At 49.5% G+C, this 507,418-nt stretch overlaps 184 protein-coding genes across 184 annotated transcripts; 91 read left to right on the forward strand and 93 right to left on the reverse strand.

Annotated features, from left to right (window-relative positions):
* Window positions 1-1,192: 1,192 nt before the first annotated feature.
* BDR25DRAFT_343257 (uncharacterized protein) lies at window positions 1,193-3,380 on the reverse strand (the record flags this gene model as incomplete). The annotated part of the gene is made up of 6 exons (XM_033693814.1): window positions 3,303-3,380; window positions 3,218-3,241; window positions 2,774-3,161; window positions 2,005-2,723; window positions 1,500-1,950; window positions 1,193-1,437 (listed from the first exon to the last, which is right to left on the reverse strand). The coding sequence occupies exons 1-6, from the start codon at window positions 3,327-3,329 to the stop codon at window positions 1,193-1,195; spliced, it is 1,854 nt and encodes a 617-aa protein (XP_033546857.1). The 5' UTR covers window positions 3,330-3,380.
* A 455-nt stretch (window positions 3,381-3,835) lies between these two features.
* Window positions 3,836-5,170, forward strand: BDR25DRAFT_287601 (putative monooxygenase; the record flags this gene model as incomplete). The annotated part of the gene is made up of 3 exons (XM_033688339.1): window positions 3,836-4,345; window positions 4,403-4,821; window positions 4,890-5,170. The coding sequence occupies 3 exons, from the start codon at window positions 3,836-3,838 to the stop codon at window positions 5,125-5,127; spliced, it is 1,167 nt and encodes a 388-aa protein (XP_033546858.1). The 3' UTR covers window positions 5,128-5,170.
* A 1,230-nt stretch (window positions 5,171-6,400) lies between these two features.
* BDR25DRAFT_334542 (uncharacterized protein) lies at window positions 6,401-7,563 on the forward strand (the record flags this gene model as incomplete). The annotated part of the gene is made up of 4 exons (XM_033692943.1): window positions 6,401-6,419; window positions 6,465-6,564; window positions 6,624-6,770; window positions 6,822-7,563. 4 exons carry the CDS (start codon window positions 6,401-6,403, stop codon window positions 7,561-7,563), a joined length of 1,008 nt encoding a protein of 335 aa, XP_033546859.1.
* Window positions 7,564-8,102: 539 nt separating this feature from the next.
* Window positions 8,103-10,097, forward strand: BDR25DRAFT_262571 (uncharacterized protein). Its single transcript, XM_033686773.1, has 4 exons — window positions 8,103-8,550; window positions 8,607-8,923; window positions 8,994-9,124; window positions 9,201-10,097. The coding sequence occupies exons 1-4, from the start codon at window positions 8,163-8,165 to the stop codon at window positions 9,877-9,879; spliced, it is 1,515 nt and encodes a 504-aa protein (XP_033546860.1). The 5' UTR covers window positions 8,103-8,162; the 3' UTR covers window positions 9,880-10,097.
* A 10,338-nt stretch (window positions 10,098-20,435) lies between these two features.
* Window positions 20,436-23,225, reverse strand: BDR25DRAFT_355748 (uncharacterized protein; the record flags this gene model as incomplete). The annotated part of the gene is made up of 17 exons (XM_033695514.1): window positions 20,436-20,512; window positions 20,551-20,606; window positions 20,704-20,725; window positions 20,761-20,805; window positions 20,848-21,019; window positions 21,115-21,165; window positions 21,219-21,233; window positions 21,298-21,426; window positions 21,464-21,563; window positions 21,605-21,671; window positions 21,706-21,767; window positions 21,801-21,876; window positions 21,905-22,095; window positions 22,225-22,303; window positions 22,362-22,400; window positions 22,453-22,554; window positions 23,210-23,225. The coding sequence occupies 17 exons, from the start codon at window positions 23,223-23,225 to the stop codon at window positions 20,436-20,438; spliced, it is 1,299 nt and encodes a 432-aa protein (XP_033546861.1).
* An 11,554-nt stretch (window positions 23,226-34,779) lies between these two features.
* On the reverse strand, window positions 34,780-35,412 carry BDR25DRAFT_161410 (RNA-binding domain-containing protein; the record flags this gene model as incomplete). Its single annotated transcript, XM_033684047.1, has 1 exon — window positions 34,780-35,412. A coding segment is annotated over one exon (633 nt), but the record flags the coding sequence as incomplete, so codon positions are not given.
* Window positions 35,413-36,395: 983 nt separating this feature from the next.
* Window positions 36,396-36,563, reverse strand: BDR25DRAFT_165248 (uncharacterized protein; the record flags this gene model as incomplete). The annotated part of the gene is made up of 1 exon (XM_033684085.1): window positions 36,396-36,563. A coding segment is annotated over one exon (168 nt), but the record flags the coding sequence as incomplete, so codon positions are not given.
* A 2,370-nt stretch (window positions 36,564-38,933) lies between these two features.
* On the reverse strand, window positions 38,934-40,322 carry BDR25DRAFT_36073 (uncharacterized protein). Its single transcript, XM_033696295.1, has 2 exons — window positions 39,928-40,322; window positions 38,934-39,878 (listed from the first exon to the last, which is right to left on the reverse strand). The coding sequence occupies exons 1-2, from the start codon at window positions 40,217-40,219 to the stop codon at window positions 39,184-39,186; spliced, it is 987 nt and encodes a 328-aa protein (XP_033546864.1). The 5' UTR covers window positions 40,220-40,322; the 3' UTR covers window positions 38,934-39,183.
* BDR25DRAFT_304010 (uncharacterized protein) lies at window positions 40,135-42,694 on the forward strand. The gene is made up of 2 exons (XM_033690118.1): window positions 40,135-40,898; window positions 41,139-42,694. The coding sequence occupies exons 1-2, from the start codon at window positions 40,518-40,520 to the stop codon at window positions 42,492-42,494; spliced, it is 1,737 nt and encodes a 578-aa protein (XP_033546865.1). The 5' UTR covers window positions 40,135-40,517; the 3' UTR covers window positions 42,495-42,694.
* A 502-nt stretch (window positions 42,695-43,196) lies between these two features.
* Window positions 43,197-45,297, forward strand: BDR25DRAFT_304013 (uncharacterized protein). Its single transcript, XM_033690119.1, has one exon. It carries the CDS (start codon window positions 43,634-43,636, stop codon window positions 44,798-44,800), a length of 1,167 nt encoding a protein of 388 aa, XP_033546866.1. The 5' UTR covers window positions 43,197-43,633; the 3' UTR covers window positions 44,801-45,297.
* A 138-nt stretch (window positions 45,298-45,435) lies between these two features.
* On the forward strand, window positions 45,436-47,026 carry BDR25DRAFT_304014 (oxidoreductase-like protein). Its single transcript, XM_033690120.1, has one exon. It carries the CDS (start codon window positions 45,620-45,622, stop codon window positions 46,619-46,621), a length of 1,002 nt encoding a protein of 333 aa, XP_033546867.1. The 5' UTR covers window positions 45,436-45,619; the 3' UTR covers window positions 46,622-47,026.
* On the reverse strand, window positions 47,020-48,104 carry BDR25DRAFT_355753 (uncharacterized protein; the record flags this gene model as incomplete). Its single annotated transcript, XM_033695515.1, has 8 exons — window positions 47,020-47,133; window positions 47,164-47,253; window positions 47,297-47,342; window positions 47,383-47,649; window positions 47,684-47,716; window positions 47,740-47,885; window positions 47,921-48,029; window positions 48,058-48,104. 8 exons carry the CDS (start codon window positions 48,102-48,104, stop codon window positions 47,020-47,022), a joined length of 852 nt encoding a protein of 283 aa, XP_033546868.1.
* Window positions 48,105-48,161: 57 nt separating this feature from the next.
* On the forward strand, window positions 48,162-49,655 carry BDR25DRAFT_355754 (uncharacterized protein; the record flags this gene model as incomplete). The annotated part of the gene is made up of 11 exons (XM_033695516.1): window positions 48,162-48,231; window positions 48,268-48,421; window positions 48,450-48,501; window positions 48,536-48,571; window positions 48,627-48,836; window positions 48,900-49,016; window positions 49,072-49,219; window positions 49,287-49,316; window positions 49,379-49,464; window positions 49,510-49,604; window positions 49,640-49,655. 11 exons carry the CDS (start codon window positions 48,162-48,164, stop codon window positions 49,653-49,655), a joined length of 1,014 nt encoding a protein of 337 aa, XP_033546869.1.
* A 22-nt stretch (window positions 49,656-49,677) lies between these two features.
* BDR25DRAFT_355755 (uncharacterized protein) lies at window positions 49,678-50,870 on the reverse strand (the record flags this gene model as incomplete). Its single annotated transcript, XM_033695517.1, has 8 exons — window positions 49,678-49,726; window positions 49,775-49,827; window positions 49,868-49,919; window positions 49,951-50,071; window positions 50,137-50,215; window positions 50,319-50,369; window positions 50,401-50,553; window positions 50,616-50,870. The coding sequence occupies 8 exons, from the start codon at window positions 50,868-50,870 to the stop codon at window positions 49,678-49,680; spliced, it is 813 nt and encodes a 270-aa protein (XP_033546870.1).
* A 1,200-nt stretch (window positions 50,871-52,070) lies between these two features.
* BDR25DRAFT_262592 (WSC-domain-containing protein) lies at window positions 52,071-54,517 on the forward strand. The gene is made up of 2 exons (XM_033686774.1): window positions 52,071-52,862; window positions 52,920-54,517. The coding sequence occupies exons 1-2, from the start codon at window positions 52,507-52,509 to the stop codon at window positions 54,403-54,405; spliced, it is 1,842 nt and encodes a 613-aa protein (XP_033546871.1). The 5' UTR covers window positions 52,071-52,506; the 3' UTR covers window positions 54,406-54,517.
* Window positions 54,518-54,741: 224 nt separating this feature from the next.
* Window positions 54,742-56,282, reverse strand: BDR25DRAFT_304017 (vacuolar ATP synthase 16 kDa proteolipid subunit). Its single transcript, XM_033690121.1, has 5 exons — window positions 56,144-56,282; window positions 55,975-55,987; window positions 55,704-55,833; window positions 55,334-55,594; window positions 54,742-55,272 (listed from the first exon to the last, which is right to left on the reverse strand). The coding sequence occupies exons 1-5, from the start codon at window positions 56,158-56,160 to the stop codon at window positions 55,205-55,207; spliced, it is 489 nt and encodes a 162-aa protein (XP_033546872.1). The 5' UTR covers window positions 56,161-56,282; the 3' UTR covers window positions 54,742-55,204.
* A 132-nt stretch (window positions 56,283-56,414) lies between these two features.
* BDR25DRAFT_334549 (L30e-like protein) lies at window positions 56,415-57,487 on the forward strand. Its single transcript, XM_033692944.1, has 3 exons — window positions 56,415-56,479; window positions 56,531-56,723; window positions 56,776-57,487. The coding sequence occupies exons 2-3, from the start codon at window positions 56,606-56,608 to the stop codon at window positions 57,036-57,038; spliced, it is 381 nt and encodes a 126-aa protein (XP_033546873.1). The 5' UTR covers window positions 56,415-56,479; window positions 56,531-56,605; the 3' UTR covers window positions 57,039-57,487.
* Window positions 57,488-59,283: 1,796 nt separating this feature from the next.
* Window positions 59,284-60,408, forward strand: BDR25DRAFT_369957 (uncharacterized protein; the record flags this gene model as incomplete). Its single annotated transcript, XM_033697125.1, has 1 exon — window positions 59,284-60,408. One exon carries the CDS (start codon window positions 59,284-59,286, stop codon window positions 60,406-60,408), a length of 1,125 nt encoding a protein of 374 aa, XP_033546874.1.
* A 499-nt stretch (window positions 60,409-60,907) lies between these two features.
* BDR25DRAFT_287636 (MFS general substrate transporter) lies at window positions 60,908-62,751 on the reverse strand (the record flags this gene model as incomplete). Its single annotated transcript, XM_033688340.1, has 2 exons — window positions 62,045-62,751; window positions 60,908-61,993 (listed from the first exon to the last, which is right to left on the reverse strand). The coding sequence occupies exons 1-2, from the start codon at window positions 62,510-62,512 to the stop codon at window positions 60,908-60,910; spliced, it is 1,554 nt and encodes a 517-aa protein (XP_033546875.1). The 5' UTR covers window positions 62,513-62,751.
* Window positions 62,752-63,058: 307 nt separating this feature from the next.
* BDR25DRAFT_287639 (uncharacterized protein) lies at window positions 63,059-65,129 on the forward strand. Its single transcript, XM_033688341.1, has 3 exons — window positions 63,059-63,958; window positions 64,008-64,164; window positions 64,208-65,129. The coding sequence occupies exons 1-3, from the start codon at window positions 63,187-63,189 to the stop codon at window positions 64,932-64,934; spliced, it is 1,656 nt and encodes a 551-aa protein (XP_033546876.1). The 5' UTR covers window positions 63,059-63,186; the 3' UTR covers window positions 64,935-65,129.
* Window positions 65,130-65,268: 139 nt separating this feature from the next.
* Window positions 65,269-66,315, reverse strand: BDR25DRAFT_355760 (uncharacterized protein; the record flags this gene model as incomplete). Its single annotated transcript, XM_033695518.1, has 9 exons — window positions 65,269-65,319; window positions 65,362-65,412; window positions 65,438-65,515; window positions 65,552-65,629; window positions 65,697-65,935; window positions 65,965-65,993; window positions 66,034-66,156; window positions 66,181-66,216; window positions 66,248-66,315. 9 exons carry the CDS (start codon window positions 66,313-66,315, stop codon window positions 65,269-65,271), a joined length of 753 nt encoding a protein of 250 aa, XP_033546877.1.
* Window positions 66,233-68,349, forward strand: BDR25DRAFT_36152 (Six-hairpin glycosidase). Its single transcript, XM_033696428.1, has 3 exons — window positions 66,233-66,584; window positions 66,974-67,573; window positions 67,625-68,349. Exons 1-3 carry the CDS (start codon window positions 66,406-66,408, stop codon window positions 68,235-68,237), a joined length of 1,392 nt encoding a protein of 463 aa, XP_033546878.1. The 5' UTR covers window positions 66,233-66,405; the 3' UTR covers window positions 68,238-68,349.
* Window positions 68,133-69,065, reverse strand: BDR25DRAFT_304020 (uncharacterized protein). Its single transcript, XM_033690122.1, has one exon. The coding sequence runs from the start codon at window positions 68,992-68,994 to the stop codon at window positions 68,461-68,463; it is 534 nt and encodes a 177-aa protein (XP_033546879.1). The 5' UTR covers window positions 68,995-69,065; the 3' UTR covers window positions 68,133-68,460.
* Window positions 69,066-71,733: 2,668 nt separating this feature from the next.
* BDR25DRAFT_343272 (acetyl-CoA synthetase-like protein) lies at window positions 71,734-73,826 on the reverse strand (the record flags this gene model as incomplete). Its single annotated transcript, XM_033693815.1, has 6 exons — window positions 73,605-73,826; window positions 73,490-73,555; window positions 73,323-73,439; window positions 73,182-73,208; window positions 72,501-73,125; window positions 71,734-72,449 (listed from the first exon to the last, which is right to left on the reverse strand). The coding sequence occupies exons 1-6, from the start codon at window positions 73,707-73,709 to the stop codon at window positions 71,734-71,736; spliced, it is 1,656 nt and encodes a 551-aa protein (XP_033546880.1). The 5' UTR covers window positions 73,710-73,826.
* A 1,939-nt stretch (window positions 73,827-75,765) lies between these two features.
* On the reverse strand, window positions 75,766-77,185 carry BDR25DRAFT_325764 (FAD/NAD(P)-binding domain-containing protein; the record flags this gene model as incomplete). Its single annotated transcript, XM_033692231.1, has 3 exons — window positions 75,766-75,879; window positions 75,928-77,066; window positions 77,131-77,185. The coding sequence occupies 3 exons, from the start codon at window positions 77,183-77,185 to the stop codon at window positions 75,766-75,768; spliced, it is 1,308 nt and encodes a 435-aa protein (XP_033546881.1).
* A 273-nt stretch (window positions 77,186-77,458) lies between these two features.
* On the reverse strand, window positions 77,459-80,118 carry BDR25DRAFT_355766 (FAD-linked oxidase-like protein; the record flags this gene model as incomplete). The annotated part of the gene is made up of 8 exons (XM_033695519.1): window positions 77,459-77,568; window positions 77,626-79,422; window positions 79,483-79,559; window positions 79,606-79,676; window positions 79,708-79,849; window positions 79,881-79,924; window positions 79,952-79,999; window positions 80,062-80,118. 8 exons carry the CDS (start codon window positions 80,116-80,118, stop codon window positions 77,459-77,461), a joined length of 2,346 nt encoding a protein of 781 aa, XP_033546882.1.
* A 56-nt stretch (window positions 80,119-80,174) lies between these two features.
* Window positions 80,175-81,826, forward strand: BDR25DRAFT_355767 (uncharacterized protein; the record flags this gene model as incomplete). The annotated part of the gene is made up of 5 exons (XM_033695520.1): window positions 80,175-80,343; window positions 80,394-80,970; window positions 81,125-81,192; window positions 81,331-81,355; window positions 81,412-81,826. 5 exons carry the CDS (start codon window positions 80,175-80,177, stop codon window positions 81,824-81,826), a joined length of 1,254 nt encoding a protein of 417 aa, XP_033546883.1.
* A 281-nt stretch (window positions 81,827-82,107) lies between these two features.
* On the reverse strand, window positions 82,108-83,464 carry BDR25DRAFT_36190 (uncharacterized protein). Its single transcript, XM_033696507.1, has 3 exons — window positions 83,068-83,464; window positions 82,459-83,015; window positions 82,108-82,399 (listed from the first exon to the last, which is right to left on the reverse strand). Exons 1-3 carry the CDS (start codon window positions 83,174-83,176, stop codon window positions 82,187-82,189), a joined length of 879 nt encoding a protein of 292 aa, XP_033546884.1. The 5' UTR covers window positions 83,177-83,464; the 3' UTR covers window positions 82,108-82,186.
* A 1,086-nt stretch (window positions 83,465-84,550) lies between these two features.
* BDR25DRAFT_287657 (uncharacterized protein) lies at window positions 84,551-86,060 on the reverse strand. The gene is made up of 2 exons (XM_033688342.1): window positions 85,807-86,060; window positions 84,551-85,745 (listed from the first exon to the last, which is right to left on the reverse strand). The coding sequence occupies exons 1-2, from the start codon at window positions 85,985-85,987 to the stop codon at window positions 84,784-84,786; spliced, it is 1,143 nt and encodes a 380-aa protein (XP_033546885.1). The 5' UTR covers window positions 85,988-86,060; the 3' UTR covers window positions 84,551-84,783.
* Window positions 86,061-86,225: 165 nt separating this feature from the next.
* On the reverse strand, window positions 86,226-86,924 carry BDR25DRAFT_262624 (UPF0057-domain-containing protein). The gene is made up of 3 exons (XM_033686776.1): window positions 86,805-86,924; window positions 86,634-86,751; window positions 86,226-86,577 (listed from the first exon to the last, which is right to left on the reverse strand). Exons 1-3 carry the CDS (start codon window positions 86,819-86,821, stop codon window positions 86,539-86,541), a joined length of 174 nt encoding a protein of 57 aa, XP_033546886.1. The 5' UTR covers window positions 86,822-86,924; the 3' UTR covers window positions 86,226-86,538.
* Window positions 86,925-87,645: 721 nt separating this feature from the next.
* On the reverse strand, window positions 87,646-88,239 carry BDR25DRAFT_226729 (uncharacterized protein; the record flags this gene model as incomplete). Its single annotated transcript, XM_033685222.1, has 2 exons — window positions 87,646-88,074; window positions 88,129-88,239. The coding sequence occupies 2 exons, from the start codon at window positions 88,237-88,239 to the stop codon at window positions 87,646-87,648; spliced, it is 540 nt and encodes a 179-aa protein (XP_033546887.1).
* Window positions 88,240-88,733: 494 nt separating this feature from the next.
* BDR25DRAFT_325768 (indoleamine 2,3-dioxygenase family protein) lies at window positions 88,734-90,300 on the reverse strand (the record flags this gene model as incomplete). Its single annotated transcript, XM_033692232.1, has 3 exons — window positions 88,734-88,748; window positions 88,800-89,957; window positions 90,010-90,300. The coding sequence occupies 3 exons, from the start codon at window positions 90,298-90,300 to the stop codon at window positions 88,734-88,736; spliced, it is 1,464 nt and encodes a 487-aa protein (XP_033546888.1).
* A 7,288-nt stretch (window positions 90,301-97,588) lies between these two features.
* BDR25DRAFT_262635 (Pex24p-domain-containing protein) lies at window positions 97,589-99,430 on the forward strand. The gene is made up of 2 exons (XM_033686777.1): window positions 97,589-98,031; window positions 98,088-99,430. Exons 1-2 carry the CDS (start codon window positions 97,796-97,798, stop codon window positions 99,337-99,339), a joined length of 1,488 nt encoding a protein of 495 aa, XP_033546889.1. The 5' UTR covers window positions 97,589-97,795; the 3' UTR covers window positions 99,340-99,430.
* Window positions 99,431-99,433: 3 nt separating this feature from the next.
* On the reverse strand, window positions 99,434-101,476 carry BDR25DRAFT_262637 (P-loop containing nucleoside triphosphate hydrolase protein). The gene is made up of 9 exons (XM_033686778.1): window positions 101,353-101,476; window positions 101,275-101,300; window positions 101,200-101,209; window positions 100,813-101,081; window positions 100,613-100,706; window positions 100,523-100,554; window positions 99,824-100,464; window positions 99,667-99,750; window positions 99,434-99,602 (listed from the first exon to the last, which is right to left on the reverse strand). The coding sequence occupies exons 1-9, from the start codon at window positions 101,418-101,420 to the stop codon at window positions 99,573-99,575; spliced, it is 1,254 nt and encodes a 417-aa protein (XP_033546890.1). The 5' UTR covers window positions 101,421-101,476; the 3' UTR covers window positions 99,434-99,572.
* A 506-nt stretch (window positions 101,477-101,982) lies between these two features.
* BDR25DRAFT_287675 (1,3-beta-glucanosyltransferase Gel1) lies at window positions 101,983-103,941 on the reverse strand. Its single transcript, XM_033688343.1, has 3 exons — window positions 103,605-103,941; window positions 102,875-103,535; window positions 101,983-102,825 (listed from the first exon to the last, which is right to left on the reverse strand). The coding sequence occupies exons 1-3, from the start codon at window positions 103,717-103,719 to the stop codon at window positions 102,243-102,245; spliced, it is 1,359 nt and encodes a 452-aa protein (XP_033546891.1). The 5' UTR covers window positions 103,720-103,941; the 3' UTR covers window positions 101,983-102,242.
* A 580-nt stretch (window positions 103,942-104,521) lies between these two features.
* Window positions 104,522-106,222, reverse strand: BDR25DRAFT_287679 (t-SNARE). Its single transcript, XM_033688344.1, has 3 exons — window positions 105,871-106,222; window positions 105,245-105,793; window positions 104,522-105,194 (listed from the first exon to the last, which is right to left on the reverse strand). The coding sequence occupies exons 1-3, from the start codon at window positions 105,988-105,990 to the stop codon at window positions 104,844-104,846; spliced, it is 1,020 nt and encodes a 339-aa protein (XP_033546892.1). The 5' UTR covers window positions 105,991-106,222; the 3' UTR covers window positions 104,522-104,843.
* On the reverse strand, window positions 106,017-107,256 carry BDR25DRAFT_355773 (uncharacterized protein; the record flags this gene model as incomplete). Its single annotated transcript, XM_033695521.1, has 8 exons — window positions 106,017-106,082; window positions 106,116-106,195; window positions 106,223-106,513; window positions 106,645-106,918; window positions 106,942-106,976; window positions 107,043-107,114; window positions 107,160-107,214; window positions 107,248-107,256. The coding sequence occupies 8 exons, from the start codon at window positions 107,254-107,256 to the stop codon at window positions 106,017-106,019; spliced, it is 882 nt and encodes a 293-aa protein (XP_033546893.1).
* Window positions 107,257-107,331: 75 nt separating this feature from the next.
* On the reverse strand, window positions 107,332-108,452 carry BDR25DRAFT_287683 (NAD(P)-binding protein; the record flags this gene model as incomplete). The annotated part of the gene is made up of 3 exons (XM_033688345.1): window positions 108,127-108,452; window positions 107,733-108,009; window positions 107,332-107,551 (listed from the first exon to the last, which is right to left on the reverse strand). Exons 1-3 carry the CDS (start codon window positions 108,407-108,409, stop codon window positions 107,332-107,334), a joined length of 780 nt encoding a protein of 259 aa, XP_033546894.1. The 5' UTR covers window positions 108,410-108,452.
* Window positions 108,453-108,805: 353 nt separating this feature from the next.
* Window positions 108,806-111,018, reverse strand: BDR25DRAFT_262647 (DUF1446-domain-containing protein). The gene is made up of 3 exons (XM_033686779.1): window positions 110,060-111,018; window positions 109,501-109,995; window positions 108,806-109,393 (listed from the first exon to the last, which is right to left on the reverse strand). The coding sequence occupies exons 1-3, from the start codon at window positions 110,915-110,917 to the stop codon at window positions 108,827-108,829; spliced, it is 1,920 nt and encodes a 639-aa protein (XP_033546895.1). The 5' UTR covers window positions 110,918-111,018; the 3' UTR covers window positions 108,806-108,826.
* A 360-nt stretch (window positions 111,019-111,378) lies between these two features.
* BDR25DRAFT_343286 (SAS complex, SAS5 subunit/transcription initiation factor IID, subunit 14) lies at window positions 111,379-113,032 on the reverse strand. Its single transcript, XM_033693816.1, has 7 exons — window positions 112,764-113,032; window positions 112,665-112,705; window positions 112,457-112,605; window positions 112,253-112,404; window positions 112,074-112,193; window positions 111,891-112,011; window positions 111,379-111,836 (listed from the first exon to the last, which is right to left on the reverse strand). Exons 1-7 carry the CDS (start codon window positions 112,770-112,772, stop codon window positions 111,748-111,750), a joined length of 681 nt encoding a protein of 226 aa, XP_033546896.1. The 5' UTR covers window positions 112,773-113,032; the 3' UTR covers window positions 111,379-111,747.
* A 140-nt stretch (window positions 113,033-113,172) lies between these two features.
* On the reverse strand, window positions 113,173-114,358 carry BDR25DRAFT_262654 (uncharacterized protein). The gene is made up of 4 exons (XM_033686780.1): window positions 113,953-114,358; window positions 113,641-113,905; window positions 113,461-113,589; window positions 113,173-113,405 (listed from the first exon to the last, which is right to left on the reverse strand). The coding sequence occupies exons 1-4, from the start codon at window positions 114,244-114,246 to the stop codon at window positions 113,332-113,334; spliced, it is 762 nt and encodes a 253-aa protein (XP_033546897.1). The 5' UTR covers window positions 114,247-114,358; the 3' UTR covers window positions 113,173-113,331.
* A 205-nt stretch (window positions 114,359-114,563) lies between these two features.
* Window positions 114,564-117,647, reverse strand: BDR25DRAFT_304033 (uncharacterized protein). The gene has a single exon (XM_033690123.1). It carries the CDS (start codon window positions 117,427-117,429, stop codon window positions 114,847-114,849), a length of 2,583 nt encoding a protein of 860 aa, XP_033546898.1. The 5' UTR covers window positions 117,430-117,647; the 3' UTR covers window positions 114,564-114,846.
* A 521-nt stretch (window positions 117,648-118,168) lies between these two features.
* Window positions 118,169-119,918, reverse strand: BDR25DRAFT_227079 (alpha-1,2-mannosyltransferase Kre5; the record flags this gene model as incomplete). The annotated part of the gene is made up of 5 exons (XM_033685237.1): window positions 118,169-118,510; window positions 118,559-118,976; window positions 119,033-119,119; window positions 119,173-119,571; window positions 119,641-119,918. The coding sequence occupies 5 exons, from the start codon at window positions 119,916-119,918 to the stop codon at window positions 118,169-118,171; spliced, it is 1,524 nt and encodes a 507-aa protein (XP_033546899.1).
* Window positions 119,919-120,757: 839 nt separating this feature from the next.
* On the forward strand, window positions 120,758-121,240 carry BDR25DRAFT_314810 (uncharacterized protein; the record flags this gene model as incomplete). Its single annotated transcript, XM_033691484.1, has 1 exon — window positions 120,758-121,240. One exon carries the CDS (start codon window positions 120,758-120,760, stop codon window positions 121,238-121,240), a length of 483 nt encoding a protein of 160 aa, XP_033546900.1.
* A 1,158-nt stretch (window positions 121,241-122,398) lies between these two features.
* On the forward strand, window positions 122,399-123,468 carry BDR25DRAFT_325778 (uncharacterized protein; the record flags this gene model as incomplete). Its single annotated transcript, XM_033692233.1, has 2 exons — window positions 122,399-122,602; window positions 122,665-123,468. 2 exons carry the CDS (start codon window positions 122,399-122,401, stop codon window positions 123,466-123,468), a joined length of 1,008 nt encoding a protein of 335 aa, XP_033546901.1.
* A 262-nt stretch (window positions 123,469-123,730) lies between these two features.
* On the reverse strand, window positions 123,731-125,095 carry BDR25DRAFT_343291 (uncharacterized protein; the record flags this gene model as incomplete). The annotated part of the gene is made up of 2 exons (XM_033693817.1): window positions 123,731-123,851; window positions 123,918-125,095. 2 exons carry the CDS (start codon window positions 125,093-125,095, stop codon window positions 123,731-123,733), a joined length of 1,299 nt encoding a protein of 432 aa, XP_033546902.1.
* A 127-nt stretch (window positions 125,096-125,222) lies between these two features.
* BDR25DRAFT_36360 (uncharacterized protein) lies at window positions 125,223-125,769 on the reverse strand. Its single transcript, XM_033696766.1, has 2 exons — window positions 125,571-125,769; window positions 125,223-125,518 (listed from the first exon to the last, which is right to left on the reverse strand). Exons 1-2 carry the CDS (start codon window positions 125,670-125,672, stop codon window positions 125,318-125,320), a joined length of 303 nt encoding a protein of 100 aa, XP_033546903.1. The 5' UTR covers window positions 125,673-125,769; the 3' UTR covers window positions 125,223-125,317.
* On the reverse strand, window positions 125,392-126,535 carry BDR25DRAFT_334568 (uncharacterized protein). Its single transcript, XM_033692945.1, has 2 exons — window positions 125,571-126,535; window positions 125,392-125,518 (listed from the first exon to the last, which is right to left on the reverse strand). The coding sequence occupies exon 1, from the start codon at window positions 126,432-126,434 to the stop codon at window positions 125,868-125,870; it is 567 nt and encodes a 188-aa protein (XP_033546904.1). The 5' UTR covers window positions 126,435-126,535; the 3' UTR covers window positions 125,392-125,518; window positions 125,571-125,867.
* Window positions 126,465-129,999, reverse strand: BDR25DRAFT_355778 (DUF1760-domain-containing protein; the record flags this gene model as incomplete). The annotated part of the gene is made up of 7 exons (XM_033695522.1): window positions 126,465-126,509; window positions 126,542-126,686; window positions 126,721-127,550; window positions 127,613-127,673; window positions 127,714-127,854; window positions 127,915-127,923; window positions 128,000-129,999. 7 exons carry the CDS (start codon window positions 129,997-129,999, stop codon window positions 126,465-126,467), a joined length of 3,231 nt encoding a protein of 1,076 aa, XP_033546905.1.
* A 192-nt stretch (window positions 130,000-130,191) lies between these two features.
* Window positions 130,192-131,043, forward strand: BDR25DRAFT_287709 (Sm-like ribonucleoprotein). The gene is made up of 3 exons (XM_033688346.1): window positions 130,192-130,383; window positions 130,441-130,530; window positions 130,582-131,043. The coding sequence occupies exons 1-3, from the start codon at window positions 130,255-130,257 to the stop codon at window positions 130,660-130,662; spliced, it is 300 nt and encodes a 99-aa protein (XP_033546906.1). The 5' UTR covers window positions 130,192-130,254; the 3' UTR covers window positions 130,663-131,043.
* A 746-nt stretch (window positions 131,044-131,789) lies between these two features.
* Window positions 131,790-133,978, reverse strand: BDR25DRAFT_325782 (uncharacterized protein; the record flags this gene model as incomplete). Its single annotated transcript, XM_033692234.1, has 4 exons — window positions 131,790-132,032; window positions 132,081-132,620; window positions 132,672-133,814; window positions 133,967-133,978. 4 exons carry the CDS (start codon window positions 133,976-133,978, stop codon window positions 131,790-131,792), a joined length of 1,938 nt encoding a protein of 645 aa, XP_033546907.1.
* A 2,622-nt stretch (window positions 133,979-136,600) lies between these two features.
* BDR25DRAFT_36395 (uncharacterized protein) lies at window positions 136,601-138,957 on the forward strand. Its single transcript, XM_033696809.1, has 2 exons — window positions 136,601-137,639; window positions 137,705-138,957. The coding sequence occupies exons 1-2, from the start codon at window positions 136,749-136,751 to the stop codon at window positions 138,869-138,871; spliced, it is 2,058 nt and encodes a 685-aa protein (XP_033546908.1). The 5' UTR covers window positions 136,601-136,748; the 3' UTR covers window positions 138,872-138,957.
* A 751-nt stretch (window positions 138,958-139,708) lies between these two features.
* Window positions 139,709-141,998, forward strand: BDR25DRAFT_287718 (uncharacterized protein). The gene has a single exon (XM_033688347.1). The coding sequence runs from the start codon at window positions 139,836-139,838 to the stop codon at window positions 141,807-141,809; it is 1,974 nt and encodes a 657-aa protein (XP_033546909.1). The 5' UTR covers window positions 139,709-139,835; the 3' UTR covers window positions 141,810-141,998.
* Window positions 141,999-142,211: 213 nt separating this feature from the next.
* On the forward strand, window positions 142,212-144,828 carry BDR25DRAFT_325785 (YjeF N-terminal domain-like protein; the record flags this gene model as incomplete). Its single annotated transcript, XM_033692235.1, has 5 exons — window positions 142,212-142,332; window positions 142,390-143,098; window positions 143,155-143,665; window positions 143,819-144,683; window positions 144,782-144,828. 5 exons carry the CDS (start codon window positions 142,212-142,214, stop codon window positions 144,826-144,828), a joined length of 2,253 nt encoding a protein of 750 aa, XP_033546910.1.
* A 289-nt stretch (window positions 144,829-145,117) lies between these two features.
* BDR25DRAFT_304044 (DUF1749-domain-containing protein) lies at window positions 145,118-146,697 on the forward strand. The gene has a single exon (XM_033690124.1). It carries the CDS (start codon window positions 145,272-145,274, stop codon window positions 146,268-146,270), a length of 999 nt encoding a protein of 332 aa, XP_033546911.1. The 5' UTR covers window positions 145,118-145,271; the 3' UTR covers window positions 146,271-146,697.
* On the reverse strand, window positions 146,649-147,916 carry BDR25DRAFT_262686 (1,3,6,8-tetra-HN reductase). Its single transcript, XM_033686781.1, has 2 exons — window positions 146,989-147,916; window positions 146,649-146,928 (listed from the first exon to the last, which is right to left on the reverse strand). The coding sequence occupies exons 1-2, from the start codon at window positions 147,755-147,757 to the stop codon at window positions 146,891-146,893; spliced, it is 807 nt and encodes a 268-aa protein (XP_033546912.1). The 5' UTR covers window positions 147,758-147,916; the 3' UTR covers window positions 146,649-146,890.
* Window positions 147,917-148,507: 591 nt separating this feature from the next.
* On the forward strand, window positions 148,508-149,941 carry BDR25DRAFT_304046 (sure-like protein). Its single transcript, XM_033690125.1, has 3 exons — window positions 148,508-148,699; window positions 148,761-148,818; window positions 148,960-149,941. Exons 1-3 carry the CDS (start codon window positions 148,688-148,690, stop codon window positions 149,904-149,906), a joined length of 1,017 nt encoding a protein of 338 aa, XP_033546913.1. The 5' UTR covers window positions 148,508-148,687; the 3' UTR covers window positions 149,907-149,941.
* Window positions 149,942-153,962: 4,021 nt separating this feature from the next.
* Window positions 153,963-155,705, reverse strand: BDR25DRAFT_325790 (uncharacterized protein; the record flags this gene model as incomplete). The annotated part of the gene is made up of 5 exons (XM_033692236.1): window positions 153,963-154,162; window positions 154,226-154,361; window positions 154,413-155,060; window positions 155,122-155,211; window positions 155,328-155,705. The coding sequence occupies 5 exons, from the start codon at window positions 155,703-155,705 to the stop codon at window positions 153,963-153,965; spliced, it is 1,452 nt and encodes a 483-aa protein (XP_033546914.1).
* A 767-nt stretch (window positions 155,706-156,472) lies between these two features.
* Window positions 156,473-157,972, forward strand: BDR25DRAFT_262698 (uncharacterized protein). The gene is made up of 3 exons (XM_033686782.1): window positions 156,473-156,674; window positions 156,726-156,863; window positions 156,931-157,972. Exons 1-3 carry the CDS (start codon window positions 156,555-156,557, stop codon window positions 157,711-157,713), a joined length of 1,041 nt encoding a protein of 346 aa, XP_033546915.1. The 5' UTR covers window positions 156,473-156,554; the 3' UTR covers window positions 157,714-157,972.
* Window positions 157,973-158,301: 329 nt separating this feature from the next.
* On the reverse strand, window positions 158,302-162,180 carry BDR25DRAFT_287738 (uncharacterized protein; the record flags this gene model as incomplete). The annotated part of the gene is made up of 3 exons (XM_033688348.1): window positions 162,155-162,180; window positions 161,948-162,101; window positions 158,302-161,893 (listed from the first exon to the last, which is right to left on the reverse strand). The coding sequence occupies exons 1-3, from the start codon at window positions 162,159-162,161 to the stop codon at window positions 158,302-158,304; spliced, it is 3,753 nt and encodes a 1,250-aa protein (XP_033546916.1). The 5' UTR covers window positions 162,162-162,180.
* Window positions 162,181-162,839: 659 nt separating this feature from the next.
* Window positions 162,840-163,372, forward strand: BDR25DRAFT_325792 (small nuclear ribonucleoprotein Sm D2; the record flags this gene model as incomplete). The annotated part of the gene is made up of 4 exons (XM_033692237.1): window positions 162,840-162,859; window positions 162,910-162,942; window positions 163,017-163,274; window positions 163,330-163,372. 4 exons carry the CDS (start codon window positions 162,840-162,842, stop codon window positions 163,370-163,372), a joined length of 354 nt encoding a protein of 117 aa, XP_033546917.1.
* Window positions 163,373-163,474: 102 nt separating this feature from the next.
* Window positions 163,475-165,512, reverse strand: BDR25DRAFT_287744 (dihydroxyacetone kinase; the record flags this gene model as incomplete). Its single annotated transcript, XM_033688349.1, has 5 exons — window positions 165,427-165,512; window positions 164,877-165,378; window positions 164,200-164,828; window positions 164,015-164,149; window positions 163,475-163,962 (listed from the first exon to the last, which is right to left on the reverse strand). Exons 1-5 carry the CDS (start codon window positions 165,431-165,433, stop codon window positions 163,475-163,477), a joined length of 1,761 nt encoding a protein of 586 aa, XP_033546918.1. The 5' UTR covers window positions 165,434-165,512.
* Window positions 165,513-168,188: 2,676 nt separating this feature from the next.
* BDR25DRAFT_36519 (uncharacterized protein) lies at window positions 168,189-170,339 on the reverse strand. Its single transcript, XM_033696878.1, has 4 exons — window positions 170,032-170,339; window positions 168,483-169,985; window positions 168,382-168,425; window positions 168,189-168,327 (listed from the first exon to the last, which is right to left on the reverse strand). Coding segments are annotated over exons 1-4 (1,764 nt in total). The 5' UTR covers window positions 170,248-170,339; the 3' UTR covers window positions 168,189-168,326.
* A 71-nt stretch (window positions 170,340-170,410) lies between these two features.
* On the forward strand, window positions 170,411-172,235 carry BDR25DRAFT_304051 (alpha-1,6 mannosyltransferas-like protein subunit). Its single transcript, XM_033690126.1, has 2 exons — window positions 170,411-171,831; window positions 171,887-172,235. Exons 1-2 carry the CDS (start codon window positions 170,734-170,736, stop codon window positions 171,905-171,907), a joined length of 1,119 nt encoding a protein of 372 aa, XP_033546920.1. The 5' UTR covers window positions 170,411-170,733; the 3' UTR covers window positions 171,908-172,235.
* Window positions 172,236-172,580: 345 nt separating this feature from the next.
* BDR25DRAFT_227127 (uncharacterized protein) lies at window positions 172,581-173,234 on the reverse strand (the record flags this gene model as incomplete). Its single annotated transcript, XM_033685240.1, has 2 exons — window positions 172,581-172,948; window positions 173,045-173,234. 2 exons carry the CDS (start codon window positions 173,232-173,234, stop codon window positions 172,581-172,583), a joined length of 558 nt encoding a protein of 185 aa, XP_033546921.1.
* Window positions 173,235-174,306: 1,072 nt separating this feature from the next.
* On the reverse strand, window positions 174,307-176,581 carry BDR25DRAFT_262715 (ATP-dependent RNA helicase-like protein dbp5). Its single transcript, XM_033686783.1, has 5 exons — window positions 175,935-176,581; window positions 175,388-175,870; window positions 175,104-175,341; window positions 174,857-175,057; window positions 174,307-174,801 (listed from the first exon to the last, which is right to left on the reverse strand). Exons 1-5 carry the CDS (start codon window positions 176,177-176,179, stop codon window positions 174,520-174,522), a joined length of 1,449 nt encoding a protein of 482 aa, XP_033546922.1. The 5' UTR covers window positions 176,180-176,581; the 3' UTR covers window positions 174,307-174,519.
* A 153-nt stretch (window positions 176,582-176,734) lies between these two features.
* Window positions 176,735-179,656, forward strand: BDR25DRAFT_287755 (FCH-domain-containing protein). Its single transcript, XM_033688350.1, has 6 exons — window positions 176,735-176,893; window positions 176,954-176,980; window positions 177,086-177,613; window positions 177,661-177,741; window positions 177,795-178,938; window positions 178,991-179,656. The coding sequence occupies exons 1-6, from the start codon at window positions 176,852-176,854 to the stop codon at window positions 179,371-179,373; spliced, it is 2,205 nt and encodes a 734-aa protein (XP_033546923.1). The 5' UTR covers window positions 176,735-176,851; the 3' UTR covers window positions 179,374-179,656.
* A 400-nt stretch (window positions 179,657-180,056) lies between these two features.
* BDR25DRAFT_334586 (transmembrane amino acid transporter) lies at window positions 180,057-181,588 on the forward strand (the record flags this gene model as incomplete). Its single annotated transcript, XM_033692946.1, has 3 exons — window positions 180,057-180,155; window positions 180,299-180,890; window positions 180,942-181,588. 3 exons carry the CDS (start codon window positions 180,057-180,059, stop codon window positions 181,586-181,588), a joined length of 1,338 nt encoding a protein of 445 aa, XP_033546924.1.
* Window positions 181,589-184,193: 2,605 nt separating this feature from the next.
* BDR25DRAFT_226984 (SUN-domain-containing protein) lies at window positions 184,194-185,579 on the forward strand (the record flags this gene model as incomplete). The annotated part of the gene is made up of 2 exons (XM_033685232.1): window positions 184,194-185,064; window positions 185,098-185,579. The coding sequence occupies 2 exons, from the start codon at window positions 184,194-184,196 to the stop codon at window positions 185,577-185,579; spliced, it is 1,353 nt and encodes a 450-aa protein (XP_033546925.1).
* A 2,006-nt stretch (window positions 185,580-187,585) lies between these two features.
* On the reverse strand, window positions 187,586-189,846 carry BDR25DRAFT_36614 (uncharacterized protein). The gene is made up of 3 exons (XM_033696940.1): window positions 189,606-189,846; window positions 189,325-189,482; window positions 187,586-189,272 (listed from the first exon to the last, which is right to left on the reverse strand). Exons 1-3 carry the CDS (start codon window positions 189,644-189,646, stop codon window positions 187,723-187,725), a joined length of 1,749 nt encoding a protein of 582 aa, XP_033546926.1. The 5' UTR covers window positions 189,647-189,846; the 3' UTR covers window positions 187,586-187,722.
* A 1,085-nt stretch (window positions 189,847-190,931) lies between these two features.
* On the forward strand, window positions 190,932-191,905 carry BDR25DRAFT_262727 (uncharacterized protein; the record flags this gene model as incomplete). Its single annotated transcript, XM_033686784.1, has 4 exons — window positions 190,932-191,081; window positions 191,210-191,458; window positions 191,508-191,813; window positions 191,861-191,905. Coding segments are annotated over 4 exons (750 nt in total), but the record flags the coding sequence as incomplete, so codon positions are not given.
* A 393-nt stretch (window positions 191,906-192,298) lies between these two features.
* BDR25DRAFT_304057 (uncharacterized protein) lies at window positions 192,299-193,608 on the reverse strand. Its single transcript, XM_033690127.1, has one exon. It carries the CDS (start codon window positions 193,415-193,417, stop codon window positions 192,566-192,568), a length of 852 nt encoding a protein of 283 aa, XP_033546928.1. The 5' UTR covers window positions 193,418-193,608; the 3' UTR covers window positions 192,299-192,565.
* On the forward strand, window positions 193,436-195,174 carry BDR25DRAFT_355797 (uncharacterized protein; the record flags this gene model as incomplete). Its single annotated transcript, XM_033695523.1, has 11 exons — window positions 193,436-193,486; window positions 193,518-193,677; window positions 193,707-193,910; window positions 193,950-194,011; window positions 194,069-194,111; window positions 194,159-194,179; window positions 194,231-194,324; window positions 194,349-194,469; window positions 194,515-194,563; window positions 194,632-194,809; window positions 194,844-195,174. The coding sequence occupies 11 exons, from the start codon at window positions 193,436-193,438 to the stop codon at window positions 195,172-195,174; spliced, it is 1,314 nt and encodes a 437-aa protein (XP_033546929.1).
* Window positions 194,947-199,309, forward strand: BDR25DRAFT_262732 (DUF221-domain-containing protein). The gene is made up of 3 exons (XM_033686785.1): window positions 194,947-195,460; window positions 195,508-197,906; window positions 197,960-199,309. The coding sequence occupies exons 1-3, from the start codon at window positions 195,216-195,218 to the stop codon at window positions 199,048-199,050; spliced, it is 3,735 nt and encodes a 1,244-aa protein (XP_033546930.1). The 5' UTR covers window positions 194,947-195,215; the 3' UTR covers window positions 199,051-199,309.
* Window positions 199,310-199,587: 278 nt separating this feature from the next.
* Window positions 199,588-200,761, reverse strand: BDR25DRAFT_343316 (trimeric LpxA-like protein; the record flags this gene model as incomplete). The annotated part of the gene is made up of 3 exons (XM_033693818.1): window positions 200,617-200,761; window positions 200,035-200,314; window positions 199,588-199,904 (listed from the first exon to the last, which is right to left on the reverse strand). The coding sequence occupies exons 1-3, from the start codon at window positions 200,668-200,670 to the stop codon at window positions 199,588-199,590; spliced, it is 651 nt and encodes a 216-aa protein (XP_033546931.1). The 5' UTR covers window positions 200,671-200,761.
* A 507-nt stretch (window positions 200,762-201,268) lies between these two features.
* BDR25DRAFT_304059 (phospholipase D/nuclease) lies at window positions 201,269-205,126 on the forward strand. The gene is made up of 7 exons (XM_033690128.1): window positions 201,269-201,475; window positions 201,772-202,297; window positions 202,460-202,846; window positions 202,895-203,427; window positions 203,475-203,563; window positions 203,617-204,298; window positions 204,346-205,126. The coding sequence occupies exons 1-7, from the start codon at window positions 201,428-201,430 to the stop codon at window positions 205,012-205,014; spliced, it is 2,934 nt and encodes a 977-aa protein (XP_033546932.1). The 5' UTR covers window positions 201,269-201,427; the 3' UTR covers window positions 205,015-205,126.
* A 187-nt stretch (window positions 205,127-205,313) lies between these two features.
* On the forward strand, window positions 205,314-207,084 carry BDR25DRAFT_36659 (uncharacterized protein). The gene is made up of 4 exons (XM_033696963.1): window positions 205,314-205,759; window positions 205,842-206,290; window positions 206,757-206,960; window positions 207,023-207,084. Exons 1-3 carry the CDS (start codon window positions 205,383-205,385, stop codon window positions 206,957-206,959), a joined length of 1,029 nt encoding a protein of 342 aa, XP_033546933.1. The 5' UTR covers window positions 205,314-205,382; the 3' UTR covers window position 206,960; window positions 207,023-207,084.
* Window positions 207,085-210,526: 3,442 nt separating this feature from the next.
* BDR25DRAFT_314841 (uncharacterized protein) lies at window positions 210,527-212,453 on the forward strand (the record flags this gene model as incomplete). Its single annotated transcript, XM_033691485.1, has 2 exons — window positions 210,527-210,676; window positions 210,726-212,453. The coding sequence occupies 2 exons, from the start codon at window positions 210,527-210,529 to the stop codon at window positions 212,451-212,453; spliced, it is 1,878 nt and encodes a 625-aa protein (XP_033546934.1).
* Window positions 212,454-213,404: 951 nt separating this feature from the next.
* Window positions 213,405-215,098, forward strand: BDR25DRAFT_355804 (uncharacterized protein; the record flags this gene model as incomplete). The annotated part of the gene is made up of 10 exons (XM_033695525.1): window positions 213,405-213,509; window positions 213,544-213,613; window positions 213,654-213,733; window positions 213,778-213,929; window positions 213,970-214,099; window positions 214,146-214,186; window positions 214,238-214,443; window positions 214,559-214,639; window positions 214,686-214,882; window positions 214,949-215,098. The coding sequence occupies 10 exons, from the start codon at window positions 213,405-213,407 to the stop codon at window positions 215,096-215,098; spliced, it is 1,212 nt and encodes a 403-aa protein (XP_033546935.1).
* A 1,143-nt stretch (window positions 215,099-216,241) lies between these two features.
* BDR25DRAFT_194892 (uncharacterized protein) lies at window positions 216,242-216,403 on the reverse strand (the record flags this gene model as incomplete). Its single annotated transcript, XM_033684321.1, has 1 exon — window positions 216,242-216,403. A coding segment is annotated over one exon (162 nt), but the record flags the coding sequence as incomplete, so codon positions are not given.
* Window positions 216,404-217,281: 878 nt separating this feature from the next.
* On the forward strand, window positions 217,282-218,334 carry BDR25DRAFT_325807 (chromatin associated protein KTI12; the record flags this gene model as incomplete). Its single annotated transcript, XM_033692238.1, has 4 exons — window positions 217,282-217,287; window positions 217,337-217,669; window positions 217,732-217,998; window positions 218,050-218,334. The coding sequence occupies 4 exons, from the start codon at window positions 217,282-217,284 to the stop codon at window positions 218,332-218,334; spliced, it is 891 nt and encodes a 296-aa protein (XP_033546937.1).
* Window positions 218,335-218,826: 492 nt separating this feature from the next.
* On the reverse strand, window positions 218,827-219,911 carry BDR25DRAFT_36704 (uncharacterized protein). Its single transcript, XM_033696983.1, has one exon. The coding sequence runs from the start codon at window positions 219,649-219,651 to the stop codon at window positions 219,076-219,078; it is 576 nt and encodes a 191-aa protein (XP_033546938.1). The 5' UTR covers window positions 219,652-219,911; the 3' UTR covers window positions 218,827-219,075.
* A 1,409-nt stretch (window positions 219,912-221,320) lies between these two features.
* Window positions 221,321-224,149, reverse strand: BDR25DRAFT_226477 (transcriptional activator protein-like protein acu-15; the record flags this gene model as incomplete). Its single annotated transcript, XM_033685208.1, has 5 exons — window positions 221,321-222,487; window positions 222,542-222,899; window positions 222,951-223,231; window positions 223,285-223,604; window positions 223,657-224,149. The coding sequence occupies 5 exons, from the start codon at window positions 224,147-224,149 to the stop codon at window positions 221,321-221,323; spliced, it is 2,619 nt and encodes an 872-aa protein (XP_033546939.1).
* A 1,413-nt stretch (window positions 224,150-225,562) lies between these two features.
* Window positions 225,563-227,696, reverse strand: BDR25DRAFT_334597 (SET domain-containing protein; the record flags this gene model as incomplete). The annotated part of the gene is made up of 5 exons (XM_033692947.1): window positions 225,563-226,054; window positions 226,190-226,736; window positions 226,796-227,212; window positions 227,262-227,356; window positions 227,406-227,696. 5 exons carry the CDS (start codon window positions 227,694-227,696, stop codon window positions 225,959-225,961), a joined length of 1,446 nt encoding a protein of 481 aa, XP_033546940.1. The 3' UTR covers window positions 225,563-225,958.
* A 539-nt stretch (window positions 227,697-228,235) lies between these two features.
* On the forward strand, window positions 228,236-230,897 carry BDR25DRAFT_287791 (phosphatases II). Its single transcript, XM_033688351.1, has 4 exons — window positions 228,236-228,558; window positions 228,642-228,953; window positions 229,009-229,237; window positions 229,283-230,897. Exons 1-4 carry the CDS (start codon window positions 228,480-228,482, stop codon window positions 230,550-230,552), a joined length of 1,890 nt encoding a protein of 629 aa, XP_033546941.1. The 5' UTR covers window positions 228,236-228,479; the 3' UTR covers window positions 230,553-230,897.
* BDR25DRAFT_36741 (uncharacterized protein) lies at window positions 230,670-230,980 on the forward strand. Its single transcript, XM_033696999.1, has one exon. It carries the CDS (start codon window positions 230,787-230,789, stop codon window positions 230,943-230,945), a length of 159 nt encoding a protein of 52 aa, XP_033546942.1. The 5' UTR covers window positions 230,670-230,786; the 3' UTR covers window positions 230,946-230,980.
* A 276-nt stretch (window positions 230,981-231,256) lies between these two features.
* On the reverse strand, window positions 231,257-232,445 carry BDR25DRAFT_334599 (dienelactone hydrolase family protein; the record flags this gene model as incomplete). The annotated part of the gene is made up of 3 exons (XM_033692948.1): window positions 231,257-231,643; window positions 231,756-231,922; window positions 232,208-232,445. 3 exons carry the CDS (start codon window positions 232,443-232,445, stop codon window positions 231,257-231,259), a joined length of 792 nt encoding a protein of 263 aa, XP_033546943.1.
* A 344-nt stretch (window positions 232,446-232,789) lies between these two features.
* Window positions 232,790-233,561, forward strand: BDR25DRAFT_287799 (GAF domain-like protein; the record flags this gene model as incomplete). The annotated part of the gene is made up of 4 exons (XM_033688352.1): window positions 232,790-232,812; window positions 232,870-232,978; window positions 233,094-233,401; window positions 233,451-233,561. Exons 1-4 carry the CDS (start codon window positions 232,810-232,812, stop codon window positions 233,559-233,561), a joined length of 531 nt encoding a protein of 176 aa, XP_033546944.1. The 5' UTR covers window positions 232,790-232,809.
* Window positions 233,562-234,010: 449 nt separating this feature from the next.
* Window positions 234,011-234,900, forward strand: BDR25DRAFT_304068 (cyanate hydratase). Its single transcript, XM_033690129.1, has 3 exons — window positions 234,011-234,226; window positions 234,274-234,710; window positions 234,761-234,900. The coding sequence occupies exons 1-3, from the start codon at window positions 234,197-234,199 to the stop codon at window positions 234,780-234,782; spliced, it is 489 nt and encodes a 162-aa protein (XP_033546945.1). The 5' UTR covers window positions 234,011-234,196; the 3' UTR covers window positions 234,783-234,900.
* Window positions 234,901-235,297: 397 nt separating this feature from the next.
* On the forward strand, window positions 235,298-237,024 carry BDR25DRAFT_262767 (uncharacterized protein). Its single transcript, XM_033686786.1, has 3 exons — window positions 235,298-235,676; window positions 235,731-236,461; window positions 236,516-237,024. The coding sequence occupies exons 1-3, from the start codon at window positions 235,413-235,415 to the stop codon at window positions 236,940-236,942; spliced, it is 1,422 nt and encodes a 473-aa protein (XP_033546946.1). The 5' UTR covers window positions 235,298-235,412; the 3' UTR covers window positions 236,943-237,024.
* Window positions 237,025-237,772: 748 nt separating this feature from the next.
* Window positions 237,773-239,721, reverse strand: BDR25DRAFT_36763 (rhomboid family membrane protein-like protein). Its single transcript, XM_033697011.1, has 3 exons — window positions 239,135-239,721; window positions 238,113-239,074; window positions 237,773-238,000 (listed from the first exon to the last, which is right to left on the reverse strand). The coding sequence occupies exons 1-3, from the start codon at window positions 239,634-239,636 to the stop codon at window positions 237,878-237,880; spliced, it is 1,587 nt and encodes a 528-aa protein (XP_033546947.1). The 5' UTR covers window positions 239,637-239,721; the 3' UTR covers window positions 237,773-237,877.
* Window positions 239,722-240,843: 1,122 nt separating this feature from the next.
* BDR25DRAFT_304071 (uncharacterized protein) lies at window positions 240,844-243,308 on the reverse strand. Its single transcript, XM_033690130.1, has one exon. It carries the CDS (start codon window positions 243,261-243,263, stop codon window positions 240,849-240,851), a length of 2,415 nt encoding a protein of 804 aa, XP_033546948.1. The 5' UTR covers window positions 243,264-243,308; the 3' UTR covers window positions 240,844-240,848.
* A 1,837-nt stretch (window positions 243,309-245,145) lies between these two features.
* On the reverse strand, window positions 245,146-245,704 carry BDR25DRAFT_370080 (uncharacterized protein; the record flags this gene model as incomplete). The annotated part of the gene is made up of 2 exons (XM_033697126.1): window positions 245,146-245,643; window positions 245,702-245,704. The coding sequence occupies 2 exons, from the start codon at window positions 245,702-245,704 to the stop codon at window positions 245,146-245,148; spliced, it is 501 nt and encodes a 166-aa protein (XP_033546949.1).
* Window positions 245,705-250,766: 5,062 nt separating this feature from the next.
* Window positions 250,767-252,066, forward strand: BDR25DRAFT_370089 (uncharacterized protein; the record flags this gene model as incomplete). The annotated part of the gene is made up of 2 exons (XM_033697127.1): window positions 250,767-251,588; window positions 251,650-252,066. The coding sequence occupies exons 1-2, from the start codon at window positions 251,193-251,195 to the stop codon at window positions 252,064-252,066; spliced, it is 813 nt and encodes a 270-aa protein (XP_033546950.1). The 5' UTR covers window positions 250,767-251,192.
* Window positions 252,067-252,377: 311 nt separating this feature from the next.
* BDR25DRAFT_36831 (guanine nucleotide binding protein, alpha subunit) lies at window positions 252,378-254,471 on the forward strand. The gene is made up of 6 exons (XM_033697048.1): window positions 252,378-252,616; window positions 252,690-252,946; window positions 253,005-253,189; window positions 253,262-253,419; window positions 253,488-253,746; window positions 253,805-254,471. Exons 2-6 carry the CDS (start codon window positions 252,817-252,819, stop codon window positions 254,150-254,152), a joined length of 1,080 nt encoding a protein of 359 aa, XP_033546951.1. The 5' UTR covers window positions 252,378-252,616; window positions 252,690-252,816; the 3' UTR covers window positions 254,153-254,471.
* Window positions 254,472-254,846: 375 nt separating this feature from the next.
* Window positions 254,847-255,864, reverse strand: BDR25DRAFT_355821 (uncharacterized protein; the record flags this gene model as incomplete). The annotated part of the gene is made up of 3 exons (XM_033695526.1): window positions 254,847-254,968; window positions 255,027-255,725; window positions 255,783-255,864. 3 exons carry the CDS (start codon window positions 255,862-255,864, stop codon window positions 254,847-254,849), a joined length of 903 nt encoding a protein of 300 aa, XP_033546952.1.
* A 33-nt stretch (window positions 255,865-255,897) lies between these two features.
* On the forward strand, window positions 255,898-257,723 carry BDR25DRAFT_343333 (uncharacterized protein). The gene is made up of 2 exons (XM_033693819.1): window positions 255,898-256,416; window positions 256,600-257,723. Exons 1-2 carry the CDS (start codon window positions 256,065-256,067, stop codon window positions 257,337-257,339), a joined length of 1,092 nt encoding a protein of 363 aa, XP_033546953.1. The 5' UTR covers window positions 255,898-256,064; the 3' UTR covers window positions 257,340-257,723.
* Window positions 257,724-258,416: 693 nt separating this feature from the next.
* On the forward strand, window positions 258,417-259,748 carry BDR25DRAFT_287818 (uncharacterized protein; the record flags this gene model as incomplete). Its single annotated transcript, XM_033688353.1, has 3 exons — window positions 258,417-258,660; window positions 258,722-259,184; window positions 259,255-259,748. The coding sequence occupies exons 1-3, from the start codon at window positions 258,481-258,483 to the stop codon at window positions 259,746-259,748; spliced, it is 1,137 nt and encodes a 378-aa protein (XP_033546954.1). The 5' UTR covers window positions 258,417-258,480.
* A 166-nt stretch (window positions 259,749-259,914) lies between these two features.
* Window positions 259,915-261,765, reverse strand: BDR25DRAFT_355823 (uncharacterized protein; the record flags this gene model as incomplete). The annotated part of the gene is made up of 13 exons (XM_033695527.1): window positions 259,915-260,035; window positions 260,070-260,101; window positions 260,143-260,278; window positions 260,330-260,502; window positions 260,564-260,590; window positions 260,629-260,864; window positions 260,890-261,045; window positions 261,079-261,127; window positions 261,213-261,244; window positions 261,288-261,360; window positions 261,498-261,575; window positions 261,649-261,667; window positions 261,737-261,765. The coding sequence occupies 13 exons, from the start codon at window positions 261,763-261,765 to the stop codon at window positions 259,915-259,917; spliced, it is 1,161 nt and encodes a 386-aa protein (XP_033546955.1).
* Window positions 261,766-261,893: 128 nt separating this feature from the next.
* Window positions 261,894-263,019, forward strand: BDR25DRAFT_355824 (uncharacterized protein; the record flags this gene model as incomplete). Its single annotated transcript, XM_033695528.1, has 7 exons — window positions 261,894-261,912; window positions 261,969-261,988; window positions 262,058-262,313; window positions 262,427-262,476; window positions 262,511-262,598; window positions 262,629-262,817; window positions 262,892-263,019. The coding sequence occupies 7 exons, from the start codon at window positions 261,894-261,896 to the stop codon at window positions 263,017-263,019; spliced, it is 750 nt and encodes a 249-aa protein (XP_033546956.1).
* Window positions 263,020-263,728: 709 nt separating this feature from the next.
* Window positions 263,729-265,016, forward strand: BDR25DRAFT_355826 (uncharacterized protein; the record flags this gene model as incomplete). Its single annotated transcript, XM_033695529.1, has 7 exons — window positions 263,729-263,796; window positions 263,831-263,929; window positions 263,983-264,154; window positions 264,250-264,286; window positions 264,350-264,435; window positions 264,498-264,592; window positions 264,653-265,016. 7 exons carry the CDS (start codon window positions 263,729-263,731, stop codon window positions 265,014-265,016), a joined length of 921 nt encoding a protein of 306 aa, XP_033546957.1.
* Window positions 265,017-267,291: 2,275 nt separating this feature from the next.
* Window positions 267,292-268,588, reverse strand: BDR25DRAFT_370107 (methylisocitrate lyase-like protein; the record flags this gene model as incomplete). Its single annotated transcript, XM_033697128.1, has 3 exons — window positions 267,292-268,074; window positions 268,171-268,315; window positions 268,436-268,588. The coding sequence occupies 3 exons, from the start codon at window positions 268,586-268,588 to the stop codon at window positions 267,440-267,442; spliced, it is 933 nt and encodes a 310-aa protein (XP_033546958.1). The 3' UTR covers window positions 267,292-267,439.
* A 637-nt stretch (window positions 268,589-269,225) lies between these two features.
* Window positions 269,226-270,790, forward strand: BDR25DRAFT_355829 (uncharacterized protein; the record flags this gene model as incomplete). Its single annotated transcript, XM_033695530.1, has 6 exons — window positions 269,226-269,749; window positions 270,192-270,295; window positions 270,354-270,529; window positions 270,561-270,611; window positions 270,666-270,706; window positions 270,730-270,790. 6 exons carry the CDS (start codon window positions 269,226-269,228, stop codon window positions 270,788-270,790), a joined length of 957 nt encoding a protein of 318 aa, XP_033546959.1.
* Window positions 270,791-270,814: 24 nt separating this feature from the next.
* On the reverse strand, window positions 270,815-271,974 carry BDR25DRAFT_355830 (uncharacterized protein; the record flags this gene model as incomplete). The annotated part of the gene is made up of 5 exons (XM_033695531.1): window positions 270,815-270,937; window positions 271,026-271,620; window positions 271,672-271,687; window positions 271,727-271,803; window positions 271,865-271,974. The coding sequence occupies 5 exons, from the start codon at window positions 271,972-271,974 to the stop codon at window positions 270,815-270,817; spliced, it is 921 nt and encodes a 306-aa protein (XP_033546960.1).
* BDR25DRAFT_304075 (ATP-NAD kinase) lies at window positions 271,876-274,675 on the reverse strand. The gene has a single exon (XM_033690131.1). It carries the CDS (start codon window positions 274,200-274,202, stop codon window positions 272,262-272,264), a length of 1,941 nt encoding a protein of 646 aa, XP_033546961.1. The 5' UTR covers window positions 274,203-274,675; the 3' UTR covers window positions 271,876-272,261.
* Window positions 274,676-276,038: 1,363 nt separating this feature from the next.
* Window positions 276,039-277,806, reverse strand: BDR25DRAFT_287826 (spermine synthase). The gene is made up of 5 exons (XM_033688354.1): window positions 277,461-277,806; window positions 277,214-277,394; window positions 276,957-277,104; window positions 276,669-276,906; window positions 276,039-276,559 (listed from the first exon to the last, which is right to left on the reverse strand). The coding sequence occupies exons 1-5, from the start codon at window positions 277,492-277,494 to the stop codon at window positions 276,282-276,284; spliced, it is 879 nt and encodes a 292-aa protein (XP_033546962.1). The 5' UTR covers window positions 277,495-277,806; the 3' UTR covers window positions 276,039-276,281.
* Window positions 277,807-278,113: 307 nt separating this feature from the next.
* On the forward strand, window positions 278,114-279,474 carry BDR25DRAFT_304076 (uncharacterized protein). Its single transcript, XM_033690132.1, has 3 exons — window positions 278,114-278,333; window positions 278,392-278,412; window positions 278,466-279,474. Exons 1-3 carry the CDS (start codon window positions 278,145-278,147, stop codon window positions 279,135-279,137), a joined length of 882 nt encoding a protein of 293 aa, XP_033546963.1. The 5' UTR covers window positions 278,114-278,144; the 3' UTR covers window positions 279,138-279,474.
* An 86-nt stretch (window positions 279,475-279,560) lies between these two features.
* Window positions 279,561-281,018, forward strand: BDR25DRAFT_262793 (coatomer subunit epsilon). Its single transcript, XM_033686787.1, has 4 exons — window positions 279,561-279,653; window positions 279,708-280,080; window positions 280,159-280,294; window positions 280,406-281,018. The coding sequence occupies exons 1-4, from the start codon at window positions 279,629-279,631 to the stop codon at window positions 280,757-280,759; spliced, it is 888 nt and encodes a 295-aa protein (XP_033546964.1). The 5' UTR covers window positions 279,561-279,628; the 3' UTR covers window positions 280,760-281,018.
* A 1,030-nt stretch (window positions 281,019-282,048) lies between these two features.
* BDR25DRAFT_370112 (uncharacterized protein) lies at window positions 282,049-283,064 on the forward strand (the record flags this gene model as incomplete). Its single annotated transcript, XM_033697129.1, has 2 exons — window positions 282,049-282,819; window positions 282,892-283,064. Coding segments are annotated over exons 1-2 (876 nt in total), but the record flags the coding sequence as incomplete, so codon positions are not given.
* Window positions 283,065-285,884: 2,820 nt separating this feature from the next.
* On the forward strand, window positions 285,885-289,256 carry BDR25DRAFT_314863 (tubulin-domain-containing protein; the record flags this gene model as incomplete). Its single annotated transcript, XM_033691486.1, has 9 exons — window positions 285,885-286,155; window positions 286,207-286,394; window positions 286,442-286,621; window positions 286,670-287,062; window positions 287,399-287,452; window positions 287,718-287,739; window positions 287,791-288,344; window positions 288,390-288,779; window positions 288,867-289,256. 9 exons carry the CDS (start codon window positions 285,885-285,887, stop codon window positions 289,254-289,256), a joined length of 2,442 nt encoding a protein of 813 aa, XP_033546966.1.
* Window positions 289,257-291,033: 1,777 nt separating this feature from the next.
* Window positions 291,034-291,676, reverse strand: BDR25DRAFT_153922 (uncharacterized protein; the record flags this gene model as incomplete). Its single annotated transcript, XM_033683942.1, has 2 exons — window positions 291,034-291,370; window positions 291,426-291,676. Coding segments are annotated over 2 exons (588 nt in total), but the record flags the coding sequence as incomplete, so codon positions are not given.
* Window positions 291,677-292,855: 1,179 nt separating this feature from the next.
* Window positions 292,856-294,496, forward strand: BDR25DRAFT_152192 (uncharacterized protein; the record flags this gene model as incomplete). The annotated part of the gene is made up of 4 exons (XM_033683912.1): window positions 292,856-293,202; window positions 293,249-293,295; window positions 293,351-293,824; window positions 293,874-294,496. Coding segments are annotated over 4 exons (1,491 nt in total), but the record flags the coding sequence as incomplete, so codon positions are not given.
* A 2,628-nt stretch (window positions 294,497-297,124) lies between these two features.
* BDR25DRAFT_226712 (amine oxidase) lies at window positions 297,125-298,991 on the forward strand (the record flags this gene model as incomplete). The annotated part of the gene is made up of 4 exons (XM_033685221.1): window positions 297,125-297,265; window positions 297,318-297,355; window positions 297,427-298,147; window positions 298,272-298,991. The coding sequence occupies 4 exons, from the start codon at window positions 297,125-297,127 to the stop codon at window positions 298,989-298,991; spliced, it is 1,620 nt and encodes a 539-aa protein (XP_033546969.1).
* A 4,399-nt stretch (window positions 298,992-303,390) lies between these two features.
* Window positions 303,391-303,921, reverse strand: BDR25DRAFT_226995 (uncharacterized protein; the record flags this gene model as incomplete). The annotated part of the gene is made up of 1 exon (XM_033685233.1): window positions 303,391-303,921. One exon carries the CDS (start codon window positions 303,919-303,921, stop codon window positions 303,391-303,393), a length of 531 nt encoding a protein of 176 aa, XP_033546970.1.
* Window positions 303,922-306,049: 2,128 nt separating this feature from the next.
* Window positions 306,050-307,820, reverse strand: BDR25DRAFT_304086 (actin-like protein 2). The gene is made up of 6 exons (XM_033690133.1): window positions 307,702-307,820; window positions 307,603-307,649; window positions 307,393-307,536; window positions 306,518-307,309; window positions 306,390-306,467; window positions 306,050-306,340 (listed from the first exon to the last, which is right to left on the reverse strand). The coding sequence occupies exons 1-6, from the start codon at window positions 307,718-307,720 to the stop codon at window positions 306,254-306,256; spliced, it is 1,167 nt and encodes a 388-aa protein (XP_033546971.1). The 5' UTR covers window positions 307,721-307,820; the 3' UTR covers window positions 306,050-306,253.
* Window positions 307,821-308,304: 484 nt separating this feature from the next.
* BDR25DRAFT_304087 (ribosomal protein L5) lies at window positions 308,305-309,626 on the forward strand. Its single transcript, XM_033690134.1, has 3 exons — window positions 308,305-308,350; window positions 308,522-308,553; window positions 308,602-309,626. Exons 1-3 carry the CDS (start codon window positions 308,342-308,344, stop codon window positions 309,461-309,463), a joined length of 903 nt encoding a protein of 300 aa, XP_033546972.1. The 5' UTR covers window positions 308,305-308,341; the 3' UTR covers window positions 309,464-309,626.
* A 714-nt stretch (window positions 309,627-310,340) lies between these two features.
* BDR25DRAFT_325833 (RNI-like protein) lies at window positions 310,341-314,088 on the forward strand (the record flags this gene model as incomplete). The annotated part of the gene is made up of 3 exons (XM_033692239.1): window positions 310,341-310,440; window positions 310,486-313,344; window positions 313,433-314,088. 3 exons carry the CDS (start codon window positions 310,341-310,343, stop codon window positions 314,086-314,088), a joined length of 3,615 nt encoding a protein of 1,204 aa, XP_033546973.1.
* Window positions 314,089-315,203: 1,115 nt separating this feature from the next.
* BDR25DRAFT_370147 (uncharacterized protein) lies at window positions 315,204-317,586 on the forward strand. Its single transcript, XM_033697130.1, has 4 exons — window positions 315,204-316,285; window positions 316,380-316,636; window positions 316,795-317,131; window positions 317,228-317,586. The coding sequence occupies exons 1-4, from the start codon at window positions 315,294-315,296 to the stop codon at window positions 317,526-317,528; spliced, it is 1,887 nt and encodes a 628-aa protein (XP_033546974.1). The 5' UTR covers window positions 315,204-315,293; the 3' UTR covers window positions 317,529-317,586.
* A 123-nt stretch (window positions 317,587-317,709) lies between these two features.
* BDR25DRAFT_153733 (FAD/NAD(P)-binding domain-containing protein) lies at window positions 317,710-319,026 on the reverse strand (the record flags this gene model as incomplete). The annotated part of the gene is made up of 1 exon (XM_033683938.1): window positions 317,710-319,026. A coding segment is annotated over one exon (1,317 nt), but the record flags the coding sequence as incomplete, so codon positions are not given.
* A 509-nt stretch (window positions 319,027-319,535) lies between these two features.
* BDR25DRAFT_304090 (lipase/serine esteras-like protein) lies at window positions 319,536-321,316 on the reverse strand. The gene is made up of 3 exons (XM_033690135.1): window positions 321,225-321,316; window positions 320,796-321,096; window positions 319,536-320,748 (listed from the first exon to the last, which is right to left on the reverse strand). Exons 1-3 carry the CDS (start codon window positions 321,287-321,289, stop codon window positions 319,735-319,737), a joined length of 1,380 nt encoding a protein of 459 aa, XP_033546976.1. The 5' UTR covers window positions 321,290-321,316; the 3' UTR covers window positions 319,536-319,734.
* A 668-nt stretch (window positions 321,317-321,984) lies between these two features.
* On the forward strand, window positions 321,985-324,221 carry BDR25DRAFT_287863 (uncharacterized protein; the record flags this gene model as incomplete). Its single annotated transcript, XM_033688355.1, has 2 exons — window positions 321,985-322,204; window positions 322,255-324,221. The coding sequence occupies exon 2, from the start codon at window positions 322,272-322,274 to the stop codon at window positions 324,219-324,221; it is 1,950 nt and encodes a 649-aa protein (XP_033546977.1). The 5' UTR covers window positions 321,985-322,204; window positions 322,255-322,271.
* Window positions 324,222-324,557: 336 nt separating this feature from the next.
* Window positions 324,558-325,526, reverse strand: BDR25DRAFT_304092 (Pcc1-domain-containing protein; the record flags this gene model as incomplete). The annotated part of the gene is made up of 2 exons (XM_033690136.1): window positions 325,350-325,526; window positions 324,558-325,280 (listed from the first exon to the last, which is right to left on the reverse strand). Coding segments are annotated over exons 1-2 (379 nt in total), but the record flags the coding sequence as incomplete, so codon positions are not given.
* An 88-nt stretch (window positions 325,527-325,614) lies between these two features.
* BDR25DRAFT_304093 (uncharacterized protein) lies at window positions 325,615-326,525 on the forward strand. The gene is made up of 2 exons (XM_033690137.1): window positions 325,615-326,126; window positions 326,278-326,525. The coding sequence occupies exons 1-2, from the start codon at window positions 325,855-325,857 to the stop codon at window positions 326,417-326,419; spliced, it is 414 nt and encodes a 137-aa protein (XP_033546979.1). The 5' UTR covers window positions 325,615-325,854; the 3' UTR covers window positions 326,420-326,525.
* A 141-nt stretch (window positions 326,526-326,666) lies between these two features.
* Window positions 326,667-327,632, reverse strand: BDR25DRAFT_226749 (uncharacterized protein; the record flags this gene model as incomplete). Its single annotated transcript, XM_033685223.1, has 3 exons — window positions 326,667-326,962; window positions 327,086-327,230; window positions 327,267-327,632. The coding sequence occupies 3 exons, from the start codon at window positions 327,630-327,632 to the stop codon at window positions 326,667-326,669; spliced, it is 807 nt and encodes a 268-aa protein (XP_033546980.1).
* A 503-nt stretch (window positions 327,633-328,135) lies between these two features.
* Window positions 328,136-330,536, reverse strand: BDR25DRAFT_355850 (uncharacterized protein; the record flags this gene model as incomplete). Its single annotated transcript, XM_033695532.1, has 6 exons — window positions 328,136-328,161; window positions 328,199-328,288; window positions 328,325-328,448; window positions 328,481-328,780; window positions 328,819-328,934; window positions 328,970-330,536. The coding sequence occupies 6 exons, from the start codon at window positions 330,534-330,536 to the stop codon at window positions 328,136-328,138; spliced, it is 2,223 nt and encodes a 740-aa protein (XP_033546981.1).
* A 22-nt stretch (window positions 330,537-330,558) lies between these two features.
* On the forward strand, window positions 330,559-334,058 carry BDR25DRAFT_355851 (uncharacterized protein; the record flags this gene model as incomplete). The annotated part of the gene is made up of 24 exons (XM_033695533.1): window positions 330,559-330,674; window positions 330,708-330,759; window positions 330,792-330,830; window positions 330,887-330,961; window positions 331,003-331,207; window positions 331,256-331,342; window positions 331,374-331,393; window positions 331,418-331,504; window positions 331,531-331,586; window positions 331,626-331,701; window positions 331,739-332,002; window positions 332,116-332,209; window positions 332,233-332,367; window positions 332,452-332,690; window positions 332,733-332,859; window positions 332,896-332,979; window positions 333,036-333,071; window positions 333,137-333,340; window positions 333,405-333,495; window positions 333,535-333,659; window positions 333,701-333,813; window positions 333,867-333,878; window positions 333,935-333,951; window positions 334,022-334,058. 24 exons carry the CDS (start codon window positions 330,559-330,561, stop codon window positions 334,056-334,058), a joined length of 2,391 nt encoding a protein of 796 aa, XP_033546982.1.
* A 398-nt stretch (window positions 334,059-334,456) lies between these two features.
* Window positions 334,457-340,544, reverse strand: BDR25DRAFT_227075 (GCS-domain-containing protein; the record flags this gene model as incomplete). The annotated part of the gene is made up of 11 exons (XM_033685235.1): window positions 334,457-336,023; window positions 336,080-336,208; window positions 336,260-336,408; window positions 336,464-336,529; window positions 336,582-336,659; window positions 337,110-337,150; window positions 338,848-338,895; window positions 338,945-339,050; window positions 339,100-339,429; window positions 339,481-340,438; window positions 340,513-340,544. The coding sequence occupies 11 exons, from the start codon at window positions 340,542-340,544 to the stop codon at window positions 334,457-334,459; spliced, it is 3,504 nt and encodes a 1,167-aa protein (XP_033546983.1).
* A 9,143-nt stretch (window positions 340,545-349,687) lies between these two features.
* Window positions 349,688-352,888, forward strand: BDR25DRAFT_227000 (uncharacterized protein; the record flags this gene model as incomplete). The annotated part of the gene is made up of 2 exons (XM_033685234.1): window positions 349,688-349,747; window positions 349,811-352,888. 2 exons carry the CDS (start codon window positions 349,688-349,690, stop codon window positions 352,886-352,888), a joined length of 3,138 nt encoding a protein of 1,045 aa, XP_033546984.1.
* An 800-nt stretch (window positions 352,889-353,688) lies between these two features.
* On the forward strand, window positions 353,689-354,879 carry BDR25DRAFT_343355 (HAD-like protein; the record flags this gene model as incomplete). The annotated part of the gene is made up of 2 exons (XM_033693820.1): window positions 353,689-353,745; window positions 353,814-354,879. The coding sequence occupies 2 exons, from the start codon at window positions 353,689-353,691 to the stop codon at window positions 354,636-354,638; spliced, it is 882 nt and encodes a 293-aa protein (XP_033546985.1). The 3' UTR covers window positions 354,639-354,879.
* Window positions 354,880-355,278: 399 nt separating this feature from the next.
* On the reverse strand, window positions 355,279-356,897 carry BDR25DRAFT_304100 (uncharacterized protein). Its single transcript, XM_033690138.1, has one exon. It carries the CDS (start codon window positions 356,724-356,726, stop codon window positions 355,440-355,442), a length of 1,287 nt encoding a protein of 428 aa, XP_033546986.1. The 5' UTR covers window positions 356,727-356,897; the 3' UTR covers window positions 355,279-355,439.
* Window positions 356,898-357,461: 564 nt separating this feature from the next.
* On the reverse strand, window positions 357,462-358,077 carry BDR25DRAFT_314884 (uncharacterized protein; the record flags this gene model as incomplete). The annotated part of the gene is made up of 3 exons (XM_033691487.1): window positions 357,462-357,692; window positions 357,771-357,969; window positions 358,034-358,077. The coding sequence occupies 3 exons, from the start codon at window positions 358,075-358,077 to the stop codon at window positions 357,462-357,464; spliced, it is 474 nt and encodes a 157-aa protein (XP_033546987.1).
* A 1,327-nt stretch (window positions 358,078-359,404) lies between these two features.
* On the forward strand, window positions 359,405-360,722 carry BDR25DRAFT_355857 (uncharacterized protein; the record flags this gene model as incomplete). Its single annotated transcript, XM_033695534.1, has 9 exons — window positions 359,405-359,554; window positions 359,667-359,759; window positions 359,799-359,842; window positions 359,877-359,906; window positions 359,935-360,011; window positions 360,062-360,090; window positions 360,142-360,366; window positions 360,393-360,546; window positions 360,601-360,722. 9 exons carry the CDS (start codon window positions 359,405-359,407, stop codon window positions 360,720-360,722), a joined length of 924 nt encoding a protein of 307 aa, XP_033546988.1.
* BDR25DRAFT_37295 (uncharacterized protein) lies at window positions 360,649-363,235 on the reverse strand. Its single transcript, XM_033697260.1, has 2 exons — window positions 362,446-363,235; window positions 360,649-362,394 (listed from the first exon to the last, which is right to left on the reverse strand). The coding sequence occupies exons 1-2, from the start codon at window positions 363,046-363,048 to the stop codon at window positions 360,772-360,774; spliced, it is 2,226 nt and encodes a 741-aa protein (XP_033546989.1). The 5' UTR covers window positions 363,049-363,235; the 3' UTR covers window positions 360,649-360,771.
* Window positions 363,236-364,658: 1,423 nt separating this feature from the next.
* Window positions 364,659-367,632, reverse strand: BDR25DRAFT_325844 (DNA-binding protein SMUBP-2; the record flags this gene model as incomplete). The annotated part of the gene is made up of 7 exons (XM_033692240.1): window positions 364,659-364,764; window positions 364,936-364,996; window positions 365,067-365,133; window positions 365,191-365,286; window positions 365,548-365,978; window positions 366,018-366,907; window positions 367,184-367,632. 7 exons carry the CDS (start codon window positions 367,630-367,632, stop codon window positions 364,659-364,661), a joined length of 2,100 nt encoding a protein of 699 aa, XP_033546990.1.
* A 443-nt stretch (window positions 367,633-368,075) lies between these two features.
* On the forward strand, window positions 368,076-369,475 carry BDR25DRAFT_304106 (DNA repair protein-like protein Ntg1). Its single transcript, XM_033690139.1, has 2 exons — window positions 368,076-368,744; window positions 368,795-369,475. Exons 1-2 carry the CDS (start codon window positions 368,085-368,087, stop codon window positions 369,446-369,448), a joined length of 1,314 nt encoding a protein of 437 aa, XP_033546991.1. The 5' UTR covers window positions 368,076-368,084; the 3' UTR covers window positions 369,449-369,475.
* A 747-nt stretch (window positions 369,476-370,222) lies between these two features.
* Window positions 370,223-373,083, forward strand: BDR25DRAFT_355860 (uncharacterized protein; the record flags this gene model as incomplete). The annotated part of the gene is made up of 8 exons (XM_033695535.1): window positions 370,223-371,958; window positions 372,029-372,037; window positions 372,064-372,108; window positions 372,162-372,231; window positions 372,341-372,355; window positions 372,390-372,626; window positions 372,680-372,999; window positions 373,023-373,083. 8 exons carry the CDS (start codon window positions 370,223-370,225, stop codon window positions 373,081-373,083), a joined length of 2,493 nt encoding a protein of 830 aa, XP_033546992.1.
* A 24-nt stretch (window positions 373,084-373,107) lies between these two features.
* BDR25DRAFT_394076 (uncharacterized protein) lies at window positions 373,108-374,845 on the reverse strand (the record flags this gene model as incomplete). Its single annotated transcript, XM_033698286.1, has 4 exons — window positions 374,548-374,845; window positions 373,514-374,495; window positions 373,352-373,384; window positions 373,108-373,248 (listed from the first exon to the last, which is right to left on the reverse strand). The coding sequence occupies exons 1-4, from the start codon at window positions 374,568-374,570 to the stop codon at window positions 373,108-373,110; spliced, it is 1,179 nt and encodes a 392-aa protein (XP_033546993.1). The 5' UTR covers window positions 374,571-374,845.
* Window positions 374,846-374,944: 99 nt separating this feature from the next.
* On the forward strand, window positions 374,945-378,081 carry BDR25DRAFT_370173 (uncharacterized protein; the record flags this gene model as incomplete). Its single annotated transcript, XM_033697131.1, has 5 exons — window positions 374,945-374,983; window positions 375,033-375,066; window positions 375,117-375,234; window positions 375,296-375,570; window positions 376,981-378,081. Exons 1-5 carry the CDS (start codon window positions 374,973-374,975, stop codon window positions 378,079-378,081), a joined length of 1,539 nt encoding a protein of 512 aa, XP_033546994.1. The 5' UTR covers window positions 374,945-374,972.
* Window positions 378,082-385,338: 7,257 nt separating this feature from the next.
* Window positions 385,339-388,041, forward strand: BDR25DRAFT_186855 (uncharacterized protein; the record flags this gene model as incomplete). The annotated part of the gene is made up of 1 exon (XM_033684252.1): window positions 385,339-388,041. A coding segment is annotated over one exon (2,703 nt), but the record flags the coding sequence as incomplete, so codon positions are not given.
* Window positions 388,042-388,170: 129 nt separating this feature from the next.
* Window positions 388,171-390,358, reverse strand: BDR25DRAFT_355865 (uncharacterized protein; the record flags this gene model as incomplete). Its single annotated transcript, XM_033695536.1, has 16 exons — window positions 388,171-388,214; window positions 388,248-388,286; window positions 388,313-388,521; window positions 388,562-388,637; window positions 388,672-388,760; window positions 388,860-389,050; window positions 389,100-389,156; window positions 389,185-389,378; window positions 389,479-389,509; window positions 389,563-389,685; window positions 389,721-389,755; window positions 389,779-389,809; window positions 390,066-390,095; window positions 390,136-390,177; window positions 390,250-390,285; window positions 390,338-390,358. The coding sequence occupies 16 exons, from the start codon at window positions 390,356-390,358 to the stop codon at window positions 388,171-388,173; spliced, it is 1,248 nt and encodes a 415-aa protein (XP_033546996.1).
* A 690-nt stretch (window positions 390,359-391,048) lies between these two features.
* BDR25DRAFT_334636 (uncharacterized protein) lies at window positions 391,049-393,048 on the forward strand (the record flags this gene model as incomplete). Its single annotated transcript, XM_033692949.1, has 3 exons — window positions 391,049-391,102; window positions 391,255-391,785; window positions 391,852-393,048. The coding sequence occupies 3 exons, from the start codon at window positions 391,049-391,051 to the stop codon at window positions 393,046-393,048; spliced, it is 1,782 nt and encodes a 593-aa protein (XP_033546997.1).
* Window positions 393,049-393,411: 363 nt separating this feature from the next.
* BDR25DRAFT_37395 (uncharacterized protein) lies at window positions 393,412-393,732 on the reverse strand. Its single transcript, XM_033697300.1, has one exon. The coding sequence runs from the start codon at window positions 393,686-393,688 to the stop codon at window positions 393,503-393,505; it is 186 nt and encodes a 61-aa protein (XP_033546998.1). The 5' UTR covers window positions 393,689-393,732; the 3' UTR covers window positions 393,412-393,502.
* Window positions 393,733-401,682: 7,950 nt separating this feature from the next.
* BDR25DRAFT_37472 (uncharacterized protein) lies at window positions 401,683-406,025 on the forward strand. The gene is made up of 4 exons (XM_033697341.1): window positions 401,683-401,838; window positions 401,901-402,234; window positions 402,292-405,684; window positions 405,736-406,025. The coding sequence occupies exons 2-4, from the start codon at window positions 402,135-402,137 to the stop codon at window positions 405,816-405,818; spliced, it is 3,576 nt and encodes a 1,191-aa protein (XP_033546999.1). The 5' UTR covers window positions 401,683-401,838; window positions 401,901-402,134; the 3' UTR covers window positions 405,819-406,025.
* Window positions 406,026-408,248: 2,223 nt separating this feature from the next.
* BDR25DRAFT_355869 (uncharacterized protein) lies at window positions 408,249-410,682 on the reverse strand (the record flags this gene model as incomplete). The annotated part of the gene is made up of 19 exons (XM_033695537.1): window positions 408,249-408,354; window positions 408,411-408,514; window positions 408,577-408,589; window positions 408,623-408,797; window positions 408,833-408,879; window positions 408,923-408,994; window positions 409,052-409,152; window positions 409,189-409,281; window positions 409,315-409,437; window positions 409,483-409,602; window positions 409,673-409,706; window positions 409,731-409,750; window positions 409,822-409,891; window positions 409,962-410,019; window positions 410,092-410,139; window positions 410,164-410,273; window positions 410,306-410,332; window positions 410,368-410,573; window positions 410,617-410,682. 19 exons carry the CDS (start codon window positions 410,680-410,682, stop codon window positions 408,249-408,251), a joined length of 1,593 nt encoding a protein of 530 aa, XP_033547000.1.
* A 110-nt stretch (window positions 410,683-410,792) lies between these two features.
* On the forward strand, window positions 410,793-412,202 carry BDR25DRAFT_355870 (uncharacterized protein; the record flags this gene model as incomplete). The annotated part of the gene is made up of 3 exons (XM_033695538.1): window positions 410,793-410,835; window positions 410,877-412,149; window positions 412,178-412,202. The coding sequence occupies 3 exons, from the start codon at window positions 410,793-410,795 to the stop codon at window positions 412,200-412,202; spliced, it is 1,341 nt and encodes a 446-aa protein (XP_033547001.1).
* A 178-nt stretch (window positions 412,203-412,380) lies between these two features.
* BDR25DRAFT_355871 (uncharacterized protein) lies at window positions 412,381-415,403 on the reverse strand (the record flags this gene model as incomplete). The annotated part of the gene is made up of 13 exons (XM_033695539.1): window positions 412,381-412,425; window positions 412,452-412,540; window positions 412,630-413,031; window positions 413,081-413,314; window positions 413,355-413,629; window positions 413,662-414,111; window positions 414,139-414,301; window positions 414,355-414,406; window positions 414,467-414,494; window positions 414,544-414,585; window positions 414,617-414,769; window positions 414,821-415,352; window positions 415,391-415,403. The coding sequence occupies 13 exons, from the start codon at window positions 415,401-415,403 to the stop codon at window positions 412,381-412,383; spliced, it is 2,478 nt and encodes an 825-aa protein (XP_033547002.1).
* A 71-nt stretch (window positions 415,404-415,474) lies between these two features.
* Window positions 415,475-416,182, forward strand: BDR25DRAFT_304112 (DUF1754-domain-containing protein). The gene has a single exon (XM_033690140.1). The coding sequence runs from the start codon at window positions 415,504-415,506 to the stop codon at window positions 415,933-415,935; it is 432 nt and encodes a 143-aa protein (XP_033547003.1). The 5' UTR covers window positions 415,475-415,503; the 3' UTR covers window positions 415,936-416,182.
* A 374-nt stretch (window positions 416,183-416,556) lies between these two features.
* On the reverse strand, window positions 416,557-417,012 carry BDR25DRAFT_37562 (uncharacterized protein). Its single transcript, XM_033697397.1, has 2 exons — window positions 416,822-417,012; window positions 416,557-416,767 (listed from the first exon to the last, which is right to left on the reverse strand). The coding sequence occupies exons 1-2, from the start codon at window positions 416,871-416,873 to the stop codon at window positions 416,607-416,609; spliced, it is 213 nt and encodes a 70-aa protein (XP_033547004.1). The 5' UTR covers window positions 416,874-417,012; the 3' UTR covers window positions 416,557-416,606.
* A 462-nt stretch (window positions 417,013-417,474) lies between these two features.
* Window positions 417,475-418,523, reverse strand: BDR25DRAFT_37520 (uncharacterized protein). The gene is made up of 2 exons (XM_033697373.1): window positions 417,705-418,523; window positions 417,475-417,597 (listed from the first exon to the last, which is right to left on the reverse strand). The coding sequence occupies exons 1-2, from the start codon at window positions 418,156-418,158 to the stop codon at window positions 417,569-417,571; spliced, it is 483 nt and encodes a 160-aa protein (XP_033547005.1). The 5' UTR covers window positions 418,159-418,523; the 3' UTR covers window positions 417,475-417,568.
* Window positions 418,524-419,552: 1,029 nt separating this feature from the next.
* BDR25DRAFT_314898 (uncharacterized protein) lies at window positions 419,553-420,115 on the reverse strand (the record flags this gene model as incomplete). Its single annotated transcript, XM_033691488.1, has 3 exons — window positions 419,553-419,747; window positions 419,814-419,887; window positions 419,917-420,115. The coding sequence occupies 3 exons, from the start codon at window positions 420,113-420,115 to the stop codon at window positions 419,553-419,555; spliced, it is 468 nt and encodes a 155-aa protein (XP_033547006.1).
* Window positions 420,116-420,460: 345 nt separating this feature from the next.
* BDR25DRAFT_304114 (uncharacterized protein) lies at window positions 420,461-422,765 on the forward strand. Its single transcript, XM_033690141.1, has 4 exons — window positions 420,461-420,878; window positions 420,950-421,209; window positions 421,265-422,276; window positions 422,336-422,765. The coding sequence occupies exons 1-4, from the start codon at window positions 420,715-420,717 to the stop codon at window positions 422,592-422,594; spliced, it is 1,695 nt and encodes a 564-aa protein (XP_033547007.1). The 5' UTR covers window positions 420,461-420,714; the 3' UTR covers window positions 422,595-422,765.
* A 1,538-nt stretch (window positions 422,766-424,303) lies between these two features.
* On the forward strand, window positions 424,304-426,608 carry BDR25DRAFT_226806 (uncharacterized protein; the record flags this gene model as incomplete). Its single annotated transcript, XM_033685226.1, has 3 exons — window positions 424,304-425,295; window positions 425,344-425,621; window positions 425,686-426,608. The coding sequence occupies 3 exons, from the start codon at window positions 424,304-424,306 to the stop codon at window positions 426,606-426,608; spliced, it is 2,193 nt and encodes a 730-aa protein (XP_033547008.1).
* A 424-nt stretch (window positions 426,609-427,032) lies between these two features.
* BDR25DRAFT_304117 (major facilitator superfamily transporter) lies at window positions 427,033-429,365 on the forward strand. The gene is made up of 4 exons (XM_033690142.1): window positions 427,033-427,463; window positions 427,528-427,688; window positions 427,764-428,023; window positions 428,085-429,365. Exons 1-4 carry the CDS (start codon window positions 427,245-427,247, stop codon window positions 429,173-429,175), a joined length of 1,731 nt encoding a protein of 576 aa, XP_033547009.1. The 5' UTR covers window positions 427,033-427,244; the 3' UTR covers window positions 429,176-429,365.
* A 276-nt stretch (window positions 429,366-429,641) lies between these two features.
* BDR25DRAFT_262889 (zf-DHHC-domain-containing protein) lies at window positions 429,642-432,353 on the reverse strand. Its single transcript, XM_033686788.1, has 2 exons — window positions 431,789-432,353; window positions 429,642-431,611 (listed from the first exon to the last, which is right to left on the reverse strand). The coding sequence occupies exons 1-2, from the start codon at window positions 431,985-431,987 to the stop codon at window positions 429,969-429,971; spliced, it is 1,842 nt and encodes a 613-aa protein (XP_033547010.1). The 5' UTR covers window positions 431,988-432,353; the 3' UTR covers window positions 429,642-429,968.
* A 411-nt stretch (window positions 432,354-432,764) lies between these two features.
* Window positions 432,765-434,714, forward strand: BDR25DRAFT_262893 (uncharacterized protein). The gene is made up of 2 exons (XM_033686789.1): window positions 432,765-433,410; window positions 433,471-434,714. Exons 1-2 carry the CDS (start codon window positions 433,043-433,045, stop codon window positions 434,381-434,383), a joined length of 1,281 nt encoding a protein of 426 aa, XP_033547011.1. The 5' UTR covers window positions 432,765-433,042; the 3' UTR covers window positions 434,384-434,714.
* A 4,630-nt stretch (window positions 434,715-439,344) lies between these two features.
* On the reverse strand, window positions 439,345-442,704 carry BDR25DRAFT_334644 (mitochondrial fusion GTPase protein). The gene is made up of 2 exons (XM_033692950.1): window positions 440,025-442,704; window positions 439,345-439,973 (listed from the first exon to the last, which is right to left on the reverse strand). Exons 1-2 carry the CDS (start codon window positions 442,414-442,416, stop codon window positions 439,615-439,617), a joined length of 2,751 nt encoding a protein of 916 aa, XP_033547012.1. The 5' UTR covers window positions 442,417-442,704; the 3' UTR covers window positions 439,345-439,614.
* Window positions 442,705-442,721: 17 nt separating this feature from the next.
* On the forward strand, window positions 442,722-444,027 carry BDR25DRAFT_304122 (Snf7-domain-containing protein). Its single transcript, XM_033690143.1, has 6 exons — window positions 442,722-442,925; window positions 442,978-443,192; window positions 443,256-443,316; window positions 443,369-443,417; window positions 443,477-443,685; window positions 443,737-444,027. The coding sequence occupies exons 1-6, from the start codon at window positions 442,920-442,922 to the stop codon at window positions 443,860-443,862; spliced, it is 666 nt and encodes a 221-aa protein (XP_033547013.1). The 5' UTR covers window positions 442,722-442,919; the 3' UTR covers window positions 443,863-444,027.
* Window positions 444,028-444,966: 939 nt separating this feature from the next.
* Window positions 444,967-446,655, forward strand: BDR25DRAFT_227113 (PP2C-domain-containing protein; the record flags this gene model as incomplete). The annotated part of the gene is made up of 2 exons (XM_033685239.1): window positions 444,967-446,229; window positions 446,278-446,655. 2 exons carry the CDS (start codon window positions 444,967-444,969, stop codon window positions 446,653-446,655), a joined length of 1,641 nt encoding a protein of 546 aa, XP_033547014.1.
* Window positions 446,656-447,056: 401 nt separating this feature from the next.
* Window positions 447,057-448,689, forward strand: BDR25DRAFT_37648 (nuclear protein SNF4). Its single transcript, XM_033697451.1, has 6 exons — window positions 447,057-447,365; window positions 447,446-447,569; window positions 447,623-447,772; window positions 447,827-448,183; window positions 448,237-448,346; window positions 448,402-448,689. The coding sequence occupies exons 1-6, from the start codon at window positions 447,186-447,188 to the stop codon at window positions 448,579-448,581; spliced, it is 1,101 nt and encodes a 366-aa protein (XP_033547015.1). The 5' UTR covers window positions 447,057-447,185; the 3' UTR covers window positions 448,582-448,689.
* A 929-nt stretch (window positions 448,690-449,618) lies between these two features.
* BDR25DRAFT_343379 (uncharacterized protein) lies at window positions 449,619-450,443 on the forward strand (the record flags this gene model as incomplete). Its single annotated transcript, XM_033693821.1, has 1 exon — window positions 449,619-450,443. One exon carries the CDS (start codon window positions 449,619-449,621, stop codon window positions 450,441-450,443), a length of 825 nt encoding a protein of 274 aa, XP_033547016.1.
* Window positions 450,444-452,740: 2,297 nt separating this feature from the next.
* On the reverse strand, window positions 452,741-456,775 carry BDR25DRAFT_334648 (uncharacterized protein). The gene is made up of 7 exons (XM_033692951.1): window positions 456,615-456,775; window positions 456,346-456,504; window positions 455,643-456,297; window positions 455,412-455,591; window positions 454,835-455,359; window positions 453,194-454,305; window positions 452,741-453,142 (listed from the first exon to the last, which is right to left on the reverse strand). Exons 2-7 carry the CDS (start codon window positions 456,439-456,441, stop codon window positions 453,107-453,109), a joined length of 2,604 nt encoding a protein of 867 aa, XP_033547017.1. The 5' UTR covers window positions 456,442-456,504; window positions 456,615-456,775; the 3' UTR covers window positions 452,741-453,106.
* Window positions 456,776-456,847: 72 nt separating this feature from the next.
* BDR25DRAFT_37675 (uncharacterized protein) lies at window positions 456,848-457,446 on the forward strand. Its single transcript, XM_033697460.1, has one exon. It carries the CDS (start codon window positions 457,086-457,088, stop codon window positions 457,410-457,412), a length of 327 nt encoding a protein of 108 aa, XP_033547018.1. The 5' UTR covers window positions 456,848-457,085; the 3' UTR covers window positions 457,413-457,446.
* Window positions 457,447-457,533: 87 nt separating this feature from the next.
* On the forward strand, window positions 457,534-458,784 carry BDR25DRAFT_226609 (cyclin-dependent protein kinase-like protein Ssn3; the record flags this gene model as incomplete). The annotated part of the gene is made up of 2 exons (XM_033685213.1): window positions 457,534-457,670; window positions 457,719-458,784. The coding sequence occupies 2 exons, from the start codon at window positions 457,534-457,536 to the stop codon at window positions 458,782-458,784; spliced, it is 1,203 nt and encodes a 400-aa protein (XP_033547019.1).
* Window positions 458,785-460,499: 1,715 nt separating this feature from the next.
* On the forward strand, window positions 460,500-461,589 carry BDR25DRAFT_37681 (PR-1-like protein). Its single transcript, XM_033697464.1, has 3 exons — window positions 460,500-460,989; window positions 461,037-461,277; window positions 461,332-461,589. The coding sequence occupies exons 1-3, from the start codon at window positions 460,735-460,737 to the stop codon at window positions 461,415-461,417; spliced, it is 582 nt and encodes a 193-aa protein (XP_033547020.1). The 5' UTR covers window positions 460,500-460,734; the 3' UTR covers window positions 461,418-461,589.
* A 1,490-nt stretch (window positions 461,590-463,079) lies between these two features.
* Window positions 463,080-463,703, forward strand: BDR25DRAFT_226664 (uncharacterized protein; the record flags this gene model as incomplete). The annotated part of the gene is made up of 2 exons (XM_033685217.1): window positions 463,080-463,183; window positions 463,256-463,703. The coding sequence occupies 2 exons, from the start codon at window positions 463,080-463,082 to the stop codon at window positions 463,701-463,703; spliced, it is 552 nt and encodes a 183-aa protein (XP_033547021.1).
* An 11-nt stretch (window positions 463,704-463,714) lies between these two features.
* Window positions 463,715-464,716, reverse strand: BDR25DRAFT_355885 (uncharacterized protein; the record flags this gene model as incomplete). The annotated part of the gene is made up of 7 exons (XM_033695540.1): window positions 463,715-463,877; window positions 463,914-464,020; window positions 464,132-464,170; window positions 464,217-464,292; window positions 464,317-464,447; window positions 464,481-464,536; window positions 464,593-464,716. 7 exons carry the CDS (start codon window positions 464,714-464,716, stop codon window positions 463,715-463,717), a joined length of 696 nt encoding a protein of 231 aa, XP_033547022.1.
* A 155-nt stretch (window positions 464,717-464,871) lies between these two features.
* BDR25DRAFT_287957 (methionine synthase-like protein) lies at window positions 464,872-466,691 on the forward strand (the record flags this gene model as incomplete). The annotated part of the gene is made up of 3 exons (XM_033688356.1): window positions 464,872-465,553; window positions 465,595-465,747; window positions 465,870-466,691. 3 exons carry the CDS (start codon window positions 464,872-464,874, stop codon window positions 466,286-466,288), a joined length of 1,254 nt encoding a protein of 417 aa, XP_033547023.1. The 3' UTR covers window positions 466,289-466,691.
* A 358-nt stretch (window positions 466,692-467,049) lies between these two features.
* BDR25DRAFT_287960 (uncharacterized protein) lies at window positions 467,050-468,251 on the reverse strand (the record flags this gene model as incomplete). The annotated part of the gene is made up of 2 exons (XM_033688357.1): window positions 467,050-467,444; window positions 467,507-468,251. 2 exons carry the CDS (start codon window positions 468,249-468,251, stop codon window positions 467,050-467,052), a joined length of 1,140 nt encoding a protein of 379 aa, XP_033547024.1.
* Window positions 468,252-469,461: 1,210 nt separating this feature from the next.
* BDR25DRAFT_287961 (uncharacterized protein) lies at window positions 469,462-471,229 on the forward strand (the record flags this gene model as incomplete). The annotated part of the gene is made up of 3 exons (XM_033688358.1): window positions 469,462-470,108; window positions 470,187-470,639; window positions 470,689-471,229. 3 exons carry the CDS (start codon window positions 469,462-469,464, stop codon window positions 471,227-471,229), a joined length of 1,641 nt encoding a protein of 546 aa, XP_033547025.1.
* A 675-nt stretch (window positions 471,230-471,904) lies between these two features.
* On the reverse strand, window positions 471,905-473,441 carry BDR25DRAFT_262926 (putative COPII-coated vesicle protein). Its single transcript, XM_033686790.1, has 3 exons — window positions 473,246-473,441; window positions 472,634-473,185; window positions 471,905-472,549 (listed from the first exon to the last, which is right to left on the reverse strand). The coding sequence occupies exons 1-3, from the start codon at window positions 473,325-473,327 to the stop codon at window positions 472,005-472,007; spliced, it is 1,179 nt and encodes a 392-aa protein (XP_033547026.1). The 5' UTR covers window positions 473,328-473,441; the 3' UTR covers window positions 471,905-472,004.
* BDR25DRAFT_355890 (uncharacterized protein) lies at window positions 473,392-473,689 on the forward strand (the record flags this gene model as incomplete). The annotated part of the gene is made up of 2 exons (XM_033695541.1): window positions 473,392-473,451; window positions 473,522-473,689. The coding sequence occupies 2 exons, from the start codon at window positions 473,392-473,394 to the stop codon at window positions 473,687-473,689; spliced, it is 228 nt and encodes a 75-aa protein (XP_033547027.1).
* Window positions 473,622-474,589, reverse strand: BDR25DRAFT_304129 (uncharacterized protein). The gene is made up of 2 exons (XM_033690144.1): window positions 474,461-474,589; window positions 473,622-474,368 (listed from the first exon to the last, which is right to left on the reverse strand). Exons 1-2 carry the CDS (start codon window positions 474,482-474,484, stop codon window positions 473,742-473,744), a joined length of 651 nt encoding a protein of 216 aa, XP_033547028.1. The 5' UTR covers window positions 474,485-474,589; the 3' UTR covers window positions 473,622-473,741.
* Window positions 474,590-474,913: 324 nt separating this feature from the next.
* On the reverse strand, window positions 474,914-475,682 carry BDR25DRAFT_304130 (uncharacterized protein). The gene is made up of 2 exons (XM_033690145.1): window positions 475,577-475,682; window positions 474,914-475,449 (listed from the first exon to the last, which is right to left on the reverse strand). The coding sequence occupies exon 2, from the start codon at window positions 475,439-475,441 to the stop codon at window positions 475,040-475,042; it is 402 nt and encodes a 133-aa protein (XP_033547029.1). The 5' UTR covers window positions 475,442-475,449; window positions 475,577-475,682; the 3' UTR covers window positions 474,914-475,039.
* Window positions 475,683-476,773: 1,091 nt separating this feature from the next.
* Window positions 476,774-477,891, reverse strand: BDR25DRAFT_226916 (NAD(P)-binding protein; the record flags this gene model as incomplete). Its single annotated transcript, XM_033685229.1, has 3 exons — window positions 476,774-477,006; window positions 477,073-477,667; window positions 477,784-477,891. 3 exons carry the CDS (start codon window positions 477,889-477,891, stop codon window positions 476,774-476,776), a joined length of 936 nt encoding a protein of 311 aa, XP_033547030.1.
* Window positions 477,892-480,518: 2,627 nt separating this feature from the next.
* Window positions 480,519-482,821, forward strand: BDR25DRAFT_262937 (uncharacterized protein). The gene is made up of 3 exons (XM_033686791.1): window positions 480,519-480,770; window positions 480,938-481,049; window positions 481,101-482,821. Exons 1-3 carry the CDS (start codon window positions 480,595-480,597, stop codon window positions 482,505-482,507), a joined length of 1,695 nt encoding a protein of 564 aa, XP_033547031.1. The 5' UTR covers window positions 480,519-480,594; the 3' UTR covers window positions 482,508-482,821.
* Window positions 482,822-483,175: 354 nt separating this feature from the next.
* Window positions 483,176-485,111, reverse strand: BDR25DRAFT_226538 (uncharacterized protein; the record flags this gene model as incomplete). The annotated part of the gene is made up of 3 exons (XM_033685210.1): window positions 483,176-483,915; window positions 484,054-484,638; window positions 484,772-485,111. 3 exons carry the CDS (start codon window positions 485,109-485,111, stop codon window positions 483,176-483,178), a joined length of 1,665 nt encoding a protein of 554 aa, XP_033547032.1.
* Window positions 485,112-485,691: 580 nt separating this feature from the next.
* BDR25DRAFT_226632 (anthranilate synthase-like protein component 2) lies at window positions 485,692-488,045 on the reverse strand (the record flags this gene model as incomplete). The annotated part of the gene is made up of 2 exons (XM_033685216.1): window positions 485,692-487,675; window positions 487,726-488,045. 2 exons carry the CDS (start codon window positions 488,043-488,045, stop codon window positions 485,692-485,694), a joined length of 2,304 nt encoding a protein of 767 aa, XP_033547033.1.
* Window positions 488,046-488,313: 268 nt separating this feature from the next.
* Window positions 488,314-494,137, forward strand: BDR25DRAFT_287981 (uncharacterized protein; the record flags this gene model as incomplete). The annotated part of the gene is made up of 3 exons (XM_033688359.1): window positions 488,314-488,496; window positions 488,549-489,500; window positions 489,551-494,137. The coding sequence occupies exons 1-3, from the start codon at window positions 488,420-488,422 to the stop codon at window positions 494,135-494,137; spliced, it is 5,616 nt and encodes a 1,871-aa protein (XP_033547034.1). The 5' UTR covers window positions 488,314-488,419.
* A 23-nt stretch (window positions 494,138-494,160) lies between these two features.
* BDR25DRAFT_394099 (uncharacterized protein) lies at window positions 494,161-495,436 on the reverse strand (the record flags this gene model as incomplete). The annotated part of the gene is made up of 11 exons (XM_033698287.1): window positions 494,161-494,284; window positions 494,326-494,372; window positions 494,410-494,450; window positions 494,491-494,513; window positions 494,560-494,743; window positions 494,783-494,863; window positions 494,921-494,976; window positions 495,044-495,164; window positions 495,201-495,232; window positions 495,288-495,350; window positions 495,432-495,436. The coding sequence occupies 11 exons, from the start codon at window positions 495,434-495,436 to the stop codon at window positions 494,161-494,163; spliced, it is 777 nt and encodes a 258-aa protein (XP_033547035.1).
* Window positions 495,437-495,798: 362 nt separating this feature from the next.
* Window positions 495,799-497,660, forward strand: BDR25DRAFT_343395 (uncharacterized protein). Its single transcript, XM_033693822.1, has 2 exons — window positions 495,799-497,111; window positions 497,167-497,660. The coding sequence occupies exons 1-2, from the start codon at window positions 495,816-495,818 to the stop codon at window positions 497,200-497,202; spliced, it is 1,332 nt and encodes a 443-aa protein (XP_033547036.1). The 5' UTR covers window positions 495,799-495,815; the 3' UTR covers window positions 497,203-497,660.
* Window positions 497,661-499,729: 2,069 nt separating this feature from the next.
* On the reverse strand, window positions 499,730-500,598 carry BDR25DRAFT_355898 (uncharacterized protein; the record flags this gene model as incomplete). Its single annotated transcript, XM_033695542.1, has 8 exons — window positions 499,730-499,762; window positions 499,839-499,928; window positions 499,989-500,129; window positions 500,186-500,223; window positions 500,282-500,320; window positions 500,371-500,423; window positions 500,457-500,555; window positions 500,585-500,598. 8 exons carry the CDS (start codon window positions 500,596-500,598, stop codon window positions 499,730-499,732), a joined length of 507 nt encoding a protein of 168 aa, XP_033547037.1.
* Window positions 500,599-501,727: 1,129 nt separating this feature from the next.
* On the forward strand, window positions 501,728-502,870 carry BDR25DRAFT_394101 (uncharacterized protein; the record flags this gene model as incomplete). Its single annotated transcript, XM_033698288.1, has 6 exons — window positions 501,728-502,076; window positions 502,103-502,229; window positions 502,258-502,389; window positions 502,419-502,466; window positions 502,506-502,563; window positions 502,625-502,870. 6 exons carry the CDS (start codon window positions 501,728-501,730, stop codon window positions 502,868-502,870), a joined length of 960 nt encoding a protein of 319 aa, XP_033547038.1.
* A 341-nt stretch (window positions 502,871-503,211) lies between these two features.
* BDR25DRAFT_304138 (HAD-superfamily hydrolase) lies at window positions 503,212-505,285 on the reverse strand. Its single transcript, XM_033690146.1, has 3 exons — window positions 504,800-505,285; window positions 504,512-504,750; window positions 503,212-504,458 (listed from the first exon to the last, which is right to left on the reverse strand). Exons 1-3 carry the CDS (start codon window positions 504,917-504,919, stop codon window positions 503,516-503,518), a joined length of 1,302 nt encoding a protein of 433 aa, XP_033547039.1. The 5' UTR covers window positions 504,920-505,285; the 3' UTR covers window positions 503,212-503,515.
* A 93-nt stretch (window positions 505,286-505,378) lies between these two features.
* Window positions 505,379-505,618, forward strand: BDR25DRAFT_304139 (uncharacterized protein). Its single transcript, XM_033690147.1, has one exon. The coding sequence runs from the start codon at window positions 505,423-505,425 to the stop codon at window positions 505,576-505,578; it is 156 nt and encodes a 51-aa protein (XP_033547040.1). The 5' UTR covers window positions 505,379-505,422; the 3' UTR covers window positions 505,579-505,618.
* Window positions 505,619-507,418: the final 1,800 nt, after the last annotated feature.

The following is a 507,418-nucleotide window of genomic DNA, read 5'->3' on the forward strand; positions in this document are numbered from 1 at the left end:
AGTGTACAGTAAGTTAGCTTTATAGTTCTATACTACTAACACTTTTTTATTACCTTAGAGCTAAGAAAAGTGTTTTGTATAGTAACTTAGCTCCTCTGCTTTTAGCTTTTTACTAGTAAGCTATATATTATTTTACTTTATTAAAAATATTACTTCTAGATTAAGAAAAGAATCTTTAGAGTGTTTTTTTATATAAAAATTATATATAAAAGCTAGAAAGCTATTATAGAATAAGAACTTTAATAATAATAATTATAACTTTTTTAGGTAATAGAAATAAGTATAATAGATTATGTTACTACTCTAGGTTAACTAAGAGCTTTAAGAGCTTTGCAACTAGCTAGTGCTCTATGTAGAGGCTTATTAACTAAGAAAATTACACATAGTTAACATAATATTAAGATATAAAAAGATTTAGTAGTGTTAATTTAGGTAGAAAATGCTACACCTAGGTTATTAGGCAATCTTACCCCCTAATTAATAACTAGCTTATTAAAAAACTTGTCTAACAGTGCTATAGGTCCCTACCTATTAATGTCTAAGCTAATAGGTAATTTCTACCTAAAAGTTAAGCTTTTAAGACGCAGTACAGTCTATAGCTATAACTTACAAGACAAAACAAAACGTATAAGGACTATACTACGTTTGCTACAGCTCACGTGACAGTACTAAGACGAAAAGTATGAAACGTAATTCGTACGGTTGAGAGCGTTGGTCACAGGTACAGAGAGCAAATAACCCTTACGAAAAGTCACCCCCTAGACATTCCTAGGGTTCAGGCGGAGCTATCACGCAAGTCTTGCTAACACATTCCGTTAATTTGTAAGTAGAACATTCTTAGCTTAGCAATCTCTTCCAACCGATGAAGCTCCCCACACACACACATTAATTGCGCTAAGCCAACACTATTTCTCTTACCCTAGTTACTGTATTGTATGATCCCCGCAGTAACCCCATGTGGTTTAATCCCTCTGTCTGGCCATGCATTCTCCCAAGCACTCAGGAGCAGATCAAATGGCAGTTTTCGCCTAGGAGAGGCAGTCGGTGATCATATCGGTGCATCGGCCCTACAGCGAAATCATCGGCCCTATAGCGAGATCATCTACCCTCAAGTTCGACATACACATGGCCGCTTCAGATACCTCCCAAATCCATTCAAGTCGCTACATGTCTAATCATCACAATTGAGACTTCAGATATGACTCTCCCATCCAATCCAGTCAAACATAGCATCTCCAAAGAAATCAGATGTCCATGCTTCTAAATCAATTGTCTGAGCATCATAGTTGCCGGTCTGTGGCGGACCCGATACCGGCGACGTCACGGCATGGTTGAAGAATGCATCCCAATGTAAAATATTTCCGGTCGATGGCCAGGGATCAGGCAACGCTCCATTCGGAATACTTAGGCCTGGCGCAGCCTCACCAGCATGGGTTCCTATCGGGCACTAAATGTGAGTTACCACGATCTTGGTCTGAAGCGCTCAGATGCGTACGTACCTTGAGGGTGCATCACAGACTTCGCATGCTGCACAAAAGCCACAGCGATGCGCTCCAGCTTTGCCGCAAGCGAGTTCCACGAACTCATCCTACCCAGAAAGACTGGCAGTTGCTCCATAGCGGCCAGATTTTCCTGCTTCTCTTCCGGGTTGGCCTTCCCGTTCGAAACGATCTCGCCGAAGAGCTCCAGGAATGGGGTGAAAGGACCGCATAGTAGCTGCCATACAATACTGATATACGGTTCATCAAAGTCGACAACCATGTACTTGAGTAAATGAAGCATCTGCTTTGATGAGTCGATGCATTGCGTCCTCATCTGGCTGGAGAACCTGGCCAAGAGAATGAGAAGATACAGATATATGAATCTTAAAGAGTGTAAACCAATATCAATGGAGGCTGCACTACGGGCGTTTAGGAAAGGTTTCTCTGTCACCGCAGCAGCCTCAAGAAGCTGGATGTATTGTCAGCTGAGTGTCCCTTACCCTGCAATACGGTTACTACCCACCTCTCGTGCCTGACGATACCACGATTTCAGTTCCTCGCTTGCCACCTCGATACTTCGGATGTCCGGCGCTGCATCTTCGTAAAGACAGTTCCAGATATCACTCATTATACGCGTCAGCAACAACCTTTGGTAGAAGTAATGCGCTCCGAATAATCCGGGGGCTCCGGCGGAGGTAGCCTGAGACTGGTAGGAATACAGCTGTTCGAGCGTCGGCAGACCAATCTCTCTCGCCATCGCCCGGTGGAAAGTTGGCGGTCGACCAAAGATGAGAGCCAACCCCTTGTCCAGCAAATTCAGATGCCAGAACAGCATAACCCGCCGCTCGTGGGTCTGAGCGTCGAGACGGCGATGGTTGATGCCCAATGCCTGCAGCATTCTACAGGCGTTTGTTGCTAGCATCCAACACAACGATGGAGTGGTAAACTCTTCCACAGTGCATGCTAGAAGAGTCAAAGCTTGGATATTCGCCTCGCTGGGCTCGAGAAAGAGTCTCACGTCATTTAGGGCAAGCCAGATATTGCGTCGGAGCTTTTTCTTGGTAGATTGGTTCGTGGGATCAGTGGAGGATATCATACTTAAAATGATGCTGTAATACATGACCAGCCAAGCTCGGTCATGCACTTGATCTGGGCGACATTCCCTTAAATGATCCAGCACTTCCAGAGGCGCCGAATTGAGCAAAGGGCGACCTTTGTCAAGTGCAGCGACAAATGCTGTTGCTAGAAGTATCAGCAGTAGTCTTGTTGAAACGAACATCTTTTGCGCTTACAATCGACCCAGGCAACAGTATGTTCTTCGAACAAGAAGAATCCGTTGCCAGTCTCTTCAAATTCCGAAGCATCGTGCCAGACCGCCGCGCAGGCCTCCGACAGAGATGAGAGCGCACCTAGAGGAATGTGTTTCGAGTAATCCACCCCATTTAGCCGTTCATGGGTCATTGCGATGTCAGTCGCCAGGTGAGACTGCAGATTACTGTCGTTTGCTGCTCCAGGAGGTCTACCACTGCCACCAGGAGTGTTGGGAGAGGACTGATTGGCGACAAGTGTTTCATGTTTCCGCTTCCTGTTCCGACGGATCACTCCAGATCGTGAGTAGTTGCAGGCAACGTTCTCGTCTTTACAGCGCAGACATCCGGGGCGTCCTCGAGAGCATGCAACCTATAGACTTGTCAAAACTCTTTCTCCCCGCTGTCTAGGTGGATAGATAGCCGCACCTTGCGGGATCGGCAGTTATCGCACTTTCATAACCATTCTAGTCAGTGCCTGATTTCAGAAGGTTAGCGATTGACAGAAGCTTACAGCATATGGAGCCAGGATCTCCGTCATTAAGACGGTAGTTGGTTGAGATATGGAATTGGGATAGTGCCGGAGGTTATGAGGAGGTTGGAGATGAAATGTGGATAGAGTTCGGAGGTTGTGAGGGGGTTTTTGGCCCGAGCCATCTATGGAGAAGGCCCCAGTGGAGCTTACGGGCCTTATTTCATTGGGCTTGGCAACAGATTCAAGTGTGGAAAACTGGCCTCGTTTCAGCTCTCATTATACGGATACAAGACTCGGGCATCATAAAATTGCGACTCGACAGATGAATTCCCAAACCACATTGTAATTATTATTTGCATCAAGCACGAACGGATTTTTCCATACGTGACTCAACCTATTGCTATCCGTGGTCGGAGCTTACGGAACTTATCTCGTTGGACGTCTGGCTCCCTTTCGAGCGAGCAAGTGCAAGACAAAACTGAGCCATATATAAACAGGGCATTCGGCATAGAGACTTTTCAAAGCACACTGGACTCTCTAATTCCAGTAGACACATCCGATCTCTTTCCAACATGACTCCCCCAATTGCCATCCTCGGTGCAGGCCCAAGTGGCCTAACACTAGGCCGACTCCTACAAGTTGCCAACATCCCTTTCGTCATCTTCGAGCAAGACGAATCAGCAATTGCCGCGGCCACTGTGGCCACCGGGCGAGGCGGCGCGCTCGACATTCATGCTGACTCCGGCCAGATCGCTCTCAAGGAAGCTGGCTTATTGGACCAATTTAAATCGATCGCGCGCTACGATGCGACAATCACGGTTGCTAATGCAAAGGGTAAAGTTTACCTCAAGGTCGAGCACGAGGGTGGTGATAACGACAAGCCGGAGATCGACCGCAGGGATTTAAGAGCTCTCTTAGTAAACTCTATTCCAGCGAACAGGGTCCAATGGGGCTTCAAGGTTCAGAGTGTGCAAAAAGAGACCGATGGGTCGATGTCCATCCACTTTCAAGATGGAAGGATTGAATCGGGTTTTAAACTCGTAGTCGGGGCGGACGGGATGTGGTCTAAGGTTAGAAGTCTGGTGAGTTGCCTGAACATGCTTTTCCGAGAACCACTATTAACCCATAACAATGAACAGGTGACATCTGCCAAGCCCCAATACTCGGGCATATATTACTTGACGACGGCTATCCAACCCGAGAGTCCTTTCCACTCCTCTGTTGTGTCGCTAGCCGGAAATGGTCTCTATATGGCTATTGGCGATGGGAAGCAAATTGTCATATTGAAACTAGGTGATGGTTCATATTACATTGGCTTTGGCCTACGCCTTCCGGAAAATTGGAGCTCGGAGCAAGCTGCTCTTATCAAGGACTCCTCAGCGCTCCGGCAATGGCTGCTGAGTGATGGCTTCGCCGACTGGCCGGAGGCCCATACGGACGTGATTCGACACAGTGACGGAGACTTTTATGTTTGGCCTCTATACGCTATGCCGACGGAATCACTTTCGTGGCAAACTGTTCCTGGGGTTACATTGATAGGAGATGCTGCGCACGTAACGTAAGATACATTACCCTATCCTCCCTCCTAGCCGACAAGTGCCTCCGGCTGACTGGTGGGCTCGGTAGAACACCATTTGTCGGGGAAGGCGTTAACTGTGCCTTGTACGACAGCCTCCGGCTAGCCCAACAAATCATCAAGCACGGACTGGATGATCTCCATCGTGCAGTGTCAGAGTACGAGGCATCAATGCTTCCTCGTGGGATTGATCTCATCGAGAGAAGTACGAAGAGTGGGGAACTTTACTTTGCGTCGGATGCACCTAAAGGTTGGCTCAAGACCTTTGCTGGGATTGACATTGCGTGAAGATGCTCTAGGAGTTGGATGTTCGTTAGGAAGTAGCCCATACTTGTAGCAACTAGAGATTATTTAACCTACCTACTCTGGGAATCAACACTACTCAATATGCATTTTAGTGTATTTGACCTTAGTTTCATCATTTAGAATGATTTGCCGGTCAACTTGTAAGGTTGGTGGCTGTAACTTTTGCTCTCCGTAGTGCAATGCTAGATATGAACTTGGGTACGTGACCCGTGGTCGGGAGGAGGTGTACAAGCGAAGAAGCAATGCAGTTGTGGAGAACCAGGCAGAGCCGTAGAAAGTGCATTAAAGGCTCGAAGGGCCAGAAACAGGTAACCTTAACATAACGATGCGCGGGAAGGCTTTGGTAAGTTAGTCGCAAAACTATTACGCAGGTAAATAACCATCCTGCAGGGCTTAGCACAAGACGTTAGCATAATAACACAATAGGACTTGAGAGGCGTTATTGACTAATGTGATCTTTGCTAGGTTCTTCAATCTTAAACAAAAGCTACGAACTTATGAATATTACTTAGCTATATATCTAATCTGCTAATTAAGCAGAACGCTACAGAAACGGAAGCAAGTTTAGCGAGGCAGAACAGGAACATAACGTAAGTGAATGTACGATACAGAATTATTAGATTTCGAGGGGTAGGCATGGAAAAGCCGCTCCACTAATAATGGTGTAGCAGTCAGCACAAATAACAGGAGTAAAGACTTTCCTCCAACCTACGGCAAAAGAGTTCTAACGATACTAACTGTTTCCTTGATTTTAGGAACAATGCGGCGGAGCCCGCCCTTCAGCCTCCCTTTCAAAATTCCCAATAAGCATGGTGTAAGTGGCTTGGTTCCATATTCTATATTTGCATCATACGGACTCCTCAAGCCTTTGTTTCATGTCCCACAACAAGCCAGGGAGAAGAATCAAATGTCCGTACGTGCAGAAATGGAGCTTCTGAGCAGGGCTGAGAGGCTGCATCAGGTTTGTCGATCTTTTCTTGGCCATGATTAATCACAGGTTAGGCTTAGCGTTGGTGGCCTGAAAGAATGGTTGGCGGTATGATTGGCCAGTTTTACTGAAGCCACGTCAATGGAGTGAATTTACCGCTTTGGGGTGTAGTGGTTCTTGAAGAGAAGGTTTTTGGGTATATAAGAATGCGCCGAAGCAGTCCAGAAGGGATGGTCTATAGACAAGCTCGAACTACATTTTGATATCTCTTCGATCACACCGTGAGATTTTTTTTCATTTGGTCCTCAAGGAGTAGTACTACGAGACATGTCCAACGGAAAGCCTGGTATGTATTCTGCGACTTCTCATCAGATATTGCTAACAGTTTTAGTTGACGGGAGCGTCTATATATACGCTCCGAATAAGATTGCCCCAGTTTTCTTCGTGGTTGCATTTGCGACTTCAGGACTCTTCCATCTCTGGCAATGTTTGTATGTATCAGCAGTTTTTGCGATCATGAATAATGAAACCTGACGATTTATCATGCTAGTCATTACCGATGCTTCAAAGTAACATCCTACCATTGGATTTGCTGCCTCTTCTTTGTTGTCGGCTTCATAACGCGGGAGTATGGCGCGTTTAACTACGAAAACCTTCCTGTGTACATCGCCAGCCAAACATTCATCTACATGTCTCCGTAAGCATACACATCCTCCCAGCATTCTATTTACTCATGGGGAACTCACAGGCCCCTTCTTGAGCTCGCAAACTACCACGTCCTCGGCCGCCTCCTATACTATATACCCTACTTCGCACCACTCCACCCAGGCCGTGTCCTCACCACCTTCGGTTCCCTGTCCACGCTCGTTGAAGTTACGAACGCAATCGGCATATCCTACATCGCTAACACCTCGCTGCCTGAGAATCTCACCAAGCTCGGGCATATCTTAATGAAGACCTCACTTATCCTCCAGCTCATCGTCATCGCGCTTTTCGTTGTGCTTGCAACTATGACGCACCGTCGCTGCCTCAAAGCCCGCTACGGCAGCCGCGGTGTCGAGGACCTACTTCTAACACTGTACGTCAGTACAGGCATTATCTTCATCCGCACCATCTACCGCACCGTGGAGCACTTCGCATTCTTAGACATCCGCACCGGCCCTACATTCGACCCAGCCAAACTCAGTCCCATCTTGCGATATGAGTGGCTCTTCTATGTCTTCGAAGCAAGCGTCATGCTCGTCAATGAAGTGTGGTGGAATATGAGACATCCGAGGAGGTATCTTCCGCAGGATTATCGCGTTTATCTTGCACAGGATGGACAGACTGAGATTCAGGGCCCGGGTTGGGATGACGAAAGGTCGTGGGCTATGACGTTTTTCGATCCGTTTGGCATGATGGGTAAAGGGAAAGGGAAGGATAAGGAGAAACGTAAGGAGTTTTGGGAGATTAATGGGTTTGATAATGGACAATCTGGGATGGAGGTCTGAGATGATGGAATTACGTAGAGGATGTCTTATTTTTGTACAACAGAACATTGTGACGAGTGTATGAATAGAAAGTCGTCATTGCATTTGATTGTTGCTACACTCAGATCCTTAGGCGAGCATAGCTGCAAGCAAATTCATAACCCTTCCGAGCGTCTTCAGCAGGCACCAATTGTATAAGTCATCGACAGTCTAGTAGCGAAAACTTAAAATTGAGATGAAAGGGCTGCCAAGCTTTTGCATCCGGTCGAGTTTCAACCCAATCCCGATTATAGCAGCCGATGAAGACCATAAACTCGCCACGCTTACGGCCGGTCGGTCGTCCCGATAAGCTGTAACACAAAGGAACTGTCAATCCTTTGATACCTTCTCCCAGGACAAAGCGGCGAGTTTAGAGTCATCTTGTGCGGTTTTCAGACGTCAGCCGCGCCGAGCAAGGCTGAGTACACAGCCACCTTTGCCACTTTCCCGACGGAAAAGGAAAATACCACGCAGACACAATCCGCCCCCAAAACCGGACAACTCATACTCGCGTATATACATGCAAAGTTGCATGGGAAAGACACTCATGACATCCTGCATATGCTACTCTTTATCCAAAAATGGGCGACCTCGTAATTCTTCCCGGCAAAGGGAGTGAGGAGGCTAGTGTGCACGCGGAGAGCGGCCCGAGGCGACAATGCTGGGAGTGTGTACGTCGGCGACTCGTGTGTGATTATGGGAAGCCGTCATGCAAGAAGTGCGAGAAGGCTGGCGTAGACTGCCCTGGGTATAGTGAAAAGAAGCCCCTCAAATGGGTAGCCCCCGGGAAGGTGACTTCCCGAACCCGACGGCGGAAAAGTCCTCCTAGGAAGAAAGAGAATCCGACCAAAGAGCAGACGCATGATATCAAGCTTCTAGAAATTGCCGGCAAAACGTGTGTAGAATCGATCTCTGCTGCAATGTTGAGGGTCGATGAAACGAGTGCGATCGTTCACGCGATACACTACTGTAAGTCATTCATTTCTCTAAGGACAAGAATACTAGTCTAACTTGGAGGCTACCAGACAACACCCAGGTCTTCAACGATATGATGCCTGTCAGTAAAATGGCTCCAAACAGCCCGTATTTAGTATTCATCCCTCTTGAGATGGTCCACTACTATTCCGACTGCATGCGCAATATTATGGTCTGTATTGCCATTGGTCACGCCATCCACCGTCTCCCACGGCCATCCAATAACTGCGCACTCACATATGCCTGGTCACGTCTCTACCACTACCGAGGCCTAGCAATCCAAGAATTGAGCCAGGCAATCGGCAATGAAACGAAACGGACTAAGTTGCAAACCTTTGGTGGAATTTTCATGCTCATGGTTGCAGAGGTATGTTGTGGCTTTGGTTTGGGGGAGAGTTCTAGAGGTTTCGTACAGAGTTTTGCTGACGTCAGCATAGTTACGGCATTTGTCTTCAGATTGGCGACATCATTTTGAAGGAACGATGCAGTTGATACAGATTCGTGGTGGGCTGCGGAGGTTCCTCGACGATGCGCCCACCATGAAGTGGTGCGTTCTTTACTTCATAATGTAAGTCCACTTGCCGCTATAATATGTTTTCATATCATCCAAAATCTCAGGTATACTCACTTTGGCAAAACTCTAGTGTCGCCGTTCTCGGAAACACGACAAGCCCGTCTTCAGACCAAATCCCGACATCAATACGTGGGTTCGTCGAACTGATAGCTGAGTTGTACCCGGAAGGATTCTATCCAACCGTCCTCTGTCCCCCTCCTTTATTCCTCCACATCATCGCCATCAGCCATCTCCGAGACGAAGCTTCGACCGCATTGTTCATTGACAAATCCATGCAATCCGCAGCCGAAGAACTTCTAAGACAAATCAACACCTTCTCTCCAGAAGAATATGCCGCCACCCAAGACTTCGGGCAGGAAGAGTGGCTTCTTTTATCCCGCATCTATCAGTCTGCAGTAGCGTTATACTGTATTTCATCACTCCAAAGTCTCTTCGTCCTTCCCTTCACCCCCCAATTACGAATCGCACGGACTGCACATAAGACCTCCCTCTTCACCCTTCTCAAGAAGGCAATGGCGTCTCCAGTGACGAAAATATGTATGCTATGGCCGTTAATCGTGGCAGGGGTAGAAGCCAGAGATGCTAGTCTAGATGTAAAGTTGTGTATAGGCCATGGATTAGAGGAAATGAGTTGGCAGCAGGGAACTACGATGCCGTTGTATGGCCTTCAGGTTTTAAAGAATTTCTGGGACAGTGGGAAAACGGAATGGGACGAGTGTTTCCATAAACCATTTGCTTTCGTTATATAAGCGACTGGTGAGTTGCACCGCTGGCAAGCATAGGTGGCTGATGTTTCCTTTCCTTCAGGTGCGTAGTACGTCACCAAACCCTCTCAATTAAACTCATTATTCTCTGTTTGTGATGGCTTAACACGCCTGATTGGCTATAAACGACCTCCGAACGCGTCTTGTTGTCCCCCTACGATAGCCTAGAAGAGCAATGGAAAGATCATCACTGTCAATTCTGGAGAAAAATACGAAAAGGTGTTGATTTGCCGGCTTTCCCGCATGTGAATTTCTTGTCAAGAATGCCGAAGAAGCCTGTTCAACCCGCAGACCCTGTTGCAAGTGATAAAATGTCAACCTCCTACCAAGCAGAGCAGAAAATTATATATAGGCGGATAAAATGTATGTGCAACAGACCCGTCTTCCTCTGTCATCGTTAACTACCCCGCGCTACCAGATCTACATCAAGAAGATACTGCAGATGCCGCGAATTATTCAGGCCTCCGAATGGTTGAGTGTAATCACCGCTATATCTCTGACGAGATAGCATCAGCATATGCGGGTCATAGCCTAGGCTTTTACGATAAGACAACGAGAAGAGACGTACAAAGCAAGAGCTTGATCTTCTAGTACGCCAGACACTACTAGTTAAGCACACCGAAGCTGCCTACCTTCACTTGGCAAAGTCATGCGCGAAGCGTACGGCGTACGCTGGCGCAACCTGTATATAACAGCTTCCATTGAACTGGGGGGCGCTGGGTCTCCGAGGATGATAATGACACAAGAAATACGATCGTTTCCGCTGCCTCCAAAAGTGATCACAGTCATAGTGACTAGTAGTCCTAGAAGTGTCAATATTTCTGGCACACAGAAAGTCATCAAAGTTGCTGTGGAGGATCTGGGCTTCGAGGTTGATATGTTAAACTCTAGCCCTAACTTCATCGCCGCTAGAGGGGCTGGATTAGCTTGATGGGCCTTATCACTGACCAAACAAGCATACCTCTGATGTGGGGCCCTGGTTCTTTGTCATTGGATGGAAATCTCATCGGAGGTGTTCTACCGCACGTGTTTGCTGCGTTACACGTGACGTAGCGTCTCACCCGATTTGAGTTTTTGCTTTGCACTGATTACTGATTGGAACTAGCGGTTTCCTCATTAAGACTGGCGCATCTCTGCATGGTATATATCCACCTCGGAGCCACTCCAGCTCCTCAAACCTTACACAATCGCTCCATCTACCTAGTCTAGCTCTCGCTACCTTCGACCCCTCACATATATATACCCTCTATCCATCATCTCTAACCGTGTGAGTGTTTCAGCAGGGAGACTCCCTGCTTTTAGGCAAGTGCGCCCAACATTAAGAAATATATGAAGCTTTTGGGAGCGCCAATCTCATGAGGACTGAGGTGAATGCTAAAAGGAGTGTACCTAGGGGTCTACTGAGGTAATGGAGGAAACTGGGCAGTATGTAACAAGGGCGAGCCGCAGTGGTGGGTGGATACGAGCAGATGGAGCTCTCCGGGCTGAATAACTGCAAACAATATAGCCAACGATGCTAAATCTGTCGCTAACCCATGTGTCTTTTCCGCGCTCGCTTTATCTTCCCCTGCTTTCATCTGCTTTCATCTTCGACATGGTCCAGTGCTATTATTATGTCTACGCTATTACATTTATAGTTGAAGGGTACCTTGAATGGTCCATATCATTTCACTAGGACTTAAAACACCCATTGCGAATACTTGCGATGGCATTTCAGTGACCAACCTACACTTCAGATAAACGCAATTAGAACAAGAGCTGCATGCAAAATCCCCAATATGTTATTAAATCGTAGGGGTAATTTCTTGATTAGTGTTGAGGAGCGCTGTGAGCCTGTAGCCTAGTAACGCTTCCTCTTTGCCAGAGTTGGCAACAATCAAGTTAATTAAGTTAGGGTGAATTGCTTAATTAATTAACAGATCTAGCATGTTTTAATTAACTTAATTAACTTAATAGCACAAATAAAGCTTAACTTAATTAACTTAATTAACTTAATTAATAGATTACATAGTAAATTAACTACTATATATCTTATAGATAGTCTCTAGGTCTTTAGGAGAGATAGTGTTACTACGTGGACTTTTTACTAACTTTGTAGGCTTTAAGCTAAGGCGCTTCTAACTACATAGGCTTTGTAGAGCAGAGAGGAGGTCTGCCTTTATGCAGAGACGCCTTATTTCTAGTAAATTACCTAGCTTAGAAAAGGTCCTCTTATAATTAGTAGCTACTATAAGAATGCTAAGAATTATAAGGGTAAAGTATAATAAAATAAAGTACTTATTAGCCTTTTTTATTTAGTACAGAATTAGGTTACATGTAAATAGGGACTTTTTTAGTATAAGTAACTTAATTATCTAGCGCTTAAACTTATTATAGTAATAAGTTAAGCAGGTGTTGTTACTTTATAAAGTAGCTCTTATAAAATCTAACTAGCTTCTAGCTAGCTCTGTACATGCCTTCTTTAGTAGAGGCTCTAGAGTACTAATAAGAGAGGCAGCGTCTTTAAACTCTACTTATAAGTGTTAAAAGCTAAAGTAGCAGTTGTCTAGCTAGCCTTTATATATGTAAAGTTTTTTATAAAGCTTCTTATTATAATTAAAAGGCACTACTTACACTTTATCTATGTAACTTTTTATGTGTAGGTAGAGATAGTAGGCAGTGTAATAAGCTAAAGTGTCTTTTAACTTATATATATAATTAATAATCTTAATATAAGCTATATTATAAGTAGCTTAAATGTAGTTCTTTAGAGTGTTAACATTATTAAAGTTAATGTTATTATACTAAAAGAGCATCTTGTTAAGGGTAGTTACAAGCTAATTAAGTGTAAAAAGCACCTCCTAGATAGCGCCTAACATGCTAGCTACGCCCCTGCTTTTTATACAGGTAGTAGCCTTTTTAAAAGGCTGTAGAATTTTTTAGTACTTTATAATTATTACTTAATTCTTAGCAAAGAGGCTATCTTTTTTAATAAACTAGCACTTTTTAAGATTACTAAGTTAAAAGCATTAATAAAAGCTTTAGTAATAATATTTAATAAGCTTATAGCTAATATACTTATTAAAAGGCATGTAAAGCTTAAGTGTGTGTATAAAATAGTTATAATAAAAGTTTTACTTTATTTTTACTAGTTTAATAATTTTTAGTGTTTTAACCTTATAATCTAGCTCTAATTAAGTGTTGTAAGTTATCTAGCACTATTTAAGAAGCTAGCAGGCTTGCGGCGTATAGATAGAGGCTGTCACGATTGTGCACGAGTAAGGTTATAGAGCTTTACAGAGGTCTAGTTTAATTACTACGTGAGGTATCATAGTAGGTACAAGATGTTGTGTGAGGAATAGAAAGGTTTAGAAGGAAATTAGTAATTAAATACTTAGCTTAAAAGTCTAAGCACTTTAGGTATAAATTAAGCCTATTCTAAGTTTAGTTAGTGTTAAGGTAGTTTATGCTTAAGTTTATGTCTATGTTATGTTATATTTATGTTAGACATGCACTAATAATACTCTAGTACATGTCTAATACAGTTATGTCTAGGATCTAGGGAGGATGCTGTAACAGTACCTCTCCCCTTATTAGGAAGAGAATCTTTTACATTAGTAGTTCTAGCATTAAGTTATCTTTATTAGAGTATAAGTTTAGTTTAGATAGGTATTAAGTGTAAAATTAGGTTACTATAAAGTTCTTTTATAAAGCTTTTATAAGTTCCTATAACAGTTTATTATATCTAGTCTATTTTATAAGGTATTTATAAATACATTTCTTTTTATTAAACTAGATCTGTTTAATGTCTTCTATAACATATTCTAGTTTATTATTTATAATAATAGGTTTAAGTAGCAGGTTTAGCTATCTAGGTAAATAGTTAGATTTAGAGGCTACTTAGCGCAGCAATAATACATAGAACATAGGGTGTATCTTTATGCTGTTAGGTAGAATTAATTAGTAAGTATGTAATAAAACTATATAAGCTACTATAAAAAGGCTAAAGTTTTTTTAATTAAGTTTCTTTAATTATTAGTTTATTTAGATATTTCTAGTGTCTAGCTAGACCTTCTTGCTAGCTGCATACATAGGGGCAAGAGTTTAGAATTAGTTTATATACTCTTATTAAAAAGCTTAAGCCTATGTAAGCTTTTTATAAACATATTTAAATATATTTTAGATTTTATTAATAAATCTATTTACATCTATTACTTATATAAATTAATAAGTTAGTTAGGGGGTATTTAAAAGTAGTTTAAATTTTATTTAAAGGTAGTATCTATAGTTTACTAAAAACAGAGATACTTATGTTAATTTAAATATTATGTTATTAGCTTTAAACTATACTATAGCTAACTATTTTACCTAGTTATCTTACTAGTAGTTTATATACACTTATAGGACTTATTTTATTATAGTGTTTATATTTTTAGTCTAGCTATTAGTCTCTAAGTAAAAAGCTATAAATAAATAAAAAATAATTTAAAGCTATTTATAAAGTTTATTCTAGAAGGCTAAGACAAACTGTGTACCTCTGTCTAATATAATTATGTTAGGTAGGCTATAGTAAACTTATACATATTAGTAGAATAACTAGGCTATATTAAAGGTAGTTATAAAGAAACATAGTATTAAGTATTAATACTTAGTTAAGTAATTAATAACTACTATAATATTTATATATCTTTTAGATAAGAGTAGGTTTATAATAAAATTAATTAATATATTTTTCTAAGCTTATTTAGAGATTAGAAGCAGTTTAAGTAGGCTATTATACTTTTTTTAAAAGGCTTTTACTTTATAGTAAGTATAGCAACATAATACGTATTAGCGTACAGTATAGAACATGCAGGGCTAGTAGTACTCTCTCTGTAGTAGGTTAAGAGTCTTTCCTCTGCCTAGGTGTTCTCTAATAAGTAAGTTATGTATAATTTAAAGTAGTTTAATTCTTAGTTTATTAAAATTAAAAATTATAAGTTAGTTACAGTAATATAGCTTACTATTTTAGTTTTTATAGTTAGCTAGTGTTACCTTTTTTAACTAACTAGTGCTGTTTTAAAGTAAGTTTAAAGTTTCTTAGATAAATTTATTATTTAAATACTTATTAGTAATAATTTAATTAATTATTTAATTTATTTTATTTAAGTTAAGGTCTAAAAATAGCTTAAGTTAAAGTAAAGTTTAGTGTTAAGCCTTTTACACTTCTTTTTAAGCAAGGACATCTTAGAATTGCCTTATAAAGGCATCTAGTTTTCCTCTGTTTTAACTAGAATAATAAGTAATCTTAAAATTAAAATAAAATAGGTATTTAAACTAATAAGCTTATTAGTAGCTAAGTTATTTTATAGTTATAAAGTACTATAAGTTCTTATAGTTAAATAAAACCTATATTAGATGCGCTGCACCTTCTAGTTTAAGTTGCTATTATTTAAAGTAGCATACTATAGCAAGTAATTTTTTATTATAGATCTTATAATTACCTTCTATAAGACTTATTCTTTTTAAGAAATATGTAATAGGCCTAATAGTCTTATCTAGCTTAGTCTAGAAGAGAACTTCTACTACTATGTAGTCTAAGGCATTAGCTTCTATAAGTATTAGTAGTTTAAAGTTAAAGTAGTAAAGTATTAAAGCTTTAGTAAAAGCTTTCTTTAGCTAGTTAAAGGACTATTAGTAATTTAAGTTAAAGTTAAATTAAATTTTTTTTTTAGTAAGTGTAATTATAAAGCTTACTTACTATAAAAAGTTATTAATAAATTATTAGTAGAAGTTAGTAAATTTTATAAAAGCTTAAACATCTTTTACATTCTTTAAGTATTACTAATCTAGCATAGTCTAAACCTTAATAGGGTCTATTTAGATGCTATCTATAAAGATTATATATTTTAAATATGTAACCTTTAATTAGTAAAACTTGCATTTATCTATGTTAAGTTGCAAACCTGCTTCTTTTATAGCCTTTAGCACTAAGCGTATATGCTATTTATGCTCTAAAAGGCTATTACTGTAGATTAAAATGTTGTTAATATACATAGTGTAAAACACATCTAAGTAGAGTTAGAGTAAGTTGTTTATAAAATGTTAAAAAGTACTAGGCGTGTTAGCTAAGCTAAAGAGCATTACTAGGTACTTAAATAGTTTATATTAGGTCTAAAACACTATTAGCTACTTATTACCTTTTACTATTTTTAGCTTATTAAAAGTAGCAATAATATCTAACTTTATAAAATACTTTACTTTACTTAGTTAGCTTAAAGTTTTTTATAAAAAAAAATTAAGTATTAGTTTTTAATAATAATAGTATTTAGTCTTTAGTAGTTAACATAAAATTAAAGCTTACCTCTAAGTTTCTTTATAAATAGTATAAGTAACACTACTAGTAAAAAGCTAGCTTAAATAAACTTTTTTTTTAAGTTTTTATTAAAGTATTTTTAAAGCACTTTTAATTTATTTAGTAACATCTTATATAGTAGCCTATAACTAGGTTATTTACTAGGCTTAAAAGTTATCTAGTAATTATATAAACATTATATTAAAAGCTTATTAAACTTATCTTAAAAAAAAATATGTAATAAGTTATAGTAGTCTTAAAGGACTATTATTTTTAAGTTAGTGTGTTTTTAAGAAGCTAAAGCTTAGTCTATATTAGAAATTATAACTACATAGATTTTATAATCTAGTTATTAAGCTAAAGTTATAAATAAAGTAAGTTCTATATAGTAAATGTCTATCTACTATTTAAGTCTTAGTTTATGTTTAAATTAAGTAAGTAAAAATTTTTTAAAGGCTTTTTTTTTTTAAGTTTAAGTAGTTATTAAATTATTTTATATAGCTTATTTTAGTAAAAGGCCTAGCTTATTAGCCTTACTTAGGTAGTTCTTTTTTAAGTTATTAAAAAGTAAGTCTAAAAACCTTTTATATTAAGTGCTACTTAGGTGTTGTTTAGGTGTAAGTGTAAGCATATATCTTAGCATTAAGAAAAGTTAAAGTTTAAAACTTACTCTTAGTAATTAAAAGCAACTTTATACTAATACAGCTATAGTTATTTTAGAATTAAGTTATAACATTCTATATTTATTACATAGAGCTTAATCTGCTTCTTATAGTGTTAGTAAGTAATTAAAATAGTTATAGTATAAAAAATAAAACCTTTTTTAAGTTATTTTCTATTAAATCTAGTTAAGTAAATTATTTAAGTAAGTAGTGTTAATTAAAGATTTAGTTTACATGCTAGTTTTTTATTAATATAACCTATGCTATTTACTTTTAAGTTAATAAAAGCTTATATTAAGGCTAATATAGTTTTTTATTATAAATATATAAAAATATTAACTTAGTACTTCTAGTTATTAGTAGAGGACTTAGCTTATAAGTTAGTAAAGATCTAGTATTAAATTAGTTCTAGAGAGTAACTTAGCCCTAGAACAAGCCTTTTTATAGGCTTTTACTACTATAGCTGCAGCTATGTTAAAAGTAGTAAAGAGGATTAAAGCTTAAATATAAGTTAAAGCCTTTATAAAAATAAAATTAGAATAGTAAAAATTTTTAATAAATGCTAGCAGCGCTACTTACATAGACTTAAAAAAAAAGAATAAAGTAGTTTTAAAAAATATAACTATGCTTACTACACTTAAAGTATTAACTTTTTTTTTTATAATTTTTACACTTTCTAAAACTAACTAAAGCATAATTTAAATTAATTTTTATTATATTAAAGTTTTTATTTGCAACTACGCTAGTTTAGAGGCGTATTAGGGCTTGTACAGGGAGGAACCTTATGTTATTATTATAGGTAGTAATTAAGTTTACATATGTGTTAAGGTTATTTAGAAGGGGTTCTTCTACTATAGCGCGTTACAGTTTAGTTAAGAGGGAGTTATATAAGGCTGTAATTAGACCTATCTTATTTAGGCCTATATTAAATATAAGTTAGTAAAACTTAGTAAAGTGTAAAGTAAAGCTTTTTTTTTTTATTATAAAGTGTTTAGGTAACTTAAAGCTATTAACTTTTTATTTAAGTCTTTATAAGTTACTTATAAGAACACTATAAATTAATTTAAGTTAATAATATTTTTATTTATTAGTAAGTTAATTAAGGCTGTTATGTTATAGTTAAGTTAAAAGTAAGTGTATAGTAACTAAAAGTGTTTAAAAGAGAATTAGTCTATATTTTCTTTAAGTTTATATTAAAGCTTATATAAAAAAAAGGTAAGTCTTTTTATTTTTTATTAAATAGTAGGGGATTAGAGAGTTAGTTAGATTTTATTACTAAGTTAGAAAAGTTATAAGTTATAAGTAGTATTAGGTAGAAGAAAGTTAAGCTATCTCTAGACTTTTAAGTAAGCTTTAAGGCTAGTAAGTTTTTAGTTTCTACTACTATAATAAAAGTTAAGGTAAAAATAGACTACTTAATAATATAAAGCTGTTTTTTAAAGTTTTTTTAAAAAGCTTTAAAGCTTATAATATAGTAGCTTTTTTATAAAGTAAGCGCTTTTTAAAAAGCTTCTTAGCTTACTTTAATAGCTTAAAGTTATATAAGTACTAAGCTTATTAGATTAAATTTAAAGGCTATTCTTAGCTAAAGTTTTAACATAATATAATGTTATAATTATGCATAAGTAAGGTTATAGAGCTTTATAGAGGTCTAGTTTAATTACTACATAAAGTATTATAGTAGGTATAAGATGTTATGTAAGAAATAAAAAGGTTTAAAAGAAAATTAGTAATTAAATACTTAGCTTAAAAGTCTAAGCACTTTAAGTATAAATTAAGCCTATTTTAGGTTTAGTTAGTGTTAAGGCAGTTTATGCTTAAGTTTATGTCTATGTTGTGTTATGTTTATGTTAGACATGCACTAATAATACTCTAGTACGCGTCTAATACAGTTATGTCTGGGATCCGGGGAGGATACTGTAACAGAGGCGATGATGTTAATTAGAACGCCTAGAGGGCTAGCCTTACACTACTTATTAAGAAATGCTTTTTTCTCTTTAAAATGCTTTTTTATATTCTTAAACACTTTATAATTTTTACTAAATATAATTTATTAAGCAGTAAAGTTAATTATATAGTAGGCGCAACATAGTTATTAATAGTAGAGGTTAAAGTTATATTTAATAGCTAAGGTGTTAATTATAAAGTTATTATTAGTAGTGTTATTAAAAATAAAGTAACTTAAGTTATATACAGAAATTTTAAAGCTCTTAAGTATAGTGTTAATAATAGTAGTAATATTAACACTTATATGCTAGTCTATTAATAAGAGCAGGCTAAGTATGTAATTATAAGGCGCGCTGTTGCAATTAAGGTGGTGTACATAGATTCTTATAAGTGCCTACTTGCTACCTGTTAATGTCTAATTATTAAGAGAAATGTGTATAGCTAATTATGTGTTATAAAGATAATTAATAATAGTAGGCACATATAACTTGTACTCTGCAATTATATAAGCTTATAAGGTGTTGTAGGACCTCTACAGCTCTGCCTTAGCTAACAAGTTAGCTTACTGTAACATAGCTTAAAAAGCAGCGCCCTTAATTATAAAAAGCGCCTAGTTATTAGCTACTACTTAGTTAAGCACTAATTATAAAAAGTTTATACATAAAAAGCTTTTTATAATAAGGTTAGCAACACTCTAGAATACCCTAAGGCCTTTATAGTAAAGGTAGGCAAGTAGGGAGGATTGCTAGAAGGGAGTTATAACGCAGAAAGTAGCTTTTAGGCTATTCTTATTAACACTGTAGCTAGCCTTACGCTTAGTAAGATAGCACATAATTAACATAGTTAATAAATTAGCTTAATAAAACTTATTAAAGTGCTTATAATAGTAGTAATAGCAGTAGAGCTAGTATAAGTGTTATTACTTATAGTGCTAGAGGTAATACTTATACTACTAAACTTAGCTTTTTTAACTACACTTTACTATATAAGCTAGCTTATAATAATTAAGTAAACATGTCTATTTAATGCTCTTATACATGTTATTATTATTATTATTAATGTTAGTAGTAGAGGGGGTGCCTTTTATAAAGCTTTTATTAGCGTTAAGCTTTAACAGTGTGTTAGTAGCTAAATTAGTAGAGCTATTTTTAAAAGTAATTTATAAGGCTACACTTTTAAGCTGCTAGGTCTAGACTTTTATAAAGTTACTATTTATACCTTCTAAATAATTAGGCAACGCTATATTAATAAAGAGAGGCGTTAGTAGGGTAAAAGAGGTAGTAGAGGCAGGTAAGTTAGTAGGCAGTAGAAGTTAAGAAATTTTAGATATATAGCACTAAGCCTAGTTAAGCAACTATTACAACTTTAAAGTCCCTTAAAGCTAAGCTGCCTTATACTATATTTACTACTCCTGCACACTAAAGAATTTTATATTCTTTAGTAAACTTAAGATCTTAGAGATTTAAGTCTATTAATTAAGTTAATTAAGTAGGCATAATTAAGTAGGCATAATTTACTTAATTAACTTAGTAAATTTTGCCTAGCTAATTAACTTAATTAATAGCTGTTAATTAAGTTAATTAAGTTAAGTTATTAAGTTAACTTAATTGTTGCTAACTCTACTCTTTGCTTGGACAGGAGCTTGTAATTTCCTCCTTGGAAGGCCATATCCTAGCCCATGGAGTTTGAGAGTGAGCTCCTTTGTTACTAGGGAAGGTATATAAATGCTCTGACCAATCGCTTTCAGGGTTGTAAACCAAACATTACAAAGATAGGTAGGATTGAAGTTCCTTCGCGCTTTCCTGATCTATACTTAAAGCAGCTGTGACAACCTTGCACACCCTAAACTTTACATTTATCATGCTTATAGGGCTCAAATCATCTCACGCATAAACGAGTAGTGGAGCCTCTAAAAGAACGACGTATGGTATATCCCTGGCCCACCTCCCGAGACATAATTAATGCCAGCCCAGCCAGTATACCAGAAGCCTCATTCGCAATTTGCACCACCTACATTAAATCCAACCCCACTAGCAACAGCGGCTCCCTTAAAGTCTTTCTTCATCCACCCCCTAAAAAAATTACGCCCCTCAGCAAAAGTGTGTTTAATGAGGGTCAGCCATATTCCCTGCTCCCGGGGAACATTCAACATAAGAGCACGTTTGATACCGTTGGATTTTACTTGTAAGCGTGCTGACACAGGCTACTAGCTCTGTATTTAGACAAGTTCAGCGTCTAAGTCGCGCGATAACCTTCCTATTGCAATCTTCAGATTTTAGCATAAAAGGAAAGACATACATGCCTCTTTTCGTACAAACACATTCCAGCCGCTAGCGCCCATTTTCCAGCCTTATTTCTATTAGCGTTATACTCAGAAGCATTTTGTAATACATATGCCTGACTATATCGACAATGAACTGTTGAGCACAAGGCAGACTACCCAAGCTTTGTTTTAGCTGCACCTATTCTACAAGCGTGTACGACGTTGGCCTCTTCAATTACCCCGGTTGCTTGCCTGCTAAATTCTCTATTTCCCTTGTGTGCTTTACCCCTAACATTAGAATTCCTTTGATTCTTATTCTTAAAATTGTGGTCGCTGCTGTCTTTGTCCTCGTCTAGACCAGTAATATTATAATTAACACCTTACCGGGTGGACTGTACGTATAGGGTTTCCAGCAGCATAATCCGTAGTCACCGCTTCACGATATCGAAATTCGACTAGCGAGTGCATAAAGCCATTTATGGTACTTATACCAGCGACTCACGAATAACTGAAGTCTAACATCACGTGACTTGGTAGATAATTTGCCCTGCATCACCAAATATGTCGCGTACAGCAATTAAAAGTTTTTGAACTAACGATGATGTTATCTCACAGCAGCAGAAGACCGCTGCCATCAACTTCGTAGATTTCAGCAACTGGCAGAGAGTAACATCTGTTGGCCCACAGTCTACATGATCGCTAGATCTGTAACTATTCCTACATTGCTTGTCTTAGCTCCCGAGATTGCTGCATTTGCATTTCTGAAAATTTGCTACCGCAGTCCTGAATTACACACCCTGGTCGTCGCTCTGCTGCCTAAGGCACTGTTTGAACTCCCTAGCGTTGACATATAGTTCCAGATACCTTCTTTTACTAGTGTTCCGGAGTATTGTAGCTTGTTGTGACGATCTACTCCTACTCTATGTCCCGTTAGAAAATGGCGTTGATTATCGGCTTGATGAAGAGTTAGCGTTCCGGCATGTCTGGTTTGGTGTTCTAGAGCCATTCTAATGAAACTGGGTTGTCTGGCCGGAGAAATTATTCTATGTAAATTCTAAGACTGTGGCTAGTTCATTAAATATTAAATGATCCCCCGTTGCTATTTTCAATATCTCAGTAAATCCCCTCCCCCAATCCTCTGGAACATACGCTTAAAGTCCGAGAACCGAATGAGATACTTGTAATACAAGCATAGGAATGACTTACGCACATCGTCTCCAATCCCTTGTATCCCGGAGGGACTCGTAGACGCTAGTATGTAAGCATCCGTTTCCCTATCCACGTAGATGAATTGCTGAAAATAGAAACGTAAGATCTATTGCTAAGAAGTTTTCGGCTCCACAAGGTATGACTTACCCTACATGCCTACAAACTAGTCTGTATATTGTTCGATTTTATCACTTCCTCGCTATTCTCACTATTTCCTACAGCTTCCCTCACTACCTCTTTAGTGATATAGACATTTCCTCTCCTTACTTAAGGTCGTCGCTCAACGATATTTTTGGTGTCTTAAACAAGCAGATTAGCCTTCCTTTCTAGGAAGAAGTGGGCTAGTCCTAATTAGGAATAATTACGTAACAGCTCGCTTACGCGCACAGCTGCCACAATAAACAATCTAACCAACCTAGCTTCACATCTCCTCCTGCCACGCCCACTAACCCACCTAACTAGGGCAGTGCAACCTTACTAGCTAATTCTAAACTGCTAAGGACACTATAGGTACATATTTTACTTTATCTACATGTTTTAGGTTAAAATTTAATTAGAATAGCCTTTAACACTCTTTACTTACTTTTAATGCAGTAGATTATGTCTAATAATGCTATAATAACACTAAATAATAACTAGTTATAACTTAATAATAAGCCTTTATTACTAAAGATTAATACTAAGGTTATTATTAATTTCTAAGGTAAAGGCCTAACTAAAGGCTAAAACCTCTTAGCTAAAAAAGCTAGTACTAATAGTAATAGTAAGTTTTACTTTACATATGTTATAATTTAAAGCTAATTAAGAAAAATAAAAGCGCTAAATAATAATAAACCTACTTTATTAAATAATATATTATTAAGACCTACTTTTTTGCTTTTTATACTTAATATGTCCTAACTAGAAGACACGTAGTCTTACCTAAGTCTAATAGCATTACAGGCAGGACTAAACTAAATAGTGCCTGCCTGCGCCTTTAGCTAGACTAGACTATATAGCTTATAAGGCAGCTAAGATTAAAGCTAGTAATAGTATAGTAAAAGTGTAAGTAAATTTAGATTAATCTAAATTAATATAACTTAAGAAAAAATTAAACTAATAATACTTTTTTATAGCCTACTTTTACTTATATTTAACCTATATCTAGCTATAGAGAATATTAGCAGTAATTTACCTGTTAGCTAAGTTGTAGACTATATCTGCTACTGTAAGGTCTATATCTACAGGCCTAGGGTTAATATCTGCAGGCTTAGGGTCTGTACTAGAACACCTAGTAGCTTTAATATAAAGCACCTTTATTTACTTTAGGCAGACTGTACCCTTTCTAGTAGCAGTTTATGCTACTATATTTCTAGTATAGCTATTATAAATGTGGCATAGGTTAGGCTCTGCCTACTCTAACCCTAATTATTTTACTTTATTAAATAGATTTAGCTAAAGCTAGGTTAAAGCTAACTAAAAGTAAAAAAAAAAAAAAGATTATATTTTAGCTTAAACTTTTAAGTAGTAAATTTAAGCAGTTTAACTTTTTTATAAAAAACACTAATTTATATAAAATTATTAATTTAAAGCTGCTATATAAAGGGGTCTAGACTACTATAAAAATAATAGAACTTTTTAGGCGCCTAATAAACCCTAAGTTTATAAAAGATTTAAATATAAAAGTTATAACAGCTTATTTAAAGTTAGTTAAAATGTAAATAAATTAAATTATTATAGTGTATATATAAGTTAATTTTTTTTAAAATAGCTTTAACTTAGTTCTAATTAAAGTTACACACTCTAAAGCAGCTAAGGCACTAGTAGCCTTTATAGTAGGTTAAATCTTATAAGATCTTTGCTAGAAATGCTTAAAAAAAAATAGTAAGTTTATTTACTATGTATATATTCTTAACTATTTTAGCTATAGTTATGCAAATTATTACTATAGTATAAAAAGTAAAAGTTATAATTTTTAAAATAAGTTATTTTTTTTTTTAAATAAAATATACCTAGATACTAATATATATTAGTAAATTAAACTAAATTTATTAAATAAAATAAAGTCTATTAGCTAAAAAAAAAAAAAGTAATACCTAAAAATATTACTACCTCTCTAAAAAGCATCCCTACTCTGTAGAAGAGTCTAGCTGTGCTAACATCTACTCTAACACTAAAAGGGCCTAGATTAGCTTTAACTAAGGTAGATCTAAGCTTTTAAAAAGCTACTTTAGTTTTAATTTATAATAAACTTACTATTTTTTATAATCTAGTTATAGCTTTTATAATTAACTTATTTAGTTACTAAGTTCTAAGAACTAGAGCCTAGCCTATATAGTAAAATATGTATATAGCTTTACTAATTATAATTAAGTTATTTTAAAAAGTAATTTTTATAAATAATAAATTACTATAGTCTTAGTTTAGTTAGGTCTAGAACTAGATTAAAGATATAATAGAACTTATAATAAATAAGTGCATAGAACTTAGTAAAGTAATATAGTCCCTATTATTCTAGTTTAACATAGTAGTAGATGTTAGCATAGCTTTTAATGCTAAAAAGGGCCTAGCTAATAGTAATAAAGAAGAGGTAAAAGGGCTTATAGATAACACTAACATAGCTAAGAGTTAATTTAAAGAAGATAAGAACTTAGAAGATACTAATAATAAAAAGTTTATAGCTACTAATAATATAAAGGTTTCTACTAACACTTTTTTAAGTTTTAACTTTTTATTTATTAAAAAAGTTAAGACTTAATTAGCTATAAAATAATTTTATAATAAACACTTAATCTAGTTAAAGTTAAGTAATATTAGAAAAAAAAAAGTTAAGACTATAGTAAATAATCTAGGCTGCACTAATATAACTATCCCTGTAAAAGGCACACTAAAAAAAAGAAAATTTTTTAAAAAGTGTAAGCATAGGCTTAATAATTATTAGTATTTTTTTTAGACTAATTAAAGTAGACCTTAAAAGCATTAAGTAGAGTTAGTAGAGTTGCTTTTAGTTTACTAAGTTTAGATAGTTAGTTTATTTTCTAGATAGATGTAAGTTAGTGTAGCAACAGTTTGCTCTAGCACTACACCTACTAATGCTTTTTTTGCTAGAGTTAATAGATTAACCTTATAATAATATACTTACTATATAAAAAACAGTGTTTATAATTTTATAATAGGTAGCTAATATAATTAGATTATAGGCTGCACATAACTATTTTTATAATAGATATAAAGTAAATTAGTAGCTATACATTATTAAGACTTTTAAAAAAATAATGCTAAAGCTTAAAACTTTAAATACTTATAAACTTTTTTAACTTTTTAAAGTAAGTAGTATTTTTATTAATTTAATTAGTAAAATGTTTTTTTTACTTTTAATATTAATTATCTGCTTTTCTTTTCTAACTAGACTAGTGCTAATAAGCCTAATTTATGCGCCTAATTACCTAATAACAGATCTACACTAATTAAAGATCTTATAACATGCTACTATTATAGTAGCTTGTAAAAAAAAGAGGAGTAGAACTAAATATTAACTTTATTAAAAGTAAAAAAGTATTTTTATACTTTAGCTTATAATCTTCTAGTAATAACTAAAGATGTTGTGCTAATAAATAACATATAAAGCATTTAAGATTATAATAAATTTAGAGTATAATTAGAAAAGATTAAAAACTAGTTAAGATAATATACTTAATAAGCATTAAGCTAAACTTAATAAAAAAAGTTTTTTAATGTGTACTATTCTTCTAACTTTACACACCTATGCCTTAGCTAAAGAGTATGCTAGAAATAAAAGTTAAGCTTAAAATATAAGTTTTTTAGTTTAACTACTTTAGTATTATAAAACATAAGCTTTAGAAGCTTTATATTATAGTTCTACATATAAGGTAGATAAAATTAGGTAGCATCTAGTAGATTACCTACTACCTAACTATAAACTAGTCTATCCTAGAGCAGCCACTCCTAGACAACAGTAGAGGGGAACTACATCTAGGACTAAAGCTGCCCTAGATAGGGCAGGTAGAGGCTGTAGTAATAGCCCTACTAATGCTAATTTATTACACTTTTATTATTAATAAAAGGCTAGTCTAGGTTATAGTTAAAGTTAAAAAAAGAATATTATACTTAAGCAGAATAGTAAAAGAATAATAAAGGTTTTAGTTCTATAAAAAAATTAGCTTATATAATAAAGTAGCATAAAAGCAGCTTATGTTAAAGTAGGTGTAGCTAATACTCTTTTTCTCTTGTCTAGTTAGACTATAATTAATGTAAGTAAAGTAGGTAGTTATAATGTAATGCTAATTAAGCATTTTTTAAATAAACATTTGCTACTTAATACTTAGCATAATAGCTATAAGCCTAATAGGCTCTTTATGTACAGAAGAGTTAGAAGGCAAAATAGCCCTAGCAGATGTGTACATAAAGAGTAACATAGCAAGCAGATAAAAAGTAAAATAATAAAAAGTATAATATAGTAAGTAAAAAGTAAGAAAAAAGTATTATAGTAGATTAAAAAAAATTAAACTTAATTTAAAAGGGCTAAGGCTAGATTTGTTATTACATAAAGCTAAAACTAGATTTCTAGGGGCACTGCCTAAAATAGGATAGCGCAGGACTAATATAATTATAATAAAAGCAGACATTACTAATAGAGCAAATATAGTAGTAGGGCAGAAATGTACATGCACTGTATAAAGCAGTCTATAAAATAACCTTAGAATACATAATATTAACTACCTTGCCTATTAAACTAGGCAGAATTAGAATAAAGATGCTAGATACAGTAGTAACACGTAAAAGGGCTACATATAACTAGCTATAAGTAAAGATAAAATGTTATAGGTTAACACTAATAATCTTAAGTAACTAACCTTGTAACTTATTAATAAATATAGTAAAATAAAGTTAGACTAAAATCTAATACTAAATAATTAAAAAAAGTAAAGCATTATTATTTTTAGATACTAACTTTATATGTGTAATTATTTAGATCTAATTATTAAACTTACTGCTAAGTATTCTACTAATAAAGAAAAGCGCTGTCTAGCTAACAGCAGTAACTATAAGACATATGCTGTTACATAATCCTTACCCTAAATCTAGATTATGTAAGAGTATAATAAAAACACTAACCTTTAGTTATAAAGTAGATAAAGAGAGGCTAAGTAGATTAAAGCTTTAGAGTAGGTTTTCTAGTAGTTAATTAATTTTATCTAAGAAAGATTAGTAAACTTTATTAGTAAAGTAGAACTTTATTATAACACCTTTAAAGCGCTTAAATAAAAAGTTATTTAGAAAATTAATAGTATTATTTTAAACTACTAATATACACCTTTACTTTAATAAAAAAGTATAGACTTTTAAGTTAGTAAGTTTCTAAAGTAGATTAAGTAGATAAATGTAGGAATAAAATATAAATATAGACTAAAACTGCTAGATTTTAGGAAGAAGTGTAATAGACTTTTTATTACACTTAGCTAAGTCTAATATCTACTAAGCATATTCTTAGTTAGCAGGTTTCTGCCTTATTTTTATATTCTCTGTTAGCTGTAGAATAGTAAAGTATAGCTATAAATAAAAGTTCTAAAGGTAGGCTTATATAGTCTGTAACTTTTTACTGCGCAAAATAATAGAAAGGATCTAGGCAAAGTCTTCTTCTAACAGCACTAGAATACCTCTAAATAAGGAGTTGTTTTTTATAATATCTTATAGTGTATAGTTAACTACTTTAAAGTAGTACTAGTGCTATATTAAAACTTTATTTTATATAATTAAATCTGTCTAATAAATAAGGTCTGTAGTAGGAGAGTTTGTACATATAAAGCAGGTAGATTTGTTTTTAATATTAATAAGTATCTTAAACTAATAATAAGCAGTGCAGCTGCTAGAAAGAAGGAGCGCAGCAATGCTAGATAATACTACGCACAAAACAATCTTGCATTAGGTCTAAAAATAAGTGTAAATAGTTTTATATAAAAAGGTTTTTCTAGTTCTACTAAGGCCTTAAATAAAGTAGTAACTAAATTATAGTATAGTAAAAACAGACTAAGTAATAGTATAAAAAACTTTTAGTTAAGCCTTATCTAGCTTATTATATGTATTAGTATAATTAAGATTTTACTTTATAGTATTATAATTAAGCTACTTAGCAACTAATAGATTAACAGCCTTCTGCACCTAATATCTTTATAGCATAGGCATGTTAAAATTAGAAAGGTTCTTTCTAAATAACTTAAGCATAGCCTAGTTAATTAGCTATAGGCATAAATTTTTTATAAAATTAGTAATGCTAAAGGGTAACACTATTTATTCTAAGTAAAGAGGTAAGTTATTAGATAGATGTTAGAAAAACTTATTTTATAATGCTATAAAATTACTTATATTTTTAAAGACTAAGGCCTAAAGAAAGATGTAACATAACTTAAAAGTAAGTGCTAAATGCTAAAGCTTAAAAAATATATACTACTATAATTTATCTTTAACTAAAAGATTAAAAGCTAAATAAGTGTTTTTAAAAGTAAGTTAGATCTAACTATTAACTATATAGAGATATTTAAAACTAATTACACCTAAAATTTATGTAAGAAGCATTTTAAAATAAAAACACTTCTTAAAGAAAAGACTATAAAAGTAAATGTAACTAATAAAGTACTAATTATGTTAGAACTAAGTTTATTTACTACTATTTTTCTTTAGATTCTAATAATACTAAGTTAAGAAGTTCTAGTAAAGAAGATTACACTTATTTATGTAAAAAGCATTATACTTTAACTATTTTATTAATAATAATCTTTTCTATTTAACTATAATCTCTACCTGTTTAGCACTGTTCTTATTATAAAAGGTAACTATATATTATTCTAGTAAATGCACTACTAATTAAATAATAAAAGGCTTTTTTTTATAAACTTTAAACTTTATTAATTACTAAATAGCCTTAGTTAGTCTAATATAGTGTATGTTTAGATACTAGATAACTTTATCTTTTTACTAGATATAAATAACAACCTAATTAGTGCCTTTATAGATATACTTATATATATATTTAACTAACTTTATAAAGGCATAGACCTCTACATTAACATGTGCGTTGTACTTATATAAAAAGTATAGACTATAAGGCACTACTTAGTAATTATTAACTATAATGTTTTAACTATAACACTTTATAACTTAAGTTAAACTAAGTTAATACTAATATATAAAATAACTGTCTTTACTAACTAGAGTTTTATTAGTGTATTTTTTTAGAAATTACTTCTAATAGGTTGCTTAGAGAGAACGCTCTGTAGTCTATATATAGAGCATGCTAGAATTTAAGGTTCTATATAGCCTATAAACTATAGTAGTTTTAATAATATTACTTAAAACTTTATTTAAATTTTAAGCTTTTATAAAAAGCTTAGCTTATATAACCTAATTAATAAAGTTTAGATTAAGAAACTAATTATAATAATTATAATATAAAAAAAGTAGAATATAAGCATAAAGTAAACTTTACTTCTAGTACTTAATAGTATACATAATACTAGTATACTAGCTAAATACATAGTTAGTCTAGAGGTCTGTAAGGAGGGAGTTAAGACGTAGCTTAAAAACACGCGCAACTAGATCTAGCTAATCTAATAGCTAAAAGAATGTACTAATCTCCTGCTCTAACTCTAGCTATTTAGAATTAGTAGTAAAAGTAATAAATAAAGTAGGTTAACTAAGCTTTTAAATAATAGCTATAAAGTCTTAATAACACTATGTAATAAAGTAACTACTACTAATGTAACTTAAAGAAAAAATAGTCTAAATTCTAACTAAATTAGCTTAAAAGTTATTTTAATTTAATGCATTATATACTTTTTAATATAGATTAGCATGTAACTGTTTTTAATTTACTATAATCTACTATAACTTTTTTTATTTACACTAAACCTAGTAGTTAATAATAAATTACTAGAATAATAAACTATAATTAAAAGGCATAATAAGACTACTATGCTAGAGAAATAGGTAGAATTAGTAATACTTAAAATTAGTTAGAGTATTCTAAGTGTAAGACATGCGTAAAGTACGTAGCTATAAACTATAGTAAAACTTAAAAGTACTCTATAAAAACATTAAAACATAGTAAAAAGGCTAATATACTGCATGTGTATGTTTAATTTTTTAGTATAGAAACTAATAGTGTTTTAGATTAGAGCTAAGTTAGTAGTAAAAAATAAAATTTTAGTTATAATTTTTAACTAGCTTATTATAAACTAAAGTAGTAATTTTTTTAGTAATAAGTAGGTTCTTTTAATATTAATTAGCTCTAGCCTACATAATTAACTATAGTTATAAATTAAGAGTAATTTATAATTTTTTATTTTACTTATAAGCTTACTATAACTACTTATGTGTAGTTTTATATATCTTAATTTAAAAATTGTTATAATCTATTTTAACTATTTATAGCAGCTGTGTAAGTATAGTTAGATTAAGACTACTATTAGCCTAATGCCCTATACACGCACTATTAGCCTAGGCAGGATTGTAAAAGTACAGCTGTGCGTAGGAAAAAATGTCCCTCTTAGTAGGCTTTAATAGGCTGTGTATATAGTACATTTCTCTTATAATTTAAAAAACTTTTACACTTATACTATATACACTTTAATTTATTTATTTATAGTTAGCTAATGTAAAAGCTAAGGCTATGTTATATAATTAAAAATGCTTTTAAAAAGATCTACTAAGTAGGTGCCTACTCTATAAAAGATAACATAGAAATAAAGGTAAATCTAGAAAAGTTAGAAAGTTAATATTACTTATTAAGTAATATATAAAGTACTAAAAAGAATTTACTTAACTCTTATTAACCTGCTTTTTAAGCTAGTAAAAGGCACTATAGTTAGAACAGCTACTTATAAAATTCTGCATTAGACTAAAGTTAATAGAAGTAATATAGTCTATAGTAGTAATAATATATGCCTTTAGTAAATTATTTTATAAAAGACTAGCCCTTAGTTACTTTTAATTTTTATATATAAATAAAAATAAAGCAGGCTAATCTAGAGTGTGTTAAAAAAGTAAAAATTAAACAAGTTTTTATAAAGTTAGCTATATATTATAATAATGTATATATATAGATAGTGTAGAAGGAGTAGAAGTTAGCGTAAAGAACTTAAAAAAGGTTAATTATATATTATAATAAATTTAAATAGATAGTGTAAAAGAAGTAAAAAAAGGCATAAAAGTTTTAGAAAAGTTTTAATATATATAAAATAATTAATTAAGCACTAGCATTCTACTTAATGCAGTGTTACACCTAGCATGTGCAGGTTAGCCCTAGTATAGACCTAATTAGACTGTAGTAGCGTAAGCTTAAACATGTTTTAAAAGTTATACATTAAAGTTAACATTAGCTAATAGCTAACACACCTAGATAAAACTAAATATAAGTGCTAAAAAATATAATAATTATAATAAAGTAATATACTACATAGCTATGTCTATTGCACTAGTAATAAAAAGCTCTAACTTTATTAGTAGAAAAGTTAAAGAGAGGTTTATAGTTATTATAAACTAAGTAAAAAGTAGGTAATAAGTCTATATAGTAATAATATAAAAAAATAACACTATATAATAAGAAAAAGAGAATAAGTTAAGAAAAAAAGGTACTAATTAAAAAAAGTTAAAGTAAATTAAGAATAAATTAACTTTAAGTAAATTAAAATTCTGCCTATTAAAATAAAGTGTAGTAAGGCTTATACTACACTAAATAAATTTATTTTTTTAAAGTCTTTAAAAGTATAACTTTTTTTAAAACAGTATTCTTATTAAGTTTAAAAAAAGACTTAATTAGGCTAAAAACTTTTAAAAAAAATTTTTATATAAAAAAAAATTTAAGCTATTTAAACTTATTATTTTAAGTAATAAAACACCTTTAAGCTCTTACTCTTTATATAATAGTTTATAGTATGTAAATATGCTTTTAATTTTAATATAATTAGTATAGCTTTATAGCTTAAAGAAAAAAAAAAATAGTTAAAAGTGTTTTATATTAAGCTAATATTATGTTAGGTGTAATCTTAAAGCCTTTATAATTCTTTGTAAAGGTTAGTAGATAATGTAGAATAACCTAATATACTTATATATATTATAGATAGCTATAATATAGTAGCTTACTATAACTTATTATTATTATAAAGTAAGGTTAACTAAGGCTATAAAAGTATTAAAGCAGATAATGTCTAGTTAGAAAAGATTAAAATAAGTTAGAGCAGATGTAAAGCTAAAGCCTAAAGTTGCACTACTGTTTTACTTAACTAGGGGGAGATCCTTTAGAACCCTTTTTTTGCCTACAGCAGGCTTTACTTAGAAGGTCTTAGCAGAGCTAATTACATTTAGCAGAAAAAATTACACTATAGAAGTAATTTTTACACCCCTAACTGTGCAGTAGTTAATTACAATAGGAAAAAAAGAAGACTAGATTAAGCATATAGCATAGTAGAATAATTACTTAAAGCTTAAAAATAAACAGTAACGCAGCTTTTTAGTTACTAATTTTCTACTAATTAAATTAATAGCCGGCTTATATCTGGACTAATAGGAGAGAGGGCTTGGCGGTAGAGATAGTGTAATATTTGATGGATTTCCTTTGCCCACCGTGGCGGCGCACATCTTCATAGGTGCTAGGTTTAGGTGGTTCCATATTGTATCTTTCTGAGCGACGAATTTCGGGTTCGCTAGACGAGGTCATCCGCCCTTTGTGACTAAGAGAGGGTGCGCTTTCGTTCGGCGAAACAGCCTGACGTTCGTCTTTTGGTCTAGGGGTGTTTAGGCCCTCCTGTGAGCCTTTGCTTCGTTTGCCTTTCTCCTGATGCCTTATCGCACGAGACCTTGACTTAGATAGAACCATTAGTACCGATCGCGTTCAGCTCTATTCAACGTAACAATAGTCGCAGCACCAATGATTATAGCAGTGTGTGCACCCTGGGTCCATATACCGTATCGTAAGAATTAGCTCCGCCGCCACAGGAGCAGCAGTACCAAAACAAGTGCTTTTCATCGATTCCAACAACTGCATCTCCACCACTTCGGAATTTATTCTCCCTTGGCCGTGGGTCGTTGGCAGAAAAGTCCCGTCCTAATTTGTTCAGTGAGAAGTAGGTTAGGATCAGATATACTCTCGATCCCGGGTATATATTATAGGTCGAGAAGCTGCATTTTAAGAAAACAATTGTATGCGTTTACGTGCGACGTTTTATCGAGGTGTATCCTAGGTAAGGGGGTCATAAACACCATAGACAAAAATTTCGAGCTAGGTGATAGTGCTCATTTCTCTATGTCGGCGAGGAGGCGATCTTGTTCGATAATGAGGGGCACACGAATCATACCTGCCCTAGACAAACATCGCACCATAAACCTTGTGATGCTGAATCTCAACGGGCGATTCTGAAGTCGAGGGGCTGGAGAAGATAAGAGCAAGTCACGTGCAGCTAGCCCGTTTCGGTTAGGGCAGTAGCAGCTGATTTGTCACACCTGCTTTGGCGTCGGTTTAAATTTAGTGAGGGAGGGGCGTCATTTGGGGTACCGGGTGAGCCGATAGAGGCCATGGACTCATTAGAGTTGCTTCTGATGTGCTCAGATGTGATTTGTCCGGTGTTTACGGGTGCGGCTTCTGGGGATGTGCTAGGCTGCCAAAACGGATTTGTGCGTGCTGGACTAGGACGTGGCTGGTATGTTATTCCAAGCGCACGCATCCTGTTTTCTATGAGCTCACGAGCAAGGGCCTCCCGCTCATCTGGTGTGAATCTAGCTGGACGGGCGACAGGAGATGTAGCAGACTCTATGTTTGTAGTAGCTGACTGGGGAGGTCGACCATGCTCACTCGCTAGAAGTGTGCGAGTCGACGATTGATCGATCAACCGGCGGCGTGGCGGCTGAGCTCGCAGATCAATTCGAGATGGCGGTGATCTTATGCCCTGGGTCAATTTTGCCAGTTGCTCGTTCCCTTCTCCAGCAGTGTTTAAGGGCATCGCGCCTATCAACCACTCTGAGTGCTGGTTATTGACATGTTCACGCCAGAAACCGTAGCCTTGGAACAGCTCTCTGCAATCCAAGACCCCACAGCGCCATCGCGATTCGCCCTCCTGAATGGCAAATTGACGCAGCTTCTCTTCGAGGAGGAAAGGAGATGGAAGGGACAGTGAAGGAGGTGAAAGAGATGTCGGCTTCAGTCCAGTAGACTCCTTCGCCCTGCAGGGTCGGCATATTTTCATATCGCAACTACTGCATTCGTAGATATACCAATGTGGCCCTGAGTGGCACAGGTTGCAATTCCACGTTACTTGAGCCGAGCCCGACTTGATCAGGATGAAGAAGTGAGTACAAGTCCCAAGCAATAGATCCAATCGTGTATTCTCTAATTGCCTTCCACCACGGATCTCTTGACTTTTGGGTGCTGTAACTTGCTTAAGTTGCAAAGGTGTGGGTTCCCCATCTGGCAGTCGTGGGTTGCTGGAACGAGGCTCGCCCTCTCGATATTCGCGAACGTAAACCAGACGGCCCATAAGGTTTTGGTTACTGAGCGTCGACAGGGCGTTCTGAGCCTGCTCCCGCGTTGCATACTCTACGATGCCACAGCCCTTTGGCATTCCATTCGGCAACATTAATACATCTGCGAACAAGACTTCGCCAGCTTGTCTCATGAAATCTTTGAGGTGATGCCATTTCACATTATAGCTCAAGTTGCCCACGTAGACACGGCGGTCCTGATGGGACGATTCTTGAATATTTTGCATCATATTGTCCTTAGATGCTGAACGAACTTTTGCTGGGGTGGCCGAAGCGCCATCGCGGTTGCTGGAACGAGGCTCGTCCTCTCGATGTTCGCGAACGTAAACCAGACGGCCCATAAGGTTTTGGTTACTGAGCGTCGACAGGGCGTTCTGAGCCTGCTCCCGCGTTGCATACTCTACGATGCCACAGCCCTTTGACATTCCATTCGGCAACATCAATACATCTGCGAACAAGACTTCGCCAGCTTGTCTCATGAAATCTTTGAGGTGATGCCATTTCACATCATAGCTCAAATTGCCCACGTAGACACGGCGGTCCTGATGGGACGATTCTCGAATATTTTGCATCATATTGTCCTTAGATGCCGAACGAACTTTTGCTGGGGTGGCCGAAGCGCCATCGCGGTTAGATGATTGTCCACTCTTAACGTTGACAAATTGCAGTGCTTCCTGGATCTCTTTTAAGTTGCCGAGATCACGCCCACGCTCTTTGTCATAGTCCGAGGAATCAGGAGGCGGTATGGTGACTCCATGACTAGGTCCGTACGTCTCCACACTGTTGGTATCAAACATCCTCGGAATTTGAGGATCTGGGGCATTTCTTGACGATCGTACTTCTTCAACATCTACGCCACAAGTGTTAGTAATATCCTTACATTTACCAGCCGTATCTTACAAGGACTCGAGACCAGAGGTGCCGTAGGACTGAGTTTAGTGTATAAACTGTACCACTGCGCCTCGGCCGACTCGCCTCGGCGCTGTGGTTGAGGGTTGTTGCAAACTTCGCCGCCATATCCGTGATTGGTTTCAAACTCTCTCTTGTCCATAAAATCTTCATTGCACGTTCGGCAATGCCCCAGAAATTCGACGTGAGGTGTACGCCCAGAAGTAAGGTGGCGGCGAATATCGGACATGTGCTCTGTTCTAACACCTAGGCAAGAATGTTCGCGCCCGAGGATAGTGTCCGCTTTGAATACGGGGCAAGGAAATTCGCGTTTTGATGAAGCTTTTGGGGTTTGAGATCCCTGGTTTGACTCCTGGCCTCTAGAACTGCTCTCGAGAATCACGGCATCATCCGGTATGGGAGGAAAACCGTACCGGTTGAAGGTGGAATGGTCCTCACCATCGCTACTCCGAAGTTGAGCGTCGTCCGCTATCTTGGAAATTGATGTATGAGAGCGCGAATCAAGTGTAGCGTTCCTCGAAGCATTAGAAAATCCGAAGACCGGAACTGCGGCAGGTGATGAGGATGCAAAAGAGGCATAGCTTTCTTTTGAGTTGTCTTCGGAAGACTTTGGTGGAGAGTATTGGACTTGTAAATTAATTGAACCAAGTTCATCAATAGAATCGACATCTCGACCTAGACGGACATATTCCTCAGGCACTAACCCACTCTTTCCACTCTGAGGATCCAGAGCAACAAGCCAGCCTTGTTCATGGCGATAATAGATTGCAATACTCTGTCCCTCCACCAACGGCAGTTCGTTATCATTTTGTGGTGTGAAATCATAGAGTGCAACTGCCTTTCCGAAATGGTCCTCATCTGCTGGCGAGGCGGTGAGCTCTGGTAATTTCCTCCCAGATCTAGCTGCACTCTTGGTATCCAGTTGGTGGCGCTGGTAGAACTCCTTTCCTTTGGCGTGACTCATTTGGTTCTCCAATGAGTTGAACTCCCCTACGTCGTCGAAAAGACCAATGGGATCCAGCGCCTCAGCTATGTCCTTCTCTGTGACTGAAGTCAGGGGCCTCTGGTCGATGGCTTCGTTGGGGTCAGGAATTTCGGAGTCTTTTAGTCCTATAAATGCCACAGGGTCTTCCGCCAATGTCCGTTCTCTCCTCCAGATGCTCCAATAGTCGTCTCGTCCTTCCTGCCCATCCACAATGACTCTGCTTCCAAATGTCCGGAATATGGACCTTGCCGTCACCACAACAAGATTGCTGTTGGACCCCGCAAATTTTTCCCTCAAAAATTGGTAGTCGTCGTCTTCACGTGGAAGGAAAATAAATAATTCTGGATGCTGCTCCATGAGACGGGATGCGTCTCCATACCCAAGCAGCCGCGCGCATTCGTCTGCGAGCATGAAGAGCTTTGACTCTCTCGTTGGTAATGTAAATACTCTAACCCTGTACTCCCGGCCACCAAGAAGATTTCCGAGGCCGTCTATCTTTGTCTCTCCAGTCTCATCGATCTCCACGTTTAGGTACTCACCGCCTTCGGGGCAAAGCGGGCGACCCGCTCTTTTTGAAATGACGGGACCTAGAGGCTGTGGTTCGGGTTGTCGATCCGGAAGTCGACTAGCCAGCCATTCCGCTGATGCAATGGCAACATCGGCTTCACTCAGATCTTTTGCGTACCCGATCTGGATTGGGCTACTGTTCAGGAAGGGCACCTTGCCATTAAACTGGGACTTGGCCTTGACGGCACTTTGAACGTCTTTGAAGCTGACGTACCAACAATCCCTACCTATATCGAACCATATATTTTCGATCGGACCAACCGTCTCGAACAATGCTCTCAGAGAGGCGGATGTGGTGGCGAGGGGGATGTCGACGAGCCAGAGAATTCGGGTGTGAAATTCTGGATTGTCAGCTTCCTCAGCATTGTGGCTCAACGTGTTGGTAGAATGCGGATTCTCAGTGGGGTCTTCTTCCGAAGGCCAGTGCGAAACGCGAAGCCTCGAACTTATATCAGACAAACGGACGAGTAGCTCGGGGGTTTCGGCTGCCCAATCTTGCTGTTCTAGGATCGACAGGGCCAATTGTATCAGGGAGACCACGTATTTGTTGACCATTCTCCTCCCTGGCTCATTCGCAATTTGCCCGAGGACCTTGAATGTCGTTGAGGAGAATCTCAGTAATAGGTCTTCAACCCGCCACTCTTTCTGCGTCGACCTTCGAGACTGAGAGGTATTGAGTTCTTCTAAGAAAGATGTAAAGATTCGTTTCGCTTCGGCAGTCTGGTAAATCAGCCCAGTTTCGCGCCCAAGCAGCACGCCTGCAATCCGCTGTTCTAGTTCGGTCATGAAACCCTGAGGAAACCTACTATCCTCCGTACCACTGAATAGGAAGATTTCACGGAGGAGGCTACTCAGCGAGGTAGAGGCCGAGCCGTTTCGTTTGAGGTAATCTATGACAAAGTCTTGACCGTCTTCCTGCTGAGGTCGTGACATCTGACCTTCTTTGGGAGACGACGCAGAAAGAGAGCCGGGCCTGGAGGAGGGAAAAGGATGGACTAGTGTTTGGTGCTCTATCAAGTCTTCCATGATTTGAAATTGCATGTCGCATCCTAAGCTGGGACAGATAAGCTCTTCTTCGGGATGCTCGTATCTGATGTGTTCCATCAGATCTGAATGTTTGTCATTTCCATTAAATCGCGCATTACAGCGGCCACAAACTGCGCCATCCGGCGAAGAAGCACGATCCATGCTCATAGAAATCGGAATGGAACGAGTATCACTGCGGTCGTTCTCGTCGTCGCATTTGTCGTCGCCATCTTTCATATAAGAGGGTAAGGCGAACAAAGCCAGCTCCTCCTGATGCTTTCCCATATGGCGTCGAAGCTGAGTAAGGGAAGGGAGCTGTTGCTGGCAGAGTACACAGTTCGCCGCTGTGTCCATCCCAATCTGCCGTTCACAGTTGCGCATCAAATCATGAAAGCGGTCTTCGCTGTAAAATTCAGAGTGAACTTGGTGTACGTGGTTCCGGAATTTGACTCGAGAGAAGAACGGAAGGTTACAACCGTCAATGCATTCCCACCATAGACGATGTGAATGGAGCTCGTGATTGAACCAGTCATGTCGAGATTCGTATGTGAGATCTGGTATCTTACACTCTTCGAACGAACATACATACGGGTGAAGATCTCTGTACACATGTTTACTGGTTGTTTGTCAGTGGCTAGACGAAATAGAGGTTGTCAGAAGATGGTAAGAGTAAAGGGAAGAGTCATGCTGCAAAGCTAGGAGAATACAACTCTATAGGTCTCCCTCTGTGAATTCAAATTCTTTAGCCCCTTCTGCCAACCTTGTTGTTTGATCGCAGACCAAGGTTTTGTTTAGCCGAGATACTTCGTGCAGATGACAGGAAGCATGAATGCGCTTGATGTGCTGACTTATAACCCATCAAACTAGATCGAAAAAAAACTTACTGCCATGCAACTGCGTGTCGGACTGATGTGAATCGGAAGCACAAAGGACATTCAAATGGATCGCCATCTTGACCTTGCTCTGGAAGAGGAGGGGGTCGCAATTTCGCCGCGTCGTTGGTCGATGATGCATACGAGGTCTGGGACAGCGTGTCCTCATAATAGTCCTCTTGGTCTAAATCTGCAACCGAACTAGTAGCTTTGATGGCAAGAGGTATCGATGAAGCGACCGTACTCTCGATTCTCTCAGAGGGAACGATTATTGTAGTCGCAGCCACGCCGACCACAGAAGTGACTTCGGCGGGTTCCAGGCCTTGCTCTAGCTTCTTTCGGTGCTCGTCACGGTAACGAAGATATTGCCTCCTGCGGGATATCGCTTTCCCTAGTCGAATGATGAGCCATTCTTCCGCTCTAGGGAACTTTCCTCGGACATGGTCGATGTCAAATGTCTCAAAGTGAGAGGTGTCAATTTTGGTAGATGCTTTGAATTGGTCGTGCGGAGCGGGATTTCGAATAGCCATTGACAAACGCATCAGACAGGTAGTAATCTCAGACATATTTGACACAAGCTGTTGCAGCTCAGTCGTCCCGGACTGTTCAGCACGTGGATCAGTCAGGCCATCATCCGAAAACTCGGATTCTGAATCCGAGAGATCTTCCCAAGGGGTCCTATCGCCACTAATAATCTCAGTCGCTATAAAACGTAAGCAAGCCTCTCGGAACTAGTAGCTTGATGACTTTACCTTCTTGTATGACCGTCTCGAGGCTCTGTAGCAACTCGATTACCCTGTCTTTGATATGTGATGCTTCGCGGAGCTTGTAGTCTAACGAGCTCTTGCCCTTGCGATGAGCTGCAAGGTTAGCACACCACAGTCGAAAGCGCCCGAGCTCATCACTGATGCTGCCTCTAGGTATTTTGCATTTAATGGCTACATTAGCTTGAGCTAGGCTGCTGCAAGCCTGTTGGAAGCCGGCAAAACACGCCCGGACATGGGTCGCAATGGAAGACAAATCTTCTGGTCCGCTCGGTGCCATGACACAAGCCGTTGTGCTACTTCATAGCATGTTCTGGAGATGAGGCGCTGTCTGTTAGGAACGATGGTTAATGAGGGTGTCTTGCGTGAGACAAGATGAGGCTGAAGAAATTGGGGTCCGATTCGCTGCTAAATTCAGCACGTGCAGCGCACCTTGCTTCGTCAGAAGCTCAGCCTGGTCGAACACCAACACCCTTCTTTACATCCTATGTCCTACCTTCTAAGATATTTGCAACAGTGTGAGCGGTCCGATTCTTCTCTATTCGTGCATCATCCCCCGCCTCAGAGGCTTTTCCTCAATGTCAGGCTTCGAAATCGCCGGGGTGGTCCTTGGATCGCTTCCCCTCATCATCAGTGCATTAGAGCACTACGCCGAAGGAATTGCGACAGCAAAACGCTTCTGGAAATACAAAACGGAGTTGAGGTCTCTCATCCTGCAAGTCAACACCGAGCGTGGGATATTCATCAACACTCTAGAGCAGCTGCTCACAGGTATTGTCCGAGGAGAGCACATGGACGATTTTCTCTCCAATCGCGATCTTTGGAAGGAAAAATATGTAGACGCAAAGTTAAAATCGCGCCTGAGAGGCGCGTATGATATCTACCTTGGCAATGTCCGGGGCATGGAAATTGAGTTAAGGAAGATGATGGAGAAGCTCGTTTTAGGCCCCGATGGAAAGGCGAGTGTGTTCTCCTGTACTTGAATACCTCTCATGGCCTGTGGGCGGACCCCTGCCCTTTCCCACGAACCCCTTCAATCCAGTCCGCATTCTTAAGTTTAACACCCTTATGGTGCTGCTACTGAGACCAATTAGGCCTCGCCATACTTCTTGAGAAGTATTTAAAGGATACTTACCGATGATTAACCAGCACTGCCGTATTCTCTTGCCGCTCTAGGATCACGACTAACATGCTAATAGCCTCAATTCACCGACCCTAGCACATTCAAACAGGAATATCGGCGACTGAAGTTTAGCATCAGTAAATCTGAATATTCAGATGTCCTCAAAAATCTCAAGAATTACAATCAACAGTTGACCCGCTTAACGAAGCAGTCCCTGGAGCTAGAGCCAACTCGATCCACCGAGAACAAAAATCGATGTCCCAATTTCAAGGCTTTTCAAAGCTATGCGAGGAGCCTGTATACAACCCTCAAATCAGGCTGGCGTTGCGGATGTCCGGGCCATGCCGTTAACCTGCGATTAGAGAACAGGAGCAACAAACTCGCAACCGAGGATGAAATTCTGGAAAAGACGCCTTTCCGGGTGATCTTCTCCTATACCACCAGCTCAGAGGCCTCGGCATCCATGTGGGACTGGAAAGAGGCTGATATCAGATGGATTGCGGATACACCCACACAACGCACGCCATTATTGCCATGTGCGCATAACGCTATAGGTCCCGGCACTAAACGGAGGGTACGGTTTGAGCAGATCGGTATTCAAGTCCAAACCACAACAGGATCAACGGGAACAACGATAGTTGCATCAAAGCGGTCGACGCCCTCCAGCCCGGCGTATAGCCAAATACAGGATCTCTGCAAGACGATAGCCAAGCTGCAGCAGCCATACCAAGAGCTTTGCATCGGCTACCTCCTTGACAGCGTACAGAGAAAGCATGGCATATATCTGCTAGACCCGCCTATAACATGCCAACCGCAGCAATGGGCAACGTACTCACTCAAAGAAGTACTCGCCCGGAATCCCAATGTGAAGCGGCGGTTGACTCAGCAAGACAAGCTCCGAGTTGCCGTGGATTTAGCCTCGAGCGTTCTGCAACTGTATAAAACTCCGTGGATAGAAGAACAGTTGGCGAAGGACGACGTTTTCTTTATACACCGACCAGGGGCCTCGCTTTACGACCATCCATATGTCTGCCGCAGATTCACACCCCAAATAACCACGGGAACGCCGTCGACACCCGGGTCGGCACCGTCGTGCAGAGTAATCCGCAACCAGACGCTCTTTACTCTGGGCATCCTCCTCATCGAGCTTTGGTACGGAAAACCTATTGAGGCACTCAGTATGCCTAGCGACCTAGACTGCCGGGGGACGCCAGGCGTTGAATGGTGTACTGCAGATCGGATTGTGGAAAATGAGATTGAATTTGAAGCAGGAAAATGTTACTCAGAGGCCGTAAGACGCTGTATCAGGTGCGACTTCGACCGAAAGGATATGAGTCTTGAGAACGAGAGTTTCCAACAGGCGGTATACGATGGGGTGGTGGCGCTGCTGGAGACAACATTGCAGCAGTTCACCGGGAGCAGCCTCGATTGAAGATAGGAAACTAGTAGCAACTTGGTGCACGAACAAGACGGAATGATGGCTTGAGCTTGTTACCAGAGCCATCCAAACAGCCCAAAGGGTGCAAATGAAGGCGACGTAATGCATGAAGTGTTAGGTCCACCTCCAGGATCGTCATGAGCAGCGATTCTTTGTGTATCGTCATTACTGTGCATCGGCCGCATGAATAACGGATTATAAACGAGGACAAAGCTGATGTTTCGATGTTTGACCTTGACATTGGCTTAATGCGCAGACACATGATCTGATTAAAGGATACATGTGGACTCTAGCCGACGGATGGCGGGTTAGGGCAAGGAGATCTCGACCGTGCATTATCGATGGATGGCTCCATATCAACTGACCTGAAAATAGTCACACGAGGCGGGCTGCAGCCTTATATCAGGGCACATCTCATGAAGCGGGGGCGGTGATTGGACTAGCGGCACAGGGGGGGAAAGGGAGGGGGGGTGTTGAAAGGCGGGTTGGGAGAGAGGGCCAGGTGCAAAGGGGGCATTCCTTCAGGGTCCGACTGGAGGCCTTGGCGGGAGGGAGCGGTCCCGCGGCTAGCTCTGGCCGCTGCCCTTGAGTGACGCCGGCTGAAGTGGTGACGGGCGCGAGCGACCAACTAATCTCGCAGCAATCATAATCACGCCTGGATGCGTTCAGCTATATAATGAAGGGCTGGCTGTGCCACCGCATAGTACCCCATTGACAGGTGTCTGTTTTTATTCGCAGTCCCTTTGCGGAGTCGCCCTTCCTCGCAATACTCGGCCGCGGCAGCAGGATTGCAGCAAGGAGCCCCCCCCCCTCAGTCGCAGGAGCATCGCAGAGCAGCTTCGCCTAGACAGCTCCAGCACAGCTCCAGCACAGCTCCGACCGTCGCAGCGGCAGCTCTGCTCGACCTCGCACGCCGACTGTCGCCCCCCTTGTGCGTGACGGCATCCTGTCAAACAAGTCAGGCCTTGTCGACCATTCACTGCCGCCGCCTGTAACTTTCCGGAGGCTGAAACGCGCAAGGTCCTTCCTGCGTCCCAGTGGTGCAACTCCAGGACCACACCCACTACCAAGTACTTACCGCAGCTCTGGAATCTGGATATGTATTCAAGTGTCCGGCCGCTTGCTACCTCGCCATGACCGCTGCCGACCTCACTGACCTCACTGACCTCACCGACCTCACCGACTTCTCCTCCACTCCTCCTCCTCCTCCCTCCTCCTCCACCTCCCTTGAGGCCCTTCATGCCGACCACCTCGCCCTCCAACCCAAGGCAATGACGACCCCAAGCGCCCCTGTCCCAGGGGCCAGCTTGGAAGAAGCAGACTGCTGCAGCCTCTCTCGCCAGACGGGCAACACCAGCGAGGGCAGCCACCACCGCCGTCCCACAACCCCGCGGGCGCAGACCGACCCCTCGCCAGACTCCCTTCCCACCCACCACCCACGACCGCGGAACCGCTCTCCCTACTCACGCTCCCACTTCCGCTCGCACAGCAGCTCCAGCTCGCTCTCCGCTCCCCCAATGACGCGGGCACACTCCCTACCGACTGTCATGAGCCCAACCGGCCACCTCGCGCTCTCCCCCTCCCCAACGCCCCTGGCTCGCCCCTCCTCGCCCCTTCGCTCCCCAAAGCGAACGCGCAGCCCCTTCAGAACAGCAGAAGACTCGTTCATACACTCTGGCGCACCAAGCGTGTGCGACATATCAGAGGATGCCGAATTGGAACTGACGCCCAAGCCAGGAGGCGCATTGTCTCACACGACCCCGATTCAGTCACCCCTGGCCAATTTCTACAGCAATTCCAACTCTCTCTCCAGGACTGGTAGGCGAAGGCCCGCCTCGCCCTTGCACCAAGTCTCTGTCCCGTTCGGAACCGCCACCAGCACTCCCGCTATTAGCACGCCGACGTCCACCCACTCCTCTCCCCTGCTCTCGGCTTCCAAGTTCAACGAACCCTTCCCAGGCATGAACGCCCACTATCCGTCTTCACTCACGTCGTCCTCGGTTCCATCCACTCCGACCTCGATGCGCTCACGAAGCCCCTCCATCTCATCCCTCGAAACGATTCCAGACACGCCCGACGCAGAGGCAGAGGCAATCGAGGCAGACCGCATTGCCCGCCTGAAAGCGGCTGCAGACAGAGAGAAGGAAGGCACAGATGGCGCGAGGAGATCCAGCTTGGACGTGCCGGGCGGCAGCGGACGCACCCTTGGATTCGGCAAGCGGGACTCCAGGAAGAGGTGGAGCGTGTGCGGCGCTGAGAGACGAGGAGATCTCGACTTAGAGACCATCTGGGAGGACTGAAAGTGAAATCTTCCGCCACCAAAAAATTGGCTGAAGGGGACTGGGTGGTAGGTCAATTGCAGAAAGACCCGAACCATCCAAGCCAGGCATGAATGGTCTATGTGTACTTCATTACCGGAAGAGACTCACGGCATTCTAAGGCGTTCACGGTACGTAGGCTGCAGCCTTGATTTAATGGTGGCTTTTTATCCGGCTGGCTTGTTCAATAGGCATCTGCACCTCATGGTTTGGTCTTTTCGATTCTCGGGATGCGGGTCTTGAAATGCGGACGAATGGGCATGGAGACGTTGGATTCGCAACATACAGCAAGCAAAGCACAAAGGCACAAACCACACACAATGAGAGATTCACATCAGCATGATACCCTCCTGCGGCACACTACGGGCATGGAGCATGGGGTTCTTTTTTTTTCTTTTGGGACGATCAGCAGACTTAGCATGGCGGCTTCAGCAAAGGAAGGGTTTTGGAGTAGCTAGCCTTGTACACTGAAATCAAAGTCTCCTTCATACGATGCATTGGCACTAACGGAGAATTATTTGTGATCGTGAGGGATTGGGGGGGTTCTAGAGCTGTCAAAATGTCTTGGCCGATGACGAAAGAGCTCTCGTGTTTGGTGGGGTGAGTAGAGCTCACGCCCTCAACATCACATCGTCTTGCAGGCTCTTTAATAGCTCTGGCTTTGTTCTGAAAACTTGGAGGATACACTCTTTTTCATATTGACGTATTCCTCCTTTCACCACACACATTTTTCTGACGATCAAGCTCACCGCCACAACATCCACACCCTCAATCCTGCTTCCCTTCCACCCACCCTCCAAAATGATAAACTTTGGCATCATAGGCACCGGCTGGATCACCACCTCCTTTGTCGCCGGCGCCCACGCAACCTCCAAATGGAACCTATCAGCCGTATACTCCCGCTCCTCCGACTCCGCAAAACACTTCGCTTCCAAATACGACCAACCTATCAAAACCCACACCACTATCTCCTCCCTCGCCGCCGACACTAACATTTCCGCCGTCTACATCGCCTCCCCGAATTCCCTGCACTTCGTGCAAGCGGCGGAGTTGCTGAAGGCAGGGAAACACGTTATCCTGGAGAAACCGGCGACCAGTACGGGCACAGAGCTGGATAAACTATTCGAACTCGCAAAGGAAAACAACGTATTCTTACTAGAAGCCTACCGGCACCTCCACGAACGCAATTTCAAAATCCTGCAATACAACCTTCCCTGTCTCGGGCCCATCTACGGCGCTAGCTTGACGTACGCGCAGTATTCGAGTCGGTACGATAAAGTCTTAGCAGGAGAGACGCCGAATATCTTTAGTTTGGAGTATTCCGGGGGTGCGTTGGTGGATCTGGGGGTTTATTGCGTGGCTGCTGCTGTTGCGCTGTTTGGCGCACCGAGGGAGAGTGTGTATCATCCGGTGGTGATTAGTACTGGTGCTGATGGCGCTGGGTTCATGTTGCTGAAGTATGAGGGTTTCAGCGTTGCTATCAATTTCAGCAAGATCTATAACTCAGCAACTCCAAGTGAGGTTTATGGGGAGAAGGGAACGCTCGTCACACCGAGTATTACAGATATTGAGAGGGTGGAGTTTGTTGATTCGCAGAAGAAGGGAGAGAAAGAGGAGCGTGGCGAGGAGAAGGAACATTTGAATTTGAAAGAGGAGGCGGAAGAATTTGCGCGGATTATTGAAGAGCAGGATAAGGAGGCGGCGAGGAAGTGGGAGAGGATTAGCAGGACGGTGGTGGGGATTACGGAGAAGGTAAGGAGGGATAATGGGTTGTTGTTTAAGGTAGAGAAGGAGGCACTGTGATGGGTGGTGAGGAGTTTGGAGAGCTTAGGGATGGGAGCGGGGATGGTGGGGGGTGGGATATTGGATTTTGATTTGGAGTCGATGCGGAGGTCTTGGGCTGGGCGTGTATTGTCAGGTGAAGAATTAGAACTGAAGAAAGTGTTTGTAGGAGGATATATGTTGTGGAGAGCACGAAGACGATTGGTCGGCTCTTGTATGCGGTTTGTAGAGCGAACCAAAGCATTGATATCTAATCTGAGGCAGATCCGAATGAGTGGGGAATGCCATGCAGTGTCTTCCTGGTCATGTGGAGTGAAATGGAAAAGTTCACAATCGTTCACACAAACCCAGTGCGGTACATGAGTGAGAGATTCCCTTCCTTTAACTATGTATTATAATTATAAATCTCCGGATATTGATCATTTCACACGCTGGAGCGTCGGTCTTGAAAGCATAGAAGTCCAGCAAACACTAACTCTCCCAGGCAGCTCCTCATCGTCTCCATCCCCAATAAGCACCACTAAAGAATGTTCCTGTAATGAGCTAGAACTAGAAGAACTCACCAAACAGCCATGCACGAAATATGCAGTATCCTCTAATTGATCTGAGTCCAGATTAGCGTCAATCCTCTCATCTGGATTATTTCTTGCGAACTCAGGCAAGTGCTCTCGTCAAGATTTGGCTAGTGTAACATACTCTCCAGAGTCGCAAGATTGTAACACATAACGCCCCCCCTTGCCTTCTTGTTGCACATATCCCCCCCCCCCCCCCTGCCCAAATACTCGTCGCTGTCTGAAAATATGATGGGAGAGAGGCTTGCTAGCAGAAATAGTTCGTGGAAAACACAGACGATGCAAGAGAAAGGATTTAGAGAAGGGGCAGAGCATGTGCACCCCGCGTAACCAGCAACTAGTAGGCAGTGGCCTAAAGGTCGGGCTCTAGCTCCGACTCCTTTCTTCCAAATCAGGACGACACACGATGAAAGGACGATCCCAATCGCCCTCTCCCTAGGCATGCAAGGAAACAAAGCACGAGAACAAAGCCATCGGCTATGATCGGCCGCCGCCGTTTTCAATAGCAGACTAACCGTTCAACCCGTCTGTCTCAGCTGCAGTGCTCGCACGATAGGCATCCAGGACTTGACCGGTGTATCAGGAATACTCAAAGGGGGTCTGTATACCAGTGTGTGCAGTGGTGGTATACGCGGGGTTCCTGGAACTCCTCCTTTGTGTGACATGTCTCTGTGAGAGGCTGGAGCTGTTAGTCTGTATTCCACAATCACCCCCTTCCGCCATCCTTGAGCCATGGTCAATGTTTCACTAGAGCCTGGGATACATTCTTTGTCATCTGAGGCTTAACGATACTGTTGGTTAAGCGGAAGGACTGCCGGTAATCCGGGAAGATGTCGAAATTTTGTTCACCAATAATGCTTACATTTCGCCATGGATATGCAGTACCTTGGTTCACCAACCCCGCAGTGATGTATGCGTGACACGGACTCCATCCTTCTATCAGTCCATTCCAGCACAAGATAGGAGATGATGACTTGAGCTAGCCCTGAATGTTTGGACGAGTGCTGTCCATTCGTTTCAAGGCTAAGTACCACATAAGATCGAGCCAAAAACCATGCTGTAGGGCAAGTGGCTAGACTTCCTTTGTTTTCCCAGCTCTAGCCAGGAGGCGTACCAAAATTCTCAATGGGGCGCCTGCAGTAGCCGCGTCTCCTGCAGCTGGAAAGAGCTGTCGAATTTCCGTGGAGAATCTTGCATCAAGGGAAGGGAAAGGGAACCTAGAAGCGAGAAGGATTAGCGCAAGTGATGGGTGATTCCCGAAATGTGCAGATCCGTAGTCAGCCATGGCTTGATGCGGATGTGCGGACATTTGAAGGAACACGGAGGTTGGTATCGGGGTTGGTGAGAGCCGAATGCTTATCAGCGGTTCCCCGGTCTTGGTTTTCGGACCCTAACTTGGGTGCGCCAAGCTAAGGCCCAAAGGTCGATAGAGAAATTACGTTGAATGATGCGAGTCGTTGCATCCTTGGCTGATCATTGGTTTACTATACACATTCACTACTCGAGAGGCGTTTGCTTGTCGACAAAAGAAAAAACCATACTACGGTTTAGTGCAAGAAACATATAGTATCCAGGTCACCAGTCATAAGTCTACCTACTCTCTAAACTACTATAAAATAGCACGGTCTCAATTTACTCGCTATCAAGTTCTCGCTTCTCTGAAAGTCACATAGCGCTCCCGCATCCAAACCCTATATTTCCTCTACACTCGCATCATTCGATTCCAGCACCACGGAATCTTTCCCAATCCAAGCCCCGTTCTCAGCTACCGCCGATACATACATCGGTCATTCTGGTCGGCACCTCCTGTATACGAACCCATAGCATTGGGATCCAGTGGCATCGTAAGAATTATGTAGTAGTCTTTGGGAGTATTAGCGACAGTTACATTCTCTCCAGGACGAGCTTCAACAATGTAAGTCAGCAGTCAGTGCGGACCATTACGAGAGAAGAGAAGGTTGGCTCACCTCCAAGCATAGTATCGCACAAACACATCGCATTGGTTGGTGGGCCTGTGTCCCAGTCCTGAAAACGAATCTCCAGGTAGGTGTGTAATCACGCATGTGGCTGGCCATGTAGTAGGTAGGGCAGTGGATGATGACGTCGCTGAAAAGCGCACTGCGTTGCCATAATGTGGTTTTATAGTTGGTAGATAGCTAGAGCTATAGACGTCGTGCCATGAACGAGTGTGATGATGGGAATGTAGGGCATAGAGAGCCAATGTTAGTGGCGAGGCCGACTAACCATTATTCTCCGGATGTTGTTTTCAGTGGTGATGTAGGAGTAGCCTTGGTGTAGTGTATTAGCTTAAGACTCAGGTAGTGGGTGGGAATGAAGTACTTTCATAGGCTCTCGTATTCAGATAAACTAGCCGGTTGGCCTTTTATGAGCCCGTCTTCTGACAACGAAGACATTCGAGCCCGCCATATTCAGTAGCAGTAAGCAGCTCCTGATACTGTGGTTGCAGCCTAGTATCGCTTTGAAATTGTTGTGCTCGTGGATGTTTTACGTCCTCGAGTTGACCAAGCACACAGTCTTATATTCGTTCATTTTACTCGTCAGCCATCGTAGCTCTAAAGAATGGCTTCTTAGACCTTTTTACAATGGCTGCGCCAAAACTGAGCCTCCGTTGGCAGAGCCACCAATAATCGTTATCTTGTCCGGATCCCCCAGAATCTTTGATATTCTTACAAACCCATAGAATTACCACTCTCTTATCTACAAGTCCGGCGTTAAGAGAGCCATCTCTCTTAATTTCTACCGAAGAAAGAAATCCACATGCTCTTTACGCTGAAGGGGACGTCAGCTTCTGTGGGCCGAGAAGATACGAATGAAATACTGAAGTAGTAATGGCCATCACCACCAAGAGGCATATCTAATACCTTGATAACAAGCATAGCTCACGTCGACGATCAGATCATCTCGGCGCTGGCGCGTAACTACCCCTGGGGTCAATTACTGTACCGTAGCCGCTAAATACAGACTTGTTGAGATCTTCGATAAACATCCCCCTGATCAAAGATGTTTGGAAGAGCGTAGAGGACTGGAACGTAGGATTTTCGACGGAATAACCCAGAAGAAATTATAGAATAATACACCTACCTCCATGCAAGAAGTATAACAGCAATGCTTATCTTTCGCAATACATGAGGTCGTCCAATGTGGAGAAGAATCAAAACGTTGTATCCCTTGATTGGCTAGTTAGATCCCTAAATGCTCTCCCTACACCTCTATTGCGGGGAATTTCGCCCAAGGTTCCTGGGAAACTACATGGGGACCTGCAGCCGTCTCTTTAGGTGCTAACTCCGGATCTTGAAAAAAGCCCAGGTACCGTACCCATGACTGAGAAACTATGTTCAAGGCGTCGTTGAAAGCTCGCAACTCAAGTTCTGTGAGCGAGTCAGTGCCTCTATAGACTTTATGAAAATTTTCAATTTGAAGACCAGGAAGGAGACTCGCATCAGCCCAACGCTAAAGAAGCGAACGGTATAAGAAATAAGAGCGGTGCGAAGTAGGATGAGGTGCTGGGATGAAACGATGGATAGAATGAGTGAATCGGCATCGGGACGGAACCGATTTGGATTGAATATATCTGTTGTTATGTTGAAAATTAGGTTGCTGCCCAGTCCAGGAGCATTGATGAAATATTCTAGGCCGTATTGGCATGTCATGGTGCCCACCACGCACTCCATGACCATGGTATGTAATTGTGTGCCGGCAAGCGTGGACATGGCGGGGCCGGGGAAGAGCGCATCCACATCAAGTAGACGTTAACCCAGAAGTGCGTTGAAGCTCTTTGCGGTTCATAGAACAACGAATTACCGGAAGCTTAATGAGAAACCCGCATCTACCTTGCACGTGAAGATCCGCACGATGAAGAGACGCTAGGATTTGGACGAGCCAAACTCGCTTATCGATCGTTCCTGTGTGAAATAGATTTGGAGGCCGCATGTGAAGGATTGATGTTTATGTGTTGCATTCCACTACATGCTCGTCTATTTTCTAGAAGAGGGGTGACGTTCGAATAGGGTCATTAACGGAGATTGTAGCACTAGCTCGCGAAGGTGTGTTCCCAAGGAAGCTCCGAGACGCTTTGGCCCTTCGGGCCCATCTGGCAACCGAACAAAAAATGGAGGAGCAAAACATCCTAAATCCTTTTATAAGACGCTTTAGATTTATTCCTAGTACGCATTTTTAATCTCTCCCCTCAAGGATGTTGACTAGGGGGCCAGTTTCCAGGCCTTTAAGGGGAAATAATCTTACTTCTTTGGGCTGGATCTACCACCAGCAAGGCAGGCGAGATAAATTGTACGAGGGGCATGCAGAGACGCCTCTAGTTTGTTTCACCGCAAACATTTTTCGACGGCGGATCCAGTGGCATGAGGCTTGTTCGCAAAAGGATACAAAACCTAAAAATGATTGGTCTGAATTGTTTCGAAATGCCCCGCAGCACTTCGGTGACAGCGGTACTTCAAGAACTGAGAGCGTCAGCACTGCTTCTAATCCACCAACGCCGCTACAGTGGTAGGAACGCCTGCTCAACCGCTCTCCGGGTTCTGTTTCTAGCTTCTAGACTAATGCTGATGCGCTGGTGGCTTCGTCCTTTGCTCCTGCATGAGATGCTTATCTAGTTTCTAGGGTCGGGATTCAGCGGGAGGTTCAGGTCTGATGTGGAAGACCTGCTCTCCCCCGACTGCAGCCCCCATACTTATCAGCATGGAACGCATTCGAGAAGGATAGCCGACGGTGCTGTATCTGAAGATGTCCTCGATATGCAGACAGATGCCAGACATGGTCTTGGAGACTAAAGGAACACAAGATCACGGACCCTGGCGCCTATCCGGGCTTCCCAAGCGACTCCTCAAACAAAAAAACGCCAAACTGGTGCCGCCAGCCTCAAATTAGCCAGGAGGAGAAGGCCAGGCGCCATGCATGCCCACTCGTCTGCAAAATCACACACGAATCCGGCAGGTGCAAACTCATTCTTGCAGAGCACTGACGTCGTATAGAGGAAATTTGGTGGTGTGGTTTGAAACACTTGAGCCACTCCCGCCTTGCGATAGTATAAAGAGGTACAAAGGATGCTACAACCTGCTCCTCTCCACATCTTGATTTGTTGTCTTGTTCTTCCACGGTCGAGGAACCCAGACATTCGTTCCCACTTCCATTCTTTACTTCCTGTGGAGCTTGACGCTCGTTGCACGACATTCTTTTGGATTCACCCAAGTCTTTCTTTGTACCTTCGCGTATATATACACTCTTTCTCCAAGTCAACTTGCCTCAATCAAATCACAGATTCGATATCTTGAACCGCCTTCGTATCTTCAATTCAAGATGTATATCAACAACCTCGCTCTAGCCCTTGGTCTGGCGGGCTCAATTGCTCCAGCTTCCGCCTTCTTTCGCATGTCCTGTCCTGGACGACTTGTGCGAGAACGAATTGACCCGATTGTCAATCCCGGCGCTGTCGGTGGTCATGTGCATACCATTTCCGGTGGTTCCGCTTTCGGTCCTTCGATGACCTTCCAGCAAGCTCGCGCGGCGAAGTGCTCGTCATGTGAGATTAAGGAGGATATGTCAAACTACTGGACCCCTCAGCTCTACGTCCATGCCAAGAACGGGTCGTTCTTCCCTGTTCCTGTTGTTGGAGATGGAGGCGACACCAATGGCGGCATGACGGTCTACTATCTGTGAGCCAGTCCCAAGCCAATAGTCATAAAACACCACACATGCTAATACCCGTAAAGCCAAAGAACTGGAAGTTCCGGCGAGAAACTCAACGCCTTCCCAGAAGGCTTCCGGATGCTCGCAGGCGACCCTTACAAGCGTAACTTCACTGGTGGCCTCGACGCCAAAGCCGTCTCCTTCGCCTGCCTAGGCGCCAACAAGGCTGAAACCAACGAGATCCCAAACTACAACTGTCCTGGAGGGCTTCGAGCCCAGGTCTTCTTCCCCGCGTGCTGGAACGGCAAAGATCTCGATACTGCCGACCACAAATCACACATGAGCTACCCAGCTGGCGGACAATACAACTCCGGTCCTTGCCCCCCTGAGTTCCCCAAGCATATGATTTCGATATTCTTTGAGGTGCTGTATGACACCAACAAATTCGTCAACGAGTGGAATGGCAACCAACACCCCTTTGTCTTCTCCAACGGTGACCCAACCGGCTACGGATTCCACGGCGACTTCGTCAACGGCTGGGACGTTCCCGTGCTGCAAAAAGCCGTCGACACCTGTCTCGACGACTCAGGTAGCGTCGCCAAATGCGGTGCCGTCACTATGTTCACTGCTTCCGAGTGCAACGCGTGCAAGCTCCCCACCGTCGTAAACGAACAGGTCGACGGCATGATGGACAAGCTCCCCGGCTGCAATCCCGTCACCACTGGCCCTGGTCGCGCTGCCCCTGTTGCGAATTGCCCGACGACCCCGTTGTCAGCCCCAAGCACTAACTTCGTGGATCTAACGACGAGTAAGAAGTGGGAATATACCGGCTGCGGCACTGATAACATTGGATCTCGCACGTTCACCGGGAAGTCGACGTCCAGCGATGACATGACAGTGGAGAAGTGCGTGGACTTCTGCTCTGGCGCGGGCTTTTCCTACGCCGGACTAGAGTACGGAAGGGAATGCTACTGCGATAACACGCTGAAAGCCGAGGCCGCGCCAAAGGACGGGATTATGGGGTCTTGCACGATGAAATGCATGGGAAACAACAAGGAATTCTGCGGGAATGGCGGCGCATTGAGCATTTATCATAAGTGCGGTGCAACCTGCAAGAATCAGCAGATCGGTGGTGGAGATACTGCTCCGGCTCCGAGTGCTTCTGCGGCAGCGGTGTCATCGCCGGCAACATTGAAGCCTTCGTCTTCATCTGCCCCAACGCCAGTCAAATCCTCTTCCTCTCTTAAGACCAGTGTCGTCTCGACAAAGGCTCCCGCCACCACTCCCTCGGCCCCGAAAACCACGACCGCGGCAGCACCCAAACCAACCAAAGCCCCTGACTGCCCCCAAAACAACTGCGTGCGACAAATGTTCAACCCCACAGCCTCCGTCCCTGGAAGCAAGTTCTGTCCGACGTACACGGCGTCTGTGAACACGGATCCCAAAGCCATTCCGACATACCTAGGGAACTGCTCTGGTCCTTCAGAGGTTAGTCAGGCGTGTTCGTGTTTGATGTATGCGACGCCAACCCCTTCACCGAAGGTGAGGAGGCATGCGAGGGATATATAGGGATGACATGAGAGATAGAATAGATATGGGTGGCTCTTTGGACTTGAGTATCTTGGATGGGTGGTATGTGCGTGCATTGGATGCATAGCAACATGCATATGTTATTTTCTCCCCCGCCTAGTTTGTTTCGGCATTACGGTTCCACTTCACATTTGTATGATATTTGCATTTGCATTCGCATTCTTCGATTCTCTTCTTGTCGCTCGCTTTATTCGATTGAGTGTCTTGAAAATATTTTTGCTCTTGAGAAAAGGTAAGGCGGCGAGCAGAATCAGCATAGCTGATTTAGCTATCTAGAGAGCATGCACGAAGGAAAATATCTGATCACGGGCATTCGTCCCATCGAATTCAAACCAAAGCAGTATGGTACCAAGAAAGCCAAATGCATTCCCATCTACTCTCAAAAGAAAAACAAAAACCAAGACCCTAAGAGTACACAAAGGCAGCGCCTCCCACCAGATGGATTGCATTTTGCCACAATTGATTCCATTATCTATTCTGTCTGCCTCCCTTCCTACGTTGACCACCTCCCGCCTCCTATCTCTCCCTAATCATCCACTAATCCGTCCAGCTGCCCGTGCAGGCGGCCCACTGTAAAGAAAATACACAAATAAGACGTACAACATGTCGCACAAGATATTTGAATCCGTGAGCGCCATGCAAAGTATGAGAGATGTATAGGTCATGGGTCATTTTCGGGAGAGATGTGTTTGTGTGTCCAATAGATAGCGATACCGATGCCGGGATTCTCATCGCAGGGGAAATTGGCTACGCTGCGACGGCGAGATGGACGAAGCGTTTATGGGTTGCACGTAGCTGTGCTGCCCTTGGAATTCATGAGCAGGGCAACGATGAGACCATACAGACCTGCAGACAAAGCAATTAGTCGCCGCCCATTGATCAAGCAATTCCGATATCCCAAACTTACCCAAGACTTCGGCGAAAATGAGAATCAAAATCATGCCGACGAACAGCCGGGGCTGCTGCGCAGTTCCTCGCACACCGGCATCTCCGACGATTCCGATGGCGAATCCGGCGGCCATACCTGCAAGTCCGACAGAGAGACCGGCGCCGAGCTGGATGAAGTTGGTGAAGAGCGAGGATTCTTGCTTTAAATCGTTGGAGATCAGGACTGAGACGACGAGGCCGTAGATGCCGATGATACCAGCCATGACAACGGGGATGATGTCTGGACATGTTAGCTGTCGGGTCTCGGGAGAACAGGGGAGCGCCTGGAGGGAACAAGTACAGAGGAGGCGGGAGAGGGTAGGAGGGGGAGGGTAATGGTATAAACGTACTCTTGACTATCAGATCCGGACGGAGGACACCCATGGCAGAGACGCCAACGCCTGCCTTGGCAGTTCCGTAGGCAGCGCCAAAACATGTAAAGACGATGGCGGAGGTGCAGCCCATGGCACCGAAGAAGGGCTATTGCAGACATCAGCATGCTGTCCGCCAATTCAGCGCAGTGTAATTGTTGCTACGATAAGGGGGAGGACCGCGGAGGTCAAGGGGAGACAGTGGAGCCGACTTGGGAGGGAGGCGAAGAGGAGCATGAGGACGACTTACGGCATAAACGGGACTGGATTAAGCATCGTGTCAGCGAGCATTCATTGATTGGGGCGATGAAGGACAGAGACAGGGGGTTGCTTTGTCGACCGCAAGCTCCAGCTTATCTCGCGGAAGCAAAGCTAGAGCTGCCTGCAGAGCGCGATAAAGAGAGCTTCGGGGGGCTCACCAGTAATCGGAGACCATTGCGGCGGTTCTCTAAGCAAGAAGAGTGTATACTTAGTCGAAGGACGGGCTTGTGATGGGGAGATGAGTTGTGGTGAATGGGTAGACGAGGATGGTGTGGTGAGGGAGCCGGAGTGGTGACGATGGGAGGCAGGTGCAGTTCTTCGCTTGGCCATCCCCGTTGCCAGGGTCGGCTGGACACTCACGTGACCGACCGCCAAGATCTTCCGAACCGAAGAAATCCAAAAAAGTCTACTGAGGCTCCATCATTCACTCTCTCCCTCAACACCACCACCCCCGCACCCCACGACAGCCAACAGAACGGGCGAGCATACGCAGTGTAAGTAATCCCCCATCCCATCCCCGCCACCTGGCTTACCAATACTTCCAGGAACCCTCACGGGCGAGCCGAGCAGTGAACCCAGTTCTCCCCACCAGCACCTCTTCCTCACAAAACCCCCTCACCATGTCCAACGACAGCTCTGCCGCTTGGCCCGTTGCCGACCAGGCTCTCTCGCAAGAGATCCTCGATCTGGTGCAGCAGGCCACTCACTACCGCCAGCTGAAGAAGGGCGCCAACGAGGGTCAGTCACCAACAATCCCAACCCCTCCCTACATATACTAACAACTTTCCAGCAACCAAGACACTCAACCGCGGCATCGCCGAAGTGGTCATCCTGGCCGCCGACACCTCCCCGTTGGCCATTCTTCTCCATCTGCCGCTTCTCTGCGAAGACAAGAACGTGCCCTACGTCTACGTTCCTTCCAAGATGGCTTTGGGACGCGCCTGTGGTGTCTCTCGCGCTGTCATTGCCGCCTCAATTACCACGAACGAGGCTTCGGACCTCATGAGCCAGATTCGAACTCTGAAGGACAAGGTTGAAAGGCTGCAGATCTAAGTGAGATCAAGGCCGACTGGAACTACAACTATTGCTGGCCAAGTGCGGAATCTCGGAGAAAAATTTGTCTGGACTTCTCAGCCACCTGCTTAGGAACATACGTGCTCAGATAAGACCAGCTACAATCTGATACGCATATTATACCATATATCCCCAAGTCCACCTAATCTTATTGCCACGCCTCCAGCACGCAGCACGGAAAGTGGGAGCACTGGGCTTGCTATGACGAGGATATCCTGACCGTGTGATTCTAACCAAGCCCTCTTTGTCCTTGCCGACTGCTCATATAAACTGCCCGTCGGACACAACGACAAGGAGACTGGTCAGGAGGTCTAATTATTATATGCGCTTTCCATGCATGATCTTCGGTTCTAATCCAATAATCTGGTGGAAGGGATCCTATCGATTCCTTAGATGAGGGAGGAATAGGGTGTGATGCGAGATTAGACGAACAAGATACAAGATACATAACCCACGATAGTATATTGATAGCCCAAACTCCTCAGCTCAAACAAAGTCTGCAGAAGTATCCAGACAACGCAAACAGCTCCGTGCTTGCCCAAGACAAGCAGAGAGAGACATGAATATGACTTTTAGTGTGTTTCATTTTGGCGAGATAGAAGTTTTACATGTTAGTCTACAGAACAAACCACGACACAAGATCTCCACGAGAAGGAATAGTAGCGAGACATTGACTAGTGTGGAGTGCAGTGACTTGACGCTGTAAAGATTGGACATCCCAAGCTTTACGCTGATGTTCAGAGAAGACCGCTAGATGGTTTTCGGATTGGCGCGTCTGTGCTCTCAACGTCACTCTCCCAAAGTAAAGTACGTTCTTCTTAATTTCAAACACTGAAGAAAATTATTATTGCTTCTACAGTAGGTAACTTCAGTTCAATCGGGGCTGTGTCAATTTAACGGTCAGACATGCCAATGGTGGCCCATGAGTGTCCAGTGACGATTGTCGACGCCAAGTGGAAGACGATGGACTCTGCTTGTGCAGAGAGCGGCTCTTGCACAAAAGACATTGACATCAAACCTCATTGTGGGCTTTTGGTACGAGTATGATGTGGAGCATGGTTCAATGTAAAGTGCTGCTTTCACCCCAAACTACCAGCCTTTCATAACTAGTCATCACGTCCTGCAGCATCATCAAAACCACGCCATAAAGCTTACCAGCCTAATAATCTGTCTAGTATTGTGTCACTGAGAGGCCTCACACTGGGTTATCTCTTAAACGTTTTTGATAAACAATTGCTCCCACCACACCGCCAAATTCCAATCTTTCACCCCCCGTCTGTGCCAGAACAATCACAACACCGCAAAATCATAAGCACCAGCACCAGCACCAGCACAAAAGCCATCACCACTCGCGCAGGTTTCTCTGCCGAAACCACAACGCCTGCACCACCAAACACGGTTTCAAAAATCCTACATAAACACTTCGTCTACTAAGGACATGCTTGCCCTCGGCAATCCCACACGACTTACTGTTCGCAACATATCTTCCTCTTTTCGCAACTGAAAGGCACCAACTTAGCTTACTGAAGTTTCCCTACCTCTGGTTCTTGTCTCACAACGCCATTAATGACGGTAAACAAGCTTCTTGTCTAGTTCGTTATCAACCCGACTTTCTAAAGCCTCACCCACTTTTGCCTCTTGTTGGCGCTGTATAGCTTCTTCCTCGCACAACCACCAGACACCATAAGCCTTTCTAGAGTTCCACCTACTTCTTTCTCCAGTCTCACAACACCTCGATCGTCACCAGCCTCTTTCCAGATCTTCATCTACTTCTGCGTTCGTCTCACGACACCACCGACAACAGTACAAACCTCTCGTCTCTTTTGTCTTTCTGTCACCAACCTTCATCAGCTTCTCCTTTCTGTCTCACAGCACTACGGACAACAATACAAACCTCTTATCTCCTTCATTGCCAACTTTCTCATCTAGGAAAGCTGCATCTCGCCAGTCCATCCAGAGTCTATAGACCAGTACAGTGCAGTACAACGCCATCACTGTTGCTAGCAACCCAGAATTGCACCTTTCAGCCCTGCACAGCTCAGCCCTGTTTTATCAGCATCTACCTCAGATCCTGAGCTTTTGCCTAGCTCGTCACCGGCGCTTCCACGTTAAAGCCTATCGTCTCGTTCCTGCATCACCACTAGCTAGTTAGACGTCTTTCCTTTCGTCAATTTCCATTCCTACCATTCCTCCATCTCTCATCACCACCAACGATACCTTCTAAATGGCCCGCAGCACGAGATCTAACACATCCGCTCGCGAATTCCCTCTCACCGCTGCCTCTACTCGCTCTCGTCGTTCTCGCCCCGCTGAAAAGGCCATCACTATCTCTCGCTCGTCCTCAGGTCCACTAGCTGCCACTTCCGCACTCTCAACTCGTGCTCGTTCACTTCAGCCTACTGATACTGCACCACAATCCGCCACTCAGACGTCTAATGCCGTCGTCCAACCTCAGCCTGTCACCATGGCCAAACAGACCACCAAAGCGGTACCTTCCAAGACCAAACAGCCACCCGCGCCTCAAACTGCCATCATTACAACCGCAAAGCGGAACGCATGGGGAGACTCTCGCGCTGCCACCGAATCCCAGATGATGTCCTCACACGCCACTCTCCTCGTCCAGTCCAACATCATCTCCGTCGACACCGCCACTAAGCTCGCCCAGCCCTGGCACGAGAATGGAGTATTGGATTTCCAGTGGGAGAGCCAGCACCTAGATCCATCCCGCAAGCACGACGTCAAGATGATAGATCTAGACAAAGCGAAGAAGATGCATGCGCGGAAAGACGTAGCGGAGAAGAAAATGTTAGCGGAGTATTGCATGGGGAAGATTGATGAATGGGGTAAGCCTAAGGGCTGGAAAGAAGGGGTCGTCTTGGAGGATGAGGAGGATGTTGATTCAGCGTATGCCCAAGTCCCAGCCCCCACCCCAGTCCTTACTCCTACGCCAGCCCCGACAAGGGGGAAGAACAAAGCCACTTCCGGCCGAGTCTCCAAATCCACCCCGAACCGCCACTTCTCCACCATCATCGAAGAAGCCTCTACCCCTGCCTCCCCCCTCCCTTCCACTGTCACCACTCCCGCTGACTACAAAGAGTTCGGCTACTTCGACCTCGCCGCTATCGGTCGCGAACGCGGCCTAATTACGCGCGGTAACGCGGATGCTCTACGCGCGCGGCTGGTAGCGGATGATGTTGCGGTGCGGAACGGCACGGCGCGCGAAATGGCGCCGTATAGGAAACCGGGGGCTAAGCAGGCGCGGAATAGGATGCTGAAGAAGGAGAAGGTAGAAGAGAAAGGAAAGTCGGAGCCGGTCGATAGGAAGCAGAGCAGTGAGGACGGGGAATAAGGGGTAACGAGGGGGAGTTGAAGTGGGGGCCCAGAAGGAGGTTCGTGGTACAGGGGTTTGGAGGATTGTTTGAGCGGGTGTGAGTGTGAGATTTCATGCTGGGTAGATTAGATGGTGATTTTTAAGTTTTCTTGTAAGATAGCTTTCTGTTAGTCTTTGTACAATAATAGGCCTATAACTTGCATGCTATTTTTGTAATAATGACATTGGAGATATAGAAAATTATTCAAGCCTAGCGTTGTAAGCTTCGAGTACAACGTTTAGCCCTAAAACCCCTTTACTACCTTCTAACAGAGAAGCTATAGACCTAGTTTATTAGCTTGTGTAAGATTGCAGACAAAGTAATTTATAGGCTATTTTTAAAATGCAAACAGAGTAAGAAGATCAAGAGGTCTTTAGACATAGCGCAGTAAGCTTAGAAAACAGCATTCGACCTAAAATACCTTGCTACCTTTAATTAGAGAGACGACACATTCCCAATTTCTTCCAGGATGTGGACCTAATGCCCTACATGATGTGAGCTCCGTCTCTTCAACTCCCGCTCCAGCTCTTCCCTCTCCTCGACTGTAAGCCGGCTTTCCGCCTTCCCAATCTGAACACCCCAAAACATGACAATCAATCCAACCACTGAGCATCCAGTCGCAAACCAAAACGCGACCTTGTAGCTTTCTCTCTGCCCCAGTTCGGCCGTCTGAGTAACAGCCAGGTCCGCAAAGCCAAGGAAGAAAGATATCCCGATGAATAGCATGCTGTTGATCAGCGCTCCAGCGAGACCCTGGCGGGACTTGGGCATGCTTGTGGTGATGAATATATTGGTGACGTTGTATGTGATGTCGATACCAGCCGTGGCGCAGATCATGGCTGGGAAGATGTAGGCCCAGTAGTTGGGGTTTGTAGGGATTATGGCGAAAAGAACGACCGAGAGTATGTAGCATATACCTGAGAGGCCAAGTAGGGTCGTTCCTGGAAGCAGATGAAGAATCAAGCCACCAATGGTGGCCAGAATGAGCCCACCAACACACATCGGGGAAAACCACGCCGTGGTGAGGAGCGGGGATGCGTGGAGTATCTCCTCGATGTAGAAGCTGGCGTAGAAAAGATAGATACCAAAGACTCCGTATTGGAAGAAGAGCGCAACTACCAAGGCTTTCATACCCTTGACATCGAGCATGTCTCTAGGGAGAAGAGGTTGCGTTGCCAGCCAGCCCTCAACGTAAACAGTTCCGGCGAGAAAGAGCCATCCGATGACGAATGTCACTGGAATGTATGGAGTAGCCCATCCATTTTGGGCATGGGAACCATCAGTTATGGCGAATACCACGAGGAGCAAACCAGGAACGATAGTGAAGGTTCCAAGCCAGTCCATCCTCACTTCACAATCTTTTCTTTCTTCTTGGTCAGATGGGATGGTTAAGTATGATGCAATGGTTACTACCCACAACATGATGGAACCGAAGAAGAAGAACCATCGCCAGGATATGAGTTGAGCAGACACACCGGCGAAGAATATCCCTGCAAAGAATCCGACAGGAGCGAAGGCGCCGTATAGGCTAAAGACGAGGTTTTTGCGTGGACCAGGGCGGTACTACAAACCCATGTTAGTGTTTGAAGTTAGAATTGAGTTTAAAAGACCTACGAGACTACCTAGGAGCATTATACCAGATGGCAGGAAGGCTGCAGGTCCAAGCCCTTGCAAGGCTCGGCAAATGATGAGCATGGTGTAGTTCTGGCTGAATCCCGCAACAATAGACCACACAAGAAACCAGATAAGGCCAGAAACAAAGACTACCTTTCCTCCAAACATGTCCGCAAGACGTCCAGAAGGCAGAAGGAAAGCTCCAGTGACCAAGGAGAAGACGCTGGCTGGCCAAGTTTCTGCCTGCGACGGAATTTGCAAGGCTGTAGTCAGCACTGGCAAGAGGATGTTGAAACCAGAGGTGAAATACTCGGCAGCAAAAATGGAACCAATTAAAGAGAAGCAGAACCCTAATTCTGTCCAAATAGAACTGAATGCCTCCGGTCGTTCTCTCCCGAGTCGTTCAAACTCTGAAGGGGTGTAGGAGCCTCCGGGTCCTTCTTCTACAATTTCATCTCCTAGCGTCATTGCTGTTAAGCGAATACGGGCAGCAGATAGTATCTCAAGGAGATGATGCGATTAGATATGAAAAATTCAACTAACAGAGGATTTCTTTTGAGAGGAGAAGCGTGACTAAAGGGGACAAAACAATAAACTTGGCCTTTACTGAGGCTACCTCAATATATAAGCAAAGGGCCCTCCTAGCCATCTTCCTTTGCCTGGAAAGCATGATGAAGGTTGTGGTGATGAATAATGGCGGACTGTTGCAATGATGGCGGTGACTCGGTCGAGGAAAATGAGGTCGCCACTATTTCTGGACAGATGCAATTGATGTAGCTTGGCTGCCTATTTGAGTCAAGCAAAATGTAAGACAATGGTGCTACCAACGGTAGGCGATATCGTCGTCGACCGCAGGATTCGCTCGATGAAGTAGTAGAAAACTCCGAGAGTGGAGTTGAGTGGCTGTTAGGACCGGATCTGCACTTGTGGATCACCCACCCTACCGTAATACCAAATCTAGCCATAACATCCGCTGACAAAATCCACACCAGCAATCTCTTCCAACTGGTTAGTCGTGGTCATAATGGCCTCAGATATATTTTCAAGCCATACCCACCACATTTCCTTCCACTCATTCAGCAGAAAGGCTTGTTGCCCCTTTCGGTCACTCCTCGACATTCAGTGCAGGAAGCGCTCACCTGATGACGGGATCCAACCTCACATTGCCAACAAAAGCTTGCCACAACTGCCGTAAACGCCGCTGGAAATGCGATCGCTCACTACCTGTTTGTCAGAAATGCCTCTCCTCGGGCACCGAATGCCTTGGCTACGGGAAGTTGTTTGTTTGGAATCAAGGTGTGGCCAGCCGAGGAAAGATGATGGGGAAGTCGTTCGAGGACATGCTGTCGACAAAAAAGGAAGGCCAAGCACATTCAGCGCCTCAAAAACCAAAGAGTCTCCCAGATTGCAATAATAATGCCAAAGAAGATGATTTCAAAGCAACATCGTCTACAACCATGGCCGTTGTCAAGCAAGTGAAGATGGAGACGACAATATATTGGCCCCTAATTGATCCGCTTGTTAAGGATTTGAACCAACCTTCTCGGTACTATCTCTTCCACTTCGCGACCCAGCTTTGTGGAGATATGGTCATATACGACGGTCCAGGGCAGAACCCTATTCGAGATCTTATTCCTGCATCGTCTGTACACCCCTTACTCCTCCAGGTAATGCTAGCAAATTCTGCACTCCATGTCTATAATCTTGCACGAGAGCCTATCAACGAATCCAGGTATCACGAGAATCGAAAGCCGTGCCTGGTGGCTTACTATCAGGCGGTAAGCCGATTTGGAGGACCCTTCAAATCGGCATATCGAGATGCTCTCGTTGCCAAACAACGGGCACTTTCCTTGCTGGCTCAATCGGTAGGATCAGTGAACGAGTCGAACTTTGACATCGTCCTTGTATCCATCCGTACGCTATCCCTAGCCCTTAGCCACATCTACTGACTTACCTGCTATAGTCCTCTTCATTAATTATGACCTTGTCGAATCTGGGATGGACAAATGGAGAGTGCATATGGAGGGCGCTCGAAGATTGATAAATCTTCTCGAGACAGCACCCTTTCAGCTGCATGAAATGAGTAAACTACGGAAATGTCTCCTTTCCGATCTCCTGGTGTAGGTCTATTAACTCGATTTTTGTGCTTACTGACGGCTCTAGCTTTTTCGTTTTGGGCTCGACCTTGGACTTTGATAATACTCCAAAGAAGCTGATACCCAACTCTATTGATTTGAAGGCCATTCTTGAATATGCAGAAACCAACAATTATCTGTCATGTCCAGCCCCACTCCTCCACATTATGCTCCAGGCGTTTGAGCTGCCCGACGTGCAATGGCAACAATTCGGCGAAGAAGCTTCCTTGGCCCGTGGCCATATACAGCTGTTACTAGAGGCCGCGCTATCCTTTGATCCCATTAAATGGGCATCTACATTTCAGCCGGCGTCACCATTCGAGGATCTCAAAAAACGGATCTCCATCGCTTCAGCACACCGATCCGCAGTTTGCATATACATTACACGAATCTTACCAAGTACCCATGCAAGTTCTCTTCTCAGTACCTCAAGAGGCTCCAGCGTAAGCAGCCTCTCCGATCTCGCCACCGATATTCTAGATCACCTTTCAAACCTCAGTCCCGGTGACACTGTCTTCAAGTCAATAGGTTGGCCAATTTTTCTCGCCGGTGCCGAGTCAGACGATCCAGTGCAACGAGCCGTTATTGTGGAAAAGTTGGATGCGCTGTGGAACGAAATGTACTGGGGCTACATTTTGACCGTGAAAGAGCTGCTAGGAGTAATATGGAGTTATAAAGATCGAGGTGCGAAAGGGGAGGATATTTGTTGGGTTACTGAGGTCAAGAGGCTGGGCACCGAGCTGTTGATCGCATGACTACTTCAAGTTTAGCCTACGATACTACGTTGTCAATATTGTACGTGACTATTCGTTGTTCCCAAACAGCTACGTTTCTCACCCCGGATCCGTGTTGTCGGAACGCTCAGATGCCGAACCTTACCGACGCCTAGTCATTGAGCCCACAAAGGTTGTTGATGCCCTTCAAACACTTTCGCGCCTATCAACTTCCATCTCAATGATAGTATGCGACAGCATTGAGAATTTGTAGAAAATCGCCTGCTCTAGATTTTCGGTGCCAACGGCTCCTCAGATGAGTACTAACAGATCTTTACAATGGGAAAATAATTGCGCACTTTCAACCTTCATCTTCCTACTCGAAATACAGTGCTTTATTATGGCCGCCACGATATTCGCCCCGCATCTCACCATATCAAATCTTAACAACGTATACTACTCAATTCACCTTGTCTGAAACCTCTAAATAACCATGTTCGTCTTGCATCTTGATATCCAACTCATCCATTGTCTCCCCGACAAACGTCTGGCTTCACGAACCAATGGCCCAAACTTCGGTGCATCATTGCTATTTCACACCCACCCGCTTCCCGTTTGTGCACCTCAACACGCGGCAGTCATGGTCCCACACCTCTGACTTTGGGATGCTCCCTGGAACAAATGCCCAGACAATTGACGTGTGGGGGTCCGGATGCAGGATTACCGGGTTGGGCCGCCTAATGCAATCACGTGAGAAACAGAAGTTTCAGAATCCCCCCTTGAATTGCAATGCCTAAACGACACGCTGATGGACGATCTATCACTTAGGGGCGCGGCTCGAGGCTGTGCATAATGATCCTGGCCCCACCCTATTGGTTGTTTGGGTACGCGACTATCATTGATTGCGGACATTCTCAAATTGTGCTTTGGCGTAAGGATGCGTCTTGGGTACCTCATTCTCAAACAGGGGTAGCCAATCAACGTACCGTGAACAATGAAGGTGAACAGACTCGCTGCTGCCATCACGTTCTTGGTCTCATAGCCTGGGCATTTTCGCGTTCGATTTGCTGACTTTTAGGAGAATAACTGGGCCTTGAAACACTTCACGGATGTCATGTTTCGAGCCGCAAATTAGAGATACGGGATGGCCATCACGACAGATTCACGAACGAGAACGGCGCGTACAGAAAGATATGGGTCGAAACAAAAAGCCTCTACAGAGCACAATCGCGAGGCACTGTTCGCTCCAGTTGGCGTTCCATCACTGCACGTGAGTCGGCGTTTTCACGAATGAGAGGCATCGGAGGTTGTGGAGTTCCGATAGCTACACACCGTCGTCCGACGTCGTTACGGACAGAGCATCAACCTCTGACTTCAACACTCTAAACATACTGCACATATGTTGGTCGTCCATATCGTTCATTTTAGTTGTGTCTAACTCAATATACTCGCCAATCCAGCGACCATATAGTCTAAAACAAACTCATCACCTTAAGCACGAAAAAGCCTCACAATGCACATATTATCCTCCCTCTCATTCGCCCTGTACGCGTTCTCACAAGCGCGATCTCTCCTTAAAACGCCAAGTTATGATTTCTTAGTTGAGCAGGGGCAAGGACACACTCGCCTGAGACCCCATGTTCAGGGATACGTGGGAGTCCAGTACCAGGAACCACTAAATTTAGCGGCAAGGTGAGACTTTCTTTCCTTCATTCCCCGCTGTAATGATGGCGCATTGGCGGATCCCTCGGTCTGTCTTTCTTGATTTCAAGGCCTTTTCCCTCAATTCCCTTTGATTAGAGGGGATGGGCGAGTACAGGGTCCTTGAAAATGGGGCTCTAGTCGATCGAACGTATTGGAGGGATGCACATTCTTATAAGAATGTACCTCTACCTTCTCTTCGCGCCGTAGTATTTTCCGTTTAGAGTTTCCGTCTGCGATTTTCTCCTCTTTTTTGTACTTCTTGTATATCTTAATGCAGTCGAGATCAATACCCCGTTGCCCATAGCTATGCATCCTACAAAGTCTTTAACGATTTTGCTCCCATATACATTCATTTCTAATACCTACGCTCAACAAAGCATCACCAACGCAACCACACGAGCCGAATTTGCTCTCTCCGCTCTCCAAATCTGGTACAATGCTGGTACCGGCCTGTGGAACACATGCGGTTGGTGGAACAGCGCAAATGTCCTGACCATGGTCTCCAATCTCGCAAAATACGACTCCAATCCCCAACTCCAGGATCTCGCTAAACGAATCTTCGCAAATACGATCACACAAGCACCTGCAAAGAACCCGCTTCCAGGCGTCGAGACTCAGACTTTGAATCAGAAGAAAGTCAGCCTTGCAAATACTGGTTATGACAAGAGTATGGACGACGAAGGTGAATTGATTACGACGTACCCTGAGGGATGGAGTAAGATACGCTGGGATGAAGACTACAAAGTGGAGGATATTAAGCTCAAATTGCAAGGCGATCCGGCGAACCTCGCTGCAGCTCCGAATCCAAATGACTGGCTCGATGGGTTTTACGATGATGATCTTTGGTGGGCGCTGGGATGGATTGGGGCTTACGATATTACAAAAAATATGCAATATCTACAACTAGCTGAGGGTATCTTCATGGCGACTACTAAAGCGTGGCCCACCAGGTGCGGTAATGGTGGCATTTTCTGGTCGTAGGTGGACCATAACCCAAACTTTGCATATCCCGAGACTAATATTCCTAGGTACAAGAAGGACTATATGAACGCCATCGCAAATGAGCTTTTCCTGTCCACAGCTGCCCACCTCGCCAACCGTGCACAGAACAAGAGTTTCTACGTTGATTGGGCTAAGCGCGAACTCGACTGGTTCCAAAAGACCGGCATGATCAACGACAGGGGCACTATCAACGACGGCCTAACCGAGCAATGCAAAAACAACAACCAAACAACATGGTCCTACAACCAAGGCGTCATACTTGGCGGTTTAGTTGAGCTAAACAAAGCCTCTCCAGACCCTTCCTACCTCACACTCGCTGCCAAGATCGCCAAAGCCGCAATCAAGGAGCTCTCAGATTCTAACGGAGTCTTACACGACAAATGTGGACCTCTTTGTGGAGGCGATGCAAGCCAGTTCAAAGGCATTTTCGTCCGAAACCTCCAGCTTCTACACGAAGCTGCACCGGACGCGACGTATATCAAATCTATCCAAGCCAACGCAAACAGTATCTGGAACAACAATCGGGACGAAGGGAATATGCTGAGTATCAACTGGGCGGGACCGTTTATTGCGCCTGCGAACGCAAGCACGCATAGTTCGTCAATGGACGCCCTGGTTGCTGCGATTACCGTGAAATGAGAATTGGTGGGAAACACATGACATTACGCAGAAACGAAGGTCCTCAATGGAGCACTTGGGTGGGATGGCTTTTGTGTATAATTTCTAATGATACCCCACTACGTTAGCTGTGGCGTTTTTCTCAAAAAAACCCTGTCACTTTTCTGCATACAAATCATTTTGTTCCAAGACCCCAATCCCATTCCCTTAATGGCAGTAAACTATTTTCTCAACCCCATGAAGCCTAAGCCTCCGTCTTGGTCAACTTGGCTCCATTCAAATAATCCATTTTCCCCACATCCACGCCCTTACTCCTCAGAATGCCATACGCAGTCGTAATATGGAACCAGAAATTCGGTGTCGCAAAATTACCTAAGTAATCGAGCGCCTGGAACCTAATCTCCATCTTCTGCGGGCCAATCTGCAACACAACTTCTCTCCCCTCCTGACCCTCGAATGCGGATTCGGGCACTGATTCGAGAAACTCGATAGTTTTAGTGATACGAGCTTGGAGCTCGGGGAAAGTTTGCTCGACGTCCGGGAAGGAGGGCGCTTCAACGCCGGCGCAGCGAACGGGGACAAATTTGGCAGAGTCGGAGACACGGTGAATTTGGAAAGGAAGGGCGGCCATGTCGGGGTGAAGTCGGCTGTCGAGGTAGACTTGGGGGTCGATGCCATTGGCTTTGGCGTGCGCTTCGCCTTTCGTGAGGATCGCAGAAAGGTTCTTCAGGCCGCGGATTAGGGGCGGGATGGCGATAGAGTAGAAGGTGATAGTCATGGTGAATGTGGGATGTTTGATGGTAGGGTATGTAAGTAGGAAAGTGGAGTGTTGAAGTTAGATGGTATGGTGAGTTTGAGATCTAGCCCTCCAGCGACACCTGGCGCTCTCCTTATATACTTACCCACCTAGCAAAAGAATTAACGCTAATTAGCCCATATTCCCAAGCTTCACCGTCTGATACATTAGCATGGACTTGATTATTAATTACCCCAGCCTCCCTGGTCGGACTTCCGCATTTCTTGCCGCAAGGAGCGATTTCAAGTTCCACAGATTGCTCACACCGTATCTATTAGAGCACGCTGCGAATCATTGATCACGAAGTAGCGAGGTGGAGCATTAATCCCTCCGACAGTGCAGTGTTGATATTGTTGCTTTGTAATCCTCAGATCATATAACGTAAGCCACTACTCACCTGGCCACACCACTCATCCGGCAGCCCCACCAAAGTCAAAGCGACTCTTTGACAGATAGCTAAACAACAACTAAATCAAACCTATATAAATATATATATAAAAAATTCCTAATTACTTCTACATTAAGTCCTGTTATAGCCTTGCACGTGGCACTTTGAGCAGGTTGGTGGTGCTCGCTGATAGACCTGCGATGCCTGAGCCTGCGCATGCACCTTGACTGCCCTATCTGCCTCTGCAGCCAGCCTCTGACCTTCCTGGCCTGTGAGCGTCCCTCCTGTAGCAATATACTGCTGTCGCTGTTGCCTCTTCTGCTCTCAGCGCTAATTAGCTTAACACAGCTTAGTAACTTCCTCTGTAAGGATAGCAGTTTTCTGCATTGCAATTTCACACAATTTAACAACTCAAGCAATTGCAAGGCTAGTAGGGCTCTATAATTAACACCTAAGGCGGTCACAAATTATTTAGGCCTGCTGCTGAAGCTGGACAACTGTACGCGGCGTATCTGCAGCCAGAGGTCTCTCTCTGTCAGCTTCTTGTGGCGGCGGAGACAGCGTTCTGACTGGAGGAAGCAATTGCAGGACGTGATCAGGACAGTAGGGGACTAGACCTGTTGCCTAAAACCCGCTTTTAATGCTCTGCTCAGAGAATAGAGTAGGCCTAATACGCTTGTAGATAGCGAGAAAGTCTTGCTTGTTAATGTAGAAGATGTGATTGCGCGCGAGCTCTGACACCTGCTGTCCGTACGCTTGCTTGAGTGGCGCGAAGCAGCTAACATCTAGAGGCTGTAGAAGATGGCTGCTATGAGCTGGCATACAGAGACTGATAATCTTGTTCTCTGCGCAGTATAGATCAAACTCCGGCGTCGCATGACTACTGTGGCCGTCAAGTATAAGCAGTTGATAGACTCTGACCATACGCGATCTGGTGTGATCGTTGAAGTGCTCTAGCCAGGACAGGCCTAGCTGATCAGTCGTCCAGCCGTTGTCGCTCACTGCGATTGTCCAGTCGCCAGGGATATTGCGATACCAGCTAGCTTAATGGCGCTTAGCACCAAGGATGATAAGTAGTGGGATTGACCACCCAGACGCGTTAACGCATTCAATTGTCGTGACCCACTCGCGATTGCCAGGTTAGATAGCAGCTGCTCGTCCAACTTAATCAGAGCTAGTAACAACCTTTGATATATAACTAGCAACCCCCATCATAAATCCTGTCTCATCAAAATTGTAGATATCATCGTCTAGTATCCTGTACGCGCGGCGCGTGTTCTCTACTAGCTTGAACCAGGCGTTAAACTTGACTAGATCTTGACAGAGAGCGCGCTGGGAGTGCAGCTTCCTGTCCCACTTGATCTAGAGCTCTACCTAGGTGTTGACAAAGCGTGATACCCAGTTCTTGCTAATTAGAGGAGGAGGAGGATCCTGGCCGCAAGCTTGGAGCAGAACGTCTGCCATTCAGCGCACGTCAATAATATAGGGCGGAAATCCTCGCTGATTAAGGTCTAGGATCCAGCTAACAAGAGACTGCTCTTTAACAGGTGATAGCTTTTGTTTCTTTGCGTTAGCGACAGCCTTTAGTTAGGCGCCTGCAAGACGCGTTTGGAGCGACGATCGAGGCGTGTTATATAGAGCTGCAACGCGATTAATAGACAGATCTGGGTGGCGTTGAAGGACAGAGACAGCTAGAAGTAATCTGCCTTCTTTTTGCGCTAATCAGAGCTGTTGCTGTGGTGGTAGAGGCATTTTGGTTGAGAGAGTCGCGTTGATTTTGGTGGGGCTGCCGGATGAGTGGTGTGGCCAGGTGAGTAGTGGCTTACGTTATGCTAGCTTAGCGAGCTGTGACCTATCAGAGTGCGATACCAGGACAGTGGTTGCCTTAAGCATTACACAGTCGGCGATTGTTGTCGGCTTTATTGGGTGATTAGTTTAGAGGTAGAAGTGGGCGTGAGGCGAAGCGGGAGCGCTTTTCGTCCGGTTTTACAGGTGTAAACCTTGGAATGGTAGTGTTAGATGTATCGTCAGCCTGAGGTTTCAGAGATTGAAGGATTAACGTACCATCGTTTTGTGACGACCGCTACAGATGTCAGGGTTCCTTGTACACTAAGCCTCACTTACTCCGACGTCTAGTTTGGGGTTGAGGCGCATGTGAAAGACGTGTGTGAGGTCTCAGCGTGATGTAGAATTATTACTTATAGGTACTCTGCTTAGCATTATCATTTCTTCCATCTTGCCCCCGTCTCTAGGTATCAATTTCTAACCCTCCAGCGTATTTTTCAAATCTCGTCGTCTCCACACAAATTCTTGTCAGACGACCGCTCTGCCTCCTACCTCTTCTCCATTGCTCCATACAACTCTTCGATTTCTAGTTCATATTTCCTAATCGTTGCTTTCTTCTGAACCGTTCCTTTCCCACCTATTGCAAATGGCCTTTCTTTCTTACCAAATATGATATACTCCTTTCCCAGCTGACCTATAGTGTCCGCCAGCGCATTTGCTTCCTCGACCTTTGGCCAAATAGCCTCTAAGACAGTCTTCTTTCCTTCCTCTTCTTCAGTATAAAATTCTGATCTTAGTTCAATGATTGCCGCAGGTTTACATCTTCCATTTCCGAGTAGTATGCAGTTCTGCACTGCAGGATGCGAACTTATCAATTGCTGATGCATAATTGGATTAAAATTCCCACCACTCTGAAAGACAATCATGTCATCCTTCCTTCCTTCATATTTCCAGTGATGCGGCTTTGTGGGGTGCTTCGAATAGACATCGGACATGGAGTATTCACTCAGCCTCGGATACGCCTTGAATACGCCTTGAAAGAGAGCGTGGTCTGCGTCTGGTACAAAAACAAGCTCGTACAGTCCAGAGGTAGCGCCAGTTGGGCGCATCTGGATACCATTGTGTATTGAATTAAGGCAAACATATTGCCAGTCTTCTGGATCAGTCGAATGCTGCACAAGAGAACTAGTCTCTGTGCTCGTAATTATGTTATATAGAGGCAAGTGGCGAGAGATAACATTGCCCGTTTCATTTGTCAGGACGCCTACTCTATATTAGCACTGGAACCTGTCGCTGCATCTGCTATTTCTCTTACCGCCAACGAAGGTAATGAATTTAAGTTTCGCTAGTTTTCCTAGTATGTCTGGTCTTGTGGCAATCTCCTCAAGAGTAACAGGTAAACAGCTGGCCGCATCTATATTTCCATAATCCAACACTTGGCAGAATGTGTCAGAAGTCGCTAGCCCAGGAGGGCCGAGAACAACAACCGTATTTGTGAAAAGGGCTAGTGCGGTGCCGGAGGCGATCCCAGCGCCTTGGAAGACAGGGAGGGCGCTGAATGTCCGCTGTGTAGCATCAAAGATTGAGCCCCATATACAAGGACGCCCGTCGAGTGGTGGAACCAAGTGGTGAGAGTCTGTCGTCAGAAGTGCTGCGTGAGACCATGGTACAGGTTTTGGAAGCCCTGTAGAACCGGAAGTATGAACAACCATGCACGGGTCGTTCTTTGCCTCATCCCACGATTTGTTATACGGGTAAACGTCGCACGGTGTGTCATCGAGTAGGAAGTCCAGCTCGGGCATGCATAGCGTTTCCATTCGACATTTCTCCAAGATTCCAGACACTGGGAAACCTGCTGTGTGGAAGAGGATGGTGCATTCGGTCTTTTTTATCAAATCCGCATGCCCGGCTACGCTATTACGATGAGAACTAAAGAGGACCTATGTGGTGTGTGAGTGGAAATAACAGAGTGCTTCTCTTTAGAGGAGGAACATACCCTATGACCAGTCTTGATTAACGCGACCTGTAGAAGTAGATGAGCAGTTAGCATGACATCCAACAGGATACTATCGTACTTCTGACGTTACCCGCGTATTAAATACACAAACTAAATTCTGCGTATACTGATTTTACATACCAAAACGATGAAATGACGAACATCAGGATAGCCCATGTACATGACCGTCTCAAACATGGAACTCCGCCCTATCTCCCTATGAATAAAATGTGCCGTCTTATTAATAGCATTTGCAAACTGAAGGAAGGTTAGGAATGGGACTTTCGGATGGAGGGAGTAGAGCTAACTGTTCTGAAATTAATATCTCGAAACCCATCCGCTATATCGGCTGAGCGTGGAAATGAGAAGCATATCTACCTGAAATTAGAATAGTCAAAATAGAGAAAGGAAAGATGGCCATACCCGCTCTGGGTCATCTCTAGCAATTTCGTCAATCGTTATCGGCACGAGTCTCCTACCGTAGGGCACGCCCTGTGAGGAATCCATCACCGTATTCCAAAAAGACATAGAAACGCAAAAAGATAGACAAGCGAGTGACTAGAGGTAAATAGAAGCTCAACGAGAAGAGAGATGAGCGAAAAGCATGGAAAGATGATGTACGCCTGCCCACCAAGGAAACCTACAGATCCAATCGCCGGCGATTGCAAACGTTAGCTTTATGCGAGAGCTGAGAGCGGACGGCCAGCCATGTTTCACTGATTGAAGCTCACTGTGGCTGAGCACAGCAATGACGTTCCACCGTTCCTGACGATCAATGCTTCTCTACTCATCCTGTAAGCCGTAACTAGACGATGAGCAAAGCGCTGACTGAAGATTTAACTTCTCCTAAACTAGGAAATTCGCTGTGACCAACGTGTTTAGCGCCGCGAGATGGAGCTTCGTTGGCTGGATGGAGTGGAGTTGAAGAATGGATAAGAGCTGAAAGTGGAGACTTCTCCTGAAAGCACACGAGCGAAGTGCACGGACCACCACACGCGTTTGAATTCCGTCCAACCCAAGACGTCGGCAAGCTGCAATCTCGAAACGAAGCTGAACGAGGTTACGAAGAATGTTGCTCTTCGTTAGTTTCTGTCGCTCGAAATAACTACAGCTGAGCAATAAAGCCCTACTTACTTGGTGCAGTTTGGCCTTTCAACACTTACTACTCGTACGAAGACTTACTGGCACATTGGAGAGTTTCGTCTCGCCGAAGCAGCGAAGAAGGCCCACTGGAGTTGGGGAATCAGGCGCGCAATTTCCGTCCCTCGGCGTTTAAAGAGGCACATCTAAGTGGCGAAGGTGTGCAACAATATTCTGTATTGTTGGCTTTCGTGTGCGGCGTATGTTGGAGACATGTCGCATTCACCAATCACAACCTCGCCAATGCTTAGCATTTCCACTTCAGGCCTACCTTAAGACCCTGGTAAACGCATCGCCATTGTCTGGTGAGATTTGGAATACTGCCACTTCCATCAGGACTCGAAAGCTCAAGTTTACACAATCCCCTAGCGGAGAATGAGGCCACCTAAGAAGTTAACATAGGACAGGATGGGTTAATCGGTGGCACGACTAATACCTTCTTCGGCGTTGAATGATGCAGTCACACGCCACCAATCTCGCAAAGCGCTGTCTTGATCAATTCAGGAAAACGCTGTCAAATTCCATTACCTGTGTTTATGTATAGATATCAAGGCAGCCCCCCCAGTGCTCATGCAGTAACAAAATTCTGTATCCCTCTCGCCCGACACATGCTACACCCTTTTCGCGCGTAATGGAATTGTATTAGATGTGGCGCCACTCAAACCTGTTTTGGAAATCGTCCCAAATCCTGCTCAGCATAAACGCAGCGCCTAATCACGCTGGAGCAGGGCGGCTAAGAGAATACCTGGGTCAGATGAGGCTGGATGGCCTCAGCCTTCGCGCGTGATCCCAGGCAATAGCGTTTGTTTCGCTTGTTTCATCGAATCCTCTTCCTCATCTCACTAAGCTGCATGAAGCTGCTCGCCATATTACCAAGTCTGGACAGGTGTGCCGATAAGCAAGCCTACGGCAAGGCCACCACGGGAAACCAGATAGCTTACTGGACCTACTCCGTGCCCGTACACATTAGCATTACCCGTTTGAATATAAGCAGACTATCTCTTTGAGGGAGTAGTTCGAAGACTTGAGAATTTTTCTGCCGGATGACTTCTCTCTTCCGTTCTTCTAGACGTATGAAGGGTGCTAACTGCACAGAGGGTAGGAATAGTTAGACACAGGATTCGAGACTGCATCATGACGTATCCTAGTTCGTTGCGAAGGAATATGCGAGGCTTACACCATCGGCAATATGGAAGGACTCTTTAACCTTAAACTTTGGAAAAATATTCTCTCCGAGGCATTAAGATGGCCATTTTCCCGGGAGCTGTCTCGGCCGCTTTAAAGCATGGAAATTTCGCATACAGGATCATCTGTTGCCCGCCCCCAAATCTGGTGATCATGAGGCTGGGAAAATGTAACCCTCGATGTTAGGCCCAACCCTCTCGCTTCAATCATGAGACTCACTCATCCTTCGCACAGCTCCAGTGTTGCAACCTATCCACAATTAACACAAAGGGTTAATCTTCCCAGTCAAAAATTCATGTTCAACAACCCCCCGAATACTCTTCCACCTCGTTCTCGCATCTTCCTCCGCATCAAAAGAATACAACCAGCGATTCTAGCAGAGTTTAGCAAACACCCTAAACTCCCAAGAGACGTTACTAACCTTAATCTTGACATCCTCAGGGTCAATTTCCCTCTCCTCATCCGCCCCCTTCAGCACTCCATGCCACCGATCCCTCAAATCCTCGCCATTCGTCTGACTCTGCCTAGTCCGTCCAAACCTCAACTTTTCATAGCACCTCGTCGCAATCTTAACCTCTTCCTTGCCCTTAATTAAATCCAGGCACGTGGCCAGCACGCCCGCGCTCTCAACCGCCTGACTTGCGCCCTGTGCACTCGTTGGCAAATGTGCATGGCAAGAATCACCCAACAACACAATGCGATGGCCACCAGGAGAAACCCATGTAGGGAGCGGTTCGCGGTAGCAGATTTTCCAGTCCAGACATTTCTCCGTCTTCTTCACAATTTCACGGATATCTGGATCCAAGTCCCCCACCAACCTCCGCACTTCCTCCATATCGCCTGGCTGAAACCAACTCTCAGGCACATCTCCGTCATCCTTATGCGTAATGATCCAATTGAATTCCTCTCCACCCCTCAGCGTATTCTGCACAAGATGCATATCCGGACCGATCCAGAAATTCACACAATCTCGTCCTAAGTACTTATTACAAGCAGGGTCCTCTTTCATACTCTGATCCGGTTTAAAGAACGCCCGAAAACACGCATATCCGCTTGAAACGGGGTCATCTTGCATGTTGAGGACGAGGGGACGGGCAAGGGATTTGATGCCATCTGCCGCGACAATGACATCTGCACTGAGTTTCTCACCCGATTTGAGCGTGATGCTGGGTTGGGGTTCTGTGTCTTCGTACGCTACAACTTCGCTGTCCATTCGAACTGGAATGCCTCTCTGATCAACCCACTTTAGAAAAACGTCGTGGTAGTCCCCTCGGTGACCAATGTACCCAGCCATGTCCATCAGCGGTTGGACAGCAAGCACTTTTCCATCCTTCCATCGTCGGATACTCATGTCTGGAGCCTGGTTTCCAATGTTTTTGATGTCGGAGACGTTACAATCCCATTTTTCTAGTAGGCTGAAGGCATTGTCGCCAAGACCGAGGGAGTCGCCTAGACGGCCAAATTGCCGTACTTTGTCGAGGACGCATAGAACGCGATGGCCGTGGTGGTGTAGGGCGATTGCGGCTGCACAGCCGCCCAGGCCGGCACCTATTACGATCGCTGGGGGAGGTTTAGAATTGGGTGTGGGTTGTGGTGCTGTTGGGGAAATGTGGAAGGAGAGTACCTGTGAGTGGGGGATCGTGAGGAGACGATGGAAGTTTGGAAGGCTGTAGATCCATTGTGAAAGTTCTAAGGGAAGAAACTAAGGATAAGGACAAAGACTTAGTATCAAGGACGGTGGTTTAGTGTGAGATATGAGGTCGAAATTAAGCCACTGTAGAGACTCCAGATTACCAACGAAGCAATTGGAGAAGCCACAGGGGTGTCTGCGGAATTATTCCTCTGCGTCCCCACGTGTTACCCCAGTGCGTCGAAGTTCGGGACGTCCCCCGCGCGCAAGAATGTGGGGTTGAGGTGGATGATCGGCATTTAACTTACTGCAATTGCCCGTGTTACGGGTGGGACATCTCATGAAGGAGCTCAGACGCGTACAACCGAAGGACGATGTTGGAAACTAAATAGGTGGAGTAGCAAGTGTGCACGTTATCAGAAGTAGAAGTGACTTGAATGGTTGGTATATGGCAAGGGATGTGCTATAGCTTTGGAGAAATTGTGCCACCACCAACAGCTCTCTCAACTTCACTACCTATGAGCTGCCACCCCTTTCCCCTGTAATTCTTGGGCCAAATGCCATTGCGACCTGGGGCAAGGATGCCATTGGGATCTAGGGCATCTTTAATCGTTTCATTAAACCTCATTAGAGCATTGTTATTCCATTTGTACGTCCCGGCAACTTGATCAGCAAACAAGATATGAGTCCGGTACTCCCCATACCCCTCCTTCGCAGCGGCGGCGATTAGTTCTCTCATCAATCCAGCTGCTCTTCTCTTCTCGTCATTCGATGCACGGTCGTAGATGATGTTTGCAATGTAGTGCATCTCTCTGCCTGCCACGCACAAAGTCGGAAAGAGGTCGAACCCGTACTTCCTGTGCAGGCGGACGTTGATGTCGTGGACTATCTTCGCATCTTCAGCACGGGTGGGTGTGATGGGAGAGAAGAACAAATGAGCAGCGTTCGGTTTCCAGTTTAGCCAATCCAATTCCCGGAGCACGGGAACCCCGCTGCAGACAAGAGCTCGGGAATGGATGTAATGATCCACGGGAAGGTCCTTCGGAAGGAAGAATTTAGATCCCTTGATCTTAGAAAAGGCTGATTTGATCATATCGAGCTGAGAATTTATACCCGCATCATCTCCGTACTGTGTGCCATAGAAGACCCACGAACACTCTCCACATGGTAATTGTGCTGCATGCTTGCGGACGACTTCTCTCGGGATAGGAGAAGGCCCAGAATACCAATGCGACTTGGGCAAGCCAGTCACATTGAGCTCCTGGACGACATGGCGGAGCTGTGGGATATTGCCGAGAATGCGTTTTTGAGCAAGGGGTCTAATGACTTCGACGATATCCGGGAAGTCCTCGTCCCTCGGAAAGGTGATCATATACGACTGATGGGCGGTCTCATGCATCAGCCAGAAGCCCATTTGACAAACAATACCGAAGTTGCTCTGCGAAAAGATGCCGTCAGAGTAGGGACCGTAGGCGGGCTGGAAAGACTGCCAGGTGGGATTGTCGACGCCGTCCTTGCCTGGCAGTGCCCCCATCCCCGTTCGCAGGAGCTCGCCGTTCGGGAGGACGACTTCCATGCCGCAATGGTTTGCGAAATGGTCGCCCATAGGCGTGTAGCCAACGCCGCGATCGATGGCGTTCCCGAGAACGCTACCCCCGCCAAGATCAGGTGTGTCAATCCACAGAGGTAGCTGCCTCCGTTGGATCTCCTCGTACAGTGCAAAGTACGACACGCCGGGCTCGACGACGCATGACGCGTTTTCTGGGTCTATGTCCACAATGCGGTTCATCTTCTTGCCCAGGTCCACAACCACTGCGCCTGGCACGCGTGGAGCGCTGCCCCCATATCCGACATTTCTGCCCATCGAGATAGGGTATATTGGAATGGCGTGTAGGTTTGCCCATTTAACAACAACTTGGACCTCTGCGGTCGATGCAGGATAGACAACAGCGCTGCAAACGAGATCCTCTTGGTCGACGACGTGGAAGGCATCGTGCGTGTTCGGATGTTCAAGATACCAGCCATCGACAAGTGGCTGGTCGTTAAGGGCAACATTCTCAGCGCCAATATCACATCTTAACGATGCGATGGCTTTGTCGAACGCATCGCGAGACGTGCCAGGAGGTAATCGCACGTTGCACCGTCGGGGTACGCTTTCCGGAAGCGTTTTGTTAGACCATAGTCGGTCCTTCGCCTCTTGGGCGATTGAGGCGAGCCGCTCTGGCACACCGCTGTACTTTTCGGAGAGGGTGGGTGGAGGCGGTTGATGTGTGCTCATCGTCCAAGCTGGTCGTCACAAAGAGGCGGCATTGTCGACATTTTAACGTACAGGAGGGGAGCATGTACCCCAATTCCGCGACAAGTGCAGGGGTGGAGCTATGTGGGGAACTTTGGGAGAATTGGGGTTCTTCTCACGTGCTCCTCTAGAATTCAGGTCAGATCCAATCATGGCACATTTAGTGCATGAACCGCTGTTCGGAAACGCTGTTTATGAATGCCTGTCTTATATTTGGGGTTCTTCTAATGCTAACCATGAGAGGCTATTGAATAGCCAGATCTTCCCTATCATACGCAACTTAGACCATGGGTTGAGAAACTGAGGAAATCCCCATACTCTGGCTGTGCTTTGGTGAGTTCAATGCTTGCTTCCGTAGTGTACACCCATTCATGTAATAATGACAACACAGGATTAACGCAATTTGTATTAACCAATCTGTTGCCCGGAAAAAGAGTAGGTAGGTCACTCATATTCACAATGTATGAGCATGCTGAGTCTGCTCTCATGTGGCTCGGCCCGTCAGACGGGGATAATGACATCACCATGGACTTCATCAACGAGATCTTCAAAACACCTGAATAGGAACTGCTACTCATAATACCGGGCCAAGAATACCACATTAACTACTCGCCTCGCACTCAAATAACCTTCGTTGCATTGTACAGATTGCTCATAAGACCCTGGGCTGTGTAGGAAGTTGCCATATCTTTGAACCCGATTGCTTGGACAGAAGCGAGTGTCGCGGTTTGCTCTTGAGGAGATGTCGCACTTCGCTCAAAAGCAAATCGAAGACTTCCGCGCGAATAGCCTGGTTTTGATCAGAGCTTACCTCAGGACATGGGCTTTGTGCTTGGTCCAATTAAACTACACCCATCGATTAAACTACCACCGCTACCTCCAAGAAACCAACATACGAGCTAGCATTATTCGTCTCGCACTCTCCACATAGCGAAGCGATTGCAGTAACGCACGGGATAAGTTCTACGGTCTTTGGGACCTAGCTACCGACACTCGCCTCCCCCACATGAACCCCGATTACTCAACCCGCTTGTAGAGGTATATACCAAAACGTGCACATCCCTCTATAATAGTACAGAAACCACATGCGTGACCCAAGCCTGCTCCTGTGAAGATGGTTTCCCAACCTGGTGTCCAGGCCGGCAACATAAACCGATCCGACACACTGATCCAAATGCCCTACCACCAACCAGCTTCCTAGAAGACATCCTGGATCTAAACCGCCTGCTGCATCAAGACACTCGAGGCCCGCACCCCGCGTACGGATTCTTCTTCAACGATAAAACTCTAACGTGTGCTGGCATTCACATCAACACAGTTACCCACATTATCGATGTCGAGAGTAATACGAATATCGCAGTGATTGCACGATGGCTGGACATCGCACGGCGGTTCGCTTATGTGGCTATATGTCCCCCTTCGAATATGGCTGCAACTTGCTCTAGGGTTGTCAATACGCATGACCAACAATGTTGCTGCTATGCCATCGAACGGCTTCTTGCATCCCGGGATGTTCAAGGGATGCTCGAGGCCGTCGGGTTCATAGACGTGGTTTTAGAAATTACTCTTACAACATTAAAAACAAGGGAAGACTGTTTACTTAATTGCACAAGTTCTTTTGCTAGTTATCACTTTCTTCCAACTTAATTAATATTCCACCAATACCATCATAGGTGTAGGATCATACCGCAGGAGTGAGCATTGGGTGCGTTGCCATTTTGTAACGAAGCCTGGAGGCTCCCTCGAGCGCGCGAAAACTCGTTGAAATTGTTTTGCTACTAGTTTACGGCGCGGCGCTAGGTGTGTAGCATTAAGAGAAAGAGTGTATAAATACGATAAGAAAGGTGTATCATATGTACGAATAATTTTTGTTTTTCCCTAAGGATGTGTCTCTTGAGCTCATAATCTGCCAAAGAACATAAAGTGAGCGTTGTAAAGTAACAGATTAACAGTGGTCTAGCAATAGCTACAATTACAAGATATATCCAGGCGTTAGCAAGCAGATGTAAGAGCAGGACAGTAGTTGTATGCTTATCCCAACATTTCAACTCCTTTCCACAGCCACACCAAACCACCTATCCTCCCGTGGATAGGAAACTCGAACCACAGTATCCGCCTGTGTCTGTGTCAAACACCGTTTCACCCATAGTACCCATCCAGCCTTACGAAACAAGCACCGTCTCCACTATCGGTCGATCGAAAGCGCCACGACCGCTCTCGCCAAAAAAGCACCAAAGGAACACAGTTGTTCCGAAACCTACTGTTCTGCCGACTAAAACTATCGATTTCCGCTTTCGTCACCTTATCATGTTGCCGTTAAACCCGATTAGCCTTCAGAGTCTTATATATGAGGCACTCACACAATTCGCAGTCCCTCTTAAGTTCAGTTCTTAATATGTCGTAAAATCAAATACAAAACACAGGATTGTATCACAAGTGCAGTAGGTAGAACAGAACCAAACAATTCAAGAACAGCTTTTAAGCAAAACAATCCAGACTCGCTTTATTTACAAAACCACCCCTGCTCCTCTAAGCGCGGGGGGCTCTCCCTTCACCAATCTATCTACTGCATTAGATTGAAAGGAGCGTATCGGTGAGTATTTACAACGAGAATCCAAAAAGTTGATCAACCATCAAACCATCAATCATGAAAAAAACGCTCCCAACTGCTCCTATCAAAGCTCGTCTGGATCGCTTCTGTGCCGATCCTCGGGATATTGCCCAGCAAACACCCGTATGCTCCACATGAGACGTTTACTCGGCCTCAGGCTTGCCAAGGATACCACGGGCCATGTGCCTCTTTCGGAGGTTGTACTCAATAGCGCGCTTCTTGGCAGCCGCGCTCTGGGTGAAAGCGGCTGAGCCGCCGAAGGGACCGGCGAGGGCAGCGTTCTGCATGCGGACAATGCACACGTTGGACGCGCCACCGGCGGTGCCGGAGCAGGTCATGCCTTGGGGCATAGCGACCTAGAATTAGTCGTTAGTAGACGGAGGAGGATGGGCAAGGGGAAGAGGGTGTAGCGTACCTTGACTGGGAAGTCCATAACTGAAGCACCAGAAAGACCACCAATGCCGATTCCGGGAACATCCTGCATGACCTTTGCGTCCTGGAACGCAGCAGGGTCGGTACCCGCGCTAGTAGCATCAATCTGAGCGGTCAAGGGGCCAGCGCCGTCCTGGTTGACCTGGTGGAAGGTCATGGTGATAGTGCCGTCATCAGCAGTCGTTGGAAGACCAGATGTCGCACCCTGGCCAGCAGCCTTGGAGACACCACTCTCGGCGGTACCAGCGGGGGTCTTGGTGCCCTGGGCAGAAGCAGCGCCACCAGCACCACCAGCCTTTGCACCACCGCCAGTGAGGGCATCGAGAAGACCACGCTTGTTAGCTGTGGTGGCAGCGCCTCCGGTGGCGCCGGTACCCATGAAGGTGGCGATGGCAGAAGCAGCATCGACTGGGCCGCCACCGTTGGTGCGGCCAAGAGCAGATGCCTTCTGGGTGCCCATCTCCTTGGTTCGGATGATGGAGGTGTCGGCCTCAGAGCCGCAGCGGGGAGAGGCGCAGTCTCGGGGAGTGCCGTCGGCGACTGGCTCTCTGTTAGTGGATGTGAATGAGGAATGTAAAAGACGAAGGCATACCGGAGAGACCAGGCATGTTGACACCGTTCGCGCCCTGGACCTCAGTGATGACACCGTGAGCGGAAGCGTGGGCAGCAATAGCCGCAATCAAAGCCAATGAGTAACGCATGTTGCTTGATGTGTGATGTGAAGAATAGGATCCGGAGTGGATATTAATATGCAATATGAAGATTCTTGAAAGGATCGATGAGAGACGAGCTTTGATCAGACAATTAAACAAGCGACCTGCGCAAGAGAAGGTGTAATTAAGGGAAGGGGAAGCGAGTCTGGATGATTGCTGAAGAAGCTGATGGTGATGAGGCTTGTATTCGGGGCAGATTCATCAACCTTATATACTCGACTTTGGCGCCATTGGATACCGAGCAAAGCTTGAGCATAGAACAAGCTTCCTGGACTTGTACAGTCCCGTCGACGTGTGCCTAGAATAGCCACATCCGAGAGCCCCTGTTGGTATGCGCGAAGACTATGCTCCTGTGTGCTGTTCCCAAAGGGAAAACCGGCATGAGACAGGAAGCAGCAAGTCCAAAGCAGTCATTGAGACAAACGTAGTCGAACCATATCCGTTACCGCACCACTAAAATGGCTCCCGCTAGGGCCCCAGCAGCGGAAGCGATCGACTCCAGGAAGATGCGCTAGGTCGTTCCTCGTCGATGGACAATGTGGAGGACGGAATAATGTTATCGCGGTCACGGAAAAACGCATTGACGTTTTGGATCTGGTGAAGTCAAAATGGGCCATGGTGTTTCGGGCAGCCAGCAAGATGCTAAACTTATCTGATTCAAAACGTAAACTCCACGAGAAAAGTTTGAAGCACGTTTTGACCTATGGGAGACTTTATCGTTAATGAAGTTCCGAGGCTGGGTCGTTTTTGACCGAGGGAACCAGCATAATTCAGCGAGCATCATTGTAGCTGAGGCGTTTCGAAGAACGGGGAGAAGAGGCGCAGCACTCTCAAGCTGCCACACTCCATGGTAGGTGTTGTGCGATCGGGCAGTAGGAAGTTTAGCCTCAGGATGCAGGGTCTGGCGAGGCTCGTTGAAGCAGCATCCTCAATTGCGAATGCAAGTTCAAGGACGGATGAAGCTGTGCATCCGATCCTAGAGGCGTCTTGTTTGGTTTGCACACAGCTGTTTCCCTTGCCGGTACCCGACTCTTCCTCAAAATCATCAATCTGTCACAACTTCATACAACATAACTGCAGATCATCAACATGTTCGCCAAAAAAGACATTCCAAATAGCTGTCAATCTTACCCTTATCTTTCTCCCACTGGGTGTCGCTCTGGCTTCTCCATTCAGCAAACACTACCATTAGCAAAACACTTAATGGAGCACACTCAACCCTAAAGCGACTGAACCGAGGAAATTGAGTTTGAAGACAATTGAGGTGTGGTGTTTCGGTATCGTGAGGTGAAACTTCAGATGGTTTGAAATGTACTGTTTCTTGGCACGATCCCATCCCACCTAGGGTTTCCAGTGGCATATTTAGATTGTTTCAGGAACTCCATTAACATAGCCTCTCCACATTATTCATCCCGTGGTCGAGGCGACTTCTCTTCTCTCCAATCACAGTCCGCAGAATGCGAAATCGAGATGCAGCCTCAGCACCCAAAAACTGGGAATCGCGGAGTCACGAAGAACAAAATTCCCGAGGCCCGTTTGAAAACACCCCGGGAGGCCTCTGCGCCTGCGGCCGAATTTCCGAGCCCTTGGCATATCTAGGCGGAGGCTTGTTCGTCGGATGTGCCTTCTTCGATGAAATTTCTAAACTCCCTTACTTCTTTTATCCACACATACCTTACGCAAATCTCCTGGATCTCGTAATAGATGTCTTCTGGTGGAAGTAGCGCCTTGCGGATCAGATTGCGGATGAAGAGCAGTAAGAGCTTGACAGCTCGAATCTGTGCCGCGCGACCGTGAGCGATCCCAATGTCGTTGTCGTCTATTACACCGCTTTCACCCACAAAAGAAGGAGTCAGAGAATCAACCATGACGAATCCTGGGGGTTGGCCCATCTGTTCGGCCATGCGGAGGGCGTGCTGGATATACTCTCGAATTATGGGTGATGGCTCGATGGACAGCTGTTGCAGCGTTCTTTCCTGCAGCAATGTCGTCAAAAAATCCAGATGTGCTAACTCCACCGGAAGATGAGTCAGGTCAGATATTGCTGACTTGGGGTCACTCTCCAACCGGGAAAGCATGTTCTGGTCCCACAGTTCCCGATCGCTCAGCTTGGGTTTGTCGACAGTGGAGCCCTTCGATACCTCGAAGGATTGGTTTGTGGTAGGCTGTTTCCCTTCTTTCGCCGAGTGCTTCCTCTCATAGATGCCCTCCTCTTCCAACATTTGTATATATGGCTCGACATCGAACGGCATGGTTTCCCGGTGAATTACAACAGTCTCGTACAGCGTCCTGGGGGATGCATTTGAGAACTGAGACGAACTGCCTGCCCGAAGGAGTGACTTTATCATTTCTGCTCGGACAGAGCTGATGTGAATATGATGTAAACGGCCATTGGCCTGGCCGTGTCCCGTCAGAGGATGCGACAGTCGCTGGATTGCTTCCACCCAGTGGGACAGGAAGGGGTTGTATCTCAAAGGAGTGGCGCTATTGAGTATGTATAGCTGGTACTCGCAATTCAGGAGTATTGAGAGTTGCGCCCAGGAGGGATCAGTTCTGACTGCGACAAGTTCCGTTAGCTCCGCTTTTCTAGGCCCGTGGAGCTACCGAAGCGACGATACCTTGGGCTTCAGAACAGTCCAGCGTGTTCTTCAGACTCAGCGACTCCTCAAACGTGCTCCCAGTTGTAGTTCCGCAACTCTTGCGAACATCCCTTAGACACTTCACGGCGCGTTCAAAGCTGCACAGCGGGTCGCTCAGGGCGGCCACTTCCTCAGTTGTCAGCGCTGCGGAAATGTCCATCTGGTGCTTGCGCTGCGACTCCAGAGGCTATTTCGGTACGGGAGTGGCAATTGGGAATACATGTGGTTGTGGGTACTATTACACTGGGCTAGTTCTGTGCTGTTGGCAGTTAGTCACGTCCACCAGTTCACAGCGCGCCAAGCTGCGGCATGTCCCGTGAATACGATTCCCTTTCTAAGTAACCTGATTAGGCAATATTCAGTATAGTTATCATAACAAACTTCCCAATTTGGAGGAAAGTAAATGCAAGCTACAATAAATTGTATATCGTTGATTATGATGCTATGCTTATCCGCAACCATCCATGTCTGACCAAAAGTACAAAATGAACCCGGGGATTGCTGGCCGCCAAGTGACGTCCTGTCATGCAAAGAGCAGACCAACCAAGGCACTCATAATATTATAACACAAGGACAGAAAGCCAAATTAATGAAGCTGCGAGCCAAAGTTCCGTCATGCTCAGAGAACCGGAGCGAGCCGGGACAGGGGCTTTAGTAAAAGGAAAAGGGTATCGTGGTTGACCATTCAGTTCACCACCGGCTTTCCGCCGGCTAGAATTTGAATATAATGTACAGTGCGTGGATGATGCCCTAGGAGGTTTATCAGCGGCCCAACCCGCGAAGCAAGGAAAACGTGCGGAACTCACCGGAATGTAACCCAGGATGGTTAAGAGGATATTGATGAGAAAGTCGGCATTGCAACCTCGCTCAAGGAAGACACCTAGAGGCGGTAGCAGGATGGCGAAGATGATTTTGATGATGTCGCTGTGAAGTAAAGCTCAGCAAGAATATTTCATGCGTGCGATTAAAGGACATACCTGGCAGTGAAAGGCATGTTGATGGTAGGGTTCTTTTTTGAGCTTAGGGCTCAACGTGGAAGGTTTTGTAGGTACTTGGAATAAATTCTAGGTTGGATCGAGGTAGATGTTGAATGCAAGTTAGGGAGTGAAGATGGACAATGTCCAGTGGGTGCAGCAGTATTTAAAGAATGAAGAGCAGCGGGTTTGTCCTCCTGATTCCAGTATGACGTAGCTGCCCGCGAACGCACGCAAGACACCGACAAGGATGCTGCCACGGGAAAGCCACACCTTGGCAGCACCGCGCAGCCAACTTCCTAGTCACGGCACCTACAGTTTCTTGTTATTTACTAGGCTTCTAGCCCCTCACCGTTTTTGCAATTCCAAGTCCCGGGGTAGCCTGAATTTCGTCACTGCTGCCCAGCCTGTGTCGGGAACCTCCCAAGCCTCTGGCAAATCGCGGCTGCTGTGGCGCATGACCGTGGCGCATGATTGTGGCCACATAAGGCATGCTCAAAACACCCTCCCTAACGTGCATCACGACATCATCGGTGGCGGGCCTGTGATTCCATCAAACGTAATGTGAAAATTGTGGCAAGATACACTTTAGTCACGTTTTAAGATGCATCCTGTATCTACCGCTTGTAATCCGGGTACCGGTAGAGCAATTTGCAAATTAAAGATCGTAGGGATAAATATCTGATTGGCTAATTGTTGACTAAGTCGAGGAAGAGTTCTTGACTAAAAGGATATCATGTCCAAACCCCAAACTCCACCCATCCAAGCGTTATACAGTTGCCTCGCTAAAGCGCTGTCAGTACCTCCGGGCCTATCCTGTCGCAGCATAAAGGATATTCGCATTCTACTGAGGAGCCTGCTTCTGAAGATCCGCCTCCACACCTCGCTGCCTCGCCTTGCCATCATCGTGTTGCTTCTGTGCCTCGTTCCTAGCCGCGGGGTTGCTAGTTAAACCGGCAACGGCCCCGCCAATGGTACCACCGACCCGGTCCGAGATGCCCTTCCCCAAGTCGCTGAGCTGCCCCTGAGCTTCCTGTCCCTGACCCTCCTTGTTCTGTCGAATACCTTCTTGCTTCAGACCCTCAGCGCCGAGGAGTCCGCCAACTGCCTCCTTCGCAGAGCCAACGGTTTTGTTCCATGATCCTGCGGTGCGGTTGGGGTCGTCTTTGGCGATGCCGCCGGAGGGGCTAACGGTGAAGGGGCCGGCTTTGGCAGCGGAGTGGGACAGATCGCGTTCAACATCTCCTGTGAGCTTCTTGTCCTCGGCTTGCTTCTGTCGACACATATAAGCAAGGTGAGGAAGAGAGGGAAGAGCTTGGGAGCTTACCTTGTCTGCAGGGTTGCCAGTGATAGAACCAATGGCAGACTGAACGGCACCGGTAGCGGAGTCGACGTAGGATTGGAGGGTGGAAGTTTGGTCCTTGTTGTTGGAAGACATGTTGATGTTTGTGAATTGAGTTGGAAGGTTGATGTAGAAATATAGTAGTAGAGGTTTGTGCTTCAAGTTTGTGGTAGGTTGTGAATGAAGGAGAAGAAGATAGGACCACGATCGCAGGGCTTCTTATATGTGTTCCGCAGTTACTACGTTAGGGGCATGGGTCAATGTTTGCATGTGCACAAGGCCATGATGTCATGACGTCATAACTGCAATTCAGCCCTACGCACGGATCCATGTACTAGCTTCGAGAAAGTGAAAGAAAAACTCCACCCGTTCAACCGACCACATGGGGCAGAATCTTGGAATCCTTTTCATCGTAATACCCAGCTATTACGGACACAATGTACTATGACGCAATTCTCCTCTTTTTACAATGGGGTACTACCCGCCCGTGATATGCACATGCAAACTTCGGCAAACTTTGGAGAAGAGACTCCTCTACCAATCCATGCAATAATATAAACAAGAAACGTAGCCCCTCCTTGTCCAGATAGCTACCAATGGCATATCTATCTCCTGTTAGTTCTTGAATAAAGTATGCTCAGGGCCTCGAGACTTACACCTCCCTCACTGTCATCCACCGACCATGTACCCGCAAGTCCAACGATCTCCACTTCGCCATTAGTATGCTCATTCATCTTTGTAAGCCTCGCAACGCCATCGTTGTTGAACTCAGCTGGACCATTGTTGAGCAAACGTCGTGCCCAGGCATCGATGGCGGGTTCGCCCGTCTCGTCGCGAGCCTGTTTGAGGAATGGGATCAGTGCCGTACCACCGGTTCCGCGAAGCTTCCTCCCGCTAGTCCGATCTAAGGTGTTTGCAATATTGATTCTCTGCGCAGCAGCTTGCTTAGGGCTCAACGATCGGGAATGAGACCGCGATTCACGGGATTTGACAATGATGTATCGCGATACCATCTGGATGTGCTTGTCTCGGAAGGTTCGAAGCATTGCTAAGCAGGCATCGAAAGCCGTCACCAAAGCACGATTCGAGCGATTGACGGCTACATACTCTCGGATGTTCGAGACGCTTTCAATGTGCTCTAGAAACCTTCGATGAGGGCCAGGCATGTATTTCCGCATGTCCAGGATGAAGTTGTTGGAAGGCGGTGGTATCGGGCCTTCGGAGTCCAAGCTATCGGTACGCTTTTCGCCAGTAGGCCGATGCTCAACCCCAAGAACAATATCGAAGAACTGGATGATAGAGCTTTGCGCATTGCTCCCCCCACTGAACTGAACGTAAGGCTGTTCCCCTGTCCCATCGTCGAACATTACCCCATTTGGAAGCCCAGCTTCGGCCATATTCTTGCTCCCTGCAAGGTAGGGGCGGATGCGGTGATAGAAGACATGTGGATCACAGCTTTCGTACATCCTCTCCAGAACTCCACCGAGCTCATCTAACCTCTCCGCAAACGAGCGTAGACAGTCCGTGACCGTGTGAAAGTCATTTCGTCTCACTGCTGCAATTGCCTCAATCATCAGGGGCACAATAGGACCAGCTCTTGCTTCAATTGCCACTGAGATCATGTAAAACCAGGACTCGTCGAGTGATCCAGTGAATGTCATGAGTGTGGACAGATTTTCGAGTGTATCGATTGGCTCGCCAGTGAAGATCGGGCGCCAATTCCATAGGGCTGTGCCTGCATAAGTCGCCACCGAAGGAAGCTCGAGGTGTTGGCACGTCTGCAGGAAGGGTATTGATACCGGGGGAGGTACTATCTGTGCAGCAGTGTTAGCGTTGTCATGATAGGTTTGAACAGCTATGGCTTACATCGGAGGGTGTATCACCTCCCCAAACATAAGCATGAGCTATGAAACCCAGGATTGAGTACGCTCGCCTCCATTCCGCTTCGGTGAGGAGGAACTCGGTCGACAGGATAGGAAGTGCATCGACTATACCTCTTAGCCTCTTACTGAGAATTAAGCTTTGAAAATTCCGAACGATAGTCTCCCATGGGCCGTAGTACGAATCGGGTAGAAGTTCGAGAGGAATCTCGGATGGCAGGAAGCCATTCTTAGGAGAAATGTCGTAATCCACGAGTCGAGGTAGCGGGGGTAGCATGGTGCGGCGCGAAGCGACGAGCCTTGTTGAGGCCCGAGGAATTGTGGAGGGCGGCCGAGAAGTGGGGAGGAGAGGACTCAAGTTAAGTACTTAGGTCGTAGGTGTGCTTAGACAATGAGTAAATGGAGCTCGTAGGCTCCGTAAAAGCTTGTCGCGTGATGACGATTAGAACCCGCCCCCCTGCGTTCAACAAAGACAATGGACCGACTGCGCCACTCGTTATAGAGAAGGTCAGAGGCGAAGACGCAGTACAAGCACAATTTAGAGCAGATATTGTGCGAGAGTGTTAGACACGAGGCCCAGGGAAGTAGTTGTAGTAAAACCTCTTGTCGGCACAAGGGAAACGCTGGTGGAGCGCGTCTCGAACTGTGAGCGGGGAGACGTTAGGCTAGGCGCCTGGAACTACTTAGTTGAACGAGCGGAAGCCCGGAAGATGATGGTTAGCTGAATAGCAAACGAGGGGATAAGTGATCTGGGATGCGAGTGACAATATCATCCACGAGATTCCGCGGCCGTGAAAATGAGGACTGGAGGGCATGGCAGAGGTACAAGTCAGAAATTCGTCCTTTCCGGCATCGGTCGGTCAGAAAATGCCCTGAGCGATTAACAATTCACCTCTGGGTCAGTGGGAGCGGAAGACATGATTCCAGGCTGTCATTAGTAAACTTGTTAGGTACGTTCACTTATGGTTGCGTTCCCCACATGTGGAAAAAGGAAGAAAGAATGGTGTCGCAGCAGAGCCGCTCGCCGTCGGCGGGGTTAGTTTCCAGGGTCCAAGCGCGGCAATGGATCCTTCGGATTTTTAGGCCGAAGTCGCGCACGCATTCCGAGACTTTATGCATACCATGGATGTCTCATATCTCGGGCTACCAAAGTCCTTTTTCAACTTCTCTATTCGCATCCGCGTAATGTCCTCGTCCCCCTTTCCCCTATACTACAATCACTAGACTGATTCCATGCCCCGCTTGACAGGTGCAGGTTGTATTAAACATGCAGGCAGACGCAGGACATCACGCCGCCCCACGTGCCTCGAAGAAACTGGAAAAAGAAATCTCAAGTAGTAACACTCCAAAAAGAAACATGCTTGCAGGGTTTTGCCGCGCCAGCCACTAGTAAACTGTAACCCCCCTGATCATCAACATGTACCCACCCCATCCTATCCAATATCCGCCACCAACGGAAATACATCAGCCGACCATAGACTCAGCGCTGAAGACAAAAAGAACCGGTTTTCGGGGTATAAGCGTTGCTCATAGAAATGCATGCAAAAGAGTCCCCCATCAGTGAAACAAGTATTAGCTGTGAAACGGTATCTCTTCGTAATATCCCGACGTATTTGTTTTGTTGCGTCATTCCAAGTGATGCTCTAGTGTTGCTGTAATAGTTAAAGCCAACAATGCGTGGAGTTTTTGTGCAGTTTAACGTGATTTCTGTGGCGAAAATTAGTACACCCATTACCAAACCAACCCTCTGCTCCGGGCAACTTACAAGGCTAGCAATTGCCGCCGCTGAGGCTAGGTCGGGCTTCCCAGATACACTCCTTTGAGCGGCTCGGGGCAGACTGCTTGTGCCATTCAGCGGGGCTCCGGCAACGTTCCTTTTAACACCCGCACCCCCAGGTACTCCTTGAATGGTCGAATGTCGCCTAGGGGCACCTTTTGAAGGCGAACTGCTTGGTACTTCGCGATTTGAGTTTACTGCAGTTCCATTCTTGAAGCTAGTCGCAGGAGGCTCAGGCAGCGGACGGATGCGCTGTTGCGAGGCCTGAGTAGGAGCAAAGCGCTTTACTGGAGAGGCAACGCTAGCGTTACCATTGACCTGCGTTCGTGTTCTTGAAGATTTCCGGATGCCGGTCACAAATTCGTGCAGCATGGCTTCGTCGGGCTTCATGCGGCGGTCCGGATCCCATCGAAGACATCGGGAAATAAAGTCTAGGAAAGCCTCGTCATCACACTTCAGAGCTTGTTGTAGCGTCTTGGAACTTGGACGTCTCCGGCGGCCTTTGGTGGAAACAGTGACTCTCGGCTTCCCTAGGGAATCAAAGAAAAGCTTCTTCCGACTGCTCTTCTCGATCAGGTGCTTCTCCGGTGGGCCGAAAATCTCCATAATGCAGGCTAACTGTTCCTGTTCGTTCTCTCCGGGGAAGATGGGGTAACCCGTGAGGAGTTCCGCAAGAATGCAGCCTAAGCTCCACATGTCGATGGGCAGACCATAACTCATTCCAAGAATAACTTCGGGCGACCGGTAGAAGCGAGATTGGATGTATGTGTAAACCTTCTCGTTCTCGAAACAGCTGGAGCCGAAGTCAATGACCTTAATTTCGGAGTGAAGTGGGTGCGCAAGAAGTATATTCTCCGGTTTCAAATCGCAATGAATGACCCTATGACTTTTGAGAAGAACCAAAGAGCTAAGCATCTGCTTGCAGAACCGCCGAATAAGCCGAAGAGAAAAGCCTTTGAATTCGTGAGCCTTGATGAACTCGTACAGGTTCATTCCAAGAAGCTCTGTTGATATGCAAAGATGACCACGGAAGTAGAAACTCTGAGTAAAGTTAATCATGCTATGCTTGTTATCTGGGTCCTGCACAACAGTTAGCACCCCCTACCATAAACGCTCAATAGAATAGTTTACCCATTCACGAAGTTTCTGCAGGATGTTAACCTCCACCAAAGCCTGCTGATGAAACCGCTTCTTGTTTCGGATGATTTTCACAGCAACGAGCTGGCCCGTTTTGTGATCCACACAGCGTACGACCTGCCCAAAGCTGCCCTTCCCGAGCAGGTCGACAACCTCATATCGATAAGCAAGGTGGTCACCGAAAACGATGTTGTAATCGCCTCGTTCATCGTCGTAGCCAAAGTTGGCAGTCTGAGCATTGAGATCGCCTACGTGCTTTTTGGCACTCTTTGTGCCGCAGAAGTAGATCTCCTTGTAGTCAATGATTTCGCCCCTCTCAAAAATATTCAGGTTAACCATCTGCAGCGCTTGGGCTGCGGAAACACGCTCCTGTGGTCTGGCCCTCTTTCGGAGATCGTCCACATCTCTCGCCGCAGCCTCGAAGTCCTTCCGTTTGGACGCGAGCTTCTTCATTTCCTCATCCGCCACGAGATCGTCCCTGTCTAGGTTCGGGTCGAGGTTGCGCGATTTGAGAACGTTGCTTGAGCTCTTGGATCCAAGCATTCTCTGCATAGGTGTCAAAATTGAGGAACTTGACTTTGGAGTCGGCTGGCCGCTCGATTGTTCTGTAAAGCCGGATGGCACCCGGACACTCATGCTACCATTATGTCTGTGTCCATTCGGTCTATCAACTTCTGTGTCGCTCGCGACTGTTGCGATTGTAGCAGTAGACGTTTTTCGGCGACCGAAATCTAGAGACGGTCGGGTACGATTCGAAGGCGTGGGGCTGGCTACAAGAGATCCACTCCATGTTGCAGACGCAGGCAACCGAGGAGGAGGCATCTCACTATGCCTTGGAGGCTGGGGTGCGTGTTCATCGTTCTTATGAGAGGTAATAAGAGATTGGGAAGGGTGTGAGACATGGGATGCCTTTGAGGAACTCCGCCTCCAACCACCTAAACTGAGTTTCCGTCTCAACGAGGATCCAGACGAAGGTGTTTCAGGCTCCGTAGATGTAGAAGTGTGTGCAGACGACGATGTGTCCTTCTTTGCAAGCGTCCGAGGTCCATGAACCTTCCCGCTTTGAAGTTCTATGTCTGTATCACTCAGCTTATACTCTCCGCTGGGCCTTGAGTAGATATGATTATACTCGCCACTATTCTTCGGGAGAGAGTTTGACGCAAATGGAGTCGTCATTTGTCGCCCCGGATTCAATGTTGGTATCGGCATGGTTGATGCACCGTGGAAGGAGGAGTCAATGGGACGAAGATTGTAGGCCGAACTGCTACTCCGAAGGTGCTTGTTAGAGTCATGTTGATCCTGGTTGTGGTTCCTTGAAAAGAAAGATGCCTTGGAAGCTGTCATGGGTGTACTAGGTGTCTTATTGCTAGAACGCTTCGGTGGAGGTGTGGAATTGCGGTGATCTACTTCTGCTGAGGGCATTGGGAATGAAGAGATCTTGTTGTTAAAAGGCGTTCCTAGTGGTAGGAGGTTAAGCGGGGGTAGTCTAATAGGTTGAAGGTTCTTTTTATTGTGGTGTTGTACCGCCGGTGTCTTGTCTGCATCTGACCCTGAGCCTACGGTGAGGCCTCGGCGATGTCTAATAGTGCCCCGACTCTTTCTTGGAAGGTCCGTTTTCAATGGGTCAGTCCCCAGTGCGTCGATGTGCTGTAATTTAGTGTTATTCAAGTCATCATTCACAGTCGACTGGGAAAGCAGCGGAGGAATCGTAGGTTTGAGGGCCGAAGTTGGAAAAGAGAAGTTGCTGTGCTCAGGATCTTTTGGGGATTCGTACGCCTTCGGAATAGCTGGAACAGGCGGCACTTCCTCTTCCTCTCCTCCAGCCGAACTGTGCACATTGCGCCCCTTTGGTGTGGGGAGGCGGGAACCTGACAAAACTGGGTTGATCCGCGGTTGGAGCGAAGAACCCCCAACTTTTAGTGAATTGAGACTCGAATTTGACGAAATAGAGATCCCAGAGTTGAAGGATTTGCGGTTCTGTTCCGGAGTGCCTCGTGCAGACGAGGGGGTCACGCTTTTCCTAAATATCATAGCAGGGGACTGGTTCAAAGATCGACTCTCGAAAGAAAACTCGGCCTGTGGGGTAGGGGGGCTTATGGGACCGCTAGGCAGATTTGGGTTCATGGACAGCCTCTGCAATCGACGGGCATCTGTGGGGCTGATGGTCCTTGCCCCTAGCCCGCCCACATGGTGCATGGTAGATTGCCGTCTGCTCGACGACGAAGATGGCGTTTGCGTTCGTTGCCCCGGAGACCTGCCTGGCGAACGAGCATGGCTGATGGAAAGGCCTCCACCATGGTCTGGAGTCATGGAGGAGGCGCTGAGATGGGCAGTCGGCTGCCTCGGGGGAGGTTGGAGGGATTTTGCTTTGGCGGTGCGTGCAGAGTTTGCCATGCGCGGGGGCTCGGCCGGAGCATTCAAGTTGGTGGAGAGTGGCCCACGGCGGCTTCCTCCTTTGAATGAGGGCGTGCGGCCAATGTGACCTCGTGTGTTGTCGTTGGCCAACTTGGGGGTGCCCGGTCGGCTATCTCGAGTATCGCTGCTGCTGGGGAGCATGCCAGGGCCGATGGACTTTCGAGGAGGCCGTCCGGCGGGGTGTGACGGTGTAGGGGCAGGGAATTGGCTCTGCCGCCGGGTTCGGATGGACATGTTTGCGGCGGGTGGAGGCATAGAAGACTGGTCGCTGGGCAGGCTGGACGGGTTGGGCGTCGCTGCGTTGGCCTGCTTCCTTGCGTTGCTGAACCGGCGCATCAGGGTGGCACTCCGGGCGGGACGAGTGTCTCCTGCACCCGTGCCCACGCCCGTGAATGTGTCCGGGTCCATGTTTGTGCGGTGGGACGCGGTAGAGTTGGGGAGGATGCCACCGCCTCCCCCTGGCGCAGGGAAGTCGCTCAAAGCAGGCTCGTAGGACGAGATGCTAGCATGGAAGTCGTCAAAGGTAACGTTGGGGAGGAAGTCGTAGGAGCCACTGTTGTCAGCAACGTCCTTAGACGCAGTTGAATGCTTCCCAAAACTGAAGCGTGGATTTGATGCTCTCGTGGGCTGGGGCGGGGGCTGCGGGTGTGCAAATTGCGGCTCGCTCGTCGACGTGGGAAGGAAGGAGCGGCTGGCCGTACCCGCGCTCTGGGAAGCAACGCTCGCATCGCTAGTGACCCTATACACACAAACATTAGTCGGTGACTCGAGTTCAATGCATCCGCTGCAGCGGGAACCCACCTTTTGGACAGGTCGAGCGGGCGCGGGCCCAGCGGCACCTTGTGTTCGCGGATCGACTGCCGGCGTCCCCTAATGCTCGCCTTGTTGTCTGCAGGCGGCGGTCGTGGAGCAGACAGAGCAGACGGAGCAGACGTGGCGCTCGACTTCCTGAGCCCGTGGTCGGTATTGTTCGCCGTCCTTTGAAACTTGCGGCGGACGCGGCCTTCTGTTCAGACAAATCCATCAGCTGCTTTGTTCTCTTCCACAGGCACAACTGGCAAGCAACTTACCCGCAGAACCACTTGAGTCCTCGGCTGCCTCGTTCTTAAGAACCGGGAGGGCGCTCTCCATTGTGCGTGAAGGGCCTGGCCGGGCAGGCTGAGTAGTCATTGTCAATAAACTGAGCCCTGGCTGACAAGTAGTGTGCTTGCTGACCGAAACGTCACGATCGGAATCGACAGCACGTATGACGCAGCCCTAGAGGAGATTTCGCCTGGAGATGGGCCGTCGAAGAGTGTTGCTCCAAGCTCTAGGCTTGGAGTTGAGACTATGGGGACGTGTGCATGTCGATAATAGCCGGGTCGAGGGGGGCAGCGAGTGAGCGGCGGGCGCCAGAAACACGGGAGTGCACGATCACGACCAGTGCATCAAGCAGAACAGTACGTAAGGGGTTTCGCAGCCGGTGCGGAGGGTGGTGGAGGTGGGTGGCACACGCGATGGGGACAGTTGTGGTGTTAGTGGTAGTTGTGAAGCTCTCGGGTCCAGTTGAACGAGCGCGGCGCCACTAAGGTTGCGATGGATGCTTTCTGGATGCCCAGACCACCCCTAGACTTTGCGCCTCGTCAAATAATCATAACAATAAACCAACGTGGTATATCCACAACAACCAGCTCACCAGGGAACCATGCCATCCAACGGCAACAGCGCAGCGTCTGGGTCAACGGTCGCTATCAATGCTCGACGTGCCGACAACGTTGAAGCAGCGCAGCGGGTCAGGTAGAACAAGCGCGCCACGGAGGCACAGTATTTCTAAATGATCCTAGCACCGCGCTGCAAACAAGCATATCTAATTGTCTTGCATGCCGTCTGCCTTCTGATACTCGGAGAGTTAGGAAGGATGCCGTGAGGCCGAGGCGGAACCATGGTACGTGCCCACGACGGCTATGCAGACCGCTCTGCCTGTGAATGCACGTGTATCGTGGATTTTCATCTTGGTCCCCAGAGGAGTGCAATGGATCGTGGTTTTCTCCCCCTCCCCATCGGTGGTGTTACCTCCCCCTTGCGAAGATAGGGGGCAGGGTCAGGGACGGGCATGAACCCGCATATATCGGGCCAACGCCACACTCGCTCTCGCGGCCATGGTCGCTGCCAAGACAAGCCACGAGGGCCAGTTGCACATGCGTCATTCATCCCCGGCCAGACCTGCCGCCTCAGAGCCGTCCATCCTATGTTCTACCTAAGACATCCAAAGCGGTTCAGAGCGTCGGACGAAACCTTGGAAGTTGTCTTTATGAATATCGGGGCGCACCGACAAGTAAGCATGTGATTCCAAGCCTCGGACTACGCAACACCTCAAACAAGTTGTGGCAGTGCGTCCGCGCATCATCCCAGCATATCAACCCGTTGGCACGGTCGAACTACGACCCAGACAGAATCACTCACCATGTCCAACCACGAAGCTGATCCTTTCGTGGGCCGCGACACGCCCATACCGGTAGTCTCCATCACCAGACCAGACGATCCACCCAGTTCTGCGTCCGCCATCCCAACACCCAGCGACAAGCAGACAGGAAAGCACCACCTCTCCGCCGGCAAGCTTCGAGGCAAACTTGAATCACTCGGCCATGGGTTCGATAGACCAGAGTCGTCCAGTCGGGTCTCTGATCGACTCTTCACCATGTACTTCCCTCCATGTTCGATATCAGAACATCAGATCACATGACTAAATACCCCAGGCTCCTCCAACAAGTCCTCCCCTCTCAAGACTACGACTCAGATCCACACACCCAAAGCCAACCCACCAAAGACCGGCGCTCCCGCCAATACGTCGAAAGACCAGGTTTCTCCCTCCCTGTCATGTCCTCCAACTTTCGCCGCTTCAACGCCCGCATCGGTGTAGCATTCATTTTCCAAAACCGTCTCATCCGCCTCTTCACCTGGCGGCAGCCCACGCAAACTCTCTCCTTCCTCTCTGTCTACACCTTCATCTGCCTAGACCCCAACCTCCTCGTCGTCCTCCCCCTGGCCGCCTGTCTATTCTTCATCATGGTCCCCGCATTCCTAGCCCGCCACCCACCACCCCCAGCATACCTACCCACAGATCTCTACCCCCTCTCCGGCCCACCTCTCGCCGCCGCGCGAACAATTAAGCCTGCGCCCGAACTGAGTAAAGATTTTTTCAGGAATATGCGGGACTTGCAAAACTGCATGGAAGACTTCTCGCGGGTGCACGACGCGCTTATCGCATTCATCTCCCCATTAACAAACTTCTCCAACGATGCCCTAAGCTCTCTCCTCTTCGTCTTGCTTCTATTCACCGGCACTTTGCTGTTCATAACAAGCCATCTGCTCCCCTGGCGCGCCATCTTCCTCACCATTGGCTGGATCACCACATGCGCGGGGCATCCATACATCCAAGATGTGCTCTCCACGCCCTCGACCTCAACACTCCTCTCGGAGAAAGAATCAGAATCTAGATCTTTCCTTCTCGGCCTCTCAAAAGCCGACATCGAGCTCGAAACGAGTCCCGAGATTCGTGAAGTCGAGATCTTCGAATTGCAGCATCGTGCACTACACGACGAACATGGAGAATACGAGAGCTATCTATTTTCCCCAAGCCCATACGCTCCATTATCGCCTGCTAGAATTGCGGGCGATCGACCAAAGGGTACCGCTTTTTTTGAGGATGTCCAGTCGCCAAGGGGGTGGCGTTGGAGCGATAAAAAGTGGACATTAGATTTGTTGAGTCGGGAGTGGGTCGAGGAGAGGTGTGTGACGGGGGTTGAGGTGGAGATGGAAGGGGAGAGATGGGTTACGGATTTGCACTATGCCGATGTTCAGGATGAGAGTCCGAGGAAGTGGGGGAAGAGGAAGGAGGGTGAGGGGCATAAGGTTTTCGTTAATGTGACGAGTAGTAGACAAGGCGAGTGGAGACGTAGGAGGTGGGTGCGCGGTGTAGAAAGGGTGCCCATGATTAATGAAGAGTAGGTCAAAGGAGTGTCAGGTCTTGGATATCTTCGATGCGTTCAAGCCATATTAGTCGTCTGTCATTGAAATGGGCCAAATGAACAACATGGCCAAAATCCGGACACGCCTAAACCTGCCCAACGCCAAATCCCACCCCTGAACCGAAAGACATCTGCATACATAAAGAGCCCCCAGAAACTGTCTAGAAACGTGATATGAAGCCAGACATGCCTGCACCGGCCACAGCAGCTTTCTCACGCCCTCCCAACTTTAAAACTCAGGATCTGTAGTCCATCGCAGTCAGCCCCACTCTCCATCGCCACCTGAACCAAAAGGTTAAGCACTCACGTCATTTTTCCCAACCTTAATCTCATCATCTTCACTGACCCTCTTTCCTCCCACCGTCTCCACATATGCCAGCGGTGCATCCCCCTATCAATAATCAGCACTCCATTCAAACCCACCGTTCCTCCATCCCCCCCCAACCAATTGAAAATCAACTTACCATAACCTTCCTATATACATCACCCACCGTACTCCCCCTCTTCACAAGCACACAATCCCTAAAAACTGCCGTAGATCCCGCACTCCCAGACGTAAAGCTCCCCACATTCCTAACTGGGAAAACAGGCACTAGCCCCAACAACTCTGCCGCCCGACTCAGCACCTGCACGACCCCCGTCGAACCAAATCGATACAACACCATATCTTTCAGATTCTCAATCCTTGTCTTTAACTTCTCGTCTAACTCCTTCAACCCGCCCCCATCCTCCTCCCCTTGCTCCAAAAGATCCTCCCGCGTGTCTAAAAACTCTGATCCTTCTGTATACCTAATAAACCCCTGTTTCGCTAACTTCCGCAAGAAAACCTCGGATATTGCGGAGGTTAGCACGATGCTTTTTGCATCTACCATTTTTGCGATTTTAGCAATGTTTTTGTCGGCATCAGGGTGGTCGATTTTGTTGAGCGCAATGACGGTTGGGAATTTCTCATCAGTGAATGCATTCACGACGCGCTCGATGGTGGAGTCAGTCCAGTCTTGGAGAGGTTCTTTGAGGGCGAGGCGGTCAAGGCAGCTGGCTACAACGGAGGCTTTGCTGCCGTAGCCGGAGAACTGATTTTGGAGGGTTTCGACGGCGGTGGCTTCTGTAGTTTGTTGTAATATGAGGATTGGGGTGTTGAGGGAGGGGAGGGGATGACAGACTTATGGCAACATGACGGCGTTTTATGGAGCCCCTGAGTTAGTTGGGGTTAGTCGGGATTCTGGGGCAGAGGAGGGGGAGGGGAACCTTACCATTTCTCCATCAGATTCCCTTGTATCCAGCGGACAATTTCCGAGCGTAACCATACAATATCTTGACTTGGATCATAGCCCCTCGTAGTTTTACCTACACCAATCGATCCACGATCAGCCATTGTCTCTTAAAAATCCCCTCACATACTCTCCTTACGTTCTGCTATCTCTTCCTCTACTAAATTTGCGCGCAAACATACCTTCCGCATCCGTGGTCCCACTAACATCCACCACATGCACCAAAGCATCCGCCTGCCTCAAATCATCCAAAAACCGATTCCCCAACCCTTTCCCCAAATGCGCGCCGGGTACCAAACCCGCTACATCTAGCAATTCAATTGGAACGCTGCGTCGTCCATCCACGCAAGAGCCGTAGTTCGGTTTACATCGATCCGAGACATTGAAGCGGGCGCACGCGCATGGGATCTGGAGATAGCCGATGGCACGTTGGGGGTCTATTGTTGTGAATCTAACTCTCGTCCGTCAGGGGTTGGTTGAATATCGAATATCGAATATCGAATATCGTATATAGAATGTTTGCACGCCCGCTGGGGCGAGGATGAAGGAAGAGTGCGAAGCATGCTTACGGGAAGTTTCCTAAAATGTAGTTAGCATGTCCGATCCCAGCCGTCAATAATCACATTCTCAAACTCTCTACGAACCGACTTTGGAAGAGGCATCTGTTAGGCTGCCAGAGTCTGTCTTAGAAGAGAAATCGCGAACCGAGGGGCAGACCGCACCTGTTGAGTGTCGTAGATTTCCCGGACGACGGTTTGCCGACAAGGCCTATCAAGGGATCGCGAGGCATTTTGAAAGCAGAACAAGTAAACAACTCTTAAGAAAAAGCTAGCTTGGGCAACCAACAATATATCCATCCATGCCGTAAATTGTTCAGTGTGAATTTCGCGTTTTCCCTATCGATAAGGGTCTGGCTTAGTCAGATTACGATTGCCCTGTGACATCAAATAATACATCAAATAATACACTATCTCTACCGCCAAGCCCTCTCTCCTATTGGTCTGGATATAAGCCGGTTATTAATCTAATTAGTAGAAAATTAAATAACTAAAAAGCTTTGTTGTTCTACGTTTTTAAGCTTTAAGTAATTATTCTGCTCTACTACATGCTTAATCTAGCCTTCTTTTTTCCTTATCATAATTAAAGACAACGTGGTTAGGGGTGTTAAAATTACTTCTGCTGCGTGGTTTTTCCCTCTAAATATAATTAGCGCTGCCAAGACCTTCTAAGCAAAGCCTGTTATCCTTCCTAATCGGGACTAGCCACTTTCTTCCTGGAAAGGAAGGATAATCTGCTCGTCACAACTACACTGGCAATGCTAACTGAGTTTGAAATAAGAGCGTGAGGCTGTAGTCATATTTATGTATTATGCAGCTCTGTGCAGCTATGTACGCAGAATATGAGAGCTAAAACCCAAGCAAGTCACGCCAAGTCGAGCTCTTTCAGGATGAGCCGAACAACTCCGAAAAGGAAGTCCCATCTAAAATAGAGATTACCGCAGGAAACGTAGCCCGATAACCCTCGGGTCTGAACGTCATATCCAGCTGCTCGACAATCATAAAAGATGTCGGAATATGTGTAGAGAAACAACGTCACCAGGTCATCCTCAAACTTAGATCAAGGTCGCACCGAAGATTGTAGAGACGAGGAATACTAGGCCACAGACGAGAGGAGCCACTGATGACTCGCCCATGCGGACGGAGGAAGCAGCGCCCTTGCTGCCCTTGGCAGCTGCCGCGGTGCCGGAGGCAGTGACAGCGCCCGATGCAGCATCTGCCAACTGGATAGTCTTGGAACCAGAAGTCTGGGACCCAGCACCGGCAAGCCCAGGGCCCTTACCAGCTCCATTGGAGAAGTACTTTGAGGCGTCCTTCGGGAGAGCTGGGAGTTGGTTTGCAGCGATGGTGACGTTCCAGGTACTCGACTTCGTTGGGCAGGTAGATGCGGCGCCAGTTGCCTTGTATCCACCACCGCCATTGGGAGCCTGTGTGCCAGCTAAAGCACTCTTCAGAGCATTAAAGTCGTCGAGCTCCTTGACGTTGTTGCCGTTGAGTGAAACTAGTCCATACTTGGAGCCCTCCTCCGAGTACTCGTAGACAAGACCGCCAGAGTAAACGCCGGTCATCTGGGTGCTGTAGAGAGACTTGACCTCTTCAAACTTGCGAGTGTTGGTGATGCAGCCATACTCAGAAAGGCTGTACATATGTGAGTAGTTGCAAAGACACAGAGCATGTCGAAACTTACAAGAGCGGAAGGCTGTAATCCGCAAACTTCTTCACCTTCTGGTCCCAGCCAGAGGTGGTGAAGCTAGAAGGATCACACCAAGAGTAGTCGTTGAAAGCAAAAAAGTCACTGCGGATAGCGTCGTCGCCGCAATTCATATAGTGGGCCATCTCAATGCGGTTGGAGTCAACATCGGCGGCGGAATATCCGACGGGAATCTTGCGGTATCCCTGTGCATTGATGTACGACTTCATATCACGAGTGGTGGCCTTAACGAAAGGAGCGCAAGCAGTTGTGGTATCATCGTTGATAACTTCATTTCCGGAGAAGAACAACAGGGTGTTGTCGTACTTTTGGAATGCATCAATGGTAGCGAAGACACTCTGCAGATACACCGCATTGTAGGAGACCTCGGGCTCGGCACGGTTGATCGAGTACTTTGGGGTGTTGACGTCAAGGGCGAGATAGATTCCGGCATCGGCCAGGGCACTCATGCACTCATCGTGATTGGCCGTGTTGTCCACTGTGTAAACACGGATCGTGTTGAGCCCCAGTTTTTTAAACTCGGCGATGTCACGCTTGCAGCTCGCGGCGTCGGCAATGGGATCCTTGGCATCAGACGCTCCACCAGGCTGGTAGTCGACGCCACGGATGTAGAAACGCGAATCGCCCGCGAAGAAAGCTAGAACATTGTCAATTGATGTCCCACGACGACGTTACACAAGACACATTTGAGCGAAAGAGGATTTACCGTTTCCCTTAACAGTGACGGGTGTAATCTTGCTGGCTCGCGTGACGGCGGGGGACGCAGCAACGGAGGCCGAGAGGGCACCGGACACGGCAATGAACGCACTGACAGTCTTCATGATGCTAACCTTGGAATTGATTGAGCGACGGTGGAAGATGGTATTACGGGAACAAGCTGGGAGAACCGGAAAAGAGAAGCTGGGTGAAGAGCGACAGTGGGGGGAGGCAGTTAAAAGGGGGCGTGTGGGTTGCCCAGACAAACGAGTGTGAGAAGAATTAGTATATGGGGGAATAAAAGTCGGCGCGTGTGGAGTCGACGTCGTGCTGGAAAGAGGTAGTTGAAGAGGAAGAAACAGGTTGGGGGAGGTGCCGTTTAAGGGGGTTTATATCAATGGAAAGCACAGTGGAATGCAGTCGCTGATTGGGTGGGGTGGCAGAAGGTAGCAGAGGCTTGAAGCGAGATTGGCAACCTCAATCAAGGTCTGGCCTGGTGTGTTCAGGTCTCGCCCCAGTAGCCAACAACACACAGAAGTAGCGTTAAGAAAACCGGGCCTGTCGCCGATCGAGCTTCTCTGCACCACGTCCGCAGGTGCCTCACCGCAGGCTCTGAAACGCGTCCACCGTCATTTTTCCCATCGTCAATTGTTGATCCATATTAAATTTGCCCTTAGGCGCCACTCTGCGCCTGCCGAACGCCACCTCCAGCGCCACGCCTGCATCATCCTGGCCTATCCCCAGTGACGGTTTCTTCTTTGGCTGCATGTCACTGCGACATCCCGTCTTCCAAGGTCGATTTGGAGGCGGGAGGCGGGAGGTCCACTCATTCTCGATTTTCTGTCGCATCTCCAATGGCGTGTTATCGCATCCAATCAGCGCTAAAATAGATTGGGGATTAGCAACTGGAGGAACCGTTCACGGAGACGAGAAATCCCAAGTGCGCAGACAGTCCGTTTACAGGGAGCAGTCGTACTCCAAGTTCCCCAGTGTCCTTATTATTACTTCCACAGTGTCCTTGTTATTCCTTCTACAGTGTCCTTATTATTCCTTCTACAGTGTCCTTATTATTGCTTCCCAAAGTTGCTTTGTGTCGAATTACTTCCGAACTCGCTTCGTATCTACAACGAAGCTTCAAATTGCAGTCTGCTATTAACATTATAAACAGCGAATGAATACATTCGTAGCCTATCCTTTGCGAACTTCTGACCCTCTCCCACACCGCAGGCTAGGCACTCCCAACCACCCTCTACTTGCCGCCGTTGTTCCTCAATCCAAAGTATAGGCCCAAAATCAGAGCAAGAATACAGATGATGGCGATGAACGTAAGTAGCGTCCACCACTTGAGCTTCCTTGCGCGCCTAGCACTTGCGATGCCCGAATCTAACTGCTTGTTGGCATTTCCGGTGTCGCTAAGGACATTTGTAGTCCCATCTTCGACCTTTTTGACTGGTTCTTCTTGGTAGGCAACTGCTTCGTTAAGTTGGTTGAACAGCAAAGCAAGCTGTTCCAGTGTCTTCTCGATACGTTGGATGTCGTTGTGCCGCGCCCGAACTGCGCCAAGGACACTCGAAGCCTGTCCGCTACGGTTGCTCTTGAGCTGTCATCAATCTGTCAGCAACCTTCAAGACGCCTTGGATAACAACCTACCGCAGTCTGAAAGATACCCTCATCGCCCCAGTCAGCGTTCGCCGCCTCTTGAACCTCCTGCTCCGTCGCGTCCGGGTTGACAATGCGGTACTGCCTGGCAATAGCTTCGCGATAACGTTTTGAGTAAGACGACTCTTCATTCTGGAAATCCTCCAACTGGGCCTTGAAGTTGCGCTTCAATGTGTCCACTTGACTCTTCTTAAACGTGTTGTTCGGCTCTCGCGCCGCGTCATGCTCGAGGAATTTTATCTCATCTTTGATCTGCGTGTTCCGAACCTGAGTCTCTGATACAATGCTCTCCAGTTGAGCCGATGCGCTGGTATCAGGTGACGACAGCATGCGCTGGTGCATTGTTGCAATATGCTGGATGCTCGATGTGAGCTGGGTGATCCTGCCCTTAGCCCCCTCGATGCGAGCCAGGAAATCTTCGCGGCTCAGCGACGCGCCACCCTGGTGTGTTGGAGGTGCGCTCATTGAGTACTGGGAGGGCTGAGAGTAGTTCGAGTCGCCATGCTGTAGCGGTGGATGTGGATTCAACCGCTCCTCTTGCTATTGCATTAAGTCAGTTCAGTGCTCACAACTCAAAATATATGCACCCTCATAGTGGGCAACAAAGGCAAGCTTACACCACCATACGGGTTCGAAGCTCCATAACCACCAGGTGCGCCTTCGTACGGGTTTGATCCGCTATAGCCAGCTTCTTCCTGGCCATAGGGATTTCCTGAGTACTGCTGGTATCCAGACATGCTGGGCTATTGTTGGGTGTGGTGACTCAGGAGATTGGAATGAGTCGGAATGCCGAGCGTGGATATGTAGTTGTGCGGAAGCTCCGGGAAAACTATCAAAGAGAACAACCAGTGACTAATCGCACCAATTGAACCTTGGGGTGGAAAGTAATGAAGGAGCGATTGAGTCGGGGGAATGTCAGCACCACGGCAAATTTGTCGTCGGCTGCAAGAGGTGATAATTAAATGCGACGAGCATGTTGCCCAGTCTCCAAGCCCCAGGAAACGTCACCGCTGGACACCCCTACTGCAGCCGAAATGCACGTGATAACTAAGCTTGACATGGCTAAACGAGCGGGGATATCCACAGCCTTGTTCCACACCACCATTGGCATGAACGAGCCTAAGAATAGAACAAGGAACAACCCAACTCTCGGCCGTTGAATAAAACTCAACTTACACGTCTCATGGAATTTACACAATCCCCTTCGACCCTCACAAACAGAACTGATTCGCCTAATCTGATTCGCGATCTTCTGCAAGACTTCCCATCAGTGGATGTCCTTGTAGATTTATCAGGAGCAGAACACTTATTACCGCATCTCGCCTAAACTTGGATATATACCAACTTTTAGACCTCTTGCTAGAACTAGGAAGAATGTCAAAATAACCCACGTTCCTGGTCGTTGATTGCGACGGTTGAGAAGATGGAAGGAGACTTCAACAACAAGGCCCTGTTAACGACGAAAGAAGACAGGGCCGAGCTCGTAGCGAAGATCCCGTGTGCGAACTCTGGGCCAGCATTATATATAATGGCTACTAAAGTGACAGGATTATGATATAGCGCCATGGTAAGGCAGCGTACGACCTTTCCGGCTCCTATAGTCTTGGCTTTCAATTCAGACATGTCGGACCCTATGAGTTGCGAGTGCGTCATTGTAGAGAAGGTCTTGGGCAATCAGTTGTTCATACTATGGAGTAGCACGGAGGAAATATTCTAATCAGCTCTGATTAAGTAATTTATCAAGTTAGAAGGCGAGTTAGCGTCTATTCGTTCCCCCGCTTTTGATCACCTATATCTACATCCGTTAATCGCCGGTGAGACTTCTGTGGTACCAGCCGAAGTTTTGTACATTGTCGGTGCGCTTCAGGGGGTCACAGCAACTCCGGAGAGACTGAAAGTTTCTAACGGGCTCTCAATTTCGGTCGGTGATTTGAAACAATGGCGTGCACCACAACGTAGTACTAGTAATAGTAATTAGCTGTTGCCATACCTACCGCCTTCATCCACCCTCCGTCTATAATCTACCTCTCTCACACTTATCTCTCGCCTACAAGAGTTTCCCCTCCAAGCACGAAACTTCAGCAATTCCACCCGCCGTCAATACTATAACTCGCGCCTGTGATAAACTTACTCTCATCACCAAGCAAGAAGGCGATCAAACTCGCCACCTCCTCCGCCTTCCCACTTCTCTTTAACGCCACACCCATAGCTTCAGAGTTCCGATGCTTATCCTCCCCCGTTCCACTGCTTTCGGCTATCGCTCGTGCAGAAGCGTTCATAGGAGTTTCAATGTATCCACTGCCATCTCTTGTTAACCAGTCATGCCCGGGCCATGCCGCATATACTCTTAAATCTCCGGCGTAAATCAACTCGAGTAGATCGCCCTCCCAAAATTGAGCAAGACAGAACCCAGGCCAGCACCAGGCCCAGCCAAAGCCATCAGATACCCTCTCACATAGACCAGAAATAAAGCACTTACGGACAGATACAATTCACCCTCACGCCTTTCGCACCCACCTCTTTCGCCGCACTCCTCGTTAGCCCAATAACGCCATGTTTGCTCGCCGCATAAGCCGCATTATTTGGGCGGCCTTGCAACCCCGCAATACTTGCCGCATTGACAATGGCTCCACCTTTAGAAATAACTTGAAGTTGGGATTTAAGACAGAGCATGACGCCTTTGAGATTGACGTCCATGATGAAATCCCATTCGGAAATATCTTGGGCGGTTATGCCTTTTACGCCGATAGACTTTCCTAGAAAGAATCAGCACAGTACAACACAAAAGCTACAGACCTTCCAATTCTAAGTCACACCCTATCACAACCATACAATCTTCGCCGTCGAAGGACCTGGACCTGGACCAGACGTACCAATAACCCCGGCCAAATTTGCCGCGCCATCTAGCCTTCCATACTTCCCTACAACACTCTTTATCCACTTTTCCACTTGCTCCGGTTTCCTGACATCCACAACCATAGACATAACCTCAGCGCCATGTTTCGTGCGGATCTCATTTGCGGCTACGTCGAGTGCTTCTTTGTTGACGTCCGCGATTGATATGATAGCGCCCCGACTCGCAAGGAGATGGGCGGTGGCGAGCCCGATGCCTGAGGCTCCGCCTGTTAGGGCGATGACTTTTGATGAGAGTAACATTTTGAAGTTTTAGATGGAGTGGGAAAGGATAGAAAGTCACGTTTTTGGGGACGGATATGCGTGAGATTATGTATGGACTAAAGGCTGTGTATTTAGTTGGTACGGCATGATATAAGAAACCCGGATATGCTCTTCCGATTGGGAGAAAGCCGTGGATCAATTGTACGCTAATGACGCATTTCGGCAATATCCAAAATGCGCACTGCTACTTTGCCCTTCCTGTGCATATGACAGATATTGTAAACACGCAATACTCGAAGCCGAGGTGGGTGTTGCCTTGCATAAACATAAGAGGGGTAGTTGCTATCTTCATATATTTTCATCTATGTTAACTGTTCCTCTACGATAAAGAGGCACCACTGTTCTGAAGTATTTCTACCATGAAAACCCTGCTCTGTCCATTTGCCTAACACTGCCCTAAACCCAACCCCTCTCCAAAAACCTCACCGGCACGTCCACACTCCTTCCCCTCAAAAATTCCCCCAAATTCTTCGCCAACGTATCCAACCCGCCCGTAGAATTATATCCCCGATCCAAATGATTCTTGAGCAAAAAATGGACCACCCTCAGTCCCCGCATCTCAAACCTATCAATCCTTCCCCCACTCCAATCACTCCCTAACAACTCCTTCAGCTTCTCAACCGTTAGGAAGGATCGCAGCCAATCCCATTCGTCGGGATGGCGGACGAAAAACCCGACGTTGGCGTCGGAGGCTTTGTCACCGGAACGGGCGAGCGTGATGGAGCCGAGGGGGGCGAGAGTTGTAAGGCCGAAGGAGAGGAGGGGGGTGGGGGAGGCAGTCTCGTAGGAGGTTTGGGGTGGGTAGATGCGGGTGGTTGGGGGAGAAGGGATGGGTATTGGGGGAAGGTTGGAGAAGAAGAAGTGGGTGCGGTGGGTGCAAACTGATTGGGGGATTAAGGTAACGAAGTATTCGAAGTATGGTTTCGGGAGGGATTGCCTGAGGTCGTTGCTTCGTGAGACGCCCTGGTGGTAGCCGGTTAGCATGAATTGATTCTCGTCCGTTCTGAATTGAAGGATCGGAGGGGTCCGCAAAATCTAGTAGTGAGGCCAGCCAGTATCGTGCAACTCACCGGACAGCTCTGCAAAACCGTCTCATAGAGCCTCCTCGCAAACCCGTCTGGTTTACTCCCATCAAACAACTCCTTCCTTTTTGCCTGCGCAAAAATCCTAAAATCCGCGGTACTCCGATCCTGACTGGCTTCATTACTTAAGCCCGTGTATCCGCTGAGCTGAAACTTCAACAACGTAAATTGCTTAATCAGGTCCTCCCCAATCGCATATCGAGCCTGCTCCTCCATCCACTGAACCTTCTCTTCCATATCGAGGCCTACAAGATAGAAATGCCATTCTGCTTGGAAGCCTCCGTGAGCGGTTATGCCCACACGAGTCGTAGGAGGTGGCGGTGTGCCAGTGATACCAGAGACTCGTACACGATCAGGAGAGAGTTGTTCAGCGCAAACGTCCTCGAGATTGGCAACGACGTCGGAGTTAAAGTATAATGGACCTGAGATTTCGTAGACGAGCTGGGAAGTCACGGTTTCGGTGTTGACAATGCCTCCTGTATCCTGCAGGTGTGGTCGTCAGCTTCTTCAATCATTCTATTGTCAACACTTTTGAGCAGAAACCCACCTTCTCCTTCGTAATAACACATTCTCCCGTGTCTTCCACCTCCGCAATCGGAAACCCTAGATTAAGATGCTTCTTCTCTCTCATAAGATCTTTAAACCTACTGTAATACCCACCCGTAATAAATGCACTACACTCAATCAAATGCCCTGCCACCAACGCCCCAGCAAGCCGATCCCACATATCAGCCCTCCAACCATGCCACCAAGCACTCAAACCAATCGTCGGCGCCGCATCACTTACTCTCCCACAAATCACGATATCCGCCCCTTGCCTCAATGCCTCTGTAATCCCTAAACTCCCCAGATATGCCTGTGCGCAAATAGGCTCAAACCCCCACTCCTCTAACGTCCTCCCATCGCACAAGTTCAGAAATTCCTGTCCCTTCTTCACCAGCTCCATAAACTGTCCTGTAACCTCATCGCCCTCAACCCACGCTACTTTCGCCTCCCAGGAATCCCGTTCTAAACACATCTTCCGCACCACCTCAGCAAGTAATTCCGTATCATTCGCCCCTGCATTCACTACCAATTTTGCTTCATTCCGTTTAAGGTCTGCAATAGCAGGCTCAAAGCATTGCAAAAAAGTACCCGCGAAATTCGCACTCTGTACTTTCTCTTCAAATGAAAACGGCGATCCACGTTCGCGTTCGTGTTGTAGGTGTTTAGCTTTCCCGGCTCCGTAGCCTGTCATTACGTTTTCAGACAGCCAATCTCCGACAATGGCGTCGACGGATGGATCAGACGCAAGTCGTGAAATAGCAGCTACACGGTCCGTAAATCCGCCACTGGCGCCCCCGATGCGGATGGGGCGTCGTACGGATTGAGCAACGCTCGGCTCACAGTTAGGAGAGGATGCCATTAGGACAGCGGTGAAAGAGAATGCGGGAGGTGAGGAGGGTTGGAGACATGATGAAGGGCGGATCCTTTGGGATCATAGCACTCGCAAAGTCGGAACGGCGGGTGATGGGTGATCAGAGATTCGGAGAAGCACGCGCAAAAGTGTCCGTATGGTGTGGGGTTGGGCTAATGAATCATTAGCGTGGTAGGGCTATGAACACAAAGTATGACGCATTGGCACTTACAACGGGGCATTACTGAGATCCTGGTTGTAACAAGAATTAGCTCTTTCTCATATCTCCCTTAATTCTAGGACAGGATTAGTAGCTTAAATACACCCTCGTTACGTTCCATGTTATGCGATAACAGGCTGTAGGTGCGGCCCGATCCGCAGGCCTTGCGGAGCAAAGAATTCCCTTTCTTATCCTCCCATCAGAGGACGAGAGTTGTAATAGATAGACGTGATTAAGAGATGTTGAAATACGATCTACTAGTCAATTCACCTATCAAGTCGCTCATCTGACCCGGACCATGTCCATGTCGCCCGACCTACTTTTGCCAAAACTCCGAAGCTAGGATTAAACACAGAGAGGAAAAGATATCATCCGGATAAAGAGACCGACGACCACCTTACCATGAAATTTTAAACATAAAGAAAGGAAATGGTAGAACGCCAGGTGCGCTGTGGAACCTCACCTAAGGCCTGCTGGTCTAAGCGCATGAATGAAGATGATGAGCAGCTCTAGAGGTCGAGTCATTGATGCACGTCTTTGGCAGAAGTTGAAGAGGTCGGGTTTTACTCGAGGACCCTCAAGGCATGTCGATTAGACTAGCGAGGGAAAGCGGTCATGCTTATAAATCGGTCTTAGAGGCAGTAAAGTCCCATAGCATCTTCACCAGGTTGTCAGGGAGCGTGTAGAGATCGACGTGAAACTCGCCATCTGCGCGCAGTTTAGCAAACGGAGAATCACTCTCTTGGCAACAGCCAAACTTACTCTCAACGTCATTCTTCGTATAGGTCTCGCTTGTTTTGTTATCATGCACCATGGTGACGACGTGCAGGAGGTCGTCTTCGCTCAGCTTCTGAAGACCGTCGGCCAGCTTTTCCATGTCGACCTGTTGAGCAAGTGCGGATTAGCGTCACCACCCGAAAATCTGTAGCTGAAGGTGAAACATACGTTCTTATCCTTCCTCTTCTTCTTCTCACCACCCGCCTTCCCGCGGACGCCGTTCTCGTCGCCAGCGGGGCCGGACTCCCTTAGCAGAGCGAGGAGCTCTGGTCGCGGGTTCCTGAAGTTCTACATTGCCCATCAGCACGATCCTAATACCCCGCTTTGCATGCTCGTTCTGGACTGACCACGGTGTGTTTAGCCTCGTAGCGTTCACTCTGGAAATTGAGGTCATGCTCGAGAGTGTGGTCGCCGCCCTTATGGAAAGCTGTCAAGACGATTGTCATGTCGAACTCGCCCCATCCCTTCTCCTCGATTCGGAACGGGGGTTTCTTAAAGGCTAGGATTCGTTAGCATTGGTCTTCATCATCTTTTGTGTTGGATCGCCTTACTCTGCTTATTCTTGGGGAACGACGGATGTAGATTGTAGACAGCCTTCTCGAAGACATTTGCTTGTACTTCTGCTCCGCTCTCGTCGAGCAGCCAGATCTCGATTGTCCAAGACCGCATTGGGAAACCCTCCATAGGCGAGGGCTCGGCACTATTGGTGCCTATGTGAGCTCAATGCGAGAGACGCGTGCGAACAGCGTATATACGTACATGGGCTTCTGGGTGGTGATTATCTTCACCTGTCTCTTGACCTACGGCGGGGTTAGCGCGTGCATCGCTGAGCGAAGCCACGGAAGCGAGGGTGCTCACGTCTGGCATGATGAATGAAGAATTGCAGTCGCAGGATAGACCAAGGTTGGGGTGTGGTGGTGGAGATAACGCGCGAGGGTCTGGCGCGTTTTATATGCGGCTGTCGGTTTAAGGTGAAGGCGGAGGCGGGTCTTTGGCGAAAGCGCCAGCGGGGATGCAGCCAGCGGGAAGAACAAATACAAAAGGCTTGGCGCGCGAGATCCTGCAGTGTAAATATATCCGCCTCTAGGACTAGGGGTGCCTCGATGCGGTCGTACGGTGAAGTTGACAGCAGATTTGGGATAGACTAAAGTGCGGTGTGTGGCGCGTCTCCCTTTCTTTGGAATGTCGCGACACCTACCGAAGCTGGTTTCAAACCTCGATTTCACTTTTCGCCATGTGCTCATCATGTGCAGGCGTGTAATAATTGGGGGAGAGTCGCGGGCACTATTGCCGCGCCAATTTGATACTATCTATGTGCAGTATGGGTCTTCTACCGTTGTGTAATGGTTGGGTGTGCTTCGCCAAAAAGTCCGTGTCAGTCCTCCGAATGCTCCTTCCCACCCGTTTCCGGCTGTGAATCCACCGCCTACTCCGCCGCCTTGAAAAGAGCCTCATTCTCTTGCTGGGCCTTAATGAAGGCCTCCTTGAAGAGGTTGGCATCTGTTTTGAGTTCAAGTTAGGGTGGCTCAAATCCAGAAGAGGGGGTTTCACTTACTCTCGCTGTTTGCAAATCGAATCGCAAGGGTTTGAGCTTCTGGCTCACCCTCACTGACGTCGGCGGCGGCGTTCCACACCCAGCTGCGGTCGCTACCTACGTTGGGCGACAGCTTCATGTCGGGAACAACTAGACACACATCAGTAATAGCTTTGCGTCTCCAAAATCGGGGTTCCATACCATAGTGGTTGGCGCAAACTTTGAGGGTCTTGTCCCTTCTCATGACCAAACGAGTCTTGCCATTCTCCTTGTGCTTAAGTAACCGGACGTCACCAGTTCCTCGCTCCTTCCACTCTCGAGACTCCCTGTCGAACTTGAACAGCTTGGCTCTCATCTTGAAGACTTGCTCCTCGAGCTCTTCGTTGGTCTTGGTCTCAACCTTCTCCGTCAAGCGAACCACAGGTTCGAAGTGAACGTCGGGCTCTTCGTTCTCGGGATTCTCGCCCTGGAAGGTATTAGTAGAGTGTGCGGACAATGGTAGGGCCAGCCTACTTCTGCAGCCTTTGCCTTGGAAGAACCCGACGGCTCAGTGACGTCGTCTTCCTCTTCCTTCTTCTCCTTCTTGGGTCCACCGCCAAACATCGAGAAAACATTGTCCTTGACGGTAGAGGTGGCAGTCGTTGCGGAGCTGGAAACAGTCTCGGTGATAGATGAAGCTGGCTTTTCTTCGGCTGGTTTTGAAGCCTCAGTAGCGCTAGTCGCTACCTGCTCTGTCTCGTCTTTCGTGATGGTGGGACCAGGAGCGGCGGCCTGTCCAGCCGAGGAATCAGGTTTAGCGTCAGCCATGTTGGCGGAAACAATAGACAGTGTCGCGTAAAGAGTTAGTGGAGGACGGACAGTAGTATTAGAACGGAGGAAACGCAGGTGAAGCTTGTTTCCGTGTGTTGTTTGAAGAAAGTGAGCCCTTGCATACGGCGATTTTTGTGGAGGGGCACACCAAACACTCTCCGCCTATCGCGCTAGCCCTTTTTGGAAAGGCAGCCTATCAGGCACGTGCGATGCACTCACCGACTGAAGCCTGGATCTGCCTGGAGTATGTTGACGCCTCTTTTTGACTTTCCAAGACTCTTTGACAGTAATACAGAAAGGACATTCGAAGCCAATATAAGGCACACATGTGCAGTAATTACGAAATACAATTCAGTTACCACAGATATAAGCATTCGTTCCCCATCATATAACTAGGTCACCAAGCGCCACAACCGCAACCAAGAGCGTGCAATCCGAAGGCACCTGGGTATTGTGTTTCCTCGCGGTGTCATTTGCCAATATGTGCTTCTCATCCCGGACTCCGCATGCCCTGCGACCCTTCAGGCAAACAATCACAAACGCCTTCTCATGATGACAATGATGACGATAGATCTACCTCAGAGCTTGCCAGGAGTCCTAACCCCTGCTCCTGTCTCTCAGCTTCTGCGCCTTGATCCGTAGTTTGCGTCCCTTGCGATCCATGATCCGCTTGTGCTTCTCCATCTCCTTCTCTGAGCGTTCCCGTGCTTTCCGATCCGCTTTCTTAGCTTTCTCCCATAACCGAAGAGCGTTTTTGCGAGCTTTGTGAATGTTTCGTGATGTACGTACTCTACGGGTGGTCTCCCAAAGAGTAGGTATACGCACTCCAGGTAATTGCTGCACCAATCCTGAAAAGCGAGAGGTGCTGCCCTGCAAGTTTTGACGAATGAATGTCGCGACGTCCTTCGTGACTTTGGCTCCAGCACTCAAATGATGGCAAGCCACTCTCGAAGCCCCCTGAAGATGCCCTGCAGCGCTCTGAGTTGAATGTTGAATTCGATGTGTCCAATGCCTTGTTTGCCCAAATGCAGCTGCGGCACTGTCTTCCAATCGATCCATCCCTTCATGGAAGCCTTTAGTAACTTGGCTTGATAGATCTTTCAGATTGTGCTGCGCCATAGCAACGTCGTGCTTCAAGCTCTTGCACACATGGTTTATGTTGTCAATCAAGAAGGATATCCTGGACTTGCTGGATCCGAGCTTGATCTCAAAATCTTGGTAGAGCAGTGGCTTTCGCCTCGCCACAATGCTGACGTTGAAAGAGCCTAGTGGATATTCCCGCTCAAGGTCAACAGTATAGCTGCCATCGTTGGATCGAGTCATGCGGACAGGAACGATCTGGGAATGGCGAACGACTTGGATCTGAATCTGGGGTTTCCGCCTTCCGTTGACAAGATTCCCCACAGGTGTAAGCATGAATTGGTGGTCTCCAGTGACCTGAACCTGGAAGCCCTGCGAGTTGGCTTCCTTCAAGGAAGAAGACCGGTCCTGCTGACTTCTAGAAGGGGTTTCTTCCGAATTCACTATTGTGAGATCCCTCGATATAGACTTGATGACGGAAGTAGCTGCCGGTATGGGGCTAACCAATGGAGAAGAAACACTGACCTGTGTAGCCGGTGCTGAGGTGCATAAAGAATGGGATGTTGATGCTGTTGAAAGAACTTCCTTCTGAGCGACATTGGGTGGAGAAATGAGTGAAAATCCTGATGCGATCGACGATACCACCAACATGACTATGAGAGCAAGGACGGTTCCACACAGTTTCAATTTCTGCCACCATTCGCTTTCATTCGCACTGTGGGCATCTTTCGCAAAGGTGGGGACAATGTTGCGCATGCTCCACCTTGATTGATCTTTTGTCAGGTGCTCTTGTGCCATATTGCCTTTAGCATTAGCTAGGAATGATCGAGGATATGGATCCCCTTGAGACCCGCTGATGTATGCCAAGTGCCGATTCAGCTGTGACGGTTCGATTTGGAGGAAACCGTAGATATCAATGGGAAGAGTGTCGAGAATCTGATATTCATGGCCAGACCCCAGCCGACCTTCTACGCAGAGCCGAAGGCTGTCACCGTCAAAAGCGAATGCTTTCGGACAGTTACGAAAGGGCCAAACCATACCTATGTCGAGACAGGGAATGTTGTGCGCTTTAAATGTCTTGCGAGCAAAGCGTATCTGTTTGGTCTGTTCAATCTCTGAATCTGACTCTGGTTCAGGCTGCAATGCAGAATGACAGAGAACCACAAGATCAGGAGCTTGGAAGGCATTGGATTCGCCAAGGAGCTGAGGAGCCCTGCTTGGACCGAAGACGAGCTGCTTCCCCTCCTTTAGCGTCAACTGGATGCTATGTGGCTTTCCCGCGCGCTCGATTATCTTGAGTGGGGTGCAATCAACTACGTCCAGAAGAACGTTAGGGGACTCGACAAGCTGCACTTTGTTGGCAGACGCTCCTTCGTGTATTCGAACAACACTGAATCGAGACGAATGGGAGCTGACATCGAGCGCTGCTCCAATCTGACCTGTGATCTCGTCTTTAGCCCAGTCCGGGAAGTCTCCCACATACATCACCCTGAACGTCTCTGAGATGGAGAGGAAACGCTGAGACAAAGCTAGTCTGACAGTGAATCGAATATCGGGGCAATCGTAAGGCTGGAGGACATCGACCCCAAGGGCTTGGTCAAACACCCGCAAGATGCCACAGCCGTCCAGGCTGTCTTGTCCGGTTGCAGAGTGTTCCTCGATCTGGATGTGCGAAGCCTCGCCGAACTGTGTATCAGTCTTCGAAGTGATCACGCTGTCATCCGGGCTTGTCCGTGGCTGAGGGTCGAACGGCTCATTCGAGGATGCAGCGAGGGGGTTGGGCAGCTGCTGCGATGCATCGACAAGATCACCATCGTCGAACTCCTCCTCCGTGTCATCGATGCTTGACACATCATCGGGTGTGTGGCCATCGGTAGAGGCCAGTGACTCAGTATGGCCCTCGTCGTCAGACGTCTCATACGCATCCTCCGCCAGCATATCGTAGGTGCTGTCGTCGAGGGCACCTGAAGCCTCTTCGGCGTGCAGCCGAGGGTTGGAACGCATAATGAGGGCGTCCAGGTCTAGCCTGGCCAGAGAACGGTTGACCCGAACTGGAGGGAAGCTCAGGTCCTGGGAAGACTCTGGGCTGCTATCAGCCATGTCAGCAAAGGAATCAAGAGAAGAGCGTTGAGATAGACGACGACGGGTCGGATGAAGCTGGTGAAGTGGTGCGAAACATGGCATGTATGTAGGGCAAGGTTGCAGGGCGGACGCTGCCTAACCTTCGGAGCGTAGACGGGCGTCAACTGGAAGCCTGGCGTGGGGAAATGAGGTGGGGCGGGGACAGCAGTGCCAGGGCACGGACGGCTTCTTTGTCGGGACACAGCGAGGAATGAAGTTATCCTGCCCATGCAGTGTGCAAAACGCTGCTTGCTGGCGACTGCACTCTGGTGGATGGGGCGTGGTGTCCTGTGTAAGAGAGGCTGTCTGGGTGAAGGAGCAGGGTTGAGCAACCATCTTCTGCAGCCTTGAACCCCACCAACGGCGGGCATTGTGCATATCGGGGCCCTTGGCAGCGGCCTCCCGATATCGAAATGCAACCACATGACACGTCGTCATTCCAGACACCTCTCAGGGAGTGTCTGTTCCGCGCCAGATAAGATATCTTTGGAAGCGTGAAGCTGGTATTGCTGTTCGTAGTCGCACAGTAAATGTATCAATGGGTACACAGTGAACCCTCTCAAACGCCGCAAGACATCCCAGAACTTTGTACCCTTGACCAGTAAAACATCTGATCAAGACAAGAAGGACCACCAGCCCGCAGAGGCGGCAGCAGTGTAATCCCATACTCCAAAAAGTATTATGAAGCAATTAGAAAAACATGTAAACATTGCCCCACTCAAGGTGATGACCACCCTCCAGCAACCTCGACCCATTCAGCGAGGCAGCTTCCTTGCTTGCCCTCCACATCAACTATGTCTGTGTCACATTTACATCTGCATCCAACACCGTTCTCCTTTGGTGGATCGGGGCTTGCCCAGTATTCATCCTCTTCAATGCGTTTCTTTTCATCTAGGGTCGTCGTCTCCAGCCAAGGGATGCGTTGGAGTTGGCGTGCCGGTGCATTAGCGGGGCAATGCTGAATTGTTGTGTGTCGATAGCCAAAATCGCGGAAGTAATGGATATCCTTCGGCCCCAACAGCGCCCCGGCGGCGAGAGAGTGGATCGGAGCATCTCCCCACTAGATTGTATCAGCTCCGTTCCCACCTGAAATACTTTGACGACTTACCCGTTCCATCCAAAATCCACCACTGCGATCCATCATCTCAAAGAAGTCGTTATACTCTTTGCTGCGGAACCAGTCTAGGCGGGCAATCTCAAAGTTACTCCAAAAATGACACATGTTGTATTTCTCCCCCTCCATTGCTTCCAGGTCAATATCGGGTAGTGAACCGGTGCCCGGTTCTGAGTTGAGAATCTCCTCCGGGAGTGGTTTCTTGTATTTTGGATCGTCCTTCGGAAGCTCCTTTGGCTCCTCCTTGGGTTTCTCGACGAACATCTCCCACAAGCCTTTTGACGTGAGATTGTTCATTCTCTTGTATGCTGATGCATATCGGAAGATGTTGGGCACAGTCTCTTTGAGTTCCTTCACAGCGATGGTGAACCCGTAGGTCTTTCCTTCGCGCTCCATGTGAATGAATGGGTCGCTATCAAGAGTTAGTACCCAACCAATGTATCAGGAAGAGCCGTAAGGGGGCATTACTATGTAATGTCGCAGAAGTATTTGATTTCTGGCTCGAGCCGCCAATACCATTTGTACTTCTGGAGCAGTTCATGCTTGTAGAAGAAACTGGTAAGGTCCATTAGCATTCTCCTGTAGGGGCCTTTCTGCTGTGGACTTACCCAGAGTAAAAGCGGCACATGTGATGATAACTCTCCATACCGCCGTACATAATCGCAGCGTCACCCTGCTTCTGGATACCTTCTTTGGCAACAGCCTTGTCCACCCAATCTGGGTAACCCCACATGTCCGGACCAATCTTTCCCCATTCCACTGGCCCACTCGTGTGATTTAGCACTGTCTCTTTGAAAGTCGAGTTGAAGTCACCGTCGTTGAGGAAGACGTATGGATAGTGGAACCAGCGGTTGAAATGCCTTTCAATCGACTTTATAGACTGTATAACACCCTCCAACTCCTTGTTTCTTGCTAGCACGACGAAGGCAGCGTTTGCTCGCGGTCCGTTGACCTGGGGCTCCAAGCAACCATTCACGAATACTTTGTCATATTTGTCGTTTATCCGCCTAGTAGCCACATGAATTAGTCCTGTCCACGAGACCGCAAGGGGACCACGAGGGCGAAGCAGTACTCACCGTATTGAAGGAGGAGCTCCGGCGGGCATCATCATGATCCCCGACGACTGAGGATGCCTCACGAAGAGGATTAGGATTAATATTATGACAATGCATGGGAACAGTAGGACTATGCCTAAAGGTATGGAGATGGTGGAGTTTCCTTTCAGACGTATGCGACGGCGGAAGAAGGCTAACCGGGGAGAGATCTTCTCTGCGCGGCGAGAGATGTCTTCGAGCTTCGGCAGGTCTTCTTTTGAAGACGGTATCCTCTTGACGAGATTTTGTACGAACCCCATTGGCGTTGGCTGTTGACCTGCGCGTCACGTAAACTCTGGGAACGAATGGCGATTCTGCGCCTTTCCAGACCCAATCGGGGAAGTGTGTGTGCGCACTACAAAGGTGGCGGGTCGAAGGCGCAATTCGGATAGAGGCAAAGGGCGCGAGGGCTTTGTTCGGGCGAGGTATCACAATCTATGTAGGTAACGAGCGGCTGGAGATGGCTCCAAAAAAAAAAAGGAACGGGAGAGGAATCCGCTATGGCGATGATATCAAATCGTCGGATAGATGGTATGCCGATAAGAAGGAAGCTGCAGACCTGCTCGGCGCGGTCTACACGGCCACGGGCAAATCGTGAAGGGGCGGCGATGCTGGAAACCGGGCAAAGATGTCGGCCAGGAGGTTATGTCTAAAGTCCAGAGAAGCAAGCGCCAAGACAATGGCGGCGATACGGGAGAAAGCCGCTGTTGACAAAGCCTACGCCACACGACCGGTACGGCTGCATCCGGTGATAGAGAGCGTTGTGAGTGTCCTTGGGTCGTGGTCTTTTCACGGCCAGGGAAGCTTTTAGGAGGTTGCGATAGAAAATGTGACCGACTTACGTATCCCCGAATCTTGCCAAGATCGAAGGCGCGATTCGTTCCCCTTTCCAGCCTTGGAGTCCCCCACCCGCAGAGTCTGACACCTATCAAAACCACCACCGTTGCACCCCGACCACTGCCACCTCAACAACCCACGGCTTTGGTTCTGGGTGAATTGAGGAAAGAGATGGGAATTAGTCTCATCGCATTTTCCTCTCGTGTTACCTTTGGATGCACCGTTTCTTCCACATGATCGCCATCACCCTTTGTGTCCCAGAATGAGCTTCAAAGCGAAAAATCTCGCCTATGAGGCCCAACAACCTGCTTTCCTTCGGCGACTACGCGGTGAAGTTGCTGGAGATGACTCGGTTCGTCACGAGCAGCCCATTCCTCGGAACAAGCGAATGAAGCAGGACGATGATGATGATGGTCCAACATACGTTCTAGAAGACAGCAACCAGTCGCTCTCAAAAGCGGAATACGAAGCACTGGTCACGAACAAAGATCCTGAAAGCCTGACAGGAAAGACAGACAAGAGTCTTCAGCCAGACCTGGCTCTCGAAGGCGGGGACAAGGGAGAGTCTAAGGACCGCATCGTTGAAGCCGGTCAAACCATGAGGAAGCGCAAAGCCGTTAGAGTTGGAGGAGATGAACCAGAGGAGGGCAAGCTGCTCAAGGTCAAGGATGCTAAGGTCGTGAAGAAGCCGAAAAAGAAAGCAAAGCCAATCAAACTTTCCTTTGGTGATCAAGAAGAAGGGTGAATGGCTGGCTGAGGTTTCAGTTCCGAGCCTGATACCGAACGACGAACTGAATGACTCGAAGGGCATTCCTTGTTTTTAATATGATGGCATTGCAACCCAATCCCAAGGTCCTGTTAACCCCGCCGATTTCGCCGACCGAGGTTGGGGAGTTTAGGCTTACTGCCGTCTTCAAGCCCTGGACGACACGGACTGGAAAGTTAGAAGGCGATGAGCTGGATATTGATTTGGATATCGATTATGGTGGGGAGATGATAGATAGGCGGAATGTCCTGCCAGTCGATTCCCCATATGGAAAGATGCTAACCACATCGACTGCGTCAAACTTGGGGCATGCTTCTGGAGCTTTGTCCCTACAGATTCCAGCTACCAACAAATCAAGGGTAGTCTTTTGGTGAAGTCTAGGCCCGACGCCTAAGAATCACCTGCCTTGTGCCCCCTAGTGTACAGCCCATCGACGACCATATGAGAGCGTGGGGGGAGCCGTATGTACATATTCAGAGAGTGCAAAACCAGATGGATTCTTAGATTATGTGTTTAGGACAATTACTAGAGCCTTCTAGGTGTTGAGTATTTTGAAAAAAAAAAAAAACACTCGCGTGGAACTCATAAGACTGACTAGAAAGAACCTAGTATTTGCGCACTAATACGTACCCCGGCATAGGAAGAGTGTGAATGTACCAAGGTCGTTGACAGGGAGGGGGATGAACTTAAATCTAGCCTTCTCCCACTCACTGTTTAGAGCATTGTCGAAAAAGGGCAAAATGTTGCAGGGGAGATCGAAGTGCTCGTCGAAAGGAACTTCATTTTTGCCAACGGCCAGATTAACGATACCTCTTGGAAAGAAACTGGAGAGATCCTCTTTCAGCACCCATTTACCCTTTGCTGGGCGTCGCCATCTCGCCTACACTTTTATCAATGGGCAGTCTCGGGGGAGTTGGGGTATATATCAAACTCGCAGGGCTTGCACATCAAGTAATGAATATGGGCGGACAGGCAAGGCTATTCTTGGAAAGAACGCCGGCACGCGATCACATGATCAAATGTCTTAGTGCCGATGGTCCGAGCGTCACTGATCCAGACACCTCAGCCTCTTTGTCTTCTGACATCTTCCGTCACAATGGATTTCAACATTCCATCTGTCTTTACCCACCATCCGCCATGAAACCCTTAATCCCATTCCTAGTAGCGTGCTTCTCGCTGCTTTATTTCACGAATGCCGGGATTGCCCCGGAAATAACTACCCTAGAGGATGGATACAACATCATCGCGAAACTGCCGTGTCTAGGGTGTCCTTTTCTCTTCCAGGATACCTCGAAAGGCGAGGATGGGCCTTGGACGGAAAGAGACGATGATAATGCTTTGGTATGGCTGACTTGTGCTTTGAATTCCTAATGTAGTCGAAGTTCTAGCTTATTATTTTTTAGCTACTGAATATCAGCCTTGCATATAATAGCTTCGCTCTCACGCTAAATAACCGCCAAATCCACCCCATCTACTCCAGGCTCCCCCAAATCTATGCCAACCAAGTCCTCCAAGATATTTCTGTTGACGCTCTCTCAACCATCGTTTCCAGCGGCCAACTTGAGGCAAGTCACGAGACTAATGCAGGTGGTGGATATTTCGGTCTTTCGTATTCGCAATCTCTACGCCATGTGCAAGATTCCACCGCTCTTGTCTTCCAATTCGACGTCATAGAACTCTGGTCGGATTTAACCCCCACCCCGCTCCGACATAGATTAGAACGTCTAGATCAGATGATGCTCGAGTTGCTTCTACTTCAGAAACCTGTGTATTCCGCCCTCGAACCCGTCTCTTTTGAAATTATCAAAGCGGAGCTAGTCCGCCGGGGTCATTATGGCCTCAAATCATCCTCCAATCAACAAATCATGAACTTTCTTGACTGGGATACCTTCGGTCAGAAGGGCACTTTGACGCACTGGCTCGCTTCTTGGGGCTCTGCAATGCTCGACTTCCTGGACTCGGGGATCTGGGCGCTTTTCATCACTATTTTCGGGGTTATGGTGCTTTTTGTGGTGATCTGTGTGCTATGCATCTTCGGTTGCAGTTTCTGGCAGGATGATTACGCTCAGGCGCAGCATGGGAAGGCGAAGAGAAGGAAGAGTAAGGGGAAGGGAGATGTTGAGCTGGGAAGGATGCCGTTTAAGAGTGCGGAGGAGCTTGGATTGCTAGGAAGAGGAAGAGTTATTGGAGTGGGGAAGAGTGATTGATTAGGATCTGAGGGAAGCTATTGCATGTATAAGATATTAGATATTTGTGAAGAGATTTAAAAACAGTGAGATCTATGGCATATATATCCCAACCCAAAGCACATCGAAGCACACCTAGAACGGCACCCTATTTTCAGTCTATCCCATGCAATATCGAAATCCAACAACAGCTTCGCTATTCTGAGCAAGTTTGCCCTCAAGTAGGTCTTCTTTCCATACCAGCCTTCTCCCACCAGGATATCCACTCCATCTGAGTTCTCTATCAACATTTGAACATGTCATCTTCGCTAGGTGCCATATACAGATCATTGTAATCCGTGTAGACTTCGCTTGGAGTGATCAATGACGAGGGGCTCTTATGATCTTTGATACTAACACGGTCCCTATCGTACTCAAAAATCAGCTAGTTGAATAAAAGGGGAGTCCGGAGGTATGACCATTTTACTTACATCTCACTTCCTCCTCTCACGCCCTCTCCGCCCTGGTTGAGGGTCTTCCCCAGCGCTTCTCGAATCATATCGCAACCTTCAAGGCCTGATATTCGGTATCCCCCTTCTTGCCGAAGGTGGTGCTCCACCTCATCCACCAGTTTCAAGATCCAAACTTTCTGGTCCCTTGCACCTTTCTCGTTCACCAAACCTCCCCCTAGATCCACAACATCACTCCTATCACCGGATACTCGGCTCAGATCCCTCCAATTCTCAGACACCGTTTCTCTTTGCCTTGAATGACTTCTCAATACACCCATCGCTCCGATCTCAATAATTCTCCCACTCTCCCTAGCTTGATCCTCAGGGCTCATATGCCTAAAGCTGGGCTGTTGCTGTTGAGCGCTTCCGCGTCCATATGCCGCGATTTGTATCGGAGTCGTAGTTCCCATCATCGGTGTTCCCGGGACTGACATGGACAGACCAAGTGGCGTCCCAATAAACGCCTCCTCCCTTTCCATTGCTAGTATGTGCAGGTCTATCGGTACGCTGGTCGGTGGGTTACTCCTGACTTCCCTCTTATTTGCGGCATGATTTCTGAGTTGACCTGGTGCCTGCCTCACTTGGTGTTGTTCATCCTGAGGCGCTGCTGCCCTTCTACGTGGATCTTGGAGCAGGCAGAACGCTGGGTTATGAGGGAGAGGCGTAGAGCCCTGGCTCAGCGATCGTCGATTAAACGGCTGGTTCGCACGTGAGCATTGTGGTTGTGGGGTGGCGGTAAGGGAACAAACGGGCGACATCGGTTGGCCGAACAGGGTCGCTGCAGCGGCATTGCTGGTTAGGTACGGATTCAGGTGGTTGAATTGTTCCAGTTGAGAAGGGCAGAGATGTGGCGAGTTGGGTGGCGGCATAGGAGCATAGTATGAAGAAGCCGTGGTCCCATTGTTCTGACCAAAAACATAGGATGAGAGATCTGACGTTGAGGCTCCGCTTGAAGGTTCTGTAGATGCGAAAGGAGATTCTTCCAGCCTGAAGCCTAGATCATCAAGGCTATCAGAATCCGAAGCCGACAACATAGAACTCTGCTCATAATTCGCGAGGAACTGGTCAATACCTCTGGCTGCGGTATTCCTCTCTCTCATAGACTGAATGAATGGGGTATTTGATGAGTCCAGGTAATGTGGAGCTTGCTGAAACATTCCGGTAACCCCCTCTCTCCTTCACAAGGAGACGAATGGAGCAGCGGATGCGCGATCGAAGGTAAGCCAGGTGCGGATAGAGGTTGCACAAAGATGTGGATGATGGCCAGATATAGCTTGATATGGCCTTCATGGGAGGTCGGTGCTGAGACATGTTTAGATTGCTGGCCGTGGCGTTGGAACGGGCGAGCATGTATGAGCATGTGGATGGAGAGCAAACAATTATGGTATGTGGGACAAAGAACGAAACGAAACGAAGTAGGATTTCTTACTGGAAGTAATTTCAGACTGTTGGTCGAAGAGATGCACAGGGCTCTTTAAATAGCAGATAGGGGCATTAACGAGCAATCTAAACCACTCATCCGGTACTTGTCTTTCGGCTCTTTGGTATGAAAGCAGAACCATTGGGAGCTTTGAGCTGCGCTATATCAGTGAGCCACGGTCTAAGATGCCAGATTTCAGAAGGAAAACATACGGTGAGCACCCATGAAGTAACAAGCAGAGACAACGATTGACAGTGCCCAAAAGAAGAATGGCTTATCCCGGAGAGGAGAGGCAACATTAACCATGGCGACATAATCTTAGATGTCTAGGAAATATCAGACGTGTCGTAGGAGCCCTACTGAGATTGTGAACGAGACGAAGTCAATGTAACGGTATAGTCGAATGTCCAAGCTCCCAGAAATGCTGCCCCTTAACACACCCACACCATAGTGTACAATATCTTTACCACACCCCAAGCAATTTCCCTCCCTCACTCAGCCGCCCCATCTCACGACTTCTTCGGACCATCCTTCTTCTCCCCCTCCCCCTCCTGCTTCTTCTTATCCCAATTCCACACTTCCCAAATCTGATCCAAAATCATACTTGTATAACTCTCCCCTCGCTCCAACTTCTCCCTCTCCTCCTGCATCCTCCTCTCCCTCCAGCCCTCCTTCTCACCCCCCATCCAAATTCTAGTCAACACCCCCTTCTTCACATCCGCTACCCCACCCTCACCCCGCTGCTCTCTCTCCCTCGCCTTCCTCTCCTCCTGCATCCTCTGAAACTCCCTCGCTCTCTCTGTCGGCAATGCACTTCCCACATCCCGCATCTTCCAGCTATAGTTCTCGATAAGTGACCGCCCGGTGTAGCTTGTGGAGAGGTGGTCGGCGGAGAGGTAGAAACATATGCCGAGACCGAAGGTGTACATGTCGAGTTTGCGCGGCGGGAGGACGGCGATGAGGGGGCATATAATTATGCCGCCGATGGCAGCTGTCCGGGCGAGGGATTCGTAGCGGGCTTTTTGTTGCAAGGCGAGGCGTTGCTCGGGGGTTAGTGGGGGTTGGGGCGCGGACATTTGGACCGCGGGGGATTATTCTGGGGAAATTCAATTCAATGGATGTTGTAAGTTTAGCGCTAGGAAGTAGAAGTGCTGAGAGGGAGGCAATGGAATTGTCGTTGGACGTGGAAATTGGAGACGCGCAAAAAGTTCCATGACGGAACCAGCATCGGCAAATCTTGGCCCCATCTGATCTGAGCGGTACTCGGCAAAACCTTCCTAATGAAGTTTATATATTCATTGCATGTCCATGTCCATAATTGCCATACCCTATTCATACAGAGAACTTGAATCCTCTTCTCACGTCTTCACTTTCTTCCTCGGATCCGCTTCCCCATCTTCTTTTGATTCTCTCGTAGTCTCTTTCCTTTTATTCTGCTGCTCAAACTGGCCCAAGATCCGCATCTTCTTCGTGGGCGACCCAAGCCTCGACCCAGGCGCAGAGCTGGGCATGGCAGATGCCCCAGTGTCCGCGACACTATCGTAGCTCATGTTGTCCTCCAGAAAGTCGTCGCGTTTTCGCTTTCCAGTGATTGGACCACCCCATAAATGGCCGCCCGGACCCTCACGCAACTGTTGGAGGACTATTCCGGAGATGTCGACGTATTGCACCTCGTAGTCATCCTCGTCGACTCTGTCCTCTGATTTCTCGTCCTGTGCATTCGAATCTGGCGCTGGCTCTCCGGTTCCCGGCGCATGCCCTCCTGACCCCTCCTCTTCTTCAAGCTCGTTCCCAGACGTAATACTTCGACGCCTCCGTCCTTTCGCCTCCGGCTCGATGTGCTCATGATCAGCTTTACGCTTCGACTGTTTGCCTTGCGATTCCTCCTCTCCTTCCTTCCCCACCTTCAAAACCTTCGGCTCCGCCTTAACAACCTCCGAACTAGCCTTCCTTTTCATTGTCTGCGGTAGACCTTCACCGTGCCGTTCGTCGTTGCGTGGCTTTGTATATTCCGTGTCCCACCGCTGTTCCGCCAATTGGAATTTTGCCCTAACCATCCACCCATTCAGCTTGCCCACCTGACCTGTCAAACCAATCAAGACGTCCGCAGCTCCGCCCGGCAGACTCGACTGGAGGGATTCGTCAAGGAAAGTGGAGAGCTCGCGCAAGGTCTCGATGTGCTTGTCGAATTTCTAAAGCACCCGCGATCAGTAAGAGGAGGCTTGAATGAGGCGGTGTAGATGCTTTCTCTTACTTTGAGGAACACATCGAGGGACATGGTGGGGAGAGGTAAGAGAGACTGGCTGTCGTTGTTGCTGGGAGGCAGAGAAATTGGCAAATTGGAGCGAAGGAGACGAAATGAACGAAAACGGAATCGGAAAGCTGACCCCGGAATTTACGTAAGCGAGCGCTGAGGATCGACGGAACCATCGGAACATCACATCCTTCGAGTTCAAGAAGTAGAGTGTATTTGTTAGAATTTGTTGCTTGCATCGACTAAGCAGAGTACCATAGCATTAAGGAACGATCTAATATTTCTAAGAAAACAACCTTTACTTTTCATCCCTGTGATGTCGTCATTCATACCTAGGCCTAACCATACACTAAAGAAGCAAAGCCACCAGAGAGAACCTTGCATTACGCACTTCCAAGTCCTTTTGCACCCTTACCAACCCTATCAAGTACATCCTCTAAAATCATCAAGTCCATCTGCGCGTTCTGCACGCCTTCCTCGCCCTCTGCAATTGCTAGCTCACCCCCATCCTTTAAGGCTTCTCTGAACCGACTGACAGCTTGCCTCAGTGGTGCCAAATAAGTCTTCTCCATACTACTAGACTTATGAAGTCCAGCAATATCTAGATTTTCATGCAAAAATTTGGCCGTCAGAAGTAAGTAGTAGAAGTTCAGCGCAGCGAGATAGAAACCGAGCTCCGTGCGGAATTGCATGAAGTTTTCTGAGATCTCCACCGCGGATGCCCAGGACGAGGTGAGGTCTGGGAAGAGAAATGGTGCCGTCGTTGACAGCGCTACCGGGGTCGCAAAGATAGATGACGTGGATTCTTCAGTGGACAAAGAGCTAGATGTTGGGTTTTGAGGAATGTTCGCTTCCAAAGTCTCACCCTTCAACCAACCAACAGCACTTGCTTTGAGATTCTCGTAAGGACAGTGTTCTAGAGTATCGCGGATAAAAGTCAAGCGGATAAGGTCGGATGGATGTGAGCGCAGAATTGTCGAGGTAAGGTAGTGAGCGTGATATCGGAGGCTTGGAGATGGCGTGTTGGCGGATACTAGGGAAAGAGTCTGCAGATATTTCGCAAATGACTCGTCATCAACCGGTTCACCGACATTGTTCTTCTCCACGGCGAGCAAACCAAGACAGAGGATCGTGTCGAGGAGAGCCTCTGGCTCAAGCCCAACCGTCTGCAAGCCAACCGTACCCACGAAGTTGTCGAGGATCGCTGCATGGTCGGGAAATATGGATATTGTAGCACTAGCATCAGGACTTGTAGTTGCGAACAACTCCTGTTTTATATGGCGTGCGGCAAAGAGAAACAGCGACCCGGTCTTAGAAAGTGATATATCTTCAGCAGAACTGGGTGGTTCGTTCTCCTCTCCTGGTATTCCTGGCTTCTCTACCTCCGGGTCCATGAAGGTTCGAAATAAGTCTTGAGTCGAAAGACTCAGGTCTTGAGCTAAGGCAACAATCTGACCTAGAATAGCGGACCTTGCCTTCAAGTCTTCTTCTTGCGCAAACCGCTCTGCATATGTCTTCTTGTTCAGAACGGTCCGCTTGGGTTCACATTTTTCCATCAGCCTGCTTGACCATGCTAAACCAGGCACATCATGGTTGTAGGATATAGATAGGATGTAATCTTCGAGTATATGCGTGATAAACGATTGAAGCAGACGATTTACCAACGTTTCCTCGTCTGGTGTCGGTGGCTCCTTCTGTGCTTCCGGGTCCGGTTCAGAAAATCCGGCACCAGTTTTAAGTGGATTCCCACTGGCAGTTCGCGGAGGGAGATGAGGTCTCTTAGTTCCAGAAAGATTCTTCACAAACTTCGTGGCGGACAGTGTGAGCTCGTCGAGATGATCCTGTGCTTTTCCATATGCTGCGAGGACGGCCTGGAGACTTGTTGAAAGGAACCGACTTGGATACTTCGTTTTGACCCGTTGATGCAGTGTGGAAAGTAGAGAGAGTAAAATCTCAAACTTGAGGACATAGAGAGGGGGTACAACTGGAGCGGGCAGGGCGGGGGATATGCTTGGCTCTCTAGCCTCCACAAGTTCCGTTTTGCTCACGGATGCTGCTGCAGATTCTTCATCAGAATCTTGTTCTAGCGGCTCATCAATCTCAAGCAATCTCAACGCTTCCGTAACCTTCAAAATCACTTCACGTGGATTCCCTTTCGCAGCAATGGTCTGTAAACAGGCCTCCGAAGCAGGCAGGAGGGGGAGTAGGAGGTTAATCAAATCCCACCCAATGTTGACAGTCAGTTCTGTATCCTGCAGAACTTGATGGAGAGTGGACAGATTCTCCTCGGTAAGGTTGTACTCGATGATGGTGAGATAGGTCAGATAGTCTGTCGCGGGCGGAAGTGCCGCTAGAAGAGGGTTATGACGTGTGTCTTCTTCAGCCATTGCCTCCGCCAGACTCTCCACTTAGTAGGTTAGTAGATGAGATTGAAGGGGTGTTGTTGTTCAGTGGGGATCTCATGGCAGGCAGCGAAACCTGGAGCATTGACGCAGTGGCGTTCCTAAATCGGCCTAGCGGGGTTGTCCCACTATGGGGGAAAGCTCGCCAAGACATCCGAAGCTCGACCAAGGGCCTAACACCAACTTCAAGTAATCACAAACTCGGCAACACCACTCTACATTCCGAACACCGCGCCTAGAATGTCCGGCGAGCCAAACAAAGAAGAGAGCGATGACAACGCTGAACCCCTCGACCTAGTCCGTCTCTGCATTGATGAGGTTGTCATCGTTAAGCTTCGCGGCGACCGCGAGTTGAAAGGTCGCCTCTACGTACGTTGGACACCTTGACTCACCGCCTGCTGCGCTGTTACTGACCTTTGGCCTTAGGCATATGACAGCCACTGCAACCTCGTTCTCGGAGATGCCGAAGAGACTATTTACATTACTGATGCCGAAGAAGAGGGAGACAAAGTACGGGTCAGTATTTCAAGATGCGCTGTGAAATGAAACAGACTGACCAGGCGGTAGACGGTGAAAAAGCAATGTGAAATGCTCTTCGTAAGAGGCGACTCAGTTGTTCTCATTGCACCCCTTGAGTCAATTCGGTGATGGTAGCTTTGAGCTATGAATTGGGCATTGCTGCTGGGTTCAGATACCTTCGAAATGGTGGCGCTCAAGAGTACTAAATTAGCGCGAAGTACTTTGGGTTGCTAACATTGTCCAATTTTCAGATGGCAGCGGGGTGGTGGTGTAAAGGTTCTGAACATCGCTTTGATTTGGCGATTATCCAAGTCATACATGTCATAGGGCAGTATACCCACTTCAAAACATAGCAGGTGCCCAGCCAACCCTACTTTGAGAGGCCAGAGGATGCATGAAGACCCTCGAGTAACTGGAGAGATGGGAACACAAATTTACTCCGCAATTTGATTAGTTCTTGATCACTTCAACTTGGTCTCACAATCGAACAACCTCTAGCAGAATGCAAGCATTAATTAACCCTTTTGCTACATACGCAGCGCCGTAAAATTGGCGCTCAGAAAAGTGTTCAACTCCTAGACTCAACGCAAGTCCCACATTGAATAGCCTAGACGCAACCATGCTTGCTCATATACACAAGCCTCTATAGAAACCATCGCTCAGCAAGGCAGAAAGAAGGAAAGAAACCGGACAAGGTTGGCTGGGCATCCACACTACAGTATTACTGCATTCTGGGTGTGGGTGAGGGTGAGATTAAATAAGTGTTGTTGTTCATGACATCGTTTCGTCGTGAAATTGGGCCCGTTCCTGCCGCAAACGCGCTGGGAAATGCAAGAAAGTACAAGGGAGAAGAGGTTATGCGCTACCAGGACTACTCAAGAACTGCCTGCGGTAGGAAGGCTGCTCTGGGTTTCGAGCCGCGCGGCTTTCCAAAGGGGAACTTAGAACTCAGAACGGGAGATGCTGATCGACGGGTCCTCAAAAGGCTGGAAGTCCGGATACGCCGTGTGCATGGAGGAGAACGAGGGTGTAGTTGAGTAAGGTGGGAAGCTGTTGTTCGCAATGCCGCCATAACGCCGAGGGTCCGCAAACAATAGGCAAGAATGGAAGAGATTTGGGTTGTTTGTCGGGCCGGTATGCGACGTCACCTGATGAGACGAAAATATCGCTTCAGTCGGATAAGACACGCCGTAGGAGACATAATAGCTGATGCTCGTTAGTGTGTGTTGAACCTGGGCCCGCAAGTATGCTGTTCACTACTTTCGACGCCAGGTCTGGCTATGACCCGCAAGGCTGTCCCTGGAGACGAAAGGAAGCTGGAAGCCTTTGGAAATTTCGGTCTCGACAAACACTGATGCTCGTTTGTAGCGCTTATCAGTATACTTGTCGTAAACGGCGGCATGATGCTTCTGGGGGTTTTCGCAGCATTCAAGGATTACCGATACCAGTTGTCGAAGTTGCTGTAAGGTATACCCAGAATAATGAACATGCGCCGGAGACTAGCTTCTGTTAGCAGAGGAGAATTAGGCGGCTACAGAAATGCTTACCCAATCACCCTTCTTCAGCATGTAACGAGCCAAGCAGTGTGCTCCAGCGGCGGTGAAGCTAGGAGCGCAGCCGACGAAACGCTCGTCCATGACAGTGATTTCAAGGAAGTACTTTGCCAGCGTGCGGGTCTCAAGATCATAGTCATCAGCCTTACTGATTCTCCGTAGGAAACTCATGGGTCCTGGCCAGCCCAGCTCGAATTGCAGCATGCTCAACATGAACCTCTCAGCCTTCAGAATCTCATCTACGGTATAGGCGCCGTCGACCATATACACAATCTCCTGAACGGACGGACAGTTAATCTCTTCATACTTAGCGGCAACGAACAGCGCCGTCGCGCCAACAAGTTGGAGTTTACCGAGAGAGACGACTTTGCAAGAGAGGAACCGATCCACGTAGTTGACGCTGAGGAACAAGGTCTCTGGCAGGAGAGTGAAGCGGTTATGGACCTGGACAAGCCAGTCCATGAGGACGGAGCGCATCGACCACTGGATTTCGGCCTGATGGTCCATGTACAAAGCATTGGGCTTCATTCGTTCCTGGTTGATGAGTTAGATAGGCATATAGAAGGATTCGGGACTGATTCTTACCTCTAGCTCTTTCATGTAATCAAAGATCTCCTCTCCGTACTCAGCAACCATTGAGGTATCCCACTGTTCATCTTCGACGTCCTCAACGCTCTTGTGAGTTTCAACGTATTTCTTAGCCACCTCGAGCTCGCGCTGCGACTTTGCAGTCACCCTCGGGGCAAGCACAATGGTCACACCTCCAGTGGTATTGTCCCCACGGGACCTCGCTGTAATGTATCCATCGGCCTCGAAGTACTCTTCTTCGTCTTCTTCATCCCAGTATTCTTCTTGATCCAAAGCATGCAGCCCGTTAGATTTGGCGAGTTCCTCATTACGTTCCTGCTCAATAACGCGAGCCTGTTCCTCCAGCGCGTCAAGGTACTCGTACTTATCCTGAACCTCAAGATGAGCGCTCGAGTATTTAGTCTCCATCTCGATCAGGGCGATCTTCTCCTCAATTGGACGCTGTTCAGCCACATTCAAGGGCTGGGACACGAGGTCGAGCGGCTGGTGGTGAGGATTAAGAGCTGGAGCAGGAACCGGGGCATTTTCACGGGAGAGTGCCTTTCCTATCAGCTCAGCAGTGACGACATCTCGCTCCATACTGAGACTCGCGTCGGTATGAAGCACCAGGGGCTGACGCGTTGGCACAGCAGCCACGGCACCATTAGCCTCCGGGATGGGATCGGAATGCGTTTCCTTGAAGATGGTGGTGGCCTTCTTGGACAAGATTTTGCGAATATTCGTCGATTGGAGGTTGGCATCGCCGGTCAGATGCTTCGGCACGGCAGAGGCCACGGTGTGGACTACATTGGTTGTAATTGGCTTCTGTTGAAGGGTCGCCAGAGGACGCTGAGCAGGCCGCAGAAGCGCAGCCGGCTTCGTGAACTCCTTAGCCGTCACAATGGAAGGATCTTTGAGAACATCGAGCGCATTCGCCTTGCCGGGAATCTGCATATCATCCTTGACTACCGGCTGTCTAACGGTATTGCTGACATCTGCAAAGACAGTCCGCTTTGCAGCAGCGGTCTTGATGCCTCCAACCTGCATGAGGGTCGAGAGAGCTGGCGTCGATTTGTTCCGTTGATGAATCGTCTTTCCAGCGGGGGGCTGCGGCGGCGCGTTCTCGTCGCGGATGCGCAAAGCACGCATTGGCCGTTGGGGCTGCGCAAAAATCTGTTAGAGAACGGTGAAAGCGCAATTGCTGACGTGACGAGACGTATCTACGAACAAGCCGAAGACCAGACGGCATGGCCAAGACGGAACGACTAGGGAAAGGTTTCGCAGGTGAAGGAGACATGGGGACAAAGACTCACCTTTGCATCCATTGTGATATCTATGGGCCGATTGAATATGTCTCAAAAGCTCGCGGACGGTGACCTCTACTGGAAAAGGAGAGTGAGGCTGGGAGCTGGGGAAGCGGTCGAGGTCGACGCGTTGGAAACAAAGGCCGCGTTAAAAGAAACTCTCCATCTAAGTTGGGTTCGAAGAAATGCACGGCGAAATCGACGGCGACACGAGGTGGGTGATGTGTGTTGACAACAACGGCTCGGGCTGGAGAGATATACCTTGCCGGTGGATGTTTTCGCGAGTTGTTTTGGAAGTCGGGAGGTCCCTAGGCCGCTTCGGGGCTAGTCTGTTTCGCCGCTCTAACGCTCGGCTGGGTTCGTTGTCATGGGCGACGCACGTCATCGCTGTCGCGTTGTCCTCAAGAACCTCGAAAAGTTAGCTTCTGAGCGCATTCCAACCACACAATCCCGAATAAACCCAATATTTCATCTTGCGATATTAGGAGGCCTCAGATGGTATTACGGAGTTTATTGGCCCATTTTCCCAATATACATCCTATATTTGAGCGATCCCCAAGGAACGCGACCAATCCCGTTGCCAAGCCCCGAAACCCACACGCTTCGACGCCCGTTCACGTGCTCCCTCATTATGTACCATCAACCTCTCCTTTTGCTACAAAACACCATCAATCGCCATACCAACCAGTCGGGGGTATTTTCCAGGAAGCCTCCGATCCCTGTATTGCGGTCGCGCTTCCATCGGTGATCCCTCATTGACGGGACTGGCCAGCCAGCCCGCTGCCTATCAATTCAAGGCACTGCCACCGGTTTCAAACTCACCGACTACAGCTCCCGTTCGCATTTGCCCCGCTAGTCCTATAGAGTGGCCCTGATGGGAGCTTTAGTGTCTTTGGGAGGTTTGTCTGTCACCAGAGTTGGCTTTAGGCTTTGCCTGTCGCTTGCTTCGTCTTCCCTGGCAGGCCCAGCGAAGGCCGAGGGCTTCACCGACAACATCCGTGGTCGCGGTGACGAGATCACGCTGCGCCCGCAGTCAAACCACCTTATGACCGAATGCGCCAGAACATCTCCACATGACAGTTGCATGCGCAGCGCGGACAACTAAGAGCGCTGGTCGATCCCCTGATAGCTGTCCCTAGACTCTAAATTAATTATCCATTATCTCTGAATGTACAACATGGGAGCAATTCCGTTCTCCGTATGTAGCTCCAGCTGAGCTCGTTCTTCAATGCAGAGTCGGGTGCTCAAGGGAGGACAGGTACCAGCTCGCAATTAGGAGCGCGGCAAAGTTCAGTAATTCTCTGCGAAACGGTTTGGTGCCTGGACTGTGAATTGAGGCCGCGCGAACCGTTTCCCTTGGGAAGGAGGATGTTTGGGATTGAGCGTAACACGGACATTTCTCCAATAGACGCCGCCCATGAATACCAACCAATTCGAAGCGCTTCCCCCAAGATGTGTGAGACCAGCTTTCTCCGCTTGCTAATAATACTAATTGCTATAGGCGATCCAGAAACAATGGTTTACGAGACAGCAGAAGAACATTAGGGATGGATGAGGCGGGTATCAGGGTGCTCGTTTGGCCCACATGCGATGAATGCGCTCGGCCAACAAGAGGCTGCGCATCAGCTTATTGGCCTAGTCAAAGTGTATTGAGAGTGACAGTGAGAAGCAGATATCGGTCCATTTCAGCGGGTTTTTTGTCTGTTGCCATGGAGCTTGTCTGCGGCATGCATTCGTAGTCGTTGAGATCATTGGTTGCAGAGATATGCGCCGGGTTCTGGTTCAGTTTCGACCTCGAGTGGCATGCACCAAAGGCAATTCTGGGCTACTAGGGTTTGTTTTGCGTGCGTATCCGGCTACAATGCATCTTTTAACCCGTAATTTCGTATCCATCTGAGTGTCGACTCTTAGGTGCTGGACGTTTGATAGAGGCGCTTTTTGGGTATGCGCTTGATGCAGGCACGAGAGCGTGAGGTTGCGCCTGCGCAGGAGGATTGCCACTCTGCATTTTCGAAACCTGGATTGAAATCGCCTGGCGACCCAGATAGCGCAGTGTGCATCTACGATTTGCGTGTGGCTTTGTATTGCTACTTAGAGAGGGCTTGGTGTGTTGGTCAGGCCTCTGCAGGCTTCGTCTAACTTCGATTCTCAACGCTGTACTCCTCACTCCTCCACCACACACACATCCAGTGGCCAGCACCCACACTCGCTCGTAAGTCCCCAACCTGGCTTCAACACACCAGCGACTCTTAGAGAATGCGCCTGAGCCTTCTCATCGTCACCTTTCATTCTTGCACCTGCGGTCGCTGACCTGACTGCTCCCCAGTGCAGCGGGCGCACACGGAAACAGGACGCAGCCCACATCCAGCGCTCATCTGACCTCCCAGGACCGACTGCCGGTACGTATGTCTTTCATCGGACTCATGCGACCCTATCCATGGCCATCAAGCCCCTCGACGGCTCTTCGCCCGAGCTGTTGCGTTGTCGTTGCTTGAACTTGGCTGCGGGTCCATCCAACCCCCCGACGTCGCCCATGACGACCCATTCCCAACACCATTTGGCCTTTTCGGGTCTCTTCGAGAAGCATTGAGCCATTCCCACTTCATCGTTGTGGTTTCGTAGCTAACGTCTTTTCCCACAGACTTGATTTCCGGTCTTCCCCTTCCAGCCGCCTTCGCCCACCGACGAGCCCTTGCGACACCGGCGGGATCGGTGTGTCGAGCAACGTTAGCATACTGATCCTCATCGAAGACGATCCTGGAATTTATCAGGTGTGATAAGCAAATTGGAAATGCAGGTTTCCAGTCTGCTCACCCAGAATCTAGCGTCAGGCACTCGGTGCTCTCCAGGATCTACTGAGGCCATCCCAACCATCCGTCAGTACAACACGAGGCAAAACGGACCCGCACACAACATGCAGCCCCAAGCAGCCGACATTACCATGTCTGAGGTCTACCCCAGCACGGAAACTTCTCTTGCGCCAGACGCGCTCTCGTCCTTGCGGTCCTCGGAGCCCAAGCATGTCAGTTTCGAACTGTTCCTCCCCGAGGCCCCGCAGCATCGGGCTCGCCTCCCTATGCGGGTGAACATCTTCCCCCACGATACAACCGATTCAATAATTACGACAGTGAAGAACTTCTATGGTCTCTATGAACGAAGGGGTGTCATATTCCAAGACCACCATGGCACTACTCTCATTGCGCGCTATGAGAATTTCACTCACAATATGGTCGTCTATGTTCGCGTGGCAGACGAGGATCCTGAGATGGAGGGCTACTCTCCAGGACCACGAGAGTCGATGTCTCCACGTCGACCTCGCCTTGAGGAACCCTTCCAGATGCTACCACCCTCGAACCACCACCAGCAAACGTTGAAGCTAGAATCTCACACCGCAGGACGACAAAGTAACTCGCCTCAACCAGGACGCGGGCGTCGTAGCGCCTCGGTCAACACCAACACAAAACCGCGCGCCCGACCTGCCCCAAAGAGTCGCGGAACGAGTTCACACGGCAGCTTTGCAGATCCCAATGGAGACATCAATACCTACAGCGACAGCGACGGTGGCAATGCTTCTGTCACCAGCTCTCGCCGTGGAAGAAAGGAGCAGGTTGCTAGTGCCGAAATTAGTCTTGACAATATTGTCGAAGGCGGGCGTCGTAAGCGGGCCAAGTTTGACAGTTCTGTGAGTATCTTCCTTACGTCGAAGCGTGTGTTGAAATATGCTTCTAACACGCGCTTCTCTTACAGGAGCTACCGCTTTTTGTTCCTCCCCAGGTTCCTATGACTGCTTCACTCTCGTCCATCTCCCCACAGAGACGAGTGAGCAGTCACAACGGCGCCTCTCCCTACTACAGCAACCAGCAAACCTTCGCATACCCTCACCCCCTTCCATCTCCTCAGAGCTTTGGTCAAGGAGATATTTCTTGGACAAATGGCTTGACTACTCCCTACTCGAATTCGAGTGGCCAAGCGCAGGGGTACAGGTCTCGCACACGTGGCTCGGCTCAATACGTTCCATATCGTCAAACCGGGAACACAGGCCTAGTTCTGCCGACTCCTGACCCTACTATTGGTAGCGTCATCTCTGACGAGGATGTTGCGCGCCAGTTGATGCGTCTTGGCGATGCGTCTAATTTTTCTTCCCACGGACGGACTTCAACGTCCACCCTTGACGATGCTTTGAGTGGGAAGGCAGAAGCCGCCTCCTCCAGCGATGAGAGCGATGAGGGCAGTGATGACGACGAACAAGACTTGCCTCCCTTGCCCTATCCTCTGGGGCGTAGTGATGGAATCAACGGTGAGGCAGCTCCAACTTTTGACAGTGGCGACACGAGCGGCGAGGAATATGAGGACAACAGGGACGATTCCTTCAAGGGCGAGAGCGACGAGGTGATTCCTGATGAGCATCAAGGCCAGCAACCACATCCGCTTGCTGTGAAGGCCCGTTCTTCCATTTCTAGCAAGGGCAGCAAGCCTCCCAAATCTCGTTCAGTGTCGAAGGGCAAGGGGAAACCGGGTGGTCCCTCCAAACAGCCTATATCTCCCGCCTCCTTGCCTCCTCAGTCGCGCAAAGCCTCTAGCGCTTCCGTTAACTTCCAGCATCAGTTGGGTGCAGACGAAGAGGACCTGTCCAGCAAACCTCGCTGCCAGCGATGCCGCAAGAGTAAGAAGGGATGCGACCGCCAACGCCCTTGCCAGCGCTGCAAAGATGCTGGTATTGGCATTGAGGGGTGCATTAGCGAAGACGAAGGAAATGGCAGGAAGGGACGATATGGCCGCCATATGGGTGTTCCAGTCAAGAAAAACCAAATGGACCCGCCTCCAACCCCTGACAATAGTATTTCCACCGGGGTCACCACGTATACCACTCTTGCAAATGGTGCGATTGAAAAAGGCAAGAAACGGAAAAGGTAGAAGATTCCAGGCTCGTTTCGATGTTGAGGAGTTACACAGTACACCTTCAGGTACACCTTACCGGGCCCTCAAATTTTTTTTAATCCCACATGGTAATGTGACATTTATCTAGGTGTCTTGGAGTAAAGGGCGAGTTTTCGGGGGTTGATGTCCTAATGATGCTCCTATTTCCATGTCGTATTTTGCAATGTTACACCAAATTGGGCTTTCTCTTTCCTCTGTGATCTCCCAAAGATTCAGGATTAGGGGCAATGTTGGATTAGCGTTGTGGGAAGGCTGTCTCCCGTTCCGCTCCTTTGCCTATTTTCTTCTCCGAAAAGCTTTCTTCCAGGTTGAGTTCTTCCAAGATAAGGTTTAGTGTGTGGTTGTCTGTTTCTTTGTTGAGAGGCATGATGGTTTCAAATTGAAGCAATGCTCTCTTTCCAGTTGGGCAGATCGGGGCACAGGAAGGGAATTCAAGGGGCTGGTGGGTTCGGGTGCTAGGGGAGGGTCTCGCGGATTCTTGTCAGTTCTGATAGTCTGAGATGGACGTCTGTTGCACTGGTGTTTTGGGGGTGTAGCGATATTCTTCTTACGATATCAATGACTATCTATTTCAAAACATTTCCCAGTATCCCATCATGGTAGTCATCCTTAGGGACATGTGCTAGAGCATATGTGACAGAAGGGGGAAAGACCCTAGTTTAGGACAGAAATCAGCATCCCATTGCGAACTACTGAAGCCAGGATTGGCCAATCAGCAGGGGGCTACGCCACACCCAGCCTCAAGCATCGGGCTCGATCCTGAATCCTTCAGGCCTTGTTAGATATTACCTTGCACACCACAGCCCGCCTCTGGCAGCGTCTTACAGCAGGGGATGCCAGGCTGCGCCCTGATTCCCGACGTTCCTTCCTCCTCGCTCATCTCTCTCCGACCCTCTCGCTCGACATTGAATCACCTTCAACCGCCTCCCATCCTTACAAGATGGAAGAACCACCAGCCAGCTCCGTGTCGTCAATCAAGTCTCGTATTGCAGCCTTGAACTTGGAGGAAGTCCACGCCCCAGCTCCGGGCACACGCCCAGCCTATCGCTACGAGCAAGCCGCGCCAAAGAAAAAGCCACCACCGCCTCCTCCCCCATCGCAGAGACCTCCCCCCCAGCAGAGACATCAAACCGTCAACAACCCTCCGATTTTTAGCAATGCTCCTACCTCAGTCCGACAACCAGGAAATCAGCCTATTGCTGCCAAACCAGATACCCCAAAGATCCAGCCCGCTCTTCCTCCACGACTACCTCCCCGCACCTCTTCAACCTCGTCTCAACAAGCACCGGTCTTACCTCCTCGAAAGTCCCCAGAAAACAGTATCAAAAGGCGAGATTCTACTGAGTCTGTATCTACGATAGCGTCAGGCCGATCTACATGGTCGGTCGGCTCCGCCAAGACAAACCTGAGTGGTGCATCAGGCAATGCATCACTTCATCAAGTTCGAGCACCGTTGTACGATCCTTCCAAGCTCCCTCCTCTTCCGCCTAAGAAAGCGCCTGATGAACCAACACCAATTCGTGCCGCCTTAAAATCAACCAAGTCCTCACCCAACGTCGTGCCAGACAGGAAATTACCTCCGATTTTACCCTCCAGGCCTCCTCTACCGGCAAGACAAGATTCTACATCCCAAGAACATGCACAACCAAACAAGGCACAAATTATTCTACCCCCAAGACGCCCTGCGCTCTCGTTTGGACTGAATAAATCCACAGAAGGCCCTCCACCTACTTCCGCAAACAGACCTTTGGAACATGGAACTCCAGCACCAGGACCGCCTCCACCTATCCCGCTTGCGTCTCGCCCTAATCTGGATCAAATCATGGCATCAAAGCCGAAGCCTTCTGCGACGACCTCATGCCTCAAGTGCCGTGATTTTTCCGGGCCGGACAACCACGCTGCGCAATATTCTCGTCAGAATCTGCCATCATCCGATGTTACTTGGCTAGCGACCCAACTTACCTCTCCATTCCCTTCCCTCACCGATAAAGCACGCGCCATCTTCACGTGGCTACATCACAACGTAGAATACGATACTCACTCTTACTTCGGTGGGACGATCTCTGGGACTACTCCAGAACGGACGATCACAACCGGTCTAGCAGTATGTGATGGCTATGCTGGTCTTTTTGCCACTCTAGCGCTCAAGTCCGGTTTGGAGAGTGTAAAAATATCTGGCCATGGAAAAGGCTATGGACACCATCCTCTCGATCCAGGAGCATCCATTCCACAATACAGCATGAACCACGCATGGAATGCTGTCCGTATCGACAACGGGGAGTGGAAACTGATTGACGCATGTTGGGGTGCTGGGAACGTCAAAGGTCCGTCTGACCCATACGAGAAATGCTTTAAGCCACAGTGGTTTACCATGGACAACAACGAGTTTGGTTGCAGTCATTTCCCACCAGACAATTCGCAGCTCTTCCGCACTGATGTCCGGGCGTTCACTTGGGAGGATTACATGCTTGAAGACGTAGGCGAGCGTCTTACTGTCTATACTCCCGCGACGACAGACCATGGCCTTGGGGAGCGGACCTTCCAGCCCGCTGCCAAGCATATCAAGTTATACGACCCTCAAAGTGGGCCGACGATTAGATTCTCGTTCGCCAGTGTCTGCCCTCATTGGGACAACGAGAAGCATGGTAAAGGCAAGCCGTACGTTATGGTACTCCACATCGGCGGTAGGGATGGCAGGAAGACGGATTGGGTACCTTTCCAAACCGACGGAAAGGTGTTTTGGCTGGACGTAAACAGGACGGATCTTGGTGCCCCCGGTCAAAAAGTGAGCGTCTTTGCCGTGACCTCGTTCAACGGGCGAGACGGGCGCGGTCTCAGTTATCCGGAATTTAAGTCCAAAAAGGGCAAAACGGCAATGGGCTTCGGTGGCGTTGCTATGTGGGAACTGGTTTGACATATGGGTATACGGCCATGCATAGGGATGGATGGGATACCCCCGGGATCTAATAGGCGGTTGTTAAAATTATTTTTCCAACTTTCACGGAACCGCCTACTGGCGCAATAATTGGAGTACAAAGTACTTTGATCTATCAACCTCTGTATTAGAACAATGGAGGCTGTCAGTAAAGCAGTATTTCGTCAGAAATAAACGGTGATATTTAGCGCTCCTCTTTGATTGCAGTGAATGCTCTACAGGTATTACTGCTCACAAAGTGAAGGAAGCAATCTCAAGGGAAGCGAGGTCTGTGCTCGAAGTGCGCCAAGACCTCTGGACACCACTTGCGTGAACAACAAAAACATCACACACCTCCTGCGACATGCTCCAGGAAATCTGATCGACGTTTTTTAAGCGACTATGGCTTCGAGTCTTATTGGAATATCTGTCATTATAACTCTCAAAAACCCGCCTAATACCCTCCTGACAGGCATCGTCGCAGCAGTAAATCCTCAGACCTCAACCTTGACACTTCAGGATGGTAGGCCAGATGCTTCAAAATGTCTGCAATTGCGCTTTCTAATTTGGGTTGTTACAGTCTTCGTCCCAGCGACGGGTCATCGGCTTCCCTCCTGCAACGTAGAGGGGCACGCGATTGCTGACATTAAAGTCGATTCACCTCCTCCTGCGCCCGTCCCTCATCCAGAACCAAACCACCCTCCGCAGCTTCACAACCAGCCGTCCTACCCTCAATATCACCAGCATGTGCCGTCAGCCACCCCACAATCCCGGCAACCGCCAGAGCCATTTGTCGACCCTGCCATTCTCAGCATGAGCAAGAGGACCTCAGTGGCCCCGCCGTCGAACCAACCTGTCGCATCTGTACCCCAAGAAGCACCAGCTACTCCGATAAAACCAATCTCGACCGCTACTGCTGCTCCCTTACCATCAAATACATCTCCTTTCGTGGGACTAGCCAAAGAGCGCACCATAAGGAAACCAAGTGCAGCAACGCTTGAAGGGCCATTCTCATCACTTGATATCGCTGATGCTGGTGAGCCAGATACCGACGACATCAAAGGTCAGGAGATATCCGCTCGAAGAGCCAGCGTTACTAAGACTAGAACTGGAAAGCCAATGGAAGACTCAAATACGCCATCCCGAAAAGCAGAGGATGTCACAGTGAAGAATGAGGAGTCATGGAAGCGCACAAGACGTGGAGGCAAGGCACGAAGAAAAGAAGTTGCTGCGCAGGAGAGGCGCAATGGTGCAGATGTCAACTCTTCACCCGAAACTGCTCGCAAAAAGTAGGAAATCACTCTACTTCTATCACATTTTAACTAATTTGCTCACATTAAAGCAGGAAGGGGACTGGGTGGCGAGAGACGCCTATCCTTCAAGATCCAGAGCAGCAACAAGTTAGAACTCCCGGCGTCATTGGTGGGAAAGTCGGGATGGAAGCAGTACATTCAGCAAATCGTAAATCAAGACGCCAAAGAGCGCTTGAAGCTAAGAATGGGTGGGCCACTGAAGATGCAACTGACATTCAAGAACTCCCTGAATTTGATTTTGCCGAGAATCTTTCGAAATTTGATAAACGTTCAGTTTTTGACCAGATTAGGAATGAGGACACGACTGCGGATGAAGACCGGCTTGTTAGTTTCAATCGCTTGGCCAGGCCAGGCACTCAGGGAGGAAAGAACCTACACCCGACAGAGAATGTTCTTGATAGCCGGCGTCTTAAGAGCGCATCGAATACCAGCACTGAGGAAGACTTATCTGATTTCGGAAGCGGACGCAATTCCCGGCGAGCAATGTCCCGCGCCTCGATCAAGCGGATCCCGACTCGACAAGGAAGTGGCGTTCATGCGGATGTTGACACTCAGAGTCATTCCGGTGCACCACCGAGCCTGGTTGCTCGTTCCGGACGTTCATACATTAATCGCCCATACGCTTCGTCTTCACATGCAACTGGGAGCCCAAAACCGGGTCGAATCACCACTCCACCAGAGTCTCCGTCACTTGAGCCAACTGCACCACAATCGTGTTTTCGACTCGTTCATAGCAACAGAAAGTGCCATACCATTACTCCTGGTAGCATGCTCGCAGTTGAAGAGATTGCAGAGGTCGAGTTTGGTCTAACTGAAGACATGATGGCAGAGAACGCGGGCCGAGGAATTGCTGAAGTCGCACTCTCTGCGATCAATCCTGGTGGTCGACGTCTTGCTCGCGATAATCACAATACCCGCCCAGTCATCGTCATTTTGGCAGGCAATCATCGGGGTGGTGCTAGAGCAATTGCAGCGGCTCGACATTTGCTCATGCGGGGACCTAAAGTCATTGTGGCCTTGCTTGGCTATGAGCGAAGTGCAGACTGGGATCGCGATGTTAGGCGCCAAGTCAACATCTTCAAGAAATCCCATGGGTTTGTTCGCGCATGGCCCGATATCGAGGACAACTTAAAGCGGCAGCAAGCCCCGCCAGAACTCATTATCGACGCGCTTCTCGGACGGCACAAAGAGTTCGACGCGCTTGGAGACGAGGACAGGCGGACCGTTCTTACCGTCGTGGGCTGGGCAAATAAGTCTCGTGCAGCTGTTCTCGCCGTTGAAACCCCGTCTGGAGTTGGCGGTTCCACGGGCGAGGTGGCTATCTTGGAGGGCGAGCCACTCGAAATCCGAGCAAAACACATTGTGTGTCTCGGTTTGCCTAGGACTGGTCTACTCAAAGCTCTGCAGAATGGAGCAGGACGAGACCCACAATGGTTGATCTGGGTTGTCGATATCGGGGTCAATCAACCTTGGAAAACTGCTGGTGGCGGTGGAAAAATGGTCAAGTTTGGCGAGAATTGGGTTGTGCAAGTTCGCTTCTCGGAAGAGATTGAGAATGATGGTGTTCGAGCTTGAAGGTAAAACATGGGCGAGAAGATTTGTAAACGGTCATCTTGGCATTGCGATTGGCGTTTCTTCACACGATGCATGGGTAATAAGCGATGGGGGACGGGTTTTCTACAAAAGCGCAGCACGGGATGTGCTAAAGGGGCTGGAAAGGTATGGACAGGGCCCAAGTATGTTTACGTACGACACGACCAAAGTAATGAAGACATATACCAAGCTCGAGCCCCCAGCCTTCATAGACGACTCAATGTTGTCCTCTTGGTACGATATGCTGAATCTTAAGGATCCGTAGTGTTCTGAGAACTAATTAGCTCAAACCTCAACCCAGTCTTGCCGAAGCCAAGCCTCGCTTACCACATCTCCTCCGCTTCCGAAATCCCTTCCGACTTCCGAGACGTGTTGGCGGTTGTGGCTGGTAAGACAAGCCCGATACGACCAATATTCGTGTCTCACTCTCACTTACGCTCCCGTCGCACAGCACATCCGAGGATAAACAAGCAAGGCATTCAATCCCCTAAGCACATGGGCTCTCACTTATAGGCCTGCAGCCATCTCAGAGATTCGGCGGCAAAGTACCACAAAGATGAACGGCATCCTCCACCGCTACACTCCCCGTCTCGTCGCTTTCGAGCACATCCCTCCCAATCTCTCCTCCAACTCCAACCCCTCACCAGCCACCGCTACACCCAAAAACTTCATCCTCTTCATCGGCGGCCTCGGCGACGGCCTCTTAACCATCTCATACCCATCCACTCTCGCCCACCACGTCCCCACGGACTGGACCGTCGTCGAAGTCCTGACGAGCTCGAGCTATAAGGGCTGGGGAACGGGGAGTCTGGACAGAGATGTGAGAGAGTTGGGACGGTGTGTGGGGTATTTTCGGGACGTGCAGGCAGGGACGGAGAATGGAGGGAAAGGAGGGAAAATTGTGCTGATGGGTCACTCCACCGGATGTCAAGATATTATGGCCTACCTCACCTCCTCCTCCCCCTCCTCCTCCTCCTCTCATCCCCGTCCAGCAATTGACGGCGCGATCCTCCAAGGTGCCGTCAGCGATCGCGAAGGCATCAAAGCCGCCATCTCCCCAGATACATACTCCACCATCGTCACACTAGCCAGATCCTATATCTCCCAAAACAAAGCTTCCGACATCCTCCCCCAAAATCCCCTCAGTAAACTCTTCGGCGCAAGCATGACTCCCACCCGTGCACTTTCACTTCTCTCTCCTGATCACGACGGCGACGACGACTATTTTAGCTCAGATCTTAGTGAAGCCCAGATCGCCGAGACATTTGGTAGGATTCCGGCGCGTACGCCGGCCATGTTTTTGTTGAGTGGCGAGGATCAGTTTACCCCGGGTTTTGTAGATAAAGCGGCATTGCTGACAAGGTGGACAGAGATGGTGAGGAAAGGGGGTGGGGTTGTGGATAGCGTGAACGGAGGCGTGGTGAGAGGAGCGAGTCATAATTTGAATGGGGATGGGGAGGATGTTGTTATGGATCTTGTGGGCAGGGTTGTGCGGTTTGTGAATGGTCTAGAATTAGGGGAGATCGGGAAGGTGGGGGGTGGTGGGAGATTGTAAGTTTTCAATAGGATTCAAAGAATTTGAGAACGAGTTTACTTTTTCACAAGGGAGATGATGAGAGTGAAGTCAAGCATAAGAAGGAGAACAAGAAGATGACGAAGGGACTTATCACAGAAGTTGAGGAGCATAGGTATGAAAAGACCGGTATGTATGAGGATGGGGATGTGGAGATTGAGATAGAGCAGGTAAAAATCAACTGGAAGAAGGAAGATGACCAGGAAGAGGGGGTCTTTGGTTGCATGAAGGCTGGTTGGCTTGTTTGAAATGGTGTTCGGTGACTCTTACGTATCGCATGCGCTATTCTGCGGAGCTACTTCACGCCAGCCAAGAGCGCAGAGCTTGGCGGCTGTAAAAAGATGGGAGAGCAGGCAGTCTGGTGAAGCGAATTCCTGAGGAGCCAATGTACAATATAGCGTAGTAGCTAGGAATCAAAGCATTATCATAGACGAGTCTGTCTTTACTTCAGTTCGTTCATACATTGCCTAAGGATATCCTCCCAATAACAGCCGTCCAGATCCCATCATACCCGACCCACTACGGATAAGCTTGTCGTCATGCGAAAGGAAAGCACGAACCCGAAAAAAGGCACACCAAGAGAAATACTAGGCTCCTCAGATCTATTGCGAGGATCCACCAGAAATGGTGATGACTTGGCCTATGGTAGCAATTAGAATGGCACACACTCCTGAGAGCGGAGATTGGGGACTTTTCTTACCGTTTATCCACCCACCATCCTCACTCGCCAAGAACGCAACCACCCTCGCAACATCCTCAGGAACCGCACACCGTCCTAATGGACAGTGATCCGCCATCAGCGTCTCGATCTTGGCAGCCGGCCACTCAGGGGTTCCGCCAGGAATATAATGCCATGCGTTTTGCGTGAACATGTCGCTCTTGATACCACCCGGAGCCACACCGTTCACCGTAACCCCACGCTTTCCGAAATCGGTAGCAAATGACTTGATCATGCCAATGACAGCCATCTTTGATGCATTGTACAGTGCGTGGTCTTTGACGCCCAGCAAACCGGCGGCAATCGAAGACATCAAGATGATGCGGCCGTTGTCTTCGATATTCTTATACGCAGCTTGACCGACGAAGAACTGTGCTCGTGCGTTCAGGTTGAAAACGTGATCATACTTCTCCTCGGTGATCTCCTCTGTTTTGTCCCAGCTCTCGGTCCCGCTATTGCTCATCACAATGTCGATCTTGCCAAACGCTTTCTTCGCCTCGGCAAAGAGTCTGTTGATCTCAGGGACTTTAGAGACGTCGGCTTGGATGGAGATGGCTTTCGCTCCGTTGTCAAAGCCTTCGATGATTTTGCATACTTCTTCAGCAGGGCCTTTGGAAGAGACGTAGTTTATGACAACGGAGGCACCGCGTTTGCCAAGCTCAATGGCGCAGCCTCGACCGATACCGCGGCCAGCGCCAGTGACGAGGGCGACTTTGCCTTCGAGGGACGCGGTAGGGATGTTGATGACCATTTTGGAAGATAAGAAATGCGTCACGTGGTGTAGTTGAGGTGAAGCGTGGATGGTTCAGAGTTGCCGGATAACTTTAAATTCAAGATAAAAGACAAAGCAAGATAAATAAGGGCAAGAATATTGCAGGAATGAACTCGACTTATTCTAATTCAACTAAACAAACACTGGGACGTTGAAGTGATGGTGACTATATAAATCCACAACAAATATGTTTTGTTTCGGTATAGCCCCATTGGCGGACGGGTGGGGATCCGACGTCGGCATCTTCTGCTCGCAGCCGCATCCGCAGCGGGCATTTGGCAGCGCCGCAGACGTTTTGACAGACAATTGATTTAGAGAGAGCCTTGCAGGTTGGGTTCCATCGGTGCCGGAGTGTTTAAACCGGGCGGCAATCGTGGTGGCTGTTGCGGAGAGGCGATCGGAAGGGAGGGGGTGACAGGGCTCGGAGATGTTTGAAGGCGCCTCGGATGGTCTTTGTGTCATGTCAACTTAACTTAGCCTTTGTCTTGCGGAGATATCTTAGAGATGAGACAAGATTAAGTTTGTGGAACAAGGCGGTCGGTTGCGTGCTGGAGGGACCTCTGCTCCTATTCCCACACTGTGGACGCGAAGGGCGATCGACAGTCAGACAGGCGCAGGTACAGTACCTGCTCTGTACCTGCTCTCTTTAAAAGGATGATGCGCAGGGTGTAGCGACATGTATCGAGTGTTGCTAGTGGAAGTGCTTATAGACCACACTCCACACTGGTGACGGCGATAGCGATGTCGGTGGTCTAGGTCTCGGCTCAACTGGATGAGGAGGGAGATAAAACCCACCAGCACCATGGCTTTATCGATAACGGGGGGTACGCAATGTGGGCGAAATTGTCATCACCGCGAGGTCTCTTGCTTCACCACAAATTCCGAGCCACCTTCTTGCAGCGTTCCACAATGCATATCCTCGTGAGCCTCCCTCTCCATGTCCCCGGCCCCTTCTTTGCCCTCCTAATTGGCTTATTTTCAGATCACCAACGACGACGGCCCGCCCTCGGATCAATCCTCACCATACGTGCACTCTCTAGGTCTCTCGCCTCACCCCTTTTACCTCATACCTCACACCTCGTACCTTATACCTTACACCTTACACCTCACACCTTACACCTCAAACCTCACATCTCACACCTCCGACCCTCTTCGAACCCCTAACTAACCCAATTCCCTAGTATCATCCCTCCAATCAGCCGGCCACACCGTCTCCGTCGTCCTCCCACACACCCAACGCTCCTGGATCGGCAAAGCGCACCTCGTCGGAAAATCCGTCAAACCATCCTACTTCCGACCGTCCCCTCTAACCACCCAAAACGGGCGCCTCTCCAACAGCGGTACCATCTCCACGCGTCCACTTCCCGAAGACTCTCTCGACGAAGAATGGATCCTCGTGGACAGTACCCCCGCGTCCTGCGTCCAGATCGGCCTGTTCCACCCGTTCAAAGCGCGCGGTCCTATCGATCTCGTCGTCAGCGGGCCGAACTACGGTCGTAACAGCACCGCAGTGTTTAGTCTTAGTAGCGGGACAATAGGCGGCGCGATGGAAGCCGCAGTGTGTGGTGTTAAAGCTATAGCACTGTCATACGCCTTCTTCGACCGTAACCATGATCCCGAAATAATCCAAGGCGCGTCCGCTCTCTCTGTAAAACTAATCAACCATCTGTACAAGCACTGGGACGAGAACACGCATCTGTATTCCGTCAACGTGCCGCTAGTCGAAAACGTCGAGAGCCAGAAGATCCTGTATACCGAGATGCTGCAGAACACTTGGCGATCTGGCTCGTGTTTTCAGGTGATCCAGGTGCCTGAGGAAGAAGACCAAGGTGCTGAAGAAGTTGAGGCTGCTATGCGGAAAGCGGAGCAGAAGCTTGGGCGGAAAGAGCAGGGACGGGAAGGGACTGAAAGTGGGTATGATACTCCGACTGGACAAGGGCATATTAGATACACACACACCCACTACAAGTGGGCGCCAAGGTTCAAGGATGTCTATCAAAGCGTCGAGGAGAGCGAGCCGGGGAATGATGGGTGGGCTGTTGCTCAAGGGTATACCAGTGTGACGCCGTTGCGGGCAAATTTCATGCATGCCCACGGTTTCGAAGGGGAGATTAAGCTGGACGACTGATGCGAGGATCTGACAAAGTGTAGAGAATATCAAAAAGGCATCCTTCGCCAGATCTTCCCGAAATTCTGGTGTGATGTGAATCCTATTCATAGCCGAGTTTATCACTCTGATGCATCCCAAAAAATACTCATCAATATCCCCAAAGTCGATGAGCCGTCAGCCCGCCTGGTTATGGTCCCACTAATAAACCTGTCCACAAGATTGAGTAGAGACATGAACCCTGCTTACCAACATACTAATATCAATACCCTCACTCATCACCCACAAACTTCTGCTCATATGTACTCCCCTTGATAGTCCCAAACATACTCTTCTTGACCGTCTTCAGTCCCGCCTGTTCGGCTCTCGACAAGCTACTATAAAAGCTTCGAACCTTCTCATGAGCAATAACCTTTTTAGGATCAAACCTCAAGACTTGCAAACCGCCCATACTAGTAGCTCTTGACAACGCGACATATGCCTGTCCTTTCTCAAACACCTTTCCTAGATCAACTCTCACACGTTCCAATGTCTGGCCCTGAGCCTTGTGAATAGACAGCGCCCAAGCCAGAATGAGCGGGATCTGGTCTCTGCTAGCCTGCACTTCTCCGTTCGGAAGCTCGACTTTCCAGCTCTCGCGTTTGCAGTGCAGATCGCGTGTAGTGCCGTCTGCGATCTGGAAGCGTACGACTGGGTATACTTGTTGTGTGTTGACACCTAGTAATGCTGCTTTCTGGTGTGCCCGCATTTCGAGTTCCGTGGGACCTTCATTTTCACTGTTGGCGTTGCCCTCGAGGAAGGCCTGCTCGTTGTCTCTATACAGCGCGAACATCTGGTCGGTCATGAAGCCTGTGACCCGGCCTAATGACCCGTTGACTAACGTCTCGTCCATGTTCTTGATCAACATAACTTGCGCCCCCTTCTTTAGATGCACGGTTTCGGGGGCAATGCAGTTTTGAAGGAGCCTATCGCGCATGGTCTTGTCCGTCATAGTCCCGCCATCTCGTGCTTCAAAGCTAAATGTGTCACCGTGAAGCTGCTGCATTCGTAGAGTGTTGGCACGTTCGACCTCCTGCCGGGTAGGAAAGAGCTCGGTGGCCTCGATACTATCATCAGAAGCAGGGAGCGGACGATCAAGCCGTTTGAAGGAGGCAATGGAGGCCGGAGTAAGCCGCCCCTCACGCATCTCGTTGAGCATATTTGCAAAGACAGGATCCTTCTGACGGAACACGTGATGGAGGCCAATAGTATGTTCTACAGCCGTATTCCAGGTTGCAGCATCGAAGGCAAACTTCGCCTGACGGCCGTAGTCCGGAACGGGGGGAAGCTGGAAGAAGTCACCAGTGATGACTAGCTGGATACCGCCGAATGGCCTGCCATTGTTTCGGATGGTTCTAGCAACCTGCTCCAACTTATCGAAGAGCTCGCCGTCAACCATCGACACTTCGTCCACGATCAAGACCTTGGTACGCATCCATCTCTGCCTAGCTTTTGGGTTTCTCCTGATCTTCTTGATTAAATCTTCTGCAGGCTCTTTCCCTAGGCCAATTCCCGAAAAGCTGTGTAGTGTTACACCACCAATGTTACAAGCTGAAAGGCCTGTGGATGCTGTCACAGCGATTCGATCTGGCTCTCGAACGAATTTCTTCCGTAATGCCGAAATAACCTCGCGTAGAAGAACAGACTTTCCAGTACCTATACTCGGTAAGCACCTTGACAATCATGGAGAGGAAATATATCTATACCAGCTGAACCAGTGAAGAAGACACTCTTCTTATGCTCTACAATCAAGCTCAAAACATGCTGTTGTTCCTCACTCAGGAAAATCCTATGAACCTGTTGCTTCTTCTTTTTAGCGACTGCTTTTTTAACATCCCCGGCATCGCCCTCATTCGCCTTGACCAGCTTTTTATTAGCTTCACGAAGGCTTCTCTGCTGTTGTTTGATGGCGCTGGCAGTGGTGTTCCACGGATAGGTCGATTTGGTCGTGTCTTTCGGTAATGGGGTAAAGTTGCCTGATTGAGTTGCTTGGGTGGACTTCCTCTTCTTGGGCTGTATCTCCTCTAGTTCTGGCTCCGACTCTTCAGCCTTTAACTCGGTTTGGCTCTGTTTCTGTAGCCAAGGTAAAGTACGGCGCTTGCTGTGCAATTGTTCGGTTTTAATATATGACTCAGTAGCAGCTGGACGAGAGAGGGGCTTTGGTGGAGTCTTGAAATGTTCAATTGGAGACGAGGACCAAGGGATTGGTTGACTGCTGTCTAGCACTGCTGTTGTTTTTCTCGTAGAATTTCCTATCGATGCACAGACAGTGTCTCGGTTTGCTGGTCTTGATTCAGAGGGCAAGGTTGAGTATCGGACGATGCCTATGGTCGCGGGATCTTCAATGTTGAGGTCGAGGTCGCTGTCAAAGTCATTCTCATCAAAGAACACTCCAGACTGTCCAGAACTCTTGTTTCCTCCAGCGGTCGGGAAATTGCTACCAAATTCCTTATCGCTGTTCCCAAGATCGAGCGCAGGATATTCAAAATCTTCTTGTGAACTCAATGCTTTGGCCAGTCCGCTAGACGACCTCTTGATTCCATGAACGCGGATAGGTGGCCTTTGTTCTGCGGCGGCATTGTGTTTGATGATATTGCCTGAGCCCGTATGCAATGGACGCGTTGGGTGGGTCACGACCCCCGTGGATCGCTTGAGCGAATTGCTCAGAGACTGCTGCTGAAGGACAGGTTTCTGAGGTGGCACGGATGAATTGTGCGTCTTCACAGCCTGTTTTAACATTATCGTAGAATAATGGGGACGGTAGTGGAGGTAATTATGCGTTCTGGGGAGGCCAACGGGTCGCAGTTGCGGCGGCGACGAAGCCTTCAAAGGTGGCAATCGCAGTGACGCGCTCAGTCTAAATAACGCGATAAGCATGCAGCACAACAGCGCGGCGAGTGGGGAAGGAAAGAAAATGAGAAATCTCGTCAAGGAGAGTTATCAAGTGGAAAGGGAATGATTGTTAGTGTTCCGACGCGATACACGACCCAAAGGGTGGGACCGAGCGCGCCGAAAAGCTTGTATCATGTCACGTGTATCGAGGCAGCCACTAGTCACTAGCGACTTTCGAACACCAAACAATGGAAATGGGTAATTAACGTTGATTCCAGTTGATGCAAAAAGAATGTTTCTGCATCACTTCACTTTGATGCATTTCATAAACTTTGCCTTCTTTAGCCATCTTCCAGCCGAATAACCTTACATTCTTCCCAGCGGAAGTGCGAGTGTAACAAACAACTTTTTACCCCCTATTATTTGAGTCCTGGACCAGCCAAAGGCTTCTACCAGTACGCCTCGTGTTCGCCAGTAAAGAGCCGTTACAGAAGCTCAAGCATCCCTATGTAATTGCAAGAACCGCCTAACGAGCCATTTTCCTGCTCTGCCCTGTACTAACTTCCATACAATTCGCTGTCATATTCCATCTAGCAAGGAGATCAAACCCATAGAGTTGTTTGTGATGAAAGTAGGTATCCAGTCTTAAATCCAACGTTATCCATAATATAATAACCGAGATGGAGATGAGGACAATCTAAAAAAAAGGACACACATGACAACCTGGAATTTTGAAAGTCAAGGAACATCAACTTAAGGAAGGGGTATGCCACGCAGAGACGCCAATTGGAACCAAACATCTTTTATCTGATCGAAATGAGAAAACCAGCTTTAAGCAGGAGCAAAACTCATGCAGCAATCAAGGAGATTCATTACAAGAACCCGCAAACACGAAAACATATTCGACACACAAAAGCTCTGAGAGAGGCCCGCGCCTTTTGCGGAGGTACAGAAACGTACAAAATGGTACTCCAACCCAGGCTATACTGCCGAACCTTCCCGAATGACCAAACTGAGCTGATTTTTTTAAACTGTGAAGCGGGCATAACAAGAGGAGAGAAGAAAGGAAGCCCCATTTGAGAGATAGTCGAAGAAGACTGACATATGTGAAGGGATGTGAATATCCAAACACCACCCATTTAAACAATCAGGCATCTGGGGAAGATGAACTGCGCACGAAATGGAAAAGGGTGCTGCGCCAAGCGCTTAGCCTTGGTAGCCGCCGAAGCCATTCTGATTGAAGTTGCCCTGGGTGGGCTGTCCCCATTGCTGCTGCGGCGGACCACCGCGTCCATAACCACCGGCGCTGCTAGGCATTTGCTGATACGGCTGAGCCATACCAGGCCCTCCGAAGCCAGCTTGCACAGCTTGATTCTGACCAAATGGTGTGCCACCAGGGCTCGGGCCTACCATGTGTTAATGGAGTCTCTCCTAATTAGTGGGTGTATGGCGACATGTGGAAAGCTTACCTTGAGGTGACATCGGGCCACCAGTTCCGCTGTACTGCGGGAAATATTGGTTGGGAGTCTGGGGATATGCTGAGTTGGGTCCTTGGGCAGGGGAATATCCGTCAAATTGACCAGTTGGAGGACGATCCTTGCCCCACTGTACACTAATTGTTAGCTTAGCACTGAGTGAAAATGTGATCCAACTTACGCTGCACTTCAAGGGCCGACCGTTGACATTGTAGCCGTTAAGTTGGCAAATAGCCATTGCGGCGTTCTCGTGAGTGTCCATCTTGATGAAGGCGAACCCGCGGTCGGATTGGAATCGTGTCTCAGTTACATATCCAAAGTTTTGGAAAAGGGGAACCAAGTCTGATTGAGAGGTGTACGGGGTCAAATTGCCGACATAGCAGGTCGTCTGCCACTGAGGTGTCTGCGCAACTACCATGTCATAGCTCTGGACTCCATGAGTTGGGAAGTGATGATGTCCGAATGGGGTGGTCGGAGTCATGCCCATGGATGCCATGGCTTGCTGCTGCGAGATGGATGGTTGGCCTTTCTGATTCGCCCAGTTGCAACGAATAGCACGTGAACCAAGCCATTCACCGTCCATAGAGCTAAGGGCCCTCTCGGCGTCGGAGCGGTCACGGAAGGCGACGAAGCCATAGCCACGCGAGCGGCCAGTCTTCATGTCCCACATGACGCGAGCTTCGGACACCGGTCCGAAAGTAGAGAAGGCTTGAAGCAAAACTTCATCGTTGACCTCGTTAGAAAGATCACCAACAAAGATGTGGAAATGGTTGGAAGTATCCTCTTTCGCGGCATTGTTTGACTGAAATGCCCAGTTTACTCGAATTTCCTGTGGGATGTTAGGAGACGTTATCTTGACAGCCACCAGAAGTACTTTCCGTGTTGTGAACTCTCCGACCGTTTAACGTCTGCATGGCACGCTCGGCCGCTCCTGGATCGTCATATTCAACGAAGCCATAGTTAAATCCCTTGGCCTGGAACTAGACGTGGTTAGCGATGATCGACGGGATGAAATGGTGGATTTCAGGGTGAGATAGACGCAGCCTGCAGCGCATCTGAACTCGGATATGCTCACGGTTTGGAGGGGCGTATTTACTGGGGATCCACTGACGTTCTTGTCTGGAATAATCTTGACACTTTGAACGTGGCCCGTGGTCTCAAAAATCTGCCTCAGCACGTCCTCCGTAACCCGAGGGTCCAATCCTCCAACATACAGGGCCCTTTTGTTCGGCTCCGGGGCGGCGCGGCGCGGGACATATCCAGCACCGCCGCTGGTGGGCGACATAACACCGCCAGACATGGGCGAGCTGATGGCGGTCGGGATCGGATTGTTGTTTTGAGGGATGATGACGGGAGCAAGCGGCGGCGGGGGCATGTGCTGCTGGTTGCCTTGGTTCCCTCCGTCATAGCCTGGGGCGCCGGCAGGAGCCGGAGGGGGAGGGAGCGATGCGGCAGAGGTTGCGGAATCAGCCATAGTGAAATATTATATGCGTCTAAATGGTCGTAGAAATTGCCGATGAAGGGAATATGCGTGTACGGAAGAGAACACAGGCCCAAAGGACACGACCGGGGAGACGAAAAGACGCTGGACGCGGTGAGGAATATGGTGCGGTGTGTGCGCGGTCGCGGAGGAGGGGGATGGCGTGGGCGAGGCTGCTCGAGGAAAGTCGCGGTAAGGCGGCAAAGAAAGTTAGACAGAAGTCGCGAGCAGCGCAACCGACAGAGAGACTCGACAACGCGCAAGGAAATGGAACAAAGAGAAGAAAGGGAAGGCGCAGGGAATCCGACGCCGAACAACGATGGAAAAGATGATCTGCTGGTCGTTTCGCTGTGGGGTGAGAGGAGGAGGGAGAGGGACGCGAAGTGGTTGCAATTAGCCTTAGCGCTCTAGCGCTGGCAGCCAAATACCGGGCCGTTGCAGATGGTAATTTATTCTTTGACCAGCTTTGTCACGGGGATACAGGACGGGTTAGAGAGGTTGTGTTCTAGCGCAGCCACAGACGTGCCGTGATTGCGTGAGGGCTCTGCTCATGAAACGCACATTCACTTGTTGGGGCGATGAAAATTCTGCAGGCGGATGGTGACAGCACTTGCAGCGGGGGGGGGGGGAGGAGCCTAGGTGGTAATTCTGGGGCTTGGTGTGGGTAAGGAAACGAATTGCCCGTTACGCTCTAGCCCCACGCGGAGAGTAATTGGGGCTAGCGAGGAACTCTTGAACCTGCAGCAGCTTCACGCGGACGAGCAGGGCAACGTTCCCGACCTGCAGCAATTCATTGTCGTCCAGTTTCACTTAACTTTTCTGCTCCTGCTCTCCTACACTTACATGGCGGCCGCCCCGCAAGCTGCTCCCCAAACGGGACAGCAGGCAGGTCCAACCGGGGAACAGCCCCGCCCTACACCCAACGTAGCCTTCGACAATCTGCAAGCCATGATGAATCTTGTTGTAGGATACTCTCTTGATAGCTTCTTCAATTCTCCTACTAAGATCTCGCAGCTTGTTTCAAGCGGCCGCTTCATCAAAGAACAGCAGGCCGGAGGTGGCTCTGGGCGCATGCAGTTTGCCATGAAGCGCGCAGTCCCAGCCGCGCTAGAACGCTTTCAAGATTCTCTCGATGAGCTGGAAAACGAGCTTGTATGCCCCCGTCTATAGTTGTAGATGTGTTCCCAGGGCTCAATTTCTGACATAAATGTGTACGCAGCAACACGCACAAACAGCCCTTCGGAGAGATCTCGCGTTGCTGCAGGCAGACCGCAGAAAGCGGGAACAAGCAGAAGCTGCCGAGCGACAGCGTCTGGCCGCCGAGTCCTCGGCAAGGAAGAACGTCGTCGCGAAGCAGGAAACCACAGCTGAGACAAACGCACCTGCCTCCTCGACGAAGCTGGAAGTCTCGACCGTAGATACCCAGTCCGAGCAGCCGGCGCCGCAACCTGTAGCATTGAATCGAGAGCATGAACCGCCTCCGCCCATAACGACGACTGTTGCGCCCATTGGAGATCTGCTGTTTGACGGCACTCCGACCACCGCGAACCCGCAAGACAGCGAATTCGACTTCGAGGCCATGTTCGGCGACAGCGGAATTATGGACACTTCTGGCGATGCCTCGAACAACCAGGCAAGCCTCGACATAGATACCTCAGCCGCCGATTTGACCTTCTCGCTTGATGAATCCGGGCCTTCACTCCTTCCCGGGCTAGAGGATTTCGCAAAAGATGGCGACGACACAAATGCAGGCCAGCCGAGCGGAAACATAGACATGGACTTTACAATGCCTGATCTACCAGACGTGAATGCTAACCAGTCTTCAAGCCAAACCGACGCAAAGCCCGCGGAGACTTCAACTGCAGACCAGCCTGCGGACGGCGGGGATAGTGCAAATCTGTACGACACTATCACAATAGACTACCTGGATGGTCTGTACGACTATGACAATCCTGAAACCACTGAGTTCGACAACGCTATCTTTGGTTTTGGTGAGAGCTAATATCGCATTTCAATATGTGTAATGTAGGGAAGAGGGTTCGGGTTTGCCGGCTGCACGCCATCTTGGGTCGACGTTTAGAAATCTGCGTAGAAATCTGTGGTTTTGAGTTTTCAGGCATCGTGCCATCTCCGTCATTGTTTACATATCTGCGTAGAACCCTGAGGTTTGGGGAAACCCGAAAGTTACGATACCCCTTTTAGGCAGTCATGGGAAAGTAGCCTGCTTCCACGCACTGCTCACTCACAACGCACGTACAACCACACCGTGCGCAAATTAGAATTGGATTACTACTTGGTTTGAATACTTCATCAACTCCTCATTGAAATATGTACAATTTTCACGTCTCGTGGATGAAAGGTAGTTGATCCTGCTCTGCCCATGAATTTCTTCAGTAATCGTCACTCATCGTTCATGAACAGTAAGAAACGCATCATTCTCGCTGGTCACGTGGAAGATAGCAGTCGTTCTATGCAATGCAACGCAAAAACCATGGCAGCAGTACATCAAACACAGTGCCCGTGCAAAACCGTAGTGTTTCTAAACGTCTGCAGAACCAACATTTTCTATATTCTGGACAGGCTTAGGTGTTTACTGTGTGGGCATCTCGGCCTCTTTCACCTGTTCATGTTCATGTTCATGTTCCCATTTCAGTTCCTGATCCTGACCCTGACCCTGAGCGGCCGCATTTCCATGTCCATTCCCAACAACCTCATCGATCATAGCCGCGAAATCGACGGAGGCGTCATTCTTCAGGCCACCCCCACTCTGCCGCATATCCAGCTGATCTCCATCCTGCTGGCATTCCATGACAACCCCATCGCTCCCCTCGAAAATACTCGCTCCACTCCACAATCCCGCCGTGCTTGTTGCCGGGTCCTCATACAGCGAAAACCCCAGCCCTCCAGGGGGCGAGCTCGACATAGGCAAATCGCTGGACAAAAAATCATCAGCAGTGAAGTCGCAGAACTGGATGCCGGCAGTCAAACGACCTGGCGTATTGAAAGAGGGGAAAGCAGAGAAGTCGATAGCATGGGATGGCGAGCTCTGGAGGCCATCTGAAAGAAGTGCGTTAAGTTGGGCCGTGAAAGGGGTCAAAGGCGCTACTGTGGCCGCTTTTCCTATGCGATTAGGTGTCGTAAGGTTTCGTGTAGGTGTCGTAAGACCCAAGCCAAAGGGATCAGAGCCAGTCTCCGACCCACGCTTGGGGGTGGGCGCGGAACGACATCGTGACCCTTGTGTAGGAGTCTTGAGAAGGTCATGAAGAGGAGTACCTTTTGAGGGAGTTGTCTTAGGGGACATTGGTTCTTCGAATAAGTGTGCTAGGTCGTCATCGTCTAGATTTGTCGGCGGTGGGCAGTTCTCCTTGTCATTATCATCTGTGTTCGTGCCAGGGGCTTGTATGGTAGGTTTAGCCGCATCTGAAGCTGCTTTACTAGTTGGAGACACATCGGGACCGCTATTGTCAAGGGATTTTACTTCTCCTGCTTTTCGTGGTGAAGGAAAGAGAAGTCGTCGCGTTGGTCTCGGTGTCAGATCCGATTCAACATCGATGGGTGTATCCTTGCACCCTCGCATTGCAACCGGACTGGACTGAATAGCTCGTCGCAAGGCCGCTGTTGCAGCAACCTGGTCTAGCTGGGATCCTGTAGTAGTGTCATTGGCTTGGAAACTCAAAGCTCGACAGCGGAGGGGCTGTTGTGCTTGTATATCTGCGGCTCTATTGGTCAAGTAAGAAGTACTTCCATGGGCTTCTGGCATAACAGGCTCGGAGTGTAGGACGGGAGCATCTGATGTGAAGTCGTCATTTGCCTTCGCCCTCTTCCGGGGACCTTTTGGGGGATTCCTTTTTCGCTTTGGCTTCTCTCCAGCGGGCTTCGATTGGTTTTTAATCCAGACCTCGGGGGGCCGCATGCAGCCCTTCTTGCTCAACCATAGTCCGCAAGGGTTGCACAGTACGATTTTTTCAAATGTCTCCGAATCCTTTTCTTCTAGGTCCAATATTTGTTTGAAAATACGGTACTGCTGAGGGCCATCTTCACCCTCTCGTCGGACGATTGCATCGAGTCCTACAATGCCAATTCCATCAGTGGAAATCTCGACATTGGTGGGGTCTCCTGTTTCTAATCGCGCAAAGCATTTTCTCCAGGTGGGTGTCTCTATCTCGCCACAGTTACCGCAGAAATCTGGTGTCTCTCCGGCTTCGAGCCTTGCATTTAGTTTGTTTATTATAGTCTGTTTTCGTTTGGCACCAGAGCCGCTCCGCGGTTGGCGATGGTTTCCTTCAAAGGGAACCGCCGCATCTGACATAGGTTCTCCAGACCAAGTCTGAGATCTCGGAAGGCCTCTTGGTTTGGAAGGTTTGGTCTGTTTTGGTGGGAAGGGGTTTGGAGTCGTTGAGCGACTTGATGCCTCAGCTGAGTATGTTTTGACAGACAAGGGTACGGGGAAGCTTGCGTCGGTCATATTTGGTGAGCCGGCATCCGTGCTGGGCTGCCGCGCGATATCTCTTGGCTGCGTCTGCGGTGTCTGGCTCATACATGGATTCTCCATGGGAAGAGAGAATCCCGAAGGATCCAACAATTTCCCTACTATAGGCTGTTGTTGGGGGTTAAGATTAGCAGAAGTCATACTCCAACCAGCCACAGGGTACATTCTGCCTTGATATGATGTAGAAATCTTCTCTTCTGATGCTTTGGAAGAACTGACTGACTGTTCTCTCGGCCGATTGAACCGCGCATCGTCTACTGGTATGTCGGACTTGGTGGCTGGCGGCGCAGGTCGTGGTCGAGGATATGTCTTGGGTTTCGGAATGTAAGCTTTAGGGAGCAGATCCATTGGGCCTGGAGTAACTTCCGTCCAAGGGTGGTGTGATCTGTCTTGTCTTCCTCGTAGCCTCACTTCAGCTGTCGCCGGGAGATCACTACCCTCCCATGTCCCACTTCCATCCACTTCATCTTCGTCCCGTCCTGCAGATAGGTCACTCACGAATCCAGAATCGGTTGGGCATGGTAAGGTCGGTAGTCCAGGGCTTGACGGTGCTGACGATGCGATACGCTGACGCATAACTGGAGGCGAAGAAGGTATCTCTATAGGCGTCTCTACTGGACTGCCACCTCTTTCGTCATCTGCGGAATCAACAGCATTATCCAAAAAGACACTCGGTTCCATATACGGCGAGATGTAGGTAGAGCCTTCATCCATTGACGCCTGTCGTAGTGTGCTCGGCGCTGGAGGGCGGGCTTGAAGGCGGGCCGGACCGCGTGACTGAGGTAAGCCTGCTTCTTCGGGACGGGGAGTCGGTGCTCGTGGGATCTGCTCAACCGTAGCCATTACTGCTGCGGGATTAATTGGGACCGGCCTGTGCAATCGAACAGATGCTGCTGTGCTAGCGGCGACTCTTAGTGAATCGTTCTTCGTAGCCAAGGGTGCTTTCTTCGGTCTCTGTGCCTTCGTGACACATGCTCTCTTCTTAGGTGGCCCTTCACTTCGATCTTGCGTAGTGTGGGATACGGAAGAGTAGCGCCGAGTGTGAGCAGCGGTGTCACTTCGAACGGACGCTCGAGAGGCCGGGCGCGAGTCCTGGCCGACCTGGAAAGGGTTGTATGAAGCCGTACTCATTGCAGGGCTAGAAGCCCTCGTTTCGTGTGCGCTATGTGGAATTCCTTGTTGCTCATAGTACCTATCGGTCCTCAAATCTTCTTCCTGGGAGGATGGTCGCGTGAGCATCTGATGTATCGATTCCACACCTCCTGTAAAGCTAGGAAGATTCCTCTGTAGCGTATCCTCCGACGTTGGCTGTGCTAGCTGGCCAATAGCAGGGTTCGCCTTCAAGAAGTCCGCCCAAGCGCTGTAATTAAGCCCTTCCGGCATGACCTTGCTTAAGCTGTGATAGCGTTCTAGGTTCTCGACGTATTCCCTCTGCAAGCACGTTGGTACAGGTACGAGCTTCAGTTTAACCTCAAGCGTTTCTTTCACTCCATTGGAGAACAGTCCAAGAATGTTCTTACACACGCGACCAGTGACCATGGTCTGGGACTGGTGCGCGGGGGCATTAGGAGTGGTGGATGCCGATGCGAGGATCCACGAGAGCATGCCTTGGCCAACGAGGGGTGTTTCGTACTCAGAATAATCATATGCGTAGACGGTAAAATCGTGACCAAGTTTGGCAACTAGTTCCGGACTGAGGGAATTATTAGCAAAGTATGGGCCCTAGAAGAGCCCGTATCTAACGTACCTTGCCGCCACGATTGCCTGGATACATGTCTTAAGCTCTATGACTCCCACCTGAGTAGTCTCATCCAGGGAGACGGTGGGGATGCTCAACACGTTGGGAAGGCGAGCCAAACAATTGGACTTGTTCTGGTCGTCGAACGTGTAGAGAACCTTGACTGTACATATCATGGGTCAGACGAGAGTGAGAGATTGAGGCAATGCGGCGTACCTCGCATGATCCTGCGTGGTATATCGTGAATTCCATCGGCATCCTCGTCCACTGTCGACGCCGACGGGACAAGCTGCTGCGATCCGTCCTCCTGTGGATCGGACGGGGAAGACATGACAGTCCAATTGGCAGATCTACGGGAGGAAGTCGTTTTGATGAGAGTGGGAAGATTAGGTACGGATCTGTAGTAGTGGTTGTGTTATAAAGGGAGCGTGGTGGTCAGTGGTATCCTATCGCCGGTGGCTGGCGAACCATCGCGATCGAGACGCGCGAACATGCACAAGCCGGAACTCTAAACGCGGTGTAAAAGTGATTAGAAATAAGTGAAGGCGTAGACCGGAGCCTAGCGGCTCATAAATGACTAGAAATACGACAACACAGAAGGAGGGTAAAAGAACGAGGCCTGGGAACAGTTTATTGTGAAGGTTGTCAAGGAAGACGCACGAGCAGCGAAGTCGAAGCTCAGGCTCGCGTGCACGTGCCTCTATCCATCGCGTCACGTCGGCGAATAGCTTTTCCGGTCCCGGCGTGGCACCTCCGACTTCTCAAGTTAGGCAAGCTCATGAGGTCGTTCAATCTCCTCTTCACAAACTCCAGCCGCATTCCACCCAGCGCGCCGAATCCGTCTCCCGATTAAGAATTCCCGATCCTCCCGTTCTCATCCTCCGTATCACAAGCGTCCAAGATGGCCGATGCAAAGATGCAGTAAGTAAGAAGCACCCGCATAAATCGTCCATAGTTCTAACCACTACCAGGGAACTTCTTGCTAAACCTCGAAATGAGTTGACGTAAGTAGTCTCCCTAATTATCCAATCTTCGATTTAGTCAGGTTTGATATTTCGCTGCTGATTGCTCTCTGTAGTGAGTACGAAGTAGCCCAAGTGGAAGAGCATGAAATTACCACCGGCCCGCTTTCCATCTTGCAGACTGCAGTCCGTACCCGCACCCAAGTTCTGATCTCCTGCCGCAACAACCGAAAATTGTTGGCGCGCGTCAAAGCTTTCGACCGACATTGCAATATGGTTCTCGAGAATGCAAAGGAAATGTGGACGGAAACGCCTAGGCTTGCCAATGGGCAGAAGGGCCGAAAAGTGAACAAGGACAGGTTCATCAGCAAACTGTAGGTTCTTTCTCCGTACCAAGGCTTCTAGGTGCTTTCGCTAATACTCGCATAGCTTTGTTCGAGGGGATTCAGTCATTCTTGTCTTGTTAAGTTAAGCGTGAGAAGCGCACATGACGCAGTATGCACAACCTTGGGCGGCGACAATGGAGTTCAGGCATAAAATTTACATGATGGCCAGAAACCTTCGATTACAATATTCACTTGCTCAGTCCGTCGCTGAGCCCTAGCAATAATTCAGCCAATCCGTGCGCCCCAGGATCCGGCACCCCTTGCCAGCCTTCTCCTCCTACGTAAACAGTTCGTCCTAAGCTTGCTTTCATCCCCCTGGTTCCTTTCGCGCCGTCTTCCGCGGCCTTCGCCGACAATGCGATGTCTCCAGTTTTTGAGAGTGTCGTTACGAATGGATATAGTGCATCCATCAAAGTTCGATCTCCTGGCTGTGCTGGGGTGTATTTGCTCAGTGATTGAAGGGAAGATTCCAGGGCTTTTGCCCAGATCGCTGGGGTAATTGGTTCAGGCGACGAGGGTGAATTCTGGCGCAGACCATGGGCAAGCGCATTTAGAAATATGGCATATATGGCTCCGGAGGTCCCGTCCATGGTTATTTCCACGACCTGTATTATGTTCTGCAGAAAAATGAGGGCGTCGTCAACTTTTTTGGATTTATCCAGCATCTTCAGCAGAGCTGTAACATGTCAGCTTCCGGAATCATCTCGAATCCTTTAATAATCACCCACCTTCAGCTCCTCGCTTTAAGCCAATTCCACAATCACCATCGCCTACGATTGTGTCATAATTGGTGATATCAGGCTCCGCCACGATGACCCTGTTCAGAGCAGCTGTCATAGCTAACTTGGCTAACGAAGGATCCACTAACACAACATTAGCATACAACATAAACCCTGTGATCTCGGCTGCGAACATTTCAAAGTACTTGGCTGGGCTTCTTCCGTGGAGGAGGGCTCCTTTTGCAGTGATGCCGTCTCTGACTTCTTCCAGGTGCCACTCTTGATTGCAGCCGACCATCCATTGGCTTCTGCAGGCGCATCGAGTAACTCTAACATTGAAGTTCCTAATCCAGTATTGGCGACCTTCAAAAGCGTAATGCTGAAGCCGAGGCCGTTGAGACTCGTCATGAAGGTGCCAGCCAGTATCCTTACAGGTTTGATCTTCCAGTCATTGGCTAATTGCTCAATCACTTCATTTGTGATGCCACCGAGCTCCAGCACGCTCACTCCGCCTAGATTATTAACTAGTAACACAACTTCATCGCTCGGAGAAATATTCAGGAAATTCCGGTCCTTGTCTGCGGCGTCCAGGCAGTGAGATAGCATCGTCTTCACAAGGCCCGGGAGATCTGTGGTTTTGCGTTCCGAGCCTGGCTCGTTATGGATGCCCATTCCAATCTCAACTTCTGATTCATTGAGTTCGTCTTCACCTGCTTCCGCGACGGTCCGGCCGGGAACATGGACATGGGATAAAGAGGACCCGATGGAGACGATGTTGTTCGCGGTCAGCTGCGCGACATCTGACACCTGCTTCAAACTCGCCCTATAGAACAATCAGCGAATCCATTTTCTTTTTCACCGTCAAACTTACCCTTTCGCAGCTAAAGCCCCCACAATCTTCTGCACAAGCACCGTCCCCGCAATTCCCCTCCTCCCAACCTTCCCCCCTTTCGCCCTCCCAACCCCCGCATCGTCCCCAACGACCACCATATCCACCTCCAACCCACTCGCTCTTGCTTTCTCAACTGCCATGCCAAAGTTCAGCACATCTCCCGTGTAATTCATAACTACAACCAACACTCCCTTCTCTTTCTCCACTCTATGTAAAATACATCGTCGCACTTGCTCCGCGCTCGGACTTGCAAATATCGTGCCCGCTACGGCGCCGGAGAGCAGGCCGTTCCCGACGAAGGAAGCAAAAGAGGGTTCATGGCCGCTGCCACCGCCGGAGATAATGGAGACTTGGGGAGAAGAGCCCGGTTTCAGGTAGATTATCTTATTCTCGAGATCGCAGGATACGGAGGGGTTTGTGTGGGGAATCGAGCGCAGGGCTGTGTTGACGAGGTGGGTTGGGTCGTTGATGAAGTGTTTAGCTTTGGATGTTAGTCTTCATCCTAGACTTAGAGGTCTAGCGAACTTACCAGACATTTTAAGACGGGAAAATACCTAGGCAGGCAATTAAAGGATTAATAGAATCCAGGGAATGGTAGGAGAGGTAAAGGTTTGCATTGTTCAACCGGCGGCGTTACGGAGCCGTTGTGCGAGGAGGTGGGGTCATTGAGGGGTGGGTGGGGTCAACGCGACAATTGCTCGGTGCTCATGGCACGTTAGGTGGAAGCTTCAAGAGACGACGGCAATGTTTTCTCGCTTGTTGCTTCGGATGGCGATTGGATGCGTCATGCTCTCCATGCCTTGCAGGGAGACCTTGGGGGGAGCACGCACCTGGTTAAACCCACAACCTTCAAGTCTCAAGGTTCTCCCTGTGCACGCAGAGAAGGCTTTGTGTAGAAACACATACAATGAAGAACTGCAAAAGGCCATTCCTAGGGTTTTAAATGCACGCTTCTGAGCAGTAAGTGTGCTAAATCATTGGGCTTCTGTGGGAGCACGGCTCAACTCCGTGCTCCCGGATACCTCTCCTGCGTTGTTGAATCACACAGCTAAGTATAAACACTGACCAGATTAGAGTTCGTGTCTGCTGCATGTCTTAGCATGGTTCTCCACTGTCTTTGCAGTTATCATTCGCCTTATTTGCTTCTACTTTCCTCCTTTTTACAATTCAATTCGAATTCGGTCCGTTTACATGGCTTTATCAGAAGGACCCTCTCAACCTACAAGGATGTCTTCCTTGCTAGGAAAATCGACAAAGATGATACATGATATGTCCTTTTGGAACTGGGGGTAGCCGAAGAGCGGTGTTAGCAGGTCAGGTGCTTAGTGGGGTTCCAGACACAGTGCAACAAGTCCGAATACATCGGGTGAATCATGTATCAACATAACGAACCGTCAGGCGAAGTTTGTTCTGTAAGCCAGGACGTCAAGGCTTCATATCTCAATTCGATTTGAGAAAGGAGATGACTTAACATGAGATGTTCTATCCTGTGGTTGCGATTACCATTCCTTGTCCACCGAGTTTAAGGGCGGCCTACACCACCAGCTGTCGACCTTCAGATGCTCGTCGACTGCCTTGAAAATATCCTCGACATTATCATATGCGCTTCTACTAGTGATCTCCACTAAAGTGGCAGTCTTATTTACTCTTCTTTCAATCTTTTTCTATTACTGTGCCAGAGTTTAGGACAATGATGTGTTCTAAATCTTATCATCTAATATGGAACATGACAAAAGCATTTACGGTCAGATATCGAAATTGTACTAGTCTTCCCTCTCGTTCTAGAATAGGGCTTAACCGATGAATTCTACCGTAATTATGTTCCACAGTATGTGGCAAAATACTGTAGCGTGTATCTTTTTTAGCTTTTCTTTAAAGGAAGACACATGGATGGGGAGGGGAATGCATACATATGGAGGAGTGAGGAAGAAAGGGCACGACATGACTAGATAAGAATAACGAACATCTACACTGCTTTAGCTGTCTAGGTTAGTTGTAGTAAAATAGTTATAGAGGTAATAGAAGGGGTGTTTGTGTGATTTGTGTGGATCTATAATAGAGAAGGAAAAAGGCGCAGAGTCAATAAAACACACTATTAATGACAAGGAAACATTGCCAATTTGAAGATATACAATAAGTCTAGATTTAGAATAGAACTAACCCTCACGAGCAAACCAGACAGTCGCTCACGGCCGAATGAGTACCTGACCCTAAACTCTTCACCCTATACAGGCCCAAAATACCTAGGACCATGGATCCATTTCAACCACATGTCCACACGTACACCCAGCAAATACCGAAGATTCGCCAACCCTCAAAATCCCTTCAACCATCCCTTAACCTCACTCACCAACGCTTCCCGAAACTCCCTCCTTCTTTCTCCCTCTGTCCTCCAAATCCTTCTCAGCCTCCTTTCCCTCCTCTTAGGAGCCCCGCTCGCATACATCCGCACCCTCACACCATCTTCCTGCACCAACGGCACAGATTTCCTCGCTATCGCCTTCTTCTGCACCAACCGTCTCACTAGATTCAACGCTAGCACTCTTGTCTTATCTTCTTTGGTTCCCAGAAGCTGGTACTTATGTTTGATAGTCCTCACGCGGCGAGGTTGGCACTTCCCTATTTCCTCACCGCAATACTGTTCTTCTCGATTTTGGGTAATTTCCTCAAGTTTGCGGTGCAGACGCTCTTTGCGACGGATCAGCCAGAGACGTCGCGCAGCCGGACTCTGCATCTCTAGCGCGTGAAGACGTTCTACTATCATGCTCTCAGATATGCTATGATTTATGAATAGGTTTTCGTGGAATGCCTGGAGCTGGTTAAGTTTGTTCTGTAGGAATTCGGATCGGATCGGTGTCCTGTATCTTTCTGCTATCATTGAGAGAAGTTGAAAACGGAGTGACATGTGCGAGATGTAAACTTCCAGTGCTGACTGATTGGTTTTGGGAACTAGATGTGCCTGGGCATTGCGCATCCGAGAATGGCGAACAGATACTTCCAAGATGCGCCGTTCAAATATAGAAGAGATGTCTCGGGCCTCTTTCTGCAAGGCGTAGAGGTCGCCATCGGATTCATCGACCATAATATGAAGCATTTCTACCTTTCGCCTCTGCCTCCGAATGCCACTAATAGTGTGTCCAATATCTTCTCCTAGTTGGCGCACGTTGTTGTTCGATAGGTCGACATGAGCATTGATATTATGCAGCTTGACTGATCGCCAGCGGGGAGCTACTCTAACAAGAATTGTGTTTATAAGCACCTGGAAATCCGCGGTTCGGTCCTGGATGATTTTGGAAATGCTATTGTACATTATTTCGCAATACTCTGATGCTGGTTGAGAAACTGTATATTTTCGTATGGTTGGTGGGGCTAGTTTCTCTGGCGTTTCCTCAACTTCTGGCTCGGGCTGGGCTAAGGGACCCTTACTGATCTGTCAATATATTAGTGAGCCGTTAATCGGAATAGGCATAGTAGTGGGGCATACTAGTGGAACATCGTCTTTTGGGATATTTTTAAGGGAACCAAGTCCTGTCTAATGAATTAGTTTATTTGACAGAATGTGTGATATGCTCTTTGGCCACGTACGTCTATGTTGACTAGACTAAACCGGGAAAATGGCACATCGATCTTGGTTCCCTCCCTCGGTCCCCATTCCTTCGTTGCTTTAGTCCGGAATTGACGCGTAACTTGCATGCCTTCTTCTGATAAAGCCCCGAAACTGTTTCTAAAGACAAATACATCGTTCGTGTCTGATGTCCCTTGCCGCAGCGATGTAGATGGAGTACAGTCTATGGTGCTTGGAATTGTGCCGATTTCCCAAGTCCATAATGGCGACTGAGCCTGAAACTGTCTGTGAGCCTTCGAAGCTTCACTGAATCCATTTGTGCCCGCTTTTGAGGCCGATGGGGATACGAAAAACTGTATGGAGTCTCCAGGTTGCACAACAGTATTGAGAGCAGAAGATAGATCTTGCAGGTCACTTAATTGATCCTGATTGTCTGTGCTCAGCATCGTCCAGTCGTTTTGGGAAATCCCGGGCTCGAGAGATAACAGGCCGGCCTTCTTCCCCCATCCACCACCGCCACTTAGAACACGATGAAGACGGGCGTTTCGCATAAGTGCTGCTGTTACAAGCTGATTTGGAAGAGGCGGGTTGCAACTCCACAAGGCCTGCCAGGAATTCAGAACACTGTGGGATTCACGTAGGTCTGTACGTTTTCGTGCTACATCAAGAAGCTGCATGCTTTCGTCGGTGATAAACTGGACTGAGCCTTTAGGTATTACAAGCGCCCAGACAGATATGGTTTGGGCGGGCTCGTCTCTAGATTTCAGGTATTGTGGTACAACCTTTTCCAGCTCTTCCGAAGCAGTTACAGCCTTTTCATCGGCATCGGAAATGCGACGAACGATGTTGCCCATACTTTCTTCGACACGACGCGGGACAGTCAAAGGAACCAGTGGAATAGAGAGAGCTGAAGTGGTTCTCGCCTTTCCATCGCCGTCAATAGCAATGCCATGATGATTAGGGCTAGATTTAGACAAGAGCTGTAGCGCTTTGTTGCCTCTAACCCTATGCCAGGTCGATAAGTTCATAGTGGTTGCGGAGCCAGTTTGGAAAACGGTATTGGCCAATGGAAGCTCAAAGACATCGCGATACTCGCCTTTTTCATGAGACCTGACCATGGTAAAGCTAAGTGAGCCATTGCCAACGTCTGAGATGCTACGAAGGGGTGGATTCACTACGTGGGCAGAGCTCAAGAACGCGTAGGCCATTCCTTCATGTCCAGAATCTGACACCTGGGGGTTCTGCGTTCGCTGGAACGCTTCTTCTAACAATGCTCGAGGATTCCCGATGGATTGCGGAGTTGGCAACTTATCAACAACCGCAACTAGTACGTGTAGCCTCTTATAGCTCTGGGACGTCTGAAACACGTCATTGAACGCTTGGTGCAAGGCCTTCTGGAGGAAAGTCTGGTCGTCGAGGAGCCATGTGGCAAATGCAGGCGTTAGTAGAAACACCGGGAAGGTTGTTTTACGAAAGGAATGTTTGTGGAGAGGTTTGATGTGTTGGATGAGGTCATCTGGGGTCTTCTCGGATTAACCGCGTGGTCTAAGAAGACATGAGTATACTTACAGTGGTGTGAACAGAACGCGGAATGATGATAGCGCTATTTATGTTCCTAATAGGCAGAAATTCAGACTGAATCTCGCCGGATTGCAGCACATATGTGCGGATTGCAGCACCATATGTTGCAGCGCACCACTGCCCTGTTGGACGGTATGTGCGAGTGTGGAAGGCGTGACGAGTGGCTCCAAGGACGCGCCATTGCCGCGAGACCCAGTGAGGCATGAGATGAGGCTCAATGAATCATGACAATGCTCATTTTTGTGGACAACTGAAAGGCTTCGTGATGCTAATTATCATCGATGGCAGACTCAAGCTTCGCCAAGCGGGAAATTACCGATGACATAATCCTGATAGGATTCTCAGAATCGGCAAGGGTGGACAGGCTGGAGATTCAACTCGTTACTCGCCGTGTGCTCTGACAGTTGCTTGCCCCTTGTAATCAGCTGTTCTCTGTTCTCTACGCTGCGCTGCTCCAGGTCGCCGTGCGCGTGTTTGCCGTCCGTATCGCTGACACTAAATACAACAATTTTTGGAGCCGCTCCCAGCGTCAACCAGGCCACATTTCAGCATTCCACCACCCACCTCCTTCGCGCAACCGCAACCCCCGTCGTCACCGCCCAACACCACCCTCTTCCCTTCTGATGCACGACATATAGACTTGTTACCCATTGGCAACCGTCGGTTCGCCTCCTTCCCTTCTCATCCAATATGCCCACCCCACGCTCGTTACGACGCCAGAATCCCATCACTTTCGTCCTCGCCGGCATCCTCTGCATTGGCTTCTTTCTTTTCTTCTTCTCGTCGTCCGGTGATGACACACCCGCCGGCGCTGGGACCCGGCAGACCAAAGACACGGCTTCGAATGTGCTGTCGCCGCCCTCGCTCCCCTTCCGCAAGTCGAAGTCGAATGCTCCCGCTGCCGCACCCCCCGTCGTGCACTACCACCTGAACAACCTCACGACGTCGAGGACCCCAATAGAAAATAGCGAGACTGTTCTTATCCTCACACCCCTCGTGCGCTTCTATCAGGAGTACTGGGACAACCTGCTGAAGCTCAACTACCCGCACGAATTGATTTCTCTCGGCTTCATCATCCCCAAGACGAAAGAAGGCAATGCCGCATACTCGGCGCTGCAGGCTCAGGTCACTAAGACGCAGAGCGGGCCCAAGAACAAACGCTTCGCCAGCGTGACCATCCTCCGCCAGGATACCGAGTCCCCTCTCCAATCCCAGAGCGAGGCAGAAAGGCACAAGATGGAGAACCAGAAGGTGCGACGAGCGGCTATGGCAAAGGCCCGCAACTCGCTTCTCTTCACCACCATGGGCCCCACCACGTCCTGGGTTATGTGGCTGGATGCCGACATCATCGAGTTCCCCCCAACATTGATCCAGGACCTCGCCGCATATGACGTCCCTATAATCGCGCCAAATTGCTTCCAGCGCTTCTATAATAATGACGAGAAGAGCATGGACATCCGACCATACGACTACAACAATTGGATTGACAGTCTGACCGCCAAGGAAATGGCGGCCAAGATGGGCAAAGACGACATCCTCCTTGAGGGTTATGCGGAGATGGCGACATATCGCAGTCTCATGACTAAGATGTACGACTCCACTGCTGACCCAGGCGCCAAAGTGGAACTAGACGGCGTTGGAGGAGCGACACTGTTAGTTAAAGCAGAAGTGCATAGAGACGGCGCCATGTTCCCTGCCTTCCCCTTCTACCACCTTATTGAGACGGAAGGCTTTGCCAAGATGGCAAATCGGTTGAGCCACAAAAGCTACGGGCTCCCGAATTATCTTGTAAGCACCCCACTACCACCCAATCCCTGTCATCGCACCGCTAATTTCCATGCAGGTATATCACTACAACGAGTAGCCGCTTCCTCAAATTGTCTCTTCTTCTTTCTCCTTCTACTCTGGGATTTCTTTGCTATGGTCATTGGGTGGTGTTAGGAGAGCCGGAGCCCTCCCTCATGATTTTGTGTATCCTGCTATTTGCGATTGGGACTGATGCTGGTACCTGTCGATTGTACTACGTAGCCTAGCCCTTCTTGCCCCTCTCTAGATTTTTTTACGGCAAGGAAAGCTTTGCTGGACGCACTATGGAGAAGACTGAGGAGTAAATGCAGCCCATTTAGTTCAAAAGGTTCTCCGAGTGTCTGACATAATATGGAGACTAGGTCCACTTGAAGAAACGCTATGTGATTGATTAATTACATCAGTACTGACAGAGCGACCTATGAGTACCTAGATATGTACCGGGCTTTCTTGAAGTGACAATGCCTGATCCATGGATAGTCTGCAAGGAAACATGAACCAAGGTATCCGAAAAATAACCCCCCGAAAAAAATAATCCGAAACAAAACTTCAAGCCGATTGAACTCCAAACCACATGCAAATTTTGATGCCCACATTTTGCCTACAACCTCCTTTTCCCAGACAGCACCAATGCTTAAACCGAACTTCCATGGGATGTCCAGTATATATGGATGCGTTTCGCAGATATACCCAACAGGTCCAGTCCCACCTACAACTCTCCTTTCCGTAGCCTACCGCTCAAAAGCTTTTGGCGCGATCGCCAAAACAACCACCAAACTGCTAATAATCAAAGCGCCCGCCACAAACGACACAATCAATATGCTAGCTCGACTCGCGGGGAACTTTCCACGGATAACGTAGTGCTGGGATTCGAAGTAGCGGTGGAAGCCGATGAAAAGGATGACGATGGAGATGGCGATGAAGGTTGCACCGAGAGGCTTGCCTACGTGGCGCAGTTTGGCTTGAGGGTTATCTTGTGCATTCGGGTTGGAGGGAGTGGAGGGGGCAATGGAGGTATTGAGCCGGAAGAGTTGGGTTATGGCGATGCCGATGCTAGCGAAGGAGAGGGAGGTACGGAGCCAGGCTAGGAAGGTTCGTTCTGTCCACAGTTATGTATGTTAGTTTAGCTCTCTGGAGGGGGCAATAGGGAGAGACTGTCGCGTACTCGGTTGAGGGAAGACAGAGAAGAACATACCAAGCGCTAAATGGTCCCTAGCAACACTCCCCTTATTCTCTAACTCCACACTACCATACTTCTCCACGAACTGCTTCCACCTACCCTTCTCACTCCTCTCCGTCTCAGCCGCCGCCCGCTGAGCTTCACGTTCAGTTTGCCGCTGCTGTTCCCTTATCCTCGCCACTGCCCCCGACCCTCCCGCACTCATCCCTTCAGTCGCTGTATTCCTCGCTGCTATCGATGGCGAAATAGCTTTGTAATCCTGCGTCGAGCCGTGCGGATGGTAGATTATCGGCGCGGATTCGTCAGTCGAAGCCCCTTCCCCATCTCTCCCCTCTCCCCTCACCCCGCGGTTGCGAGAATACGATCCAGACATATCGTGCACCTCCCTTCTATCCGATGTCTCCAATCGAGACTCTCCCACTCTCGCTGCGTCTATCTAACGATTCGCGGTGTGTCGAGCTGCTATCTAGCTCGTCGTTGGTATTGGTATCACCTGTAGGATCCCTAGTACCAATATACCTATCTCTTAAACCATCTGGTATACCAAACGATCGTTTCGCTCGTGCCAGGCGTTCACGCTCTTGTTGTTGCGATGGCTGAATCTCTGAAAGCGGACCAGAGGCACCACCTCGGGCATCTTTAACCAAGCTCACGTGCCCAGTAATATCATTGGAAGGCGCCCCTTGGCTGCCCATTGTGGCGACCCAGACCACCTGCGCGCGAGCAGCGCTCCCTGCTGTGCCCTGCGATCTGCTGCATGATTCACGTCAGACAAGCTCCAAACCTCGGGATCTCGGAGTTGAGAGGGATTGGGAGAGCATTCATGGGGTAGTGGTTTTGGAAGTAGAAAGGCGGCTGCGACGTAGTGCGTAAGTCGTGATTGCAAGCCTCGTTGACGCAATCGCTTGCACCCGCCCGCTCGCCGCATGGATACCCAGGTGATGACTACAATAGGATACAAGAAACAACTGACCTATGAGACCGACAGGAGTTGCTCAGCTAATAACTTTACACAGGATGTTATGCGGTTTTGGCTGGCAATTTAAGGTCTGCACTTTGCTGTGCACACCGAGGCTCGCGGGAGGGTGCTGTGATCCAAAGGTCTGGGTCAAAGAACCACTGGGGGATACGCACGTGAACGGTAGTTCTTTTCCAGGCTCGGTCTAGCTGATTTAAAACAGGCCAACCTATTTTCATGAAGTAAGTTTGTCACTGAGCACTTATGGGCAGACCACTGGTGTGTTGTCGAATCTGGGTATCTTGAAGCTTTTGAGTGTGTTCTATCTCATTTTCCGCAAATTTCCACCATGTCTGCATTACCGCTAAATCCACCCCGTCTCGAATGAACACGGTACGTTAAAGCTGGAGTATGTTGGCTTCGAACAACCGCCGTATTCCGATGAATCTTTTTGATGTAGACCATCTCCCCAAATTACACCTATCCTTCGGTTCACTATGTTCACCGATTGGTCGACGAAATTATATCCTCTTCATGAGCCTGTAATCATATCTGTCATCTCCTTAGTAGATTTTCCAGCGCGTGAGCTCCGGATAATCTTCTGGATCATCTCCTCGACGGCATCCCAATCGCTAGTGTCGATGTTGTGGAGATCCGTCTTGAAATAGTTTGCGATTTCGTTGAGCTGTTGCCAGCTCCTCTGGTCATGGACAAAGGAAAGAGCTACACCGACGCGTCCAAATCGGCCAGTACGACCGATGCGGTGAAGATAAGTCTCCGGATCCGCTTTACCGTGTGCATCCGTTGGAATATCCTAGATGAGATTAGCAAACTTAAAGGAGAGAATAAGCCAAAAGCAGTGGACATACGTAGTTAATGACCATGGTGACGGACTGGACGTCGATACCGCGTGCGAGCACGTTGGTCGTGATGAGCACCTTCGCCTCTCCGCTTCGGAATTGATCAATGATTCGGTCACGTTCCAGCCCCTCCAGCGCACCACTCAATTGTGCAACTTTATGTCCTTCGTTTACCATACGTGCCTCGAGTTCTTGGGCTGTTGCGCGAGTCTAAGAGGTCAGTGCTGATCAATAATAAAGGAGGAACATTACATACTCGCACAAAGATGATGGAGGACGCCTGTGTCATCAACCCGTAGAATTTGAGGAGAGTTGAGTATTTGTCATTGTCCTTATCGATGTCGATATACAATTGCTTGATTCCTTCGATCGTAAGCTCTTCATGTGCAAGGGTCAAGACATTCGCGTTTGGAGCAAATCTCTCGGCGTAGTTGATAACATGTTGGGGAAAGGTTGCTGAGAACAGGACAGTCTGAATTTGTTTCGGTAGAAGTCTACATATGTTAGCGAGGTGAATCTATGTGGTAGAAGCCCACTCACTGCTTCACACGCGTACACTGATCTCCAAGACCTTGCTGGTCGAGCATGTTGTCTGCCTCATCGAGTACCAGAACCTTCATCGACCTGGCGTCAATGTACCGCCTCCGAAGCATGTCCATGACGGTCCCGGGCGTCCCGACGAGAACGTGCGCTTCATATTTCTGGTTCCTTTTGCTTGGATCTGGGATTGCAGCCATAGTGACTAGTCCGTTCATGAACTGGCCCATAGTCTCAATAACACCGAGGATCTGTCGCGCAAGCTCGCGGCTAGGCGCGAGAACCAAAGCTTGGGGAGATAGATTACTGATATCGACTCGAGAGAGTATGTTGAGCGAGAAAGCAGCCGTCTTTCCAGTTCCGGATTGCGATTGTGCGATCATATTCGTGGGTGGATTATAAAGAAGCAGCGGCAGTGCCTTCTCCTGAACCTTCGAGGGTCGGCGGAAGTTCATCTGGCGGATTCCTTTCAGAAGTTCCTCAGATCTGTTGGGGAGTTAGGCCAGCAACGCCAAAACACATCCTCTAATCATTGAGTAGTATGACCTACAGGTTGAGCTCTTCAAATGATTTAGCTGAGAATAGCGGATTGTTTGGGTCGGCCTGAAGGTCAGCCAGCTTGACCTCGACGATGGCCTCGCTCTCCTGCAACGCTGACCCTTTCTTTACTTCAGTGGCGCCATCCACTTGGGCTTCTGCAACTGAACCTTCTGGCACTGAAGCTCCCGGTACTGAAGCTTCCGGAACTGAAGTTTTCGAGACCGAAGCTCCTGGGACTGAAGCTTCTGCGGACATGGCGGGTTTCTCTGCAGCGGTTCTCCAAGGATCTTTGTTGTTGATGCGGTGGGTGCTGCCGGAGGTGTTCTTCTGTGAAGGAGGAGCGGAGGTGGAGGTGGGAGCTTTATTGGTCGTGGGAAGAGAGAATGCGGCCCACACGGCTTGCTTAGACGACTAGTACACGACTTCGTGTTCTAGGGAGGGTATTTGGGAGGCGAAAGAACGGATAAGTGAAGTGAAGCAATTCTAAAGGCTGACGAGCTTCGGTTTTAGATGTGGCGCTGGTGGGGTACTTCAGGCGGAAGTCTGTGGCTGGTGCGCTAGGCTTCTTTAGGCAGCAGAGATCTTGACAGCGATTACAATGTTTTCTGCTGGGAATTCCGATTTTGTCAAGAGTGTCTAGGGATGCGTTGGCCTTGGAAAGATTATCGGTTGTAGTTGCCCGAAGCCTTGAGGAAATCAAAGGCCCAACGCGCGGCGGGAAGTCTTGGGCTCTGGCCTTGGCACATGCACCGCCGCCCGCTATTGCTGCCCTGTCATCAACCGGACCCCCACTCATTGGGCCATCCTTCACAGCCGACGCAGCCTCTCACTACCTCCATCCTCTCCAGCACTCTTTTGCCTCTGGGACATGTCTGCTGCGCTGATTGCACACATTCTAGTCCTCACTCCTCTACTGTACCTCGAAGAATGGAGGTCGACATTGCTCCGCAGTTCGGAGCTGAATTGAAGGTACTCGCTCTGTGATCCTGTTCTCAGCGCGAAGCTCAACTGACGCGGGCAACCTGCTAGGATGACTTCAAGAACGTGAATGCCTGGGTATGCTCCCCGCTCTCGCTGTGCGCTGCCCCAACCTTCATGCCACCTCTCCGATTCCGTTTCCGTGAGCCGGTATCCGCACCTCGCTGATTGGAGTTACTGCAGGTCTCCGGTGGTATAGCTTGGCTGGACGACATACAGCAATTCTACCGTGAAAGAAGCGCAATAGAAAAGGAATACTCTGCGAAGCTCAGTGCCCTGGCTAAGAAGTACTATGAGAAGAAGGCGAGAAAATCGAGTAGCATCAGCGTCGGTGACACCCCGACCGTCACCCCCGGCTCGCTAGAAAGCGCGTCTATGACCACGTGGGGTGTCCAGCTTAGTACCCTCGAATCTAGAGCCTCCGAGCATGAGCAATTTGCCGCGGCCCTCGTTTCCAACCTTGCCGACCCTTTGAAGAATCTCGCTGCGCGATACGAGGAACTGCGGAAATGCCATGCCGATTATGCTGGCAAGCTTGAGAAAGAGCGGGATGGCACATATGCCGACTTGCGCAAAATGAAGGGCAAATATGACAGTGTTTGTCAGGAGGTAGAGAATCGCCGGAAGAAGATCGATGGCGCTTTCGACCATGGGAAGGGCAAAGCTCGAAACGCCTTCGAACAACAACAAGTAGAGATGCGCAACGTCAAGGTACACGCTTGGCCCGCTCTTGAGGTTGCAGTACTTACCCTTTTTAGAACACGTACATCATCGCCATCAACGTGACGAATAAGCAGAAGGAGATGTATTATCATGAATACGTTCCCGAGCTTCTTGATGTAAGACACTGTCACGCGAAGCAGACCACCTTCGCTCTAATGAGAGTCTACAGAGTCTACAGGACCTTTCCGAAACCAGAGTAACCAAGCTGAACTCAATATGGTCTTTGGCTGCGCAACTAGAGACGCAAACACTATCGCGAAGCAACGAATATCTCAAGCATCTCTCGGCAGAGATACCTCGAAATAACCCGCTGCTCGACTCCATGATGTTTGTTAGACATAACGCTGGTCCCTGGCAAGAACCTGCCAACTTCCAATTTGAGCCAAGTCCTGTTTGGCTAGACGATGGGAGCATTGCCACAGATGATTCAGCTGCTGTATTTCTTCGCAACGTTCTCACCAAGACCAAATCGTCCCTGGGGGACCATCGACGGGAGCTCGACAAAAAACGAAAAGAAGTCGAGAATGCGCGAAAGGTGCGGCAGAATATTCGCGAAGGGAAAGATAAAAGGGATGAAGTTGAAGTCGTGCGCGCTATCTTTGCGCTTCAGGAGAGCATGCATGAGATTGAGCGGCAGAAAGTTAGCGCAGAGACGGAGGTATCCACCATCACGTCAGTTGTTGGCGATCTCAGTATCGGCGCAAGAAACCACAATTTTAAGTCGCAAACCTTCAAGATACCCACTAACTGCGACTTGTGCGGCGACCGAATATGGGGCTTGTCTGCGAAAGGGTTCGATTGTCGAGATTGTGGCTATACCTGCCATAGCAAGTGCGAATTGAAGGTTCCTGCGGACTGTCCTGGAGAGCAGAGCAAGGAAGAAAAGAGGAAACTCAAAGAAGAACGGCAAAGGTCAACACATACTGTTACCTCAACAAACGGCACGCCATCAAACTCGCAATCGGAATTGCCTCGTATCAGTCGAAGTGACACGGTGAACTCGATGAACACTCTCAGCTCAGGCTATTCAGCAACAGCTCATCGATCGATATCTGGAGGGATGTCACCGACGACAGAAGATCCCCCCGAAAAGAAAATGGCTCCTCCTCCAGTCTTAGGTGCACGCAGGAATCGGATAGTTGCACCACCACCGGCACAGTATATCAAGGATGACGGTGGTGATCTCCCAAGTTTAGGTGGATCATCTAAAGCAACCGAGCAAAAGGGTAAAATGCTCTACCATTACCAGCAAAACGGTGATGGGGAAATCACTGTTCCTGACGGGAGAGAGGTTGCGATCCTTGAGGCTGATGGTCAGTGCTCTTTCTTGTCACACTATCTCGAAACGTAGCTCACTATATTTAGATGGATCCGGATGGATAAAAGTCCGCGCAGGTGCCAAAGAAGGCCTCGTTCCGGCTGCGTACGTTGAAGTCTTGCCCTTGACACCGCCCTCGTCCAACCGTCCGGATTCAACTTACTCCGCATCATCTGCGTCGTTAAGTGGCAGTGTCACCGCTACGGCAGGGAAGAAGAAGGGTCCTGCCGTAGCGCCAAAACGTGGAGCGAAGAAACTCAAATACGTAGAAGCTATGTACGACTACACCGCTCAAAGCGATGCAGAACACAACATGTCGGAGGGCGAGCGATTCGTGTTGATCAATATGGAGGCCGGTGACGGGTGGGCGGATGTGGAGAAAGATGGCTTGGTACGGAGTGTGCCCGCAAACTATATCCAACAGGTGTAAGGCGTGTGAGCCTGGCGCGTGGGTCTTGCGTTCTGTGTAAGTGTTCTGGAAGACGATGGTTTCAAAAATAAGTCTGGGTCTGGCGTATTGCATAAAGTGTGTTGTTTATTTGGTATGATTTTGCTTTGAAAAGAATTGGAAGAGCGCATCGTGTGTGTGGAGCGCTTCACAGGTCGCTTCTTTTGCTTTACGGGTTCCACGCTCAAGAGATCATTACATTACTATTTATGAACGGTAGGACTTTCAGAATTACCACTCATTGCCAGTGGGAGAGGCAATAGCGTAGAAAGAACTTGCGCCACTGCTTGTGCTCAAACCTCCTCTTTAATATGTTGGTGTAATTCTCCGCGTTAAGGTGTCGTCGGCACAAGCTCCTCCACGATCCTTATCACCTGCCTATCTTCGCTTAGTCGGGAGGGTAGTTGCTGAGTGGAGGGGTTTCGCGCTCGGCAGCTTTGCCTGTCGTGTCCTGATAAGTTATCATGCATGCCTGTTGATGAGTTTTGGGGTGGAAGCGTGCCGTTAAATATATGCCGTCAAGACCATCTCTCTTCCAGTGCTCTTCCCTCTTTACACTCACCTTGCATAAACTCTACTTCTTTCCATCGGCGTGCCCTAGCTATTCGCTCGGTTCGACACAGTTCCACTTTCCACGATCCGCATCTTTAAGATTGTGAGACCTCATGGCAGGCAAGTACGAAAGCGAGAGCAAGCTGGATGGGACTGCTTCGTCTGGTGAAGATGGTCCCGGGACTTACCATGAGACGTATCATGATGTCGATGTATTTGGACGGGAGGAGGGCCATCAGGCAAGTTCGATTTGCCTTTTCCGTCCTAATCATCGCTTGACAACATACAACAAACTCTCTCGACTCTGATCAGCCGCGCCAAGTACCCATAAACGAATGAATCTCATGGGTCATAGATCGTGTACAAAACGCTCTCCTGGAAGCTCGTCGCTGTTCTTATGATCGCCGAAATTGTCTCCAATGGAATGCTCTCTCTTCCCTCCTCGCTGGCCGTTGTGGGGATCGTTCCTGGCCTTCTTCTCATCATCTTCCTAGGTGTTTTTGCAACCTACACTTCATACTTGTTAGTTCAATTCAAGCTGCGTCACCCCGAAGTCCATAGCATGGGAGATGCAGGCTTCATTCTCTTCGGCCCATTTGGAAGGGAACTACTTGCTTTTGGAACGATCGTATTTGCGATTTTCGCGACGGGAGGTCAGTTGCTCGCAGGGCAAATAGCACTTGCTTCACTTAGTAGCAATAAGCTCTGCCTGATGCTTTACACCGGAATTTTCGCAATCCCGACGCTCATCTGCAGTTTCCCACGGACGCTCGACCGGCTGTCGTGGATCAGTGTGCCCTCTGTTCTGTCTATACTCATTGCTGGTATAATTGGTATGGTAGGCGCTGGCCTCTATCCCACGCCTGAGCGCCATCTGAGCGCAGCGCGGAGTTCTTCGTTCTATGAAGCCTTTTTCAGTATAACGAACCCAGTCTTCGCATACGCAGGTAACAAGCAATTGTGATGGTCTTGTCTAGAACCTTCTAACTCATACTCAGGCCACTTTTTGTTCTTTATCTTAATCTCGGAGATGAAGAGACCTCAAGATGCCATGAAAGCCGCATACGTGCTGCAAGGCTTTGCCACAACTTTCTACGCAGTCTTTGCAGTTGTGATGTACGTGTATCTTGGTCCAATGGTCGCTAGTCCGGCATTCAGTAGCCTGGAAACAAAGTGGGCGAAAGCTGCTTATGGGATTGCAATCCCAAATTTCCTCATTGCTGGAAGCCTGTACTCTCATACAGCATCAAAGCTCATATTCATCCGTCTCTTCCGTTGTTCTCGCCACCTCTACTCTCACACCTTTACCGGCTGGTCGACTTGGACCTTTCTTATTATTCTCATGAACTCCCTTGCTTTCGTCCTGGCAGTTGCGGTCCCAATCTTTAGCTACCTCATCGGCATTGCGGCATCCTTATTCGCGAGTTGGTATACGTACGGCATCGCGGGCGCCTTCTGGCTGCATGACTCTTACCATGATGAGGAGGGGATTCGGACGTGGAAGAGGAAGTGGCCACAAGCTTGTTTGGCAGCGGCTACTTTCATGGTTGGGGGTTTCATATGCGTAGCCGGAACGTATGTGACGGTTCGAGGAATTGTGATTGCTTATAGGGATGGGACTGTAGGAAGTCCGTTTGCTTGCTAAGAGCTCAAAAGAGCAGATGAGATGACTTAAAATGAGCACCGAACTAGAGGAGAACGAGAGGAGAGAGTTTCTGCGAAAGATAATAAAGAATTTGTTCAGATCAAAGATTAATATTCTCTTAGCCTCCGCCCTCATTCTAACCCGGCAGTCAACTAAATCCCATAAATCCTCGAAACTTTCTAGCCTAGCCCATGTTTTCCCTCTCAATGCATGCTCATGTGAATAGTAATAACTTAAGTACAACGCACGAGCTGGCATGCTCTGACGGCGTACACACCGGTGAGGCGAATGTCGTACATGTCGCATTTCGATAGCGCCGTTCGATGGCTTGGCCGCTCCATAGGCTAGTCTCTTGCCGGCTTCTTAAAGTGAGGTCCGGTTATAGAATTCGGGTGGAGGCCAAGCGAGGCGCTGGAGGAAGGGCGTTTGCTACGGCTACGAAGAGGTACTATAATTAATGCTACAGTAGCGTTGAGTGCTATACTGGGCAAATTAAATGAACAAAAACTGAAGGATGTCAGGAAGGAGCGTGCTTATCGAAGTTGTACCGATGACGAGGCATAACCATTCGTAACAGAGGCTCCAAAGCTAGTGGCAGACAATCAACCAACTCCTCATTCTTTGCTGTTCAGTACCTTTCCACCTCATCTCGACATGAGTTCTCTCCATTATTTCCATGCGCATCGTCATCTCCGCTTCCTCAACGCCTGTCCAATTCGTCATTTGGAGATTTGTTTGAATAAACGGTGTAAAGGGCCACGAAAACCTAGAAGCTCCCATTCTACAAGTCATCAATACCTCTCTCACAGACTCGGTAGCTTAAAGCATTAGATCCATGACAACGCTGCTGCCGCGATCGCTTATCAATCTTGATTGGCTCTTACCGCAAAACAATTGTTTCGCAAAGGAAATTAAGATGGCGTGGACGTCAGGTAAGCATTATATCCTTCCTTCCAGCAATCGAGGCTGAGAAAGTCACTTTGTACTCGAGAAGTCGTAGCACAACGTATTAAAAGCGCCCAAATGAGGCTAGCATGTGGACGTGCCATCCCTGCATTTCAGCGTCGCCCATTGCCACGGCCAGATGCGGGAATTTTGGCGAAAGATCCATGGACAGATCATGGGCGCTTCGGTCTTGGACACGTTTCCAACCTCACTTTGTTTCCACGACTGCCGAGTGACCTCGATTCAATTTCCACTGCGACCCAACGTTACGCCTACTACGTCGGCTCTTCCTAAATGTAATAAAGGAGTGATGCCAATTTGCTGCTGTTAATGCACTTCTTGGCCTTGGCACTTCCGTGATGAGTCCCTGCCAGAGCCAGCACGACATCAGTGATGGTTTAGCAGAGGCAATAATCAAAGCGTACGTGGAAGTAGACGTGAGCATCATACTAACTGTGTAGATAGAGGCTCTGCTATTCCAAGGAGACTCACATTCCAGCAGTCGCAAGCCGAGGCAGTGGAATGACAGGCCTGATGGAAACCATTACAACGACTAGGTAATGCAGGGCAAGCTCCATATCAAGGTGAGTTATGGCCAGGTACATCCGTACCTCCTGAGGTCCGCCCAGCGATCGAGAGCGTCAAAAAGGAGCTGGTTGGCTTCCATGCGATAATTGACACTCGTCGAAATATTTCGTGAGAAATCGACTCAGAACTCTAAAATGTAGTTGGATTGCTTCTCTGCAACGCTGGAGTGGCCGCGCCTCAGTGCAAGACTATCCCCTCGTCCACGCCATCCGCCAGTGGGACTTGCTGGGAACACACAGGTGCTACAGAAGTTACGAATCAAAAGCGCTGGACTATGGACTCAGAGGACCATATTGCAGGCCCATTGCAACTGTGATACAAGCCTATTGCTTGGATAAATCGAGCACTTCCCCAAACTCTCAGGGCTCTCCCTTTTCGCCTGGCATGGGAATGACCGCTCTTTCTATTCAACTATTATTCATCTCTCACTTTCGTTTTCTCTACTTTGCTGTCGCCGGGTCGTGTTCGCAAAGTGACACTCGTTCAATTTCCCATCTCCCCGAAACAACCCTTAGTCAAGACACCGAACGCTGTAAGAAGCAAGCGTACATACCAATTTGCTGCAAATTCGTCGTCCTTCGTTGTTCCCTCGTCGACGGAGCAAACGGAAAGCGCGCTAGCAGGGGTCACCTGTCGTCTCTTTTCACCACGCCTACCGCCTTGAGCGCAAACAAAAACCAGCCTGCCCGCTTCATCTCTGCTTCTCTTCCTCGCGCGACTCAAACATTGGCACTGGCAAGTCAGACTCAGGTCTTGAGCCACGCCTCGCATTCTCTTCGCCCACACACCCGGAGCTTCTTGCTCTCATTCATTCCTTTTAGCAGCTTCAACTCTGTTCGTTTCCTACTCTACACGCTCGTTCCACGCTCGAAAACAACGAAAATTTGTTGTCACGACCAGCACGCGCCTGCGACAAGAGACAGTCTCCAGTGTCACGGCCGCTCAACAACCTAAATACCAGACAGTACGTACCGCCCTCGCGGTCAGACATCACTGCTGACTGTGGAACCACACAGCAAAGGCGATCACTTAACGACGCTTCCAGGTGGAGCAATTGCGGCAAACTCTCATCATGAAGTTTGCAGTGATTGTTGCCGTCATCGCTGCTCTGGCCGCAGCGCAACCACACGGTCATAGCCACCGTCATGGTAGTCGCAGCTTGTCCAAGCGCTCCTTAGTTAAGGCCGCGGTCTATGCCCCAGGTCCAGTTGAGACGGTCATTGTCTATGAGTTAGATGGCCATAAGATCTCCGAGCAAGAAGTCCGCCAGGGTATTGCGAATGGCACTCTAGTCTGGGGCGATGACGGCAATCTCTCCTCATCCGCAGTCGCGACTGCTACGCTCACATCTACTCCGATTGTAGAGGCGACCTCAGCCGCGAAGCCGACCGCAACTTCAACTGTGCAAGATCATTCTTCTGCCCCGGCTGCTCCTGTGCCTTCCAAAAGCCCTCAGTCTCAACCAGCCTCTGCCAACAATAATGGTGACTGCCCAGATTGTGACAAGGAGTTTCCGAACGGACATCTGCCTTGCAATCGATTCCCTTCTGGCTATGGCGCTCTGCCACTTGATCACCTGGGCCTCGCCGGCTGGGCTGGCGTTCAGAACCCGGGTTTCTCTGGCGCCGACGGCTTCGGTAAAATTGAGACGGCTCCAATTGGTACCTGCAAAGACGGCTCTTGTTGCAAACCCGGGACCTATTGCTCCTATGGTTGTTCCGCAAACTATCTTAAGGCTTCTTGGCCAAAGCTCCAAGGAACTACCAAGGAATCTGTTGGCGGCCTCTATTGCAACAACGATGGGATGCTTGAAATGGCAGATGGCTCGATCGCAAAGACCCTCTGCGTTAAGGGAACCGATAAAGTCACTGTAAAGATTCGGAACAAGCTCAACAAGCCTGTATCCATCTGTCGCACCGATTATCCAGGCAAGTTAATCACTAGTCCATAACGGATCTCTTACTAATTTACAGCAGGCACCGAGGGCGAAACGATTCCTCTGACTGTCGGCCCAGGCGAGGAAGCTGTAGTGGCCACCCCTGATGAGAGCAAGTACTATCATCACTTTGGCAAGGAAACTTCAGCTCAGTATTATATCAACCCTGCAGGTGTCTCGGAGAAAGATGCATGCTGGTGGACTGATGGGTCGAAGCCCCAGGGCAACTGGGCGCCTGTCAACCTTGGTGCTGGATATGGCGGGGACGGTGGCCACTATGCCTACATTTCCTTGCAGCCAAACCGACCGACGACAAATGCTGAGCTCGACTACACCGTCGAACTGATCGCCGATGATATGGACGGAAAGTGCAAATACGCTAATGGCCAATACTGGACTGGCGAGGGTTATAAAGACAGCGTTGATGGAGGGTGCACCGTAAGTACAAATATATTTGCTGATTACGATGCGCTGACTCAAGCATCCGTAGAACTGTCTCAGATCTGGCACCCTCTATGTTGAGCTTCGCGACAATTAGAATCTGGAGTCTTCGTTCTCTCAATTGCGGACACTATCGGCAACTTTACCTCATCCATCCGCGAAAGCCTCCATCTTTTTTTTGCACATGTTTTTCTATTATCGAATCCATCCCGCTGAGCAGGCTTCGCGAAGCCCCTCCCGCCCTTCTACGAATGTTGGTCAATACTTTGCTATCTCGAAAAGAGTTCTAGAATGAGCGGCGCCTGGGGTCATGAATGGTATGACGGATCTCGATCGGATTGTTTGGAGGCGTTTTCGGATTTTCGACAACACGTGCCCACCCGGAACATTCTACTCTTCATCCTGAGTGTGCTTCTCGATCCTGGCTCCCCGCCTGCGCATCTCTTCTTCGGCTCGTGAGTATTTCCTTACTTCCTTGCACATACATTCCTCTCTCGTCTATGTCAACCATGCCTGTCATGCCTGCCTGTCGTGAAGTACATAGGACTGCTTAGTGGCCGGGGAGGAGTTTACCTGGGTTTTATGTTTGTTTGGAGTTTTGTTCGAGGCAATTAAGATGCATGGATGGATGGACGATTGAGTCATTGTCGAACTTATCATGACTGATGGAATGGATGGATACAGGAGTCTTCGGCTGAATTTTTCGATACGGGGATGGAATTTCAACCGAGTATCACTGCTGCGGTAGATTCCTTGAATGCATGTAGTTGAAAGCCGATATTTTACACTGCATGGTATGGTGACATCCCTTGTGATGCTAAAACTCCTAGAACCCAGAGTGAGAGGATTATGGCTTTTGAGTCCGTGTATTGCAGGATGTTTTCTTCTATTCTGAATCAGGTCTTAAGATGTCTTGTTAAGATATTAACATGTCGTCTAGGGCTTTGCGCTGGTAGCTGCTTCAAATATGTCGCGCGGTGAGAGTACACTCTTGGTTATAGCGCCATGCTCAACGAAAGGAATTGATACCACTAACTCTTACCAGAGTCCTTGAGATAATTAAAGAGATACAATTCCTCTCCCTCCATAATCTCCGAACCCGCCTACCTACTGCCCTATCCATCACCTTACCTCCGCCATCTGAAGTACCACGTCCAAACATCCCAACATGAACAACCAACTCTATAATCCACCCTACCCAACTATGTCATGCTATCTTACCCTGAATTGCTAAATCAAACCACAGAAACTCCCCAGTCCATACAAGACCCACAACATCCCTTGTCAGGTTCCCCGTCCCATCCACCAGGTTTTCCGGCCGAATTGGGACGATCCGTGCCCATGTCCGCCCGGGGTATGCAGATTCCCACGTGCATTGACGCACGGGCACTGTCATGGGAAACGCAGGCGTGGTGGCATTGGGGAGACTGGGGCTTAAGTTTGAAGGGGTGGGTCTTTCCGTGGATGGGCGGTGGTAAAAGAGTAGAGGTGATGGGAGGACGGGATAGTTTCCTCCTACATAGAATGTGTGCGTGGGTCATATAAGGGTCAGGTTGGGTCAGGTGTTATGGTACATTTGCGCGTCGGGCCGAAAGTTAGAAGTAACCGCAATATCATTCATTATCCAGATGCTCTCTCTGGACAGGTATCTACTAGCCGCTGCTAGATGGATTAGACTGTCTCTCTTGGGTATCCCATTCCATTTCGTTTCGTCCATGACCAAATGACCTAGCCCACACATGCCCGTAGCAAGCAGCTCGCGCCCCTGGATGCTATTCCCTATCACCAATGCCCAGCCTTGTGGTAAAAGCATGTATGTGAGAGGACTTCTTCCTTGGTCACCTCCAAAAAAAAAAAAATCCCAAACATATCGACGAGAAGGAAAGCTGAGTAAGAAGATTGTGTGGTGTATGCACAATGTTGACCGCATCCATCTTCCTGGGCCATGCATGGCAATATGTACACACTGTTGTCCTAAAAATGGTGAATAAAGATTTAGTCTGTTCGAAGAGTGGAGCTGGCTTGCGTGATGATGAGCTGGGGATAAAGTATTCCAAACTCATTTTTCTCTTTACGAGCGAACGGAGGCTGCTTCTGTGACTGAGTAGATATTGCATGTTCAGAGGCAATTAGCCGTCTAAACAGGCATGATTGCATGAAATATTCATAATTCCCCACATGGGCGAAATGTCGGAACCATATAATTGAATGATTCAACGTAACCTCAAGTGGGAGCCTCGGTAAATGCGCCAGGGATGAATTGATCTCGGTTACCGCCACTGCCGCCAACAATAGGGCTGGTGAGAGCCTGAGAAAACCCATCTTCTTGGATTGTAGGAGTCGTCTCCAGAGTAACGCCATTGTGGCCACCATGGGTTAAGCACCCGACACACTCGCAGCCGTCGCCACATTGACAGGTTCCCGTATCGTCATTGCAACCAGGAATGACAAGCTCTTGCCACAGGTACGAAGAAGGTGACAGAGTTGACGTCTCGTCATCTTTTCCATCACTCGGGCTATCGACGAAAGTTGGGCTTGGTGCTGTATCTAGGTCCAAGTTCTCTTGAGGCTCTTTAGCCGCGCTGAAGAAGTGGTGGTCATTCCTTGGGGGTATATGTGGAATATGGGTTGGAGCTTGAATGCTGCCCTGCTGCCATGGTGCTGAAACATTCACAGATGGGGCGGGGACATTCATCATAGGGGACACAGTCGTTTGGAAGCCCGAGAAGTCAACTGGCGTTGGCTGTGGAATGTATTGCATCTGTTGTGGTGTTTCTGCTCCGTAGCCGGGGTGATGAGGGTAGGTTGGCAGATCGTAGGTTGGTGGCGGCAGAGCCCCGAATCTACCTGTGCTCATGTACTGATGCATCAGCCTGATGTATTCGGTCATGGTGGCGTTGCTCGGATGGGCTGCGCAGCCAAAGCAACTACAGGAATCTCCACAGTGGCAATTGTGTTCTGTACCATGCCTACCAACCTGGCTTCGGTGTTCCTCTGCCCGCGGCATGTGCATCGATGGAGACTGCTGGTACACCGACGCAAGGTGATTATATATTGGCATGTTGAACCCCATTGGTAAGCCCATGCCCATATTGCCTGGGACTTGTCTAGAAACACCTGGCAGGTAGTTATAACCTGGGTCCACGGAGCCGTGCGGGGTGAATTTCAATTGATTCTGTTGTTGGTGTTGCCCATAGCTTCCAAAGTTCTGGGAGACGTTCTGCGAGTCGCTCATCTGCGCAAATAAAGTGTCCTGATTGGGCTGACTATGTCCTGAGCAGCAAGATTTCTTCGGGGGCACTGGTTTCGGTGGCTCCATTGAATTTCCGCCACAACAATTTCCACGCGTTTTCTGTGGCTGGGTAGAGACATACTCGAGATAAGGGGGCTTCGGCTTGCAGCATGATGAGCCTTCTTGAGAATGTGCAGTTAGTGGTCGAGCCAACGAGTCAGGCGTTTGGAAATCAGAGCTGTAGCTTTGCTTGCGAGATGACGAGGGTTGTATCCGAGGGGTTGAGCTCGCGCTGGAAGGGGGCGATGCTCCATTGCTAGTGCTGTGGTCTGAAGGAGCAATGGAGGGGTTTGTGGGCGTTCGAGTAAGAAGGGATGAGTGGTCAGGCTCGGCATCGTGGGTCGCTTTAATAGCTTTCTCCAGGGACGCTGAGGTGAAGCTGTTCGTTGCTTTCTTTGTTCGACTTTTCTGTACCCTGTTGCTATTCCCAGCGACAGAGGAAGAGGTGTGGGTCTGGTCCGATGGACAGGCACACTCTGAGGCTAGAGGGCGATGTCAATCATAAGAGTTATCGTCTAATAATGGAATACATACATTTGGGGATCGTATAATTGATGACTACTCGTTCACAGCTGCAGGCGCCGCTTGGGTGTGGACAGCTGCTCAAGGGCCGGCCAGGCTTACGGACTTCAACCAGCACGCGATCTCGATGATCACATTTAGAGGAGCGGTGGCCTCGGATGCAGGGGCCGCTATGTAGAGGTTAGGCGAAAGAGGAATAGATGGAATGAATAGGTGTAAAAGAACAAATTCCCATGCAACTGTGGTGGTAGGGTGCGAGTGAGGGGAAGGACAAGACTTAGGCAAAAACTCACCAGGCGACCTTCTTGCGCTCACCATTAATTTCGGCCCACATGTTGCGGCTTTAAAGACAGGTTCCCGGAATGTGCTCATCAATGACAGCACGTCATGCGCTTGGCCTTGCGGGTAGTGCGATAGTAGTCCCTATGCTCTGGGTAGCAAACAGCAAGATCGTCCTCGGTCGAAGCGGGTGGTCTGCCCCAACGTCACACGTGGAAATGGGCTGCGGGGAGGCACGGTGCAGGCGTGGTACAGACAAGCTCTTCCTGGGACTGGCTGCGTCTGTGCGAATCGAGGAGCCGATGTGGCTGAAATAAACCCTTGACGGAGAAGACACTCGCTCCGGCGGTTTAACGCGGACCCTGATAGAGCAAGGAAATGCACTGAGCTGTAGGTGGTTGGTCGAAAGGAGTTGATGAGTGGAGGCAGTGGTGAGCAGAAAAGAGCAGGTTAATCTAGGGTGCCGGCCGAAGCGAAAAGAGGCACAGAAAACAACAGACGGTAATGAGACGCCGAAAGGCTTTCTGTGTGAGGGTCGAGGACACAAGTGGAGAGTTGATACAGGTGCTACAGGGTGGATGAAGAAGCGCTTGAACCAGGTTCCAGGGAGCCGGGCCTTTTCTGCGGGCAAAACTGTCAGCAGTCGTGTGCCTGTAGGAGAGCGAGGAGTTTGCGAGCGGGCCTGTGTGTTGCTTGGTCGTTGTGTGCGGTCGCGAGAGAGGATGATGTTGCAGTTGGCCGTGTGCGACAAGTGCTAGAAGTGAGCAAGTTTTATTACTGGTTTGGGTTAGACTGGTGAGGATAGCACCCCGCGCTATGCGTCTCGAACCGCCGGGAAATGCTGACCCCCTCGCTGTTACGATGATGAGCTGGAGAGGCAGGCTGCGGTCAGCGTGAGAAGATTGTTCATGGTGTGAGCACGACGGAGACGTGAGGGGCCTCGAATACTTATTACAGAGCGGGCGAGCCTTCGTCTCCAACAAAGGGACCGTACCTTGACGTTGCCGGCCGAAGCAGGTCCCTGCATCGCGGCTTCCGCTTCTGTTGCTAATTCCGTGGGGCAATCTAATCCCTTGGTGGTCTAGCATCCGGCTCCTGGGTACAGCTAGCCCAAGTCATGTGCCAGCGCTGCTCCTCGCCTCCTCTCATTGCACAGTCACCCTGGCTAATCGTGAAGTACCAGTCTTGATGCATCGAATGCTCGTCTCTTTGAAGCGAGCCGTTAGGACTGAGCCACAGGCACCGAGCCACGTTCGGACATGGCGATATCAGCCCATCGTTTGCCGACCAGTACTTTCAACTGCTGAATAGGCATTGACCGCATCCATCAGGCATTTCAAATGGCATCAGACTCCGATTATGGCAACCTTGCTCTCTTCCAAGAGCCGGATGGCTACTATGCACCTGAGAAAGAAGCGACTTTTGCTTCCCACCAGCTACTTTCTGGGAAAGAGGTCCGCGTCAAACTCGTCGGACACAATCCTCTGTGGGTAAGAAAATCACTCTGCCAAAACACATGCGGCAACATTCTGTCTAAAGCTGAGCACCCACTGCGAGAAAAAGAGAGAGCATAACTTGTGTGGGTAATCTACTCCTGATGTTGAGCTAATTTTTCTAGGGGCATTTCCTTTGGAATGCTGGGCGGACTATCTCGACCTACCTAGAAGAGCGTGCTGCTGAGTTAGTGAAAGACAAGATGATCCTTGAGCTAGGCGCTGGTAGCGGCCTCCCAAGTCTAGTGTGCTCTTTGAGCGGAGCGGCTTCAGTCGTCGTAACAGACTACCCGGATCCTGGTCTAATCGAAAATCTTCGTTATAACATCGACCACTGCAGTCTGCTGAAGAACTTATCCAATATCTCTGTTGAGGTAAGTTAAAATTCTTGAGATCAGGGCGAAGTAATTGACCGTTGGTTAGGGATACCTATGGGGAGCATCCACCGAGAATTTAACAAAACACCTCCCAGCTTGTTCGGGTTTCGATGTACTTATACTCGCTGATCTTCTCTTCAACCACTCGGAGCATGGAAAGCTCATACAGACGGTGCAGATGACGCTCCGGAAATCACCTACTTCTAGAGCATATGTTTTCTTTACTCCATATCGGCCTTGGCTTCTCCAGAAGGACCTGGCCTTCTTCGACCAAGCCCGCGAATCCGGATTTAACGTGAACAAGATCTTCGAGAAGGTCATGGACAAAGTGATGTTCGAAGAAGACCCTGGAGTATATCTTTTGTCCTTATGTTTGAGTGATTCCTCTGACGAGTCCAGGACGAACTCTTAAGGCGGACAGTTTATGGCTATGAGCTTAGTTGGTCAAACTGTGATTGAGTAGTAACGATCGATGAATATCCCCGATGCTACCTGGTATCCCATAGCTCACCTTATTTTGCCAATTTTCGTCCATCATCCCCCAGGGGTTTATAGTGTGGCAGGCTTGAGATCCTAGAGGGCCAAATATTCCTTCTGACTCGATTATCGGCCCATGATTCATAAGCAGAATATGGGTTTGCTTTGTCTACTTAAACAACCCGATTTAAAGGAAACATTGCACCCTCAATCAGAATCTGACCAAGCCCCAGCTCCCCAACTGTAGGCACACTCGATCCTAGCAATCTCAACGCGAAGATGGCTCAAATCATCACAACTTTGGACCGCGATTCCGTAGGATCTGTCACAACATCTTCTATTTTGTGAAATTGTGGTGCTCCACATTCTACTGTATCTTATAACCTAACATGGAACATGGCAAGGGAATAACTTAACATGCGCCCCACTTCCAGCAAGGGGTTTAATAGATAAACCCTACCCTAGCTGTGTCTCACATGATGTGACTACCTACGGTACATTGAATCCGATAGCATCTCTTTGAGCAATATCCGAGTCTAAAACTAATAAAACACAAAGGGTATCCAACGCCAGTCCTCCAGCGCCGGAAACAATTCCCCACACAGCCACTTGAACGCTTCGATACACTTAACTGCCTCCTCCACCACCCCCACCGCCCCCTCCACTCCTCTCCGCTTGTCTTTGCCTCTTCTTCTTCAATACAACCATCAACGTCAGACAAGCTACTAACCCATCTACCTCACCCTCATCCACTACAAACGTTCCCCCCGTCACAAACCCACCCCACCATTTCTGCGCATACTTAGCCACCTCCACCCTCTTCTCACTCTGCCCCGAACCGAAAATTTTGCACAACGTCATATCCTGAGAGTGCCAGAGACTGTCCATCTTCCACTCAAAAGGAACAGAATTCAACGTGAAAGTTTCAGTACGGAAACCCCAGCGCTTATTCGTGAGTGATATGGCGTGGCTGGAATGTGCTGAGTCGTCAGGGAAGGTCAATACGGCTTCGCCGGCGGAGTGCCAAGGGTGTTTCCAATCCGCCACGGTGCCCCCTTCGGCGTCCGTGATGGAGTATTTTAAACCCCACCAGTTGCCCCTATGAACCGTGAAAATGGGAGAGAAGGAGTGGTCTTTTAGTGTGATTTTGACGTGGTCTTTGTAGGAGCTCGTTAGACCCGTGTATGGGAGTGTGATATCTGATGTTAGGTCGAGGATCTTGATATCTTTAGCTAACATGCCGTGGGGAGTGATCCAGTATGTATTTGTAGGGACAAAGGACTGGGAGTCGACGGGGAGGTGAGAAGTTGAGTTGTCCTGGGGATTCATGATCCAGTCGGAGTCGGAGTCGTGCGTTGTGATGGTGGCCTCCTTTATGCCATGCTGCGAGGGGGATCGATGGCGTTGTCGGAGGATTCCCGCCTGTTGGGTGTTGGGATCCGTTGGGCGCATATCTTGTAAGGCTATTGCAGTGGACATTTTAGCGACGGGAGGTTCATGAAATCCTCTTCTGCAGATTTTTATCCTTTGAAAGAGATGGCAACAAGTGTGGGTTGCGTATGTTCTATCAATGCTGTAGAGGATGAAGCCCGAGATGGGGCGACAGGAAACTGCACCGCATTTAAGTATCCGTCAAGACGATAGAGCTCTCCAGCACTGCCATAGCCTCACCTCCAAACCTCAACGCCACCTACCATGCAACCACCCAAGACATCAGAAATCGTACGGCTTCGGAGAACGTTGAAAAACGAGGCCCAACATCACGCAGAAGAATTAAAGTTCATTGGTCAAGCAAGTCAAGTCAGCCCACTTGAAATGTGCCTGGCAGGGCGGATTTTCGTATCTCGCTTTCTGGGTTTCTACGCACCGCCACGATTCCGGTGTCAGCGGGGGTGGAGTGGAGTGAATGGGAGTGAAGTGGAGGCTTGGAATAGGGATGTCTCGTCATTCACGGAGATGCTAAGCTTCGCGCGTCGGAACAAAACAGTTTAAAGTTGTGTGATCTGATAAGCTCTGCGTTTGAGATTCGCGATCAAAGGTGGCGCTTTTGTGGCTGTGCGGCTTGATATGGTGGTTAGCACAAGGCGAGCTGCAATCGAAGACTTCACGAACACGCTTTTCATGATTTAGACAGAATTTGTGATTTTCAAGATCGCGGAAGTCTGCCGCCATAGTCGCCTAAGTATAGTTAGGAACAATGGTTATGCGTATGGGCGGCAGCGTCCAACATAAGAGAGAATTGTCGATAAGTTTATCGTACCTCTAGCGCTAGGACTCAATCCGGTGTCACAGATCCACGGCAGCATGCTGAGGCGTCTGTTACCTCAGCTTTAACTGGCTTGAGGTTCCCGATCCACTCGATACTCTCTATGAGCGAAGGGAGCTTGTCCGTATCTTGAATGTGTGCGAGGGCATCCTTTATCTCTGATCTCTGCTCGTTGGTTTCTCTATTCCTCAGGACCACTATGGGGTTCACCTTGGAGGCTGCCACATTGGAAATAGGTGCCGACTGCGGCAATTCTAAGGTTGCTGTGAGGAGTGTAGGTAACGGGTAAAACGGCCCCGGCACGTGAGAGTGCGTTCTTGGAAATGACCCGCAGCCTTGGGATGCACTCCTTCATCAGCGTGGACTGAACTAAGCCTTCATTGTCTTAGATCTGCTCCGCAGTAACACAACGTTATCGATCCTGGAGACACCTGCATTCGGCTTTTAAGATCTCAGATTGGGCTGCGAAAAAGAGAAAAGACTCCTTACGCCTCACGCAAACGGGCTCCAGTTTTAGCCCAGGCGCGCAGCAAACGCCAATGCAAGGAGAAGTCACCAGGGAGGGCTAGGGATGCGCTCCGAAGTGTCGGGCTGGATCGGCCGTTGTGAAGTGTTTGGCTGCAACTGCTCATTTGCTAGAGTGCATGACGCAAATGGCGCTCTTCTAGCTCTTGGCAACGCCAGCACGCGCTCTCCACACAATACCTTGGAAGACCTGAAACACTTCACCTTCAGTCCTCAACTCCCTCAAACGCTCCCTGTGCTCGCAGGGCAGTCTCCTCACGCTCTCCAATCTCCCTGCAATACTTCTTCGGCCTCAACTCTCTTTTCTACCAGCCGTGGTCCCTTGAAACCGATCCCAACAGCGGCTGCGATCCACATCCACCTCCTCGGAGCATGGCCACTGTATCCTAACGACCCGCCAATGGCTGCTACGAGCACTTTTACAACTGACGAACTCACGACTTAGATTATCTTTCGTCTTGACCATCTTTCATCTTCCTACGCACAATGTCGTCCACGGACGTATCAGCTCGAGCCACCTCCACAGATGCCATGGCGGGCAATGCAGGGGCGGCTCAGGCGAATCAGAACCAAAGTATTGAGAACTTCGCCGCTTCTCTATCAACAGCTGCAGTCATCTTTGGCGTGCAGATACTTGCATTCCTGCTTCTGAGTGGCAATTGGAAGCTTCGAAAATCCAAGACGCAACCAGGCACGCGGACGGAGCGTCAGAGTCTCTTCCATAAAATATAGTAAGTTGTGAGCTTTTTTGTAATAACGCTCTCGCTCATTCGTCTAGTTACTACAAGGCCGCCTTCGTCTCCAAGAGTAAACGAATCAAAGAACCCACCACTGCCATCGAATCGTTCAGGAATGTCTTCACAATTAGCGATCGCGAGCTTATTCGCGTTGCCGGTGTGGATGGCTATCTCTTCCTACAGTACCTACAACTCTTACTGAGGATATTTATCCCAATGGCTTTTGTTATCCTCCCCGTGCTTCTACCGGTCAATCGCGTTGGCGACGTGCCAGGGGTATCAGGGCTGGACTCCTTCTCTTGGCCGAACGTTGGAGTTCCCCAGAAGGTTAACCGGCTTTGGGCGCACCTGGTACTCGCTGTATGCGTGATCCTCTGGGTGTGCTACCAATTCTATCTAGCTCTGAGGAAATTTGTTCGTCTGCGACAGACCATCCTCACCATGCCTGAGCATCGAATCAGGGCTTCTGCGACCACAATTCTCGTCCAAACCATACCTCGTAAGTGGCTTACCGTTGCGGCTCTCGATGCACTCTACGACGTTTTCCCTGGTGGTATCAGAGAGATATGGATCAACAGAAACTTCGACGGCCTACAGGAAAAAGTTGACAAAAGAACGAAGATTGCCCGGACACTTGAATCTGCGGAGACAAATCTCATCATCGAGTGCACGAAGAAGCATATGCAGATGGAAGCCAAGAGGCGGAAAGCAGCAGGTATTAAGAAATCAAAGAAGGAGAAAAAGCATGATGAAGACTTGCAGAATCAAGACATCGAGCAAACAATCGATGAACCAGGCATGAGTTCTGGAAACCCGCATCAGATCGAGCAAGCTCTTCAACAGGTGCTAAAAGAAAGCTCTCTAGGGTCATCATCATCATCATCATCCTCTCGCTCCTCATCCCCTGATTCATACCGTAAACGCACGAGAATACCGATTGTCGGACAGGGAATTCAGGCAATGGGTGAAGGGTTCCGAGATGTCGGTCATGGGGTAGGAAAGATCGGAACTAAGATGGTTGGTGGATTCAGAGGAGCCTTTGGTGGTAAACACGAAGGTCAGGGCCCACAGCAGCTTGATGGGCCCGACGATCGGCCATTATCCTCTCCCATATCTGCTGAATATAGTCAACGGGGAGCTAGCACTGACACTTATGCGCCATTGAATGGCTCGACGAAAGACCAATATGACAAAGAAGGGACAGCCTCGGAGCCCAATTCCCCTCAATCAACGGAGAAGCCACAACTACAGGCTCCGACAATGTCGAAGACTGATCCCCTCAAGATGTTGAAGAAGTCGCCGCTGAATCCGGTCAGGAGGATCAGCGATTTTGCAAGCCCGCAGCCTTTCCATGCCGAAGGTGAGCAGTTTCCTTTGGAGGAAGAAGAAAAGAAACAGGATGTCACCTATGACCTCACTGGGATCTACAAGGAAGACTCCGCAGAAGATGGCGAGGATGCACTCTGGAGGCAATATATAAAGCCCAAGAGTCGCGAAACTATGAGAGTCCCTCTGTTCGACAAGACATGGTGGCCTTCACTACCCCTCATTGGGAAGAAGGTTGACACGATCTATTACTGCCGTAAAGAACTTGCGCGTCTCAATCACGAGATTGCAGATGACCAAGCTCACCAGGAGCGGTTCCCTTTGATGAACTCGGCATTCATCCAGTTCAATCATCAAGTAGCGGCGCATATGGCATGCCAGTCTCTCAGTCATCATATTCCACGGCAAATGGCACCCCGCACAGTTGAAGTAAATCCAAATTACGTTTTGTGGAACAACCTCAGTATGGATTGGTGGCATCGTTATCTTAGGACCACCATCGTCGTCATTGCTATTGTTGGCCTTGTCATTTGTTGGGGTATTCCCGTCTCGTTCACTGGAGCCTTGTCCCAGATCTCGACGCTGAGCAAAACTCGTGGCCTCGGCTGGCTAGCATGGCTGAACACTCTTCCGGGTTGGCTCATAAGCTTTATCCAGGGTGTGCTTCCACCAGCATTCTTGGCTCTCTTGTTTGTGGTTCTTCCAATCCTCCTGAGATTCATGGCCGAATTGACGGGAGTTACAACTGCTGGAGAGCGAGAACTTCTGGTTCAGAACTTCTACTTCGCCTTCGTCTTCATCCAGCTCTTCCTTGTTGTATCTATCTCTACCGGCATATCCGCAACCATTGACAAGTTAGTCAACAATCCGCTCAGTGTCCCCCAGACGCTTGCACAAAACTTGCCGAGGTCGGCCAACTACTTCTATTCCTACATGATACTACAAGCGCTCAGTATCAGTTCTGGAACCCTCCTACAAATCGCTGCCGTCGGTATCTTACTGATTAGCCGCTGGATCGACACAACACCACGACAGAAGGTTTCAAGGATTCTTAGCAGACCAGGCATCAACTGGGGAAATATGATCCCCGTCTACACGAACATCGGTGCTATTGGTAACGTCGGCTCCTTCCAGTTCTGACTACTTATATCTGACAAAACTCTCTAGGTTTGATCTACTCTGTTGTGTCGCCACTTATCATGATCATGATGTTGATAACCTTCGGCCTCTTCTGGTTTACCTATCGCTACCAGATGATCTACGTTTCGTATGCGAAGGCGGAGACGAATGGACTAATATTCCCGAAAGCAATCAACCAGCTCTTCACTGGACTGTACTTCTTGGAACTCTGCTTGATTGGGCTCTTCTTCATCCAAGATGGGCCTCACGGGGGCACACCGTGTTTCCCACAGGGCATCATTATGATCGTCATGGCAGGATTGACCGTCTTATACCAGATCCTAATCAACAGAGCGTTCGGGCCACTATTCAAGTATCTGCCAATCACCTTTGAGGATGATGCTGTGCGACGAGATGAGGAGTTTCAGCGCGCTCAAGCCAGCCGCTGGCAACCGAAAGGAGATGACGAACACCGGTCCCTCAACAGCGAACTCGAGGCGCACGAGAAGGCTGAGAAGCGCGAAAGCCAGCTTCTCGAAGAGGAGGATCGTCGTGCATCTAAGGGATATCACCCCTCGGAGTCCATTGAGATGAAGCGCATGGGCGGTCGTCGACAAAGCGAACGACTTGATGCAAACGAGAGCTCAGAACGCCCTCACAAGCAAAGCTGGGCCAACAGATCTCGTTCCCGCTCCCAATCTCAATCATACCGTAACTCCGAATCCCACCAAAAATATAAGAAGGGAAAGCACAATGTTAACCCACTTAACGCCGTCACCAACGTTCTCAAGTCTGGCCTTGGTGATGTGGCTGGGCCGATCCGTGACATTGAAGCGCAGACTATGCCTTCTGCCTATCTCTTTGACAACATCGACGACACTCTCGAAGATATCGAGCCAGATGCTAGACAGAAGTTGATTGCTCGAGCGTTCCAGCACCCAGCTACCCGCGCTATCCAGCCTGCTATCTGGATTCCGCATGATGAATTAGGTGTGGCGAAGGATGAGATTTCGCGGACGTCAAAGTTCAGCGAGAAGATTTGGATTACTAGCGTCAATGCGAGATTGGACGCGAGTGGGAAGGTTATGTATAAAGGACTGCCACCGGATCGGGATCCGTTTGAGAACATTGAGGTGTAAATATATGACACAGAGGCCTGAGGAAACGGTTAGGGAGGGGTGTTAGGTTTCCCCTGTCTCCTGCATTTGCTTTACCTGTGGCATGGCGTTTGTATTTTTCCTTTTGAGCGTTGCATAGCTTGGCGGCATGATTTGTATATGGAGATCCCCGTCTCTAGTGCTTTTCCTTTCACTTTTAGTAAGTGATAGAGGATGGAAGATATCTATGATTCTCTTTCTTAATTTTGCTTCAAGGACAAGGTAGCGTGCATTCTAGATGACAGGACGACAATACACATGTGTCAATGGACATTGACGTACTTTTAGGGCATAATCAAATCTACCCGATGCTCCGAATTGATGCTAAAATGTGTTATTATAGCAGGTAGCTTCACCTTCCGCTCTTCCTTGGGTATATAACTTCAATCACCTTAGCTGCCACTCTGTACACGCTTCTGTACAACCTAGCAAACCCATGATCAACCCTTCCATCATCCCCTTCAAGCCTCCACCAAGCCTCCCCCATCGTCCACATCTCCATCTCCAACCAAAACTAGTTTACTTAATACTCCTAACCAACTCTCTCAAATCCCCACCCTCAACCCAACTCTTCTCCCCACCCCCTCCTACCCCCAGTCCGCCTCCAACCCCCGCTCCTCCCCCGCTCACGCCCCAACCTTCTCCGACTTCCCCGATGACTCTCGCAGGCCGTCCACCAACCACGGAGCTGGAGGGGATTACCATGTTTGCGGGAATGACACTGTTGGGTAGGATTTTGACATTTTCTTTGATGATGACGAAGGGGTGGATAGTGGTGTGGTCGCCGATGTGGACGTGGGAGGCGATGGAGATGGCGGAGATGGTAGAATGGGGACCTGGGGGGTCGTCAATATAGTCTCTTCCCCTAATCAAGGACGGCAAATTCCCCCAAACGGCGGAATGAAAGAATGTAACAGGACATCGCACGAGGCTATCGGAGCAGTGGGAGCATGTGGTCACACATACCAACAAAAACATTATCGCCAATCTTCATGGGATAATAATGCACCTGGCCTCTGCTTATTCGACACGGCGGCTTTATCACACTACCAGTTGATATCACCGTGCACCGACCAATTGAAATGGAAGTCGGTGTGACATCTTTTCCAGATGAAGACGGGACGGCACGGGTGGGATGAAGGTCGCCACGGAGGTGAACGTCTGCCATGATGACAGTTCGGCCACCGAGCGTGATATTGGCGGTTCCAGTTATTGCACTGCGGCGGGAGACTTTGTTGCCGGAGTCCTATGGTGGGGTTGGTTAGATTAGGTTACAGGGGTAGGGTAGGGGCAGAAACAAGGGGGGAATGGAGAGGGCTTTGGGGCTTTAGGGAATTAGGGAATGGAGGAATTGGACGAGGCGAGATGGCAGGTGGGTATTGGCGAGGATATTTTGAAAAATTGCAAGCTTGCATGACGAGAAGTATTTAGAAGAATAAAATATTCGGTCAAGACAAGGGCAACGCGAGAAAATACCAAGGGCGAAAGGATGCTTCCAGAGAGGTAGCCGAACAGGCTTTCTTGAGGCTTGAGAAAATGCATACATACAGTCTCGATATATTCCCCTTTCGGGGCTGCTTTTCGTGCCGAAGGACGCGACATATTGGCTTCACTTGAATCTTAGGTAGTCAAGAGGATGCCCTCTAACGGAACAATAGGGTTGCAGTGTTGTGGCTGGTTGACTTATTTCAAGAGTAAGTTTGATGGGGTGGCTGAAGTTGAGATGCCAAAGAAGCTAGGTACAGCCAAATCGCGTAGATCACGTGCGCCGCAAGAGCTGTTTGTTTCTCTGGCCAACAAGAATTGATCAATCAACCAAGAATTGATCAATCAACCAAAAATTGATATAAGGAATTGAGATACTATTTTACAATCCATACCTCCCAGAAGGAGCAAGTGGCAAAAGAGAAATATGTTCCTTGAACAACCTGATGGAGAGAACCCGATCCCAGTTATCATTATTAAATCAGTATATCCCTAGGATTCGATTTATTATCAACCGCAAGGAGGGCGAGTACAGAAGTAAACGACTGTTTTCAGGCCTTTGAAGAGCACAGACTGGCATTGTTGATGCTAGAAAAAGCCTGATGGGATTTACTTTTTTTCCTGCTCTTAGCCTGCAGGGGTCTGAGGCTGGGATGACGATGGCGGGGGTTTGATCATCGTTCGACGCCCAGCTCGATTCTCGAAGGGGCCCTTTTTACAGTTTCAACGACGCATCCTACGGCGCTGCAGCCACCAGTAGCTGGACTGTTCCACAAATATGGCTTACAATCGGCGAGACGACGATCTCGCGTACGGCGAATATCATGGCCAGGGAGGGGGTGGGGAGGAAGGAGAGCGGGGCTTCATTGGAGACATGGGCAAGCGCATCTTTGGAAGGAGGCCTCAAGACCAGCAACAATCTGTGAGCATTTTTCCACTTCACCCCTGGACCTTGGTACATTCATGTTAGCGTCCTTCCATTCCCTCTGTTCCTGCTATCGACCTGCATGCCGTCATCGGCTTGACGCCGCTGCCACTAGGTCCTCCCAACTGTTCGTCTCTGCGTCCGCCATTGTCGTCTACCCCTGTTTATCACTAGCCATCAATTAACCTCTGCTGTCTTTCTTTTGCTACCAAGCCGCGTGAGACCCTCGATGCCCCTCGCTGCCCTCACTCCATCCCCTCCTCCACCTTTCACTAACCAGAGACCTCGTGCAGGACGTCACCCAGACCTATCAACCCCATCTCGGCCAGCAATCCTCGTCGCTTCAACACGGTTCGTCCTCCAACGAAGGCGGTATGTCGTTCGTTTTCGATAAACTGCACAGCGCTGTGCACTCCATCGGCACCGATATCAAGGACAAGCTTTCAGGCAAGGAAGAGCCTCAAGGACACACTCAGCAAAGTGGTGCTTTGAGCCAGCCCCAGGGAGGCCAGGGCTTGCAGCCTGGTCAAGACTACCATTCCCAACACCGTTTCCTTAGCTTTGCCCCAGAACGGCACGGAAATGACATCAAATGGTATGTCGACGGCTGCGGATACATGTGGGCTGTCTCGGTGGCTCTAGAGCGTGCCAGGGAGTCAATCTGGATCCTCGATTGGTGGCTGTCGCCCGAATTATACCTCCGAAGACCGCCTGCCAAATTCCAGCAGTATCGAGTTGACCGCATGCTCCAAGCTGCGGCTCAGCGAGGTGTTAAAGTCAATATCATCGTTTACAAGGAGGTAACCCAAGCTCTGACCCGTAAGTTGCTCAATCCAACCCTGCCTGAATATCTCCATTCCCTCCTCCCCGAGTCAACCGACTCCATCACTAAAGGCCTCGTCTGGGCTGGTCTTGGTGTCATTTTTAAGTCCCTTGAAGAAGCCGAAAAGACGGACCCGCTGATTGCACCTCCTATTACAGTGTCCTCCGCCCACACGAAACACGCCTTGGAAAATCTTCATCCCAACATTTCCGTCTTCCGACACCCTGACCATCTCCCCGATGCGAAGGTACTGCAGTCATCAATGTTCTCCTCTATTCAAAACATGACGTTTAGTCCCGCTAAGCTCGCCCAACTTCCTGGAGATGGCCTCAAAGCCATTTACGGAGCGAACCAGGATACAATCCTTTACTGGGCGCATCACGAAAAGCTATGTTTAGTTGACGGCGAAACGGCTTTCATGGGTGGATTAGACCTATGTTATGGACGCTGGGACACGAATTCACACCCTATTGCAGATGCCCACCCGGGTGACCTGGACCGCATTGTATTCCCAGGTCAAGATTTTAACAACGCGAGGATCATGGGTAAGTACCTGGGTTTCATTTCCTCAACCAATGCTAACATGAGAGTAGACTTTAATGACGTTCCAAATTGGGAGAAAAACAAGCTTGATAGAACCCAAAGCTCTCGCATGGGCTGGTCTGATATTTCCCTCTCTCTGACTGGCCCCGTAGTTCAAGACCTGCACACACATTTCGCCCAGCGATGGAATTTCATCTATGGAGAGAAGTATGGTAAGAAGGACACTAGATATCAGAGTCTCCCTCTGCCTGGAGGTGGTGCTCAGCAGGGCGGCTATTATCCACCCCCATCGATCCAGCAGCGAGGGATGGACGGAGAGGAGGAAACTGAGCGCGGGCTTGGCGGTGGTGATTATGACGGTCAAGGTGGCGGGGAACGCGGCCTCTTTGGAAGTGGTCGAGGAGGTGGGCTCCGAGAGAAGCTCCACTCCCGCATCAGCGAGGGCTACCATCAAATGGAGTCACATTATAGCCAGCAGGAGCAAGGCCAGTCACATGCCACTCACACCGCCCAGCGAGGAGGAGTGGAATGCCAAATCACCCGGAGTTCTGCGAAGTGGAGTCACAACTTGGATGCCACCGAGGTAAAGATGACCTTCACCTAATTTCAGAGTACCACTAATTAGCATAGCACTCTATCCAAAATGCCTATTGCGAGATCATCAAAAATAGCAAGCACTTTGTCTACATTGAGAATCAGTTCTTCATCACTGCCACCGGGTAGGTCTAATGTCATATAGAGCACCTAGCTTCTTGAGTACTAACTAAAGCAGGGACGAGCAGAAACCGATCAAAAACAAGATTGGCGCTGCTATCGTCGAAAGAATCATCCGTGCTGCTAGGGATGGCGAGAAGTACAAGATGATGGTGATGATGCCTTCCGTTCCCGCATTTGCAGGTGACCTCAAGGCCGATGATGCCCTTGGTACGCGGGCAATCATGGAATTTCAATATGACTCGATCAACCGTGGAGGACACTCCATCTACGAAACAATCGCCAAGGCTGGCTATAACCCCATGGATTACATTCGGTTCTATAACCTTCGAAGTTACGACCGTATCAACGCTAGTGGGGCCATGCGTGCTGCCGAGGAGTGCAGTGGCGTCCCATATAGCCAGGCCCGTCAGGAGCATGATGCTGCCTACGGCAGCGGATACCAAGAACCGCAAAGCGAGTATCAAGCCTACCGACCGCCTCAGGAACAGCAGCCAGTCTATGAGATGGATGCTGGGTATGGACAGTCGCAAGGGCAAGGGAGGCCAGCTGTATATGAGCAGTATCAGCAGGGCGCTGCTCAAATTGGCAGCCGCAAAGGTCTTGGTAGTGGACGGTGGGATTCGGTCAGTGAGTGCTATATGCTCGGCGGAGAGGACATTCGCAATGTCCCTTGGGAGGGTGGAGCTATGGATGAGATTGACGCTTTTGTTAGTGAGGAATTGTATATTCACAGCAAGGTTAGCGCCCCTTCCCACAGTCTGTCTCACTGTCTAACCCAATCCAGCTTCTCATAGCGGACGACCAAATTGTCATTTGCGGGTCTGCAAACTTGAATGACCGCTCACAGCTTGGTGACCATGATTCAGAGATCGCCATTATTGTACAAGATAACGACACAGTTGACTCATTCATGGACGGCCGTCCTTGGCGTGCAGCCAAATTCGCGTCATCTCTCCGCAGGCAAATCTTCCGCAAACACCTTGGCCTGCTGAAGCACCAGATTATGGATCACCCAGACCAGAACTTTGAACCCATCGGTGTACCAAACATCTACGATTGGGGCTCGGAGGAGGACAGGCAAGTTGCGGACCCCATCTCCGATGAATTCCAATCCCTCTGGAACTGGCGGGCAAAGACCAACACGGATGCCTTCGCAAGGGTATTCCACCCTGTCCCTTATGATGGTGTGAGGAGCTGGAAGCAGTACGACGAATACTACGAGCGATTCTTCCATGAGGAAGAGAATGATAAGAAGGAGAAGAAACCCAGTCAGTATAAGTGGGGTCATGTGGTGGCTGAAAACTTCGGTCAGGGCGGGGTGCGAGAGGTCAAGGAGGTACTGAGCACGATCAAGGGCACACTCGTGGAGATGCCGTTACTTTTCCTAAAGGACGAGGATATCGCTAAGGAAGGACTTGGGCTGAATGCTTTCACTGAGGAAGTGTATACCTGATCTGGGAGTGACCATCAGGATTTGGCGGGGAGGATCAGCGCAGGAACCTTGGAAGCTATGTGGGCATCAGCCAGAATCACGAAACTAGATCTGTACTAAAAAAAAAAAAAACACTCCAGCCGGCTTCTGATGTAGCTATAGATCTTGAGCTATTGATGTTAGCTAGAATCATGGCAAAGCCAGCTTTTGGTGTGATTAAAGGAGCATGCAACCCGCTGTGTTCTAGTCTCGCGACATGCGATTGGTTGTGACTTGGCCCCTGGCCAATGGAGATAACTTCAGTCCCCAACTTTTGAAAGCTTACATCTACTTCTTTCGGGTGCGTCCACTCGTTCTTGAGACATTTCCCCCAAGATCCAATGTAAATAATGCCTCTTCACCGTCGTTTCACCGCGCGAAACGCACTCATCGCTCTCCTTGTCTGGCTGTTCCTCGCCCTGCTCTTCCACCTCAAAGCAGAGCTATGGCCGTCCCCAGTGGAACCCTCGCTCACCTCCCTCGAGCCTTCGAATGATGACCACCGAGAACCTATCCCGCACGATAATGGTGGGAATAAGGCAGGCGAAACTCCTGCGGTCGCAAAGCGTCGAACGGCTGTGGTTGTCGCCAGCCAACAGTTGGAGGACGCCACGTGGCTAGACGAGTACTTTCCACGGTGGGAGAAGAATATATATAGGGTTGATGATAAGAGTGCGCCGCTAACTGTACCTAAGAATAAAGGACGGGAAAGCATGGTCTATTTAACGTGAGTCGAGCTTCATATGCAGCAAAGACACTGCACTCAGACGCCAAGGAAGCTGGAATGCAAGGGCTAACGGACACCCCAGCTTCATCATAGACAATTTCGACAAACTGCCAGACAACATATTGTTCCTCCACCCGAATCGATACCAGTGGCATAACGACGACCCTGACTACGATGGGCTTCCCATGCTCAGGCACTTCCAGATCCCATACCTTGAGAAGGAAGGATATGTGAACATTCGATGTGCGTGGTCCCTAGGGTGCCCTTCCGAGATCAAGCCTATCGCCGAGGAGGGCGAGCATCGCGCGGCTGTACACGCTGGAGGGGACTACAAGCAGGGCTATGAGGCCCTGTTTCCTGGAAAGCAAGTCCCTAGCAATGTTGGTGTAAGCTGCTGTGCGCAGTTCGCAGCGACTAAGGAAAAGGTGTTGGAAAGACCAAAGAGCGACTATGTGCGCTACAGGGAATGGTTGGTGGATACGCCCTTGGACGACAGCATCAGCGGGCGAATTTTCGAATACAGCTGGCATAGTGAGTTAACATGCTTTCATTTTCTGGTCGCCAAAATTGGATTACTATTCACACCCGTGATCCGTCGCTCAATTACAAGCCGGATTTTCCACACTAAGGCCGACGTGGAGCAAGGAGCTATTAGAACTCTAGACCGTTACCTAAGGCTTCGAACGCCTCCGCGCAAGCAAATACCCTGGTCGGACTGGTCACAGGAGAACACGTCAAACATTTGAAGGACCTAATACTTCGCCTCGAAGCTGATAAGCGGCCTCTCGCGAGCCCGTAGAGACCTTCTCGAGGTAGCTTCGTTTATTAATTCCCGATTGAGCCTGGCTAATATTCCCGTCAATTATCGCGAGAAACTTCACAAGGCTGAAGTTTTCCATTTGTTCCGCTAACCACATTGCGAGGACATTCGACTTCTTTGCTTCCGCTCTCTGATACCGATACCTCCAAGGATTGATCATTTGCTAACGATTGTCAGTGATATTTGGGAAAGAACCCGTTCATTGCCCCACAGCCAAAGAATGTTATTGCAAGGTATTTGGATTTTGCTATTTAGAGTGCCAGGAGGACGGAAACTGCGCTGGACGCTATGAGCTGCCCCGATTTTCAACACTACCAAACGGATGGCCATTTATAGGTTGGAAAGGAGAAGAGCGCAATCGGTCTGCGCCAGAAGAATAATGTATGTACCGCGTACCGCATTTGGTGTACACACTCCTAGCATTGGCTAACAATTTGTGATAGATCTGCCGCATGCTTCCACTATAGTGTCTCATGCCATCAATCTTTGAGAACACGTCACTATTGTGGCACCTTTGTCCGACGTAATTGTACGGTCATGCATAAGGGATGCGGAGAGTCTCAACCTTTCAGTTCGCCCCCCCTCCTGCAGCATACGAGTTTGGTCTGTTCTGAACGACAGTCCCAACAGTCAAGGGTCTCCTTGCATCCGCGGTTCCGCTATTGGACTGTCCATATCTGTGGACAGAAATGAAATGGATGGGCAACAAGGCTGAGGGCGCCAGCCGCGTTACAAAGCTAAGAGGGCGCATGTTGCCCCAGGGGCGCGATAGTGAGGCGAGTACATAACACCGAACTGCGTTATTGGTTTCACACATGTCAAAGAAGGCCTGCATGTGCGCCTTCAAATCTAGACTAGGGTTTCTTGAAATTAGAAGGCAACCACACGGTGGGAGGACTCGGGTCGGTCATGGATAGGTTCTGTAACCTGTTTACCCTGGATAAGGCTCTGAATTAATTTATCATGTGTGAAGAAATTCACTGTCGGGTTATTGAGGTACCTAGGCTAATCCTGAGATATAAAATCAAAGCTTTCAAGGCTGAAAAATTGAAACGTGCACGAGGATGACAGTAGCTTGGGTGGGGTAACGAGAATTGCGCGGCTCTGCTTTGAACCTTTGGATCTGGGATGAGCTCGGCTCTCACGAGCGGACTATACCGCGTGCACAAGCTGACATCTGTGCGTATAATATTCTGAATAAATTACAAGATTTTGGAAGCAGCTAACAAACTTACATCCCTTGTTTAGCTCACTCCACTAACAAGACACACAACAATGCTAAAGACACTAAATTAACAACAAATAGTTATATAGGTAGTGTATACAAAACCATACCCTACGCGAGATAGGCTAGAAACATATAATCTTACAGAGACACAAGTTATAAAAGAAGTCACGTATTGTAAACTAAGAGTCTAAGAAGCTATATAATTTATAGAGTATTAATAGACGTAAAAGCTAAGGTTAATTAAGTAACCTATTATAAAACTCTTTAGCCTGTACACTCTCTTAGCTTTAAGCTACAAGGATAGAGCTCTGTACCACTACGCTAATACAACTAAAAAGATGCGAATAATCAACTAACAGTTAATTGTTGTGTACAGAATAGTATATATACCTGTCGCGTGTAAAGACCATCTTAGTCTTACGTAAGCGTAGTATAGTAGTAATAATAGCTAAATTTAAGCTTTTTACTTATTTTTATACATCTTTTAGCTTATTTTAGTAAGCTTATTTATTATTAATAATAGTTTAGTAGAGTCTTTTACTTTTTATATAAGTGTAAAGTAGTTTTAATTAGTCTTGTTAGCTTTAATCTATTTATTTGTAACAATACTACTGTAACAATGTTAAGCACCTGCACTGCCGTCTTAAGTTCGAGGCAGCTCCTTCGAGGCAGACTGTGCGACCCCCTAGCGTCGCGCCAGCGTCGCAGGAGGCTAAGTAATAAACAAGGCGAATAACGTTCTAAGATTAATAGAATTCTGTCTTTTATCCCCTCTAGAGAGTCTGCTCGCTGCTATATTATAATTCTATTACATAATTTATAACATTTTAGTAGAGTTTTTATAAAATAAATGTTTCTAGCGTTATAGTAAAAGTTCTTTTATACTTTACTTTATTTATTAAGCTTTTTACTTATTTATTTCTATAGCTATATATAGTTAATTATTGTCACGATCAGGCTTAACCTGTAACAAGGTAGGCACAGTCAACTACGTGGCCTTCTTGTAACGAGGAAGGCACGGTCAACCACGTGGCCTTCTTGTAACAAGGGAGGCACGGTCAACCACGTGGCCTTCTTGTAACAAGGGAGGCACGGTCAACCACGTGGCCTTCTCTCGCTTATAGAGGTTTAGGCTAGGCTAGAGACAACCGCTAGTGCTAATGCTAGCCCTAGCAGTATCTATATATATATTATACTATGCGAGAATACTTAGCTTAAGTATTCTCGTGCGTACCTTTTAGTACAGTAGGGAAAGTCGTATAGTATTAGCTTGGCAGGCAGGACGTCTACCTTATTACACTTCTCTCGCTTATAGAGGTTTAGGCTAGACTAGAGGCAACCGCTAGTGCTAGTACTAGCTCTAGCATTATCTATATATATATTATACTATGCAAGAAATACTTAGCTTAAGCATTCTCATGCGTATCTTTTAGTATAGTAGAGAAAGTTATATAGCATTAATTGTGCAGATAAAGCGTCTACCTTATTACACTACTAAGTACTTTTATCTCTAGAACTACTAAATTAGCTAAATCTTTTACTATAGATTTATATCTATAATAGTATAGAATATTTAAAATATTTAAGTTCTATTATTAATATTTATATAAGTAAAGTTTTAAAGTAGAATTTTTAGCTAATACTATATAATAATTTTAAAAATAATGTTACTTAGTAGGTTTCTTCTAAAGGTTTAAAGTAGCTATTTTAATAGCTGTGTGTTAGCTTTAGTATAGAGTCTTAGAGCTTAGTATTGTTTTAACATTACGTGTTGTTGTTGCGTAGGCGTTTTAATAGAGAGAGTGCGGCACTTAGTAGAGTGCAGCGCTTAGTAGTAAAACACGTTATTATAAAAGTAGATCTAGTAAGTAGAAAAATACTTATAATATTACTAGTAACCTTTAAGTTAGTAAAGCTACTAGAAGAAATTATTTTTTTAGTAACTATAATATGCAAGAACAGGGCTCCGCACCACTCCGCCGTCACAACTAAAAAGGTACGAATAATCAAACAACAGTTAGTTCGCGTGCCTAATAGTATATATACCCGTCGCGTGTAAAGACCATCTTGGCCTAGCATAATAAGTATATAAAGTTAATAAGAGGGCGCTGTTAGTTAGTTATCTAAGCTAAAGGGGAACATACAAAGTGGTGAGATAATATAACAATACAATGCTTATTTATATGTATCTTACATAGAAAACAGCATTTTGAGAACACTCAAGACTCGTAGGCCTGTGCACGCGGTACAGCCTGTCATGGCTGTAAGCACGGACGCTTGAGCCTCATTAGTTATCTCTGACATTTGCTCACGCCTTGACAAGGTCACGCTCTCATATTACTCTGCAGAGCCTCCTCTTTCCGCTCTTGGTCCCCGAGTTCGTCCTCTCTACGCCCTTCTCTTTTCGCCTAAGTGCTTTGCCATGATTCCCATGCAGGGGTCAGGCTCGTTCTGACTGTGTTCCAATGCGGCTCTGCTTCGACTGCGCTCAGTATTTCAACCTGGCTGCTACGATCTCGATGGCATGCACCTTCCTACATCGATTACTAAAGTTCATCACCTCAATTGGTTGTTCCCGTCTTGTCTGAATCTGTCTCCTAAATCCCTCTAGTCACGCTGTCTGACTTTCTTTCAACAAAATACACCGCATGTTCTCGCTTGCGATTCAAAACTGCACACCTCCCTCCAAATTTCACTCTCCGCCTAGTCCAGGCACTTCATGACTATCACCCTAGATAGATTGCCTTTCGATGTTTTATTCTACATTGCGTCCATCCTAAAATTCGACGATATTATTAACTTAAGCCATTCATGCCGCCAGCTAAAACTTCTTCTGAACGAGAGTACGCTATGCCGAAAGACTATCGAGGTACGCAGATCAAAATTCATGGGGGTTCAAAACTGATTGTCCGGTCCAGACACACGCCCCTTACAGCAAGGAAGCAAGGCTCGCTCAAGATCGTCACATAACGTACGGGGAGGCTGTGCAGAGCGTATACGACAGGCGAGAAGCCTTTTCAAATGCTTATCCGTTTTCAGCTCGTATCGTCGGCCAAGGGACCGCTTTTACTTACCGGCAAGGGATACTATGCGTCCTGTCCGGTAGCACTATTCGTGTTTCGGACGAACATACCACTCCAGCTTTTTTCAATATTGATCTATCCCGTACCCTTGGGTCTCTGTCCGAGTCCTCTACCGGTTCACCCAGTGAGCTTAAAATTTCCTTGTTATACTACAGCGACAATATTCTCGCAATCCACTATGGAAGAAAGACAAGGCCCAATAACGGACGAATTCTTGCTATCAGTACGAAGACGGATCTCGCTGATGAAGAGAGGCTTCTTGAAGACATTCCACTAGAGTCAAGCTACAAGCTTTTCGTACGCCATACAGCTACCTACCTCTACTACGGGACGTACACGGGAGTTGGAGACCACGGCCACCATGAGTGGGAGATTCGTGGAGTCTCGTTGGACAAAGCCCATCCTCTGCCTAAGCAAACACGACCTTTGCAGCTAGAAGAATTCTTTGGTACAGACATTGGTTTTACGATTGCCTTCGAGATCCATAATGGCTACTTTTATGCACTATCAAACCAGACATCTTTTGAGGTGGAAGAGATTGACTGGACATCATTCTATCACTGCATACGCTTTCCTCTCAGCAAACCTCTTTGTAATGAGGTTGAAATCAACACTCGCGTTTACCGTCGACAGCACAAGGAAGGCCCAATACACGACTCTTGGACAGATCTTACCATTCAGGTCGATGAGCTTACAAACAAGCCATTCATTGTTGAGTCCCGCCGTGAGTGGCTGAACTCATCAAGTAGCCAACTCAGAACATTCTACATAACAGATATTGAATTTCCGAAATTGACTACCAGCACACCCTCAGAGGGTGGATCACCCACACCAGGATCAGCGGATCAGAATCCTCTCCCAATTGACGACCCTTTACGTGCGCTTCTCGACTCCTCTAACAACCCAAACTTTGCGCCGGACCAACCACGCTTGAACTGGAACGCCCATCCCGAGTTTGAGCCGGGATGCAACCCTGCCCGATCGTTTGTGTTTTCGAAGACAAAATTTCGAGCATACAATTTCTCCTGCAGCTCTTTCATTGACCTCGTTGAAGACGAGAAATGTTGTAGTGGTGTGTCTGTTGGTCCTTGCTTGCGAATACGGATTGGCTCACGACGCCCCGCTCCGATAGATTGGGAACCGTCCGATAAAATTACGTCTTCAAGGAATCAATCGATCGGCCCGCCTCCCCTTGGTGATACCTGGTACCGTCACTCTTCAATAAGGATGTGGCCACCGCCTGCGAATACATGCCCCTGCTCGAAAAGACTGCATGAGATCCTCAATCCTCGAATGGTCTCAGAATCTGTCTATAATAGGACTATTACTGGTGAAATGGATGAGCGCAGCTTTGTATACATGGTTCGGCCGGGGAGGTCATACTCGACGGACGACGAGAACGCCTTGGGCACCATCATTGCGATCAGCTTCAACCGCGAAAGGCGCGACACGTCGACCCAAGAGCCGGAACTAAACAGTCAGGGCCATTCCAAGGACGTATTCAATCCCTCTTATTGGCACTGGCAACCTGGGCATCTTTGCCGAGTGCAGCAATGTTGCTGACAGAGTTCTCTCTTAATGGAGCAAAACATATGACGTGCTCTTCATGTTACGCAAGGACATAACCAATATCTGCCTTACGCCCTGGGATTCGCCAAGCATATCTTGCCGGTCAACTTCCCCGCACACCAGGCAGCGATAAGTGTCTGTCAAGGACTCCCGATGGACAAGGCATGAAATTAATCAGTCAGGTAGCACCAGGTGCATCATCCACATTTATTTGATGGGTTCTAGACCAGTCGCCGCTTTAGATCGGCCTGCAGCTCAGAACAATATGTTCGCTTAGTCATCACTTCAAGGAGATACTTGCACATTCCCCATAGCTTCCAGCAAAAGGCCATAAGGCTTCATTTGTGTTTTATGGAGGAGCTCCGATCCTTTTGTATGAAATTTTGGCTCATGAAAGTTGTTGCAAACTGCTGGTTCTTTCTCGTGAACGTTCCTTCTCCTGAAAAACTTATCCACATCCTTTCACTAACTGAATCAAATAGGAATGGCCGCAGGTCTCTCCTTCCACGTTAGAGACCTAAGAAAAATGAGAAAGGAGAAGAAAACGAATTTCTTAGGGTCGCGAGTTTGAGGCAGGTAAAACCAACGCTCTTCAACTATAGTCGATTCTGAGAAATTCGAGGGCTCGAGGCCATCGCTCCCGCTACACTTGCACAACCTGCACAACCTACAAAGGTCTCTTCGCTCCCCATTCCAATCACTCCACCAAGCAGAGTCATTCCGCCACCACCTCATACCACCTTGCAAAGAATCGTCCGCCAAACGGCGACATCCACTCTTCCAATCCCACACCCCTATCAGAGCCCACGACCTACGCCCCGCAGACGCCCTCAACCTACCCAGAGTCCCACGCCAACACCCGCGGTCCGCGCCGTGAATCATCCGATAAACCCAGACCTATAAGCAAATAATTGTTTCCAGCGCCCTTATACAGATATTTGAATGATGCATGCTGCTGCGTGCATTGATGATGCAAACGCGTACGATGTCCAGTTCAATCACCTATTCACCCCCCCCCAAAGCCCGGCTACCCACGCCACGCGTTATACCGTACCTCCACACCCGTCGCCCCTGCCACCAATAGCACGTCATTTTCCTCCTAGGCGATTCTCTTCCCAATAATTCACCGATCAGGAGATGCGCGCGGATGGCTAGTTAGCCACGTTCTGCGAGAATTGTGTGTGTTTGTGTGAGTGGCTGAGACGTGCAACTTGCATATGCAAAAACGCTCCTTTGAACCTCGAGGGCGAAGAACGCAGGCATCTGCATGTACTGTCCTGTGAATGTACATGCCAATATTTGAACGCAACTGCGGCAGACTGCTTCCGAGGAGCGTAAACATCTACCATTAGACAGCTACCCGTGCACCAAACAATACGATCCGGTCTCTGCAATCGAGCGAAAGGCGGAGATGAGGGAGACCTGTCTGGTGTGGGGGCCCGTAATGGAGGACGCTCCTTTTCCGGCGATGTAGCAGGGCAGTGCATATAAGGTTACTAGATCTAGAAAGAGGTGATGCTGGCTTGTTCGGAAAAGAAATATGCGGCTCTGAAACAAGCCGAATAAGGTCTGATTCGTCGCCCGATATTATGATATATTGGTTGAGTGGGGTTCAGAGGGTGATGGTTTCGGATGGGTTGGTGGGATGTACGTTTGTTGTTTGTTTAGTAGATGGCGGTGTATTAGTTGCCTCCTGAAAAATTCAACTACTACAAGGAATGGCCTCGGTGAAGCTAAGAGCGAGGGCTGGCTCTAATAATAGTATCTCGAACTATCAGCGACCAAAACAAAGAGAGAAATCGCTCGAGACACGTCCTCGCATACCTCCATTTCCCCATCCACCTCTATTGTCTGTCCTGTGAAAGGAACCTGGCGCTGTTTTTGCGCCTTCTCCGGGTGCTTCTCGCTGGAAGACTTCGACACAATCCCGCATACTACTATTCTCATTGTTTAAAGCTAGCAAAGTCTTGCAATGATCTGATCCGTTATTTAACACAAATATTTTTATGTTATGGTAATTTTTTTTAGGAATAAATCCTGTATGTGCTATGGTACAAAAAGTGTATAATCTTTTAACTAACCTCCCACGCCCAGTCCAGTAGAAAATTCTTGTCTTGCCTTCTACCTAACCTGTCCGGCGATCCATCGTGCACAAATATCGCAAGGCCATCTCTATTCTAGTCGATATATTCCTTAGAGCTAGCGACTCAATCCCGCAACTCCAAGAACTAAGACCCCAACTAGACGGCGAGCTCGAGCTCGAGCTCCCCACAACCTCCTTCCAGTCCCTTGGCCTCAAACCCATCTCCCAAGGCGTGAATACCAGCGCCGCTATGCAACCCCTTTGGTTCCCCTACCCCCTTCACTCCATGTTCTTCCGTATCGTACCCACATCGCTCGCACAACTCTGGAGAGTTGGCGGCGTTGGATATCGATGACTAGGATGGACTCCTTTTCTCTTTGACATGACGTGAGCCACGCGAAGACAGAGCTCATATATATTTCCGGCTAGCATGTTAGAGGCAGACACCCACCCAGTCTTAGAATCTATTGGATATTACAGGAACTTGGCTAGATTTTGTACATGGATAGAAAAAGTAGCAGAGGGAAAGCAAGGAGCATGGACAGAAGCGAGATGATAGTTTTCCTATCTCTTACTCCTAGGCGTCGGCTCTGCTTCACTTCTCCTCTCCTCCTCTCCTCTCCTCTTCTTGTTCGAAGCCACTAACAGAACATATTTGTGGCAATAAACTAGACACAGTTGAGCAGAAAGTATGAATCTGAGCGCTTGGGAGGTAGTATTATACAGAAGCATACCAATCCTCTCCGCTCTGCCCAACTCTGCCAAACTCAGCAGCTCGGGGCTAGGTAGCTTGCGTAGAAAGATATATCTGTGTAGGTTACGACTTTGCCCTTGGATATGCGCGTATTTGAACGGAGGCATGCAAGGGAGTATGGAATCTTCAAGATTTAAGACGAGAAAGGAAGAATGCGTTTTCAAATAAAGCTTGGCTTTGCCACCCTGTCTCATGAGTTTGATAGCGTCGGATATATCAGACTCAGAAAAAAAAAAAAGAACAGCACCTGAGACGATGCTTTCGATCAGGGCAAGAATATATCTTCTAGATTATCTATTTATGTACCGCGCTATCCACTGTAGATGACGAGAGCCTCCCAGAAGTGCTGGTGCTGATATAGAAGGTTCGAATACCGATATTTCACAACCCCATCCAAAGTAACTCCAAGCTAAAGGGATATCCGGCACAAAGACAAGGAAATGCTGGTAAGGGATGAGGCCGAGGACGCCAAACACTGTTATTGCGCCCAATGAAAGGTGGGGTGTATGTACAAATGCGAGAGGGGGAGGGAAGGAGAGAACCTGGGGGGGTGGGAAGCACGCGATGCTGGGGGAACATCCTGGGAATCTAAACCATGCGACTAAGAAGGATACAAGGATCCGAAAAATCAAGTTGCGAGCGATCGGAAGGGGTCGGTAGGATAGACACGGATACCGCGATGGTGTTTAGGTGGGTTTGGCGAAGAAGTATCCACCCTCTCGGAAAGCGCTGAGAGGCTCCGTCCGTCCGTGAACTCGATGTTGGGGTCCCAAATCTCAAAATGCACGACATGCAGTAGTTCGAGATAGCACGCGGCTACTGAGCCTAATCCCCTCAACGTCTTTGAGAATCGCTCCACTGATGAACCGAAATGCAGGTGCACGGCGGATAATTTCAATCTTGAAAGATTCGCCACTGATAAGATCGATGTATACCAGAATTGGTCTACAATTCCATGGCATCAACATCTCTCATTAGAACAGCCATCTGGGCCCTCTTTGCCGCTTCTGCCAGCAATCCATACTCGTTCAAGTATGTATTCGTCTCGGCAGCGGTCCGGCCAGCTCCATCCCGGTTTGGCTGGTAATGGTAGGCCGCTGGTCGCTGTGTGAGCGGAGTTTTCTGATGCACCTGGTGGCTCTGTTGGCTGTGCGGAGTCTTTTGCTGCTGCTGCTGCTGCTGCTGCTGCTGCTGTTGTTGTTGTTGTTGTTGTTGCTGCTGCTGCTTTTGCTGGTGACTTAGCGAGCCAAAGAAGCCCTGGTGGTGTGGGTGCATGGAGGACGGTGATGGTAGCGGCGCCGAGGAGGCGGGCGACGGCGAGGCGAGACTGGAGGAGCTGCTGTAGCTTTGGGAGCTTAAGCTAGCTGTGCTGGAGGATGAGAGGTGGGACTGGAGGGGAGGGAAGGCGGGGCGGGTAAACGATCGTGCCGGGTTAGTTGGTTTGGACATTGTGCTTGGGTGTGTTTGTTGAGATGCAATGGTGGGTGAGCGAGTCCAGCAGCGTCCTGATCTATCTCTTTGGTGTTCGACTTGGAAGGCACGAGGCACAGAGGTACTTAAGCGCGGGCGCGGTCTTGCTGGCGATGCATGGAATGGGAGACAGGCTTGTGAACAGGCCTTGAGCAGTAGCGAGTGGATCCGTTAAGTGAAAGTGGGTTGGCGATATTCGCAATAAGGGACAGATTGCCAACGCGTCCCGTAGCAGTGAGCGACGGCTGAATGCGACTTCTGGGTGCGGAGGGGAAAGAAGGCAGAACCCCTAGATGAGCAGGAGCAATAGGCGGTTTGTGCTGCCGAGGCAAGAGCAGTTCGAGTGTGTTGCATCATGGTGGACGCCCACAAGGCCAGCCAATCCCCGCTCCCATACAACGCGCCCTCCCAGCCTCGCCGCCCCCCTCACCCCTCCCCCTACCCCCCCACTCCCCCCGTCTCCAGGCTCAGCCTGATCTTTTGCCAGAGATACAATTGCAAATGCATCCGTGAACATGCCGGTGAGAATGCTTCAGTTTCCTCGTTCCTCGCATAGTTGACCTCTTCCAGCTCGTCCTCGTCTCCGGCTATCCGTCGTCCGGCAAGACTACGCGTGCCATCCAGCTCAAGGCCTTTTTCGAGTCCAAGATCGCCAACTCCCCCACTGATGCCCGAGTCGCCAGGCTGAAAGTGCATCATATCAACGATCAAACGCTGGGCTTATCGCGACACGTCTACCACACCGCTAAAGCCGAGAAGGATGCTCGGGCCGAGGAGTATTCTGCTGTAAAGAGAGTGCTTTCCCGCGACGACATCGTCATCGCTGATGGTCTGAATTATATCAAGGGCTTTCGCTACCAGCTGTACTGTGAGGCGAAAGCTGTCCAGACGCCCAGCTGCGTGGTCAGTATATAGCCCTTATCTTGCCGCTCCTTGTTGATTACACGTCGACTGACATCTCGGAGGTCCATATAGGCACCCCCATCCAGAAATGCCGCGAAATCAATGAGAAATTACTCGAGGACTGCGCGGTCGACGGCGGTTATGAAAAAGCGGACTTTGAGAACCTAATCTTTAGGTATGAAGAGCCCAATGGCATGACGCGGTGGGACAGTCCGCTCTTCACCGTGCTGGACGAGGACGAGACGCCGCCGTTCGACAAAATATGGGAGGCACTGGTAGGCAGTGACGGGAAGGTTAAACTCGTCCGACCGAACCAGGCGACGGTATTGGTACGTCTGAGGCCCTTTCCTGACCGGCTGTCAACTGACAAAGTTCCACAGAAGCCAGCAACTGAGCAGAATTACCTCTACGAGCTCGACAAGACTACCTCCGACATCCTCGCCCAAATAATGACCTACCAAAAGGACCACGCCGGAGAAGGAGGCGGAGCAGTCGTCGTAGCTGATGTCGAAAGCCAAATTGAACTCCCAGCGTCCCAGATGACGCTCCCTCAGCTTCAGCGCATACGTCGGCAGTTCATCACAATGAATCGCCAACACTCTTTCTCTAAAGCCCGCATGAGGGAAATTTTCGTCGACTACCTAAACGATCAATTCCGACGATAATCGCCACGAGCAAATCCGCATTGTTTTGTGGAGCCCGCCTTTGCCACGGACGGGACCATGCATCTCGCAGGACCTTCCTCGGCGAAACACAAACTCCAGACCCACTGTTCCTCTCCTCCGAAGCCGGACACAATCATCACTGGACAGGTCCACATGCCTGGGGCGCGCCCGCGAGGAGGAAACGCTCGCGTGTTGCAGATGCAGCCCAACAACGGCGTCAACAATGCCTGTTCTGAGCACATCCCCTTGCCTGTCCACGACTCTCCGATATCTTCCGGCCTCGATGGTACCCCAGAACCAGCCTTGTAAGGCCCCCCAGCCTCTCGTGTTGGCGCCGAACGAAATTACTACATTGGAAAATTCGGTGGTGTGACACAGCACCGAATCGCTGTTTTCCTAGGTTTCTTCTCCACATTGTCCACATTGGAGCTTTCTGCGAACGCGTGCCCTCTCCGCACATTACCGTACCCCAGGAATTAGGTATGTCAATGCTTTTGCTTTGGCGAGTTGCGGAGTCACCGGCTGCGTGGTTGGAGTTTCCCTAGTCACTAGTCGGAGGGTTCGGAGGCATGGTGTTGAGGACTGTGACAGGGAGTCGGCTCCGAGGACCAATGATTGGTGGAGGGAAGCTGTATAAGCATCGCAGACTTCCGTTTTAGGATTTGGAAAGTTTTGTTGGCGCCATATGCGGCTCGGCTGATGAAATGCGTTCTCTTTTTCTCCAAGGCTGCATTACCACTATCATCCCTGTTCTGCATTCCTCCTTGAGTTCCAGATGCTCTGCATCTCGGCGCTTTGATGTTTGAACCCTTTCAACTTTCTATTCGTACCTTTGTGGGACTCGTAATTAGAGACACCACAGTGCGAGCCATGAATCGAACACCCAGGTCTCCCATGGCACTGTCGAAGCTCTTGGCTCACGCTCAAAGTCGCAACACCTAAAATCTCACTATCATACGATGTTCGCCTGGGGACTCTAACTTCAGTTTCATGTCCGACCCTCTCTGTCCACAGTGCACACAATGCCACCACAGCCATGCAACTAATAACACCACACACAACCCAACCATTTGGATGGTGCCGAACAAAGCGCCAGAGAAAGCCAAACGGCACCGCCTCAAACCCTCCAATCCCACTTTCTCTCGGCAACTGGATGGCGCGTGGTTCGATGGTTCGAAATTTGCTTGATGACGTTGCACGAAAATAGACAAACCCCGCATAAGGCAGGCCGCCAGTGGCAGTTTCCTCATCCTCATCCTCATCCCTTACCCTTGGCTCCTCGTTCACCCTTGTCTTCCTCGTTTCCCACGTGGCCATCGGATCTGGGCCTTAGCCACTAAAGCCTCTAACTGGTCCCATCCTCCGCCTTGACCTCATTGTCTCAAGAACTGTGCATTGAAGGCTTCCCGCTCCTTTCTGCCGGTCCACACGCCATGCCGCACCCTTCTACTTGCATTAGCATCGAGATTCGCGATGGCTAACGACTGAGGGGCTGCGTGATGGTGGTACGATGGGGCTATCTGATTAGCATCCTGCCCAGACTGGCTGTTTAGGGCAGCCGAGTCAACCTTACTCATGAGAAGTCAGGACTTTTTGATCGGTGAGGTAGGTGCGGTGTTGAGTCAGGAACACGAGGGCGCTGAGCTTTCGAAGGATTTGAGGCGAATGGATGGATGATGAGTTTGAAAGTGTGGCCGAAATACCTCCGCGATGCGATGCTGATGCTGCAGAGCAGTGGGTCGGGTGGATTCGCAACACGCACACACCGCAAAATTTTTGATCTTGCTCTGGGGCACCCCAGGATCGCGGTATGAACCGGAGCAATTCTGCCCGATATCTATGGATCGCTGCTGTGGTGCGGAATAAACTGGGTGGAGAATGCTCCAACTCCTGGCTTGTATGGAGGCAGATCTCTGGAGTCGGGAGTGCATCTCTGTAAGTGGGCCACGGCAACGGGTCGGGTTGATGGGGAACACAGACACAGACACAGACACAGACTCAGCCAGATACGGGAATAGCCTTGGAAGGTCTTGAGATTTTTCTGCCTGCTTGATCGTCTGAAAATCTGGGGATCATCTGTGCTTGTAGCGGGGATGTTAACGATCGAAGAAACCTCTAGCTGGGTAGGGTGGCGACGATTTTCGGGGCTATGGGTGGCGGGTTTAAAGTGTTGATGATCCAGCGCCATGGTGATGGTGTGGGTGTGTGTTTGTGCTAGAGCTCAGCTCAGCTCAAGGGATGGAGGGGTTTGGTTCATGATCGTTGATGTCACTTGTCACTTGGAACGGGAGCTAAGCTCTGTAGTCAACGAATTAGAGAGCTCAAGCTCGAGTCGTGTCCAGTGTCAAGGTCACACGAGCAAGAAGAAACTTGTATCTGAAGTAGATGTGCGTCGTTTCCATACGTACAGAGTGAGCAACTACCATACCATCAATGGTTAAGCCAGACTCTCATCAGGGTCTGCAACAAAGAGCACAATTCCAAATTTGAGAAAAAGAAAACAAAAAATCCATATCTACCACGATCGCCAGAAGGAACCCCAAAACTTGCAGGTGGTTGCACTGTAGAGAAACAAGTCCACTTTATGTTCAATAAAGCCCCTGACAAGGGCTGAAGAAAGGAAAACAGTAATTAAAGGATAGGACGCCTATGAGGCAAGCAAAACAGAGGAGCAAAGAAAACAAAATACAAAAGCGTGATTTTTAGGAAAGCGCTCGCGGTATTGCGAGATTTTGGTATCTCTGGGTTTCAATCGCAAGAATCCGAAAAGCGTGGGAGAAGACAGATAAAAAGACACATCGAAAGGGAAACATTCCAGGAGGAAAGTAACCACCCCCAGGTACAACTCCTCAACCCCTCAGACACCTAAATCCCAGCCTAGAAATCCAGATAGAAATCCGTACCAGAACCCAGAACCAGCCGTATCCGGTACACTGATAAGAATCCAGTCATGTCGGCATAATTTTCGTCTTAATTTCACCTGATGTTACAATCCAAAGTTTCCGTCCAGGCCTGCTAATCCAATCCCGCTGTTAGGCGTACTCATATCAGGAATCATGATCCCTTGATATACCCTTTCGTTGCCGGGCGTTGAACCGAAATCTCCAGTACTATAGTTACCAACGAATTCCTCCCCACTTGTTAGGCTTTCATCGCTGAAGCTGAGAACGCTTTGCGGAGGCGCCTCCCCAGTATGTCCCCCCCAATTCCAAACACTAGGCGACCAGGTAAGGTTTGTTTCCGCGCCTGCGGATAGTGGTGGGCAGTCGAGGAGAGCGTCTGCAGGTGGTCCGCCGTAGATGGTGTCGTAGATATTTGTTTGACCATTGTCGAGGCTTGAGAGGAGGCGTTCCCAGTCAGAGGCGGAAACTTCTTTTCCACAAGTATTGTTGCCGAAAGGGTAGTTGGCCAGAGGATCCGGGCCGAAAGAGAGGTAGTCGATGTTTGGATTCTGGCGGAGGGCATTGCTGGCTCGACGTTTAGTGTAGAGTGCTAGAGTGGAGCGGTGAGTGAGGGGGCTAAGAGTGGGTTCTGAGCGGGCGCCTGGCTCAGAGCGGATCGAGTTCAGGCTGGTTGACGATTGGTTGGCGTGGTGACCCATGGTTGGTGTGATGTGGGGGAGTGTAGCACGGCGAGGTTCATTCGCGTCTTGGCGAGCTTTTGCGGCAGCAGGTGAGAATCGAGCCGCGATGGCCTTTAGAGACTTTTGCGTAGCCCTGAATGTGTCTAGGGGTGCACGCATGCTGCCTTCGGAGTTGTGTCGGGAGATTGCTGGAAGGGGAGCTTGGTCGACGCGTGCAATAGAGACCATTGCATAGCCAAGACGGCGGAACTCGACAGCTCCTGCGGCAGTACCCTGATCTAGCATCTCAATAACAGCACAGACGAGACGATTGCAATCCTTGATCAGTTTGCCTTCGCGATCCAAGTTGAGAGTCTGGAACAACAGGCCAAAGCCAGCTTGGACAAGGACCTCATTCCGGTTCAGGCAGAAAGAGAAGCTCAACTTGCGCTCATCAAGGAGTTGAACGATTTGGACGATGTGTTTGCAGGCATCGCTGACAGCAACCATTGCCGAGGAGCCCTTGTCCCCAAGGTTGGCAACGACAGCTGGGCGATAGATCAGGGAGCGGATGTGATGATATGCCAAAGACTAGGAATCGTTAGTTCTTAAAACGTACACATGATGCTTGGAAAGGAAACATACTAAAATCGGCGACCTGCTGCTGGTAACGTTGGTGCTAGGCTTGTCTTGTGCAAAGGTAAGCTTGAGGTGAGGGGCCAGGTTGTTGAGCCAGTCTTCCAACTCGTCCGCAAGAGAAGTCATAGAACGGAAGGAGATCTCGTGCGACGTGGATGCGGGGTAGAGCTCCGTGAGAACTTTTGATAGGATACGCGATATACGGAAGAGTGCCAGGGCGCTCGAAAGCTTGGTGAACTCTCCGGGAAGAGTTGGCAAGAAACCCTTCTCGGTGACGTATTCATCGTCAGCATCAACGGGATACTCGCAATGAATATCCTCTTCTTTGAAAAGCTTGGGCAGACCGAGATGGGCGGCAGACAGACTACGAATGATCAGCACTAGTGCAGAGTGTTTTCAGAATTGATATTCTCACCAGTCGACGGTGTAGAGCGACCAGAAGACCTTCTTTCTGGTCTCACTTGTCAGAGCTCCAAGCGCGAAACGTTTCTGAGATTGATGCAAGCCAAGGCGTTGTGCCAGACTTATAGCCAAGCCTTTGTACTTGAGCAGGCGCGCATAATCGGCCTTCAGAAGGCAGTGGATCTGAGCCAGGACAAGGCATTGCAGGGTGGCGAGGTCGTTGTCCATCAAGAAGCTCTCAATGGCATTTTGCCACTGTGCTTCGAAGGACTCGACGTCTTGGCCGTCGCGAGGCTTGTGCAGGTTAGTAGCGGTTCTGTAGTGTAACGGTGGTGGGGGTTGCCTACATCGCTTGACAGTGCAGCAATACCAAACACAAGATTAAGATTTGCAATTGACTTCTTGTCAACCATGGTATCGGGACTGGCCACGTACTGTTCGTACAGCGAAAGGAAAGTCGGCCGGTGCAGAACTGGGAATAGGGGTGCCCATTCCTGGAAGAAGATGTTGATCATCTGGTCGGAGACCAACCGTGGTGGTGCCTTCCATGAGATGATGCGTCCAGGTGAGCGCGTCGCTGGCGGTTTAGAGCCGGAGCCGAAGAACGCGTCTGAGTTAACGTCGGCATTCAGACGACCCGTCTCCTGTGCTCTTTGCTTGAAAGCCTCTGCAAAACATCAGCGGTGGGCATGAAGAAGGGCATTTCAGGCGGGGCATACCAATAAGCGTCCTTCCACTGGACGTGCCGACAAAGTAGGAATCGCGGTTTTCGTCGTCAAGCAGCAGGGGCGTTTGCTGCACCTTAAACATGTCTTCCTTCTCTTGCGACTCCTCGCGGTTGTCAGAACTTGGCGATGGGGAACTCGATGTTCTCCTGGGTGAGGGATTTCCCTGTGAAGAATGCGAGTGTATCCGCGAGAGCATGTCTATTTTCTCGTCCTTCTCGTCTAGCAGCTCTTTAAGGTCGCGCACCTCTGCTTCCAGACTACGCACGCGCTCCTCCAGTGACTCCGTGTATCCTCTGGGGAATGCACGACGGCTGAGCTTGTCGCTCGTCTTGCACTCGAAGCCGACGTTCACACATTGCGTGCAGCTCGGGCGGATGCCATCGCAGCGTATCTTCTTGGAGCGGCAGCGATCGCACGCTTGGGCAATGCGGGTCTGGGCGTTGGACCCAACTTTGATGACCTTCATGGGGAGAATGCCAGGCATGATTGCGGTGTTGTTCAGGTTGCGTGAGATATTTAGGTCGTTCTCTGTCCGGTCTCAGGCCCCGGAGGGAAATCACGTCAAATGGGTGTCGATGCAGGTGCGACCATCCGGATGCGTCGGAGTGAGGTTGATGTTGTGGTGTGTTTGGGCTATTTGGTCAAGATGTCAGGAGAGATGCGTGGTAGCGACAAGATGACAAGGTCGGCGGGGATGAGCACATAAAGGGTCCAACAGCGAGAGCGGCGTACCGGCGTGCGCGGTGTGTGGATGCAGCAGACTAGCAGCGGCTGGGGCACGAGAAGTAAGATGGCGGAGGGAAACGAGCGTCTGGGGCAGCGTGTGGACGGCGATGCGGGGAAAACCCGCCTGGAAGGCCTTGAAAGCTCCCCCTGTCTTGCTGCCAGAGGCTTCGCACGGCCTTCTCACAAGCGTCGCGCGCACAAACAGGCCCAAATGGCGCCGGCGAGGGATCCCCTGCAAGAGCCAATATCGCACTTGGTCCGCAGTCATGTCTCCGTTCCTTTTTCGTGCGCTCGTTGCCACTAATCCCCTCTGATGCGATCAGCGACGAGGGTCCAGCGCTTCTCTCAACACTCTGAGCCGTTGCCTGTCTGCTGTCATCAATCGCCATGATCCCTCGACAAGCGCCCATCCACCTTGGGTGAGTCGCTATTCATGGCGTTGCGGGGTGCCGGTGGCTTCAGGAGAGATAGCTCCACACACTTCTGCCTCGTGCTGGAGGTCGGCCCGTCCGCTATAATTGCACGCACTGTGCCACCGAGCCCTAGCGGCAAGCCAGGCACTCAAACCGTCCACCGTGGCCTCCTCTCTGCGAGATTTGCTCTCTATCAGACAGCATCCCTCTTCCGACGAGGGTGTCGGCAGGGCAATTATCTGCCAAGGGATCGCTCTGGTGTTCCTGCTTTGCTCTGCGTTGCTCTGCTTTGCTGTGCCATATGACTGTTCTCTCGCACATCCACTTTAGGTGCCGCAGGAGCGCCTGTTTATATTGCAAGCTTGATGGTCGCTAAGGCACATCACTGTTGGGTCCAGCCCAGCCCACTCTATCTCTCTTCCAGAAGCTGGTCAAGACCAACTCTTGGTCTGCACCCTGGTCCATGATGGCCATGCGGTGTGATCATTCGACCCTGGCCACTCGTTTATGTTCAGGGCCCAAGTCTGGAGCACACAATGCAGCGATACTGGGCAACGTTCTTCGTGCTCCACGGCTTACGGCCAAGGCGAAAACTCTGGAGGGAAATTTGGCCTCGTCGTCCTTGGTCGGCCAAACAGGTTGTATTTGATCAAAACGTATTTAGGAGTATTTTGTTGATTGGGCTTATACAAGGCTCTGTGGATATAGTTGGATAAACACCGAATAGCTTCCTCCGGGAGTACGGAAGGCCGAGCCGTCTGACTTCTATGGCACCCGCGCACATATAGGAAATCCTATGCTCCTTCAGCATCATCAAAATTTTCGAAATGGCACTCTCAATCTGTGCCATTTCTGCATCAGAATGATGCCTAAGTGGCGTTTGCCGGCAGCAGCGCCAATCGTTACAAGAATTTGAAGGCTGTCTGGGAAGACGAAGAGGTATGAATGGCGGAGAGCCGACGCTTACGCAGGCGTCGATATGCTTGTCAGATGTCCCTGGCAGTTTCCTAAACAGTCGATCTCTTAAAGTGGTTGGGAGCGATGGTAGATTAATAGGTGCTACCGGCAGATATGAGTTTGGTCCATCTCTCTCCATGCCCTCAAAATTGGGTCGCCTGTGAATAATGACACCAATGTGGAGGTCATCAATTCCCTTAGCTGAAGTCCACCTCTTCTTCGCCCTCTTCGGCTCTCTCCTCAGAAAGGCCGAGATAATGTTTCACGACCTCTGATTGAAGGAGTGTCCCTTTCTGATTGTGTGTGATTACGTCAGTATAGTTAGACGCTTGTTAGAACTGTATGTGGGTGGGGGAGTGGAGTAGCTTCGGGAAGAAGTGATGATCTCGTGGCTAGCGGGCTGCAAGTTGGGAATAGACACGACTTACCTGATCTTCGAAGTCGTCCCTGGCCATCTCTAGCATTTCAGATTCGAGACTGCGGAGTCGGCCTGCGAGTTGCCAAGGGCCTTCCCTTATAGACACATCCCGTTCAGGATTGCCTGTTTCTCGTAGTAGCTGAAGCTGACTCCTCACTCGGTTCTGCAGAAGAATAATAGCGCGGAGTTGATAGACATCCCACAGCGGATCCGCTTGCAAGAGCTCTCGAAGCTTAGAAGTATCGGTCAGTTCGTGATCTTTCCAAAACGCTTGGATGTCTTTCTGTCCATCAATGGTTTGTCTAAGCTTAAAGCCCAGTCCATCCTCTTCGTTAACAGCGACCAACCATATAAAGTCGCTCTCCCAAGCCGTGTGGCCATCCTTTTCAAAAATTCTAACTCCTGGGGCAACGTTCGCAACGGCGATCTTGGCTGGCCTTAGGGGATCACCAGCAGGGATATCGAGGTCCAAAAACATAACTTTGGCTGACATCATTGTTTCTTCAAGGAAACCGTACGAGAAGATGTTCTCGCAAGCACCCTTGTCATCGCCGTATCTGGAAGACATCAGCATGATGGGTGTAGCAAATTTGTGCTTGTGTTGAGATCCTCATACGTTATTGTGACCTCGCCGTCTTTCTGGATTTCTTTCCCTTCCTGAAGGAGGAGTAAGCCACTGCCACTATCGTCAGTCTCGTAGAGTGCAGCTGTAGCGTCTCCAGAGGCATGGTTAGCCATATCAACGCAAGGCACCATACAGTCTCCAACGCCGGGAAACTCCAAAGCGCGGGACCGGTACATAGCGTCAAGCCGCATCCAGTCTTCAAAAGTTAGTTGTCCCTCTTCTTCATCCCACCAATTCTTTGCGCACCAATCAATACTCTCGGTAGCTGTCCGGACTGCGTCAAATTCTCGAAGTAGGCTATTCAGTTTGGCACGAACTGCCGCTCTAAGCGTTGTCCCAACGAGAAGCTCTTGTTCCTCTTCGGTCCAGAAGGTGGGGAGTAGTTCGTCTGGGAGGAATTTGATATACCTGAATTAGGATTAGTCCTGAAGCACTACCCACAGGTAACCAATATTACTCATTGAAGGGATTTAGGACACCAATGTCCTTTATATCAGGACAGGAGATGGTTGCTTGCATGAGCAGGAATATCAAAATAGCGCCTCGGGCTTTCTAAGATGTGGTTAGTAACTAGGCGAAATACGGGGAGATGATCTCTCACATATCCAAAATCTCCCACGGCATCGAGAACTTCTTTGAGATGCCGATCAGATTTCGCGAATATGTCGACAGTCTGACGAGACAGGATAAGATCCTTAGGCACCATGATCAAAGGATCCTCTTTACCGCCCCGAAGATCACGAGTCGCAATCACGGTCGACCCTCGCTGCTCGAAGCCAGACATTTGTCCAATCGTAGTGCCATTGAAAGTAACACCGTGAAATTCCGCCCAAGCAGGCAAAGCATCGATTGGCTGCCTGAGCCAGCCTTCAGCCCTCCCCCTCCGAATCATTTCAAGAAAAAGTCAGTTTTACTTGCTACGCTATTGATTCCGGCTACCGGGCAATGCGATAATGGCCCTTCTCGAGAGCCAGGAGTCCTTTGGAGGAAATGTGAAGTGGGAGGTTCCAAAATAGAGGGAGTACGGCAACGAGGAATGGGAAATAAGAGGGCTCCAGGGTAGGGAATAGAGCGGAAGTGCTTAGAGTTCAAGCTCCCGAGCTGAGTACCAACCTTGGTTTACCCGGTCGTGTGCGATATGTTGCTCTCTGGTGAGCTGGTGACAATCGATTCTCGGTTACCAGATGGCGCAGGCCTAACCTACAGTAACAAACACACAATTGAATTCCAGGAGAGCATCACCTCGAAAACCGCTGGATGGAGCTCGGCCAACCAAAGCAGTGAAAGGTTGTCGTTGGGGTGAGCTCCCAAACCCTTGTGCATGGAAACTCGGGCGGTCGTGCGCTATCCTAAAGCGGCTTAGCGTTGTTGACGTCGCGAATTTCAAAACAACATCCAAAAGCTCATTTCCAAACCACCTCGCTCGCCCATCCACCATCCCCAGGACCCGCATCTTTACAATTATTCCTTTCTGCAGCGAGGACGACCGTCGACCAGCATTGGGCGACCACGACAGTACATTCCACAATTCTGACCACACACCCTCACCTCAAACTCTGCCGAGGCCGCTGTTCTGCTTCCCTGGTCGTCGCAACTGCTCTCCTTGACTTTCGCAGCTTCCAGTCGATCTTTCCTCGAGTCTGGGTAGCCCTCGGAGGTCGCGCTTTCTGGAATCATGTCTGCGCATACGAGGACTGCTAAACTGCCCCAGGGCACTACGACCAGCTATGGGCAGGTCATCGAGTACATCCAAGGTATGCACCCAAACAATGCCCCAAACATTGTCCCAGATGTTAGGGCTTGAGACACACAGAATATTAAGACACTCCCGCCATAGATCGCTTGTATCTCGCCTCATATACGCACCCGCCAGATGCTCATACACCGTTTCCTTATCCACGACAGAGTCGCTCCCCAAGCAAGCGGTCGTCCAAGGCGCATCCTGGCCCCATTGCGACCGGCCCGAAGGTCCACCCTCCTGTGTACTTCACCATCGACAAGACTCTTCTGTATAACGCATTCCATGCCGACTTCGGACCGTTACACATCGGGCATTTGTACCGTTTTGCTGTCCAGCTGCACGAAGTGTTAGGGGATCCAGCGAACGAAGAGAGAGGAGTGGTGTTCTGGAGCAATGCCGACTCAAGGAGTATGTCCGCTCATATGCACTCGTATTAACAGTCCACTTGCTCACTGCTCTCTAGGCCGCGCGAATGCTGCTTGCATATTGGCCTGCTACATGGTCTTGATCCAGGCATGGCCTCCTCACCTTGCACTAGCGCCAATCGCTCAAATGGACCCCCCCTGTATGCCGTTCAGAGATGCAGGCTATAGTCAAGCCGATTACGTCCTAAATATTCAGGATGTCGTCTATGGTGTCTGGAAGGCCAAAGAGGAAGGTCTTTGCGGGCTAAAGGACTTTTGCTTAGAAGAGTATGTTTGCCCCTCAGAGGCTCTTTTCACAACTAACAGTCGTAGGTATGAGAAGTTTGAACGGGTGGACATGGGCGATTTTAACTGGGTGACCCCAAATTTCCTGGCCTTCGCCTCACCACAACATCAACCCACCCACGTGATACCCCAATCCGCGCCGATGTATTCCACTTTACCAAAGAACATCGCCGAAGTTCAAAAGTCATCTCTTCCGACATCGTTCAAAAATGTACTTTCCCATTTCACTGCACGGAACATTGGCCTGGTCGTGCGACTCAACTCCGAACTTTACTCCTCATCCTACTTCACCGCACTTGGAATTCAACATTTGGACATGATATTCGACGACGGAACCTGCCCCCCTCTTTCACTTGTGCGAAAGTTCATTAATCTCGCTCATGAGATGATCACGGTACGGAAGAAAGGTATCGCTGTTCATTGTAAAGCAGGGCTCGGCCGCACTGGTTGTCTTATCGGAGCATACCTTATCTACAGACATGCCTTTACCGCAAACGAAATCATCGCGTATATGCGTTTTATGCGCCCAGGAATGGTGGTTGGTCCACAGCAGCACTGGCTCCATCTGAACCAATCCACTTTCCGAGAGTGGTGGCACGAGGATACAATGAAAGCAAGATATGCTGAGATGGCGCCCTCGACGCCTACGAAATCATCTCACAGGCAACGTCTTGCAAGCAATGGACAAACATTCACTCCTCCCAATGGATCTTCCCGGCGGGCTGCGCTCGGTGAGATTGAGTCGAATGAGCGAAGTAATACCGGAACGTCTTCAATTGGTATTCAAGAGGACAACCTCCCCGCTCCAACGCCCGGTCAGCCGCGCAAAACGAGCAAGCTCTATGGTACTGCCAGGCAATCTCCACAACGTGTGAATGAGAACGAGCCATTTGTAAAGCCAGATACTGAGGTCGTAGTACAGCGACATACTCAGCTCGACTCTGAAACGGAAGAGGAATTTCATCTCCGGATGATGATGGCAAGGAGGACTGCGTCACGGTCGCCAAATGGGAAGGAGAAAAGGCGAGCGATTAGCTGCACCACTACAACCTCGACAACCATGACCGCTTCTTGGAATATGAGTGGAGAAAGCGATATTGAAAACACCGCCCCACTGGGTGCCCGACCAAAGACACCGGGACGTGAGAAGAGCGGCAGTGGACGTGGTGACATCAACGTTGGCAAAATACGAACCAGTCCAAGTCGACGAAGCACCGAGAGCAAGAGTGGCGTGAGGAAGACTAGCGGAAGAGTAGGCAGCGTTGGCAATGCAACCATGACCCGACCAAAGCCATAGAAGGTACCACGGCGTTTGACTTGAGAAAAGCATATGCATCCTTGTCGGTGTTTTGGCATGAATGGCGTACTGGGTTCGTCTTCTCCGTCATGAGCTTTCCTCTTCCTTCTGTCACAAGTCACTTGAGGCGTTATGTCCCCGACAACATTCAACTAGCATCTGGTCGATACACATCCCACTCTCGGAACTTGGGGAGCGTTTGCTGGGTAAGCTTTTTTGGCCGTTAGTGTGAATATGGGTTGGGCTATTTTTGATTTTGGTCGGTATCGGGCGTGTGGGCAGTCTAATCTTTTCTCTCTTTTGCGTGTTTCTTGCTTTTCGACTCACTGTCTGCTTTTTCTTGCGGTTCTGTCATCTCTGCTTCGGCGGTATTATTATGACTGTATGACATAAATGAGAGCGTAGTCTTAATCGTTCGATCAAACCCATTACTCAATGCCCCTCTGCTTCTGTGAGGGTGGCACTTTTAGGAGCGTGAGTTCTGACGGCTTTAGGGATTTTGTACAGATGCAATATAGGACTGAGCCTGGTGCGACTAGCGTCAGAAGTCTACATCTTCTTGACCTTTTTTGCATTTTATTGGCAGATTCCAGGAAATTTATTCACAGAGTCCGCGTTCCAGAGGCCACATCAACATACTTTGCTTCCTCCAAAGGTGTGAAGAAAAGGGCATCAGCCCTCATGCTACCCTAAACGGCCCTCATTCAATCCTCAACCATAGCAAAAATCTTCCGGAACCAACCGACCGCCTGCTCTTCAGCCTGCATCCCCTTCTCATTCTCAACTGGATCCGTCTGGCTTCCTCGGACCGCAAACCCATGTCTTGCTCCTTCATACCAAACCACTTCATGCTCACCCTCGCCCTTTTCCATCTTAGCGCGTAGGATGGCTTCGGTTTCATCGACCTGCGACTTCGGGTATCGCTTGTCTAAAGCCCCCGCGGCAATGCTCGTCGGTTTCTGGATCTTCTGGATATCGGAAGGGATGGTGAGTTGGGAGGGGTGCGCGGTGTATGTGGCATCTACGAGGGGCTTGTCGGATGATTCCCCTTGTTCAGTGTTCCAGGCGAGAATTGTGGACCATTTGCCTCCCTAAATGAAATCAGTATGACAGTTGGTTCGGGCATTGTCGTCCACTTGCACCATATTTTCAGGGGCCAAGGGGGTTTGTTTTAGAAAGACGACGGGAACGGGTGGGCCTTACCCAACAGAATCCAGCTGCCCCAAGAGGGATATGTGCTGCTTCGTCCTTTCGGAGAGCGTGGAAGAAGTTGAAGATTCGGGGACGCATAACCGAAGGCCGTGTGGCAATGCGAAAGGGGATGATGTACCATATGCATTTTAGCAAGTGCCAGAGTGCAGAAAGACCGCCTGCGTCGAGGGCATGGATGGAGATTATGAGTTCGGGTGGTGCAGCGCGTCCTGTGATGGGTGAGCTGTTTGGTGGTTTTGCTGTTGTGCGACGGGAGGATGTAGATAGCTTAACCTACAACCCTAAATGGGATTTATGGTACATGTTCACAAGGGAAAGGGCAGAAATATAAGAATAGAATATGCCAGGCGCCGAGAATGAGATAGACGGAGTGAGAAGGGAAGAGTTAGGAACCTGGGTCTAAGTAGGTGCTTGAAACTCGAACTTCAAAGATGCAGACCTACCAGCCATGAACTCGGGCAGATACACAAGCCATTCCCCCTTCTGGGCATAGTTGTCCGCAAGTATCCGATTATTTGAAAGCTCCCATCCAAACACATCTGGCAAGATTACTATTACGCCTTTTGGCGAGACACCCTGAGCTGGCTCGGCAACGTAACAATCGAGTCCATGGACCTTCGCCACTTTTCCTGTCGGGGTTCCTTGGTGGATTTCTCCTGCTACACAGCACTGGCTTGACATTTTCCGTGAACTCAAACTGGAGCACAGTCGGTCAGGGAGAGAATGGTGGTCGTCGTTTCAATGAGTGGAAATAAGAGAAATTATTAGCGGCGAGGATCCGACGCAGGTAGAAAGCACGAACGGTCCTGGGGCTTCTATATGCATTGGTGGAAAGTCTAATTGAGTAATAGGCCCCGACATGCCCACGTATTTCTACAATACCAAATGTGACCTGGAGGTCAAAAGGGTGAGGTTCCACTGTCGAACTAATCAGAATGCCGGGATCTGCGTGCAATGGCGCAATTAACTCCGAGTGAAAGACCTAACGCCGATTGAGGTTCTGAAGACTTGCACCAACTGCGACACAAGCAATCAAACTTTGACCATGGTAGGCTGGAGTCACTATGACACGTGGAAGCTAGGATCATAGTTGATAAGTGCGTAGGTTCACGCAGAAGCGTCGGCGTTCGGAGAGGGGCTGTCAAAGAAGGTGGCCTATGCGCAGGTGTTGGAGCAGGCAAAGGCGTTGTTTGAGGGCCAGCGGAACTGGGTGAGTAAACGCTTCCCCCAGATATCAGATTTCTGTTCTGGAAAGCCCCTTTGACAAAGTCTTTAGGTCTGGTAATCTTCTTCCCAACTTCTTCAGGTTACCGCGCTCATGCATTCAAGGAAGTAATCTCTCCAATACCGCATCGCTTCTTTATCACGCCCTACATTCTCTCCCCTCGCCCTCAAAGGCTACTAACTGGTGTGGTTTCTACGTCATTGACCCCAAGAATCCCAACCAATTGATTCTCGGCCCGTTCCAAGGCCATGTCGCGTGCCAAACAATAGCTTTCGGAAAGGGTGTGTGTGGAACCGCTGCAGAAACGAAGATAACGCAGGTCGTAGAGGATGTGGAAAAGTTTCCGGGACATATAGCTTGCGATGGAGCGAGCAAGAGTGAGATTGTAGTCCCTGTACTGCGGGATGGAAAGGTAGGCAGGGCGCGGTTTTCACGATGGACAAGAGCTGATGCAGAGATAGATGGTAGCAATTATAGATATCGACTGTGCGGAGCTGTCAGGATTTACTTTAGAAGATCAGGCTGCCTTGGAAGAGTTGGCGCGTCTTCTTGCAGACTCTTGCGACTTCTGATGTACAGATATTTGTGCCGGGAGAGAGCCAGTTCTCAAATAGCTCTCTAAACCGTCTCGAGTTTCGGATGAGGTTAGCATATGGTAAATTTGACTTTGCCCGGTATGGGATGTGTGTGCCTTTCCTGTAGCCCCATCTTTCTTGCAGAGATCAGTGGTTCCAGTTATTGCCTCGCTTCTCCCGATTCCGCCACAGGATCGGGCCTTGCACGTATTCATAGCTCAACGATGCTGTCTTCACCCTGAGTAACCCACAGAGGACACCGCCATCTTAGAGATGAACACATTCGAGCGCTCTAGATTGCCTGGATTAATACACGCCAAAGGAAAGCCGACCCGCAGGTTGATTATTCCAAATTCCGTCAGCCAAGTGCGGCTCGTCGTGACGTTGTCGGCGGCATGACATACAGGTAAGGTCGGGATTCTTTCGGAGCCTCCCCGCACCACCCCTCCATCTGCATGCTGTACTCTCTCCACGATAGGTATAAAATCCCATCAATTTCTACAGCCATACCCCCTTACTCCCCATTTACCTTTTCATTCCGGCAAGCAATTCGAGCACTTAAGCATCTCGCATCGTCCTTCGCCTGGCTAACTGTAGCTTACACAACCTCCCGTCAATTACACGCTTCTAGAATGGCAAGCAAGCCAATTGCGACGCTGGATGTAAGATATTTTCATGGTGTATATAGTATGTTGACTGATTGACCAAGGCGTCACTGATTCCCCGTCTGCCGCCTTCTGCCCCGACACTCTTCGAAGCAAAGAAAGCGAAGAATCTCAGTTTCGAAGCCATTGCGAAGGAAGTCGGCCGAGACGAAGTAGCGGTTGCTGCTCTGTTCTACGGGCAATCGCAGGCCTCCCCAGAGGATATTCTGAAACTCTCGCAGATTTTTGACATTCCCTACGAGCAGCTCGAATCCCAACTCTCGGGATATCCAGATCGGGGAAGGACAATGGACATGCCGCCCAAGGAGCCACTGATTTACCGTCTGTATGAAATCGTCCAGAATTACGGGTACGCGTACAAGGCCGTGCTGAATGAGAAGTTTGGCGATGGCATCATGAGCGCCATCAGTTTTTCAACCAAGGTGGAGAAGGAGACGGATGAAAAGGGCGACTGGGCAGTCATCACCCTCAGAGGGAAATGGTATAATAGCTTCTTTATGTTTAGGGTACAGTAACTAATAGCGACTTCAGGTTACCTTATTCCCGATTCTGAGTAGCGTTGAGTAGTAATCCATAGCGTAGCCTCTCGTAGTGAGAACGCTTAACTGCATAGTAGCACTTGTTCACCAGTATATTACTGTGTCGCAGTCAATTAGAGAATGAATATCGGTCGCAGGCTATTTTCACTGACTGGGCATATTTAGGTTGCATAGCTCAGCCATGGCTAGAAGCGGGCACTTTGGCATCAAGCTTCTGTCGCACGTCTAGGCACAGAACTGTCGACAAATCTAGGTCATCTATACCCAAAGAATATTCTATATAAAACTGGTCAACGAGCCTCCTTGTAGCTGTTGAAGTTTACAGGCTCATGTTTCGTTGACAGGTTTGTCGAACCTTCGTTCGCGCCTTCTTCTTGTCTACGGGTCGTCACCTCAACCGCACAACTCTCGCTCCTGCCTCTTCCGATCTCCCTTTCACCGACATTCCATTGGGCCATCCTATAAAGCCTCCACCGTCCTCTTCTTCAATCTTCCTTCTTTCCTCCCTAACGTGACTCGAAACTACCTACCATCATATAGGTCTGCTGGCATCTCTTCTCTCGTGCTCTTCGTACCAGGCTTCATAGCCAGGACCGCTCCATTCGGCAGCACCTGACTGATTTTTTCATTCGACTTCCTCCACAATGACTGCCACCCTCAAGCCGATCAAGCGTGTCAAGTGCACGTACCAGGACTGTCAAGCTTCCTTCGACACCGAGAAGGAGATGAAGCGGCACAAAAAGTACTCAGTGGAACACGATTACTGCCAAAAATGCGATGAAGACTTCGAATCTTATGATGAGCTAGCCAACCACAAAGCCTACCGCCCAGACAATCACGGTAAGGCCTGTCGAGTATGCGGTGAGGAGTTCAAGTCTGTATCCGGCCTGAAGCGCCATATTGAGCTCGTACGTGCTCTTTAGTGATGTGCGAGGCTAGCATCCATTAATATCATATAATAGGCCCATCGCGTGGATCAGAAACTTCCTTGCATAGGCTGCGGCGAGGAGTTCTATCGTGCTTCCCTCCTCATCGAGCATCTAGAATTCGGACACTGCTCCATGATATCCTCCTCGCAATTCCAGGGGCATATCGTGCACAAATTTCTCATCACTCAGCTCTTAAAAGGTGGCCCGGAGTATGACCGGTTCTTGCAGAAGATCTCAAAGCACAATGCGGCTGTAGATGATGAAGACAGCGGCGGAGTGTCTCTTGGGCTCATGGATGAGGAAGCTGAAGAACTCCATGATGTCGAGTTCCAAGCTATCAAGCCCGACATCCCAGCCGAGTCTATTAATCTTGCCGATAAGATTCCAAAGCCTTGGCCTCTGCTACCGTCTCAAGCGAAGAGTGTCGATGCAGACTCGGGTTTGCTTTCCCCGTTCTCCAAATTGTCTGTCGATGGAGATGACGACTCAACCGCAGTGGCGAGCACAGCCGATGAAAGCTATGTCTCTGCAACCAGTAGACAATTCAAGGTATGGGGTAGTGGCAGATCCTCTAGCACCCTTTTTCCGAAGGCGAAACCCACACCAACAGAATGGTCCATTGCCGAGCACGACCAGCAGCTTGAGGAAGAGCATGGAATCAACATCCTGGCGACTCGTTTCTGGGACCCAACGAGCACCGACTACAACGCAGAGCGATTCTTTGAGCCTATTACCGGTGCGTACCGTTGCCCTTTCCCATGCGAGTAAGTCTTTCCGTAAAAACATTCTCGCGAAAGATGAGCTAACCAGTTCAACAGGCAGGCATTCGACATCCCCGCTGACCTCAACAAACACATCATGGACGACCATCGAATTACAACCATGCGTTGCCCATCCTGTCTAAAGAAATACAGGTCGGCCACGGCTTTGGTCGCCCACTGCGAGAGTCGTAGCAGCAAGTGCAGGGTCAGCCAAGCAGAAGACTTTAATGTGTTCCTAGACAGACTGACTGGAGGTTTCCTCAGTGTCGATGAGAAGACCCGTCCCGAGTTCATATACAACCCCACGGTCACCTTCAGGAACTCCGAGACGGGAGTCGTAGAGCGGTACAAGCCTCCAACAGCATCATATCTCCAGTACGAAACTACCAAACCTGCCGATTGGAAGGAGCCGGAGCGTAAGACTGGGTGCACTATCGGAGGTGGAGGCGGGAATCGCGTTGGTCTTCCCCCAGCCTGGAAGTGATTTAAACGATCGAGTTCCGGATGTTTCTCTGCGGGTCTTTTTAGTGTCCAGGTGGCTAGTCGGCGGCACTCTCAGATCTTCCTGCGTCTCCTCCAATTCTGCATATCTTCCCACCTCCTCCCAAAACGTTACTCGTCCCTACCAGATTTGCTCCGGAAATGGGCACGAGATGGCCACTGGTCGAGGCCGACACGGCTTTCAAGCCTCGATACATGCCCCTCAAGTCTCCATTCCCAAATATTTGATAACCCCTCCCCACTTCAGTCAACACTGCTTCTTTCAAATTCCCAACTTCCCCCATTTTCACCTCCTCAAGGTTGCCAAAAGTTGCAGAGGTACAGAATCTTCTTCTTAAATCACATAGCAAGGTAACATCCTCTTCCGAGTAATTAGGTTGATGGATTAGTTCTTTTCATTACAAACGCGTGATAAGCCTCAATTAGTGCGAGCTCGTTTCGACCAAATAAATAACTAATTTTTCTTTCTCATAACAATCATGAATGGAATGGTGCTCGGCTTGCAGCATGTACTCTTAATGTGACTGACCATTGTATCCGCTCGTTCCAGTACCACCAGATTATCCAAATCCTGACCACAGTCCAAACTCCAATCCCAAGTAACGTCCAAAAGCGCCCGGCATGCATCCGCAATAACGTAAATGGTAGGAAGGGAAAGAGGTATGTAGTATCAGGCGTAAAGAGTAGCCAAGACCTTGACGCCAACATCACCAACCAGTTCAGTCATATTCTGCATTCTGCACAGTAGACATTCGAAATTTCAAGAATAGCCCGACTGTGAAGCTTCGAGCCTCTAAACTGGCATTCGTTCTCGCAGAGTGAGCTCATTGATGGGTGTTTTGTGGCCCTGAAACACACAGAATAATTGGTCTTCTGTTTTCTCGCTTTTATTTTCTTATACAAGAAGACATCATCCGCTTAGAAAGCTCCTAGAGACACAGGCGCCAGGATATCACGCGCTAGTCTAGAAGGTATGGTTTCGTTGGTGACGTTGGTGACAGTGAGGTTGAAGTTGCCAATGTCGCACCAATTTTTGATGGGCTGAATCCAACCGTTAGCACTCCTATTCTTCGTCTTCCCCTGCAACATGCTCCAGGGCGATATCCAGAGTGCCCAGAGTGCTTTGGGGGGGTATGGGGGTAGGACGACTTACCAAACACGTCAAATGATGACACCATTTACACTCATTCCTCCACTCATAAAAATTCTTCAACAGCAAAATAAACCCAATAAACACGGCCACCAGTGCCCCGGCTCTCGCTAACCACCACACCCACCAAAATGGTTTCCGACCCTTGAAAAAGCCCACTGGCTGCTTCACAAACTTCTTGATCCCTGGCGCGGCGCCCGAGTTCAGGGGGGTGGTGTCAACGGTTGAGTAGGGCGGTTCGTCGGTGCCGATGCGTTCGCGTAGCGCTTGTGGGGAGTGCATCAGGCATATTCCGAGAACGAGACCCATGAGGAAACCACCAATGTGACTGAAGTTGTCGAGGCCAGGAAGGAGACCCAAGACGAAGGCGATGGCGATGTCGAGGAGAAGGAACAGTAAATCTTTAACCGGACTGCGGCGCGAGGACCAGTTGTACAGTAGATCGAGCAGGACGAGGGCCAGGATGCCGAATAGCGAGCCTGAAGCTCCGACCGAGGGGATGTTAGGAGCGGCGTAGTTCCCACCGAGCACGAAGCCGAAGATGCCGGCGCTGAAGTAGACGAGTGCGAAGCGGAGGCTGCCTATTTCTTTTTCCATATCTCGGCCCAGAGTCATTTGGAGGAGCATGTTGAAGCCGATGTGGATTAGTCCGGCATGCAGGAAGATGGGAACGATGAAGCGCCACCATTGGTTGGGTTCGTGGCTGCGGTCTTTGAAGTCGGTTCCGGGGACTTGGTCTGGGACGCCGCTGCCCATCCCACAGAGCTCCTTCAGGGAGCACTGGTTGTCGAGGGTGGTTTGGTTGGGACAAGGCCAGGGGATGGGCAGTTGGAAGTCGGTTACGTCTCGGATGTTGTGCATGCAGGGAGGGTAACGAGCGCCCATGTTGATGAGGACGTAGGGTGAGGGGCCGATCATAATGTTGAACTGGGGATGGATTTCAATTGGTGACTTTGTCAACACAGCTATATTCAATCAGCATTACAAGCCAATCCAAACTTGCGCCGAGAGGGAGGAAGTCATACCATTCTTTATTATCTCCCCCACGAAAACAGCAATCTGTACCGTCGTCAGGATATACACCACCCACGTCACCCTCCCACTAAACCACCCCTTCTTCTTCTTTCTACTCTTCTCATGTCCCCTGTAGTCCTGTGGATACATGATCCCCTCCGGATCCGCATTGTACCTAGTGGGGCTCCCGTCCATTTTCCCTTGCGACTGCAGCGGTATCGCGTTCTGATCCGCAAACGGATCCGTAGTGTTATGGCTGGGGGAATCGTAGCGATGTGGTGGCCGATCTGAAGCCCCGTGGTACGACGTGTCGTTGTATCCTCCTAGCGTCGACTGGGAGTGTGTAGGGGGGTAATCGTAACGATTGTTGTCATCGAAAGGAGAATTTATGGGAGAAATGGATTGCGTGGAGTGGTTTGTGGGGACCGGGGGCAAAGGGTCGTCGGTGTGTTTGTGTGGGGGCTGGTGTGAGGATGGGGAGAAAGACGTGTTGTAGTAGTCGTTCGCCGCCATGATGAGCTTTCGGTATTGTTAATTGAGAGCCCTCTGGTGGCGAGTGCGCGGCCCGGAGTTCGCGATAGGGAAAGAGGTCCGTCCGTGGATAAGGTAGGTTAGAGGCGTAATCGGGGTTTGTGCCTGCCTTCTTTCTCTTTCGGGCCACTGGCTGAGAGAAATGCAGGTCGCTAGCGAGAGAGGAGGTGATAAGAAGGGGTTGCGAAGAGTGTTTCAAGGTGCCAGAAGCGAGTGAAAAGGATCAAGGAACGCGCGCTCTTAAATATCAGCACGCTGTTCGTCAAAGTAGGTCGGGTCAGGTTAGGTAAAAACTGGGAAGGTGTATGGTGGTGCTTGCGCAGAGGCTGAGAGGGATGCGTATGCGTGTCCAGCGGGCTGAGGGTGCTTGTTAGCCGCACAGCCCCAGACATGTCGAGTCTTGTCAAACTGCCTATAAGTCACCCAATCATAACATCTGCCGTCGCTCAGATCCCGGAGTTGACCCATCTGAAACAGGTCTCTCCGTGCCGATCAGTAGCTTTAAATAAAGCCAGTCGTGAGGTTATAGCGGAAAGACTCACCTTTGAATATGTGAGATGTACAGTTCAGACAAGCAATGGTAGGTTTCCTGTTGACCGCTGCCAAACGCCCAGAGGACAGGACAGGCTGGAGCTGACATCCTGGAAAGGTGCTTTAGCCACCACATGGCGCTCGAGCTCAGTGTGGCGCGAACAGAATTAGATTGCTGACATAACGATGCGTGAACGTAGGTCCACTGACTACCTGTTAACGGATCTGGACAAGTGGGCCGTTACTCGTACTCGACTGTCATGTCCATGCTATGTCACGGACAATGTTGATTCAATGTGCTACGCCGCTCAACCTATCTGCGATAGAAAGCACTTGGTCACGCTCACCAACTTCCTGTTAAACGAACACCGAGATCAAATCTCCGGACGCTGATCTAGGCCTTGAACTTCACGATGTCTCACCAACTACTACCAACTTGGTACTACGGCTTCGTTGAATTCCTTGTGGCTTCCGTCCCGCACTGCACCGGCCCGAGCTCCCTTGAAGTCAAGCTTCAGGATGCACCAACTCCGCCTTCAAGCCCAGCTGGGGTCGGACATTGCAAACGTTTAGGAAAATTTATCACGTTGTACAACAGTATGCAGGCTCAATAGTGGATCAATTATTGAAAAAAAAAAAAATTAAATTTTGAAAATAGGGCCTCTACAGCGGTGGCAGAATCTCACGGCAATTCGGACACTGCAACCGATACCTCATCCAGCCCTCCAAACACGGCGTATGAAAAATATGCCGACACGGTGTCACCATGTACGCCCTTCTCTGCAAGATCATACCACCGAGACCTGGTGCATTTTCACTGGAAGCCCCGCTGGGTAGGACGAGCACCTCAACGTCTTGCGTGCAAATACTGCAGTCAAACACTTTCGTCCCTTTGCCCTTCGATTCTCCAGCTTTGCTCATCGATGAGGGACTCGAATCATCGTCGGGCGCCTGCGTTGAGCCAATGGGCATTGTCGCGCCTTCTTCGTCTTCTCGTAGTACAGGATGGTAGTCGTACGCCGGCGGAGCCCATCCTTCGCGGATGAAAAAGCGTGATCCAAGCAACTCCTGACTTGCTAAAGCTAGTATCTGCACCCATACCCAACCAGCCAAAACCATCAAAGCACTCAAGTCATTCCTCGAGAAGAGCACGTTGTCCGAGACTGCATAGAAATACGTGATAGGGATCAGGCGAACTATGCTTTGGCCGAGGACAAAGTCCCAGCGCAACGCTTTCCGACAGTTTCGCATGATGTTCCGGTAGATCTGCGGACACCAGAACGAAAGGTAAAAGAAGGAGAGTGTGTTGAAGTAGAAAGATCGCACCGTGAAGCGGACCGTGGTGAACTGGAGAGTTACAAAAAAGATGCAGATCAGCAGGAGACAATAGCGGCTGTAGAGCGTTCCTAGTTCAGCTCTACCTGGTACTGTTTGTGTCTGTTCCCCGGCAGGTGCAGGAGCGGTTCCTGCGGTATCGTCTTGATCTGAGGCTATGGGTGGGGGTCGAGCTGCTGTGACTGGAGGGGGTAGAGAATCGCTAATTTGGGTTGTGGGAGGTGGTGTAGGAGTTGAACTAGGCTGTTGGGGGCTTGATGGCGTTGCGGCAGAAGCCTGTTGTCGATCCTGACGCATCTGTTCTGTGGCCTGTACTGTCCAGATATCCATCAAAAATCGGAGTTCAAAGACACCTAAGAACAAGGCGAGGAAAGCTGTGGTGTATAGAGCTAACTGGGACGTTCCGAGGAACAGGTGCATGAAAATAAGAGCTAAGAATGCAAAACCATCTCCTAAGGCAAGCATCGCAATTGTGTAGAAGCTTATGCGATTTCGAGTCGACGGCGTTGCTGTCTCTTTCATTTGCTTAACGAGGAGGATAAGTTGCAGGGACAATGTCATAGCAAATGCAATAATGCCATGCCTAGCTCGATCATTGAACTCTTCGGTCTTTGATCCTACAAGGTGAGCAAATTCGTGCGAGTAGTCGGGAGGACCCTTTGACTCGATAACAAATCCACAGTCTGGAGAGAACCCGACCATGGACAAGGACAGAGGTGACCGACGTGGAAGAGTTGATCCAGTAGGATATCGGAGTTCATGTTCAAGCCAGTCCATGTCTGGGAGCCGGTTTTCAGGGTTCTGCTCCTGCTTCACAAGGTATTGAATAGGGTGTTCTTGGAGAAAGAGCACAAATTCGCAGTGAGGATTAGCCAGCATGCCCTCGCTCGCACCATCCGGGGCGGATGTCCATGGGTTCCAGGTCGGATAGGCTCGTCCCTCTTGCCGATCTATTGTTTCGTGGATAGTCCGATTGAGGAAATTTTGAGATTCAGAATAGAGGTGTTGCGAGAGTGAGAAATGGGGCAGAGCAAATATTCCAGCGAACTTGTCACTCGTGGTGGTCACCAGGCTTCCCCCAAATTTGGGGAAATGTACGCCGTTCAACACAAGCTCCCACCAGTTGCCTCCAATGGAGTTGTTATCGCCAATGACCATGCGAACGGTGATCTCGGATATCGACCTGTTCTTATCTGTCCGCATGCGGCCGTCTGTTTCCGTGATATATAGTCGTATCATTCCGCTAGTTCCGGTGAGATTCCTCTCATACTCCACCATTGGAAAGGGGTTATCGGGCACGATCGCGGAGAGGTTCATGTCCGAAGGGTGTCGCACCCGTCCAAGAGGCGATCGTACCCATTCGCCTTGCACATAGCCAGAAACATTGCGGTAAACGGGGACGCTTTGTTGGTCTTCTAGGGTGCCGTCAAAGGCAGCGTCTGCTGTCACGCCGAGCAAGCCCCTGGCTTGGTCCTTCACGCGTTCCTGGACAGGACCCAGAAGATCCCATGCAAACCCATCTTCATCCTTCAGTCCCGTGATATTCAACCACTTGTCTTTACTAGCGTCAAAATCGCCATACCGCGTCCTATTCACGACCTCAAGTTCGTTCCATTCGTGGACAATGATCTCGTCGTAACGCGATCGGGAGGTGAAGGATTGCTGCTGCGGTTCTGGGGAGTTGATCAGCAGCAGAAGGATGATGAAGAAAAGAAAGGACTTGGGGTCTCGCCGGACCTCCATCTAGGGTTGATGGTGTGAAGTAGAAGCCATGGGGGTTCATAAGGTGGCTGTAGCCCGAGGTGGCTTGGATGACGTTCTCTGCCTCATAAGCTTTCCGACCGGAGAAACATTTTCGCGAAATTAATCATCTCTCATCCTCCACCTAGCTTTTCGCATCGAATAGTCCCCACCAATATATTGACTAATGCGTTTGTCGGGAGGCTAGACAACAAGGTTGAAGCTTCTGGGCAGCAAAGTCACCGACATTCTTTCACCAAATGGAAATCGTTAGCTGGACGAAACTATTTCTTCACTCTCAGGGTAGAGTTGTCTGGCTACGTTTAGTCTCAGCGTCTGCACGTTGTATCGCACTAACATGCCTGCCCCAGGACAAAAAGGACCACTCCGCTAGTACAGAAAAGTGCTAGCTTTTACTGTAGTCCTTTACTCTGGAACTAATACGTCTATATCTAGATATTACTCATCGCATTTTCCAGCTTATTTTCTGCGATTTCATGCAGCATGTTTCGATGGTTTCTTACGATTACGCAGCATTTCTTTATAGTTGGTGGTTTGCTCTTTTACGCCAGCGTTCTCTACGATGGTATAGAATTCAGGAGTATATTCCCCTTGTCGTCAATCATGGAAGGGCTCATTTCCAGTAATAAACCAAGTTAAACAGGGCTCTCAAATCAAGCATGAAAGTATTCTGTTTGCGCATGCATCTAGGACAGACGACCAAAAGCAAAGATCTACAACACTAGTCAGCACAAACCACATATACCTAGTTTCATCGAACACTACTGTTAAATCACCAAAACTACACACTTCTTAATTTCTTCCACTCATTTCACTATCTACTAAATATGAGGTCAGCAACTAACTCTTCTAATTGCTCAGCGTGATAGATCTGACTTATACAGCAATAAATATAACTATAGTTATAGGATTTGCTATCATTTAATAAACATCATCATCGACCTCAGGATGCGAGACGAGAACTCGGGGCTGCTTCAGAGTAGCCACTGTGGGAGGAGGTTAAGGACGACGCCGCTGTTACACAACGAGGGGTCGGTTGTCCTGTGAAGCTGGCGTGGTGGGGGTTGATGAGAGATGATGGCGTTGTGATCGACTTCTCGAACTTTGGTGGACGAATCTTTCGCTTCCTGGTTCTGTTGCAATCAACGATACATTGAGATACTTAGGAACAAGATCCATAAGAGCGAGAGAGTAGAGAGGAGCTGCTAGATCCAAACGGCTAAGGTTGCAGGAGTCGGTTTCGTCAACAGTTTGGCTTCCTGGTTCCGTCGCGAATCAGCGATGCATTTGAGATACTTAGCAACAAGATCCATAAGGGCGAGAGAGTAGAGAGAAGCTGTTAGATCCAAACGACTAAGGTTGCAGGCGTCGGTTTCGTCAACAGTTTGTGACTCGCCTTGTTCCTCGGCGCAATTCGCGTCTGGACTGCTAAACAAACAACTCGACCATCCTCTATGAGTACCTCCTGGATAGTCGTTCGAAAACGAAATCAGGTTGAATTAGGAGCCCCAGGCATGTACTCTCGAAGAGCTCTTTGGTACGGCGGGGTACCTCTAGCTTTAAGTAGGACACTACGCTCCAATTCGGCCCATGACATTGGAAGAAATTGGCGACCGGTTCAAAGACTCGACCCTCCTTGTCGAGGGCCGGAAAATTGTACCACACATTTGGCAACGCAGTGGGGACCTTTGTGAAATCTGGTTTCGGCTTGCAAAACGCCGCTGGTACCAAGGCTTTGGTGTTGTTAACTTTAATGAGGCTCGTTTCCTGGGAGAAGAGGGCCGGATTGTAGGTAGGTAGTGGTAGTGCGGGCCACAATAACTCTCAGAAATACGTGGAATTGGGAAGGCTTGCGAACGGCTAGTTAGTTGCCCGCAGTGGGTTCAAATTTAATTTCGTTCTCCGGTTTTTCATCGACTTCGTCCCTGTTATGTGCTACCAGCTCTTCTTGTCTTCTCGGGAGATTCTGATGGTGATCACGAATCTGGATACGATCATTCTGATTTGGAATCCCATCTTGGTGCATGTTGGATGGAGTATGGTCATTAAAGGCACTATCCCCATCGCTGACCTCGTCGATGTTGCTGGCGGTTGTGTTTTGGACTTCGTTGCCGCGACCGCGAGCGTTGATCATAACTTCTGTTCCGTCAACATGTTCCTCGAAGATCTCGACGTCACTACTATACAGCCCATTGTAGTCGTCGCCATCCTGATTGTTCTGGTTATCTTTGAGCTCCCTAGCAGCTATCTCGTCAATTGTTGTCTGCGCAAGGACGCCCTCAGCCTGTGATGGAGGAGGTGGTTCGGGCTTAGTGCGACGGAGAAAGAGGTTCCCTTGCTCTAACAGGGCAAATGGGAAAGACTACCAGATACTAGGAGTGGGCAAGGTGACGAAGGATCTGTCACGTCATCGTTGATACCATGTGGACTTGAAAAAGAGGTACTACGAGTAGCCGGAGTTGAAACAGAAGACTCAACGCCCAATGAAGATTCCGTGCTGTCCGAGTCAGTGGGACTCGCGTCGAAGGCGGGGCGAGTACTACCAAGGAAGTTACTAAGAGAGTGGAGGCAAGGAAGGGTCAGTTATCTCACATAAATGAAAAATGGTTCAAGGACTGACCGGAATCTGAAGCGGAGTGACACTGATGGGCGAGCATCCTCACTGGAAACCTACGGCGTCGATAATCTCGTTCATGGAGTTTTTGCTCGCGACAGCAGGGGGAACTGGTTGCGCACACTGCGAACATCCACCATGTCGACAGTAGAATCCGCTCATCACAACCACTTGTTTGAGTTCTGGTCGAAGACAATGCTTGCAATGGCCATGTCTGAGCTTGTGGCTACATCTGACATTGGTATTAAGTGGTGTCGGCTAAACATTTGAGACTGTTTTTGAGTATGAGGTGTCATCTACGTTGCGGTGAAAGTGCTTCTTCTTAGCCTTCTTCTTCAGTTTGCACCATACGCTGTGGTTGTGCTGCTCAGCTGGGATGATGTTAGGTCGAGAATTAGATATATTGGTGGCCGTCCAATTCTAGCCAATAGTGCGGGACGGGGGAGAGTTTAGGTTCTCTTTAGAACAGGCATGGACGCCTTCATGCTCTTCATTCGGCACTAGCAGGACCTTTGGCTCCGATAGCCCCAGGTGCTTGGCCTTAAGGATCTTTGGTCTCACTATCGACTCCCTGGCGTCGGTGTGCATCTCGTATAGCAGGAAGTCTGCGTTAGAGGTTGCGACAGAGACCTTGGAAGATGAGAGCTTTGTAGAACGCTTGGAGGGCATCTTGAAGTTGAAGCTACAGTGGTGTATGTATCAACTCTAGCCTTAGCCGCTCGAAGTTGTCGAGTGGAAAAGTTTGGAGGAATCCAAATTCGACGGCAAATCGAGCGGTCTTTCAGCTGCTGGGGAGGGGACAAGAGTGCAGGGATGGATCACGCGACACGCAAAATCGCCGACACGCTTGCGCTCGTGGTCCCTCGGGAGGGTTTGGGATGGAGTGACCGGATAGGCAGTATGGAGGGGGTTCGTCATAGCTTGTTCGACTGGTTTGAGAGAATGGACTCACTAGTAATCACTGGGAGTTACTGTTGGGTAGAAAAGGTGAGGCCAGCGTTGGAACAGAATGATCAGAGGGAGTGATGTATAGGGTTGCGATCACCTCCAGATAGAATTGAATGTAAGAAATGGCCTTATTGACAGCCAACTTCTAAAGATTGACTGAAGGTACGCTTACTAAGCAGAATCTCCACTAATACAATCTTTCACAGGAGGTAACCAGGATGAAATCGAACGCACAGTGCAAAAAGCTAAAGGGGAGTGGACGTGGAATTCGAAGTAGGAGCGGATTAACTCCAGTGAACATCGTCGAGCTTAGTTTTTCTCAAGCCACGTCGAGGAACCAGAACACTTGGCATTTTTTCACATCCATCAGGTGAGCTGGAATACGCCGTGGCCTCAGGATGATGAGTTTCCCTCTAAGACATACTAGCCCGACTCCTTGCCGCCAACATCCTGACTAATATTGCCCATCCTGCCGGCACCTGAAGATCCGGCTCAGCATGTGAAGAATGTGAAAGATCCAGTAGGTGAAACTCTATCCATATCCTTCCCAGTATCACTATTCCCATGGTAACATTGTAGCAACCTGCAGACACAGAGCGACCAGACTAGGATTCCATGAAGGAGAAAATGAGGGAGACAGTGAGGGAGGAGCCTAAAACTGAGCCAGAAGCGCATCGTACTTGTTCTTCCAGTACTTGACAGACTCCTGTTCTGCGGCTAGGACACTATTCGCCTGAGCTGACCGAATCTTGAGCTGCGCGATCTCCCTGTCCTTGCTCTCATAGGCATTTCTATAGTTCTCGACCTCGTGGTACACCGGAAGGATATCCTTATATTCTTGGTACGAGCGCCTGGCTAACTCCTCCCATGACTTAGAAGCATTGACAATGATCTCCTTCTCAGCTTCAAGAGTGGCCTTGTCCTTCTCAGCAGATTTGAGTTTCTCCTCGAGCTGCGCTTTCTCCTTCATAATGGAGGTTCCTGCGACCTCGCCAACACTGCTCTGAGGGGCTGGCTTCTTCTCGAGGTCCTGGACAGTAGCACGGAGCTTGGCAGCCTCTTCTTTTACATTGCCGTTCTCGCCTTTGACGGCGGACCAGGCAGCAGTGATCTTCTTCTGCTCGGACTGCTTTCCAACAAGCTCGTTGACTTCAATCTCAAGGTATTCGTTCTCGGCTTTGGCTTTCTTCAGTTGTTTTTTGAGGGACTCGCACTCGTCCTCAGCCTTTTTAACTTTGACTTCGAGACGTTCCATCTCAACCTTAGCTCTGCTATGATCCTGATCGGCCTGGTTCAGTTTTATCTGTTTGTCCTTAATCTCGTTCTTGAGGGTTTCCGACGAATGCGAAAGGGAGGCATGATCCGCTTTCAAGTCTTCCATCTTTTTCAGCTTATCGTTAAGACTAGCATTTTGTATCCGCAAGGCTGATATCTCGTTGTTAAGATTCGCGGTCTGATTGAGGAGATCTGCCTTAGCCTTTCGAGGACAGAAATGTTAGTATAACGTGAAAATAGAACGGAACTAAGAGTTCATTTACCTTGTTAAGGGCAGCAAACTCGCTTGCCTGGTTCTTGAACTTCTCACTCTGCGCCCTTAGGAGTTCCTTCATCTGCTCCACCTCAGCCTTGACACTCGAATCATTGCTCCGAAGGGTGCGAATGAGACTCTCAAGAGCGGTACACTTCTGAAACTCTTTACCCAGCTGCTCGGTTATTCCACGAATTTCATGCTTGTAGTGATCCGCGATTTTCTGCTCTGCAGCTTTGAGGCCCCCCTGGAGGTCGCTTATGGCTCTGCGAAGCGTCTCGTTCTCCATAATTGTTTCGTCCTCAGAAACCTTGAGCTTAGCGAGTTCCGTACGTAGCGACTCCGCCAGCTTAATACCTTCATCACTGCTGGAGTTGGATGATTCAAGTTGCTTCGCATAATTATCAATCTCAGATTTGAGAAGCCCTTTGTCCAACGTAAGTCGTGAGACGCGCTCCTGGAGCTCGCCTAGTTCCTGAAGCTTGGATTCCGTATTCAACTTGTACTCAAGGAACGATTGTTGTTGTTCAAGTATGAGGGAGGCCTGAACAGTCACCTCTTTGTGCTCAATGCTCGGCTCTTCCAGCGAATTATTCAGAGCTTCGTCCACCATTGAAGTGTGGAATAGAGACATGTTCTCCTTTTGCTTGTCCATGAACTTGGGCAATACATCCTTCGACTCTCTAGCTATTCTGAACAAATGCTCGAGCTCAGACCACAACCTGTCGACTGTCTTGATATCCGCTGGTGAAGCCTGGTTATCCTTCGAAATTGAGGTGCGAATGAGGTTGAGCAGCTGACGGATATTACTGATCGTGCTCGAGACAGACTTACCGACGTATGCTGTATGCTTATCGACCTCCTTTTTCCACACAGCACCCTGCATGAGCGCAAGCTCAGCACCCCCATTGTAGGGCTTGGAGGGTACCGCGATGGGCTGGGCGCTGTCAGAGGCAGCAATCTGCTCCATTGTCACGATGGTAGTATCCGGCTGGGAGGCGAGAGGATACCGTTTGTGCGGTAATGCGTACTTGGAAGCAAGAAGGTGCATAGGGCCCTGATAACTTCCAGACATGGCGAAGACTTCGCTAGGGATAGGGATTGATGCTGGCCGAGAACAAGTAATCTTGGAACGATCTCGGGAGGGTTATAAGATCTATGACTGTTAGCTAGTGCGCCCGGTGACTAGAAGAACGGGAAGGAGCCGTACCGAGCAGTGGTACCCGCCGGATAAGTGTTGCGTAGAGTTCGAGGCACACCGCGGAATGCGTGTTGCGGCGATGCGGCCAAAGGGTTGACAACAATCGCAGCACAGGATTATCGCTGCCGAGCTCGTGCTTCTGAGAAGAGGGGAATTGAGGGAGAGAGTGGGAGAGGCGTTGGTAGAGAGGTGAGGTCTTGTTGTGGGGATCAAAGAACGAAGGAAGTCGCGCGGTTTTCGCAGTGGCCGAGCAACAACACCAGAAACCCAGCAACCAGACTTTCACCGCCGCAGCGGGGGTTTGGAGAAAGCTGCTAGAAGCCTGGAGAAAATCGGCTGCCAGGCCGAAATGGCGTGCCTGCAAATCGAGTCCTGTCATTGGCGCTGGACAGTCAACCGGGCTAGGAAAGCTACCTTCCTGGCTGCAGCGCAAACGGAATTTCGTCGAATAGCATCATAAAATGGAAGTGAAAAAGTGGAATAGAGGACAAAGCAGAGAGCGCATAGAATGAGTGAATAGGTCAGTTTGAGCTCTTTGCCAGATACAAGAAGGTAGAGACCCAAGTGGGCAAAGTATCTAGAGGGAGCACAGAATCTCTTTGCTTAGAAATCGTGCGAATGAAATGGATTATGAGCAACTCTCACTTGAAAGTAGTATAAAGCACATGAGATGCGATCCAGGCACCCTGGAAAGCCAGTGAAATGTAAGCTTTAAATCCCTCGAGGCCATACTGTGCCTATCTTGAAGTTTGCGGGGCCTTTTCACCAAGCATTAGGCTGGAGCATCGACCTATTCGTATATTTTCTGTCTCCCGTGAAGCCTACTGCACATTTGCACCAAAATGAAACTCCAGTGTCCTTGCCGTATTGAGTACGATGTCGCTGTCGATAGTCTGAAGGGCACACACTGCTCGGTCCAGTGCGCTCTAAAGCTGCCGTGGTTGTTGAGGAAAGACGGGGTTACGGAATATGAACTTCAAATGTGGGCGTCTACGAGGAAGGGGGAGATGACCTACACAAGCTGTAGATTATTACGAAAGATGCAAAGTGAGCTGGACTGAAAAAGAAATTTTTCTTAATAGACGTGATCGCCTGTCAAACCAGGAAAACGGATCGAAGTCTTACTGGGCAATGAAGTGGGTACATCTTTGCCAAAACCCGAGTTCCCTGCAAAACATGGAACCAGTTAGGTCTTAGCTTGAGCGTACCACGTTCTCGATGCATCTGGGACCCTACTCGCGGAGTAACATGCTGATCGATCGGAGACTTAATATATTAGGGGAGCTGCAATGCTACGGAGTACTGCACGCTGTGGAGCGGCCGGGGATTATGGCAAATATGGAAGATGTCGAGTGAACACCGTAGATTGAATAGGAGTACGGAGAATGAACAGGAGGTTAGGGCTTGGAGACGAAGGACTCACTGCCACATCCATACCGACATCCATACCTTCATACCTCGGACAATTTTTCAAAAACAGCAAGGTATTTTGGGTACTTTTCTCGGCAGTGCTATGTCTCAACGGAGCACACCAAGTTGCGAGAGGAGTGTGGTGGGGAATCGACGAGAGAGGACAGTAATGACCCGGCCTTTTATCCAGGGTGATCCTGTTGGGTTCGTATGCGGAAGCCAGGCAGCACGCATGGCCCAGACCCGCAGAGTGCAGACGCCGAAGAAGCAAAAAAGCATCGCAGTGGGTGGCCGACGCTGAACGAAGCCGGACTGAGGTCGTGGAGAGCAAGAGGCGCTGTCAAACAAGCTGCTTGCTCTGCCGGAACCCGGCACCGATACCCCATGGGAGCTAGTGCAGACGTCAGCGGGACGGCCCCGAGTTGGCCAGGACGGCCGCCAGTGGGCCAAATCGAATCATGGGGAGGGCGCGAAGACAATGGCCAGCGCAAGCTCCAGGCCGGGGCGGAGGATGGGCTCGAGTGCGATGCCAGTGGGACACAGGAAGCCCCAGTCTGCAGCATGCCAGAAGCAGCATTGCATGCGGAAGGGGAGCAGAAAGCGTCTGTCAGCTCGCAGAAGCTGTATATTGCAGAGGCCCCGGCAGCTAGAGGAACAATATCAAAAGTTGTATGACGGATTCACGGCAGGAGACGACAGATGGACCAGTGAAACACCTTGGGCCGATGCAGGGGAGGCTAGCAGGATCAGAGAAGCGACTTTGCAGAATGAAACGCGAGCTAAAGAATCCAAATCCTCTCCTTCGGAACGCACGCCGGCCCGCCACAGAGCAGAAGCAAGTCAGTCGTCCAGCAACTGCAGGCGTGGGCCACTCAGTCAAATCTTATCGTGCAGGATGCCCATGTCCCGGCGCCCACGGGCAAGCTCAGTGCTCGCCAGTGTGTTCTCTGCGCGCTGCCAGCCTGAACATCCACGCAGCAGCAAGCAGCAGCAGCAGCAGCAGCAGCAGCAGCAGCAGCAGCAGTTAGCAGCCTTGCGTGACAGCCCGCAGCCCAAGGTGGCGCCGTGTCTCTCGATTTCTTGACTGTTCTTTGTTCTTGTTCTTGTTCTTGTTCTTGTTCTGACGTTCCTCCACCGGCGCTCCACCCACGCCCTCGTCACGTTTCTGGGCTCGCTACCCCCGTCGCCGCGAGGCTTTCACGGTGCACCACACAGCCAACTGCCTGCGAACCAGCTGCGAGCGCGCTGCACAAGACTAACAGCGGAGTAGCTTACCTTACTTAACTTGCGTTACCTCCCTGAGCCTTTCCCCCCAGCGTTGCGGCTGCTTCACCGAGTGGCTCCGTCCTCAAACAGAACACTCCATCCCCAAATACCACCACGCCAAAGCACGGCAGGGATCCTCTCAGCACGCCCGACCTATTTCTCTGCGTCCCCGACCACTAGCTGTCGCCGCCTTCATCCTTTTCATCCTCAGGTACGGGTCCGCCCCTCGCACCCTCACTCGTTCTGGTATTCTTATTTGTTTCCTGCCCGCCTGTCCTGCATCGCGTGAAGCTTCTTGACCACCGTGCTGGCTCGTCTGCTCCCGTCCCATCGATCGTCCCGCCGTCGTGCCCCTCTGCCCTGCCTTGGTACCGCCGCTGCCTTTCATCTACCATAATGCTATTCTCACTGTCGATTCAATAATAGCTGACCTTTAAATAGCCCGCCCTCATCTTGCTCTCCATTGCATGTCCTGAGCCTCGCTATATACCCATCGCGCCATTCGTCACTCTCTCGCTACCCCCCCTCCTTCCCCTCCCTACTCCGCATCTCCATCCTCTAGTAATACATGGCCCCGGGAATAATGTGTTTTGGCAAGAAACCTGAGGACCCCGATTCTCGTCGAAACGAGGAGATCGAGAAGGTCATCAGAAATGACAGGAAGAAGCAGGAGCGTGAGGTGAAGCTGCTGCTGCTCGGTATGGTCACCAATTGCGCCTTCAATGGCGGCGCCCGCTGACTGAGTTGCGTTCCTAGGTGCCGGTGAGAGTGGAAAGTCTACGGTGCTGAAACAGATGCGCGTGATACACGCCGGCGGCTTCAACAAGACCGAGCGGAAACAATGGCGTGCTATCATCTTCAACAACTTAGTTTCTGCCTTCCAGACCATCTTTGCCGCCATGCAGGAGCAGGAGACAGATTTCGAGGACGATGACAATCTGGTATGTTCGCCATAAGTCACCCACACTCGTGCTTGTCAGTGTGGGCGATAACAGCTGACTTGCTTTTTCCAGCGCTTTGCCGAACTCATCGCCGCAGACCCAGAAATCGGTATTGAGGACTGCATGCCCCAGGACTGCCTTGCCGCCTTCAATAGTCTCTGGGCAGACAAGGGTGTCCAGCTTGCAATTCTGAAGGGCAACCAATATGCTCTCCACGACAACCTCAGCTAGTAAGCAAAATCTCGCTGCTTCCACTGTCATGCTTTTCTTTGATGCAGGTGCTCACGTATCACGCTAGCTTCTTTGCCGACGTCGAGCGCCTCTTCGGTAAAGATTACCTACCCACCGATCAGGATATCCTCCGAACGCGACTGCGAACAACAGGCATAACTGAAACCATATTCGAGCTTGGCAACTTGACGTACCGAATGTTTGATGTGGGCGGTCAGCGCTCTGAACGAAAGAAGTGGATTCACGTCTTTGACAATGTGCAAGTCGTGCTGTTTCTTGTCGCCATCAGTGGTTACGATCATGTTCTCGTGGAAGACCGTAATGGGGTTCGTATTTTCCCCGCTTGTGCTGTGCCCTACGCCGCATACTAACTATATCTGTCAGAATCAAATGCACGAGGCTCTGATGCTGTTCGAGTCAATATCGAATTCGAAGTACTTCGAGAAATCCGCATTGATCCTTTTCCTGAACAAGATCGATCTTTTCCGAGAAAAGATCGCTGGTGGCATGAGTCCAATCAACAAAGTATTCCCAGATTACACAGGAAAAACAACCGATATCGAGGCAGGCCAAGAATTTTTCGCAAACAAGTTCCGAAACCTCGTACGGCAGCCCAAGAAGGAAGTCTACGTCCATTACACAAATGCCACGGATACGGACTTGCTAAAGAAAACCATGGCCTCGGTGCAAGACATGATTGTGCAGCGCAACCTGAACGCACTGATTCTTTGATTCCCCTGTTCCTGAAAAATAAAGTCGTTTCACAACACAACAGAGTCAGCCATCTGATTTAGCGCGCTGGGACACTAGCATGGACGAATGCACGTACGATGATACTATATACCATAGTTTCTTTTGGCACAATCTCAACGGCGGCCCGAAAAATCAAAGAAAAATCAGACCACTTTTCTCCCAGGCCGATTCTCGATGGCCTCCCCTGAAGGCGTCACCAATGATTGGACGAAGGGACCTTCCTGGGGACACCATGAATACGATTTGACGGCCCCTACATAACCCCCTCGATATCCCGAATTATTTTCTCTCTGCTCTGTTCGCTGTTGCTTTAGGATGATGTGACGAAATACGTAACTTCTGTTCTCCGTCTGGACTTGGCGCTAGCGCCAACTTTATCTTTCTTAAGCCTGTTTTGATCGGGTGGTTCAATTGGAAGATGGGACTGGTGGACGAACGGAGCTGCTATTACAGGACTTCTTTTTCTTTGTGTCTGTATCCATCAGAGCATCACCCAATTCGTAGGGAATGGGAGGCAGGCTGCACTTGACTGTACGGCTTATTTTTGACAAGCTGGCTGGCAGAGAATACTATTAGTAGACGTATCTACATATATCACACAGCCCTCCGTGCATCACATGAACATGTTGTGGCTTCATTCAGACGCCGCAAGTAGCAAAGCAAGAGACAAGCGTCAGGTTTTTTTCCGTGTCTGGGAGAGTAATTCGTTCAAGAGGATTGTGCTTCCCCGGAAGGTACGGAGAATCGCTTCTGGTGATGACAGCAGCGGAAAATTTTCAAAGCCGTGATTACTGGCTACTCCCACGAGTGGTTAATATATCATGCTGATGCTAAGTGTTGTTGGAGGTCTGACCGAACGTCAACACGGTCAGCACAGCACAACTGCAAGCGCAAGCGAGAATTTTCTTGATCGAATGGCTGGGGTCTGCCGTGGAAAGGATCTGCGATGACAATGGTTGTGGCGGAATTCGATGTGGTACAAAAATTACATGCAGCAGCATTGTGATTTCCGTCCGGCGGCACAGCCGGTATTGGATTGGATCCTTGATAGTACCGAACTGTTCGACCAAACCGTTCGAACGAGACAAGAAGGGGTGTGGAATCGAGCAACCATCATCTGCATTTTCGCGTGTCTGGAAATTCAATATAGGACTCTGCGGGAAGTTTGGGATTTGGGGGCCAGGGGCGGTGAGCAGAAACAGGCAACGGTCGTAGGTGTTTGCAGGTCGTGGATGGCAATGTCTTGGAATAGACCAAACAGATCTTCGTTGTATATATCTGCAAACAGATTTACTATACCTAGATCTGGTTCTGGTTCTGGTTCTGGTTGCGGAACGGAATGGTGCCGGGCGGTTAGGCACCCCGAGGACTCGGAACTGGCTGATTAGATTATGGATTGTTTTAGAAGGCCGATTGAGGCCTGGGTTTTCTCTTGGCTGAAATGGTTGGCTGACTTCGGAGGTTGCTTGGAAGTTGCCACGTGAGTAGCAATGCGTGAGAGTCCATGGTGAGATGAGGTTTGAGATGAGATCTGATTGATTATGAGGGGTTGCTGAATGCGGTACGAATTAAGAAACTGTTTCGGTGTCCGATGACTCGCTCCTGTTACGGGAATTGTAGTCGCTAGGTCCTGGGTAGCCTGGCTTCCAAACATCAAGTGAATTGGGACAAGAAATTGAAGAGTATGACATCCATGCCAGCAAAGGGCACCTACTAAGTGCAATGCTCGGGGAGATGGATCGTGACAGCGGCTAGATGAGGCTCAGCGAGGCTGAACTCCGGGCCTTCATTTTTCCGTCTTCAAGTGACTCGGTAGCAGGATCATCGACTTTGAGCGACTTCGCCCGACTCAACATCGCCATCGCGACTCCACGCCCCCTACCAGCTGGCAATGTTCTCTCCTGCGCTTGGGAGAGTCGCCCGCTCGACAAGCTCGATATCGACACGCCCTACTGCAGCCCTCAGTGCGGCCCAGCAGACCTTTTCCCGCAGACCGCAACAACATCAGCGGCGCTTGTCTTCTTCAAAAACCTCGATACCGCCGGATGGGAGTGAAAGCAGGGGCTCGACACAGCAGAATACTAGTAATGCAACGAATAAGGCGACGCCGAGGAAGCTGACGGGGAGGGCTGGAAAGAAGAGAGGCTCCGTAAGTACCGGGGCTGCTGCAGCTGCAAATACCGCTGCTGCGCCGACGATCAATGTTCCTCATGTCCCTCCGACAGATTTTTTGCAGAAGCCTGGTATGTTATTTACATTTATTGGGTCATGGGATGGGCTCTCCTCATATCTGTCACAAGGATTCACCTGAAGATCCCTGACAAGTGCCCATTGATTCCGTATGAATCTCGCCGGAGGAGGCCTAGCATGCAGGAGGGCGTGCGGATTCGCTCTAATGTGTATCTATATGCTAACGCTTGGTGTAGAATTGAAGATATCGTCCTTCTTTTCCCTCCACCGCCCAATATCGATAACCTCGCCCGTCCCACCGATAACAACAAATGCCTCCTTCGATACCATATTTCAGGCCCGAGCGCTGAACAATAAGAAGGTTATGATGGACAACATTCAAACTCTTGAAAGTGGCATTGAGGGTATTGAGGTGGCCTTACGTAGTCAAGGGCAGAAACAGGGGCAAGAGGAGGTTATTCAGTCCGAAGCCGAGGTCAAGCACCTCGACGGGGCACCCCCAGCCTCAGTCGACCAGCTCATGTCGCATTTCCTACCTTTTAAGCCCCCACCAGCCCCCGTACCCTGGAATCAGTCACCCGAATCCTCACTAGCCTCCACCCAGCCACAGGAGGAACCCGAGATACAAACCGCACCGGTAAAACAGAGAGCATGGAGCACAGCTGTCATCGTTACAGAGTCTGTAGACGCCTCAGGGAATCGTACATATTCAGCCTCGACGGAACCTATGGTTGAAATCCAGGTTCCTGCGCCAGAAAACAGCCAGGAACTAGATGAGATCGAGATACGGCAACCTTTCCTTGAGCGAATGAGGCAGCGGCAAAATATATATAACCGCTACCGGGACACCCAAGGGCGCCCAGACATGCTCCTGATCAGTGTCAAGAGGCAGAGGAAGCTGAAAATGAAGAAACACAAGTACAAGAAACTGATGAAGAAGACAAGATTATTACGGAGGAAACTAGACAGGGCATAATAGACTTCTTTTTGGGTATGAATGGGATTGCATTGTACGCGACTCGTGGAGATGACTCGAGTGCGTGAAGGAGGGAAGGTGGTAACATCAGATTGGGTGGTAGGCCGCACAAGTTGTGACTCTGAACACCATGATTCGATCATGGGCATCATTTGCGGAAAGCTCAACACTTTGTGCTTTCGCTTGAACGAACGAAGCCGGGTTCAATTTGTGATCCTTTCAAGCCGTGTGCCTTCCCAAGGCCTGGTTGTTGGTAAAGCATTTGAACACCACTCTTCACTTTTCCTTCCAATCTGGGCATTTGTTGCATAGGGTGCCTAGCATTCGTCCCGTTTGTTCTTTCTCAATATCAGAGCGCATTATCAACTGAAGCTTGGATTCTCCTCCTCACTCGCGTCTTGCATAATGTTTGTTGTCCGTCAATCTCATTGTTTGTCCTGACCATCACTCGACACCACAAAATTGAAGCGTGCAGGTTTCGGAACGCATTGCGAAGACTTCCGTTCTCATAGCGGCTACTGGTGTTGAGAGGTCACATGAAACTCTGCTGCGACCTTCCTTGTCGCAACACCAGCCTCGTCAACCTAGCAACGCACGACACGATTCTCGCTTGCTCGGTAAAGAAGCCATTATGTCTCCTCCTAATATTCTACGACGTCGCAGTCTGCAAATCACACGCCTTAGAAACGCCCACTAACACGGAAAATGCATAAGTTCTTGGCTAGCTGCACGCCTTGACATATTTTTGACGTCTTGGCAGGGCTTTGGCGGCGGGAGGAGGGGAACCAGCGTCTTGACAACAGATTTCGAGACGTAGACCAATTTCTCCGGGGCGTCATACCGGTTCGCGATGGAGGGCAGCGAAGATGAATGGTGTCGCAAGCGCACAGGGTATAAAGATTCCGGGGTTGCGCTGCTCCATTTCTTCTTCCTTCAGCCAACTCCAGCACTTGCATCTCTATTCTCTCTTTTCAGTTCCTTCGTCACTCTTTGACAATTCGTTCATTCTTTTCTTGCCCCGGCTGGACCATTCATTTCTTGCTACGAGCTAGTCTCTCTTTAAGCGTACTTATTGTTACTGCTTAACGTCTAACGAATTTTTGATTGTATATATTCGATTCTATCCGATCAACCCCCAAACATGTTGGCCAAGGCTACACTTGTTGCGGCGCTTATTGCGTACGCTGATGCCCGCTTCGGGCAAGAACAAGTTCCTATTTCTGCCATATCGGCAGTTCAGGGTGGGAATCCGGGTGAGGCTGCTACGATTGCGGGTGCCGCCGTTAGCGATCTTTTGGGTGCTGCGAATGCTTGCGACAAGGTATGTCTCTGCTCTTTTAGCGCCTTATCTGAGAAAGAGGAATGGAGGCTGATGCGAACAGCTTGTCCGCGCCGACCAAATCATCACTCAACTCGGCAACGGCGCCGATGCCGTCGCCGCAGCCATTGGTATGGTCACTGCTGAAAAGAACAGCAATCCGTTCGCAAACGGCAATGCGCAGAAGGTCTGCTCCGATGCGACACTCCCAGCTTCTGCAGAGCTCAGGGGTATTACTCCCTTGATCGACCCCGCTGTCGATACTAGCGGTGGTGTGGCTGCTTTGAGCGCTCAGACTGCTGGGGCTCCGCTCGACGCTACAGGCAAGAGTGTGTTTGATTTGCTTGTAGATGCCGGCTTTGGAGATATTGTAGTTGGTGAGGATGCTGCCGGGAATGCGGCCGCGGGTGGAAACGCTGGCAATGCTGGAAACGCTGGCAATGCTGGAAATACTGGAAACGCTGGCAACGCTGGAAATGCGAATGCCGGCCAGGCGGCCAACAACGCGACTGACAACGCTAACAATGGTACGTCTCCGAGAGCTTTGGAGGGGAAGTCCCCAGGCTGAACTATTTCTAGCCAACGATGAATGTCAAGACGAAGTCGCCGGTAACGCAGGGAACGCCTCTAACGGCGGAAATGCTGGCAATGCTGGCAACGCTGGCAATGCAAATGCAGGTCAAGCCGCAGCCGGCAACGGCGCCGTCCAACAGTCTACCATTGCTGGTCTCGACTTTGGTCTCTGTATCCCGACTATCATCTTTGAGGGCGGACTAGGCGGGCGCCCTGCCACAGAATTCACCTTCCAGATGGCCGATCCTCTCGCCGCGAAGGGACAGCAGGAAGCGTTGAACCCCAACATCATCACCAACCGTATGTGCGATCAGCTTACAAATGTGTGTGAAGCCAACGATGCCGCGAAGAGCGCTTGTCTCGACGCGAAAGCTAAGATATCTGCTCTTGGTACCAGGGACAAGACTACCGCGGATACCTGGAACACTTTGTTGGGCTTTGACGGGTTTGTGACCAACCCTGATGGAGGTGCTGCCGAACCCGCGGCTGCCAAGCGGGCGCTGAAGTTTAGGGCGTAAGACACAATTAAAGACCTTGATGGGCTGAACAGGGAGAGGAATTGAAGCAAGACGTGTATATGGGAAAAGTCTTGAATGCGATGGACGAAGCCAAGGATATTTTCGATTCTCACGGTCACGCTTTGCGTTTTGATGTCAGTGTACAAGTATGAGAACTCTTGCAATTTCATGATTGAGCTTTTAGGCTCACTCCTAAATCGAATCGATTGCCTGCTTTGACACTTGAATGAAGATGGAGATGGGAAGTCGAGGTAACACGCATTGGGTTATTCATCTCATAGCTAACACTACAACAACCATGGCCATGTCTATAGCTCGGACCGAGTCCCTTCCACTAATCTCGCTCTATCAATCTTTATAATCAAGTTCCAGCCCTGTAGTATGACATATCCACTTGCCTCAACCCCCTAAATTCCTCCCGTTTCGGATCTTCATCCCGGTCCAAATTGTAAAAAGAGCCTCCAATCAATCCCAAGCCCCCAATATCCCGGTGGCTAAAACCTCGCATCGAATCCGTACTGGCTTCCTGTCTGGGCAAGTATCAGAGAGTATTGAACCCGAAGATGTGGTTCGGCGGCTACAAAGTGGAGCACGGAACGGGGCGGGAAGGATTGAGATCCTGGGTGGCAGAGAGGAAGGCTTCACATCGTTGATGGGATGGATGGGTGGATGGGTGGGTGGGAGAGGAGGCAATAATGCTTTCTAATCTATGCCGTTCCTTAGCTGAAGAGAAATTGTAGTTGGAGGAAAGCACCTAGTCTCGTGGACGGACCAAGAAAAGCAGCGCGGTAATAATAGCTCGGAGTATTCGATACGCCGAAATACAGCAGAACAAAAAGGCTCTATTGCTCATTCAGAATAACGTTAGCCCTAACGCCACAATTATCGGAGTTGGTTTCTCAAACACGCCCAAAAGAATGCACAGACGCCACACAAGTTTACGTGGTGTGCTTGGGCTGAACCACTTGCAACTGCCGAATACGACATCCTCATTGAAACTTCCGTTACCCCAACAACATCGGCCCTTTTGTTCAGGTGTGAGGTGGAGAGACCAATCGGCATGCCGATGGCGGTGAGACATGGCAAGGAAGCGCTTCCGAGCTCGCCTACGCTTTCCTGTTTGTCTGTGAGTGTGGCGGACGAGGATCTTGGGCCTCCCTTTCCGATGACTCAGCTCGGGTGTTGAAACGTATTTTAGCTTTCAGGAGATGCTTGAAGCTGGGCAGAACTCGTTGAGGATTCGCAAGCTGTGGGGATTTCGGGGTTGAGGAGATGAATATCGTAATATCAGTAGGATCTAGAATTCAAAAGGCGCGCTTCAGGTTTTGACAATGCGGAGCTTGAGAACCTAAGCAAAGAAGTCTTTGCATTGTGGAATTCTAAGTTGAATATCCGAAGCTACAACAGATCTGTGTAAAGTGGAAGGAAGAGAGATTGTACACTTAGGTTGAACGGAACGATCACCCCTTGGTTCCTGCAAGGAGCCCAACCGATGACTTTGACCCGTTCATGCCACACTGATTGACCTAAGCATAAAACCAGAGTCACTACTTCTCTTATTGCTCTCTTTGCTCCTCTTCGCGGACCTTTTCCGCGAAAAAACATAAAGGGTCTATCATCACACAACTGCCCCTAAGATATGGGTACCAACTAAACAATAAAGATTAGCTCTGTAGTAAGGACGGCCACCCACTTGAAAAAAAATTATTTATATAAGGTTTGGCATGTTGTAGCCTCTCTCCCTCCCACTGCAATCCCAGCTGTCTTAGGGACCCCCATCTCTCCAAGTAGCTCCTCTAGCTCCCAAGAGCGGCCGGTAAATACCTGCTCATTCGAAAGCCGATATTATGATTGTGTTTAGCTGCAATGCTTGTAAAGAGGGTTATTAGCTGCGAAATACGCGGGCTTTGATATCAAATCTGGCACAAAGTCCAAGATTTTGCGTCTTGTGATGTTAGACGGAGTCGGTACCGTAACTTGTAAATCACAAATCAGACGTTGGAACCTCTAATCGCATGTGAGAGGCTTCATAAATATATTGTTAACATAGCATGCTGTAGTGGAGAGTAAACTTTGCAACCCTGCTCTATATCCAACCCTTTCCGTTAATTTAAATAGAGAGGAATTGTCATATTCGCACCACCCATGGGTTATCCGCAAGATGGTCTTTTCTTTAATTATGTTTCTAGGACAAGATAAAAAGTTGACAGGATACAAGAGGTGGTTGGAAAGCTCTGAGTGTAGGCTAGATCAAGATATGTGGATTCGATTTTTCTTCACTAAATTAAACAAACGTCCACCTTTGTTAGTATATGAAAGAAAACCGTATTTCTAGGTTTCAGTGTGCGTTGAAGCCTGGGTGGAAAGTGGTATATATACGTTGCTCTGTGGAGCGGAACCAACAGCGTATTACAACAACTATCGTCAAAAAGAATAGGGAGGATCGCGGTACACTGACTCAGAGCTATAGAGTTTGCGCTAGCATGTTCCTGGCTCCTACCATTTACTCCTTCAATATTCATTCTTGGTCTTCCTGCGACCAGTTGTTCTTGACTTCCCTCTCAAGTTAGGAAAGAAATTCCCTGATTGAAGTAATAAAGACAACCGTATCATTGGAACACTACAACTAATATGAATGCCGCTCGGACTATCTGAAGAAACTTGATGTCCTTACTCAGTTTTTTCGGTTTTCTCCATTTCACTCCGACTTATTTCGAAATCGGCTTTAGTTCATCGAAGCGGTAGGAGGACCCCAATACAAGAAATTGTTCCGTATTGAAAATACTCTGAAGAGGCCAAGCCGACCGCTTTGCATGCTCTATGCAAACTCCAAAGCTGAGGATCGATCTGGTGAGGAGAGAGATTTGATGATCCGAACAGGCATTTTAGCGAAAAATGATGCTCTAGAGATGGGTGAAAGCTGCCATTTTCACCCTGGTACCACTCCTCAGATCATGGGAGGTGCGATCATGATGTCCGAGAAACAAGGGGTTGCAGGTAATGCTTTGGTAAATAAGCGGTTTAGAAATGTTATAGTGGCGGGTTTGAGCCAGCATAGAGGAGTAGGAGGTTGGGCAGTTGAGAAGTACTTGGAGACTATATTTAGCAGCCATAATATCGCGGCATTTTTTATGTGTGACGAGTCAAGCGTGAACTTATAATTGAGAATACCCAAGCTAACAGCTGGCTACCGGTGTTGATATCCGGGGTCCCACAACATGACTCTGTTATCCTTTTGGCCCTTGACTCGATTTCAGTGGGCTATGAATAGGGGCTTCTGAGGAGGTGCAAGATTCAGATGCAAGTGAGCTCAATTCTTCCATCCTCTTTTTGAAATTGTGATACTTCGATTAGGTGATTATCTGGGTTTAGATGATGCTAGTGCGAATCGTAGTGGTCACGCTCTAACTCGGACCAGTCTAAACTCGTCGTTATATGTTTCTCCTACCATATATCCGAAAGAAGTGACCGAATCTTGAAGCGCCTAATCGTGCATGTGCACAGGGTGAAGCGTTGCAGGCTTAAAGTCTCGAGTATAGCACATCTAATATACTCCTGTCGTTGCTGATTTGTTGTGCTCAGTTGCGACATATGTTTGTCCATATTGTCCTTTTTGTCCGTCATTACTTCTTTCTCTCCTCGTCCTATCTTGTGCTCTAAGTTGTAGGAAAGAGTCGCGCCCGTTGAGCCGCCTCGAACTTGTCAACCCTGAGGGCCGGGCACCGCTGAAAATGACTTTAGTTGTTCCCAACATGATCAGGAGATGTTCAGGTACTCTGAAAAAACCTACGACGACTCATACCCACCCTCAGCGCTGCTGGCATATAAGTGGTAGGGGGGATGCCATCCTAATTACTGTGCTTTTTTTTATTTATACAGAATTTTGGACCAACAATTATTCACCTTAGATTCACTCTTTACTGCCTTGTTAAACCCCTTCAGGCAATCCTCGGAACATCTTATTAATATCTTCCCTCACAATGAGTGGGGCATGCGTGGTGTGGGCATGTACTCCTCTCTCTAAACCGCAAACTCGACCCTTCGATAAGTGCTTTTCTAATATCTGCTTCCAAAGATTGCAGCCATCTCGTTATATCGCTCTTTCAGTACTCAACCTCAACCACGAAACCCAAAGCGAGTACTCGTTCGCTCATCACCGTGATTCATCCCAAGTCGTCTTTGTGCTCCTCTTTTAGATTTAAATCTAAAAAAGCTTCACTACTTGCTCAGCAAGGACGCACTCGTCCATGGTAGGAGGTAGAGGAAGCATTGAATCACATCCTTTGGAGAAACCGAACACTGATGTCACCCCCCTAGGAATGCCTTACCAGGGAGATCTAGGGATAAGGGACGTCAACAATCCAAATACCACGAATAATCTAGATATCCAAACTATTACGCATGAAGTAATCGATTTCATGAAGAGGAAATTATTGGGATCATAACTCATGACCAGCCTTGCGCGTAATACCAATACAGAATTCACAAATGACCTTTGGAGAACCTCACGCCTGACAGGGATATCAAGGTGTACGAAAGTTTGGCTAGAAAGTAATACAGAGAAGTGGAACGGAAAACTGCCTGGTTGGCACGCTTCTCAGACTTTCCCATAATAAGCTCTGACGATGAACTGTATGAGAAGGTGTGGGGACAGTATGAAAGCTATGGCATGTATAATTGCTGCAATGTATGTAATTTGCTTCCATTTCTAGCGTAGGCAGTGTTGAGGCTATAGCTCGACTCGAATAGGCCACTAATCGACTATGGAATTTAATCTTACAATCCACTCAGTCAATACTGTTCACTATCATCAAATATATATTTCAATTGACGACTGCCTTCATGTACATACATTGTCTACAGCAGATGGGGTGTAAATAGGGAGGACATAATGGACACTCAAGGAGTCTGAGAGTTGTTCCAATGGCGTTCATGATACTTGTGGATGACTGTCCACTTCGGGAATATCTTCGCTCATTTGGCGAGGAGCAGGTCTTCCTCATCACAACGCAAACTTCGTTCATCTCTTTCAACATCGACCTTTCCTCCATTGGAAATTACCGAAGCCTGGACTTTCATGAATTTGTATTGAGAAGCCTATCAGCGAGAGAGTCTAGAATCTATCACGATCGAATACCCACACTCTATTGCATCATATTTCAATTTCGTCTTACGAGCCTTCCTGCTTCTTTCCACTCTTGCCTTTTCCTCCATAATCTTTCGAGTTTTGAGATTGCCCGTGCCACCTCTACGGGAATAGCCACTTGAGGTCATGGACCCGGGATCCAAACACTAAAAAACATTGACGATCAGCCATGCGGTTCTCATCGATGAGTATGCTCGAGTTCAACGCAATCTATTTTGGGGGGAAACAAAAGCGAGCATGCACCTTTGTGGGTAGATCCGGCGCTCTTTGAATTGTAGTTTTATCACTTTTATGACAGACAATTCAATGAACAGAATGGTGTCCTTGCCAGATGCCTGACTTCGCCATTGCATCGAACAAGGCATGGTTCAGATTCATCAATGGGAGTGGAAAAGTAGACTTAAACCATACTTACACCACCAGCTGGGAGGATCTCGGACCTAGTTTGTACATCTTCCTATTTTCGTGCATCAAGCATTAACGTTCTAGTAAAGTTCCAGGTGATGTATACAGCTATGGCTTTAATATGTAACTCTCGGCTGTGACACGGATACCTATTCGTATCCTAACTGGACTGAAACAGGTGTCTATCAAACCGTGGACTGAGACTATACACCGGCGAGCTTGGATATTGAGGTGAACGAAAATACGCCTATCGTATAACGGGCAACATGTGGTCTGACGAGCACGTGAAACATTCGGAAACTTCCTGTATAAACCCAGTGGTAATGCAAGACCATATCTAGGCTTTGTTACACTGCGTTTCTACCTCTCTCGCCCATGCTCTCCTCTTTCGCGCTTGTGTCTCTCTTTTCCCAACATTTCTCTTCGCTGCATTCAAAAGCTACTTAATATCACACCGATGGCGTGACTGCCCGGCTGTCGTGCAATCTGCAAAGATTTCTCCTCCCCTCTCGGATCGTCCGGATGCTGTGTTCTTCCAAAATCCCGTGTACGACGGTGCTACTGCACGACTTGAAACTGTTTCCCGAGCCGATGCAATAAAATCTCCGAGTGTGATACGGGATTTTGCGGAAGATAGGCGTTAGGTTTACGCAAGGGGACGAAATGGGGCCTGGGTGGTTTATAATGACAGTTGCCATGCGAACATCCGACCGTCACAACTTAGCGCGGAAATCTATTCCGAGAGAGGTCACACAATCCTGATCTTCCGTACTATATCCATAGGAATTAGGTTCGCAAGTACTTCTTCGTTCATTTATCCTTGAACATAAGGATAGTTGGTGATTCGTTGCAAGTTCGGTCTTTAAATAAGTCTATAACACAGTGTCTTAGTTGAGCTCTTACATCCGTTGAATAGCGTAGTATTTATATCCGTGTTCTTCGAGATGCATTGTTCCGCTTTTGCATTCCGTGAGTGGTTGTTATATGAGCAGCTCCCAGGTTGTGTGGTGCTTGATGTCTAAAGTGGGAAGGTCGATGGTGCTGGAAATAGGACCTAGAGGAAACGAAAATAGGCAAGAAGATAAGTCGAAGGCCGTTATGCTATGCCCTCACATGAGTGAAAATTCAATCGTCAATAAGGCAGTTGATACAATTCCCCAGAACCAAGCCTCTTTGCGCTTTCCCAAATCACTCTTCCTACTAAGATTATAAGTGGTTATAGCATTCTGTGAGGGGAATGTAAGAAGTTCTAAAAACAAATAGAATCTAGTCCTGTATAAGGTTTTTTGCAGCCAGAAGACTTTCCTTCTCGCTCTTTATCCACTCCCTAGTCTCGCGCTTCTGCTTCCACGCCCGCAGCAGCTCCAGCTCCTTCATTTCTCAACATGGCGCTTTCCCGTTTACACTCACAACTGCTCTAATACCTTCTTCTATTCCGCGGTAAGGCTCGATAGAACTCCTTAGCGGTCGCGTAGAAGAGCTAGAGCTTGAACCAAGTTTGACTGTCGGGTCGCTTGATGTGTTACTATTTCCAAGTTCCAAGATTTACTTTTGTAGTACACGAAATATCCTTCTTGGATGGTAGCAGAGCATCGGGGAGCTTCTTTCGAGTTTCCTGCTGCGTGCTCTAACCCAGCACCTCTGCAAGCCCCTAGAGTACAGTTATCCACGGCGGTAAGGCTGTATCTAGAGTTACTTTGATGAAGGAAAAGAATAATAAAGCTTTAAATAGCAACACTAGCAAATTTAGATCCCAGAGAGATATCTTATGGCTGCAGGGAGCATCTTTCAATATTTCTAGTTAGTCTCTTCTCGCACTGCTTTCCTGTATCACTTATCTTGCTCCTTCGCGGCGTTTTCATCCTTCTTCTCCTTCTTTTCGAGCCTTTTCAGAGGAATATCTTCAGCTGTCATAATAGTCTCAACGTGGTGTTGGCAAATTGAAGTAGTTGTGGTAGAGGAGAGAGCGACTGAAGTTTGAGGGTGAAAGTTGCAGGACTGCCGCTAATTTGCTCGACTCGCCCCTCTCACTTCACAGGACTAATAAATTCAGATCTGATTTTCTCCTGTTTTTCACCTGGCTCAAGTTCGCCACGATGTTATCTCGCCTTCTCTACCTTCAACTGACCCATCCGTATCCCTACACACCATCAACATACCCTTTCCCCCCGGCCTTAACATCAAACTCCATCAACTGCTTCAACCCACAAACCTCAAACAACTCCTTTGGACTCCACCTCTTCCCATCCTTCTCTACCGGATCCGTCTTTCCCTTCTCTTTCAACTGTCTCACCGCCGCCCTAACGGCCGGATACACGACCTCAACAGCTAATACTGGGAAAATGACAATCTTATACCCAATATCCTTCGCTTCCTGGACCGAGAAGTCCGGCGACACACCCCCAGGGACACTATTGAAGAGGCAAGGTGTTGGCGCCATTTCCTCACAAAATCTTTCTGCCTGCTCTCGAGTTTCCACGCCCTCGAGGAAGGCCACGTCAGCACCGACTTCGACAGCGGCTTTTAGCCGCATCAAGGCTTCATCGTAGCCAAATGATTGGAGGGAATCAGTGCGCGCTATTAGAATGATATCGCCGCGAGCCGCTTCTCTTGCCATAACCGCTGCTTTAAAACGGCTGATATATTCTTCCAGTGAAACCAATTGTTTGCCTTTTAGATGTCCACAGCGTTTGTTTACGACTTGGTCTTCGAGATGCAGGCCTGCGACTCCAGATTGGATGTATTGGGTTACTGTGCGGCCGATCATGATTGCCCCTAGCCGCTCTTAGCATTTGATTTCGTTATTTAGCGGGGGTTTGAAGTGGTTTTAATAGTGGGAGCCAAGGGGGGAAGAGGTAAGAAAAAACTTACCTCCGTATCCTGTATCGGCATCCGCAATAAGCGGGACGTCAGGATCAATACCTGCAATCATAGCAGCATTATCTCGCATATCATTCATCGTAGCTATTCCCATATCTGCCATCCCTAATCGTGACATCGTTGTCCCAGCACCTGTCTAGAGGTATCGTAGAATTAGCATAATATTGATTGTCCCTCTACCTCGTCACAGGATTACCGAGCCAGCCAATATCGTTGATCCGGTATGAGAAAATAGAAAGAAGCGACATGGTCATACCATATAGAGACAATCCACGCCCTCCTGCAACGCAATTCTCGCCGTATATCCATCATAAACACCCGGGCATCCAATAGTCTTCCCTGGGTCTGCGAGCAACTCTCGAAGCTTTTCGACGGCAGTTAATCGGTTGGTACCGTTCGTCTGTGCCATGCTGAATCTGGGTATATCTCTTCCAAGCAAAAGACCAGCAAAACCTTATTCTCAAGTCTTCCTCTCCTTTCTAAACAAACACCCACCGCAATTAGCAAGGCGACGCTTTGCTCAAAGGGTTATCTACAAGCTCAAATTTCTCAGAGTCAAACATAGAATGAAGAAATATGGCTGTAAGAATATAGAACACCCGGAGGCATTCCTCAGACAAACTTTTTTGACTCTTCCTCGGTTTAAGAGTCTAGCCTTTCTGACAGTTTGCGGCTTGCCCCCGCAGTGATGGGTGCATATTATTGCATGGCGTTGCGAGCACGTTGCCGAACTTCGCCGAACAACTTATGGATGTGGAACAAATAGCCCGGTTTGGGAAATAGACTGCTGACCTTCCCCAGACTGCACGGTTCGGGTCGGATGTATGCATGCGAGGGTGTTGCCGTAGGTTAGAAGAAGTGCTTTCGAGACAAGGGACGATGACCAGGTGGATTACCCTTGTACTGAGAGAAGGTTCGGTTGAGGATGCTGGACATGGTAGAAATTGGCGTAGATTGGAGGGGTACATTATCAGATGGCCCCGCCCACGCTGGTTGAAGGATGGTGACCATGATAGCTTTCTCATCACTTCTTACATTTTTTTCATATGTATAGGATATTCGGTATCATGGGCCCGCTTTTCAACTTACTAGATGCTTCTTTTGGTGTTAAAATCTCGCAAGAAGCACGCAGGAATCTCAATATTCCATTGCCTAAGCTCACTCAAAAGCTAAACTCTTCAAAGCAACACTCTAAACCCAAACATCCAATGTCTCTTAGACCTCCACCCAGCAGTCTTCACCCGCGAACCCTCCAACTACCCTCGCGAAGCCTCTACCCTCTGCGTGAGCCCCCAGACTTCGGCGACCTTGGTCTTTTCTTGATACCGCGCTCAACCCTGCCCAATACCTCATCCACACACAAGCGAAATAATCAGAGCGCACTCCTCCCAGTATACCCACCCCGACTTCCGAGAAAAAGTACCACGAGGCTTGAATATTCTTGTTGCAAGAAAGGCGTTCGGATGTGGTTTGCTTCGACAAGAAGCTGCAGGGCTTCCAACGGGCCGTACTACGGTCCGTACAAAGTGAACCGTAACGGTCACGTGTTCAGTACGAACGTACTGAGTTCGTGAGCCGTACCGTACGTTTAATGATGCCCTAGGTATGGTACGTAGTACAGATTGTATTACCCTTTTAGGAAGTTTGTATACACAGTTATGTTACAGCTATCTAACCCCTCAGTACCCTAGGATTGGCACGGGGTACATAGGCTCCTAGGCCTCCGTACCTCTGCCTCTAACTCTAAGGTTTACTCTTGTTACCCCCTATCCTGCATTCCCTCTCTGTGACTTGTGTTTCCTGATTAATACCCCTCACACCACGCCTCTTGCCGCTTTACAGGCCTTATCTAGTCCTATCTGCTCTTGTTACTAGGGAGAACTAGTTATTTTATAGTTAATTAGACCTTAATCTTGCGTCTTTAGGGACTAATAGTCTTAGCTGTTTTAACTAGAGTACAGTGTACTTTAATTAAATTGTACTACTCGTACAGATCACGTGAGCTGTAACAGTTACGATACGTACACCTACCTCTCCTCCTCCCTGTCGTACGAACGTACACAAAATCTCACCCGTACAGGCCTTAAAATCGCCCAATTGTACAGTACTACGCCTCGTTGGAAGCCCTGAGAAGCTGCCCCCCCCTTTTTTTTAGAATGATCTCGCCGTTGAAGGATTGAACATCTCTATCGGCCTGAAATCTAGCAAGCTTAAAGTAGAGGATAGAGATCATAGTTTCGAGTTCAGCGAATTAGAGAGGAAGTTTATAGAGTTGAGTAAAATTACGCAGGCTTTGCTCAAGAATTGTAAAGAGCTGTTCCAGGCGAGGTGTAAACTGAGTAGTATCAAGGTATTCCACAAACCGGATAGGAAGGCGATAGTCGCCATTGGAACGAAAACGTCGGGGCTACAATGGTAAGAGTCAGGTGGAAGTGAGTGAGACTTAGATATTATATGCAGGCATGCCCCCCTATTATGTTGTTCAGTTCCTCCCTGCTGTTGAAGTCATTGATGCTATATTTGGCTGGTCACCTGCCTAAGCTCAAACAGGATGGTCTTCCAGTCCTCCACTTCACAGTGGTTGATTGAAGTTGAACCCAATGCTCTCTGATAGCGTTCCAGGTGGTCCAGTGGGCTAATCGTTTGAGAAATCAAAGCTAGTCGCCCAATCGTAATCTGGGAACATCTGGTCTAGCATAGGCGGTGCATCATAGTTCGATCCATCCCAGGTGTCAAAGTTCATGCCTATTGAATTAGGCTAGAGTTGGCTTATCGCTTCTATTGGAAACTTGCTTATAGTAGTTGGTGGGCGTAATTCTGCTGGCTCAGTCTCCTGTTATACTGACTCTTTCGATGTATGTTAGTCGCAGTGAAAATCTGAGGGCCGGACTTGAAAGTTTACGAGGTGTTGCTTGTTCAGTATGCATATTCGGAGGTGCAATGCTTTCCTCTCCACTGTACTGGTTAGACATATTCCCAAACTCCTCTCTCCAATACCAAAACATATCAAAACTAACACTCATGCTCAACCAAGTCCGCAGTCTTAGCCCGAGAGAGTCAACTCGCCCATCTTTCCTCCGAAAGGGCTTCGAGCTTCTCCAGAGTTGTCTAAAGCCTCGGAAGGGGAAGCATAGTTTGGCTCCCATGCCTGTTGAAGCCACAGGACCATCCCCGAAAGAAGGCGAAAGCGACGCAAGCTCGCCTGACGTGTCTGTGGTATTCAGGAAAGACCCAGAGGCTCTCTCTACTTCATTGATGTTCTGAAGATCTAGTGGCTGCATATTTGGCATTAGAGCTGACGACATCTGATTCTGGTCATCGCCCGGTCGTATATTCCACTTTAATTGCTCGAGCTCCCGCCGCATTTCCGCATTGGTCTGTCGCAAATTCCGGGTCGAAGTGGGTAGAATGCAGCATTCCAAGTCAACTCTCTTGCACCGGCTGCATGGACCATGGGGCGTTTTATGTTTCTCAACGTTGCAACGAATCTACTTGAAAGTTATCATGTCTCGTAATAGGTGATGATTAGAGCGTGGGTCCATTCAACCTTCTGTTGTCTGCACTCGACGCAGGCTTTCCGTCTCAGAATTGACATCTTCAAAGATAATGTAACACTCTTTCGGACTACGCAAATCATTCGCTGCTTCAGAAATTCGCGCAAAACACAAGTTAGATGGAGCATTACCATGTCACATTAAAATTCTCAACCATGTCTGCCTCCCAACAACTGATAGGATCGTCTTCTGCTTCCAACACTTCTACATTCGTCTCCACATCCATCTTACTCTGCCTCATACCTCTATGTAATTTCTAAAAATTCTAGGATATCATTTGAGGTGGCCATAATATATTCATCGAAGATGAGAAGGCAAGACAAAAGAAAATCAAATAACGAGAAGAGTCAAGGTTCCTCCCATAAAGTGGACTGCTGGGACCTGCCCGAGAGGGAGCAAGAGAAAATCCCAGTTGAACTCCTTGAGACCCTGATACCACTACACCCCGCTCTCCACAAACGCCCCACTCTCTCCACAAGTGTCACACTAAACTCTTCAGCATACATGGCTGCATGTACTCGGTCTATGCTATGCAAATGGAAGAACGATCCCCTTTCTAATCGGGCTCTCTCGACCGCCAGCACTGGATCCTTCTGCAGAGTATCCTGAATCGCGATCAACATCGTCGTCAATATCGATATCGAAACCAGTCGCTTTTTGCTCCGCCTGTTCTCCATCGTTCTCGTCGCCAGTCCAAGGTTTCTGCGAAGCACCCCGGGTATTCCACCTCAAGGTGCGTGACAGCGAGTCGAACCACTCGGTCGGCTGGGAAAGCACGGTAGGGAAGGGATATTGTGAAGCAGCGATCGTGACATGGTCGCCTTGTCGAAGCTCTACGCGGCCCTTGCCATCGAAGGCGCAGTAAGCTGTAGCTCGAGAATTCCGAGGAACGGCAACGCGAAGGAGCATGCTGTCGTTCAGAAGCATGGGCCTGAAGCTCAAGGTGTGGGGACAGATGGGGGTGAGTAATATGGCAGGAATGTCTGGGTGTACGAGAGAACCACCAGCGGAAAGGGAGTAAGCGGTGGAGCCTGTAGGAGTCGAGAAGATGCAACCGTCTGCTTGGACAACAGTAAGGAGGTTGTTATCACCATACAATTCCAGGTTCGAAACATAAGGCGATGGTCCACGGTCAATAACAAGCTCGTTCAAGACCTCGAATTGCTCCGCCTCAATATGTTGCGGGCCGCCAGGGGCAGCATTTCGCTGGTAACGATACACTGTACATGTAAAGCGCATGCGGAGGTTCACCCTCATACCGGCGTCACCCATGATCTTGGAAAGGGCCTCTTTGTACTCGTCGTACTGAAAGTTTGTGAGAAACCCTAGGCTTCCCAGGGAGAACGATAGAATAGGAGGGACGATGCGTTGGAATAGCCAGCTTGTGTATAGCACAGTGCCGTCACCACCAAGTGTCAATACTAGGTCGAACTTCTCTGGGGAGGTCCAGCAAAGTTCGGGAGTCCAGAACCGGAGCATACCCTCGATTCGTGGGTCCTTGGCGAGGAGGGAGGCCATGTCGAAGCGTTTTGACTTACGGAGCTTGTGGTCTACATAGACGTTCACCCCGAGGTCCGAGCCGTATCGAGGGGTGCAGAGCAACCACTCAGTTAGCTCTCTTGTGAGGTGGACAAGGTCGTTATCCCGCGCCTTGGTGACAATCATAACATTGCGGACCGTCATCCTGATCGGCCGGCGCTGCAGCTGTTTCGAGACCTCGCGTACACTAGTAGCAGTTTGCATTAAACGGGAGTGCGATATTGTATCGTCTTCTTGTATCTCGTCTAGGACTTTCTCAAGGTTGACTGCCTTGTCGAATTTCTTGTGGAAAAAGCATGGCGATGCCAGCGCAGCCATTTTGCTCGCAGATAAATCGTCGGCATTAAAATTCAAGTCCGAGAGCGCCGCTGCAAGTTGTTGGTGAGACACAGCGTCTGAAGAGCTCCTCGTTTGCGCTTCATCGTTCATTGCTTGACCCTCCATGATCATGCAGTCCAGTGATGGGGACTTTGACGCATGTGACAGAGGGGGCCGTCGGGATTGCAGTGCCTTGATGATAGTTTGGCGGGGTATCGAGTCGATTGAGTAGGCGTTCTTGCGGTGCTTGCGCTCGCGATGTTCGCGAAATGACGACTTCTGGGGAAGAGATGTTAGATTCTCTATAGATGATGACGAAGACACTACGGGCTGCTCTTCTGTGCAAGTTGTGTCGTCGGCAGGCTGTGCGATTGAAGGCCGGTCAGATTTCACAGGGCAGGGCGCGCCGCTTATTTCTGTCGTTGCTACCGAATGCGCATTGTCGAGGTTTGCCTGAGACGTGGTTGAGGGTTGCGGAGCTTGCGGAGCGTGAGTGCCAACTGAATAGCTTAAGGTCGACTGCACGGAATTAAGGCCGGAGAAGGACTGGCGTTGTGGGGACAGTAGCGGGTGAATCTTGGTTGGACTAAACGGCTCCCTTTGGTCGGGCATGATTACGGAGTTATGAATGCTGAGGCGGTGCCAAATACCGGGATCGGGTGAATGTCAATAATAATAGACTAGCCGTCGGGTGGTGGAGGTGGCGGAAATGCCGGAGAACAGATTATTACACTGCAGCGCTCGGAGTGAATAATGGACGAAATATGCGCACGAAGAAAGACGTAGCCAGACGTCGCGACTGCAAGCTATTATAAGGACCGGGTGATCAAGAAAGAGAGCGTGGTGAAGCGTGGTGGTGTGCTATCGCATCTGATAGCTTGTGACCGTGGTAGGGCTGAGGTGACAGTGACAATAGGTGCAGTGCCGCCGATGTTGAGGTGAACTATCGATGATGACGGTGATAGAAGAGCCCGGCCCAGCCTATCGCGACAGAGAAAAGAAGAGAAGATAGGGAAAGTGACAGCAGTCGACCACTGGCCGAGCGCCGCAGAAGCGAAAGGAAGCGAGAAGGAGAGGTTATCGCGGTGCACGAGGTGGACACCAGTTACGCCGGAGCGAGTCTATATTCACTCAACAGCACTGCAAGCTCGTCTCCCTTGAGTGGTCAAAGCCACAAGCAACTCTACGCGCCAGCCTCAAACGACCATACCTCAACTCCGTGGCGGCTAACTAGAAAAAGCCTCATAGGAGTCGACGCACTTTGTGTGTCACATTCGTGGTCTTTGCTCGGTCAGCCCCCATCAACCACAGTCAAGCTTTGGAGAAGCTTTCAAAAACGTAGCACGACACGAGGACTGGACGCTCACACCCCCAATTCTAGCCGTGGCTGCCAGTCCGTTCTCCGGGCGCAGGAACTATCTTGCTAGTTTCTTTTGCAGTTCTCATCCTCTGAACTCTAGAGGTCCGTCCGGCTTCAGAGTATCACCTCGCTTCCCAGTATCACATCTCAGGCACATAACAAAGGCTTTGGCAGCTCAATCAAATGAAGCTAAACGAGACCAGCAGGGCAAGGGCTGGATCTCGATTGAGCCTCAACCTGTGCGAAGCCCCAACAGATTGGTCCTGCGAGGTTCCCGCCTCCCGAAATACCCTGTTAAGACAAATAGGAATGCTCAGGAGGCGAAACAGGCCAGGGGTGGCCCTGACCGTCTGAAGTTGTCTCGACCTTTCCTCCTCCGTACCAAAGTACCAAATTTCAAGCAGAGAAGCGAACACTTGCAACACCCTCCTCCTTGCCAAATTTCGGATTCCGCTACAAAGCCGATAACGAGAGCCATGTTCGATTGGGGCCCTGCTGTTTGACCCGAAAAGCCCCGCGAAAATCACACACCTCAGAAACTGGAGGGCACCAAACTAGATTCAAAGGGTCCAGGTGCGGCGTTGCACGTGGAAAACTTGAGGTAAATGGGGAGGCGGCTTGCGTATTTGCATCCGCCCAAGAGACGACGAGGGCTACCCACATGGATGATATTCGTACATCTGCGGCGTCAAAGATCCATATTCTACGCCACACCTCGGGGTTCAGGCTCGTAAATGGCTTGAATTGAGGGATTTGAGCGCCTACTTTACTCCCTGACTTATTGTTATCATTCATACTTGAGACAGAGTCCAACTCAATCGCAGGCTGAAGGGCAATCATCATCGCATCCCGCGGGATGATAGCTAAGTCAGGGTTGAGGAAGCGCTTCTGCTTCTCATTTGTTCTGACCTCGGGCACCGTCGTTGGAGTCCAGCCTCTGACCGAAGCTTTTGTGACAGTCTTGCATGAACTGTTTCCACTTTGGTTTATGATTCGTGTTGCTGCCGCTTCGCTTCCCGATTAGGAGAACTACGTCTCTATTGACACTCCGACGACGAATGCGAATGCGCAAAACTATAATTGTTGCTAGATTAATGATATCTCACTCTAAATCAAACTGTGATAATGCCTTCACATTTCGTTAGCTTCTAGTTCTGAATTATTGTAGATTCACTCTTGGCGGCAAGAGGACTTGGCCCTTTGCTAACCGCCGGGCGCAAAGTGTAACTGAAACATGAGCTTTTTCTATCCACCAAAGGGCGTGGTATCTCTTGACCGTAGAGAAGGATGAAATAAAATATCCAGGCGCATGCGGCGCCCTTGTGCGCGACTCATCGGAGAGCCTTTCGCGCGAAGTTGGGAAGGATGAATGAAGCTTCGTGGATAGCCTTGCTGTAGTACTTGCACAGCTTCTCCTCCTCTTCCTCGGACCAGCTACGGAGTGGCTTCTTCACGTCGCGATTGGCATCCTTGCAACAGACCATGAAGCCGATCTGGCCGGAAGGGTACGTAGGAATAGTCGTGTACGCGTACTCGACGACGGGGAAGACTTCCTTGCATGCCTTCTTGAGGTTGACAATCAGGGGCATGTGAAGCCATTGGTTTTCAGCTTTACGGGGAAATCAAACAAGTTAGCTCGTGCGGCACAGGTCACCTTGGCGGTGCTCGAACAGCGGCTGAAATATACCACCGGGCTGAGGGAGGAGGGGGCTTACAACCTTGAGTGGTGATGACACCACCTTCCCGGAGAGCACCGTTCAGAAGCTCGAAATAGGCTTTCTGGAAGAGAGCTTCTGCTGGGCCTTCGGGGTCACTAGAGTCAGTGATGATGATATCAAACTCGTTCTTCCTGTCCTCAAGGAATTTGAACCCATCCCCGACGATGGTTGTAACGGCGGGATGCTGGAAACCAACCGACATGCCAGGCAGATACTTCTTGGAAAGACGGATGACAGCCTGCAAGTCCATGAGCCAGGTGCTTCAGTGTCAATTCTCACAGTACTGACCTCATCAATGTCACAGAGAATAGCCTCCTTTACACACTCGTGCTTCACAACTTCACGAAGTACACCTCCATCACCGCCTCCGATGACTAGAACCTTTTCAGGATTTGGGTGGGAATTCATCGCCAAGTGTGTAATCATCTCTTGATATCTGCCCTATATCAGCCACTTTCTTCCGGAACCAAAACGACCCGTTGTGGCATTTGTTGATTGGGCTGGAAAAGATCGCGCAGCCGTAATGGGGTAGGGCTACAACGTACGAGAACTCATCGCGCTCGGTACATTGTATAACATTGTCGAGGACCAGCACGGTTCCATAGTCGCTGGATTCGAAGATGAGCACGTCCTGGTACTTGCTCTTCTCATGATGAAGGACCTGGTTGACTTTGAGTGTCATAGCCTGACCCGGCCACATGTCAGAAATCTCGCGGAACCAGCCATCTATTGAAGGGTTGAAATTAGCGGCGTATTTGGCATCATGGAAGTTAGCCATAGGCAATTGCGTACCTTTAATGGTCGGATGAGTGATCTGGTCAGCCATTCTGCAGTTTGAGGTGATGGTGCGATTGAAAAATGGATAAAGGCGGGGAAAAGGGGTATTGTGGGAAACTAGCGGGAGGAAGGAAAGTAAGAAGGGGAGAAACCTCTTGGGAATTATATACGGCCCGTCAGGTTGGGGCGAATTTGAGGTTTTTTTCTGTGCTTGGGTTGCAAGACTCGAAGAATTGATTTTGGCGGCGTGTTCTGCCCCACCATCATCGAATCGGACGCCACCACGCTAGTCCTAGAATAGTGCAGCCTTTCCGAGGATCTTGGCGAGGCCACGGTCATTCTCAACTGAGCATTCATAATTGAAAAGTACATGTGCAGATATCGTTTCCTGCATCACTTTTGTATCGCTGATTTTCTTTAAGAGAATGGCTTACTGTAGCGTGGGGTAAATGTGATCTTTCGCGCCTTCGGTGAAGATGAGCGTCCGATCCGGAGCTAGGACAGGTATCGATTAAGTCCATTTGAGAACGAGGGTTCTCGTATATACGCCTCTCAACCTCATTCGCAGGAAGCCAAGGCACCCGGGCAATCGTAAGGCACGTGAATGTACAACGAGAACAGTACAAAAAGGCCCTCGGGCCTTTTAGCTATGACTTTACCTTAACAACAACTCTTCAGCTCTGCCACTATCATTGAAACATGTCAGAACAAGAGGGAGTAGCCAAATTGATTCAGGAGATCCCTAAAGACTACCAGAATATCAAGAACCCTGAAGACATCCCTTGGTTCGTCAAGGAGTTGACGAACATCAAACCAGACGCGCGGGATCTCTTCGAGAATTACTGTAAGATCCCTTCTGAAGATGTGGTTCCTCATATCAAACAGATCGTAAGTCATCTGTTCCGTAGGGGGCCTTCAAACGAGGCTAAGTGTTTCTTTTCATTAGAGAGATAAGGCATTCAAAGTGGTAAGTAGTCCTAGCACTTACATTCTAAAATCTCAAGAATGACACTTTGAAAGTATCCCTATCCATGCTTGGGTCACTGGGGATTCCTTGACCTAAGTATCAGCCAATCGCCCAAGTACGATGAAATCCTTCAACGCGTCAAGAATGGCGACAACTACCTTGACCTCGGCTGCTGCTTTGGGCAAGACATCCGGAAGCTGGTCCATGATGGCGCGCCATCTGAGCATACCTTCGGCAGCGATCTGCAGAAAGACTTTATGGATCTTGGATATGATCTCTTCCTGGACAAATCCACTCTCAAAACCACTTTCATTCCGGCAAACATCTTTGAGGAGGGCACAGGCCTGATGCAGCTTGTGTCCAAAATTGACATCGTCCATGCTGCTTCCTTCTTCCACCTCTTCGACTGGCCGGAGCAGGTCCAGATTGCTAAGAGACTCGTCACAATCCTGAAAGCAAAACCTGGGTCGCTTGTAGTCGGACGCCAGATTGGTCACACGGATTCCGGAGAGCTTGCCCGCCAAATCGAATCATCAAAATCAAGATTCAGGCACAATGAAGCATCATTCGCTAGAATGTGGAAAGAAGTGGGCGAGGCGACGGGGACTGACTGGTTGGTGGATGCTCATCTAGAAGCTGAGGACCTGGGCAAAAAGTCAAACTTCAAGTACAACTTCATACCCGCTGGTACGAGATGGTTGCGTTTTACCGTTTGCAGGCTGTAAGTGCGAAAATTCGGGGAGGGTCTGATGAGGTCTTGGCTTCAAATTGCGTCTTGTCATATTGCGTCAAATGTTCCAGCAGGTACTTCAACATACCTGAATTTGAATATCTCAATTTCTTCCTGTATCGCCTAGCGGCCTGATCTCCCTGAGGATCGATATTTGGCACTTACGTGCGGTTGGGAGGGATCCTGGCAGTTATCATATTTCAAGCGTTTCAGCATCAATTATGCAAGCATTAACCATAATAGACGAGGGGCTTTGAGATATCTACGGATTAGAAAGTGGTAGATATGTGTCGATGACCAAGGCATGTCACTCAGTTTGTTCAATGGACCAATCACATTGTTATATTCTAAGATCACGTGAATCAATATCGCCAAGACTTGTATCAAACATTCGTGGCTTCAATATTGGACGAACACACACACTCCCATTTCTAGCGTTCGCTGACTTTCACGCGCCCAATTTGAGGCCAAAGCTTCTCTCACATAATGGATCCATATTCGCCCGAAGGAGGTAGAATTCCTACGCATTCCAGCCCCTAACTCCCGCTAACATCCTGGACCGTAGAGCTTATAAACATCCACACCGCATTTCACTCCGGCGCTTTCCAGCAAGTCCTCGATTTCGACACCTCATCGCTCTCCACTGCAAATGCTCTCCCCGCACGAGTCCTCAAGCTCCGCTCGCAGATCGCCCTGGGACGGTCAAAGGAAGTAGCTAAGGAGCTAAATGGTGAGAAAACACCCGACCTAGTTGCAGTGAAGCTGTTGGCGGAGTACTTGGATGGTAAAGATGTGGTGGAAGCCGCGAAGAAGCTTGCAGAACAGAATGGCAGCGAGAACCTGACTGTGCAACTATGCGTTGGAATGATACTTGCTAGGGCGGGGGAAGTTGACGAGGCATTGGCACTATTGAGCAAGCACCAAGGGAGTCTTGATGCGTACGTTCACTGTCTACGACTTCGTGATAGCGGGTGCTTTGCAAGGCCAGTTAGGCTGACGCTATATTTTCTGAATAGGGTTGCCCTCATAGTACAAATTCACCTTCAGCAGAACCGCGCAGACCTCGCAGCGAAAGAAACACAACGGGCCAGGAAATGGGCGCAAGATAGTTTGCTTGTCAATATCGCCGAATCATGGGTAGGGATGAGAGAGGTACGTCTCGCTGTCGACCATCGACTCCATATAAGCCGTATTGTCCGGGGCCTCCAACGCCTATACCATGAAAACGGGGTATGCAAGAATATGCTAATGTGATGATGCTAGGGAGGTGAGAAGTACCAGGCCGCTTTCTACGTCTTCGAGGAGCTTGCGCAAGCCAACCAATCCCAATCCCCACATTCGCTCGTCGCTCAAGCAGTCTCCGAGCTCCACCTTGGCCGACTCCCTGAAGCTGAAGCTGCTCTTAACCAAGCTATTGCTCTCGACTCTAACTCGGCCGATACGATTGCAAACCTAATTGTCCTAAACACATTACTTGGCAAGAAGGACGAGACTACACAGTTGAGGTCGCAATTAGAAAAGGTGGATGCAGAACACAAAGCGCTCGCGGACTGGAAGGAGAAAAAGGAGGAGTTCGAGAAGGCGAAGGCGAAATATTCGCCGAAGTTTGAACCTTAACGATCACACATAGAATGGCGTTAAGGAGGCAGCTTCCGGATCAGGAGCCAAGGCACATGGGCAGTAACTTTGATTGTATCGGAAAACCATGCGTGGTGATAGACGTCCTACGAAGCGTGGAAGGATTTACGATAGATCCGCCGTGCCTAAGTATTCCGAAAGACAAACGAACTTTCCCAGCTCAGGTTTTTAAACGTGCATCAAACTCGAAGTTGTTGGGATGTCTGTGGCATACCCTTTAGCTCTAGTCGGAAATTTCTTCAGGAAGGATGATATTAAAGAGCATGTGTGTGAAAAACCCGTTGCTTCAATACCTTTGTCTTTCTTAATGCATTCTACTACAATCTGTGGATGGATGACACGCTCTAGCTAAGTTCCTAGTCGTACGATGTCTTGCAGGTGTCAACATTTGCTTTTCCGTCTAATCGAAATAATGCTCCCGTTCTGGCTTCAGCACGCGAATTTATCGAAGAACAGCGACACTCTAGCCCGAACCATGGAATCTCCTCGCGAAGTACGGAGCATACCCGATACTTTCGCGATAGTTTGTTTTGTAGACCTGTGTGTGTTGCGAGGTAAAGAAAACATGTATCCGTAGAGTCCTCTAGGGATGCTCCTTTTCTACGTAAATTCACATCTCTTTCTTCCAATCTCTGTAAGAGAACTCATATTTCTTTCTTACGTTCACCCCTCCACCCTTATTTGCGATTATCCTATTGACCAGGCTCTGTGAGGGAACGAGCTGGAAGCATTAAGAGTATGACGTCCCGTCAACGCCGGAAAACGGGCACAGAAGCCGCACCAAAACGAGGATTCCTGAGCAGGTTTGGAACAAAGAGCCAATTGAGCCTTCGAAGCCCGCTATGTAATACTTGCCTGTCTTTGGGGTTGGGGGCTCCCCCCCTTCCTTCACCCCGCACACCCACGACGCCGGTGTCGATGAACTCATGGGTGTTTCCCGGGTCGCCGGTTTCGACTTCGAGCGGACGTGGGTGTGGGGCGGTAAGTATTGGGAGCTATGACGATTTGGTGGAGCGGAGCAGTTGTCCATTTTGTCAGTTGGTGCTGCATTTGGTGAGGAAGAAAGGGGAGGCGCCGGCTCTCGTAGGTGGGAGCGAGGTGAGCAAGAATTGAGAACCGCAAGTGTGGCGACGCTTACACGAAATTCTAGGGCCCCTCATGGTCACCGACGACAAAGTACCAACTACGCAGATCCGGCGACGGCTTCGAGGTCCGCGAAGCATCCAACATTTTTGGCTATATATGTCCTGCCGGTGACGACATTGCACCAGCACCCACCGCGTCCACATCAGGCAGCTCGGCGTCTACACTCGACGCTAATCTCATTAAAGGATGGATGACAGAATGTGAACAGAAGCACGTGAATTGCAGCCTCCTGAAGGAATACATAAAGTCAAACGATGCTCTCGATATCCTTCTCGTTGATGTCAAAAACAACCGAATCGTCAAAGGCCACACAAACCAACGCTATGTCGCACTCAGCTATGTCCGCGGCAACGTCAAAATGCTACAGACGCTTAAGGAGAACTTCAATACCCTACGTCGTGACACAGCTCTCGATCCGCATAAATCAAAACTTCCAAAGGTGGTCATAGACGCTATGAAATTGGTCTCCTTGCTGGGGGAACGATATCTCTGGGTCGATACTCTGAGTATTGTGCAAGACGATATCATTCGCAAGAGCGTGATGATCAACAACATAAACCAGATATACGGAAAAGCTTTATTTACGATTGTTGCCGCCTCAGCTCGCGATGCAAACACGGCTCTCCATGGCGTGAATGCTGGGACTCGTCTGCCATACGTTGTGGAAGAAACGATTGACGGGAAACGGTTTCTCTCTCGTCCAGCAAATTTACGTACTCTTCTCAATCAGGGCTCGTACGGGACCCGTGCCTGGACGTACACAGAACGACTCCTCTCGCAGCGCTGTCTGATACTGACGCCGCATCAAGCGTATTTTCAGTGCCCGGAGGCTGTGCATACGGATGCCAATGCTAGTAAACCGGATATGATTCACCCTGAGCTGGACATCCCCAGTAACCCCTTACTAATGATTCAAATGGAGAGAGCAATGACACAGAAAATGTTCGCAGACACCTTCGATGAAGGTGGGTTCCTCATTTATGACGAGCTTGTGCGTTCCTTCACTCGCCGCTCACTATCAAACCCTATGGATAAGCTCCCAGCCTTTGCTGGCATCGCCACAGCTCTCAAGGAAGACTATAATTCGAACTTCGTCAACGCTTTGCCTGAAGCTGTTCTCGACGCAGCACTGCTCTGGATATCAGTCAAGACTGAAAGGAAAGAAGGTAGCGAAGACCGCCTAGTCCAGCGTTCCCGCTTCTTCCCCTCTTGGTCCTGGGCCTCGCAACCCGGCTGCATTGACTACCTCTCCGGTCCACTAAACTACACCCTCCTAAACGGTGGGCCGGGTATCAATACAGAAATCGGGACCATCTTCCTACGCAAACAAAAGCGCCTGCGCCCACTAAACCGCCATTTCGAGGACTTGGTCCGGCAAGGCGAGGGCCTGACTCCTGCACCCAGCGTCGCGGACATGCCGACGCCATTTTTATTCCGCGATGTCGATACCTTGTATTTCTCAGCCATGACCGCAAGCCTGGATCAATTCCGCCTGAAACCCAGCATAAGAGACGAAGGCTCCGTCCTCCTTTTCTCGAAAATCCTGTCACCAGCGAAGTCCCAACTTCCTGATCAACACAAATGCTGTGGGAAGATCTGGGTGGACGACTTCTCTGCATTTCTCCCCGCAGCTGTGGATCTGAACGATAACCCACCGAAGAGGGATCTTGTGTTGTTGAGCAGCACGCAGGTGCCGAATGTGGCGGAGCATTTGGAGATCAAGGGTGAGTTTGCGACAGAGGAGTTTAGGGATGATGGAGAAGCGTTGATGAATGTATTGGTGATTGAGTGGCATGGGGAATATGCGGAGAGGTTGGGTGTGGCGCAGGTTCATGGGAGGGGGTGGAGGGCAGCAAGGACGGCGAGGAAGATTGTTGTCTTGGCTTAAACAAGAGAATTATCGAGATCGGTATGTTCATTGGGGCTTTGGGATTACCATTGGTAGCAGGGGGCGCATAAATGGATGGGACCTGGTGTTGATGCACCTCTGGGTCTGGAACGATGGCTCTTCAAAGCATAACAACATGATGGAGGAATGTATATATAAGGGGTGAAGATGGTTTAATGTGGGAGTCTGGCGTGCAGCCATAACTGCTGTACAGGTGGTGATCGTTGAAGACTTTCCATCGCATCACTTGTCTTTAGACATATTAGTATAGTGTTTAATTTTTAATCTTTCTGCTGAGATGTTGAGTTTGTAAGGCTTATATCTCGACCTCTACTAGATCTTGTGAACGTATAAGGTAATCTCTTCGGAAATTTGAAGGTCGTACCCTCTTGCAATTGTCGATACTGGCAAGGCTACCGATCAACATTCATCCCATCCGTCCAAACCCATCGTCCTTCAGCACCGTAATCTACTCGCAACATGAGGTCTGGGGTCCTGAAATACCCCCATTTTGTGATATGAAGGGTTGCCGCAGAATTCTCCGCTACTTTCTCCTCCATACAACTTCCGCCGCATCGCCGCCCTTCATGCTGTATCTTGAATTTATGCCTCAGGAGCCAATTTCGAACGGGCCAGGGTCCTCTCCCAGTGGCCTAATTTGATCGTCTCAACCTTGTCACTTAAGCTTACCATAGTATACCGCTCTTCTCAAAGCCCAGCTAAGGAAATGGAAAGCTGCCAAAACAGCAATTCCTTTCACTGCCCCGTGTGGTCCATGAATATGCTGGTTCTGCGCACGAGGGAAGTCCTGGTTGAGCGCGTTTTTCATGGTTGTCTCCGCCGTTTGCGCGGCAGACACGTCACTTAGCTTATCAAAGCAGTGCTTTTGATGATGAATATGGCGGGCAACAGTTTCGACGCCCTGTGCCGTCGTTTATCCGGAACGCGAGGAGCGCGGCTGGCTTCGAGAAGCTCCAGCAGACGGCTATGTTTTCCGAACGATCGTTTGATGTCATGAGCCCAAGGCTCTTCAAAACTAAACGAGGATGAAGGTTGTAAAGCACCAACGCTCGAAACAATTCCCGACATGCAGGCTCATAGAACCAATAGGATTCTGGCGCGCTGACAGTGTCAATGCCAAGGCTGTCAAATTCTCCACCGTATCCGGGCCAGAAACTTTCCGGGAGGCTAATTGGGTTCCAGTCGCGAGATGTCAACCAAGTTAAGCCTCGTGACAACACGAAGAGTGGTGTGGTGGGCTATTTCTGGACAGGCTCAGGACGCGGTCGGAATGCAAGAGAGTTGGTGAACTAAAGAGGGATTGGGTTGACAAGGGAAGCCAAGCTTCTGTCAAGCGCGGTTGCCGATCTGCGACTAGCCTCGTGGATCATCCGTTGCGTCGGTATCTCTCGATTCCTGCCTCCCACTTTCGCTCGAATAGCATCTACCAGAACTCGTTGCTGTCAGCAAACTTCCCGCAAACTTCGTTGGAGGAATACGTTCCTCCTGTAATAACCCGAGCGGCTCGTACTGGAGCCCATGTTTCTATTCTGAGACGCATAAAGAGCAGCCTGCGACTCGGACTGTGTGGCGTCGGATTTTGATACATCCGAGCGACACACCAGGCCCAAGCACACTCAGACCAAGACACTCCAAGCACACTTGGAACAAGCTTAACTTTAGCGTTGAGCCAATGTGGATCCACAAACCTCCCCCAGCGAGCGACTTGGCGAGCATTTTGCCAAATGTGGATGCTTGAGTGCTCTCCCCTGAACCCGCTGTGGATGAATTTGCACCCGTGTCAGTGGATATGGCGGCATCGAGAGCTTGCTCAAGACAGCGAGCGTCCGTGACCTTTTGAAAGGTGTGCATCGTGCATGTCCGTCCATTGTGGAGCGTATCAGCCATCAAAATCTCGCGAACCAACGATTCTTACAGGGTCCATTTTACTCCAGCTTAATCCCGCAATCTGGTAGTCCTTTTCACAGAGCGGGCGAGTGTTGCAATTTACGATCCTCGCCTTGTTCTTCTTTTATCTTGTGGCGTAGCGGCGTTAATAGCGTGGTGTATATGTACTTGCGCTTACCTGCGTCAATGGTGGTTGTCTTTTCGTCCGCTTTCTCCGCACTACTTTGCCCGAGGCTTAATTACCTGGCGCGAGAACGTCAGCTGATCGTTAAGATGGAGATGGACGGCCAAAGAAGAAAGACTACTGTTGAGGAGGTACAAACTCCATTGCTAGAGAATATGGTTGTCCCCCCAGTCTTTAAAGGGTTGACGAGGGAATTGGATAAGTTGGCTGAGCAGCCGTTGCTAGGCCCGAGGGCAGATTTTCCATCGCGTAAGTTATTCCCAGGGACATGAATGAGAGCCAATATTAATGTTTGGTTAGCTACGTTTGCATTTGCACAGAAAGATGTCTCAGGAAACAAGAGACCGCAGGCCATTGCACATCGAGGGTACAAAGCTAAGTTTCCGGAGAACACGATGGGGGCTTTTAAGGGTGCGGTGGAGGTTGGAGCACAGGCTATCGAGACAGACATACACCTGTCGAGAGATGGTGTTGTAGTACTATCACATGTGAGTAGATTTATTCTCTGCGTAAACACCGTGCTGAATTTTTCCAGGACAAAGACCTGAAAAGGTGCTTTGGTCGGACGGACAAGGTCATTGACTGCGATTGGGAGTTCTTAAGCAAATTAAAAACTCTTAAGGAGCCGCACGAATCGATGCCTCGACTAGTTGACTTGCTGGAGTACCTCGCTTCACCAGGAATGGAAGAAATCTGGGTGTTGCTCGACATCAAGGTATTTTCGCAGTCACTCCATTACGAAGCAACCTAATCACTTCTTTAGCTCGACAACGACCCAGAAGACGTAATGCGACTCATTGGTAGCACGATTAGTAGTGTGCAGCCCTCTACCAGGCCTTGGTCGACACGTATTGTTCTCGGATGCTGGGCGGCGAAGTACTTACCACTATGCTCTCGGTACCTTCCCAACTTCCCGGTCTCCCACATCGGCTTCTCTATCCTTTACGCCTCCCACTTTTTCTCAGTTCCCAATGTCTCATTTAATCTCCAGCAAGGCGTCCTTATGACACCATGGGGAAGGGCATTTATCCGCAAGGCCCACTGCGACAAACGACCCGTTTTCGCCTGGACTGTAAATGAAGAGAAACGGATGCGGTGGGATATCCGGCATGGTATTGACGGCGTTATCACGGATGACCCAAAGCTGTTCTTGGAGGTGCGGCGGGGGTACCATGAAGGGATGCGGGATCGATTCAGTCTCATGTTGATGCTGGATATCATACGGATTAACTTCTTTGCGCTCATATTTGGCGTCCTATTTCAACTGAAGTTCGGCTTTGGGGAAGGGAAGGCGTTAGTTCGTGGTCGAACGCGGCATTAGCGTATGGGGTTAGCATTAGCATTAGCATTTCAGGGGAAGGCGTTGAAAGAGCCTCTTATCATAACAACGACTAAACATTATGGTCACCATGTTTCTGTCTTGATTTCCGGAGAGCTGAGCTTTCTTTTTCACCCTTCATCGCTTCGTTTCCCTACTTGTACAACTTTCAAGTTCTTCGCCTCTCCTGATTCACCTACTTCTCAGCTTTACAGGCCGCGGGATCAGGTATAACTGCTCAGCGTCATGGTCGACAGTTCCTTTCCACATGTTGTTGACGATCTTCGAGGGGTCCAAGCTTTGGTAGGTGGATGTGAAAGGCTAGGCCCTAGCTTCAACGCCAGATGGGGACGCGCCCGATATTTCCCCGCAACGCGTCTCCCAACCCACACCAACACTACACCACTAAAATGCCCAGGTACGTGTAATCAGGTCAGATATATGTACATGTATGTGTGGCTAATCATAAGACAGAGAGATAATAACCCTACAGGCTGGCCAATGCGGCAACAGCGGTGTGTATGGCTAGTATATGAGACGGAACTTGCTGATGTATGTGATTGCAGTTGGCCAACAATTCTGGCAACAACTCTGCCAAGAGCACGGCATCAACCAAGACGGCAATCTTGAAGACTTTGCGACAGAAGGCGGAGATCGGAAGGATGTCTTCTTTTACCAGTCTGACGATACCCGCTACATCCCCCGCGCAATCCTTCTTGACCTTGAACCCCGAGTCCTTCATGGCATTCAGAACAGCCCGTACAAAAACATATACAACCCCGAAAACTTCTACATCCACAAAGATGGCACTGGCGCGGGGAACAATTGGGGGGCCGGTTACTCGATGGGCGAACAGGTGCAGGAAGAAGTTCTCGACATGATAGACCGGGAAGCAGACGGCTCCGACTCGCTCGAAGGATTCATGCTTTTGCACTCGATTGCTGGCGGCACAGGCTCTGGTCTAGGCAGCTTTATGCTGGAAAGGCTCAATGACAGGTTCCCGAAGAAATTAATCCAGACTTATAGTGTTTTTCCGAATACACACAACTCAGATATCGTTGTCCAGCCATATAATAGTCTGTTGAGTATGCGGCGGTTGACACAGAATGCGGACTCAGTCGTATGTACCCCCAATAATTGCAGAGGGTAGTTGCTAACTGCGTAGGTGGTCCTTGATAACAGCGCCCTCTCTAGAATCGCGGCAGACCGACTCCACGTCCAAAACCCATCTTTTCAGCAAACGAACCAGCTGGTCTCAACCGTCATGTCCGCCAGCACCACAACTCTCCGCTACCCTGGATACATGCACAACGATCTGGTGGGCATTGTCGCATCGCTCATTCCAACGCCTCGCTGCCACTTCCTTATGACCTCGTACACTCCCTTCTCAGGAGAGAACGTCGAGCAGGCGAAGACAGTCCGGAAAACCACAGTCCTTGACGTCATGCGCCGACTGCTTCAGCCAAAGAATAGAATGGTGTCGACAAATCCAACCAAAAAGAGCTGTTACATGTCCATCCTAAATATCATCCAAGGCGAGGCAGATCCCACCGACGTACGTCTTCCTCTTCAATTTCGTCCGAGCTGGGTTGTTTGATTATTTGCCCCTCAATCATAGCGGCATATACTAACATTCTTGCAGGTCCACAAATCTCTTCTCCGCATCCGCGAACGCCGTCTCGCAACCTTTATCCCCTGGGGCCCTGCCTCCATCCAAGTCGCCCTCACCCGCAAATCCCCTTACATAACTTCCTCCCATCGTGTATCTGGCCTCATGCTTGCAAATCACACTGGTATTGCGACGCTGTTTAAGCGAATCGTGGCGCAGTATAGTACACTAAGGAAGCGGAATGCGTTCTTGGAATCGTACAAACGGGAAGCGCCGTTTAGAGATGGGTTGGGAGAATTCGATGAGGCAAGGGAGGTAGTACAGGGACTCATTGATGAGTATGAAGAGGCCGAGGGTGAAGACTATTTGTCTAAAGAAGGGGAGCCGACGAAGCAGGACGAGGATAAACGCGTCAGTGCTTGATGAAAACGTGCTGGGTGGGATTGAATCCAGGCTGTTTTCATCTTGGTGTATTTGGTTGGAGTCATGCTTGTACGGCCTGAGATGAGGATTAGATGAATGGTCTGGTGGGGGCGTTTCGATTGGAAGGCCAGATTCTAAGGATGTAATCATGATACCATTTCTTTCAAACTCTGTCCCGCTTACCAGATCAGCAGCCTACTACTACCATGAATGAATATTTCAAGATCATTATCATCGGTCAATATGCGTGCCTCGTACGTACAATACAAACTGATGCAAAGCTAAACTGGACAAAATAATAACGCTGTCACATTACCGTACGGGCTTACTACAGTAAGATCATAGCAGCACCAACACCAATGAACACCACCGCAACCCAAATATGCAGATCCGACCGCACACCAAGCGCGCCTGCTGTTTGAAACGTCGGACCTCCTCCAAGTCCACTCCAGATGTAGTGACCCGGTCCCTGGAACGACGCGACCTCGGTTGTCGATCTGGTAGATCCTGACGTCGACCGAGCCGAGCCCGACGACCCTGTTCGTCCAGGCGTTACGGTCATCGCGCTGGTTCCGCTGATGACGACAAGTGCGCCTCCCGAGGGTCCGAGGGAGAATGTCGTCCCGCTGATGGTGGTTGAAGATCCTCGCAACAGAGTTTGCCCGTTTGGTAGAATTACGCCGCCATTGCTGGCAGTGACGTAGGAAAACCCTGTCGGTAGCGCAGTGTTGGAAAGAGGAACTGTTGTTCCGTCAATGATGAGCGCTGTCCCGGAAGGTGCGAGCGAGATCACTGTTCCGCTAATTGTGACCGACGATCCAGGATACAATGTTACGCCGTTCGGAAGCACAACGCCGCCCCCAGGCGCGGTAACAGGCGATATGGGAATTGTCTCCGAGCCGATGACGATGTATGACCCTGTGTTGGGATTCAGTGGGATGCTGCTGCCGTCTACGATAATAGCGGTTCCGGAAGGTGAGAGTGAGTACACGGTCCCAGAGACTGTTGTCGAAGACCCTGGAAGAAGTGTCACTCCATTTGGAAGAACGAGGCCACCACCAGAAGTCGTGACAGGGGAAATGGGGATTGTGTTTGTGCCGACGACGATGTAGGATGCGGTGTTGGCGTTTAGCGGGATGCTGCTCCCGTCGACGACGATTGCGGTCCCGGAAGGTGCGAGTGAGTATACTGTTCCGTCGACTGTTGTTGAAGATCCTGGGAGGAGGGTAACGCCGTTGGGGAGTTTGATTCCGGTTTGGCCTGGGGCGAAGGAGAGAGGAACTGTCTCCGAGCCGATTGTGATATACGACGGTGCGGTAGGGCCCGCGGGATTGAAGGTCACGGTTGCGTCCCCGACGACGATGGCAGAGCCGGAGGTTGGGAGGTAGATTGGTGTGCCGTCGACGGTGAGGGTGCTGCCTGGCTGGAGAGTTTGGCCGTTTGGAAGGACTACGGCGGTTTCGGACTGTCCGGCGGAGTATAGAACTGTCTCCGATCCTACAGGAATCGCCTGCGTTACTTGCGGGTTGGCCGGTGGTTCTGATACTCCTGGCTGGTTTCCTGCAGTCGGAGCCGGTGGGTTGTTCCCATTGCTAGCCTCTGGCTGCTGACTCTGTCCAGGTTGCGGTTGCGCAGGTGCTTGGCTCTGTCCTGGTTGCTCGGCGGGCTTAACATCTGCCAGTTTGGACGCCGCAGGGTCAGGCGGGTTAGGCGGTGGCGTTTCGCTGGCACCAGGGACGTCTGGTTTACTGGCTGGTGCTGGTGGGTTTGTGACCTTTTCATATTCCGTCGTTGTCGCTGTCATAAAACGCGCTGTAAAGGGTGCCACAAAAGGCGCGACTTCCGGGGGCAGAACACAACTCTGCCATGCGCTCTCTCCTAGGAACGATTCCTTGTACTCGGTTATAAATCCAGGTTCGAGTGTCGGCTTGAAGAGCACGCCCTCAGGATCATATCCTAATGGATGAGTAGGCATAACGAGAGGCAGCTGAGGGAATGAAGGGAGAGCCACAGATTTGGATTCAGGGACAGCCGTTTCGCATTTTCCTGAAGTTTCGAGCGTCCCAGACCATTGATATCCGTCGGGCCATCTGAGGAATCTTGTCGGGAAAGCTCTGCGCACGGATCAGCACACTGGAGAGCTCATATGTAGCACTCAGTCTAACTTACAGGTCCGTCGTTATCACCTTCCCTGACCTTGTATATGTCACTGTGGTGACGTGTGTGCCTCCAGCATTGACGTCCGGCAGGACGTATCCGCTAGGTATCTCATTGAGGCGGAGGGAGGTCTTGGTGGTGTTGTAAACTGTGTTGACAATTACGACAAGGGTCGCTGCAATGATGGTTTCTGTGAAGGTGTACGGATACCAGAAGATGGTTGCAGGTGGTGTTGCTGAGACGAAGCAGCTAGCGTTGCATGATCCTGTATATGAAGACGAGGAACTTGACAGACTAGAGGATTTGCTTGACGAGGTGCTGGATACGCTCCCAGATGTGCTGATTGAACTGCCCGATGAACTTATCGAATTTCCAGATGAAGTGGCCGAAGAACTGATCGAACTTCCAGACGAGCTGCTGGTTGAACGACTCGATGAACTGACGGAACTGCTAGTTGAGCTACTAGTCGAACTACTGATCGAACTACTGATTGAACTACTCGATGAACTGGTGATTGATATGGACGATACGGATTGCGCGGACGAGCTAGAAGATTTCGAAGTTTCACTCGTATAAGGAGAGCTGGAATTTGTGAAAACAGCACCTGCGGAAAGGTTAAGGCCAGTACGAAAGTTGACGTCGCGTAAAGTTCATACCTTGACCAACTGCCACAAGGCTTAATCCCAACAACAAACTGACGGGTAGCATTTTGCCCAACAGGGCTGAACAAAAGTTCCGACCACCGAGGCTGATATGCAGTGTGAAGGCCTCTCGGAGAATGGGGAACAAAGGAAAGAAGCATATGGTTCCCACCACACTTGGAGGTTGAGTCCGCCATGTCGCAAAGCGTGCGACACGTGCAGGGTGTGGGCTATTTTGCCTTGCTTGCGCCAAAGGAATCTCCTGTCGTTAAAATCGTGGACCATTCAAACTACAGGATTGCCGAGTGGCATGAGGTGAAACGCCACGAAGGAGCAAAACCAGGATCTAGATCTTCAGCTGAAGGGAAGAAGCGAACCCTTCATGCAGCCCAGAATACCTTGCCAAGGGACAGCTGAAAACCTCATGGCGTCAATTGTGGACCGCCATTCAGGCACCGATTTCTTCTCTGGTGCTGTCAGTATCGTTGGCAATAAAGTTTCTTCTGAACACAGGCGTCGAAGGCCGCCAAGGGTCTTCAAGTCGAAAGAAACATGGCATATACTGAAAATCGAAGCCCGAACGAGGACAACGAACCCTTATATCGCCGTAATCCAGAAGTCGCGTACGAACTCCAAAATGTCGAATTCAGAGACCACAATCGGTCACCGCCCAGTGGATCGACCGCATACACCGGGTTGGAAGACTTGGAGGAGGAGGAGGAATCAAACAAGAAACGAAATGCTGTGAAACGATCGAAAGGAGGTTCATCGTTCGGAGACAGCAGCTATCTCTTCTTCCTCACGATCATCTCCACAATCCTGTTCGCCTTCGCGCTCTGGTATGTGCAGGCTGCCTTCTCAGCGGAGACCGCAATTTGGACGAGGCAGGCCTTGAACCGAGTCTTCAAAATCGACGTTGGTTCGACCCTCGCTGTTCTAAGGATTACACAAGGAATCCTGTCAACGTGTACAACTATCGGATTGATGCGGGCACTGGAGATGTTGCAGTGGGGACTAGCCGGAAGGCACCACGGGTTGGAAGGAAGCACCTTTCTCGGGCTATCTCCAACAACCCATCTCCTTGGGGTCTTTCGTATCTCCATCTCTAGAATATCAAAATGGCCTGCGCGAGCTTGGGGCCTTGGTCGGTGAGTTCGCCATCTGAGACAAGTCGTACCTCACTAATTATGGCAGTATTATTCTAGTCACCGCAATCTGGGTTGCAGGTGTAGTCCTTTTCAGTAAGTCCCGGGTCCTACCGTCGCCTCGAGGCACTGCGATCTGATAGTTCACCAGTCAAGGCGACCGTGGTCACTGCATACGACCCAGTGTTTACTTACAAAGTGACCGCTGGCGTAGGACAATTCAACGGTTCCTATGTCTCTCGCTATTTGGATATGCTAAAGAACGTCACAGCCGAATATCCCTATCAGATTGTTCCATACTCTGTCCTTCAGGGTGTCTCCTCTTTGGTTGGCAATTCGATGCATGTGATTAATGCTCCCAAGATCGATTGCCCCGAATGCGATTCTTACCTCTTGACCGGAGGAGTTATCATGACAACACCGTGGTACCCTACGGGATACAGTTCATACCCCCTCGTCAACATTGATAAAGTGCCAGCAAGCCAGATCCAGTTCAGACGTGGAATGAATAGCACAGACAGTTTCCAGGATGAAGACTGCGACATATATGGGTCTAAGAGTTTCCTTATTGGAATCAAAGTTTGCGTATCGAAGAGCAAATCTTATCCCGGATCTATTGTAGCTGGTGAGCAAGGATTCAACTACACCAAGACACTCAGCTAACACCGAAATAGGTGTGTTTGTTTGCGCGAATGGAACCGATAATGGCGAATGTGAACGGCATGTAGACCGACCAAACATCACAACGACAATGTCGGTCTATCAACGCACCGCTGGTGTGGTAGCATCTCGCGCCAACTTCAGTATCATGAGCATTACCGACATCGGACCAGCCGAGCAAAATCTCGGCATTGACATCCCTACCTTTAGGAAGAGTCTTGCCTGGTTCCTCGACTTCAATGCGTCAGCTACACCGCCGCCTTCATCAATCGCAGAAAAGTTCTGGAACTCGCAAGAGCAAATTAGCAATCCTTACTGGTCCGGCGAGTTAACTCGCTTGTTACAAAGTATGCTAGCGTATCCTCTCTATTTCTTCCAACCCAACAACTATGGGAACCTCGATCTAAAAATGACGGACATGATCGATGATTTGCCAGCAGAGTTCTATACCAAGGCTCAAATTACACGACCCTATGCTAGAATGCTCATTCACCGAGGAATGTTCATTGCTTTCATTGCCCTACAGAGCGTGGCTCTGATATTCATCTGGGTGGTGTTAATCTGGGTGTGGGTGACAAAACCCTCCCTGCCACAGCTCTCGTCGTATCCTCTGGTGGACTTTGCTTTCAAGTCAAAAGAGTCGTCACATTCTGGAGAAGGATTCGGACCTTCCAGCCACGATATGCTGATGGCGGACGATAAACAGATCAGGCACAAGTTAGGAGATACAAGAGTTATTCTTCGAGTGAATAGAGGTGTTCACAATGGCGAATAGAAGACCTGGCTTAATTTTCAAATTTATATATAAAGATTGGTGCGCCAACCGTCAACCACAGTTATTACAGCCGCCCTTTTATGAGTCACTTCGGCGATGTGAACTTTAAGGCGCGCGAATCCAAAAGGATAGGAGCTACGTATTACCAAGGACCCAAACAGACATTCCCTGTTGCCTTCTCCGACTATTGGAAGAGTTTTAGGCTGATGAGTCGACAATACGACGAAAGTGGATACAGGGGCAGCCTACCTTAACACCTGAGAAGAGACTTTTTTTCAGGCTTGCGGGTTGAGCAAATATCTCGTCACGGTGGATGGCCAACCTTGGGTCTCCTAATAAAGATATTGACATCTTCTTTCCATTAGAGTTTTTCTATTACGACCGAACCAATGCTCTCGCAATATTCGCTTCAACATCTGGTTCCTTTCTCACTTCCACTTAAGATATAATCGCCTCATCCTTCTTAAGACCCCCGCATATGAAGTAAGAAACTAAATTGCACACAAAGAGTCTCTAGTCCTTCCACTAGAGATATATCTTCAACAATATGTTCCGACATCATCCCCCCCTGAAGTTCCTTGGCTCCAATGAAGATATGCTCAAATATCATTACAAAATTGATGTCAGCCTTGGATCCAATCCCAACAACATGATTTTGTGGCAATGTGTTAATTCTCTCGGTTATAAGTGGCCCCCAACTTCTTCTCATCTTCTCATCAGTTACAACCCATCCCATGACACACTCAACACAAGTCAACACCACCATACACCAGAAACCAGATCTACAGCAAGTAGCGGCACTCCAGCTTTGAAAAACACGCTAAATATAAGCGGCCTCGCAACCAGTTACACTAGTCGAGCTCCGCATCACGCATTAAAGGTATCCGCAGTCAGTATCTGAATGTGTCCCAACACCGACCAAATCCCTTTCAGCAATTTCTCGCAGACTCCTACCAAACCTCGTCACCAAAACTTGACATCATCCAAGATTTCTGGGGTCGTTTCTAGGGTTTCCGCTCGTCTTGGTTCGGCAATCTAACGTCTTTTCTTCTCAAATACGCCAAAAAGAGCTCTATTCTTCATCGGAGCCAAAGGTGCCGAAAATGCGAATGCACCACTTGGTGTACCAACCGTCCCGTCACCACACCACTACGCTGGGCCCGACTCATCTCGCTAGATTTACTTCAGCTTCGAGTCAGCGAAAACCCGAAAGCCTCGAATACACACCACCGAGCGTGACTGGCCCGGTATCCCCACCTTCTTAAAAGACCGCTTAGACGAACGAAATGTCATGAACCCCTAGATCCAGACTACTAAAGATATCAATACAAATACACCCACCCGAAAGGTTGAGAAAGGCACGATGGCATAGGAAATCCAGGAGGTCAAGAAAAGGAGCGGAATATCCCACTAGTTACCCTGTAGAGACAGGTCTAGGTAGCAAAGACAGAAAAGAAGAGCCAAGCAGAGGTCACGATTCCTACACTAAATCAGTAGATCGCCGGGCGTTTTTAATAGAAGTTTGTAAGGTGGAAAAGTATGTCAGTCGAAAATATATCCCAATTTCCTACTCTTCTCTTTTGCTGGTCATAGTCCTATATGCTCTGTATATCAGAGAATACGTGGATGTTTACCACTGCCTATGCCGAAGCACATTCACCAAAATACGCAACTATCACTCAATAAAAGGATATCGTTGAATTATGTTAGTCTCGCTCCTCCCACGCATCGTAGATATTTTCAATATGCTATTCCTCCAATCAACGTCATTACATACCTCGCGTGGCCTAGTTTGATGGACCGTGCGTAATGCATAACGCATGCCAGCCAGGATCTCAAACGCCTGTCTCTGTTATCACCCACCACCTCTACTCAACCATCATTTGCGACTTTGATGACTCCTTAAGAGCGAGCCTATCTTGTTGAGATAATTTGCGCTCTGATAGGATTATACGACCGAGTAGGAGAGGTCTAACAAGGCTAACGGTTCCCGTCGGAGGATAACGGTATGTGATTTGTCAAATTGTTGCAGATACAGGTACCGATGTGGTGTACTATCTCAACACTTTGCTTCTTCTACATGTCTTTGAAGTTTGATACTGCACTATACCGCTATACTGGAACCTTTCCCTTTCCTAATCTGTCATTCTAAATTGTTATCTGCCCCTCCAAACCCCTAGCCTCAAGCCTCGTAGTACAAATAGTATACGAGGCTACTCGGCTTGAATCGGGTTACGCCGAACTTCCGTTGGACTCCTTCCAGTTGTTAATACTTATTCAAAACCCTCTTCTTCCTAGATACACCCGTCATCCTTCTCACAATCACTTCACCTCTCCCTACTGCTGTTGTCCTTAATACAAATCACCATGGAACACAAAGCTTACATCCCCATCCCAAGGAATCCTTCAGAAACCATGACCCGCATGCAACGAGATCTCTCTGGCTCTCCCCATCAAGAAGGCTATCTCGAATCCAACGGACACTCTCCCATGCTCCGCCGGACCCTCGGTCGAATACCGCATGTCTGCGTTGTAGGTGCTGGCGTCGCCGGTCTCCGATGTGCAGATATTCTCCTCCAACATGGCGTCAAAGTGACGATTCTCGAGGGTCGCGACCGTGTGGGCGGAAGGGTAACGCTGAGTTGTTGATGAGTGATGTCCACGCGAACTAACAGGAAGATAGCTTTGTCAAAGTAAGGTTGGGGGCCACCTAGTTGATCTGTAGGTCTGCGGAGTCGTCTTTTTTCGTCTAGTATGCGATAGAAATGAGGCTAAGTCATTATTTTAACAAGGGGCCCGAACTGGATTCATGGCACAGAATCCAATCCAATCCTGGATCTCGCCAAAGAAACAAATACAATGACCATGAATTGGGACGGCCGGCAGTCCGTCTTCGACCATTTGGGAAACCAGGTGCCAGTGAAAGAAGCGGCCGACGATGCGGCGCTTGTTTGGACGATCATCGGGCAAGCGATGCAGCACTCAAATGAGCACTCGGCGACTATTTCCGCAGATAAAAGCTTGTTTAATTTCTTCGAGGAGAAGGTTCAGCAGATGTTCCCCTCTCTTTTCCCGGGCGTAGAAACTGAAGAGACGGCTAAAAGGAAAAGGGAGGCTGTTCTTCGCATGGCAGAAATGTGGGGTGCCTTCGTAGGAAGCCCAATACAGATTCAGAGTCTGAAGTTCTTCTGGTTAGAAGAGTGTATTGATGGAGAGAATCTGTTCGTGGCCGAAACGTATCACAAGGTCCTTGCCAAAATTGCGGAACCCGCGCTTAGAGGTGCAGATATCAAGTTCGGGAGGAAAGTCTCGCAGGTCGTGTCATCCGAACAGCAGGGGGAACACCCAAGCGTGACGGTGAAGATTGATGGAGGTGAAAATCTGGCATTTGATGAAGTGGTGATGACGGTGCCGCTGGGCTGGCTGAAGAAGCAGCAAGGCGCTTTTGAGCCTGAGATGCCTAGTAGGCTGAAGCAAGCTATTGATGCTATTGGTTATGGACATCTGGATAAGGTTAGTATTTTTTTTAGTTCTATCCCAAATGATTTTGAACGTGTTGGAATTGCATTCCACGAGATACTACTGCGATCGCTTTGTATGGCGTCCTCTTTATTACCTTTCGAACTGACAACCCCAGGTCTACATTACTTTCCCAACAGCATTCTGGAACGCACCTCCCTCAACCACCACAACTCCAATTCCCACCCAATCCACTCCCAATGTAGCAGCAACAGCAGCGCCCACCCACCAATCCTCCCCACTCTCTATAGACCCACTCCACTACCCCGGATTCACGCACTGGACTTCCCCACACTACGCACCTGACACCAACCCTTCTCGCTGGAACCAAGAATGTGTGAACCTCGCCGCCCTCCCCTCAGCAACCGCACACCCAACCCTCCTCTTCTACACCTTCGGCCCAACAAGTCTCCACATCGCCTCCCTCCTCTCTAAATACCCCTCACCCACACATCCCTCCGCCACCGATGCACTCGCCACATTCTTCACACCCTACATCTCCCGCCTCCCTAACTATTCCAACAACTCGCCCTCCTGTAAACCCTCCGCTATCCTGGCAACAGCCTGGGCCAATGACGAACTCGCAGGATATGGCAGTTACTCGAATTTCCAAACTGGCCTGGAGAAAGGGGATGAGGATGTCGAGGTTATGAGGAAAGGGATGCCGGACAGAGGGGTTTGGTTGGCTGGAGAGCATACCGCGCCTTTCGTTGCACTGGGGACGGTGACGGGGGCCTGGTGGTCCGGAGAAGGAGTTGCGAGGAGGATTGTGGGTGCGTATGGACTGGGGAAGAATATTGAAGGGGAGGGGAATGGGATGGCGAAGTTAGATGGGTGATGGAGAGCATGTGAAATGAATATCGTAGGACTGTTAGCGGGGCCATTTGAGGGAGTTGCTAGGTTGATTGATAGATTGATAGGTTAGGGGAATTTAGGGGCAAGGGGAATTAATTGGATTCGGTCATATGAGATTTGATGCAGTTCAGCATGGTTAGATGCTACATATGGAGGCGTTTATGAATAGAGTCATTATTGTCTGCGTTAGCAAGAGCCGGTGCAGAATACGGGATTACACAATACTGCATTCGACATGAGCGCACGAACCGACTAGGAAAGAATGTTGCTTTAAACAATTAGCAGCCGTCCCTCTTCATCTCCCCCGTATTCGACCCCTTACAAACCCCTCGGTCACATGTAGACGCACACTCCACACTAAAGCACAAGTGCCCCAACTCCCTGTCTGAAGAATGCAAATATGCATATATCCCGCCTCCATCTTATACCTTGCCTACCCCAGCCCAAAGCCCCGCGTCTTCCTCTCAAATAATCTGAAGAGTTTCCTACCCTTTGTATGAAGCTGTCGATCACCTAATTATTCAGGGAACTTCTTCGTCCTGAATTCCCACGACAAGCAACGCAATCACCTCAGGGACTCTAACCTAGCATCACGCATATTCGGCACCATGAATAAACCTCGTGAAAGCCATGACGCTTTGCTGATGGAACTTTACTGCTTCAAAGGTTCTTTTAGTTTGTGGAGGGATTGATAGTTCGGGCTTCTAATCTAAGTTCCGCTATTCTGACATCACAAGTTGCGCCTGACTTCTCACTTCTCCGCACTATTCAGAAAAACCTCATTATTTCTCGACTACTACATATAAACGTGAGGCCCTTACAGAGGGTCCTGGTGAAATAGGGAAATAAAGTCGCAGTGCTGAACTTGTCAAGGACTTCACCCCTCCCTCTAGTTGTGGCAGTACGTGTGGTGCTCATCCCACCAACCTTGCTAGAATAAATATTTCCTTGACTCTCTAGATTGTTTGGCGTGGAAAGCGCGGGCCGAATTTCGAAGCCAAAGTAGACTGTTCCCAAGACCGTTGCACAGCTGCACACTGGCGTTTATATTCCGCCAGGTGTCACCCGCTACATGATAGAGCATAGCTCTTGCTTCAGTGAAGCAAGCCTTTTGGAGCGCCCAGTGGCTGGCAAAGAACGCCGGGGAAGCTAGGAAAAGCCAGATGCTGCGAAAGCGATCTCGGAACCAAAGACCAAAACCCAGTCGCTGTGAACCTTGGAAAATCACTTCCACAGCGCTATTACACTCCGTAAAGCCACGCCTTATTTTCGCCGGAAATTTCAGTACGTAAGAATGAGGTAGTCCGCGCTTGCGGAGTTCAAGTTAAGCCACTGTAAGGATTGTGGGGAAGTGTTGATTCGGGATTGCTAAGTTGATAGAGCATTATTGAGGAGGGGGTTAGGACAGAACTATTCTTTTGGAAAATGGAGGAATTCTATCACCTTTTGTGGGGCTTCCAGAGACAAAGACTGGATCAAGGGTAAAGATCCGTTGAAGATATTAGTACACAGACTACATTCCTAGCCTCAGCAGAGTGTGAAGAGTGATATTTCGGCAAATAGCGACTCCGCAGACATACTTCATTCGCCTATACCTCAACCAGCCTTTTCCCAATCCGGTAGATCGGTGCTGTGCACACTGAACATCTGCAAGCGGTTAGCGCGTCCCGTGACTTTTCAAAGACAAGGATTAGTTGCTCAAGAGCGCTAAGTCTTAGGCCGACGCCACTGACGTGGAATGTCCAAGCGCGAACTTAGGCGCCTTTATATCTCCTTGAGACCGCTCCATCTCGGTGTTGGGTTCCGATCCGGATTAGTTAACCCTTGGACTCTTGGGTGGCGAATGAGTAAAGCGCTTTCGAGTCGCGCGACGTTTATCGATAGTTTATCGATATCGGCAGCTCATGTCGCACAAATCTTGACCCCCTTTCATCAAATATTCCGGATATGACCTGAATTGCATCGCTGATGAGACCGATCACAAACGGCGACCCTAGTTGATAGCCATGGTTCAGTAGCGGCGTCCTCGAGTTACGAAGTACCGTGCAGCACTGTCAACCTTCAACCAGACGACAGCTGAAGCTGAGGGGTGGGAGATGGTAAACGGGTCGCAAGGCGAGAAAGGCCGCATGGCGCAGGGCCTATAGTTTGCCGGACTCAAGTTTGCCTCTTGGGCTTCAAGGCGGCGGAGGAGGTCGAAATGAGCCACTCTGGCGACTTGCTTCGAAACCACCGGACGATTCGGAGATGCACTTTGAGACGTGAGAGGAGGGCTCATCACCGGCTACCGGCCCTTGCTCACGAGTGACCTACTGCTATTGTTGAAAGTTTATAGGGCTCTTGACGTTACTCTGGCGGTGTTCGACGACCTGACCTCGCAAAGCCAAGGATGATGATTCCCGTTTCATGCTCTGAAATCTCTCGTCCATCACTCGTTGGAAGGCGTAAAATTTCTCACGTCCGCTGCTCAAACAGTGCCCGAAACTTGTAAATCCTTTAACGAAATCCCTTTTTTGGTAGCCAATGATATATCAACATCTGAACTGATTGTCCCGACAACCAAGAAAGGTTGGAAAACGACCTTCAGGGTTTAAGGAACAGGATCCCGCGAGAGAGGAAAAGGATGGACCTTGAAACCTTGGAACTGCTTGAATTCCAAAGTCTCGTAAGAACAGGGCGTCAAGGATGGTTGCGCAGTTATGGTGGGGAGAAGTGGTGACGGATTGGAGACCATTTCGATGCTAAAGCTCTGGTGGGAATATAATGTGGAGACGGTAGATACGGTGGTGCGTTACTGCGCCTTGTTCTGAACGGTCTTTTACCGTTTTCCGACATTGTTGCGTCACGGTTGATCCCGATGAAGTGGCCATGTTGACACATTTCCAAATCCCTGCATCTCCGTCTAAGACCAGAAAATGTGAAGCAATCAGAAGCAACCCGAGCAGAAATCGTATGTTGACCATCCTGCATACACCAGAAAAGCCATCTCGGCTTCCACGCTCCAAAGATAGCTCAATGATGCACCTCGCCATTCCCCACATAAATTGGTGCTCTGCCACGATCAGCTCACCTCAGATATCAAACCTCTCCCCCCGCTACTCCTCGGCAGCACCCACCTGCACAAAGCCTCATCCACTAAACAATCACAGCATGCACAACGACGTAACGGGTTGACAATACACACCGACAGCTGCGCTAAGAATCGTGGTGCTTTATCATCACCGGTAGAGTAAGAGGGTTAAGACATGTGGATGCCTTAATATGGCGGGGATATGAAGATCGCCTCTTCTGACGGCTAAGAGGAGGTGTGTACCAAGTGCGAGAATTATGGTTAGGCTATTAACTTGGCACGAAGTTGGGGTGGCAAGATAGCATTGATCGCAGCGGTAAGCGTAAATTTGTGTGACAATAGGCGAAACATGATGTCGTATGGAGATCGCGGGGCTAAAAAGACCATATTCCAAGGATGCTTTTCAAGTTGGACGCGGCCCGCAGAGGTCCGGGAAGAGAGGTGTTGGGGATCTGTTGGTGGGTCAAGTATTCGCTCTGGTCAAGAGGGCGGTTGTCTCGGTAGTTCGAGTTGCACTAGGTACTAGTATCGTAACATCCTCGTTGGGCGGGTACGACCAAACCGACAAGAAACGAGACTAGATAGCGAAAGCCATGATCGCGATTCCCACTATTTTGAGAGCAGGCGGAATTCACTAACTAGGGAGGTTCTCTGATTGATCATTTATCGTTCATGAACTTGATACATAACAAAAAGATGTTGAACGAAAAGACCTCCCATCTACTATGACGGAGCACTTGGTAAGCTAGCTCTCGATAGGCGGGAGAAAGCACGAAGAAGAAAGTAAACATCCATGTCGATACCTATGGGGAATACTACACCAATAGCATCCTAGCGAAGAATAAAAAAAACGAAGGTTGACGACCACGTCCAGCACTTGGGTATTGTGGCGACAAAAGGAAGACAGATAAAAGAAAACGCCCTCCATTCATCGCCAAAAGGCAGCGCACCCGTTCTTATGCAAGTGCAGTCTTGTGCTGCAACCGCTCATGCTTGTCCTGCAGTCCATCATGATTTCGTTATGTGTATCCAACACAAAGGAAAATAGAAAAACAATTCTCAAGGAATAAAACAGCCAAAACGACTTTTGGTTGCGCATTGCCGGCCGATGTTGGCTGGTTGTTTGGTGGTGTCGAACGCCGACCATGTTCTGGTCTTTAGGAAAGAATATCTCTAAATCATGCCTCTGAATGATGTGCTGTTGCGCTATCGCAAAACATTGACCAGGCCCGCTGGATCCGCCTAATTCTTTTGCTGTGCTCTTCATTAGCACTCTTGTTGAGGAATGCGTTTCACGCATTTGGTCGGTGAGTCATCTTCCACCGACCGAGGTTGGTCGTCCTGGAGCCTCACCACGACGAAGAGCCTCCTCGTTGATGAGCTTGTCGACGCGAGAAGCAGCGTCTGCAGAATTGACGCCAGCCGTGAGGTAGCTGTCGGCATCCTCGAGCTCCAAGGGAGTCACAGGTCCAGGACTGCCCATCGGGATCAGACGTGGGCTCGTAGGCTTTGCATTTGTGCCCCGGGCCTGACGAGAAGCGCTGGCAATGAGCTCCCTCTGATAGAGGTACATTTGCTTCTGGGCGTCTGAGTACTGCTTCTGATAAGCCCGCGGTGAGAGCGGCGGCTGAGGGCTACTCGGTCCTGTGGCAGGCGTCGTCCCTGCGCTTGACGTCTGGGAGGGGAAGTTGGCTGGGTGGAAACGTGGTAAAGTCGGCAACCTGAGAGACGCAGCGGTGCTCGAAGAATGCTGACGGTGGTGGGGCGCTGGCAGACGTCTGGCCTGCGACGGAATAGCTAGAGACTCCATCTTTGGAGAGAGTGGTGAACCTGCCGGTGGCATGCCGGAGCTGGGGTGGGAGCTGTGGTGCGGTGGCCGAGGGGACATGTGGTGAAGGTGACAATTTGTCGAGAGCGAAATCGGGATTAAATATGACGTGTGGTGGGTAGGCCCTGTTTCGACTTCCTAAAAGAATCACCAAGGCCGCACGCGTGATTTATATAGACGTTTTGAGCGTGCTCAAAGGAGGGAATACACAACCATGTAAACTAAGTGTGCATGTGCTAGGCGTGTCTAATATATCTAGCAGCGGGAGGTTCCTGAGATTGCTTGGGAATCTACAGGCAGACTCGGGGTCGGGTGTTTTAATTGGCAAGGCCACTGGCGATCATCCGCCTGGAGCGCGCCGCCGTACGAAGAGGTCCCTGAAACGGATGTTTAGGTGCGGTGGACCCTGTTCCTGCGACCAGTCGATAAATGGCTATCGAGTTATGTAGGTAACGTGTGGCTGGCGGGCCGGTGTCGTGGTGGAGAGCGTGCTGTGCTGAGTAGTGTCCTGCCGTACGTCCTGCAGATGGCAATTAAAATAAAATAAGCTGAAGTGTGTCGACAGTTTGGTACCAAGAATAAGCGGACGGCTGAGGGCATTTAACGCGTGAGAGAAGGAAGAGCACCAGGGCCCGGTACATGTGCCCAAATGGACAAGCAGAGAGGATCTCGCTCACACCTTTACCGCCCTGTGTTCCTTCACCCACTGACGCCCCAACATGGTCTGCCCAATTCGGCTGTTCCCTCTATCGCCATCCGTCTGCCCTGAATCCTTGGTCATTTCGTAGTCGCTAGTAGTGCGAGTCGTCTAATTAGCAGCACTCCATTGTCCACCACAAAACCATGACGCATGAAGCCATTGCGCAAAAGGCCGAACATCCGGTTCGTATATGCCTCACGTGCCGTGAGCCCAGCGCTAAGGAAATCAATGCCATCACACCGTTCATCCAGCTCAAAGCTGCACACTGCCACAGTTTCGCACGGTACTGATAGGACACTTCCAAAGCTTCTATTTACGGCGGCCACTTCTCTTCGGTGCATGATCAAGCGCCTTTTCCTCTGATCTGCCCCTCTGCCCTCTTCTGACCCCGCTGGCTTGCTCGTGGCGCCTCCGCAACAAAGTGCTCCGCTATCTATCGTGTACGAGGAAGGTAAGCTGCAGCTACTCGATCGCGATCGTATGAGGAGAATTTTCCCTTTTCATTGCATGCTCCGAAGTCTGAGTTGTTCCCAACAAGCAGTCCTTTCCCACGCCCACCTACATCTTCCTCGTTTGGAACTGCTATGCATGAGAGCAACAGCGCGCATCGTGAGATCGCAACAGGCCAGTCTGGACCTTCGAATCCGATATCGCTTTCTCCCAATTTTTTCAGCGCGGCAGTTTGCGCATTCCAATGCGTCGCATTCAAAGCCCTTCGGGGTTCTGCATTGACGCCTGATCACACTTCCGCAGCGCAACGGGCCGGCGTCGACCCATTAAACTCTCATGAGCTGGCTTTTGAAAGAAACATCTCAGCTGGAGGTGTCCAGCAAGAAACCTCGGACGCAAGGAGGGCATATTTGGCCATCTCGCTCAGCAATCTATTGACCAAGCGGATCTTGTCCGCTTCAAGAACAACTGCATGCAATTACGTCCGCTTCCGATCAAGGTAGGTTCAAACAACGAAGGCATGCGACCGCCTCTACCGATCCTCAGGCAAACTGCCCATGCAAATTCCGGAATACACCTTGGTAAAAGTACCCAGAGTCGATCTCCCGCGTCTGCATTGCGTTCTTGCTTCAGTCGCCGGAGACGTTCGGGGAAGCAGAAAGCGAAGTGTGTAAAACTCCCAGGCGTGCGGTGCGGCTGTTGCAGTGGAATATTCCGAATGCACAGCATTACTCGTCGTCCGCATCGCGCGGCAATGGAAGCAATTGATGTTGACAAAGAAGCTGGAGACGTGACTAGCCTCTCCCGTCTAGTTTCGTTTCAACTTCATTATCTGCGTACGACAGGTGAGAACCACCTCATCATAGGGTGAGTCGATCCGAGCGCCATTCCAGTGGGATCGAACTGTTGCAAATGTCTTAGAAGAAAAGACGGTGAGAATCACTTTGTGGTAGCTATGAACAGATTATTGCATTGGAGGCAATGCCGTATGTCTTTGAGTTGCACTTTGTTGGAGGCCTGCCACAGAACATTGACGGGCGGATCTGAACCGTTAACTCTTTGCTAAAATTCAAGGAGACAATGATGAGGATGCAGATTTCTGTCTTGAATCATAGGTCCTTGGCATGTACTGTCAAACATGCAACAGTCTCCACCCACAATCCCGGAAGTTTCCTTTTCCTCATCTCCCGAATCTCATCATCTTGCACCTAGCTTCTCTAATGCTCGGGCTCCCTGTTCCTCCCATTCCTGTTTTGATATCCACATGTCGTGCTTATCCGCCATCTATAGTCGATTAATAGTTATGCAAGAAATCGGTGAGCTCTGGACCTACAATGTTGGCAAGCACGGCTCCACCCAGGAAAACCATATGCCGACGTCGCGGCGGATCCTCAATGCGGACTTTAAATTTCTGCAGCCAGAGTTAGGGTTATCCCGCACGACGGGTAATTGCATACGCACATTCAGTCGCTCCGGGTTTCCTCCCAGCACTCTCGTTAGCCACAGCTGCTTCAACTCTTTCTCTAGCCGGCTGGGCAAACCCGGGTACATGCTGCTGCCACCGCTCAACACAATAGCCTTGTACAAGCTGCTCCTCACATCGACGTCTGCAGATTGGATGGTGTTGAATAGGAATTCGGCAATGCCGGGCTGTTCCACGTCAACAAGATGTGGCTGGAACAAACATTCGGGGGCTTCGAATCGCTCGCTCCCGACTCGGATGACGCGGCCATCGGGTAGTGTGTACGACTCCACCAAGACTGTCGTGTCTTCACTGAGTCGTTGGTCTAATTCGAGATCGTATGAGACGTAGCAGAGTTTTTCTTTGATCTGTCGGACAGTCTCAAAGTCGGCGGTACGGTTGAGTGCATACCCTCTCCGGAGCAGCAAAGCAATGAGGTTTCGAGTAACGTCCCTGCCTGCAACGTCAAGGCGCCGTGTAAGATGGTTGAGGACGGTGCTTTCGTAGACAGGGACAATGTGCGTAACACCATCGCCTGAATCCACGACCACTCCTGATGACAGACCCTGAGCATACAGGGCTAAGACAGCCTGTATCGCCACGTACACGCCTCCGAAACCATAACGCTCAAACATGACCTCGCACATTTGCTCACGGTTCTTGAGGGGATTCATGGGAGGTTCAGTGAGGAGAATCTTCCGCCCGGTTGGATCTAGGCGCATCTTCTCAAAGAAAGTGTAGTCCCAGAGGTGTTGCATGTCGTCCCAGCGCTTCACGATACCATTCTCCATCTGACCATTGTACTGTGTTAGCGTAGGTTCGGCGTGACCGACACTGTTGAATTGCGCTCAACAGTTTCTGAGGAACATCGTACGGGATAAGTTATCTGAAGCATTGATCGGGCTGCTGCTGCCTCATCTCCACACATTATGTCCTTGACCACAATGTCTCCATCTCGCTCTTCCGAACGCAGGATCGGCCGGCCGACTATTGACGGATACTGGTGATCTGGAAAGTTCTACGGGAGCAAGGGGTTAGCTAGATATGTGTCACAGAGGTTGCGCCTTCGGGGGAGAAGACAAACCTGTCCTGCGTAGCCTGCCTTGAGAAAACCAGTCCCGCCATCGAGGACTGCGAAGCCGTGTCAGCAACGGATGTAGGGCGGCGGAGGGACTTGTCATACCGATGGGAACGTCGGCCATTGTTTCTAAAACTGCCAGAGAGTATATGGAAAGAAAGTGAGCATCAACGGCGCAGGCGGACAATTTGTAGAACCTGTGCCTGGGCGCTGGTGGAGGGGCTGTGGAGTTGACGTTGGCGAGCACACCCCTGGCCCGTGCGGCATCACACCTCCGAAAGTAGTAATTCGGATGCTAAATGTCCTAGACAACAGTTCACCGAGACTGCGAAGATGGAGTCCCTAGATGCTCCTAGAGTTTGATTGCGAAGGCCACAGGGCTGGGCGCCGTAGGTAAGAACGCGCTCAAGGGCTCCATCCTCCATGAGCGAATGCGGGAATGCCATGACATGACCTCCGCAAGAATAGGCCGGATCAGAACGCAAATCACAAGAGTATCTTGGGGTTCAGGCTACAATTAATAGATCTAGAAATACATTTCTCCTCTCGGTTTAAATCGCCAGCGTGAATACTCGTCACCGCTATCATATTCTGGCTGGTCACCCACCCCAAAACTGAACACCACGAACTTGGGAACAAGCGAGCTTGGCGCACAGCATATTGCTCCAAAATCCTCGCCCTCCCGAACTTTCTTTCCAACGTCAACCACGACGACCACAATACTCGTAACGCAGAGTCGGTCAAGATGCCTTTCGTAAGTATCCCTCAACTAGCTCTCTAGCTCTCTTATCAGTGTCAATTTCCATGTGCGAGTTCCGCACAATGGGGGAATTCACCCCGCCTTGATGCTCGATCAAGAGGAGTCTCTGCAAGCTGCTTCGAATGCGGGTTTGAAGCGTCAATTGCTGACTCTGGGATTTCACAGTCCAAGCTCGTGAAGAACGATGCGTACTTCTCGTAAGTTATCTCGCACCTTCTCCTCTAGGCTGGAGCTGACTTCCGCAGACGCTACCAAGTCAAATACAAGCGTCGCCGACAGGGCAAGACCGACTACTATGCCCGCAAGCGCTTGATCACCCAGGCCAAGAACAAGTACAACGCCCCTAAGTACCGACTCGTCGTCCGCTTCACCAACCGCGACATCATCACCCAAATCATCACCTCGGAAGTCAACGGAGACAAGGTCTTTTGTGCTGCGTATGGACACGAGCTGAAGCGCTATGGTATCACTCACGGCCTCACCAACTGGGCGGCGGCCTATGCCACCGGCCTCCTCCTCGCCCGCCGCACCCTAAAGAAGCTCGAGTTGGATGAGGACTTCACGGGCGTTGAAGAGGCGGACGGTGAGTTCTCCCTTACCGAGGCTGTCGAGGTCGATGGTGAGGAGCGTCGTCCATTCAAGGTCTTCTTGGACGTCGGCCTTGCCCGTACCTCTACCGGTGCCCGTGTCTTCGGCGCCATGAAGGGTGCCTCCGATGGTGGTCTCTACGTCCCCCACTCTGAGAACCGATTCCCCGGCTACGACATCGAAACCAAGGAGCTCGACGCCGAGACTCTCCGCAAGTACATCTTCGGCGGCCATGTCGCTGAGTACATGGAGACGCTCGCCGACGACGATGAGGAGCGCTACAAGTCCCAGTTTCAGGGCTACATCGACGACGACATCGAAGCTGATGGCTTGGAGGAGCTATATGCCGACGCCCACAAGCAGATTCGTGAGGACCCATGGAAGAAGGATGAGGACGAAGGCCCTAAGAAGACTAAGGAGGAGTGGAAGAAAGAGTCCCTTAAGTATAGGAAGAAGAAGCTAACCAAGGCCGAGAAGGAGGCGCGTGTCAAGGCCAAGATCCAGGAGCTGAAGGGCTAGATTGGCTAACATTCTCTCTCCTTCTTCTTCACCGTCACGACAAAAGCACGGCATTCGGCGTCTTGGGATGAGGGGATACCTGCTCTCTGCAGAATGCTGTTCTTAATATCTTACCGGCGAATTTTGACGAGCTGTGTTAAAAGACCAGCAAAATCAACTTAGAAGTGAGCCACATTGCGCTGTGATTCGTGCCGATAGACCGACCATGTGACAGGAAGCCGGTGATCGCGCCACAATCTTCTTGCTGAAAATGTGAATTCGCCATTCCGATTCATGGTCGCTTTGTTTCTAGGTCACACTCAGTCAGCCACCAGCACAAGCACTATCAAGCCTGCTTTGCAATACTTGCGTAGCTTATAGGATCGGTCACCGACTTTCTAATGCTTTTTACTCAGCGCGAACGTGTGAGACATACCAGCGAGTCTCGCGCATCATAGCGAAGGAACTGCTTGAAACCAAATGAACAGTGGACTTCGAAGTGGGCTACTGGTGGACCGATGCCGAGCCGGCAGTCCTCCGCACTGATTGATTTCATCATAGCCAGCTGAACGTCAGCCTCACTCACAGACAAGTTGTCTTTCAGCGTATAACCACAACGGCCAAAGTGCGATAATAACATTGCTGCTGTCAGCTGTCGCAAAACGACGCGCAGGGTCTAGGGTCTTTCATCAGCAATCCAATTCCCGAGAAGGGGTCGTGTCCGAGTTAAAAATCCCGATCCGGAATTTATCATCTCGTCGGTCAGTGGTTGCGGCTAAGGAACCACGAGCCCCGCTGACAATATCACATCCACCACTTCCCTTCGCCTTCTCGTTTACTCCAGATGGGGCCCTTCTTATAGTGACATCAGGTATCTTGGGCGACTGTGTCACCGGAAATGGAGGATATTCACGGCGTCGACGTCTCATGGCTCCACCACTCCAACAGAGGTGAGCAGCTTACGCTGGGCACTCCACACCTTTCGGGTCGCCGGAACGGTGCAGAGTTCAGTACGACAACTACGGCTAACTACTCAACTTCAGACCATCATAACCATCATCGCCAGCAAGCTCCATCCTCGCCAGGCCTTACAAGGGACGCTCCCCCACGGACCTCCGCCCATGGCTGTCTCCCTCCCGAACCCCCTCACGAAGAGCGTAAAGCCCCAGAACCGGCGGCTGCGGTCCAGAAACCCTCCTTCACCTTGCCACCTCCCCCTTCCACGCCTCCTGTTGCGAAGATGCCGCTGAAGAGACCCGCGCTGCTTAGCCGAGGGAGTTCCGAGAAGGCTGTGGCTCTGACTACCCCGGACGGGAAGTCATCTTTGAGGAGGAACTCATGGATATCTAGCATAAGCTCGAAGTTCTCTTCAATGCAAAACTCACCGGCGCAGACCACACATGCCCAAGCCCAAGGCTCTCCGGCGAGCGCAAATGGAGCACATGGACCTACGTCATCGGCAAACGGTGCCTTGAATGGTATTCAAGCAGCGTCTGGTGGGGGCCATGTTGGACTGGAACCCTATGTCCCCCAACAACCGAAGAGCTCATTCATCTCAAATGCGCTTAGGAGATTGTCTTCCGGGTCGCAGGTGGGGACCATGGGCAAAGTCACACCGCAAGGCGGCATGTGCCCAAGGAGGGTCATGAATGTTGATCCAAATCGGAGCAGGTGTCTGGTACCAGAGCTGGATCAGAATAAGTTGCGGCGCGTGGCGTTCTGTGTTGATGTTGAGATAGCCGGTGGGCCGAGATACAAAGACGATGCAGATTGCGAAGAGAAAAAGAAGAAACGCAAGGAGAGGAAACTCAAGGAACGAGGAGAGGGTGAGGCACTTAAAAATCCCGAAATGCTTGCTGAGGAGAAGGAACAAGCGGATGTCGTCAAGGTCAACACTGTACAGGAAGTTGACGGCAACCACGACGCACCGAACCAGGACGGAGTATTGCTTGACGATGAAAAGAAGGAGCCAAGCAAGAAGAAGGAGAAAAAGAAAAGATCAGAAGCGGAACGGAAAGAGAGAAAAGAAAAGAAACGCAGGAGAGCCGAAGAAAATGGATCTGTACCTCTCGAGCTGACGCGAGAAGATGACGACAGGTCCCCCGATGGTGCACCCGCCGTATCCGGAACCACAAGTCCCAGGCCTCAGGATCGACCAACTACAGATCCTCTACGGATATATCGGAGATGCTGTCAATTGCGAGAAACACCAATTCTCAAACGCATCGTCGATCAGCTTTCGGCTCCCAAGGCATGTTCGATAGTCACGCCAGGGGTTGTCATATGCCTAGATCTCACTGGATCCAGGTTACAGCTTGCGGATGTAGTTACACTTTCAGACTGGCTGGCTATAGTCCCAGTGAAGAAACTCTTCCTTGAGGATGCAGACTTGACAGATGAGAAGGTCCGCGTTATTCTCGCTGGTCTCCTCGCGGCTAAGGTTCCTGAACCCCCCAAAAGACGCCCATTTTCTTCGGAAAAGGAGACAAATAACGCACACATCAAAACCGAAGAGCGCTTGGGGTGTGTCAAGAAACTCGTCTTGAAAAACAATCCAAAAATTGCCCTGGAAGGATGGAAACACATTAGTCTATTCATATATCTGTGCAAATCAATCCAGGCTATCGATGTTTCCATGATACCTTTCCCAAACTCGGCACCCCAGTTGTCACCACAAACCTCAGATCACTCGAATGGTTCCACCGCCCCAACCACTAAGCCATCGAGGGACGTCGCAGACACTTTATCAAAGGCCATATCCGAACGGCTCGGTGGATCGGACCTTGAAGAGCTAGTCATGTCGGAATGCTCCTTGACAGCCTCAAGTATTCGGAAGATCATCGATGGCATTGTCGTTAGTGGTGTTCAAAGACTTGGACTCGCTGGCAACGACATCGACAATGAAGGGCTTGGTCATGTCATTCACTACCTTCGATCTGGTGTTTGTCAAGGTATCGATTTAGGAGGGAATGATCTCCGAGATGGAATTAGTCGAGTAGCTGAATGTTTAACCAGGAACAGTCCACTCTGGGCGTTAAGTCTGGCAGACTGCGACCTAACACCTGAGTCGTTGAAAATTCTCTTCCCGGCGCTGGTTCATTTGCCAACCTTCCGCTTCTTGGATCTATCACACAACAGAGATCTCTTCTCTCAACAAACGTCTCTCTGTATCCTACGAAAGTACATTCCGCATTTGAGGGAGCTAAAGAGGATTCATCTTATGGATGTGTCTTTGACGCCCGCAGAAGCTATCGGTCTTGCAGAAGTTCTGCCAGAATGCTCGCACCTGGCACACATCAGCATTCTCGAGAACCCTCGGATAACGGCTATTTCGATAGCTAACGACGAAGCGAGCCAGGAGGAGGCGGCTGCACTATACGCCTCCTTAATGGTAGCCGCGAAGGTCTCTCACACCTTGATTGCAATCGACGTCGATGTCCCTGGGCCCGATACTAGCGAGGTTGTCAAGGCACTTGCGAAGCAAGTCGTTGCGTACTGTCTGCGGAACATGGAGAGCTTCTCCGAGATCCCTGAGTTGAAGCCTGTGCAAAAGGAGGTGGAAGTACCAGACGTACTGATGCACCTTGTAGGGCATACAGAAGGCTACAGTGTCAACCGTGATAACGACGACCCTGCTCCGGGTAACGACTACATTGTAGGTGGCACAGGAGTGGTCAAGGCGCTAAGCTATTGTCTACTACAGAAGGCTACGGACCTTCGTAGACAATCTCTTCCGGCGAGTGGTACAATCACCCCCCAAAGCCAGATTGGATCAAATTCGGATGATTCGGGTAAGGCTAAGACCATGTCCAAGAATTTGCTGGAAAGCGCGCGAAACATCAGAGCTCGGCTGCAGCCGGCAATGGTGCGTGAAGCCAAAGCCGGCAATGATATGGGATATCGTAAGTCCAACCCTCTTTATCTATCGCGGATCTATTGTTCTTTTTAATAAACCTTGCGATGTATTTCCTGCTAGCGCTAACTTGTTAGGAAAACTTCTCTTCCTTGATCAGACATTGCAAGGCATGATCCAGCGGTTCGAAGACGAATACCCAGAGACGCGACTCCAGTCCACGGACGCTGCATCCGTTCACAGTTCCACGCCCAGCACTTCGCCGCCCACATCCACCGTCCCCACCCTATCAACCAGCATCACGAATGCAGGCCAGGAATCCGACGATGACGAACCGAAAGCCCTGCGCTCCAGACACAACTCAGACGTCTCTCTCGCTTCTCGCGCACTCTCCCTCGAAGAAGGCCGTCTCCACCGTCTCGGCCACCGCGTCCGCACCGAAATCCTCAACGCCTCCCGTCCCCCAACTCCACACTCAGACCAAGCCAACCTCTCAGGCTCTTTAGATCACCACGAGCTTCCAGACCATCTTCTCGCGCTGCGTGAAAAATTCCAGAATTACAGCGGTGAGGAACTGAGGGCGATGACGGAGGATATGGGCTGGGAGCAGGCGTTTGATGAGATTATTGCGAATGCGGAGGAGTTGAGGATTCTGGAGAGGGAGAGCCCGGAGGAGTTTAGGAGATTTAGAGAAAGCCAGATTGCGGCGCTTAAGAATCGAGATCCGGAAATTAACGGGAAGGGAGAGGAGGGGAAGAAAGACGGTGGGGATGATTATGCAATTGAGGAATAAGTGAACGAGGTGCTTGGAGGAATGCTGTTTTCAAATAGGGGTTTTTTTTGGTTGGTGATTTCGTTGCAAAATATGATGGGAATCTAGAGCCGGTTGCAGAGCTTTGCTCAACGAGGGGTGTTTTTTCCTGTACGGTTTGTTTTGGATTTGGATTTGGATTTGGATTTGACATTTCCAGTTTTCTTGCTTGCTGCCTTTTTAACGTCTAGTATTTCTTGTTATACACCCTCACTTTTGTCTTATTTCTTCTGTAGAGTTTCTGTCTAGTCTTGTCTTTACAGCATGCATCGATATCCAACTTTCCGGGGGCAAAGGGTCAAAAGGTTGGGTTTTTCGCATCCTGTCTCTACTCTGGATAATGTTTGAGTGGATTTTTCTAGTTCTTTTTTCATAAGTTCCATGCGTTCAAGACTGGATCTAAGGACGTTTACTATGGGAACGAGAGGGGATGTATATACAGCGGTTAATGCTCCTTATTACATTGCTACACTTGGGAAGGTTCTGTTGTGGGAGTGTGTATGAGATGCTTAATTAGATGATGCCTGAGAGGTCAGCCTTAGCCCCTCACTATCACATCATGTCATCTAACATGGAACATGACAGGGTAGTTCAGGATCGGCATTTGTACCCTGCTGATTCTCTTGCTGGTTCCAGCAAGAAGTCAACAGATAGACCCCACCCTGGTTATATTCCACGTTATGTGATAACAAGCTCACTCCTACCACTTGTTGATGGTGCATCTGTCCACATGCAATATTTTAGCGAGTAGACATCCAAAATCATAACGACTCGTACTAGACACGAATCAATGTTAAGAGGCGTTTTCATCTTGTCGCAACACGCATTATATCTCGCCCCTATTACTGCGAGCACAGGCAAGACGTGTGCATTGTTTCTCGTATGCACGGACACAAGGTGCGCACGAGAGCGGAATGGCGCCAGGACGGGATTCTCGAAAGGCAAGGGACGTGATTAACCGGATGTCAGCATGAGGTGGACGGTTCCTGAAGGATTCGCCTCATGCTGTAGGGCTGAGACTGCTGTCTTGATTGGCTGGTAAGTCGCCGGACCGCGAACTCAAATCGTTCCCAAACTGCAACTCTTGTTTGGAGATACGATGAACGGAATAGTGGGGTATATATCCTCTTTAGAAGCCATCATGGAGGATTTAAGCTTCATCCTTCGATAATGAGTTGATCGACACTATGGCCGACCTGGAAGCTCGATTCGTCAAACGCGGATTATGGACCAACATCGAACAAGGCCCTCTTATGGGCAAGACAATCACTACGGATATCAAGACCGGAACGATTGTGGTTGCCCTTCTAGCTGTTCTTTCGTCGGCTGCAATAACAAATCTTTGGCACCTTTTCGCCTTCCTCGCACACCAATTACGAGCCGATGGGCGCGCGGCAGATGGCCTGCAGCGCCAACAACAAGCGCTTCTACGCACATTGCCGATGCCGAGTTCCCTTGTTGTGGATTCAATTAAGCTATGGTGGATGTGGAGGAGGAGAACTACTCGTGTGCTTGCCCGCTCGTTGATCTACGTATTGCTAGGAGGACTGTTCTCAGTTGGAATGGTGGTAGTGGGTGTATTTTCTTCATTTGTTGTCACTACCTCCAACATCCCAGTCCTAGTCTCTAGCCCGTTCTGTGGGCCGTTAGACGTTGATCCTTCGGGCGAGAATCTCATCGCTAGCCTTGTCGGCCTCCGATCATTCTACACGAGCGTACGGGGCGTCACGAAACCTTATGTGGACGGCTGTTATCAAAACACCACCACCGAGTTACCTGCGCGATGTCGACAGGTTTTTATTCGTCCAAATATCCCGCTTTCTCAAGAGCGTGTAAAATGCCCCTTTTCCTCGGATATTTGCTTGGATCTAGGTGGCGATATGACGGCTGTGCAGCTCGACTCTGGGCTCGTAGACCTCAATGAGGCTTTCGGAATGAACATGGCGTCGGCCGACCGAGTCCAATTTCGTAAGAGAACAACTTGTAGTGTGTTGAAGACTGATGGTCGGACTTCACTTGTCAATGCCTCGGGTATTCCCCCTCCTTTGTTCCCATATCTTCCAAACGAGCAGCTTTTGCTGCTGCATTATGGGAATAGGAGGACAGGGCAGAGATTAGTGAATGCGTCGTTTAGTCATAGTTTGCTAGCTGCAAATACTACGAAGAATTATGGGACTGGGTGAGTTGATTGTTATCTCTCAAGCCTGTATTTCCAGTCATCTCCCAATGACCCAACTAGGTTTATGGTTTCTCAATTCTAACTGTATTTCTAGATATGTTGCCGCATTCACAGCCCCCGAGTTAGGGGATGTCAGCGATATAAACCCATTAGCTGAGATGCGGAATTCAGACGCAGACTTGGTTATAATCGCTATACACATGAACAGAGTATATTACAGCAATCCGGTCAACGATCCAGTATTCGCAGCACACAGCCCCTACGCCTTCACGGACGGCGTTACCAGGAAAAACACGACCTTTTATTTCTCAGACTTCTCGAGCGGAGTCGTGGGATGCACTGAACAGGTATGTCAACGATGGCCTCCACAATACATGTGAATTACAAATGGATGAATTGAGAACTAACATGTGTCTGTCCGTCAAAGTACCAATTCTGCCACGCCCGTTCCTCCGCCCCATCCTTCTGCACCCCTCTCACCCACCTCCCGGGTGTCTTCTCCCCCTCAGACTACCCCGGAGCCAGTCCAATCCAACTCGCAGCACTCCGTCTCTTGGTCTCTACAAACCTCGTCTACGGCATCTTCGCTGGTCTCGACAGCGGGTTGAAATCAAGTGCTCTATCTGCGGACGGCTTCGTCGTCTCCCTGCCAGATGACCAATGGATCAACGAGGTCATTAGCTTGGAACAGTATGTCTGGGGTTCGCTGCAGACAGTGATTTCAGGATATGCGGTTGGGCCACAAGTGCGAGATGAGTCTGCAGAGGAGTTTGTTAGGAAGAATATGACGAATGGAGAGCGGGGGCTGTGTGGGTTACAGAGGATGAGGAAGTCTGGTGGTTTTGTGTATGTATATTTATCCTTTCCTCCAACACCGTGAGAACGTCGAGTCTATCTGTGACAGGTCTAGAGTGCACAAACTAACGCCTATTCCTACTGTAGCAACATCAATGTCTTCGGCCTCGCCTTCATCATCACCTTCTCACTCGCCATCTCCATGCTCGATTTCTTCCTCCTCAAACTCCTAATCGTACTTACCCGGTTTCGAAGAATCATGGCGCCGCGACTCGACCGCTGGATTCAGGATGGCGTGCTGCAGCTTCAACGGCGGGCGTATGAAGCTAGTGGTGAAGGGACTTGGATAAAACTAGAAGATGAGGTTCCCCTGACCGTTGGGAATAGGCAGCTGCGTGAGTTGCCATTGCAGTCCATACGAGCGACGACGACGTATTTGAAGTTTTAGTCGACAACGAATTCAGGACAAAATGTTACATGATGTTAACGCTCTCCTTAATCCTAGCAAGAGGCTTCACGGATATTATAGATTCCAATTATATTCCATGTTATATGATAACGTGCTGTACCTACCATTATCCGTTCCTCTTCCGTGAGTCCCATCTCCTCCCAATGCCGCCCCCTCACCTAAAAAACAACAACCTCAAAAGTCTCAAAACCCACATCCAACCCCACAACGCCCACCCCCCGGAATGCGCCACCCTAATCACAAAATGACTCATCCTTACCACCTTCTCTGCCTTTCTAACAGCTACCCCATCATACCTCTTTAATGCCTCTTCAGCATCCGTACTCTGAACCAACGCCTCCGCAAAAGCCCAGCCATCCATAATAGCCAGGTTAGCACCATTTCCCGCGAACGGCGAAACTGCGTGGTTCGCATCACCCAGGAAAACAACCTTCCCGGCAAGGGATTGTAGGGCTGGGGACGGGGAAGTGATGTATGTCGGATCCGATGTATGCGCGAATCCGGGTTTATCCATTGCGTTGAACATCATCACGCTTCCCTTCTGCGTCTGGTCCAGCATCTGCGCAAATCGCGGTCCGAACGCCGGCACACCTTTCTGTCTAGCTTCCTCTAGCAGTGCGACTACTTCGTCTACTTCTAATGGCTGTTTTTTTGGCGTCACGGGGTCGCCTTGCTTCCAGCTTAACGCCCATCCTAGTCCGGTGGAGTTTATGGGCGCGATGAATAGGCAGTGTCCGGTGCCGGGGAGAATCATGCCGTAGTCATGAGAAGACGTGGATGGAGAGGTGGAGAGAGGGCATGTCCCGGCTATGACGACGGGGCCGGCGAATTGTAAAGTATCAGTGGGGCGAAGGAGGGTGCGGGGTTTACTGGACGAGCCTGAGGCGTCGATGAGGAGGTCGCAGGTGGCGGTATGGGAGTTGGAGAGATGGACGAGGATATCGCCATTGCCATTTCCAGTACTAATCCCACGATCAGCAGAGGGGGCAGGGGAAAGACCTGTGATAGCAGTCCCCCAGATAATCTCCACGCCCTCCAACTCCTCCGCTGCCTCTACGAGCGTCTGCCTCAACGCCTTCCTTGAAACCCTCATTCCAGACACCGGGCAACCCACCGGAACCTTCGATCGCACCTTAAGTACCTCCCTCCACCCGTGATCCCAGACTACAAAACCCCCCTTCTCACTCCCTTCTTCCTCATCCCCAATGCTAGTAACAGCCCTCTCCAACATCGGCTCTAACATCCCCATCTTGAGTAAGGTTTGGACTCCAGCGCTTGGTGCATCGGAGCGAATGGAGAGGGAGTAACCTTCTCGCCCCGCGGGGGCAGCACTAGAATCGCGGTCGTAGAGCGTGAGGCGGGGAGGGGTAGAACGGGGGTTGGAGTTGGAGAGACTGGGCCAGAGTTTGTGCAGGGATATGGCGAAGCTGAGACTTGAGATACCGGCGCCGGCTAGGATAATATGCTTGCCGGATAGGAAATGGGGATGGGGTTGTTGGGGGGAAGACATATTGGGGTTGGAGTGTGGAGATGATATTGGAAGTGATGGTGGGTAGAAGGGAGAAAAGGTGATTAGGTCTTACCGCTGTAGAATATTATCGATGTAGCTATGATAGATATGCCGACCGCACACATTCTTTCTTCTCCCAGTTTCGCAGGTTGTGGTATCAACGCCTCAATTGCGCGTAAGGTTGGAATACGAGGAGACGACGCAAGCGTTGGCGTCACGGACGAATACCCATATGCAGGCAGCAAATGCTCTTCCAGATTTACGCTCCCTTCATTCGCTTTTCTCGCATTCCTGAATGAGCGGAGGCGTTCATGCTTGGTCTTGCGATTGAGTGGAGTTTTGGGTGTGGTCGGAGATCGGGGGTGCATCGGAGTTTGCTGTGGTGCGACTGGCCGTGATAGAACTCGAACAAAGCTTCCAGGGACATAGATATTGAAATTCAAGTGTTTCATTGCAAGCCAATGTCTACCGATTTAAGGGTATCCGCGTAGGACTAGGACTAAGATTAACAATAAGGGAAATCCCGAAATTAGTAACCACCTAGAGCACAACAGCAAAGCCAATACTCCACCGACTCTACAACAAATAACCTTCAATGCACTGTATCGCTAGAACGCTCAACACTCCGCTACTAAAGTAAAGAAAACCTAAGATAAGTCATTAGAGTCAGTGGCTCTAAACCTCGAATTCGGTGAGCCAATGCCTGACGACGACCTTGCCCTCATCGAAGGCTTTCCAGTCCATGCGCCTGATAATGGCAGCATGGCTATGACGGTGGTTGTGGATGAAGACGGGATACTTCTTGAAGCCCACCTCATCCAAAGCCTGAATCATCGCAAACTGGTCTGCGGTCAAGGCTAGCGTCGGAAAGTCAAGTGCGTGTTCTTTCTTCGCTTCCTTTATTGAGTCCACCTCTGACTCTGAGACTGAGGAAGGCTTCGATTTTGGTGAAGAGTTCGCCCTGACCAGCTTCGGCGAGAGTGGTGGTGAAGCTAGCTCCTCGCTACCAGCCAGAAGATATTCATGCTCTTGGGCGTTGTTCACGTTCTCGAACATGTCTTCGACTTCTCGGCGGACGTCGTTAATCATGAGGGGTATGCGGTATCCTGCTACGTCGATGCCGGCCTTGCCTTCTTCGTGCATGCGGATTCGCTGACGGCTTCGAACTGACTGGATGGCGGAATTAATCAAAAACAGAGATGAGCCGATCGGAATGAAGATTAGGAGGAAGGCGAAAATGGGCAGACGACCAAAGACGGTGCGTGTATTGGAGGACAGTCTCTGGTGGAAAGATGGCAGTGTCTCTTTTTCTTTCACTGAAACGGGGTTGTCAGCGTCGATGATGACGGGCTCGTAGCCGCTCAGATAGTTGATTTTGATGGCATCTGGCTGGACATATGGGTCGGTTCGCGAGATGCATGTCGTGTAGTAGACTGCAGATCTGTCATTCACGACATTGGAGTACAAGCTGCGATGCTTGAATTGGGCCAGGGCCTGGATGAAGATGCTCGCAGGGTCAGCAAGCACCGCGAGGAGAGGCCGACCAGTGTCTCTGAATTGATCAATGGTGAACAACTGTCTTCCACTGGTGGAAAGAGTGCGAGCTCCCAGCACATTCCAGATGTGGTTGTGGTATCCATTGAGCGGCGTTCGAACACCGAGGTGTGGAGTTGCAAAAGTGGTGAAATTCTGCTCCCCATTAGACCACAGTTTGATGCTGAGCAGACGACACATACCACCGGCTCGATCTTTTCGAACAGTCCTTTGTGGTAGAGCAAGCCTATCGCATACCGAGCGATCAACCCGCCCAGGGAGTATCCGATGATGCTGAGCTTCTTGATCTCAGTTCCGTCTCTTGCCAGATCCTCCAGGGACTCCTCTATTTCGGTCGCGACCCGCTCGCCGCCCAATTCGATGCCATCGTAGGTGAAGCTGCCGGTGTTGCGCTTAGCGACAAGGATGTGGAGCTTATCTTCAGGGTACTGTTCGCGGAGGGATGTGCTGAGGTACTTCAGGTGCTGCGGGTTGCCCCAGAGCCTGTTGATTTAGTGTTAGCGACGAGAACTCGTGCAAGCGAAGCCGATGCAGTACGGTATCCGAGGAATGAGCTGTTATCGCTGCGCAGAGACCGATGTCAATAGTGTCGCGTGCTTCAGATTGCTTACCCGTGGACGAGGACGCAGAGATGAACTGGACGAGAAGACGCTGAAGCGGGAGTTGCTGTGTCCATTTGGTGTCTATGGGTTTTGAATTGGAGATGTGATACGTACTTTGAAGGAGTGGCGAGACGTGCTATTATATCTTTGAATGTTCGAGTTTCGGACCACTCTTATCGGTGCAAGGGCCGCTGCCAGTGGCCTGGAGCTGAGGAGCTGAGCCTCTAGTGACGTCCTTTCTTTGCTTGGCTGCAAACCGAGCCCCCCGACTCTCCGAGCCGGACCAAGTGTTCTCCCGAACGGATATAACGACATCATAAAATACTTTTTTCAGCAAGCCCAAACTGTATATACCGATATACGATAGTGAATATGGATTGAGACTAGCATGCGCGCCATCTTCCATCCAGAGATGCAGATTAGCGATTCCCATGCAAGATTCCTTCTCTATGCTCGGAGATTTCCTCTCGACGCTCCCCAAACTTGTAGACAATACCCCTGCGCGCCTGTGAATGCTTCATGTACCGATGGCCAATTGCGACTTTGCGATAGAAGCCCGCATTCGTGCTTTATCAGGACCTTTGCAGTATTGCACTAGGACAGAAAAAGCAGAACAACACCCGCTGACTAATACAGGTTTTTCTGCAGCCTTGCACGTATTAGGGCTCTTGGCGGCACAAGAGCGCACAGACCAATCAGCTTCACGATGCACTAATTGCAAGCGACAGGCCGTCTTCCGCCTCACCACCAGTAACGCAACCACCACTTGCCTTGATAGTGAGGGTCGGCCACTACGCCAACTGTAGATGGTCATTTTATGATCACGCCAGTATCTAACAGCAACTTCCAAGCAATCCCTACGGTTTTCACCCGAGCAAAAACCTGGGGTTCACTTCCTCTCGCCCTCAAAAGCTTAGCGCGTTGTCACGGGTTCCTCGTGGGTCTCCCCCAATAAGACTCCTGCTAGCTTCTCAGACCTTTCATATTCGGTATGCTGAATGCATATGAATCCTAGATCTTTCACTAACTAGCAAAAAAGACCATTCTCTGAGGACCATGTGGCCCGACACGCCAAGCGACCACCCTTTCAGCAAGGTACCTTGCCCTTACGGTGATAAGTGTCAGCCATCATTCTGTATGTTCAGCCATGAGGATTGCCTGCTCCCGGCAGCCCTATCTGTCCATCCGCCATCCCTACATGTCAATCCGCAAGCCCTACCTGTCACCACCAGCAACACATTATCTTGCGAGGAAGGCCCACGAGCCAAACGCCTGAAACTAGGAGTTAGCCAAGCACCAATTAGGACCGCAAGCCAATCGAGTCTCCTTTCGTCACTAGTTCCGAGACAGATCCAACCTGCTGTCAAACAGGATGCAGTCAAGCAGGACGCACTTAAACAGGGCGCAGTCAAACAGGACGCACGCATCAAGAACAATGCCTTACTGCAGACAAAAGTCAGCAGCCCTGCCCAGATACCAGTCGCTGATACAGTCCAAGCTCTGCAACCACGGAAACTAGCCCGAGCTCCAGTGCAGCATAGGAAGAGGCTACAGCTTTTGCAATTGATGCGCCAAAACATGAATCGTCTGAATAAAGAGGTCTCAAAGAGCACCGACGCTGGAATAAGAGCCCTAGGATTGAGCGACAATCAACTCAACAAGCTGACCGTTGATGAAGAGTACCTCATAGCCACACAAAACGGGTCGGTCTATGAGAATGTGGCGAAGAATCGAGTGTTTGAACTCCGAAAGATGACCGTCGACGACTGGGTTAAGGAACGGAGAGAGTCCATTTCCAAAGGGAAAGGGGGAAAGGAGGTAAAGAAGGAATGGACAGAGCTAGTTGATACAGGGTTGAATGCCAAAGAGGAGGTAATTTTCCTCTCTCACCTACATGCACAACAGCCAACACCGTTGGAACATGATGGCTATGTCACAAAGCAGATATCTGATGCGGATCTCGAAGAGGGACACGCTCTCATGAGTGGCTCATTTCATAACCTCGTGTCGTGCGATCGATGTAGCACGCGATTCCAGGTCTTTGAACAGAGGGAAGGGAAAGAAGGCGCACTCACAAGTGGGGGTATATGCACCTATCATTGGGGAAGGAAACGCGGTTCCCGATTCACCGGAGAACAGAACATGACATGTTGTCAGCAGCCTGCGGGATCTCCTGGATGCACTACCCATATGACGCATGTCTTCAAACTGTCAGAGGATAAGAAGCGTCTTGCGACGATCATGCCCTTCGTTGAGACCCCACCAAACGACAAGGCTAATCCGCACACCGCAATCTGCTTTGATTGCGAGATGGGCTACACGACAAAGGGCATGGAGTTGCTACGGCTGACAGCCATCTCCTGGCCAACCTACGAGCGCATTATCGACGTACTGGTCCACCCACAAGGACAGATTCTCGATCCGAACACGCGCTTCTCTGGAATCCGCCTGGAGCAGTTCAACAAAGTCCCCACCCTCCGTCCAAACTTACCCCCCGACCCCTCGAATCTCGATGTCGTTGCCTCACTCTCTGCTGCTCGCGATCTCCTGCTCTCGTACATATCTCCTACAACGCCTCTAATTGGTCACGCACTCGAGAACGATCTTAAAGCCATCCGCCTGATCCACCCAACCTTCATTGATACTGTCTTGTTATATCCGCACAGGGATGGCCTCCCTGCCCGCAACTCGCTCCGAGGGCTCACGGAGCAGCACTTAAAGATGAAAATCCAACAAGCGGGTGCTGCAGGCCACGACAGCTTCGAGGACGCTAAAGCAGCTGGCGAACTGGTGCGGTTGAGGATCAAAAAGGAGTGGAAGGCCTTGAAGGCTGAGGGAGGGTGGAGGATTACAGATGATGGCGTTATTCATGATCAGGTGCCCACAGTTGCACCGAAGGGACCAAAGAGCGCAGTCAAGCGGAAGTGGGGTGTCGGCCCCCAATACGATGGAGCGTGCAATGAGGATGATGAGAAGATAGAGGACGGCGAGGACGAGAACTTGTGAGTGAGTGCAGAAAAACAGAGAATCATCCGGGATTTGTATGATAGACTTTCATCAATCCAGTGGCTCAGCTAATGGGATTTGGAGTACTAAGGAGCTTGATAAAAACCATGCAAGGCATTCCAGCACCAATTCATCAATGGGCCCTCAACTTGCTATTCCTTCCTGATCTCTTGGGAAATCTAATTCATCTAGTACTGTATCTCTTCAGTCCTCGGTAGATTGTAGGAAGTAGTATATTGAATTATGGTGGTAGGCTTACTTTACAATGACAATAATAATAAAAATAATAAGAAGAAGAAGAAGAAGAAGGAGGAGGAAGAGGAGGAATTATTGTCTGCAGAACTGTATATCTTATAGAGAATAGAGAAGGTTTGGATAACTTCTTGTCTAATAATCCACTCTAGCCTATCTTAAAGTTTTAGTATTATACTCCTGTGTCTCTTTAGTCTTGCAAGAATTCATTAGGTAAGAAAATAAACTCTAAGCACAAGGTAATTCCACGCTCATAATAACTAGGATACCTTCTCCTACAGACCTGTACACCTTGTCAACAATCAGAGGCTGTAGATGACTCCTTGTCCCCCGTTCCCCTAACCCATCGTCTCGTCAGTAAAATACTCCTACAACCCCCTCACCCTTGCTACATTCCACTGACTGGAATATTGAATCCCAAAGTCTCCTTCTATTCGCTACTCAAATTTCCCCTCCTAAGCTACCGTTTCTAACCCCTGCACCCCATCTAGTGCTTCAATACCAGGCGTGTCGATGACATCGATGTCGAGGTCTTTCATGACGCCGATGACAACGCCTACGCTCTCGAAAAAACCGTTTACGGCGACGCGGAGCATACGGTTTGTTGTTGCAGCGTAGTTGACCACGAGCAGATTCTTTTCGTTTTCGGGTGTGGGAGTAGGGTTGGAGGTTGGGGTGGATGCAGCTGATGGGCGTGAAGAGAGCGAGAGTGTTCGTCGGACGAGGTGCGAGAGTTCTGCGTCCACGGACAGGGCGCGCAGCGCCGTTGTTGCGAGGTGGGGGGACGGAAATGGGATTGTGAGCGTGCTGGGGGGGCCTCAGTAGGATAGATAGCTCATCCTGATATTCTCTCTTCAGCTCAAGGTGAAGACTTACAGTGTACATGGAAACTCCTCATCTCCTGCCATGACTTCCTTCTCAAATTAACCTCCAGGAGAGGCCGACCTGAAGATACTCTTCTGTCTCCGAGTTATGCGGTAGTATTTCTGCGTCCAATCGATGTGCATATAAAGTCGCGCACGTTGGTTTGCGAGCTTGTTGGCCAATGTTCCGGATGCGGGGTGGGGCGGCTGGAAGCCATGTGGTAGCGAAGCGCGGCTCCGAATTTGATGAGCGTCATTGTGCATTTCATCATTGACTATGCTATTTCATCATTGACTATTCCATTCCATCATCATTCATTACTATTTCCAAGAAAGTTTCTATATGCATACAAAATGGCCTGAGACCCATCTTCTAAGCTCTTCATATCACCTCGAGTCTACGAATTCCTATACCTTTCACCTCAAGTCTTAATTAAACAGTGTCTTGGTAGTAGTAAAGAGTAATAACAGATACATACATCCATACAGAGAGCACAGCACAGCACGGCACAGCAAATATGACAACCCCCTCACCCTCCGAATTCCTAACTTTCCACCGGCGTCTCGTCTTCTCGTCTTCCCTACGCTACTCCGCGCTCACCGGGCGATTAATATCATGCCGTCGACCCGTCCAACCCACATATGCAAAACAATTCTCGCTGTCATCGAGGTGCGCGCAGAAATCCAAATCCCAGGAACAGAGCAACGCCAATTCAGAGCATGCAACCCACAAAGCGCAGAAAGGTGACCATTTGGATGTGCAGAGTTGTAATGTGAAAGAGGGCATGGAGTATGTGCATCTCTTGATTCCCTTCCCCATTCCCCCTGCCCCCAAAATTTCCCCCGCACCATTACCATTGCGTTCATGCACATGCTTCCTTGCTACCGCTTGCTGTAGTAGTACTTGTAGTTCTACAGTTCACAATTAACACACCAAGCAGCAGCAAAAATTCCGGAACTGGCGGTCATGCAACCGAGCAACGCGATTCGGCGGGCGGTAAGGCGAAAGCGAAAAGGGAGTTCCCTGAGGCGCCGGATGTGGCTATTGGGATGCAGGATGAGAGGGGAGGACGGGGTGGTTGATTTTTACAAGCTTTTGACATGAGGTCGGAGATGAGCGATGAGAAAAAAATTATCCAGCTTTCCATTTGAAAAGCTTAATATTTCCTTGGCCCTTTCAACTCATTCCCCGAAACTGGGGATTTCTTATTAGCTCTGCCAGCACACCCTTAGAGTATAATATTACATACCTATTCTCAAATTGTCAATCTCCCACCCCTTCATCGCACTACCATACTCTCTCTAAGCCCAAAACCCTTGCAGTAATGTCTCACCCAAGCATACTCCTCTTCCTCCCCCTCAACCTCACATCCTCCAACCTCTTCAACACCACCTTCGCCCCCTTAAAGCTCTCCCCATACACCCTCAACACCTCTCTAAACAACGGTTCGGCAGCAGGGTGCGTAGCCGCGAACGCTCGTTCCAGAACGTACAAATCAACTGCACGTTCTTCTTCCCCGACCGTTTGTGTTGCGAGGCCGAAGTCGATGATGATGATGTCACCATCGAGTTCATGGCCAGTGGGTTGTGAAGCGGGGGATGATTGTGGAGAAACGGTGTCGGCGGCTGTAATTGCAGCTTCACGAATTGCAGACAGAGTTTGTCTTTGTGGTGGGTTTTCTTCTTCAAGTGTTGAATGTGGTGGTGCAGATGTCGAGGGTGGCACAAGTTTCCTCACCATCAAATTACTCGTCGTGAGATCCCCATGGCAAACTCCAATATCATGCAACCTAGCCACCGCCCTCCCAACCCTCCTCATTAAATCCCAAAGCTCTTCTTCCCCCTCTTTAACCCCTACCCCTTCTCCATTCTCCCCTTCCCCATTCTCCCCTCCCTCGCGCCCCTCCCCCTGCAAAACCCTCATCCCCACTCGTTCCACCCACTCATCAAGCACCACCCTCACCGTCCTCCCCTCCACCCACTCCAGCGCCAACCACCCATTCTCGACATCTCCCCCAAGAACACCCGGTACCTTAACACCCTCCTTCCTACACTTCACCAACACGCGGGCTTCCGCCAGTAATCTTGCTTTCGTGAGTCGTTTATCGAGGACAGGGTGGCGGTATGGTTTCGGGGGACGATATTTTAGGGCGACAGGGGTAGAGGGAGTGAGGAAGGTTGTGCGGTAGACGAGGGCTTCCGCACCTTGTGTTAGGACTGTGAGGGGTGTGTGAGTGAAGGGGGGTGGGAGAATGTGATCCGGTTGGGAGGCATGGGGTGGTGGTGGGGTTGCCATGGTTTTGGGGGCGAGACAGCTCAGTACAGTTAACGCTGAGGAGAAGATTAGGGGATGAGTTATTTAGAGCGTGGAGGTGTTTTAGTCCGTTGATGCGTTCGTAGAGTAATGTTATTGGGGCCTGCGGGGAAGAATTTTTTGGTGTTGATGGGGAAGCTTCCCCGCCATCCTGGAAAAAAGCGTCTGGTTGGGCTATTAGGTACAAATGTGTACAGATCAGTACAGGGAGAATGATTCTACTGACAGACTACGTAAACTCAAGAAACATTTCTGGGTAGCTGCTGTCCTTGAAAATTCAACTTTGTTCTCTTCTCATCATTTTCATATGCAAAATCATCTCACCAGGCAGACACGAGATTCGCTTTTAAAACCACCCCCAAATAGCCTTCCACCCAGCCCTGATGCTATTGTCCGCTTCACGTCACGATCTCAATCAGCATGGTACAATAATTTTAAATGAGTGTGATAGCATTTAGGTGTCTCATCCTACATGACCGGACCCATCAATCGATCGTCCACCATTTTTCAGCTTAAAGTCCCTTCACCCATTTTACAAAGGAGGGTACCCTCATATCCACCCATACCAAAATACAACCAAGGGAATGCAAGGAACCACCAGCCACAGGCTCTTGAGGTTCGTTGATCTTGTAATCCGGCTCATCGAGCGTCCAAAAAAAAAAGGGTCCTCGCACCCTTCCAAAAAGCCCCAATTGCTTGAAGGATATGGTTCTGTTCGTGTGTTGTTGTGTTTCCATTCTTTGAACGAACAATGATGATGAGAAGAAACGGAGAAAAGCCAGATACCGCATCCGCATGCTCATTAAACACAGTACGCGTAATTTCGGAACCAAGGGAAGAAAAGGATGTAAAGAACAGAGAACTGCCAAAAGTGGAGCCTCTCCAACCCTCCCTGGAATACGTCCCATGTGTACCAAAAACCAACAGGACATATCACAGAAAGGACTAGGGGGGCGAAGAAGTGAAGTAATCGTGAAAAATATGACCACTGCTAAACCCACCCAAATGCAACCAACCAGCTTTGCGCGACGGTAAGACCAGAAACAAGCAAGGAAAATGTCGAGTCGTGAGTAGCCGTAAACATCGCGACGTGAGGAACAACGCCACGCAATATACACAATTGAGGAACCCTAGCTCAAGATCTACCTGAGTAAGGTGGCCTCAATACCGTTTCCTCTATTGCTTCGTCGATATTCTCTAAAATATCGAGCTCTTTCGCTTTTCGGCACTGGTGAGCACGAGCATTGGCATATTTCGGCGTTCGCCTGACATCTGCTGGGGCTCCTCGACCCGAATCTCCACCAAGCCACCACCGATACCAGAGCCTTCCTCGCTGCTCACACTGTTTGCGGTATATGAGCCATTGGTGGAGGTTCGGTCACGGGACCGCTCCTTCATTTCCTTCCTCTCTGAACCGATGGCACCATTGGCGGCTGCACGAAGGCTTCCGATGCTGGGCTTTCCTGAGAGGCTTCCACTTCCGGCACTGTGAACGCTATCCGAGTCGTTGTCGGAACCAGTGGGGAAAGACATCTCAGTCTCGCTCACCGGGGTCATGCTTCCCGCACTGCCAGATCGAACACCGCGGCGCTCGATTCCAGCACGGACAAGATTGTGAACGGCTCGTCGGCGCTGGCGGGTAGCAAAGTTCTTGCTGCCTTCATGCTTGGTGGTTGGACTGGCTTGAAGTTCCTCAAGAGCAGGTGGTCCTCGAGGTTGGCGCATAGGGTGCTCGCCGGCACGAGCCTGGCCGGGGCCAAATGTACCACTGCTCGGAGTCGACGGGAATCCCACGGGTCGAACAAATGCAGACTTTGGACCCTCAGGGGTCTCGCTCATCTTTCCGTCTACCGCAAGCGAAGATAGGGTCTTCTTGTGGCCACGGCGGAAAGCGTTCGCAGATGGAGGCGGGAGAGGGACGACGTCCTGGGGAGGTGACGCCGACTTCTTCGGTGGAGACGAGCTGCGGGAACTCCACGGGCTCGGGTTGATCTCATTAGGAGGAGACACCTGGAAAATGGGTGTATCGACCTTGGGTGGAGAAGAGGTAAAGCTGGGGGTTGGCGGAGGCGGCGAGTGCGACAGGTTTGAAGTGGCCATCTGTGTGCGAATATCACCGCCGTTCTGCTGCTGGTTCTGCTGGAAGTTCTGGTCCAAGACATAATTGTACTGGCCAGTCAGCTGGTTGTAAGCGAGGTATACGCCAGGTTGTCCAGTCTCCTGTGGCATCGAAGTGTTCTGGTATTGCTGTCCATAAGCGTTAAGTTGCGGTGTATATGGGGTCGATGGAAACGGCTGCGACTGTTGTTGCACTCCACTGGCATTCAGGTTCATTCCCCCAAATTGCTGGGCTGTGAGGTTCAAGAGCTGCTGCTGGAGATGTTGCTGCCTCTGCGCGAGATACAGCTCGGCAGCCAACAGCTGTGCAGCAACGTTGGGGTCAATGTCCGCATCGTCAAATTGAACTGGAGGAGGAGCCAAAACCTGGTCATAGAGGGCCTGGGGCTGTTGGGCATACGGGGCCCGGTTATTGCCGGAAAAGCCAGATCCAATAGCAGTTTGGGGGATGCCGTGGTTCATGCCATTGTAGCTCTGCCTCGCATACCGTCCTGGGTCCATGCCAAAGCCGTGCTGGCCCTGCGTATAAGGAGCCGAGGCAGGTGGCTGGGCGGATGTTGGAGTCTTGGGGGCGGTGCGGAGTCCAGCAAGGAGGTGGGACCGACTGGTACGCGGAGTCGGAATCTCGACCGAGTTTTCGGCGATGGAGGAAACCTTGGGAGGAGAGGCAACACTCAGGCGCTTCAAGGACGCGCCTTTACCGCGGGAAGCAAAGCCGGCGCCTGGAAGGCCGATGCCGCCATTAGGCGAAAAGTTGTTGTAGGTCATTTGAGCAAGACCGCCAGCGTCCATGCTCATGATGCTTTTCGTTCAGTGGGCGGTTGATGGGACAAAAGGTAATGCCGTGGCGAAAGTGATGCGCAGACCACTATGGGAAGGATATAGAATCGAAGATGACGGCCGAGAGTGGTAAAAAAAACCGACGGACGGACAGAGGAGGGAATGTTCGCGGCGCTGTGGGATGAGCGGGGCGCCAGAAGAGGAGAGCGGGGTGATATACAGGACGTCTGTCGGGGAGACAAGCGTGAGGAATTGACGAGCGAGATTAGAAGATTAAGGATCGTAAGATCTTTGTAACGTAAGGCTTGGAATCGTAAACCGGCCGACGGGCAGTGCAGATGGGACTATTAACAAGGGTCTTTCAGTCGCTGGGCCTAGGGGCTCAAGTCGGGGCAGGAGCAGACGCGTCGTTCGTTCGTTCGGGGGGGCGAGCGCGGGGGTGGGGGTGTCGTAGAGGAAGGAAGGCGCGAGGCAGCGGGCAGACGGTGAGAAGGGCGAAGAGAAAAGTATTGAGCAAAGATGGAATACAGGAACGGTCAAGGACGGGATCAAGCGGGCAAGGCTGGGTCTTGATGCGGTCGACTTGCGGGCTTTGTCAGGCTCAAGGAGCGACGATACTGGCGCGCTCGGAGGGATCGAGATTAGTAGGGCTAAGCTGAGTCCAACAAAAGGGACAACTATAAGATGCAGAAGCTGCGCGACGGCAGAGAAAGGGAGTAGAGAACGAGGGAAGATGGAGGGGAGGAAGAAGGGGTGGGATGGGGGAGGACCGGTGGAGTTGGAGGATGGACAAGGTGACAGAGGACGGAAGACGAACGAAGGCAGTGGGCGTATTTGATCGGTCGGTGGGCTGGGTTCTTGGCGGATAGCCCGCAGGCGCTAGTGGCCAGACACCCACCAATTCAGGGGCTTGCTCCCGGCTAGCCCTGCAAAATCCTCGATGGCTGCAGCACGGGGTCAGAGATGGTGGACGATGGGCGAGGAAGCAGAAGCTGGTAGTGAGCAGACAATTATGCGCTGGCTGCAGAGAACCGCAAAGTCGAGTTGAGGTGCTGCGTTGTTCCTGTGTCGTCGAAGGGATTCCGTCCTCTATCAACACCAGGGCGGGCAACTGCCCGGCTCCCTCCAGGACGCCGCCCACAAGCAGGCCACCGTCGACAGGCCTTCAAGCCATGTCGCGCCCCGTCCAGCAGCGATACCCGGTGACACCCAGCGATGGCCCATGGACGAACCATCGTGCCTCTGCCTCTGTGCACTCTGTCGCGCTCCCGCCAAAAATAAGCTGCCGGACAGCAAATACCCCTTCAATTGAAACATGCGCACTCTCATTGCTCAGCGAACTTCGTCGTCTGCACACCGCATCCAGCACTTTCCATCAGCGGCGTCTATCCAGTCCAGTCATCGCTGTGGAACTGCCTGCCAACAGCGGCGAGAAGCGGTTAGGCATGCACATCGTTGGCCACTCAGCGCAAGAAGAACTGCTGCACTTCCTCAGCCACGACACTACTTCTTTTTATTCTAATAATAAAGCGTGCACATTCAGCAGTAATATTGACGCGATTCTCAGAGCAGAATGAACATAGTGACACTAATAATCGAGGACTGCTTTGCCATGCACTCGCTCGTTCATCGTCAATGCCGAGGACCAGCCGTGCATGAAGGTGAGCGCGCCCGTGCAGGTCAGCACTCAGCTTGCTCCTTCATCCCAACTCATATCGATACCTCCCCGGACACCTCTGCCGGCGCCGGAGGATAGGAGAAGGAGTCATCCACGGCGAATATCCAGCCCGCAAAGACAGTAGAGAGCGTGCCAGACAGAGTCCGATAACTCTCATCATCCCTCTGCGACTAAATCCTCGCTCCTCGTATCGCTAATTTCCAGCATCAAAAATCAGTCCCTGAGGAGTCCCTGAGCACCTCGTGTGGCCCCCGTCGCCCTCGTTTCAAGCCCGGGGATGCCCGTCTCGCCGCTGGCCTGAAACCGTCTCACTAGCGCTCAGCGTGCAGATTCATCTCGTCAAGCTCGCCCTGCAGGAACCCAAGGCGAACGCCAAGCTTTGGCCGAGACAGGCGCCGTTGAAACAACCTCCTCCTGACTGCTGGGCTGAGGATGCCAAACGCCCGTGCGAGCAGATCCACATGGTCAGAATCACTGAGGAACTGCTCAGGAAATGTATGCTGTAGATCCTTCGCAATCCTTCCTTTGCAATGGCGCATGCCGCCATCGTGGCTTTTGATTGCATTTCTGATGGTCCGATTCCGCTCTGTTCACTCTCGTGTCCTGTCTGCGAAGCCTCTTTTCTACCCGCCCGTGGCCATTCCGACGCGACCGCAACGCCACACTGAGACGAAGACAGCGGATGGCTTGTTTACATAAAACGTCTTGATAGCCACGTTAAGAAGAAGCTCCAAGACATGGCGAAGTACGGAAGTTGAAGGGAGGATTTAATAATGACCCCAACTTAACCAAATTGATGGACCAACGAGTCAAGTGCGACACAGTCTCTAGTTTCCTTGAGAAAGGTTTCATGGACACGTACCAGCTACGGCCCGCTTACGCAGATAGCTGTGTACGCGTGTGTCTCCAGAGACAACCGCTCTGAACCTGGGGTACGGATTTTGTTTGTCGGCAGCCGTATCGATTTGTCCTTGCGGTCGCACTGGCAGTCTGTATCACTACGACCGCAGACACGCCATGATCGTTGAAGGCGCGATAGCCGTTCCACGAAGAGTTCAGTACATCCCTAATCAGTGGGCTGTTAGACAGTTCATGCTCCTACGGTTACGAAAAAGTATGTGCGATCTAGGAGATCACTGCGAGTCACACTAACATTTCGCTCGTTCTCATTCTTTAAGCCATCAGTTCTTTAGTTTCTCTCTCTCCAATTCTCAATCCCACCCCTCCTCCCACCGCCATTGAAGTAGACGTCTCGACTATATCACCCATGTAATCCCCCACCAAATAGCCCCATCCAACCGCAACCAGTTCCATCCCTCCCTCCATGAAACACCCCATCCACCAGCCAACCTTCCAGAATGTTTCAACACGCATCCCAATGACGTCTGCACCTCCCTGTCGCTTGAAAAATGGCGGCGGGGATGATGTTTCGAGTACATGCCATTATGATTGTCCTTCAGGCGACTTAGGATAGCGAAACGGGAGCCTGGCCTGGGGTTGATCTTGGCCCAGAAGAGGGTGGTTGAGTGTTTTTGGTTTGCTGGGCTGCCAGTCGGTGTATTCATGCGTCGAGGTTGGAGATCTAGAGTGAGTATATATACGGCATTGCATATTTAACTTGAGGCAATGGGAAGTCCCAGTCTGGTGCCTATGTCCAGTTAGCTCTACTCTTAGAATTTGTGTATTTAGTGTTAGCTCTATGGCATAGATCCAGCGCTGTCTTTTGTGCAAGCACATACATACCTACCTTAAACCTACTTATATAGTGGCTATAAATATCGTCCTCCCATGAAAGTGTTTCTCGGACTGTTCCGTTTGTGACCGACCCCTAAACCAAGCCAGTCTGTTTGATAGAACTTGCAATCCTCTTTTCTACTCATGCAATTCTAGGAACGCTCTGCCTTGAGCAAAAGGTGGGAAAGTTTGTACGGAGTAGCTTCAAGTCGTTGTTGCAGGTAGGCAGACAAACACTAATGTAGAAGGTGACCTGCATGATGAAGCGCGTTGCATCTGAAAGTTTAGTCTGGCTGTTACGAGGATGTGATGTTTGATCCAACCCGAAGTGAGACGGGAATGCTCACTCTCACTCCATTCTTGAAGCAAAGCAGAGGAATCTATGATAGATAGCTGCGATGACCGCTGAAGAACCACTCACATAGATAAACACATCTCACTTCAACCTATCTCACAAAATGATCCACACCTGTCCATCCACCCCCTCCCCTCCCCATCACTTCCTCCTCCCGAACATCTCCCCACCAAACCCATCCCGCCCCTCCATCTCTGTAATCCTCTCCGCCGCCTTGACAAGATCAAACTCAATCTCCTCCCCCACCACACTATCCCTCCGGTACATCTTATGACTCTGGACAAAATGCCGAATCCACTTGGCAGCGGTCCAAAGCGTGCCATCCGCCCTCTTGCGAATCAAATCTAGATACCGTGCTAACTCGCACCTCGTCTCGACATCGACGTTCATGCTGTTTAGGTAGTTTTCCACCAGCGGGATAAGCCCCGGAAAACCGCCCTCTGAGGATGTTTGGCCATTGATGACTTCGTTGATAGTCATAAGTTCGAACTCGTCTTCAACGGGGCCAACCGGTGTTGGAGAACGACTATTCTCCAGTGGACTTGCCGTCCCCAGATCATTCGCAGAGGCCCGGACTGGGCGCGACGAAAACGGGTTCTTCCGGAAGTAAAACTTCTGCGTCGACACCGCGTCCCGTATGTGCGCTGTTTCCATATTCTCTGAGACCTTGACGATGGGGATGTAGAAGTTTAGATCATAGCTGAGGATTGCGCGCGTGATGAGCACGATGAAGATGGAGAATGCCGCGTTTTCGAAATCCGTGATTTGGATTTCCATGGGTCGGAACTCGACGCGCCAACCGGTGTCTGATCCAGGGGGTGGAGGCTTGAACCGCATGTGTTGCCAGTTGGTGGACTGTAGGTTTTCAAAGTGGTCGGCTTTTGTGAGGTCAAGTTCTTGGAGGTCTTCGGCGAAGACGACGATGGGGTCTCGGATGAAGAGGTGGGCAAAGTGAGTCGCAAGCAAGTCGTCCATGCCGCCGTCGAGGAGCCGCTGTTTGAGGCCTGTGTCGAATACGAGATCGGGGTCGAGGTATTCTTTTCGGAGGCGTGGGTCTTGCGATATATATGTCGAGTTCGAGGCATATCGAGATTTTGGCAGACGCCAACGGGCGTGCTTGAGAGGCTCCTCGCCTAGCTCCTCTCGTGTGCGGTCGTCTACAGCCTTGCTGATCTGATTCCAGCGGACGTCAGTATCGGCAAGGAAACCTTTATATATAGGAGTCGCTGCAGTGAGCGCAAGGAGGATCGGACCCAGAGGACTGAGTTGATCATACATCTTCCGCCCTTCTTCGATGTTCTTGGCCTGAAAAGTTATCTGCAGACAGCAGCTTCCCATGCCAAATGCCATCGCATCCATATAGATATAGTTCTCCTTTGCAGCTCCATTGCGGACGTCGTCATCTTCCGGCCACTGATGGAGATCGTAGTTGACAGTGGGATCTTTCCATGGCCACGGCGTCTTCTCATCCCTGAACACTGGGACATTGACCTCAACTTTCCTACCTCTTCGAGCACGGATGTTGGCTGCTAGAGTAGGGAAGCGGATGTGTGGATTAGCGATTTCATCAGGCACAAACTGCGAGCGTAGCTTTGGTCCTGACACTTGATACGAAGGCGTCGTGCAGTCTGAAGTACCGAGACGAGGAAACGTCGTCAGTGTGATTGGATACTCTTGCTTGGCCATGTGGTCCTTGGCTATCATGCGTCTGCAGAACAAATCAGCACCAAAATCGGTATTCTTAAGCGTGAGTGGATACTCTACCGCCACTTCATGTTTGGTTCAACATCGAGGAGGTCTTTGAACCCGATTCCCCATGGCTTCCCAGGGGTCGCCTCCAGCATGAACCTCCCAAACTCGGGATGGAAGACCGGCGCAGTGGTTTCAGACTCCCTAGACGGGTTAACACAAGCCGAAGTCTGGATTGAATCTTCTCGTTCTCACCTGATCGAACCTCTTTGGACATCTGGAACTCCACCACCTTGATGCAATAACTTTTCGTCCGTAGCTAATGCTGCTAGAATGTCTGCTTGCCGGAGCGAAAGTCGGACCTTGTGCTTGTCGTCATCGTAACACACCACGAGGTATTCCACCTGACCTTCTAGTTAGAAATAGTTCAACTAGCAAGATCTATCTGGAGAACGTTACCTCGTCCCCCCAGAGAAGAGCATCCCTCTCCTTACCTTTGGCGTTCCGCCATATGGCGAGAAGTTGCTGTGGGACACGTTATTTCGACTCTGGTTTGGTCACAGCGTCCACCACTTACTTCAATCCCCCAGGATCGGACATGGCTGGCGACCTTTTCTGCCTCCGGCCATTCGAGCGGAGTCCCAATGGCACTTGGCTTCGGTTAGCAGAGACATGAAATGCAGTAGCGCTGGTCTCACAGCAGCCCCATCCCCAGGTGGTCTCGTGCAACACGGGTTCTCGTTTAGTCTGAATTGGGGGCCACGAGCGATCCAAGCAGCCGTGTGAGTGGTAGTTATACCCAAACACGGAGAGTGACTGGGGCTACACGACAGGTATCCAAACTTGACGGGGGTGCGGGAGGCGGCTCGTGGGGTGGCAGCGAATTTCATGAAGCTGCAGGGCCGAACACGTCCCAGTCTTCTTGCTTTATGATCGGTGTGATAGAGAAGAGTGTGAATGCAGCTGAAGACATGATAGAGTGTTGCTGATGCTGATTACTAATGTCTGATGCGTCAGAAAATTAAGGCCTTCCGAGGACGGCTAACAATGGTAAAGTCTCCGCATTTCCCTTTTCGGTAAGCAGCTATTACAATGGAAACCTCACCTCGTCTCCATATGTCGTCGGCGTAACGTTGCGCGGGAACACTGACAGCGGGCTTGAAGTACTGCGGAAACTCTGTATATTACCTCGTCACCTTCTCAAGTAGCCTAATTCTTTTTTCTGTACTTTAGTCCGTACGACTGGCCAGCATCCACGTGCACTCATCATGCCCATGATATGCAAAAAGCAAGTAACTGGTGGAAAGGATGAGACGCACCGTTGGCCACCTGTAGATTCGTCATTTTAATAGCGGTTGGCTGGTGCGTCCCTCTGCGAGCAAGACTTCGTCCACGCAGACAAGATACGACCTGTCTGATTGAGCATCGAGGGCGCCTCGGGTACGGAGCATAGGCGATTTAATGAGCTGGCAGACGGAGTCCAAACTCCCGAGGCTGGCGTAGCGCGCGCCAGAGAATGTCTGCTAGACACATCGGAAGTCTGGAATGCCGTGGTTGAACATATTTTCTGGCAAAGTGATCACGGTGTCTGCTGGGAGTGGCACACGACTAACGAAATTATCGTAGATGGGCTGTTCTAGGCGTCCTGCATCAAGTCAAAGGTAGAACAGATGCCCCAAGCGCTGACAAGGAAAGGAGTGTACTCCGTACCACCGTCCCGAATTGCTGCCTGACAGATGATACAGCCAGATAAGGCATGCGGGGACCCTCGTTTGTGGCACGACATCATCTTTGTACTCTACTTCTATATCAGTACCGGCCATGTAGATCTTAGACGCTGTGGAGGAAGCACTTCGTGTGCTACGCCAATTAGGAAATGTAGAGTGAGACATTGTAACCCAGGCGTTCCGAAAAAGGCTTGCAAAGGAATAAGCTTGCAGCAAGGCTCGAGATGCAAATGACCCTAATTGAACTCTGGAATACGCAGGCTTTGCATTGGAACTGATAGCTTTTGTCTTCCCAGTCCATTCATAGCCATGCTAACGTCACCCTTCAGCCCACCCATACTTGTCCGACAAATTCGTACACTTATGATAAAGCGTCCAAATCCTACAGAGAGAAGACAGAAACCCACGTCCCTCTCTATCCGAAGAGGGGTTGCTCCGCACACCTAACGCCGATCGGAAATTGTTGAGAGGATCACCCGAAAGAAGAAAATGCCATCAGCAACCCGGGGTCTAAATGCCCTCTGAACCTAGTGCCAAAATGCAACCGTTGCTGGTATAATAACAGGTAAGAAAGTAACCCCGTCCTACATGCAAATACTCATTGCTGGACGTGAAAACAGCCAATCAACTAAGGAAATAAAAAATCGTGTATTCGCACACATCCGCAGAAAATACGGAATCCAAGATTAAGTTTTAGTGAGCTTCAGCCTCTAATAAGACGACAAGCTCGTTCGAAATGGTGTGGCCCGTCCCGAAAATGCAACATTGATAATGTTTGCGCCGTGTGCTCCTGTAATCGGAATTCGAATTTTGCTGCCCAAATTCGGGCGAAATAGTGTACGATTACGGTGAATAGCATTGATCAGATAAAAAGAATGATATCGTATGTTTCCACGCGTATATATGGAACAGCTAGCGTGCGCTGTGAGCAAAGTAGTCAAGATTTTCGAGTGGTTCGAAGTCGAGACTGCTTGTGATTGAGATAAAGTGATCTGTGGGTTGATGGTGCAGATGGGAACGATCGAAAAGACAGCGTAGTCGGGAGGGGCGCCACCAGAAGATTGTGCTATGCGGCAGGTGATCCTTCGCCAAGGGATTTTGGTCGAAGGTTCGAACTAGCCATGGCCTGCTTGCCTCCCAGTTTGCGGGTTAACTTGGCATAATCTGCGAAATGTGAGCTTTCAAAAAGGGAGATGAAGTCTCGAACACTCACGTAGACCACAGGCATTGCAAAGCGTTCTCGCCCCATCAGGGCCGCGTCGCCATTCAGGAGTCTCCGCTCGATTACAACTATGACATCTTCCAGGCGGGGCAGCTCTCTGTGAACAAAGTCAGAATACGTAAGGGTTTTGCAGGGACTTAACGTACCCCTCGTCGCTTCTTTGGGTCTGCACTGGCAAAGCCGCCACCTCCTTTGGTGTCTTCGTGATACACGTTTGGTCCTTCGTGATCGTATCCATTGATTTGTCGATAGCGGGGATCTTGCGGAGGTTCAAAAATGTTGGCTTGCTGATGGTTGAAAACGACTTCTCTCATACGCTGCAGAGAAATCTGAATCTTCTCGCCCTGTTTGAGCATTTCGTCGAGCTCTTCTAGCCCGGGCATGGACTGTGGAGTCATGCCTATCCTTTGATTTTCGTGCGCTCGTTGTCGGTAAATTTTTGAAAAGTCTGTTATTCGCCCAGCACCTTCCGCTATCTAGAATAATTAGCAAAATGAGACGTTACTCACGTGGATATCAAGCAATACCTCATTTAGTGAAGCCTCTACGTCGAAACTATCTAAGTGGCGTTTGACCGACTCGCCATATGGAGCTAGGCTGGAGCGCGCGGTCTTCTTTTCTTCAATGCGGGATATCTCTGCACTATCAGATCGCCAAGAGGGTGGTGGAAATCGAGGAGGGGCTGAATATGTTGCTGCAGAAGGAGGGTAGGCCTGGCCGGGACCCCCTGGAGGAGGCGCCGATAGAGGATAATTTGGAGAATACTGTGAGTAGCCATAATGTTGGTTCATCGGTCCAGCAGAATGCGGAGCAGATGATTCGTAAGCTGGCGAAGGCTGAAGCGGATATGAATTTGGTGCGTTTGGCCTGGAAGCACTCGGCGGAGGTGACTGGGTGGTTCTCAGCGGGTGAAGGGTAGGAAGTTTAGGATTATGCTGTGAGGAAGAAAATGAAGGCCGCGATAATGGGTCTGCTTGAGAGTGAGGGGGTGGAGGAGGAGCTGATGAAGTGGGTGTATTCATGTATGGACTCCGCGGGTGCGAGAAAGGGTTTGGCGGACCTTGGCTGCCGTGGAGGTCTGTTGAGAATGCTCTCACACGCTGGTCTGATGGAGAGGTTGCTGTCGTCGGTGGTAGATATGGTGGAGGTGCAGAAACGGGGGCAGACGGAGGAGGTGCTGGATATGGTAGCGGCTGTTCCGATCCGAGGGCTTCATGTATTGACGGCAGAGACTGCCGCGCGGGCGGCCGCTGTTCCTTCTCATCTCCAGACGTTCGTCGAGATTCCGGCGGAGAGAGCAAGCCCCCGAGCGCACCTAAGACTGAGCTGGCATTCGACGATTGGTGATTGCTGTATGGGTGCGGGGGCCCAGGGAAAGGGTGCAACGGGCTGACCATTGCGGGTGCCGAATGTTTCCTCTGGTAGTCCACCTCTTCTCGCTTGACGTTGTCGGCATCTAGATGGTTTATTGGGGGTAAACCGACGCTACTCGGCAATTAGCACAACACCAGCCATATAGAGGGGCCCTTTCGACGGCGCGAAAGAAACAAACAACGGACCTTTGCCTGCTGGCAGCCTCCAGCGTTTCCATGGCGGGCAGAAAGCGTGGGCTGCCGCTCACCGTGGTGCTCCGGGTGTTCAGAGCCCAAGGCAGGAGGGATGAACTACTGCAATCGCGGGAAGTATGGGTCCCGCAGACTTATGTGCCTTCCCACGGTAACGTCTAACCCGTGGCGGAAAGGGTCTCCTCACCGTGCTTGTGTGGCCAAGGAGGCCTCAGAAACCGGCCCCAGATGGTGCAAAGTGCAAGGGGCCAACCCAGCGCCGGCGGGTATCCGCGAGATGTCGCAAATCTCACACGCCTGCCTGCGTCCAGCGTCCTCTCGTGTGGTGTTGCAGCGACTCCCGTGGCTGTCCGCGGTGAATTGCCTGCGGTGCAGTGGCTGACGTAGTGCCCAGGGCGCGAGTTGCGGCGAACCTTGGAAGGGCACAATGGCGGAGCGGAGAGTGCGGCGGCGGGCGCAGACGTCAATGGCCGGAGTTGCCAGTCCTCCTCTTGCTCGTCAGTCGTCGGCGCAGTTTGTTCGAGCGCGGTGCAATGGAGGGTTCGACAGGTGTGACATGAGAGAAGGCCTAGGAGTGGTGGACAGCGCCAGTCCCGTGATCTGACGATTCGCCGAGCAGAAGTCGGGGACGGGCACGAAGACAGGCAGGATAGGCACGACCAAGGCTTCAGGATTCAGCGATAGTCTGCACTTGCAGTCATAGTGAGAGAGGGGGAGACGGGGATGACGAGCTGCGAGCTAAGGGCAGCAACAACAGCAGTCTAAAGCAGATGCGATCGGAGATGAACCGCAGCCGGCACAAGGGCTCCTTTGCGAGCGAGTCACCGCAGGAGACGAGAGTGATGAGCGGACAGCTGCGGGAGCGGTTTTTGCCCCCGAGGCAAGGGTTGGGTGGGCTGCTTGGGAGTTGTCGGCATGGGATCACTCCCAGAGAGCACTTTTGGGAGTGCTCGCACACAGCGCAGACAGGCCAGGATGCGTTTGACGAGCCAGGATGGACGGCACCAACCCTCGCTGAAGCGAGCCTTGCTGGCCGTGCCAGGCCAAGCACGGCGGCATATCCACTTGGCTTGAAGGGGACGACACGATCCGATTAAGCCAACGCCCAACCCCAAGCCGCGTGCTGCTCGATGCTCCTCGCCGCCTGAGTGGGCGCGCGCGGCCGATGGCATTGATGCCGTTAGGCCAACGGCACAGCGCGACGGCGCAAGCACCGTGCCCAAGCACTGCGAGCAGCTCGTCCTACTGATGCTGCCAACGTGAGCAGAATGCACCCCTCCAGCACGAGCGGCAAGTTGTCCGCTCGTTGCGCGGGCGTCATGGTGGAGCGTCGTGAGGAGCGACATCGAATCTGCCCTCTGCCCCTTTGGGACGAGCCCGGAAGCCTGGGAACAAATAAGCACAAATGGCCCATCAGCGATTGCGATCGAGATGGCAACCGAGCGCGCGCAGCCTGGTCGCACCATGCAGCAGCCCCGGCTCAAGCCCACAACACCCCATCATCGCGCTGTCAAACCACAGCCCACACACCCTCCGCGACAACGGAGCCAGTGGTTCCTGTGTTGTTCAGGTTGTCCGCCTGCCCCCCCCCCCCGGCGAATTGCCATCGCAATGCCCGCCACGGCCGTCAGCAACCTGCCAGCACCGTTCAGCGGCCGCGTGCCGATATCTGCCGCGGCCCTAACTCGTGCATCCCAGATTCAGGGTACTTGAATCGACGCATGGCAGATTCTGCGGGGACGCCAGGCAACCGATGTTGGGCCCGGATACCAGCCCCTCGACCAGCGGAGTAGCGGAGGCCAGACGCGCGCATCTAGAGTCTCAGAAGCTGCGCAGAATTCCCATCCGGCCCTCACCAGTAGCCCAGTCTGGATCAGATAACAGGCGCCCTCGCCCACGATTCATGGCCTCCGTCACAGCTCTCGAGCGCTCGGACGCAGGATCCCGCTGCAGAGATTCGCTGGACACCAGCGTGGGCGTGCGAAACCGCGCAACTGTCAGGCCACTTTTCGCCGCATGGGGGAGCCCACCGCTCTCTTGTTTTGCCCGCGATCCCAGCGCGCCGGCGCGAGTATCGACTGTGATACGAGCTCGGTTACGTCAGTTCGAAAGCCCCTCTCCCAAGGTACCAGATCTCACTGCGATGCTGCCGCTGCGAATTCGCAAACCCCCCGACACCGTTGTCCGGTCGTCGACCCTCACACGTGTTTGGTGCGACCTCCCCCCCTCCCCCCCCCGTGAGCGACAAAAGCTACTTGGTTGCACCTGGCCTCACCGCGTCCGTGCTGCTCTGGCTAACCCTATGCGTGGTGCCGCTGTCAAAGGCGTGAGCAGCGGGACCGACCAAGGATCTCTTATCCACGCTATCGACAAGCGTCCCATCGAGATTCACTTCCATCTGAACCCTCCCCGGAGCGTGGGTTTTCAGGCCTTAGCAGTGCATCTTTGGATCCCGGCCAATGGTACCGGACCAATACTCCTGGCATTTCAGCACGATAAGACTGATCACGGCTTCCCCTACAAAATGGCCTGACGCTGCTTCTCAGCTTGCGATGACATTACTCGCGCAAGCACCGAGTACGACTCCCTTCTCAAATTCGGCCTTGAAGAACCCATGCGCATGACGAGCATCTCTCAAGCCCTGCGAGGATGTGTGCCGCGATCGCCGATCCGTAACTTGTCCTCATGGACGAAACACCGCAGGCATCACCCTCCTTTCTTCCCCTGCAGCCCGCACCCACAGAAGTTGCGAGCATGTGCACTCGCTTGATTTTTCTGCTTCCTTCCAGACGGGCGTCCCACAGCAATCGCCTCGAAGGACATGCAGCTGCACTGGAGAGATCGGTGGCTTGCAACGTCGAACAAGCTTGGAAATCCACAACCTTCCAGCATGAGAAAAGGCAAATTGCGATCCAAAACGTGGGCAGCCAGACCGCTCTGCGGCCTGTGACTGAAATTGGCTTTGCATCCCGCATGTTCCGATACTAAAAATGATCACTTTACATCTAGCAGAGGAGAACCGATCTCGACCTAAGACGCGAAGCGAGTTCGGCTCCCATGTTGAAACGGGCTCCCTTTCTTCTCTGCCCTCCCACGCAGGAGTAGCTTGTGCCACATCATTTGAAATGTGAATTCATGGGGACTTGGGGGTCTTCTCCGCCCTGATTGTGCACGTTTCGGCTAACGCTGCGAATTGTTGTTTAGGTGCATGATCTCCGGGTAGTCCATTTCACTAACAGATCCTGTGCGGGTAGATTTCCGGTAGCGATCAGAATCAGGACGATCACTTTTCAGATTGAGGTTGTTAGTCCGAGAACGTGAGCAGAATCAGCAGATTTCTCGACCATCTGCTGATCCAGGTCCTAAAGCGGTGAGGGGACCCCTTCGCCTCAAAGCTTTTGCTTCAAACAGAGCAGAACAACGATTCAGGCTCTGCCTGGAGTCCACAGCGGTAAACCCTTCATTTCGCCTGTTAGATTCGGGCACTATGCCTTTTGGAGACATCATCTGGTATCTTTGCTCTCAAGTGCAAGTACATCCTGCCACCACAAATAGATGCGGAAGAATGCTTCGCGTCCGCAGACTGCAGGTCAGGAACCCAGAGCGCGAGTGCGGGTATCAAGATCCACGATCAAGATTTCTTCGCACCCCACCCTCGGGATTAAAGCAGGCTAAACAGGACTCCTTGCACCAACTAATTCTTGGCTAGTCGACTGATTATTGGTGATAACGACTCGAGGGCCAACAGATTTTTGCGTGTTGTGCCATCCGCAAACGAGAAGAGGAAATTGGTTCCGTTTCAGCACAGCACTTCACATGTTTCCGAGGTTTCTCTCCGCCTTTCTGTTGCCGCAGGTTGCAGCCACTTCTGTTGGTACACTTTGCGCGGTTCGGCTCGAGACAGCACGAGAAGAGGTATTTCTTTTCCCTTCCCGTGAGGCTTTGTAAGTCAACCACTATTATTAGGTACATCTCTGGTGACATTTTTTCGCTCACAAGCCTCACAACAACTTCCCCATGGGCTGGTAAGGTCGGACCGGGTCGGACCAAATAATCATGGATCACGAATGCGAAGAGCCACTGCAAGGGGAGCCTGTTACCCGGATCCCTCTTTGCAAGCTCTTAATGGCGAAGAGTAAGCCCTACTGACGAGTAAGAGATCCTGACAAGGGACCAGCCTTTCTAATCATTCGAAAGCATGGCTCGTATTGATGCAGTATGCGAGTGACAGCTTCAACACACCAGACGCCCCACATCTTGCGGAGAGGGTGCCCCACATTGATCCAAAGCTTACTAGTAGAAGTCATGAGGCTTCATAGTTGATTGAGGGTACGTACACTGCATCTTCTGCTTCAAGCTGTCTAGCTTGTTGCTGGCAGATGTCGTCCCATCTAACCGTCCTCGACACGGAGATCAGCGTTCACCCACGGTTATCAGATGTTCTCGAACGATCCGTTAAGAAATCACAACGCTTCATTACATTCCTTTGATAAGCCTGCCAGTACGTCGGAGGGATTATTCGGCGAAGCCGAACACACCTAACGTCGAATAAAGGCACGCATGATACAACAAATCGATTTGGCCGTCAAGAGAGTCCCGAACACGAAATCCCAAACCAGAGAGTCGGAGGCCGTAACAGTGGCCGCATCTCGCGCGTGATCTGTATTCGATTGGCTTCCGCCACGTTCGAGCTTGTTGCGGGGCGATATCATCAAGATTAAGCCATCCTGAATTAGTCTTTAACTGATTCAAGAAACTGGCGCGGATTCCCGTCCCAATACCTCTTTCGGTCATTCCCTGAGGTCACTTCAATACCAGCCCTCTTTCGAGCAACTTCAATTTCCACCTCCTGGCCACATCATCGCCGTGCAAGAGATCGATCGGAAACCTTGGCGCTCCCCCTGTATGCAGGTATCCCTATTGGTATTCCCAGTTTCTACTGCTGCAACTCGACGAACCAAGCAAAACAAGCAATTGCTATGAATGATACGTAACCCTTGTAGTGGATCAACAGAGGACTGCGGCGTGAAAATAGGACACCTTTCCAACAAATCGTACGACTGTTGCTTATGCCAAGACCAGACGTTTTATTGTTCCCGCTGTAAGGCGTTTCAGAGTTCGCATTCTTGAGCCAGCGTGCTTCTCTTCAGCAACCGAGTCAATAAAGGACCTTTTCGGGGCGCGATGCGAGATCATGCCCACACATCGTTTGATAGAGATCACCAAAAACGCCTCACATCCTCCAGAACAGGTGTGCTAATTCCGTTGGAGTGCATAGACAACTGGGCACATACAAGGGTGTCGAATTGTCGGGACTCATGTCTTGAGCGTTTTTGGCATCCTGCATCTACGGCTTGCCGATCAACATCTCCTCCTTTATCTCGCCGACCTCACTGAATATCCTCCCGACCTCAGCGAAGAGCCTCGTGTGAATCACACTGCACAGACTTCCGAACTTAATGCCAGTGAACTTCAATTTCATGGACTTCCGTTGCAGAAAGTCATGCTATGCCTTTGATATCATGCATTCCAAATCTCTCCCTCATCTCCCTGAGTGGAATCGAGATTTCTGTCCTTGAGTCGATGTTTGCCTAGCCTCGCAGGCTCAAACGAGATCTACGACGCCGAGAGGGTCGGCGAAAGTTTTGTGGGGCACTCAAGAGTTCCATGGAAGAATTTGAAATAGAGGAGATGTCGACCGTTTATGTCGAAGCATTCACTGCGCCCGAATCATTGACAATGATTCATTGTCAACCACTTCTTGACATTTCTCAGATCATTCATCCTTCCCGACGCATTTCCGAGTACCCACAGTCTGAAGAGGTTCGAACGGTGTGAAGGTCGCGAAATTTCCTATATGATCTAAGCCCACAATGCACAGCGTCAGCGCAGTCGCCGTCGGCAGGTACATACCTTTATCTTAGGAACCCAACTTGTATTTCACACTTCACACACACTTCTCTCTCTCTCTCTCTCTCTCTCTTTCTCTCTCTGTCTTTCTCCCTAACGATTTTGCTCAAACCTCAAACCTCAAACCCCAATAGCGTAATGCATGATTGCGTTCATCACATGGATATTCCAAATGCAGAATATCATCCTGAGCCTTTCTCATCCCCTCTCTTTACAACACCAGTTCCAGGAAACTTCCAGGCGCAGATAATCTCTCAAGACGTGAATCGGATGTGGCTCCCTTGACCTTGATTAGCTGTCATCGACATGTGAACTCCCAGTAACCACAGGCAGTATATCCCCGCCTTCCCTTACCTCAACTCTGCAGTCTTATCGAATGTGCATAGAAGTTGGGAATGTCGACAGAACCAGTTCTTTCCATTCAATCTCGTGACCATTCCCGAGGAAAGGAGACGCAAAATCCCCGTTCTCGTCAGTTTGATTTAGCCTAGACATGGTGAAGCGATGTAAGCCAAAGTTTCGACCCATCATCGAAAGATTTGTGAAACCAAGCGCTTCCCGGGCGAACGCACACCAATGGTTGTGTATGAATCCGGACACAACTCAGGGATTGTTTTCAACGCTTTCTTAAAGGAATGCTAATGAGCCAGTTCCGTCAGGCCGGATGACTCGCATGTTCCGCAGTTTAAGGCGCTGTTTAAATGCTAGGGCCTGAATTGGATGTAGTTAACCAACTACGATGCAAGGCGAATGGTCAACTTCAACCGCTCCCCTCCGCTCTTGACTCTCGTACGACCTTGGCCTCACGTTTCCATAAACGAGAAGGAGAAAACATGTCATTTCTACGGTATGTCGCATAGTAGCTGGGTCCAAACGGTTTCCGCGGGATGCGCTCAAGGCCAATCTGTGGCTTGACTTCATTCATCAGGAGCATTCTGTAAGTGGCTCAATTTCTCTTACTAAACGAAGCGAGGTTAGAATCTCCAAGAGCCTTCCTAAAAGGGCAGGCAACTCGTGCTCTCCAGCCCAACGAACTTCATCTAAGTAGGTATTCTCCATATCGAGGCAGAGTGGCCTGATCAATCTATTGTCGCTCTCTCTCTCCAAAACCGCAAGACCGGTTCAGGTTGATGTCATAGTGCGATTGGAACGGGATGTGGTCCGATGCTCTCCACGACACCCCCAGTTCATTAATTGGAGCGAAGACGGACCAATACAAACCTGAGACTCGACAAAACTTCTCCGTACTATATTCGTTGATTCGAGTCGGAGAATTTCCTTCTGTTTTATTGGATTGGGCTCACCTTTGCATGGGAGAGACCAAATTGATCTCAGCACCTCGGAACATTCTCTTGTGATCACGACACCAGGCAAAAAGCATCCCCTTTTAAGTGCCAAACACACTTTCTCACCGCCAGCGGAAGACAATCTGCTGCTGAAATTGGCAAGGAGTTTGGAGTCACAGTTGCAACGCTTTTGAAAAGATCCACAGGCATCTAGACCACAAGACGATTCACAAAGGGTAAGTGTGCCCCTCGACTCCCGATACCAGTTCAACCCGCCATTACTTCCATCAACCACCAGAAAATTTGTTAATGTAGAGTTCTCTGGTTACTGAAGTTAGGCTTTTCGTTGCCGTGGACAATATAGGCGTAAAGAGGCGGAGCAAAACAAGTTTCGTCGACAGGCCCGCACCCAAGATGTTTGATTGTCGGTGGTCGGAGCCAAGGAAGAGGCACAGAAAGATGGCCTGACATTTTGTCTCTGTGGGACTCTTTTGCCCACAGGATCTCAACCCCGGCTGCGGTCTGATGCAGCCCGTCGGTAATGTGGTATGTTTCGAACGCCGCAAGCAGACGGAGGAAATGTCAGTTCTTTACCCGATCGATTGTTTCGCGGTGCGTCAATTCCCGTGTATTGCAGCTCGTGATTCACTCGCAACGGCACCAATGCGATTCTGACTTACCCTTTGCGTACTTCTCCATGGTAGAGGTGAGTGTAGTAGTAGAGGAGGGCTTCTTGTTGTCGTTCCTTCCTCCGTGATGTGCGCCCGAGGTCGACAGGAAGATGCTCGGAGGTAAGGAAGTGCCATCCGGGAGCAGGCCTCCTGCCTCTCAGCACCCTCTGTTTGTCAGCATGTCTTCACCTCCTCCTTCGATGCATGCCGTGTTCGGGACTCTGTGGTTGGGAGACAATCGACAGTCTGACGTCTGCTCTCTTCCCCACAACGGCTCTTCTAAGGCTTCGGGCCGTTCGTAGAAATGCTCATCAGGGACGCCTGCAGGCATCGTGCCGTCGTGCAAGCAAACAAATCGTGATGGTGGCGCTGGAGATCTTCCATGTCAAATTCCGATGCCTCGTTCCCGTCTTCCAAGTGAAGTGTTTTACACGTGCGCGAGATTGCTTTCCAACATCGTCACAGAGCATCTAGCAGCGACGGCGGTGAAGGCTGCTGCTAACGTCCAAGGCCAGAAAAAGGTCACAAAGCCACCGAAAACCTGCCAGAAACCAGCTCAATCCACCGCCCTCTGCATCCAGATCGTCACTCGCCGACAACAGCATCGATTATCGCCGGCAGCCACAGCACATCCTTGGCGGTCTAGACTCCCCGTTCCTAGGTAGCCGGGTTTCGCGTGGTCAACCCAACCCAAATTCGACCTCTTCATTCTTTCAAGACGGCCGCTCCCTCCAAAGCCACCATCGCCTGCGGGTCTTGTTTGATACCATTTCCATAACTTACACCGACCTTGTCACCCACCCGGACTCTGACGCTGCGGCCGGCTGTACCCCCCCCGTCCCGGCATTGCTCCAAGCTCAAACTCTCAGCCCACATATCACACCACACTTCCCTCTCACCATCCCACTGCTGCCCGCAAACCGTCTTTCATACGTGCAGAATTGTCGAACCCCGGCTGCTTACCGTTGCTCAATCGCTGCGTCTCGGTCGGTTGCCCCTCTCGTCTATCACAAGGTCTGTCCACCGCCTCGCTGCATTGATCCGGGAGCGCTGACTTGCTGCGACCCAAGGCAGCCGGCTCTGTCCGCGACAGACCCCAAGCGCTCCGAAAGGAAACACCCATCTCGGCTTTTGATGTCATGACTTAACCCTTGACTCCTCCTTCTTTGGTAAGAGATCCTCGAAGCTCTTTTCAACTTCTTTTCAAACTTGTTCCTACCCCGTCCCCCTCTCCCTCCCCTCCCCCTCCTCCGCTGTGCCCACTGCAGCGCGTCGCGAGCGCGGCCCACTCCAACAGCCGCCATGGAGTTGAACAAGCCTAACAATACCCCAGACGACGGGCTTGAACTTGAGAGAGTCGCCGTATGTGCCTGCCGGAGCGCCTCATTTGTTCGTATTGGCTGACATGATCGCAACCTCGTCCAGGTCGGACCTTACTGTGTGTTCGACGATTTCAAACGACCCTTAACCCCAAAACCGAGTCGCCAGACGCCAACCGAGTCGCCTGGTAGAAACAAAGCAAAGATGGATGGGCCGACTATGTCGAACGAGTTTCCCTTCTCAAACACAGCCCGAACGCCGTGGTTATCTACCTCAGGTGAGGACGTCGCTCTCGTAACGTCCTCTGGCGACGACTTCAATCGCGCCGACTGGAATGAGTGGATGCAATGGGATCCCGCCTCGTCGCAGAACCCAGAAATGAAGCCGCCGCTGAATGCGCAAGGTCCCGTATGCTTTCTTAAGCCTGGACAGAAACCCCCGCTGTATAATCGGCGACAAAATTCGCAGCTGCGCGAACCATCTCTCGGCCTACAGTCATCAGACGTGCCGACGACCGTATCTGTACCTGGGCGAGCTCCTTTCACGTTTGGAGGAAGCGTTGAACATCCTCCAGCATTCCATTTTGACGGCGGCGCGCTAAGTGGAGGGACGCTGAGCTCTCCCTCTGTTGGTGATAGCCGACAGAACGGATTTTATTCACCACCAGTTTGGGATCAGCATCAAGCAGGCGAAAACCCTATGTTTTCACCCGCAAGGTACGAGCAACCAAGCAATTCCTCAGTCCAAGTGCCTCCACTATCAACACCAAGCCTCCATCATAGCCCAAGTTCACTCCACAACGCAAGGACAAGCTCATCATCGGCTCAATCCTCTCCCGAGCCTGGAAATCCCAGTAATCCCAAGAAGCGCAAGTCGACGACTGAAGAGGTTGAGAAGGCGCCTGAAAGCAAGAAAGACAAACAGCCGCCGGTTAAAAAGACAGCGCATAATATGATTGAGAAGAGATACCGAACTAATCTCAACGACAAGATTGCTGCTCTGCGGGATAGCGTACCAAGTCTTCGAGTCATGTCGCGTGGAAATGGACAAGGAGAGGAAGAGGACGATCCAGAAGATCTTGAGGGCCTCACGCCGGCCCATAAACTCAACAAAGCAACCGTTTTATCCAAGGCCACCGAGTACATTCGTCATCTTGAGAAGCGCAACAAGCGGCTCACCGATGAGGTCACGACGCTGAAGAACCGGTTAGAGAGCTACGAGAAAATGGCAATATCTGGTCCCATGTCTCTTCCCGGATCTGTAAGTACTCCAGATGGTAACAGGTACCCAGACGACCCATTTGCGCCGCCAGGTATGATGGGTGCGTCAGCCTCTGGACCGCCTCAAGGCATGATACCAGTGCCTGAAAGCATGGCGAACCTACACCGCGGCCTTCCTCCTCAACCACACTATGCTCCCCAGCATGGTTCATATCCACAATATACTAGTGGTCCTCCACGCCCAGGCCTCTCTGGCCCCCCTCTAGTGAACGGACGCCGAGGCAACTCCATGATGGGTAAGCTGATGGTCGGCTCTCTTGCTGGTCTAATGCTGGTAGAAGGCTTTGTGGAACGGGAACAATCTGCGGAACAGCCCGAGGGCCGTGGCTTATTTGCTCTTCCCATCAACCTCGCCGCCTTCCTCACACGCCCAGTCTCCTTCGGCGGTACCACCGCCCAGTTCCCGCTGGGCAAGCTGCTACTCATATTTGGCGCTGTGTTCTACATCGTTGCGCCTTTCCTTGACTTCAGGTCGAAGCCAAAAAAGAAGCTTCTCTCAACATTTACCCTATCTCCTGCACCGTCTCTTGCATCGCCTGTTGAGGTTCGTCGAAAGGCATGGCTTACTGCGATTCAAACTGTCTGGGTACCTCAGCACAATTTCCTTCTGGAAGCAGCAGCCCTCGCCTTGAAGACGTTGAAGCTTAGTACATGCAAAGTTATTGGTTGGCAGGGCTATGCTTTGCTCTGGGGCATCACCAAAGAGCAGGAAGCTGCTCGAGTGAAAGCATGGGATATCGCTTTGGATGCTCAGCTTACTGGTGGTGACGCCGAGATCAGTAAAAGCCGCTTGGTTCTTACATTAATGGCATCCGGAACATTGCCCGACACCCCGGCACGACTTATGCTAAAAGCCCTCCACATCCGAGTCTTGCTGTGGGAGGTTACCAATGCTGGGTACGGCACCGCAGCCGGCTTTAAAGAGTTTAGCTCGAGATTATCCCAAAGATATTGGGATCTCGCCCGGAACGAACAAAAGAATGCAGCTAGTAAAGCGTTAAAGTCGAGCAACGAGGAAGATCTCCTCCCCCAACACCTTGTGGCCCTTCTGGAGATGGACTGCGAGAAAGTACTCGTCGAGAGTATTGTTCAGCGCGCGTATAACCTCGCCTGGAATCGGCCCAGTGCTGAGAACACAACTCTGGACGAATCAATGGATGGTGTAGTTGAAGATTTCGCTATATCTTCGCCTCTTGATGCTCTTGCTGCTTGGTGGTCTAGCTATACACTCAAAGAGGCGCTCGCGGGCTACTTAGGCTCCAGGAGCTCTACGCTGAGAGACAGTGTGAAACGCGACTTGAGCCTTGCCACTCGTACTGCACCGCCACTGTCTCAGGCTCAATTACGGGCTCTTGTGGCCCAGGCTGTCCTTCAAGATGAGGACCGCACTGCTCACCTCAAGTTGGCTCTTGAAGCGTTACCCTCAAAATCCTCTTCAACACCACGACCAGATGATAAGAATTCGCCTCGCGCGATTCTCAATCCTGTAGGAGGTGGTCCAATGGCTGCAGATGTTCAGAATGCTCTCACCCTGGCCAAGTGCCAGGCTTTGATCGAGACTTCGAGCGAGGAAGCGCACCGCCAGGCCATTTTCGTGATCAACAACACCTTCCTTCCAGAAGCCACTACTACCCTTCTCAGCTTTGTTGCTGGCTACAAGATCCTCAATCGCTTTATTGACGATTCAGATCTTCAAGCTAAGAGCAGCCAAGGTCTCGAGCGGTTGGCAAGCTCACTGCGCCTATGGGTTGGGCATGACGCTGGTCGCCGAAGTGGTTTGTCAAACAAGGTGCGTGGTCGCACTATTAATAATTGCTTAAATGCAAGCAAGATGCTTGTTGGTCTAGTTGAGCCTGAGACAATCGATGATGGCTATGTCAGCCAGAGTGACACGAACGAGTGAATTGGAATAAAGCAGTTCTTCCTTTCTCCATGCAGAATTTCTTTCCGGTATGGAAATTTGCTCTTCCCTTGATAATTCTATTTCATCGGAGTTGATGGGCATGACTCCCGAGAGGGCGAGATGGGCATCGCGAATATCGGGCTTGGTCATGATCCTAGACTGGACAATGGGAGGGCAAAAAGGCTTCATGAGCGAGTTCGTTCCAGCACTTTTTTTTTTGGTCATACAGTCTTATTTTTTCCTTGGTAGGATATCTCATGGTATGCCACGCTGCTTGGTAGCAGGGCATGCATTTATGACAGTCAATGTCTCCATTTCCGGTCTGCTCCTCTCACATTTTAGCAGCCATATCTCGCACAGAGATTTTTAGGGCTGTACGATAGTCTTGTTGGGTATTTTTTTTTTTCCGTGGTGTATGGAGCTTGGCTGGCCTTGTATTGGCCCTATTTTGGTTGATCAGGCGACTATTATCCCGGAGTCTTTTATATATGCTGGATTTACAGCTATGATCTTAACAGACTCAAAGGGTGGCATCTTCTAGATGAACCACCTTTTATTGATTCGAGACTCTTCCCGTTGCGATATGTTAGGTGTAACGGTAATACGTGGTGTGTAAATGGGTAATTAGATCAGATAATCGCGTTTATTGATCAGATCCTGCAATCGTGCCTCGGTATCCATCGGGAAAGCATTTCCCCCCAGACACTTCAACCTCACACTTTCGGGGCATAACATTCAATCCTTCCTCAGCATCCCTGAGGAATAATGATACCACGATAGCATAAATCCCATGCAGCAAAATGACCTCCCAACTCCCTCCCCCCAAGGCAATCCTCTTCGACATCGGCGGCGTCTGTGTAGGTAAGCCACACCATCCCCATCTACCAGCTCCCACTCATACTATGCGGCCGCTTCCGCTTTCTAGGTAGTAAGTCCGTTCCAAGCAATCCTCGACTACGAACACGAAAACAACATTCCTGTCGGCTGGGTCAATTTCGCGATCCAGAAAGGTCCTCAGAACGGCGCGTGGCAGCTTATCGAGCGTGGGGAATGCGAGCTTAATGATGACTGGTTCCGGGCTTTCAAAGCCCAGTTATCTATACCTAAGCATTGGAAGGAGTACTGTATTAAGGCGGCTGTGAAATCCTGTGCAGAGAAGGGGCTGTCGACTAACTCGGAAGCGGTTGTTGGACATGAACAGGCCCCACCGGTGCCCGAGATCGATGCGAAAAAGCTGTTTTGGCGGATGATGCGCATGTCAAGAGAACCGGATCCGTGGATGTATCCCGCACTCAAGACACTGAAGGAATCGGGCAGATTCGTGCTCGGCGCGTTGAGTAATACCATCGCGTTCCCGACGGGGATTAAAGACGACGAGGGGGCGCTTTTCAAAAAGGGCCTGGTACATAAACCTCATCCGAATCCCTACGCAAATGATCCTACGGATATTGCCGACGTGTTTGATGTTTTTATTTCGTCGGCGCATGTGGGGCTGAGGAAGCCAGATCCGAAAGCTTATGCGATGGCGGTGCAGGAGATGAGTAGGGTTGCGGTGATGAGGGGAATGGGGGAAGTTAGAGTGGAGGAGGTGTTGTTTTTGGATGATATTGGGGTGAATCTGAAGTGGGCGAAGATTTGTGGGTTGAGGACTATTAAAGTGGATTTGGGGAAGACGAGGGAGGCTGTTAGGGAGTTGGAGAGGCAAGTTGGGCTGGGGCTTTTGGGAGAGAATGAGAAGGCAAGGCTTTGAGGGAGAGGGAGGGATAGATCTTATGCACCGATGTTTCCTTTATGACCCAACCCTGAGAAGAATATTGAGCTTATTTACGCCCGGGGTATCTTACCAATTGCCCTCTTTCGGATCAAGTTTGATCGGTCGGGCAGATGTCATCATTATACAAATGTGCAAAGCGGACTTTGGCGCATCCCTAGCTTTCAGAAGGTATGGTTTAGGGGTCGAGTCATGGGATCGGACCTCAGTTGGGTCCAATGGGCATAATACATGCTGAGCCAAGTTGTATACGGCTTCCCAGAGTCATAAAGTTTAATGCTATTTTTCCTACGAGCGCCAGCTTGAATATTGTTACGAGGCAGAAGATGAAGAATTTCCTGTGAGATGAAGGTGTCGCGGAGGTACTGAGAAAACATGGATTAGGTATAGAGAAGAATGATGTTGAAGACGTGTTGAGAGCAGTATTTATGGATCGGGAATATCAAGGTGGTTGAAGCATGTTGGGGTGACGAGAGGTGGAACGAACTGGCTTAGAATAGCTTGAACGATGGGCTTGTGAAGAGTATCTGGTGCTGTAGGATAAAGATGAGGTGTTGGAGATTCCAGAGATGGCTCCCGGGTGATAGATGAGAAAAGGATGGGAGTGTGGTGGGTATGAGTAGAACCGAAGTGTTACAATTGGAAAAGTCTACCTCTATGATGTGATCGAGCCCTTAGACCCAAAGCGCCTTGCCGTGCCAGGTATACCACCAATAATCTTTCCCATAACACCAACCAGAAATGAAAACACGAAACACCTTACATACCAACCTTTTCCAGTTACGTATGCACACTCCCCAATGGACAATCCGTACCCTCAAAATTCATCTCAAACATCTTTCCTCCAATCTCAGCCCCAACTTTCACCTTAATTCTATAGCTCCTCGTAATCGCGAAGCTCCTAAAGCTCGGCGGCGTGAAGCCTGGTACTCTTCCCGAAAACCACGCCTCACACGTCCCAGCTTGCTCTATCTGCTTCTTCTCTCCCGGGACATCGACTTCCGCTAGCTCGACGAGCTGGGAGGGGGGAATGGAATTGAGAAAGGTTTTCTGCTCTTTGACTTCAGTCTGCTCGCTAGCACGGTATGAAGATCGTGGTGTACCGTCATGGCATTTCGAGGGCAAGCCTCTCAGCGTGTTAGAAGCTGCCCAGTCTCTTGGTGCGCGGAAGAGTGTGAAGTCTAAGAGCTCAAGTTTGAGGACTTTGAAAGTTACTGATGGAATGTGTGTCACTTTGTCGCTTTTCTTGACTACGGCAAAAGTGGCTCGGAAGTTGAATTCGGAACCTGATGTAAGGATATCTGGTAGTTCGACACCGAGTTCAAATTCTAACATGGGTGTCGCTGAGGAAAAGCGGTCGTGGAGTCGTTGTCGAAAGCCGATTGATGCAGGATCTTGACCGGTTAGGGTGGAACTTTGCAGAGTAAAGCGTTTAGAATAGCGGACACGGTTTGGGGTTTGAATATGAGCGTTTGGATTCAGAGGCTGGAACAGGATAGGCGCTGTGCAAGATAGTGGATCGATCTTTGGCGATTTGCCAACGATGAGAAATGGTGCAACTAGCCGTGCTGTAACACCATAGCTTATTTTGCTGTTATCAGGGTAATCCTCCCTCCCGAAGAAGAAAGTAGGGGGTAGGTGATGAGGTTGCACTGTCCAGATTGCGTTATCTGGCTGCTCGTAGCATTGCGATCGATTGAATCCCGTTCCCTCTGGTACCCGGAAACTAAACGGAAAAGTGTACTCCTGTCCAGGCACCAGCGTCTCAGCTTTCGGGAATACGTTGAAAGTAACATCGAAGAGAGGAGCGTGGTCGCGGTAATGGTAATAGTCCGTCGTAGCAGTCGATCCGTTGCCCCTCGAACTGCTCTTACGAATCCACGTCTCCGATTTGCCCCACAGCGTAACTTCAACCGCTTGCGGCATCACTGGTATGGGTGTCGAAAGCACAATATGGCCAGATATAACATCATTAGGTTTGAACACTGTCTCTCGTTGAGGAGCGAGATAAAGTTCGACGTTCGGCAGCGGTCCTTGCTGAGATTTAGAGGGTTTGAAAAGCCCCATGTTGATATTAGAATCTCGAAAATTGCAGTCCTGGAGGAGGAATCCAGGTACCTGGAGGCGCCTTTATGATTTGCAGCATCTGTCGTCAGCGGGAAGTAAGCCTTGTCGGACTTTCTCAGCCCTATCATTAATTAGTGGTGGGCAGATATAGATGGCGCCCGGAGGTGGCGCGGTAGTGGCTGAGCCAGGCAAGATAGGTCTCAGGACTAATGCACTCAGCGGATGACCCAGGTTAAATGGCCTCCTAGTGTCCCGTTCGTGAGGCGTTTTTAGGGTACTTAAATGGAGATGTGGTGAATAACTGTCGGTTGAGATCGGCTTAAGGCGTTGAAACGTCGATGTGTTGCCCGGGAGGGCAGGAACCGGCATAGGCCCTATTTTCCTTTCTACATACCCAAGATTATATGGCCCTTGATAGGATCTATTACGGAACAGAAAACATCATCCTGTTGACGATACCTAATCCCAGCAACGGTTTCTACAAACCAGGCCACCTGGTATCAGCTGAGCAAATTCTAGGCATTGTGCAACATTAAGGCTAATCTTAGGGTAAGGGATAAAAGAGAACGGTATTGGACAGGTACGTGCATGCTGTAAATGTATACACACCCTCTCGACTAGGCTCTATCGACTAAAATACACAGTTTCTAGGCGTTAGAGTGAAAGTCAGTCTTAAGACCGTTGCATAAGGAGACGCCAGATTGATGCCTTCCCCATTTCGCGTCATTCATTCATTCATGAAACGGACCTTAGTGACCCTTCACTTGTCCTAGTTGGCTTTGTGGCACATGCCTTCTCCATAGCATTGGTAGTGACATGTACCCTTCTCTTGATGTATGGTGGGTTCATTGGACGGCTAGTTGCAAGTCGAAAAGCAAGGCCCTGGGCCGCATCTGCAAAGAAATCAATCAAAATGTTGTGGCCTCTCGCCCGGTCCCACAAAGGCTTATGATTATTCTCTACACCCTAAACCACGAAGCCAACAACTAAGTACCTCATTACAGAGTCTTTAGCCATCCTCATGAATACATCTGTCGCACTCACGAGCGCACTGTTGGCGGGAACAGTCCAAACAGTTCTGTTCGCTGATATGTTGATAGCCGTATCTTTGTACTTGATATCTTGGAGGTAGCCCCCGAGAAAGTAGGCATCTAATAGCGTGTCTAACTCTGCCATGACTGGAGACAGACTTTGAGTTGAATCTCTACTCTCTTTCGTGCGTCCTACAGGGAGAGTAATGACGCTATTCCAAATCTGTTTCTGTTAGCCTATATTATACACGAATATTGCCTGGAAACAGTACTTACTCTGGAATCCTATCGTAGGGAAATTTGGACATGGCAAAGACCATGTTGCACTTCAGCGGCATGGATTCTTTTGCATTAGCATTGCTTACCTCTGGGTTATTGGTAAAGAGCGGCTGGCTCTCAAGGTTGTAGAAAAGGACGAGAAGCAGTAATGAAGATAAGCCAGAGAACTAGTGACCCTAAGAAACAGTTAGTCTCTTCATGAGGCGCAACAACTTCACAAGGGCAAGATGTGGTCGTATGTCTGAAAGGCTCGCTAGCTTTATAATTTTTGGCCTTCCATTCTCACGTCGCAGAGTGGAAGTCGAGCTTGCATGGGCCGCTGCCGGAGGGTTGAGGTAAGAACTTAGAGGTAGCCAGTGAGAATGAAGTCTAGACTATGCTAACGCGGAAAAGGGTGAAGGTGAAGTGGTGAAGGTACAAAGATTAAAATTGACTTTCTTAATAATGAAGGTGACTACCCACCGTGCGACGTAAGTAGGGGACAGAGGAAGAAGTATAGTGACTAATAGAGACATATTTGAAGTTGTAGGTGAAGCCTGCAAACCACATGGACGATTCTCAAGGATATCTAATCTCTCCTTCCCAAACCGTCTTACAGAAGCCAGCAATGCAAGAACAAATATACAACCCAATGTTAGGAAATCGACATCCAGTATGTTCCTTCTACTTAGGAGGAGCACGAGCCCTCTACGAGTGGGAATAGGCATGCATTCTGGCCCCCCTATCGTCCCAAGAGTGCCACCGTGCCTGATTGGCCTGGTCGAAAGCTTCCGCATTCCACATGGTAGGATATTGAATAGCTCCTACAGGCAGACTTCAAGGTTTCCATGAGACTTATTGAAAGTGTAGGGAGACTTTTCTAAAATTAGAGAACCGTACTCGAATTGCTTCTGTCCGTTGCCCAGTTTTGGGAGAAGTCATGGAATGCGAACCTCAAAATTTGAGTTTCGTCGCCCGGCCTATACCTCCCCATCTACTCCGGGTCGTCTTCTCTACATAACGCCCAGAAATGCTAACTCTCCTAAGAATTACATAGCGGGAGCGTTTAGTTCAGAGAGATAACCCTACTATTTGTTCGTATTGGTGTGGGCTCAGTTAGCGGTGTGGCGGTATCCCTACTCTAAGTCATAGGCAGGGTAAGAACAGTTCAAGCCTAAACATCCTTCAGGATAGAAAAGGTGGTGTTTAAGACGCGAAAGATCTTCAAGGCGCCCATGGCGGTTCTTTTGAGAAAGTTTTGGGGCTGTCCCGAAGGGTTTTAAGCAGGGCGCTGCGAAGGACTCGCCGAGAGCTCTTAAACAGAAGACAACGCAGTTCCCTGCGTTTTAATTTTGTAGGGTAGGTTTGTGCTCTAAATAGATTGTTCTCATGCTCGCTTGCATCCTCGACGACAATGTACATCCAGGGCATGGATATGCTCTACTCCTACATTTTCCTCTAAAGTGTGATTGTGAGTCTAATAATGTTGTTGAAGCGCAGATACAATATCGCACCTTTCGAGAAGGCGATGGAGAGTTGGTGATATTTCTGTCTTACTTTAAAGGGGGAAATGGGGGATGTAGAATACTAAGTGTTAGAGATGAGTCTATGTGCTGGGTTTGCTTTCTTGGTACTGCAGTAAACTGATTAGATCAGATTTCATCGCCTACTCAAGCTTGGCCCGGATCAGATTTGCCGCTTAGAAAATACTAGGGACGAGGTTGATGATGTATGGGCAGTTATTGTGGAGCTATTAAGATAATTTTTCGTGGCACTCAGATAGCTTTATGATGCCCTCCACTACCTCCTTCTGGTCTCAACTGAGAGGTTTGGGGAAGAAGATTGAGAATCGGAGAAGAAGATCTTCATGCAAGGTGCAAAAAATTACGGAGTGCTTGACACGATCCTCGGGTAATTAGCTTCTCCCTTTGCGTGTTGCTGTCACCTTGGTGCCAGGCTGTTGCGATTAGCAGGCAATTCAAGGGAATGGAGATGGGTATACTAACAGTAGTAAAATGGTGCGCGCTTCCGCTGCATCTCGCACAGGTAGGTTGATGGCCTGGCAAAGTTGTGAAGTTGAAGGAAATTTTAAAAGAAAATTTACTGTTCTAGCAGTGTACTCGTAGCATTTCAATCCCTACCATGGAATAATAGCAGGGCAGATCTGGTCAGTTGAATCTTTTGCTAGAATAGGGAGAACATCTGTAGGATGTAAATTTCTGTCTTCAATTACCTCTCATGTTGCAATAGACAAACCCCTTCCCACTCTCAAACACATCCCCCCTCAGGAAACTAAACAGATGATCCACAGCCAGGCCAGGGAACATGAGCGTAGCAACAAGAATACCATTGTTAAGAATGCTGGGCCTACGTTCAGACCCACGCATACAGATGCTACTCTCGCGCACATCCTCCACCTGGCTACTCATACACGAACCGAAAATCCAACTCTTTCATCACGACGCATCAGACAGCTCGATCGCTCGCCCTGCCTAGCTCTCAGCCAATGAAACGGGAATCAAAGCAACTATGTATCTGAATAAAAGGAATATGCCGAAATAAACGCCGATTGGGTATCTTACAAGCTGGCGCAAACAACCGCAGCAGCAACAAGCCATCCCCAAAAAGGGACCGGACAGGAAAACAACGTGCTCATGCGTGGAGTACGCTACTTAGCTCATCTCATGAACCGTTAATATCGACATGAACGACATCTCAAAATAACAGTATACTCGTGTTTTGTCACCACGCAGATATCAAAACATTTCATCGTCGTCATCTCCTTTCTCTGTAACATCGACTCTACTTCTAGCGAAGAATCCCCCACTCTCTTCTTTCGGTGTTGCCCAGACATCCGGACTCGTGATATCCTCTTTACTACTCCCCAAACTTCGTGCGACCTCTCCCCCACCCTCACTGTCAGTACGACTAAACCGGCTAACGATCGTCTCGCGGATCTTGCGGGAAGTGGAAGGTATACCTTCCTCATCAGACTCGAACTTAAGGCTACGTGTCGGACGACCCGAGGCGCGGGGTGTGGAGAGGCGTTCTTCGTTACTGGATATAATAGCATCAGGGGATGGAGTAGGATAAGACGGACTGGTAGAAACGAACTTATTTACCAGGCCATGTAGATCCGAGACTTCGCGCTGGAGATTGACAACCTGCCTCTCAAGCGTCCTGCGCGCCGCGCGCTCGTTGTCGAGCGCTGCGTACACGGCCGCGAATTGCTCCGTAGTGCTGGAATCATGAGGAGTGGTAGTCGGTCTGGGGATCGCGCTTGGTTCTAGCGCAATCATGGTCTGAGGCCGATCAGGCGAATTCGGAAATTCGTCGACGACGGACAGAGGCACGTGGGTCGGTGACGGGGGTTCTGAATCTTCATGTTTGATGCTTAGGGACCTATTACTGCTCTTGCTCGATTGGCGAGAGAACTGGCGCTCGCTGGTTGCTGAAGTGCTTCGATTTCGTGATCGTCGACCTTTGGGTACGTTTTCCAGTATAATTGTTTGCCGATTGCTGCGACCGGAGAGCCTCCGAACTGTCGTCTCGAGATTGCACATGTTGTCCTCCAGGTGCTTTACACGATCTTCAATCGAGACACGCTTCTCTGATCGTGGAGGAAGCTTAAACTGTTGCGGGTCGTGGGTCTCATCGTCTGAAAATTCACTCCTTAGATTTCCGAAATTGAAAGATTCAACTGGCAGCTCGATCTGGCTAAGATCTTGGTCATGCTGGGCGATCGTAGGGACATCGGCAGTGCTGGACTCAGCAATTGATTCTTCCGGCGCATTGGCAGCAGTATCACGAGTGTCAGCAGTCCGAATGGTTTCCACAGTCTCGACAGTTTGGGCGGTACGTGGCCGTGGCGTGTTGGTGCTGTACACGCTGCCGGATTGGTAGCTACTCCTCCAATACCGTATTTCTGCACTTCGCCTCCGCTCGGTCGACGGAAGGTTCTTGGCCAGCTCGCGCAAAGCGCCAGCGCTTCGCGACCTTCGCTTGACATGTGTCGGCATATATGGAGGCGTCGGACTCGATAGAGCAATGCCGATTAGTGGGGACGGTATTGACTCTGCATCCTGCCGCTCATCCCACGATGACGCCTGTTTGCCCCAAGCCGATGACAAAGCCGAGGCTTCCGCCTGAGAAAGGAGAACGCTGGGCAGTGTGGCTCGTCGCCGATTGAGGTTTGGGGGGACTTGGAAGGTGAGATACTCATGTGGCGGGCTAGTCTCTTGTGGCGCATTGACGTTCATTGGGAACGGTAAGTGCTGGCCCAGTGGATTTATTGGCTCGATTTCCCGAACGGGCATATCTGAAATTCGTGGGCCGTTCTCTTTCGGGTTCTCAGGTGATTGTGTCAATAAACCAGGGTCCTGTCCGTTCGTTAATCCAAATTTCAATGCCGAAAAGTTCATATCACCTACGCTACGATGATAACCATGTTTATGAACTGTCTCTTGCTCACTGTGTTCTTCCCTGCTCCTCCTGCTAAACATTTTGCGGAATACATTCCTTAAGCCGCTTTTCCGCTTCTTCTTAGGTGTTGTTTTCGAAGGTGTGTCAGGAATTGAGGGGAACGGGCTTGGGCTGCCGTACGATACAGGTTCGGGGGTGTTTCTTTGCATTTCGCTCGTTTCTCGAATGCCGGACGACGATCGCTTGTGCCGAAGGGTGTGATGGCTTTCTTGTACTTGCGGCTGTTCCTCAATCTGATCCGAAGCTATATGCAGACTTTCATCATTGACACTCGATTGAGGTGGAGGCGGCTGTGGCTGTTGCGCCTCGGCTTGCTGCGATGACGAGTCCGGCATCGGGGCTGCCGACTCTATATTATGCCTCTCCGCATACTCTCTCTCCTCCTCATCGTTGAGAGGCGTTTCCTCAGTGATGGGAATGGGACCACTTATTTTCAAATCCCCTCGCCGGATAGCCTCGGCCTTCCAGCTTGAACGCTGCAGCTTCCCTTCCCCACTCATATTCGGAACGACAGATTCGTCGCTTCTGACGTGATAACTAACCCAGACCATGGACTGCGGGCAGCGCACTGGTAGCGTCAACCAGAGACGGATGGCGACAGACAGAGATGCAGCCAAAGTAGCCTCACGCAGTAGCTGTAGGGAGGACCCGGAGTACGCTAAAATCCCTTTCCATGACCCTCTCAAGCTGCTACACAAGGGTAACTACACATTAAACGGAGACCGTAACGGCGTAACGGCGGAGAAGAGCCAGTAAATGTCCGAGACCCTTTGATGAGGGTTCGACGATAGGTCCCACTGAACAAGCGTAGGCGCAATAGTAACGACGAGGGAACCTAGGAATAAGAGAAAAAATCTTTGAAAAGAGCGACGAGGTTAAACGGCAGCGGCAGGAAAAAAGATGAGAGACAGACGAAAGAATATGTATCAAACGCAAGCGTCATGTATATGTATCCTGGGCGGTGTGGAGTGCATTGCCAGCAGGATACTATGGCTAGCACATTGCGGATTGAGGTAAATGGCCGTCAAGCGATGGAGCTGTGGCGGGCTAGAAATAGGTATTATAATAGAATTGGAGCGCGGAGAGGCTAGGAAAGCTACGTCAAGACCCCGGCATGGCGTGGGAATGCAGCAGTTGGATCGATGCATGCATGTGAGAAAAGGGTCGAGGCGCCCTGGCCACGAGTCCCACGACTATCTGCATGAGATAGAGCGCGGACCCGTTGCGCCAGCGGGCAGGAGGGATAGCAGGCGCGTGCTCGTTTCAGAGTCTGATGGCGGGCAGAATACGGCATGGCGTTGAATGTGGCCGGACCCTGGGGAGTGATGCGAGAGCTTCGGGAGAGCATGGAAAGGTGAGAGGTTGCTGGGCGTTCCGAGCCAGGCAGATGGCGCGCTCAAACAGGAGGTGCGTTTCCAAGCTGAGCGTCTCGTGCGGCCAACATTGGCGGAGACGGCAGCCGAGGTGGGTAAAGCAGCGAGCGTGCAGGAGGTTTTGCAGACGGCGTCTTCGGCGGCCTGCTGTCGCGACCCTGGGTGCTGCATGCGATGGAGGTTTGAGAGCGCCCGCGACCAAGCGCAGGGGGATATGTCATTGGTGGATTTGGGCCCTGCTGGTGGCATCCAGTGGTGTGTCCGTTGCCCCAGATCGAGGACCGGTGAAGTGTTTCTAGCTCAACACCACGATTTCGATAGGGACGCAGCGACTAGATGCCACTGGACAGTTGCTGGGTTGGGGTGGTCAGCCCAACAGCGGCCGCTATCAGAGGGCCAATGCCGCCATCGAAACGCTCCAGGGCTGCCCCGCGAACGTCGAACTCACCACCAGCATCGCACGAAAAGCAATTTCAACAAACTTCCTGCTGCCGTCATGCTTTGCAGGTTCCGCTGTGATGGGAGCGCTGTCGTTTTTTACTTCGCTGCTAGTCAGGGTGGGCCCGGCCGTTTCTCCCCATGCCTCGCCTCTGGTTCACCCTCGTCTGCTGCAGAGCCAAGTCACGCCGTATGTATGCATCTGTCCATCTTAGAGCACATGTCTGTCCTGTGCCGTGTCCCTCGCAATCGTGCTGCAACCTAAACGACTCGTCCGCCGCCAGCCACCGCCCATTCCCAAGAGCCGCAGCCTGGGCATTAGCAGTTCCAAAGCTGCCGCTGAGTCGTGCTCATCCGCCCTCCTGTTCGTCCACGTAGACGTCCGCAAGACTAGGATACCTTAAGTCTACATTCTCTTCGAGGAACTCCATCCAGTTCTTGAGGAACTTGCTTCCCCTGGATTATCCTCGTCAGCCAAACAGCGCACAAACACAGCCTGTAGCCAGTCACACAGCATTCATGCATGCGTCTCACTCTGAAAAAAATAAAATATAATGCTGGGCACGGTAACTTTGGTGAGGTGATCGGGTTTCTGGGAAGGGGGAGGAAAGCGAGGGCAATACTAACCGGCCGACAGTGTCCGAATCCCCTACAATGCAGAGGTGCCTCTTTGGTCGCGTCATGGCCACTAATGATCCGATGAGCATGTTTTCAATCTATGCAGGTGCGGAAATTATTCTTGTGTTGTGTTGTCTTACCATTGAGCCTACGCTTTTCGCCCAGAAACCCCACTTCGTGGTCCGGATTGCTCCTCACCATACTCACCTGTCAACCGAATATTAGACCGAATCTCAGTCTCCCAGGTAGGGGGCAGCAACTCACGATAACAGCCTCTTTCTCGCGGCCTTGAAACCCGTCGACCGAGCCCAATTCAATGCCCGGAAATGCTTCTTTAAGCACTTGAGATAGGATGGCCAGCTATTGTATAACACCGTCAGTCGGGTCATCTGTAGTGGAGGAAACCGGGCTCATGCGCTCAAGCGCTATCCTGCATGCTGGTGCGCTGTATGCACCCAACAATATAGCTGAGGCAACTCTCCGATCTCGCGACGAGAGAAAGGTTTGCGAGCAATTTTGCTCCCATCGCTTTCTTTCTCCTGATCTAGAGCCGAAGCGTAGGTAGTCGTATGTGCGACCAGCGTGCAGGAGAGAAAATCATGCAGCAAGTGTTGTACGTACCTGGGCATTGTATGGGGTAACTACAGCAATATCTTCGGCCTTGACCCCGGCGTCTATTAGATTGCTCACATGCATTTTCACTAAAGCTGCTTCTGCTTCGTTACTCTTGCTGTCCCCCAAATTCATGCCTTTACTTCCTTTGCTTCCGATTCCGTCATCTTCCGTCTTTTCTGGAAAGTCGCCGCCTTGTGTATCCCAGAAGACCAATGGTTCCCGAGTATCTTCGGTATCCTTGACGCCGTAAGGCAGATCCTTTAGTAGTCTATCCTTGACGAAGGCGGCTGCGATGAGTTTCGATTCATATAGTTCTGTAGACGGGAATCGCATGATTTGTTCATGCATGCGATATTGCGTCGTTAGCATGCGTTTAATAGACGGGCCGTGAAGTGCAAGTAGCCTATCGAAGAGCGTGGTTTCTAACGTCATGTTGTCTGCCACCGGCTTTACTGATGTCTCTGCATCATCCTTACCATCAACTTCCCCGGCCTCAGCTTTTCTGTCCTTACTCTTCTTGCCCTCCTTCTTCGCAGCCTTCGCTTCTTTTGGATTTAATGACTTGATGGTGGGTGGAAGTTGGAGGTGGTCGCCTGCAAGAACCAATTTCCTTGCTTTAACCCAGAGCAGTGGAACCCAGCACTGGGATTCAAGAGCTTGGCTTGCTTCGTCGACTATCACGACATCAAATTCCTGACCTTTGAGATGGAAGCCCCCTGCACCATGCAATGTCGCAAGGACGACCTTACTACCTTTTACCAAGTTCTCTACACAACCCCTCTCCCGCTCTCTGAACTCTTTCCGCAGCTCTTTCAACTCGCCGTAGATCTGGCGCCGCTCTTTGGCATTGCGCGTCTTGCGGATGGAGTATTGCTTATCGTCCATTTCTTTACGAACGTCTTGAACAAGAGCTGCAGCTTCTGAGGTTCGGGTAAGCACGTCGAGAGAGTGGCTGAGCACGGATGGCAGGAGACGAGCTGGATGTCCCAGTCGTATCATCTGAACTTTATGTGATGCCAGACGCTCTACGATGTTATCAACTGAGATGTTTGAGGGACCGCAAACCAGAAGACGCAGTTTTTGCTCAAGCATCTGGAGGATAAGCTCGATGAGCGTATGTGTCTTGCCAGTCCCTGGGGGGCCGTGGATCAAAGCAACCTCTCGTGATGCTAGGGCAAATCTTATTGCTTCCTTTTGACTGTCATTTAGGGTAGGATCATTCCATTCAAGCTTGTGGAGGGGGTTTGAGGGGTCATTGAGATCGCAAGGAAGGGGCGTTGGAGATGCTTGCCCGAATAGTACACGAATGAAGGGTGTATAGTCCTGGTCCTGGAATTTGTAGAGCTTGGTCATCGCCTGGTTCATCCTATGTCAAGTGTAAGTATCTCATGAGTAGCACTGCAGTTTTGAACACCGAGACGGGAGGTGCCGGTAGCTGCATGTTTCACCGGTAGAGGAAGCGCGCAAAGCCCAATGACGATGATTGTGATTATGCTGATGATGCTGATGATACTCGGTACAGTGGGATGTGTATTGGTGCAAATGCATACCTTTTGAAAGTAACGTCATTCGCCAACTTGACACTATCAAAACCATCAGCCAATCTCCAACAATGAAGTGGCACACAGATTAGAGGACGGACATCCATAGCTTTCCGCCACTTGGCACATCCGCGTCCTCCTTGTCCAGTACAATCTCGACATTTTCTCTCCTGATTCTCAAGACCACACCCTCGACGCCCTTCTTCGTCAGCTCACGCTTCTCGGTTTTCCTCGCGCTTCCCGCGGGCTGATCCTGGATGGCCACAATATCACCGGTCCTAATGCCATGCTCAGGTATATCTGCCTTGTCACCTTTCCTCACGACAGCAGGGTCGACAGCAAGTTCGACAACCGTCTTGCCGCCAAGGCCTGTACGTATAGAAGAGACATTAAGATTCAGGATGGCCAGCCCAGCTCGGCAAAGCGTGGCTGGGGTATGCAATGAGAGAAGAGCGTTTGTTTCCGAGAGCTCGGCTTGGAGTTCAGCATCCAGGAGGGTGAGCTGGCCCGCCGCAAAGGAAGGAATGTCGGTTGGACGTGGTTTCGACATTGCTGTAGGGTTAGTGGGGGATTTAGGAATTGTGAGACTGAAGGTGTTCGGAGGTTGTTGTGAGATACCCTCGGGAACTCTTTCTGTAGTAGGATAGTGGGGTGGTGCGCGGCTTCTCCGAACGAACCTTGGAAGTCGTAATCGCCGGAGTCGGCAGATGTGAAGCTCAAGGAAGAGACGGGGTGGGCGTGTGCTTGATCATCGCGAGGGTAGCGACCGTGACGGTACCTGCATCCGTGATCCGTTGAATGGCTGTCCTTAATGTGTGAAGTTATTGCGTTGAAGCTGCGAAGCTCACCTGCAATCCTCCGACCTCCGCTCTCCAACGCTTCCTGATTGGCCGTCTCCTGCCAAGCGTGTCTCCCTTCTTCAAACGCCTCCCGTCGCGTCCGAGCTCCAGCTTTCGCTCTCTTAAGCTTGCTTTTCCTCCCTGGCTACGGCCATCACACATGATGCGAACCTCGCGCATATCCCGCGACACTTCCAAAGTCATCTCCTCGCTCGCCGCGAGTCGCGCGCCGCGCCCATTACGTCAAACCCGGGCTGGTGCGAGTGCAGCCACTCGAGACTTTTCCCTAAACGCCGTTGAGGCTAGGAATGTCGCAAGGGAACGGGATCACGAGTCAGCCCCAGCAGGCAACATTGGAGATACGCAGTCAGATTCGGAATTGAGCTCGCCGCCAGAAGACTCAGGCCCAGATGAAGGGACCATGTCAATCAGGAAGAGGAAAAGGGGGCAAGATGTGCCATTGAAGAACACCATTAAACAAGAGAGCAAAGACATATCGATAACGTCCATTGCGTCACCAAAGAAAGGACATGCAAAGCCGAAGAAGGCGCGCCGGGTTCCCGCAAAGAAGACTATCACCTCAGATGGCACTGTCAAGGTTGAGCCCCCGGCGAATTGGGAAGAGATCTATGCTCTAACCAGGGAGATGCGCAATGAGAATGTTGCACCTGTTGACACTATGGGCTGCGAGAGTCTAGCCGACCGAGCTGCGAGCCCGCGCGATCAACGATTCCAGACACTGGTGGCATTAATGCTCAGCAGTCAGACCAAGGACACTGTAACAAGCGTTGCGATTAAAGGGATGCAGGACAACATGTCTGGAGTACGTTTGCGCGCATTTTGAGAGACAGGACGTGTCACTGATTCAGATAGGGCTTCAATCTTGAATCTGTGCTAGCCATCGAACCTCCTGCGCTGAATGCATTCATCTCAAAAGTCGGATTCCACAATTTAAAGACAAAGTACATCAAACAGGCTGCAGAGATATTGCGAGACAAATGGAATTCGGATATCCCAGATACCATTGAAGGCCTCACTTCCCTCCCTGGAGTTGGTCCGAAAATGGCTTACCTGTGTATGAGTGCCGCATGGGGAAGGGATGAGGGTATTGGTGTCGATGTACACGTTCATCGTATTACTAACTTGTGGGGTTGGCATAAGACGAAGCAGCCTGAAGAAACCAGAGCTGCTCTTCAATCATGGCTTCCAAAGGATCGTTGGCATGATATCAATAACCTACTCGTTGGGTTCGGTCAGTCCATTTGTTTGCCAGTGGGGAGGAAGTGTGGTGATTGCAAATTAGCTGATCGAGGTCTCTGCCCCTCTGCTGTAGTGGGTAAAACAACGAAGGTGAAGAAAGAGGGGATTGCCTTGAGAGTAGAGAGGAATGATGGCGAGGTGTTTGTACACAGGAGTATTGGTGTGGCTGAGGAAGTGGGCATCAAGGACAACGACGTGCAAGATGCAGTTCCAGACATAGAAGACATAGGGAAGCCTCGTAGAAAATCTTCCCGCATGAAGCTGTAGGTTCAATTTCAGCTACCTACGTTTACATGGGTATCACTCTGTAAGCTTCTTCCACCCTAGTCTAAGACCTCGTCTTTATGCTTGTGATAGTCGTAATTTCTTTGTCTCACCATGCTAATCAAACTACACACCTCTAAACACTAAAAGGTCCAGCGTAGTGCTGATGAAAGCTGGAAGCCGGGTACCTTCTAGCATCGCACCTGCCTTAATCTGCGAGCTCGGGACTGATTATCGTCCAAGAACCAGCTTGCAAATACTACTTAATTTCCCATTCACTTCAGATTAGAAGCTCTGAAAAGACTTGGTGCCTACTTACAAAGGCCCCAACAGGTGTCAAGCACAATTATATGACAAGGAGTCATCCGCAACTTGCTCGTTACCTCAGGCGTCGTAGCTCTTGCTAAGTTCGTCAGTGAACTACAAGTGAACCCGAATTCGGTGAGTGAACCTCCCTCTCTTTCTTCACGCACAGCATTGGGGCATTCACCTCAATATTTCCCGGTGACGTCGGTGGCCTCTGCCACGGCCGTTGAGGCTGCACCAATATGGACACTTGTCTCAACTATACCATCGCCGTAGTCGAACGATTCCGCAACAAACAGCTCTTTCACCCCTTCGCTCTACGGCTGCCGGGCGCAATACCTAACAACGACACTTGAACCCTTTCTTCTTCTCCGCACCAACATTGATTGCAGTACATTTTTTTCAGCCTGGGCGGGACTGAAGACAAGATATTGGTAACGGGTCCCCTACAGAAACTCAACCACGGTAACAATGTCTTCGAACACGGAGAAAGAGCTGACCGCCGCTGCACTCACGCAGCCGACCGCCACTCAGATTGAGGAAGCTGTTCAATTCGCTCCACTGAATCCACAGCACCTCCAACAACATGCGAGCGATACCCCGAAGGTAACCAATGGGGCCGCCACTCAACCCGATGCAGATGGTGAAGAGGTCGTCCCAATTGCTAACGCAGACGATACGGTGTCTGCCGCTCTTACAAACACCAATATGCGAGTTACCGCTCAAGCCGAGGGGTTAACTCAGAACGATCTTTCGGACTCAGCTGATTCCCTTGATTCACTGCTTGTCAACACCAGCGAAAAAGCGGGTGATACCCCGGCCAAGGCTAAGCGTGCCCAAAAGCAGCTTCTGACCCTCCTTGTCCATCTCATGTTCATCATCGGTTCTCTGCTTACCTTGCGCACGGGTCTTAACGGCAATCGGCTCATCCTCCAAGGACGACTACATGTGGCCCATTCCCGCCTGAGCATTGAGACAAACCTCGCTGCGAAGGAGGCATATGTCCGGAATAGGCTGGATGCCCTTCTCCTCTCCAATCTTCTGCGACACACATTCGAGCCGTATCCCAACTGCCTCGTCCGCGGTATCAATACAGCCAATGCATACTTCATAAGCGTTGACATTAGTGCGTATCCTCATGCCTGCCATGAGGCTATTAGATGGACTGAGGGCCAGTGTGCGAAGCTTCATTTCATTCCCCAGGCTGCTGCCCTCCCCGCTAGTAAACTAAAGGGCTGGGCTAGGGTGAAGAAGGAGGTCGACAACTCGCTCCCATGGATGGCTTACCAGGTTGCCAACATCAAAGAATCGATTGCCGCACGGGTTCGTTCACGGCTCGCTCTACTTATGAAGTCACGGCGACGCAGAGACAAGAATATTAGCAGCAGCAAAGGCGAATCAGCGGCGGATAGTCGATTTTATATGCCCCACCATTTCAAACTTGTGGGCTGTGATAGTCCACCGTGTCGACTTGTCTATGAACCGCCAGCAAACCTCTCGTCTCTTACGCTTGCGTTGGACGAAACTCAACTTGACGCGATGAAGCACCAGATCAAGCAATTAACAGCTACAATCCTTAAGTGGTCTAAGGCTATCGACACCACCAACACTTTTGTTTACTGCCTCGTCCCAGTTGGATTTGTGTTCATGATCGCAATAATCATCATGAATAAGACTAGGGGACCAGTATTTACATGTAGAAAATATCTAGTGCGACTCAAACCGTTCCTGAATGATGCCATTATGGGGTTGTTGGTGCAATATGTCCTCTTCGGGTTGCCCACGTACTTGGAACAACTGGGCCTTCTCCTTCCAACGGAGGCTTACACGATCTTGATCTTCACTGGCGCTTTGGGTATATTCCAGAGTGTACTCCCGAGTCTCCTCATCGTGGTGCAAGGGGCCAATGGTGTTGCAGTTGCAAAGGGCTACGTCCTGCAACCTCATCAGCCAACCTCTAAAGCGACACATTTCAATTTTACCGGTCGACGGCGCGTTTCGCCACTTACGACTCTTGGGCAAGATTTGGCGGAAGCCATTGAAGAGACACGCAGGATTAGGGCTACTTCCACCCAGGTCGACATTGATCAGACCGTGTTTGACGATGTGGACCTCAACTCTGGATCAGACGAGGAGGATGCCGAATACATGGATGCGGCGCCTTATGTGGAGCCTGACAGCAACAAGTCGGGTTCCGATTCTGACTGGTCTGTTTTAGCTTAAGTGGGTATGCTAGAATTCGACCTGGGGGGTTTTGGGACGGATGGTTGATTCAAGGTGTCGCAGGTGTGGACTACATGACGGGTTGATAGAATACAATATCCGCCAGCACATCAGGACGATAAGTGTTTCAAAGGGTAGGCCAGCTCAATACATATTTTCTCCTATGGAATTAATGGGGAACGACTAGCACTGTGCTGTCATTCTCTGGTATTTCAGCACAGAAGATTAGAGCACCCCGACTAGCTTGCTTAGTCCAGGTTTCCTCTCACCTCTAGCTTAATATGCTAATACTAACTTACGCCCACCCGTTTCTTAACGACACTGCTATCGATAACGGTAGGAGAGGCAGTGGGGCCAATCTTTTAGGTAGATGATAGGTTGGTGATGAACTCACGCTATCTACCCACTGAACAAGAAAGAAATACTTAGTTTATACATTCGCCTACGACATATATTATGGGTAATACATCGAAAGGTACATCACACCCTATCTACCAAAGTATTTCATAACCATGACGCATGTGAATACATAACCGTGACACTATACTACTTCAAACCTCAATTCCTAACCTCCCTTCACAAACCCGCACAAACAGCCATCTTCCCTCTCCCCGTCCCAACCCCCTCTCCTGAATCCCCCCATACGTGGCTGGTCTCGATACTATATAAAGCCGCCTCTAACTCTACACTAACATCGGTATTAAGCTAACAATCCTCAACCCCATTTCCACGTTGTCCGCTGTTTTGGCCATAAGGTCTCTGGCCTCCGACCTTCAGATCAGTGAACCGGAGAGGATAACTAACGGAACTTCAACCCGTTACCACAGTCGTCACCTGACTCCGTATCCGGAAATGCCAGGACGGCTGTCGTCGCAAGAGAGTTGTTCTCAAGAACCGCAAGAAGCGGACACAGACCCAGAAGAAGAAGAAGAAGAAGAAGAAGAAGAAGAAGATATCAATACCGGCGAATGCTTATATTACAACAAGCAGCTACTCTACATAGATGCGGGACCTGGTGGCATAGAGTGTGCATTGTTGGATGATGCAGGCGGGGGTGGGAGTGGAAAGTAGAATATGGATGTAGAGTGGGAGTATGGAAGATTGGGTGATATGGGAAGGAATCTCGTTTCTAGTCAGGGAATGCCTAAAGGAAGTCTTGAGGGAGGAAGTGAGATACAGTCGCAGTATATGCCGGTTTTTATGTTCCATGTCTCATATTTGAATCTTCCTTGGTGTTCCTTCCTCCTCTTGAGTGTTGCGGTAGTAATGGAACCCTAGCTTTTGCGTTGTATGATCTTAGCTTTTCGCATTTAAACCTTTTACAGGGGCGCTCATTGGAGTTAGTGTTGTAGAAATAAGACATATTTAAACATGCACAGGCTGCTCTAGAGTGTTCAAAATGTGCATGATCTTGGTGGATTATAGTGTCGGGCTTTAAATGCTATTTTGTGAATGCTTAGAAGCTTGACTATACTAATAAGGCTTCTAGCTACTTCACGAAAAGATTTATATCTACAACCCCTCCCTTAACTCCGCCACAGCAAAGTAACCCTTACTTTCCACAACCCCCCTATCCTTAACCACAGCGGTATACTTCACCACCCACTGCGGCTCAACATCACCACTCAACCCCTCTCCCTCACCCCCCCCACTCAAAACCCCGAATCCTTTCTCGCCCGCTCCCAAAATCTCCCTCAGCGTACCCCGCGGTAACACATTAGTGCAATCATTATGCGTCAACAGTTCAATGCTCTCTTTCTTCGCATACAATATCAGCGGCTTAGGCACTACGCAACAGTCCCTAACATTAATCTGATCCACACTGGGCCGCACCCGTGTCCGAGGGAGGAACTTGCCTAACCGCTGACACCCGAATTCCGCTACGCCTAATTTTGCGATGATCTTGTCCTCATGCAATGTTTCCAGCGTCTGCCACGTTGTAATCATAGTGTCGATGTCTTCTGGCACAGTTTCTCCGTCTTCTGTAGAGGTGGAAGGCAGGATGGACGGTGGCGATTGTGATTGCGGCTGCGACGGCGGGGTTTCGAGCTCGGAATCCGAGTCTTCGTCATCCGCGTCGAAGGAGATTCCCGGGAAGGACACAATGAGTAGGTCAATGGATGTGGTGCCTAGTTCGCGGAGAACGATGTCTATGGCTTCGCGGGTTTGGATGCAGCGCCGGTTTGCTGGAATATTTGGCAGATAGAAGAGTTTCACTGTGATGTCGTAGGCTTCTCGGGGTTCAGTCAAGGGACTAGGTGTTTGTGAGGGTATGTACAAAGTATCTTTTTCTTGTGTTGTCCATGTTCGGAAGGAGGGTTTTGAGAGGGGGGTTGTTATTGCTGCTGCAGTTGTTACGGTAGTTGTTAGGGCGCCGTTGAGAGTGTTTGAGTGAGAAGCGGAAGGGCTCGGGGAGGATTGGTGGGCGGTGAAGTTTGCGCGCAGGGAGGATGTGAGTTCTGTGTTTGATTTCTCGAAGGTTGGACGTCGGATTACGGAGGGACCTCCGGACATTATATTGCTAGGGTTCGTTAGCTAGGGAATTGGGGTAGGTGAAATGTAGGCGGCCGTACGAAGTTGAGAGTACGAGCTTCATTCTGGGAGTTGGTTGGACTCGTAGGGCCCGATACTCGATACTACTGTATAGAGTGGCTTAAGGGTCGAAGTATTTGGTGAGGTTGAAGCTGCTCAGAAAGGTGTGAGTAAATGTTTTGTAAGCAGGTACTAAGTGAGGTGCGCTCTTAGATTCTTTTGGAATTACAAAGATGTTGACTAGAGGTGGACGTGTGAGAAGAGCATAATCATCACTTAGAGCTCCCTGGAAAAAGAGTAGGTGCTCAATCGGCGATCAAGGTACTGTGTTGAGAGTTGGGAGTTGCGGTGGGGTGAAATGCAGCCTTGCAGTGCTTTGACGTCGCGGGGCTGCTGACCAGTGCCCGACCGCCGATGCTTCAAATTTGACTCTTCACTCCAACCTCCTACCTCCCTCTCACGCACCATGGCTATCAAGTGAGTCTTACAGGCACATACGACGCTTTCATACACTGATAATGCTTAGATACCTCATTCTGCTCTCCCGGCAGGGCAAAGTCGTGTGTACTCTCGTACCCTCGCATGGCTGGCTGGAACTGACGGTCAATAGCGCCTAGCCAAATGGTTCACGACGCTGGCGCCCAAAGACAAAGCTAAAATCGTCAAGGATGTCTCGCAGCTTGTCCTTGCCCGACGAACCCGCATGTGTAATTTCCTCGAGTATAAAGGTTTGTGCGGTTTGCCCGGTTTGCCAGGTGTCCGCAGTTCCGGGCTAACAATTGTTTTCAGACACCAAAATCGTCTACCGCCGCTATGCTTCCCTCTTCTTCATCGCCGGCTGCGACTCTACCGACAACGAGCTGATAACGCTCGAGATTGTTCACCGATACGTTGAGCAGATGGACAAATACTATGGCAATGTCTGCGAGCTGGACATCATCTTTAACTTCCAGAAGGCCTACTTTATCCTCGACGAACTGCTCCTCGCTGGCGAGATGCAAGAGAGCAGCAAGAAGAACGTGTTGAGGTGTATTGGACAGCAGGACAGCTTGGAGGATATGGAGGTGAGTGGCATCTGCAGCGTCGTCTCTGAACCCACATCCCTCCCGTGCCCGTGCACCCCATAGCTCGGTCTCGCTGACTCGTGCCTCACTCTCGTCAGGCCGAGGACGACATCGTTACGAAGATCATGTAGATGATCATGTATCCAAGCGCACAGTGTATATACCTGAGGCGTCTCGGAGGCCTCTGTCCCGTTATCGCCTCTTTGTTTTGGGACCATTGCTAATCATGTCTTTCTGTTCTTCCGGCTTCCAGGACGCAGATGACTTCAAGGATAGACTTCAGCAGAGTGGCATTCTCTGATCGGCTTCTACCGCCCTGATATCGAAGCGGGGCTGCATTGCATGGCGTTTAGTGGATTGGAGTATGGAATACGCGGATAGCAGGGCGGTATACCACTTCCCTCGCCCTTTGAGGCCTGTCTTATGCTAAACGCTTCCTCAAGGACGAGCTTTGGTTGGGGACAGCTAAGCTCTTCCTTGTGGAAAGAATATTGAATCAATCATGGAGAAAACACCACCTGCCATATTGCCCTGATGAGCAAATGGCGATGGATGTACTCCACTTGCTTACAACAGAGAGTTCCTCCCCTGGACGCGTGAAGCGTTGCCCTTGGAGGTAACGGGTAGGCCCAGAGGCCGAACAGACTCGAACGTGATGAAATATGTCATGATATCGAGACTTGTGCCCCTGCATTTTTATTTCCCTTTCCGCACTCTGCTCATTTCTCTAGGTGGCCAAAAGTCCATTGTCCCTAGTCTAGGCTGCTGCGAGCCTGCGAACTCGATGCCGAACAAATCGAATGCAAGCACACACGGTAGCCAGTTGCTCCTTGGGATCCACAGAAACGGTGCAGACGTACTGTTATGCGGCCAATGTCAACACCAAATGGCCTCTCGCACACTTCCCATCTGGTGCTCTGGCGCCATGTCGTTGGCTGATAGCACCCGCTAGCACGGGCCAATTAGAGACGACGGTGGGGCACATGACGACGAGCTTGGCGCCGTGAGCTGACCAAGGACCGCGACACCTCCTCACAAGGAGTCTCGCGACTTCACCACAACACCAGCACCAACACGCCAGCATTAGATAGTTCTATGCTAACATCTCTCCTTAATACCGCCTGCTAGACTCCCGCCCGACCCGTGCCACTAGTCCCGTTCCTCTCTGCAGCCAGCCGAGAGCGACGTACATTGCTCGGCGTGGCTCAGGTCTTCAGGTCCCCGGCACCATACTGAACAATCAATCCCGAACCCTCTAACGCGACTCTATCCCGATCCTGCGCGTTACGTGCGCGACGCTACTCTCCACATTTTCCTGCCGTGAGGTCACTGCAAGCAGGCGTCATGAAGGTACCCAACCGTTGTGACTATCTCCGCCCGGCCATCTAGCTGACCAGTGTGACATAACAGTATCTCGACTTGATAGGTCTCAAGGAGGTTGACCAGGCGCTTGAATTTGACACAGAGAGCTATTCTATTATGGGTAGTTGCGACGCCTACTCAACAAAACCCGCTCGCGACCACAAGGAACTGTACTGTCGCATTGAGAAGACCCTAGAGGAAAAGTACAATAGTCTGGTCGCCAGCATCGACCAGCTGCCGCCTAGTATCCGTAACACAGTTGCTCCGCAAATGAACCTGGCCCGAAACACTCCGTTTGGTAGTTTCCAAGAGAAAGCCAATCGACGTGTCTTTGCGTATCTGATTGCCGCTCTCAACGAAACCTATTCGGACTATGACTTCGCCAACACTCTCAATCCGGATGATTTCCAGTACGAGACCTTGGAGAAATTCAAGTTCAACATTGAGGAGACCATGCGAAATTTGCGACCCCACCTGTACTCATCGGGTCTCCCTCCTGGCGCCATGACTCCAGACGGCACCCCGATCTGGAGCCCACGCTCCTGGGAGCATATCGACAGCGAAATGGGTTTAGCGGAGTGCGACATTTATCGGTGGATGCCGGCCCAGGACCCCTTCGATGGTGAAGATGGATCCATGTGGAGCTTTCACTACATGCTCTACAGCAAGCGGCAGAAGCGCCTCTGCTACTTGTATTTTCGCTGTGTCCCGCGTTCTCTTTCGTATAGCCCTACTTATCCCGTGTCCTTGATGGACAGGTATAAACATGTGGTGCGCCGTGAGATGAACGAGGATGAAGGCTCTAGCAAGAGAGCAGAATATTGGTTTGGAGACCGTACTAAAAATGGATTACAGTATGGTGGATCCGGCAAATTGGACAATCGAGTCATTGATCATCCGAAAGAAGAGGTCGTTGATGCCGACGAAGTCATGTACTGGCGCGATCAGGAGGAGACCCTCGGCTTGCATGAGTATAGCTCGGCCGAGGATGATAGTGACGTCGAGTCTCTCCGAGACCGTGAGATGAGCCGTGACCGCGAGTGGAGCGCCGCTCATGATCGGGAGTGGAGTACTTCCCACGAACGACAGAAGAGCACTGTTCGTTCCATGAGCCAGGACGTCACCGACCGCATGGAAGTTTCTCGTTGAGCGGATCTGAGCCCCAACCCCCCATCTTCTCAAGATGGCAAAGCTACTCTTGAGCGTGAACGAATTCTGGACCAACTAGTGGACTTTGAGCTCTGATTGAAGATATGATTTACGACACCTACGAACTAGTTCCATGTGTCTTTTTTTTGGCACATGAAGGCACCTGGGAACGGAGTTTGACCGGCTTTTGCTGCATTTTCAGGTGGTCCCGAGATCGACTACAGGGCGTTATCGGTTGGTGGGAGCGACTTTGATACGCCCCGGTCTCTTGCGATACCCCTTTCTTTTCCTTTGTTTGTCTCTGGATCTCCATGAGAGCTTTTATCTCCCGCTCTCGTTTTATTTCCTCCGTCATCCCTACTCTTTACTTATGCTTGTTTATGAGAATGACAAAAGATTATGGGGGACATTGATGTTGGACGAGCTTATCGGCTGATAATAGATGGGTAGGGATTTACGGATGCTCACGATGATGTATGAGTGTTTGACGAATGGTGACTCTATGACGAAGGGACAGCGATGGAAATTTCTTTTCATAGCGACTTAGTATGTCGAACTTCCTTGTGGGAGTGTGACTGAAAGGCCCCCCTTTCTCTCTCTCAATGGAACTCAACGCGTTAACACTCCTACCTGGAGCATGACATTGAGATTGTCGCAGTGACCTACACCTTTTGAAAATAGGCATTGTTGACCGAGCAGATGGGAGATGTGGCACGAATGGATGAGGTAGGGGCTTGATGTTGTTTGAGGGTTGTTGACGAGCTTTCTAGGAACGTTTCGTGGTCTGGCTAGAATGCTCTAGTGGCATGAGTCTTGGAATCTCTTTGGAGTATTGAGGGGTGCAGAGTAAGAAGAACGAGTGATTGATCGTCTTCGGAGTAAGCTACGTGCGTGCGATCGCGTTTCCTTGCCGTACATGCTAGATATCATGACTTCAGAAGGTAAGATGGCTTTGGGTAAAAGTCCTGACCAGTTTTCTACTGAAGCATCCGGGCCTACTTTCCTGCCTCTGCGCATTGCGCTTTCGGATTTCTTCGACAGCATTTGATATTGTCTACTGATACAGCAATACTTCTCCTGCTCTCCGGTATGATCAGGGATTCATGTATCTTGTTCCCCATCATGCTGTTGGTGGGTGTTGAGTCTACCAACCGAAGACTATAAACTGGATGTTGCTGACGCCGGGACTAAACACCACCTACCCACATCAGCCTGCATTATCATCATCATTCTGCACTACCAAGCAAGTCAGAAGATTGCGAGGCGCTCGCTCGCTATGAAAATAGGTCTTACAAGTAAGGCGATCAGCATTCTCATGCGTGCGGGGTTGGTGGCGACGCTCTGCAAGCTTGAATGGTGGTAAAAGAGTAGCATGGGGTCGAAATATTAGACAGCAACGTGGCTATCATCACCATTTCATCACTATTGCAGATATGAAACCGGGCCAAGAGAATAATATGTGAAAGTGGAATTAGCACCTCTGGATTGAGATTTAGAAAAAATATTACCTGTTGTGATTGACTTCGTATGATGAACAGATAATATCACAAACAACAGTATGTAGTGCCTCAACTGCACATTCCCAAACACAAGCGTCAACTAATACATCTCTACCTAGTACCTGTCCAATCCAGTCCAGACAGACTAAAGCAGGGCGATGCATGGAGGTGAAATCGTGGGGTCTGTAAGATCAGCATGACCTGGTTTGCAGCCTGCTCATGCGTTGTTGGTGGCCTTTCGTGCGGCCCGTGAATGGGCCTTACGTTCACCGATCAGCAACAATGCCTGGCTGCACTACTGCAATCCCGGCGCTACGGTTGATGGTTCGACTTTGTGGATGGTAGATGGCTGCTTGGAACATAACACTTTTCGAGGATGTGGAAGGAGGCGGATGGAGCGATGGATTGAGCAATGCTTTTTTTCTCCACAGCGAGTGAAAAGACTAGCTTCGCCGCATTAGGCGCTCGTACTCGCATCCAACAGCTCCACTCTAAGGTGCTGAGTTGTTGGAAGAAGTTGGAGGGTGTGGATCATGATTCCAGTCCAGCTCACAATAAGCTTGATAGGTGCGACATCTCGCAGGGGCGGTTGTGGTGCAGTGGATGAAGTTGATGAGGCCTCGTTTTCGTCTCCACATGCACTTACGTCCATGTCTGTCAATGCTCTGCCATGCTGTGCAGCTCAGCCACATTGCTGCCTCCTGCTGCGGTGGAGCGTGGTGGACAGCTGCAAGAAAGATCGCCTCAAAGGCACTGCGTGGGATATGCACATTGCTTACTTCAGGTTGTACGCATAGGAAATATGACCCGGATGTCGGTAGTGGTTGTTCGTTTATCGCATGCACGTTGTCTGATCAGTGTGGAGAATACGCCCTGCTTTCCCATTATCGGTCCGCGGTAAAATGTGATGACTGGGACGAAATGAACAAGGTCTTGGAGTTGTGGGCAATGGGTGGCACATGATGGTTGCGTGAGAAGGAAGCCGAAGCGGAAGCAGAAAAGTGGTTGCTGAAGGAACCATTTCTAGCTCTGGTGCGAACTATTTCGGCGGACCCGGACCTGTACCCGTACCTGGAGTATTGCTCAATGCGGTAGTCAAGAGACGACGTGACCTCCTGGTATCCGAAACAAGAATCAAGCTTCTGACGGTGGCTAGGGCGATGATAAGGAAAGACATGTTTAATGCTGACCCTTCTCTGGACACTCCCACCATCTGCATGCTCACCGTTCCGGGTCAATGGAATGATCACAGCTGAAGTGATGATACCCGAACCAATTCAAGTTGCCCATCGCGGGAGAAAAGGCGTCGAAGGATATGAGGGTGTGGATTCTAGTGCTGAGCGGCTTTTCTTACCAAAGCAACGCCAAACTGTTGATAGAATTTTGCTTTCTGGCGAATCAGTGTTTGAGAAGGGTGCTTGAGGGAGGACACTCGGCACAAGACGTGCAACGGGCGTGCTGAGGACTGCAGATAGAGGCTTAGATTCTGACAGCTGGCATATGATATGCAGCTGCACAAGCTGTCAGTATTAAACTATGGTTGCATCGGTATCAAGAGATGAGAGCCGAGTTGCCCGACAAAGTAGCGTGGTGGGTGGGGTGTTGAAGAGTCTGGAGGCCGTGCTCAGCTGAGCTGCAGGTGAGTGCGTTTTTACATCTAAAACGTAGCTCCTGTGAATAACCAGGCTCACGACGTTTCATCTTTAAAGGGTGAGTGGAGAGAAACTGCATCTCTTTGGTCCGGGGAAAATGATGAGTGGAGGGTTGCGGAAGGGAGGGAGGACGCGCATTGTGGTTTGGCGAGATTGTGGGCTGAGAATGGGGATTTGATGATGCCCATTTCCTTTGAGGGGGTTGCAAGCTAAAGGTGGTGTGCTGTGGTTTGGTTTTTTTAGGAGGCGAAATAATGCTTGGGCTGGCTGAGTTATACATGGACAATGGAGAGGTGAGTCGTAACTCGTAACAAGGCGACAAAGGTCGAGATGAGAACGAGGATCTGGGGTCATGGTGGTGGAGCTGTGATGCGTTGTTGACTTGCATCCAGGCCCTGGAAGAGGCAGGAACCATCTGCACTTTCGGGATGCCAGCTTCTGATTGGCCGAAATACTTAAAGTGTCGCTCATTTCCCTCGCAATAAGCATGCAGGAATTTAACATTCTACGATGGAGTTTTTGCTGCAAAACAATTGTCAGTTGTGAACGATCAAGCCACATTCAATTACCGACAGATTACAGCGGCGCCCTCGGTGCCCTTTTCAAATCTGTCAGTGACATGCCTGGCATCTCCTCGCTCGCTTTTTGAGTTTGGCAGGGCGACGCTTGTCGCGCCACGAATTTTTGAATTGCCAGCAAGCCACACCACAGGCGATACTTGATTGAACCAAAATTGCCAATTCCATTCTCCATGATTGAAATTGCGAATTAGAAAATCCTTGTGACATGCAAGGAACCTACCGTCGTGCTTTGGCAAGCCACGGAACAGCAAAATGGGAACCCAGAGATCGAGGACAGAAGGAGCCACAAGGCTTGTTCATGTGTGCCCTGTTTTACGAGATGAGCTGTTTGCTACCCCTGGATCTGCTGTTACTCAGGTGGGCTGGATGGATCCATCTAGAAATCCCGAAATGGAAGGGAGCTCAGGGGACAATGGGCTGACTGGATGAAATGGGCAGAACTGGGCAGTTGTAACAGGTAATGGGTGTTTCAATGAGGTGCTGCGACGTCTAGAAACCAATTGGGTGGAGCGGAGCGGAGTACACACTGTGCGGATTGCGTGGAGAGGGGCCGAGCAGTGGCAGTGCTATTACGTATGTGTGCTTTTCTGCACGAAGCGGAATTTTGTGAGCAGTTTCCGGCAAAAAAGTCACTCGCCGACCTCAGAGTGTTGAGGTCATTCGGCAACCGATGGATTGGATTCGCTGAGGCTCTTGTGTTGGATCTGAAAGACCTGGCAAACAAACGATGTGGGGCAAATAGCAAGGTGTGAGAAAAGCAAAGGGCTTTTGGAATCGACGGCGTCGAGGTACGGAAAGCCAAAGCCTGGGGACTCGGTGAGGCCGTTGGCGCAACTTCTCCACAGATCGGATCTGAAGGCCCGAAGTCGCTCTGCTCGTGTAACGTGTGAGAATTGCTTTTGTATGTCGAAGAAACTTCATCTCATAATGCTCGGAATCTGATGCCTTCTGGCCCGTGGCGTTTTGTTTCTGCACGGCAACGGATAGGTGGCAAGATGGAAAATGAAGATGGAGCGCTTGGTACCGCAAAGAGTGCTTCTTCGGGAAGGGCGTCTCAAGTCCAATATTGAGGGTTGCAGAAGGCCCTGAGGATCTTGAGATAAGTACCCATAGATAGACGGCTGCGTTCGGGTGTTCAGGAGACCGAGGCCAGGTTCTGACCTTGTATTATCTACTCCGTACGTACAAATTGGAAATACTCGTGAAATTGTGGTCTGAACGAGTGTCGATAGCCGACCATCTCCAGGCCTCGACAAAGGGACATAACACATTGTTGGCTCTTGCAGTGCGGAAAGGGTTCTGGATCTTGTTATGACTTGCATTGTTGGACCTCGTGGAGTGTCCCACTTTCGCTGTGCTAGTGGATTAGTGTGCAGCCGTGTATGCAAGTTGCGGGTCATGTGTGAGGGGCTCCTTCAAAAAGCAAGTTCTCCCAAAGTTTAAATTCGAAGAACAAGCTTGGAGAGAAGGTTGACCCAAGAGCCAATCTGGGTTTGGTGAGAGTGATGCATAGATAGCGGGAACGCCGGCATCCAGGGCGGAATCGCACGCGCCTCTGCTTCAAAGGTCTTTGTGGTGAATGCTAAGAACTTTGTCCCTGTCGTAAGAATAGTGGATGGGCACATCCCCCTCGCAGACAGAATGACGTTAACGGTGCTTCTTCAAGCCATCTTCTCCGCATTCTCCTCATCCAATCCTATTTATGGAGGATCGAAGGATGTCGACTTGGGCATGATGGACTCGAGTCTCAGGCAGGAGGCATTATGCCCCTGCATTTGCGCCAAGCCAGTGATTTTGATGCATCCGCAGTTCGCGACCAATTAGATTAGCGACTGGCACCAGTCCAGATTTGACGGTGCTGCTCGAATCCCAGGCTCCACCTTGCGAACGGCCACGGTGAAACCAGCGGCCTATCATCATGTCTACCAGCTCCATGTTGCGTCTTCCTCGGGCAGCGACGGCCCTGACAGAAACAACGGTTCACCGCTGGACGAGCGCAATAATTGTCATCGCCGTCCCGAAGTTGCCTCCCGAGCGCTGTGGCCCGGTCCTGCCTGGCTAGCGAGCGACAAGAAAGGATGCCAAGCGGATCTGAGATAGAGGGACTGCAGGAGCATTTCCGTGTGCATATCGCTTGCATGACGCTCCAGCGAGTGAGAGGCCTCGATGGCTTCACATCTGTTGTTGTTGTTGTTGTTAGCATCCAGCAAGCCCCGGCTCGTCTCGACGCTCTCTCTCAAAGGGTTGTGCCGAATACAGCAGGAGACGAGCAGGAAACGGGGAGAGTACGCGGAGCCTCATGCAGCGCGGAGGATAAGCTGCAGAGCGAGACAGCTCTGTTGTACACCAGACCTATGCATAGATTGGGGAGGTCCCGGCGGTGACAATGGTCTGTATTAGACTCCGAATGTTCCGCCGACAGGATTGCAGTTGCTCTGTCAAGACAGCAGGCGTACCATATGAAATTTATGAGCAGCCTCGTGATGTGTGATATGATGTTCAGGTACCTGTCCAAGCCGCCGCTTCGGGCATGGCTAAGGGCTTGCGCGAAATGAACCTGCCGCGAGCACCGGCGTCCGCCCGACTGCTCACCACGACGCCACCACTTGAGCCCACTGCTCCATTCTGGGAGTGTCTCGAGGAAGGAGGGCCAGAAGGAGGCAGACTTCTTACAGCAGCGCGCTGCCTACGCATTCACGCTGTGCTCGGACCGGCACACGCATTCGCTCAGCAGGGCAGTTCACGGTCCTTGAGACGGCGAACAGGGGTACTCCTGGCTAGCGTCGCGGTGGCGGCCCACCCTTGGTGGATCCCTAGTTAGCGTGCCCTAGTGTAGGCTGGACGGTCGCTTCTCTCCAAGGAAGCAGCAAAAACGCCCTGGACAACTCCAAACTCTCACCTTCACTCCGCCGTCCCTCCCACTGCATCACCACTCCTCCCTCCTCTCCCCTCCGCCCTCCTTCTCCCCTCCTCCGCCTCTTCACCTGGAACCCCATTGTCGCACTCGACAGCTGCTCTCGCACGCTGTCAGTCGATTTTGCGGGCTACCCGTCCGCTCATTTCCCCTGTCATTCCTTAATCTCGTGGGTGTACTGGCTCTCATCCACCGCGCCTTCTTGCAACAACCGCCCGCCCGCCTTACTATTCACACTTCACCACCTCTACACCACGTATACTGTGAGTCCGCATACCACACCCCCCATGTTGCTTTACCTGCGACCCTCCAATCTGCGTGCTGACGTCCTGTCTCTCACAATAGTAATCGCGTCAGCACTTTGTACCCGTCGAGCGCTTGTTTCGACTGAATCCCGTTGTGCTCCCCTTTGTAGCACCGTTGCACCCTGCCGTCCAACCAGACCGTCACGACCTGTTTCCCCAAGGAACGGTACCTGGAACATACGCCGCACATCTCACTTTTCTAGGCCAAGGAGATCGCTGCGGGTCTGTTGGCAGTGCCATCCCTAATTTCGTCAAGGCTTGCCCACCGCGTATAGCTGTGTCCACAAGGCTGCCGTCTGCTTCACAATGGCACAGATAGCCTTGCCACGACAACAGGTTGCGCAGGCACCACAATCGGTTGGTGTAGGCTCACCGCTTTACCAGCGGCGTCGCACCTCCAACGCCGGCCCCATCGAGCTCATTCCAAATCCCGACTTCACTTTCCCACAGCGTGCTCCCGAGCCGCCATCCTCAGAGCCCTCAACTGTAACCAATGTTCGTCCAATGTCTCTACAGGCATATCCAACTAGTCGGCGGGGCTCAACACCAGGAATGAGGCAGAAGTCAGTCAGCGCATTGCCCGATTTCTCCTTCAACCCTTCGGGGGCATCTCAAGGCCTGAGCACTGGAACGACGCCGCCGCACTCGCCTATGGAAATCCCGACGACTCCTTCGAGGCCAATTGGACACAGGCGTGGTGGGAGTGAATTCATTGGAGGAGATGGGCGATCGGGAGGCGTAAACTTGATGAGCACAAGCCCAACGAAAGGTGATGGTGTTCTACCTGCGCCAAACACCACTCTTCGTCCTGGTCCGCCAGCAGGACGGAGAGGCCATGCCCATCGACGTTCAGGTGCCATTTCTTCTCACGACGTCTCATCCATGATGCGTCCCAGTGACCCCACTGTTCCACCGCGGGCTGGGAGTGCACCTGCCACTCCAATGGAGGGTGAAATGCCAGCCTTCGGCCACTCAGTCAACAAGTCCGTGTCGCAGCCGTCGTTGCGAGGAGAGATTAGCTTTTTCCCGGAGGACCCGAATTCCTCCCCTCGACGACCACCATCGAGAGCCCGCGTCGGATTCTCTGATAAAGTCGAATATATTCGTCCATTGTCTACGATTTCTTCCGAGACAGAAACGTCATTGTCAACCGTTCGTTGTCACTCGGCCACAGGGAGCCTCTCGTCCGTCATCAGCGCAGGAACCTCAAGTCCACAATCTGCACGAATGGGTCGACCCTCGCTTAACACTACCTTGGAAAATGAGGAACGACCCAGCACAGCTGGGGCCGTTCTAGATAAACACAAGAATGGTACTTTCGGCAGTGATCTATTTAGTCGCAAGCGGCCCATGTCGGCAATCTCTCCAGCTTCCCCCACTGCTATTTCGAGCCCAATATCTCCACGCATCCCGGCAAAGCGACGAGGCTTCTTTCGCCTCGAGTCACGACGCAGCGACCCTTCAATCCGACCCCTTCAATCGAGCGCTTCGGATCCAGCTCTATCCGGTCCTTCACACTCGCCTCTGGTGTCGCCCATGAGGGATACGGACTCTGACGAAGCACCAGAAGATTCGGAGAAATCTAAATCATCGTCTCGCAAATCAAGCCGCAAGCCACGAAAGGTGAAGTCTTGGGCCAATTCCATCATCTCCCGCAAAGGAAAACACAGCAATAAACCCAACCGTCGGGCTCCAACACCACCTCCAGAATCAACGGCCGATGCTGAAGATACTGATGGTTCCGATGAACTTGACTTTGAGGCTAACTTCGATGATGATAACACTGTCACGATTGTCTCACCAAACGAGAACACTACTACTGAACGAAAGGTAGAGACCGATATTGCTTCATGGAAGCCCCGAGAATTCAAGCGGGTCGACTCTGACTCAATGAGTCCTGTGATCGATTTAGACGCCGCCCTTGGCCCATTCAATACTCCTCAAGGATCAAACCAGCGAGGACAGCAGCGTGGGTTTGCTGCTCACAGGCGCGCCATGCATAGCGCTGGAGGCATACTACAGAGCCATCGTCGAACCGAAAGTGCGCCTGAGCTTGCTCCATTCGAACTGAGACCATCAACTGTCGGGGCCCCTGCCACCATGGCGGACGTTTTCGAAGAGGAGGAACCCGAGGAAGACATATCAGCATTAAATTCAAGCCCAACATCACCAGCTAGTGTCCCGGAAGAGGCCGAGGAGGATGTCGAAGAGCCAAAGATTCAGGTTGTTGAGGCTGACGAGGTTCACAATGGTTCAAAAATCAACTGGAACTTCAATGACGGTCTAGGCATCAAACGAGACGAGAAGGCACGTAGGTACAGACCATGCGAACCCGTATCTCCCCATGAATTTCCAAATACCAAGCATCCCATGCTTGGTGAGAACGGATCGAAGCAATCTGTCGATGCCAGCCCTGTCGAGGTAGTCGAGGATTACGAGGAGCCACGAACTTCCTCTTTAACGCATTCATCTGATTCTACAGTGACACCACCAATGCCAGCTGATGAGACCAAAGGCCCTCAGCCAGTCATGAACTTGGCTCTCCCGCTACCCCAGCAGAGCCTGATGACACCCGACACATTTACCTCGTCGTTCTCGTCTCCTGATTTTCGATCCAGCCAGACTTCATTCGACACTCCTCGATTAGGCACTGCAGCATCATCAGTCACTGACTACCGTGCGATGCCGTCTCCACATTTTGGCGAGCCAGGACCGGAAGTGCGTATTTCGGTAGACGATGTACCATCCCTGACGTCCTCGAGGTCCACAATGACGAGTGGCATGCATAACGCTTTCTCAATGATGAGCCCTCGACAACCTGGCGATCGATCCGCATCCTTGTGCTCTATTCCCAGTGACATTGAGCAGCGACGTCGTAAGCGTTCTAGTATTGCGAGCTTGTCCCGGCTAATCAATGGCTCTTCTTTCGGAGAGAAGAGCAAGCTGTCAATCGAGCAGCGCCCACAGTCTGAATATCTTGAACCTACCAAGGAGTCGAAAAAGAAGCATAAGCGATTGAGCAAGCTTATGCATTTCTGGAAACCGAAGGACGGGAAGGAATCCTCTCGAACATAATCCCTACCGGTTCCTGCTCTCGGGTACACGTCGATACCTCATTATTGCTCACCTTACACCACTCTAATCCTCTTGGGTTGTAGTCGACCTCTCCGGCTGACTACATTCTGATGGCACGAATCATGGATATTACCTCGCACCCTTTTTTTTCTCTCGCATGACACGGAGTTCCAGCGAGGCTACGAAATGTTTTAATGGCGCACACTGCGATGGCGTGCATGCATCTCCCCGGGTATACGACTCGGACCACCACTTTCATTCCACAACCTTTCATTCCATTTTTGTTTTGCTCGGATGCTGGAAGGATGGGTATCTAGGGAGCCTTCTGGCATGAAGGAAGGAATCTGGGATACTTTGACTGGTACTTTGACGTCTCGAGACACATTGCCCACACTCATACCATTACTTTCCTTTCTTTGATTTGTCTCACTGTTCACTTACACATATCTCTGACATGAAATCTTCATGCCTTGCGCTCGCCCATTTTGTGGGAGGCGCGCACGAGCCTTTGGGCTCGAGAATTTTCAACTCTTTCCCATGACATCAAAATTCTTTTCCTTCTACGATTGGTGGATGTGGTGGAACCCCTTATCTGGGTGTATACACTCATGAAGCTGATTTCGATATCTTTGCATGGTTGGCTGAGAGCTTCACTGCATCTCATGGTCGGAAGTGGAGGCGGCAATCTCGCAATAGATAGCTAGTAGAGGGGCTCTTGCGGGCTGCGTAGTGGCTATAATGCAATTTCTGACCAAAAATACGGATGTCTTGATCTTTGATGCTTCCAATCTGTGATATTAATTGCGTGTGATGTCCTTGCTTTCGCATTAGGTCCGTGTGGTGTTGAGCGACTGTCGTGATAGACATATTCGCTTCCAAGATTGCTCTTGTGAGGGGCACTTTCGCTTCCGAGGTTCACTTGATAACACCATACGTTATACAACTATGATAGACATGGAAATTTCGCTTACTCTCAAACTATACTTTAGTACATCATTTTCTTTGCTGCCTGTTTCAAGATCGAAGAACCCCGGTATGATGCACAGTACCTGTTTCATCCGCAACGAGCACCTGCACATCAGGGTCTTTTACACGTGTGAAAGTTGTTGTGCCGATACACAGACCCTGACGCTCTTCGCCCCTGTTATCTCCGATAAGAAGGCTGTGGAGATGGGAGATTGTTGGTATGGGGAAATTTGATGGGGCGGGTTTGTGAATTGTGGACGGGGGATTTGTTTCAGGGTGGGTCAGAGGGGGTCGTGCGTTAACGGCTTTTTGCAGGATCGTGAATGCGAGATGTGGAGAGTGAATGGGCGTTCTGGAGGGAGTTATATGGGGAGATGGGTGCGATGGTGTTTAATTTGGTGGCACCATGGGTAGAAGATGGGGGCTTGTGTTGGAGCTGGGGTAGAGTTCTAGCAGTAACTTCATGAAAAGACGGATATTGCATTAGACGTTAATTGGAAAAGTCCAACTTGTGATATGCCTTATTTTATGCACCTTTTTGCTGGAATTACCTTGTTGGAGGAGCACGTGAGCGGGTAGCACAATGTCGCACTTCAAATTTATCTCAGCTAGCTCAGACGTGAGGAGAGAACCGAGGACGCACAAACCACCATGCATATTGCTACTCCAAATAGAGTATGGCCTGGGGGGTTAGCGGTTTCTGACCCCTGTCAGTAGCGTTTCTCTCCTCAGCTGTCTGAGGGACTTTTGTGATTTTTTCTATGAATAGGCCTATTTTAAGAGCATCACAATAGAATTAGATTTACAATATCTCTACTACTATATGTCTGAATAGGCTTAGAATTTAATAGAATGTAGAGACAAGCTATAGCTATAAAATAGTATATTTTTTACTAAATTCTAACTATTATTGGCAGAGAAAAATCTAAACGCGCGCAGAACTTTGACCTATCCATACCCTGATTTTAGATTCATAGTATCGCCCTCCTGACTAGAACTTGACAACCAGTAGACCAAATTCCCTAGGATTTTGCAGGATCCCTAACAGAGCTAGTCTGAGACAGCTCCTAGATCCTCAGAGTCCTCAGACAACAGCTGGTTGAGCTGCAGACATGAGGGCGATCGCGACGTCCCTAGACTACCATCCACTGGACTACAGCTTAACAACTAGCAGACTAAATCTCCTAAAATTTTGCAGGCTCCCTGATAGAGCTAGTCTGAGACAGCTCCTAGATCCTCAGAGTCCTTAGAGTCCTTAGATAACAGCTAGTTGAGCTGCAGACATGAGAGCGATCGCGATGTCCCTAGCCTACTATCCAGCTTGACAACCAGCGGCCTAAATCTCCTAAAATTTTGCAGGCTCTCTGATAGAGCCTGTCTTAGACAGGCCTTAAATTCTGAAGATGATATATTGTGTGGTTAGGGAGTCGCATTGAGGTGTAGTCGTGGGGTTATCAAAATGTCCTGCGCAGGACTTAATGGCGCAATACTCTGCTGAATCTTGTTAGAATTAGGTTACAAAAATGTTAGGATATAGCTAGAGACTGTCTCTATTACCTATTAAAATCTAACCTAGTTTGGACGAAAAGTGGTAGAGCTACAGTAATTCTTAGTTGAGCTGGTGCATGGTGGAGGAGGTTTAGAACCACGATATCACCTAAAAAATCACAAAAGTCCCTCAGACGGCTGGGGAGAGAAAGCCTTTCTTATACCCTCATTGGCTAGAGAGATGGGGCTTGCGCCACTGAAGCTACTAGCAGGGGCTTGCCCCTGTCAAGGCTCTCTCCCCATCCCGTCTGAGCTTGCTGAGATAACTTCAAATCGGGGCCTTCAGCATTCCTATCCCAATCCAGCACTAGCGCATGAAGCTCATAAACCACTTGGCATTTCGCGATGCGACCACAAGCTATCACCACTTATTTAATAGCTTCGCTTTCCACCACACACGACATCCAATACTACGAAATACTACAGAATGGCAGACGAAGAAAAAGAGAAAGCTGAGAAGGTCGCCGCGGCCAAGAAGAGGGTAGGTAGCCAGTTACACCGTCTCTTACGCCTACGAACACCTGTTCTCAATAGCTCCAGCTCCGCAAACAGCCTTCGAATTCCTTTGGCGGCAGTGGAGTGTCGAGATCCTGTATATTTTCAGTATTCCGCTAACATTTCGACTTGGTGTAGTACGAGCAATTGAAAAAACAGAAAGCAAAGAAAGCAGGTGGAGCCAAGAAGAAGGAAGAGAAGGCCGAGGCCACAGAAGCCGAGGCGTCTACCACAGCCGCCCCCGAGAAATCCGAGGAGAGAACTGAAGAGCTTGCGCCAGAGCCTGTGGAGGCTACGAGCGCTTCTCCTGGGCCTATCGAGGACGACGACGAGCCTGCGGAACTGCCCAAGGCGACACAAGGACATGGGAGAAAGCCGTCGGTTGCGGTGGAGTCGAGACTAAGGTCTGCGAGCTTTTATCAGGGTGGTTCTGGGGGCACGCCGACGTCGCCTACCGCTATCACACCTGGAGGGGATGTTTCCGGGGATATTTATCGCAAGCAGGCGCAGAGGATTGAGGAGCTGGAGAGGGAGAATAAGAGATTGGTTGGTGAAGTTGACGAGGGCGAGAGGAGGTGGAAGAAGGGAGAGGAGGAGTTAGAGGAGCTTCGGGAGGGCAGAGGGGATGTTGCGCTTGCAGTGGAGAGGGGGCGAGAAGTTGACAAGCTGGTGAGTTCTCCCAGCTTCTTACAAGCAACCTTACTTCTAAATGAAAGACACTGACATTTGGCGAAGAAATCAGAGGTCGAATCCCTAAAACGTCAATTATCGCATCTCCAAACGCAGTCCTCGAAATCCTCTCGTCGAATATCTACGTCCTCTCCGAGCCAATCTTCCTCTATTGATGACCTCAATGCCCAGGTCGCGTCTAAGTCCACCACAATTGAATCCCTTGAGCTCGAAATCTCGAACCTCCATAAACAGGTCACGGACCAAACCAACAAGACCAGCACTCTGCAAACTCAAGTCTCTACGCTCGAGTCCTCGCTGCAAAAGGCGGAACAGGAAGCTAGTTCTACAAAGACAGAACTATCGGAACTTAAAGCAAACCTAGAGAGGGCCAGTGAACGCGCCGTGAAGGAAGGCTCGTCCCGCAGTTCCGCAGAGACACGCATCGCGCAGCTAGAAGCCGAACTTGGAGCTGCAAATCGCAAAGCCTCCGACTCCATTTCTCGCGCCGAGCTGCTCGAAAAGAAAGTCGAAACTCTGACCCAACTCCACCGCGACAACGACGCAAGAAACCAAACCCGGGTACAAGAACACAAGAAAGTCGAGCGCGAAGCAGCCGAACTTCGAACCCGCGTAACAGGCCTCAATAATGAGAACGCCCGTCTGCGAGAAGCGGAGCAGCGTCGCCGAAAAGCCGATATATCTTCCATCGACGACTCCGGAGTGCAGGAGCTTGTAGACGAGGAGCGGGAGAGACTCTTGGCCAAAGTGCGAGAACTGGAGGAAGAAAACTTCGAGCTCCGACGAGGGGTGTGGCGCGACCGTCGCCGCGACATGCAACCTTCCATTGAAGACCACGTTTCTCCTTCACAGTCTTATGCCTCCCCCGGCTTCGACGAGGTTGATCTCTCTGGCGGCCACCACCATTCCCCGTCTCGCAACGCCCCCCGCACGGGCTCGACGCTTCAGGATGTCATCAACTCCGGCATATCTGCCTTCACGGGTCAACCGCTTCCGCACCGGAGAAGCGATGCAGGTTCACAGCCTGGAAAGGGTAGTGTGGGGAGAGAGCGGTTGCAGAGTTTAGGTTCTTTGGACGATTTCGAGTTTGATGAAGAGGCATTTAGAGCGGCGCAAGAGGAGGAGAATAGGAAGAGGATTGAGCGGGTCAGGGAGGTGAAGAGGGGGCTGAAAGATTTCGTTGGGTGGAGAGGGGACTTTGTAGATGTTAGGGCGGGATGGGGTGGAGTTTTTGAAGTTTAGAGATCTACAAAAGGAAATTATATGAGGTGGATTATGGACTTGGGTTCAGGGCTGGGGCGCTTACTCGATGGCTTGGGAGTAGAATCAATTGTACAGAGTTACATGAAGCTATCAAACGGGCGAGCAAGAGGCAGAAACCGTACACCTCACCCCTTTCCTACAGTCCTCGGCGAACAGAAATCCTCAAATCCTCACCTCTCTCCTACATCACCGCAATAATCGCACTTATTCATCTCCTCGTTAGAGTTAAACTTCAAGTCACCAATCATCTCCTACTTCCCCACAGCCCGCAATTTACATCCTAACCCGCCAGCCCTCCCTCAGAGAAGCTATACTCACCACCCATCATGGCCTACAATTCCTCAACTTATTCCCACAAACCCCCTTCACCATATGCATGTCGTGTAATACACTCACTTCCTCACTCCCGCTTCCCGACACTTTCCTACGAAATCTAGCAGTTTAGATGTTTTGCACCCAGGACACTCGAACCCGGAATCAGTTTCATGTGTCTATCTGAGAAGAGGGTTGCGCTTCCAGCGATGAGGCAAGGTACCAAGGTGGCTAATATCCAGAGCAGCGGAAGTTTAAGTGGTGGGTTGGGAGGTGGAGCTAGTACTGGTGGAGCAGGGTGAGACATTTTTTAGAGGTGGGTTTGGTTTCGAGGGAAAGGTTGGGGTTTTGGAGGAAGAAGGAGAAAGAGTATATTCTTGCTTGTCTCGTATAGCTAGGTGGGTTTGCTCTTGTGTTGTCTGTGTGTTGAAGCCCTGTTAGCGCTAGTATGTTGGTCTTAAAGAGCTCAGAGACAATGCGTGATTTGTATGACCTGGAGGCTATGTTTTATGGGAGAAGGGTTATGTATAAAATAATGGGCATTGAATGTAAAATATCATTGCCGTCTTCCATGCTAGTTGTTTTCGTGTTGGCGGGGGCAGGCGTCGTCTATCAGTGACGGAGGACCAGCCAGTACAGCTTGAGAAGTGGTATCTTGAGTTAGAGGGCGAATTGGAGAGCCTGGTGAAGTGTGTATGTGATGGTGATTTTGGTTAGTAATGAGTGCTCCGGCTCGGGCTTGATGGACTGCATCTTACCACCTAACGTGGAACACAACATAGGGGGCAATTCAGGACAGAGATTAACATCCTTTTGATGCTCTGTCTACTTCTAGAGAGAGGCTTAATAGGTAGAATATTACTTCATTATGTTCCACATTATGTGGTAACATGCTATAGCTATTTTGCTAGGTAGCGAGAAGAATCGAAAAAAGGACAGGGCCAGAGATTTCAGATAGAAATCTATAGCCAATAGATCTTGAGACTCCCTGTTGGGTACCTCTTGTGGTACTGCCTTCAACGTTGACTTGCTAAGGTTATAGGGCATCTGTTTGTCTTGAAGATTACTGGGTTTCGTTATACAGCAGGAGGATCATTCCTTCTGCACCGTAGGAGAGTACGATTAGCGGTGAGGTTTTCTGTTAGGCGCACCACCAAAGCAAATCAGGTGAGAGACTTCTCATGAGAGGCATTGAGAGTAAAGGTGAAGGTGAAGGTTTGAGCGAGGGTCTAGGTGCGCACGACTAATTTCTTTCCCATGCATTCACCCCCCTTCCTTTCGCTTTCCAGATTCACCACCATCAAATTTGATTTTTGGAAAGAATACACCATAGCAGCCCTGGCTAACACGATGACCAGCCTCAAAGACAAAATTGCTAATCTTCAACGCAAAGTTTCTGCCTTCTTCGGCGTCAACAAAGGCCCAAATCCCGCCCAGGCGCCTTCCGGTCAATCGAACGCTTCTCTGGATGATACGCCGGCTCCGAGAACATCTGCCGCAGGTGTAGAGATTCAACCTAGCCTCGATTTAGTATTTCAGCAGATGAAGGAATACACGGAGAAGAAGAACAAGCTAGCCTTCGTTTGGTAAAGCCTTCGCCCTCCAGACTCGACTAGCACACTTGCACATTTCTGACTAGAGTAGGTGCGAAGACAGCCTTAAATACGTCGGATGGGGCACATGCTTTCTTCACGGCCACTTAGACTGGTGTGTCACCCACGACAACCCCATTACCCAGCGACACGCATGCGCCGAGCAGTTCGAGTCCCCATGCCGTGTTGTTCGTTATGGTGAGTTCCCTGCAATCTTATGCTAAGATTCGTCTATAGCTAACTCTATCGGATAGCGGGAGAGAAACAAGTGCGAATTCTGGTGTAGCACTGAGAGTAGCGGAAATACTACGAGTCGCATAGCTATAAATAGGTCGAGAGGGTGACCGAAATGGAATCTGCGTCCTTTTATAAGCATAGAGTGTTGGTGGACTTTCCTATAAGATGGCATCGAGAAAAGGAGTTTCAGCTTGTGCCAGAGATCAAGTATAATTCGAACCTCTATTGTGAGTAAGTCTTTCGCAGAGTGAAGTAGTTATCAGAGTACGCGATTCACGACTAACTGAGCCATCCTCGACAATATGACAACATTATTCACTGCGTGCTCTCACATAATGTAGAACCTGATTAAGGCGGTGTTTATCCGTTTAACCCCTTGTTAGGATTAGGGAGAGCGTCAACAAGATAAAACTTCTGTCTAACCCCCCCTCTTGTCATATCCGGCATTCGATGACAAGATAGAGTAGATAGAATCTTGTCATGCAATAGGGCTACCTCTTTTAATGATGGGTATGAAGACAGCCGAGAATATGGTAAGACGCACACGGTTGTTCGTAACGTAGGGTTGCATTCAGGATGTGTAATCTCTACAGATAATAATGAGTGATGAGTTTTTGAACCGATGAGGTGCGATATCGGCGCGTGTGGCTATGATGTACTTTCGACCTTCACCTCTGGATCTAACAGTGAATATCACAGGATGATAACAGCTAGAAGAAGTAGTAAAGAAATATCAAATAACATACCTTGTTGTCCACTGGTTGCTTTAGGGTTGAGAATAGATACCCCGAGAGAGCTGACCTCCTGCTTCACAACCAAAGTGGAACACGATAGGAGTAGTTTAGTACAGAAATGTGTGTCCTGTTAATATTCTCTTAGATTTGGAACAAAGCATTTTTTGATCAAATCGGTCCTGCTAATGTTTCATTGTAGGGATCTGTAGGTGCAAATATATTGTAGAGTCTTCGTGCAGCCATGAAGGTTGCCACCGAATCTTAAAACTTGGAGGATAGGCGCGTATCATCCAGCACGATAGACTTCTTACACAAAGGTCTAGGTTGCCGAGAGCGTCCGCCAACATGTCAACATGTGCTATGTGCCCGAAGGATTGCTGAAGCCTCAACGCAATGCGCATGGTGATCCTACTCTAGGATCATGACAAATCAGGGGACGCCAGATATTCCGATGCTTGTGCAACATTGGATGAGATGGACTGCTGTGGCGTCAGCACAACTTAATACGCAACACACGGGATCAAAACGCGCGTTGGCTGAACGGTGAAGATCCGAGTCACACAAAATGACTCAAGCATATTCTGGGGACGGAAGCAATACCAGCTGGAAACGGAAGCTCAAGCCTCAGAGCATGCGACAGTTTTTCTTGCCCTTTGCCGCATTGCAGCCCCAACAAGTGTGGCCAATTGTGTTGAGGCCGTCCAAGGGCCGCCTACCCAGAAATGGAGACCTGTTTGATACGGCTTGCTTGAAAGACGTGAGATGGGGGTGCGCCGAATCAACGAATCAAAGAAATAGGAGCTTTGACAACCAATAAGCGGCGGAGAAGGGGGTAAATTTTACTGAAAGAGTTCGTTCTAACTTATGCCAAACAGGCTGCTGTCAAAGCCGGACATATCGGATATCGATGCTCGCTTCTCGAAGACCCTGACGGCTCTGGACGCTGCAGCTGACCTCGGGATCTGAGCATGAAACAAATGCTTGCTATTCGTGGCTTTTATTATTACCTCATGCTGAACAATAGTCCATTGGCCCGAATGGCAATGAGCGGATCGCCCGGGGATGGCAACATGAATAGAAAGGTCCACTCAAAATCGTCGGGACGGCAAATGTCTTGCCGAGAGACACCGATTTAGAGCCGAAGGGTGTCGGAAAACTGAAGTTGGACCATTGATGCCGCGGAATACCTCCGTGGGACAACATCGGGAAAAAATCAATCGCGGAGGGCGACTCGGGGGGTAAGAAGTACAATCAGTTACATAGCTACATGTCGAAAGTTGAACGGAATTTTTGGGTCGTATTCGTACGAAACAGGGAAGGGTGGCTGGATATCTGAGGTTGAAGCAGACTCGGTGCCAAGATAAGCCTATCACTGAATCAGCTAGTGCGGGAACTTTGGCTGAATCCTCAGAATTCGACAACGCACATGTGCTTGTCCCTCCTGACAATGGCCTTGGAACCTTTTATATTCCACACTGCGTTCTTGAACACTTAAAGAAGCGGTCCGGGGGGAACAATTCAGGCCCAGATTATACTCCGGGGGTAGCAGAGCAGGGAATCCATGAGCTAGGAGATCTTGTGAGATGCCAGCAGTCGGAGTCGCCTCGCTGACTGCAGCAAGCCAGCGTTTCGAAAACTTTAGGCCACACCTTCGATACTCGGGAAGTACATGTAAGAGTACTACCCGGAATACGTCTGGGTAGGCCATCACACAGCTCCGGATTCACTTTGGGCCATTTACAACAGAAGTCTAGAGTGTCGGGTCTTCTCTTCAGGTTTGACTCAATCCTTCATGGAGGATAAATAGGAATACGATCTTACCACATGGTGGGGTGATAGGCTGCAAGCAGTGATAGAGAAAGCCCCGAGAGCTTAAAAGGTAATATGTAGGCAATCAGATAGAGTAGGTGGGGCAGGCATCTCTGCAAGGTGGGATGACAACTAAGCTTACCCAAAACAAGGCAAGCCGGGGTCGGCTGGGTACGACGGGCTTGCTTGTTCCCGTCCACACTTAAAGCAGACGCTCGTCATTTGATATCTGCATATGTCTCTCAATGCGGTGCTCGGCAACGCAGCCTCTCAGGTTCTCCATTTGCTCCTGACTGGTGTCTCTTGCTGAGGCTGATGTGTTGGCATTGGGGTGTACATCCTTCGCATACCGAAGCTCGTGCTGAAACAAAAGACCCGCAGTTAACTCCAACCCGACTTTCTCTGGCCTTGCAGTCAACGGCATCACCGTCCCAGCTGCTCGTGCGGTTTGAAGCGGAATTGGCCACAACGGCGGAGCTTGGCTACAACCCTTCGTTGAAGGCACCCAACAGTCCTTGCGGGGGAGGCCTATTGAACCTCAACGAACGGTGACGTCGTGACGCTGGGCCTTCTGTGGCGAAAGGCTGGCTGATTACGCCGTTCTGCATGGACAAGACAAGCTCATGGCAGATCCATCGCCGAGCTGATCCAGCTAGCCGTCAATTGGGAAGCCATTTACGTCAATCGAAGGACCCTCGAATTAGCATATGGCTTCCATCCTCCAGCCTTACAGAAACTTCAGCCAACAGTGGCGCGGGCGATGTGCAAGGGAGCCTCAGATTCGCCTTCTGTATTACCAAGGGGGTTTTTCGGAGGAATTGCGCTGTAGATCGGCCGCATATTTCGCGAGTATCCGTGAACCTCGACTTTGTTGACTTGAAATTTGCCTTTCACCATCGACCGTTATCACGAATTTAGACCCGCAGGCCTTGATCTCCAACAAAAATTAGGACTCAGGAGCGTGGCTCGATGCTCACAAGCAAGATCATCGCGGATAGCAGCTGTGAGTGGCCTTAGAAATTTTTTTCCTAACTTGTGGTGAATTTATCACTGCACAATTACGAGTGACTATGCAAGCAGTGGCGGCCTTGAGCGCAAGACAGCGATTTTGCACCTCGAAGCGAGGGTGGGTTGCCGGCAGCCAAAAAACGATAGCATTTGTGTGAGCTGCACAGCGTATCTGTCGTCATCTAGCTTAGCAACCCTCGTGGTAGCGCGAGACAGTGGTGGTTCTGTATGGCTGTGGGTCGAAACGTGCTGGAGAGGACGGTATGGGCGTTAGGGCCGGTCCTCGCACTTTGAAGGGTCATGTGTGATATCTACCGCGAGCTACTTCTCGGCACCCACGACGGTGGGCCTCCCTGTGGGTACCAGGCGTAAAGAGACGTACAATTCGCCCATACGCGGTCTTGCATGGCATCAAATTATTTGGAGTGGACCCAGCAGTCGCGCCTTGATCAAGACCTTGACCAGCTCTGTACCAGCGACAAATTGCTCGCCTTGAGGAGCGCTCGCTCTGACTGACTGAAACTCACAGGCCCATCACTCCAGCAGCAGTTCCAACACCTCGCTGCCGACGGGAAGCACCATCGGCCGGCGAGCAAGTGATCAGCAACTGACATGAAGGCGAACTGCTTGCTGCATCGAGGCCAGGTCCAGAGCGGCGCGTTCCAAATCGAGGGGCTCACCCGGACGAAGGTGGGCTGCAAGCGAGACCAATGAGCAATAAGACAGGGGGGTTCATGCAGCTGCAGACAGTCCTTGCTCGCGCCGATTCTACGCTAAGCTAGTCCTCTTTCAGCCAAAAAAATCTGGGGTTGCCAGGTTGGTCATGCGCCCTCGTGAATTGGCCGTGTGCACGGGCCAGGCTCATCGCCTGCCACAGCGCCAGCTGTTCCGATACCAAGCTTGTGTCCTCCAGATGTTTGCTCTTCCCCAGGTTTTGCTGCTCACGGACGTCTCAAGGGCTGACATCGGTGACTACTGCTTCTACTACCATGTTCACTATGTTCACTAGGCTGTTTGCTGCGTTTCTCGCTCCTGTCACCTCACCTTGATCCAGGCCGAGCTGGCTCTTGAGGTGGCTGTCCTTGTCGTTTGGCGCTTGTTAAGAAAGTTGGAGACATGGAAGGTGCTGTATGCAGCAGACCCATCGCGCTGGCCTCTCACAGCACCACCACTTAATTCCATGACCAGGGCCATAGGGGGCTATGAAACTCGATCTCGGAAGCCACTGCAGCGTCCGTCCCGTCCCATTATCCGACTCATGATGGCCTTTTCATTTTGCAATCCCTACCTCTCCCCAGAGCAAATTCAGGGACAGAGCTGGTGGCCACTTTTATTAATTTGTGCTTCGCCAATTGGGACGACCCAATTTACATACCCAGGCGAGGCGGAATGATGGCTATTACTCTGTATACTGCACGGAAATGGGTGGCTCGATAGTGGAAGGGAGGAGAGACTGGACGACAGATGAAATAGAATACCCCCCCCCAAAACAAGATGGCTTCAACCAGTAACACTCGAAAGAAACGCGGTATGGAAATTTGAACCGAGGCCTGTAGTGTAGTCTGCGGGCCTAGCCCCTGCTGCGGTTGCTCGAAGCCAAGGCGTTTCGGTGCAAGTCGTCCGTCGAAGTTCTCAAGCAAGACTGAACCTTTTGCAGGCCGGCTTCCGGGGTCAAAGACCATGATAGCGGCTCGCTGGGATCGAGATCAGCATAACGCATGGTGACCAGTGGTGAGCAGTCTCTCAGCGAGGTGCTGGACGCGCATCGCTGCCTTCCAGGGCCCACCCGTTACAGCAGTCGAGGGCTGCAGGTTCGGGATGATGTCGGGCGGGTGCAAAGGGACACGGACAAAATGCAAAAGGGTCTCTGGCTGCTGCACGTAGGATTGGAGCCAGGAAGACGAACGCAGGCATCCCTGCCTCGGCCGGCCGCTGGTGCTGGTGGAAACGTACTCGTAAAGTACCGTTCTGTACCCCGTGAAGCACCGCCCAAACAGTCATGATCCTGCATGTTGCAAGCCAAGAGGCGTCGAACAGAGGCGCAAGAAGCGGCGGCCCTTGCCCATGCCAGCCATGCCGTCGAAGGACCTGGGGCCGAGCAGTGAGTGTTGGTGTACTGTGTCATGCAACAGCGCGAGCGACCTGGTTCGACGGATTACGAGTACCGGCTTTGGGGATCTGCTTACAACGGGCCTCGTCGCCCGAGTGAATGAACGCCTTTGATCACTCTACAAGGCGTGGCCCGCTATTGTTGCTGTCGTCGTCGCAGCCCGTTCTACTTCGAGCGTTTTGCATCTTTCCTTCTCTTTCTCATTTTCTGTGTTCTTCCCCGGAGCTGAGGCATCGCGGTGATCGCTGGTCTGAGCTCCAGCGCCGTTTCTCCCCCAGTTTTTGTCCCTCCAGTTGCAGTGCCTTGGGGTATCCCCAGCCAATCGCTGCTCCGAGTGGTGAGAGCTTGCCAATTGCTCCCTCCGACGCTGTGCCTGCTCCTAATTCTAGCCTGACGGCTTCCAGCGGATTGCCCGAGTGAATTCGCCGACGCCCAACAGCAGCGCTGGTGGTGACAAAAAGACATCGCAGACAGGGCTGGCAGTATCTAGCGCATCTGGTCGTTTTGCCCGACAGCCGCACTGCTGCCAGCAACTCTCCGCTGCGACCACGACCATCCGCAGTCACCCACGAACATTGGCCCTCAGCTAGCGGACACGGCCGCCCACTCGCCTGCCAACGCGAGTGTGGATCGACTGCTTTAGCTGGAGGTTCAGGTGCCTTTCTAGCTTCCTTCGTTTCCTAGCCAGGTCTTTCTCTTGACCGATTCGCCCTTGTACCCTCCGCGTCCTCTCGAGCTCCTCGCAACCTCCCAAGACGGACATATCGCCACTCGACGGCTGCAAACTTGTCTTATACGCCGAGCCCAGCCGTTATCCTATTGTGGCCGCCAATCCTGGGCTTCATTGTCTGTGAGGTTCCGCTGTAGAGACCGTGGTTGACCTGCCGGTGTTCGGAGGCCTTCTGCATCGCGGCCTGTCAGCGTGGCTCACGACCAACACAAGCACTAATTTCGAAGTGTGTCGAAGGTACAATTATCCTTTCCTTCTGCTCCAGCGTCAACGGTGTTGCTGACGTAGGTGCATCGTAGTGCCCTTGTATTTGGTAATCTTTTGTTTACGCCGTCGAGCTCACTGGGCCGTGTGAGCTTCATCCCACTTCACAACGAAGAGTGAGCGAGGCCACATCACGACTCCTCTAGAGCGCCTTCCCCGGGAGGCCCGTTGCCGCCAAGTCCTCGATCGTCTCCTTTCTGATAACGATCAGGAGCCTAAGTCGAGCTGCTTCGGTACCGGTAAGGTCTGACGTAGCACAGCAATCGAGCATGTCTGCAGCAGTTGAGCGCTCACATACTGCTACAAACACCATGGGTCCGTCAAGTAATTCTAGCAGCAGCGGTGCCAGTGCCGTGAGTAGTGGCAATGGTGAGCTTAGATCTTAAATTTTGTGTTTTCGTGACTGACGGTAGACTTCATTTATAGCGTCAGTTCAAACCGCTAAGCCAGAGCCCCCCCAAACCACCGCGGCATCCTTCCCGCCCCCCAAAACCGACAAGCCAAGGCCTCACGTCTGTGGGACATGTAGTCGATCGTTCGCCAGGTTGGAGCATCTGAAGCGCCACGAAAGGTCCCATACAAAGGAAAAGCCCTTCGAGTGCCCGCAATGCACGCGATGCTTTGCGCGACGCGATCTACTGCTACGACACCAGCAGAAGCTACACCAGCAGGGAGCGACTTCCTCCCGACCCAGGAATGGACGTCGGGAAAGCACGACCGGCCTGCCACCCAACAGCTCCGGCAGAGTTCGTAAGAACTCGGTGGCAAGCAGCGTAACAGGCGGGACCGGCGTGCCCGGTACCACGAGCATGAGGCCTCGCGCCAACACCATTAGCCATATCGACCCAAACGCTCTCAACAGCCTCCTCGCGTCGCAAAATGCCTCTCTGGGGAGGACTGGCGGAGGTCATCCTGGCCACTCCCACCATGCCAGTCTGTCAGGCCTCCACGGGCCGGGTGCGTTTGACTATCGAGGCATGTCCACGTCTATGGGAAACCACGGCCAGCCGCACGGATTGCCAAAGCTGGATACTCATCTCAGCCTCGGAATGGGCGGTGGGCTGCGAACAGCGCCTATCCAAGGATTTGGACCCGATGATTTCGAGCTTGAAAAGTTCTTTGGAACCTCAGGGCCGACCATCAATCCCAACCAACTGCATCACTTTAACGGCGCGTTAGGAACGCCAGCATCTCCATTCAATCCCTTTGGAAATCCTTTTGCCGGACCCACCTCCATTGACGAGGATGACTTTGGGTGGCATGCTGGTTTGGACAATTCCATGATGTTCGCGGGAACCAACGAAAACGCAGTCGATGGGTCCTCTCCTTCTGCCATAAGCACTGCCAGTCAAAGTGGGTTTAGCGAGGTCATGTTGGATGGATCTGGCCAAGCAACCTCAGCAGCCATGTGGCACAATCCGCTAGTCACTCACTCTGGGATCAATACTGCCTCATATTCTCTTGATGCCATGGCACCTGTCTTTCCAGAGCTCATGATGAATACAGTATCCCCCAAAGACGTCCAAGAACAATCCGCCCCCACAGACTTCTATATTTCATCACCCCCACCTATCACTTCCATGAGCCCAACAGCAGGTATTCCGGGTATGCCGAATCAATATTTCCACCCCCCAATGACTTTCAACTCTGATACCGGCAGCATCTCATCATCCTCGATTAATGGAAGTGCTCGGCATAGCTCGGTTACCTCTGTTTCCACAGATACCATCACAGATGCTACCAGGCAGGCTCTGATCATGAACTTATCGCAGGCGCTCGGATATGGCCACTCCCAAAGGAAATATTCTCAGCCCTCAATCAGTTCGCCACTATCCAATTCGAGCACAGGGAAACCTCAAAATCAAGTCGCATCACTGCCTAGCACAATGGATCTTCAACGCTATGTGAACGCCTACATACAATATTTCCATCCTCACCTGCCGTTTCTCCATATCCCCACCTTGTCATTCGACACACCGGCGTACACTTATCACTTACGGACAGCTGGAAGCTTCAACCATGATGGCATGGTAGGAGGTGGTGGCTGCTTAATTCTTGCTATGGCAGCGATTGGTGCGCTGTATGAGTTCGAACATAACATCGCTAAGGAGCTTTTCGAAGCAGCGAAGAAAATGATTCTCTATTATCTCGATGAGCGCCGCCGAGCCGGCCTGTCCGCGGCTGTCAATGGACCGAATGCCGCAAATGACTCCATTAACAAGCCTCCACTCTGGTTGGTTCAGGCTATGCTGCTGAATCTCATCTTTGGACATAATTGCGGCGATAGGCAAGCCGCAGAGGTCGCGAGCACCCACTGTGCTGCCCTTGTCAGTCTCGCGAAAGCTGCCAGTCTTGATAGACCAACGTCTGACCTCACAGCTAAAGACGGGTTTACTCAGAATGCGCCAAGTAATGTAGATGGCGATGTTGATATGACAGACGATTCTGTGTCCCCTGATGCATTCCAGCAAAATTCTCAATCTGAGACCATTGATGAGCACACGCAATGGATTCAGTGGAAGAAGACCGAGGAACGCAAACGAACCTACTTCGCTGTGTTCTCCATGTCAAGTCTCCTTGTCTCTGCCTACGCTCACGCGCCACGAATCCTAAACTCCGAGATCCGACTAGATCTCCCTTGTGAAGAGGACCTGTGGTCTGTGGACAATGCTCAAGCATGGGTTGCAATGGGTGGACCTATGTTCGCGCAAACAAAAGGCCTCTCGTTCAATGCTGCCATGACCTATCTTTTGGAAGCAAGCATGCGACAGCAACCCGAGCCGCGCTCTCACAATACGTTTTCGCAGCCTTTTGGGACCAACCAGAATGACAATACCGAAAGCGACATTCGTCCCAGTACTTTCGGATGTTACGTCTTAATCAATGCACTTCATGTTTATATTTGGGAAACCAGGCAAAGACATACGGGACGACTCTGGAAAACTCAAGAGACCGAGGCCATGCACGCGCAAGTTGAACCAGCACTGAAAGCTTGGCAAGCGGCGTGGAGGGCGAACCCGAACCATAGCATTGAGCGACCCAGTCCATTTGGTCCTCTTTCTGCCGACTGTATACCGTTGCTGGATCTTGCGTATGTAAGGCTCTTCGTTAATCTTGGCCGTTCAAAGGAGCTCTTGTGGCAGCGAGATTTCGATGGGATGGCAACAGAGCTTGCCAAAGGTGTTGAGATTATTGCTCAGGCCGACGGCACCCCCGACCGATCTTCTGACCCTGCTGATTCTACAAGATCATCGGCTTCAGGCAATTCTCCCGGAGCAGTCACGTCTCCACAAGATATCGACGCAATTGGTGAACCGAGCCCTGGCCATATTGGATCGAACCTGCACCCAAATCAATCTTCCAAGCGGGAGAGACACCTCCGCAAAGCTGCCTTTTACGCAGCAGATTCGCTTTCGATGGCCGACAAACTAGGTGCAACATATGCAGAGTTCACTGCAAGAGAACTCCCAAACTCGTCTGCGATGTGTACATTCGATTGCGCACAGATTCTTGCCGAATGGGTTGCCACTGTCCAAGACCGCGTTGGACGCTTCACTGGCGTTCTTGGCAAAGACGAAATCGACTACACAGCTGTTCCTGCGATCATGCTTCTTGAAGAAGAGGATGTAAAACTGCTCCAGAAGATTGCAGACATCCTCCACACTGCCGACTTGAAATTGGCCTATGATATTACGGGAATGGGATCCTCTAGTGCAATACCAATGCTTGGCGGTCTCTCAAGTCTTGGTCCTTGCGGATACGGTACGAAATTGCTCCTCGTTACAGCATATATGCTTGAAAAGTCTGCTGTCTGGCCAGGTATACTTCTTGTCCTAAATGGATGCTGTCATAGTACTAATATTGCAGTAGTTACACATGTCATGGCCCGTGCCTTGGAAGCGCACGCCGCGCATATAAACCAACGCGCCGAAGCCTCCACAGCAGCCTCGTAAATAATGTCCATCCTTATGCCGTGTACAAAATTCCCGCTCATGTCTCGAGGTATTATCGCGACGGTTGATACCCTGTTCTGACGATGTTTACGCTCATGCCCTCCGATGTTCCGCCCGCGATGAGATGTTGACGATGCACACGACGCAACCTATTCTTATCTCGACCGCAAGGCTATTGCAACTTTCCCTTGTACCTATTATTCTCTTCGATGTTGCTTGGCTCAGCAATTGCTGGTTGTACCACGAGGCTTCATTGTATATTCTTTCAGGTTATTCAACGACCTCCCGAGGACTACCTATTTGGACATGGGTGAATATTGATTAGAGCTCCTACCGCGGGTACGAACACCTTTAACTTGACAAACGTATCTTGCCTTACTATTCAGATAGGTTATCACTTTTGGGTTAATACGGATGAAATGGCTTTACTTCTCCTTCTGTCAATCGACTTTGGTGCATTTCTCGCGAGTCTTAACTTGTCTATTGGGAATGGGTCACAGATATCATATATGTGGGCTACCATTTGCTTTATCTATTGTTTCTCCGGCGAAAACCTGGTCTGGGCTTCACAAGGTTCCTGCGGCGATGTGGATGAAAATTATCAGGGGAGCAGTGCGTATCCGGCATCTTTTTACCGACTCGCGCATCTCTGCTAGATGCGACTAAAAGTCGATCGTATTCAAGCTTCGGCTGGATTGAGCTATTATGGGATGATGTCATGAATAATCTCTTGCTGTCTACAGCAGTTGCGGAATTTTTGGACGGAACGCGTTGGGCCGGGTTGGAGTAGGTGGAAAAAGTTTAGTAGTCTTTGAACTACATGAATTCATGAGAAAATGCTTCTATCCCACTCTCTCGCGTGAGGTTGAGGTGTATTCTTATTCTCCTCCAGCCAAAGACGGCATCATTCTTCATCGCTAATTTCTCCCGGCAACCTCCATATATTACATCCCTTCCGCGATCCTGTCATTTGGTCTAGTGCCTTATTCGTCCCTCAAAGCTAGCACATCGTCTAAAATTAACATAGCGCTACCCCACATTCCACTTGTACAGAACAGGAAAGCGTTTTTGATGTGCGACACACCGCTGTTTGAACACTATGGTCATGGCGATTCCAAAAGGGATCGACAACCTAGACTGCAGTGTCCTTAGCTTAGACTTGAAGTCCTTAGACTGGAAGCCTGGACTGGGAATCGTGGTCAGTTGCTAGTATCTAGATCCCAACAACCAATCTTGAGGTGTGGCTTGATGGGACCCAGGCTCGAGAGTTTAGAGTGAGCTTTGTGGATCGGATGAGTGCTCAAATCGTTTTGAGGTTCACGTGAGAGCATGGTATGAGGTGTTAGACAGATAAGTGGCAATGAGCGCTTTGGGAATCTGGAAATCAACGATTGCCAAGCTCGCGATAGGGCACATTGTTGAGTGAACCAGTCGCTTCCAGTTGAGGGATGAGTGAATCTGAGTGACTAGGGCTTGTGTAGATCGTCGAGAAGGAATTCTATCTCTCCATCTTTTAGTCTCGGCTTGATGAGCGAGTTTTTTGCTCATATTCGATGGGGATCATCGAAGACTTACGATGTACAGTCGCTAGCAAAATCAGCTTCCGTTCGAGTGCAGCTAAACAAAGTTCGACTTCGCCTGTAGTAAAAGTCTTCGCACCCGCGTTTATTCTTCAGTAGGGCGCTGTTACTGTAGTCACGTGACTTTCCATGGTACATGAAAGTGCTTCTCTATTTTAGGTTGATCTCACAAGCCCTGTGGCTGGGAGTCGACTGCCCTCTTTGCTACTGGTGGCGAATCGCAACGAGGTTAAAGCAGCAATTGAACTAACGTTAAAACGATCGTGAGTATAAATAACAAGTCTCGGAAGAATATACTCCCATACCTGGATGTGGTCCCAATCTAGCAACGCAGCACCAACTCTTCTGTATACTTACACTGAGTGCAGGACGGTCGCACCTTAGACTGGACTAAACAATTCATAAGAGCATTAGAAGAAGCGGAAGCATGAGTCCCACCGCGCATATCGGTATCCGAAACGAATCGAATTGTACTACTGCAAAGGCTGTCACTTTTCCTCTATACTCCTGCCGAAGATAACCAGCGCTGGCAATGCTATAATTCAAGCTCTCGCAGTTTCCGCCCCGCTAGCTCTGCCGCTACATGAGCGTAGCAACAACAATGGAAAACGGACTCAATTAAAGCTAGGAAAGCAGCATGTCCTCGAAGCGTATGTTGAGAAGCGTAGAAAAAGGCAGTTCAGTTTATGGTGTTCATACTACAAACATAAGAAGTACAGAGGGGCTAAGAAGCTGCTCCGGCAAGTATTTTGATGGGCAGGAGAGGACACTTGGTAGAGAGAATAAAGACACGTCTACAACTGGACACTTAGTACAAGGCTTCTTGCACAAATTGCAACTTCTATCCTCTTCACCCGTACCAACCAACTCCGCTGCATAGTAGGCATTGGCTGGGCAACTGAGCAGCCTTTTCCCCAAAGGACACCGAGTCGAGATTCGTATACACAATCTGAAATCTGGGAAATATCAACACTGCTGAAATATTTAAATTCTCCGTAGAGTAAGGTCCCACAGACGAATATCGTTCTTCAGATCTTTTGTTGCCTGAATATCCTTGGTAGTCTTATTGACTTCGGCTTTTTTGATTACTGGTTTCCTGTAACCGAACGCAATGTGCTAGGATTTTTACCTCCAAGGATCCGGGTGGCATTTATTAATGCTCCAAGGCTAGTATTTACGAATTCAATCAACCTAGGACATGGCCGAAATGGACAGCATTGTCACTTCAGGCAAGGGGAATCTCTTCCTTTTGGGCCGACAGCAATCTTGGGGTGTGGCGGGCAGGGACAGGTCGACAAACCTCTCAGTTTGCTCACCTTCAAAGAGTGTGCGAGAAAGTATGCGCTCTGAGCTGCCGCCTTTAGGAGGGGAATGATTGGATACATGAAGCAGTTCATTGCTGAAATCGAAACTATAAGGTGTTTAAACCCCCACCCCTTCGTCGAGTTCGTCGGAAGCTATACGGACACGAAATGCATCCGCTAAATAATGTCCCCGGTTGCTGAGTCGAACTTGGCCACCTACTTGAAGCGCGCCAACGCTTTAATCATCCAAGCTGCGGATCTTTTTGTATGCGTAACCACAGCGCTCTGGTTTCTGCACGAGCAGAAAGTCCGACACAATGACATTAAGCCGAATAATATCTTAATAGACCGTGGAAACGTCTTATTTGCGGACTTCGGCTTGTCTTTGACCTCTATAGATGCAAACGGTAGCACTAACCTAAAAGTGATTAACCGGATGACCCTAAGATGCTACGTGCCGGTCGCTCTATATTAACCTCGGAATACAATGTCTGACATCTGGAGCCTAGGTGTTGTGTTCATGGACATGATTGTGATTCTCAAGGGTAAGTCTGTTGAGTACAAGAATGAGTTCTTTAACTGTTATGGGTCACGACAAGCGCTCATTTGCACAAATCTTGGTGCATTACCAGAGTTTGTTGAATAGTAGAAGGAATATGTGAGTTGTTTGACATCAAACTCTTGGCTGGGCTCGTCAAATACTCTCGAAAGAGCACTAATTGCGCTCAGTGCATCCTCTCGAGTCGCATCATCACAGCTTAGTAAGGGAATGGAGGGAACAAGTCTCTTGTAGGATATGTTGTATTCTTTCTGAAGACGGCTTTTCGGATTGGATGAATAAGATATATTCTGCGAAGTATTTTGGAGTTCTCTAATGTGCTCTAGTCTCTTCAAAACTTGCTTAAAGGCTAGTATAAGTCAGCTTCTCTATCGGTAGAGGAGCAGACAAACTCTTGCGGCCATTCTAGACTATTTCCTTCTCGAAGCTGGCATCAGGGTCTTGACTTAGGCGTTCTTAGCAGCAACACATCATGTTTACAGCAGTGAACTAGAAGGTCAACATTCTGTATAGTCTTCCTTTCTATCAGTCTTATATAAGCTATCATATGCTAGTCAAACATGGAAGTAGGGAGGGCCGCCGACCTGCTCGGGCCGCACTCTTATGAGCTCAAACTGTAATGAGGAAGTACTCTCTTGTTTATAGCAAATCACGTGTTACATAGAAGAACACTTTCCTAGATATGTAAAGTGGGGTTCACAATCGAGATTGAGTTTGTTGCGGCTGCACCTTTGAACAGAATTCGATTTCGCTAGCGACTGCACAGTACTAGGTGAAATTACTACTGGAGCCTGTACGCGTATACCTTCCTTCTTTAAGTCGTTCAGAACCTAACCCTGTCGTATCGCCGATGTCCTTCACGGCGTCGGAGCCAACGGCTGCTCATCCCATCGCCCTGTAACTACGTAAGCTAAATGCAGCCGTGAAGAAAGCGAAGCACAGGCTTCCGGTTCTCACCTCCTTCCTAAATAGATCAGCTGTTTGAACCACTGCCTCAGAATCCGATGACAGCCTGTCGGACACACCTCCGTAAAACAGGGTTACAGCGCATTTTCAATAAAGGTTCCACAACTGTGGGTTCGGATTTACTTGGATTTAGTCATGACACGATTACTTTATGCTCGGTGCGGATTTTCACGTTTGGATGCAAAGTCTGTGTGGGTAATTTGGAGGAAGTTGGATGTAGTGAGCAGGGATCGTGATACAATGCATGCTTCTCCGATGACCTGGGAGTAAGGAATGAGGGACTGGTATGATTACATGTGCAGTGGATGCAGTAATCTTGCAACCAGTCCAGAAGAATACCTTCTTTCTGAACGTGGGGCATAACTGGGGTTTAGAGTCTATCTATGAACCTTCTTGCTGGTACTCAAAAGAATGTCAACAGGATGCAAATCCCTGTCGTAAATTACCCCTGACATAGTCCACCCACATCAGGTGACAAGACGCAGTCGAAAGGACAAAAATGTGCAAGAGGGAAGCTCTTGGCAAAGTATCCCGATTAGGTAGGCTTAGTAACTGATTTTGCATCATGTCTTCGAATTTTCACAAGTTTCTAGGTTGCTCCATAGTGAGTCAAGCAAATCTGCGGAAATTCCATACGTGTCTCTGTGAGAATGGGATGGCACTCCAATTGTCGCCACGGGACAACCACGGATACGAGTTGCGCCTCTATCACGTGTACAAATTCGGCAGCCTAATTCACGTTTCTTCTCCTTGACGACCACGCCTCGCAATAGCAATATCAGCTCCTATTCTACTCAAACAATGTCTCTTCCAAAGCTTGTTCGATTTTTGCTAAACCCATCGCATAAACTAGATAATTTCTCGCCGTACCTGCAAAATTATCTCCAAAGCTCTCCTCTGACCCTTATTATTGAAGTATTCTCCGCCTGCCTTGCTTCAATCACTCTCAGATTCCAAGGTCTCCCATTTCGGGATATTTGGAGGAATTTTTCACATCTTTTGAATCGTATCGAGGAGAATTATGCAGATAATTTGCATTCCAGCATCGGGACTGCTCGAGCCCGGTTGTTCTTTTCGACCACTTGGACGAGCTGGATGATCTTTCTCGGAGTACGCTGCCAGCCTTCGAGTTTCTCACAATGTAGAGGATTTGGATGTTGGCCAGACCGATTGTTCTTCTGGGCGAACATTCTGTCCACCATCCCCATACTCATTCCTCTTTTCAAGAAAAAGCTAGTTTTGGGCGAAATGTGGACACCTTTGAAATCCTTCAACTCCGATCTCGAGCACCATAACATTTCCACTCAAGCGGTCGACAAGATATACCACTGGACAGAAAACCTCGCTATCTGGCTACATGTCATTATACTCTTGTACCCATTCAGAAACTTCCTTTCCTCGTTTATGCGCCATCCTTGGCTAGTTGTTAAATACTACATTAGCTTTTACACATGGGCCTTCTTCGCGGTGCTTATTTCATTTTCTCTTGCTGCAATATTTGGTTTCATCATTTTCCATGCTCCTGGATATGTACTTCAACGCGACCCTTACACTAGAGAGGCCTCAACTTTCAAGATTATCCTCACTGGCGGAGTAGCTTCACTATGCTATGCATCTTTATTGAGACTGTTTAGGGCAAGATGTGTTAGTTTTACAGTGTGGGCATTCAGCGATGCGGCGATATGGGCGGGGTTTGAGGGATTGGTGGCGTGGGTGGTTATGATGAATCAGGATTCTTTTGGAGAGTTTATGCATCGGGAGTCGTATGAGAAGGAAAAGAGGAAAAGAGGAGAGAATGCGAAGTTGGACTTGGGGGCGGAGGAGGGTAAGGGGAATGAAGAGAGTGGCAAGGTGGACGATATTGCTCGTTTGGGTACAGAAGCCCGAATGTGGGAGCAAAGACGGCAGCTTAGGGCGGGCGAGTGATGGCTACGATTCCCCGGTTGGAAGGAAATGTGTCATAGTTGGGACTTAAAGAGACGTAGCAATCTAGAACATGGCGCTCTAAACGCGCTATAATGAAAGATAGTACTTTTGAAGCAGTCGTTAGTTAGTTGACCAGTTTATGAATGCGTAGCCACAAGGGAGATGTATCAAGCTTTAGCTTTATAGGCACTGGAAGATGAGTTTACAGGGTACGCGACCAGAATCCTCTAATATCCTTTCTTTGCGGCCTTCATATTCCAATTTCGCATAAGCTTTCCGAACGACATACACAATGAACAGAAAAGAACTTTATCCTGATGAAGCTTTCAAACTCCCGAAGAGCTGTCTCATCTCGATCATAAACTCGGGTAATTAGCACGACTAAGCCTGCTAAAATTCAGCACTAGAAGTCTGGAAACTACCACAAAGTTTTATTCGTTCAGTCTTATTAAAATCCCGGCTGCAGGTACACCCACTGGAATCTGAGGTACTGTTCGTAGCTGCCGTACCTGTGGATGGAACCCTTCTAAATATGGAGTTCTGCTTTGAGCCTCCGAGAGAGATAGAACTTGTCGACTCATGCTTGATCCTCGAAGTAGCGAAGCTAGTAGACGAGCGTGGTCTTTTTAGATGTCCCATTCTGAAACTAAATAGGGAAGCATTTAGGTGTCTTGGATTGAGTATTGGCGTATAAGGGGATCGGGAACTAGTAGGAGATGATCTAAAAATTGAAACAGGAACAAAATCGCGAGTCGTTCTTAAAACAGATCGACTTTGATCCCGGGAGAGCGCTACTGGATGTCCCTGGGTAACAGGTAAGCTGGTGGACTTGCCTTGTAAGGCTGGTAGAAGGTTGAGGCAGGAGTGGTGCTGAGGGACTCGTCTGTGTCACAGAGGGTAGATAATTGGGCGGCGAGGGATGTTGACCAGGTTGAGCGCATGGAATGCTGGTACTGTGCACATATTTGCGAGAATTCGCGGGATTCAAACCAGGTTTAGGTGAGCTACCGTTCGACGAACATGCGGAGTAAAGAGCATGTCGACTGATCCACCCTATCCGATATTTATCACATAGTTCCTTAGAGGAGAAAGAGAGCAAATAAGCTCGGACTTTGGCGCTACTTTGGTCATGGCCCAAGTTTCGATGCAGTTTGGGCAATGCTGATGACACCAAATCTTTCTTCCCCCAAATTTTCTGCACGCTGCGCTTCGTGGTTCTTCAAATAGTGGCCTCCGAGAGACCCAAAGAGGGTTGGGGTCGACTTCAGATTAGGATTTTGCAATGAAGCAAAGCCGGCCGTGTTCTGAAGCTTCTCTATGGATATCTGGCAACTTCTTGTTGGAGGTAGGGAGCTGGATTCCCATCTTTGATCTAGGTATTGGGCTGCATTGACTTTAGAGTTGAGATGAACTAATATTACAGTTGTAAATTTTACTTCCGTTTTGGTACATAGAGCCTTCCTCCCATTGATTATCCTGGGATTTTATTTGAGTTGCCCTACCTTTACGAATCCCTTCCGCAATCCAAGAACCGTAGTCGCCTTGCGAATAGGGTTGCACCATCTTTTAGGATAAAATATGGCTCTGTTTCTAGATTTGGTGATCGATCCCGCCGGAAGAGTCTGAATTTCACCATCTCACTGTAGCTTGTATCGACTCTAACGTGCCGCTCAAAGCGTCCATTTCTGAGTGTGGCTGAGTATTTCCTTACAATCCCCTTGAGGTTCTTCTCTTTTCCCCTTTCCCAAAAGCTGGTAATAAATATCTCTTGTTCATAGCGCACCAGAAAGAGTTTCTCGAATAATAGCAGTAATGGGGCAAAATAATGAGGGTGATCGAGGTCAAACACGAGACTGAGAAGGTTGTGGATAGTGACTAAGGTTGAGGGGCTAATTCCTCTGTAGGATGTACCAAACCAAAGTTCGCAAAGGCCTTTGGGGATGCTAATAATCCTTACACTAGTCACCCGAAGCTTTCGCGAAAACTAGAGCCCGACAATAACGAGAAGATCAGAGATAATACCATTGAAATATTTACATTGCTTAGATAGGATAAGCCAGGATTTCGGAATCCTTGAGGACAAAGAGCGAAAGAGCGAAGCTAGCTTCTCAGTGAAAATAAATTTGGGGAAGGTGAGTTTAATACATACTTTCTATACGGGCAATAGTGACTATTTCTAAGTATGTAATAGCATAGCATACCAATATTGTTCGAAAGGAGGCGAAAGTACTCTAAGGGTGCCAGTATTCGCGTCTAGTAAATGTCTAATCACGGAAGGGAAAAGACTTCTTCTTAGATTAAAAGTATCTTCACAGGGCGTTCGTTCATTAGGTTAGTAAGTCTTCTTCCAGGTCCGCCCAACCTAATACTCTGTTCGACATGTAGAAGACTTTGAAGGGTAGCCAAAGAGCCAAGGAAATGTAGCCATCTGGCTATTAACATGATTCTGGGTCTTCCTCATACCACTCAAGCGTTGCCGCTAGCGCTTTGCCATCTTCAATTCTTTCAACATCAAGACGCCACCTCTTTTTGCCCTTACATAAACTTCCTTCACGAGGGTCGAACCGAAATGGTTTGCTATCCTCGGTGACAGGCCATATGTAACGAATATTCTGCCTCCGGGGTGGGCAGATAGCTTCTACCCCCATATTAGGTTTTATATGCCACAGAGCGAAATGACAATAAATGGCAACGAGGTGTGCAGACGCCTCTTGATTGGGGACGCTTCCATGTGCAATTCTGATGGTCAGGGAATCGAAGTATAGAGACTTGAGGGACTTGAAAAGAGCAGCGTCGTCTGGCCAATAATCTAGGGATAGAGTGAGGTTTTTCCTTTCCTGGAAGGTTCGGGGCACTAAGATGTGGATTGTGATGTTATGGGACTCTTTTAGCAATTTTTGGATATCACTAAGCTCCTGCGCCACCTGTTTAATGGCATCGTGTTCAATTTCTTGTTTGATCTGTTTGCAGGAATTCAAGAGGCCTGCGTATTGGGGGAGAGGAGCCTGCGCCTGGACTGGAGGTGCGAGAAAGCTGTAGATGTGGATACGGATCTCAGGAGGTAATTTGAGAAGAAAGCAGACGTTCTCAGCCATGTTAACCAAAGTCAGGTGCGGCGATCGCAGGATGCGGTATGTAACAGGAGATATTAAATAGTCGTGTGAGATGAAGGAGAAGTGAATTGAGTTGCTTTTGCCAGCTTTTGGAACGTTGGGGTGTTGTGGGATTCCAACAGACTACTCATGTTCATCGAGTCACGTGTAACCAAAACCCTCTGTCGATATGCCAAGCGTTAACGCACCAATCGTCTGCAACTTCTCACACCAACCCACCACTGCACAAACACCACTATGACGTCCTCGGACTACACAACCGCATCAGGCGGCGCCCTCAAACTAAAAGGCAGCTCAGGCATCGAAAAGAAGAAGAAGAAGAAGAAGAAGAAAAAGAAGCCCGCTACGGACTCTGACCCCACACTCCCCGTCTCAGCCTCCACTGAATCCAAACTCTCCTCCGAATCCAACACCCCCAAAGAGCACACATCTGCTTCTGCAACACCGCAACTGGTTTCCCCGAAAGATTTTGAGAGAGAATTGCGCGAATCAGGAGGCAGGCAGAAAACGGAGGCCGAGAAGCGTCATGAGGAGCGGAGGAGGAAGATGTTAGATGAAAGGCTGAAGAGGGAGGGCGTGAAAACACATAAGGAGAGGGTGGAGGAGTTGAACCGGTATTTGAGTGGGTTGAGTGAGCATCATGATATGCCCAAGATTGGACCTGGCTAAGGTGCAATGGGCTGAAGATGCGGGGATGGTGGAATGGCAGGGTGCCAGGTCCTGGGGGTGGGTGAATGAGAACATGAAGGAAACATGGGTGAGCAGGCGCATATGGCTTTCACATTAGCAGGGAATTTGGAGTCTATTTGAGGAATAAACCCTTGCATTCTAGGTACTGTCCAAGGCTGGATCTGCGAACGGTATTTGCCCACTTATCCTTGAAGTTTTAACAGGATTACAATCATAAGTACAATCATCACGATATTCATTTCTCCCCCAAGCTCTCTCTTCTCAATCCTTTAGAGAACACTGCCAGCATCTGAACACAAGTATCGTGCTTCCCCTCCGACATCCTCTCCCCCTTATGAACCACCCATAACCCCCCCTCCTGTAGCCACCGTCCCTCTTCTCCAGCTGCAATGGCTTGTCCACCTTCCAAACAACCAACACCCTCCTGCTGCTTTGGATCTAAGCTATGCGCTTCAATCTCGAGAACGACGGGCAAGATTTTGAACAGATTACGCTCGTTCACTAGTCCACCCTCTTGCGCTCTGGGAACCTCAATGCCGTGTTGTGGATAGCATAACAGGTGGTACATCAACGCTTGGACTCGCTCGACTGCGAGCACCTAGCAAGAAGTGAAGGCGTTTATTGTTTGCCATAAGGCGGGGGTTTGGAACTTAAGTTCTTACTGGTGGAAGGATGGTGCTAGGGTTTCTGATTACGGGCGGATTCGGCATGATGGTTAGAGGAAAGGGGAGAAGGACCTGAGGCCTGTTTCCAGGAGAAGAATGGGGATTTGAGGGTTGTGAAGTCCATGTGTCTATCGCATTCTGATTTGCTGAGGCATTGTTAGTGATTCAGATGCTGGGGAATGGTGGGCGGGGTGCCTGACCCATAGGCAGCTTTGGGAACTTAATACCTTCATGTTCTGGTAGAAGAAACATACTGCTTGGATTTCTGAAGGAACTCTAGGACAATAGTCAAGTTGGGTAAGTGCAACGACCGAAGCTGCAGAGTTTATGTTCGTTCTTGAGTGGAGAAGCTGTGTTAGCTGCAAAGCTGTTGCAAAGCTAGTGATGATCAATATGTACGAATAGCATGAAGACTCAAAATATTGCTCTGAACCATCTCCCGAAAACCATTTCGTACAGTCTCGACGCCTCTCACCTCATCCATCATTCCCATCCCACGACCCAAACACCATATCGCGCGACTCCTCAGTCTACGTCTCGGGTGGAATCCGAAAGGAAAATTCTTCACGTAACATGGGTAGGGCTGGCCTTGTTGTATGATTGCGGCGAGATCTCAATGCCCCACGAAACGAGACCTGAAGTGGCGGGTATGTTGTGTGTCGGGGCCTTGAGCGATGTTGACGATCAAGCATGTGACAACGGATACTCCACGAGCCGGGAGTTGGCATTTATGTTCCATGAGACGGATGTTTGTAGCTAGTGTGACAGGTCTTGTTTTCGTGGCGGCAATTCCTAGGTTTTAGTTTGACATCAATGATTTATGCGTAAGTTGGCAAAAGCAGTGGAATCGTGATCTGTGAGTAATAACATGCCGTTTTGAGTAGTGACGTTTGCACTCGCGCATTCTCTAAAAGAGCCCACGAACCCTTCGCTCGAAGCCTGGCTTCTCAAAGGGTTCTAGAAGTTTTACGTAGTCCTAGTGCTTGGCTTGAGCATGTCGAATACAGTCGGGGCGAGTGTGATCCAGGCACCGTTTGGTAGGCATCATGAGATCGCAGCGGAAGTTTTCGGATGACAACTCACCTGGTAAGCTTGTTCTCTTATGTCCATAAGATGAGATCCCTTCGAAGTGACAGGAACGAGTACGAAGGAAAAGAAGGCATGGAATTACGGAGATCTCCATTCTGTGGTAAGTGAGTTCAGACGGATCCTTTGACGGACAATTGGCATCGGAGAATTGTGGTGATATTTTTGGGTCTTGGGGCTGTCGGGTTGACGGGGAGGATGAAACTATCCGGGAAAGACAGGGAAAGGGCAAGGACGAGCACATGAGGCTGCGGGAGGAAAAGGTCAGATGATGGGTATTGATGAGAGTGGATGCAATCAGTTCCCAACCCAGGTATCTGGGGCTTCGAACATCAAGACATAGCGTACCTATGGATCGCACGCACCGCAGTTCTCCGACTTGAAAATTTATCGTTGAAGCGCGCAAACGTCTCCTAACGTGTTTCAAGGCGATTGTACCTCTTGTAAGCATTGTAGATAACGAATGTGGCGTCTGAGTGTATCTCTACAGGCCTCACGATCTCCAACGTTATCGTCAGTTTACCATATCTTTTTATGCAGAAGTGAAAGACGACACGAATCGCGCGCCTCGCATCCTTCAAGGGTCGTCATCACGACTTTGACATGAGAGTGGAGTGATGAAGGAACCGTTGGCCTGTATCTGTCTTAGATTGCGCCGTCTCTTCGCCAGGGTGCGAAAACTTTCCAGAACGAGGTTCAATGGACCGATATCACTCCTCGCAAATGCACTAGTGTTCCCCGGGGCCAATAATGCGGGTCAAGAGATGCTACTAAACCGACAGCGCCCGGCATGGCGACGCTAGTTGGAGCAACTAGATGGAGAAACGGGCGGCGAATTCTGCAAAAGACTGGGGTCCTGGCGTTGATCAATTCCTCTTCACTAGATTCCTGGAATTGCGGTTATAGTTCAACAGCCAGTCGGAGGACGCGCGCTTTCAATCGGATGAAGCGCAAGATGGGGTGAGGGGCAAGGAACGGGCAGAGCTCAGTTGCCCTTGGGATAGTCGAACAATCCAATAATCGTGAAGGAGTCTGCCGAGTCGGCGTGGCTGGATGGCGCAGATCATGTTTGCAAGTTCACAGAGAGCAACTGCAGTTTTGGGAAGTTCGTGAACTGTGATTGGTGTTGGTTCCGAGAAGTGCAGTTGTGCATCGACGAGGCGCTAAGTTCTCCCTGACGAATGATTAGACAGTTTACAGGAAAGTTTGCCTTGGTCCTTCTTGTGCTCTTCCCAAGAAGGCCCTTTGTTCTTTTATATGCTGTCAGCGTTTGCTTCTGTGGCGGAGCTGAGTTTGAGTTGTTAGGAGATAGGAAGACAAAGAAGGCAGGCTGTCGCGTGAGTCTGCCTGCGTGAAAGCCTTCGCGAGCACAGTCCACTCGTGAATCGACCTGCCGTTTTGCACTTGCGCCATATCGACGGTCAATGCGTTAGCTCCAACGCCTCAGCGGGCACAAGCAAGGCTGCTCAGGCTGGTGTTACCTTTGGCCTGCGCGCCTTGGTCTAGGACCCACCATGTTGGAGGCTCAAATCTCGAAGCTGCAAATCCCATGCCACAAAGCAGCATGTGAGGCTCGAACTTCGGAACATACCACTCGAATTCCAGAAGTGTGGTAGGGACAAGGAGTGAAGCGTTGGATGGCAAGATCTCTTCTCGCAGCTAATAATAAAGCTGCCCCGATGAGGCAGGTGAAGTCCCTCGTGTTGGTGGACGAAGCCGGTCAGCGCAAGGCCAGCACCGGAAATGGTCTGACCTATTAGATCAAGTGACAAGCACTGGGTGATCCTACTCGAGGAGAGCACGAATCCTGTCGCGTTGAGACTCGGACGGGCTTCAGTATGGCGTTTAGGACTCCCGAGAGAAACTCTGTGACTCGCTCCGTCGCGCATTTGACTGATTGACTTTCACGGCGGTGCAAAATGTTCGCTGCAACCCTTCCACGAATCGTGACCGCTGTTGGGCGAAACATAATCGGCGAGACCAACTCTGAAGAGCGGCGTAGCAAGACAAGAGGCTCGTCTTCCAAGTGTCCAAGAGACGCTAGAAAAATGTTCGAGAAGTATTCCTCTTTGGGGAGCGCTATGATCGCGGCTGCTTTCCTCCTACCACTCGTTCCGCGAGATCTGCCGTCTTTTGCCCATGCCCAGAATTTTCCCCAGAGTCGCCGGTATTGCTTCGACCTGAGCTTGATCAAGTTGCCAAATCGTACCATCAATAACTAACGATCTTGCTAGGACTTTTGCATCATAACATGCTGTGTCTGGCGCATTCGTTTTCCTCGCAATTGAACGGCCACTGTCGATGTGCCCGGTGCTGTCAAGGCAGATATGGAGAGCCATCGAGCATTGCCACTGACCGGGCGCAAGGGGCGTTTCAGCGTGCGGAGAACCCCACGCCAGAGTGTGCATTGCGGCCTGTCTGTGTGATGCCTGTCCATCTCTTCGGAGGTCGCCTCTCACCAATGGTCGTGCTTCCCACTCCGCCCTGGCCGTAAACAATTACCAGTCCTTATCAAATCCCTTCCTTGCTGAGTCTAGGCAATCGGTGCATCCTGCAAAGCTGAGCGGCCAGCGCGCCCTTGTTCGCCAAGGTCTGCATGGCCCCAAATATTGTGTTCACTGCAAGTCGAGCAGAAAGCCGCGGCGCTCCCGAGTTCCAAGTCCGCCAAATCGACTCCGCTTATCCTGGAGGCTGTTATGCTGTTTTAGCTAAAGGTGTCCCATGCGCCCATGCACATGCTGTGCTGGGGAACGGAAGGGTCTAGGGTTGCACTGAAGCAGTCAACCGCTGCAGTTCCGAAATATAAAGGCCTCCCTTGTGCTCCCGGCTGTACCCCGTCATCCTGGAGAGGTATTTGCCCTCATCAATTTAATTGCGGCGTGGTGCTAGTCCCCGCTCCTTTCGGACGCTTAATTCCTAACGCGCCCCATCTAGCTTTCCCTCCCTCCATTCCTTCTCTCAACACCCCTTCTTACTAGGAAAACTGTCGAGGTTTCAAGAAATCGACATGGCGGATGCGGAGAAAACCCAATATACTGTCGGCGCGGAGTCGCCGAATGGCAACAATGATATAAAAGGTGTTATTGCCAGAAAAGGAGGAGCGGTCGACGAGGCAGCTGATTTGTATGGCGATATTCAGACTGCTGAAGAGTACGGATATGTTGAGCGAGGGTGAGCTTTCGAACGTCCAGGTTCACGGTCGCGTACTGTGAACTTTGAACACTGAAACTGACAACGCACAGTCTCAAGTCCCGACACATCCAGTTCATTGCTCTTGGTGGCACGATCGGTACCGGTCTTTTCCTTGGTATCGGCAGTGCTTTCGCCCATGCTGGCCCACTTTCAGTTCTTCTTGGCTATACATTCACCGGTGTTGCTGTATTCGCTATGATGCAGTGTTTGGGCGAGATGTCCACCTGGCTTCCTCTTCCTGGTGCCATTCCGCAGTACTGTGCTCGATATGTTGATCCTGCTCTTGGTTTTGCCGTCGGTTGGAATAATTGTGAGTACAATCTTGAATAGTGTAGTTTCCTACTACTTCGTGCTGATAGTGTTAGGGTATCAATGTGCCATTACGCTCTGCGCCGAAATCTCCGCCGCCACAGTCCTCGTTACCTTTTGGGATCAAGATACAAGCATCAACCCCTCCGTCTGGATTTCTATCATCATCGTACTGATCATTTGCCTGAACATCTTTGCAGTTGCCATCTACGGGGAGGCGGAGTTCATCTTCGCTAGTATTAAGATCATCACCATCCTGGGCTTGCTTATTCTTGCGCTCGTCATCGACCTCGGTGGTGGGCCCAAGCATAATCGCCTTGGTTTCCGATTCTGGAGGCATCCTTACGCCGCTATGAAGCAGTATGTCGGCACCGGTAATACTGGCCGCTTCACTGGTTTATGGTCTACCCTTGTCAACGCTGCCTTCTCGTACGGAGGTGTAGAGATGGTCGCCGTTGCAGCTGGTGAAGCTACAAACCCGCGCAAGAATATTCCAAAGGCCGTCCGACGTGTTTTCTGGCGTATCTTGTTCTTCTATGTCCTCGGTTCTCTCGCAATTGGCGTAACTGTCAGTAGCGACGACCCGCAGCTGACCAATGACAACGCAAAGGGTGCTCAGAGCTCGCCTTGGGTTATCGCCATCAAGAATGCTGGTATTCCGGTGCTCCCGCATATCATCAACGCTGTGATCTTGACCTCGGCCACTTCATCCGGCAACGCCTTCTTATATACCGGCTCCCGATATCTCTTCGGTGTTGCCCAGAACAGACAGGCTCCCAGATTCCTCCTCAAGTGCTCCAAGAGCGGCGTGCCGTACTACTGCGTCGCCGCCACCGCAGCGATATCTTTGCTCACCTATATGAGTGTGTCCACTGGAGCAAACGATGTCTTCCTATGGTTCCAAAACCTCACCACAATTGCCCAGCTCTTTACGTGGTGCTGCATTTGTATTGCGTACATTCGCTTCCGCGCCGCTCTTCTTGCTCAAGGAGTTGATCGGGATACGCTTGTTTTCAAGTCGCCATGGCAGCCATATACTGCTTATTGCGCTCTCGGGTATTTCGGACTGTAAGTTAAATCGTCATTTTCCATGTTTTATTCCTAACAAATACTGACTTCTTTCATAGCATTATCTTCTTCAACGGCTTCAAGGTCTTCACGCAAACACCATGGGGATCTGATCAGCTCACTGATTTCTTTACCGCCTATATCGGTGTCCCGATCTTCTTCTTGCTCTACGCATTCTGGAAGATCCTCAAGCGCGATCCCTTCGTTAACCCTGCGAACGCGGACATTTGGAGTGGCAAAGCTGCATTGGATGCAGAGGTGTGGCCGGAACAAATTCCAAGAAACATCTTCGAGAAGATCTGGTTCTGGGTTGCATAAATTGGAAGCGAATTTCTGGGTTCAGTTCCTGAGGAGTCTATAATATATTGTGTGGGCCGTTCATTCGTTACTGCCATCGTTTGCCATGTCGACACTCGTGTAGGATCTATGGCGTCGTGCTGGGCTCGTCTCGTGAGGTCATCTTAATATACCATGATATTGACTTTAAGACTATGCGTTGTGAAAGTGATTCTCATGACCAGATGTGTGTCCGCCTGATATGTGGTCAGTTATTATGTTTGTTATCTGTCTGTAGGTCCAACATTGCCAGTAGCTTGGAAGAAATATTTGGCATACCTTTTGATGTTGTCGACTCTTTTATACATTTGATTATTTAGCCATCAAATTTCGCTCACAGTGTTTTTAGGTGGTCCAAGGAAGCTCTTTAACAGAGTCAGAAAAAGTGTGGGCCTCGTGTTCGCATACTAATCCGAGCCAGCCGAGTCAGCCACGGGCGCCCTCGGGGTGAAATGTTGAATGCTGGATAGGTCTGACGCGATGCCGGGCTTGTTGATTCGTTAGTTCAAGAGCTGCGTCGCATTTGTCTTGTGGAAGGGCGCAGGCACGTGCCGACGTGGCGCCATCGCGTTCTCTTTTGGAAATGCTCGGACTCAAGTATTGCCGATAAAGAGTCAGTTTCTGGGATATGTAGCAAACGTAATTATGTGATGGTCAATGTAAAGTTGGAACAAACCTTTGGCAATTTAGCGCCGTCGTCGGAATAGGAGTTTGGGATCCGGAAATAGGTGCAAGTGCCATTGGTGCTGCGGTCGTTATTGAACTGAGAAATAACGTAGACAGGCCATGGAAGGAGAGAACAACGCAGTGAATTCAATTGAGCATTTTAATACATTCCCTTCCAGCACGAAAGTTCTGCATTCGCACGACACAGATATGAGTATTCCAACCAGAAAAGAAAATAGGAATGCGTCGAAGCTCGCTTAGCTTCCAAAACAACTTCAGTATTGTAATTAGTACCATAGATACAATTGCTGAGGTACTTGAGGCTTTGTCAGGGTCATCCTGGCGATAGCGTTCCTCACGGCTATTTGGGACCTTTTGTCTGTTGCTGCAATTAATCTTGCCCAACGGGCATCGCGCATCTCAAACCTGTGCAACCGAGCGAGAGCAAGTGCAGTGCCGAGCCTACAAACTGCATAAATCCATCAACCCCGTTCGAACAACCATCTCCCGAGCGTCCGAACGACACCTCTACAATATTCACGATGCCGGTGTGAAAGTTAAAGAGAGCGTGAGGGGAGGAAATGAGGGGCAGCCAACATGAAGCTGAGCGGAGGAGCTTTATCCCGAGCAGAATAGTGGGCCCTGGAATCCCTGTTCGACTCTGCGATGGAGCGGATCTAAGGTTTTGTCCGCTCGAAGGCAGCCAAGATCATGATCACCCACGCCGCATCAGCACTCGAATCTCAGTTTGCATCAGCCTGTCCATCGCAACTACCTCAGTCAAGTTCAAAGCTCCTGGACGTGTTCGTTGCGCCCCTGCCACACTGCCCCCTCCAGCTTCCGGATACTGTCTTCTTGCTCTTGCCCCTCATCCCCCTCTGCTGAGAAATCGCAGCTAGGGCATCTCGGCCGTCTAGACCATCCGCACGGGCTTGGAATTAGTTTCCAAGGAACTCTGCACATATCCTTGGCGTCCTTCTTCAGTGCGATATCTCGAGATCAAATCTTGAGGACTGATTTAAGCAATGTTGCCTGGCCCCGCCAGCACTCCCGAGCATGTGCCTAAGAAACCGACAGATCAGCAGCTGAATCGAGCCTGCGAAGCATGTCGTCTTTCAAAGGTTCGTTGTTTAATGAATCCAATCCCTGGATCTTCTCAATGCCAAAGATGCGCAAAGGCCGGAAGGACATGTGTCTTCGCCCCACCGGCAAAGAGACGGCAGCGGAAGAGGACCGATGTACGGGTCGCTGAGCTAGAAAGAGAAGTCAGGCAAATGCGATCCCTTCTGAGGTCAAATCGAATATCTCCTGTCGAAACTAGCGACCACGAATCGGGAGACGAAGATGCAGAAGATGCAGAGATACAAACCGAAAAGGCATCACCGGCCTATGCTCATAGCCATGAGAGCAATACCACTCCAGCAACAAATCCAGAAAAGTGGATATCTAACCGCTCCCAGGATGACTGCAGGCCCAAAGACACTTTGGGTGCATCTGACATTGACATCATCGATCGCGGTCTAATCTCAAAGGAAATGGCAGAAGAACTCCTCGAAATTTACAGGAATGATCTCGTCATCGCATGTCCTGGAGTTGTCATACCGAGCGAGTGGACAGCGACCGAACTTCGATTCAAAAAACCAGCTTTGTTCCATGCAGTCATGGCAGCTGCATCGCACTGTAAAGGTGCAACGCTTTCAAATCGGCTGCATGAGGAGGTTGTGTATCTCTACGCAAGATCGCTGTTTATTAAAGGCGAAAAGTCGCTGCAATACATTCAGGCCTTGATCGTTACTGTAGCTTATTACACTCCCCCAAACTCGCCAGCGCAACTGCAAATCTACCAGTACGGTAACATGGCTGCGAGCATGGCTTTGGAGCTTGGTCTGGCCTCAAAACCGAGAACGCATGAACAACTCCCTAAAAGAGCCATCCGATCACTACAGCGCATATCCTCAGCAGAGGAACTCCTTGAGAACTGTCGAACTATATTGATTCTGTACGTTCTGACAGCTGGGTAAGTCCTCTCCTGGACCGTTTCAGAAACACCACTAACGAGATAAAGCTTCGCTATGCGACTGCGAAGACCCAACATTCTGCTTTACAATAGCTGGATGGAAGAGTGTCTGTCCTTGCTTCAAAAATCACCAATACTAGATGATAGAAGGCTTGTCGCATGGCTGAAGCTTCAAAGGATAGCGGACGAAGCTATGACAGCATTCGGCTTCGACGACGCAAGCACAAGCTTCAGTCTCTCCGAGCTTCGTTTGCAGGTTATTCTCAGAATCTTTGAGAGAAGGATGCAAGACTGGAAGAAATCTATTCCTCCTGAAGTCATGACTCGTAAGTTCAATCGGTGCTACTCTAAATAATTACCAATCGGGACCCCATCTAATCATTCATATAGTAACATTGATGATAGAGCATCACCAAAACATATGCTCTATGTACGAGTTCGCAATGGACGGAGGCCGATACGACGCCCCCGAGTTCAAGAACCGACACTTAACTCTGCCCGCCCTTGACGATGACTGCATCCAGCCTGAAACTCTCCTCTCTCGCTCCGCTCTTCAAATTAACGCTACCATCAAATGCATAAGCCATGCACACGCCCTTTTGGATTGTTTCTTGCAGGTATCTGTGGAAAATCTACAGAAATCTCCCAATCTTCTATTTGTCCGCGCCATCTACGCACTAGTGACCTTGCTGAAAGCCGACTACGCTGTCGGTACGGATGCCGAGGGCATGGGAGAGGTTCTCGACTCTCGAAGTTTAAAAATCGATTACTACATGGACACGGTGCTCCGAAAAGCGACTGAAGCAATTGGACCCCAGAAATGTCGGGTGCCGTCTCACTGGTTATTCGTGCTAAACCACAAGCTAAAAACGTGGCATGATGAGCACCAAGCATGGAGGAAGGAAGGGCGTCACTTGAAGCGCAATCCACCGCGAGAGCATAAGGACCCAAATGAGATTCCAATGCCTGAGAACCCTCCCCCACCTTTTGGAGAGATGAAGTCACAAGAGCCAGCATCGACGCAGCCAATGCCGACACCGGCGGCATCTACACCTGGGAATCCTAGCCCCGGCCAGATTCCAACCTTTGGGATGCCCAACGCCTATTCCACTTGGCCGGCCAACGGCATCTCAATAACGAGTACGGACTCGACACAGTTCCCTGCAGACTTGACGGACTTTTCGACGGCTTTCCAACATGGAGATCTGTATCTTTGGAATGATGTCAACGACAATTTCGGGGGCTGGATTCCCCAAGGCGGGAGCATTTACAGTGAGATGCAGTTCGGGGGCATGAACGGACCGCCAGTGTGAGGAACTGTAGATATCAGACTCTCCCGGGGTAGCAGGAATACCCCCAAGATGAAGCGGTCGATAGAGAGGGCTATCCGAGGGCATCAAGCCACGTACTCTACTTTCCCGAATCGAGAATTTCACACAACTAATTTACAGCATGCGTACATGCTAAATCCTTCAAACTCGAGCATAATGCTGCAGCCTGAAGAACGGACTCGCCTTTATGTCTGGATTTGGCTAAGCGGTTTGCAGTGTCGGCGGGCATTTCTCGCGAAACACGTGAGTCGGTGGTTGCGAACCACCGACACGATATCTGATGACTAGGTTGTCGGCGCCTCTTTCATGTCCGTATATATTTTAGCATGCCTCCTCTCGTGTCTAGCATATCCCTTCTTGCTACTGTAATTCTTTTTCTCCCTTTGTCTCTACTTACAGTCGACTACAGAAAATCCCCACCCTCTGCAAACCACCCATTGTGACCTTCACCAGAGACACCTCGAACGGGCTCAAGTCACAAGACTGTCAACGGCATTAGGGTGTTATTTCCGGCTAAAAACTTCCAAGTGGAAGATTCGTCGAGAGTGGAAGGACGGATTCAAACTTCCATAAAATCGCATTCTGAAGTTGGCTTCGTCGGTACCTCACCTTAACGCCATGAATAATAAAGATGCCGCCGTAGAGAAGGCCCCTCGGCCCACCGATACAACAATAGAGAACCCAGAAGCGATTACAGAGCCTTCGGCCTCAACAATTTCAGAACTAAAAGATCCTGATTCTGAAACTCCCAAAGAAGATACTACCGAGTATCCTACTGGAGTCAAGTTATACACTATTGTAGCCTGTCTCTTTGCCCCTGTATTTCTAGTAGCCCTAGTAAGCTCAACTCCCCTTCATGTCCTTCGCTAGATTGTGAACTTCAAATTTTGATGTGGAATAGGACCGCACCATCATTGGTACTGCGGTACCAAAGATCACGGATGAGTTCCACTCCATCGACGACATCGGCTGGTACGCCAGCGCCTTTTTGCTGCCCGGATGCTCGTTCATGCTCATGTTTGCGAAATTGTATCAACTGTATCCTATCAAATGGGTATATCTGTACGCATCACCCTCACACCTCATGCTAGCCTGCTCCGCACATCTCTCATCATGAGCCATTACTAACGGTTCAAGACTCTGTGTTACAACCTTCGAAATCGGCTCTGCTATTTGCGGCGCTGCTCCAACTTCTACAGCTCTCATTGTGGGCCGAGCAATCGCTGGCCTCGGCTCCTCTGGCTTGTTTTCAGGCACAATCATCATACTGGTGCATAAAATCCCGCTCGCAAGACGGCCTCTTTTTCAGGGCATGTTCGGCGCCGTGTTCGGTCTAGCTTCCGTCGTAGGTCCACTTCTAGGGGGAGCATTCACGGACAAAGTTAGTTGGAGATGGTGTAAGCTCTTCCTACATTTCTACTCCACTGACGGTGCCTGGACTGACGCTTATAACCAAAGGCTTCTATATCAACCTCCCAATCGGCGGCGTCACGATCATCGGCCTCCTCTTTTTCCTCCACGTTGAAGGCACAAATCTCGCCAAAACTCTCACGCCCGCCGAACAAGCCCGACAACTTGACCCCATCGGTACACTTGCCTTCCTCCCAGGCGTAATCTGCCTGCTTCTCGCCCTCCAATGGGGCGGATCCACATACCCCTGGTCCAACGGACGGGTCATTGCCTGCCTCGTCCTGGCAGGTATCCTCCTCACCGTTTTCATCCTAGTCCAAATCTACAATGGTGAGAAAGCCACGCTCCCGCCCCGAATCCTCAAACTACGCTCCATCCTCTCAGCGCTATGGTACTCTTTCTTCTCGGGTAGTTCTATGATGGTCGTCGTGTACTACATCCCCATCTGGTTCCAAACCATCAAAGGCGTCTCCGCGGTAAATTCGGGTATCCGCACCATTGCACTCATCCTCGCGCTCGTTGCCGCCTCTATGACGGGCGGCTCGGTCACATATCGTACGGGATACTACACTCCATGTATGATCGTGGGATCAATGATCATGTCCATTGGCGCGGGTCTGCTAACCACGTGGACCGTTGACACCGACCGTGCGAAGTGGATCGGATACCAAGTTATCTATGGCTTCGGCATGGGTCTCGGTATGCAACAACCCAATATTGCAATCCAAACCACGCTGTCGAAGCGTGACGTCCCGACAGGCACTGCCCTGGTGTTCTTCGTCCAGCAGTTGGGTGGCGCGGTGTTGGTGTCCGCCGCGCAGAACGTGTTTGCATCGAAGCTAAGGATTTATTTGGCAGGGATACAGGGGATTAACGTTCCAGAAGTTATTCATGCGGGAGCTACCGGGTTGCGGTTAGTGGTGCCGAAGGAGCTTTTAAGGGCGGTTTTGGTGGCGTCTAATCGTGCGTTGATGAAGGTGTTTTTGGTGGGTGTGGTTGTGAGTTGTTTGGGAATTGTGGGTGCGTTGACAATGGAATGGAGGAGTATTAAGGATGGAGAAGGGCAGGGGGAGAGGCCAAAGGAGAAGAAGGGGGATGAGGAGGAAGGGAAAGAGAAAGTGGGCGAGGAGATATCTTAGAATCGCAGAGGGTGTGGTGTGGGAGAGGAGGTGGTTGCGGCGTTACATATATTGGCTAGGGGACAGCCAGAGGCGCGGTAATACGGGTAGGTCGACTACCAAGCCATCAGCGAGATCTCTAGGACCCATAGACTGGAATTTCTGTACACTAGATACCCTTCTCATTTTGTAAATATACCGGATATCTCACCCTTCTTCGTGACATCGGTGTACTCTGCCCGCTTGTAATACAAAGACTAACATAACGCCAACGCGTCAAGTCACCCTCTAGAATTAACCTGTCTCCGTAATTGCTTGAAATATGCTACCTTCTCTTTGAAATCAGATATGTGCTATACCCTGTTGTACGTGCTAATATATAGCATGCCCATTTCAAAGAGTGCCAACTCCCAGGCTGGCATGCGGTACAGTTAGATTTACATCGACACTAAAATCACCAAAAGCCACTCTCACAAGCTCCTGACATATGAATGAAATATGTATACGCATTAACTTTACTAGGAGGCTATTGTGAATTTCAAAAGGCCACATCTACACAAAACCCCAAGATCCAAGTTCAAATACCCCAGACTTTAGAATCATGTCCGTATCCTTCAGAAGAAAAAGAGAAGGAAACCTCACCAAGAGCTGCCACAGGCGCCGACAAATGCCAATTCTTGTCTGTCATATGCAAATAATACAAACCGCACTCCCATTTACACGCGTTTTCCCGTTTCCAAAAGCACGTCAGCTCATTACCATGCCATACCACGCCATATCTTGCAACTAAAGCTTGACGGGATCAACCTTAGTCTTAAGTCTCATGACCCCAATCATCCCACTCATTATTCTTCTTCAACGTAGGTTTCCTTTCCTGACTCGCCTCCGCACTCTCACGACCACCACCCCTCGGTTTCCCTTTCGGCGGGGCATTCAGAAAGCCGTCCGGGATATCATTCCAATTCTTAGTAACCCTAGACTGTGGCTGAGGCTGGGGGTTTTGGATTTTGCGCGTCGGACGGACTTCATCGTCAGTTGATTCCGAAGACTCGTCATCCTCAGAAATATAGTTGTATTGGTCGAATTTCCGGCGATCAATTGGCTGGAGCTGCATGTCGCCATCAGCATACATGCCACGTTCACGACCTAGGATCTGGTCTGCCTTCCCGGGACTACGACGGCCTTCAATTGGTGCTGCGACGACACCGTTCGAAGTCGTTAGATAGCGGGCTTCCTCGCCGTGGCGGCGCGGAGACTGCCATTCCGGTCGCCGGGGGAGCCGCGGTGTCGGAGGGGAATGTCGGTTCGCTTGCCAGCCATCCGGAACTCTTCCGCTCCTCCTGAATTCGGCTTCGGTGGGAGAATCGATACCCCACCCAGCAGCCCGCTCGCGCTGCTTCTGGATTTGGTCTTCTGCCTCACGTTCTCTGCGGATGCGATCTCGTGCGGCCACCCATTTCGGCGAGGCTTCCCAGGACCAGCCGTCACCGGTAGTGTTGCAGATCGGGACGAGCCATAGTAGTGGAGAGGGACCAAAAACATGGCCAAAGTTCCGTTTCCAGGCAAGGTCAAACGCGTTCGGGAGGAGCTCATTGTCTCGTTCGTCGAGGTAGGAGTCGTAGCGATCGAAGTCTCGCTGACGCTCTCGCTGTTCATATTGGCTGTAGCCCGAGGGAGAGTAGCCATTGCTTAATGGGCGGTTATCATGTGCTGGTGAGCGGGATACCGAACGTGAGGGTGATTCGCCCTCTTCGGGCCGAGTTACTCCGGGAAGGACATTGGCGTGGATCTCGCGCAATTGGTCACTTATGCTCAGTCGCCCATTTGCTTGAGCCTCGAGATAATTACGGTCCTGGAGCTGGTTCTTCATGGATTGCCGCAGCGGTGAGAGGTACCTGGTCTTCTCCAAGCTCTCGATCGTGGTCTGACCCCTGCTCGTTAGCCATAGATGCCATCCAGTGAATCCGCTAATGACGAGCCCGATGATTCCAGAGAGAACAGCGAGCAAGACATAGTTCACAGGCATGAAGGACTCGGTGTACTGTCCCTCGCTCAAGACTTCTTTCCAAACCCACGACGCAGATGCTGCGAAACACACCCAACAGAAGAAAGTAAGGTAGACGAGAAATAGCACGAACGGCTTGTAGTTCCGGAGTCCGACGCATGTTGCAAGCCAGGGGCAATGGTGGTCCATCTTCAGGACGCAGCGCTTACAGGTTGAACAATGATGCGCTCGGTCTGGCTTCTTGGTCTGGCATTTCTTGCAGAATCGAATGTCGCCAGTCGAGGCCTTGACGGTGAAGGACGTGTACTGCAGGCCTCCACCCTCCTGGGTTGGGAGGTGGCTGTAGCCATTGTTCAGATTGAGGGGCGAGCCGGGATCGGTAAAGACGGCGGTGGTGTAGCTCCAATTGAGCATCAGGTAGAAGAAGATTCCCAGGATAGAAGACAACTTTCCTATGAGTCCGAGTCAGCATCCTCACGGTCAACCAGTGGGATTGAGATTGCTTTTCCTGGGCGACGCGGCTGACACACATATCGCGTGCGGCGTGCCCCAGGAGCTTCTCGTCACTCTCCTGCAATACATGGCACATGGCGGTGATGCAGCGGACGGATACGGAAGGGGATGTATACCTGTCCAAGCATGCTTAGTCGGCGCGAAGCCGATGCCCGCTTCCACCCACACGGCCCATGATGTCAGCCCGTACACGAACAGTAGCGGAAAGTAAGTGATGGTGTTGCAGCAGTACCGCTCGACCTTCCTGGCCCAGCCCCTGCGGCGCATAGTTCTGGATGGCGACGAAGGGGGGGAGGGGGAACCCAGGGTGGCCATTATTGGCGAGGAGAGCACTGAAGGGAGCTCCTCCCTAGGTATGCATGTGGCAGCGAGCGAGTGTTGAGCACCTACGAGCAGTATCTGGTACGACGGCAGGCCATTTGCGGGCAGGAGGTGAGGCCAGCGGAGGCGGCGCGGTGTGGGTGGCAGAGGGGGAGAGGACGGGGGTTACGACAGGAACCGTTTCAGGGAGCACGAAGCGGCGGACTGGTGATAGATAGGCGAAGCAGGGCGGGAACAGGAGCGTGCAACGAACAGACAGCGTCGCACACCGGCACGAACAGCGGCGATGGGCGCAGTCGGAGGGGGCTAGCGATGCTGCGAGAGGGACGGGGGTGGAGAGAACTGGAGATGTTGCTGGCGTTGAGGCGCGGTGTTCTGCTCTGCCTGCTGCTCTGCTCACCTCAGCTGGGCGTCTCAGGGACCCAGCGGCTGAGCCGCATTCCCGCTCCGGGGTTCATGGCTGGGCGCTGACTGGCACGTGACCTGTGCTGGTTCTGGCGAGCAGCTGTTTCTATTAGTGCCGGCCAAGTGTCAGAACTGCCTCGATGCGCCCGACACCATGCTGAGGATGCTTGTGAGAACTAGAGCAAGGCCTCTGCTGTGAAACCCGTAACTCTCTGATTCACCCCCCCCCCCCCCCCCCCCCCCCCCAGGAAACTGGCACCCTCTCTCGGTGGGTCTGCATGCGCGGACCAGCCTGGCTGTCTGTCTGTATGCTCATCAGAAGCCCACCCTGTGCCGCCACAATCAATTAACCATCCAAGTCTGTGCAGCTCCCGCATTCCAAACCCCTACCTGTAACCGCCACTACTGCTGGCTGTGACCCAGATGGTCGCCCAGCGGTCCTCCAAATCCAGTTCACTCGATAAATTGGCCGCGACAGATCTCCGCTCCACCTGCCCTTAATGCCCGGTGTGCCACCTACACGTAACCTCCCACACCTCTGCTTTGTTTCTCTCCTCACCCTTCACCCACACTCCTCCTCCCTATGGCGGTCCCCCTCTCCATGATTCCCTCCCCGTTCTCCAATTCCTAAACACGCCGTCGTCATGCTGGCTCCTAGGAAACGGCCGCTGCCCTTGCTTCTTGCCCTCACACTCGCTCTCGTCCTTTTCTTCTACCACCGCGATGCCGACCGCATATACCTGCAGTTGTCGTCGTCGATAGATGCCATCCCCGACAGAGCACCCGCAAACAAGACGCTGGGGTTCGGTGCAGTGCTGGTCGTCTCCAAAGATGGCTCGGACCGACGCCACTCGCTTCTGCAAGCCGCGAACGTCACCGACATCGAGCTCACCATCCCCCAGCAGCCCGAGTGGACCGAGGGCGACGTGCAGAAGTTTCGCAATGGCCAGGAGAAGGGAGTACAGAGAGGCTCACTTTTAGCCTGGATGGGTCACCACCACGCTCTGCGATGGTTCGTACCTGCTGTCTTTCTTGGTCCTCATGTCCCAATCCGCCCTAATCTGTTGGTCAGGTTTCTCGATTCTGGCCTGGAAACAGCCCTCGTACTCGAGGACGACGTCGACTGGGACATTCGTCTTCGCAGTCTCCAGGTCCCCCTTGCTGCAAATGCTGCGCGCTCTGTACTGCCCCCCGCGAAATCATTCTCGCCCTTCTCCCGGACTGATGCAAACCACACGCAATACTGGGGCAACCCCAAGTCGTGGGATTTGCTATATCTCGGACACTGCGGCGACTACTTTAATGAGGTCACGTACGAGGGACTGGTGCCCACTGAGAAGGGCTTCAATCTCACCGACTTACCACATGTCTTATACAACGACCCCTCTCTCCCTGTCAAGTCCGATCTTCATCCCTTCACCCAAAGCCTGTTCGATGCCCTCAAGATTCCAGAACACACTCGCGCCTTCCACCGCTCCAAGTTCCCACTCTGTACCTTTGGTTATGCTGTGACACGGCCGGCAGCCGAGCGCCTCCTTACAGATCTGGCCCCGGCAAGGCTTCGTCCCAAGGGACCCAGAGCGTTTGATGTCGCCCTTCTCCATGCCTGCTCCAAGGGATCCAAGACCCCCTCGCCCACCCCGAAGAAGAACCCAAAACCCTACCCCGACCCCGCGCTAAGACACAAATACGCGAGCCCTGGTCTCCGATGCTGGACTCTCAACTCTGAACTGTTCCATCACATGCCAGGCGATTCTCAAATAGCACAGATTTCGGAAACGATGGGGCAGAAAGTTGGCATACCGCCTGTCGACTTGGCCGGCCAAAACCAAGTCATCTACCGCAACGAAACGAGTAACATCGGCTGCGGATTCTGGGGTGGCGCTTTCTCATTTGGCGACGACGACACAGAACGACTCCAATTTCTGCAAGATGAGGTGGGAAGGAAAGGCAAGTGTTTGAAGGAGGGGAGGGATTCGCTTTGATATGAGGCGTCATGATTGTGAGCGACTTCTCATACACACGACGGACGACGGACGACTTTTGGAGACATTACTGTATGGTGAAGCTTGGTCTTCTGCCACACTACACCTTTCAACCGTATATGATTAACCCTGAACCAAACCACACAAGTATATAACACCAACCTCTTTCCTATACCTCTGCATATCATGCCAATGGCGTTTCTGGACTGGACTCATTGGGCCGGGAAGGACTTCGGGATTCCTCAGGCTCCCCAATGGGAATCAGGCGGAATATCAGGAGTTTCAGTCGGTCTGGACAGATTACATAGATACCACGACAGCAAGACCTGCCTGCGGAGCGGGCAAACTGTCAAACTTGCAACATTACCGAATTCAAAGCTCTACGAAACTGCGGTTCTTCTCATAATTGTCCATCGTTTTTATTGTTATGTGTGGCATGAACGCATTGCCGATCACAATACCTAAGCAGCCACTAGGAGAATGCAAGGTGATGTCGAGGGTTAAGTCATTATTCTATGAATCTCAGAGCCTTCTTGGCCTCGATTATGAATATCCGAACAGAGTTACGCCTTTGACCTACCAACAGCCCAATAATCCTGGCCATCAGGCACACTCCAGGCATCGCGTCAATCCTCTCATTTCACCTAAACCCGAAATCATGGCAAAGCTTAAACGTTTATCGAACTATGTTGCCAAAATTAACACGCTTGCTCAAATAATCTATAAATAGAGCGCTTACTCAAATACTTCGAAGTTTCCTTCGTACTTCCTTCATGCGGAGAGATCGTTATCTTGGAACGGAGGTCTTTGCTGTCGGATCAGAGTGAGGTCTTTTGGGTGGCAGAGCAGAACATAGACGCAATAAATGACGATCTGAGCAGGGCCGTATGGGTACCAGAATACAGACTCATAGGAACGACCACTAAGCCCGACGCCCGAAAGGTTCCTTCGATTTCGGGCCCTTGTAATTGCTTGAGGTTTCAGTGTTTTGGCTTTTTGGTAGCAATGGCTGAGACCTGATGGTGTTTCTTTCTTTGAAAATGAACTGCGAGAAATAAACGTATCTATGACGTTGCAGAGGAAAATACCTCCACTACGCACCAGGATTATTACCATCAGGGTCCCCATCACCATCACCGAAGATTGGACCAGGTGTTAAGCCTCAGCCACAGCCTCGGTCGAAGTTGAAGCAACTTCTGACGGTACCTGGTCCGCGATCGGCAGGATCCTGGTCCTGGGGGCGAGATGAAACACGCGTCGAGGACGAATCCTAAACGAGTCATCAATCTGATGCGACAAGCTTTGTGCAGAGGTACCGGGGCCGTGCTTTGGTAGGCGGGAATGAGAGTGGGAAGCGCTGCTGTTGTTCCATGCCTGTAATTCGATATAGGAAATTGAGTGACTGTGTTACTTTTGGAGTGTTCGTGTGTGCGTATGAGTACAAAATATTGCAGCAAGGGCGCTGGACGCAAGGACTTGCATTCATTGCTGTGAGCTAGATCAACAAGTACATTGTACCTTCACCTACCGTGTCAGCAACCCATCCTCTCACAACATTCCTCCACCTTCGCCACTTCCTTCCATCCTTCTCAAACTAAGAACCAGACCACTATTCAAACAAAACGAAACATCTCAAATCCCGGTGGATTCCTCATCTCCATCTCCATCTTCTCTCCACACAATCTCCTGATGCCACCAAATCATCTACGTCTTGTATTAAATGATTCCTTATCGATAGGATTAGAGCTGGCGCTATGTGGGGAGCGGTGACGAAGCGCGGAAAGGGGGAAGGATGGTGATGGTGCGAGCCGCGCAATGGGGATTTGTAAGTGGATAGAGTGCGTGGGTGGTGACGAAGAGGAGTGAAGGAGGAGGGATCGGTGGGTGTTGACGTTAAAATTCGAGGTGGATGGTGATGTTGAGGATATGGGACTGGTGCGAATGCCTGTGGAAGATGACTTTCCTCTCCTCTCCACAACACCACAACAATAGCATCATTGATAATTAGGAAAATTCTGAAGTCTTCGCAGCGGTAGTCATATTCCTTCAAACTCCGTTTTATTATTTTCTTAGTCGAGAAGTTTCCACCACTCTCGTTCACGCGACTTGTTTTCACTCCCTCGGCTTCCTATTGTTCTCTGCGATTCACGTTTTCTCCTATCAGGTCGATATAGTTGTAAGAATATGTGAACCTTCTGTTCCGATTGTATGATCAGAACCTCGAGCCAAAGACGCTTAGCTATAGAATGCAAACTTTACAATGGGCAGTGAAGCTCCCACGCTCACAGTTTCCCAACAAACACGCACCTCTACGGTCTCGGTCATCTAGCTCGACGACCACCAATTTATGGTACGGCGAGTCTGGTATTTGTATATAGCAGGTATCGTGCGGGACTACATGCGCGCTTCTCAAGCTCTAGGGTATTGGGACGAACACAAATCTGTATGGCTGCTGAACTATGCGCTGTCTGATATGCAACATGCAAGAACCCGGTGTGCAAATCTGTTAAACCGCTGCCCTGGGCTAAACATGTGCCCTCGAATTATTCCCTCACACATCTTTATCCAGTGAGCGCGAACAATACTGTTATGCGCTGGAGTGGGAGACAAATATTGGTAAAATATTCTTCCCCCTAGTGAACGTCGTGAACAATAGCATCCGCAAAACAATAGTAAGGAGGCGGCCACTCCGCCCACATACTATATAAAATTAACCTCTTCTACTTCTGAACCAACTTCCCAAACCTCTCATCAACTCCTACAAGCCCTTTAGCCAGCTTGCCAGCTTTTCGATATATTTTAATAGCTTCCTCTCCCTACTCCACGTTACCAATTAACGTAACATCTACGCCAGAAATGGAATTTCCCCTCTACCTCCTCGAAACCTGGTTCTTAGGTTGGATTGCACAGACCCCTATCTCCCCGAGATCAACAGTCGTAATCAGCGAGTTCGTCCGTTACATTACCAGTCTCGCTGGAGAAACACTTCAATCGTCGTCACTTGTTCTCCAGGAACGTCTCTCCCGACCGCACGAAGTGAGGACATCAACACCAAAGGCCAGAGTCAACAGCAAGGACAAGAACAAGTACTACGTCAAGTCATCGCATTCACTAGCATCAATGCCCCTTCCGAATATGGCTCCTCAAGCTGGGACACAGTGCGCCGTAATGTAGTGGGAGAGTGGAACATGGAGATGCAAGGTAAGGAGATTTCTCCCATCCCTTACATAATTTATAGCGCGAACTCTGACGTAACCGAAGTAAGAGACTGCCAGACGAAATTCCTAGTATCTCATCCATTATGGTGTACTACACATTCCCCTTTAACTTACATTCCCTCCGCTCCTCGAACACGGCCAGCCCTTCCTTCATACAACATAAATGCTCACCAACTCCACCCGCCACTTCGAACTCTCCAATGTCCATTTGGCATATCTGCACACCCACCCTGTTTATCCGAACCCTGCATACCATACCACCTGTATCAGCCACTCCCCCCCTACTTACAAAAAGATTCATATACGCCAAAAACGTGTTTATCTGCACTCTACTAGCTACGAAGGAAACCATCAACATACCTTCTTCCCGTACGAACAGCATCTCATTGGCCTCCAATCCCGAAACCAGATATTATCTCCAGCCTAGATTTTATCACAGAAATGTCCCAGGAGAGAGCAAATTGTTAGAGAAGAGCAGGACAGCCTGGAACTAGCGAGAAAAGCAGAGAAAAGCAGTACGCGAAACATGACCCAAGATTATTTGCAAAGCGTGGAATTTCGGGATGAATCTGTCATGAGCCGTCATTTCTCGTCCGTAGGGGTTGGACGGATGGAGGCCTTTGATTGGCTTGGAGGTTTGCTTACGGAGGCATGCTCTATGGTTTCTATGGAATGGGTTGGTGGTGTGTGTGGTTGGCGTTCGGGTGAGCGTAACACACCCTTATTCTCATTTCCATTCTCTGCACTTTTCTTTGCTTGGCTATCCCGTTTTGTGTCCTTGCTGCATTGTTTCAGCCAAGGTGAAACACGACAAGGTAATTCAGGATAGAAAGCTGTATCTAGTTGATGTGCTCCCTAGTTCTAGCAAGAGGTTTAATAGATAAGCTCTACCCTAGTCATGTTCTCAGTCAGTGGAGAAGACGTAGGTGGATCTCGTTGAGCTTCACTCCTAGGCTCGCCCAATAGATGGACCCAGCTTAACCAATCGGAAGTAATACGATTCGACTGGGAGTTTTCAACCGCCCTACAACTTAGTTTGTTAGTACAATTATACAATTACTAGAGGAGCAGAGGGGACTACGAGTTGTAGTTAGTACAAACTAATTCACTGTACTTACAATACAATTACTAAGAATTAGTTTGTAGTACAATTAAATAGGACAGATTTTATGTAATTAACTAACTTACTAAGTTTACTAGCAACTAGCCTATAATAAAGCTAATTCTTTTGCAGCTGTAGCGCTTAAATTATTGCTCCACTAAAGAGATTTCTCTTAGCTAGTATAGAGAGGAAATTAAGGGCTATCTTAAAAACAGTAGGGTACTGTAAACAACTAATCTAGAGCTACCAACCAAGTGGATCTGTATACATTAAACAGGTTATGAGATAGCTAATGCGAAGATAAGTGATTCCTTACTGTTTTTTTATATAATTATACTAAGAGGCGATACAGAAAACTCTGCTAGTTGCACTGCCTATAGCCCTTACGTGCTCTGTACAACGCTAATAACTTTACCTTAGGCCTCACCTTAAACCTTACCACTAAAAAAAGCCCATACAAGTTGTAATATAATATACTTTCTAGGCTTAAGTATAATTTAATACAACTTAGAGACTCACTACAACTCTACAATGCACATGATTGTAACGTATTGTATTCTACAAATCGTAGTCCTTCCTGTTGGTCACGCTGGATGGACCTTGGAAAAATCTAGTCACGCGCATTCATTTACATAAGTGTAGTCGTATTCAAAAGGAGGATATAGAATTTTGTGTATGTACAGCACGGAGGTAGTATTCCTACGGGAGAAAAAGATTGAGTAGTCTTGTTCCGTGTTCCCTTGGTTGGGGTTCGTGATATATCCATCCCCATCCATCCACCCATCTCCTAACGCCAGCCATTTCATGAAGTGTTGAATCATGGCGTTTCACATCTCGACTCATCTACTACACACCGAGTAAGCGAATCCGAATCCACTGCTCCTATTATAGCCTACACATCTCGCACACATCTAATGATTCGCGCCCACAAATGCCGGCGGCGCAGCCTCTAGATCGACTCTCTGAACACCCTCCATCAAACCATTGCTACTGCGGACCAAGTTACTAAAGTACTTTCTCGCGGTTTCGGATTCCGTCTTAAACTTGCTGGTCTCTTCTTTCTTGAGTTGCAGCTTCTCGACATTACGTTGCAGGCCGATGCGGACATCGTTGGCTGGGCCTTTGAGCGCACGACGGAGCTCCGAGGAAATGCGAAGAGCGTTGGCGTGGGTGTAGTCGATTGCTGTGAGCTGAGACGACAGTTTTGTGCTGAGGCGGTGTGGCAGAGAATGAGGAATTGAAGTTAGGACGTATGATATCCCGATGGCGACTGTCACCTGATTAGCAAATACATCTGAGGAAGAGAAGGCAATGCACTCACCGCCAGCAATGATGCCAGGTATTATGAGCTTCCGCACATTATTGGAGCCCATAATCTTGGCGGCCCCAAACACACCGTCGATCCACCCAACACCACCAATCATTCTACCTCCAACCATACCTGCAACTGTGATAGCCATGCTAGTACCGGCAACCTTCTCCTGCCGTTCCCAGAGGCTGGCAATGTCAAAGAAGTCCCAGAGCTCGATGTCAATATCAACCTGGCGGGCTAAAGCGTGCATTGGTTTCCTGAACATCCTCTCTGGACGGAACATGATATCAGCGTAGAGGTTGTTTCCAAGGTGGATTACGCCGATGTTCTTGATTCCATTGAAACCTTGTACGGCTTGTTGCCGTGCGTGTTCCTCACATAGGCGCACGGTTTCGGAAATTTCATGTAGCATTGAATCTCGGAGATCCTCTGCATATTGGTAGGCGGAGAGAAGTCCTGGATATGAGATTCCATGGTCCTGTTCTCCTATTCGTGCGATGCAGTTGTTCAGCGTATCTCGGGTGTAGCCGTAAACTTCTGATGTTGTGTCTTCGCCGAGACGATCAACGGTCTCGCCTGCTTCGGTCCGTGCTTTCTTCGACTCCTCGTACTCTGGTTCAAGAGCATCCATCTCTTTCTTCACTCTGTCAAGCTCCGACTGAGCAACATCCCGATTGATGGTGGCGAGGTTGTGGATGTCTCCTAGGACGTTCAGAAGATATGTCTTCGCGGGTGCAAGTTTAGACCTTGCCCTCTTCTCCAGGACAAATCGCCGCAGCGATGTTTCCAGCTCTGCGAAATCGCGAATCTTTTCCTCCTCTTTTGCCTTGCCCTTGCCTTTGTCGGAAGGGTCATCATCTCCATCGCCGTCGCCAGGAGAGCCGCTTCCACTGCTTGCCGCAATCATGGGGATAGCATTGCTTGATACGAAGTGGACTAGTTCGCTTGACTCCTTAAACGTAGCCGGACTCAGATGTTTAACCTGCTTCAGGATCATCTCTTGGCATCTCTGCTGATCTCGAATATTATCGAAGCCGTTGACCACCATGAAGATGTATGCTTTCTCGCGGGCTGCATTGAAGATGAAATCCTTGGCTGAGAGAGTGAAATGATTAGCAGCAGAGACTACAAAAACAACCACATCAATCTCTTCCTGGCGGGCAAAAACTGCGGTAGTCTTTACGGAGTCAGCGTTTAAGCCTGGGGCGTCTATAAGGGCAATATTAACGACTCCGTTGTTGAGCAATGATTCGTCCATAGATCGAATGTCTTGAATGTAGACCTTGCATTGTGAGAAGTGTTCGTTATCGGTCACAATCTTCTCCAGATCCTTCAGCTCGAAGACAGTGTATGTACTCTCATCGTGGCGGTTGTACGTGGAACCAATGGGTACCGCATGGACCTCTTCTACGCTACCATTCTCCCGAAAGTCAAGGACCTCGCAGAAAATGCTAGTACATGGCTGCTGATCCTCTGGAAGAAGTTTCCGCCGAAGGAGGGCATTGCAGAAGGTAGATTTTCCTGCGTTGAGGTCTCCGGTTACGAGGACCTTGCTTGACGTGTCCTCGATTCTCTCCTTGATGGCGTAGAGATGACGAATGCTCTGCTGGATCTGGCCGTCCAGCAGAGAAGCAATCGAGCCCTTCTCTAGAGAGTGTACCAAGTCCGTCTGGTTCCGGCTTCCTAGACGCAGTTCTAGTTTAAGCACAGAAAAATCATGAGCAAGCTGTGGCGTGACTAATCTAGGTTCTTGCTTCGGCTCCCGTTCTGCGGCGGAACTTGACTCTGCCACAGTTGTGGCTTCTCCCAGCGATGTGCCCGCTCGTTTTGGTGGCTGGGGTCGTCCACCCGAGCGCTCGAGGTCGAGGTCGGTCAGGGAGGATTGAGTATGATGGAGGGAAGGCCGGGGGTCGGCACGGTTATATGTGGGAGACTTCGGATCGGGCTGTACAGAAGGATAGTGCGCTGGCCACTTCATGTTCATCTCTTGGAAACTTTGGAGCGTCTCGATGGTCCCGTGGATGGCACGCGCGAGGACATTCTTGTTCTGGTTATACCGCAGCTGCAGCACATGGCTGCGCTGTCGGTCATAGTTGGCAGAGCCTACCCCGCCGTTTAGGAAGGGAGTGAGAGGCGGCGTAGGTCTGTCTTCGCCCATGTTAGGATGCCAGCTTGGTCCAGAGGTTTCGCCATTGACTAAACTTCCTCCATATCCCGAGTCATGATCGAGCATGTTTACAAGACGAGCCGCTGCTTCTGGTGTCGATCCGGAGCCGACTGTCAAGTAGCCTGGACGGGCGGGCCGGGGGACGAAGGGATCGGACGGCGGTGTGACATCGCGACGGGAGGAAGAAGACTCTTCAGGGGATCTGGGAGTGTTGGCGGGTTGGTCGGAGTCCATTGCGATGGTTAGGTGAATTGCGCGGGGAAATAAGGGCGCATAACGAGCTGAATTGGAGGTGCGCTCGAGGGGTGCGAGATATTGTGAAGGTGTCGACGGGATGTCGTAACGTGATGCAGGTGAGGGTTGTGCTCCCAGGGTGGCGAGTGCCAAGAAACGGCGGCGAGTGACTTTTGACAATCACGGGAATGAAAACAGTACAAGTGACCAGGACAAGCGAAATAGTGAGGGCAATCTGATGTTGGCGATTGCGAGTGTCGTTCACTAGAGTGGAATGATATCCTTCGGGAGGGGTGTAAGTGATATGGGAATTCATCTTGGCTTGGTGCATTTTGCATTTCTTCCTTGCAAAAACTCCCTACCTAGGTTGAACCACCGACCACCGATGTCCAGCCTGGGTGCAATACCTGCCTACTCTGTGGAGCGCCAACGTTCTCCACGAAACTCCTCTTGCGAATTCATCCCCCCCACTTCCCTAGAATCCGGCCGTGTTCACCCTCATCATGAATGTATGTCGTTTGCTGAACGAATCATGGTCAACCCTAACCCACATCGTCTTAGATCGTCGAATGGGCCTTTGGCAAGCGCATGACGCCCGCTGAACGGCTGCGCAAGCACCAGCGAGCACTCGAGAAGACCCAACGAGAATTAGACCGAGAACGCGTCAAGCTCGAGAACCAGGAGAAGAAACTGGTGCAGGATATCAAGAAGAGCGCCAAGAATGGACAGATGGGCCCACTGAGGATACAGGCAAAGGACCTGGTGCGGACAAGGAGGTGTGTAACAGGCAGAGCCCTCTAAATCCCCTCTGGGGACATGGGCTGACTCTGAAAACCAAGATATATCCAGAAATTCTACCAGATGCGAACACAGTTGCAGGCCATATCGTTGCGGATACAGGTTAGTGAGCTGGCAATCTGGTTGTCGGCGCTAGGGATCTAATTTTGAACAGACGGTGCGCAGCAATGAACAGATGATGCAGTCCATGAAAGGTGCCACTGGTAAGTTCTGGCATGGGAAGTTGCTTTGGCGACCCGGGCAACACATCTAACACATCCAGCGCTACTTGGGAGCATGAACCGGCAAATGAATCTGCCAGCCTTGCAGCGGATCGCTATGGAGTTCGAGAAGGAAAATGATATTATGGATCAGCGGCAGGAGATGATGGACGATGCCATTGACGACGTCACCGGTCTCGAGGACGAAGAAGAGGGTGAGGAGGTGGTCAACCAGGTCCTGGATGAGATAGGCATTGATCTTGGCCAGGCGGTATGTTCAGTTCTTCCACCAAGTCTACATATTCTAACGCTGGCGATCCAGCTGGGCGAAACGCCTACAGGCCTGCAAAAGACTGGAGTTCAAGAAGGTAGAGTGGCGCAGGCAGTGGGTGGAGGAGACCCAGGAGACGATGACCTCCAAGCGCGGCTAGACAGCTTGCGGAGATGAGTGAAACGGAACCCATGTCATGTTACGACGGAGTTATGGAGTCGCGGTAGGTGCCTGGAAGTGTAATGTCACGGCGCATGCATAGGGAAGACTCAGTCATTTCTGGGATTCACAGATTCTCTCGAATTCTCAGCCATCTCCTCAATCAATTTAGTATCATTCCAGCCATCCAGATGTGTGGAAGGTCTTCATCTTCATCTTGGTGGACTGCACCACAACACGCCCAAACGAATCAGCGCGTCATGCCTTACTAATTCAAAACGTCCTCAACTCGTAGTTCTCGAGGGTTTCTGCCGGCCTAAAGCTCACCGGAAGGAAGCCATGCGCTCAATGTCATGCGTTACCACACGAGAGCCTTGTGGCCGCAGTGAGGATATCTCGGGGGAGAAAATTGGCGGGGTGGTAGAATAAGGCTGCGGCTGCTCCTCGTCTCCGCTTCCTGAGGCCTGCACTGGCCAGGTTCCCATTCATCGCCATTGACCCCGACCCCCGCTTCCAATGCATGCATGGCCCTCTGCCACAACACCAGGCATTTTCCTACCGCATATCTACTTCACCTTCCCTCAAACCTGCCCTCCCATCGCTAACAGCATTTACACCTGCATTGTTCCACCGTCCCCTATCGCCCGTCCGCCCCCCGCCGCCTGCATCCGACGTCATTCGCCAGCCGCCCCCCAGCGCCTAATTAGCAGCCTCTTTCACCACATCCTTCGCATCTACACTTACCTCCACTCTCTTCACCGTCCCTGCCGCGCCCCTCTCCACGCGTGTTCCGTGACCAGCATTGCTAGCGGTACGTCAGACCCTGCGCAACGCGGCTTTGTCATCCACGGTTCCCGCAGCTCCCGCTATCCCGACTTTTGCGCCCCTCATTGCTTGCATTTCTGCAGGCCTCTTAGAATAACAACCATTGCTGATACATCGTCCCTGCGCACACTGTTGACGTCCCCACCCAGCGCGCCGCTACTCCGTTCCTCCTCCCTAAATTTAATCGTCAATTACCCCACCCGTCCTGCGCGCAGAGCGAGCTTCCGGCGCGAATCCATCAACCTGGCAGGAAACAAGCGTAGGAGCTTCTCCAGCCAAGGAGGCCTGTTAAACAGGATGTTTGGCACGTCGCCTGGGAAGGACGACGATGCTGCTGCGGTAGACTCTCCTGCCGGGGGTGAGTCTGCAGCGTTAGCTTCCACCAACGAGACTATAGAGCGGAAGAACAGCGATGTGAGCCCCAGCGGCGGGGGGAAGCGAAGAAGCAGCGGAGTCTCGCGCGCCAGGGATATGTTCTCCAGCGCCAAGCAGTCATTACACCTCCATGGCTCTTCTCCAACATCTACCACCATCAACTCGGAGAAACTAAACCAAACACCGATACAGAAACTTGGAAAGTCCGATCCAGCGCTCAATGTCCCTCAGGGTTCTCTGAATAATTCTGCTGGCGAATCTGCGCCTGGCCCGCGCTCGACCTTTAGGGTAGGCGTCACGGAAGATAAGAACAAGAAATGTCGTAGGACTATGGAGGACACACACGCATATTTGTACAATTTCCTCAGCACCCCTGCACCCTCATACAGCGGAGACAAAGGCCGAAATTCCACCTCTGACTCAAGTTCAAATCACTCTGACCCAACAACCCAACCTATGGTAGAGACAGACAATGGATATTTTGCAATTTTCGATGGCCATGCTGGAACATTTGCGGCGGATTGGTGTGGAAAGAAATTGCATCTTCTATTGGAGGACACAATCCGAAAGAACCCAAATACACCGATACCCGAGCTTTTAGATCAAACTTTCACTACTGTCGACCAGCAACTAGAGAAGTTGCCGCTTAAGAATAGCGGCTGCACTGCAGTAATAGCAGTGTTGCGGTGGGAAGACCGGGTTCCAAACGCTCAGTCTTCGACTGGCTCGGTCCTCTTCGCACCGGCTGCTGTCTCTGCAGTGAAGGGTGCGTCGGAAAGCGGAGATAAACAAACGGATACCGCTGACCCAGCTCCAGAGTCGGCTGCAGACTCACAAGCTATGCCCCAGGCAGAAGCTCACCCTGCCGAGGTAAGGCTGCGCAACGATGCTAGTCGCCAGAGGGTCTTGTATACGGCGAATGTTGGCGACGCCCGAATTGTCCTCTGTCGGAACGGGAGAGCTCTTCGCCTATCGTACGACCATAAAGGCAGCGATGAGAATGAGGGAAGACGTGTCGCTAGTGCTGGTGGCTTGATACTGAACAACCGCGTCAATGGTGTTCTGGCTGTCACGCGAGCCCTGGGGGATGCTTATATGAAAGACTTGGTCACTGGGCACCCGTATACCACGGAAACCGTGATCCAGGCAGATCAAGATGAGTTTCTGATTCTTGCTTGCGATGGTGTAAGTTTATTAGGATAGCCAAGCGAATAACAACTAACAGTCTTGTAGCTGTGGGATGTATGCTCTGACCAGGAAGCAGTCGACTTGGTTCGTCATGTTCAGGATCCGCAAGCAGCCTCGAAGACTCTGGTCGACCACGCTTTAGCGCGCTTCTCGACTGACAATTTGTCCTGCATGATTGTCCGGTTCGACAATAAGGCTCTCAAACAACGCAGACACGAATCTCTGATGGGGGTTGACGGCGACAGCGCCAAGGCTGGAATCAGCGAAGCAGACGCGATCGTCTCACAGGTAAGGAAATACATGGGCGAGTTCGACCAACCGACCGAGAACGCCACTGCTGAGATGATCATGGAGGAGGAGGAGTCCGAACCTGGACCTGAGCCGAATGTGGAGGCGTTGAAGACCACGGCCAAAAACAGCTGAAGCACACCCTGTGCAAAAGTCTGCATGTAATTTTCAAATTACGGGGCTCAAGCAGGCGCGCTGTTGTGTTTCTGGAGTTGTGGTATCCTTGAATTTTACTAGGTGTACTCTTTGAGGTCTCCTTTCTGATGAACACACTGTTTGATTTTAACTGTACCAATGAAGCCAGGTGTTGCGAGGGTTTTCCTTGACACCAAAGCATATGAGCTATTCGAGAGCGCACTTGGTAATGAAAACAATCAACTCTACACCGCTGTCATCCTCCACCTGACCGGATCTAGTGAATGATCGTTTGCACCCCCATCCATGGTTGTTGTCAGATCTAATCGCTGCCACACGGACCAAGCCCCACTTTTAGCGCATGGCAGCTCGTGACGGCGTAGTTTCAACTTCCACCTCGACTGCACCACAGCCCTACAACCTCACATTCATTCTCCCGGCTCTCGCTCGCTTCATTCCCGCCAGCCTCCGTTTTTGGGGTAAATTACATTCCCCCATGCGGCTCCATCCAAAGGAGCACCGCAGCCACAATGTCTGGTGCAGACCTTGCCGAAACCACGACGCCTGCCCCGCCGCCGAATGCCACCACAGCTAGCGATGTGCCGGAGCGACCGCTTTTCGTGGCGCCGAGGACATATCTCGAACAGGCAAAGCCCATAATGCCGCAAAAACTACTCACCGTGTTGGAACGAGAACAGATGGACGCACTGGTACGTGGAGACCTGCAGCTTGTGGAGGAACCGAGTGTTTGGACGGATTGGGGGCTAGTACCGGCTGACAGGAAGCATAGAGAACGATTCGAGCTTTCTTGAAAGTCAGGACGAGTTACGATGTCATGCCCCTCAGCTTTCGACTCATTGTTTTCGATACCAGTTTGTTAGTGAAGAAGAGTCTAAATATATTGATACAGAATGGTATTACTCTCCTGTTCACCACCCAAAGATTTTTCTCCTGACAGCGGGCATAGGCATTGTTTCAGCTCCGCTATGGGATTCGAAGAGCTCAACATTTGCGGGACTCTTGACGACCTCGGACTACATCAACGTCATACAATATTATTGGCAGAATCCGGATGCACTGGCAAGAGTTGATCAGTTTCGGCTGAACAGCCTACGGGGTTTGCCCCCTTTCTTTCTAAGCTTTAGAAACGGAGGATAACAGGTCGAACCAGATATTGAAAAAGCTCTCGGCGTAACGCCAATCGAAACGGTATCCATTCACCCGGAACGTCCGCTCTACGAAGCCTGCCGTAAGATGCTCTCCTCACGTGCGAGACGTATACCCCTCGTCGATATCGACGACGAAACACACCGTGCCATGGTTGTATCTGTCATCACGCAGTACCGCATTCTCAAATTCGTCGCGGTAAACGTAAAAGAGACTCAGATGTTGCGGATGCCACTGAAGGATCTGAATGTAGGGACCTACGAGGAGTTGTGTACCGCGAATATGGATACCCCAGTTATGGATGTTATTCATATGTTGGTCAAAAAAAGTATTTCTAGCGTCCCCATTTTGGATAAGGATGGTATGTGGTGCAAATATCATGTCTTGTTTGTGGACTCTTGCTCATAATTGTAGGCGCTGTGATCAATGTGTTCGAAGCAGTTGACGTCATCACGCTTATCAAGGGAGGCGTCTACGATGATCTCAATCTGACCGTCGGGGAAGCTCTCCTGAAGCGTTCCGACGTAGGTTACCCTCAACCCGCCATCCTGTTAAAAGCAGTTTACTAAGTGTTAGTAGGAATTCGCAGGCATTTACACCTGTTCGATGAACGACCAAGTCGGCACAATCTTCGACACCATTCGCCGGTCCCGCGTCCACCGCTTCGTCGTCATCGACGAAGAGCGCCGGCTCAAAGGCGTCCTAACTCTCAGCGACATCCTCGAGTACATTTTATTGGAGGGCGAAGAGAACGAGTAGAAGGACCTGTTCCAACTCCTCGTAAAGAAATGCCCAATTTCCTCATACTCACCAAAACACTTTAATTAGGATCTCGATGTCAAGCAGGCAGGCTTTTCTGGAAAGGGATAGTTGGGGCGGGGAGGAGGGCATTGGTAAGTTTTAATTGTAGGATTCTTTGGCAGCGGAGCATAGCATCCCAAGCATCAAAGGAACCCACTTATACATGATGGTATCTTAAATGAGTGGGTTTGATATATCCCGTTCTCTCTTGACTCGGAGTTGAGGAAATGCATAGACGATTTTCGTATACAGAGTTTCAAGAATAATGGTGCTTACTTCGCTTGGACTGAGATCTTGGCTGGTCCCAGTCGGACCGTAGGTAGGCTCAGAGTGCTGAAGATATATAATGCCTGTGTTTTCCATATGCATGGCATTGGTAGACAATCTTCCCCCATATTTTGGTTTCATCCATCTCCTATCTGCTTTTCGAGTCATCCTGTTTTAGTTCTCTACGAGGTTTCGCAATCATACCAAAGAAATATTACACTCAGTGCATTTTAGAGAACGCTAGTACGGATCATGAGCAGCGAGAAATTATTCTATAAAGAGTCCACCAAGAAAAATCAGGCTTCAGTCCCAAATTTTCGAATAACTTCAAAGCCCTGTCCTTGTCGACGAGCATCCGAAACCATTCCCAGCCCCCAAATCGTCAACGATACCTTCGAAACCTAAGCCAATAATCCAGAATTCTTCATCGCTACCTACCGCCCTATTCTAACTTTGGTATCTGAGGCCTTGAGCAGCAAAAGCTTCCTAGGCCTATCATATTGGCCGCTCTCGGCCGCCACACAAACAGCCCCATCTTGGCGCATATCATGGAAACTTTTAATGCGAACAATGCGAGAGGTATCTCCAAAATACCTTCTACGACCAACAAAACCTGGGGCTCTTCAGCTTTGCGCTACTATTCAGCTAGGTGGGGAAAAGGTATAAGGTAGGTTCCATTTCTCATCTCAACTCTCCATCACCCTCCTCCTTCCAACTTCTCACTCAGTATGGAGAAACACGACCAGCCCGTTGACGAAAAGGACGAAGATCTAATCAAACAAGGGATCTTGAAAGCCGATACCGAATCCATCGTCTCCTCCGCTCCATCCCGCAGCGAACAAGTCGAGGAAGACGCCAAGGTGCCTATTGATGACACCACATTTTCTCCCACGCGCACCTTCTACATCCTCAGACACAATCTCTTCTCTACTGAAATCAACCTCATCGATATCAGCTCTGAAATTGCCGTGAACTCGCCCTACAGTGGCGGCGAAATCAGTAACGAGCTGCGTGATGCTGCGCGCGAGTTAAGCAAAGATGAAATGCGAACGTCCAACCCAGCGTACCGGCTCAAGCGTCCGCATTGGTGGAATTCGACGTGTAAGATGAGTGGAATTGCGGCGGAAGAACTGGAACTGGCATCATGGAAGCATCCGAGCATGTCGTTCGGAAAAGCGTCCATTACCTTCCCGCAAAACTCGACCCACAGCTCCCACAATTTCATCATGGCACCGGTGAAATGGTATCGTCGCACAAACGAGTGGGTACAAGATAGCGTGACCTACTCCTGGCGCTGCAATAGCAAATATAAAGCCAATCGCATGACGCTGTACAAGAAGATTGGAGGAAAGAATATAGTTGTTGCGCGGTATGCGCAGCGATGGGGTAGTTGGGTTACTGGGGGAGTTTTGTTGGTGGATGCAGTGGAGGTGGATGAGGTTGTGGCAGGGTTGACGGCTTGTGTTATGCTGAGGAGAATGCAGCAGAGGGCGGCTGAGAGGATGAAGAGTGCGGGTGTGGGAGGGGGTGGGGGTGGGGGTGGGGGAGATTGATCATTTTGCGAAGGGAAATGGATGACTCGTTTGGAGATGACGGGGATTTGGGGGTAGTAGAGAATAGAATTGAATGCAGTCGGCATATGTTTCTATCGAATTAATACAACATTTTGGTGTTTTATGAGATGCGAGATTTCACAATCATCGGTCTGCTTGAGCATACTTTGCTGGAACTAAACCAAGCAAAAAGGTTGATCAAGGTGAGCTAGAATAGTGTAGCTATACTTGATTAAGGGAAAGACCTGCGCGCTCTCGATAGGAGCTTTATGCCCTTAACTTTGACGATTTTGCCTTCTTCTTTAGCTTTCTAATAGGAAATGGCTCAAGGACTCGTGAGAGAGAGGCACCCTGCCACATTCCTATCGAACCTTGTATCCCATTTCAGTATCACCGCGTAACTTGAGCAAGACTGTGGGGGAGGAAACTAACGAATTACTTAGAGTGAAAGATGCCGTCTGCACAGTGGAGGCGTAACTTCAAATCCATGCCTCTTTTGCCATAAATGCCGTAACTTTCCAAATTTGACAGTAACTCTTGTTCGTAGGACGAAGGGCTTTTAATCTTGTAGACTCCATCACTTAGTCGACTGAACTTCTCCATAACTCCTCCCCAAATCCTTTGACCAGTTTGGGGAGTGTACGGAGAGCCTGAAAGACGTGACGCGAAAGAAAAACAGAATCAAACTTGCTAAAAAATAGGGAAGGACAATTTCCAGTCGTTTAAAAAATGTCACTTATGTCCAGCGTGATGAATACTTAGCTCATTCGGTAGAAGAATACATATTATCTTGTTCCTTGAAGCTGTTGGCCCGTTGCTCACCTTCACACTTTTCAATACTCCCTCTTGCCCTCCTTTTACATGACTAATGAAATTCCTGCCTGTAGCTACACTAGCACTACTAGTCAGTCTCGTTGCTAGTGTAGTATTCTTTCCGTATAAAATCCCTTTTGAAATTGCCAAGCGCGAGGAAGGCTTCGACGAATACCACTTGGGCCCTATTAAGAAGACAGCTACAGCCGGGATTCCTCCTCTTCTAGGACTGGCGCTGGAAAGTGGGTAGATTCCTCCATCACAGTCTTACCATCTAAATTCGGAGTTTGGAAGGGTAAACGTGATTGTAAATTTTGCAATATGGGAAGGATTCAGGCAGCAGATGCGAACAAAGCTACCCTTCTCTCCTCAATCCATATATCTAAAATGAAAACTACGACAAGGGAAAATTTCATCCGTGCTCTTGAGCCATAGTTGCGGCCGTTATTTACAATCAACTCTATTATGTAACTAAAGACCAGGAAGCCTGCTTCCTCATTACAGGTACGCCGTCCATAGTTTCGGAAATGGTGTTGAATTAATTAATATTCTCCACCAATGCGTGATTTAGTGGTATGCTACGAAAGAGACTACGGTAAGGCTAGCGGCACTACCCGTTTAATTCGAGGCCAATCACGGCTTCCTCATATGGTTCCAGAAGGCCAAAGAAAGTTCACTCGTACATGCGATGAATAACTCATGGAAGCGGGAAAGCTAATCAACAATTCCGCACTCATCGACCCCATCGGTAAACTTACCGACCATGCTCGACCAAAGAGAAGCTAAGGAAAGACGGGGGTGTCACCTATTATACTTCGTTAGAGAACCTCATCACTGGGATCACCCTGCAGGAGAGTCAAGAATAGTAATACTAGACAGATTTGCAAGCTTCCCTTCTTCGATGAGGATATGGAAGATAACAATTGGTGCCCTAAACCAGAAAGTTAAGAGGAAGCTTATCCATCCCACAGATCCCCCGGGGCTTCCGATAATTGTACAAAAGGCATAGTATAGAGACAAGATTGCCCGTACACCCATACTAGAGGTATGGAATCTTGCGACCTTGAATCCTACTGCTCGTTTGAGATGAAGGTTTAGGGAGCCTTCTGTGTGGAATATAGAATCGATGTTAGACCAGTATCCACGAAGGCAGCCCAACTGAGAACTGTAGCGTTATCTTGTATTTACCTCCCGAGGATGTTCGGTCCCCCGTGAAACTAGGAGCTGAGAAACAGATGCAGTATAGCGCCACTAAGACAGAGAGATTCATACAGGACGATGAGAATGCGGCTATTGGGGATTCTTGTGAGAACGACTAGCCATTCGGAGGATAGGGCCTAAAAGTCACAAAGGGATTAGTTAATATATCAGCCAGTATTGATATCGGTTGGAAAGACGGGGCCCTAGAGGAGAGGGTTTTCGCTGCAGGAACTTATGTTAAGTCGGATAGTCGAAGTATAGGACTCGATTGTATACAATAGTGTAGAAGGATAGCTAGCTAGCTCTTTATACGTTCATGCCTAGCCTTGGCTAGTTTGAGTCTCCTTGTCAGGTCACAGGGCTGGCCCCTAAGTAGAGTGCACAACACGGGCGCAGCCATGTCCCTCGAATCGAGATAGAACCTCGGTTTTGTGCAAAAGAAAGTAAAATGTACTGTTTTCGCTGAATATCTGTACATCATCAACGCCCGATATATACAATGGCTGAAAATGGTATCTGGCAAAAAAGGTTGCTGTTTCCAAGACAGTGCTGAAATGTATGTAACCCCAAATAACTCCTGCGTAAATGCTATCTTTGATATAGATGGTGCGAAAGATTTTTGCGACCCAAAAAGTCCTTGCGATGGGTTCCTACTTTTGGCTCAACATATGTTTGAACTTCTCGATCTAAGATTTGTCAGTCATAGTCTCTGCTTCTTGCTAATGCTTCGTGCTCACCTTTGTGGACAAATACTTCTCCACTTCCTCACTTCTTATCCCAGCTTTCCCCCCAGTCTTCCAAGCCAATGGCACCATAGCCACTCTCTCCCTTACCACCACTTCTCTTCCTGGCCCCTCCACCGCCCTGACCTTATCGGGATTATTCGTCAACAGTCTGATGCCATCCTCCCCTCCTAACCCCAAATCGATCAGCATAGCCGTCGCTAGACCATAACTCCTCGCATCCGCCGGATGTCTGAGTAAAATATTCGCCTCATATGTATCATTGCCCAGATCCTGGAGATTGTACGCTTTGAGTTTTTCGCCGAGACCAATACCGCGGCCTTCTTGGCGGAGGTAGATAATGGCACCACCAGATGGAGAGAGCGAGGGGTCAGACATCAGACGTGCAGCTTCGTCGAGTTGCTCGCCGCAGTCGCAGCGGGCGGACCAGACCGTCTCACCGGTGTAGCATTCGGAGTGGATGCGGACGAGTGGCAATTCGAGGTTGGAGGTGGGGGTTTGGACTTCGCCAGATTCCGACGATGCCGCTGAAAAGGGTGTGAGGAGCCCATTTGTCTTCACAGTTTGTAGATTGCCAGAATCTGGATTATTTAAGACCTTTTGATTTGGCAGCACGCCCTCGGACCTTTTGATTTGTTCTATCCGGGAGCTGGTTCGTCCAGGATAGAGGCGGCCTACGTATGCGCCCCGCGTCATGCGGTCAAGTTCAGTTTCTCCAGGGCGCTCGGCATCTAAGCTGCGGGAACGGATATTGTTTCCAAAGACAATTGCTAGGTGCTCCTTCGTATCTATGCTGTTCCTGTAAACATGCAGCCACATTTCCTGGCCCGCCGTGGTAGGTATTCTTGCACGCACTTCGCATTCAACGACTGGAAGGATCTGTAGCAGATTCGGGGCAGGGGTATCCGAAGGCAGAGAAGTATCAACTGGCGTCGAGCGGGGTGGCCTGGGGTGCGAAGGAGTGGAGAAACCGGGAGTGGCGGGAGGCGTGAATGCGGGCGAGATCAGGGACGGCGGAGGTTCGTGGGGAGTCGCAGTCGCCAAACTCTCGTCCTGCATCGACTGGTCTTCGGCCTCATCCACCGAAGGGACGAGGTTGAAGCCGTCTAGCCGTCGGGGGCTTGATGCCTTTGGTGAATACAGCGGGGCCAGGGCTGGCGAAGCGTGTGCGGGGAGATCTGGCATGGTTGGAATTGGGTATTCAGCTGAACGGAAAGGTAGCAGAAGGTTTGCAGAGCGGCGATTGGGGTTGCAGGACTGTTAAAGAGGAGTTCCCATTGCGCAATGAAATCTTTGGGTTGCGGCTATGACACCGAGGCTTGAGCTTTTGGTGGGGGCGAGTCGCTTCCGAAGAGTGCGGAACCTCAACGGCTTTTGTGCCGACTTCGGGAATGTCATATGTAAGCATCGTCAGCTAAGGCGCCGTAAGCAGATTCAAATCAATTTAAGGCATTTCGGAAGCCGTGGAAGCCTCGATATCATCATTCCTGTCGTACGACCATTTCGGCGTGTTTTCGGCCCGAGTGCTACGTGCTACAAAAGCAAGACAGGTGTCCAAAATAATCCCAGAACGCCAGTTAACCACCGCTTGATCCAATTAGGACATGACACTTTAATCAACACGACGCTCCCTACCCCAGACTTCATCCACAGTCTTCTTACCTTTCGTCTCTGGAACAAACCAAGATATGAAGAGGAAGAAGAAAGCAGACAACGCCGCGAAGATGAAATAGACTTTGCCGTGCAGGACTGCGCTGGCTAGGGGGAAGAACTGTGCGACAACAAACGTTGCAATCCAATTGGCACCAAGTGCGATGCTTTGGGTTGCGCCTACGGCATCAGGTCCGACAAGCTCGCTTGATAGGATGAATGGAACAGGGCCGAGCCCGAGGGCGAAGCTGGAGACGAAAAGTAAAACGGCGACAGCGGAGAGGATGCTGATGGATCTTATGATGCCTATAGCCAGCAGAAGTGAACTTATACCCATGCCAGTGAGAGAGTTCAGAAGGCAGGTTTTGCGACCTAACTTGTCCACAAGAGGAGCACACCCGGCCGTAACAATGATGTTGATGGCTGAGACAGCGAGGTTGAGAAGCGCAGAGTTCGACTGAAGCAAATCTGCAAGCAGAGACACACCGTACATGACAATGCTGTTAATACCTACAGATGTATAATTAGCTAAATTCTCTTAGGGTAATGAAAAGACACATACCGCTGAATTGCTGAGCCAACATGACCATTATAACGGCGATGGCGGCTTTACTGTACTCGGGGTGGCGCAAGACTTGAATAATGCTGAGCGCGTCCTCTTTTGCTAATTTGCGCTTCGAGGTGGAAGATTCGCTGTGATGAGATATGTGATCTTCGTCTTGAAGTAATGTCTGCTCCTCATCTAGAGTTGAATTTAGTGTCGTGAAGTTCAGAAGCTAGGACACGAACTTACCATCCATTTCGTCGGCACTTTCCATCCCCCAGCCGCTGACTTCCTCGTCGATGTCAAACTTCTCACCCCGAATTTTCCGGAGTATCCTCTTTGCTTTGACGGAGTTTCCCTGATCCGCGAGGTATTTTGGGCTTTCGACAGACAGGAGAAGACCAAGGAATTGGCCGACCCCGATGACGCCACCAGCAGCAAGAATGATTCTCCAGTATTGCCCTCTACTCAAAAAGTAGCCCAGAATTTGTGCGACGAGGATTCCAAAATTACACATAATCTGCGTGAAGGCTCCAAAGAAGCCTTTCTCAGCTGGTGGAGCAATTTCTGAGATGTAGATAGGCACCACTACGACCGCAGCTCCAGCTCCAATGCCCGACACTAGTCTTCCAAAAGCCATTACGCCGATATTTGGGGATAACGCTTCAAAGACGGGACCAAGCGCGAAGAAGAAGGTAGTGATTCGCATAGTATTAAGGCGACCGTAGCGGCCCGAGAGGGGCCCTGCAGACAAGGCCCCTATGAGACCGCCGAGTGTGTACATGGAGCCAACCGCACCCCACTGCGTGGAATCCATTTGAATGCATTGTGGAAGACTGGTGGAGGCTGCTACGATCGACTTCTTCTTACACCGAATGACATCCTCGGGGGCGTTCAGTTCCGCCTGGCCATATTAGCTAAGGTAGTCTATCTCCTGACTTGCGGCTCATACCAAGTGAAATCCGAAGAGAAGCGGGCCGAGAGTCGCAACGAAGAGCAGGTAGAGGAAGTAGGGCGTGAGGTCGCGGAACCACGTGCGTAGGTCCATGGTGTGAGGCTCGCGGAAGCTGGGGCGGTTGAAGTCAGAGGGGTCCTCGGTGAATGTGTCGTACTACACGCGCACGTTAGACATCATATTCATAACACAGTAGTCGCAGCAACAAGCAAAGCAGTGGATAAGGGCGCGGCATCCGCTACCACAGCCCGGGGATTATATAGTACCTTTTAGCCTGTCACAGGCACACGATGCTTTTCACGTCGTCGTCATTGAGCGGCGACTTTGCGGGCAGTTCCAGCAGCGGAGCGATGGTGGAAGCGTTGATGCTTCGGAGGTGGCCGTGTGTGGGAACTCTGGGTGGTGATGGGTGATGGGTGAACAAGAGGACAAGCCTGAGGCTCTGCGGGGAGCCAGAACAGGGACTGTATCAAAATGGCCAACAGGGACTCTAAGCCCTCCTCCCTCTATGCCGTGCCCACCCATCGATCGATAATTAATTCACTCCATCCGCCTGTCTCACCTTCACGTCAGCGTGTACCCCGTCTAGCTGCACCTCGCGATTTCCAGTCTGGGTGGGTTTCAAGCAGTGATCCACAGTGCAGCGTGGCCGCCTCCCCGGGCAAGGAGCTGGTCGGCCTCAATGCGCATCTGCCGACCGCGGAGCCATATGTAAACGAGCAGCTAGACGCAACAAAATGAATCATCCGTCGACAAATCCCCCGTCTTCGGGAGGCCCACCCTCAGCCTCTGCTTCCGCCCGAACCGCGTTGAGGAGTAGTGTCGTGGCAGCCTTCAACGGTCGGTATCCCCTCTGCAATTGTCTTCCGAGCTCTCAACTTCCTTTCCTCTTCTCCTCGCTGCTTCTTCTGCCCCCACCGGCCTCTTATCGCCACTTGCTTTTGTTTTTCTTCCCCTTGCAGCTTCTGCTTTCTCTGATCGATCATGGCTGGTGCATCAGCCGCCTGATCAAAGCTCCGCGTGCCTCGCCCGAGGTTACAGTGCTGAACGCTCACTCTTCATAACACTTTGCGCTCCTCAACCTGTCCCTCTCTTCCTTCCTGTATCTAAACTTTGCAACCTCTCTGCCTTTTAATCACTAATACTTAATTTGCCTCGCCAGACCCGGCGGACTCCGGCCAGGCCATGTTCTCTGGCTACAACACCAAGAAGCGGGTGAACGAGCGATATAAGATCGTCGGCTTCATTAGCAGCGGTACCTATGGCCGAGTGTACAAGGCTGAAGGCAGGAATGGACGCGTCGGGGAGTTCGCAATCAAGAAGTGAGTTTTCGTGACACCTCTCCCAGCCACCTCCGCTCACGGACGCAGGTTCAAGCCGGACAAGGAAGGCGAGGTTCAGTACACCGGCATCTCACAATCAGCCATACGAGAGATGGCTCTCTGCACAGAGCTCTCACATCCCAATGTTGTACACACTGTCGAGATCATTCTCGAAGAGAAATGTATTTTCATTGTATTTGAGTATGCGGAACACGACTTGCTGCAGATCATCCACCATCACAACCAGCCTCAGCGAAAGGCCATCCCTGCGCGAACGATTAAGTCTATTCTTTATCAGCTTCTTCAGGGACTCGTCTATCTCCATAGGAACTGGGTCATGCACAGAGATCTCAAGCCCGCCAACATCATGGTCACTAGTGCTGGGAAAGTGAAAATTGGAGACCTTGGTCTTGCGCGACTGTTTTACAAGCCGCTTCATTCATTGTTCACCGGAGACAAGGTTGTCGTAACTATCTGGTATCGGGCCCCCGAATTGCTCCTTGGCAGCCGTCACTATACTCCAGCGGTCGACTTGTGGGCTGTTGGGTGTATCTTCGCTGAGTTACTATCTTTACGGCCAATCTTCAAGGGAGAGGAAGCCAAGATGGATAGCAAAAAGACTGTTCCTTTTCAGAGGAATCAGATGCAGAAGATTGTGGAGATCATGGGGATGCCAAACAAGGAGAAATGGTCATTATTAACTTCCATGCCGGAATATAGCCAGTTGTCCTCATTGGCTGCTAGTAGCTCACGATTCCATCGTCCACAAGGCTTGGAGAATTGGTATCAGGCTTGTCTGAAGAACAACCAATATCCTCCGGGTTCGTCACCCGACACCCCTGGTCAGGAAGGATTCGTTCTTCTCCAACAACTCCTCGAGTATGATCCCCAGAAGCGATTGACCGCCGAAAAAGCACTTCAGCACCCGTACTTTACGACGCATGGGAAGCCGTCGGAGAACTGCTTTGAGGACTCTAAAATAAAGTACCCAGTGAGAAGGGTAAGCCAGGAGGACAACGATATCCGGACTTCAAGCCTACCCGGTACAAAGAGGAGTGGTCTTCCGGATGATTCACTCATTGGCAGACCAGCAAAGAGGCTGAAAGAGGGTTGAGCCTATTATACCCGCTCATCCCGCACCACCTAAGATTAGCAGTCTCCCTCCTGCTAACCGGTAATGCAGAGTCTGTTTTGCGATTCAACAGTGTACGAACACCGCCAATTTTGAAAGCTACCTCCGTGCAACATTTCAACTTGAATTGCTTACAACACTACAATTTTGGGTCCATTGGCACACCTACCACCTGGGTGCAAAAAATCCACTTGAATTGCATGCCACCATCGCTACTCTTCAACGGCAAGCTCCCCATCGATTACCAGCAGTTCGGCTGGTATGGATAGCTACTGGCCTTTTGGACCTAAGCCATCCGAGATCAGCAGTTTCTGTACCTGCCCGACCATCTCCTCTCTACCAGTCGTCTCTGGGATAGAGACCAGCTCATCGTTTTCAGCAATGTTCAAGTGTCAGCCAAGTCTAAGTCTTTCCAGGCCGCTAATCCATCATTTTCGGCCAATTAATTGTAGGCAATGGAGTCCAAAGCGACAGGCATTCAATTGAGTTCGGACGACCTCGGACTTGTTTCCACTTCTCAATAGTCCCCGAGAACGGGGCCAAATCTTCCAACAAATCGGGGCACCTACATCAATCTTTGGACAAAATGAGGGGTCGCATTGCGGCAGAACTACACAATGCATGACATTCAACTTAGAGGCAGACAGGCGCTGAACGAAAAGGTCAAAGCAGAAAAGGGTGTGTGGCAAGAAGCAACGGAAATGGTAACAAAATGGATACAAACATTAGAGTAGATTGCTGATGAAGAAGATGTGGAATGTAAATTGGATTGCGAGAATATTGTCCTCCGGAGTGAGGAGTAGTTCAAATTGGTATTCTTGTGAAGCTTCCTTTTCTGTCGACATCGAAGCCGCCAGACCGGGAACGATGTGCTTCTAAATCAAACGGGCATCATTTCCATCGCTCTCCTTCCTCCTCTCTCATTGGCGTCACTTTTATTCATGTCCTTCATGTTCGTGCTCGATCATTTTTTTGAGAAGTATTCCTAGGTTCGGGAAATTGACTGCAAACGCTTGTCGCTTCGGGCTACGTTTGAGAACAAACCGTGCGCGTTTGCAAGTGATCTGGATACATGTCTTGTAGAACATGCCATGGATTCTGTAGAACATGCCGTAGGTCCTGTGGCACGTTCGAGCATCGGCTTGAATCCTTGACCTGGTTCGATGGTTATGATTGCCGTGGCGTTACCGCTACGCCAATAAATACCTGTCATGGGGCACAAATCTCGACGGGAACACGCTGTTGGGTACACGATCAGTAAGGCTAGGCCTGCAAACCATGGGGTCTGTTCCGTAGAGTTGGGGGTTGTAAAGATGGAGAGAAGTTCATTCAGGATGGATCCGTGATAGAAGGCACCGACAGCAACCTCCACCATCAGCACGGCATTGAAGAATGAACAAAAGGGAAGGGCCAGTACAGGTGAGTGAACACGGTCCTGAAGCACACTACTGTCACCCATAGTTACACGGCTAAACAAGCATGGCGATACTCACAACAAGTCGCAGAACGCAATGCTGATGCTGGCAACTGGTGTTTACTTGCCTGGTAGGTTGGTTCCTGCCTCGTCGCCCTCCCCCTTCACTCCCACGGCTGTCAGGTGGCCCATTCGTGCTTAGGGCATTCGCAGCCAGCCTTGGAAGGAAGGTGTTGCTCACATACGGCCCGGTGTGCTGCCGCTATCCACATTCCGCCGCCTCCAGCAGTGTCGCCGAGACGACCCTTATAAACACCTAATTTCCCCGCCCCGGCCCTCGTTTTCTTCTTTCTCCACACACACACACACACATTCCTTTGATCAGTCATTCCTTTCCAAGATTGTAAACACGACCTTCGTGTGTCGTGCACTACATCCCTGATCAACTGCACACTCCCCTATAACCTCGGCTTTACCTTCTCTAACTTCATCTTCTCTGGTGGCTGCCTCACGTCAACATGAAGGTCTCCACGGTTCTCTCCTCCCTCGCAGCTGCTCATGCTGCCTTTGCTGCCCCCGCTGTCCAGAAGGCTGCCCGGGCCCAGGTTTCAGGCGATGCTCCAAAGATTGACGATCCCAAGTTCATCAGCGCCGTCATGGATGCCCACTGGTACTGGCGAACTGCCCACTGCGCCCAGCAGCTCAAGTGGGATCCACAGCTTGCCCAAGCCGCGCTGGACTCGGTTGGTGCTTGCACTAGGAAGATGAGTCATGTTGGATCCATCAATCCTTTTACAGTTGCAACCTCTGACACAGGCAGGATCGTGGAGGTAGCAATCTCTCTGGCGTGGACCCTCCTCCTGACAACTATGGTATGTGGATTGATTTCGCTCGTTCTGTGGTTCATGGATGGCATGACGAGGAGCCCAAGTACCCGTGGGACAATCCTCACTATGAGGACGCCTGGGGCCACTTCGCGCAGGTCGTTTGGCGTGACTCTAGCCATATTGGTTGTGCTCTCGCCCACTGCAACAGCCCCCAAGCTGGACGCCTCTACTGCTGTAAGTCTTTGGCCAAACGGAGGGATGGGCCTTTCGAATGCTAATATGGCCAAGTCTATGAGCGGGCCGGCAACAACATTGCCGCGGGTGAATTCGCGAAGAACGTCTACCCGCAGATCTGCCCTCGCCCACACAAGTAAAGGACGGCTTGAACCTCTTCACCGACAAATAGAGTTTCTATGGGCAGGTGATCCCAGCACACGAAACACCGCGGTCGACAAAAGGAGGACACACTGGCACACACTCATATGGAGGGACCAGTCACCAGGCGGCTGCGCCCTTTCCTGTGGATTTCATTCTTTCATTTCCCCACACTTCCTTATCATCTTCCCTTTCATTTTTCTCACGACTTTGACGACAGCTCTTGTCTGGTGACATTGGCTCTCTTCATGCCGACTCGAAGAGGTAAATGGGGACCATCACCAACATCATAACCACACGGCTAGGCATAGCCCGGAACACCTGTACATTGACAAGACCCCTTTAACAAACTTTCAATATCCTCTCCATTCTGTTTGCTCTGTGTCTACTTGTGAGGCTTGAAGTCGTACTTGGTTGGTGTCGGCTGATTTCGGCAGCGGTGACCACATGCCGATATCGTGACAGGTCGGGCCGGGGCAAGAGCTAACCCCGTCGTCTTACGATGCATCTTCATACCTCCGACTAGCAGGTGCGATAAATGCCCACCGTCAAGGACATCGCCTTCCTTTCTCTGAGAATTTAAATCTACCCTCATGAAACCAATACGAGTGTTGATTTTGCCCTTCCTCTGCTCCTTCCCCACACTCTTTCCCGCGTTCATACGAGCATTTTAAAGGATCAAACACCATGCATTCCTGAAGACATCGACACTGCCACGCCACATCATGTGCAATGAAGACATGTTATCGATCAAGGACCGCGCGGAGATGACGTTGTTGGATCTTGGTCCGTGAAACAACCCATTCGGTCCGTGCGCTGTTTCGAGTGGACAACCTCGAGAACTACCGGACCTCGAGAACTACCGGACCTCGAGAACTACCTGACCTCGAGAACGGTATAGTCAACGGACAGAAAACTGTTTGCATAACAACGATTTCTGTAGCGAAGGAATACGGACACCTGTTCAGTGTAGTGCCCCAACTTTGAAGGATGGCTCCAACAAGCATACAATATGTCCCTCTCATTCTTGGTTTCATTCACTGAGCAGGTCCTGGACTCCGCTCGGGATGACATCCGATAATCGAAACAGATCAATATAGGCGTTTCGATTGAATTTCATCTTGCTCCGGGTTCTAGGAGCGGACAATACGTATCTCGAGACCTGCAGGCATCCTCAGTGGATGGAGGGCTGTGGCCCAGACGATCACAGACACTTGTTCGATCGTTTTAGTCCAGAGCGCCAAGTAGTTTTTGAAATACCGCAGTGTCTCCTCATAGAGCTTTCCCACCACCTAGCCTGTGTCTAGAGATTAGATGAATTCGAGAATACGTTCTAGCCGTCCCCAACCCCAAACTTCTCAATATATCTTTGTATTGGTATTTGTAACTTCACATGCTTCTAATATGCTGGATCTTTGAGCTCGGATCATTTGCTAAAGCGTGATGGCTATGCTATCCAGCCCTTCGAATACGGATATGTGTTTGAAACAAATCCTGAGGAAGCTTCCCAAGTCAGGACACTGAGACATATAAGGGACCACAAGTGCTTTGCGGCGTTGTTTCTCAGGTTTCTACCTTACTCTATTATTCTTGAGATTGTCTATCTTCACACTCATTTGCTTGTATACTTCAGTCACTCCTTTGAAACATACTCTTTCAATATGCTTTCTAAGATTCTCCTCCTCACAGCAACAGCACTTACATCTGTGAGCGCCCTCGGCAACGCCGTCGTTAGCAACCAGTGCCCCTACGACATCTATCTCTGGTGCCTCCCTCCCCCTTCCTCCTCCCCCCTCTCCTGACTTCTTTTCCTACACCATTTACTCATACCTACTAGGTCCGTAGACCAACAAACCAACCCCTTGTCCGGAACCCTCATACCTGCCCGCACCCTCTACACCGAACCCTTCCGCACCCCCTGCCCCGGCTGCGGCATCTCGCTCAAAATCTCGACCACATCCTCTCTCGTCGGCGGCCACATGACTCAATTCGAATACGCCATTGACACAGGTCTCATCTACTACGATATCTCATTCGTCGATTGCGCTGTCGGCCAATCCGCCGACAATTGTCCCGGTCATGAAAAGGGACTCAGGATTGATAGCGCAGAGCCTAGTTGCTTGCCGTTAAATTGCCCCAGCGGGACGTATTGTGTGAACGATGCGTATTATGTGGATGATCCGAATGTCAAGTTGGGGATTCCGGCGCCGGTGAAGACGTGCGCTAGGGATATGTTGGGAATGGATTTGGTGTTTAGGGTTTGTGGGGATGAGGCGCCTTTGTAGGAATGAGGAGGCTAGGGTGGGGAAGAAGGGGTGTTGATATCTGGGATTGGGGGTAGAATACGGGTTGGAGTTGAGATGAAGGGAGAGGGATGGGGAATGAGGGATGTGTTTGACTTCAGTTTTTGGTGAAGCACCTTGACAGGCTCCTGGTGAGCCGGCGAGAGGGCTGGCCATCTGTGACGGAAATTCGCTTCGTTGTTTATACTCTACTTCCTATTGTTCGCTGAGAAATTAACCTCTTGGTTCGACTTCGTGGAATACAGTTCTGCAAGCTTTGTAGCGATGCAGTGGAAGAGTGTTGTATTGATGTGGAGCTTCTGGAGTAGTCATGCTATGTTGAGAGGTATAAGCACTAGTAGGTAATGCCTTAGCCTGGGTACAAGTTTAGAGGGACGACCCACAAGTAGGGGCCTAGTTAGTGTCTGCACCAATAACACCTCCAGTCGCTCCGAAACACCAGTAGCCCTCTTTCTTTCGGAGCGGCCTGTGAAACCTGCAATGTCCCCCTCTCACTTTTCCCCTCTCCAAATGCACGAAATCAACCCTCGAAACCTTTACCTCACCAACAGCTTGTATCAACCCACCCTTCCTGTCCTCGTCGTCTCTTTCTCACGCCATACCATCTCTTCGCGCAGTGTTCTGCCACAAAATAATAGCCACCACTTCCACTAGGACTGAGACTCGTATTCGTATGCCGAGTTGCGCTCCCGCACTAGCTGCATGACATGATGCAACTTGAGTCTTCTACGTCAGAGGGGGTGGGGACAAGCTGCACACATCGAGAAAATGACCGGTGAGGGGTACATATTGAGAGGGGTATTCCGTAAGATGGTCTGGTGAGAGAGCTTTCGGCCCGTTTACCTAAGAAATAAGTTGGAGAAAAGGGAACTGCCGATGGAGGAAGCATTCGAGGGATTTGTTGAAGACATGTAAGTGGGTGTATATGCGGGTAGTGGGAATTTTGGAAAAGCAGGTCCGCATGTTTCGGAAGGGGAATTGAACTCTGGCTGCATCCTCAGTGGGTTATATACCTCAAGCAAGGGACCTGCTCAGACTTGAACTGTTTTCCAATTCTCACCTTTTCTCACACTCAGAACGTCCCTATTTCCTTCTGCTTCTTCTTATTATTATTCTCCTCCTCTTTTGATCAACCTCAACTCCCCCAACCATGTCCTTTCCCCTCCACCGCAACCCTCCTTTTCGCGCCGAACACCTCGGCTCTCTCAAACGCCCCCAATACCTCCTAGACGCGCGCTACAAAAACGCTGAACCTTTATCCTCCCTCAAGCCACTCGAAGACAAAGCCATCACCGACATCGTCCAAACCCAAGTCTCTCTCGGCTTCCGCGGGATATCGGATGGCGAATACCGCCGCCACATGTTCTGGGGAACCTTCTTCCCCTCCCTCTTGGGCATGAAAGAAGTCCAGAACCCGCCTTTCGAGACTTTTCGAACCTATGTACCGGACATTGCCGCGTTCATGGAAACAGGGCACAAGCCAGGGGAGTCTGTATACTGTGTTGGCAAAATACAGCATACGGGACAGTCGACGTATATTGACCAGTTCGAGTTTTTGAAGACGTTGGTGTCGAAGGAGAGGTGGGGGGAGATTAAGCTGACGCTCGCGGCGCCGAATTGGTATCATTTGCGATATGTGGATGGGAAGGCTTACCCGAAAGATGTGTATCAGAATGATAGAGCGTATTTCGGGGATGTGGCGAAGGCGTACCAGGTTGAGTTGGATATACTATATAAAGCCGGGCTGAGGAATGTGCAATTTGATGATCCGAATTTGGCTTGTGAGTATCAGCGTCAAATTGTACCTTGCTTGCCTGCGCCAGAAGATGAATGTGAGGTATGGTGTACAGACACTGACGCAAATTTTTGACAGATTTCTGCTCGGAGAAAATGAGGGAGGGGTGGAAGAATGACAAGAATAACACAGTGACTGTGGACGAACTGTTTGACATGTACATCGACTTGTACAATGACTGCATCTCCAAGATTCCTGCTGACATGCATATCGGAGTGCATTTATGTAGAGGTGAAAACCTCCCTACCACCTCCACCTCCAGTCCACATATCGCAACGCCCCACCAATTCCAATCCCCCTTTCCTACTACCTGATGCATTATATCTAGATCAAAACTAACCCCCCACCCCCAGGCAATTTCGTCAACTCCCGCCACTTCTCCGAAGGCGGCTACGACGCCATCGCTACGCGCCTCTTCACGCGTCTCAATGTCCACACGTACTATCTCGAATACGACACCCCACGTGCCGGAGGCTTCGAACCGCTATCCTCGCTCCCCGCAAATAAAAATGTCATTCTCGGCGTTATCACCTCAAAATTCCCCGAACTAGAGGACAAGGAGGAGATGAAAGCTAGGATCTACCAGGCGGCAGATATTGTGGCGAAAGGCGCGGGGGAAAGTAGGGAGCAGGCGTTGAAGAGGATGGGTGTGAGTCCGCAGTGTGGTTTTGCGAGTCATGCTGAGGGGAATTTGATTGATATTGAGGGTATGAAGAGGAAGTTGAGGTTGGTGAGAGAAATTGCTGATGAGGTGTGGCCGGGGGAGCCTTGAATGAGAGCAGAGAGAAAGGAGATGGGAGTTGGGGGTACGGCGGGGAAAAACTTCTTCTGCTTGGGATATTGGTATATGTGGTAAGCTAGGTTTCCGGAAACGTAAAACGTGGAAAGTGATTGCATCGCTCTCGTGCTGCGTAGTGGAAAAAAACGAGGTTGGGCTCTCTGCTGGGGTTATTTTCTCCTTCATTTCCAGAAGAAAAAAACATGCCTTGCTTGTTTCCGCAGGGTATACAATCGGGAAAGCCATATTTGTGTTTGGCAGCGCTCGTAGCTTATTTCGAGGAACAGATATGTCATTGAATCCTCAGCTAAAGATGTCCCCATCCACCATAAACCCTCGAAAAGTCTATCTCCACCATGAAGACAGAGAATTCGAGGATTTGCACCACCTCTAAAATAGTAAACCACCTGCAGATGTCTCTGACCAATTGAGAAGATCGAAAAGACAATCCTAAAATCAACTCGTCCTCAGACCATAAAGTGACGAAAGAAAGAAGAGCAATTACAAGTTCAGGCCATCATAAACGGGAGAGCCGAGAAGAGAATGGAAGATTATGCTCGCAAATATGCTCGTGAATACTTTTACACCTCACGTTGGTAGATGCGTCTCTAAAAAAAAAATCTAGAACGGTCCTGCAACTGGTTTGATAGTGCAGGTACGTGATCTCATCCCACCGAAAAGTCTCAGTTTGCATATCTGAATCCTTTCTTGCAGCCTTAGACAGAGGACGCGGGCAATGTGGCGAGGGGTTTAGTTTAGACTCGGTTGGTGGCAGGACCCCCCTTGACGCTCCACTCTCGATGGACGTGGATGCGTGCGTCGCGCATCGTATCCTTCTCTTTATATGGTAAAGTAGGAGTGGTAGGGCTATTAGGGTCCTTCATGCTATTCGTATGCATGCTATTGTCGGTGAAGGTACTTTCGCCACCACCGAACTTGCTGTGATTGACGCTGGATCCATCCAACGAGCGGCCGAATTGTCCTCCAAGCAGACGTTGATGGGCATCAACGCCACTGGCTCCGATGTTTGGTTCACTAGCCACAACGCCGGCCCAGATGGCGGAGAGAGGCAAGAAGATGCAGACGATGGTGAGCGTTTGGGAGCCAAGTTCCGGGATTCGTTCGTAGAACTCGAGGATGGAGAATACCGCTGGTTTGGGTTAGCGATGTCCATTGCAGAATGTAGCCGTAGTTAGTTTGGAGATGGCTTACCTGGAAGGATCATGGTCTGGCATCCCATGATGAAAATAATCTGCATTGGACCGAACTGGGTCATTCCCAGCCTCCTTCGCTGCACCAAAGCATAGCCAAGCTTGAAGGTGAAGATGGCACAATAGGCCCAGATGGCTATCGCCAGGGTGATGTACTGCGCGTCAATGAGCCAACCCCAATTCTCCATACTTCCGTTCACCATGGTCTCTTCATTGCTAACAATCGTAACCGCGAACCGCCATCCGACAGCAAGCAAGGCACACAGGGTAGTCCCAAACATGATCCAGAAGCGCTGAACCTTGGGGGTGGTGAAGCAGACTACCCACACCTGCAGACTCAAAGAGATCATGACGAAGACGACTAAGATGATATTCAAGGTGTTGGCAGCAATAGTGGTGGTTTTGTCGGCAGGCGTAATCCGTGAGTAGTCTTGAGAGAGGAAGGTGTAGGGGTTGAAGTATTCGCTGGTAAGGAAGCAGGCCTGAAGAGTTGTGCGGATTATGTTGACGGTAAGGCAAAGGGCGTTCATGATGAAGATAATAGAGCGACGTTTCTCTTGCTTGGTGAGGAGAAGAAGAACGATGAGTAGGACGAGCGAAGCTCCGATCTGGCTGCCATAGTTGATGCTAAGTTTGATGCCAAACTTGCGGGCCCATTCAAGATCGGCGATGGAGGCATGGAACTGCGTGCCATTGGAGTAGAGCAGGGTGAAGGATTGCTGCCACACATCCTTTGGCGGATTCATGCGGTTGATGGGGGTCGACATGGTGAAGAGATGTTATGTCGACGTCTGGTGGTGTAGAAGATTCTTTGGTTGGGAGGACGGTAAGAAGGTGTGGTCCCAGATGGGGTAGGAGAAGAAGGGCGTTGAAGGCTATTCTTCGAGGGTAGGATGTAAGGCAAAGAAGTTGAAATGACGGCAGTAGATGTCCTTGGGCAGGCACGTTCGGGACGAATAAGGAAAGGTTGAAAGGAAGAAGTTCGAAGGAGTTGCAGGGTTTGAAGGCGAGTACTTGAAGCAACTGGAGAGAGTAAAAAGATTGTAGGCTGGAAATGAGGCAACATAATAGCAAGATCGGGGAGGCACTCCCCTTTAGCATTGTGGTGTTGGGGAAGGAGCGTGTGAGGAGAACAATAGTAACGGAAGACCCAGCTCGACAGACTTGTGGTGGGATTCACTACCACACTGACTCTTGCACACATCTGGCCTGCGTTTCAGAAACCCATCGCCTAAGTCGCTGTGCCTGAGACACGGCAGAGATTCTTGACATTGTTCTTCAGGAGCTGAGGCTCTTCACCCTGACTTACCACAATTTGTAAGCTCTTAGCGAACAGGTATTAGTATGAGGTTCGCTAGCGTGCGGCCTGTGGAAGATTGGGGCGACTAGCGCAGATATCCTTACTATTGTTCTTCGGGCTCTTTGTCTGGGCTGTGAGTCTTGTGAATTCGTTTTGCACAAAATAGGGAACATGGAAGAGAGAAGGAAGATGAGGATTCGTGAATGGATTTACCATTAAATGCTGCCCTTTATACTACATGGGCCAAATGCCTGGTGGTTGAATTGCGAAAGTTTTGCTTAGGCTAGGGTGGAGGTGAAATCTTGGTGCTGAGGCTTGTGGTTTCCCCGGGCTCGCACGGACCCGTGCTAAACAACATAAGCCTGAAGCGCGTCGTTGCCTCACATGACTCCGCGATTCCGCGATCCTGCCAGTCTCCACAAACCGACGCGACACACCCCGCCGACTCAGCACATCGACGCACAACATGGCCTGGAAGCTGTTGGAGCGGTCGGCGGCAAGCCAAGATGTTGCACAGCATGATCTCACGCAGACTCACTTATTCTACCATCTTGTCCTAGGTCCGAAAGAACGCCTGTCGGTTATTCCAACTAAAGATGTCCAGGACGAGCTCAACGCCCTTGGTCGAATATGTAAGTACTCCACTCCTTGTGCTCATGTGTTATTTAAATGACTTTGGCTCAGTAATTGGGCCCTGGGGTGTGAAGTTGGAGGCACTGAATGATGATCTCGCAATCCAACCTGCACGTCCCCGCAACTGCGTGGGGATCGACGCACCAGTTGAGATGTATACATTGAATCAGCGCGCTACAAACGGCAACCCTGTCCCAACAGAAATCATATTCCTTCGAGAAGACGATAAGATCTACTGGACCAAAACAGGTGGCAACCTGACTCTACGCTACAATCCGTCTGAGGTTCAAGTCAACAGCTCCGAGACAGGCCAGGCCGAGATACCCCTGTCTGAAGAGCTAGATGAAACGCATGTCCTTCCCAGCCGCGAAGATTCTCGAGCCGAATCGGAAGAGACCGAAGATGAAGATCTCGACCAGACGATTACGGCAGCTGCCATCTCGCGTGCGACCCCGCACCCCTCTGCAGCACGTTCAGAGGTCGTTCAGGAGACTCCGACTGCTAATCGTGTCACACAGGCCGCGGAGTGGGCTTCTAAGGCGGCCAAAAATGTCGTTACTTCTGACACGGTAGAGAACACGCCTCCAGAGGGCTCCTCTGGTATGGAGATATATTCCACCGCCCCTCCAAAACTAAATGCTGGAATTCCAACAGGCCCCAATCGTGAACAGTCAAAAGGGAGTGATATCTACGAGGCTGTTGAAGAGACTTTAGTTGGCGCCACAGAAGCGCATGACATGAGTCCTAGGCTCGGTCAGGTTGGACACGATACAGTTTCTGTCCGCAATAAGTTGAAGACAGAGGGCAAGACGGAGTCTGAGCAAGGGTGTCCAGCTGCAAATGAACCGCAGCGACGTGGTCGCCGAACGCTTCAATCTGTCAGCATCTCCAAGTCGAAATCGGGAAAGAAACGACCAAGCCTCTCTCCAGTCTCCGACAGAGAGTCCGTTAGCTCAACACCAACTCACCCCAGGAAGCGAGCGAAGAAAATCAATGAAGACAGCCAGGAGGCAATGCCCGCGACCACAATGGCTGGCTCCCAACATGAGGATGCAGAGGATGGTACATATAAAGGGACGAAACCGAGAGTCGCTTTTAGCAACTCTAGCATTGAGGAAACAAGCCAATTCTTCAAATTCTTCAAGCGACAGGGCGGTATCAAAGTTGAGTCGGTCAAGGACGGGAACTGCAACATCCTTTGGTAAGCACCCAATCCATCAAACATTGTCGCATAACTAAGATGCTTCTAGCGTACGCCCCGGCACCCTTAACAAGACCATGAAACTTCTCCAATGCATCGCTCTCGGCATCCCCATCGTAACCGACAAATGGCTCCAGGACAGCGCTGAGAAGACACACTTCCTCGACATAAAGCCCTACATCCCTTCGATCCCGACCCTCGAAAAAGAGCTTAAATTCTCACTTGCGGCTGTCTGGTCAACCCCCCAATCCGATCTCCTCGCTGGGAAGGTTGTCTACTTTACACCAGCCCTGAAGCAGGTGTACAACAAATGGAGAGACGTCGAGGAGCTATGCAAGGCCATCGGAGCTCGACGAGTGATGTCGAAGCCCGGCAAGGAGGTCAGAGATGGTTCGGATATAGTGACTCTTGCGCTAGGAGAAGACGACCCAGATCTAGCCGTATTGATCGAAAAGGGGTACACGTGCTATTCAAAAGACCTTCTTACGGTCGGCATTCTTCGCGGGGATATTGATCTCGAGAGTGGAGAGTTTAAGATCAAGCCTGATGCCGGCAAGCCGAAAAAGAAAGGCCGTGGAAGGAAGAGCTAGGCTTTTGACAACTTCTCTAAAACCAAAAAAATACTCTTCCGCTTGCTATGAGGCACTTCGGCGCAGTTTTCTAAACCTAGGGCGGCGAACGATGTAGGAACGCGGTGCATTTATCCTTCATAGTCCATTCGGAAACACTTCACATTGAGCAGCTGTGTTAACTACAAGGTACAGGATCGATAAGAAGGACGTCAGCACATGTTGAAGCAATTGAACAACTAGCAACTAGCAGACAAGCTCCATGATGAAGAGGCTAACAACGAAGCTCTCGTTAAGGAAACATCTGCAATCAAGCCAATATATACACTTTCTTCTTCTCAGTCATCTGTTTATATCTTGGCTAAAATCGAATGGAAACTATGATCCTTTGAGCACCCCGTACGTAAAACTAGGTCTCACCTAGTGAACTCACAAGGGCTACACACATCCAGAAGGATCCCTGCTAGGATAAGATGTGATGTAAAAGACCGTGCTCGTCATTTATGTTTCTAATTCTTAGCACAGGATAGAGCCCTTTGGCATCGGACAAACTTCTCCGGTCCTATTTAAATTTTTTTTGGGATAAGACTATTCTCATATCCAGCTTCAAGAGCGTGGGTACTTATTAGCCCACAGTCTATTCGCAACGAAAAGTTTCAAAATAGAGAATGTGTATCAGAATAGTGGTATCATTTTTCATTCCATATATCACAGTTGCTCGCAATATCAAACCGCTAAACGCCTCCCATGAAATGCCGAACCCCCTCTATATTCCCCCACTCTACTTCACATCATCTTAATCATAACTCATCTTCTCGGACGCCTTAAACCCACCACCCAACATCCCCATACTCTCTCCTCTCCTCTTCCCCCTCCGTCCCCAGACCTCCAATCCCCAGTCAAAAAGCTGCCACGCCCAACCACCAGCCACCATAACCCCACTAACCACATTCACCAACCTCACAATCAGCCCAAGAAACCCGCCCCACTCCTCTGCAATCGTAAGTGTGATCGGCTCAATATCAAATTTCACAAATATTCCCGGGACGTAATTCTCCCCGACAGCGTGGCTTTGCGAAGTGACTGCGTACTGATTTGTTTTGATAGCGTGCGGGGAGTAGAAGATTGATTTTGCGGGGTGCGAGGGGTTTTTGTTTACGGTTTCAAGGAGTGGGAGGAGCGAGGCGTCGTCGGTGTAGATGGTGGGCACAATGGAAAGGTAGTATTGGTATTTGAAGAAGTGAGTTGGGGTGGTTGTGATGGTATTGTCGAGCGGGTTTTCCAGGGATGGGTAGAAAGGGCCGAAGGAGAGTTCGTTGATTTGGTGGGAGAAGTTGAAGGCTGGGGATGGTGTTAGTATCATCTAGTCGAGAAGGAAGAAGTAGACTGGGAGAAGCACAAAGGGAGGGATGCTGTATGCCTTACAAGAATGATCCAAATGCTCCCCAAACTCTGCATACCCGTGTCCCCTAGCCGTAATATGGAAATCACCCTGCACTTTATTCCCCTCCAGACTCCCAAATATCCTACATGCATCTGGCGGATTGCCGCGCAATTTCGGCGTTTTGGGAAACTTCTTCCGCTTCCTTGCCGCGCCCAATTGATCATGTACATCCCAGAGCTCCTCCCAGCCAGGCAGTCCATCGTCGCCCTCTCCTAGTTTGTGCACGTCTTTGCCTTTGCCCCACTGCGACCATGACGTCGGATCCTTGCGTAACATGTCCCCGGCAAGCGTTCTGTCGCCCGCCGCATCTTGCATGTTGACGTGGAGGTCGGCGCAGTTCATGGCGACGACGATGTCGAGGTTGATTTGTAGGTCGTGTGAGACACCCTTTTCAACCGAGAAGTTCTGCGTCGTGGTGCCGGTGAACCATCGTGAGATTTCGGAAAACGCCAGGTACACGCATGTTAATATCAGCGTAGCGGTCCAAAGCGACGAGTTGCGGCCGCGAGTTAGGTAGGTTTGTTTGGTTTTGGCTGGAGCATCTCAGTACGCGCCCAATGCCTGCAGAATGTACAGACAGAGTAATGACTTACGGAATGCATCAAAACTTGCCAATCCTCCCTTCGCCTGCCCAAACGCCTCGTCCGAGAGACCACTCTCTGTGAATCCGTTCATCGGGCAGTTGGTGGGCGAGTCGCGCAATGAGGGCACAGCTAGCCCGGAAGCAACTCTAGAAACAATGCGAAAGGAAAGAGTGGAAGAAGGGAGGGAAGAGGGTGACGTGAATAGTTTCGGTAGGGTTTGGTGAAAGAGGACACCTTAAAGTTTCAGCCCTATCTACAGCACGGACCACATATGCACGTGCTTAGGATTCAGCTGCAACCTCCACCATCGCGTATACTCTCCTCTCTCCTTTGCTTGTTTCATTACTACTTCACGTTACTTTCAAGGATTCAATTCGGATAGGTGGGGTATGGGTTGAGTTTGTCGAGTCATCTAATGAAGCCATCATGATCCATCGCTATCAGCTTTTCTAGCCCGTGGGAAGTCCTTTGCCCTCAAAAATCAAAGGCTAAGCCATGAGCAATTTTATGCCCTCTCGTCGTTCTTGAGAACATCATAAATTACCCCTCCAGTAATACCACCCTGCCTTGGACCCCCTCTAGCATCAATTCCAGCATGCACATCTCGTAATTGGAAATTCGCCTCCGCAACCCTTCCCGGATCCTTTTTCGTTCCGATTTCCTGGTTAAAAGAAGCATTCGGCGCGCAATTGTCAAAACCGCCCTCAATGATGTTTTCCCCCTTCGGCTTTAGATCTCCATGATTACGTGCAAGGCCCGCTGACCCGACATAGCCTCCAGTTCGAACGACCGGAACATTTCCTTCGTCCGCTGAGCCTCCAGTCGTACCATACATCGGCCCAACGTCAGAGTCTTTGCTAAGTCCTCGTCCAGCATTCAATTGAGACGTCTCGCTCCAGCCTTCTTGCGCCTCACGTGCCTCGGCGTCCAGGGCCGGCTCCAACCTAGCGGCATTGGAAGTGTCTGTTACGTTTGTGGTAGTAGATTTGGAAGGCTGTTTTGAGGCTGCGGCGTGTGGATTGCCATCACCGAAAGACCCGTCACCCTTTAGGGACTCGGCGGCGAGGGAATCGGATGTAATTATGCCGACGGCCTCATGAATCTCTTGGTTGGAGCGAGGGTCTGTGGTAATCTTGAAGGAAGTCAGGACACTCTAAAGAGGAGTTTATTCGGTTCGGGGCTTTAAGGATATTGAAACTCGCGTGAAGACGACTAGGTGCGTACCTTTTGTCCCGCGGAAGATGACATGGTGGCAATGTTTTGAAGTGGCAGTTATCTTCAAAATCGATGTAATTAGGATTGCAGTTTTCCAGAGAGCTGGCTATATCAGAGATGGTAGCTTCAGAGGTAGCAGCACGAGAAGAGGGGACAAATATACTTCTTGCTCAAGCCGTATATGACATTGCCTCCACATGATGTCACAGGGCCCGCTTTTTCAAGTCCCGCCACAACGCCACAGCCGAAGGAGGCTGATCTAAAAGTTCTCCAGATCGTTTCACGATTTGAAATTTCTGCTATCCTAGTTATGCGGATTAACAACATGCTCAGAAGCACATGCTCAGGAAGCAGGTTCTGAGGGCCGGCAGCAGCGCAGGGAATCTTCACACCAGGTTACCAATTACATATTTTGTATAAAAAAATGGTTTAATTTTTTTTAAAGTAAAATTAATTTTTTCAATTCTGTGCCATGTCGTTATGCTTACGCATTCGAACCTACTCTGATTTTCTTCAATGAAGTGTCGACGAATCCAAGTACAACTGTGATGGTGGTATCCTCACGCCGAACGTGCCCAAATGCAAGTCCTACTTCTGCAGTCCACTACTCGGGTTGCTCTTTTGCGGGTATCCGTGGTCTGGACTTGTCGTATCAGCAAGTCCCGGCTTATTCTTAGCATCCCGCGTAACAGCATCATTTGGAATTCCGCTCAGATCATCATGAGCTTGACGTCCCGCTTCCGCCGCAGCGTTGGTCTTCCATGCCTCGCCGGTCGTTCGAACACCACTGGTAGCGGTAGCTGGCTCGCGGAGAGTGTCACCCCCGAGGCCGGCGTGGGAAAGGTCATCTTGCCGGCCGCCGGCACTAACGTTGACAGTGCAAGCATCGGCCGAGTTCCAGTCAGAAGTAACTGGCGGTTGCTCTGGGAGTGGAAGGCTTGACTGAACTTCCTCAATGATCCTCGACTTTGGGGGAGTAGTGTGTGGCATAATGGATTCTGCAAACTCGTTAGACTCAGGAGTTCGACGTCTACTACCCTGGTGATGAGAGATGCACTCTAGGAGCCCCATAGAAGGCCTCTGAACCTAGAGTTGGGCCTAGTATATGAAATCAACGTCACTTACGATTGAGTATGTCGAAGCTAAAACAATCAGTTGCAGCAAAAGAAATGTGGTATGGAACTGAGGTGCTGAAATGGGATAAAGAAAATTGCTATCTCTTGAAGCTGCGCTCTGTATTTATGGTAGACCATCGTTAGTGGGGGCCGTGACGTCAGAAATATGCCATCGAAGATTTCTATAAGCTGCCAGAATATGCGGTACGCACAGACCACTCTATATCACTTCTCGATCTTTCGACACCTGCATTTAGCGAAGCGCATTTTTGATCTGCATCATGTTTCTACCTGAAACGATTTAGCGCAATATCTTGCAGCAGGAGCCCTTCTCGAGATGCTAGCAACACCCATACTGATATTCGATATAATCTATCCAAGTGCTTGTGTAGTAGTTCGGGTTCTTGTTCACTTGTATTCCCCCCAACTTCCCCTTCTAATTTAGGGTTCCGAAAATCGAACCGGACCTAAACATCTTCATGCCCATGAGGAACACATTCTCCGTGAGAAGGATCCTAGTACCTACATATATCACCGCGAATTGGTCCGCAGTAGAGACTTTTTGTAGTGCGTCTTAGCAGTCATCGCTTGTTAAACCTCACGTCTGACATGCGCCACCCTCCATTTCCTGAGACAACCTCTCATCCACTCGAATACCTCCGAACGTGGGACACTATGTCGGAAGGCATGCCGGCTGGATGACTTAAACGAAATATTCTAGTTCAGCTGAGTCTTGCCTTCCTCGTTTAGACTCCGGACCGTCGAATCACTCCAGTATCCAACATCTCACGACAGGCAACCAAAAATAATGAGGTTTGGGAGAAAGAGGCAAATGGTTTCGTGTTCGCAAAAGAGGACAAGATCATCCAAGCTGAGTAAGGGATATCCAGAGCGCTTCCTACCCAATCACTGAACGGTCTAAGTAGATGCTAACAACACAGTCTTGAGAAGGCGTAAAAAAGTGCAACATCAAACGGCAAATAGAGTGGACGAATTGAATATCAATCTCAACATCGGCGGGGGCTAAAACACTCTGCTCCCTTGCCCCCTTCTAGAAGGTCAGGTAACGCACAGCGCGCTGACTAATCAGAGCAGAGAGCCTCGTATTTCAGCCCCAGGCCAACCGAACGCTCCCTGGTCTCCCAAGTTTCCGCTCGCCGGTCCGGATCGCCACCCGGCCGTAAACAAAGGCAAACACCTGAGGCTGCTAAGGCACCGACGCCCAATTTCTGGTGAACCAGTCTCGGAAGCTCATTGGTCGAATGTCCGGGAATTGGGTGTTGAGGTAGGCCGGGTTGGCAAAGTCGTAACGCCCTTCTGCCGTTGCAATGAGGGTGAAAAGTCGTCGTTGCCTCCGGACGTCTCCTTCCATTTGAGCTAAGCTTAGTTGATATCTTAGACCTTCCGGGTTTTGCCACCCAACATTGTTGAGTAGTTTGCCTGGGGAAACATTAGCCTTGCTCGGCCAAAAGGGGGTGGAAAGGGGGGTGGAAAGTGGAGCAGTACCTCGACATGTTTTGACTGTCTCAATGAGTTGATTGACACTCATTCTCTCTCCACACATGGAAAGCTCCGCAGGCCACTGTGGCATATCCAATGCTCGTACAACGAATCGTCCAAGATCATATGCTGAAATCATGCAAAGGTATGCAAGGTTGCCAGCTGAGTCGTAGACGGGTGCTGCTTCGGACGTCATATTCCGGGCGTCAAGAATGTAATCTCCCTCATTTCCGTATCCAGTGTTGGTACCGATTCGGTGTGATACCATGCCGTCGACAGAGAACCTTTCGTAGAGTATGCCACAAACAAACACGGTGAATTGTATGTAGGCGCGGTAGTTGTGCAGCAATGCAAGTGCAGCTGCTTTCCCACGATCAAGTGGATCGCTCTGAATTCGTAGACCAGGTTGCCCTTCAAACTCAGCTGGTGCAAATCGGCGCACCCGGCATTGAACAGCTGCCTCGATCAAACGCAGTTGAGCGTTTCCCGTAACGGTGGATATGACGGTATCGACCCCCATCAAAGAATGTTGGATTGAGTTTGTGTCATTGTAGTCGACGACCTGGCATTGGTATCCTTGGGAAATAAGACCCGGTTGATGCTAGAGCCCGTCAGCATGCTGCTTCTACTCAATTTGAGAACTAGAGCGCGCTGTACACCAAGAGCTTCGTAGCTTTTCACGAGTCAGTCGTCATGAATAAAAATTGGAATGCTTACACTTCTTGATAGAATCAGTAGTTGATGGCTTGTCTGCTCGTGAATCTCTCGGGCGATGATGAGTGCTAGACCGCAGGTACCTGCTACTGCTATGCGCATAGTGGACATAGTTGATGGTGCTTGGCTTAATGGAGGAACGCGTGTTTTGGCGATATCTTGATACCTAACAGTCTGCACGGCAGCCGAAATCCATTTATGCTCGTTCATAAACTGCACAAGAATCAGCCTGACCCTCAATGAGAATCAAGGTGCCCCGGCAGGTCCCTTACAATGACACAGAGGATCGATACCCGTGACTCACAGAGGGGAGGGGGGGTTTACAGGACGGTGAGGGGGTAAAGAAATGCATACAGCTGGCTTGAAACAATCGCCAAAGAGACCTAGGACGGTTAGAGGAAATGGATGAAAGGTATGTTCTCAAGAAAGGAGACCGCAGGATGAACAATATCGGGGGAACGTACCAATAGCAAAGTCAGAACCCATTATGTCTATTTAGACATCTTGTCGACGACTGACGAAGATGTGATGTCGGGTTAGTGCGGGATCGAAAATGGAAGCAGTGCCCACCGTCTTTTGAGTAGTTCAAGGGTCGTCGGAAGCGCCCGCCAGTTGGAAAGAACAGTCTGTTAACCCAAGACCCATGTGAAAAACGTGCGGTTGCCTTGCTAAACGCCTCTTCCGCGATCCTAATTAGTCTCCGGCCCTATGCTTATATGATGATTCGGGGCCCGCGAAGTCGCGGAAGCGCCCTACAATTCTTGGCGTTTACTGATAGATTGGTCGGAAGCCAGACAAACGTACGCGGGCCATGGGATATGGGTCCCGCATGACAAAGACGAGAGTGATGCCTAGTGGTGATGTACCTGTGGTGTGTGAATTTTCTGTTCTGTCCACCTGCATGTCCTGCATATCCTGCATGTCGCTTCCCTGCGACCAATGGGCCTTCTCTCGGATCTCGACCTCGACCATGCTACGGTGGTATCTAGAGGCCTGTCACAATTACATCCCGAATCCGACATGGATCCAATTTTACGGCAGGACGCAGGGCCGGATCGGATGATAGCCATTCAGGCCGAGTGGGAGATGGAAACGGAGCCGGGGGATTTGAAGCCCGGACACTTCACGTCAACTGTCTCAGCCCTAGCCTTCAGGACCAAACGGTAGGGTTCACCGTACACCGTCCCGCAGCATGGTATTCTTGAGAGTTTTACTCTAAGCAAGAAGCGGCTGGTGGGGTGCGTAGAAGGAGAGCCCCAAATGCATGGTGACGATCCTGTGGCGTCCTGCGAATTTAGGCTCGCATGGATGGCAGACCAACCAGATACGCGGGACCAGCATATCCTTTGCAGAATTTGATCAATGATTCACTCTCGAAAGTTGGTGCTGGGGACATGGCCAGAAAAGGAAATTGGGGGCCAAATCCGGTGAGGCAGCAAGGGTGGGAAAAGGGTCCTCGAGGCCTCAGGAATTCGTAGAAAGAATTGTAAGAAGTAACTCGAAGAAGAGAAAAGATGCACCATAAGACGTGGCGGATTGTAGATCCAAGAGCCTGTCCGCTGGGTACAGGTCATAAAACCCCCCCGCACCGTGTAGCGGTCACTGGAACTGCACTTACTCATTGCTAGCGCGGGGACTAGCGGGGCTGGTAGAGAGGTTCGGGTAGAGGAGGCGAGAAGCTGACATTATTGGTGAGAGCCAAATGAGTATAAAGGTGAGATGAGGTCCAGCTTGCTCAGAACAGCACTTCTGCCTTGAGGGTGTGAGATGATCAAAAACCGGTGACAGTGGAGAACGATTGAAAAGCAGGACTGGCAGAACTAGAAAGAGAAGACGCAAAATGGGGTAGGGCGCATGCAAATGGTCAGATGGGCGAAACAAAGTGTTGATGTTGTGTGGGTGAGTGTGGGACTCGCAGAGAGTGGCTTTCCAAAAGCGATATCAGCCCGAGCTTACATACGGTGAGGCGGCCCAGAAGGACGCGACAGTCGGTCGGTGGAATGAGGGTGGTGCAAACTCGATAGATAGGAATGTCGTTGCCTGCTGTCGGTTGCCTTCTCAGCTGTCGGTGGCGACTTTGGGCGCGAATGAGCAGAAGGATTTCAAAAAGAAGAGATCGAGTCGAGGATGGAGAGGGATTTGAGTTTCAACGGTCCAGCAAGATCGCGATCACGTGCCGACGCGTCCGATCGCGACCACTCCATTTGAAGATGGGAGGCCCAGGATAGCAGTCATATAAGTATGAAGATAGCGATGGTTTACACGCGAGGATATATTAAAAGAATTGAACTCTTCAATGAACCTCTCTTCCTGTTTCAATGAGGATTCTGCTAAGCAGCCTCAAGTGAAAAGGAACTGGTCGTTGTGTTGGCTTTCCTCGCAGACGTGACGCGAGAGAGTTCATGTTATTAGCCGCACGATCGTGGACAATTGGTGGTCCCAGGAAGGAATTGTCCATGTGTCGTTGTGACCTTCGATGAACCTGCTCTTCGGCTGCAACAGAGCGAGCGCAACGCGCATAGAGATATGTTTGAACCCAACACTCGAGGAACTCTGTAGTATCAGTCCAAATGGCAGCTACACATTTTAGGCAACGTAATTGAAATTGCACAGATGCTTCGCCTCGTTGGGGTTAGGCGCATGCGAGACATAACTGATGGACTGTGCTTCGCGATAGGCGATGACGCGAGAGCTTCAACGCGCGCCGCCATCACAACATTCCCGCCACACATTCCCATCGTCTTTCGAATACCTTTGAGGTTCAGCTAAATAATTGAAGACTTCGTTCTCTTTCTGTTGTTACTGTTTCTAGTCATGGCCGACTTGCCCCTCCTATACTCATCATCGCCCACGTCATCACCGTCGTCCCACACAGGCAGTTCCAGCCCGAACTCTTGCTTCCTCGTCCATTCAGTCCGAACATTGGCTGCAAATCTGCCTCCAGACATTGACAACAAGCCGCTTGCACGCCAAAAACGTAGGCGAACAAGGTACGTTGCGACCTTACATCTTTGCAGTTCTTTATGTCTCCGAGGAGTAGTTGATTCGTCCTCGACGCGTTGTTTGGAACGTTGACGTGTGTGGTCCAGTGGCGACCCCAACACAGCCCCACTCACCTCACCACTTCTAATGCTCCTGCTAATTACCATGTTAACAGCAAAGACGACGAAGAAATTCTAAAAGCCGAGTATGCAAAGAATCCAAAGCCGGACAAGGCGGCGCGCATGGAAATTGTGAGCAAAGTTGCGCTTGGAGAGAAGGAGGTCCAGGTTCATTTTGTCTGCCTCAAGACCACGTGCCAATGACTAACCACTCGTTAGATCTGGTTTCAGAACAAACGACAGAACGACCGCCGACGCTCTCGACCACTCGACAATTCATCGACTCCGCACCTTATGTCATCATCCTCCACCATGTCTGATCCATCAACCGAGGAGGAAGGCAATCTGCACGGGAATGAGAATGAGAATGAGAATACTGAAGAGCAGAACTATAATGAGGAGGAACCAAAATTGGAGCAGGTGGAGCAGGTAGAAATTGTAGAGGTTGCATCTGCAGGCTGTCGGAATATCAACGCCACCATAGCACCTATAGCGGCAGATTCCCAGGGCACCGTCGAGTCAATTACCGTAGCATCCACAGATCCGCGCACCATAGACACTATACCAACGGAGCTTAATAGCTCTCAGCAAACAATGGCATCCTCCCAAGGCACTTCGCAACCACGCACATCCTGGATCTCGAACCGTCGTAGCGCGTCCTTCATCCGCTCCCAGGAAGAACATTTATCTGATGTTACAACCGCGCCGACGGGTACACTAAAGCGCGCTCACTCCTTTGTCCGCCTGTCTTTGACTGCTGACGGGGGAGCACGCGTCATCACAGATGCAGACCAGTCACCCTCTCCTCCTCACGTAAAATCTGATCCTTCCATCCTAGCTCATGCCGCTGCTGGGCTTCGTAGAAGCTACAGCGCTGCCGGGTTGAATGAGCGCTTAGCAGCCGCCTCTAGAGGAGAACCTATCCCAAAGATGGCCAGGACCTTGACGAATGCTGGACGCAGCAGGGATTCACGCGCGTGGGAGTTTTGGTGCGACCCAGACAGCCGTCACAGAGGCAGTCTAACGGCAAAAGCAGAACAAGAAACTAGTGGCAGTGCTGCGGACGCTATCGGATTATTACGCGCGAATCGAAGGGTCTTAGGCTCGAATCAGTCCCGTCAAAACACTCCCGTCTTGTCTCGAAATGATTCATCCAAAGGGTTAGGTAACCACGGAATCAAGAAATCTCGTCCGCAGATGGAACGAGCATCTACATCATACGGCCGCCTCCAAACCAAAGATGACAAGAAAGAAGACTCTGTATCGTCCGACGAACTTCCCCAAACTGAATCTGACAAAGAGAACTGGGAACCCGATGTTCCTCAATCCCAATCACGTCGCCCTCGGCCTCACTCAGCTTCTATCTCATCACAGCACCCGCGCCAGATTCTGGGGGAGAACACGGATCTCATGTCACAGAGCTCGAGTCTCGGCACTATGATGGCTCGCGAAAAAGGCAACGGTGGAGAGGCTAACGGAACGGAGAATGTGGACCCCGATCAAGACGAGGAATTGAGTATGTTCATGAATGGTGGTAGATTAAGTGGGAGGACGAGTTTGAGCAGTGCAGAAGAGGCAGGATGTGTGGAAGGGTTGTTAAAGTTGAGTCAGGGGAATTGGAGGTAGTAGGACGCTGCATAACCAAAGTTGTTTGACTGGACTTAGCCAAGATCTAGTCTAAAGAGTGACGATGAATTGTAGGAGCGTTCAGCTTGGACTTCTTTTCTTCTCACCTCCCGCCTTTGCATTTGAGCGCGGAAGGCTTAGTGTTGAAGACTAGGCTGCGGATCATGGATGGTGTTTCGCGGTACCCGAGTAGTGTTCAACTGCATTCTATCGCTCTGTATGAGATCTCTTAGAGTTCTCATTGTAACACTACCTGGTAGGTCTTGGTCCATACTCAAGTAGTATCAGATTACCCTTTGATAGCTTCCAGTTCGCAGTATATGAAAATCCAGTTCTAATTGCAGACTCAATTCGAGTTAAAGAGTTCTAGTGAGGGTAGAATTAGGTCTTCTAACCGTTCCCTGCGAGGCCGCAATGACGCCCATGCTTCCGTGAAGGTAATTATCTTCTCCCAAACCGAACGCCTGCAGGAAAACTGCGCAAGCAGTCACGGCGCCTGACAGCTCCCCTGATGAACGGAAAGCTTCATGTCGCACCAAGACCACTTCCCCAGATGAGATATCCTTCGGAATCCAGCACCAGAGTGCTCTTACTGCAAAACCCCGCTGAAGCCCACTCTGTGCTTTCGATGTATCCTGAATGATTCCCTCTCACCCCCTCAGCTGGCTTCAATAGTCGAAATACCCTGGCCACCGCTTTTTCTGCCTCTGCTTCAGCCTCAGCAACCCCCTCCCCACGACATAGCCACCTTGAGCTGCTGCACCGGATTTTCTTGCACTGGGACCCACGCCCCTACATTCACCTGCATTACCAGCACCATTTCCACCCGTCTTCATCATATCCAATGTATCCGGCCTCCCACCCACACTGTTAAAAAACGGCCTATTCCAATTCGTTGCTGGCAGATTTCGACTCTTCTTACTCAGCCCGTTGCGCTCATCTTCCTCTCTCTTAAGCCTGATCCGTTTCTCTTCTTCCAGCTTCTCCATCTCCTCCATCTCCTTCACAAGCGCACACCCAAACGTCCCCGCCTTCGTCAACGGAACCTCCATACCCGGTAATCTCAGCTCTCCCCGGACATACCCGTCCTCGTACCCTTGGTGTGGGAGTTGGTGGGTAAGACCGACGGGGAGTCCGGCTGAAGGCTTTGCGTAGAGGAAGGGTTCGACGTTGTAGGATTTCGCGAGGGATTTTTGGAGAGCTCGGAAGGAGGGGTGAAGACGTTGTTCCCAAGATAGGAGGGTAAGGTCCTGGAAAGCGTGACGGAAGGTGGAGAAGGCGGGTTGAAAGGGGGAGGAGAGTGGGGTTAGGATGGTTTTGAAGGGCTGGATGGTCGGAGTGGGAGTCGTTGGTTCTGCGCTGGAGACGAGAGAGATTAAGCGTGCGTGCTTCTCACTGACGTTCGAGGCTGTGGTTTTGATGTCGGTGTTCCGCTCCTCGATAGCCCCTCCTGCTTCCTTGCTCTTCTCCCTATTACTATCCCTCGTAATCTCCACAATCTTTCTCTCAACTTCCCTCGCTTCCTCTTTCCTTGCAAACCCCAAACTCCCACTATCCGCACTCGACCACTCCCCTCTAGCGGGCGCGTATTGTACCACCGTGCAGTACACATGTGGTACAGTATGACTCTCATAAAGCCGAATATTGTATCGCTCAGACTGGTTCTTGAGCAGATTTGCGCGGATGAGTAGGATGTTGTAGGAGAAGCCCGTGGTATCGTGGTATAGGTGGTACAAGTCTTTGAGTTTGAGGGTTGCGGGATTAGCTTGTGCGTTAGAGCTCGTGGGGGGCTTGAGGGAGAGAGATGAGGTGGGTGTTGGGAGGGGGAGAAGGGTGGGAGTGGAAGTTGATTTTGAAGTAGGGCGCTGAGACGACTGGAAGGATTGGGAGGACTTGGAATCCATGGGTGGTGATGCCTCTTGCTGGGCGGTAGCTTGAGCTTGAGTCTGAGCCGAAGCAATAGCCTTTTTCTCAGCCTTAGAACAGGCTTTAGCCTCCGCCTCCCGCCGCTCTCTTCTCTCTGCCAACTCGACGAACGCAGACCGGAAGAAACTAACCGACAGTGAGGACTTCGACTTACCGGATCCGGTATCCGTACGAGCTTCTTCACACCCCTTTTCGAATTTCGCTGCTAGGGTACCGCATCGTTAGTGTCTCTCTCCCCTGTTGTCAAAACTTAACCAATAATGACCAGGGGAGGAGTATTGAAAAGCAGGAGTCCTCCAAGCCAGTAGAGAATATGGGGATTACATCGATATACATACCATCAACCTTCCTCCCCATCCTAACCATCTCCTTCTTCCTTCTCCTCTCACGCTCAACCGTATCCCACAAATACTTCTTTTCCGTCAACTTCCGCTTCTTCTGTAGCGAGTCTTCCAGCCAGTCGTAGTTGATGATATACGTGCCGTATTTCTGGGCGGCCGTTACAGCTTCCGATTGCTTCTTCCAAGCGGTCTTTGAGCAGATTAAATGGGTAACGCCCTTTGTGATCCGTGAAACGTATTTACCGCCGTTGTTTTCAATCCATTTTTTTAGGCGCGAGTCGATGTCAGGACCGTGGTCGTTGGTGGATGATAGGGTGAGTTTGGAGAGAACTGCCATGTTGGGCTTGGTTGTATGTAGGAGAAGGGTTGAGGTATGGATAGCCAGTGTGGGGGTTGGTGGGTTGAATGGAAGGAGACAAGCGGGACAGTGGCGTAGAAGAGAGTGGTGAGAGAGAAGGATAGGAAGACGCTGTTTAAAGTTTAGGTGACAAGGGATTTGTTGCCTGACAAAGAGGCGGTGGCGTTGGGGACGGCAACGAGTGAGATTTACTTCACTCAGGCGGAAGGTACAGCAAGCAGGTAGGGTGAGGAGGCGGGGGGAGTTGCTGGTAGAGTGTAAAAGAGCGGAGGGGAGAAAGGAGGCAGTAATAGAAGAGATTCTGGGCTAGATTTACTTTGATCGTGTTGGAGGGTGTTGAAGTGAGCGAAACAAATTAAGTTCAGGAAGTAATGCTTGGGAGCGATTTGAGAGACACTACTGAGGAAAGGTGAGAGGTGAGAGATGTGACAGAAGTAATGGAGTGGAAGTCGCTCTAGTAACTATTGGCTTGTCGAGCATGCAGCAAAGACAAACGAAGGTTGAGAATGTACTCTTTCGAAATGAAGTGCCAAGGTGAACCCCGATATGCTACGTACTTTTATTCCTCTTTCGCAGCCGTGATGAAAGCCCGGATTTTATCCAAGCTTTGCTGGCCATTTTCTTCAACACCACTGCTAACATCAACGGCTTTTACTCGATTCCTAAACTCTCCAAGTCTCCCTAGAACACTCTGGATATTCGTTGGATCCAGACCTCCTGCTAACATGACCTTCACGCCATCATCTTTTGCCAATACTTCTTTAACATCCGTCAAGTCAAGCAATTGGCCCGAGCCACCAGCGCCAGCATCCAGAAGCGGGATAGAATGACACCCGCGTAACCCAATACCTACGTCCTTAGGATTGAAACTCTTGATGAGTGGAACTGGAATAAGCTTTGCCCACTCGACAGGCTCAGAACCGTGGAATTGAACAATGTCTAGATTAAGTAGTTGTTGCTGTTCCAGTACGTAATCGAGGGATTGATTCTGGAAAACTCCCACTAGGAGCGCCCGAGGAGAAACAGAGACTTGCGAGAAGGTATATTCGAAGAAATCTGACGCGGCTTTCAAGGCGGCGGGAGAGGTAGCTTTGACATTATGTGCTTTCGGGGTAGAGTGAACGACTTCGGATATCGCAAGCGCTGTCTCAGCCGAGACTGCTCGCTTCCGACCGGGTACCAAAATCATGCCAATGAGATCAGCACCTGATTCGATGGCGACTTTCGCGGCCTCAGCGCTTCTTGTCCCACAGATTTTGACCAGCGGAGTGGATTTGCTCGCTGTTGATGTGGATGATTCTGCGCTGCCAAGGAGGTTCGAAATGAATTGGGTGGTATCAGAAGCACGCATCAAAGCCTCCCCTACTAATACAGCACCCACACCACTCTTTGTGTAAGGCTCAACATCCTTTGGCCCTGAGATACCACTCAAGGCGCAGACAATTGCCTCTTTGGGAACAGCGTCCATCAATCGACTGGTAGTCTCTAAATCAACCTCAAAGTTGGTCAAGTTTCGGTTATTCACTCCGATAACCCTAGAGCCCAATTTTAGAGCGATTTGCATCTCCTCAACGGTGTTGACTTCAACGAGCGGCTCCATTCCAAGAGACTGGGAATAAAGATACAGCCTTTTCAGGAGTGCCTCATCCAGCATTTTCACAATCAGGAGCACCGTGTCAGCGCCCGCTAGCCTCGCCTCCAGGATTTGGTATTCGTCGAAAATGAATTCCTTACGCAGTACGGCGGGCCGGTTCGGCATTCCCTCCAGAGACTGTCGCACCGCTCTGAGATCATCGATACTTCCCTTGAACCATTCGGGTTCAGTTAGGACAGAGATGACACTCGCGCCGGCTACGGCATACTTCCTGGCCTGGGCAGGAGCGCACGTGGACAGCGATATGATGCCTTTGGAAGGGGAGGCGCGTTTGATCTCCGCCATAAGAGACAGTCGGTAAGGAGATTGCCTCAGCCGCTCTGTGAAGTTGAGTTGTGGAGGCGCTAGATTGAGGTCATAGGCTGCCTGCAGATCGCTGGGTCTTTGCGACGGAATTTGCTTCTGTTCCGCAACCGCAGCTCTGCGGTGGTCGTATATTTTCTCTAAAATCGAGGTGTGCTTATCCTTTTTGATGGCTCCATTAGTGGCTGCTCCGGTCGCATCGACATGAGCCGCTTTGGACAATCTGTCATTTTCCGCCCAAGTTCCACCTTGCATGCGCAGGAAATTCTTGATCATTACCCGACCCTCGGCGGTGAGGATGCTCTCGGGATGGAACTGCACGCCTTCGACGAGATACTCCTTGTGGCGCACTCCCATTATGACACCCTTACCACCATCAGGGCCTGTAGCAATCCATGACGTGACCTCGAGACAGTCTGGAAGGGTCGGATGGGTGCCGGCCAAGGAATGATATCTTGTCACCGGAAGATCCTGGGGGATTCCAGCATACACTCCCTTTCCGTCATGCCTCAGAGGCGAAGTTTTCCCATGGAGAATTTCGCCAGTGACATCGACGCGGCCGCCGAACGAGTAGTAGACACATTGCCTACACAAATGAGTGTCCATACGGGGGGGGCAGCAGGTGGGCAGACTTACTCTCCCATGCAGACTCCGAGGACGGGGATCTTTCCACTGAAATGCTTGATTGCGTCGTTGCTGATGCCAGCATCCTTCTCTGGGTGTCCAGGGCCGGGACTTACAACCAGCTGCGTTGGCTTCTTTGCAATGAGTTCATCGAGCGTGATTTTGTCGTTGCGGAAGACGGTGACGGTGGCGCCCTCGAGGACTAGATATTGGTAGACATTCCAGGTAAACGAGTCGTAGTTGTCAATCAGGATCAGGTTCGATGCGGTGGGAATGGGTGGAGAGGGGGAGGGGAAGTGGGGGGAGTGGTCAATGAGTCCTGCAGAGGGCATTGCGGTTGCTGGGTGTCTAAAAAGCGAGGAGAAGAGCGCAACTTGCAAAGGGGCAGTGGAGTAATACAGGTGTCTTCTGGATCGCGAGTCGAGAATCGTGAATTATGAATTGTGGGTGACTCACCCCACATATATTGGGGGTGGTGAGCACCGGAGGTGAGCACCGGAGGTTTACCGCCGCTCTCATAAAATTGTGCCGGTGCGCGGTGGAGAACGTGCACGGGCGTTTGGCGCGCTCCAGAGCTCACGACCAAGCTTTCACATTCACTCCAAACATCCTGAGCGCTCTACTCTGTCCCCCTCCCCCCAATCCCACCGCTCCAGTCTCTATGGCCTAAGACCAGGTCAGCTCTCCAGCGCACTCCGGCGCAGACATGGCTCCCATCCAGGTGCAGGCCCCCGGCGAGCCACTCGACCTCGCTAAATGCTTCAGAGGAGAGGAGCAGCTCATGTATGTTCAAGCATTTGTCGTGCTGTAAGAAATGGCCTGCTGATTGTGATAGATCTTGGGATGTCGCGTATACAGCCCTCTGCGACCCGAAAACTGCCTCCAGAAGCGCGGCACTGCGCTCCTTCCTGACCCCCGATTCGAGCCTAGAGATCCTCAGCAGGCCATGGCGGCCGTTTGGTGCCCCCTCCCCGCAGGAAAAGGCCAGGCTCGAGACTGCCACGGCCCCCATCAACGTGACCTCTGCTGCGAATGCGCACTACAACATTGAGGAGATCAAGGCCGACAGCGCGTGGCTCTCGCAACAGGCCCACATCTCCGAGTATGCTGCCTTGCGGCTGACCATGCTCGAATGGCAGAGCCGCCCGGCCGCCCAGCTTCTAAGCGGGCTGACCGAAGAGGAGGCATTAAGTGTCCAAGAAGCTGCTGGTATATCCAACCTGGGCGCGTCCACCTTCGTCACCAATTCATCTATCCTCACCGCCCCGTCGGGCTTCGCCCTGCAGGCCGATACTCAATTCAACTCTCCCGAGCACCGAAAGCTGCGACTGATAGATGTGTATCACTCGGAACGCGCATCCGTTCTCCGCGTCAGCCAGCTGCTCATCTGCTGGGGCGCAGCGAAGGACTTGCGCCAGGCATATGGCCGTGAATATCGCGTGTGCGATGACTGGCTGGAGCAGCTGGGCCAGGCTGTTGCTTCACGGCAACAGCGGCCAAGCCAGAGTTCTCCGGGAGCTAGCTTCTTGAGCCAGTGTATCCGCACAGTGAACGCAATCTCAGACGGCTTGGTGGATTTGAGCGGCTTTACTTGGAATGTTCCAGATTCTATCCTCCAAGCTGCAGCAGAAAAATGGGTAACTGCTCAAATCTCCGAGGCCATTCAGATTCTTCATATAGCGCTTGCTCATGCCGATCTTTTCCACAAGAAATTCGTGCCTGCCGCTATTGTCGAAGAATGGTTCACCTCCATGTCGGATCGTGACTTCTTCGTGAATTACGCGGCCGTAAGTTGAACGTCTCACAAGCTTTGACCATATGCTAACACAAATCATAGCAATACCCCAGCTTGCAGCCTCTTGTATCCGTACTCCATTTGCTCACATCTCTCCTATCCCTAGCTATTCTAAAGGTGCAAGTTGTCCTCGATGATCTGGACAAGGGAGACTATGCCTCTTGGGATCGGTCGTCCTACGTCTTGAATGGCGCTATTGTTGAGACCATCACAATGGTTTTTGGCCATGCCAAACGACTCGGACCCAGTCCCGCAACCCCACCAGCTTTCTCTTGGGCTATCATCGCATGGAGGCTCACTGCGCAAGCCAGCGCCATTGAGCAGCAACGCGACATAGAAGATGGGTCAGGGGGTTCAGCGAATACTGTTAGCCCTCTGGAAGAAGCTGTGCTCTCTCTAGCGAGGCTTGAGAGTAACGAGCTGTTCAACAAAAGGATACCCTTTCAAGACCTCGCGGAAATCTGCTCAGAGCACCATGTTCTCGAGCTGGCCACCCAAATGATCAGTCTCGGAATGTCAGTGTTCGGAACTGACGTCGACCGTATCTCAAGAGACAGATTTCGCTTCCTCCTTTTGCAGCTCGTTCGTGCAGGGCTGGCCAGCGAGATCGTGGCTTATAGTCCTGAGCTCATTCTATCTGCCCACGCTATCCTCTCAGGAGAGAAGACATTTCGGAGATGGGTTGATCACAATACTCCTCATCCTGCTGATCCCCTCATTGCCTATTTTCTAGCGGACAAAGCTGTTCTACGTCCAATTCTTTTGGACGAAGCTCGACTCCGTTACCCATATGAGACAATACCACTTCTCAAATTCTGCAGTGCTCTAACCAGAGGAGAGAAGTCAATACACGACGGGGTGCCAACAGCCGCAAGCTTGCTCATTAATGCTAATACCCTCATGCAACGCTTACCTGACAACTTCAGCGGGTACAGTTCAATTCGCGAAGAGGAAAATGCAAATTTCGTGGCATTAAGGGAAGAACTTCCCCAATTCTCTCCAAAACCGACCTCAAATTTCCGTGGCCCACAACGAAGGCTGTTGATGTCCGCTGCTGCCAACAATCCATTGGAAGCCATGGTCATCCCTCCAGGCACAGAAGGCAACATTGTTGATGACAGGGCGTCACCATTCGTTGCTGTCTGGCATTATCCCCACTCAGCACTCGAATACCTCGTCCGGTTACTCTCTACGTACATGGTCGGGAACAACCAAGTCGAATTTGCCACACGAGCACCAATCTCTCTCGAAAACGCAACAGAGATAGTCGGGTTCTTTGCTGACCTACTTCATTCCTCCCTTCGATCCTCTGCAGGAAGCGATGGCGACGTAGTCTGCTCGGCCGAGCTATTGAGCGCTTTGGACATTGGTGTTGACCGCACCCAAGACACCGTTAGCATTGTCCTTTCTATTTTCGAAGAGGTGCTCCTCCGTCAGTGCGAACAGCGGGGGAATGAGGAGTCACTAGAGCTTCTTGTGAATTGCATCCACTTTCTTAACGCATTGGTCATAATAACTCCCAACCGTGTGTGGCCATGGTTAGCTAGGAGCCGCTTGCTGGATACAGACGGAAATGGAGGCAGCCTCGCAAGTGTCCTCATTGGCACTGAGATGGTTATTGGTCGCTATGACTTCCTCATTGGATGTATTCACCTATTCCATGCACTCGTCCGGGATGCTGTCACACGATCGGTCACCCGCAAAACCTCTGGTAGCAAAGCCCTCACGCGTTTGAATGCTGGACCTACACCCGACAGTGGTACATCCGACAAGATCATGAGCAACATGTTGCTTATATTTGGAAGAATGCTTGCAGGTGTATATGAAGGCTCACTCAGTTGGAAGTATTTTCGAGTTGAAGACCGCCTCGAGATAAATATCGGCATCTGCGGCGCCTTCAAAACCGTTCTAGAATATGCTTACGGTGTAGACGACGCACCGAAACTTTCTTCCAAGCTCACTGGACTCATTGCTCCAATTGCAGAATACATTGCGCAGCTTTTCCTCTCAAATTCGGAGAACGACATGCCAACAAATCCAATTCTAGCCTCGCTACTATCCGGCACGAATTTAGAAAATGGCTCGATTTTGACTCACACAGCAGCACTCTGGAAGCAGCAAACCCAAACGACGCTTTCATTCTCTGATCTCCTCGTACGAGTCGCTATGCTATTGAACAAACCCTGGACGCACCTAGAACAACAACTTTTCAAAGCCACACCACTGTTGGCTAGGCTGTATGCTACAAGCGATGCATACAAATCTCCAGTCGTTCTACTGCTCAACAGCCTTGTTCGTGGTGCCATGCGGGTTGCCGACGAAACAATCAAAGGAGAAGGTGGTGAGAAGAAGAAAGATAAGATGGAGCCGCCCTCTCTTCTCGGCCATCTGGGCCCGAAGACTGCAAAAAACTTCCTCAGCATCCTTTCTGGGTTAGATGAGCCATTGGGAATCGTGGACATCCAGACGAATGTTTGGAACTTACTTACCGCCGTCGTTACATGTAAGCAGCAGTGGCTTGCTCTGTACTTGCTAACCGGCAATACACCACGCGAGTCTATTCGGAGCAATGCTACCACTAGTCCAGGGCACTTCAGAAACAAAGCCCTTCTCAACCGTGCACTCGAAGCCTTATCTAGGCTAGATCTAGATCGACCCACTAGGCCTTGGCCGCTGTTCACTGCGATGCTCGAATTTGTCTCCGCAGCCCAAAATAGTTGGTCGTGGGCTATGGGTGACCTACGTCAGCACAAAGACTTCATTAAGCACCTTCTTGCGTTCTTCAAGTGGATGGCAACCCAGCCAAAGGACGTCAAGACAGATCAAGGCGTTGTAGATCGCTCATATCAAAACAAATTCGCTGCCCTGGCGAGTGGAATTCTAGCTATGTATATTCATAGTTCACGCCAACTCGGAGATGTAACTCCTTTGAAAGATATCGTCCCCGATTTGACCTATCTCCAAGAGAATGCGCTTGCACTACCCTCGTACAACGCTTCTCTTCAGACCAACCTCAAGAAAAACATCGAAGGGAAGATTCAAGGGATCTCACTATCTAACTTTAAGCGGACGACACTATACCCGGAGCCATTTGGACCAAGCTTCTTCTACAATATTGAGCTGGCTGACAAACTTCTCGGATTCGATGTTAATTGGACTGGACGGCGGCCAGGTCAAGGGTTTTCCGCCGAGGTTGTGAGAGCGAACCTGAATCTTGGCCTCGTCGAATCACAAGTCCAGCTTCTTCACAGCTGGAAAATTCTGGCGCTAGAGTTGAGCAGCGTTATGACAAAGGACGACCGTCTCGAAAAACTTATCATTAGAGTGGTTGAGGACTGTATGAAGGCAAATGCTCAATCGACGCTTCCAGAAGCATTATTCGGCGAGCTCATGCTCATTCGTGCAGACTTGTCCTTCGTACTTCTACAGCGGATGGTGATAGCAAGGGTCACAGCTCAGGAAGCCAAGCGATTGCTTCCCAGCATATGGAATACCGTTCGTGCGTCAACGACCGATATCGAAACCGTTTTCTCCAGCGAGCAAGTCAACTACTATCGTACTATGCTCCGAACTCTCTACCTCGCCCTCCAATTCTATCTTCTCGACCCATCCGCATCCGCCCAAGACCAACTATTCCGTTCCAGCTTCCGGGCGTCGATGCCTGAGAAGGGCATGACGCTGCAGGAGGCCCCCATCGCGAATCAGCTACTGGAAATACTGTCTGATGTAGTCGCAAAAGGATTTCGCAGCCTGGCTAATCAACTCCATTCCGAACCCGACAGCATCTCACCCACCGACTTCGCTCTTCTAACTGCCATCCTCCAAACCATTCTCTGCATACCAGAAATGAAGAATTGGCAAGCTCAGGCAGCGTTGTTATTCTCCAACAGCAATACAATCCGCTATGCCACAAGCCTCTTCTCCTGGTCAGATAGACTTACAATTCGAAACAACGGGGTCGAAGATCCAATCTATGGCGAGCTCAGTCTTCTCTTTATCCTATCCCTCTCTAGTATGCAAGTATTAGCAGAGAACATGGCAGTGGAAGGCATCTTGTCCCAACTCAACACCGCAAATCTCATGAGCTACTTTCGTCGCCAAGGCGGAATGGGACCCTTTGACTCGCCCAATCGAATGTACTCTATCTGGACGAAAGGCATACTACCTCTCTGTCTCAACCTCCTAGATAGTGTTGGCCCGCCCATCTCCGGCGAGATTTCTGCCTTTCTAAACCAGTTCCCGGAGCAGCTCGTCCGAGCTTCCAATACACTCAGCACCCGAACTGCCACTAAAATCACCCTTTCTGTTGCTTCCGAGACACACTCTCTTGCTCTCATAGCTGGCATTCTTGAAAGCAACAGAGACCAAGGACCTCGCTTAGGTATTCAGGCTGGCGACATCCCAGTCCTAGACTGGGATAGAGAGAATGTGAAGGAAGATATTGAGAGCTGGATGGCGAGAAAGGGTGCGTTAAGAGAGAAAATCGTGGTTGTGGACGAGACTGAGGCGGCGTTATTTGATAGGAAGTTGGCGGGGGGGGAGGCGGAGAATATGCTGGAGGAGCGGATTTTGAGGGAATTGGATGCAGCGGGTGACTGCTTGGGGCTGGGGAGGGGGAATGGATCGTAGAGGGAGGGAGTGTTGAGAAGGGATTAGGATTTTGGACTTGAACTTGTTTTGTAGGAATTTTTTGTATCAAAAGCAGCGAGCGTGGAGTTTAATGGCAAGAAAGGGTTTGGAGGGGTTTTGGATCCATCTTGGAGATATTGAAATAGCCTTCGGGTAGATGCATTTGGTCTGCATTACTACTCCATCACCAAAAGGGAAACATGGCAGGGGTAACTTTCATCCTTTTAACGTTCTCCTCGATTTTAGTGAGAAGTCCAATAGATAAAACTTACCCAGTTATGTTCCGCGTTAGGTGAGAAGTTGTAGTAGGTACCTCAGTATGTGTCGGCCTCGTGTTGTGCCTGTGCATAGACGTTGAGAGTATCTTCGGCGCTTCCTTGATTCCTGTCTAGCGCGTTCACCTTGATAATTAAGCTGTCGACGCAAATACGTATGCAGCTAGAGTGGTGCAAGCGAGGCGGTAAGCTAGACTAATTCCAGCTATGATACATAATATGCCCTCATACGGTCTCAGGGTGGAAATGAGCAGTCTGGGAAATATAGAGCGTGCTGAGCGGAGTGAGGAGCCACCCCGAACCAGAACCACCACCCATCTTTCACAATCTACTCAGTTCTGAAACGTCCACATTTCATTCAGATTCTCACGGCTTAGATAAGCCACCATCACCATTCTTCCCCTAGTTTCCTGATCCAAGTTTTCCCGCAGGAGATTCAGTTGTGCGATGTCTCATTTAATGAATGATCTCTGGCACAAACTTTTCCTTCCAGAATATCTTTAATTACGAGGATCTGATGTGTATGCACGACCTTTTGGTCTTTTAAGCGCGTCAAAGGCGTATCTTCAAATGGGCAAGGAGTCTACGCCCAAAATGATTGCTTCATAACTATTTAAGGAGTGGTCTTGACTCTTGCAACGAGGAATAAAGAGCCTTTGCCTCCACAATAATTTGCGCGTAGTAAACAGCTCTTTCTTTTGAGGAGATGGGTCGTAGGTGTTGTTCCTTTTGCTTGAAGTGAAGGATTTGTGCTGACAGCATTCCAGCCACACGGCCCTACAGTTGACCCAAGATCCTCACACGTGGGACAGTTTCCATGCTTCAAGGCAATATCATGTGTTCTATAACTTACCCCTGTTTCTCTTGCAACCTACTGGTGACTAAATTGAGTTGATGGCGTTTCGTCCCTGATTTTCGACTTCTCAGAGTTGACTACGCTCCAACGCGCTTGTGCCGCATGAAATGTTCGTTACTTTCCCCTTATATCTCTAAAGCAGTATCTCCCTAGCTTTTTTCACGTCATGTGGGATCACCCAAGACCGCAAGATGACCAGAGAGCGAGCCACGATTGTTGTTCTCGAAACGTGCAGCCTATAGCGATGCAGATTTCCAAGTGAGATATGGCGAGAAGACACTACTGATTATTACCCAAGCTTTTCACACCAACCTCACCAACTTCATCACATTCCTTCAATACCAGTGCACTGTTTGCTCTCGTACCTTTGAGACTTCATCTTACGTTTATTCTCATGATTTACTCCTCCGCGCTTATCCGACAATGAGGCACGAGGATATGGCTCTTATCGCCAAGTCCCACGCTCTGGACGAACTAGGCAGGTATAAAGCTGACCGCATTCGCAACACCTGGGTATCTCAACATCGCTCTCGTCACTCATTTCCAAATGGTGAACGCTCTCTTGAAATCACCAGGCATGCTCGCTTTTCTAACTTTTATGACCTTTTGGTCTCTGGCCGCGTCCCATGTTATCCCCTCGCTTGCACTTCCTTCAGACCTTCATTCTCGACAAGCCCCGAAACTCAAGGCTGGTGCGTGGTTGATGACCTACAAGCCCAGCGGCTCCTCCCAGACTTATAAAGGCTCTCTACGCGTGACTTCCGATAGCTCTTCGCTTCATATTTCTGGCGATTGGTACAACAGCACAGCACAACCCAACCCAGCAGATGGGATTCCAATTCTCCCTCGATCGAATTACTACGCCTTCATCCGCGCTACAAAGCTTACCTCTGGGAATAACCGAGCCTTTACAATGGGATTAGAGGCTTTTCGCTTCAAAGGATTCCATGAAATCAATAACTACACGGTATGGGATGACAGCAGCGCCCCCTTGGATGGAGGCTATATTACAGATCTCTCTCCAACAACTGCACCTACCGGATATCCAGATTCACGTAACTATTTTGAAGGCGATATGAAGATTATTGGGAGTGGTTCTGTGGCCGGCCGTTTCACCATGGGGTGGGTCAATGAGTATGTCCGCAAGATCACTTTGGAAATTGGGTCCGTGAGTGGGATGGAAGTACCGAATAAAGACATCTCAGGCCAACGCACTTGGAAGAATATTTTCAGCGAAGTTGGTTGGGATATCAAAATAGTCCTAGGGAAGACTGACATTCCGGAGCCTACAAACACAAATTTGCCGGCAGGCATGTGGAAGTCCGAGCAACAACATGCTGCTATGCTTCAGTACCGCAAGGAGACGGACTTTGATAAGGAGTGGAAATACTATCTCCTCCTGGTGAAGCGCTTAGAAGGAGTCGAAAGAGGCGCCATGTTCGATCCAGGTTACGAATACAATTCTATACCCAGAGAGGGAACTGCCGTAGCCAACGAATGGATCGTTGGCACAATCTGGGACGGAACCAACGACACAGGACGTAACTGGGGTACCGCTACCGGTAAAAAATTTGTTACCGTTCATGATGCCTGGTTTCGCACCTGTGTCCACGAAGTTGGCCACTTCTTCAACCTCCAGCATCCGCCAGAGTTCGTACAGGGTGTAATGACTGATACGCAAACGTATGTAGACGCAGGTCGAGATGGATTGACAGCCCAGAAGTTTCCAGAGAATGTCGGCTCTGAATCACTCAAATTCACGGATTCGGACAAGTTTCTGATGATGCATCGACCGGACTTGTTTCTTCGGCCTGGGTTTGTTAAGTTTGGTGCTGCTGCTCAGGTTTGTCCTTCTTTCTTGCTAGTATGATATGTATAGATACTTACGGAAGAAGCAGAATAGTGAGCCGCCCGAAGCAGCTCCCTTAAGATAAGCAAGCGAATGATCATGGTGGATGGGACACGATACTCAGCTAGAGTGGCTACCGCGAGGAATGTGACCTCGACACTCGTCCACACCGTGTCATATCGAGGCCAGAATGCTTGGCAATTTTGATGAAAGGCGACTCCACCACGATATGATGCAGGGCAGAGATTGCTCACCAAGTTGCACGGGGTATCAGATCACCCAAACGATCGGATCAGAAAGGCACATGTTCGAACAATCCCTCCTTCTTCGCTGCATTTCTCTCTGACTTCTCATTTATTTTCGGTCTGTCTCAGCATATTTTATTCTCGTGGGATTTCGGCGCTACCCGTAGATCTCCGGACTCACGTCCTGCGTTTATCGTTTCTTGTGGCACCTTCCCAATCCACGGACAGTCCTGCATGTGTGCTTAATCTATCAGCGAGCGAGTAACCTTTAGCTTTCCCAACAGTCATGTTACACTTGCATAGCTCAATGCCAAGACCCTCCCTGCGCCTTCCAATATCCATAGGACTTGTGATAGGAGACGAGGCGAGGACGTGAATCTAGGCGATCAATCGTGAAACTATACGAGTCCCTAGTCGCTAACTTGTGTCTGCGATGAAGGACTGGAATCAACAACCTCGATGACGTGCTAAGTAAGCTCTACGAGCCTCTTGCAATAGTACTATGCTTGTATCTTGGGCTAAGGAAAAGGGTTTTTAAGGATCTTCAAATCTGGCGTACTGCGAATGTGTGTCACACACCGTTCTTTCCGAAGTACACTGATAACGAGAGTTCCTAGATTGCTTCTTAGATAGTAGTTACCAGACCCAACATACCTACGACTTCGTAATAAATTGAGATCAAGCTCCTCTAAGGGCAGCTTCGTAGGCCGTCTATAGATACGCTTGACGTTCTCACCATGTTCCCCGTCAGTTGTTCACTGATGGCTGCGTATAATCCCTTATGGAAAGACTTAGCAACCATTTAACGTATACCCCAAAGAATAGGTGGCAACGCTCAAGCTTCAAGCTCAACTCCCCGGTGGACTTGGAGAGAAGGTCCATATATATCTAAACTTCCCCTCAAAGGGGCTCTGACAAAAAGCCTTTCTCTAACCTCCCATTAGAGATTATGGGATGGAACTAAACTAGAAATGAGAACAACGTGAGAAAATCCTATAAAAATATATAAGGAATATGAGTGGAACAGCAGTATCACGACTGAGATGGAATATATCATAAAGGGGATGTTTTAGTATATACTAGCGTCCGTATAATTTTGGAATTACGGAGAGGATAGTCTCATTTCTATAATGACTCAACCCCCGGCCGAAATATCTTTCACATTATCAGGCCATCTAGCAAAACAATACTGCGTTACCGCTTAACGTGGGATCCTGTTTACGCTTCTTACCCCATCTACCCTCCGCACCGCACAGCACCACGAATCATACGCCGCACTCCCGCATAAACACAACCTACTTCTTTCATTAACTAGATACTACAGAGCTACAAAGGTGGGTTATATCGACCCCTTCTTGGAGCAGGCAACTATAGTTAGAGAACCAGGGGCTGAACTGCGGACGAGGGAGGAGAAGAAAGCGCCTCCAACACATTGAGGGAATGCGAAATATGACCTTATATGACTTCACCTTTCCGAGTTTAGCCGCGAGAGGAGTTTCGATATCGAGCTAGGGTTGTTCCACCAGTTTAGATGCAGTCTAGGGGCCAGGGGCTCAACTATCGCAGAGGGTATCTCACGCCCAACAAGCATGGCAGATGGAAGCTTCAAGAGCAGCTCGATATCAGATTCATACCCATATACAATCTCCACAACACCCCCATCAAGATCAAACAGCTCTGAAGTTGCCCCGAATGCACCATCACATTCTCGTCAACCTCGGTCTCCCCTTGTGAAAGTGTCACAGCCTTCTAGAAACCCAAGGCTTCAAGGTGGAAGATAACCAATTCTATACATCTACATGCCTCACCAACGCCATCGAAACCGCTTGAAGGGAAATAGGAGGATATAACACCCCAGTCACCGTTGAGCTCATCTGTGATCTCACCCATACTCGGACTAGGTGCGCAATAAAAACATCCGCATCCTCACGAGACTAGAGATCGCCCGTATCCACTTCATCCGCTCAACACTCATACAGCAGAAGGGCGGACGAGCCAAGACTACCGCGATCTCCTACAATGCATGCCCCCATCTTCCGACCTCCAAGACGACAGGTTCAGGGCCGCCATTATGAACGCTATAGGGTTTCTATTTAATATGGCAAACAGATTTCGGAATAGTTTTGGTAAGTGCTTATTACCACCATTTGTCAACATTATCTACAGGCAGACTACAAAGGATGAGCAGAAAATGCGTTTCTTGCAGAGGCTATCGCACGATTTGGGGGCCAGGACGATTGGGGTGTGTTCTTCTACGAAAATCGCGGATTTTGTGGTGAGTCCACAGAAGACACCAACCCAGCGAGGGCGGAGCGGATAGGAAGGTAGATTAGGGGGTGTGAGGTAAAGAATGGAGGCACTGGGTTGTTACTGGGTATAGTGCATGGTACCTGAGAACTCCTACGGTATCTGGGTGGGTGGATGGATTTGTGTTAAGAAATATGCTGCACACCTGTTATGCCATGCTGTTCTCAACATTGATGCGATATATTGCATGAGAAATAGCTATGATAGTTTTCCTACTAAAGGAGGCATATAGCATGTTCCCACGGAACGGAGAACATGACTAGAGTAGAGTTCATCTATTAAACTTCTGGTTGGAATTAGAGAGTTGTAAATAAGATACCAATTTTGGTCCTAAATTACCGCACTGTTGTGTTTCATGGTACAGAGCAAGTCGATTTAGAGACATCGTCGCCAATTCAACACGTCGCTCACGCTCGCTAACTTCCTTTCTTCTTCCTTTCAAATTTTCTTTCCACATGACCTATCTTTCCCCAAACTATGCCCAGAAACAGCTGCAAGGCTCACAAGATGCCTGACCACATTTTTGCTCCTATATTCCCAAACTAGTGGAGTATCTCATTGGATTGTTGAGTCTACATCATGTGACATTTGTTGATATAATTCCGTAATGACTAAAGACAAAACGAAGCGTGGGGCTTTTCAATCTTGCAACTCAGAAATATGTATAGACAGATTAGATGGCGATACCTAAGTAGTGCCACGATATCTCGAGTGGCCTTTCGTATCGCAATAACTTACCTCTTTACCAACCGAACTTTTGCCATACATTCAAAATCGAGGATGAAACTGTTTTATGAAAGAGGATCCTGTGGAGATTGCTCCAAAAAGAAACCCAGTCAATATGAGCAATGAAGAGTGCAAGCTGCCATCCCTAGCGGAAGAAAGTCTAAAAACGATGAGTGTGCCTTAACGTACGGTGTGTGGTACATTGTATTGAAATAAAAATGAGGAAATGTTTCATCATGGAGGTTGGAGGTTGATGACTTTGAAGCTTTACTTATCTTCTTTCATGCTTTCTAAAATCCGCATGGATCGAAAAGATATTGGAGATAATAGGATGGTTTGGGCGAGGCGGGGACTATCGCGTTCTGTTCATGCTGCGTATCTACGCTAGTTCGTGGTTATCGATGGTTCCTCGGAGGACACTTCGGGATAGGGAGGTAAGCGTGGGGTATGTGAATGTGTATGCATGCAATTGAGGCGAACAAGCCTGAAGGATTAAACCTTTCGAAGTATTTTGGCGTTACTGTGGGTGTGGGTTCACTCTCTGGTTGCAGGCTGAAAATCCATTGCTTGTGGCTCGAATGCAGTTAGTAGAGTAGAGCAAGTATCGCAGTAACTTGTGAACGGAATTTGCACAGCAATCGACCCTAAAAATCACTGTAGAAATAGAAAACTATACGGGAACTCATACTGTGATATCTTTCACATACTACGCTAAAAGGTTATGCTATGACTCCCCAATTGGATTCCACTCCTTTTCATCACAAGCCCCTCACCTTCTCTCAACCCCTCCCCTAAAACTTCATTCCAAAGCCCATATATGCTAAAAAAAAATCGAAACCCATCAATTCAGTGAACGGAAATACGTTTAGACACCAATCCTGATTAGGGTAATAGTCAGCATACGAGCGCTTTATATACCTTCGAGATCTGGGTTTGATACTTGGGTGGGGTCCTTCTTCTTCCATGTTTTTGCTTGTTCATCTGGTTTCTTTCGATGCGGTGTAAAGGTTTTGTAGCAGTGGTTGGATGGTTCGCAGAGGTTCGCGGCGGTGAGTTGAGAGATGAGGGCATGGTGATCCTACGACCTGGCACAGTGGTGAGCGTAAGTGTCGAGTTAGCAAGTAGTATGGTATCTTTGTAGATATCTGCTTGGAATTTAGGTTTTCTGTTGAATATCCCTTGGTTATCATGTGTGCTCTATAGTATCAACGTACATATATATATTTCGTTGGCTACCGCAAACCCTAGACCCAATAGAAGCTAACGTGCCGATTCAGCTTTCATACATAGTTATCTATTATGTGTGTTTGTAGCTAAGCCGAATCAAGAAAAATGAGCTCTGGAAGTAGGAAGAATACACACTATGAAAACACGAAATTCTATCCACAGTGGGCACCTCGAAGACCCCAACAACCAGCTCCTATCCATCAACCGCATTCGGATGTGTCCCCACCCTACCCACTTCCGAAGACTATCTGCAGTCTCCCATCTCCCGTCGTTTACCTTTATGCACGCTCTCAGACTTCTATGGACTCTTGCGAATCCTCCCGGTCGTCCTTACCATCCTCAAAGACAACCTCTCTCCTGTTTCAACACGATCCGAGGCCCACAATTAAAAATACCTCAAAATATCTCGCCATCTTACGTACGTATACCTCTCACAAGATTCAGGCCATTAAAGGTGGATACCTTATCCACTCCATTCAGCCTGCCTTGCGGACGCACGCCTGAGGCACAGCATGATAACCCACACCAGCCAGCAGCAATCAGTACCCACAACTCCGCCTATGCCAAATATAGATAAGGATCTTCAGAGAGACAACCGAAAACAACGGTGGTCCATCAATCAACACGGACGGGAGAGTTGGTGAGCCGTGGGTCCTCGAGCCGTTGTTTTGGGAAAGCGGGACTAGTGCACCACAGGCCCAAGAATCGTGTGAGGGATCATGGATTTTGTCCGTCCTGCCCGAAGGGAGGAATTGTGGAATTTTTAGGTCTGGGGTAGGCGATGATCGGCGACGAGGAACCTTGGACGCGACACAGGATACAGCCTGGAGCCTGGAGTGCAGTAGTGCGGCCCAGAAGCTTCAAACAAGGGATGGGATGGCAGTCTGCATGACGCGAAATTAACCGCGCGCCTACCCCCTCACCATTATTTTTTAAGGGAAGTTTGATGAAAGGAGTAGGCGCTAATATCCGCGTTCTAGCCTCCGCCCGAAACCGAGCCAGCGGTTCTGGGACGCAGTACCTTTGGAACCAAGTCCAAACCCAAAGCGAGAGATCCCAGAAATCCAAACTCTCTACCCTAGCCCGCGGTCGGATAATCAAGCGAGACACGAAATCTCCCTTAGGAGTTTCAAACTAGGTCCTGTAATCTGTGGAGATGAAGGAAGGAGATCAATGGCTGAGGGTGGCTGGAGGAGGTGCGATTTGGTCGGTGTTATATTGGGACAGAAAGGGCCCTGGAGGGATTAGGACCGAGTGAGGTTTGGCAGATATGATGGGAGAGGGTCCGGATAGCTAGGCATTTAGGGGGAATTCTTCAATAATATTGTATAGAGGATATGGAGAGAGAAGGCTGGAGTCAGGAACATTGATCAAGAGATGGGGAAGCATGTTTAGAGAGTTGGGAATTTGCCCGTTTCCACATGGGAATAATGACATAAAGCTCAATTCAGGGCCATAATGACCATCGGCCAGCTGCGCTGTTGACTGGAGAATATCACGAGCACGCAAGCTAAATGGTAGGTTGACACTGACGTTCACACACTGGGGGCCTATTCTGAATGTGAAAGGAAAGATGTTCCATTTACACCCCTGAACAGAAATAACTACCTGAGAAAGTTTTACGTCGTTGATTCTGCCGACTGTATAAGTTCATGACGACTGAAATTGTCACCAATATCTCACGTGGTGTCATCACCACAGCCACCTATCTCTATATGTTCCTATGTACATGCCTGAGTCTATGTGTATGCGAGGCGAAAATCGCCGTTCTATGCAAGCCTACTGGTTTTAGGCTGATGATGATGACATCGAAATCAAACCACCCACGAACGCCGGATGCTATGCTGCAAATTGAAGATATGTGAATTTTTAGTCCATTCCATGCGAAGAGATCTATTCTTCCATGATAGCATTGTCAATACCTGGTGCTTTCTGAATACTAGCCTTCAAGGCTTTCTTATATTCACGCTCCATGCCATGCTTGACAGCCTCGAGGACAGTGTCGACAGTTGCCTTTGGTTGGAAGCGTGGCTTGGTACCCTCCTGGAACACGCCAGTACGGACGAGGATGGAATACCAGCTGTTGTTGGCATGACTGTCGAACTCGTTTGTGCCTCGAATATCGGATTCAGGAGTGTCTCCAACGAAGTATACAGTGTCTGGGGGAGAATCAATGCTGTGGATATCCTTGCGCCACTGCTGTAGCAGACGAGTGGCAAACTGGAATGTGCCAATTTGAGGCTTGCCGAATGCAGTAGTTCTCAGGTCCTTTCCGGTGACGGCCTTGAACATAGCTTCGAGAGACACGCGAAGGGCGCCCATGCCGATGCGAGTAAGGTCATGCGAGGTACTCCAAACGACATCGTTATGCGAGAAGAAGACAGGGGGGCCTTCATCAAATGTCTCGGACCGGGTGCCCAAGCGACCATTTTTTGACATTAGAAGATCGAGAATGATCTGCTGGTCCGAAGCCCAGTCTCGGCTATCTGCAAACACAAAAATTGCGTTGATTTCGATTTCGCCGAAATTCCGAAGTCTAGAATTGTCGTACTCTTCAATGGTGAGTTTACGGAAAGGGGTCGTATCTTGGTTATCTTTGATGATATCACCAGGCGTAACAACATCCTTGAAACCGTATCCCTCGGCGACTTGACGGCACTTCTCCCCTTCGCCACCAACGACGAGAACGGTGTGGTATCTCTCGGCCATTTCTCGCATGGGAGTGTGGCCACAGATGAACTGTCCGGGCGAGACCTCAATCTCTAGTTGTTGACTCAGTTGAAGACATCGTTCCTGCTCAGTCTTGCCGCCACCGTTTGTGACGAAGATGTATGGTCTGATGAAGAATTAGTGGCGTGCAGAAGAAGGGATGTAAAGACTGGGCATTACACTTTGATGCCATATTCATTCTCGCCGTTCAGCACTTTCATGGCTTCGATGGCCTCGGGAATAGGTTTTCCTCCGCGGATGAGGACACCATCTATATCGAAAGCGTAGGCGTACTTGTCAGTCATGGCCGTCTCCGGGGGCGTAATGGGAGTTCCTGGGGTAGCTGACGAGTCCAGTTCATGCCTCGCAGTTTCCATGGCAGAAGCTACTTCGTTGGCGTCTGAGGGAGCCATGAGGTGCTGATTTGTATTAGAGAGTACCGATGGGAAGGGCTGGAGGGGAAAGCACTTTTGGAGGAACAACGACAGTTGGCCCCATCGACAAGGACTCGCGAGTTGCCTCACTCGAGCTGAGGCGCCGCACGAAGCGGCTTCCAGAGGAAGGCACAATTATTGATGGCCCTGACATGATGGGCAATGTTCGGGGAGATTGATGGAGGAGTGGGAAAGGTGTCGTGTATAAAATGTTGGGGTATCAAGCTGTGTGCGGAGAAGTAAATGCGGATAGCGATGATGGGCTAGGAACAGTCCACCTTTGAACTCTGGTGCAATTATAGTGAGGCTGGAGTTGTTCTAGGCACCCCCTTGAAATGGAGGAGAGGACAGTGGGTATTGTGGAGATGGTTGAGTGTTCAGTGACCTCAAGCGGATGAAGGGAGAACTGTGGAGTCATATACACGACGAGTACACGCGGCGCCGACCCTGTTGGTAAACAATTTCATCGGTGCGCCTAATAGCAGGGTGCTATCGACGACGTCGTTGTTGGACCCTGAAACCTCGAAAGTGCATAGTGTAGAAGCTTATCAAACGAATTTTATATTGCGGATACACTTGCGTCATTGTGCCGAAGCCTGTCAATAGGAACGTGCCCACATCAACCTCGCTATGACGGGTGGCGGATAGCTCTTTGCCATGTGTTGGGGTTATGCCCTTTTGAGCGGCTGCCATTCGATAAAAATGCTGGTCATGGTGCTGCTAGTGGTGCTGCCGGGTACTCGCCACAGTCAGCTACAGGAGAATAACGTCCAGGGCGCAAGACACAACGATTCGAACGTTCTGGTCAGTTGAAGACGGGGGATGGAACAGCAAACCGATGGGAGGCCCTTACAAGTCCATGTGCATGACGGCCGCGGTTGGTCAAGAGAGGGTTGAAATCTCTGCCGAAGGATGACGCCATGGAACCGCCATGGAATCGTCATGGAGGTTGAGCTCGCCAAAATGCCTCGATTTGGGATTCCTTGTCAGTCAACTCCACCCTTCTGTTTGAAATTGCCACTACAGACTTGACACCGTTGCAGTAGCCGGCGGAAGAGGCTCGGAAGCGTGTCCGATAGACACTCTTAATTGCTAGTGCTTCGAGAATGGCCCGGCATCCATTCCTGTCGCCAAGCTGTCGAACAGAGCCGAATTAACCCTTTCTGCAAACCGACGCGTGAAAAACCTGAGGCTAAGCATTCGCGGCAAACATGCCCACACTTCTTTCAACAGATGCTAGATGCTAGAAACCCAACAGATTCATGTTATCTAACCCCCCGAAATCTGCTCCAGGCTGTGGTGGTTCTAAATGACGACGGTACCCTGCATTGCCCCTTATCGTACCCCTCATATTGAATCGTAATACTAAGGCATTCGTAATATGCGTGCTGGCGGGATACATCGTGCATGAGGTGGAATTACAAGGGGTTATTGTGGTGGGAGCGGGTGGCAGAGAGTACCCACATAAATATTAGTCTCTCAACACTTGACATCACAGTACATTATCAATCCATGCCCGTTGTCGGCGTTGCTGAATGCTGTAAATAATCCCACCCACTCACGAGAGCAACAATGGCCAGAAAATTGATCATTCCCTTGACCTTGTGTCCTAAATTAGCCTTATTCCCCATGATGAGGCCCTTATGCGTGGCATCGAATTATGAGCGGCGAACATCCAGATGTTCCTCCCAGGAGTCATCCTACGACAACGGCAACTACGGTTTGTGTACTGAGTGCTCTAGGGGCGGATTTAATAGATAGTGAGAGAGGGCAGTGCAAGTAGGTCTTCTCTTTATCAGACGGCATTTCTGTAACGAACAATTATATCAGATCTCTAATCCACGAAGTTGCGGAGCACTTTAGAGAATTAAACACAGTTCTCACCAGCGGCAAGATATGCATAAACTCGCTTCTCTAGCGACTGGACACAAACCTAACTTTCAAATCGTACCTTCAGACCTGGAGGACCAAATGTCGCCGAAATCGCAGCTCCAGTTTCCATCCTTATTTTAATAGAAGAGTCCGAAAATAGCATAGGTGACAGGAAATCGGTACCTAGGCTTCCTCATTAAAGGGGGTTTCAACAGACGATGCTCCTGCGTGCCTATAGCTCTATACTAAGGCCGGGAACCCGGCTGGTAAATGCTTCATGGGGTCCCTGGAAAGTTTGCATTGAAGGCGCGCCATTCGAAGCTGTAGCAACGCTGCACTCACAGTCTTTCATTCACAACCCTTCACAGCTACGTCGATTAGAGCTCGTTGCTACATATATTTTTGAGGATCATCGTGGTTGGGAGGTTATGCGGCGTAGGGTCTGAAATAGCTCCGCGTCACAATCTATTTCTTCTGTATAGGAGCGGATGCTAAAACCTTTTTACGGGAAATGGAAGAACGCCGAAAGCGTTGAATTGATGAAAACTTAACTCACAGGCTATGACCTATTACCTCACATTTCTACAGGTCATAGGCCCGTAAGCGCCTCCGCTACGTATCAGCTCTTATCTTATAGATCATCCACCCTACCCAAGGATGTAAAGCAACGTCAATCACCCGCACTACCAATCGCACCGGACACTATCAACGCCGCAACCTACACTATCCCACGCTTAAACTTACCTGATGCTCAGGTGAATGATACGTAGCTGGCACACAG

The sequence above is a fragment of the Lindgomyces ingoldianus genome (genome assembly GCF_010093535.1).
Source record: "Lindgomyces ingoldianus strain ATCC 200398 unplaced genomic scaffold BDR25scaffold_18, whole genome shotgun sequence".
NCBI lineage: Eukaryota > Fungi > Ascomycota > Dothideomycetes > Pleosporales > Lindgomycetaceae > Lindgomyces > Lindgomyces ingoldianus.

What these genes read in the sequence shown, in the direction of transcription:
- BDR25DRAFT_262571 (XM_033686773.1), top strand. Translation starts at nt 8,163, where the DNA reads ATGGGCGACCTCGTAATTCTTCCCGGCAAAGGGAGTGAGGAGGCTAGT. An exon ending in CGTTCACGCGATACACTACT is followed by an intron (nt 8,551 to 8,606) that starts GTAAGTCATTCA and finishes GGAGGCTACCAG; the next exon opens with ACAACACCCAGGTCTTCAAC. An exon ending in TCATGCTCATGGTTGCAGAG is followed by an intron (nt 8,924 to 8,993) that starts GTATGTTGTGGC and finishes ACGTCAGCATAG; the next exon opens with TTACGGCATTTGTCTTCAGA.
- BDR25DRAFT_36073 (XM_033696295.1), bottom strand. Translation starts at nt 40,219, where the DNA reads ATGGCACCGAGCGGACCAGAAGATTTGTCTTCCATTGCGACCCATGTC. An exon ending in CGAGACGGTCATACAAGAAG is followed by an intron (nt 39,879 to 39,927) that starts GTAAAGTCATCA and finishes TACGTTTTATAG; the next exon opens with CGACTGAGATTATTAGTGGC.
- BDR25DRAFT_304010 (XM_033690118.1), top strand. Translation starts at nt 40,518, where the DNA reads ATGTCAGGCTTCGAAATCGCCGGGGTGGTCCTTGGATCGCTTCCCCTC. An exon ending in TTTTAGGCCCCGATGGAAAG is followed by an intron (nt 40,899 to 41,138) that starts GCGAGTGTGTTC and finishes ACATGCTAATAG; the next exon opens with CCTCAATTCACCGACCCTAG.
- BDR25DRAFT_304013 (XM_033690119.1), top strand. Translation starts at nt 43,634, where the DNA reads ATGACCGCTGCCGACCTCACTGACCTCACTGACCTCACCGACCTCACC.
- BDR25DRAFT_304014 (XM_033690120.1), top strand. Translation starts at nt 45,620, where the DNA reads ATGATAAACTTTGGCATCATAGGCACCGGCTGGATCACCACCTCCTTT.
- BDR25DRAFT_262592 (XM_033686774.1), top strand. Translation starts at nt 52,507, where the DNA reads ATGTATATCAACAACCTCGCTCTAGCCCTTGGTCTGGCGGGCTCAATT. An exon ending in GGCATGACGGTCTACTATCT is followed by an intron (nt 52,863 to 52,919) that starts GTGAGCCAGTCC and finishes ATACCCGTAAAG; the next exon opens with CCAAAGAACTGGAAGTTCCG.
- BDR25DRAFT_304017 (XM_033690121.1), bottom strand. An exon ending in TCCGGATCTGATAGTCAAGA is followed by an intron (nt 55,595 to 55,703) that starts GTACGTTTATAC and finishes TAACATGTCCAG; the next exon opens with ACATCATCCCCGTTGTCATG. An exon ending in CATTTTCGCCGAAGTCTTGG is followed by an intron (nt 55,273 to 55,333) that starts GTAAGTTTGGGA and finishes CTTTGTCTGCAG; the next exon opens with GTCTGTATGGTCTCATCGTT.
- BDR25DRAFT_334549 (XM_033692944.1), top strand. Translation starts at nt 56,606, where the DNA reads ATGTCCAACGACAGCTCTGCCGCTTGGCCCGTTGCCGACCAGGCTCTC. An exon ending in GAAGAAGGGCGCCAACGAGG is followed by an intron (nt 56,724 to 56,775) that starts GTCAGTCACCAA and finishes ACAACTTTCCAG; the next exon opens with CAACCAAGACACTCAACCGC.
- BDR25DRAFT_287639 (XM_033688341.1), top strand. Translation starts at nt 63,187, where the DNA reads ATGACGGGATCCAACCTCACATTGCCAACAAAAGCTTGCCACAACTGC. An exon ending in CATCGTCCTTGTATCCATCC is followed by an intron (nt 63,959 to 64,007) that starts GTACGCTATCCC and finishes TACCTGCTATAG; the next exon opens with TCCTCTTCATTAATTATGAC. An exon ending in CTCCTTTCCGATCTCCTGGT is followed by an intron (nt 64,165 to 64,207) that starts GTAGGTCTATTA and finishes TGACGGCTCTAG; the next exon opens with CTTTTTCGTTTTGGGCTCGA.
- BDR25DRAFT_36152 (XM_033696428.1), top strand. Translation starts at nt 66,406, where the DNA reads ATGCACATATTATCCTCCCTCTCATTCGCCCTGTACGCGTTCTCACAA. An exon ending in CCACTAAATTTAGCGGCAAG is followed by an intron (nt 66,585 to 66,973) that starts GTGAGACTTTCT and finishes CGCTCAACAAAG; the next exon opens with CATCACCAACGCAACCACAC. An exon ending in AATGGTGGCATTTTCTGGTC is followed by an intron (nt 67,574 to 67,624) that starts GTAGGTGGACCA and finishes TAATATTCCTAG; the next exon opens with GTACAAGAAGGACTATATGA.
- BDR25DRAFT_304020 (XM_033690122.1), bottom strand. Translation starts at nt 68,994, where the DNA reads ATGACTATCACCTTCTACTCTATCGCCATCCCGCCCCTAATCCGCGGC.
- BDR25DRAFT_36190 (XM_033696507.1), bottom strand. Translation starts at nt 83,176, where the DNA reads ATGCGTTACTCATTGGCTTTGATTGCGGCTATTGCTGCCCACGCTTCC. An exon ending in CAACATGCCTGGTCTCTCCG is followed by an intron (nt 83,016 to 83,067) that starts GTATGCCTTCGT and finishes ACAGAGAGCCAG; the next exon opens with TCGCCGACGGCACTCCCCGA. An exon ending in TTATGGACTTCCCAGTCAAG is followed by an intron (nt 82,400 to 82,458) that starts GTACGCTACACC and finishes GACTAATTCTAG; the next exon opens with GTCGCTATGCCCCAAGGCAT.
- BDR25DRAFT_287657 (XM_033688342.1), bottom strand. Translation starts at nt 85,987, where the DNA reads ATGGACATTTCCGCAGCGCTGACAACTGAGGAAGTGGCCGCCCTGAGC. An exon ending in GGACTGTTCTGAAGCCCAAG is followed by an intron (nt 85,746 to 85,806) that starts GTATCGTCGCTT and finishes AACTTGTCGCAG; the next exon opens with TCAGAACTGATCCCTCCTGG.
- BDR25DRAFT_262624 (XM_033686776.1), bottom strand. An exon ending in CCATCCTGGGTTACATTCCG is followed by an intron (nt 86,578 to 86,633) that starts GTGAGTTCCGCA and finishes TAAACCTCCTAG; the next exon opens with GGCATCATCCACGCACTGTA.
- BDR25DRAFT_262635 (XM_033686777.1), top strand. Translation starts at nt 97,796, where the DNA reads ATGTCCAACCACGAAGCTGATCCTTTCGTGGGCCGCGACACGCCCATA. An exon ending in TCTGATCGACTCTTCACCAT is followed by an intron (nt 98,032 to 98,087) that starts GTACTTCCCTCC and finishes TAAATACCCCAG; the next exon opens with GCTCCTCCAACAAGTCCTCC.
- BDR25DRAFT_262637 (XM_033686778.1), bottom strand. Translation starts at nt 101,420, where the DNA reads ATGCCTCGCGATCCCTTGATAGGCCTTGTCGGCAAACCGTCGTCCGGG. An exon ending in GGGAATCTGATGGAGAAATG is followed by an intron (nt 100,555 to 100,612) that starts GTAAGGTTCCCC and finishes CAACTAACTCAG; the next exon opens with GGGCTCCATAAAACGCCGTC. An exon ending in TTAAGGTTGGGAAAAATGAC is followed by an intron (nt 99,603 to 99,666) that starts GTGAGTGCTTAA and finishes GATGGACTACAG; the next exon opens with ATCCTGAGTTTTAAAGTTGG.
- BDR25DRAFT_287675 (XM_033688343.1), bottom strand. Translation starts at nt 103,719, where the DNA reads ATGAAGACTGTCAGTGCGTTCATTGCCGTGTCCGGTGCCCTCTCGGCC. An exon ending in CGTCACTGTTAAGGGAAACG is followed by an intron (nt 103,536 to 103,604) that starts GTAAATCCTCTT and finishes ACAATGTTCTAG; the next exon opens with CTTTCTTCGCGGGCGATTCG. An exon ending in GATTACAGCCTTCCGCTCTT is followed by an intron (nt 102,826 to 102,874) that starts GTAAGTTTCGAC and finishes ACATATGTACAG; the next exon opens with CCTTTCTGAGTATGGCTGCA.
- BDR25DRAFT_287679 (XM_033688344.1), bottom strand. Translation starts at nt 105,990, where the DNA reads ATGTCTGGATACCAGCAGTACTCAGGAAATCCCTATGGCCAGGAAGAA. An exon ending in CTTCGAACCCGTATGGTGGT is followed by an intron (nt 105,794 to 105,870) that starts GTAAGCTTGCCT and finishes TTAATGCAATAG; the next exon opens with CAAGAGGAGCGGTTGAATCC. An exon ending in AGGGTATCTTTCAGACTGCG is followed by an intron (nt 105,195 to 105,244) that starts GTAGGTTGTTAT and finishes GATTGATGACAG; the next exon opens with CTCAAGAGCAACCGTAGCGG.
- BDR25DRAFT_262647 (XM_033686779.1), bottom strand. Translation starts at nt 110,917, where the DNA reads ATGGCATCCTCTCCTAACTGTGAGCCGAGCGTTGCTCAATCCGTACGA. An exon ending in GTGTTATTACGAAGGAGAAG is followed by an intron (nt 109,996 to 110,059) that starts GTGGGTTTCTGC and finishes CCACACCTGCAG; the next exon opens with GATACAGGAGGCATTGTCAA. An exon ending in CGGTTTTGCAGAGCTGTCCG is followed by an intron (nt 109,394 to 109,500) that starts GTGAGTTGCACG and finishes GGCTACCACCAG; the next exon opens with GGCGTCTCACGAAGCAACGA.
- BDR25DRAFT_343286 (XM_033693816.1), bottom strand. An exon ending in GTTCCCCAAGAATAAGCAGA is followed by an intron (nt 112,405 to 112,456) that starts GTAAGGCGATCC and finishes AACGAATCCTAG; the next exon opens with CCTTTAAGAAACCCCCGTTC. An exon ending in TACGAAGAATGACGTTGAGA is followed by an intron (nt 111,837 to 111,890) that starts GTAAGTTTGGCT and finishes AACTGCGCGCAG; the next exon opens with ATGGCGAGTTTCACGTCGAT.
- BDR25DRAFT_262654 (XM_033686780.1), bottom strand. Translation starts at nt 114,246, where the DNA reads ATGGCTGACGCTAAACCTGATTCCTCGGCTGGACAGGCCGCCGCTCCT. An exon ending in AGTTTGCGCCAACCACTATG is followed by an intron (nt 113,590 to 113,640) that starts GTATGGAACCCC and finishes ATGTGTGTCTAG; the next exon opens with TTGTTCCCGACATGAAGCTG. An exon ending in TCGATTTGCAAACAGCGAGA is followed by an intron (nt 113,406 to 113,460) that starts GTAAGTGAAACC and finishes AACTCAAAACAG; the next exon opens with ATGCCAACCTCTTCAAGGAG.
- BDR25DRAFT_304033 (XM_033690123.1), bottom strand. Translation starts at nt 117,429, where the DNA reads ATGGCTGATAGCAGCCCAGAGTCTTCCCAGGACCTGAGCTTCCCTCCA.
- BDR25DRAFT_36360 (XM_033696766.1), bottom strand. Translation starts at nt 125,672, where the DNA reads ATGTCGCCATGGTTAATGTTGCCTCTCCTCTCCGGGATAAGCCATTCT. An exon ending in TTACTTCATGGGTGCTCACC is followed by an intron (nt 125,519 to 125,570) that starts GTATGTTTTCCT and finishes TCACTGATATAG; the next exon opens with CGCAGCTCAAAGCTCCCAAT.
- BDR25DRAFT_334568 (XM_033692945.1), bottom strand. Translation starts at nt 126,434, where the DNA reads ATGTCCGCGCCCCAACCCCCACTAACCCCCGAGCAACGCCTCGCCTTG.
- BDR25DRAFT_287709 (XM_033688346.1), top strand. Translation starts at nt 130,255, where the DNA reads ATGTCCGGCGAGCCAAACAAAGAAGAGAGCGATGACAACGCTGAACCC. An exon ending in AGTTGAAAGGTCGCCTCTAC is followed by an intron (nt 130,384 to 130,440) that starts GTACGTTGGACA and finishes CTTTGGCCTTAG; the next exon opens with GCATATGACAGCCACTGCAA. An exon ending in AAGAGGGAGACAAAGTACGG is followed by an intron (nt 130,531 to 130,581) that starts GTCAGTATTTCA and finishes ACCAGGCGGTAG; the next exon opens with ACGGTGAAAAAGCAATGTGA.
- BDR25DRAFT_36395 (XM_033696809.1), top strand. Translation starts at nt 136,749, where the DNA reads ATGCAGGTTTCCAGTCTGCTCACCCAGAATCTAGCGTCAGGCACTCGG. An exon ending in GGGCCAAGTTTGACAGTTCT is followed by an intron (nt 137,640 to 137,704) that starts GTGAGTATCTTC and finishes CTTCTCTTACAG; the next exon opens with GAGCTACCGCTTTTTGTTCC.
- BDR25DRAFT_287718 (XM_033688347.1), top strand. Translation starts at nt 139,836, where the DNA reads ATGGAAGAACCACCAGCCAGCTCCGTGTCGTCAATCAAGTCTCGTATT.
- BDR25DRAFT_304044 (XM_033690124.1), top strand. Translation starts at nt 145,272, where the DNA reads ATGAACGGCATCCTCCACCGCTACACTCCCCGTCTCGTCGCTTTCGAG.
- BDR25DRAFT_262686 (XM_033686781.1), bottom strand. Translation starts at nt 147,757, where the DNA reads ATGGTCATCAACATCCCTACCGCGTCCCTCGAAGGCAAAGTCGCCCTC. An exon ending in GGATGGTGGGTGGATAAACG is followed by an intron (nt 146,929 to 146,988) that starts GTAAGAAAAGTC and finishes TTGCTACCATAG; the next exon opens with GCCAAGTCATCACCATTTCT.
- BDR25DRAFT_304046 (XM_033690125.1), top strand. An exon ending in ACCATACGTGCACTCTCTAG is followed by an intron (nt 148,819 to 148,959) that starts GTCTCTCGCCTC and finishes CCAATTCCCTAG; the next exon opens with TATCATCCCTCCAATCAGCC.
- BDR25DRAFT_262698 (XM_033686782.1), top strand. Translation starts at nt 156,555, where the DNA reads ATGGCGGCCGCCCCGCAAGCTGCTCCCCAAACGGGACAGCAGGCAGGT. An exon ending in AAGCCATGATGAATCTTGTT is followed by an intron (nt 156,675 to 156,725) that starts GTAGGATACTCT and finishes AAGATCTCGCAG; the next exon opens with CTTGTTTCAAGCGGCCGCTT. An exon ending in ATGAGCTGGAAAACGAGCTT is followed by an intron (nt 156,864 to 156,930) that starts GTATGCCCCCGT and finishes ATGTGTACGCAG; the next exon opens with CAACACGCACAAACAGCCCT.
- BDR25DRAFT_36519 (XM_033696878.1), bottom strand. Translation starts at nt 170,247, where the DNA reads ATGCCTCACTGGGTCTCGCGGCAATGGCGCGTCCTTGGAGCCACTCGT. An exon ending in CGCGTTCTGTTCACACCACT is followed by an intron (nt 169,986 to 170,031) that starts GTAAGTATACTC and finishes TAATCCGAGAAG; the next exon opens with ACCCCAGATGACCTCATCCA. An exon ending in TTAGTCTAGTCAACATAGAC is followed by an intron (nt 168,426 to 168,482) that starts GTACGTGGCCAA and finishes TTCATTAGACAG; the next exon opens with GACTTGGTTCCCTTAAAAAT.
- BDR25DRAFT_304051 (XM_033690126.1), top strand. Translation starts at nt 170,734, where the DNA reads ATGCCCACCCCACGCTCGTTACGACGCCAGAATCCCATCACTTTCGTC. An exon ending in ACGGGCTCCCGAATTATCTT is followed by an intron (nt 171,832 to 171,886) that starts GTAAGCACCCCA and finishes ATTTCCATGCAG; the next exon opens with GTATATCACTACAACGAGTA.
- BDR25DRAFT_262715 (XM_033686783.1), bottom strand. Translation starts at nt 176,179, where the DNA reads ATGTCCGCAGAAGCTTCAGTCCCAGGAGCTTCGGTCTCGAAAACTTCA. An exon ending in TCATTTGAAGAGCTCAACCT is followed by an intron (nt 175,871 to 175,934) that starts GTAGGTCATACT and finishes ACTCCCCAACAG; the next exon opens with ATCTGAGGAACTTCTGAAAG. An exon ending in CAGTGTACGCGTGTGAAGCA is followed by an intron (nt 175,342 to 175,387) that starts GTGAGTGGGCTT and finishes TAACATATGTAG; the next exon opens with ACTTCTACCGAAACAAATTC.
- BDR25DRAFT_287755 (XM_033688350.1), top strand. Translation starts at nt 176,852, where the DNA reads ATGGAGGTCGACATTGCTCCGCAGTTCGGAGCTGAATTGAAG. An exon ending in TCAAGAACGTGAATGCCTGG is followed by an intron (nt 176,981 to 177,085) that starts GTATGCTCCCCG and finishes GAGTTACTGCAG; the next exon opens with GTCTCCGGTGGTATAGCTTG. An exon ending in TGCGATCCTTGAGGCTGATG is followed by an intron (nt 178,939 to 178,990) that starts GTCAGTGCTCTT and finishes CACTATATTTAG; the next exon opens with ATGGATCCGGATGGATAAAA.
- BDR25DRAFT_36614 (XM_033696940.1), bottom strand. Translation starts at nt 189,646, where the DNA reads ATGTGGGCCGAAATTAATGGTGAGCGCAAGAAGGTCGCCTG. An exon ending in GAGCGCAAGAAGGTCGCCTG is followed by an intron (nt 189,483 to 189,605) that starts GTGAGTTTTTGC and finishes ACCTCTACATAG; the next exon opens with CGGCCCCTGCATCCGAGGCC. An exon ending in CAATTATACGATCCCCAAAT is followed by an intron (nt 189,273 to 189,324) that starts GTATGTATTCCA and finishes ATCGCCCTCTAG; the next exon opens with CCTCAGAGTGTGCCTGTCCA.
- BDR25DRAFT_304057 (XM_033690127.1), bottom strand. Translation starts at nt 193,417, where the DNA reads ATGTCCACTGCAATAGCCTTACAAGATATGCGCCCAACGGATCCCAAC.
- BDR25DRAFT_262732 (XM_033686785.1), top strand. Translation starts at nt 195,216, where the DNA reads ATGTCGTCCACGGACGTATCAGCTCGAGCCACCTCCACAGATGCCATG. An exon ending in AGTCTCTTCCATAAAATATA is followed by an intron (nt 195,461 to 195,507) that starts GTAAGTTGTGAG and finishes TCATTCGTCTAG; the next exon opens with TTACTACAAGGCCGCCTTCG. An exon ending in CACGAACATCGGTGCTATTG is followed by an intron (nt 197,907 to 197,959) that starts GTAACGTCGGCT and finishes AAAACTCTCTAG; the next exon opens with GTTTGATCTACTCTGTTGTG.
- BDR25DRAFT_304059 (XM_033690128.1), top strand. Translation starts at nt 201,428, where the DNA reads ATGGGCAAGCGCATCTTTGGAAGGAGGCCTCAAGACCAGCAACAATCT. An exon ending in TAACAACGCGAGGATCATGG is followed by an intron (nt 202,847 to 202,894) that starts GTAAGTACCTGG and finishes ACATGAGAGTAG; the next exon opens with ACTTTAATGACGTTCCAAAT. An exon ending in TTCTTCATCACTGCCACCGG is followed by an intron (nt 203,564 to 203,616) that starts GTAGGTCTAATG and finishes TAACTAAAGCAG; the next exon opens with GGACGAGCAGAAACCGATCA.
- BDR25DRAFT_36659 (XM_033696963.1), top strand. Translation starts at nt 205,383, where the DNA reads ATGCCTCTTCACCGTCGTTTCACCGCGCGAAACGCACTCATCGCTCTC. An exon ending in GAAAGCATGGTCTATTTAAC is followed by an intron (nt 205,760 to 205,841) that starts GTGAGTCGAGCT and finishes CGGACACCCCAG; the next exon opens with CTTCATCATAGACAATTTCG. An exon ending in TTTCGAATACAGCTGGCATA is followed by an intron (nt 206,291 to 206,756) that starts GTGAGTTAACAT and finishes AACGATTGTCAG; the next exon opens with TGATATTTGGGAAAGAACCC.
- BDR25DRAFT_36704 (XM_033696983.1), bottom strand. Translation starts at nt 219,651, where the DNA reads ATGGCCACGTGGGAAACGAGGAAGACAAGGGTGAACGAGGAGCCAAGG.
- BDR25DRAFT_287791 (XM_033688351.1), top strand. Translation starts at nt 228,480, where the DNA reads ATGTCTGCGCATACGAGGACTGCTAAACTGCCCCAGGGCACTACGACC. An exon ending in GGTCATCGAGTACATCCAAG is followed by an intron (nt 228,559 to 228,641) that starts GTATGCACCCAA and finishes CTCCCGCCATAG; the next exon opens with ATCGCTTGTATCTCGCCTCA. An exon ending in GAGCAATGCCGACTCAAGGA is followed by an intron (nt 228,954 to 229,008) that starts GTATGTCCGCTC and finishes ACTGCTCTCTAG; the next exon opens with GCCGCGCGAATGCTGCTTGC.
- BDR25DRAFT_36741 (XM_033696999.1), top strand. Translation starts at nt 230,787, where the DNA reads ATGGGTTGGGCTATTTTTGATTTTGGTCGGTATCGGGCGTGTGGGCAG.
- BDR25DRAFT_304068 (XM_033690129.1), top strand. Translation starts at nt 234,197, where the DNA reads ATGGCAAGCAAGCCAATTGCGACGCTGGAT. An exon ending in AGCCAATTGCGACGCTGGAT is followed by an intron (nt 234,227 to 234,273) that starts GTAAGATATTTT and finishes TGATTGACCAAG; the next exon opens with GCGTCACTGATTCCCCGTCT. An exon ending in ATCACCCTCAGAGGGAAATG is followed by an intron (nt 234,711 to 234,760) that starts GTATAATAGCTT and finishes TAGCGACTTCAG; the next exon opens with GTTACCTTATTCCCGATTCT.
- BDR25DRAFT_262767 (XM_033686786.1), top strand. Translation starts at nt 235,413, where the DNA reads ATGACTGCCACCCTCAAGCCGATCAAGCGTGTCAAGTGCACGTACCAG. An exon ending in TGAAGCGCCATATTGAGCTC is followed by an intron (nt 235,677 to 235,730) that starts GTACGTGCTCTT and finishes ATCATATAATAG; the next exon opens with GCCCATCGCGTGGATCAGAA. An exon ending in CGTTGCCCTTTCCCATGCGA is followed by an intron (nt 236,462 to 236,515) that starts GTAAGTCTTTCC and finishes CCAGTTCAACAG; the next exon opens with GCAGGCATTCGACATCCCCG.
- BDR25DRAFT_36763 (XM_033697011.1), bottom strand. Translation starts at nt 239,636, where the DNA reads ATGGCGGCGAACGACTACTACAACACGTCTTTCTCCCCATCCTCACAC. An exon ending in GGGGGAGATAATAAAGAATG is followed by an intron (nt 239,075 to 239,134) that starts GTATGACTTCCT and finishes GATTGAATATAG; the next exon opens with CTGTGTTGACAAAGTCACCA. An exon ending in GTCATCATTTGACGTGTTTG is followed by an intron (nt 238,001 to 238,112) that starts GTAAGTCGTCCT and finishes GGTTGGATTCAG; the next exon opens with CCCATCAAAAATTGGTGCGA.
- BDR25DRAFT_304071 (XM_033690130.1), bottom strand. Translation starts at nt 243,263, where the DNA reads ATGGAGGTCCGGCGAGACCCCAAGTCCTTTCTTTTCTTCATCATCCTT.
- BDR25DRAFT_36831 (XM_033697048.1), top strand. Translation starts at nt 252,817, where the DNA reads ATGGCCCCGGGAATAATGTGTTTTGGCAAGAAACCTGAGGACCCCGAT. An exon ending in TCGAGGACGATGACAATCTG is followed by an intron (nt 253,190 to 253,261) that starts GTATGTTCGCCA and finishes TGCTTTTTCCAG; the next exon opens with CGCTTTGCCGAACTCATCGC. An exon ending in TCGTGGAAGACCGTAATGGG is followed by an intron (nt 253,747 to 253,804) that starts GTTCGTATTTTC and finishes TATATCTGTCAG; the next exon opens with AATCAAATGCACGAGGCTCT.
- BDR25DRAFT_343333 (XM_033693819.1), top strand. Translation starts at nt 256,065, where the DNA reads ATGTTCTCTCCTGCGCTTGGGAGAGTCGCCCGCTCGACAAGCTCGATA. An exon ending in AGATTTTTTGCAGAAGCCTG is followed by an intron (nt 256,417 to 256,599) that starts GTATGTTATTTA and finishes CGCTTGGTGTAG; the next exon opens with AATTGAAGATATCGTCCTTC.
- BDR25DRAFT_304075 (XM_033690131.1), bottom strand. Translation starts at nt 274,202, where the DNA reads ATGCCCGACCAAAGGGAGCCGTTTAGTCCAACCAAGATTCACCCGCTA.
- BDR25DRAFT_287826 (XM_033688354.1), bottom strand. Translation starts at nt 277,494, where the DNA reads ATGGCTGACCAGATCACTCATCCGACCATTAAAG. An exon ending in CACTCATCCGACCATTAAAG is followed by an intron (nt 277,395 to 277,460) that starts GTACGCAATTGC and finishes ACCCTTCAATAG; the next exon opens with ATGGCTGGTTCCGCGAGATT. An exon ending in ACCGAGCGCGATGAGTTCTC is followed by an intron (nt 277,105 to 277,213) that starts GTACGTTGTAGC and finishes GATATAGGGCAG; the next exon opens with ATATCAAGAGATGATTACAC.
- BDR25DRAFT_304076 (XM_033690132.1), top strand. Translation starts at nt 278,145, where the DNA reads ATGTCAGAACAAGAGGGAGTAGCCAAATTGATTCAGGAGATCCCTAAA. An exon ending in TTCCTCATATCAAACAGATC is followed by an intron (nt 278,334 to 278,391) that starts GTAAGTCATCTG and finishes TCTTTTCATTAG; the next exon opens with AGAGATAAGGCATTCAAAGT. An exon ending in GAGATAAGGCATTCAAAGTG is followed by an intron (nt 278,413 to 278,465) that starts GTAAGTAGTCCT and finishes ACACTTTGAAAG; the next exon opens with TATCCCTATCCATGCTTGGG.
- BDR25DRAFT_262793 (XM_033686787.1), top strand. Translation starts at nt 279,629, where the DNA reads ATGGATCCATATTCGCCCGAAGGAG. An exon ending in TCCATATTCGCCCGAAGGAG is followed by an intron (nt 279,654 to 279,707) that starts GTAGAATTCCTA and finishes CCTGGACCGTAG; the next exon opens with AGCTTATAAACATCCACACC. An exon ending in CATGGGTAGGGATGAGAGAG is followed by an intron (nt 280,295 to 280,405) that starts GTACGTCTCGCT and finishes TGATGATGCTAG; the next exon opens with GGAGGTGAGAAGTACCAGGC.
- BDR25DRAFT_304086 (XM_033690133.1), bottom strand. An exon ending in TGCTTCAGATAACTTATCCC is followed by an intron (nt 307,310 to 307,392) that starts GTACGATGTTCC and finishes TACAATGGTCAG; the next exon opens with ATGGAGAATGGTATCGTGAA. An exon ending in GAGCCGTGCTTGCCAACATT is followed by an intron (nt 306,341 to 306,389) that starts GTAGGTCCAGAG and finishes AATCGACTATAG; the next exon opens with ATGGCGGATAAGCACGACAT.
- BDR25DRAFT_304087 (XM_033690134.1), top strand. An exon ending in AAGAACGATGCGTACTTCTC is followed by an intron (nt 308,554 to 308,601) that starts GTAAGTTATCTC and finishes TGACTTCCGCAG; the next exon opens with ACGCTACCAAGTCAAATACA.
- BDR25DRAFT_370147 (XM_033697130.1), top strand. Translation starts at nt 315,294, where the DNA reads ATGGCCGACCTGGAAGCTCGATTCGTCAAACGCGGATTATGGACCAAC. An exon ending in GGGATGCACTGAACAGGTAT is followed by an intron (nt 316,637 to 316,794) that starts GTCAACGATGGC and finishes TCTCCCCCTCAG; the next exon opens with ACTACCCCGGAGCCAGTCCA. An exon ending in AGGAAGTCTGGTGGTTTTGT is followed by an intron (nt 317,132 to 317,227) that starts GTATGTATATTT and finishes TTCCTACTGTAG; the next exon opens with CAACATCAATGTCTTCGGCC.
- BDR25DRAFT_304090 (XM_033690135.1), bottom strand. Translation starts at nt 321,289, where the DNA reads ATGGACACAGCAACTCCCGCTTCAGCGTCTTCTCGTCCAGTTCATCTC. An exon ending in CTCTGCGTCCTCGTCCACGG is followed by an intron (nt 321,097 to 321,224) that starts GTAAGCAATCTG and finishes CTAAATCAACAG; the next exon opens with GCTCTGGGGCAACCCGCAGC. An exon ending in TCGAAAAGATCGAGCCGGTG is followed by an intron (nt 320,749 to 320,795) that starts GTATGTGTCGTC and finishes AATGGGGAGCAG; the next exon opens with AATTTCACCACTTTTGCAAC.
- BDR25DRAFT_304093 (XM_033690137.1), top strand. Translation starts at nt 325,855, where the DNA reads ATGACAACCCCCTCACCCTCCGAATTCCTAACTTTCCACCGGCGTCTC. An exon ending in AATGTGAAAGAGGGCATGGA is followed by an intron (nt 326,127 to 326,277) that starts GTATGTGCATCT and finishes CACACCAAGCAG; the next exon opens with CAGCAAAAATTCCGGAACTG.
- BDR25DRAFT_304100 (XM_033690138.1), bottom strand. Translation starts at nt 356,726, where the DNA reads ATGGGGCTTTTCAAACCCTCTAAATCTCAGCAAGGACCGCTGCCGAAC.
- BDR25DRAFT_37295 (XM_033697260.1), bottom strand. Translation starts at nt 363,048, where the DNA reads ATGGTCTGGGTTAGTTATCACGTCAGAAGCGACGAATCTGTCGTTCCG. An exon ending in AACATGGTTATCATCGTAGC is followed by an intron (nt 362,395 to 362,445) that starts GTAGGTGATATG and finishes ACGAACGGACAG; the next exon opens with GACCCTGGTTTATTGACACA.
- BDR25DRAFT_304106 (XM_033690139.1), top strand. Translation starts at nt 368,085, where the DNA reads ATGCGAACCTCGCGCATATCCCGCGACACTTCCAAAGTCATCTCCTCG. An exon ending in TGCAGGACAACATGTCTGGA is followed by an intron (nt 368,745 to 368,794) that starts GTACGTTTGCGC and finishes TGATTCAGATAG; the next exon opens with GGCTTCAATCTTGAATCTGT.
- BDR25DRAFT_37395 (XM_033697300.1), bottom strand. Translation starts at nt 393,688, where the DNA reads ATGTCTCACCCTGCTCCACCAGTACTAGCTCCACCTCCCAACCCACCA.
- BDR25DRAFT_37472 (XM_033697341.1), top strand. Translation starts at nt 402,135, where the DNA reads ATGTCTGCAGCAGTTGAGCGCTCACATACTGCTACAAACACCATGGGT. An exon ending in TGCCGTGAGTAGTGGCAATG is followed by an intron (nt 402,235 to 402,291) that starts GTGAGCTTAGAT and finishes CTTCATTTATAG; the next exon opens with CGTCAGTTCAAACCGCTAAG. An exon ending in AAAGTCTGCTGTCTGGCCAG is followed by an intron (nt 405,685 to 405,735) that starts GTATACTTCTTG and finishes ATATTGCAGTAG; the next exon opens with TTACACATGTCATGGCCCGT.
- BDR25DRAFT_304112 (XM_033690140.1), top strand. Translation starts at nt 415,504, where the DNA reads ATGACGTCCTCGGACTACACAACCGCATCAGGCGGCGCCCTCAAACTA.
- BDR25DRAFT_37562 (XM_033697397.1), bottom strand. Translation starts at nt 416,873, where the DNA reads ATGTTTCTTCTACCAGAACATGAAGGTATTAAGTTCCCAAAGCTGCCT. An exon ending in GTTCCCAAAGCTGCCTATGG is followed by an intron (nt 416,768 to 416,821) that starts GTCAGGCACCCC and finishes ACAATGCCTCAG; the next exon opens with CAAATCAGAATGCGATAGAC.
- BDR25DRAFT_37520 (XM_033697373.1), bottom strand. Translation starts at nt 418,158, where the DNA reads ATGCTTACAAGAGGTACAATCGCCTTGAAACACGTTAGGAGACGTTTG. An exon ending in TAAGAGAACAAGCTTACCAG is followed by an intron (nt 417,598 to 417,704) that starts GTGAGTTGTCAT and finishes GCCAAGCACTAG; the next exon opens with GACTACGTAAAACTTCTAGA.
- BDR25DRAFT_304114 (XM_033690141.1), top strand. Translation starts at nt 420,715, where the DNA reads ATGGCGGATGCGGAGAAAACCCAATATACTGTCGGCGCGGAGTCGCCG. An exon ending in TACGGATATGTTGAGCGAGG is followed by an intron (nt 420,879 to 420,949) that starts GTGAGCTTTCGA and finishes GACAACGCACAG; the next exon opens with TCTCAAGTCCCGACACATCC. An exon ending in TGCCGTCGGTTGGAATAATT is followed by an intron (nt 421,210 to 421,264) that starts GTGAGTACAATC and finishes TGATAGTGTTAG; the next exon opens with GGTATCAATGTGCCATTACG.
- BDR25DRAFT_304117 (XM_033690142.1), top strand. Translation starts at nt 427,245, where the DNA reads ATGAATAATAAAGATGCCGCCGTAGAGAAGGCCCCTCGGCCCACCGAT. An exon ending in CCTATCAAATGGGTATATCT is followed by an intron (nt 427,689 to 427,763) that starts GTACGCATCACC and finishes TAACGGTTCAAG; the next exon opens with ACTCTGTGTTACAACCTTCG. An exon ending in CAAAGTTAGTTGGAGATGGT is followed by an intron (nt 428,024 to 428,084) that starts GTAAGCTCTTCC and finishes TTATAACCAAAG; the next exon opens with GCTTCTATATCAACCTCCCA.
- BDR25DRAFT_262889 (XM_033686788.1), bottom strand. Translation starts at nt 431,987, where the DNA reads ATGGCCACCCTGGGTTCCCCCTCCCCCCCTTCGTCGCCATCCAGAACT. An exon ending in GACTAAGCATGCTTGGACAG is followed by an intron (nt 431,612 to 431,788) that starts GTATACATCCCC and finishes TCGGACTCATAG; the next exon opens with GAAAGTTGTCTTCTATCCTG.
- BDR25DRAFT_262893 (XM_033686789.1), top strand. Translation starts at nt 433,043, where the DNA reads ATGCTGGCTCCTAGGAAACGGCCGCTGCCCTTGCTTCTTGCCCTCACA. An exon ending in CACCACCACGCTCTGCGATG is followed by an intron (nt 433,411 to 433,470) that starts GTTCGTACCTGC and finishes TCTGTTGGTCAG; the next exon opens with GTTTCTCGATTCTGGCCTGG.
- BDR25DRAFT_334644 (XM_033692950.1), bottom strand. Translation starts at nt 442,416, where the DNA reads ATGGACTCCGACCAACCCGCCAACACTCCCAGATCCCCTGAAGAGTCT. An exon ending in ACCTGGCATCATTGCTGGCG is followed by an intron (nt 439,974 to 440,024) that starts GTGAGTGCATTG and finishes ATCAGGTGACAG; the next exon opens with TCGCCATCGGGATATCATAC.
- BDR25DRAFT_304122 (XM_033690143.1), top strand. An exon ending in GACCTGGTGCGGACAAGGAG is followed by an intron (nt 443,193 to 443,255) that starts GTGTGTAACAGG and finishes CTGAAAACCAAG; the next exon opens with ATATATCCAGAAATTCTACC. An exon ending in GCATTGATCTTGGCCAGGCG is followed by an intron (nt 443,686 to 443,736) that starts GTATGTTCAGTT and finishes CTGGCGATCCAG; the next exon opens with CTGGGCGAAACGCCTACAGG.
- BDR25DRAFT_37648 (XM_033697451.1), top strand. Translation starts at nt 447,186, where the DNA reads ATGTCTGGTGCAGACCTTGCCGAAACCACGACGCCTGCCCCGCCGCCG. An exon ending in AAATATATTGATACAGAATG is followed by an intron (nt 447,570 to 447,622) that starts GTATTACTCTCC and finishes CAGCGGGCATAG; the next exon opens with GCATTGTTTCAGCTCCGCTA. An exon ending in TCGGCTGAACAGCCTACGGG is followed by an intron (nt 447,773 to 447,826) that starts GTTTGCCCCCTT and finishes AGGTCGAACCAG; the next exon opens with ATATTGAAAAAGCTCTCGGC.
- BDR25DRAFT_334648 (XM_033692951.1), bottom strand. Translation starts at nt 456,441, where the DNA reads ATGGACCTACGCACGTGGTTCCGCGACCTCACGCCCTACTTCCTCTAC. An exon ending in GTTGGCTCAGCAATTCAGCG is followed by an intron (nt 455,360 to 455,411) that starts GTATGTGTCTTT and finishes ATACATCTGTAG; the next exon opens with GTATTAACAGCATTGTCATG. An exon ending in GACTGTGGATGAAGTCTGGG is followed by an intron (nt 454,306 to 454,834) that starts GTAGGGAGCGTC and finishes CCCGACGGCTAG; the next exon opens with ACGGCTTCAACCTCGTCCCT.
- BDR25DRAFT_37675 (XM_033697460.1), top strand. Translation starts at nt 457,086, where the DNA reads ATGAATCATCCGTCGACAAATCCCCCGTCTTCGGGAGGCCCACCCTCA.
- BDR25DRAFT_37681 (XM_033697464.1), top strand. Translation starts at nt 460,735, where the DNA reads ATGAAGGTCTCCACGGTTCTCTCCTCCCTCGCAGCTGCTCATGCTGCC. An exon ending in GCACTAGGAAGATGAGTCAT is followed by an intron (nt 460,990 to 461,036) that starts GTTGGATCCATC and finishes TGACACAGGCAG; the next exon opens with GATCGTGGAGGTAGCAATCT. An exon ending in AGCTGGACGCCTCTACTGCT is followed by an intron (nt 461,278 to 461,331) that starts GTAAGTCTTTGG and finishes AATATGGCCAAG; the next exon opens with TCTATGAGCGGGCCGGCAAC.
- BDR25DRAFT_262926 (XM_033686790.1), bottom strand. Translation starts at nt 473,327, where the DNA reads ATGAACGGATTCACAGAGAGTGGTCTCTCGGACGAGGCGTTTGGGCAG. An exon ending in GGCAAGTTTTGATGCATTCC is followed by an intron (nt 473,186 to 473,245) that starts GTAAGTCATTAC and finishes GAGATGCTCCAG; the next exon opens with CCAAAACCAAACAAACCTAC. An exon ending in GGAGCATTTGGATCATTCTT is followed by an intron (nt 472,550 to 472,633) that starts GTAAGGCATACA and finishes CACCATCCCCAG; the next exon opens with CCTTCAACTTCTCCCACCAA.
- BDR25DRAFT_304129 (XM_033690144.1), bottom strand. Translation starts at nt 474,484, where the DNA reads ATGTCATCTTCCGCGGGACAAAAG. An exon ending in CATCTTCCGCGGGACAAAAG is followed by an intron (nt 474,369 to 474,460) that starts GTACGCACCTAG and finishes ACTTCCTTCAAG; the next exon opens with ATTACCACAGACCCTCGCTC.
- BDR25DRAFT_304130 (XM_033690145.1), bottom strand. Translation starts at nt 475,441, where the DNA reads ATGCCACACACTACTCCCCCAAAGTCGAGGATCATTGAGGAAGTTCAG.
- BDR25DRAFT_262937 (XM_033686791.1), top strand. Translation starts at nt 480,595, where the DNA reads ATGGCCGACTTGCCCCTCCTATACTCATCATCGCCCACGTCATCACCG. An exon ending in CAAAAACGTAGGCGAACAAG is followed by an intron (nt 480,771 to 480,937) that starts GTACGTTGCGAC and finishes CCATGTTAACAG; the next exon opens with CAAAGACGACGAAGAAATTC. An exon ending in TTGGAGAGAAGGAGGTCCAG is followed by an intron (nt 481,050 to 481,100) that starts GTTCATTTTGTC and finishes ACCACTCGTTAG; the next exon opens with ATCTGGTTTCAGAACAAACG.
- BDR25DRAFT_343395 (XM_033693822.1), top strand. Translation starts at nt 495,816, where the DNA reads ATGGTGAACGCTCTCTTGAAATCACCAGGCATGCTCGCTTTTCTAACT. An exon ending in AGTTTGGTGCTGCTGCTCAG is followed by an intron (nt 497,112 to 497,166) that starts GTTTGTCCTTCT and finishes CGGAAGAAGCAG; the next exon opens with AATAGTGAGCCGCCCGAAGC.
- BDR25DRAFT_304138 (XM_033690146.1), bottom strand. Translation starts at nt 504,919, where the DNA reads ATGTCAGGGCCATCAATAATTGTGCCTTCCTCTGGAAGCCGCTTCGTG. An exon ending in CTGTCGTTGTTCCTCCAAAA is followed by an intron (nt 504,751 to 504,799) that starts GTGCTTTCCCCT and finishes AATACAAATCAG; the next exon opens with CACCTCATGGCTCCCTCAGA. An exon ending in AATGAATATGGCATCAAAGT is followed by an intron (nt 504,459 to 504,511) that starts GTAATGCCCAGT and finishes ATTCTTCATCAG; the next exon opens with ACCATACATCTTCGTCACAA.
- BDR25DRAFT_304139 (XM_033690147.1), top strand. Translation starts at nt 505,423, where the DNA reads ATGTGTTGGGGTTATGCCCTTTTGAGCGGCTGCCATTCGATAAAAATG.